The sequence below is a fragment of the Macaca mulatta genome, chromosome 6 (genome assembly GCF_049350105.2).
Source record: "Macaca mulatta isolate MMU2019108-1 chromosome 6, T2T-MMU8v2.0, whole genome shotgun sequence".
Lineage (NCBI taxonomy): Eukaryota > Metazoa > Chordata > Mammalia > Primates > Cercopithecidae > Macaca > Macaca mulatta.
This window is the reverse complement of record NC_133411.1, coordinates 180,557,735-181,045,321: the sequence shown is the minus strand read 5'-3', so window position 1 is coordinate 181,045,321 and position 487,587 is coordinate 180,557,735. Positions and strand designations below refer to the sequence as shown.

General features: G+C 45.0%; 3 protein-coding genes, 1 long non-coding RNA gene and 1 pseudogene across 10 annotated transcripts; 3 read left to right on the top strand and 2 right to left on the bottom strand.

The window, feature by feature from the left end:
• Positions 1-691: 691 nt before the first annotated feature.
• STK10 (serine/threonine kinase 10) lies at positions 692-151,714 on the top strand. Its single transcript, XM_028849917.2, has 19 exons — positions 692-1,212; positions 32,222-32,386; positions 65,985-66,033; positions 75,916-76,065; positions 88,620-88,692; positions 89,679-89,873; positions 90,754-90,835; positions 99,780-99,914; positions 102,385-102,933; positions 105,922-106,052; positions 113,167-113,290; positions 113,746-113,925; positions 129,275-129,367; positions 132,954-133,083; positions 137,250-137,374; positions 138,764-138,952; positions 140,132-140,257; positions 141,768-141,881; positions 150,328-151,714. Exons 1-19 carry the CDS (start codon positions 1,057-1,059, stop codon positions 150,466-150,468), a joined length of 2,907 nt encoding a protein of 968 aa, XP_028705750.2. The 5' UTR covers positions 692-1,056; the 3' UTR covers positions 150,469-151,714.
• Positions 119,197-193,987, bottom strand: LOC114678969 (uncharacterized). Of its 3 annotated transcripts, none has more exons than XR_013395001.1 (3): positions 193,803-193,987; positions 188,467-188,539; positions 119,197-119,901 (listed from the first exon to the last, which is right to left on the bottom strand). It is a non-coding gene; the product is annotated as an uncharacterized LOC114678969 (long non-coding RNA). The 3 variants fall into 3 exon arrangements; XR_003730636.2 differs by lacking the exon at positions 119,197-119,901 and adding an exon at positions 149,922-153,047; XR_003730635.2 differs by lacking the exon at positions 119,197-119,901 and adding an exon at positions 171,849-171,908.
• Positions 175,464-176,000, top strand: LOC709078 (large ribosomal subunit protein P1 pseudogene; annotated as a pseudogene).
• Positions 193,988-194,246: 259 nt separating the features above from the next.
• Positions 194,247-335,233, top strand: FBXW11 (F-box and WD repeat domain containing 11). Of its 5 annotated transcripts, none has more exons than XM_015141397.3 (14): positions 194,247-194,459; positions 243,462-243,563; positions 284,371-284,433; positions 287,936-288,161; positions 298,816-299,002; positions 299,842-299,932; positions 307,322-307,459; positions 318,879-318,997; positions 320,555-320,804; positions 323,231-323,349; positions 325,342-325,452; positions 326,662-326,740; positions 327,989-328,175; positions 332,683-335,233. In XM_015141397.3, the coding sequence occupies exons 1-13, from the start codon at positions 194,415-194,417 to the stop codon at positions 328,148-328,150; spliced, it is 1,692 nt and encodes a 563-aa protein (XP_014996883.1). In that variant the 5' UTR covers positions 194,247-194,414; the 3' UTR covers positions 328,151-328,175; positions 332,683-335,233.
• A 69,418-nt stretch (positions 335,234-404,651) lies between these two features.
• On the bottom strand, positions 404,652-409,936 carry SMIM23 (small integral membrane protein 23). The gene is made up of 4 exons (XM_002804635.4): positions 409,768-409,936; positions 405,491-405,542; positions 405,223-405,290; positions 404,652-404,992 (listed from the first exon to the last, which is right to left on the bottom strand). Exons 1-4 carry the CDS (start codon positions 409,870-409,872, stop codon positions 404,780-404,782), a joined length of 438 nt encoding a protein of 145 aa, XP_002804681.1. The 5' UTR covers positions 409,873-409,936; the 3' UTR covers positions 404,652-404,779.
• Between the last annotated feature and the right edge of the window lie 77,651 nt (positions 409,937-487,587).

Genomic DNA, 487,587 nt, shown 5'->3' with positions numbered 1-487,587 from the left:
ATGTAGTGCACTCATCTTTTTTGAAACCAGGACATTAAAAATTAGAATAAAGTTTTTAATATGCAAATACATCTGCAAACCCATCATGAAGCATAAGATAAATCACTGCCAAAGGAGCTCTTTCTTCCAGCTCTTTAATCATGGCAGGTTTGTGGATCGCGGACGGGGAGGCCCTGGAAAGCAGGACCGCGCCAGGAAGCCGGGGCCTGCAGGGACTGGCCGCGGCTCCACAGGCGCTGCCCGTCGCACACTAGGAGGCAGCACCGCGCCGAGGAACCCGCAGCAGACGAGCAGCCAGCGTGTGTGCCCGGGGCGAGTGCCCTCGCCTGCGGGCGTCCCCATAGTAAAAGTGGGGGCGAGGGCAGCCTCGCGGGATAGCTGCGGGAGGATTAAATGAACAAGTGCAGGTTCACCTTCTGGGCGCTGACAACGATCCGTGGGCTCTCGCGAAATGCCAAGTCGCCGTCCCCTTCGCTCCCACAAAAGTTCTGGGAGCCACAAGGCGCGGCGGGCTGGCTCCTGAGTCCATGAGCGGTCCCACCCAGCGGTCCCCGAAGCTTCTCCAAAGCCCAGCCCGCGGCTCGCGGCGCGTGGTGTGCGGGGACTACAGTTTCCAGAGTGCCCTGCGGCGACGGGCGGAGCCGGGGAGCGCCCGCAGCCAATTAGGGGGTCTCGGGGCTCTGCCGGGGAGCGGCAGGTGGAGCCCGGCCGCTGGGCGGGCGCGGGGACGGTCCCCCGGAACGGGTCCGAGGCTCTCGCAAGCAGGGCTGCGCCGGGCGGGGGCTGCGGGGCCGGCACAAGGGAGGCGGCCCCGGGGACCTGACAGGGCGGGGGCGGGGACGCCGCCGCCTGCGCGGTTCCGGGTGCTCCCGGCGCGGCGCTGCCCAGGGCACACTTGACCGGGGTCGGGCTGCAGGGAAGGGCGGGTCTGGGGAGAACCCCGAGAGCCGCGGCGTCCTCCAACTCCTCCTCCTCCTTCTCCTCGCGGCCGCCGAAGCCACAGCCCGAGCCCGAGCCCGAGCCCGAGCCCGAGCCGGCGCCACCGCGCCCCCGGCCATGGCTTTTGCCAATTTCCGCCGCATCCTGCGCCTGTCTACCTTCGAGAAGAGAAAGTCCCGCGAATATGAGCACGTCCGGCGCGACCTGGACCCCAACGAGGTGTGGGAGATCGTGGGCGAGCTGGGCGACGGCGCCTTCGGCAAGGTTTACAAGGTGAGGGCGCTGAGGTGGGTGGCCGGACCCGCGTCGAGGGGCTCCGGAAGGAAGGGATGCCCGCCCGGGACCCGGCCAGCCTGGCTCCGGCTCCGAGGGCTGCCTGGCTCTGAACTCGAGGTCCCTGGCCCTCATGCTGGTGACTCTTGTTTTTTGGGGGGAACGTCACTCGGCCAGGCCGAGTCCCTGCGCTCTGGGCGCCCCCTCCGGGCACGGCTGCCGCCCCCACCTTAGCCCTGTTTCGGAGCACTTCCTGTGTGTCCTGCACTGCGCTCGGCGCCGCACGGGGAGACAAAGGGGCGCTGACAGGACCTCAGCATCCGAGAGGGCCACTCGAGGAACCTTCCAGGGACCTTCCGTAAAACGGCGATAGGGGCACACACTTTTTTTTTTTTAAGAGAGACTATACAGATGCTGTGGGAATATCGAGGCGATGTGGACCGAGAAACTCGGCTGCGCTTGGAAGGGTTGGGAGCTGGGGACACATCTGAAGATGAGCCAGAGACAGGGAAGTGGGGTGGACGAGGGATGGCCCCTGGAGTGAGAGGTGGGGCTTGGAAAGGTGGGTTGGGGCCAGGCAGAGGGGGAGGTCAGGATCTGGTGAATGCTGAGCCTCGGGGAACAGATTTGATTCCGTCGGTCTGAGTCACAGCTGGGGAGTCTCCCAGCCTGCAGTCACCTCTCCCCTAGAGGAAGACTCGGCAGAGAGCTTTTGTGGAGTGGGTGGGGCAGAGCTGATTTTGTCTAGAGAAGTGTGGCAGCAAGACCTTAGTTTCTGCTCCTGAGAGCTAATTTTGAGGTGCTGAGTTGTTTTAGGGAGCGAACACCTACAGCTTGACTCCCCCCTTTCCCCTAAGAAAATTTTTACTGGAGACTCCCTCTTGTTAAATTGGCGTATACCTCCAGGAGACCACCTCTCTCCTAAGCCACTATCCTCCTCCTTGGGGCTCCTGTAGCTTGTAGGCCACTCTGACCCTAGGATTGCCCTTCTATAAGGCTGGACCACAGAGAAGCCTTCTCCAGCCTTCTCCTCTGACTTGAAAGTAGTCTATCACCTAGTTACCAGGGTAGTTCCTAGATGACCAGTGTTACAATAGCATCATTTGGGAGCTTGTTAGAAGTGAACAATCTCAGGCCCAACCCAGACCTGCTGAATTAGAGTCTGCATTTTAATAAGATCCCAGGTGATCCCTAAGCAAATAGGTTTGAGAAGTACTGCCCTAGAGGCTTGGAGTGGTGGCAGTTTTTTCTTTTTCTTCTTTTTTTTGAGAGAGGGTTTCCCTCTGTTGCCCAGTCTGGAGTGCAGTGGCACGATCTCGGTTCACTGCAACGTCTGCCTCCTGGTCTCAAGAGATTCTCCTGCCTCAGCCTCCCGAGTAGCTAGATCTACAGGTACACACCACAACCCAGCTAATTTTTCTATTTTTTGTGGAGCTGGGTTTTTGCCACGTTGCCCAGGCTTGTCCTGAACTCCTGAGCTCATGAAGTCAGCTCGTTTCAGCCTCCCAAAGTGTTGGGATTACAGGCGTGAGTCACCCTGCCTGACCTGGAGCGGTGGCAATTTTGAGACCAACTAGGCCCACCTGTTGCCTCTTTTTTTTTTTTTTTTTTTTCCTTTGCGACGGTGTCTGTGTTTCCCAAGCTGGAGTGCAGTGGTTCGATCTTGGCCCTCACTGCAACCTTCACTTCCCGGGTTCAAGTGATTCTCCTACCTCAGCCTCCCGAATAGCTGGGATTACAGGCACATGCCACCACGCCTGGCTAATTTTTGTATTTTTAGTAGAGATGGGGTTTCACCATGTTGTCTAAGCTGGTCTTGAACTCCTGACCTCAAGTGATCCACCCGTGTTGACCTCCCAAAGTGCTGGGATTACAGGCGTGAGCCACTAGCCTGGCCTGGTGCCTCTTTTGTTACCTTACCACCTCTTCTCTGAGCCCACGCTTCCTGTTCGGGGTGGGGAGAGGTCTTGTGCTCCGAGAGGCAGTGCTTTTGGACTGCCCGATTTGCTGACCTCCTTTGCCTGAGGGCCTTGCCCATATTTGAGGGGAGCTAGCTCACCCTCTCCTCAGCACACCTTTTCTTTATTCTCCTCAGAGCTGCATCTTCCTCCTAGTGGCACCCGAGAATGGTCCTCAGCCTTGCAGCTCTCCCTGGACACTGCCAGTGTCCTTGACTGTCTTAGAGCCTGCTCCTGCAGCTGTGTTCTGACTACCGTGAGGGCAGCTGGACCCTTGGTCAGCTCGCCACGGGACCCACTTTCTCCAGAAGGCTCAGTTGGTGTTTTTAGTGTATGCTTTTGAACATGGGTTTTTTGGGCCGGGTACGGTGGCTCACCCCTGTAATCCTAGCACGTTGGGAGGCCGAGGCGGGCGGATCACGAGTCAGGAGATTGAGACCATCCTGGCCAACATGATGAAACTCCGTCTCTACTAAAAATACAAAAATTATCTGGGAATGGTGATGCGTACCTGTAATTCCAGCTACTTAGGAGGCTGAGGCAAGAGCATTGCTTGAACCCGGGAGGCGGAGATTGCAGTGAGCCGAGATGCCACCACTGCACTCCAGCCTGGCCACAGAGTGAGACTCCATCTCAAAAACAAAACAACACAAAACAAACGTATGGGTTTTTTTTTTTTTCTCCGTTAGGGGCTTTCAATTGCATTCTTGTCCTGTTCCCTGAAATATATCCTGGCTTCACAGGGTTCATCTTCCTTTAAACTTAAATGCAGAACTTTGCTTTTGTGCTGGTAAGATTTTCTCTTGTCATTTTCAGTTGTGTTTCCTCCTGCTTTAGTTCCTTATAACTCCCCTGCTACTCTGAAAGTTTCATACAAAGGAGCTCATCCGATTCACAATCTGTACTGTGTCCTCTTGGTTCTCCAAAGCATGTGGAAAGTCAGTTTTTAAAAAAGTGACTCCAGGGCCAGACGCTGTGGCTCACGCCTGTAATCCTAGCACTTCAGGAGGCCGAGGTGGGTGGATCACTTGAGGTTAGGAGTTTGAGACCAGCTGGGGCAACATGGCGAAACCCCATCTCTATTAAAAATGCAAAAATAAAAAATTAACCGGGTGTGGTGGCGCATGCCTATAATCCCAGCTACTCGGGAGGCTGAGGCAGGAGAATTGCTTGAACCCGTGAGGCAGCGGTTGCAGTGAGCTGAGATCGTGCTACTACACTCAAACCTGGGGGCAGAGGGAGACTCCGTCTCAAAAACGACAACAAAAAGTGACTTTAATTCTCTAAGTTGTGAGCTGGCTCCACCACAGCCCTCTCCTTCTACCTCTGAATCCACGATTTTCTCTTAATTAAGGGAGAGCCAGACCAAGAGAGTGGTGTGATGGCTGATAGACCTAACAGTCTATTCTGTTACTTTCTTGGCCTTAGCATGCTCTGACCTAAGCCAACCCTGTATGCCCTGGTGCCCAGAGAAGAGAAGGGACTAGAACCCAGGACTCTGGGCTTCAGTTGAACGCTCTTTCCTTAGTCACCAGCTAAGGAAGACCCATCCTGGATCAGAGATCCCTGTCACCCAGGCTGCCTACTCAAGAGGTGCTGTTTACTCACCCCTCCTGCTTGAAGTCGAAGCAGGTATTGCTTCTACTAAAGACCCTTGTAGTCAAGGACCACGACTCCTGCCTACTTGGTTATTCCCTGGCCTGGTCACTGAAGTAACCCAAACCAGAAATTCCATCTTGGTTCTATGGCTGGAACCAGAGATTCCATTTTGACACGGCACCTGAGAAAGCAATTGGCAGGGCGCTGAGGAGGGACTGCCAGCAGCACTGTTGTTCTTCTGACAGCCTAAGTGCTGAAGGCTTCCTGAGGTCTTTCTGGGCCTTGGAAGTCTGAATTTGTCAACGGTGTCAGGAGAGGACTCTCTGATTCCAGATTTCCTGATGAGTCTTCAAGTTAGCGGTCTCCGAGATATCAAACCTCTCTTTCCTCCTCTCCCTGATAAGCCTTAATCTGTCTGCCTCAGGAGAAAAAGAGGAGGATAGGATTGATTTTGTGCAAAGTCAAGCTCATTCTCACCCAATGCCTATGTGAATGCAAATTGGTTTCAAAAGAAAACCATTCCTACAAATAGGTTTCAAAAGAAAACCATTCCTAGTTAATTACTAGAATACAAAGCAGGCTGTAATCCCAGCACTTCTGGGAGGCCGAGGCTGGTGGATCACTTGACGTCAGGAGTTCAAGACCATCCTGGCCAACATGGTAAAACCCCATCTCTACTAAAAATACAAAAAATTAGCTGGGCGTGGTGGCACACGCCTGTAAGCCTGTAATCCCAGCTACTCGGGAGGCTGAGGCAGGAGAATTGCTTGAATCTGGGAGGCAGAGGTGGCAGAGAGCCGAGATTGTGCCACTGGCACTCCAGCCTGGACAACAGAGTGAGACTCTGTCTCAAAGAACAAAACAAAACAAAACAAAACAAAAAAATGAAGTAAAGTTAACAAGCTATATGGTTTCAAAATTCTTATCATTGCAAATCTTCATTTTGAAGAGGAGGTGGAAAGGGTAAAAGATGATAGGTTGAGTGGGAAAAGCTGACTTTAGCAGAGTGTGCTTGCTGTCATAGCAGCAGCAACACAGGTACTCATGCACCCACTGTGGACAGGGAACATGGAGAAACGAAAAGAGTTGGGTTAGCAGGCTGAGATGATTTTTCTGCTTCTTTTTGTTTCTTTTTAGAGATAGTGTCTTAGTCTGTTGCAAGGATTGGAGTGCAGTGGGACCATCATTGCTCACTTCCGCCTCGAACTCCTGGGCTGAAGGGATCCTCCTGTCTTAGCCGCTAGAGTAGTTCGGACTACAGGCACACGCCACCACATCTGGCTAATTTTTAAATTTTTTGTAGAGATGGGGTCTCGCTCTCTTGTCCAGGTTGGTCTTGAACTCCTAGGCTCAAGTGATCCTCCTGCCTCAGCCATCCAAAGTGCTGGGATTATAGGCGTGAGCCATGGAGCCTGGTATCCTTCTTAAAAATTGCTTCGTTGGCCGGGCGTGGTGGCTCATGCCTATAATCCCAGCACTTTGGGAGGCTGAGGTGGGTGGATCACAAGGTCAGCAGATGGAGACCATCCTGGCTAACACCGTGAAACCCTGTCTCTACTAAAATAGAAAAAATTAGCCAGGCGTGGTGGCGGGCGCCTGTAGTCCTAGCTACTCAGGAGGCTGAGGCAGGAGAATGGCATGAACCCAGGAGGCGGAGCTTGCAGTGAGCCAAGATTGTGCCACTGCACTCCAGCCTGGGCAATAGAGCAAGACTCCATCTCAGAAAAAAAAAAAAAAAATACTGCTTTCCAGCCTGAGGAACATGATGAAACCCCATCTCCATGAAAAATACAAAAAATTGGCCGGGCACAGTGGCTCACACCTGTAATCTCAGCACTTTGGGAGGCCGAGGCAGGCAGATCAGGTGAGGTCAGGAGTTCAAGACCAGCCTGGACAACATGGTGAAACCCCATCTCTACTGAAAATACAAAAATTAGCCAGGCGTGGTGGCAGGCGCCTGTGATCCCAGCTACTCCGGAGGCTGAGGCAAGAGAATCGCTTGAAATTGGAAGGTGGAGGTTGCAGTGAGCCGAGATCGTGCCACTGCAAACCAGCCTGGGTGAAAGAGTGAAACTCCATCTCAAAAAAAATTAGCTGGGTGTGGTGGCAGGCGCCTGTGGTCCCAGCTACGCAGGAGGCTGAGGTGGGAGGATTACGTGAGCCTGGGAGGCAGAAGTTGCAGTGAGCCGCTGCACTCACGCCTGTGCACTCCAGCATGGGCAACAGAGTGAGACCCTGAGACCCTGTTTCAAAACAAAACAAAACAAAACAAAACAAAACTAGAAAATTGCTCTGGTTTTGATTTTTTGTTGTTTTTAAGCTTTTTTTTTTTTTTTTTGAGACAGAGTGTTGCTCTGTCACCCAGGCTGGAGTACAGTGGCGCGATCTCAGCTCCCTGCAACCTCTGCCTCCCGGGTTCAAGCAATTCTCCTGCCTCAGCCTCCCAAGTAGCTGGGATTACAGGTGTGCACTACCACACCCGGCTAATTTTTGTATTTTTAGTAGAGATGGGATTTTACCATGCTGGCCAGACTGGTGTTGAACTCCTGACCTTGTGATCCGCCCGCCTCAGCCTCCCAAAGTGCTGGGATTGCAGGCGTGAGCCACCGAGCCGGCCTTTTTAAACTCTTAAAAGATGTATTATTTTGCAAAATTGGGAGTTTACCAAACAAATAGCAACAGTTAAACCGAAAAAAATTACCCTGGGTTCCATCAATGTCTGTTGACATTTTGATGTATTTCCTTCTAGACTTTTGATGTTGTGATGAATTTTTTTTCCTGCCTGATTCTAATCATATGTATCTGTAGTGTTTTATTTCTTTTTTTTCTTTTAGACAGAGCCTTGCTCTGTCACCCAGGCTGGAGTGCAATGGCGCGATCTTGGCTTACTGCAACCTCCACCTCCTGAGGCGGGAGGATCACCTGAGGTCAGGAGTTTGAGACCAGCCTGGCCAACATGGCGAAACCCGCTCTCTGCTAAAAATACAAAAATTAGCCTGGCATGGTGGTGGGTGCCTGTAATCTCAGCTACTCAGGGAGGGTGAGGCAGGAGAATCTCTTGTACCTGGGAGGTGGAGGTTGCAGTGAGCCAAGATTGTGTCACTGTTCTCCAGCCTGAGTGACAGAGCGAGGCTCTGTCTCAAAAAAAAAAAAAAAAAAAATTAAAATAGATTAAATAATCGTATGCCAGGCACTGTGCTAGGTGCTTTACTTATTATATAATAGAAGACAATTATGTCTTTGTAAAAATCACAGAGCTATATAAAATCATGCAGTGAAAACTAGAGGCCTTATGGGAAAAATGGGATTGAGGGCACAGCACTCAAAAACTTCATCAGTGGCATCTTTTAAAGAAAGTTCAGAATCTCAAAACCAATAGTGCAGTTTTACGCAAGTTACACGGAGAAGAAATATACACACATGCTGCAGTACGCAGGCATCTTACCTGAAAAAAGATGCACCACGTGGGTGGACGTGGGTGCTGGGAAGGCAGCAGCGTGGGGCGCTGTGGAAGGAGGTGTGCATGCAATCAGATGGCAGATGCACATGGGTGTGGCTTAGAGGTGGTTGATGGATGTCAGAGGTGTGCGCCTGTGTGTTTTGTGCATTCCTTCAGCACCCGAGTCAGCTCAGTGCAGTTTTCTGCATTCATCTATGGCGTTCACTTGCTGTTTCTATATGTAACCAAACATGACCTTAATATTATAGCAGAATCACTCCCTGGTATGTCGATGGTGTTGGAGCAAAGTTGGCAGGTTCAAAATAAGGGTTCTCACAGAGCTGACTGTATCTTGATGAACAGTTTTGTAGAGTTCTTGCTGTATTTTATTTTAGACAGAGTCTCACTCTGTCGCCCAGGCTGAGTGCAGTGGTGCAATCTCAGCTCACTGAAACCTCTGCTTCCTGGGTTCAAGTGATTCTCCTGCCTCAGCCTCCCGAGTAGCTGGGATTACAGGTGTGTGCCACCACGCCCGGCTAATGTTTTTTTTTGTATTTTTAGTAGAGACGGGGTTTCACCATATCGGCCAGCCTGGTCTTGAACTCCTGACCTCAAGCGATCCGCTTGCCTCGGCCTCCCAAGGTGCTGGGATTACAGGCGTGAGCCACTGCACCCGGGTGTTGCTGTATTTTAATTTACTTTTTAGGCTAGACTTTCTTGTATTTTTTTTTTTTTTTTTGAGACGAAGTCTTGCTCTGTCGCCCAGGCTGGAGTGCAGTGGCACGATCTTGGCTCACTGCAACCTCCACTTCCCAGGTTCAAGCAGTTCTCCTGCGCTGGCCTCCCAAGTAGCTGGGATTATAGGCGCCTGCCACCATGCCCGGCTAATTTTTGTATTTTTTAGTAGAGATGGGATTTTGCCGTGTTGTCCAGGCTGGTCTTGAACTCCTGACTTCTGGTGATCTGCCCGCCTCGGCCTCCCGAAGTGTTGGGATTACAGGCATGAGCCACCACGCCCGGCCTAGGCTGGACTTTCAAAGGGAATTACTAGATCAAAGCATATGCCTATTTGAGGGTGATTTTAAAAATAAAATGAGATAAATTAATACAGGTCCCTTTTGTCTCTTGCTATTGCTGAGGGCCAATCCCCAAGTCCTCTTAACACCTCAAGCGCACAGGGGGCCTTGGCAGCTGCTGCTCAGAGCTTGGGTGCCTCTGCCGTGTGCTGGCTTTAGGAATGATGTGACATTCTGCCCTCCCTGCCTGGTTGAGAGGAAGCCCAGGTTAAGTGAGGTAGGAGCCCTCCCAGGCCTTCTTGCCCATCCCTGAGCCACAGCCTTCTCCTTTCACCTCCTCTCCTGCCTACTAGATTGAAAGCCTGGGTTTCCACTTCCTCTGGGGATGGGGAAGGTCTCAGTGCTCCCCTCCTCCTCCGGAAAGAGATCTGGCCCCAGGCAGTAACCTTGTTTCCGCTCAGCCAAGTATTTTTAAACCCAAGTCCATGCTATTGTGAGTGGGTTTCTGACTCGTGACTCAGCCCCCAATCCGAGGGGGTCTGAACTTCCTGTGGATGACCCCCTTCACGGGGGCCCGGATTCTGCGTGGGGCCGTGCCCGCAGCCCTGTGGGTCTGATTTCACACTGGCCGTTCTGGGAATTTTTTTTGGCTGATGCGAAAGCGAGCCGTGGGGGAAGGGATGGAAACAAACAGACGGACCTGCCCTCCATCCAGGACTCTCCCATGGCCTGGCCTCCCAAAGTTACCTAGACTAGGGGATTTCTCCAGAGGCTGTCACCCCATAGCCCCCAGAACAGCCCTGGGTGGTCACTCCTAGGCCCCCTGCTGCTGAGGGTAGTGGAACAGGGTAGTGGTGAAGGGAAGAGATTTGGGGTTCAGTAGGATGTTGGTCCTAGTCCTGGTCCTGTTTGAACCCCAAATAGGCGACCACCTCCTTCTCTGAACTTGAGTCTTGTGTCTGCAAAATGGAGTTGGCCACAGGGCTGAGGGGAGTTGAGGTGATATGTTTAGCGTCTGATTCTCACCCAGGAAGGGCTCAGGAAATGACGATGAGGTGTTATGATTGATGCTCTTGGTGTCAGATGGAGAAGCTCCTGACCCGCCACTACAACTTTAGGGACAAGGCAGGGATACTTCAGTGTTGATAGCATAGCCCTCATACCAGCGCTTCCTCACCTGGCACTACTGGCATTTTGGGCGGGGTCGTTCTTTGTTATGGAGCTGTCCTGTGCATTCTAGGGTGTTCACAGGATCCCTGGCTTCAACCCACTGGGTGCCAGAACGCCTCCTTGCAGTGTGACAACCAGAAGTGTCCCCAGATGTTGCCACGTGCTCCGTGGGGGAGGGAGGCATAATGGCTCCAGCTGAGAACCACTGCCTTGTGCAGATGAGCGTCCCTTTATTCAGCCCGGCAGACAGTATTTGTTGACCTCCTCTGTCAGGTCTCTGGGTGTGCAATGAAAGAGTTGGGCCTTGCAGTCAGAGAAGCCAGGGTTTGCATCCTGGCTGTGCCATTTAGCCACTGCGTCCTTTCAGGCAAGTGGCTTGTCTCAGCCTCCCTCAGCTTCCCCATGAGTACAGTGGGGCTGAGTCCACCCGCGGGAGCTGTTGTGAGACCTGCCTGAGTAACTCACACAGCGGGTATCCCGTTGGCCACAGTAGGTGCTCAGGATAAGAAGGCGGCCTCCCCTGCTGCTTCCCTTGTGTTGTGGGGGAGGAGACAGGAACGTGCTGCCTGCGATGAGAGTTGTACAGGGGCAAATAGGCAGCCAGCCGAGAGCGGGGAAGGTTCCACCTGGTACAGCAGGCGGGATGGTGATAAGGTGGAGAGAAGGAAGTCCAGGCCAGGAGAGAGGCTGGCTCATGAGGCCCGAGGTTGCTGACTGCTGGCCGTTGGGCCTGATGTGGGGGCCTGATGTGGCCTGAGGATGGGGCCACACGGTGTGGCCACCACGGAGGTTGAACCAAATTTGACTTGATTGCCAGTATTTTTAAATGAAGAGATTTCACAGAAAATCCCAGATTTCTGTCTTCTCTGTGAGTATCAGATAATTTGATCCTGGGCTGGGCTCACACCTGTAATCCCAGCACTTTGGGAGGCCGAGGCAGGTGGATCACCTGAGGTCAGGAGTTCGAGACCAGCCCAGCCAACATAGTGAAACCTCGTCTCTACTAAAATTATAAAAAATTAGCCGGGTGTGGTGGCTCATGCCTGTAGTCCCAGCTACTTGGGAGGCTGAGGCACGAGAATCACCTGAATCCTGGGAGGCAGAGGTTGCAGTGAGCTGAGAAAGTGCCATTGCACTCCAGCCTGGGCAACAGAGAAAGACTCTGTCTCAACAAAACAAAACAAAACAAAACAAAACAAAAACAGATAAGTTGGTCCCTTCTGTGCCTGGGCCAATGATGCTGTCCAAGGGAGCGTTATGCAGGCTATACAGGCAATGGCAGATTTCCTAGTCACCTCATTCAAACCAGAGGAAAAATAGGGAAATGAATTTTAATGGTATATTTATCACTTCAGCATGTAGTAAAGCGGAATTAAAGCAATGTGTTATATTCTCTTTCATGCAGTCTTTGAAATCGGTGGGTGTTGCGCTTATGGCACATCTCCATCTGCACCGGCCACATACCAGGTGCTCGGTAGTGACATGTGACTAGTGACTACTGTGTTGGGCATGACAGATCTGACCTCTACTGTTGCCTCCTCAATCCCAGTGGTCATTGGATTTGGGAAGTGGGCATGGGCCAGGGCTGGGCCAGGTCCGCAATAGCATTTGGGGCGTGGCTCATTCGGGCTGCCGCAACAAAGTACCATAGGCTGAGTGGCTTGCAAACAATAAACATTCTATTTCTCATAGTTTGGAGGCTGGGAAGTCCAAGATCAAGGCTCCCACAGAGTTGGTGTCTAATGAGGGCCTGCTCTGCTTCCCAGATGGTGCCTTCTCGCTGTGACCTCACGTAGTAGGAGGGACAGCAGGAGAGCTAGCCTTCTAGGGTCTTTCTTTCTTTCTTTTTTTTTTTTTTTGAGACAGAGTCTCACTCCTTCATCCAGGCTGGAGTGCAACCTCACTGCAACCTCCACCTCCTGGGTTCAAGTGATTCTTGTGCCTCAGCCTCCAGAGTAGCTGGGATCACAGGCATGCACCACCACGTCTGGCTAATTTTTGTGTTTTTAGTAGAGATGGCGTTTTACCATGTTGGCCAGTCTGGTTTCAAGCTCCTGGCATCAAGATATCCACCCACCTCGGCCTCCCAACGTGCTGGGATTACAGGCGTGAGCCACCACACCGGCCTCTGCGGTCTTTTTTTCTTTTTTTTACAAGAACACTAATCTCATTAAGACCTAGTCATTTCCCAAAAGGCCCCTCCTTCTAATGCTATCACCTTGGAGGTTGGGATTTCAACATAAGAATTTTGCAGGGACACAGAAACTCAGACCATAGCAGGGACCAAGTCAAGAGGGCTTTGAAGGCCAAGCCGATGAATTTAGACTTTGGCAGTTTTGACCTCAAAAAATGTCCTGCCTGCCTTAAGTCCCCCAGAGCCTGACCAGGTCAGCCCATGTAACATTAGAGAGGGACTCTCTTTTGATGGGGGAGGAGGCCTTGACCAAAGAGGTGACACAATTGCAGGGTGCCAGAGCCAGGATCCCTGGCTGCTCAAGACTAAGGAGGTCCATGCTGAATGGAGGCTGAGCCAGAGTGGCCAACCCTGGTGACTGAACCAGGCAGGTGTGGGAGGGAAGGCCAGAGCTATAGTTGGAACCCAAATTGGAGCCGAGGGAGTGTAGGTGAGCAGCCCGAGAACGGGATGTTTGTGAGATGGGAGGCATGGAAGAGTCTAGGGCATCCTTAATCAGGAGGTGGAAAGAGAGCCGAGAGGATGAGACAGGAAGGCAAGCTCGTGTCTGCTGGGGATCAGAGGTGATCCGGGAACCTGGAGGAGTTCCTGCAGTTCAAGCCTGGCTCTACCTCTTGCAGGTTGTGTGATGCTGAGGAATTTACTTATCTCTGCCTCAGTTTCTTAAGCTGTGAAATGGTGATGGTAATGGTACAATCGCATAGGGCTGTTGGAAGATGAAATGAGATAATCCATGGAAACCACTTAGTCTAGGACACTGGAAGAAGTCACGTAAGTGTTAGCTTTAGATTGTCTATTGAGCACCTACTTGTGCAAGGCCCTGTGGGTTCCAAAGTGAAGAAGATAGATGAGTAGGGAGTTGACTTTTGCTCAGTTGCTACCTGTCCATCATTTATTCTTCTCTTATCCCCATGAAAGGCAGGGGAATATCCTCACTCTACACCTGATGAAGCAGAGGCCCAGAGAGGTACAGTGACTTACTCAGGGTCACACAGCTTTTTTATGGCAGGACTGGGACTCGCACCCAGATCTTTCTGGCCAGGAGTCTGTCTCTTTTCTCTTGCGGCACAGAGAGAAAGACAAACAGGTTTGTTGGGCAGTCCATGGTCGCTTCAATGCGGTGTCTGCTCTTGGCCTTGTGGTTTCTGTGCCCAGGAACATAACCCTTCTTTGCAAGCCTGCCTCAGCTGGATGGCGATGGATGGTGGCCTCTCATGCAGAGGAAGTGGTGAGGGGTGCAGGCAGGACTAGCACAGGAAGTGGCAGGGGAAAGGGGCGGGTGTCAAGGCGGGGAAGCCAAGCGCTCCTGGGGCCCCTCCTGGTGCCCTGGTGGGTGGGGCTGCTGGGACCGCAGCAGGCTGCAGTGCAGGGTGTCTCTGGGGCCTGTCAGCAGAGCAGGGAGGGCGGGGCTGAAACGCTTCCTTCTCCCTTCTCCCTCTCTCCCCCACACTCACCTTCCACTTCACTCTTTCTCTTCCCCTTTCTCTCTGCTTCCCCCGTGATGCATTTTTTCCCTTCTTCCCACATAGCTTACCGATTTTTTCATACTAACAGACTACACCAGGGCTGGCACAGTGGGTCACGTCTGTAATCCTAACACTTTGGGTGGCTAGGAGTTCACGACCAGCCTGGGAAACGTAGGAAGACTCCATCTCTTCCAAAAAAATTTTAAAAATTAGCCAGGTGTGGTGGCACCAACTGCAGTCTGGAGGCTGCTACTCTGGAGGCTGAGGCGGGAGGATCACTTGAGGCCAGGAGTTCAAGACTGCAGCAAGCTATGATCACACCACTGCACTCCAGTCTGGGTGACAGAGCAAGACCTGACTGGAAAACTGCTTGTCTGAAAGCATCAATAAGAAGAAAAAACAGGCTATACCAGAGCCAGAATTAGACACCTAAGACTTGGGGAGAAGGATGGGGAAGAGGAGGGACTTGACTGGTGCACGGGTAACTGAAGAGTTAACTCCAGCCAGCCTGGGTCAGGTGGTGGAGGGTGGTGGAGGCCGGTGGTGCCTCTGGGAGGAGCTGAGGGAAGCTCGGCGCCTTTCTGCTTCCGGACCATTGCACTGGCGGTTCCCCTGCCTGCCACTCTACCTGTGACTGCACAGCTGCTCCTCCTCATTCTCTCAGCTCAGATTCCTTCCTCACAAAGGCCTGTCCCGACCACCCCTCCCTGACCATGGTGGCAGCTGCCTGTAGATTTCCTTCAGGGCTGTTGTAACAAACTGGGATTCTCTTGTGTGTCTCCTTGTTTATTTTCTGTCCCCTCCAACAGATGCGAAGTCCCTGAGGGTAAGGAATGATCTTTGTGTCCCCAGCATTTGGAACAGGGCCTGCGGAGGGTAGATGTTCAGTTCATACCTGCTGAGCCGCAGGCATGCGGTGGCTGACGCCTGTAATCCCAGCACTTGGGGAGGCCGAGGCAGGTGGGTCACCTGAGGTCAGGAGTTCGAGACCAGCCTGGCCAACATGGGGAAACCTCATCTCTACTAAAAATACAAAAATTAGCTGGGCATGGTGGTGGGTGCCTGTAATCCCAGCTACTCAGGAGGCTGAGGCAGGAGGATTGCTTGAACCCGAAAGACGGAAGTTGCAGTGAGCTGAGATTGTGCCATTGCACTCCAGCCTGGTCAACAAGAGCGAAACTCCGTCTCAAAAAAAAATTAAATAACAATAACAAAAAATACCTGCTGAGCAAATGAAAGGATAAGTGAGTGAATGCCGGGCCCCGCTTAGTCCCCCTCCCTGGGCAGACCCCTCTTAGTCACTCTCCCTGGACAGGCCCAGTGTTGTGGTTACAATGTGGCTACACTCGGGAGGCCGCACTGTGGTTATGATGTGGCGCTAGAATCAATTCTGAGCTTCCTCCTAGCTTCCCTGCCTGTTTGCTGTGTGACTTTGGGCAAGTCACCTTGCCTCTCTGATCCTCAGCATCTTCAACTGTGACGTTTAAATCAAAACAGCACTTTGCCCGATTTTGTGAAGATTGATGCTTGTGGCCAGCCCTTACTGTCCTGCCTCACGCAGAAGATGTAAATGTGGCTGTTGTTACTGTGATTGTTACCATTTCTCTGGGGTGACTTAAGCTGATCGTCCCCTTCCTGGGGCTTGACAGAGGCAGATTCCCTTGAGGCCCTGAACCCCTCCCTTGCCTGTTACACTGGAGGGTGCTTCTGGGTGGGGGCGTGTGAAGAGTTCTGGGATCAGCCTGAAGTTTGTTGCGCTCTCTCTGTTAAGGAGATAAAAGAAGCCTGCATCCCAGCCTGGAGGCAGCACAGGGGTCTGGAGATGGCACAGGGGCCTGGAGACGGCACAGGGGCCTGGGCATGAGCCACTGTGCCCGGCCGCCTCAGAGGCTTTTGACCTGGGGATGCCGTTCATCTTGCAAGTCACAGCTCAGTTGTTGGCCTTGCTGTGTAACCCTTGGCAAGTGATGTCACCCCTCGGAACCTTGGTTTTCTTTTCTGCAAAATAGGGACAATAGTGCCTCTCCCAGTGGGACACAGGCATCTTTACACCTGCACCATCATGAGCCCAGTGCCAAGGACACAGAGCCAGATGTGGCAGAACCGACCCAAGCCCAGCATCACATCTGAATTCAATCTAGTGTTGGTGGAACACAGGGGTATAGCTTGGTCCTGCCATTTGGAGAGCATTTGACAACATGTAAATCAAGACCGAGTCTTTTGGAGGTGGCACCACGTGACCAGTGTGGCATGGCTCCATGATAGGGAGCTGCTCAAATAGAGGAGGGTCCCGTCACTCAGTGGAACATTCTGCCACCCTTGGAGATGACGTTGGGGAACAGTGTTTTGTGCTCTGAAGGGCTGTTCATGCCATACTGTTTGCTTTTTTTTTGAGATGGAGTTTTGCTCTTGTTGCCTGGGCTGGAGTGCAATGGTGCCATCTCAGCTCACTGCAACCTCCACTGCCCAGGTTGAAGCGATTCTCTTGCCGCAGCCTCCCGAGTAGCTGGGACTATAGGTGCATGCCACCACGCTTGGCTAATTTTGTATTTTTAGTAGAGACAGGGTTTCACAATGTTGGTCAGCCTGTCTCAAATTCCTAACCTCAGGTGATCCACCTGCCTTGGCCTCCCAAAGTGCTGGGATTACAGGGGGATTACAGGTGTGAGCCACTGTGCCTAGCCATGCCATACTGTTAAGTGAAAGTAAGAATGACCAGTGTATACAGTTTAATCCCTATTTTGTAAAGTATGGAAGAATATGTGTGTGGCCAGAGCGATTATAATGAGTGAATATTTATAGACTTTCACTCTGGACCCAGTCTATTCTGTTCTATTCTATTCTATTCTATTCTATTCTATTCTATTCTATTCTATTCTATTCATTTTATTTTAAGACAAGAGTCTCACTCTGTCACTCAGGTTGGAGTGCAGTGATGTGGTCTTGGTTTAATGTAACCTCTGCCTCACAGGTCCAAGTGATTCTTCTGCCTCTGCCTCCTCAAGTAGCTGGGACTATAGGCGTGTGCCACCATGCCTGGCTAATTTTTGTATTTTTAGTAGCGACAGAGTTTCACTCTGTTGGCCAGACTGGTTTTGAATTTCTGACCTCAGGTGATCCACCTGCCTCAGCCTCCCAAAGTGCTGGGATTACACGTTTGAGCCACAACGCCCAGCCAAGGACCCAGCCTCTTCTAAGCATCTTTCACATATGAACTCATTAAATGCTCACAACAGCCTCTGGAGGAGGAGTGGTTACATCGTCATTATATAAAGGTATAAAAGGCTGGGAAGTGAGGGCAAGGAAGTCCCCTCAGGGTCACACAGCTGGGAAGTGTTAGAGCTGGGATTGGGAAACAGTTCCAAGAATGTCACACCACAGATTACCAAAGGCGAGTTTCTTTTGGATTATGAAAGGTTTTGATTTTCTTCTTTGTACCATTATATTTCTAAGATTGTTTTTAATGCACAGATGTTACTTTAGCACCACAAGGACTGTTGATGGAATAAACAGGCCGACCTTAACCTCTCTGAGGATTGATATTGTCTCTAAAACAGAGTTCATGAAAGGACACGACCCCCAAGGTTGTGGTGAGGATTAAATGAGTGTCTTAAACACTGGCAGGCAGGGGCCATAGGTGGCCCTCCATAAAGTGCTTCCTTCCTCACTTCCTCCTCTTTTCTGTGGACCCCGGAGTACTCTCCCCTCTGCAACTCCGCATTGAGTCTCGCTGTCCTCTGGGTAGGGAGGAGCCTGGGAAAGGTGGGAGTGGTCTCCTGCAAGGAGGTAGAGCCCATGGGCACCTTTCACGCCTCCCCTATCAGTGATATGTGGGTTGGATTCCCCATTGTTTTTGGAGAGCTGAGATCTGAGGGCTCCCATATCTCCAGCCAAGTTGGACAGGTTGCTCCAGTTTTCAGCCAAGGCCAAGACTTGGTTTCTTTGGACCAATCCTGTTTGGGTTTCCGTTTTTTTATTTGCTGGTTCACAACAACTTTTGTGGCTCAACATTTCCCTGAGCTGTGCCAGGGTGGCTGGCCAGGCTCCTCCTCCCTGAGGGAGACGGTGTTCAAGGCGCGTCTCTGGAAGCCGTGTCCCTCTGCTTTTGGGCTTCCTAATCTTTGCCATCCTTAAGTGTCACTTGTTCTGAAACTTGGCCGTCTCATTTGTCGTTGAGCTGAAACTTGGCATGGTGATGATTGATTGGGACGTGGTTTCTCTCTGCTTGGCAGAACTCAGCTGAGTACATCCTGGCCCAGTTGAAGGCTTTGGCTCCGGCAAGGTAAAGAGGTGCCATCTTTCAAAACTGGAGAACAGCCAGAGATTCAGAAATAGAAATATGTTATGGAGAAAGTCGACTTCTTATCACTTTCCTTTCATCTCTTATGTGGAGGACCTCATTTCTCTCTGTTTGCAGGGAAGCACAAACACCGATTCTATTCATTCATTCATTAGTCATTTAAGAATACACAGAGTGTCTGCCATGACCAGACAGAGTAATAGATACATTGATGAACAAAGTAAACATGTGTTTAGGCTTTCAAAAACAAAAAATACACAGTTTCAAGAGAGAACAGTAACAGCCAATAGTCAACTGGCTAACCCATAGTGGTTTATAAATTTTCCCATGCGTCACTGAAATTGTCTACGTTTTCATCAGGATATGAAGGCCTGGTGTCCTGGCTTCCGCAAGCACACGTAGCTAGTAAGTAGTAGAGTTGGGACTTGAGCCTAGGTACTGTGCTGTTTCCACAAATTGCTCGATAGAAATTTGCTCATTTCTAAGTTTGCCAAGATGGGGACATCGGATGGCGTGGGGTCGGTTCCTGTAACAATAACTTTATTGGCTACAGGATTGAAGGAAGGAGAGAGACTGATGTTCATACAACCCAGCAGGGGTGGGCTCAAGTGTCTTTTGGAAAGAAGGGAAGATGATAATTGTCTACTCCCTGGACATACATGTCATTCCTTTATCCCTCTCACACCCACCTAGTCTCATGCACCCATTCATGCCCCTGCCAACTCATTCTCCCATCCGTCTGTCCATCCTTCCATTCATCTGCCCATCCACCCACCCTCCCATTCTTCTGCCCACCCATCCATTCACCCAACCTCTCATCCATTCGCCATCCCACTTAACTCATTTTCCCATCCATTCATTCCTCCAGCCCCTACCTCCCATCCATCCACTCCTCCACCCTCCCATTCTTCTGCCCACCCATCCATTCACCCAACCTCTCATCCATTCGCCATCCCACTTAACTCATTTTCCCATCCATTCATTCCTCCAGCCCCTACCTCCCATCCATCCACTCCTCCATCTGCTTGTCTGCCCACCCATCTTCCCATTCACTCATGCTCCCACTGTTCCATCTACCCACTTGCTCTTCTGTGCCAGGCTCTGAAGACTGGGGTAGACTGAGAGGAGTCAGGTGGGCTGAGCCTTTCAGAGACCACAGCCAGGTCAGAGAATCTGTGATGCAGATGCCCAGGGGACAGGGCAGTCTGCGATGAAAGCCTTAATAAGGTGCAAAGAAATTCTAGTGGGAGAGGTGGACTGGGGTTCTGGGGACGATGTCATGGGCTAGGCTGGGGTTGAGTTAGATTTTGCTGGCTGATTAAACGCAGGTAGGGAGGAGGCGTTCTCTGTGGAGGAGGGAGCATGAAGAGGGCTGGGAGGTAGGGAGCAGGCATAGGGCTGAGTGAGAGGGAGTGGCGGGACCCTGGGGAAGTGGGCAGGGGCAGGTCATGAGGGCTGTGAGTGCTGAGCCAGGGAGCTCGGGCATTAGGTTGTCAGCAGCAAGGAGCCCTTGAGGGTTCACTGTGAGTGTTTCTGGTTGAAGGCCATGGAGGGAAAGATGGGAAGGAGGGCGGTCACACTGAGCAGCTGGGCGGGAGACCCCTGGCATGACAACTTTGGTGGACTGCTGAGGGCAGAGAGCACTGGGCAGAGAGCCAGAGCTGAGCTCCAGGCCTGCCACTGCCTCCTAGCTGTGTGACCTGGGACAAGTCAGTTTCTCTGCCCGGGCCTCCGTTTTCTCTTCAATAAAAGGAGATGGTGGTACCTCTGTGTACTTCGTGTGCCTGTACTGGAGAAAGGCGGACTGCTCATTGCCCTGCAGCAAGAGACCATAAGAGGCTTTGGCAGGACTTTTTCATCCTGAGCCTGCAAGGACCTGGGCTTCCCAAGGCCCAGGCCCATGGTGCATAAGGCTTCCATCCTCTGCTGACTGATGCCTGCCAGCCAGGGGCCTTACTGGGCTCTAAACTCAAGCCCATGTCAGCTGGCCACCCCGGCCCATGTCAGCTGGCCACCCCGGCTCTGTGTCTGCTGTCCTCAGATCACCCCCTTTGGCTTTATGTTGGGCCCTTTTCCTGTACATAGTCAGTTCTACTGTGACCCTGGTTTTCTCTGGGGCCAGATTTTCTCTCTCCTAAATAGAGTCACAGCCCTTCCTGCGATTGACAGCATTCATCACCATGCAAAGATTAACTATGTTCAGACAGGGACAGAACAGCTGTACATTGTGTGACACCCAGACCAAGCCCTGCTTTGGTTCCAGTGGCCTGAACCATATTTGATACATGCCTGGCACGGCCGTCCAGAATAAAGTCCGGGAAATAGGAACCCTGAGCCCTGACTGCCCCGTTCTTTGGCTCTGACCCACACCCAGGCTTTTCATCTGACAGGTCAGCTGGGAGCCTTCGCTCACGCCTGCCACCCAGCCAGGTTGCTAGGAGACTTCCCTAGCAAATGATCGTTGGGTGTGGTTCCTCTGCTGATTCCTTGCACATGTCCCCTTTTGCTTCCTAGAAAAAGAAACCCATGTTTCCGAGGCTGGGTCTGGGACAGTGGAGTGAGTTGTAGATACCCCCTTACCTCTGAAGAGGCGTTGTCAGAGGGCTGGGGCTGAACTTTCTACAGTGATGGAAGTGTTTGTATGTACCTGCTCTGTTCAATATGGTAGCCACAGTGTGGGAGTGCGTGCAATGTGGCTAATGCAACTGAGGAACTACATTTTTGTTTCATATCTATTAATTTAAATAGCCAAGTGCGGCTAGTCGCTGCTGTGTCAGACAGTGCAGCTCATGTGAGTTCCGGAAGAACGAGGGTGTCTGTCTCTGGAACGTTTAAGGCAAGGTCGGATGAAGTGTCTCTTTCTCTGTGGGAGGCTTCTTTGCACCTGCCCCAGTCTGCCCTCACTGGGACCCCTGTGGATAATTGCCAGATGTCACTGGGTAAAAATTCTCTTTATAAACTGCTTGACTCCATTATGCTGTGTTTTAGCTCGTCCCTGTCCATAGGCACATGCAGCTTTCCCAAAGGAAAATTGTAGCCTCGTTACAATTTCATTATCCTGTTTTGCTATTTACCATTATGGCTTAAGGATTTTTTCTCATTACTGTATTATCTTCTTGTTTATCATTTAAGGGTTACTTAATATCCCATTAAGTTAATTGAAGCATTGTGTTTAGGTGATTTCACCTTTTTTCCATTATTATGGACTAATATAAACTGAACATGATCCTAGTACATTTCTTTTGTCTTTTTTTTTTTTTTTTTTTTGAGACACAGTCTTGCTCTGTGCCCAGGCTGGAGTGCAGTGGCACGATCTCAGCTCACTACAACCTCTGCTTCCCAGGTTCAAGCGATTCTCCTGCCCCAGCCTCCCGAGTAGCTGGCACTACAGGTGCGTGCCATCATGCTCGGCTAATTTTTGTATTTTTAATATAGACGGGATTTCACTAGGTTGGTCAGGTTGGCCTCGAACTTCTGACCTTGTGATCTGCCCGCCTCGGCCTCCCAAAGTGCTGGGATTACAGGCATGAGCCACCATGCCCAGCTGATTGTCTTTTTAAAAGTATTTCCTGGCCTTAAATTCTCAGGAATGAGGGACAATAGGCTGAAAAAGTATTTTCATGACTTTTAAAACCTATTGCCAAGTGTTGTCTTTGAAAGATTGAAGCAGTTTCTATTCTTGTCAGTAATGAGTTCACCCATTTTACTACGTTGTCTCCAGCGCGGGGGCGGCGGGGGGTTGTCACAACTGCATGCTTTTGCTAATTTATTAAGTATAAAATGATCCTTTCCACTTTTTTGGAGGAAGATTCTTTTGGCAGAAGAATTCCATAGTTTCTGTTGGCCTGTGTCCTACACGTTTTCCATGTAGGTCTCCAAATCCTAAATTATCAGTCAGCTCTTTGGTGAGGTCTCAGTGAATGTCATCTTATAGATTATGGTGGGCTTGGGAATGAAGGTGGCCCTTGATACACGTGTGTTGTGTGGGGAGGCACTCCTCTGGATATCTGTTCCTTGCTGGAACACCCCCAGAGAGAGGGAACTCATCTCCTTCTTGGTGGCAAATGGCAGGAATCCAAAAGGGAGTTTATTGGCTCATGCAACTGAGAAGTCTATGGTAGAGTCTGCCTTCAGGTACGGCTGTCTCCAGGTGTTCCTTAGAGCCAGTAGCACTCCATTTGTGAGCCCTGCTTCTGCCATCTTAGCCTTACCCTCCGGCAGCCACTCTGAAGGAGTGAAAAGATAGGCTGCAAGACCCTCCAGCCTTACATTCTACCGATTTAGCAGCGCCAGAGAAAGAAAAAGCTGCTTTCCTGATAACTTCAGCAAAAATGCAAACAACTGACTGGGCGCCATGGCTCATGCCTGTAATCCTAGCGCTTTGGGAGGCCGAGGCGGGTGGATCACCTGAGGTCGGAAGTTCGAGACCAGCCTGACCAACAGGGAGAAGCCCTGTCACCACTAAAAATACAAAAATAGCCTGGCGTGGTGGTGCCTGCCTTTAATCCCAGCTACTGGGGAGGCTGAGGCAGTAGAATCACTTGAATCCGGGAGGCGAAGGTTGTGGTGAGCCGAGATCATGCCATTGCACTCCAGCCTGGGCAACAAAGAGCGAAACTCCAGCTCAGGAAAGAAAAAAAAGCAAACAACCAAAAACAAATTTAAAGAGCTGCCCAGGCACGACCCTGTTGGCCTGCCTTGGGACCATGCCCAGGCATCTCTGAACCAATGACTGTGGCAAGTTTCATTTTCAGGCACCCTTGGTTCAGTCCTCTGATTGGCTGGGCCTGGGGTATGCCCCTGGCCCAGGGAGAGGTCAGCCCGCTATGAATCCCTTGCACTCAGAGCGAGGGAGAGGCAGTGTCTAAAGGCAACTAGAGTTTTTTTTTTTTTTTTTTTTTTTTTGAGACGGAGTTTCGCTCTTGTTGCCCAGGCTGGAGTGCAATGGTGCAATTTCGGCTCACTGCAACCTGCGCCTCCCAGGTTCAAGCAATTCTCCTGCCTCAGCCTCCCGAGTAGCTGGGATTACAGGCATGCACCACCACACCTGGCTAATTTTGTATTTTTTTTTTAGTAGAGACGGGGTTTCTCCATGTTGAGGCTGGTCTTGAACTCCTGACCTCAGATGATCTGCCCACCGCGGCCTCCCAAAGTGCTGAGATTATAGGCGTGAGCCACCGTGCCCGACCGGCAACTAGAGTTTTGAATCCACAAGGGGGAATGGATGCTGGCCAAGTCCCCTACTGTTCCCCAGCCCCAGGGTCAATTTCCCAGCAGCTCCAGCGGCTCCCAGGCCTGAGGTTGGGGTGCCCCCAGGAACAGGCCCCTCTAGGCTCTTTGCTCTTGTGTTCTCATTTACTCTTCTTGAGACATACCTGTGTCACAGATGAGACAAGTGTCACAGATTGGACCCTGGTCTCCGCATTCGCCTTGGTGGACTTAGTTTCCTCATCTGCAGAGTAGGGCTGGGGAGCTGGGTTAAGGAGGAGTGGCTGAAGTTTTCTCATTTTCCTGAGGTCTGTGATATCCGTTATTTCCCGGGAGGAGGCGGGAGCAACACACCGATCCGTGGGCAGTCAGGAGGGAAGGGGATGGCCTGGGAGTGGGTCCCCTGCTGGCCTCTGTGTGGCTGACTCTCAGGAAGCCCCCAGCCCCTGACTGGGCTGACTGGGCCCCTTGGGTGAAGCAGTGCCCCCGGCTGGGAGGGTTGTTCCCACCTCCTCCGGGCTGGGCCCCTTGCGGGCACAAGAGGGAGGATTGTTCCCACAGAGGTGCTTGGGCCAGAAAACACAAGTAGCCACTGTGTATCTGCTCACAAGGGTGTGGGCTGAGGCGTTAGTCACTGCCGGCCAGCAGTGGAAGGCTGGGCCGAGGCTCCCCTCATCGTGCGCTGGAACCCGGCCTTGCCTCAGCCGGTGGAAGAGACGGACGTCAGAGGTCATAGACAGCCACTTGTTCTTTATGCTGTTCCTTGCCTGCCAACTCCCACGTGGGCCTCATCTACTTGGACCACCCTTAGCTTTCCAAGACTCACCCACTCCCTAAGACGGCCCTCATCAGAGCGTGAAGAGAGCTGGACATCATTTCACCATCCATCCTCCCCCATATAGGGGGAGACTGGGGCCCAGACGGGACTTTTGCAGAATATGCAGGCATCTCTGGCAAAACTGTCAGATACATGGAATTTGAACCCACATTGGCCGGAATTCAATTCCTAATCCTTTGAACCTGCTATGTGACCTTGGGCAGGCAACTTCATATCTCTAAGCATCGGTTTTCTTATATATAAAATCAAGCCCTTAATAGACAGTTGTAAAAGTTAATTGAAGGGATCAAACTATCTTCTCATGTCCTCTCTCAGCTTTAGCGCCTCAGACCTAGTTTGATTTTCAGGCCTCCTTAGGGGCAGGATGGCTTTAGGCTGGAGGCTAGAAGTCAAGGAGGGCTTGTAGCAATGTCGGCTGTCTCAGCAATTGTTCTGAGAATGCATTTCATTGGCTGACTTGATCACGTGCCAATTTTTTTTTTTGTTTGTTTGTTTTGTTTTTTAAGACAGAGTTTTGCTCTTGTTGCCCAGGCTAGAGTGCAATGGCGTGATCTTGGCTTACTGTAACCTCTGCTTCCTGGGTTCAAGTGATTCTCCTGCCTCAGCCTCCTGAGTAGCTAGGGTTACAGGTATGCGCCATCACGCCCAGCTAATTTTTGTATTTTTAGTAGAGATGAGGTTTCACCATGTTGGCCAGGCTGGTCTCAAACTCCTGACCTCAGGTGATCCACCTGCCTCAGCTTCCCAAAGTTCTGGGATCACAGGTGTGAGCCACCGCACCTGGCCATGTGCCTATTCTTGAGCCAAACACTGTGACCAGAGGGAGTGCAGTATTCTGATTGGCCAAGATGAGTCCCTACCCACTTCTAGATATTGTTGTTTAGGGACTGGAAATGAGGGCAGGTTGGCCTCTGCTGAAGAAAAATCAGGGAAGGGTGAATTATGATATGGGAGGGCAGTGATTCCCTCATGCGAATTTTCCTCGGCAGAAACTGCTTGTCTTGTTCACTAGAATTTAGCCAAATAAATAATGGTTGAATGAATGAATAGGGAATAAGCTGCTTCCCGGCAGCGTGGTGTAGTAAACACTAGGCCGGGAGTCAGGAGGCCACTGGGACAGCTCACAGTCCTGCTGGATTCCCAGGCCTCAGTCTGCTCGCTTGGGAAATGGGCAGCAAGGCTAACGCTGGCCTTCAAGGTGTGTTGGCGGATGACATTCTGGCTGGCTGAGCACTCCTGAGCTGCAGGCACTCCCTTGCTGTGAGTGGTTGCTATTGGCTGTGATTGTCATTCATCTTTAACAAAGGGAGAAAGAACGGGGAGTACTGGATAGTCATCAGGAAAGGTCTTTGGGGGAAATGTTTTAGAGCTAAAGAAGGGTTGAATTTGGATCCAGGCTTCACCCTCCACCCCTACTCGCTGTGTGACCTGAGGCACATCACCCCACCTCTCTGAATCTTTTTCCTCATCTGTAAACTGGCAATCATATTTGTCTTTAAGGGCTAGATGGAGGACGAAGTGAGAAATTCCGTTCAGTCCCGTCCTGGAACACAGAGAGCACTCAGTGTCAGCTGTTTTTATCATCAGCAGTATTACATCCCCTGTGGCCTCAAGGTGATGGATTGCTGCCTCAACGAGGCTTTGAAAGAATTTAATTTTGGCCAAGTCACTTTTTGGTCCACGGTTCCTACTAACCTCTGTCTGGCAGGTTCTGATCTCCATGGAATCTGAGTGAGGTGCTGGGTAGCGGGTGTGCCTTGTGTTGACACTGGCACTGGCTGGGGCCTGGCTGTCTGGTCAATGCTGCCTTTCAGGATGGTGGGCAAGGCAAGGTTTGTGCACTCCTGGAAAATGGTCCCCCCTGGGCCTTCTCCACCCTCAGGAGAAAACATCCCTTTTCAGGAAACCCAGGTCAAGGTGGCATGTGGCCTTGTTTCCAGCTCTCAGGACTGAAAGATGAATGATTGAACGGGGGCCGCTGGCCAGCTCAGCATGGTCAAGGTAGTTGCCTTGGTCACTGGCCCTGGCTCTAGCCACTCCACTAAGCCCTCAACCTTCCTCTCAGGAAAGGAGCAGAGCTGGCCTAACCTCTCTTCTGGGTTTGGAGAGGAGGGAGAGGAGGAGTAGGAAGAGAAAGAGGAACGTGTGCAGAAGGAAAGGATTCTTTGCCAGACCTCTGGTCGGGATGTACAAAAATCAGCTTTACAAGGAATGAAGAGGCAGGGACACAATCAGTTAAGACTGTGTGTGTGTGTGTGAGAGAGAGAGAGAGCGAGAGAGCGAGAGAGCGAGTGAGTGCACTGAATAACTTAATTGACGGGTTGCTAAAGCATTCTAAACAAGCTTTTTTTTTTTTTTCTTGAGACAGAGTCTTGCTCTGTTGTCCAGGCTGGAGTGCAGTGGCGCAATCAGCTCACTGCACCTCCACCTTCCGGATTCAAGCAATTCTCCTGCCCCAGCCTCCCCAGTAGCTGGGATTACAGGCACCCACCACCCTGCCTAGCTAGTTTTTGTATTTTTAGTAGAGATGGGGTTTTACCGTGTGGGTCAGGCGGGCTCCCAACTCCTGACTTCAGGTGATCCCCCCTCCCCGACCTCCCAAAGTGCTGGGATTACAATCGTGAGCCACCGTACCTGGCCTAAACAAACTGTCAAAATTGAGTTTAGGGGAGAAGACCCCACAGAGTTAGAGCCACGTGAGCTGGTAAATCCTAGGACAAGGACTGGCTCTGGAAAATGGCCTATCATGAAATTTCCTTCCCTGAACTGGGCTCCTGGGCCCGATAGGGGAGGCATCCCAGACTCTGGCATGCAAGGAACGTGGATGGAGGAAGAATGTGGCCACCAAGAGTGCACACCTGGGCATGGGACTGCCTTAGTTCCAAGCCCACTCTGCCGCCTCATTCCTCGGGTACTCTGCCTCGGGTGGGTCTCCTCATCTGTCTGTGAGATACTGATAGCACCATATTGTAGGGTGGTCCAGGAGATAAATGTACTAACACATATAAGCAGCACAGACTAGTACTGCATAACAAATGACATATTATTATCACTACATGGGATCCTGGGGACTTTGCAGCTCAGTTGATGAAAGAAATACTGATCTAAACTGAGAATGAGTGTACAGAAAGCAAATGTGCAGAGAATTTGCCTGCTTGCTCCACTCCTCAGTATTTTTTTTATTATTTTTTTGAGACGGAGTCTCACTGTGTCACCCAGGCTGGAGTGCAGTGGCGTGATCTCGGCTCACTCTAGTCTCCGCCTCCTGGTTTCAAGTGATTCTCCTGCCTCAGCCTCCCGAGTAGTTAGGACTACAGGCGTGCACCACCACGCCTGGCTAATTTTTTGTATTTTTAGTAGAGACGAAGTTTCACCATGTTGGCCAGGCTGGTCTCAAACTCCTGACCTCAAGCAGTCCACCCACCTCGGCCTCCCAAAGTCCTGGGATAGCAGGCGTGAGCCACCATGCCTGTTGCTTCCTTCCAGAAGGCTCCTTGGTGGGGTTAGGTGCCCTCTCCCTCACCCCATCATAAGCATGCTGTCTCGTCACTCTCAGTAGAGGGCTGTGAGAGGGTCGCTCTGTGTCTGTATTGTGGGCGCCCTGTGCAGGGCTGGCCCAGTAGTGCTCTGTTAAGTGTCTGTTGGCATCTGGTCTTAGAGGCTTCTAAGTGGTGGAGATTATAGGGAGACCTTGTATGGTGGCTCAAAGTTTGGAGAATTTTGACATTAGAGGATCCAGATGCAAATTCCGGTGCCACTCCCGTAGTTCCAATCACATTTCCCCTCTAAACCTGGACATGCACGTCCATCTGTGGAATGGGGGAAACCTCAAGCCTCAGGTCCCTGTGATGACAGGAATGAATGCACATTGTCGTCCATGGGCGCTAGATGGGCAGGAATAACTTGGCCAGCCGGAATTCTGGGTGTAGTCAGGTTCCAGAGTTGTTATGGAAGGCAAGGGTGGAGCATGATCAATATTATCCTTAGGAAGGCGCCGTGGTGGAGACTAAGCTCTATGTGTTCATTCAGTCCAGAGGAGCTCGTTTTCCCTGTGCTTTGCAATAGATTGCTGGTTAAGGTCTCCAGATGAGCAGCGGGCTTTTAGGGGCCTTTTTTTTTTTTTTGAGATGGCGTCTCACTCTGTCACCCAGGCTGGAGTGCAGTGCTGCGATCTCAGCTCACTGCAGCCTCCACCTCCCAGGTTCAAGCAGTTCTCCTGCCTTAGCCTCCTGAGTAGCTGAGATTACAGGCATGTGCCACCATGCTTGGCTAATTTTTGTACTTTTTAGTAAAGACGGGGTTTCGTCTTTTTGGCCAGGCTGGTCTCGAATTCCTGACCTCAGCTGATCCACCTACCTTGGCCTCCCAAAGTGCTGGGATTACAGGCATGAGCCACCGCACCTGGCTAGGGGCCATTTTGTAGGGAAATGTGTTTGTGTGTGTGTGTGATTTCTTTCTTTCTTATTTATTTATTTATTTTTTTTTGAGACAGAGTTTTGCTTCGTTGTCCAGTCTGGGGTTCAGTGGTGCCATCTTGGCTCACTGCAACCTCTGCTTCCCGGGTTCAAGCAATTCTTGTGCCTCAGCCTCCTGAGTAGCTGGGATTATAGGCGCCTGCTACCACGCCCAGCTGATTTTTTGTATTTTAGTAGAAACGAGGTTTCACCATCTTGCCTAGGCTGGTCTCAAACTCCTGAGCTCAGGCAATCTGCCTGTCTCGGCCTCCCAAAGTGCTAGGATTACAGGCATGAGCCACTGTGCCTGGCTGTTTTTTTTTTTTTTTTTTCTGTCACCCAGGCTGGAGTGCAGTGGCAAGATCTCAGCTCACTGCAGCCTCCGTCTCCTGGGCTCAAGCGATTCTCCCACCTCAGCCTCTCAAGCAGCTGGGACTACAGGTTCATGCCATCACGCCCGGCTAGTTTTTGCATTTTTTTTTTTGTAGAGGCGGGATTTCGCTCTGTTGCCTGGGCTATTTTTTTTTTTTGATACGGAGTCTCGCTCTGTCGCCCAGGCTGGAGTGTAGTGGCGCGATCTCGGCTCACTGCAAGCTCCGCCTCCCGGGTTCACGCCATTCTCCTGCCTCAGCCTCCCGAGTAGCTGGGACTACAGGCGCCCACAACCGCGCCCGGCTAATTTTTTGTATTTTTAGTAGAGACGGGGTTTCACCGTGGTCTCGATCTCCTGACCTTGTGATCTGCCCGCCTCGGCCTTCCAAAGTGCTGGGATTACAGGCGTGAGCCACCGCGCCCGGCCAACCTGGGCTATTCTTAAACTCACGGACTCAAGCAAGCCACCCGCCTCGGCTTCCCAAATGCTGGGATTATAGGCCTGAGCCACTGCGCCCAGCCGTGTGTACTTGTTCAACACCAGAACCCCACGCAGCACAGTGGGTGTGGTGCCTGCTGCAGCATTCCCCACTGACACCGTCGCACGACCCGTGGGGAGCTGTGGGTCCTCACCTCCCATTTCCCAGACGCCAGCTCCTGTGTGCAATGGGGTGGGATTGCCTGCTCCATTTATGTGGTTATTTCTCTCTCTTTTGAATTGTGGTAAAATATACAGAACATCGTATTTACCATTTTGGCCAATTGTAAGTGTAAATTTAATGGCATTAAATCATTCACAAGTGTGTAGCCATCACCACTGTCTACACCTCAAAGTTTTTATCCTCTACAAAAACTCTGTACCCACTAAACAATAACTCCCCGTTTCCCCTTTCTAACCCCTGGAAACCTCTATTCTACTTTGCACTTCTATGATTTCAGCTACTCTGGCTACTTCAGGTGAGTGGAATTATACAATATGTATTATTTTGTGTCTGGCTTATTTTACTTTACATAATGTTTTCAGGATTCATCCGTGTAGCTTGTGTCAGAATTGCCTTCCTTTTGATTCCTTTTTCTGGTGGAATATTTTAGTGTGTGGATATACCACATTTTGTTTATGCATTCATCTCTTTTTTTTTTTTTTTTTTGAGGTGGAGTCTCACTCTGTTATCCAGGCTGGAGTGCAGTGGTGTGATACCAGCTCACTACATCCCCTGCCTCCTGGGTTCAAGTGATTCTACTGCCTCAGCCTCCTGAGTAGCTGGCATTACAGGTGCACACCACCAAACCCGGCTAATTTTTGTGTTTTTAGTGAGATGAGGTTTCACCATGTTGGCCAGGCTGGTCTTGAACTCCTGACTGACCTCAAGTGATCTGCCTGCCTCGGCCTCCCAAATATTCTTTCATCTATTGATGAACACTTGAGTTGTTTCCACACTTTGGCTACTGCGAGTATATAAATATCTCCCTGAGTCCCTGCTTTGAGCTTTTTTGGGGTGTATACCTATGAGCAGAATTGCTAGGTCCTAGGGTATGTCTATGTTTAACCTTTTGAGAAACTGGCAAACTGTTTTCCACGCTGGCTGCACCATTTTACATTCCCACTAACAATGCACAAGGCTTCTAACTTCTCCAGTCCTCACCAGCACTTGTTATTTTCCATGTTTTAAAATTATAGCCATCTTAGTGTGTGTGGAGTTTTCTTACCCTCTTATTCCTCATATAAGGGAGACTTGTTTTGTCTAGGTGACGTGCATCTACGAAACAGTTCCACTGTAATGGTGGGCACTTCCTCAGACTGCCTTTTCATTCTACTGTTAATACATATGAAATGTTACAAATAAACACATCAAACATTCCTATTAAAAATTTGAACAAATTTTAGGCCAGGCACAGTGGCGTACACCTGTAATCCCAGCACTTTGGGAGGCAGAGATGGGCAGATCACTTGAGGCCAGGAGTTCTAGACCAGCCCAGCCAATATACTAAAACCCTGTCTCTACTAAAAACACAAAATTTAGCCAGGTGTGGTGGTACACACCTGTAGTTCCAGTTCTCAGGAGGCTGAGGCAGGAGAATTAGCTTGAACCTGGAAGGTGGAGGCTGCAGTAAACAGTGATTGTGCCACTGCACTTCAGCCTGGGCGATAGAGTGAGACTCTATCTCAAAAAACAACAAAAAACGTATTTTAAAACAGATTAAATTTTTTTTTTCTTTCGGGATGGAGTCTCACTGTGTCATCCAGGCTGGAGTGCAATGGCGTGGTCTCTGCTCACTGCAACCTCCGCCTCCCAGGTTCAAGCGATTCTCCTGCCTCAGCGTCCCCAGTAGCTGGGACTACAGGCGCACGCCACCACACCCAGCTAATTTTTGCATTTTTGGTAGAGATGGGGTTTCACTGTGTTGGCCAGGCTGGTCTCGAACTCTTGACCTTGTGATCTCCCTGCCTTAGCCTCCCAAAGTGCTGGGATTACAGGTGTGAGCCATGGTGCCCGGCCCAGATTTTAAATTTTAAACAGAGTGAAAGTACCCTTTGAATGCCTCCCTGTTTCTGGCCCCTCCCCAGCCTGCTGTCAGGCAGTATCTCTCTTGAGTTTTCCATGCGTTCACAGACGCTTGTGAACATGTATGAAGGCGTAGTTTTCCATTTTTTTATGCAAAAGTATTGTGCCATTTTTATTGTTCAATGACTTGGGGGTTTTTTTGTTGTTGTTTTTTACTGACCAAATCAACAGTCTTTCCATGTTGGTATTTGTAGAACTGTCTCATTCTTGTATTTTTGTTTATTCCATAGTGTTGTGGGGTGTATTGTACTTACTATTAAGTACAGAAATGATGTGTGGCACTGGCTATTGTTAAGAACAATGTACGTCCCGATTCAGCATCTGGACATCCGGCCTCTGTTTTCACACTCGTGCAGAGCTCTGGGCTCACGTCCAGAGGTCAGTTTCCTGCTGAGCATGCCTTGTTGACCTCCTGTATTGCCTCTTTGCAGGCCAAGAATAAGGAGACGGGTACTTTGGCTGCAGCCAAAGTCATTGAAACCAAGAGTGAAGAGGAGCTGGAGGACTACATCGTGGAGATTGAGATCCTGGCCACCTGTGACCACCCCTACATCGTGAAGCTCCTGGGAGCCTACTATCACGACGGGAAGCTGTGGGTGAGGCTGCCGCCCCACCTGCCCCGGCTTAGCCCCCATGGCCTGGTGCTCTGGAGCTAGCCTGGTCCTGAACTCTTCAGCTCTTTCTCAGCATCTGCTTTGAGGGCGAGGGCTAGGGCAAGGAGATGGTGAAGTAGGGAGCTTCTGGCCACCTGCTCTCCTCTTCCTGTGGTGCCTCCCCCTTGGGAGTAGCACCAGTGATTTGGAGCAGAAAGCTCTACTGCCTGGCCTCGAATCCCAGCCCTGCTGTTTACGAGCTCAATAATCCTAACCAAGTTCCTAACCTCTCCATACCTTAGTTTCTCCACCTGTAAGGTGGGGCTAATAATAGTACCTAGCTCATAGAGTGATTACTGCAATGAAGTGAGTTAATTTATGATACGTGCTTAGAAGAGTGCTGGGCACATGTAAGAGCCCAGGAAGTGTTGGCTGTTTTATTATTTGTCACAGTAGCACTACTTCTGCTACTGCTACAGCTGCTACATGGAGATCCTTCTCGATGGCTGTACTAAAGAAGGGGACTCGACCAGCCTGGGCAACATGGTGAAACCGCATCTCTACTAAAAATACAAAAATTAGCTGGGCATGGTGGCACGTGTCTGTAGTCCCAGCTATTTGGGAAGCTGAGGCAGGAGGATCGCTTGAACCCCAGAGGCGGAGGTTGCAGTGAGCTGAGATAGCACCACTGCACTCCAGCCTGGGCGACAGAGCGAGAGTCTGTTTCAAAAAAAAAAAAAGAAAAAAAAAAGGCGGGGGCTCTTTACCAGTCCCCTATTCTCCATCAGCATCCTCACCCTTTGATGAGCAGTGTGGATGCAGCTTCAAGCCCTGTCTTCCAAACTCAGCAACACCCCTCAACTTCTTCTTTTTTTTTTTGAGACGGAGTCTCGCTCTGTTGCCCAGGCTGGAATGCAGTGGTGTGATCTTGGCTCACTGCAAGCTCTGCCTCCTGGGTTCAAGTGATTCTCCTGCCTCAGCTTCCTGAGTAGCTGGGATTATAGGCATGCGCCACCACGCCCAGCTAATTTTTGTATTTTTAGTAGAGATGGGGTTTTGCCATGTTGGCCAGGCTGGTCTCAAACTCCTAACCTCAGGTGATCTGCCAGCCTCACTCAGCCTCCCAAAGTGCTGGGATTGCAGGTGTGAGCCACCATGCCCAGCCCTCTTCATTTTTTTGAATTCTTCCAAAGAACTCTATCTTCTGACTGCCCTTCTCTATTGTTGGGCATTTAGGCTGTTTCCTTTTCTTTCTTTCTTTTTTTTTTTTTTTTTTGCTGTTATATACAACTCTGTGATGGACACCTTTGGATTTGTTTTGTGTTCTTGTTTGAGAGTTTTCTTATGAGATTTTTTTTTTTTTTTTTTTGAGATGGAGTCTCACTCTGTTGCCCAGGCTGGAGTGCAGTGGCGTGATCTCAGCTGACTGCAACCTCCACCTCTCAGGTTCAAGCAATTCTCCTGCCTCAGCCTCCTGAGCAGCTGGGACTACAGGTACCCACCCCCATGCCCGGCTGATTTTTATATTTTTAGTAGAGACGGGGTTTCACCATCTTGGTCAGGCTCTTCTCAAACTCCTGACCTCAGGAGATTCACCCGCCTCAGCTGTCCAAAGTGCTGGGATTACAGGCATGAGGCACTGTGCCTGGTGAGAATTTTTAAGATTCTTAAGTGTCTATTGACAAACTGGCCTCACAGAGCCACTTTTGATATTAACCAAAGGAGATCTCCCATTGACCCACCCACCCACCTAGCCACCCACTTTCCTGTCCATTCATCTTCCTCTGTGTGCATACAGCATTTGTTGGACTGCTGACTCTGTACCCATTAAGAAAAATATCTATTATGTTTCTATTCCTGTTACTGATTGTGGCTGGATACCAGGTTCATAACTTTCCCAGGTCCAAAGATACTACTCATAATAGCTAGCATTTATTGAGAGTTTACTGTGTGCTGGGCCTTTTGCTGTGAGTTTCACTTGCATTATGTGGTTTAATCTTCATTCTATGAGGTTGTTGCTTTTTATCCCATCTTACAAGAGAAAATGAGAAACAAAAAAGCTATGTGAGCTGCTCCCCAGGCCACGCAGCTAGCAAGTGGCAGAGCTGGAAAACCAGATAGAGCCAAACACAGTTTGTAAGTAGATTGTGACTGTCATGCTGTTATTTAAATAAATACATTAGACTTTTCTGTCCCGAAGTTGTCACTTTAGGCTGGTGCTTTCTCCTCCAGGCCCACTGCTGTGGCCAAGACCATTTCTTACCCTCCTCTTTTGTAGCTGCCCTGACAGCCTGCATTTGTTACTTTGTAGAAGGCACTACCTCCTCCAATTTGCGTTTAGACACTGAGATCAAAGAGGGTGGCCCTGGAGCTGGGTAGATAAAGAGGGGGAAGGGATGGCATACAGGAGAGGCAGCATGGGCAGCGGTGTGGGGGCACGACAGGTTCAGCACGTTTGGGAGATGGCTAGTCTAGGGCCAGGGCAGCAGGTGGTGAAAGATAAGGGTGGTGAAGTAATTGGGGGCCATGCTGTAGAAGGCCCCCATGCCAAAGTGAAGACTTTGCCCTCAATCTTTTGCTGCAGTGGTTCTCAAAGTACAACCCTTGGATCAGCACATCAGCCTCAGCTGGAGCTTTGTTAGACATGCAGGTTATCAGACCCCTCCTGAGGCCCATTGAGTCAGTAACTTTGAGGTGAGGCCCAGCAACTGGCGTTTTAAGGTAGGGCCCAGCAATCGAAGTGACTCTGATGCGCGTTTAAGCTTGAGAATTACTGTTTTCAGTAATGGAGACCTAGTGGTACTTTTCTGCAGGGGAGAGGCATATTCTGTGTTATAGAAAGAAGTCCGGTTTGAGAGGACAAGAGAAAAACTTGAGGCAGTTTGAGAAGTGGTAAGAGTAGACTAGGCCAGGAGCCCAAGGATGTGATGTGGAACATCATCTGGTCAAGGGAGGCTTCAGAGGAAGGGACATTTGAATGGGGTCTTGCAGGATGCATAGGAGTCCTCTGGGGAGATAAGAGAAGGAAGAACAGTCAAAGTAGAGGGACCAGCAAATGGGCAGAAGCGTAGAAGGGAGAAGTCCAGAAATACAGGTTGAAGGATGCACCAACGCTTTGATATTTCCTTCTGTGTGATGGTTCTCAGGCCCATCTTGTGACCAGGCCTAGGCTTCTGTGTGGCTCTAGGAGCCAACTTTTCCATGTTGATATCTTTGACAAAATCAGTTCTGGACCTGGGGTCTGCTCTCAGGGACTTTGGGATGAGAAACTGGCTGTTCCCCAAGTGTCTTGAGTGCCTTCTGTAGCCATGGCTGGCAGGGACAGACTTTCCCCCGAGTGGGGTGGAGGTCATTCACCACCCCACCCCATGTGCAATTTGACAAGATTAGCTCTTTTTTTTTTTTTTTTTTTTTTGAGACGGAGTCTCGCTGTGTCTCCCAGGCTGGAGTGCAGTGGCGTGATCTCGGCTCACTGCAAGCTCCGCCTCCCGGGTTCACGCCATTCTCCCGCCTCAGCCTCCCAAGTAGCTGAGACTACAGGCGCCCGCCACCACGCCTGGCTAGTTTTTTGTATTTTTAGTAGAGACGGGGTTTCACCATGTTAGCCAGGATAGTCTCGATCTCCTGACCTCGTGATCCACCCGCCTCGGCCTCCCAAAGTGCTGGGATTACAGGCTTGAGCCACCGCGCCCGGCCAAGATTAGCTCATTTTTGTTCAGAATTTGTAATCATGGCAAAATCCGTCTGTACTTCCTTATCACTACTTCCACTTTTGAATATCAAGTGGTGCAAGTTGGAGAAAAACAAGCGAAAATGCTCTAGACCAGTAGAACTATAATGTGAGCCACATGCATCATTTTACATTTCTTTTCTTTTCTTTTCTTTTTTTTTTTTGTGATGGAGTTTTGCTCCTGTTGCCCAGGCTGGAGTGCAATGGCGCAATCTCGGCTCACCACAACCTCCACCTCCTGTGTTCAAGCAATTCTTCTGTCTCAGCCTCCCAAGTAGCTGGGATTACAGGCATGTGCCACCACGCCTGGCTAATTTTGTATTTTTAGTAGAGACAGGGTTTCTCCATGTTGGTCAGGCTGGTCTTGAACTCCCAATCTCAGTTGGTCTGCCTGCCTTGGCTTCCCAAAGTGCTGGGATTCAGGTATGAGTCACTGCGCCCAGCCTACATGTATCATTTTATATTTCTAACAGCCACATCCAAAAGAGCAAAAAGAAACAGATGAAATTAGTTTCAATAATATAATTTGTTTAACCCAGTATATAAAAATATGATCATTTTGACGTGTGATCCATATAAACAGTTATTGAGCTATTTTACTTTTTTCATTCTAAGTCTTCAAATCTAGTGTGTATTTTACACTTTTAGCACATCTCAATTCAGGAGTTAATTTTCATCAGAAATCCTTGATCTGTGTTTAGATGTCTTATAGTCGAGAAAGGTAGATTCACACACCCAAATTGTTCCAATATTCTTTTTTTTTTTAAGACGGAGTCTCGCTCTGTCACCCAGGCTGGAGTGCAGTGGCCGGATCTCAGCTCACTGCAAGCTCCGCCTCCCAGGTTCACGCCATTCTCCTGCCTCAGCCTCCCGAGTGGCTGGGACTACAGGTGCCTGCCGCCTCGCCCGGCTAGTTTTTTGTATTTTTAGTAGAGACGGGGTTTCACCGTGTTAGCCAGGATGGTCTCGATCTCCTGACCTCGTGATCCACCCGTCTCGGCCTCCCAAAGTGCTGGGATTACAGGCTTGAGCCACCGCACCCGGCCTCCAATATTCTTAAACGTTTCCCAGTAACTGAACCAAGTCTCAGTTTTCAAATTTAAATGAATTAGAAGAGAATGGAATAATACATTTAGGTCTCTACCCTTGCCACATTTTGAACACTCAGTAGCACGTGTGTTAGTGCCTCCTGTATTGGACGGCATAGACAGTGAAACTCTAGATGACAGCCAGGGCCCAAAATGAGTGACTGCAAGAAGGCCTGGGCTGATCTGGTGAATGTCCTCTGCTCATAACTACCCCCATCCTCCACCCCCAGCCTGAGCCAGATTTTGGCCTCTGGGCAAATCTTTCAAGGGCGAGGTGGGGAGCGGTGGTCTCTTTTCCACCGTGTATTACAGGAGCGAGAGTGAGTTCTTCGGGAAGAAAAGCTCTGGGTCTGGCATTTGGCCCATTTCTGAATGTACATATCTCCACTATGGTCAGTTTCAAGCTGCCAACTCGATGTCGCTAACAGAGTTGGGAAGGCCCCTGGCCTCACGGAGCTCAAAGTGTAGTGGCAGAAACAGATGGTGTGAAAGCCAGTGAAGAAGTAGATGAGAGGACTTGGGCAACTGACAAGTGAGGGGAAGAAAACTTAGTGGGGAGATGCAGTAGGCATTCCTGGGTGGGGTCAGGAGCAGGTGCTGTAAACACGATGGACAGAGAAAGCCTCTCTCATGAGGTGACATTTTAGCTGAGAGCCAAAAGACCAAGTGGAGGCAGACCTCCAAATGTGTGGGGGCAGAAATTGCCAGGTAGAGGGAATCGGAAGTGCACAGGCCCTGAGGCAGGAGCCTGCAGAGGACCCCACAGAAGGTGTTGCGGCTGGCGCGTGGTGGAGGGAGAGCGGCAGAGTAGCGTGAATGGAGGCTAGACTGTCCTCGGCACACGCTGCTGAGAAGCTGCTAAGTGGAAAGCCCCGTTGTAGGGCTGGGGATTCATCAGTGAGCAAGGGGAGACGCTCCTCATCCTCATGGAGCCCCCAGTCTACATGCAGGAGACAGCTAACAGCTCATGAACACAGAACTCCAGCAGTGATCAGGATGGATATAAAATCGGGAAGTAGGCTGGGCATGGTGACTCATGCCTGTAATCCTAGCACTTTGGGAGGCCAAGGCGGGTGGATCACCTGAGGTCAGGAATTCAAGACCAGCTTGGCCAACATGGTGAAACCCTGTCTCTACTAACAATACAAAAATTAGCCAGGCGTGGTGGCGGGTGCCTGTAGTCCCAGCTACTTGGGAGGCTGAGGCAGGAGAATTGCTGGAACCCAGGAGGCGGAGGTTACAGTAAGCTGAGATCTCACCACTACACACCAGCCTGGGTAACAGAGTGAGACTCTGTCTCAAAAAAACAAAAAGCAAAAAAACCAAAAACAAAATTGGGAGGTGTGGTCCAGGGACAGGACAAGCCACTTCGGTTGTGGGCCAGGGGACGGCCCTCTGAGGAGGTGGTATTTGAGAGGGAGTGGTTGAGGGAAGATCAGGAAAACTACGAGCGTGAAGGCCCAGAGGCCAGAGCATGCCTACTGCCTTCAGAGACATTGAGGGAGCCAGGGTGGGGCGGTAGGAGCCGGGGTCAGGGGTGGAGTTGTGACCTCACTGTAGGTGTTGGGAAACCGCCGGGGTTGTTGAGCCGGGTACCCTGCCCTCCCCGCAGCTATTAATGGGATCAGTCTCTGACTCTGTTCTCCTCTTCCCGGCCACGTGGTGGAGGAACTGGGTCCAGTCCTGGTTCTTGGCACTAACTGGGATTTTAGCTCATCTCTGAGTGTCTGTTTCTTTATCTCTGAAACGGGGACCATGATGATAAAACCCTGCCTGTAGCACTGAAGGATTAAGGGGGAAGTGCAGGTTGGATGCGGGCAGCAGTGTCTGGTGCAGAGTGGGTGCGTGGGAAATGCCACTGTCCTTGTCTCCCCTCTCCCCCAGCTCTGTCTTCTCATTCTCACTACCCCCTCTGAGTCCTCCGTTTCCTGCAGCCCCTTCTCTTCTGGCTTCTCCGCCTTTGACCTGGTGAGCTTTTCTGAGGCTTTGCTGTCATCATGTCACCCCCAAATGATAAGAAAGGTGATGTCAGGGTGAGGGTGGGTGAGGACATCAGCTGAGAGTGAGGAAGGCACCCCCACCCGCCCTGGAGACCCAGCACAGGTCAAGTTCAAAAGTCCCTCTATCCCAGGCTTCCCCTGGTCAGACGCTTTTTTCAGCAGGTTTATCTGCCCAGGCATCTGTCTCACTGCTGACTACGGAGGCAATTAGTCTTTTGCTTGGCATTGAAGGCCCTGGAGCCTTGGAGTCTTCCTGGGTGTTTCCTGTGAATGGAAACTTGCTGTTCTCGCCGCTGAATATCAGCAATAACAGTGTGCTCTATGAGACCCTCTTGGGGCTGGGCATAATGGCATGGGCCTGTAATCTCAACATTTTGGGAGACTGAGGCAGGAGGATCATTTGAGCCCAGGAGTTTGAGACCAGCCTGGGCAGCACAGGGATACCCCCTCTCTATAAAAAATGAAAAATTAGCTGGACGTGGTGGTGTGCACCTGTGGTCCCAGCTGCTCGAGAGGCTGAGCCTAGGAGGTGGAGGCCGCAGTGAGCCATGATCACACCACTGCACTCAGCCTGGGCAATAGAGCGAGATCCTGTTTAGAAAAAAAAAACAGGCTGGGCGCGGTGGCTCACGCCTGTAATCCCAGCACTTTGGGAGGCCGAGGCGGGCGGATCATGAGGTCAGGAGATCGAGACTATCCTGGCTAACATGGTGAAACCCCGTCTCTACTAAAAATACAAAAAAATTAGCTGGGTGTGGTGACAGGCACCTGTAGTCCCAGCTACTCAGGAGGCTGAGGCAGGAGAATGCTGTGAACTCGGGAGGCGGAGCTTGCAGTGCGCTGAGATTGCACCACTGCACTCCAGGCTTGGTGACAGAGTGAGACTCTGTCTCAGAAAAAAAAAAAAGATAAAGAAAAAGAAAAGGAAAGAAAAAAACACAGGGCTTCATAGGGCTGTGTCTTTCAGACTCATTCATTCTCTCTACCTCCTGAATAGTTTATATATATATTAAGGTGACTCACTTTTCAGAAACTGAATATATTTATTCAAAAAGAAACCTTCATCTTCCTCCCTAAATGGAAAACTAGGACCCACTTGCCATAAACAGAAATAAAAGAAAATGAACGGATTCCGTTGAGTAATAGCCTGATCCTTTTGCCTGCCAAAGCCTTCAGCCTGGGCACAGCCCTCCCGGGAGAGTGTCAGGATGGGGCTGTGTAGTGTGTCAGTGCCAGCTAGATGTGGAAGGGTGAGAGGAAACTGAGGAGGACTACTTTTGGCCTTGGTCCTGTGTGGAGCCCCCAAATTCACCTCCTGATCTTAGGGCCTCTACTGGGGGACATGCCCCAAGACGGGGCCATTTAGGCCAGGCCCCACGAGGTCATGCTTGCTTGGGGAAGGTCTTTTTGGGGATGAGGTGATGAGGGTCAGGGTGACTTATCCAGGATCAGCCGGCGGGGGACAGAGTCTGGTCTCGGACCCACCCCTCCTGATCCCGAGGCCAGTGGTCTTGCCCCCACTGGCTTAGTTCTCGACTTTCACTGTCTACACCTGGGCCACAGTGTTTTCAGCTGCAGAATCCTCTTCTGTTGAAATAAATGTAGAAGTCCACAGAGAAAACAGCACAGAGATGCTGCCTCAGTTGGGGTACCAGGCCTCCTCCCAGCCCCCGCTCCTGTAGTGGCCCCCAGAGCAGCTCCTGACATTTTGGGCTGTGGTCTGTCCCGGGATTCCTCAGCCTTGGCACTGTGGACATTCTGGGTGGGAAGATTCTTAGTGGTGGGGCTGTCTTGTGCTTTGCCAGTTGTGTAGCATCCCTGGCCTCCACCTACTAGGTGCCAGTACCATCTTCCACCATAGTTGGTACAATCAAAAGTCTCTCCAGATGTTGCCGAATGTTCCCTGGGGGATAAGGTCACTCTGGTTGAGAAGCACTGCTCCCTACCACTCACAGCCTCTTGCTGTTGGGTGTGGCAACGTGTCTACCACGCCAGACAGGCTATGAGCCATGGCCCCCGACCTATGTGTATGAACCCTTAGAGCAAGGTCATCAACTGGGCCAGATCAGGGCTGCAGGCACTATTTTGTTTCATGTGCATGATGTTTTTAGAAATTTGTTGCTAACATTTTGTCAGATTCCACGTAAAATCCTGGCCTCTGACTTTCCTTGAACGATCTGGAGATGTTTCTGCATGGTAGCAGCTGCCTGGGGCTGAACAGCCACTGCCCGTCAGGCAGATGTTCCCTCCAGTTAGCCTCAGACCTCACCACTGCCTAACGTGCCCCAATACTGAGGCTGAGGGCTGTTTGTCATTGGTGTGTGCCATGCACTATTTTTCTTGTTGTAAAATTAAAAGGAAATGAAATGTTTCTCACCCCATGTCTCCATCAAAACTGAGGAAAGTAGGTAATGAAGAGTTCCGGAAAAGTGTGTTAGAAGACATTTTTTTTCCTATAGGCAGCCTGTAGTACACTTATAAGTTAGCTACCCTGGAGAGCATTTAACTAGGACTCCTGGCCTGGGGAGTCCAAAAATAGGCTAACGAGGGGCCTGTGAACTTCTGAACATGTACGTCAAGACGTGTATGTGTGTGTTCGGGAGGTGATGGTTGCGGAGGTGAGAGGCAGGGGCCCAGAAATGGTGCCAGATCTTCGCTTTGAAAAATGCAAAGGTAGGCCGGGTGCAGTGGCTCACACCTGTAATCCCAGCACTTTGGGAGGCCGAGGCGGGTGGATCACGAGATCAGGTGTTCGAGACCAGCCTGGCCAATATGATGAAACCCCGTCTCTACTAAAAATACAAAAATTAGCCGGGTGTGGTGGCAGCCGCCTATAATCCCAACTACTTGGGAGGCTGAGGCAGAATTGCTTGAACCCGGGAGGCGGAGGTTGCAGTGAGCCAAAGATCGTGCCATTGCACTCCAGCCTGGGTGACAGAGTGAGACTGACTCAATTAAAAAAAAAAGAAAAACGCAAAGGTCAGCCTCTGGAGCCTGTAGGTTTGCAATCCCTCTCCTGCCTGCCACTTACCATGAGACCAGAGCCAGTTCCTTCTGTCCTTGTGCCTCAGTTTTCTCAACTGTAAAATGGGGATCTTCACAGTAGTGCCTGCAGGAATAATTGAGCTAATAGTTGTTTACAAATAGAAAAGGTCTACAACGGGGCTGGGCATACAGAAAGGCTTCGGTAAGTATCAGCTGTCACCTTCATCGTGCCTCTCCTTCGCTTTCTGTTCTCTTTGGTCCCTGGCATGGGGCCTGGCGTGAAATCTGTCCATGGTAGATGTGCATTGGTGAGACGAAAGGAGACAGGACGTGCCTGCCGTTGGTGGGGCAGGGGTCTGTTGAGAGTAGCCAAAGTCCCTTTAGGGTGACCCAGCCCAAGAACGCTCCCTAAGACTTCCTGTTGAGGAAGTTGGCTGGCACCGTGGTTACCCTCCCTGAAGGAGTGACTGTGGGCCTTTCTCAGTGTGACTTCTTGCCTCAAACTGAGCATTCTGCAAAGAGGAAGTACTGGTCCCACGATCAAGAACAGGGCATGGACGGGATGGGCCTGCTGTCCACATGTGTCCCCACATGACCACACATTGCTGGCCAGGGTTTCTGTGGCTTGTCGTCCTGTGCTCAGAGGCCAACCCTTGGTCACCAACAGAGATTGCATATCTGACCTCAAAACAGCCAAAACTGTAAAGAGAATGTGACACCCAGAAGTAGCTAACAGTGCTGGGCATATTAGCAATTTTAGAAAGTTGCTCAGCATGGCAGAAGGGATTCAGGGCTGGAGTCAGGAGACGTGAGTTCTTATTTCTTTCTTCCTTTCTTTCTTTTTTGAGATGTTGTTTTGCTCTTGTCGCCTGGCTGGAGTACAGTGGTGCGATCTTGGCTCACTGCAACCTCTGCCTCCCGGGTTCAAGCGATTCTCCTGTCTCAGCCTCCTGAGTAGCTGGCATTACAGGCCTGTACCACCAGACCCGGCTAATTTTTGTATTTTTAGCATAGATGGGGTTTCGCCATATTGGCCAGGCTGTTCTTGAACTCCTGACCTCAGGTGATCCACCCTCCTCAGCCTCCCAAAGTGCTGGGATTACAGGCATGAGCCACCGCACCCAGCCCAGGAGACCTGGGTTCTGCCTGGTCCTGGGACCAACTAGCTGTGTGACCCGAGACAAACACCGTCCCTTTCCTCGGCCCTGTTTCCTAATTCATAGCTCTAGGGGCGTGGAAGGGGGGATCCCAAGGAGGTCTTTCAACAGAGTCTGCCCATTTTATCCCATCCCTTGTACCCCTGCAGTTCTGAAGTCTGGATCTGTGGTTACCTGGCCCGGGGCAGCCCTTTTTGGCAGTTTTGGGTGCCAGGACCCTTTCCATGGGCTGTGGGGACCTGGTCCTCCTGGGGCTCCCTGGCACTCACCAACCCCTGCCCTCTGCTTGTATTGGGCCTTTGGGGCACCCGGTTGTTGGGACGCGCGCACACACACACACACACGCGCACACACGCACACACACGCACACACACAGGAGTACTTTGTAAAGCACTTTAAAGTCTGCACAGGCTCTGCAGCCCTGGAGCTGGGTGTATTATTACTGTATCGACATGCCCATTTTACAGAGGGGATACCCTAAGGCTCAGGGAGGAAAGTGGGGGAGGAGGCTGGCAGCTCCTTGGCCCAGAGGGTGAATCAGGAGGCAGGGGGTGGTGACAAAAGGAAGGAGGCAGCAACATGATGACATGGATAGTTGGCCTCGTCAGGAATGTTTTCTGTGCTAGGCCTGTGCCGGGTGGGCTCTTTATTGACTATCTCACCAAATCCTCACAGTTCTGTGGGATTGAGTTTTGTTTGTTTGCTTCTCTCTTGCTCTGTCACCCAGGCTGGAGTGGAGTGGCATGATCTCAGCTCACTGCAACCTCTGCCTCCCAGGCTCAAGCAGTCCTCCCTCCTTAGCCTCCCAAGTAGCTGGGATTACAAGCATGTGCCACCACGCCCAGCCAATTTTTGTATTTTTTGTATAGACACGGCTGGTCTCCAACTCCTGGACTCAAGCGATTTGCCTGCCTCAGCCTCCCAAAGTGCTGGGATTATAGGCGTGAGCCACCATGCTTGGCCCGAGATTGAGGTGTTGTCACCCCCATTTTACAGATGTGAAGACCAAGGGTTAGAAAGGTAGAGTGGGCCGGGCGCGGTGGCTCAAGCCTGTAATCCCAGCACTTTGGGAGGCCGAGACGGGCGGATCACTAGGTTAGGAGATTGAGACCATCCTGGCTAACACGGCGAAACCCCGTCTCTACTAAAAACACACACACAAAAAAATTAGCCGGGCGAGGTCGCGGCGCCTGTGGTCCCAGCTACTCGGGAGGCTGAGGCAGGAGAATGGCGGGAACCCGGGAGGCGGAGCTTGCAGTGAGCTGAGATCTGGCCACTGCACTCCAGCCTGGGTGACAGAGCGAGACTCCGTCTCAAAAAAAAAAAAAAAAAAAAGAAAGGTAGAGTGAAGTGGCTCGTCCCATGTGTCATAGCCAGGCTCCAGCCCAGGTCTGCCTAGCTCCCAAGCCTTCTCTCCTGCCCCCTGCAGTGCCCCTCTCTGGGCATCACTGGGAACAGTTCAAAGGACACAGTCTGTGACCCCCACCCTTCCACTTGAGGAGCCATTGTCTGGCAGAATGTTTTTGGCAGGGGTGTGGTGGTGAGGAGGCCTGTGCCAGGGGACCTGTCCAGCTGCTTCCTTGGGCAGTGACCCTGTGGGTGCGGCTGGTGGCCCAGAGCAGATGGAGTTGTGAAGCAGCAGGTGGCTAACTGAGGGCTTTGCTGGGATCCTGCTGTTGGAACAGCCAGCCTAGGCTATCTGTGTCATATACACAGGAGCAAGGGTGATTGTCATTCCGGGATTTGCCCACCATGTCACCAAGCATCTCCATGTGGCCCTTCCTGTCAGGTCAGTACACCATCTGACTGTGTCCTTCCCCTGCGGCAGTACTCTCCGGGCACCTCCCAGCCCTGCTTCCCTCCGCCCCTGACCCTGTCACTCACACCCTCATTCCTTCAGTTGATCATGCACAGAGTGGGATTGGAATCTGGCTGCACCCCGTCCTGCTGTGTGGCCCCGGACACGCCTCTTCGTGCCTCTGAGCTCCAGGCTCCTCAGCTGGACATCGGGGATGATGGTGCTGGCCACCACAGTGTGTCCCGGGTTGGAAACCCAGCTGGCAGACAGTAGCAGTGTAGGAGGGTCCCAAACCTGCTTGTGGCTTTCACGATGTGACTCCAAGCCAGGCATCTTAACTAGCAGGACAGGCGTGTCGCTCGTAGTCCATATCAGCCAACAGATGTGTGAACCACGCCCACAGGCTACGCAGACTGCAGGTGTGAAACGATCGCATGTATATTGGTTTTCATCCACAGTTCCCGGCTCATAACTCCCATAGCCCTTGTTACAATGTTTTGTTATCATGGTGGGTGAGTTAGGCCTTAGGAGCAGGCCTCAGGAAACAGTCTCTCTCTCTCTCTGACCTTCTCCTGTCACCTGTCACCTGCCTAAGGCAGGTCTCTAATCCGATTGTGGGTCAAGTGACTGATTCCAGAGGGGTCTTAGAGGAAGGAATGCCACACAGAGAGGCCAAGAAAAGTCCGAGGCTGGATGCGGTGGCTCACGCCTGTAATCCCAACACTTTGGGAGGCTGAGGCGGGTGGATCACGAGGTCAGAAGTTCGAGACCACCCTGGCCAATATGGTGAAACACCATCTCTACTAAAAATACAAAAAAATTAGCCGGGCATGGTGGCATGTGCCTGTAGTCCCAGCTACTTGGGAGGCTGAGGTAGGAGAATGGCTTGAACCCAGAAAGTGGAGGTTGCAGTGAGCCGAGATGGCACCACTGCCCTCCAGCCTGGACAACAGAGCAAGACTCTGTCTCAAAAAAAAAAGTCTGAGCAACAGGGCTTGTTGGGTTTAGACTGTGTGCTTTTTTCCAATCACATCTCTATATACGGTTGTCAGTCATGCCTGTGTAATGAAAGCTCCATAAAATCCCAAGAGGATAGGGTTCAGGGAGCCTCTGGACAGCTGACCAAGTGGAGCTTCCTGGAGGGTGGTGTACCCGGGGAGGGCGTGGAAACCCTGTGCCCCTTCCCCCAGCCTCACCATCCACATCCCTTTATCTGTATCCTTTGTAATATCTTCTATAATGAATCAGTAAACATAAGTAAATGTTTCCGTGAGTTCTGTGAGCTGGTTCCAGCAAGTTAACCAAACTCAAAGCAGGGGTCTTGGGAACCCCAACTGGAAGCCAGTATCTCAGAAGGTCCAGAGGCCTGGACTTGCAACTGGTATGTGGGGTGGAGGGGCGCAGTCTTGAGGCCTGAGCCCTCGGCCTGTGAGATCTGATGCCGTCTCCCAGCAGATAGTGTCGGAATTGAATCGGAGAACACACAGCTGGTGTCCACTGCATGTGTAGGGGGAAAACCCCCACATTTGGTCACGGACGTCTTCTGTGTTGATGACTGTGCTGTGAGAACAGAGGAAAAACAAGGTTTGAAAGTTATTCTTCAACAGCAAGCTTTTTGTACTATATACATTGGTGTGGCCCTTTATACATCCACACCTTTCATGTAAGAATCTAGACGTCTGACTTGGCCTGAAGGATCAGCGGCTCTGGCCCCACGGGCCCTATTCCCTCACAGGCTCTGTGCGCCAGGCTGGGTGTGGTTGCCCCTCTACATCGGCACACGCTCCCTGGTTTGCCCTGCCCCGGCCAGGTGACCACTCTGGATGCATGTTCCTTCCTGGTACGAGATAGGAGCAGATGGTTCCTGTGCTACGGGAAGGCGTGTGGAGACAAGGGAGGTACGGGGGGCTATGGGGCTGTGTTCCGTTTTCCTTGTGTTTCTTGAGCTGCTTCTTTCTTCCTGGACTTGGGGTTGGGTTGTCTCTGGTGGAATCTTTAGCACTTGCAGCTGTCGTGGCCTCTGTCCCCGTCATGATAACACCTACCCGTGTCTGGCATTCCACATGCATGATCTCATGTGATTGGCCTCCCACCTCCCTCGGGTAGACAGGATAGTAGTGATTCACTCAGTCATTCATTCATTCACCAACACACGTTTCCCCAGGGAGCACCGACTGTGTGCCAGGCAGTTTAGGTGCTGGGGCACAGACACAAAGGCCTGCCCTCTGGAAATTGGAAATTTACATTCTACAGGGGGCGGGGAGGAGAGGGAGGCAGACAACAGACAATAAAAGTAAGGCGTATAGTATGTCAGTTGGTGACGTGTGCTGTGGACAACAGTTGGATGCCACGCGGTGTGTGTGTACATGCAGTGTTTTATTGTCCTGTGGGAGGTGTGAGCTTGCCCAGGACACCTGTTGTTTCTCCAGCCTTGCATGGGGCAGGCGCTGGTGCAGGGCTGTCTCTAAGCGTGGTGATTTGGGTTTCCAGCATGGACACAGCATGGACATGCTACTGTCCAGTACTCACTGGACGCTGGGTTCTGAGCTACAGGCTTTCCCTGTGTGATCCCATGTGATCACAACCAGGGAGGCAGCCTCTACCATCACCCCCACTTTATAGATGAGCAAACTGAAGCTTGGATCTCCGAAGTTACTTGTCCCAAGGTCATTCTGTTAGCGTCTGGCCAGAACTGGGATCCAGGTGTGTCTGGCCCCGGAGTGGAAACCCAGTGCTCACCTTGGTTCACGCGGGTACTTTGGTTCTTTGGAGACATATGTCCCTTGAGTAATGAATCCGGGAAGGCTGGGGGTTGCCCTTAGGGAAGTAGTTCTTCCCTGGCTTCCTGAGCGGGCTCTGAGCGGGCCAGCGCATGCTCTGCCTGCAGTGGCCACCATCCCGCACTGCCACCCCCTCTCTTGGTTTGAGTCCTACCTGTCCCTCAAGGATCAACTCAAAGGTTACAAAACCTTTAGCAATTTGAGTTGAATGTGCCACCTTCTAGCAGCTTGTGTACTTTTCCCTGTCCCTTCTTATATTTGTCCTGGGTTTTGTGAGTCCATCTCCTGACCTCCTCCCTGGGGGTCACTTCCCTCAGGGCAGGGGCATGGGCCTGGCTCCTTCCCCTTTGTGTCCAGCACTGTTCTTAGCGGAGCTGGCTTTAGAGAACAGTGGCCAGAGAGACAGATGGTCAAATGGATGAAAAAATGTCCCTGCAGACACACAACTGCCTTTGCCTCTTTGCTAGGGCTGAAGTCCGTTTAGCGTCTGCACAGAGTCTGATCTTAGCCCTGATCTTGGCATTTCTGGAAGATGGGATGGACTCAAGCTCAGGGGACTTTGACCCCAGAGCCAGTGCTTGCGACCTGTGGGCCAGATAGTACCCAAGGGAGTTAGGCCACCTGAAATGGAATCGCCTTGGTTCCATCCTGAGGTGCCTTGGGACTTGGGCACGCATGGTTAGGTGTGGAACCACCTGAGTCTCTGCATCTGTAAAAGGGGTGGGGTGTATCTAAGTCATCCCTGAGATGATCCCTCCCCTTTGCCTTGGCAGGACTCCCTCCACCGCGCCCCATGGCACATACACACTTAGGAACCTGAAGGTCACTCCCTCTGTTCCAGATGCCCTTGCCCATGGGTGAACTCAGTTCACCCTGCTCAAGGGCAGCCCTAATTCCTTCCCCAGGCTTCCTTCGAATGTGGTGGGTGAGGCCGGGGGTGGAGGAACACGGCCGGCCCAGCGTTCCTGGGAGGCCTGGGGGTGTAGGCTGCCTCGTCAATGGCAGCATTGTTTGTCCTGGAGCTCAGAGATGGGGAGATTCTGGGACTCCACCCACAGCAGCTGGCTCCTGATATGCTGAGGACATTTCTGTGTTGACTGTTGTGTTTTTTGGTGTCTGCCTCCAGGGACTTGCTTCGCAGGCGGAGGCCTTGGTTGGATAACTTTTGTCTTCTGGGCTGTATCGGGGAGGCTAAGGAAGTTCCCAGCACCGCCCCACTGACAGCGTCTCTCAGTTCAGGGAGGCCTGGGGGGCTGATGGCCATGCCTACCTCTGCCTCCGCAGGAAGAAACAAGCCCAGAGACGGAAAGCGGCTTGCCCATGGCTACACAGTTAGGCTGTCTGTGTGTCTTGGAGTAGGACTAGCCTTGGTCTGTACCCTGGTTCTGTCACTTATGAGCTGAGTGGCTTTGGGGAAGCCCCTTCCCCACAAAACCTCAGTTTCCCCATCTGTCAAACAGGAATATGTGTAGTTGCTCATGAGATTAAGTGAAGGCATGCTTAACAAACACTTAGCGCCGTGCCAGGTATGCACTAGCGGCTCAGTAATGGCAGCCATCATCTCCTCTCTCTTCGTTGGCAGTAGAGGGAGGCACTCACTTGCCTTTGTCCTGCTTCGTTTGCACAATCTAGCTGTCATCTCTGTTAGCCATCTTTTGGCTGTTCTGCCCTGATTTCTGGGTATCTTAAGGCTACTGAAATTTTTCATTCACGTTTATTCATTCATTTATTCAGCAAACACTTACGATGATGTACTAGGTCCTGGGCTTTCATAATGGGTCATATGAAGGGAGTTTTTCAGACTTAAACTGCTTCTTCAAGGATCAAGTGACTTCTGTCACTTTGAACCTACACAGTCCATGTTGCAAATGACCTTATCGTTGTTGAGAGCTTCATTTTCCAGATGGGAAGAGAGCAGAGGCTCAGAGCAGGAAAGAGGTCAGGACAGCCCCACAGAAGGACGGTGTCAGACCCAGGACCGTGTCCACATCTCCTGGCTGTGGCTTATTTAATTTGAGTTCTAGGAGTTTTGCTAACATTTATTTATTGAGCTCCTTTGTGTACCCAGGACATGCTCTTGGCCTCAGGAAAGCCCGGGGAGGTGAGGGGACCCAGGCTCAGAGCACGGTGTGGCCACTGGGTATTGATGCCTCATCTCTGGAGTGATTGTGCCTTAATTTTCTTGCTTTCTTTTTTCTTTTTCTTTCTTTCTTTTTTTTTTTTTTTTTTTTTTTTTGAGACAGTGTCTTGCTGTGTTGCTCAGCCTGGAGTGCAGTGGCACGATCTCGCCTCACCGCAGCCTCTGCCTCCCAGTTCAAGCGATTCTCCTGCCTCAGCCTCCCGAGTAGCTGGGGTTATAGACATGTGCCACCACACCTGGCTGACTTTTGTATTTTTGGTAGAGACAGGGTTTGGCCTTGTTGCCCAGGCTGGTCTCGAACTCCTGAACTCATGAGGCACTGCACCTAGCACTCGGTTTTCTCTTGAGGACAGCTGGGGCTGGGACAGTGCTAACCCAATTCCTGCTGGCCCTACTGCCTATGGGCTGTGAAAGTTAATGTCTAAACCCTGTGGATGGTTCAGGCTCAGCCTTATCTGGGCTGGGACATCCTGGCTTCCTTATCTCTGGTGAGCAAGCTCACTGGTATGTGTGTGCTGACCAGCAGGGCCCAGAGAGGGCTGCAGCGAAGAGACAGAATGGCCTTTTCCCCACCCGCCCGAGGGCTGGGACCCAGCCTGTTTGTGGCTTCCTCCTTGAGGCATGAGGAGGGATGGGGTGCTTAATAGATCTCTGCCCCTTATCTGTGACCTTAATCTTCCTGAGCCTTAGTTTCCCCGTACGTAAAATGGGAATAAAATAATACCTAGTGCTGGTAATACTTGATAACATTTACCAGGCATTGACTGACTGTGTACCAGGCAATATCTTTTGTTCTGACATACATTATCCTACCTAATCCTCACAATAAATCTTATGAGGTCCAGGCGTTTTTAGGATACCTAACTCAAATAGTGAGCATGAGATAATCCGTGGAAAGCACTTAGCCTACGGCCTGGCACAGAGTAAGCTCTCAAATTGCATTAGGTGTCGTGAATGGGGATACCGAGGCTGTCCCAGGTTAACGTGCTAACTGCCTGCCTTGTGGGGATTTTGAGGACATGATGTAAAACCGTAGAACGCCTGCACACATTGTATTTTCTTTGTGTGCATTACTTAGAAGGGCAGAAATCAGCTTGGCACAGCGCTTTGGTGTCAATATTTATTCCCAGAGGATTGGTCTGGTGGAGAAGAGAGATTGTAAAATCCTGGCTCTGTCAGTCCTGAGCAGTGTTCAGCTGATTCCTCATTTGCTCAAAAGATGTTTGTGTAGTAGTCAGCCCCACAGCAGCTCTAAGTGGACACTGTGCCGAGAAGGCGAATAATTACTTAAATTGAGGCGTGCAGGTCTAATGCTGGGCGCATGACGTGTGCTGTCTCATTTATCCCCGCCTGGCAGGTAGAGATAACCACCCAGACCCAGAGATTGGCCTTAATGGGAACTCCCGGGAGACAGAAGCTGTTTCTTCACTGCTGCATTCCCAGCAGATAAAACAATGCCTGGTACAGGGCAGGTGCCTGATACATTTATGAATGGATGAACGAGTTACCTTAGAGGTGATGCGGCCTGCCAGGATCACATAGCAAGGCCTCAACCCTTACACGGCACCACGACAGCTGCTCAGTCTAAACTGATGGGGGTCATGGAACACAGGTGTCCAGTTTCCTTTGGCCTTCAGCCAGAGAAGAAAGCCGGCGATTACAGGCTGCTGTGACATCCCCCATCAGACACCCTCTGAGAGTGCCTGTGGGCTGAGGTCGTCAGGGAAACAAGGAGCTCCTGGGTGCAGAGACCACGCGTCTGACGAGAGGGCCCAGATAGAGCAGGCACCTCCCTTACCGGAATGTGTTACCTGTATCCCAGCCCTTGCAGGACCACCTTCTTTTTCTCTCTTTTAAATTGTTTTTTGAGACAGGGTCTGGCTCTGTCACCTAGGCTGGAATGTATGTAGTGGCACAGTTGGCTCACTGCAACCTCTGATTCCTGGGCGCAAACCATCCTCCCACCTCAGCCCCCTGAGTAGCTAGGACCACAGGCATGCACCACCATGCCTGGCTAGTTTTTTTTTTTTTTTTTTTTTTTTTTTTTTTTTGTATTTTTTGTAGAGACGGGAGTCTCACTTTGTTGCCCAGGCTGGTCTCGAACTCCTGAGCTCAAGCAGTCTTCCCACCTCGGCCTCCCAGAGTGCTGGGATTACAGGCATGAGCCACCGCGCCTCGCCCTAAATTGTATTTTATTGTGATAAGAACACTTAACGTGAGACTACCCTTTAAACACATTTTAACGTGTACAGCACATTGTTACAGACATAGGTATAGTGTTGTCCAGCAGATCTCCCTCCGGAGCTTATTCATCTGGCTTAACTGAAACTTGGTGCCCAGTAATGAGTAACTCCCCATTTCCCCCACATCAGCCCCTGGCAACCGCCATTCCACTCTTGATTCTAGGAGTTTGACTGTTTTACCAGATTCCTCATTTAAGTGGAATCTGCAGTACTTGTCTTTCCGTGACTGGCTTATTTCATGTAGCATAATGTCCTCAGGGTTCATTCATATTGTCTCACTTTGCAGAATTTCCTTCTTAAGGCAGAACAGGGATCCATTATGTGTACATACCACATTTTCTTTATCCATTCATCTGTCGGTGGCCATTTAGGTTGTTTCTACATCTTGGCTTTTATGAATAGAGCTGCGATAAACATGGGGGTGCAGGTATCTCTTCAGGATCCTGCTTTTAATGCTTTTGGATAAATACCCAGGTGTGGCATTACTGGATCATGTAGTAGTTCTATTTTTATTATTTATTATTTATTTATTTATTTTTGAGACAGAATCTTGCTCAATTGCCCAGGCTAGAGTGTAGTGGCATGATCTTGGCTCACTGCAACCTCTGCCTCCCGGGTTCAAGCAATTCTCCTTCCTCAGCCTCCTGAGTAGCTGGGATTACAGGCATGCGCCACCACTCCAGGCTAATTTTTGTATTTTTAGTAGAGACGAGGTTTTGCCATGTTGGCCAGGCTGGTCTCGAACTCCTGACCCCAGGTGATCCACCCGCCTTGGCCTCCCAAAGTGCCAGGATTACAGGCATGCACCACCACACCTGGCCAAGTAGTTCTGTTTTTAATTTTTGAGGAACTTCCATACTGTTTTCTATAGCAGCTGGACCGTTTTGTATACCCACCAACAGTGTGCAAGTGCTCCCTTTTCTCCACATTCTCATCAACACGTGTCATCTTTGGTCTTCTTGATGATAGCCATTTTTACAGGTGTAAGATGATCGCTCACTGTGGTTTTGATTTGCCTTTCCATGATGATTAGTGATGTTGAGCATCTTTTTATTTACCTGTTGGACATTTGTATGTCGTCTTTGAAGAGGTGTCCATTCAAGTCCTTCATTCATTTTTTAATTGGGATATTAGGGTTTTTTTGCAGTTGAGTTGTAGGAGTTCCTTATGTATTTTGGAGATTAACCCCATGTTAAATATATGGTTTGCAAATATTTCTCCCCATTTTGTAGGCTGCCTTTTCATTCTACTGATTGTTTCCTTTGCTGTGCGGAACTTTTTAGTTTAATGTGTCCCACTTGTTTATTTTTGGGTTTTTGTTGTTGTTGTTGTTGTTGTTTTTGCCTGTGCTTTTGGTGTAATATCCATGAAATCATTGCCAAGATCGATGTTATGAAGCTTTTCCCCTATGATTTCTTCCAGGAGTTTTATGACACATTTATATGTGTCATCTTTAATTTCTTAAGTTTAACACTTAACTTTTTAATTCATTTTGAGTTGATTTTTGTGTATGGGGTAAGGTAGGGCTCCAGCTTTTCTCTCTTTAATGTATATCCAGTTTTCCCAGCTCCATTTATCAAAAATACTGTTCCTTCCTTATTGATTGGTCTTGTTGGCATCCTTGCCAAAACCCATTTGACTATGTATGTGAAGGTTTATTTCTGAACTCCCTTTCTCTCTCTCTCTCTCTTTTTTTTTTTTTTTTTAGAGATGGGGTCTCACTATATTGCCCAGGCTGGTCTTGAATTCCTGGGCTCAAGCAATCCTCTCACCTTGGCCTCCCAAGGTGCTGAGATTACAAGTATGAGCCACTATGCCCAGCCTTATTTCTGGACTCTCTATTCTGTTCTCTTGATCGATATGTCTGTCTTTATGCCAATACCAACTGTATTGATTACTGTAGCATTGTAGTACATTTTGAAATCTGGAAGTGTGCGACCTCCACCTTTGTTTTTCTTTTTCAAAATTGTTTTGGCTATTTAGGATCCCTTGAGATTCCATAAATATTTTAGGATAGATTTTTCTGTTTCTGTAAAAGCTGCCATCAGGATTTGACAGGGATTACACTCCATCTGTAGATCACGTTGAGTTGTATTGACATCTTAACAATATTAAGTCTCCAATCCATAAACCTGGGATGTCTTTCATTTATATGTGTCATAATTTTTTTTTTTTTTTTTTTGAGATGGAGTCTTGCTCTGTCGCCTGGCTGGTGTGCAGTGGCATGATCTCGGCTCACTGCAAGCTCCGCCTCCCAGGTTCACACCATTCTCCTGCCTCAGCCTCCCGAGTAGCTGGGACTGCAGGCACCCGCCACCATGTCTGGCTGATTTTTTGTATTTTTTTAGTAGAGACGGGGTTTTACTGTATTAGCCAGAATGGTCTCGATCTCCTGAACTCCTGATCCATCCGCCTTGGCCTCCAAAGTGCTGGGATTACAGGTGTGAGCCAGCGCGCGGCCAATCTTTAATTTTTTTTTGCAACAATTTATAGTTTTCAGTGCATAGGACTTTTGCCTCCTTTTTAAAGTTTATTTCTTCTTAAGTTTTTAGGAATACTATATACATATTCCTAACTATATTCATTTTTTTGATGCTGTTGTAAATTGAATTTTTTGTTTATTCATTGTTAGTATGTAGAAACACAATTGATTTTTGTATGCTTATCTCATAACCTGCAACTAAATGTGTTTATTAATTCTAACTTTTTTGCATAATCTTTAGCGTTTTCAACATATGAGATTATGTTGTATACCAACAGAAGTAATTTTATTGGCTGGGTGCAGTGGCTCACGCCTGTAATCCCAGCACTTTGGGAGGCCAAGGCGGGTGGATCACAAGGTCAGGAGTTCGAGACCAGCCTGGCCAATATGGTGAAACCCCCTCTCTACTAAAAATACAAAAAAATTAGCCAGGCATTGTGACGCATGTCTGTAATTCCAGCTCCTCGGGAGGCTGAAGCAGAACTGCTTGAACCCGGGAGGCCGAAGTTGCAGTGAGCCAAGATTGTACCACCGCCCTCAGGCCTGGGTGACAGAGTGAGATTCCATCTCAATTTAAAATAATAATAATAATTTTATTTCTCCTTTCCAATTTAGATGTCTTTTATTTCATTTTGTTGCCTAAGTGCACTGGCTAGGACTCCCAGTGCTATGTTGTATAGGAGTGGTGAGCGTGGGCATTTTTGCCTTGTTGCTGATCTTGTAGGAAAAGCTTTCAGTCATTCACCATTAAGTGCAATGTTAACTGTGCATTTTTAATATATGGCCTTTAATATATGGCCTTTTTTTTTTTTTTTTTTTGAGACAGAGTCTCACTCTGTTGCCCAGGCTGGAGTGCAGTGGTGCGATCTTAGCTCACTGCACGCTCTGCCTCCTGGATTCACATCATTCTCCTGCCTCAGCCCGAGTAGCTGGGACTACAGGCGCCTGCCACCATGCCTGGCTAAATTTTCTTTTTCTTTTTTTATTTTTAGTAGAGATGGGGTTTCACCGTGTTAGCCAGGATGGTCTCAATCTCCTGACCTTGTGATACGCCTGCCTCGGCCTCCCAAAGTGCTGAGATTACAGGTGTGAGCCACTGCGCCCGGCCCAGTATACAACCTTTTAATATAAGACCTTTGTATACGTTGAGGTTGTTTTCTTCAATTTTGTTTGTTGAGTATTTCTCATAAAGTGGTGTTTAACTTGGCCAAATGCTTTTTCTGCTTTAATTGAGATGATCATGTGGTTTTTTAAAATCTCCTTTCATTGTGTTAATGTGGTATATTACGTTGATAGGTTTTTGTGTGTTGAACCATCCTTACATTCCAGGAGTAAATCCCACTTGGTCATGGTGTAATCTCTCTTTTAATATTTGAATATGATTTGCAAGTGTTTTGTTGAGTATCTTTGCATCAGTATGTCAGAGGCATTCAAACCAGAGTGACTTCATCTTGAATAGGGGCTGAGTAAAATGAGGCTGAGGCCTGCTGGATCACATTCTCAGGAGGTTAGGTATTCTTAGCCATAAGATGTTTATGGTTAAAGGAACAGAAACAGACCCAGGATGTAACAGACCCAGGAAGTGTCCTGATGTCCTGATATCTTAAGAACAAAAACATTCCTAGTTTTAAAATAAGTCTCACTTTAAAGATAATAATATATGAACAGTGAGAACACATGGACACTGGGAGGGGAACATCACACACCGGGGCCTGTTGGGGGGTTGGGGGGCTAGGGGAGGGATAGCATTAGGAGAAATATCTAATGTAGATGATGGGTTGATGGGTGCAGCAAACCACCATGGCATGTATACCTACGTAACAAACCTACGTGTTCTGCATGTGTATCCCATAACTTAAAGTATAATTTTAAAAAAATAAAGATAATAATAAAGGCTCTTGTGAAGGACAGTAGTTACACAAAGATTAGCAATCCTTTATCACAAACCCTTGTAGTAGAGCACATCTCCTCCATGATTTTTATTACCTTTTATATAAGTAAGCATTGTACCTAGGTGGGCACGTTCCTCCTCTTATTTTTTGGAATGCCATGCTCTGCCTATGGAATAGCTATTCTTTCACTTCTTTACTTTATTTATTTATTTATTGCTCTGTCGCCCAGGCTGGAGTACAGTGGGGCGATCTTGGTTCTCTGCAAGCTCCACCTCCTGAGTTCACGCCATTCTCCTGCCTCAGCCTCCCGAGTAGCTGGGACTGCAGGTGCCCACCACTACGCCCGGCTAAGTTTTTGTATTTTTAATAGAGATGGGGTTTCACCATGTTGGCCAGGCTGGTCTCGAACTCCTGACCTCACGTGATCCACCCGCCTTGGCTTCCCAAAGTGCTGGGATGACAGGCATGAGCCACCGCGCCCAGCCTGTTTGGAGGTTTTAAATTACTGTTCAGTCTCCTTAGAAGTTACATCTGTTCAGATCTTCTGTTTCTTCATGATTCAGGCTTGCCAGGTTGTGTTTCTAGGAATTTTTCTATGTCATCTAGTTTATCCAATTTGTTGTCATACAGTTGTTCATAGTACTCTCTGATAGTCCTTTCTGTCAAATCAGTAGTAATATGTCCCCTGTTTCATTTCTGATTGTAGTAATTTGAGGGTTTTTTCTTTTTCTTTTTCTTTCTTTTGTTTATTTATTTATTTATTTTTTGAGACAGAGTCTCACTCTGTTGCCTAGGCTGGAGTGCAGTGATGTGAGCACGGCTCACTGTCTCCTGGGTTCAAGCGATTCTTCTGCCTCAGCCACCCAAGTAGCTGGGATTACAGGCGTGTGCCACCAAGCCTGGCTAGTTTTTGTATTTTTAGTAGAGACAGGGTTTCTCTATGTTGGCCAGGCTGGTCTCAAATGCCTGACCTCAGGTGATCCACCTGCCTTGGCCTCCCAAAGTGCTGGGATTACAGGCGTGAGCCAGCGTGCCTGGCCATAATTTGAGTTTTTATCTTAGTCTGTTCAGCTAATGAACATATTTTAAAAATTCTTTTGAGTCTATATCTAGGAGGGAATTGCCATTTGGATCAATGGTAATGCTACGTTTAACATATTGAGGAATTGCTGGACTCTTTCCCAAAGTGCCTGGACTGCACATTTTACATTACCACCATCAGCGTATGAAGGTTCCAATTTCTCCATATTCCTGCCAACACTTACTGTTGTTTATCTTTTGTTTTTTGAGATGGCGTCTCGCTCTGTCTCCCAAGCTGGAGTTCAGTGATGTGATCTTGGCTCACTGCAACCTCTGCCTCCTGGGTTCAAATGATTCTTTTGTCTCAGCCTCCCAAGTAACTGGGACTACAGGCGTGTGCCACCACACCTAATTTTTGTATTTTTATTAGAGACTCCTGACCTCAGGTGATCCGCCCATCTCAGCCTCCCAAAGTGCTGGGATTACAGACATGAGCCACCTTGCCTGGCCTTGTTGTTCATGTTTTTAATTCTAAGCATTCTAGCATGTGTGAAGTGGTATCTCATTTTGGTTTTGATTAGTGTTTCCCTAATGACTAGTAATGTTAAGCGTCTTTTCATATGCTTATTGGCCATTTGTACATCTTTGGAAAAACATCTATTCAAATCTTTTGCCTATTTTAAGATTGGGTTATTTGCTCTTTTATTGTTGAGTGCTATGAGTTCTTTATGTATTCTGGATACTGGTCCTTTATCAGATATATGATTTGCAAATATTTTCCATTTATGGCTTTCTTTTTCTTTCTTTTTTTTTTTTTTTGAGACAGAGTCTTGTTCGTTCTCCCAGACTGGAGTGCAGTGGCACAGTCATTGCACACTGCATTCTCGACCTCCTAAGCTTAAACAATCCTTCCACCTCAGCCCCCCAAGTATCTGGGACCACAGGTGTGTGCCACTATGCCCAGCTAATTAAAATTTTTTTCCTTTTTTTTTTTTTTTTGGTAAAGATGAGGTCTCCCTATGTTGCCCAGGCTGGTCTCAAACTCCTGGGCTCAAGTGATCCTCCCACCTCAGCCTCCCAGAATGCTGAGATTACAGGCGTGAGCCATTGCACCCAGCCTTTGTTTTCTTGATATTGTCCTTTGATGCACAATATGCTTAATGTTGATGAAGTCCAGTGTATCTGTTTTTTCTTTGGTTGCTTGTGCTTTTGGTGTCATTTTTATCCATCTGGTCTTTTACTAACCCCCATATACCCTTTGACACATATTTAGAGGTCCTCAAAGTTTTTATTTAAAGATGGGAGGGTATGGAAATAATTTTTAAAAACACACTCATTGGAACAGACTGCAGTACTGTCTTTAATAATGAAGATTCCCAAAGCTTCTATGTGAATACTCAGGGCTTCTCAAACCATCTCTTGGTAAAGACTGATGAGGATGATCATGCATCCTACTGAAGCCTCTTGCTCTGTAGTTTGAGGCAAGAGAAAAAGGAACACTGATGATGAAATTTAGGATAACAAGGAGCATAAAAGAGACAGTACTTCTGCCAGTTTGCCCCCAAGTTTCTCTACCGTCTTACAGTGTATTTTGTTAAGGGGAGGAGAGATGTGGTCCCAGGGTCCAGGCCTCTTGCTCATATAAATTCCCATTAAGCAGTAGTTCTCAAAATGTGACCAGGGGTCCAGCAACAGCAGCAGCATCTGAGCACTTGTTAGAAACCAGATTCTTGGACCTTACTTCAGACCCACTGAATCAGAAGCTGTAGGGTAGGACCCAGTGATCTGTTTTAACAAGCAGTCTGCTGAACGTTCAAGTTCGAGAGCCACTGGTGTCGCATTTTCAGCTGGTACAACCTGGAGTCTGCCTCCTGGAGAATGTGATTACTCATCATCTCCTGCCAAGTGTGGGATCAGGTACTTCTGGTAACAAGTGACAGCAAACCTTAAACTAACCTACTAAACAGCTGCAGAAATTAATTCGTTTGCATATTCTGCCTAAAAAGTCAGTAGGGAGCAGGCTTGTTCTCCATTTTCCTGCGATTCTCTGTCTTCCTCTGTGTATTAGCTTTGTCTTCACACCCACTTCTCTTGTGGTTGCAGCGTGGCTTCCTGCAACCATCAGAGCAGTGTGCTTCCTGATTAGCTCCAGAGTGAGATGACATGGCATTCTACACCAGCAAGCACAATTCAGCAGCTTAGCTCTGATGACACCAGCCCTGAATCAGGGCAAGAGGCAGAACATTTTTCTGACTGGCTTAGTACCCTGCTTCTACCCCTCCCTTGCAGGGGATGGGTAAGTCCTACCCAGTTCTCATGGCTGTTTCACAAAGGGGAAGGAAGAAATGCTGTATGTGGAGGGGGAGGTAGCCATGGTGCCCAGAACACCAGGACTCATGAAATGGCCTCTTTGCTGTTTGTCCCAAACCCACTGTTTTTTCCTTCTTTAATAATGCATCCAGGGGGATCTTTCTGAAGCAAAAGCCTGTCTACAACACCCCTTGCTTAAACCCTTTGGTGTATCTCCTCAGACACACACACACACACACACACAGCTCTCCAGATTAGGTTCATACTTTGAGATGTTGAAGTTCTAGTTCTAGTTGACCTCCAGCCTGCTGGATTCCCATCCTTTGGAACCCCGTGGAATGCTCCATCATTACCCCCTTCCACGCTTTTCCGTGCTGTCCCACCTCTGCTTCTGTCTTCTGCCAGGAATGCCTTTACCCTTCCCCGTGTGGTAAATTCACCCTTCAAAACTCAGCCTGGATATCTGCTTCCTCTGGGATAGCTCTAAGGCAGGTTAATGACTGTGTCCACAGGCTGCTGGGTTACACAGTCACCATGTGCCTGCACCACTCATCCTACATCTCTCTCAGCTGGTGATCTTGGAGCAGGGACCTGTTTGATTCTCCTGGTCCTCAGTCCCCAGGCTTGCCATGCACTAGGAGCTCAGATAGTGCTGGTTGATCACATACTACTTTTGTGGTCCCTGCTGTTGCCTAGCAAAGTAGAGCCCCTGGTAGACACTCAGTTGATACTTATCAGTGCACTAAACTGACCACAAACCTCAGTTCTTCAGGTCCTGGGAAAACCCTGAGCCACCTGCAAATATAGGCTGCTTATGCCCTTGACAGGTTCAAGGAATCAGTCCTTGGCACTGGAGCGGGCTTCATTCACTTTGGACTTGGTGAGGGCTTAGAGGCCTTTAGCTTTGAATCCTGAGGAGCCTCCCTTTATCCAGGAAGCAGGGGGCTGGACCACTGGGACCTTCATCAGAAGAATAGATATATCTGTAGAAGTAGGTTATTCTAGGCCAGTTCTTTCCATTAAAAACAAAAAACAAAAAACAAAAAAACAACTAAGCCAGGTGCGGTGGCTCACACCTGTAATCCCAGCACTTTGGTAGGCTGAGGTGGGCGGATCAAGAGATCGAGACCGTCCTGGCTGACATGGTGAAACCCCGTCTCTACTAAAAATACAAAAAAAATTAGCTGGGCCTGGTGGCCGGCTCCTGTAGTCCCAGCTACTCGGGAGGCTGAGGCAGGAGAATGGTGTGAACTCGGGAAGTGGAGCTTGCAGTGAGCCGAGATCGTGCCATTGCACTCCAGCCTGTCGCCCCTCTGCACCCACTCTGTCGCCCAGGCTGGAGTGCTGTGGTGCCGATCTCGGCTCACTGCAGGCTCTGCCTCCCGGGTGCACGCCAGTCTCCTGCCTCAGCCTCCCAAGTAGCTGGGACTACAGGTGCCTGCCACCATGCCAGGCTAATTTTTTGTATTTTTAGTAGAGATGGGGTTTCACCGTGTTAGCCAGGGTGGTCTCAATCTCCTGACCTTGTGATTCACCCGCCTCGACCTCCCAAAGTGCTGGGATTACAGGCGTGAGCCACAGCGCCCGGCCGCCTCTAGCCCTTTTATAATCAGCACTAATTCATTCATGAGGGTGGAGCCCTCATGATCTAAACACCTCCCATTACTGTTGGCCCCACCTCCCAACACTGGGGATTCAGTTTCCAACACGTGCCTTCTGGGAGACACATTCAACTATTATTTTATCGGTTACTGTTGAGACTATTGTTTTATTAATTAAATCCCATGTATTTCTGCAAAAAACCCGGACAAGTTTATAATACCAGTCCCCTGTAGTCCTCCAGCCACTGATAAGCTGAAGGTAAAAATGTTAAGACCCAGATACTAAAAAAAGCAAGTAAGACCTGGGAGTCAAACCAAAGCTGAGGAACTTCACCCAGAGCTTCCCAGCAGCCAAGGCAAAAAAAAAAATAAATAAATAAAAGGGAAACTCAAGGGGTTGTGGAGCTCTTGAACTGCAGAAGAGGAAGCAAGCCAGGTTGTCAGAATGCATGAGCTTTCCTAATGCTGACGTCTGGAGAGGGCATAGGGACCTTGTGTAAGAGTGTTGTGTAAGGGACAGTTTCACTGAAAGATGCAGGAACTGCCTAGGTTTCGTCACTTCTCATACTGACTCTTTAAAAACAGCTGATGGCGGCCGGGCGTGTGTCTCACGCCTGGAATCCCAGCACTTTGGGAGACCGAGGTGGGCGGATCGCGAGGTCAGGAGATCGAGACCATCCTGGCTAACACGGTGAAACCCCATCTCTACTAAAAATACAAAAAATTAGCCGGGCGTGGTGGCGGATGCCTGTGGTCCCAGCTACTCGGGAGACTGAGGCAGGAGAATGGCATGAACCTGGGAGGCGGAGCTTGCAGTGAGCCGAGATCGCGCCACTGCACTCCAGACTGGGAGACAGAGCAAGACTCCGTCTCAAAAAAAAAAAAGAACAGCTGATGGCATGTCCATAAATTTTAGTTCTCAAAAATAAATACATAAATAAATTGTAGTTCTGGGAAAGCATTTCTTTGTTTTATTTTGTTTTCCCTGGGAATCAGACAGAGAGGAAGGCATATTTTTGTAGGAAGCCTAAGTAACATGCTCTAAGCATGAAACTTTCTGGTGATTTCATTTGTTAGAGATTTAACAAACACATATTAACTGTCTGGCTTTCATGCTGTTCTCTCATGTAAGGAATCTCATTTTAACTTTCTCAATGAAGTTGGAGGCAAGAGATTATTAGGCCATTTTACAGATGGGGCAGGGAGATTGACTTATCCAGGGTCACGTAGTCAATTAAGTGGCACACCAGGACTCGACCCCAAGTTTACAACATTTTCCTTTGTGTTGGCACCTTGTTGGAGAAGGGGGAAGTGTCTGACCTGGTTACATATCCACGGTGTATTAGGACTGGGTCTTTTTTTTTGAGACAGAGTCGCACTCTGTCACCCAGACTGGAATGCAGTGGTGTGATCTTGGCTCACTGCAACCTCCACCCTCCGCCTCCTGGGTTCAAATGATTTTCCTGCCTCAGCCTCCTGAGTAGCTGGGATTACAGGCACCCGCCACCACGCCTGGCTACTTTTTGTATTTTTAGTAGAGACGGGGTTTCACCATGTTGGCCAGGCTGATCTCGAACTCCCGACCTCAGGTGTTCTGCCTGCCTCGGCTTCCCAATGTGCTGGGATTACAGGAGTGAGCCACCACCCCCAGCCTAGGACTGGGTCTTTATAAGTACCACCTCATCTGTTCCTTACGGTAAATCTGAGAGCCACGTAATATTAGTCCATTTTACAGAGAGGATTGGAAGTTGTCCAAGGCCATACAGGTGGTAGGTGTTAGGGAAGCTAAGCAGGGGTTCCCAACCAGGGCTTGGTGATGGAACTTCAGGATATGCAAGGATTCAATAGAATGGCACGGGAACGTTTCTGGGTGAGAGGGGAGAGGATGGCTTTCATGGCGCCTCAAAACCAAACAAAAATAAATGAGAAAAACAGACCCATGAACTCAAGGAAAGAATCATAGTGACAGCTCACATAACTGAGTCCCAACCTGGAACCAGGCACCTGGCAAGGCCTGGATGAGCTTATCATTCCCATGAGGGTTAGGGTGTATCATCCCCATCTCACAGGCCGCCCAGCTAGTAGGTGGCCTTGCATGGTGACTAAGTTTTGCCTCTTCTCCATCATCACCTGTTGTGACTTGGTTTTTTTCTAGCAGTTAGTAGAATTTTTCTTCCTCTTTTGTGGAGCTGAGAATTACTACAAGGCAGAATGATATGCTGTGCTTCAGAAGGTCATTGCCTTCCTGTTTCCAAGTCACCTCTGTCTGTTCCCTTGCCTCTGGGAACAAGCTGGTTGGATGGTGGTTGGGTAAGAGTGAACAAATGAATGGACGAATGAATGAGTGAACAAGCGGATGGAGGAAGTACCACTTCCTTGGCGTTCAGGATCAGCATGCATGGATCCGTTTCTGATGACTTTATTCAAGGCTGACAGGTCACTGTAGTGTTAGAGAGAAGTCTTGGGGAAGCTGAGTTCAGGCCCGTTCATGACCAGGCAGGACCAGAGTGACCCAGAAAGCCTCCGTCCTCCTCAGCAGGCAGTGGCGTGGAAGTGGGCCGTGCCGCCTTCCACAGCTCTCTGCCATGGCATGCAGCCCTCCACAGCATGTGGCTAGCCTGGCAGGGCCTGGAATGGTTGCTACCCCTGGAACCTAGTATCTCTAGTATCCTTGGCCCATGTTGAAGTCCCCTGTTTCATCTACTGTGGTTTCTTGCATCCCAGCCCGGCTTATACCCCTAGTGTAGCCCGGTGGTGGGGTCCCAGTTCAGAGCAGCGGCATCAGCAGCCCCATTTTCCAGCTGAGGACACAGTCTCAGAGGATTGAAGTGACCTGTCCACGGCCACACTAGTGAGTGGTGGACCTGGGCCATGGGCCCAGCTGTGGCTGGCTCAAAAGCCACACATCACCACATCCTCATAGGACCCACATGACCTCAGGGTCATATTTACGTTGCCAGGAGGCCCCTGGAAGGTAAGCCACAAACTGGAGGCCTCATCAGATTCCTGAGTCTGCTCCACCCTCCTCTGGCTGGAGAGCGGTCTCTGGTCCAGCTGGACCGTGGCTGAGGGTTTCTTTCCTGTTTAGAGAGAGCATGGGTCTTCTGGACTGCCCCACTCTCCGGGGCCTCTGCTGAGCTGGGTTGAAGGAACTTCACAACAAGCAGGGGCCAGGAGCTGGAAGCTCAGAGGTGATTCTGCCTGTCCTGAAGTTTGTGATGCCATCCCCCTTCCTCAACCACCTGTAGCCCTACTTTAAGAAAAAAGAGGTCAGGCAGGGTGGCTCACACTTGTAATCCCAGCACTTTGGGAGGCCAGGGTGGGCGGATCACCTGAGGTCAGATGTTCGAGACCAGCCTGGCCAACATGGTGAAACCTCATCTCAACTAAAAATACAAATATTAGCCAGGTGTGGTGGCAGATGCCTTTAATCTCAGCTACTCAGGAGGCTGAGGCAGGAGAATCACTGGAACCTAAGAGGCAGAACCAAGGTTGCGCCATTGCATGCTAGCCTGGGCGACAAGAGCGAGACTCTGTCTAAAAAAAAAAAAAAAAAAAAAAGAGAAAGAAAGCGAAAAGCAAAAGCAAAAGCATCTATGCAAAGAGCCCAGAGTGGGCCAGAAAGAGTAAGAATGGGAGTGAACCAGGGCTGGAAGAGCCTTTCTACTGTAATCGTCCTTTCTGTCCCTCCACTAAGCTGGGAGCCCCTTGAGGGCCTGGACCTGGCTGTTCTCCCAGGGCCTGCAGCCTGTCAGTGTATGATGTATGAATGAATGACCTGAGGGTTTGGAGCTCTGCTTCCAGTCCAGGAACAATCTCTATGGCCTTGGTCAGTTACATCCCCTTTCTTGGCCTCAGTTTCTCCATCTGAGCTGATCTTCGAGGCCCTGGTGTTCTGAGCCAGCAAGGTCCAGGGCTCTGGAAGATGGAGGGAGCCTGAGACAGGTGCTGGGATTCTGAGAGGACGTGGCCAGCTTGGCCGGGGGGAAGGCGTCCTGAGGTTCTTGGCTGTGGAGCACAGGAAACAGGGCAGCTGGCAGGTGGGCACCAGGCACACAGGTGGGAGCGAGGAGGGAGGGTGTGGGCTTGGCTGAAGAGGCCGTTTGCTGAAGCTTCGGGTCTTCATAGCAACTTAGTTTTCCTTCTTCAGAAAATGAAGCACTCAAGCAACTCCTCTGGGTGTCAGAGCCTCCTGTGAGGGTTGAGGCCCACTGGGGCAGGGGGACAGGTTCCCAAGGCAGGAGCAGGAGGGGCTGAGGAGCAGGGGCACCCAGGCATTGGGCATATTGGACCCTGCCTGGCTGTGCCCTGTGGGGTTTCATCTTGATGGCTAGGCAGCCCCACTCATTGTCACTTTGCCCTGTGTTTTCTGCAGATCATGATTGAGTTCTGCCCAGGGGGAGCCGTGGACGCCATCATGCTGGGTGAGTCTTACTTGATTCATTGCATTGCCGGGACCAGACCACATGTTTGGAGTCCTGAGCCTGGCTGCTGGACGGCTCTGTCTAGGGAACTGGGACCTCCATTCTCCCACTCCATCAGTTCCCATGGCCTCTTTGAGCACCTCTCTGCTTTGTCTGCTTTTAGGAGCAGGGTTTGGGTTCTTTTTTTTCTTTCTTTTTTTGAGACAGAGTCTTGCTCTGCTGCCCAAGCTGGAGTGCAGTGGTGCGATCTCAGCTCACTCACTGCAACCCCTGCCTCCTGGGTTCAAATGACTCTCCTGCCTCAGCCTCCCAAGTAGCCTGGGATTACAGGTGTGTGCCACCACACACGGCTTGTTTTTGTATTTTTAGTAGAGACGGGGGTTTGGGTTCTTGAAGAGAATGCAGGACATTCGCTGGAAGACCGTCACTCCCTATTCCAGAAGCCGTGTGTCCTTGAACTGGCCACTCTCCCTCTTGAGGCCTCTTGACCTAAGATGGGTGTGATGCCTTCTTTGCTGGACCCCACAGCACTCTCAAGAGGTGAAACCGAGATACCCATGGAAGGTTGTTGAAAAGTGGGGATACCCACACATTCAGTAAATGCTCTGTGGGGACAGTGTCAGGTCTCAATGTCCTGGGCAAGCTTGAGCAATAACAATGACGATGACCACAGTGAAATGTTAGTAGTGGCCATTCCTTTGTGAATAGTCACTATATGCCAGAGAGTGTGGTAGCCACGTTCCCATATGTGGTCCTCCTCTAATCCTCAGGTATAAAATCAGGAAGAGTATTTTATTTATTTATTTATTTATTTTGAGATGGAGTCTCGTTCTCTTGCCCAGGCTGGAGTGCGGTGGCGCAATCTCAGCTCACTATAATCTCCACCTCCCAGGTTCAGGTGATTCTCCTGCCCCAGCCTCTCAAGTAGCTGTGACTATAAGTGGCTACCACCACGCCCAGCTAATTTTTGTATGTTAGTAGTGATGGGGTTTCACCATGTTGGCCAGACTGGTCTCGAACTCCTGACCTCGGGTGATCCACCCACCTCGGCCTCCCAAAGTGCTGGAATGACAGGTAAGTATCACATTTATTTTTGATTGGGCTGACACTTGAAAGGTTAAGGAACTCACCCAGATCACACAGCAGAGCTGTGAACCCAGGTCTGGCTGACCCACTCCTAACCATGGCACGTCCCACAGCATCCCCGGCTCATGCCACCCTGCATGGAGTGCAGAGAGGCTGAGGAGAGGCCTGGAAGGTTGAGTGACATGTCAAGGATTCTGGGATGGCCCAGAAGAGGAGAGGTGCTCAGTGTAATGTCATACCATTCAAGGTATTTTCCCGGAGTTTACCTCAGGAGGGAGCCAATCGTAATCCTGACACAGTCTTCAGTGCCATAAACCTGAATGTTGAAATCCCAAAAGAGCAAGATGCCCAAAGTCTCAAATCCTGTCAAGTACAATCCTGAAAGATCAAAATCCCAAAAATATAATTCTAAAAAACTTTTTAAAAAATTCTTGGTATTTATTTATATTTTAAAGGGGAATTTGAGAAACATAAAAACATGAAGGTGCTTCACAGGCCACTTTACACTGTCAAATAGTCAGTAATAACGTACATATTTTGCATGCGTAAACAGCTATACCGAGGATGGTTGCACAGGTGTAACAATTATGAACAGACTGGCCGGGCGCGGTGGCTCACGCCTGTGGTCCCAGCACTTTGGGAGGCCGAGGTGGGCAGATCACCTGAGGCCACGAGTTTGAGACCAGCCTGGCCAACGTGGCAAAACCCCATCTCTACTAAATATATGAAAATTAGATGGGCGTGGTGGCAGGCACCTGTAATCTCAGCTACTTGGGAGGCTGAGGCAAGAGAATCACTTGAACCCAGGAGGTAAAGGTTGCAGTGAGCCGAGATGATGCCACAGCACTCTAGCCTGGGTGACAGAGTGAGACTCCATCTCAAAAAAAAGAAAAAAATGATTAGCAGATGACCCACACCCATAAAGAAATAGGTCAAAAAGGGAAATGTATAAATGCATATCACCAGGATTGGTGATTGTGGACATACAGCTTTATAGCTGTTGTCTGAAATACTGTAATGAACAACTGAAGCCTGTTGGTGAGATCGACCAAAACCCTCAGCGGCTCACTAGGGCATATGCAGATGCCGAAAGAGCCGGAATCTGGAGAAAGTTTATCTTTCACAAATGCAGATGTACCAAAAGGACATCCCTATATTCACTGAGGAACTTTCAACATTTTTACATACATGCACAATGCTTACACACCGGCAATGCCGAGATAATACACTTTCAGAGAGTCAAATTTGCAACAAACACATAAAAGGAATTAGAACTCTCTCCAAGTCTCTACACCATTTATACCTGCAGCATCGAAAATGATGTGAAGATGAAATACATAGCATAGTGAATTGTAAAAAGTAATGCTGACTATTTAAAACAGTGGGGAAATATAGACGTATATTTATTTATATATGCTAAAGACCATTTAGTTTTTTCAAATTTAACATAGGAACAAGTGTATTGCAGGGAGAGATTATGGGCAGTTGCACGGAGACCGTTCGTAAGAGTTGGCCTAACAGGATACAACTATCTTGTGATTGAGATTTTTAGGATTTTAGACTTTAGGGATTTTGATCTTTGGGGATTTCAGCATTTGGGATTATGGTATTTGAGATTATGTCTTTTAGGATTATGATCCAAACCCATGTCAGGAATGTGTGAAATTTACAGTAGTCCATCCCCATCCCGGGCTGTAGAAATGTTGGACCCACAGGGGCTCGCGCGGTGCCTCACGCCTGTAATCCCAGCACTTTGGAAGGCCGAGGTGGGCGGATCACGAGGTCAGGAGATCAAGACCATCCTGGCTAACACAGTGAAACCCCATCTCTACTAAAAATACAAAAAAAATAGCTGGGAGTGGTGGTGGGCACCTGTAGTCCCAGCTACTCGGGAGGCTGAAGCAGGAGAATGGCGTGAACCTGGGAGGCGGTGCTTGCAGTGAGCAGAGATTGCGCCACTGCACTCCAGCCTGGGTGACAGAGCAAGACTCCGTCTCAAAAAAAAAGGAAATATAGGACCCACAAGCCTTCGTTACAGAGCCACTTACTGCCCCATCGAGTTCCCAGGTAGACGACAGTATGGGGGAGGATACATGGCACATGTTATATGGCTCTTGGGTGTGCCTTCTCTCAGCAGGCAGGCACTGCCTTTGAAGATTATCATTTGGGAGACAGAATCTAACAGTATAAAAGTGATAATCTGGTATGAATTCAGACTTTAGGTTATAAGGAGCCAAAATACTCAAACTTTTTTAGGTGGGGGAAAGGTGGGGGATGTGGGAGGTGGAATTTATTTGCACAAATAACTGAAGACTTCAAGGATGGCTAGCTTCAGGCACAGCTTGTTCCAGGAGTTTTAAAGAGTTATGATAAGGGGTGGAGTGTGGTGGCTCACACCTGTAATCCTAGCACTTTGGCAGGCCGAGGCAGGTGGATCACTTTGAGCTCAGGAGTTTGAGACCAGCCTGGGCAACAGGGCAAAACCCCGTCTCTACAAAAAAGACAAAAATGATCTGGGCATTAGTGGTTTGCGCCTGTAAGCCCAGCTACTTGGGAGGCTGAGGCTGGAGGATTGCTTGAGCCCAGGAAGCAGAGGTTGCAGTGAACTAAGATCATGCCAGTGCACTCCAGCCCAGGTGACAGAGTGAGACCCTGCCTCAAAAAAAAAAAAAATAATAAAAATAAATAGTTATGATATGGACTTGATTTCTTTATCCAACTCTTGGCCCCCTATCCTCTGTGTTAGCCCCATTCTCATGCTGGTTTTCTGCCCTTGATGACAAGATGGCGTGGGAGCTCCAGCCATCACATCTGAATTCCAAGCAGCAGGATGGAAGACAAGAGGGTAGAATAACCACCTATCCCTACCCCACACTGAAGACTCTTTTAAAGAGACTTCAGAAAAGCTCCATGTGACACCTTGATTTATGTCTCATTGGCTGTGGCATATCACACACAGCTGGAATGGAGGCTGGGGAATGTGGTTTTTTAAGCTGGGTACCTATATGTTCTGATACCAAAAAAAGAAGGGGGAAATGGAAGCCAGCTAGCACCCTCTGCGTCCCCTGGTGTGCAGCTTAACTGAATGAGCTTAGCTGGAGGGGAGTATCAGAGATGGAAAAGGCATTGAAGTGTACTGTGTCCTCGACCTCATTCACAGCTGGGGCGTGACCGTAGACTACAGCTCAGCCAGCAGATAAACCCTGCTCTGGCTCCCATTCCAGTTCTCCTCGTGGCCCTGACTGCTCCAGCCCTAGGCAGCTTTCCCCCTGTTGGTGGCAGCAGTTAAAGGAACATTTTGGAAATCGTGATGTATGAAGAGAAGCTGAAATGAGAACAGCCGACAGGTTCAGAGCCAGGTCCTCGTTGCAGCTGTGTGTTTAGGGTTGACTTTCCTGCAGATGCCTGCCCTGCTTAGAGGGGCTTTCTGCTCCTCCATCCATCTCCCCATTGCCCTGCATGGCGGGGAAGCATTACTGGCCTGAGCTTGGGGCCCAGGGGTCCATTCCCTGATGTCCATTCCAGGTTCCTCTTTTTGGAGGCTTTGGGGCACAGGACTGGCCCTTTTGTGAGATGGAGAGAATGCCCACGTGGTATGTCACCGTGGGGCCATTCTGTGTAACACCCAGGGCCTGTTCTGATTGGAATGGATATGGCTGGCCATGCCTTGCTGGCTACTAAACATCTTGGGTCTCCACCTGCTTATCATGGAAAGGAGGAGAGGCTAGGATTAGATGTGGTGTCAAAGGGGACTTTGCAGTGTTGTAGTTTCTGTAATAAGGAGAAGGTATTCATGCATTGCTGAGTAATTAAAAACTGTTTCTAAAAATGTATTGGGGCCGGGCGCAGTGGCTCAAGCCTGTAATCCCAGCACTTTGGGAGGCCGAGACGGGCAGATCACGAGGTCAGGAGATCAAGACCATCCTGGCTAACACGGTGAAACCCCGTCTCTACTAAAAAAATACAAAAAACTAGCCGGTCGAGGTGGCGGGCGCCTGTAGTCCCAGCTACTTGGGAGGCTGAGGCAGGAGAATGGCGGGAACCCGGGAGGCAGAGCTTGCAGTGAGCCGAGATCCGGCCACTGCACTCCAGCCTTGGCGACAGAGCGAGACTCCGTCTCAAAAAAAAAAAAAAAAAAATGTATTGGACTCAAAAGGCTGCATATTGTATGATTCCAATTATATGACGCTTTAGAAAAAGTCAAGGCCATAGGCATAGAAAACAAATTAGTGATTACATAGGGACTGGAAACGGGAAGAGTTTACTACAAAGGTTACAGGGGAAACTTGGAGGATGATGGATGGATTTTGTATCTAAATTGTGATGGGGGTTCCATGACTGAATATGTTTGTCAAAATTTATAAAACTGTATACCTTTAAAAAAGTGATTTTTTTCCATATGTAAATTATACCTCAATAATTCTGACTTTAAAAAGTGTATCAGGCCGGGTGTGGTGGGTCATGCCTGTAATGCCAGCACTTTGGGAGGCTGCGGCGGGTGGATCATGAGGTCAGGAGTTCAAGACCAGCCTGGCCAAGACAGTGAAAGCCCATCTGTACTAAAAATACAAAAATTAGCTGGGTACGGCGGCAGGTCCCTGTAATCCCAGCTACTCGGGAGGCTGAGGCAGGAGAATCATTTGAACCCAGGTGGCAGAGGTTGCAGTGAGCCAAGATCATGCCACTGAATTCCAGCCTGGGTGACAGAGACTCTGTCTCAAAAAAAAAAAAAAAAGCATCTGCTAGGCATAGTGGCACATGCCTGTAATCCCAACGCTTTGGGAAACCAAGGTAGGAGATTGCTTGTGGCTAGAAGTCCAAGGCTACCAGCTTGGACAACGTAGTGAGACTCTGTCTCCACAAAACAAAAAATTATTTATTTATTTATTTTGAGACAGAGTTTTGCTCTTGTTGCCCAGGCAACAATTGTGCAATGGCGCAATCTCGGCTCACTGCAACCTCCGCCTCCTGGGTTCAATCGATTCTTCTGCCTCAGCCTCCCAAGTGGCTGGGATTATAGGCATGCGCCACCACGCCCGGCTAATTTTGTATTTTTAGTGGAGACGGGGTTTCTCCATGTTGGTCAGGCTGGTCTTGAACTTCCAACCTCAGGTGATCCGCCCACCTCGGCCTCCCAAAGTACTGGGATTACAGGCGTGAACCACCACGCCCAGCCAAAAAAATTTTTTTATAAACTAGCTGAGTGTGGTGGCACACACCTGTGGTTCCAGCTACTCAGGAGGCCGAGGTCAGAAGATTGCTTGAGCCTGGGAGGTCGAGGCTGTGGTGGGCCATGATCCACTGCACTCCAGCCTGGGCAACAGAGTGGGACCCCGTCTCAAACAAACAAAACAAAATTAGGCTGGGCACAGTGGCTCACGCCTGTAATCCCAGCACTTTGGGAGGCCAAGGTGGGTGGATCACCTGAGGTCAGGAGTTCAAAATCAGCCTGGCCAACATGGTGAAACCCCGTCTCTACCAATAATACAAAAAAATTAGCCTGGCATAGTGGCACATGCCTGTCATCCCAGCTACTAGGGAGGCTGAGGCAGGAGAATCGCTTGAACCCAGGAGGTGGAGGTTGTAGTGAGCCAAGGTCATGCTACTGCACTCCAGCCTAGGCAACACAGCAAGACTTGAGAGAGAAAGAAAGAAACAGAGAGAGAGAGAGAAAGACAGAAAGAGAGAGGGAGAGAGGGAGGGAAGGAGGGAGGGAGAAAGAGAGAAAGAGAGAAGGGAGGGAGGGAGGGAGGAAGGAAGGGAAGGAAGGAGGGAAGGAAGGAGGGAAGGAAGGAGGGAGGGAAGGAGGGAAGGAAGGAGGGAGGAAGGGAGGAAGGAAGGAAACCCAACAACAACCAAACTGAATTAAAGAGTGTATCGTACCCACCTCACTGGGTTACTATGAGGATTAAATGACAATATGCACCGTGTCCTTATCCTCATGCCTGGCACATTATAAGGGCTCAAAAAATGATGGTGATTAGATCATAATTATCTTCATCATCACCATCAGTATTTTTATCATTCCTATTTCATTTATATCAGTAAATTAGACATAAGCAAGACACATTTTTGCCATTAAAAAAATTGCGGCAGATATTCCAGTCCTGGACTCATCTTAGAACCAACATAGCAATAATCCCCTTTTATTACCTATTTTCCACACTGAGAACTGGACATGGCTGATGGCTGGAGCCCTGCCCATGTCGATTAGAGTCATCCCATTTCACAGACCAGGAAGTGAAGGGCCAGAGAGCTTGGGTGACTTGCCAGTAACCACACAGCTAGTGAGAGGCATCACCTGGGTACAGCCTCAGTCTGTGTGGTCCTGAAGCCCATGCAGGCTCTGATCCTGGCCCCTGGCTGGAGACACAGAGGTTCAGGATGAGGCCACAGGGACAGGGGGCAGGCAGCTTGCAGACTCCAGAGAGAAGGGTCCCTGATCCAGGAGCCCTGGCCTGGGACCTGGCTTCCCAGAGCAGGGCAGTTGGTACTTGCATTCCTGGCTGGCATGTCTATTATACCACTCCTGAGGGCCTGGCTGGGAGAGCTGAGCCTTGTGGATTCCTGGCCAGGCACCACTGGGCAAGCCGGACACAGCAGTGCTGTTGTAGGCAGAGGGAGGACTCAGAGCAGTGCCCTTGGGTGACCAGGCTTAGAAGCCGACCGCCTGGGAACCTGGCAGGCCAAGGGAGGTGGCTCCCCTGCTCACAGCGGTCTTGGGTAGTAACAGTGACTCAATCAGGACAGTCCCGTGGGATGCGGAGCACAAGGCTGTCACCCTGGAATCTTCTCACTCCACTTCCGCAATCATCCATTGAGCAACTGTCTTTTTCTCTGCCTTGGCTGCTATCTGGACCACTGTGATGACCTCCAGCTGAGCCCCTGCCCCTGCTGCCCAGCAAGCTCTTTGCTGTGCTAGAGGGAATTATTCGTTTATTTATTTTATTTATAACATAATAAATGTTACAAGCATAGCTGGATCTCACTATGTTGCCCAGGCTGGCCTTGAACTCCTGGCCTCAAGTGATTCTCCCACCTTTGCCTCCTAAGTAGCTGGCCCTACAGCATTGAGTCCCTGCTTTCAGCCATGGGAATTTTTTTAAATGCAAAGACCAGACTGTGTCTGTCCCACTCAGAACCTCTCATGAACTGCCCACTGCATTTCAAATAAAATGCACCCTCCACAGCGTGGCCCAGAGGTCCTGCAGAGTCAAGGTCTGCTGACCTCTGACCTCGAGTCACTTTCCCTTCATCTGCCCCCTCCCACCACACAAGTCTGTTCCCCTTTCCAGGAATATTCTTCCTGCTTCCCACCTTCCTGCTCCCTGCCTGCTCAGACCTACTCAACCTACGAACCTCAGGGAAGAAGGACCGTGGCATTGAGCTGTCTGCCGTGTGTGCATGTGTACACTCGTGTCTCCCTGCTGATTAGCACATAAGAGACTCTTGGCTACCAGCCCTCTGGCCTCTCTGGCCCTTCCCTTTCCGCATCCCCTGGTGCCACCACCAACAGCCAGTGGAAAGTTTAATAGGCAAAAAAGAGACTGAGTCTCGCTCTGTCACCCAGGCTGGAGTGCAGTGGTGTGATCGTGGCTCACTGCAACCTCCACCTCCTGGGTTCAAGCGATTCTTCTGCCTCAACCTCCTGAGTAGCTGGGATTACAGGCACCCACCACCTCGCCCAGCTAATTTTTGTATTTTTAGTAGAGACAGGGTTTCATCATGTTGGCCAGAATGGTCTTGAACTCCTGACCTCATGATCTATCCGCCTCTGCCTCCCAAAGTGCTGGGATTACAGGCATGAGCCACTGCGCCCGGCCCCAGTGGACATTTTGTAAACACCAGCTCATGTCAGCCGTTGCCTCTGCGGGCTCCTTGACCTAGAGTGCCCTCGCCCCACCTATTCTGTTCCTTTAAGACACAACCCAAATGTCATTTCTCCTGGGCAGCCTCCCAGTTCCCTCAGCTATAAGGGGTTCCTGCGCTTTCTGACCTCCCACATGCCTGCACCTCACTCTGTTCCAAGTGTCGCTCACCGTTTCCATGTCCCCTCTGCCTTCCCGCTCCAAGCACAGAGCCAGACACATAGTAAGTGCCCTCCCAGTGTCTGCAGACACAGCAGATCTCTGTGTCTCAGCTGGGCTTATGTTTACAAACCTGAACTCTAAAGCCAGACCCTGGTTTGAATCTCAGATCTGTGACTTCCCACTTGCATGACTTTGAGCAAGGGGCTTAACCTTTCCAAGCCTCAATTTCTTCTTCTGTAAAATGGGGACAATAATTGTGCCTGCTTCGTAGGACTGTTATGAAGACAAAATGGGTCAGTGCGCATGACCTGCTTAGAAATGAATCCAGTACATGGTGAGCACTCCTTAATATTGGTGGCTTTTTTTTTTTTTTTTTTTTTTTTTGAGATGGAGTCTCACTGTGTCTCACAGGCTGGAGTGCAGTGGTGTGATCTCAGCTCACTGCAACCTCTGCTGCCCAGGTTTAAGCAATTTTCCTGCCTCAGCCTCGTGAGTAGCTGGGATTACAGGCGCCTGCCACCACACCTGGCTAATTTTTGTATTTTTAGTAGAGACAGGATTTCAACATCTTGGCCAGGCTGGCCTTGAACTCCTGACCTCGTAATCCACCTGCCTTGGCCTCCCAAAGTGCTGGGATTACAGGTGTGAGCCACCGCGCCTGGCCTAATAGTACTGGCTTTTATATTTCTCCCTGGCGTGGGCCTGACATTTCAGCTGCCTGTGGCAAGTGCTTCCTGAATTGACAGCCGTTCTCCTCCATTTCCAGAGCTGGACAGAGGCCTCACAGAGCCCCAGATACAGGTTGTTTGCCGCCAGATGCTAGAAGCCCTCAACTTCCTGCACAGCAAGAGGATCATCCACCGAGATCTGAAAGCTGGCAACGTGCTAATGACCCTTGAGGGAGACATCAGGCTGGGTAAGGGACTCAGGGTGGGAAAGGTGGAGCCACAGGGTGCCTGCTGGGGGTGTCGGCCTGGCCTCTGCAGGCCAGTGGGAGTGTGGACCTCGTGGGGGTGTGAGGTCCTCACGCCTACGCCCTCTTGGCATGTCAGCAGTTCTCCCCTTCCTACTCTTCATTCTTTTTTTTTTTTTTTTTTTTTTTTTTGAGGCGGAGTCTCGCTCTGTCGCCCAGGCTGGAGTGCAGTGGCGCGATCTCGGCTCACTGCAAGCTCCGCCTCCCGGGTTCCCGCCATTCTCCTGCCTCAGCCTCCCGAGTAGCTGGGACTACAGGCGCCGCCACCACGCCCGGCTAATTTTTTTGTATTTTTTTAGTGGAGACGGGGTTTCATTGTGTTAGCCAGGATGGTCTCGATCTCCTGACCTCGTGATCCGCCCGCCTCGGCCTCCCAAAGTGCTGGGATTACAGGCTTGAGCCACCGCGCCCGGCCTCTTCATTCTTTTTTAAAAATTGTTTTATTTTATTTTTTTTTTGAGACAGTCTTGCTCTGTCACCCAGGCTGGAGTGCAGTGGTGCGTTCTTGGCTCACCACAACCTCCACCTCCCAGGTTCAAGTAATTCTTGTGTTTCAGCCTCCCAAGTAGCTGGGATCACAGGCGCCTGCCGCCATGCCTGGCTACTTTTTATACTTTTAGTTGAGATGAGTTTTCACCATGATGGCCAAGCTGGTCTCGAGCTCCTGACCACAAGTGAACCACCCGCCTCGGCCTCCCGAGGTGCTGGGGTTACAGGTGTGAACCACCACTCCCGGCTCAAAACCTTCTTCTTTAAATGTCTCTTTGTATTTTTAATGTTTTTATTTTTTTAACCAAAGTGACACATAGTGTGTCATCTCCTCATGTGTCTCCTTTTGCCATCCACCTGCAGAGACAAGCGCTTTGAGCTCTTCTCCTGTGTACTTCTGCATCACCAAATTATATGGCTGCAATGCGTTTTTGAAAGTAATGATTTTTGGCTGGGCGCAATCACTCACACCTGTAATCCCAGCACTTTGGGAGGCCAAGGTGGGTGGATCGCCTGAGGTCAGGAGTTTGAGACCAGCCTAGCCAACATCTCGAAACCCCAATCTCTACTAAAAATACAAAAATTAGCCGGGCGTGGTGGCACACGCCTGTAGTCCCAGCTACTCGGGAGGCTGAGGCAGGAGAATCGCTTGAACCCAGGAGGCGGAAGTTGCAGTGAGCTGAGATTGGGCCACTGCACTCCAGTCTGGGCAACAGAGTAAGACTCTGTTTCATGAGAAAAAAAGAAACAAACACACAGTTGGTACTCAATAAACACTCACTTCCAGCATTACCATCACTTTAGCCTATGGTTAGTTACTTCAGCATCCCCAACTCCCAACGCCCCCCCGCCCTGCCCAATGTGCCAAAGACCCTGGCAGGTGGACCAGTCAGGAAGCCAAATGCCCATCTGTCACTCCTGCCTTCACCCAGCCTAGCATTGCTATTTCCTGCTGCCATCGGGCTGGGGGCCTGGTTCTTTCACTAGAGCTACCATGCACTGAGCCAGCATCTGGTACGTGTTAACTCATTCCATTCTCAAAGGCCACTGATAACATCTTGCAGGACGGATTTGGGACCTAGCAAGACTGACTTATCCAGGGTCACTCTGCTGATAAGAGGAACAACTGGGGTTCAAACCAAGGCAGCTGGCTCCAGAGCCTGTGTGCTTAACCACTAGCCTCTTGTCGCCTCTCTTAGTGGCAAATGATAAAAACCCACTTCCTAAGAGTTAAGGCAGACAGGAAAATGTGTACATCATGGAGCCAAATTGGAGAAGAAATACAGCTGGGTGGGCTTTAAAGTTAGTTGGAACCTGGAACATAAACGCTGCCAGGACTGTCTCCCTGGCCCTTGGCTTTCTGTGCATGTAGGTTAGGTTCCCAGACCAACCCTCTCCACCAAGCTCAGGATACCATCTAGTTTCACCTTTCCCAGCATCACCACCTGCTGCATGAGCCTGAACTCACCATTGGAGGCTTTGGCGTCAATAATCCCAGGGGAGGGCTCTGATTGGCCCCCCCTTGGCCCAGATAGTAATCCTTGGACCAAGCAGTGAGGCCCACGAAGGAGGGTGTCTCCCATAGGCCCGGCTTGTCTTCAGTCTCTGGCATGGAGGGTGGGGTCACGTGACAACACGGAAGTAGCCCTTGCCCCCACAGTGAGGCAGTGTGGTGGGTGGGGAGATGGTTTTTCAGAGGAAGGGGGGTTTGGACTGGCCAGAAAAACAAATTGCTGTCCACCTACTCTGCCCAGCCTATGACAATCACACAGGCCCAGCAGAGGGAAAGTAAGTGAGGCAGAAGCTGGAGGGATGGGAAGCAAGAACAAAGGGCTGTGTTGGTGATGAGTGTGGGGAGAGTGTCAGGAAGACAGTGCAGTGTGATGCGGGGAGGAGAGTCAGTGAAGGCCGAAGGTGGGGGCTCAGACTGGAAGACGAAGCCCTCATCAAATGGGCATGTGTCTCTAGGTTCCTAAAAAAACAAAAGAAAATAAAAATAACCTTACTGTAACCACGCCGTGGGTTCACCTTGCTCACTGCCTTAACAGAGCTGATTTATCAAGACAGGGGAATTGCAATGGAGAAAGAATAATGTATGCAGAGCCGCTGTGCAGGAGACTGGAGTTTTATTATTACTCAAATCAGCCTCCCCAAGCATTCTGGGATCAGAGTTTTTAAAGATAATCTGGTGGGTAGGGGCTTGGGAAGTGGGGGGTGCTGATTGGTCAGGTTGGAGATGGAATCGTAGGGGGTCAATGTGAGTTTTTCTGGCTGTTTTCTATTCCTGGGTGTGACGGAAGAACTGGTGGAGCTGGGTTACCGCCTGGGTGGTGTCAACTGATCTATCGAATGTAGGGTCTACAAAATAACTCAAGGCTGATCTGAGGTTTGACAGTAGTGATGTTATCCCCAGGAGCAATTTGGGGAGTTCAGACTCTTGAAGCCAGAGGCTGCGTGACCCCTGCACTGTAATTTCTAATCTTGTAGCTAATTTGCTAGTCCTGCAAAGGCAGACTGGTCCTCTTCTTCAAGAAGAGGGTCTTTTCGGGAAAGGGCTATTATCACTTTTGTTTCAGAGTCAAACCGTGAACTGATTTTTTTCCCACAGTTAGTTTGGCCCACGCCCAGGAATGAACACGGACAGCTTCAAGGTTAGAAGCAAGATGGAGTCGGTTAGGTCTGATTTCTTTCACTGGTATCATTTCCTCAGTTATAATTTTGCAAAGACAGTTTCATTACCATGGTAGAGCAGTTCTTCCCGTCTCACATTTGGCTAAATAATATGATCCCTATTTAATAGGTGAAGAAACTGATGCTCAGAGGCATTTAGCAATTTATCTACAATCAAGCTAGAATCTTCTCACTTCCCTGTCCACACTGTTTCCCTGACACTTCTGGGAGGGCAGGTCATCCCTCTCATTAGAAGAAGCCACTTTCTTAATGAGCTCAGGTGTGCACTGGCTGCTGCGAGCTGGAGATCCCAGGGCTGAGGGTAGAAGCATTTGCTCTCTTCTGTCCCCATCTCAGTTTCAGCAGGGGTCCCAGCACCTCTCTGCCCTTTGCTTTCCTGCTTGTACCATGGGGGAACCTGGCTAGTGTTTGTCCACAGGAGCACTTTTGGGATTTTGGACTGGATGGTTTTCACTGTTTTCTGAATGACAAGGTTCCTCCTACCTTGGATTCTTTTGGTCACCTACAATCAAGGGGACAGACAGATGAGAGACTCCCTTGTAAGTGTGCATACATGCTAAGTTCACTGTTTTTGTGCGTGTTACAATGTATTTTACACTGTTTATATAATTTTTTCATTATAAAGGTAATTGTGGTATTGATACCTGTATAGAAAGACATATACAAAGATAGACATTGCAACAGTATTTTTTTTTTTTTTTTTTTTGAGACGGAGTCTTGCTCTGTCGCCCAGGCTGGAGTGCAGTGGCTGGATCTCGGCTCACTGCAAGCTCCGCCTCCCGGGTTCATGCCATTCTCCTGCCTCAGCCTCCCAAGTAGCAAGGACTACAGGCACCCGCCACCACGCCCGGCTAGTTTTTTGTATTTTTTAGTAGAGACGGGGTTTCACCATGTTAGCCAGGATGGTCTCGATCTCCTGACCTCGGGATCCGCCCGTCTTGGCCTCCCAAAGTGCTGGGATTACATGCTTGAGCCACCGTGCCCGGCCTGCAACAGTATTTGTAAGAGCAAGAAATCAGAAGTGATCCAAGTGTATGTACTTCAGTATAGGATTAAATAGGTTATGGTGCTATCAAACAGTGGAATCTTTTTCACCTGTTGAAATTAAGTTGCAGAAAATGTGTAATCTCTTATAAAGATGTATAGTACATACTTTGAAGGGGAAAAGTGACTGCAAAATAGCATGTTTAATCTGATTACATATTTTAAAGTAGCAAATACATAAAAATTAAGTATATGTAATTTTTTTTTTTTTTTTTTTTGAGACGGAGTCTCGCTCTGCCGCCCAGGCTGGAGTGCAATGGCTGGATCTCAGCTCACTGCAAGCTCCGCCTCCCGGGTCCACACCATTCTCCTGCCTCAGCCTCCCGAGTAGTTGGGACTACAGGCGCCCGCCACCTCGCCCGGCTAATTTTTTGTATTTTTAGTAGAGACGGGGTTTCACCGTGTTAGCCAGGATGGTCTCGATCTCCTGACCTCGTGATCCGCCCGTCTCGGCCTCCCAAAGTGCTGGGATTACAGGCTTGAGCCACCGCGCCCGGCCAAGTATATGTAATTTTTGTCTGTTTCTACTTATATATAATTTTTAGGTAGGGCATGTTGGTTCACACCTGTAACCCCAGCACTTTGGGAGGCGAAGGTGATGGGATTGCTTGACCAGGCATTCGAGACCAGCCTGGGCAACATCGTGAGACCCTGTCACTATAAAAAAATTGTTTTAATTAAAAAAAAATATATATAATTGTAATATAAATAAATCTGGAGCTATACACAGCAAACCCCTAAATGTTTAGCTGTCAGTATTATAGTTTTTTTTTTTTTTGAGACGGGGTCTCGCTTTGTCGCCCAGGCTGGAGTGCAGTGGTGCGATCTCAGCTCACTGCAACCTCCGCCTCCCGAGTTCACGCCATTCTCCTGCCTCAGCCCCTGAGTAGCTGGGACTACAGGTGCCCGCCAGCACGCCCAGCTAATTTTTTGTATTTTTAGTAGAGACGGGGTTTCACTGTGTTAGTCAGGACGGTCTAGATCTCCTGACCTCGTGATCCGTCCCCCTCGGCCTCCCAAAGTGCTGGGATTACAGGCGTGAGCCACCGCGCCCGGCCAGTATTATAGTTTTTAATGTGAAAAATAATGAGTTTCTAATAAGCAACATAACTTTGGTAATCAGAAAACACACACACACGCACACACACACGAGAGTAGCTAGAGTCCTGTACACAATTTGGAATAAGACCCACAAAAAGGAGAATTAAAGTCCCTCCTAATCCTGCCAGAATAAACCACCACTCGCCGTGGGCTTCCCTCCAAGTCCTTTTTTTGTCTGCAGAAAAGTCGGATCAGATAGTGGGAAAGAGCACAGCTGGGTGACCTTCTGCACGTTACTTAGTCTCTCTTAACTTAAGCTTCCTTATCTGTAAAATGGGAGTCATAATTTTCCCTGCCTTAAGGGCATAGATATAAATGATGTGTAGGAATAGATACGCACATGATATGCATAAGTTTCTTTACACAGTGCTATGCATGTGGTAAGTTCTCAGTAAATATTAGTTTTTCTTTTCTTTTTTTGAGATGGAATTTCGCTCTTGTTGCCCAGGCTGGAGTGCAGTGGCACAATCTCGGCTCACCGCAACCTCTGCCTCCCGGGTTCAAGCAATTCTCCTGCATCAGCCTCCTGAGCAGCTGAGATCACAGGCGTGCGCCACCACGCCCGGCTAGTTTTGTATTTTTAGTAGAGAGGGGGTTTTTCCATGTTGGTTTTTATCTCGAACTCCTGACCTCAGGTGATCTGCCCACCTCAGCCTCCCAGAGTGCTGGGATTACAGGCGTGAGCCACCGTGTCTGGTGACAATATTAGTTTTTATAAGATAAACTAGGTTCATTATATATATACAGTTTCCTAGTCTGGTTTTTAACATTGAGTATCAGCGTATTCCTCCATATCCTTAAAGAGTCCTCAGAGGCCGGGCGCGGTGGCTCAAGCCTGTAATCCCAGCACTTTGGGAGGCCGAGATGGGTGGATCACGAGGTCAGGAGATCGAGACCATCCTGGCGAACACCGTGAAACCCCGTCTCTACTAAAAAATACAAAAAACTAGCCGGGCGAGGTGGCGGGCGCCTGTAGTCCCAGCTACTCGGGAGGCTGAGGCAGGAGAATGGCGTAAACCTGGGAGGCGGAGCTTGCAGTGAGCTGAGATCCGGCCACTGCACTCAAGCCCGGGCTACAGAGCGAGACTCTGTCTCAAAAAAAAAAAAAAAAAAAAAAAAAAAAAAAAAAGAGTCCTCAGAAACATGATTATTTTCGTGTTTTTCTTGTACCCATCACAGGTACAAAATGTAATTTACCTATCAGAGCCCTGAGGAAAGCCCTGAATTGGATACTTAGGTTTCTCATGAGGTTTATCATCTTTACTAAATCATGCAGTGATGATTGTGCTTGTTCATGGATCTTTGAGTCTCTTTCTGTAACATACCTTGAAGAGGGATTCTCAGAAGCAGAGTGCTGGGTGTGTGCTGTGAGTCGGGGTTTTGTTCATCCTGTAGCCGGCATGCTCTCCGTGCCGGTCGCACCAGTTGACACACCCCCAGTGGAGTGTGCAGTTCTCTTTTCACCACATCCTGGCCCCTACTGGGTTTTACTTAATAGAGAAAAAACAAAAAACCCACAAAACCAAAAAACTCTGCTACATATGCATTTCAGTTTTTTTAAACCATAGAAACAATACACTCTATCAAAAACATTTTAAAGAATAAAAGTGGGCCGGGCGCGGTGACTCACGCCTGTAATCCCAGCACTTTGGGAGGCCCAGGCAGGTAGATCACCTGAGGTCGGGAGTTTGAGACCAGCCTGACCAACATAATGAAACCCCGTCTCTACTAAAAATACAAAATTTGCCGGGCGTGGTGGTGCATGCCTGTAATCCCAGATGCTTGGGAGGCTGAGGCAGGAGAGTTGCTTGAACCCGGGAGGCGGAGGTTGCAGTGAGCCAAGATCATGCCATTGCACTCCAGCCTGGGCAAGAAGAACGAAACTCCACCTCAAAAAAAAAAGAATAAAAGTGTGTAAAGTGGCCGGGTGCGGTGGCTCACGCCTGTAATCCCAGCACTTTGGGAGGCCGAGGCGGGCGGATCACGAGGTCAGGAGATCGAGATCACAGTGAAACCCCGTCTCTACTAAAAATACAAAAAATTAGCCGGGCGTGGTGGTGGGCGCCTGTAGTCCCAGCTACTCAGGAGGCTGAGGCAGGAGAATGGCGTGAACCCGGGAGGTGGAGCTTGCAGTGAGCCGAGATCGCGCCACTGCACTCCAGCCTGGGCCACAGAACTAGACTCCGTCTCATAAAAAAACAAAAAAAAACAAAAAAAACAAAAAAAAGTGTGTAAAGTGAAAAATGTAAGGTCCCTTCTGTGCACTGCCTCCACCAAAATCCCACTTCCAGGGAGATGAACATTAAGTTTGATGTGCAAACTTCCAGACCGGGGTGTGTGTGTGTGTGTGTGTGTGTGTGTGTGTGTGTGTGTGTGTGTGTATGCACATGCATGCAGACATGTACACACAATGTGCATATGTCATTCTTTTAAAGATAATCTTCTACTGGAGTACCTTCACTTGGATCATTTCTGGAATCATGTTACACATTTTATAAGACTCATCGGTCAATCAGCAACATCTTTGGGACATGTATTAGGGATAAACTTCCAAGTTAGTCCATACAAATACAGCCTCATTCTTTTTAAGAGCTGCATGTTATTTCATAGCTGGGGTGAACCACAATTTATCTAACCATTCAGCAACGAAGCTCCAGCAACACTTTGGATGATTTCCAGTTTTTCATTCTTTTTGGCTGTTGCTTTTATAAGCATCCTTATATATTATAGATCTGGTTTTGGAGATGGATTTCTACAAATAGAATTGCTGGCAAACAAGTTTTTAAAACCCAGTTTTATTTTTTACATATATGAGTAAAGGCACTTTAGCAAATTCTGTCTGTTTATTCATGAGCATGCTCATTCGATAAACCTGTTGAGTGCTTCCTGCTCCAGATACTGTGCCAGGGATGCAACTGTGGACACAGCAGAAATGATCTCTTTCTTTATGGAAATTATAGCCGAGAAAGGGAGATTTCCCATATCTCCGCTGCCCTTGTCTCTAACACATTTTAAAATGGGAGGAGAAGGGGGAGTGTTTTCATCAGAAGAGACTGCATGGTGAAAATCCCTGTTGAATTGCTCCAAGGGCAGCCATCAGCTATCAAGGGACACCCCCCCATAAACTCTGTGCAGGGAGCAAACAGGCTCAGTTCTCTGGGCTGCAAGGTGGGGCTGCCCCGCTCTCCCAACTGGGCCCCATCATGTGGGCAGAAGGGGAAGTAGCAGCTGCCCGAAGAGCTGGCCGGTGTGTGCCTGAGGGAGGGCCCTGGGGACCTGCGGTGTGTCATTGCACGTTGATGGTTTCTGTTTTTCCTCTCTTCTCAGGAAGGTGTCAGCAGGGCCTATGGTGGGGGAGTGGCCACCTTCTGGGATCCTCACCCTGGGCCTGAGAGGCAAGCACTGTTCCCAAAAGGTTTCTTGGGATGGGATGATGTGCTGGCCCTTGGTGGTGTTTGCGGGGGAGCCAGGGCCCCGAAGGTGGGGCCAGCTTCCCGTTCTTACCCTGGAGGCCCAGGGGAGCCTCCCGCCAGGTCATTAGCAGAGCCAGGCTCTACCTGGGTTTCCTGCTTTTCCGCCCCACTTGCAGTACCTGTTGGTCCTACCTCAGGAGGCTGAGGGCTCCCTGTCCCCTCTTGCTGGCCAGACTGTCCCCCGATATAGCAACTGCTGTCCAGTTAGCACTAACTGGGGCTCAGACGCCAGCTTTCCGTACCACTCCCAGGAGGTGCTGGGGGATCTCAGTTCAGCCTCAGCCTTGCACCGGCCTGAAAAAGGCTGGACTGGCTCATGGGCCGGTGAAATAATCACCATCATCTCACTTTTGCCACGAGTGGGCCTTGCAGCACAGTGCTTTGCATTTGTCATTTAATCCTCAGGAAAACCCATGCAGTGGTTCTGTGGTCACATGATGGGGAAACTGAGGGTGAGGGTCACCGGCTTTGTAACTGCCCTGCCCCCTGCCTGTCTCCTGCCTTATCTGCTTCCACCCCCAGCCCCCTCCTTCCGGCCAGGCTGTGTCCTGTCCCCGCTGGTCCCTCCAGCCTGCTGTTTCCTGCCTCCCAGTCTGTTTGCAGTTTTCTCTGCCTGGAAATACCTCCCCCAGATCCTGAGTTTGTGTCTGAAGTAGCTCCCCACCCCACACCCCGGCACTGTGTTCCTTCGCCCTGCCTTCTCAGCCCTGGCCCTTCTCGCTGCCAGGCATTCGGGGGGTTTGCAGGTGCCTGTCTCCACCATGGGGATAGCATGGGGCATGTCGGGCAGGACTTGGTCACTTTCATCTCTGTGCCTAGAACAGTGTCTGGCACATAATAGATGTCCAGTTAGTGCATGCTGAATAAAACTGTCCTTCCTCCCAGGCCCCCAGTCCTCCCTCCATGACTGTTCACTCGAGGTTGCACCCCATACTGCGCGCTCTCGAATCGCCCCACGCTCCTGTCTTCCCAACACTTTCCAATGTTAGGAGTAGATGTTTGTTTATTTGCTTACTCTCTGCTTCCCCAACTAAACTGTGGATTCCCCAAGGGTCCTCATTGTATTCTCTGATCCCAGCTGGTGTCTCGCTCCTGATGGAGCTTAGTGAGCACGTGAATGAATGGGTGAGTGCACAGTGAAGCAGAAGAGCAGAGGCTGGAGCCAAGTTCTCCCATATTCAGGCCCAGCCTCTTGGCATTGTGCCGCCTCCTCGTTTCAAATAGCGAGTCTGAAAGGAGCTCCTGGATACAGCTCAAGACCAGGCACAGGTGCCCAGGGTGGTCAGAAGTTGTCACAGTGCTGCAGCTTCTTGGGATGAATTGTCCAAAGGCAGCCATCAGCTCGCAGGGGACACCCCTCATCAATTCCATTCCGGGAGTTTCAAATGGAGCATCCCGGGTTCTCTCCAAGTTTGTTTCATTCTGAATCTAGTTTTCAGTCAAGATGAAACTTCGCCCCAGAAGGCAGGAGCCCTGGAGAAAATTTCTCTTGGTATCCCTGAATTCTTCTCTTGCGGTGGGTGTGTGACGAAAGACTGATAGTGTCGGAGGGCGTGTAAAGATGCATCTTATTGGCTGGGCCTGGTGCCTCACGCCTATAATCCTAGCATTTTGGGAGGCCAAGGCAGGAGGATTGCTGGAACCCAGGGTTTGAGACCAGCCTGGGCAACATAGAGACTCCATCTCTACAAAAAAATACAAAAATGAGCTGGGTGTGGTGGCATGCAGCTGTAGTCCCAGCTACTTAGGATGCTGAGGTGGGAGGATTGCTTGAGCCTGGGAGGTTGAGGCTGCAGTGAGCCATGATTGCACCACTACACTCCAGCTTGGGTGACAGGGTGAGACCCTGTCATGAAAAAAAAAAAAAGTATTCATTTATTTTTGCTAGTCCTGCAAATAATACACGTTTATCATAGCAAAGTTGTGGAAGTCTCGCCGCCCACAGACAGCCATTTAAGTAGTGTGGTATTTCCTCCAAGTCAGTTCAGTGTGTATTTTTGCCCTTTTTGGGGTGAGAGGGGCATAATTCTGACCAGACAATATAGTCAACTGTATATCACCCTTCTCCCCACTTAACCTTATACAGTAATATAAATAGTAATCAATAAAGTCAGGTGCAGTGGCTCACGCCTATAATCCCAGCCCTTTGGAAGGCCAAGGCGGGTGGATCTCCTGAGGTTAGGAGTTCGAGACCAGCCTGGGCAACATGGTGAAACCCCATCTCTACTAAAAATACAAAGATTTGCCAGGCATGGTGGCGCATGCCTATAATCCCAGCTACTCGGGGAGCTGAGGCATGAGAATCGCTTGAACCCGGGAGACAGAGGTTGCAGTCAGCCAAGATTGCGCCATTGCACTCTAGCCTGGGTGACAGAGCAAGACTCCATCTCAAAAATAAATAAATAAATAAAAACAAATAGTAATCAATAAATACCGCCCAGGTTGGAGCACAGTGGCACAGTCCTGGCTCACTGCAGCCTCTGCCTCCTGGGTTCAAGCGATTCTCTCACCTCAGCCTCCCAAGTAATTTGGACTATAGGCACATGCCACCACACCTGGCTAATTTTTTTTTTTTGAGACAGTCTCGCTCTATTGCCTGGGCTAGAGTGCAGTGGTGCGATCGCGGCTCACTGCAGCCTCCACCTCCTAGGTACAAGCGATTCTTGTGCCTCACCCTCCCAAGTATCTGGGATTACAGGTGCACACCACCACACCTGGCTAATTTTTGTATTTTTACTAGAGACTGGGTTTTGCCATGTTGCACAGGCTGATCTCAAACTCCTGGCCTCAAGTGATCTGCCTGTTTCGGCCTCCCAAAGTGTTGGGATTACAGGTGTGAGCCACGCTGCCTGGGTGCAGCAGGATGTGGCGGGGAGCCTGGCCTCCATTTTTCTCAATCTATATAAAAAGTTTTAAAATCACTTCCTGATAACCAAGCAATTATGGTTGTTTTTAGTATGTCACTATTATAATTTTATAATGGCACTGTTATTATAATGGGATTTTGATTAACATCATTATGCATTTTTTTTTTAAAATTTAAGACTGTTTCATTAGGGCAGAGTCTTAGATTTGGAATTATTGGATTAAAATGGTATGGATATTTTAAAGGTTCTTGCTGTTTATTGCCAGGTTGCTTTCCTGAAGGCTCTTGCCAGTGCAGGCTCTCGTTAGTAGAAAGTATTCATCTCAGTACTTCCTCACAGCAGCAGATATTCATATAAATACATATATTATTATTATTATTATTATTTTTGAGACGGAGTCTCGCTTTGTTGCCCAGGCTGGAGTTCAGTGGCTGGATCTCAGCTCACTGCAAGCTCTGCCTCCCGGGTTTACGCCATTCTCCTGCTTCAGCCTCCCGAGTAGCTGGGACTACAGGCGCCCGCCACCTCGCCCGGCTAGTTTTTTGTATTTTTTAGTAGAGACGGGGTTTCACCGTGTTAGCCAGGATGGTCTCGATCTCCTGACCTTGTGATCCGCCCGTCTCGGCCTCCCAAAGTGCTGGGATTACAGGCTTGAGCCACCGTGCCCGGCCTATTCTCATATTTTTAATGCTCTCTAATTTGCTAGATAGAAAATGGCATCTGTTAGTCGACTTGGAATGTGTATCCCTGAGTCCACCTCCCCAGCTTTTACCCCAGGGCTGTGGGTAGAGGAATGTCTGTGTAAAACGCTATCTGAGATTTTGTCTTGCAGCTGACTTCGGTGTGTCTGCCAAGAATCTGAAGACTCTACAGAAACGAGATTCCTTCATCGGCACTCCTTACTGGTGAGTCGTGTAGCTTCTAGAAATGGAATGAACTGGACGTTAAAACTCTCCAAGGTGACCACTAGGCGCTGTAGACAGAGAGGGGCCGGGAGACAAGAGCTGCCAGGTCAGCCTGTGGGCGCAGGCCCAGCCCCATGGCTTACTAGCCATGTGACCTTGGACGAGCTGCTTAGTTTTCCCGTGCCTCAGTTTCTTCATCCATAAAATTAGGGATATAATAGCCCCTACTTAATAAGGCTACTGTGAGAATGAAATGAAATGGTGCACATAGAAGGCACTCCATTGATAACTGAACTAGAATCTCTGAAACAGGATTCAGTTCGTAATTTATTCACCACGTGTGTATTGAGGGCCGGGGATGCGGGCCGTGAAGGTGAACAGTACAAGTTCGGTTCCTACCCTCATGTGAAGTCTTCCTGGACTTCTCTAGTCTGTCGTGTTTCCTTCTTTTCCAGAACTATTACTTTAAAAACAAAACACTGTCACTCAATTTCACGCCTGACTACTCTCTGTTTGCCTTGTTTTCAGTTTTTTCATGTGCATTACTTGCCATTGTGGAGTTTGGGCTCCTTTCTTGCTTGCTTGTTACTCACCCTTGCTCTCTCTCTCCCCCCTTTTATACCTGTTTCTCCTTCTCTCTGTGCTGTTGTCTTCTCGCCCACCCACCTCCACGCCCTGGTTTTTTGCTCCGCACCTTCCCTCCACCCCCACCCGACCCCTCCCCAGGACTCTGTGTTCCGGGTTTCTGCTGCCATCTCGTGGTAGGCATCGGAACTGCAGCAGGACGTGGCGGGGAGCCGCGTGGAGGCGTTTTTCTGTGGAAGAGCGTCCTAAGGAAGACAGTGGGATGCAAAGTCATGCAGATCATGATTCGGGAGTGCTGCCAACCCCCGACAGTGGCTCGTGGTGGCCCTTGACCCTGAATGTCCAAGAAGCACCTGTGGAGGCCAGATTCTTAGCCCTATGTTGTCCCTTGGTTGGTTCAGGATGGCCCCCGAGGTGGTCATGTGTGAGACCATGAAGGACACACCGTACGACTACAAAGCCGACATCTGGTCCCTGGGCATCACGCTGATTGAGATGGCCCAGATCGAGCCGCCACACCACGAGCTCAACCCCATGCGGGTCCTGCTAAAGATCGCCAAGTCGGACCCTCCCACGCTGCTCACGCCCTCTAAGTGGTGAGGAGCAGGGGCAGGGCCACCTGCCGGGGTGCCTGCGCCGGTTAGGGCTGGGATATGTGGTGGGCGGGGCTGGGGAGGTGCAGCGGTAGGGTTCTCCTGGTGCTGCTAGCCGCAAGAGGAGACTGGGGCCTGGGGGTCTTCCGGCCTTTCTGAGTCCCCCCGGGCCCTTCGTGCCTCTTTTTCCCTTTGTGTTCCTTTTTTTTTTTTTTTTGAGATAGGGCCTCACTCTTTTGCTCAGACTGGAGTACAGTGGTGCAGTCATAGCTCACTGCAACCTCGACCTCCTAGGCTCCAGAGATCCTTGCATCTCAGCCTCCCTTGTAGCTGGGACTACAGGCACCCACCACTATGCCTGGCTAATTTTCTGTAGAGACAAGGTCTCCTATGTTGCCCAGGCTGGTCTTGAATTCCTGGCCTTAAAGGGATCCGTCTGCCTTGGCCTCCCAAAGTGCTGGGATTACAGGCGTGAGCTACCGAGCCCCCTCTGTGCTCTTGACATGAGATCTTCACCAGCACAAACCAAGTCACCCAAATAAGCCAGCTCCCACTGGGAGAATAGGAGCCCCAGCTGAGGCGTAGGAGCCACATGGCACAACCCTGGGCGGGACATCGGGGGCGTGGGTTCAAATCCCGGACCTGCTGAGTCTCCTCACTGCGCGGCCTGGGCAAGTCCCTGCTCCCCTCTGATTTCTGGGTCCCCATCTGGACAGGGATGTCCATGATGAAAAGGGCGTCGTGTAGGCCCTTTTGCTGTTCTAGCTTGTGAAAGTTCCCTCTGTCGTTTGAGGGGGTGATTGGGACAGTGGAGTCTGTGACGTGGGGGACTTCTCTCTGCTCTGGCCTCCTCCGTGCTTATCTCTGATGCTTGTCCTCCCAGGTCTGTAGAGTTCCGTGACTTCCTGAAGATAGCGCTGGATAAGAACCCAGAAACGCGGCCCAGCGCGGCGCAGCTGCTGGAGGTGAGTGGATGCCCCTCCCACTCCGCTCTCTGAAGGGCGGAGCCCAATGAACTCACCAGTGACCTGGATGCTGGGCGTGTTCTCACCCCGCCCAGGGGACAGCATGGACAGCTGTGCGTCCCTCAGCCGGTATTCCCCAGGCACCTCCTGAATGCCAGCTCTGTGTTGGGAGTGCCTTGGGGAACGAAGCCACCCAGAACCTGTCCTCATGGAGCGTGTGCTCCAGTGGGGAGACAGGCGGCAAATAAGCAAGTATGTGCGCATGGCAGAGGGTGGTCAGTGCCACGGAAGGAGGTCCACAGTGCGGGGTGGGGCGCCTGGGAACGGCTGTTGTCTTGTAAGAGAGGATAAGGAAGGGCTCTCCGGGTGAGCAGATGCCCACAGGAAGGGAAGGAGTGAGGCCAGTGGCCCAGAGAGAGAGGAGGCAAAGGCCTGGGACTGCAGCATGTTCCGCACATGCTGGGAAGAGCCAGGGGGTGGGGGGGGGAGGTGGGGGAGCAGGAGCACAGAGGCCAGGGGAGGGGAGGGGAGAGAAGGGGAGATGAGAGCGGAGAGGCCCTGGGGCGTCCGCCCCAAGGCTCAGTGGTTCCCTAGGAGAACACCTGGCCTCAGCATATTCTCTCCCTCCGGAGACTTAGGACAGCAAAAGCACAGCGAGAACTCAGCCCAAGGAGGAGGCGCGTGTGAAAAGGTCTCGGGAGCCAGGTGCAAGCTTCCAGGGCCCTCTCCCAGTACAGTCACCAGAACAGCTTAATTCTCTGTGCTGTCCACCAGGGAAGCCCCTTAGGACTTTTACTGGGTAGTGGTCACATAGGCACGCCCTGCCTGGCACAGACCAAAGTTCCAGACTCTAGAAGGAAAACAGGTATTCAACCTAAGCCATATTGTTTGCAGAACAGTTTAGGCAGAGCGGGCCACTCTTACCAGTTAATGGTGGGAGCCCTCGCCTAGTCTGCAGAGACCAGCTGAGGATTCAACCTTGTTAGCGGCCCTTTCTGAAGCTCGCGGTGCTATTTTCTACACACAGGGTCCTGCAGGGCCTTGCAAGCCAGAGCCAGGTCTTGGGCTTTATCTGTGCATTCGGGGAGACACAGTATCCGACCTCCATTTACAAGGGTCCTTCTGCCTTCTGGCTGCTGTGTGCAGGATCAGGAGACTCTGAGCATCTCATTAGTTGGCAGTATTAGAGTGGGCAGGTGGATGATGGTTCCCTGGAAGCTTTTTGAACTGTTGGAGGGAGCTGTGAGCCACCCTTTGCCTGGGCCTCCTGTTAGGGTGTCATGGCTGGCAGCTGGGTGAGGTCGGTGTGTTCACAGCAGTGTTCTGAAGGCTGCGCACAGCACTTGCCCAGCCGTCTGCAAATCTGCCGACCACTATCCACATGTCACTGCCACTGATGGAAGAGGGAGGAATGGGTCTGGGTGATGCAACAGGTCTGCCCTTTCACTGCTCTGTCTGCTCCGGCTCTACCCCCAGCATGACAGTCTTAGAGGTGAGGTGGCAGGAAGGGGAGGAAGGGGCCACACCAGGCACTTGAGTCTTTATATTCACCCAGCTTTTCCCAGCTTCCTCCTGTGTGCCGTGCACGGGGCCTGTGGTCGGCATTCTGAGCCACTATGTGTCCTTCTGGGGTAGCAGCTTAGTTACTATGAGTGTGAGCTGCGGCAGGAAAGTCCAGGGTTCGAATCCCAGCTCTGCCACTTACTGGCTGTGAGCCCCTGGGCGAACGGCTGAACCTCTCTGTGACTCGCTTGTCAGTCTGAAATGGGAGTGAAGGGCAGCAGTGCCCTTACTGGGTGGTTGTGAGGATTAAATGAAGAGGTGCTATGAAGCGCTTAGCCTAACTCTCAAGCACAGTGCTCAAGGAACGCTTGATGCATAGGACCGATGTATTTATTTTTTAAAAAATGAAAGGAACCAGAATGCAAAATGGGGTCTGTCTACTGCCGGGGGTGGGGGGTCACAGCTGTTCCTTTTACATTTCTATAATGTGTTTGAAAGCAAATTTCTGGAGTGCCCAAAGGCCTCATTTTCTGGGTATTGTGGGGAGTGGGCTGGGGCCCCCTGAAGTGGGTGGGATTGAGTGGGGCTGTTGTCACTGTCCAAGCTGCTTGGGGCCAATTGTTTCCTGTAAGAGGCACCTCCTGCCCTGATGCATCCGGCTTCCAGGACATTCCACGGAGAGACCAGCTGTCCCCCATCCCCGCATGGCAGCTCCGGAGCTGCAGCCTCAGCCAGGAATTTCCGCTCCGTACTTGGAAAAATGTCCTGCCAGGGGATTCTTGCCGTCCAACAGAAAGGGTTGCGGAACACAGGGACGATCTCTGGAGATGAATAAAGCGCGTTTCATGCCTGCTGCGCTGCTGCTGCTTCACCCACGCGCCTTTTCCTCTCCAGTGAGAGAGGGTGGGCATGGTGTTACCCCCTCAGGGGAGGGCACCAGGATCAGAGCAGGGAGGTGACCGGCCCAAGGCCGCTTGGCTTTGAGTGACAGAGGTGGGCCCGGCTCTTGGCTTCCCAGGCCCCTACTCCAGTGCTGTCAGCCTTCAGGGTGCCTGCCTGCTCCAAGAAGCGCCAGGCCCTCGCGTCCCCCTGTGTCCGCCCTGGGCGGGGTGATTCACGCCCCCACTGGTTTGTGATTCATTCATTGACTCCTGCAGACATTCTGTGGGCCCGGACCCAGTTGTGGGTAGTAACCAGGCTCTGAAATCAGACACACCACCCCCCTCCCCGCCCCAGCATCTGCATGGTTCTCACTCTGTGCCTCAGTTTCCTCACCTGTAAGATGTAGAGAGTGCTGGCTGCACAGAATTGGGTGAGTGAATGAGATTTTGTATGGAACATTGTTAACAACACAGCTGTCACATACGAGATGCTGAGTAGATACTGGCTGAATTTGCTCTTAAACCCGTCCACTCTGTCACAGCTGCTCTTGTCAAGGTCATCAGAGATTTCTGTGCCATGGGTCAGCCTCGGTGTTTGTCTCACTGGACCCATCAACGGCACCAGCCCAGTCGATCTCCTCCTCCTCCTGTCGGCACTCGACCTCCAGACCTCCACACACCCTTGGTCATCAGCCTCTCCTTCTCCGTTGCCTTTGCTCGCCCCACTTTGGCCCATCTTGTTAGCATGAGAGTGCACAGGGCCCTCCCTCCATCTCCACGTGCCCAGCGTGCAGCACTCCCAGCCTCGGCCCGCGTCCAGCTGTTTACTCCCCAGATGTCCAGCGGGCATCTCACACGAACTCTGAGCACTTGGATCTTTTTGCCGACGTGCTCCACCACTGGCTTTCCCATCTTAGCCGATGGCAGCTCCACCCTTCCAGTGGCTCAGGCCCCAAACCATGCAGGCACCCTTGCTTCTCTTTCCTCCACACTCCTAGCCCACCTATCAGGAAATCCCGTTGTCCCTGCCCTCAGCACATGTCTAGACTTCAACCATTTCCCGCCCTTCCACTGCAGCCACTACCTGGGCTGCCACCACCTCTCACTCGAGCTGCTGCCTCCACGCTGGTCCCCTGCCCTCTCCGTTGGGTCTGGGCTGAGCACAGCAGCCAGAGGGAACCTTCTCAACAGAGGCCAGCTCATGTCCTGCCCTGGCCGAAGCTCCCCAGTGGCTGCCATTTCACTCTAGGGAAAACCCAGAGTCTCAGGGCCGTTAGAGTGCTGTGTGATCCGCCCGCCCACCCTTCTGACCCCCTCGCCTCTCTCGCTCCCACACTCCAGCCTCACTCTGCTCCAGCCTGCCCAGCCCCCTTGCTGTGCTCCAAACACAGCAGGCATGTTCCTGCCTCAGGGCCTTGGCACTGGCTGTCCGTGCTGCCCGGAATGGCCTTCCTCCGGATCCCTCTGTGACTCACTCTCCTCTTCAAGTCATTGCTCTAATGTCAGCCTTGTGCTGAGGCCTCCCCCAACCACCCACATGAAATTGTGAACCCACTACACTCCCCACATTCCCGGTCCTCTTTCCCTGCCCTACTTCTTCCTTCTTCCATGGCCCATGGCACTCAGGATGTTACTCGCTTATTAGGTTTGTTGTCAAACTCCTTGCTTAGCATGTCAGCGCTCCGAGGTCAGCATCTTTGTTTCGTTCACCGATAGGTCCCAGGAACGGTGCCTGGTATGTAGAGAGCCCTCAGCAAATATTTGCTAAATAAATTGACTTTTTTTTTTTTTTTTGGAGACGGAGTCTCACTGTGTCTCCAGGCTGAAGTTCAGTGGAGGTATCTCAGCTCACTGCAACCTCCACCCCCTGGGTTCAAGTGATTCTCCTGTCTCAGCCTCCCAAGTAGTTGGGATTGCAGGCATGCGCCACCACGCCTGGGTAATTTTTGTGTTTTTAGTAGAGATGGGGCTTCGCCATGTTGGCCAGGCTGGTCTCAAACTCCTGACCTGAGGAGATCTGCCTGCCTCGGCCTCCCAAAGTGTTGGGATTACACGTGTGAGCCACCACGCCTGGCCAAAATTGACTTATTTTTACCTAACAAATGGTTACATAACCCTTTCTCCAGAGATGGTGATGGTGATGGGGACGATGGTGGTGATGACAGTGATGGTGATGATGGTGGTGATGGTAGTGGTGATGGTGGTGAAGGTGATGATGGTGGTAGTACCTCCATGCCAGGTACTACTCTAAGTACTTAGCAAATGTCACCTAATTTAATCCTCATACCAACGCTCTGAAGTAGGTGCTGTTCAGTTCTCCATTGAGCCGATGGTAAAACTGAGGCACACAGCGGTGAAGTAGCCTACACAAGGTCACATAGCCTGTAAGCCACAGAGCTGGGTTCTGAACCTGGTCCTCGGGTTCAAGAGTCTGTGCTCTTGACCTCTCTGGCAAGCTGCCTCTCCGAATGAATGAAAGAGCGAGAGGGAGAGAGGGAGACCAGAAGAGAGGGAGAGAGGATTCAAAGAGATGCCAGTGCCTGGAAACTGTGAGCATTATTAGGTGTTTTTATTTTTTTAATTTTTTTTAAATGGAGTCTCGCTGTGTTGCCAGACTGGAGTGCAGTGGCCTGATCTCGGTTCACTGCAGTCTCCGCCTCTTGGGTTCAAGCGATTCTCCTGCTTCAGCCTCCCGAGTAGCTGGGATTACAGGCGCCCGCCACCACGCCTGGCTAATTTTTGTATTTTTAGTAGAGATGGGGTTTCGCCATGTTGGCCAGGGTGGTCTCGAACTCCTGACCTCAAGTGATCCGCCCACCTTGGCCCCCCAAAGTGCTGGTGTGAGCCACCATGCCCGGCCTATTGAGCGTTTTTTAAAGCCCATCTTGGAGTATAGGACCCCTCTGGCTGACGGTTTCTAAGCACATAGAGGAAAAGTAGGCTCCAGTTCTTGGAAAGAATGTCTGTTTAGATGGCAGGGGAGGCCCTGGCTAGAGGGCAGGTGCTGGTTGGTGAGCTGTGTGACGCCACCTGTTTTGGCCTTTTTCAGCAAAGATGGCACTGAACAGCCAGCCAGTGCCTCTTACTGGAGGACTGGGTGGTCAAGTTCCTCTGTCATCTAGCCTTCCACTGGGGAAACGTGTGCCCAGACCAGCCTACCTGGTGCAGGCTAGCATTCTCCCTTGCAGCATAGCCAGGGCGTTCTCTCTTTAATGGGCCTTTAAACACATCTCTGGAGGCGGAGCTGATGGAGTGTCGGAGGTGGTCTGTGTTTTGTGTCCCAGAGCAGTCTGTAAAACAGTGTTTGGACCTAATTAGCCACAGGACTGGTGGCCCTGTGTGCCAGCCTTGCTTGCTCTGGTGCCCGCAGAACTGCCCTGCTCACCTGCCTATCACAGGCTTTCTTCCCCATGCCCCCCTTCCTCCTAAGGACGCTGGGGTGGTCGGGGAAGGCAGTGGAGCAGATGGTTCTGCCTCAAGAAAGCGGAGTTCCTGGCCGTGCTGAAAAGCCACTGATTTGATCAATACCTGGGGTGCCCCGATGAAAAGCTGGTGTTTCCAGAAGCCCGTGAATGCATTTGTTTATTTCTGCCGCATCTGCTTCAGCCACTGCGGTGAAGTGTCCCGTGGCATTTCGCTCAAGTTCACTTGTATTAGATTGTGCAATGTGGAGCTTAGGAACCTTTGAGATCTTGGTTCTCACCTTTGGTTCCAAAGAGCTGTACTCTGGGGGCATTTGGGAGGGAATAGGAGTGACTAGGAATGCAAACCAGGCTTTTCTTTTTTTGTTGTTTTTGAGACAGTCTCCCTCTGTCACCTGGGCTGAAGTGCAGTGGCATGATCTTGGTTCACTGTAACCTCTGCCTCCTGGGTTCAAGCAATTCTTCTGCCTCAGCCTCCTAAGTAGCTGGGATTATAGGCATGTGCCGCCACGCCCGGCTAATTTTTGTTATTTTTCGTAGAGACTGGGTTTCACCATGTTGACCAGGCTGATCTTGAACTCCTGACCTCAGGTGATCCACCGCCTTGGCCTCCCGAAGTGCTGGGATTACAGGTGTGAGCCACCGCACCCAGCCATAACAGGCTTTTCTGATTGTGCTGGTGCTCCTGCTGCTGATGGGGGTGATGGTGGTGATGGTAATGGTCATGGTGATGGTGATGATAGTGGTGATGGGGGTGATGGTGATGGTGATGGGGATGATGGTGGTGATGATGGTAGTGATGGTAGTGGTGATGGTGGTGAAGGAAGATGATGGTGATGATGATGGCTGCCATATCTGAGCATTTACCATAATGCTTATAACAGCTGCTCCTAGTATATAGTTGAGCAAACTGAGACTCAAGGTTAAGTGACTTGCCCCAGTTGGCGGAGGCTGGATTTTACCAGGTGCCTTGGTTCTAGCGTCTATAGCCAGCACTCTTAACTTCTATGCTACTCTGCCTCCCATGATTAGTAAACCCTTAATGCCCCACTCAAGAACTCTTAAAAGTACAGAGCAGCCGCCAGAATGACATCTTTAAAGGGTGGTAGTATCACTGCTGCACTGCAGCCTGCTGGTGGCTTGTGAGGACAGTCTCTGTGGTTCACCTGTATACACGCCCCATCATTCCTCTGCGTCCTGTGTCCCACCATCCCGCCTGTCTTGTGGCTCCTGCCGCCAAGCTCAGTCCAGTCTCTGGGCCTTCTTTGTACCAGCTGCTCCCTCTGCCTGGAATTCTCTGTGCCCAGATCTTTCCCTGGGGAACCCCTTCATGTCCCTTGAATTCGACTTTGAATGAGGCCCCTCTGCCTGCAGACTTTGGTCTCCACCAGCCTCAGCTATACAAGATCTGGAAGTCTCTGGTTTATCATTTGAGTCCCCGCGCCCGGCCAATTGAACTGTTTTAAATGAACAAACAGATAAGAATGATTTGTGATGAACATATCTTTCTGAATGTGCTTTCCAGGTGCTAGAAATTTGTTTTTTAGTCATTTAAATACTTCCCCAGCAATCTTGTTGACACTTCCTCCCCGGATAAATTTTCTGAGAGTAAAAACAGTGAATTTCTTGAGAGCCTTCCTGTAAATTGTAAATGAGCAAATTCTAGCTTCATCATGCCCCCACCCCACCCCATCACTCCTTTCCCAGTGGCCCTGGGTGAGCATGGTGGGTTGAGGAATCCCACATCCCTGGCTACACCCGGGTGCCTTCACCCACGATACCTCACACTGACTTAATATCGCTAAGACCTTTTGCTTTGGCGTTTTGCAAGGTCCGTAAAAGAACATTCACTTTTAAAGACTCTGACATTTCTCTAAAAACCTAGAATAGAACATACACCACTCTGCCTCAAGATCTTGTATTTCCTTTCTTAAAACCAAACACATATGTCCACCCAAAGACATAATACGAGAATGTCTCTAGCAGCTTTATTCATAGTTGCCAAAAATGGGAAACAGCCCAGATGTCCGGCAGCAGTAGGATGAATAAACAAACTGCCATATTCGTACAGTGAGACCCTGCACAGAAATAAAACAGGAACAGTTTACCAAAATAGATGACAATGTAGGTGAATCTCACAGTCATGACGCCGAGTAAAGGAAGCCAACGCGAAAGACTGCACACACGATGCTCTGATTCTAGGAAGCTGAGGAGCAGGCTCCCGAGGCTGGCGGCGTGGGAGTGGGGTTGCCTGCCAAGGGAGACGGGAGCCTTCCCCAGTGATGGAAATGTTCTGTATCTTGAGCTGGGTGGCAGTTACGCTGGGTGCATATATATGTAAAAAGTCATTGAGGCTGGGCATGGTGGCTCACGCCTGTAATCCCAGCACTTTGGGAGGCTGAGGTGGGTGGATCACTTAAGGTCAGGAGTTTGAGACCAGCCTGGCCAACATGGTGAAACCCCACCTCTACTGAATATACAAAAAATTGGCCTGGCATGGTGGTGCATGCCTGTAATCCCAGCTACTTGGGAGGCTGAGGCAGGAGAATCCCTTGAACCTGGTCGATGGAGTTTGCAGTGAGCCGAGATTGCACCACTGCACTCCAGCCTGGGCAACAAGAGTGAAACTCTGTCTCAAAAAAAAAAAAAGTCATTGAGGTTTACAACCTGTGAACTTTGCTGTAGGAATGTTATTCCTCAACAAAATGTATGTAGCATATTTTGTAAAACTATATATTAAAACCATTTAAAAAGGAAAATAGACACCCTCCCTGCAAACACGGCTTGAGCTCCTACTTTGGGCTAAGCATTTTCAAGTGCATGATCTCATTTAATCCGCATGACCTCCCTGTGGGTTCCTTGTTATCGTGTCCACTTGAGAGATGAGGAGCCTGTGGCTCAGAGAGGTTAAGTGACATGCTCAAGGTCACATAGCCACTGAGAAACAGAGCTGGGATCTGCCCTTTTTCCGACACACTTGGGACTTTCCAGGCTGTCTCTGGGTCTCCAAGTTCATGTGTACATTTTGCTCAGGAATGAGGCTGGCCTTTTCTGCCCTGGGGGGTAAGCTCCCCCAGCCTCTTCCACCCCACCCTGACCCCAGAGTGGTTCTAATCTAGGTACATTTTGTCCCCTCAGCATCCCTTTGTCAGCAGCATCACCAGTAACAAGGCTCTGCGGGAGCTGGTGGCCGAGGCCAAGGCCGAGGTGATGGAAGAGATTGAAGACGGCCGGGATGAGGGGGAAGAGGAGGACCCCGTGGATGCCACCTCCGTAAGGCCGGGGAGAGTGGGGCTTAGCGGGGGCTGGGAGGATGGGATCTCAGCTGGCCCTGCTGGTGTGGGAGGGGCAGGGAAAGCCGGGACTCTGGCTCAGGCAATTTCTTCCCAGCTCAGAGGTTGCAGACGCCCATGCTGCAGGTAACGTAAGTTGGCCTGTGGGCCGGGGGCGGGGGGTTGGCGGCAGAGGGTGTTGGCCGGATCCTGATCCTGTGAGTTTTCAGGAGATACCAGGGATCTAGATTTTCACATGAAATCTTCCAATTTTTAAGAGTTGGTAACTGATTCATGGCTTCCCATCCTTTGTTCCCGTCACGGCTCACATCCCAAATGAGACTGTTTTTAGCTCACTTTGGGATAAATACGTGAGGCTGCATATGGCCACAGGCAGCACCCTGGCCCCCCTCTAGCTGTGCTCGGTGCCAAGGGAACCCATGTCTGGGCACATTTGGAACACTTTTGCAGCTTCAGTGCTTGCTGGATTTAGATTGAAATTAAAGCTGATTTAAATTTCTAAAAACCCTCTGAGCCAAGGAAAACATGTCTGTGGGCTGGATTCTGGCCCGAGCTGTTGCTCTGTAGTCCCTGGTCTTGCTGCTGGGGGAGGCCTCTTCCCAGGGATAGGGTGGCCGTCCCGATGGCTCCCTGTACCTAGAGAAGCAAGGGCTGGACTTACCCATCACGGGATGGAGCTGGCCCACATCTTTGTGCTGTGGATGGCACTCCGGCTCTCTCAGATTTAATTCAGTCCTGGGTGAAGCCTGAGGCTGGCGCAGACCCTCACCAGGGTGAAGAAGGAAAGGCCTGAGGGGCGGGGCAAGCAGAATCATCACAACCACCCCAGCCATGCATGGAGCCCCTGGTGGCTGCCGGGCACTCTACAGCTCTGATACAGGGTAACCAAGCTCCGTTTTACAGACAGGAAAACTGAGATCGATGCAGTGAAGTGGCTGGCTGAGCCGATAGATGACAGGGCCAGGGGTGTATGTGGAGTAGGAGAACCTCAGTGGGGCCTGGCTCCAGGAGGAGGCAGGAAGCGCTCTCGCCCAGCCCCATTGTCTACCGGCAGGAGGCTGATCTTTGTCCTGAGGGTAGTGGGAGCCCTGAAGGCTTTCAGGCAGGGACTGGGTACTCTGGAGGTGACAGAATCAGATCTGAGTTTTTGAGCCATCACTGTGGGTGCTGACCAGAAGGTAGATTGGAGTTGCTTCCACCAGCTGCCATAGCTGAGGTTAAAAACCAGTGGCTGGCAAGACCCAAAGGAATGCTTATAGTATAAATCCATTCATACCACGTTTAGAAGCAGGCACAGCTCACCCGTAGCACTTAGAGACCACAGAAGAGTGACTACGTCAAGAGGTGGGAGAGCATTGCCACTGAGAAGGACGGGGCGGCAGGGGATGGCCCTCTGGGGCAAAGCAGTGGTCCCCTCCTGACCTGGAAAGTGGCTACATGGATACTCACTCTGTTCACCAAGTTGGACGTTTATGTTTTATACACAGGAAGGATGTTCTGTTTCACCATAGCATAGCAACATTTCCAGTACTTTCCACCCAACAAAGACTCTAAAACACAAAAATGAAGCTGAAAACTTAGTGGCCACAAGGGCTGAATCCAGTCCCCAGACAGGCTTGGCTTGGCCTTTATGTGACTTTTTAAAAAATATGAGTTAGTTGCCACCTAAAAGTTAAGAGATGTCCATTAAAAACCTAGATTTCAAACTTGTCTTTAAAAATCGGAAGGTTTTGCTGGGTGCGGTGGCTCACACCTGTAATCCCAGCACTTTGGGAGACCGAGGCAGGCAGATCACTTGAGTCCAGGAGTTTGAGACCAGCCTGGGTGACATATCGAAACCCTGTCTCTACTAAAAAATGCAAATATTGGCTGGGTGTGGTGGCATGCACCTGTAGTCCCAGCTACTCAGGAGGCTCCTCAGGAGGCTGAGGTGGGAGGACCACTCCCAGGTGGGAGCCTGGGAGGCAGAGGTTGCATTGAGCCAAAATGGCTCCACTACACTCCAGCCTGGGTGACAGAGCAAGACCCTGTCTCAAAAAAATAGATAAATAAAATTAAAACATTAAGATTTAAAAACTGGGAAGGTTTGGGCACAGGGGAGCCGTTTTCCCACATTATCACAATTGGCTGGAATGGAGTGGCCACTGACCCCTCCCTTTGGGCCATGAGCTGGCCAGCTGGCCACAGCTGCCTCCTAGGAGGAATAACAGCTATTACATTCGGCTAAGATTAGAGATAGCGAGGAGATTGCTATGCCTCAAAATAAATAGTAATTTTTTATGGTTAGGCAGTAGGGAGAGATGAAGACCGTGGCTCGGGAGATGTCTGCTCTCCTTTCTTGGCCCTGGCCCACTTCATCTTGAGGGTGTCTGACTCTCTCCATTGCATCTCTGACTCTTGCCTTGAACATACAGCAGCATGGCCTTGACTATCTTTTTTTTTTTCCCTAGACTCTGGAGAACCATACTCAGAACTCCTCTGAGGTGAGTCCGCCAAGCCTCAATGCTGACAAGCCTCTCACGGAGCCATCTTCCACCCCGCTGGCACCCAGCCAGTCTCAGGACAGTGTGAATGAGCCCTGCAGCCAGCCCGCTGGGGACGAATCCCCCCAAACCACCAGCGCCCCAGTCGTGGCCCCTGGGAATGAGAACGGCCTAGCAGTGCCTGTGCCCCTGCGGAAGTCCCGACCTGTGTCAATGGATGCCAGAATTCAGGTAGCCCAGGAGAAGCAGGTTGCTGAGCAGGGTGGGGACCTCAGCCCAGCAGCCAACAGATCTCAAAAGACCAGCCAGAGCCGGCCCAACAGCAGCGCCCTGGAGACCTTGGGTGGGGAGAAGCTGGCCAATGGCAGCCTGGAGCCCCCTGCCCAGGCAGCTCCAGGCCCTTCCAAGAGGGACTCGGACTGCAGCAGCCTCTGCACCTCTGAGAGCATGGACTACGGCACCAATCTCTCCGCCGACCTGTCGGTGAACAAAGAGATGGGCTCTCTGTCCATCAAGGTAATGCCGCCTCTCCCACCACGGGCTTGCAGCGAGCCCATTGCGGGATGTTCTGCAGCTCCATTTTGCTTTCAAAAGCGTTTAGGGGCTTCCTTGCATTTTAAGCGGTTCATTAGGGAGTTTTGGTTTGACTCATAGTTTAATCTCCAGAATATCTGGGTTCAGTGTGGGATTTAGGAACGTCAAGCAGTTGGTTTGGGTTTAAATTTCAAAGCTTGGTAAAATGCCCTGGTGAAATTTGGGAGCGAGAACTCAGGCCTTAGCTACAAATGAATTTCTGTCATCGGGAGGTCAACCACGAGACCCAGCTGGTAACTGGTAAATCCAACTAAAGAAACAGCTCAAAGCTGTCTTCCCTGCCTCCGGGGCCTTTCTGGAGGTGGGCAGTGTTGTGAATGACAATAGCCACCGCACTAGAGGCCTGGGCGGGAGGCGAACCCTGTACAAGTGCTTTAGAAAGAACAGACAGCCTCCTTCATCCTCTCACATTACAGATAAGCCGATGGAGGCTCAGGGAAGTGAGGAGCCAGCCCAGGGCCAGGTAGGAGTGGGAAGGTGGTCAGACCCTAGGCTCCGAACTCGAAACTCTCCCAGTGGGAGCCATGGCCTCCTTCTTCTTGGGCAGCTGGAAGGGGCTGACTCCTTTCCTGGCCTCCCCAATAAATCCCAGGGTGTTATTAAACTCACGATGGGTCACCTGACCCTCTACCCAAGGCTCATTTTAGAGGAAATACTGTATGGTTTTGTTTTTCCTTCCCAAATTTACTTGGTGAAAAACGCAGTAGAGACTCGAACGTATTTGCTAAGCAAAGGGGAGTGACAGGAGCCGCAACGGCCAGTCAGCTTTAGGCAGGGAAGGGAAGCACATTTCCAACAGGCCACGTGACAAGCATGCACAGCAGCTGTTATCTGTGAGCAGCGTCTTCCTTCCGACAGGCATCCTGCCACTTTTCCTAAAGACACTAGGTGAACAAAAGGGTTTTTTGTTTGGCTTTTTAATGAGACAGACCCACCGAGAGCAGGGGCTCCCCTGCTCTTCTCAAGGCTGTGGAGAATGTTCCTGGTTGACTGCAGTGTGTCAGGGTCCTCAGGCTGTTCTAGTGAGAGTCCCCCGCTGCGCCAGCACCCCTGGGCGTGACTAGGAGCCTGTTCCTTCAGCGATGGAGGCCCCCTGGCCAGGAGCAGTTCTCAGCAGAGGGCTGTGGCTGTGGATGCCCCTTCTTCCCCTCCGCTCTCGCTCCTGCCAGCCTCCACTTCTCACGGCTGGTCTGACCCATCCTGCCTGGGTCCTGGCACATGTGAGCTGGCCACCATAGAGAGATGAGAGGCGGGCATGCTGGGTCTATGCTGATGCTGTCCAGCTCCCCTGGGCGAGGTGCCATGAGCAGGAGACAGGGGCCCAGACTTCAGGGAGCAAGAACAGTCTGCCGCTCTCGACTCAGCAGGAGTGGGGCTCAGCATCCTGCCACGCTGGTTCCTCAGTCTTCTTTCAGAGGCTGGGAGGCCCTTCGTTAGGAGGGCAGGGCTGTGCTACACCAAAAAGAGTCTTCGGGCCGGGTGCTATGGCTCTCGCCTGTAATCCCAGGACTTTGGGAGCTGAGGCGGGTGGATCATGAGGTCAGGAGTTCGAGACCAGCCTTACCAACATGGTGAAACACTGTCTCTACTAAAAATAAAAATAAAAAAATTAGCCCGGCATGGCCGGGCGCAGTGGCTCACGCCTGTAATCCCAGCACTTTGGGAGGCCAAGGTGGGCGGATCACGAGGTAAAGAGATCGAGACCATCCTGGCTGACATGGTGAAACCCTGTCTCTACTAAAAATACAAAAGTTAGCCGGGCGTGGTGGCAGGCACCTGTAGTCCCAGCTACTCAGGAGGCTGAGGCAGGAGAATTGCTTGAATCTGGGAGGCGGAGGTTACAGTGAGCCAAGGTCGCGCCACTGCAGTCCAGCCTGTCAGTAGAGTAAGACTCTGTCCCTGCCCCCCCCCAAAAAAATTAGCCAGGCGTGGTGGCGCTTGCCAGTAACGCCAGGAGGCTAAGGCAGGAGAATCGCTTGAACCCGGGAGGTGGAGGTTGCAGTGAGGTGAGACTGCGCCACTGCATTCCAGCCTGGGCAACAGAGCGAGACTCCATTTAAAAAAAGGAGCTTTTGAAACCAGCCAAGAGGCCAGAGGCAGTGGGCAGAACGGGAGGGTTATGGGGACACCTTCAGAATCAGAGCTGAGAACTTCCAGAGGGAACCACGTATTATGACACACTGACACCTCCAGGATTCCGGGTGGCACCTGCACAACCACTTGTGGCATGTGCGATTCCTCACAGTAAAAGATCACAACGATGCATAATCTCACGGTGGCTCCCAGCAGGTGGGGAGTTCAGGCCAGGTCAGCTTTGGCTACCAAACCAGTTATGAAAACAGCCTTTAATTTTTGAGGTCCTTTGGATTTTGGCACCATGCGCGAGGGTTGTGTATGGTCTGCAGTGATAACCGTTAGAAAGAAATGCCAAGCATGGAACAGGCATCGGGAGTGGGCACTGCTCTGTGGATCCACCGTGTGTTCTCTCGTTGGATCTTCACAACCTCCCTAGGAGGCAAGTAGTGTGATTATCCTCCCTGAACAGGTGAGGAAGCTGAGGCTCAGACAGGACAAGAAGCTGGCCCGGAGACACAGAGCCAGTAAGTGGTGGAGTGAGGGTTAGAACGCAGCTCTTTCTGACACCATGTCCTGGATGCATGAGAGGTGCTGGCAGCAAGGTGGGGGAGGCCTCAGCACAGTGTCCGAAGACTGAGACCTGGGAAAGGCAAGGGAATAAGCTCAGACCCTCCGGCTCCTAGGTTAAGTTGAGGCAAGAGAGAAGATGGATGGCTACATCTCTCTGGGGGTGGTGCTGAAGCTGTGGGCCCAGCAGAGCTGTGGCCTCACCTGCCGTGGCAGGTGGTCCTTAGCTGCAATTCTGAGACTTGTCTAATGGTTTTCCCTGGCCAGGACCCGAAGCTGCACAAAAAAACCCTCAAGCGGACACGCAAATTTGTGGTGGATGGTGTGGAGGTGAGCATCACCACCTCCAAGATCATCAGCGAAGATGAGAAGAAGGATGAGGAGATGAGATTTCTCAGGCAAGCCTGGGAAGGGCCACCAATGGTGGTAAGAGGGTGGGGCTATGGTAAGAGGAGTGGGCATTGGCCCTTTTGGTGAGAGGGCTGTCTGTCTACAGCATGAAGTGGGGGAATCAAGGAGACAAAAGGAAACTCATTTTGCCTTAGATCCTGCACTCCCCCATCTATCCAACCATTCATCTATCTATCCACCCATCCCTTCATTTATTCACCCATCTATCTACCTGTTCACCTATCTATCTATTCATCTATCCACCCATCTGTCTACCCACTCTTCCACCCACTCACCCTTCCACCCACCCACCTATCTACCCACTCTGCTTTCCATCCATCCATCCAACTGTACACCCATTCATCTACCCATCTACTTAATCCATCCTTCCATTCATTTATCCACCCATCTATCCACCTACTCAGCTATCTGCCTGTCCATCTATCCACCCAGTTGTTCACCCATCCATTCATCCATTCATCCATCCACCCATCCATCCATCCATTCATCCATCCATCCAGTCATCCACTCATTCATCTACCCACTCACTCACCTTCCATTTATCCATCTAACCATCCACCTATCCATCTACTCACTCACCATTCCATCCTTCCCTCCATCTGCCCAAGTATCCATCTGTTTATCTATCTATCCACCCAATCAGCCATCCATCCATTTATTCTTCCATCCATTTATCTATCCATCCATCTATTTACCTACTCCCTATCTACCTTTCCATCTGTCCACCCAGTCACCCATCCATCCACCCACCCACCCATCTACCCATTCAGCCCTCCACCTATCTACCTAACCATTCATCCATCTATCCATCCATGTATCCACCAACCCACCAGGTTGGAGACAAGGTGGTGACCCAAATAGATAAGGCCATTGCCCTTGTAGAACTTAACACCTAATGGGCCAACATACAGTACACAAGATAATCCCTGATTGTCCTACGTGCCATGAAGGAAGTAACAGGTGACATGATGGTGAGTGCTTGGAGTGGGGAAGGCTGCTGCAAGGGAAGCCCCTGAGCCAGGCCTAAAGGATAAGGGGAGGAGAGCTCAGGGAGCCCAAGGGAAACTGCAGTTGCTGAGACCCTGAGTAATAACTACTCAGCTTCTTTAAGGGGGGCTGGTGGAGGGAGACAGGGAGACCTTGACTCTCTGGGCAGGCTCTGGGCTCAGGCTGGGGCAGTGGCCGGGAAGAGGGAAAAACATGGTCAGATTTGACCTACATTTTGGAGGCAAAACCAGTGAGCTGGTGAAGGATTGGAACAGGGAGGAAGGTGTGAGGCGAAGCTGTTTGCTGGGATCCGTCTTTATACTTTTCAGTTCTTCATCCCCCACTTGCAGCCCTCCTTCGGGAGACCCTATTTCCACATTTTGTGAACAAAGGAGGAAACACTGTTTCTGGGCAAGTAAGTCACTTGCCCCGGGTCTTCCAGCTGGGCAGGGGTAAAGCTGGGATTCTAACTGGGTCTGTCTGTGTGAGAATTCCTTCAGGTTTCACTGGACCGTGTAGCTGGCAGGCGTTGGGGGAGCTTAACACTTAGGGACGCCGTGGAGCCACGGAGTTCCCTGGGGGCCAGGCCTTTGCAGGGTAAATTCATAATTAGTGTAGAGAAAATTTCTGGAACATTAATCACATGTTTTTATACATGTGAATTAAAATTTTTAAAATTTTATTTATTTATTTTTATTTTTTGAGACAGAGTCTTGCTGTGTCGCTCAGGCTGGAGTGCAGTGGCGCGATCTCAGCTCAGTGCAACCTCTGCCTCCCGGGTTCAAGCGATTCTCCTGCCTCAGCCTCCTGAGTAGCTGGGACTACAGGTGCCCACCACCACGCCCCACTAATTTTTGTATTTTTAGTAGAGACGGGGTTTCACCATATTGGCCAGGCTGGTCTCGAACTCTTGACCTTGTGATTCGCCCGCCTCGGCCTCCCAAAGTGCTGGAATTACAGGTGTGAGCCACCATGCTCGGCCTAATATTCATATTCTTTTAAAAGCATAAGCATGCAGCTGGGCACAGCAGCACACACCTATAATTTCAGCACTTTGGGAGGCTGAAGTGAGAGGATTACTTGAGCCCAGGAATCCGAGACCATCCTGGGCAACATAGTGTCTCTACAAAAAATTTTAAAATTAGCTGAGCGCATACCTATAGTCCCAGATACTCGGGAGGTTGAAGTGGGAGTATCACTTGAGCCTAGGAGGTCAAGGCTGCAGTGAGCTGCAATCATGCCACCACACTCCAGCCTGGGCAACAGAGCAAGACCCTGTCTCTCAAAAATAAATTTTAAAACTAAATTGTAAAAAATAAAAGCATAAGCCAGGCGCATTGGCTCACACCTTTAATCCTAGCACTTTGGGAGACCTAGGCGAATGGATCACCTGAGGTCAGGAGTTCGAGACAAGCCTGGCCAACATGGCAGAACCTGGTCAATACTAAAAATTCAAAAATTAGCCAGGCGTGGTGACGGGCGTCTGTAATCAAAGTTACTCGGGAGGCTGAGACAGGAGAATCACTTGAATCCAGGAGGCGGAGGTTACAGTGAGCCGAGATTATGCCACTGCACTCCATCCTGGGCGACAGAGTGAGATTCTGTCTCAGAATAAAAATAAAAATAAATAAATAGATAAATAAGCCAAAACCAAATAAAAGTAGTTTTAGATGTTCTGGATCACTTCTCCCTCTGGGAACAGGGGGAGGAAAGACAGATTTTTCACTAGTTAGTGTGGTATCTGCATACACCACACACACACACACCCACACACACACACACACACACACACACACACACGTGTCATCTGTGTGGATTGGGAGGCTAGGGCACAGGTCGTTTTGGCAGATGACACCACCTTCTGTTGTCATGGTCACCTGAGAGGCACTCTGGACTCTGAGCTTCAGCCTCAAGAGGTGGGTTTTCATCACCTCCCCTCTGGGCAATTGAAGTTCCCAGGGATAGAATTCTAGATTGGCCACACCCCATGAAGAAGCAGTGCTCTCTGGCCCTGGCTGTGGGTCCCCACCCACCTCCTAAGCAGAGCAGCTGTGTGCTACTCAGGGTCAAAAGGTGAGACTTGAGGAGGTGAAGAGGTGCTCGTCAGGAACCAGGGTTTTCTCGTTTGCCTGCCATGGTCTGGAGGTCTGAGCAGCTGTAAACCAGGCCAGGCTGCCAGACGCCAGGGGTGTGGCTGGCCCTGATCATTCCCTGCTGGCCCAGGCCCCTGGCCATACCTGAGCCCTGGCATTTTTGGAGAACTGGGTCACACCTCGGCTTTTGAACTATGTGGTTGAGCATTTATCACATTCCCAGACTGACGAGGCTTCCGGGCAGAGCTCCTCCTGTCCCTCCCTAAAACCGCTTCTGCCGTTCCCTTGCCCTTGAGTCCCAGTCTTCTCCTTGCCTGCCTTTTCTTCTGAGAGCACAGGTGGGCCAGGGAGTGCTAGAGTCTGGCTGCCTGCCTTCTTTCTGTACTCCTTTTTATGCTTTTTGTCAATTCTCTAAACCTTAGTTTCTCTTGAGTCAGGATTTCCGTTTCCTCATTAACACTCTCAAAAACTGCCTCTTCTCTTCTCGCTTTCCAGAGAAGCGGAGGCTTAGTCTTCCCTCTGCGGCTGTAGAAAGCACCTCTGGCTGTTCCCAGAGGCAGGGCAGCCATTGCCTCTTCTTCCTTGGTAGAATTCGAGCAGTTGCCACTTACAGAGTGCTGGTCATGTGCCACGTGGGCACCTGACCTGTGTCATCTCATTTATCCCTCAAAGGACCCAAGAGGTAAAGATCGTTAGCCTCATTTTGCAGAGGAGGGAATGAGTGCCACGAGGATGAGTGACTCTCCAAGAGGTCACCCAGCTGGAAAGCTGACTGAGCCTAGATTCAGACGGGTGCTGTGACCCCAGAGAATGTGCTTGGCCTCACTGCACTGCCCAACCCCTCCTTGTGCTGCTCTTGGGGGGCAGTTCTGTAAGCAGTTATGGTCCCTCTGAGCCATGAGGAAGGCCGCTGGGGTCAGCGTGGCCTCATGGGAATCAGCATGGCGCTGCACTGGACTAGGACACAGGCCTCATGGACCCCGACCCCGAGAGGCCTCCAGGAGCCCCCAGCTCAGTCAGGATGCCCAGGTTCTTTCTGTAGTAGTTTGATTTTTTTTCTTTTTTTCTGATTATATAAATGACATGTGGCAGTTTTTTCTTTTTCCTTTTTTTTTTTTTTTTTTGAAGCAGAGTCTGACAGAGTGCAGTGGCACAATCTCGGCTCACTGCAACCTCTGCCTCCCAGATTCACACTGTTCTCCTGCCTCAGCCTCCGAGCAGCTGGGATTACAGGTGTGCAGCACCACACCTGGCTAATTTTTGTATTTCTAGTAGATGGGGTTTCACCATGTTGGCCAGGCTGGTTTTGAACTCCTGACCTCAAATGATCCGCCAACCTCGGCCTCCCAAAGTGCTGGGATTACAGGTGTGAGCCACCGCACCCGGCCTACATAGCAATTTTTAATGGATTTGCTCATTAAGAAACATGGTTAACACTTGGGGCTTATCCCTCCAATATTTTTTCTGTGAGTACACACATATACATACTGGCAATATAGATACAAAATTAGGGCATGTGGCTTAGGTCAATTTTTTTTCTTTTTTTAACACAGGATCTTGCTCTGTTGCCCAGGCTGGAGTGCAAGTGGCATAGTCATGGCTCACTGCAGCCTGGACCTCCTGGGCTCAAGTAATCTTCCAGCCTCAGCCTTTTAAGTAGCTGGGACCACACAGATGCACCCCCACGCCCAGCTAATTTTTGTCTTTTGCGCAGAGATGAGGTCTCACTGTGTTGCCCAGGCTGCTCTCGAACTCCTGAGCTCAAGTGATCCTCCCAACTCAGCCTCCCAAAGTGCTGGGATTATAGGCATGGGCCACCAAGCATGGCCTATGTAAAATTTTTATTATATATTTTTTAGCAGGTAATAAAGGTTGAACATCCCAAATCAAAAAATCCAAAATCCAAAATGCTCCAAAATCTGCAACTTTTTGAGCACTGACATCAGATTCTCACTGGAACATTTCAGACTTCAGATTTTCAGATTAGGGTTGCTCATTCAGTAAGTATAATATTCTAAAATCTAACAAAATCTGAAACCCAAAACACTTTTGGTCCCAAGGCTTTTCAGTAAAGGATACTCGACCTGTATAAGATCATGGTTCAAAATTTTTTTTAAAAAAGAAAGAAGATAAACAGTGAAAAATTTTCCTCCCTCATTTTCCTACCAGAAATCCAGTTCTCTTTCCTGTGTTAATGTTTTATGGTTTAATCCTTCCAGAGATACTAGAAAAGTAAACAATACATATATGTGTGTACAGACACATATTGTTGTCTTTTTTTTTTTTTTTTTTTTTTTTGAGACGGAGTCTCGCTCTGTCGCCCAGGCTGGAGTGCAGTGGCGCGATCTCGGCTCACTGCAAGCTCCGCCTCCCGGGTTCACGCCATTCTCCTGCCTCAGCCTCCGAGTAGCTGGGACTACAGGCGCCGCCACCTCGCCCGGCTAATTTTTTGTATTTTTAGTAGAGACGGGGTTTCACCATGTTAACCAGGATGGTCTTGATCTCCTGACCTCGTGATCCGCCCGCCTCGGCCTCCCAAAGTGCTGGGATTACAGGCTTGAGCCACCGCGCCCGGCCTATTGTTGTCCTTTTTTCTCCCAGATAAGATGGCATAAGAGACCTATTCTTTAATGTCTTGCTTTTTTTTTAACCTAGAGATTATTCCATATCTGTTCATAAATATTATTATTATTATTATTTGAGACAGAGTTTTGCTCTTGTTACCCAGGCTGGAGTGCAATGGCACAATCTCAGCTCACTACAGACTCCGCCTCCCGGGTTTAGGTGATTCTCCTGCCTCAGCCTCCCGAGTAGCCGCGATTACAGGCACGCACCCCCACGCCTGGCTAATTTTGTATTTTTAGTAGAGACGGGGTTCTCCACGTTGGTCAGGTTGGTCTTGAACTTCCGACCTCAGGTGATCCGCCCTCCTTGGCCTCCCAAAGTGCTGGAATTACAGGTGTGAGCCACCGTGCCTGACTGAATCATTTTTATTTTTAATAGATGTTTCCTTATGTAATTAAACATTTTTTAAAACTTGAATTTTTTAAAGTTGTATGGAATTCCATCATACCAATGTACTTTATTTACATAGACCTATATTGATGGACATTTGCTTCCAATTTTTTACTAAATAACATTGATTTTAAATAATTGCATATTCTTTTTTTTTTTTTTTTTTTTTGTGGTGGTGGTGTTGAGATGGAGTTTCGCTCTTGTAGCCCAGGCTGGAGTGCAGTGGCATGATCTCGGCTCACTACAACCTCCACCTCCCAGGTTCAAGTGATTCTCCTGCCTCAGCCTCCTGAGTAGCTGGGAGTACAGGCGCATGCCACTATGTCCAGCTAATTTTTGTATTTTTAGTAGAAGTGGGGTTTCGCTGTGTTGGCCAGGCTGGTCTCAAACTCCAGACCTCAGGTGATTCTTCTGCTTTGGCCTCCCAAAGTGCTGGGATTACAGGTGTGAGCCACCATGCCTGGCTGACTATTGTTATTCAGTGGTCTTGTGCATCGATAAATATTTCTTTAAAATCAGTATCCAGAAGTGAAACTACTGTGTCAAAAGACATAAACTTATGACCAAATTGTCCTCCAGAAATGTACCAGTTTCTACCGTCAAATTTTCTACATCATGAAAATGTAGTTTCTACACAAATTTTCTGCATCATGTTTTCTACATCATGACATTGTGGTTTCTTTTTCATTTGTCTTTTATATCTATATAGGTGATTCTAAAATTTCTTTTTATCTTTTGCTTCATGTCTGTTCATGTTCTTTTGCCACTTTTTTTGGTTAGGATAGTGTTCCTTTTTATTGATTTGTAGGTACTCTTTATTTATTAAGATTATTAAGGTTTTGTCTGTCAATAAATATCAAATGAAGCCTGAGTTCTAGTCATGCCTATGACAAAGACTTGTGTGATTTTGCTCCATGATCCAACCCTCAGTGTTCCAAGCTGCAAATATTGTGATCCCTGAGGCCAGTTTCTTACTGTGACATATCTGTATCCTTTAACCTTTCAGGCGCCAGGAACTCCGAGAGCTTCGGCTGCTCCAGAAGGAAGAGCATCGGAACCAGACCCAGCTGAGTAACAAGCACGAGCTGCAGCTGGAGCAAATGCACAAACGTTTTGAACAGGAAATCAACGTGAGTGCGAGAAAAGATGGGACCCTGGAGGGCTTCTTGCCTCTGTGTGTTCTCTCAGAGGAAGCTACATAGTGGGAATGATTGGGTAGTGAAGAGTAATTCACAACAATTGCCCAATTCCTGGAGGCTTCCTGATCTTGTTAGGCGGTGACTTGTTAACACAGAACCCCGTGAAGGTCACAGTGATCCCGAGTCCCACGGGAGGATCTCCAGAGGGCAAATAACCTTTACTGAGCACCGTGCAACAACACATGGTCTGGTCTCCCGTTTGCAGATGAGGAAATGGAGACTCGGGCCAAGCAACTTGCCCCGGGTCACACAGCAAGCGGGTGGTGGAGCTGGGATTCAAGCCTAGGTCTGATCACAGGCTCCGAGTTCTCCCCATCCCAATCCCCATGTCCCTTCTAGGTACAAAGTGACTTTGCTGAATTTCTCGGAATTTCTGCTCCTTTCAGGCCAAGAAGAAGTTCTTTGACGTGGAATTAGAGAACCTGGAGCGTCAGCAGAAGCAGCAAGTGGAGAAGATGGAGCAAGACCATGCCGTACGCCGCCGGGAAGAGGCCAAGCGGATCCGCCTGGAGCAGGATCGGGACTACGCCAGGTTCCAAGAGCAGCTCAAACTGATGAAGAAAGAGGTGAGTATGTGCTGGGTGGGGGCAGGGGCAGCTCGGAGTATTAGGGCCTTCTTGGTTGCAAGTGATCATGGCCCCAGCTCAACCTCACCTTGGCAACAAAGGGGTGTGGCTAAAGAGCTCGGGAGCAGGTGAGGCTGGATCTGTGTGCCCGAGCTGTGCCATGAGGAGCCACTTCTCCATCCTGTGAACTCTGCTTTCCTCTGTGTTGCTGTGGCTTAGGGCAGGCCCTCACTGTGTGGCCTCAGGCAGCTTCCTTTACATCCTCCCAGCTTAGCAACCCCTGCCGAGAAAGAGCAGGGAATAAGGAAGGGCTGGTGGCCCAGGGGAATTTGAGATGCTGTTCCCAGAAGGGCTGGTGGGTGCTGGGTGGGTGGGCACATACAGCATGCCCTCTACGCTCCACCCTCTCTACCTCCTCCTTCTCCCCGAGTTGGAAGGGGAAGGGGAGGGTGGAAGGAGGAGTCTGGTCCTGAGGCACATCTCATGGGCTGCTCTGCGAGAGGCATCTGGGCATCAAAGAACAGCCCATGCCTCCCTTTGTGGAGGACGGAGACAAGCAGGAACACCAGGGCAGGCTGTGCCCAGTCTCCCAGCTGGGAGCAGTGGATGAGCAGCCTCTGAGGGTGGTCCTCAGGACCTCAGAGCCCAGATTCCAGGCTTTACCATGGTGGGCATGACATTTGGGGCGTCCCAGAGGCCGTGGGCAGCTGCCTCTGGGAGCCAGGGCTCCTGGCCAGCTGAGCAGCTGAGGCAGTCACCTTAAGCACAGATGTACCTCGGAGATACCGCGGGTTTGGTTCCATACCCCTGCAATAAAGTGGATAAAAAATAAAGCCAGTCAGTATTCAGTAAACCATGCTGTGCACAGATGTGCTGTCACCTGGGCTTTGTGGCTCCATTTTTAGAGCACAGGCAGAGTAGATTTAGCCTGATTTTTTTTTTTTTTTTTTTTGGAGATGGAGTCTTGCTCTGTCACCCAGGCTGGAGTGCAGTGGTGCAGTCTCGGCTCACTGCAACCTCTGCCTCCTGGGTTCAAGCAGTCGTTCTGCCTCAGCCTCCCAAGGAGCTGGGACTGCAGACGTGCACCACCACACTTGGCTAATTTTTGTATTTTTAGTAGAGATGGGGTTTCACCATATTGGCCAGGCTGGTCTCAAACTTCTGACCTCATGATCTGCCCACCTCGGCCTCTCAAAGTGGTGGGATTACAGGCGTGAGCCACCGCGCCCAACTTAGCATGATTCTTAAGGGCCCCTAGGATTTTCAAAATGGTAAATGAGCATTGGCTTCAACTTCAAGTCATCATCAGCATTAACCCCTAACAAGAGAATCAGCCTGTCCTTTGAAGCTTTGAAGCCAGGCATTGACTTCTCCTCTGTAGCTTTGAGAGTCCTAGATGGCATCTTCTACCCAGAGAAAGCTGTTTCATCTACACTGAAAATCTGTTGTTTAGTGCAGCCACTTTCATCAATGATCTTAGCTAAGTCTTCAGGATAACTCACTGCAGCTTCTGCGTCAGCACTTGCTGCTGTACCTTGCACTTCCATGTTACGGAGCTGGCATCTTTTCTTGAACATCATGAACCAGCCTCTGCTAGCTTCCAGCCTTTCTTCTTCAGCTTCCTCACCTCTCTCAGCCTTCACAGAATTGAAGAGTTAGGGCCTTGCCCTGGATTGGGCTTTGGCATAAGGGAGTGTTGTAGCTGGTTTATCTTCTACCCAGATCACTCAAACTTGATCTCAGCATAGGCCGTTTTGCTTTCTCATCATTCATGTTCATTGGAGTAGCACCTTTATCTTTCGAGAACTTTTCCTTTGTATTCACAACTTGGCTGACCGTCTGGTGTAGGAGGCCTAGCTTTTGACCCAGTAAGTTTTCTCCATGCCTTTCTCACTAAGCTTCATCATTTCTAGCTTTTGATTTAAAGTGAGAGACGTGGCAACTCCTGCTTTCACGTGAACACTTGGAGGCCATTGTCGGGATATTCATTGGCCTCATTTCAATATCGTTGTGTCTCAGAGAATAGGGAGGCCTGAGGAGAGGGGAAGAGACGGGGGAAAGGCCAGTCTGTGGAGCAGTCAGGTCACATTCAACATCTATTGATTACGTTTGCTGTCTTATATGGGCTCGTGGCACCCTATAACAATTACAGTAGTGACGTCAGAGGTCACTCATCACAGGTCGTCATGATAGAGATAATAATAATTAAAAAATGTGAAATATTGCGAGAATTACCAAAACGTGGACGGGAAGTGAGAACATGCTTTTGGAAAAATGACGCTGATAGACTTGCTCGACACAGAGTTGCCACAAACCTTCAATTTGTAAAAATCACAGTGTCTGCAAAGTGTAATAAAGTGAAGCATGAAAAAATGAGGTATACCTGCACAACATTTCAGAGGACCCAAGAACTCAGTCATCAAGATAAAAAAAATGTTAATGCAGCCGGGCGCTGTGGCTCACACTTGTAATCCCAGCACTTTGGGAGGCCCAGCCGGGCGGATCACTTGAGGTCAGGAGTTCAAAACCAGTCTGGCCAACATGGTGAAACCGCATCTTTACTAAAAATACAAAAAAATTAGTTGGGCGTGATGGCAGGTGCCTTAATCCCAGCTACTCGGGAGGCTGAGCAGGAGAATTGCTCGAACCCAGGAGGCGGAGGTTACAGTGAGCCGAGATCACACCATTGCAATCCAGCCTGCTCAGCAAGAGCAAAACTCCGTCTCAAATATATATATATTCTGTTCATTCCTGGATTTGTTAATTTCCAGAGAAGCCAGACAAACAAACAAAAAGTCCAATATTGAATAAATAAAACAGCTACCAACATGCTAGGGAAGCATATAGACTGGCTGACTAGAGATCCAGAGAGATCTGCTTTAGACGGGTCTGGGAAAGCCTCTCAGTGTTTGACGTGTAAACTGAGTACAGAAGGATGCTGGCAGGCCTAAGAACCTTCTAGGAGGGTGGGACAGCACCTGCAAAGGCCCTGAGGTAGGGGAAAGAGCTTGGAGTGTTCAAAGAGCTGGAAAACCATCCATGTAGCAGGCGCTTAGGAAGCAAAGGGGAGATTGGCACAAGGTGGAATCAGACAGGTAGGGCAGAGACCAGCTCACGCAGGGCAGTGGGCCACAGGCAGGAGTGTGCTATTTTAATAATCCTGTTAACGTCCAGTCCTTACATAGATGTTGTAGCATTAAATGAGAAGTACATTCAGGGTTAGACCCAGTATCTGCTCGGAATAAGAGCTGGGTAGATGCCCATTCCCTCCTTGGCTCTGTGCCGTGTCACATGTGCACACCTCGTGTGTGTATGTGTGTGTGTATAAGGACTTGTAAGAGTGGAAGAGAGAGGAGGCGACTGAGGAAGTTGCCTAGTTTAGGAGGGGGTGGGGGAAGCCACAGATCTCCTCACCCTTTCCCAGAACGTGCCCTTAACAAAGTTGGACTTCCTCACCAGCAGGGTTCCAGGAAGGCTCTCAAGCCTGCCGCTGAACGCTGAGGCAGAGTGTGGGATCTGGCACCTGGGGTTCTAATCACATTCAGTTTTTTAAAATATCTTTTTCTATGGGTGTTTTTCTTCAAGAAGTTTTCATGGAAAGAAAAAGCTTAACTTCTTTGCTCTTTTGGCTTTTTTTTTTTTGAGACGGAGTCTCGCTCTGTCGCCCAGGCTGGAGTGCAGTGGCCGGATCTCAGCTCACTGCAAGCTCCGCCTCCTGGGTTCACGCCATTCTCCTGCCTCAGCCTCCCGAGTAGCTGGGACTACAGGCGCCCGCCACCTCGCCCGGCTAGTTTTTTGTATTTTTTTTAGTAGAGACGGGGTTTCACCGTGTTAGCCAGGATGGTCTCGATCTCCTGACCTCGTGATCCGCCCGTCTCGGCCTCCCAAAGTGCTGGGATTACAGGCTTGAGCCACCGCGCCCGGCCTTTTTTTTTTTTAAATGATAAGACTGGAGTGCAGTGGTGCAATCACAGGTCACTGCAGCCTTGAACTCCTGGGCTCAAGTGATCCTCCTGCCTAGGCCTCCTGGGTATTTGGGACCCTGCTGTTTTAAAAAAAATTTTTTGTAGGAATAGGGGTCTCACTTATTTGCCCAGGCTGGTCTTGAATTCCTGGCCTCAAGTGATCCTCCTGCCTCGGCCTCCCAAAGTGTTGGGATTACAGGTGTGAGCCATTGCACCCAGACTCTTTTGGCTTTTTGAGGAGGACAGGGCTCACACCATTTAGTAAGATGGTGTCCCAGGTACTGGTCTTTTGTGTAGACAAACTTGCTTGCTTTGATTCTGCTGCTTACTTGTGTAACAGATAGCGATGGCAGGAGGCTAGCGAGAGGCTTTGCCCCATGGCAACCCCAGATATCCCAGATGGCACTGTCTTGCCATTGCCTACTCCACGCTCCTAAGAACTCCTTCTCTATTCCAAAGGTCACCTCTGTGAGGGCTGCAAGGTGCTGGGTGAGGAAGTAGGAATTCCAAGTAGGAATGGGAGGTCTGGCTCATTGCCCTTGACATAGTGGTCAGGATGCAGCAGCAGGGGTGAAGGACAAAATTAGAAGGGATGAGGCCCTCCCAGGTGAGCAGCCTCTGAACTTCCTACAGATGCATCAGCGATTCCAGTGCCGCAACAGAGTAATTCACACATGGATGCTGGAGAGGGAGACCATACACAGATGCAACAGGCACTTTCCTTTAACCAGCCCGGAGCAAGGAAGAGTGTACCTGTCCATTTCCCTACGATCCATTCAGTGTGAGAGAGCATGTCATAATTTAAATTCAGGCATGGAAAACACACACCAAAAAAATAAAATAAAATAAAATGTGAGAAGCCTCCTGGGACTCTCTTCAGAATTACAGCAATTGGTGTGGAATATTTATCATGCTAATCACTTTTCAGTAAGGAGATATGGATATAGGAAAAATAATTATTAGCAAGGTAGTTGAGCAGGGACCTATTTATTCTTCATGTCAATTTCTTTTTTTTTTGAGACGGAGGCTTGCTCTGTCACCCAGGCTGGAGTGCAGTGGCGCTGTCTCGGCTCACTGCAAGCTCTGCCTCCTGGGTTCACGCCATTCTCCTGCCCCAGCCTCCCGAGTAGCTGGAACTACAGGCACCCGCCACCATGCCTGGCTAATTTTTTATATTTTTAGTAGAGATGGGGTTTCACTGTGTTAACCAGGATGGTCTCAATCTCCTGACCTCGTGATCCGCCCACCTTGGCCTCCCAAAGTGCTGGGAGCCACAGGCGTGAGCCACCACACCCGGCCATTCATGTCAATTTCAAGTAATTTACTACATCTTCCTGTATATATGCATATATGCATATACAATTAATGTGGATACATTCTCACACTCTGTAAGAAGGGACTTGATGGTCTGCTACTCAGTTCCTATAAACCCAGTAATCTTCAGCATCCATGAGAAACTGGCTTGACAGTTGTAACTCCTTAGATCACTGAAATCGGAAAACAAACCTAACCAGTCTTGAAGGAAATCTTTCCAGAACTCTGTTTCCCTGCCTTCCCAGGCAAAGCTCATTAAACAGAATGTAGCTATTAAATAGTTTGGATCTCCATAACACCACAGAATTGTAACCCTCAAAGGATCCCTAAAGAAATTTTAGTCGAAAGCCAGATTGTTTTTCCTGATGAGAAAATAAGGAACTCTAACGAGTTCAATAACTTTTCTGAAGACACGTAGCTGGACTAGAATGCAGGTTTTCCGACATCCAGCAGAATGCAGTTCCCCTGCCCCTGCCTCTCAGTAGATCTCAGCGGGAGAGCAGTGCTGGTACGTGAATGTCCTCGGGGGATACCGATGGATGGAAGTCCTGTGCCCCTTTGTCAAGTGGCCCCATGTGACTCTACTTTTACTGTTCCTTTGCCTTCGCCCTCCGTGGTCAATGGTGTGACGTTTCTTAGTGTTTTCGGTGCCTTTGGCAGAAATCCTTTACTAAACTGCTGCTTCTAATCTTCTGTCCTGGAAAATCAAGAAATCATGCTTGAAACAGCACAGTTTTAAGCTCATGAGGCCTTTAAATTGTATGATGCCTGAGATGGTGCTGTCGAAAGGCATTTTGGCAGACACCACAGCCAGATGCTGAACTAGGGTTATATAGCATCTCCAAGGCGACCCTTTGATGTGGAAGCAGAAGTGGCACAAATAAGATTTTAGATATTTTACTAGGACTTCTAAGACAATGATCGTCAACCAGGGACTGCTTTGTTCCATAGGGGCAGCCAATTGGCAATATCTAGAAACATTTTGGTTGTCAGCACTGGGGAAACAAGGGAGAGGTGCTACTGGCATTGAGCAGGTAGAAGCCAGGGATGCTGCTAACTTCCTAAAATGCACAGGACAACCCCCACAACGAATGCACAGGGCAGCCCCCACAATAAAGAATTCTCCACCCACAAGGTCAGTAGTGCTGAAGTTGCAAAACCCTGATCTACGACCATTAAGGCCAAAGAACCTAGGAGAAGGATTCAGATTACAAATCTAAGACCATGAAAAAAAAAATCCAAGAATTGAAAGAAGAGACAATGAAGAACAGCTGCTGGGATTTTGGGGTCAGATGCTAAGTGCACGTTTGACTTTATGAGAGACTGCCAGACTGTTCCAAAAAGGGCTGGATCATTTTACATCACAACAAGGTGCAAGAGTTCCAGTTGCTCCATGTTCTCATCAGCACTTGCAACTGTCAGGTTTTTTAGCCATTCTGATGGGTGTGAAGTGGTGTTTCATTGTGGTTTTTAATTCACATTTCACTAACAACTAATGATTTGAGTATCTTTTTGTGTGCTCACTTGCTACCCGTAAGTATTTATTTTATTTTATTTTATTTTATTTTATTTATTTATTTTGAGATACAGTTTTGCTCTTGTTGCCCAGACTGGAGTGCACTGGCACAATCTCGGCTCACTGCAAGCAAGCTCCGCCTCCCAGATTCACGCCATTCTCCTGCCTCAGCCTCCCTAGTAGCTGGGACAACAGGCGCCCGCCACCACGCCCAGCTGATTTTTTGTATTTTCAGTAGAGACAGGGTTTCACCGTGTTAGCCAGGATGGTCTCGATCTCCTGACCTCAAGTGATCCACCTGCCTCGGCCTTCCAAAGTGCTGGGATTACAGGCATGAGCCTCCGCACCCGGCGCTTTTTATTTTTTTATTGCTTTATTGTGCTAGCCAGGACCTCCAGCAGGATGTTGAATAGGAATAGTAGAGAGGACTTCTTTGCCTTGTTCCCCATTTTAAGGGGAAGGCATTCAATATTTCATCATTAAGTATGATGTTAGCAATAGCGCTTTTTATTGCTGCCCTCATCGGATTAAGAAAGTCTCTTTCTACAGACGCAGAAGCTGAGGTTAAAAAGAAAGAAAAGAGGCTGGGCGCGGTGGCTCACGCCTGTAATCCCAGCACTTTGGGAGGCCGAGGTAGGTGGATCACAGGGTCAGGAGATCAAGACCATCCTGGCTAACACGGTGAAACCCCGTCTCTACTAAAAATACAAAAAATTAGCTGGGTGTGGCGGCGGGCGCCTGTAGTCCCAGCTACTCGGGAGGCTGAAGCAGGAGAATGGCGTGAACCTGGGAGGCGGAGCTTGCAGTGAGCTGAGATTACGCCACTGCACTCCAGCCTGGGTGACAGAGCGAGACTCCGTATCAGAAAAGAAAGAAAAGAAAAACATTTTTTTAAAGTCTCCTATTCCTAGTATGCTAATCGATTTTATTATGAATAGGTGTTGAATTTTATCAAATGAGCTTCATGCATCAATTGATATAATCATATGGTTTTTCTTCTGTTAGTCTGTTGATATAAATTATATTGCTTGATTTTAAAATATTGCATCAGCTTTGCCTTTTTGGGGTAAGAACCACTTGGTTATTGTATATTTTCCTTTTTCTATATTACTGGACTCAATTTGCTGACATTTTGGTGAGGATTTTGGGGTCTGTGGTCATAAGGGATGTTGATCTGGTTTCGTTGACAGCTGTTGTGATACCTCGATTCTTGTCTTCTTGGCTTTAAGGAATTTAAACATGAGACACACAGCAAAGGAGCTGCAGCATAGAGTCGTTTATTGCAAAAGAAAACTAGTATTTTGAAAGTTAGGTATGGAATAGACAGTACACCCTGAGAGAGAGAGAATTCAGAGTGGGCTGCTTGTAAGGATGAGACAGCAAAGACTGGTACTAGGGAGACTCTTTTAATGGGAGTCTTACATGATGACTCATAAGTAGGTGGGAAGAGGTGCTGCCAGGAAGCATGTTCTGTGTGGTCCTCTGGGTGCGCATGTGCAGTAGCTGTACCTGCTTGTTCGTATGTCACTGTCTCATTAGCATCTTAAATCTCTACCCGGGGTGTGTTTTTTACTATTAATAATGAACAAAGAGTCAGTCTGAGGACAGGTAAAATCAAAATGTGCATGCTCTCTACAGGGAAAATTCCCTACTGAAGATAGCTGTGCTTGAATGAGCTCAATTACAATGAGAATGCTGAGGCTTATGGTGTTGACTGTATGGTCCCCATAGTTGCTGTGTCCAGAGAACCTGGTCATTTTTTTTGACTACCTATCCTGCCTCAGTTTTAGTTACCTATTTCTTCTTTTTAATTTTTTTTTATTTTTTAACTTTTCCTTGTTACATGTATGGCCTTCCAATACCTATTTCTTTTTTCTTTTATTTTTTTGAGAGAGTCTCACTCTGTCGCCCAGGCTGGAGTGCAGTGGTAAAATCTCAGCTCACTACAACCTCTGCCTCCCAGGTTCAAGCGATTCTCCTGCCTCAGCCTCCTGAGTAGCTGGGATTACAGGTGCGTGCCACCACGCCCGGCTAATTTTTTTGTATTTTTAGTAGACACGGGCTCTCACCATGTTAGCCAGGATGGTCTTAAACTCCTGACCTCAGGCGATCCACCTGCCTCAGCTTCCCAAAGTGCTGGGATACGGGCATGAGCCACCGCGCCTGGCCTGTTTCTTCTTAAGTAAGCTTTAGTAGCTTCTGTCTTTCAAGGAATTTGTAGATTTCATTTTAATGCTCAAATTTATTGGCATTAAATATTTCCTGACTATCCTTTGAATGCCTGTAGCATCTGTAGTGATGTTCTTTCTTTCATCCCTCATACTGGTATTTTGTATTGTCATCTTCTTCTCCTCCTCCTTTTCCTCTCCTCCTCTTTCCCTGTCAGTCTAATTGTTTATTAATTTTTTTGACCTTTTCAAAGAACCAACTTTTGGTTTCATTGATTTTTCTTTTCAATGTTATTGATTTCTGCTGTTATATTAGGCTTGGGTTTAAATTGCTCTTCTTTTTATGGTTTCTTAATGTAGAAGCTCATTTAGAACATTGATTTGAGACTATTCTTTAAGCACTTAATGCCATAAATTTCACTTAATGCTATAAATGGGGCAGTGTTTTAACTTCATTCCACAAATCTTTATATGTTGTATTTTCATTTTTATTCAATACCAATTACTTTTTAATTTCCTTTGCAACTTCCTCTTTGACCCAGGTTATTTAAAATCTTGTTGTTTAATTTTAAAATGTTTTGGGGCTCTCATATCTTTCTCTTATTTTTTACTTTGATTTCATTATGATCAAATCAAATAACATATATATATTACATATATATATTATTATTTTTTTTTTGAGATGGAATTTTGCTTTTGTTGCCCAGACTGGAGTACAATGGCATGATCTTGGCTCACTGCAACCTCTGCCTCCTGGGTTCAAGTGATTCTCCTGCCTCAGCCCCCCAAGTAGCTGGGATTACAGGCACATGCCACAACACCCAGCTAATTTTTGTATTTTTAGTAGAGTCGGGGTTTCACCATGTTGACCAGGCTGGTCTTGAACTCTTGACCCCAGGTGATCCACATGCCTCAGCCTCCCAAAGTACTGGGATTACAGGCGTGAGCCACCACGCCCGGCCCATATATTTTTTAAGATTTCAATTTTTAAAAATGTATTATGGCTTGTTTTATGGTCTGGGATGTGGTCTGTGTTACTGAGTGTTCCATGTGCACTTGAAAAGGATGTGTATTCTGCTGCTGTTGAGTGGAGTATTCTATAAACGTCAAGGAGGTCAAGTTAATTGATAGTATTGTTCAGGTCTTCTGTATTCTTACTGATTTTCTGACTACTTGTTCTACTGGCTACCAAGAAAGGAATGTTAACATCTCCAACTGTAATTGTGGATTTGTCTATTTCTCATTCAGTTCTGTCAGCTTTTGTTTCACACTTTTGAAATTATTTTGTTATTTTAAATAGTCACATTTTCTTTTCTTTATTTATTTGTTTATGTTTTTTGCAGTGGAAGTCTCACTGTGTTGCCCACACTGCCCTCAAACCCCTGGGCTCAAGTGATCCTCCTCAGCCTCCTAGACTTTAGCTAAGCCTAAAATAGTCATACTTTCTTAGTGAACTGACTCTTCCTTTTATGATTATATAATGCCCATCATTATTCCTGATAATATATTCCTTGTTCTGAAGTCTGCCTTGTCTAATCAATAGCCAATCCTACTTTCTTTTGATAAGTATTTGCATACAGTATCTTTTCCTGTCCTTTCAATTTAACCTATCTAAATCTTTATATTTAACATGCATTTCTTGTTGACAGCATATAGTTGTGCTTTCATTTTTTTTAATCCCATCTGAAAATCTTTGTTTTTTAATAGACGTGTTTATGCCATTTATATTTAATTAAATTATTACCTGTTTTGTCTCCTTTGGTTTTTGTTCCTCTCTTCCCCGTTTTCCTACCTCCTTTTGGAGTATTTGAATATTTTTAACTTCACGAATTAGTTTATCTTTGTGTGTGTGTTTGTGTGTGTGTGTGTGTGTTTAATGGTTGCTCTGGGGCGTTATAATATACATACCTATCTCAGCATCTATTTAGAGTTGATATTGTAATTCTTTAAGTAAAATGTACCTTTACAAGCATGTAAATTTCTTGATACTTTCTCAGTTTTGTTATAATTGTCACATTTTTGGCCTTTTTTTTTTTTTGAGACCGAGTCTTGCTGTGTCACCCAGGCTGGAGTGTAATGATATGATCTCTGCTCACTGCAACCTCTGCCTCCTGGGTTCAAGCACTTCTCATACCTAGAGACAGGGTTTCACCATGTTGGCCAGGCTGGTCTTGCCTGGCCTCAAGCAATCTGGCCACCTCAGCCTCCCAAAGTGCTGGCATTACAGGCTTGAGCCACCACACCTGGCCTATCACGGATAATGTATTACATCTACATATATTAAAAACCATACCAGACAATGTGACAACTTTTGCTTTAAATGGTCATTGAGATTTTAAAGATCTTAAGGGGAAAATTGTTCACTGTGTTTATCCAGATATTTACCATTTCTGTCACTCTTTCTTTTTTACTGAAGATACAAGTTTTCTCCTTAGCTCACTTCTTTTTAACCTGAAGAACTTCCAATGTAGCCTTTCTTCCCGACCACAAAGTTTCCTACTTTCCTTCATCTGAAAATGTCTTTATTTTGCTTTCATTTCTGAAGGATAGTTCCATTAGACATACCTATTCTTCCTGTTCTTTTATTTTGGTACTTTTTTTTTTGAGATGGAGTCTTGCTCTGTCACCCAGGCTGGAGTGCAGTGGTGTGATCTCAGCTCAGTGCAACTTGTGCCTACCGGGTTCAAGCAGTTCTCTGCCTCAGCCTCCTGAGTAGCTGGGATTACCGGCGCCCATCACCACGCCTGGCTAATTTTTAAAATATTTTTACTAGATACGGGGTTTCACCATCTTGGCCAGTCTGGCCTTGAATTCCTGACCTTGTGATCCACCCGCCTCAGCCTCCCAAAGTGCTGGGATTACAAGCATAAGCCACTGTGCCCGGCCCTTCTTTCAGCACTTTAAGGATGATACTCCAGTGGCTTTTGGCCTCCCTGGTGTCTGTTGGGAAATCCATGGTCACTGGAGTCATGATTTTCCTGTGTTAAAATGTCACATTTCTCTTAAATACTCTCCTGAATTTTTTTAGTTTGGTTTTCAAGTTTTATTATGATATATATGAGGGTGGTTTTCTTTTAATTTAACCTGTTTGGGTTTCATTGAGCTTTTGATAATTTTCTCATAAGTCCCTGAAACCTTCATCTTTTTCATCTTTCTTCCTCTCTGTCATTCAGATTATATACTCTTTATTAATTAGTCTTCAAATTAATGACCCTCCTCTGTGATCACCATTCTGCTATTGTTTTATTTTAATCTCAGACATTCTATTGTTTAGTTTTAAATTTTTCAATTTTTAAAAAATAGTTTTTCTGGCTGGGCATGGTGGCTCACGCCTGTAATCCCAGCACTTTGGGAGGCCAAGGCGGGTGGATCACTTCAGGTCAGGAGTTCAAGACCAGCCTGGCCAACATGGTGAAACCCCGTCTCTACTAAAAATACAAAAATTAGCCAGGCACCCAAATAACTGGGTACCTGTAATCCCAGTTATTCTGGAGGCTGAGACAGGAGAATCACTTGAGCCCAGGAGGTGGAGGTTGCAGTGAGCGGAGATTGCACCATTGCACTCTAGGCTGGGCAACAGAGCAAGACCCTGTCTCAAAAAAAAAAAAAAATAGTTTTTCTGTGCTGTGAACTTTCATCTTTCCATATTTGAAATATTAAAGGGCTTTAGCTCATGGAGTATAGTTATAGTAGCTGCTTTGAAGTTTCTTTGTGTCAACATCTGTATCATCCCAGAGCTGATATCCACTGATTGTCTTTTTCTTTGAAAACTCGTTCTATTTCCTGGTTCTTTGTATGCAGAGTAATTTTTTATTGTTTCCTTGACATTTTATTTATTTATTTATTTATTTAGTGACAGGGTCTTGCTTCTTGCTCTGTTGCCCAGGCTGGAGTGCAGTGGTGCAGTCACAGCCCACTGCAGCCTCAAGCTCCTGGGCTAAAGTGATCCTCCCACTTCAGCCTCCTGAGTAGCTGAGACTACAGGTGCACTGGCACCACACCCAGCTAGTTTTTTGTATTAATATTTTCTGTAGAGATGGGGTTTTGCCATGTTGCCCAGGTTGGTCTCGAATTCCTGAGCTCAGGTGATCCACGCAGTCTCCCAAAGTGCTGGGATTACAGGCGTGAGCCACTGTGCCTGCCTATCCTTGATATTTTAGTGTTATGGTCTGTAGACTGTGGGTCTGTATTATAATCTTTTGGAGAATGTAGATGTTTTTTGTTTAACAGGAAACCCTGTAGACCACAGGTTCTGTCTGATCTTCTGTGGGTAGTGGTTTCAGTCTTAGTTAGGTCTTTTCTTCTTTGGTTTTTTGCTATACTGCTTGGCACCTGTCTGACTCATGCTTAGCTCAGGGGTGAATCTCTGTGTTTACACACAGAATTAGGAATTTCCCTTTTCCTGTGCTCTTCTCTTTTTTTTTGAGACGGAGTCTCGCTCTGTCATTCAGGCTGGAGTTCAGTGGTGCGATCTCAGCTCACTGCAGACTCCACCTCCTCAGTTCAAGTGATTCTCATGCCTCCTTCTCGAGGAGCTGAGATTACAGGCATGTGCCACCACACCCAGCTAATTTTTATATTTTTAGTAGAGATGGGGTTTCACCATGTTGCCCAAGCTGGTCTTGAACTCCTGACCTCAAGTGATCCACCTTCCTTGGCCTCCCAAAGTGCTGGGAATACAGGTGTGAGCCACTACGCCTGGCCTTCTGTGCCTTTCTCTTTGGGATTCATCCCATACTCACTGGACTCCGCAGGCCTCTTTTCCTGGTTCTCTGGCCAGAAATACAAGGTTTCTTATGGAGTTTTAGCCAGCTTTTCTACTGCACCACTGGGCAGGTCTGGGATTGGTGCAAACCCAGGAGAGCAAAAGGATGGAAAAAAAAAAATAGGAAACTTATCCCCTCTACCAGTCTTGTCTGCAAATTTGGACTCCTCTTCATGTCACCTGCTTTTGTTTGGTTTTCAGAGTCCTCAAGTAGTTACTTTCATATTTGATGCAGTGTTTTCACTGTAATTATTAGGAGATACAGCCTGTCTTGGCTTACCTCACCATGCCAGAACTCCCCAGAATGTTCTTTTTTTGCTCACAGGCAGGCCTTTCCCCCCATCAGATGCTCCTAAGAGCCCTCTGTCAGTGCAGGTTTTGGGTTATTAGGCACCGGTAAAGGTGTGGGTTTCTTGGGAAGGAAATGTCTGAGGAAGTCCGGGGTCCTTAGAGAGAAGTGGCATGGATCTCTTCTCCCTCCTGTCACAAAAGACAGAAACCCGATCCCAGCCGGCTGAAGGACGAAAGAATGCTTGCTGGCGTCTGGCCAGGAGGGCAGGAGTGTTGGCGGGAATTCTTCTTTCTCCTCTCTTGGCATTGCTTCCCTGCATCGAGTTCATCTCAGGCAGTCCCCTCCAGGGCTGACAAGGTGACGCACCTTGGCCTTCATCCCCCCAGTTTAACAACCCCAGAGGACAGCAGGTAGCTTTCCTTCAGTCGTTCCAGCAACGTCCCAAAGTTCGCACTGGACCCGTGAGGGTCACGTGCTTCTCTCTGAATTAGTTCCTGAGGCTAAGGGCATGGAATGTGCTGCTTGGCCAGCCTGGATCAGATGCTCAGCCCAGGGCCAGTGGGGGTAGGGGTGTCAGTTCACCTGGACCTCAGGGACTGACAAGGGGGATACTAAAGTATGCATTCTCGGCCGGGCGCAGTGGCACACGCCTGTAATCCCTGCGCTTTGGGAGGCCAAGGCAGGCAGATCACTTGAGGTCAGGAGTTTGAGACCAGCCTGGCCAACATGGTGAAACTCCATCTCTACTATAAATACAAAAATTAGCCGGGTGTGGTGTCGCACACTTGTAATCCCAGCTACTTGGGAGGCTGAGGCGGGAGAATTGCTTGATTCCATCTCAAAAAAACAAAAGATGTGCATTCTCAGCCAGGCTAATATTACTGCAAAGGAAGCCAAATACCTGAGATGTGACAATGGTTTATCAGATCGACAGTATTGTCTGTTGGACTAATTTCATGGGGGGAGAGGGATTAGGAAAAAATGTCTAAAAGAACTTCTGTGGGGACTGTCATTTTTTAAGAAGGTGGAGAAACACTGCCCTGCAGGAAGCTGGGCGCTGTTCCCAGAAGAGGAGGGAGGATACCACGCAGCTGGAAACTGCACCTGCCCACTCTAGGGGAGTTGGAAGCTGAAACCAGCAGCAGGCAGGAGTAGGCCAGTGGGAGGCACCTGCTCAGAGGGGTTTGGTGGGAGCCACATAGGGTGCTGGCCCTTGCAACGCTGAGCCTCTTCCTCAATCTCTGGCCCAGGAGTTCTGGGTTGAAGAATATACTGCAGGAAGCATGGAGAGGACCCTGACCCAGCCCCGCTCTGCTGTCTCTGTTGCAGGTGAAGAACGAGGTGGAGAAGCTCCCCCGACAGCAGCGGAAGGAGAGCATGAAGCAAAAGATGGAGGAGCATACGCAGAAAAAGCAGCTTCTTGTGAGTCCCTGGCCTCAGCTGGGGAGTGCAGGGACTGGTGTGAGACCTGGAATGGTGACCAGGCCTCCTCTCTGCCTTTGCCCAGTCACTGCCCCTCAAATGCCCTGTTCTGAATACCTAAATCTAGCCTCATCCTTCATGGCCCCATTATCCCCTCTTCCATGCAGCCTTCCTTGATTGCCTCGCCTCCAGCTGGAAGTGAGCTCTTCCATCTCTGGATACCCCAACACTTTACATTGACCATCCTCCCAAACCCTTAGCACCTCCTACCTTGTTCTAGGGTTATTTGTAAGTCACATCTCCTTGACTAATCCAGTATATTCCCCTGCCCTCTTGGCATCTTTTAAGTCTAAAGGACATCAAACTCATGATGTCCCAGACCTGGTCGTGTCATGCTCTGAAGGGTGCCATTTTCCTTCCTTTCTGGCCCATCATTCCTGTCCCCTCCTTTCCCTCCAGTCCTTCATCACCTCCTGAAGCATGGTATGTATATTTCTTATCTCCTGTCTCTGGATCTATCAACTTGTCACCATCTCCATGACCCCCCAGCCACTGTCCAGTGGCCTCCCAGCGAGGCTTCCTGTTGCTGTTTTTCCCCTGCAGTTTCTTCTCTCCTGCCTGCAGGTGTGAGCAGTTTGAATTCCAAGTCTGATAACAGCACCCTTTCCCCCACAGCCCTGTGCCTTAAAAGCCTTCAGTGGCTCCCGCATTGTCCCTAAGATAAGCGCTGCCTCTTTGCTGTGCCCTGGCTGGCCTCCCCAGCCTTCTTTTCATCCCGTGCCGGAATGCTCCCATTTTCCCCACGAGGGGGTCTTTGTGTGCTCTGCTTCTTCAGCCTCCAAAGCAGAGAATCTTTGAGTCCACATTTACAAATGCTTTCTGTATTACCTGGTTCAGCGTTCATAGCTTACCATGGTAGGAGCTGTTCATTTTCCCATTCACAGAAGAGGAAACAAAGACTGAGAGAGGTGACATTGCTAAGTTCACAGTCGGGGAGGGGGTCGAGGCCTCAAGCTTGTGTTCTCTCTGGAACGCCCCATGAGCTGTCCCGTTACAGCGCGATTAGGAAGAGACTGCGGACTGGTGAGGCGGGGCACACAGGCCCTCGTCCACGCAGAGGGACAGTAGATGGTGTGGCCTGGAGGAGGCAGTTGCATGGAGAGCTTTGAAGATACGCACATCCTTTGGCTTGGATTTTCTGCTTCTAGAAATCCTGAGGGAATCTAAAAATCCTGAAGGAGTTATCACAGAGGTTCACAAACACTTAACTACCAGAATATGAAGTAGCACTACTTTAAAAATACATAACACCTGGAAACACCGTGTTGTTTATTGGATAAATAACATCCAAAGCATGAAATTTTTCAGCCATTGAAACACATATGATAGAAGATCACATTATTTATTTATTTGACATGGAGTTTCAAAAGTGTGAGTTTCATCACAGTGTTTTTGTTTTTTTTGTTTTTGTTTTTTTTTTGAGATGGAGTCTCACTCTGTTGCCCAGGCTGGAGTGTGGTGGCACAATCTCAGCTCACTGCAACCTCCGCCTCCAGGGTTCAAGCAATTCTCCTGCCTCAGCCTCCCAAGTAGCTGGGACTACAGGTGTATGCCACCACACCTGGCTAATTTTTGTATTTTTAGTAGAGACAGGGTTTCACCATGTTGGCCAGGCTAGTCTCGAACTCCTGACCTCAGGTGATCCGCCTGCCTCAGCCTCCCGGCGTGCTGGGATTACAGGCGTGAGCCACTGCGCCTGGCCAGAAGATCACATTATAACATGGAAAGATTTTTTAAAATAATTGTTTAAAATTGTGGTAAAATAGTCATAACATAAAATTTACCATCTTTCCCATTATTAAGTGTACAACATAGTGGTGTTAAGCACGTTCTCACTGTGCGGCCATGACCACCAACCATCTATCCCCACAACTCTCTCATCTTGTAAAACTGAAACTCTGCACCCATCAAACCGTAACTCTCCGTTTCTTCCCCTCCAACCCTTGCTAACTTTATTCTGCTTTCGCTATGAATTTGACTATTCTAGGTACTTCATATAAGTGGAATCATAGAATATTTGTCGTTTTGTGATTGGCTTATTTCACTTAGTGTAATGTCCTCAAGGTTCATCCATGTTGTTGCATGTGTCAGAATTTCTTTCCTTTTTAAGGCTGAATAATATTCCATTGTATGGATATAACACATGATGTTTATCCATTTATCTGTGGACGGACACGTCGGCTGTTTTCATCCCTTGACTATTGTGAATAATGCTGCTGTGAACTTAGGTGCTCACATAATCTGTTTGAGCCCTTTTTAATAATTTTTGTAACACAACAATAACAATAGCTATAGATACACTTGTATAGACATACCACAGTTGCCAACTCTGGGTGATAGGATAGGTGGAGAGTTTTACTAATTCTGTGGTTTCTAAATTTTTTTATTTTAATTTTTTTCTCTTTATTATGGAAAATTAAAAACATAGGAAGAGGGAGGCCAAGGTGGGCAGATCACTTGAGGCCAGGAATTCAAGACCAGCCTGGCCAACATGGTGAAACCCCATCTCTACTAAAAATACAAAAGTTAGCCGGACGTGGGAGTGCGCACCTGTAGTCCCAGCTACTCAGGAAGCTGAGATGGGAGAATCACTTGAACCTGGGAGGCCAATGTTGCAGTGAGCCGAGATCATGCCATTGCACTCCAGCCTGGGTGACAGAGCGAGACTCTCTCTCTCAAAAAATAAATAAATAAATAAATATAAGAAAGAAAAGAAAAGAAACATAGGAATAGGTATAATGGCATAATGAACCACCATATGCCTATCACCTAATCTCAGTAATGTCACCTCATGCCCACTCATTCACTTCCTGACCCCAAGGTATTATTTTTAATCAAATCCCAGACATCATATTATTTTACCTGTCAAACATCAGAGAAATAACTACCATACCATAAACACACCCAGCAAATTTAACCATAATTGCTGAACAACATAATACTGTCAGTATTCCCATTTACAATTGTTTCATGAATGTCATCCTTAAAAAAAAAAAAACAAAAAACAAAAAACATTGGCCAGGCACAGTGGCTCAGCCTGTAATCCCAGCACTTTGGGAGGCTGAGGCGGGCAGATCACGAGGTCAGGAGTTCGAGACCAGTCTGGCGAACATGGTGAAACCCTGTCTCTACTAAAAATACAAAAATTAGCCAGGTGTGGTGGTGCATGCCTGTAATCCCAGCTACTCAGGAGGCTGAGGCAGGAGAATCGCTTGAACCTGGGAGGCGGAGATTGCAGTGAGCCGAGATTGTGCCACCGCACTCCAGCCCTGGTGATAGACTGAGACTCCGTCTCAAAAAAAAAAAAAAAAAAAAATTGTTCTTTGATCCAGGATCCAGATGAAGCCCACGTGTTGAAATTGGTTGATGTGTCTCTAAGTCTCTCTTAAATTTCCCCTCCACCAGTTTCTTTTCTGTTTCTGAATTTTCTTCTCTGATCACGCAGGCTTTTCTTCCATAATAGGAAGAGACATTGAGGTGCCCAAGCCAGCTCTGGATAAAGGCCTGTCCTCCTCTCTCCCCACAGGACCGGGACTTTGTAGCCAAGCAGAAGGAGGACCTGGAGCTGGCCATGAAGAGGCTCACCACCGACAACAGGCGGGAGATCTGTGGCAAGGAGCGCGAGTGCCTCATGAAGAAGCAGGAGCTGCTTCGAGGTGGGGGCGTGCGAGTGCCAGCGCTGTCTTGGCCCAGAGTCGCTGTGGACATCCCAGCCCTGGGAAGTGGGGTGGGCAAGAAAAACCTCCCAGGCCTTCTCCATCCCCACAACTAAACATCATCCTTCATGGTGAAACCTGGGGAAAACCCCCAGTGAAGTAAGGAACGAGGCAAGGATACCAGTTGTCACCAAGACTATTTGACATTATTCCAGAAGTCAAGAGGAGAAAGGAACAGGCATAGAGTAGGTTAATCAGTGAGCTGGGTTTTCGGGAGGTGGAGACAGCTTGGCAGGGACTGAGCAACCAGTCTGCCAGGCCACGTGCCAGTCCATTTTTCCACCTTTATCTCACCGAATCCTCACCTAACACTGTGGGGCAGGGCCTGGGTTATCCCCATTTCTGTAGATGAGGAAACTGAGGCCTGGAGAGTTACTATTCTTTGGCCAAGTATCTTAGTTCATTCAGCTGCTCTAACAAAATACCACTGACTGGGTGGCTTATCAACAACAGACGTTCGTTTCTCACACTTCTGGAGGCTGGGAAATCCGCAGTCAAGGTGCCAGCACATATGTGGTCTGGGGCGGGCTTACTCTGTGCTTCATAGGTGGCACCTCCTCGCTGTCTCCTCACACAGCGGAGGGAGATGGGCTCTGGGGTCCCTGGCTCCTCACTGTATCCTCACACGGCGGAGGGGGACCGGCTCTGGGGTCCCTGGCTCCTCACTGTATCCTCACACGGCGGAGGGGGACCGGCTCTGGGGTCCCTGGCTCCTCGCTGTATCCTCACACGGCGGAGGGGGACGGGCTCTGGGGTCCCTGGTTTCTCGCTGTATCCTCACACGGCGGAGGGAGACTGGCTCTGGGGTCTCTGGCTTCTCGCTGTATCCTCACACAGCGGAGCGGAGCGGAGGGAGACCGGTTCTGGGGTCTCTGGGTTTTTGGGGTTTTGTAGTGTTTTGGTTTTTTTGTTTTGTTTTGTTTTGAGACAGGGTCTTGCTCTGTGGCCAAGGCTGGAGTGCAGTGGCACAGTTATGGCTCACTGTGACCTCTGCCTCTGAGGCTCAAGCAGTCCTCCCACCTCAGCCTCCCAGGTAGCTGGGACTATAGGCATGTGCTACCACACTTGGCTAATTTTTGTGTTTTTTGTATAAATGGGGTCTTCTATGTTGTCCAGGCTGGTCTCAAAGTCCTGGGCTCAAGTGATCTGCCTGCCTCGGCCTCCCAAAGTGCTGGGATTACAGGCATAAGCCAACGTGCCCGGCCTGGGGTCTCTTTTATTAATAAAAAGGCACTAATTCCATTCACGAGGGCTCCACCCTCGTGACCTAATCACCTCCCAAAAGGCCCCACCTCCTAATACCCTCACCTCAGAGGTTAAGATTTCAACATATACATTTGGAGGGGACGGAAACGTTCAGATCATAGCACTGAGGTTGCACAGTTAATGGGTGATAGAGCTGGGCCTTGGATGACAATATCAGGAAGCTGGGCATTTCAGGGCTGATTGAGAAAAAAAAAATGACCACAAGATGGCAGTAGCATACAAGCAGCTTTGCTTGGGGGGCATTTTGACAGGTTTACACGCTGAGGGGGTGGGTCCCTTACAGAATGAGGCCTTCTAGAGATGACAGTGCGGGCCACCATCCAGCAGGGGAAGAAGGCAAAGGAACTCTTGGGCAAGAAGGGGACCTGAGAGGGGGCTCACATGTCTAGATGATGTCGTCCAGCGTGGGGAGCTCAGATGGGGCATCTCTAGATCAGAAAACTGCAAAGGGCAGCGGTGGCTTGGGGTCTTTCTGGAGCCCTTGGGTCTCTTTTCTCTATGGCTAGCAGATGTTAGGTGCAGTTTCTTTCTTTCTTTTTTTTTTTTTTTTTGAGACGGAGTCTCGGTCTGTCGCCCAGGCTGGAGTGCAGTGGCGCAATCTCGGCTCACTGCAAGCTCCGCCTCCCGGGTTCACGCCATTCTCCTGCCTCAGCCTCCCGAGTAGCTGGGACTACAGGCGCCCGCCACCGCGCCCGGCTAATTTTTTCTATTTTTTAGTAGAGACGGGGTTTCACCATGGTCTCGATCTCCTGACCTTGTGATCCACCCGCCTCGGCCTCCCAAAGTGCTGGGATTACAGGCGTGAGCCACCGTGCCCGGCAGGTGCAGTTTCATGCGATATGCAAAGTAGGCAGGCTCCAAATGGCTAAATATCTGCTTGGTTTGAACTTTTTTTTTTTTTTGGAGATGGAGTCTCACTGTGTCATCCAGGCTGGAGTGCAGTGGCACAATCTTGGCTCACTGCAACCTCCACCTCCCAGGTTCAAGCAGTTCTTCTGTCTCAGCCTCCTTCATAGCTGGGATGATTACAGGTTTGCGCCACCACATCCAGCTAATTTTTTATATTTTTAGTAGAGATGAGGTTTCACCATGTTGGCCAGGCTGGTCTTGAACTCCTGACCTCAAGTAATCCACCCGCCTTGGCTTCCCAAAGTGCTGGGATTACAGGTGTGAGTCACCGCACCATTCTCCTGCCTCAGCCTCCCGAGTAGCTGGGACTACAGGCACCCGCCACCATGCCCAGCTAACTTTTTAATATATTTTTAGTAGAGATGGGGTTTCACCATGTTAGCCAGGATGGTCTCGATCTCCTGACCTCGTGATCTGCCTGTCTCGGCCTCCCAAAGTGCTAGGATTATAGGCGTGAGCCACCGTGCCCGGCCCTGTTTGAGCTTTTTTCTGTAGCTATATACCTGGGTTTTGTTTTTGTTTTTTGAGACCAAGTCTCACTCTGTCACCCAGGCTGGAGTGCAGTGGCACAATACTGGCTCACTGCAGCCTCTGCCTCCCCTGTTCAAGCGCTTCTCATGCCTTAGGCTTCTTAGTAGCTGTGATTACAGGTGCACGCCACCACACCCAGCTAATTTTTGTATTTTTGGTAGAGACAGGGTTTCGCCATTTTGCCCAGGCTGGTCTCAAGTTCCTGGGCTCAAGCAATCTACTCACCTCAGCCTCCCAAAATGCTGGGTCTATAGGCGTGAGCCACTGTGCCTGGCCGTACATACTATGTTTTAGAAATAACAGAGGATGGTTATACATTTGAATTTGGTGCCTGTGGACTTTTGGCGGTCCGGGCCTGCTGTGAGGAAGTAAACAACATGAGGCCATATCCCAGGGCCATTTTTGGCTCGCTTATAAAACAGGCCTCCTCCAGGCCTTTGATGACCAGTGCAGTTAAGCAACATAAACCTCTTATTAATTGGTGTGGATCAGCAAAACGGGCTTCTTGAGTTTTCAGTATTCTGAATAGAGCACAGTTGTTTTGAGAAAAGCCCTCACTTCCTTTTCCTATCCCATGATGTTGGTAAGAACCGCCCTATTTACGGAACTGTGGTTCTGATTTTGGGGTGGAAGCCGGAATCACTATTCTGATATACCAAAAGCAGATACCATTTTGCACGGAACGGGAATGCAGTGAAATAAACAACATTTGCACTGAGCCAAGCATAATCTCCTGTCTCGAAGGGCATGAGATTCTCCCTTTGACTCCAGGTCCTCACCCGGGTGCTGTGCACAAGGGTGGATTAATAGACCTCCAGTGATAAGATGCCAGATGCCATTGTCTGCATAATGCATGCATGGGACATGCAGGGGACAAGAGGATCTCACCCATTTTTTCAAAGGAGGAAATAGTGACAGGAGGCCATTCTGTCTTCTTCACGGGGTCTGCATCTGAGCCCTTCCCACGTGCGCATCAGGAAAGTAGAGATGCAGTGTGGATTGCACTTCAAAGTGTCTCCCAAGGATGTCCCCTCCCTCCATAGTATAGCTGTGTCCATCTGGCAGAGATGGCAGCTGATGCCTGGAGAACCTCTCCATTCCTAATCCCACCGATGGAGCTGGGTTCCAGCCTGTATCTGCAGTTTCTCTGGCTCCTGACTTTGAGCACTTCGTGCTCTACCATGCTGCTGGGAGCTATCATTCCTTAGGTTTAAAGGAAGTTTCTAGGCCTCAGCTCAGGTCAGCCAACATGGTCTAATGAGGTAGCACATGTGGCGATTCCTGAGCCTAGCAGGTCGGTGATCTCCAGCATGAGGCGGCCAGGCAGAGGAGCGGGGCAGAGGGCCTGTCAGTTCTCTGGATGTCAGCACCTCACCAGGTGTGTGGCATGTCCTCCGCAGACCGGGAAGCGGCCCTGTGGGAGATGGAGGAGCACCAGCTGCAGGAGAGGCACCAGCTGGTGAAGCAGCAGCTCAAAGACCAGTACTTCCTCCAGCGGCATGAGCTGCTGCGCAAGCATGAGAAGGTGAGGCTGCCGGTGGCGTGGGGCTCGGGTCTGCTGCCGGGCCGACCTGGGAGAACCGTGAGGCTGGATGTGGTGGGGCACGTCTTGGGTGCACACTTTGGATGACAAGTGCCCCCAAGAGGACCCAGGGCTGGCTGCAGTGAGGCCCCAAGAGGTTCTCCAGGGGTGTCCTGCTTCAGCTCAAGGGACCAGGAATAGGGCAAACCATGCAGGGAAGCCGATGGCCCAAGCAGCTCCCTCGCTGACTCTGTTACTTGCTGTGTGTGTCTTTTTTTTTTTCTTCTTTTTTGAGATGGAGTCTTGCTCTGTTGCTCAGGCTGGAGTGCAGTGGCGCCATCTAGACTCACTGCAACCTCCGCCTCCAGGGTTCAAGTGATTCTCCTGCCTCAGCTTCCCAGGTAGCTGGGATTACAGGTGCTTACCACCATGCCCGGCTAATTTTTGTATTTTTTTTTTTAGTAGAGTTGGGCTTTCACTTTGTTGGCCAGGCTGGTCTCAAACCCCTGACCTCAAGTGATCTACCCGCCTCGGCCTCCCACGGTGTCGGGATTACAGGCGTGAGCCACCGCGCCCACCCGGTGTGTCTTTCTTTTACTCTTTCTTTTCCCTCTTGTCCTCCCTTTCCATTTTCTCTTTGTTTCTCTCTTTCTTGTGCATTCCTTCAGAATACTTTTAGGTCTCCACTTAAACACCACCTCTGCCGGGAAGCCTTCCCTGAACTCCCCAGAGCTGGTGAAGGCCCCTGATCTGTGTGGCCAAAGCACCCTCTCCTGCAGGAATTGTCTGTCTCAGTTCAGCCTTCATAGTGGGACAGTGACAGACAAACCAAGGTCTGGATGCAGTGGATGCACAGCAGCTGTGTATAATTCCAGTTTCTTATCTAAATGCAGTGATGGAAGTCAGTGTAGGGCCATGGGAGTTCAGAATAAGGCTACCCAACCAGGTGAAGAAATCAGGGAAGGCTTCTTGGAGGAGGTGATACCCATGCTGAGCTTTGAAATACAAATAGGTGTTAGGGGAAGGAAAAAATTCAGATGTATCAGGGTTTTTTAAAATATAAATTCACATCTGCCATCACTAGTGAGAAACCATCCCCTTTCGTGTACATTTTGCTTTGAGATATTAGCTAATGATGGCATGCCATCATTGATTAGATGAAAAGACATTTAGAAGGTAAGAATCCAAGATATTATTAACAAGAATTTTTAAAGTGAGAACAAAAAAAATGTTATTAGCGTAGAAGCAAAATAACAGAAGCCTTGCTCTGTTGAACATCGTGGGCCACGTTGGTCCTGGGCCCCTAAGTGGAGTGTGGGGAGCTTTAGCCTGTGTTCACACTCCAAGTCCGGAGTGCAGCTGACCCCAGCCCCCCTGGATATTCCTCTCCAGGAGCGGGAGCAGATGCAGCGCTACAACCAGCGCATGATAGAGCAGCTGAAGGTGCGGCAGCAGCAGGAAAAGGCGCGGCTGCCCAAGATCCAGAGGAGTGAGGGCAAGACGCGCATGGCCATGTACAAGAAGAGCCTCCACATCAACGGCGGGGGCAGCGCAGCCGAGCAGCGCGAGAAGATCAAGCAGGTGGGGGCCGGGCCTGCGGGGTCTGCCAGTGTGCTGGAGTGCAGGCAGGGCCAGGTTTGGTGGGGCCTGGGCCTTACACGATTTTGGAGAATATGAAACAAGATGCAGGCTGGCTCACATCTGTAAACCCAACACTTTGAGAGGCCGAGGTGAGTGGGTCACTTGAGCCCAGGTGTTTGAGACCAGCCCGGGCAACATAGCAAAACCCCATCTCTACAAATAATAATAATAATAATAATAATAATAATAATAATAATATTAGCCAGGTGTGTTGGCTACTTGGAAGGCCGAGATGGGAGAATCGCTTGAGCCTGGGAGGCGGAGGTTGCAGTGAACCGAGATTGAGCCACTGCACTCCAGCCTGGGCAACAGAGCAAGACTCTGTCTCAAAATAAAAAGGCTGGGTGCAGTGACTCATGCCTGTAAACCCAGCACTTTGGGAGGCTGAGGCAGGGGGATCCCCTGAGTGCAGGAGTTCAAGACCCGTCTGGCCAACATGGTGAAACCCTGTCTCTACTAAATATAAAAACTAGCTGGGCATGGTGGCACATGCCTGTAATCCCAGCTACTCAGGAGGCTGAGGGAGGAGAACGGCTTGGAAGGCTGCAGTGAGCCGAGATTGCACCATTGCACTGTAGCCTGAGCGACAGAGCGAGACTCTATCTTAAAAAAAAAAGAAAAATGCACCCCGACCTGCTCTCCATAAGGTCTTGGGAGGGGGTGTGTGTGTCGCCAGGCGTGCCCTGGAAGCTTCGTCAGCCTCATGGTGAATTCACCTCGGTGTGTGGACAGAGGGAGCTTGGTGCTGTGTTGCTGATTCTCCCGCGCCCTTCCCTTCCGCACTCCCACACTTGTATTTGGCCAGCTTCCCCACATCCTGTGTTGCCCTTGTGGCTCGGGCACATGGGCCCTTGTGATTCCTGCCTGGTACACACACTTTCCTGGCATGTGTCAATTACAGTGTCGTGTCCCCACCAGCCTGGGGGCTCCTTGAGGGCAGGGGCTGGGTCTCAGCTCAGGGTGAGGACTTAGCACGGGCACAGGTGGTGCTGGGTACTGGGTGCTGGGTACACAGACCAGTACCCCTGAGGGGTCTCCCTGGGCCAGGGCTGAGGTGGGTTCCCTACCCAACCAGCCAGGCCCTGGCCCTCTGAGGCACCCACCCTCCCTCTGGTGCAGTTCTCCCAGCAGGAGGAGAAGAGGCAGAAGTCGGAGCGGCTGCAGCAACAGCAGAAACACGAGAACCAGATGCGGGACATGCTGGCGCAGTGCGAGAGCAATATGAGCGAGCTGCAGCAGCTGCAGGTACCGCCCTGCCTGCCCCTGCCCCAGGCTGCCTCAGTTTCCCCAAGGCCATCAGCTCTCAGGGGGCCAGAAACTCCACAGCTGGGAACAGTCTTTGTCAGACAGGCCCGGGGTGGACAGGTTCCAGTCCTGCCATGCTGCTCTAGAGCTGTGTGAGGTTGGCCAAATCACATGACCCTCCTAAGCCAAAGCTCTCACAGCCCTGAAATGGATGTGGGGATGACCCTTCCTGCTTACAGGACTGGGGCAAGGGCTTGTGAGGGAAGCGGCGGAGCTGGCAGTGGGCTGCTGCAGGGTTTCCACGTCATCACTGTGTTTTGGGCAAAGGTGGTCGGGGTGTGGCCAAGCCCCTTGTGGGCTGCTTTTCCTGTGGTAATTCCTGACCTCTTCAGGCTTCCTGGCCCCTGGGTTTGGCCCACGCTTGAGGGTCCTGGCCCCAGGAGCTGGTACTTGAAGCCCCCTTGGGCCAGGGCCGATTCGAACCTCAGGAACTGCTCAGGCTGTTGGACTCATCGGGCGTTTTCTGGAGAGGCAGGGAGGCGTGGAGGAAACATTCCAGGTGTTGAGGCCTGCCCGGCAGGGCTCTGCTGATTGTCACTGTGTGACTTTTGACCAAGCCATTCACCTTCTGCATCTGTTTTCCTATCCCTGCCTCGGGTTTCTGTGAGCACTGGGAGAGCCCATATGAAGTGCCGAGCACAGCTCCTGGCAGGCCACAGGAACTCAGCGCTGCTGCGAGTATTACTTCTCACTCAGCCAAGTTCTCAACTCCCAGAAGCCTCTAGCATGAAACCCAAAATGAAAATCGCCCAAAGGATTCTACTTTCCCAACCCAGTAGGGTCGTGGTATCTGGATAAAGGCATTTTCCCCCTGCTTTATAAGCTCCTCATGAGAAGACTGATTCTCTGCAAGAAATCAACAGGGACTTGTCACTGCTGCCTATGAGAGAGATTTACATTTTATAAAGCAGATAACTTACCTCAGAGAAAGAACAGTGAGGTTGGAAGAGTCTCACCCATGTCAGTGACCCTCATTCCTTGCCACAGATTTCCCTGAGGAAATTCTATGTGATACATACAGAGTATCTTAGCTCAGGCTGCCATAACAAAGTACCATGATGCTTAAGCAACAGAAACTTCTTTCTCACAGTTCTGGGGGCTGGAAGTCTGAGATCAGGGCGCCAGCATGGTTGGGTTCTGGTGAGGGCTCCCTTCCTGGCTTGCAGACAGCTGCCTTCTTGCTATATCCTCACAGAAAGTTGCAAATTTACCACACATCCCCACCACAGAGTTAATAAGAACTGTTAACATATTCTGGACTGTTCCTCCAGGCACTTCTTGGTGCATGTGATTTACATATAGAGTTTGAATAAATGGGATTTATAGTCAAGAAGAAGAAATAATAAATGAACGATGCTGGTGCCCTCGTGGCCACAGCATGAGGTGTGTCTCAGTCTTCAGGGCCTGTGTCTTCTGATTTCTCACCTGTTCTGCCTGGAATTTGTTCCAGAATGAAAAGTGCCACCTCCTGGTAGAGCACGAGACCCAGAAGCTGAAGGCGCTGGATGAGAGCCATAATCAGAACCTGAAGGAATGGCGGGACAAGCTTCGGCCGCGCAAGAAGGTAACCTTGTCCGAGCTGGTGGGCTCGGTCTCGGGCTCTGCTCTGTGCCATGCACAGGCCTCTGGCCAGGACATGTTAGGTCTCGTTATTTTGGTGGACTCTTGCTTTGTGGCACCGTCAAATGGATCTCCAGCCTGAGAGAGAGGAACTTTCTAACCCTTCATGGCTAAACACCCTGCAGCTTCCAGCTATGGAAGGGCAGCGTCTTGTTTAGCTCCCTCTCGTGGACCAGAGTACTCCTGCCATGTGGTGTCCACAGAGCACGCTGCAGTGAGTCAAGCCAGCCATGCTGCTGGGCCAGAGCCCAGCCTGTGGGGATTTTCTCTCAGAGGAAGTTATTCTCAGAAGTCAGAACCCAGCACCAGATAGAATACTTGCCAATTTAGTTTTCTGTTGCTGTGTGATGAACTGCCGCACACTAAGCAGCTTAAACCGACACCCGTTCACTCCCTCCTAGTGGTGGAGTTCAAGAGTCTGGGTGGGCTCACCTGGGTTCTCTGCGCAGGGTCTCACCAGGCTGCAATCAACGTTTTCAGCGTGGCTGGGCTCTTAGCTGAAGTTTCTGGGGAAGAATCACTTCCAAACCCGCTCAGCTTTCGACAGAATCCAGTTCCTTGTGGCTGTAGGTCTGAGGTCCCTGTTTCCTTGCTGACCTCGGACAGGGGTTACTTTATTTTCTAGAGGCCACCAGCATTCCTTATCACGTGGCCTCTTCCACCTCCAAATAGCAAGCGTGCATTCAGACCTTCTTGTGCTTTGAATGTTTGAATGTCTCTGATATCCCCTTCTGCCACCAGCAGAAAACCCTTTTGTGCTCATGTGATTAAATGCGGGTCACGGGATAGCCTCCCTGCTTGCAGGAATGATACCACATTCAGAGGTTCCACCCACACTCAGAGGAGCGGGGAGAGTTATAGGAGAGTCATGGGGGTCATTTTTGAATTGTGCCTGCCATACTTTCACCTTCAAAACCCATGCCCTCGCTCAGTCCCACATCTTTCTTTACTGCCCTGTCACTCTCTCTCCTTTCTGTGAAGCCCTCTCACAATTTCTTCCTCCGCCCACTGAGAAATTCCTTTCTCAGCCCACTGCAGCCTCTCCTGGCAAGGTCAGTAGCAGCATCCTGGTGGCTGACTCCCATGGATATGACTTGCTGGACTTGACCTCCTGGTGGCAGTCAGTGCTACAGTCATTCTCTTCCTCGCCTGCCTTGTCCTTCTAGGCCCACGTTCTGCTGAGTTTCTTCTCTGTCACTGGCCCCTCTGCAACGTCCCTCCTGACCCATCTGTTGATTTCTTTATTTTATTTTTTATTTTAGAGATAGAGTTTCACTCTGTCGCCCGAGGCTGGAGTGCAGTGGCGTGATCTCGGCTCACTGCAACCTCTGCCTCCTGGGTTCAAATGATTTTCCTGCCTCAGCCTCCTGAGTAGCTGTGATTACAGGCACATGCCACTATGCCTGGCTAGTTTTTCTATTTTTAGTAGAGATGGGGTTTCATCATGTTGTCCAGGCTGGTCTTGAACTCCTGACCTCAAGTGATCCACCTGCCTCGGCCTCCCAAAGTGCTGGGATTACAGGCGTGGGAACTTGGCTGTCTGCAACCTGTGCCTCCTGGGTTCAAGTGATTCTCCTGCCTCCGCTTCCTGAGTAGCTGGGACTACAGGTGTGCACTACTGTGCCTGGCGGATATAATTTTTTAAAAATATTGTGTAATATGTCAACTTTTGGAAGATCTGCATAACACAGTAAACCAATATTTTCTAAGTGACCAGTGCATGATGTTACAGGATCATGGGTGGGGCAAAGTTACATCCAAGTGCAAGATAGAGCAGTGGATTTTTTTTTTTTTTTGAGACAGAGTGGCGCTGTCTCGGCTCACTGCAACCTCCACCTCCTAGGTTCAAGCGATTCTCCTGCCTCAGCCTTCCTGAGTAGCTGGGATTACAGGCGCCCACCACCACTCCTAAAGTGCTGGGATTACAGGTGTGAGCCCAGGAGTTTGAGACCAGCCTGGGCAACATGGTGAAATCTCATCTCTACAAAAAATACAAAAATTAGCTGGGCACAGTGGCACATGCCTGTAGTCCCAGATACTCTGGAACCTGAGATGGGAGGATCACTTGAGGCCAGGAAGTCAAGGCTGCAGTGAACCATGATTGCACCACTGCACTCCGGTTTGGGTGACAGATTGAGACCCTGTCAAAAAGAAAAAAAAAAAATTGAGAAGCTGTCATGTTCAGGCTGGTGGACACATGTTTTCCAAAGTTCTCATTTTTGCTTGAATGCTCAAATTTTGTCATTGGCAATAAATATCTTTAGTTTGTTTCCTTTGAAGTGATCAGCTCAGTTTGTTCATTTTTAAGAGAGTATGGGTCTTGCTATGTTGTCCAGGCTGGTTTCGACTGCCTGGGCTCAAGCAGTTCTCCTGTCCCAGCCTCCCAAGTAGCTGGAACTATAGACGCATGCCACCATGCCCAGTTGTCAGTTGTTTTTTAGTAAAAATGATATTCTGCAAAATAAAGTGGCTAGTTCAGCCCACAACTCAAGACAATTGCACAAGAACAAGATCGGGCACAAGAACAAGATCTCTAGGCAGCCATCATGCTTTCATGGGCAGCAGGCATGCCTTATGCATAGTTCTCATTTCCTCACACAGGACGTTAAAGGGCAGTGACCTTGAAGGTCAGGATTTAATAAAGTAAACCATTTGTGTTCAAGGTGATTTTAAGTGCAGTTGGCTTTATTGTTTTAATTGAAAAACTTTCTAAAATACTGTGAGTGGGCCTGGCATGGTGGCTCACACCTGTAATCCCAGCACTTTGGGAGGCCAAGGCGGGTGGATCACCTGAGGTCAGGAGTTCGAGACCAGCCTGGCCAACATGGCAAAACCCCGTCTCTACTAAAAATACAAAAATTAGCCAGGTGTGGTGGTGCATACCTGTAATCCCAGCTGCTCTGGAGGCTGAGGCAGAAGAATCACTTGAACCCGGCAGGCAGAAGTTGCAGTGAGCCAAGATCTCACCACCACTTCACTCCAGCCTGGGCGAAAGAGTGAAACTCCATCTCAAAAAAATAAAAATAAAAATAAACACTGTGAGTGCACGGTGGTGAAGAATACTCATTCAGTTTGGAGGGGCCATTGTCTGAATCCTCCAGAAGCTCCAGAAGTTTTACCCATCATTGCTTTTGTACCATTAGCACAAATATCAAAACACTGAAAAAGCAAACTGTGTCTCAGTAGGAAACTAGAGCTTGCTGCCCCTTCCCCACCCCCAGAAAGTGTTCTGGGCCCCCTAGGGGTTCATGGACCACACTTTGAGAACTACTGTTCTTGCCTTATCTCCTGTGAGTCTCATCCCCGACTTGTGCTCTGAACAGATTTCGGTACCCAAATAGATCTCCATACCATCTGCGCTTCCCTCGTTCTCTGCTGGGCTTTTGCCCAGCCTGTTCCCCTTGCCAGGAATTCTCTACCCACCAGCCTTTGCTTGGCCAACTTCTGTGTGTCTTCATTATTCAGGCCTTCCCCACGGAGGCTATATGCTGTCTCTTCTGGGCTCCCCGTCCTTGCCCCTGTCATGGCACTTACCACGTGGGATTGCATTTGTGTGCCATCCTTAGCTTGATCATTCATTCATTTGTTCATTCATTTGTGTATTAATGCAACACGTATTTCTTGAGCGCCTGCTCAGTGCCCCACACAGTTTCAGACACTGCATTGAACAAAAGGGACAAGTCCCTGCCCTCAGGAAGAACCGACCTTCTAGTGAGGGGCCAGGAAGCAGGGAGGGAAACAGCATGGGGGGCGGTCACAAAGTGGAGCTGCTTCAGACAGTGTGGCAGGAAGATGTCATCTAAGAAGACATCTGAGCCCAGATCTGAAGGACCTGAGGGAGGGAGCCGTGCAGCTGTGGGGGGTTTCGGGGGGACATTCCCAGCACAGGGAAGAGCAGCTGCAAAGGCCTGGACACCTTGCTTGTGAAACAAGGAGGCCCCTGCGCCAGAGAGTGGTGGTGATGGTGGGAGGCGACAGGAGGCAAAGTCAGAGGGGTGGGGGGACCTATGTAAAGCCTGGCTTTTACTCTGTGTGAGATGGGAGCCACTGGAGGGTTCTGAGCAGAGGACGGGGGGGTCTGACTCGTGTTTTGAAAAGGATCCCACTGGCTTCCCTCAGGGCTCAAGAGTGGAGGAAGAGAGACCAGTAAGGAAACTATTGTGATAACCTTGGTGAGAAATGAGGGCAGCTTGGATTAGGATGGTATCAGAGGTGGGGGGAATTCGTCCATTTCCTCTCTAGCTGGCACTCTAGACGTTCTTGCCGGTCACCAGCTTTGGGATCTTGGGCAAGCGATCGTCCCCGCTCTGGGCCTGTATGAGTCTGGATTCTCTAGAGAAACAGAACCAATATAGAGAGAGGGTGCGTGTGTGTGTGTGTGTGTGTGTGTGTGTGTGTGTGGAGGGAGAGGGAGAGGGAAATTGATTTAGTTATTTTAAGGAACTGGCTCACATGATTGTGGGGGCTGGTGAGTCTGGAATCTGCAGGACAGGTCAGCAGGCTGGAGACCCAGTTGTTGTTGCTGTCTAGAGGAAGAATTCCTTCTCTCTTTTCTCTGAAGGCCTTCAACTGATTGAGTCCCACCCACATCATGAAAGGTAGTTTGCTTTACTCAGTGTTTACTGATTTAAATGCTAATCACATCTATAAAATACCTTCATAGTGACATCTAGTCTGGTGTTTGACCAAACAGGTAGATAGATACCATGGCCTTGCCAAGTTGACACATAAAATTAACCATCACGGAAATTAGTCGGGCACAGTGGCACAAGCCTGTAATCCCAGCTACATGGGAGGCTGAGGCAGGACAATTGCTTGAAGCCAGGAGGCAGAGATTGCAGTGAGCCAAGATCGCATCACTGCACTCCAGCCTGGGAGACAGAGCAAGACTCCATCAAAAAAAAAACAAACATGGGTCCTCATTGTGGTTGTTTGTACAGTGAAGCTATCGATACTGCAATGCTATGCCAGAAGTCGCTAGTACATAGTACAGACCAAGAACATACTCATCCCCCTAAACTCTCTGAAGAGAGAGCTGCCCAGGTTACCCTTAATCTCATGCCCACGGGTCCTGAAGTCCTGAGGTTCGTTCTGCCATCGTACATCAGTTCTGCTTACTGTAACTGTGGTCTGCACAGGAGGCAGCTACCCATCTCATCTGTATAATGGCCTTGGGAGTCCTTGAATTGAGGCCTCCCTCGCTGCGCTAATGGAGCTTTGTGGCTGGAAGCTGGCCAGGGCCCAGACTTCCTGTTAGCAGGACCACGCTCATCAGTTTCTGTAACCATGTTCTGCTGAGACTTTCAATACTTGACACTCAAATCAATAATGTTCCTGCTGACATAGGTTGGTTCTGCAATCAGGAAATAAACGTTCACCTGGTTATCTTATCTGGGGATTCTATACCCTTGGCATATGCTGAGAGTTTGAAAATGAATGATCACGTTGCCTCTAGCTATTGCCTTATGTCTCAGATCGCTTCAAAGAGGGGCCTGGGCTCGGGGGAGGCACCACAAGTGTGCATTTGGGAAGCTGGCGTTGGACTTTGCCTGTGGGGGCTACCTCTTTGCAGAATTCTTTATAGAATTCTTCTGTTATTAGCTACTTGGGTTTCTGCTGGAACAGTGACCCGGAGGTGATGATTTTCATTCAAGAATAAATGGTCTTTTACGTTCTTGCATTACAGTCAGCAGCCTGTGAACCCCCTGCCTTGTATGGAGGCAGGGAGATGATTGTACATTGTGGAGTATTTTTAGAAAAAATCAGATGTATTTCAAGTAAGTACGGAATATCTGATAGAGTCAATGAAGTGTTGCTTGGGTCAGTGTTAACACAGAATGTGGCCCAAACGAGTCAAATCTTCCCTCCTGAACTCTGGCTTTTTGGGCTGTAAAATGTAGATACTTATTTCCTTAAAGTAGATGTTAGCAAACTACTGCCAATGTCCTAATCTGGCCCACCACTTGTATTTGTAAATAAAGTTTTATTGGAACACAGCCATGCTCGTTCATTTACAGATTGTCTGTGGCTGATTTTGTACTACAGTGGCAGTTGAGTAGTCACAATAGAGACCAAATGTGTCATGCAATGCCAAGAATGTTTACTATCTGTCACATAACAGAAAAAAGATTGCTGACTCTAGCCTTAGAAGGTTGTATTGAGAAATATATGTTGGGGGGTAGAACAGAGTAATGCTTAAACAGCCCAGGCTTTAGAGTCACACAGGTGGGATGAAGTCCTAACTCCTCCATTACTAGTTGTGAGACCTTGGGCAAGTTACTAAACCATTCTGTGCTCAAAAAGTAGCAGCTATTATTATTAAATTGTTGGTACTCCTAGAGCAAAGGTCCCAAACTGATAGCCTATGTGCTGGAATTGGCTTACAGGCATGGTATGTTTGGCCAACCAACATAGTGATGTAAAAAAAAAAATTTTTTTTGAGACAGAGTCTTGCTCTGTCACCCAGGCTGGAGTGCAGTGGCACGATCTCGTCTCACTGCAACTTCCACCTCCCCTCAAGTGATTCTCCTGCCTCAGCCTCCCAAGTAGCTGGGATTATAGGCACACACCACCAGGCCTGGCTAGCTTTTGTGTTTTTGGTAGAGATGGAGTTCGCCATGTTGGCCAGGCTGGTCTTGAACTCCTGACCTCAGGTGATCCGCCTGCCTTGGCCTCCCAAAGTGCTGGGATTACAGGCATGAGCCACCATGCCTGGCCTATAAATTTTTTAAAAGATTCCCACTTTTAAGTATATAAGGAGATTTTACATTAAAATCTTGATTTCCAGTTTCTTTAGAAAATCCTAGGCCAGGCACGGTGGCTCACGCCTGTAATCCCAGCACTTTGGGAGGCCGAGGCAGACGGATCACGAGATCAGGAGATCGAGACCATCCTGGCTAACATGGCAAAATCCCTTCTCTACTAAAAATACAAAAAAATTAGCAGGGCATGGTGGCAGGCGCCTGTAGTCCCAGCTATTCGGGAGGCTGAGGCAGGAGAATGGTGTGAACCCAGGAGGCGGAGCTTGCAGTGAGCCAAGATCGCACCACTGCACTCCAGCCTGGGCGGCAGAGCGAGACTCTGTCTCAAAAAAAAAAAAAACGAAAAAAAGAAAATCCTGGAGCTCTGGCAACGTCGTCTGACCACCAAGCCCATGTTCTTTCCGCTGCAGTTGGCGTCCTTTCTTACTTGAATGCTTATTATTGGAGAGCCCTTAAGAAATTGCTCAGGTCCAGGCGTGGTGGCTGACGCTTGTAATCCCAGCACTTTGGGAGGCCGAGGTGGGTGGATTGCCTGAGGTCAGGAGTTTGAGACCAGCCTGACCAACATGGTGAAACCCTATCTCTACTAAAAATACAAAAATTAGCCAGGTGTGGTGACACATGCCTATAATCCCGGCTACTCGGGAGGCTGAGGTAGGAGAATCACTTGAACATGGGAGGTGGAGGTTGCAGTGAGCCGAGATCGCACCACTGCACTCCAGCCTGGGCAACAGAATGAGACTTCGTCTCAAAAAAAAAGAAAAGAAATTTTTCTGTGCTGGGCACGGTGGCTCAAGCCTGTAATCTGTTGTGTGGGAGGCCAAGGTGGGTGGATCACCTGAAGTCAGGAGTTCAAGACCAGCCTGGCCAACATGGTGAAACCCTTTCCCTACTAAAAATACAAAAATTAGCCAGTCATGGTGGTGGGTGCCTGTAATCCCAGCTACTGGGGAGGCTGAGGCAGGAGAATCACTTGAACATGTGAGGCTGAATTTGCAGTGAACCACTGCACTCCATCCTGGGTGACAGAGCTTAACTCTATTTCAAAAAAAAAGAAAAGAAAAATATTTCTAGTAGGATCCAATGTACCTAGATAAGCTTGTGCTGAAGGGAACCTCCCACAGTGCTTTTCAACTGGAGTTCTCCTCTGAGTTACCTGAAGACTTTGTACAGTGCAGAAGCCCTGGGTCCCACCACAAATCTTCAAAATCAGAACCTCTGGGTTTAGGCAAAAGCAAATGTATATTTAAAAAAACAACAACAAAAAAAAGAAAAGCAAAACTCTGACATCTCTGCTTCCTTTGCTGCTAAATCTCTCTCCCTCTTCTCTCTCGGGTTTTTCTCCAGTCATCTGGCTGTTTCCCTGCCAGGAGATTTGCATCTGCTTTTTTCCTCCCTGCCCCATCTAGATTGGCATTTCCCCCAACTGTACCCTTCGGTCCACAGGGAGCTTCTGAGTGGCAGTGGCAGGAGCTCTAGGGTAGGAAAGAGGGATGACCTGGTTTCTCAAGCAGTGAGGCCTGGAAGGGAATGTTCCAGAGAGGGCCACGTCAGTGGGGGTCCTGTGAGTGGGGGACCCTTGTGTGGCCTGCAGATCTGACCAGGCGCCATCCGTCCTCTCTTCCCTAGGCTCTGGAAGAGGATCTGAACCAGAAGAAGCGGGAGCAGGAGATGTTCTTCAAGCTGAGCGAGGAGGCGGAGTGCCCAAACCCCACCACCCCAAGCAAGGCCGCCAAGTTCTTCCCCTACAATTCTGCGGATGCTTCTTAACAACCGCCCGGGGCTGTGGCTGGAAGCTTGGTGGGCCCCAGGGCCTTCTCCTTCATTCTCTGTGAACATGTAACTCAGGACCCCTTTTCCCTCTTGCATCTGTGCCAGCTCAAATCCAGCCCCTCGCCCTGTGCCATCCCAGCTGTGCCCGATAGACCCGCCCCAGTGTTCCTGACTTCTCGCTGGCCTGTGGAGGGTGAGGTGTAATGATGACCCTCATGTATGTTCTCCTTGAGCCCCAGATCCCTTCAAGCTGGAAGGGATGGGGCTGCTGGTGGGGTCAGGGTCCAGGAGGAATGGGTGTTCTGTGGCCTTGAGTCCTCTCCTGTTTGCCAAAATACCAGTTTTGCTCTGTGTGGGAACAAAGCACTGCTGATGAAGTAAGTCTCCATGGGCTCATCCAGGCTGGAATTCTCTGCAGCCATTCCCTGGAGAGTCACTGAATCAAGTCCCTCATAGCCATTTCTGTTCCCAGTGGAGCCTGGCCTGCAGCTGGCTGCTCAGGAGATGGCCTCATTCTTCCTGTTCTCCCAGTTTGCTTTCCACTTAAGACAAGGCCATGTCTATGTGGGGGGCGGGGACCGGGGAGAGGGCGGCTGAAATGTTTCTTCTGCTTCTCCAGTGTTTCATGCCGTCTCGTGTCCCCCTTCCTGCACGTGTGTGTGAACGTACACACATGCATACATGCACACAGGACTTGGTCTGCTGGCCTGGCCTCTTCTGCCCAGGTGGGTTGGAACACGTTTGCTGCCTGAGCCTGTGCCACTGAGCATGTTAGGTGGAGCAGTTGGTGTGGCGCATGCGGGGTGTTGGCACCGGAGGCACGGAGAAGCACAGGCTGTACTGCCAGGCTGCGATTCATGCTGGCCCCGCACAGGCTCCTGTGTTCAGGGACTAATTCCTCAGCACACAAGGCTTCCACAGCCCAGTCTCTCCATAGCACTCTTGCCCACCCTGTCTGCAGGTGAAACAGGAGGGCTGTTGCCCTCTGCTCCGTCCCCCCGACTGTGTTCAGGAGTCCCACCTTGCATTTCAGACCTGGACTGGCAGTCTCTTGGACTTCTCTTCAGGAAGAAAAAGCGTCAGGGGGAAATGGAATGCCCCTGCCCCAGGAACATGGCGGAAGCACAGGTTCTGTACCTCAGATGGACCCCTGGGACTTCAGGTTCTCAGTTGGCTTCCCCCAGATTCTGATCCTACGGCTACAGAGTGTATATAACGAAATAAAAGCAAATGTTTGAACTAGTATGCGGCCTTACTTACAAAGAAAACCTTTTTTCACCCTGATTTCTAATTGTTTCATTGAAACGGCTGTAAAATGGATGATTTCTCCAGGAAGAAATCTGCTTTAAAACAAAACAAAACAAAACAAAACACAAAACTGGTAATGATTTGGAGTAATCATATGGGCATATTGAATCCGGGTAGTGTTTTGCTGGTGGTAGAGTGGTTGAGACTCCCTGGGAGGACTTTTTCCGCCTTCGCTCCTACAGGTTTAAGATTCTTTTTAAGCCAGGCATGGTGGCTAACCTGAGGTTAGGAGTTCGAGACTAGCCTGGCCAACATGGTGAAACCCTGTCTCTGCTAAAAATACAAAATTATTTTTGTATTTTTAGCCAGGCGTGGTGGTGCATGCCTCTAATCCCAGCTACTCAGGAGGCTGAGAGAGGAGAACTGCTTGAACCCAGGAGGCAGAGGTTGCAGTAAGCCAAGATCATGCCACTGCACTCCAGCCTGGGTGACAGAGCGAGACTGTCTCAAAAAAAAAAAAAAAAAAAAAATTCTTTGAGACAGGGTCTCTCATATGTTGCCCAGGTTGATCTCAAACTCGTGGCTCAACTGATTCCCCCCCTTCAACCTCAAGAGTAGCTGGGACGACAGACACGTGCCACTGCGCCCAGCTAGGTTAAGGTTCCGTATACTCTGTCATTCTAAAGCAATTCCCTGGACATTTTCTCAACATTGGTTATAACTAGATGCTTGGGAAGGGAGGGGCAGCCCCCCTTCAACAGGAAAAGGGGACTGCCCAAATCTTAACTATGCAGTAAAGATGCTCTTGGAACTAGCAATGGTTCTCAGGTTAGTGAGCATTTTACTTGCCTACTGCAGAATTTGACCCAGATAGGACATTTTTCAGGTCTCTCACGAATGAGACAAGCAAAACAATTGTCTCCTTTTAGTCTCTTTGGTGCACAGGTGCTGGGGAAACATGAACTAGCAGCAGTGTAACTGCAGAACATAGACCTAGTTCTACCAGACCAGGCCGGCATTGGAAACCGTCAGACAGGGCTGCTTTGGGCTTTGCTTACAGTGTTTCTGTTTGTAGCCTGGCATGTGAGAAAGTGTTAGGTGAAATGCCAGTTTCATGGTTCAGGTGAAAGTCTGTGATCATTCCTCTTGTGTCTTGTCCTTCGCATCACCTTCGCCCTTCAAGGAGTTGCTGCCTGAGCCCTCAGAGCGCCCCTGTGCTTTTCTGGATGGGGACTGGTGGGGTCACCTAGCCTCACAATGGAGCCACCGTGCAATGCCCATCTCCGAGAGGCCCACGCAGTATTCCTCGTGCCCCGTGTTAGTGTTTTCTGTATAAGGGACAGACAGAACTGGTTTTTTTTTTCTCTGTCTGGTTTTAGAGTAAATGTAACTAACTTATATTTTCCCTTTATGACAGATGAAATTATTTTTATGTAGTTTCCAGACTTTATACAAAATTTTTATAAAACGTTCTCTGGAAAGTTAACTACAAGAATGTAAATATGCTTCTAATAAAGTAACAAGGTTATCTGCCGTTCGGGTTGTTCTTTTGGATTGGGGTGGAAAGCGGGGCACACTTAGCCATATTCACCCGGCAAGAAAGGGCTTATCCTCCAAGTACACAGGGGCCTCCCAGGTCAACGGCGGCTCAGACGTCGGGTTTCTCTTTGGAAAGACATTATGCTTGGCTGAGGGAGAGTGTGTCAAGGGGCATGTTCTCTACAGACATTTAATATCATTCTTCTTTAACAACAAACATTGACCCCAAAAAGTTTTCACCTGTTAATGTACTGAATCCTTTCAACAATCGGAGGAAGACACCATCATTCCCATTTTATGTATTTATTACTTTTTTAGAGACAGGGTCTCCCTGTCGCCCAGGCTGGAGTGCAGTGACGTGATCATGGTTCACTGTAACCTCAAACTCTTGGGCTCAGACGCTCCTCCCACCTTAGCCTCCTGAGTAGCTAGGATTACAGGCCTGAGCCACGGTGCCTGGCTAACTTTTTGTGGAGACAGGCGACAGGGCGGGGGAGATCACTGTGTTGCCCAGGCTGGTCTGAAACTCCCGGCCTCAAGCAATCCTCCTGCTTCAGCCTCCCAAACAGCTGGAATTACAGGTGTGAGCCACCATACACCACACCAGGCTCATTCTCATTTTACAGATGAGGAAACGGGCACTAGGCAAAGGGAAGGGTCAAGCCAGTTCTCAAAACCCTGGTAAGTGATGCCTATGGGATTCAAACTTGGACCTTCTGCCGGAGGTGTTTCTGGCAGACCTCCTGTGTCTCACTCAACTGCCACTTGAACGAATCAAGGGTCATACAGACACCTAGCCACTAGCCATCCCTGCCGTATTTAATCTGTCTGCCATGCCTCTGAAACACAATTCAGGCTTTCTTAACTTTGGGTCCATAGACTCTCCCCACAACGGATCCATATGTAGAATTCAGGGTGTCTTGGTATTTGGATGGCAAAAAATTTGGTCTTTAGTTTTACTATCCTCTAACTGAAATTAAGCATTTCCTTTCATTATGGATGTAGCCAACAAACTCTAGCAGTAGCTGTGACTGTCACCAATAGAAATCCCAGATATTTCATAGCACCTTGCAGCTGTTGTAGAGATCTCAAAATATTTTTGTCACTTTGAAATTACAATAGTTATTAGACCTATTACTAGATCTTGTTATTTAATGTGCATATGTGTATATACATCCATAGATCACATTACATGAGCATATATATCACATACATAGTATATACAGGTTTTCCAGTATTTTGTTACCTGTACTCCATATGATTGGTTTCATTTGTAATCTATGTGCTTTATATTGCACACTTGAAAATATCATTCTGAGAAGCCACCAGGCGCAGTGGCTCAAGCCTGTAATCCTAGCACTTTGGGAGGCCGAGTCCGGCAGATCACTTGAGGTCAGGAGTTTGAGACCAGCCTGGCTGACATGGTGAAACCCCGTCTCTACTAAAAATACAAAAATTTGCCAGGCATGGTGGTGCACCTGTATTCCCAGCTACTTGGGAGGCTGAGGCACAAGAATCGCTTGAACCCGGGAGGCAGAGGTTGCAGTGAGCCAAGATAGTGCCACTGCACTCAAGCCTGGGCGACAGAGCAAGACTCGTCTCAAAAAATATATGTTATTCTGAGAAGAGATTTATATTCTTTGTGGAATGCCAAAGGAGTCCATGGCACAAAAAATGATTTAGAACCCCTGTTTCTCCAGCCTTGAGTTGTCTCTGTCCTAGAAACCTTCTGACCAGCAGGGGGCAGGCCGCAGCCACAAGGTCAGTGTGGAGTTCACATTGATTACTGTCTGGGGGATGCAAAGAAATAAGCAGCCGGCCTGCCTGCCATTAAGGGCTAGAAAAATGACTGGGGTTCTTGTGAAAAATAATTCATGAAACTGACAAAACAACAGTGCATTAGGGGGTTCATGGGACTTGGGAAATGAGATCATTCCACATTCATTGACACCTCTTAAGCACCATGTGCTAGAGATGCCAAGATGAGTAAGACACTGACACTGTCTCCTTGTCTTTGTGGACCTGGAAAAGCAGAGTGTAAGTTCAGACTGACGTTGCCTGGGAGAATCAGGGAAGACTTCCCAGAGAAGGTGACTCTGAGTCTTGGAAGACAAACTAGTATGTGCCAGAACCCGTGCATTCCGGGCCTTGGATATTGTTTAGGGTAAATGCTTTACGGGTCATGAGGCTGAAGAGATGGACAGGTCCAGACTAACATGCCGGGCTAAAACACCTCTATCTATCCCAAGGGCAGTCAGAAGAAGGGGAGTTCACTCAGGGGAAGGACAGTTGAAATCATGGCCTTATCAATTCAAGAGATGAGCTGAAAAGGACTGAGATTATATTGAAAGAGTTTTTTGGCCCACAGAGGTTGGAGGCTTTCAGAAGGAAAGGGAAGACTACAGGCTCCATGAGGGCAGGAAGTAAGATTTTATTTTTTTAGATGCAATCAAGCTCTGTTGCTCAGGCTGGAGTGCAGTAGCATGATCTTGGCTCACTACAACCTCCACCTCTCGGGTTCAAGCGACTCTCCTGCCTCAGCCTCCTGAGTAGCTGGAATTACAGGTATACGCTACCACGCCCAACTAATTTTTGTATTTTTAGTAGATACAGGGTTTCACCATGTTGGTCAGGCTGGTCTCGAACTCCTGACCTCATGATCCACCTGCCTCAGCCTCCCAAAGTGCTGGGATTACAGGCTTGAACCACTGCACCCAGTCGGAAGTAGGACTTTTTAGCTGACCCCTTGCTATGGTGTAAATGTCCCCTCCAAAACTCATTGAAATGTAATTGCCACTGTAAGGATATTAAGAGGTGGAACCTTTAAGAGGTGATTATGTCATGAGGGATCTGCCCTCATGAATGGACTAATACCATTATTGCAGAAGTGGGTTAGTTATCATGGGAATGGATTCCTGATAAAAAGGATGAGTTGGACCGACACGGTGGCTCATGCCTGTAATCCCAGCACTTTGGGAGGCCGAGGTGAGTGGATTGCCTGAAGTCGGAAGTTCAAGACCAGCCTGACCAACATGGTGAAACTCCATCTCTACTAAAAATACAAAAATTAGCCAGGTGTGCTGGTGGGCACCTGTAATCCCAGCTACTGAGGAGGCTAAGGCAAGAGAATCGCTTGAACCCAAGAGGCGGAGTTTGCAGTGAGCCGAGATTGTACCACTGCACTCCTGCCTGGGCGACAGAGCAAGATTCCATCCCCCGCGCCCCCCAAAAAAAGGATAGGTCTGCCTAATTCCCTCTCTCTGTCTCATGTGCTCACTTCCGTCTTCCACTCTGTGCCATGGGATGACTGTTGCCAGACTGTGGCACTATGCTCTTGGACATCCCAGCCTCCAGAACTGTGAGCCAAATAAACTTCTGTTCTTTATAAATTTACCTAGTCTATGGTATTCTGTTATAGCAGCAGAAAACTGACTAAGACAGAAAACTGGTACTGAGTAGTGGTCTGTTGCTATAACAAACACCTGTAAAAAACGTAGAAGCCACTCTGGAACTGGGTAATGGGTAGAGGCTGGAAAAATTGGAAAGAGCAGGCTAGAAAAAGCCTACACTGCCATGAATGGAGCATTAAGGGTGATTCTGGTGAGGGCTCAGGAGAGAAGAGCCGTGGGGAAAGTGTGAATCTTCTAAGAGATTACTTAAATGCTCATGACCAGGATGTTGATAGAAATATGGACAGTAAATGCCATTCTGCTGAGGTCTCAAATGGAAATGAGGAACAAGGTATTAGAAACTGGAGTAAAGGCCATTCTTGTTACATAGTTGAAAATAACTTGATGGACTTGTGTTTGTGTCCTAGGACTTTATGGAATTTAGGAGCAATGAACTAGGATATCCGGCAAAAACAAACCAACAAACAAAAAGAAGCAGTTAAGGAACAAAGCATTCAGGCTGCCGCATGGCTGCTTTCAATGACATATAGTGAGATGCGAGAGCAAAGAAATGACTTAAAGACAGAATTTATAATTAAAAGAGAAGCAGAATAGATCTGGAAAGTTCTCAGCTTGACCATATAGAGTGAAAAAGTAAGTTGGGGAGAGAATAGTAAGGGTATGGCTAAGTGGAAATTTCCTAAAGAGATTAAATGGCTAGAAGGGAGCCAGGTACTATGCATCAAGACAATGGGAGAAAGACCCTGAAGAGTGAAACTTCATCTCACAAAATAAGTAAAATAATAAATTTGATGCCTACGAGACATCCACGGAGCGATGTCATTTGTGTACACACATCTGGTGCTCAGAGGAAATATCTGGGCTGGGAGGTTATAAGTTTGAGACTACAGTGTAAGATGGGTAGCTGACAAAAATAAAGTTGGAGAGGAGGCTTGACCAGGGAGAGATATACGCAAACCATGAAAAGGAATTTGGATTTTATCCTGCAACAAGGTATGGCCTCTGCTTGATATTGTAGGCAGATGATTGGCTGCACTATAAAAAAACACACTGGAGGCCGGGCACGGTGGCTCACGCCTGTAATCCCAGCACTTTGGGACGCCAAGGCGGGCGGATCATGAAGTCAGGAAATTGAGACCATCCTGGCTAACACGGTGAAACCCCGTCTCTACTAAAAATACAAAAAATTAGCCAGGCGTGGTGGTGGGCGCCTGTAGTCCCAGCTACTCGGGAGGCTGAGGCAAGAGCATGGTGTGAGCCCAGACTGCACCACTGCACTCCAGCCTGGGCGACAGAGCGAGACTCCATCTCAAAAACAAAACCAAAACACATTGGAGGGACATGAGCTGGAGGGTGGCTGATGGTCAGGGTCCTTACAGTGATCTGAAGATGGGAAGGGATTTTTCATATACAGTTTTATATGCTGACTTTTTTCACTTACATGATATTATGAACATTTAACAATGTCACTAAAAGTTCTCTGGAAACATTGTTTTATTTATTTATTTATTTATTTTTGAGATGGAGTTTCACTCTTGTTGCCCAGGCTGGAGTGCAGTGGTGCTATCTTGGCTCACCACAACCTCTGCCTCCTGGGTTCAAGCGATTCTCCTGCCTCAGCCTCCCGAGTAGCTGGGATTACAAACATGTGCCACCATGCCCAGCTAATTTTGTATTTTTAGTAGAGACAGGGTTTCTCCATGTTGGTCAGGCTGATCTCGAACTCCCGATCTCAGGTGATCTGCCCACCTCAGCCTCCCAAAGTGCTGGGATTACAGGTGTGAACCACTGCACCCAGCCAGAAACATCGTTTTAAGTGGCTAATTAACCCACCAACCTATGAATGTTTATTATCTACTTAATCAGTACTATAGAGTTAGGGATTCTGGCTATTTTCTGTTTTTTTATTAGGAACCTTACTCTTTCATATAACTACGTATCTTCTGTGCTAGGTAAAACCATTTCCCTCTACCTTGATGATTAAAAAAAAATTATCTGCCAAATCTCATAGCTTTTCCAAAATTATTTTGTAAAGTCTAGTTACCAAGTTTTACTTTCACATTGATTTAAAACTTTTACTCAGGCTAGTCATGGTGGCTCACGCCAATAATCCCAGCACTTTGGAAGGCCAAGGCGAGTGGATCCCTTCAACTCAGGAGTTTGAGACCAGCCTGGGCAACATGACGAAACTCTGTTTCTACAAGAAATACAAAAAATTAGCTGGGGCATGGTGGCACACACTTGTTGTCTTAGCTACTCAGGAGACTGAGGTGGGAGGATAGCTTGAGCCAGGGAGGTGGAGGTTGCAGTGAGCCAAGATCACTCCACTGCACTCCAACCCGGGTGACAGAAAAATAATAACCTTTTTCTCACCCGGCTCAAGCTCGAACTACACTTAGAAGCTCATAGTGACAAAGACCGGTATGGTTGGGGCAATTCTCACCAAATGCACTGTTTAGATCCTCTGCATTTCTGGCCTCCCTGCAGTCAGGCAGATCCCGGTGACCCATTCTGCCTAATGACATGATTGTCACACCTATGGTGAAGCACGCTGAAAAGCCAAGCACGACCCTCTGGTCTGTCTCTTCCTATCAAAACACATGAGGAAGCTGTGAATTTTAGATGGTGCAGAACAAGGCGGCAGAACCTCCAACAACTTTAGCCCTGGTGACCATGGAGAGCAGGGCCCCTCACAATCTACATAGGACACAAGGCATAAGCAAAACGTAAACTGAATGGTGACAAGCTGCTGAGATTTTAGGGTTGTTACTATAGCATTAGTATAACCTAGCCTATTCTAATGTAGTTTGTGTCTTCACTGTTTCTGCCACTTTGCTCTTCTCCTTCAGGGTCAGAGGAGTGAAAAGAGAGTTGGGGAGGAAAAATAACAAGCACATAGTGGATACTGTTCAGGCTCCACCCAGATCCCCATTTATGGTTTCTGTTTGCCTCGTCCCAGTTCCTGAGGCTTTTGCTTCTAACCGTCCACACCTGAGGCTCTCTTCAAAGGCCTGCTCTTGGCTGCTGGAGCCAGAAGTGCCTGAGAATTTACATCCACCCACCCTGAGATGGGTGGGTCTCAGCCAGTGACTGACTGGTGTGGGAGTATGAAAGCCCAGCTCCCTTGCAACAAGTCAGGACAAACTCTGAGGCACAATTTATATTCTGAAATTCCCCTGTGGGATCGGGCTGAAGTTACCCACCATGGGACTTTGCTTGAGATTGCACTCTTGCTTTGCATTTTGCCTCCATTATCCTCCTTCTATTCATTTTCCAATTTCTCCTGGGAGCATTTCCTTAACAGATTACTTGCACACAAGTTCTCATTTCATATTCTGCTTCTGAATAACCCTACTTAAGACATTTGGAACTGGTAATAGTCCTAGGAAATGGACTCTAAGGATGAGATTTGGAATTCAATCACTTGCTGGCCAGATGGCAATAAGGACCCTATTACTGATCATAAGGGAAGTGTCGTTAGTGCCTGGTATGCTGTATCATTGCCATTACTGAAATATGTGCCTGTGGAAAATTAGAATTGAATACAGTTGGAAGGGGTCGCATTGGCTTGTGCAATTCAGAGGAAGCAATAAGTTAAGGGACTGCAGAATTCGTTTATTGTTGCCAGATGCTGTTGATGCATGAGAGAAAATGACAGGCTCAGGTGAGACAGTTACCAGTTTAAGGCAAGACATGAAGTCAGAAGGCCTCTTCAGCAGCATTGGCTGGGCATAGTGGCTCACGTCTGTAATCCCAACACTTTGGGAGGCTAAGACAGGCAGATCACCTGAGGTCAGGAGTTCGAGACCAGACTGGCCAACATGGTAAAGCCTCATCTCTACTAAAGATACAAAAATTAGCTGGGTGTTGTGGCAAGCACTTGTAATCCCAGTTACTCGGGAGGTTGAGGTACAAGAATTGCTTGAACCTGGGACACAGAGGTTGCAGTGACCTAAGATGGTGCCACAGCACTCCAGCCTGGGTGACGGAGTGTTGCAGGAAGTCAGGGACCACAAACAGAGGGACCGGCTGGACCCAAGGCAGAAGAACATGAATTGTGAATATTTCGTGGACATTTATCAATTCCCCAAAATAATACTTTTATAATTTCTTATGCCTGTCTTTACTGCAATCTCTGAACATAAATTGTGAAAATTTCATGGACATTTATCACTTCCCTAATAATAGTCTTATAATTTCTTAGGCCTGTCTTTAATCTCTTAATCCTGTTATCTTCATAAGCTGAGAATGTACATCACTTCAGGACCACTACTGCACAAATTGATTGTAGAACATGTGTGCTTGAACAATATGAAATCTGATTGTAAAACATGTGTGTTTGAACAATACGAAATCAGTGCACCCTGAAAAAAAACAGAATAACAGCAATTTTCAGGAAACAAGGGAAGATAATCATAAGGTCTGACTGCCTACAGGGTCGGGCAGAATACAGCCATATTTTTCTTCTTGCAGAAAGCCTATAAACAGATGTGCAAGAAGGCGAGATATCGCTGAATTCTTTTCCCAGCAAGGAATAACCCTGGGAAGGAATGCATTCCTCAGGGGAAGTCTGTAGATGGCTGCTCTGGGAGTGTCTGTCTTATGCGGTTGAGATAAGGACTGAAATATGTCCTGGTCTCCTGCAGTACCCTCAGGCTTACTAGGATTGGGAAATCCCAGTCTGGTAAATTCTAGTCAGACCATTTCTCTTTTCTCGAACCCTGTTTCCTGTTAGGATGTTTATCAAGACAATGAGTGCAGAGCAGGACATACACCCTCATCAATAGTTCTAATTTTCTCTTCGCCTCGTGATCTTTATTGCCCTTTGAAGCATGTGATCCTTGTGACCTACTACCTGTTCAAACACCCCCTCCCCTTTTAAAATCCCTAATAGAAATTTGCTGGTTTTGCAGCTTGGGGTCGTCATCATGGTCCTACCAATATGTGATGTCACCCCCGGTGACCCAGCTGTAAAATTTCCCTCTTTGTACTCTTTCTCTTTATTTCTCAGACCGGCCAAAACTTAGGGAAAATAGAAAGGACCTACATTGAAATATCGGGAGCTGGTTTTCCTGATAAGGGAGCAAGACTCCATCTAAAAAAAAAAAACTGCCATATACTGTAGCTGGAAAGCAAACTGTGCTGAAGACCAGGCATAGGACTGTATTGTATTGTAAGAGTAGCAGAACTTCAGCAATGGCTAACTCTGTAGTCCCAGTACATTTTCTCCATGAAAATCAGGCCCCTGATAAGGGAGAAATGGAACCCTGAGACTTGGATGGGGACACCTGGGAAGACGCACTTGAGAACACTTAACTCTTAGATTCCCTTGAACATTCTGGGCAAACATTCCCCCTTGTTAGAGGACAATAGCAGCCCCTTCCTTGCAGAAACTGTGCAGGGGCCTGAACTGAGGCAGATAACCTGCAAAACAATATCTGCCTTCCTCAAGATCTTCCTCCACACCCCTCCTGGACAGTAGGCAAACAACTAGGGTTAAGTCTCAGCATGACCCACCTGGGGAAGTGCTGGCTCTGCTAAGGGTAGAAAAGGATTATTCACCAAAGGATCCATAGGACCAGACTAGTATGTATCAGCAAGAATAGGGAGTGCTTGCTTACAAATGTACCTTGAGGATGCTGAAACAGAAATTGGGGTGGTAGAATATTTATCTGGCTAAAGGAGTGTTTGCTGATATGGGGATACTCTTCCACAACTCAATATTCAACAGCCTGACAAGGGGTCTTGAAGTTAGAATTAACAGAGGAATAGTGTTTAGGTACTTGGAAAAAATAATGGCCTGTGTTAAATGAGGTAATATGCTGGAACTACCATGACAGAGTGCTAAGGAGATCAAAAGTTCCAAAACTAAAGCACCATCAAAGACTCATTAGAGTAGGGATTCTACAGGTCAGGCATGAATGTAGTCCTGACCCAGGTCTTTCTTACAATGGGTCCATAAGACTTCACAGATAACACCTGTTAATCATTTTCTTGATGATTTTTATCTTGAATTGTAGCTCCCATAATCCCCACGTGTCATGGGAGGGACCTGGTGGGAGGTAATTGAATCATGGGGACAGTTACCCCCATATTGTTCTTGTGATAGTGAGTTCTTATGATATCTGACAGTTTTATAAGGTGCTTTGCCCACTTTGCTTGGCACTTCTCCTTGTGAAGAAGGACATGTGCCATGTGAAGTCCAGGCATAGGACTGTATTGTATTGTAAAAGTAGCAGAACTTCAGCAATGGGTAACTTTGTAGTCCCAGTAAGTTTTCTCCATGAAAATCAGGCCCCTGATAGGGGAGAAATGGAACCCTGAGACTTGGATGGGGATACCTGGGAAGATGCACTTGAGAACCAAGTGAAGCCATGTGAAGAAGGACCTGCCATGATTCTAAGTTTCCTGAGGCTTCGCTAGCCCTGTGGAACTGTGAGTCAATTAAATTACTTTCCTTCATAACTTACCCAGTCTCGGGCAATTCTTTGTAGGAGTGTGAGAACAGATAAATAAGTAAATTGGTACAACAGAGACTGAGGTACTGCTATAAAGATACCCCAAAATGTGGAAGTGACTTTGGAACTGGGTAACAGGCAGAGGTTGGAACAGTTTAGAGGGCTCAGAAGAAGACAGGAAAATGTGGGAAAGTTTGGAACTTCCTAGAGATTTAGAGGGCTCAGAAGACAAGAAGATGGGGGAAAGTTTGGAACTTCCTAGAGACCTGTTGAATGGCTTTGACCAAAATGCTGATAATGATATGGACAATGGAGTCCAAGCTGAGGTGATCTCAGATGAAGATGACAGATGTGTTGGGAACTGGAATAAAGGTGATTCTTGCTATGTTTTAGTAAAAAGACTGGTGGCATATTACCCCCACCCTAGAGATCTGTGGAACTTGAACTTGAGAGAGGTGATCTAGGGTATCTGGCGCAAGAAATTTCTCAGTAGCAAAGTGTTCAAGAGAAAGCAGAGCAAAAAAGCTTGGAAAATTTGCAATCTGATGATGTAACAGAAAAAGAAATACTGGCTGGGCGCGGTGGCTCATGCCTGTAATCCCAGCACTTTGGGAGGCCCAGGCAGGCTGATCACGAGATCAGGAGATCAAGACCATCCTGGCGAATATGGTGAAACCCTGTCTCTACTAAAAATACAAAAAAATTAGCTGGGCGTGGTGGCGGGCCCCTGTAGTCCTAGCTTCTCGGGAGGCTGAGACAGGAGAATGGCGTGAACCCGGGAGGTGACGGAGCTTGCAGTGAGTGGAGATTGCGCCACTGCACTCCAGCCTGGGTGACAGAGTGAGACTCCGTCTCAAAAAAAAAAAAGAAAAGAAAAATACCCATTTTCTGGGGAGAAACTTAAGCCCACTGTAGAAATTTGCATAAGTAATGAGGAGCCGAATGTTAATCATCAAAACAATGAAGAAAATGTCTCGAGGGCTTGTCTGAGATCTTAACAACAGCCCCTCCCATCACAGTCTTGGAGGCCTAGAAGAAAAAAATGGTTTCATGGGCTGGGCCCAGGGTCCCCTGCTCTGTGCAGCCTTGGGACATGGTACCCTGTATCCCAAGCTGCTCTGGCTTCAGCTGGGTCTAAAAGGGGCCCATGTACAGCTCAGGCCATTACTTCAGAGGGTTCAAGCTCCAGTCCTTGGTGTCTTACATGTGGTGTTGGCCTGTGGGTGCACACAAGTCAAGAATTAAGGTTTGGAAACCTCTGCCTAGATTTCAAAGGATTTATGGAAATGCCTGGATGTCCAGGCAGAAGTTTACAGCAGGGGTAGCGCCCTCATGGAGAACCTCTGCTGGGGCATTGCACAAGGGAAATGTGGAGTCAGAGCCCCCAAACAGAGTCTCCACTGGGGTACTGCTAGTGGAGCTGTGAGAAGAGGGCCACCGTCCTCCAGACCCCAGAATGGTAGATCCACTGACAGCTTGCACTGTGTGCCTGGAAAAGCTGCAGACACTCAATGCCAGCCCATGAAAGCAGCCAGGAGGGGGGCTGTACCCTGCAAAGCCACAGGGGCAGAGCTTCCCAAGGCCATGGGAGCCCACCTCTTGCATCAGCATGACTTGGATGTGAGACATGGAGTCAAAAGAGATGATTTTGGAACTTTGAAGTTTAATGACTGACCAATTGGATTTTGGACTTGTAATGGGGCCTGCAGCTTCTTTGTTTTGGCCAATTTCTCCCATTTGGAATGGGTGTATAACCCAATGCCTATACCCCCTGTACCAATTTCTTTCCATTTTACAGGCTCATAGGTGGAAGGGCTTGCCTTGCTCAGATGAGACTGAGGACTTGGACTTTTTAGTTAACGCTGCAATGAGATAAGACTTTGGGGGACTGTTGAAAAGGCATGATCATGTTTTGAAATGTGAGGACATGAGATTTGGGAGTGGTGGAATGATACGGTTTGGCTGTGTCCCCACTCAAATCTCATCTTGAATTGTGGTTCCCATAATCCCCATGTATTGTAGGAGAGACCTGGTGGGAGGTAATTGAATGATGGGGTAGTTACCCCCATGCTGTTCTCATGATAGTGAGTTCTCATGAGACCTAATGGTTTTATAAGGGGCTTTGCCCCCTTTGCTCAGCACTTCTACTTCCTACTGCCATGTGAAGAAGGATGTGTTTGTTTCCCCTTCTGCCATGATTGTAAGTTTCTTGAGGCTTTCCCAGCCCTGCAGAACTGTGAGTCAATTAAACCTCTTTCCTTTAGAACTTACCTAGTCTTGGGCAGTTCTTTATAGCAGTGTGAGAATGGACTCATACACTTGGTACCCAAATGTATAATCAGGTTGTATATACCTAGCATCTGGGAGAAACTTTGCATTAGTTCTATAACCTATGGAACAAAGACTATTGTAGTAAGAAAGGCCCAGTGAAAGCCCATGAATTGCTCTTCCCTATCCCACTTCATTATCCATAAATCTGGCTAAGATAGTAAATCACAAACAACACTGCCTCATGGGTAGAACAGTATGCTAAACTTAAAAGACTGAAAGGAAGCGAGGGTGGTAGTACTCATTATATTCCATTTTAATCTCCCACTCTAGACTTTGCAAAATCAGCTAGATTGTGGCAGATGACAGTGAACTATATTACAAAATTAACTAAGCGGTAGCTGTTAAGTTACCGCTTAACAGGGGCACTGTAATTGCTGTGCTGAATATGCTATCTATACAGGTTGGTTATCACTTATCCAAAATGCCAGGGAATAGAAATGTTTTGTAGTTTTTATTTCTTGGGGTTTTGGAACATTTGCATTATACTTACCATTTGAGCATCCCAAATCCAAATATCCAAAATCTGAATTGCTCCAATGAGCACTTCCTTTGAGTGTTATAGCAGTGCCCCCAAAAGTTTCAGATTTTGGAGTGTTTTGAATTTTGTATTTTTCAATTTGTAATGTTTAACCTGTACTAGAATGAAGCAAATAATCTCTCTTACATGTTACATATCTATTGATCGAATAAATGTGCACCTTATAATAGCTACCAGAAAGGAAGGTCAGAAACAGTTTGCATTTACCTGGGATGGACAACGGTATAATTTTACATCTTGCTTCAAGATTGTCCTGTTAACTCCCCTGTTCTGTCAAAACATAGTCCAATAAAGACTTGATTTCCCGGAGCCTCAATGTAACATTACATTGGTTCACTATATTGACACATTACATTAACTGAACCTGATGCACAGTAAGTGGCAATTACTGCAGATGTCTCAGGAAGATTATGTGCTCCAGAGGTAGGGAGATAAAAACCTTGCTATATCAGTGGAGGTTTTTTAAAATTTTGTTTTGTTCTGTTTTCTTTTTTTTGACAGTCACGCTGTGTCACTCAGGCTGGAGTGCAGCAGAGCAATCTTGGCTCACTGCAACCTCCGCTGCTCAGGCTCAAGTGATCCTCCCATTTTGGCCTCCGGAGTAGCTGGGATTATAGGCATGCACCACCATACCTGGCTAATATTTGTATTTTTAGTAGAGACAAGGTTTTGCCATGTTGGCCAGGCTGGTCTTGAACTCTTGGCCTCAAGTGATCCACCTGCCTCAGCCTCTCAAAGCATGTGAGCTGCCATGCCCGGCCGACCAGTGTAGTTTTGAAGCACCTAACAGTCGGGTGTGGTCGCTCATGCCAGTACTTTGGGAGGCTGAGGTAGGAAGATTGCTTGAGCTCAGGACTTCAAGACCAGCCTAGGCAACGTGGTGGGGGGATCCCCATCTATTAAAAAAAAAATTAGCTGGGCATGGTGTCACGTTCCTGTAGTGCCAGCTACTTGGGAGGCGGAAGTGGCAGGATTACTTGTGCCCAGGAGTTCGAGGCTGCAGTGAGTCATGATCACACCATTGCACTCCAGCCTGGGTGACAGGGTGAAATCCTGTCTCTAAATAAATACATACATATCAATAATAATAAAAATAAAGAAGTGTTTAATGGTCTGGGGCATGCCACGCCAGGACATCCCCTTTAGGGTATAGTAATTATTGCTGCAGAGTGAAGCTTATAACATTAAGAAGCGCAGTGCTGGCAGAGGCCTCTTCTGGCTTTAGAGACAGCACATTCTACACTTGGGAATATTGCTCCAACCCATTTACTGGCTAACTTAGCAGGCTACCAGCTTTGAGCCCCACTAATGCCTCTCTTCAGCTGATGTCTATGGCCTCATTGAAGGAGGGGGGTTCTCTACATCCAACTAATGAGTGAGGAAAAAACTCGAGTATATTCCAGTGTAGCAAAGTAATGGGTAAATCTGACATACAGTTGTACCACAAACAACAGTAAACTCCGGATCAAATGCAACAAGAAAACACAAGCAAGAACAAAACTACCTGAAGACACTGGAGAGTGAACCAATGAGCATATCCCAGAGGGCAGTTAAAACTGAAAGAGGAGAACAGCACAATATGAGTTTCCCATTTTTGTGACTTTTAGCCTAAGGGCAGGAAGCAGTTGGTGCTGTGCAAGGTAGCTAAAACTATGATAGAAAATTCTCAGTCTTTCTGGCCTATAAAACCAGAGAACAAACTTAAGGAACAACTATGCTAATGCAAAGTGGGGAGGGATATCCCAGAAAGAAAGGAGTCAGAGAGAAGAAGCCCCAAACTGTGTATAAACTTTGCACAAACTCTAGTTGACCCCTGAACTATGCACTTACAGGGCCAACTGCAAGTAGCTTGGCTAAGGATAAAATAACTGAACTGAGATTTGACCTGATTCCCAGGAGATGGACTTTGCAATTTGAATCCAACCACGTTAACTGCCTGTTCAAATGAAACAAAACAAAAACCAAAAAAACCAACCAACACTCTTCAGAGAAACAACAGAATCCAGTCTCTACAACATGACTTTGAGAATATGCAGGATGCAGTCTGCAATTACTTACAATACAAAGAAAAAATGTGACCCATTCTCTAGAGAAAAGATAGTCCATGGAGACCAATTCTGAGATGACCCAGATTTCGAAATTTGCAAATAGAATTTTAAAGAGGTTATTACAATTATGCTCACTGATATAAAGAAAAACAGGTTTGCAATACACGAAAAGTGATGAGATCACAGCAGAAAAACAGAGGCTACAGAAAACAGCCAAATAGAAATTCTAGAATTGGGCCAGGCACAGTGGCTCACACCTATAATCCCGGCACTTTCAGAGGCCAAGGTGGGTGGATCACATGAGGTCAGGAGTTTGTGACCAGCCTGATCAATGTGATGAAACCCTGTCTCTACTAAAAATACAAAACTAGCTGGGCGTGGTGGTGCATGCCTGTAATCTCAGCTACTTGGGAGGCTGAGGCAGGAGAATCATTTGAACTCAGGAGGCAGACGTTGCAGTGAGCTGAGATCGTGCCATTGCACTCCAGCCTGGGCAACAAGAGCGAGACTCCGCCTCGAAAAGAAAAAAAAAAAGAAGAAAGAAATTCTAGAATTGGAAAAAACACAATATCTAAAATTTAAAACTTCACTGGATAAGGTTAATAGCACAAAGGAGGTGATAGAGGAGTCAATAAAAGAAACTATCTTATCTACAGGAGGGAGGGAAAAAAGATGGGAAAAGGACCTATGAGACAATAGCCAGAAAGAGTAGAGAGAGAGAGGATAGGGATGAAAAATTTTGAATAACTGAAATTGCCCCAAATTTGTGAAGACATCAATTTATAGATTCAAGGTTAACAACTGTTAAGCAGAACAAATGTGAAGAAAACCATGCCTACACACATTATAGTAAAATTGCTAAAAGCAAAAATAAAAAGAAAATCTTGAAGGCATCCATAGAAAAATGACAGATAGAGGAGAACACCAACTCTAATGACTACTGACTTCTCACGGGAAAGAATGAAAGCCAGCCAGACACTGTGGCTCATGCCTGTAATCCCAGCACTTTGGGAGGCTGAGGCAGGAGGATTGCTTGAGTCCAGGAGTTTGAGAGCAGTCTGGTCAACATGGCAAACCTCATCTCTACAAAAAATACAAAAATTAGCCAGGTATGGTGGTGTGCCCTGTAGTCCCAGCTTGGAAGGTTGAGATAGGAGGATCCATTGAGCCTGGGATGTCGAGGCTGCAGTAAGCTGTGATTATGTCACTGCACTACAGCCTAGGTGACAGAGTGAGACCCTGTCAGGCTTGGTGGCCACGCAGGGCTTGGTGGCCATGCCTGTAATCCTGGCACTTTGGGAGGTCAGGCTGGGCAGATCTCTTGAGCTCAGGGGTTCAAGACCAGCCTGGGCAACATAGTGAAACCCTGTCTCTACAAAAAATACAAAAATTAGCCAGGTGTGGTGGTATGCGCCTATAGTCCCAGCTACTTGGGAGGCTGATGTGGGAGGATCGCTTGAACCCAGGAGGCGGAGGTTGTAGTGAGCTGACATATTGCCACTATACTGCAGCCTGGGTTACAGAGCCAGACCCCATCTCAAAAAAAAAAAACAAAACAAAAAAACAAAAACAAAAAACAAAAAAACAAACAAAAAAAATGCTGGGCACAGTGGCTTACGCCTGTAATCCCAGCACTTTGGAAGGCCAAGGCGGGCAGATCACGAGGTCAGGAGTTCAAAAACAGCCTGGCCAACAAAGTAAAACTCCATCTCTACTGAAAATACAAAACATGAGCTGGGTGTGGTGGCGGGCACCTGTAATCCTAGCTACTCAGGAGGCTGAGGCAGGAGAATCACTTGAATCCAGGAGGCGGAGGTTGCAGTGAGCTGAGATCGTGCCACTGCACACCAGTTCGGGTGAAAGTGTGAGACTCCATCTCAAAAAAAAAAAAAAAAAAAAAGAATACAGGCCAGAAGACATGTAATAGGTTGAATAGTGACTGCCCCCCCGCCAACAAAAAGATACAATGAAATCATAACCCTGGTAGCTGTGAATACGACTTTATTTGGAAAAAGGTTCTTTGCAGGTTTGATTGAGTTAAAGATCTTGAGATGAAAGCATTCTGGATGAACCAGTCAGGCCCTAGCTCCCATGACAAGTATACTTACAAGTAAGAGGAGAAACACCAAGGCTTAAGGGAGAAGACACAGACACAAAACAGAAGGCTGTGTGAAGGAGGCAGAGGTTAGACTTATGAAGCCAAAAACCAGGGAACACCTAGAGCCACCAGAGGCTGAAAAGTCAAGAAAGGGTTCTTCCCTAGAGCTTCTGGACAGAGTGTGGCCTTACCAGCGCTTTTTTTTTTTTTTTTTTTTTTTTTTGAGGCGGAGTCTCGCTCTGTTGCCCAGGCTGGAGTGCAGTGGCGCGATCTCGGCTCACTGCAAGCTCCGCCTCCCGGGTTCCCGCCATTCTCCTGCCTCAGCCTCCCGAGTAGCTGGGACTACAGGCGCCGCCACCACGCCCGGCTAATTTTTTTGTATTTTTAGTGGAGACGGGGTTTCATTGTGTTAGCCAGGATGGTCTCGATCTCCTGACCTCGTGATCCGCCCGTCTCGGCCTCCCAAAGTGCTGGGATTACAGGCTTGAGCCACCGCGCCCGGCCCTGCGCTTTTTTTTTGAGATGGGGTCTCACTCTCTCACCCAGGCTGGAGTGCAGTGGTGCAATTTTGGCTCACTGCAACCTCTGCCTCCCCGGCTCAAGTGATCCTACCACCTCAGCCTCCTGAGTAGCTGGAAACACAGGCACATGTCGTCACACCCGGGTAACTTTTTGTATTTTTGGTAGAGCCAGGGTTTTGCCATATTGGCCAGGGTGGTCTCAAACTCCTGGGTGCAAGGATCTGCCTGCCTTGGCCTGGAATTACAAGGCCTTGGTGCTGAGATTACAAGCATGAGTCACTGCACCTGGCCTAGGTTTTAAACTTCTGGTCTCTAGAACTGTGGGAGAATAAATTTATGTTCTTCTAAGTCACCAAGTTTGTGGTGATTTCTTTTTTTATTTGAGATGGAGTCTTGCTCTGTCGCCCAGGCTGGAGTGCAGTGGCATGATCCTGGTTCACTGCAACCTCTGCCTCCCAGGTTCAAGCAATTCTCTGCCTCAGCCTCCCAAGTAGCTGGGATTACAGGAGCCCACCAACACGCCGGGCTAAATTTTTGTATTTTTAGTAGAGACAGGGTTTCACCATCTTGACCAGGCTGGCTTTGAACTCTTGACCTCGTGATCCACATGCCTTGGCCTCCTAAAGTGCTGGGATTACAGGCATGAGCCACCACGCCCGGCCTGTAGTAATTTCTTATGGTAGCCCAGGAAATGAATACAACAGAAGACCATCATCTATAAAGTGTTGAAAGAAAAACTTCTAAATCCAGCAAAAGTATCCTTCAAGAAGGATAACAAAATAAAGACAGTTTCATATAAAAGAAAAACAAAAGAATTAATTGCCAGCAGTAATGCCTTGCAAAAAAATGCTACAGGAAGTTCTTCAGAATGAAAGGAAATGATACCAGATGGAAAATCAGATATTCAGGAAAGAATAGAGCATCGAAAATGGTAAACAACTGGGTAAATATAAAAGACTATTTTTTCCTTTCAATACAGTTTAAAGCAGAAAGTATAACTTTTGTCTTCTGAGTTTTATAATGTATGTAGATATAATACATATGACATATATGGCATAAAAGATGGGAAAGGATAAATGGATACATATAGTTGCAGGGTGTCTATGCTTTAGGTGAAATGTTACAATGTTAATTCTTTTTTTTTTTTTTTGAGATGGAGTCTTGCTCTGTTGCCCTGGTTGGAGTGCAGTGGCACGATCTCACCTCACAGCAATCTCCTTGAACTTCTTGGGTTCAGGTGATTCTCCTGGAAGTAGGGATTCAAAGAGATATTTGTACACCCATGTTCATTGCAGCATTATTCACAATAGCCAAAAGCGGCAAGCAACCTGAGTGTCCGTTGATGGATAACAGACAAAATGTGGCAGGTCAATCCAATGAAATATTGTTCAGTCTTTAAGAAGAAAGGAAATTCTGGCCAGGTGTAGTGCCTCACACCTGTAATCCCAGCACTTTGGGAGGCTGAGGTGGGTGGATTGCTTGAGCCTGGGAGTTCAAGACCAGCCTGGGCAACATGGTGAAATCCCATCTCTACAAAAATTAGCTGGATGTGGTGGGGTGTGATGGTAGTCCCAGCTACTTGGGAGGCTAAAGTGGGAGGATCGCTTGAGCCCAGGAGGTGGAGGTTGCAGTGAGCTGAGATTGCACCACTGCACTCCAGTCTGGGCAACAGAGTGAGACCCTGCCTCAAACATGCTACAACATGAATGGACGGTGAGGATATTATACTAAATGACATAAGCCAGTCACAAAAGGACAAATGATGTATGATTCCACTTAATGAGATACCTAGAGTAGTCAAATTCATAGAGACAGAATGGTACTTGCCAAAAGTTGGGAGCGGGTAGGGGATGGAGAGGGAAACGGGGAGTTATTATTTGATGGGCACAAAGTTTCTGTTTGGGAAAATGAAGAAACTGTTGGAGATGGGTGGTGGTGATGGTTGCACAACAATGTGAATATACTTAATGCCACTGAGCTGTACATTGAAAATGGTTAAAATGATAAATGTTATGTGTATTTTATCACAATTTAAAAAAAGAAAAGAAGGGCGGGCGTGGTGGCTCACATCTGTAATCCCAGCACTTTTGGAGGCTGAGGCAGGTGGGTCATCTGAGGCCAGGAGTTTGAGACCAGCCTGGCCAACATGGTGAAACTCCCATCTGTGTACTAAAAATACAAAAATTAGCCAGGTGTGGTGGTGCACGTGTGTAGCTCTAGCTACTTGGGAAGCTGAGACAGGAGAATTGCCTGAACCCGGAAGATGGAGGTTGCACTGAGCTGAAATCGCCCCACTGCACTCCAGCCTGGTTGACAAAGTGAGTTTCCATCTCAAAAAAGAAAAAAAAAAAAGATGCAAGCACTCTCATTTAGAACCCTTGGAGGGTGTATGGCCCTTCCCACACTTTGATTTCAGACTTCTGGTCTCCAGATGGTACATTTCGGCTGTTGTTTTTTGAAATGGAGTCTCACTGTGTCACCCAGGCTTGAGTGCAGTGGTAAGATCTTGGCTCACTGCATCCTCTGCCTCCTGGGTTCAAGCGATTCTCCTGCCTCAGCCTCCCGAGTAGCTGGGATTACAGGCATGCGCCACCATGTCTAACTAATTTTTGGTTATTTTTAGTAGAGATGGGTTTTCATTATGTTGGCCAGGCTGGTCTCGAACTCCTGAGCTCAGGTATCTGCCCACCTAGGCCTCCCAAAGTGCTGGGATTACAGACGTGAGCCACTGCACCCGGCCAATTTCTGTTGTTTTAAGCCACCAAGTTCTAGGTAATTTGTTGCAGTAGTGATGGGAAATCAATACAGACATGGAGACTGCTGAAGGGAAATGAGGCAGAAATAGAACAGAAGGGTCTCATAGAGAAGCCCAGGTGGATGAGATACATCGTTATGAAAGCTGAAGAGGGGCTATGAGTGAGGCTGGGACTGAGGTAAAGGTATGTTCCCTTAGTGGTACTAGCCTTCATGAGCCTAGTACTCCCACGGCGGTTTTGTGTTTTTGTGTTTTTTTTTTTTGAGATGGAGTCTCGCTCTGCCGCCCAGGCTGAAGTGCAGTGGACGGATCTCAGCTCACTGCAAGCTCCGCCTCCCGGGTTCACGCCATTCTCCTGCCTCAGCCTCCCGAGTAGCTGGGACTACAGGCGCCCGCCACGTTGCCCGGCTAGTTTTTTGTATTTTTTAGTAGAGACGGGGTTTCACCGTGTTAGCCAGGATGGTCTCGATCTCCTGACCTTGTGATCCGCCCATCTCGGCCTCCCAAAGTGCTGGGATTACAGGCTTGAGCCACTGCGCCCGGCCAGTTTTGTCTGTTTTTTAAGAGACAGGGTCTCACTCTGTTGCCCAAGCTGGAATTGTGCAATCATAACTCATTCATAACTCACTGCAGCCTCAAACTCCTGGGCTCAAGTGATCCTCCCACTTCACTCTCCCAAGTAGCTAGGACTATAGGCACACGCCCAGCTAATTTTAAAATTTTTTTGTAGGGAGCAGGTCTCATCATATTGCCTAGGCTGGTCTCAAACTTCTGGGTTCAAGTAACCCTCCCACCTTGGCCTCCAAAAGTACTATGATTATAGGTGTGAGCCATTGCACCTGGGTCCCATGATGGTTGTAATGGTGAATGGCCAATTACAGTAATCCCAGCTGGATACGGGCGTGAGGATCCTAAGCCTCACATCCCTCAGGATGAAGGTGTGGGACATCCTATAAGACAAGCCATCAAGAATAGCAGAAGTGTTAAGTCAAGGGTGTGAGGAACCTAGAACACTCAGAGAGGAAGATGATGAATATGATTATGTATAGCCTGAGATCACTGCGGCAGCCAGGGCTGAAGCTCATCCCTCTATCCTCCTCCTCTAAGTTTTGTGCTAGAAATTGTGACAGAACGAAGTTAATGTAAGATGTGAGGAGACCTGATGTGAGGAAACCTGAGCAGTGCATGGCATGATCTGTAACAGACACTGTTAATGTCCCACCCAGATCCCTGTTTATAAATTCCTTCTTCCTGGCTTTCAGGTGCTCTTTTATTTTTTTTGGGATGGAGTCTTGCTCTGTCGCCTAGGCTGGAGTACAGTGGTGTGATCTCCGCTCACTGAAAGCTCTGCCTCTTAGGTTAACGCCATTCTCCTGCCTCAGCCTCCCGAGTAGCTGGGACTACAGGTGCCCACCACCAAACTTGGCTGATTTTTTTGGGTATTTTTAGAAGAGACGGGGTTTCACCATGTTAGCTAGGATGGTCTCGATCCCCCGACCTCATGATCCACCCGCCTCGGCCTCCCAAAGTGTTGGGATTACAGGCCTGAGCCACCGCACCTGGCCTCAGGTGCTCTCCTTTCTAATGTCCCATACCAACTACAGTCAGCCCTCTGCATCCTCAGGATCTGCCTCCACCCACACATAAAAAATACTGCCAACAGCAACAATACAACAATAAAAAATACAAATTAAAAAATACACCTCCTGGCCCGGCGCGGTGGCTCATGCCTGTAATTCCAGCACTTTGGGAGCCTGAGGTGGGTGGATCACCTGAGGTGGGGAATTCGAAACCAGCCTGACCAACACGGAGAAACCCTGTCTCTATTAAAAATACAAAAAATTAGCTGGCATGGTGGCGCATGCCTGTAATCTCAGCTACTTGGGAGGCTGAAGTAGGAGAATCGCTTGAACCTGGGAGGTGAAGGTTGTGACGAGTGGAGATCGTGCCATTGCACTCCAGCCTGGGCGACAAGAGTGAAACTCTGTCTCAAAAAACAAAACAAAACAAAACACAAAACAAAACAAAACAAAACAAACACCTCCTTTCTCCAGCTGTGGCCAAGGTGCTCAGTCCTTCTGAGGAAGCTAGGCTGTGTTGGGGTGAGGCCCTCACTTCATCCGGTGACCAGCAATGTGCCAGCAGGGCCCACCCCACACTTGTGGCATTATGGCTTCTGTCTCCAAGCTCAGCTGCATCATCTACCTGGACCTCATGCTGCACAATGATGATGAGGTGACCGTCACAGAGAATAAGACCAAGGCGCTCAGTAAAGCAGCTGGTGTAAACGTGGAACATTTTTGGCCTGGCTTGTTGGCAAAAGCCCAGGCCAATGTCAACATCGGGAGCCTCATCTGCAATGCAGGGGCTGGAGGACCTGCGCTAGGAGGTGGTACTGCACTTGTAGGAAGTCCTGCCCCCTCCACCACTGCTGAGAACTAAAGAAAAGAGAATCTGAGGAGTCTGATAAGGACACGGGCTTTGGTCTTTTTGATGAAATCTCTTTTGTAATATGAACCTAAAAGTATCTAAGACAGCTCTCAATCAATTTTACATAGCATTTACAGTGTATTAGGTGTCACAGCATAGGTAATCTGCAGATGATTTAAAGTGTATGGGGGATGTGCATAGGTTATATGTAAATACTATGCCCTTTTATATAAGGGACTTGAGCATCTGAGGGTTTTAGTATCTGTGGGGATCCTGGAACCAATCCGCAGATACCAAGGGAAAACTTTACTCTTTTTTTTTTTTTGAGACGGAGTCTTGCTCTGTCACTCAGGTTGGAGTGCAGTGGCATAATCTCGGCTCACTGCAACCTCCGCTTCCCAGGTTCAAGTGATTCTCCTGCCTCGGCCTCCTGAGTAGCTGAGATTACAGGCACCTGCCACCATGCCTGGCTAATTTTTGTATTATTATTATTATTATTATTATTTTTGACACAGAGTCTCGTTCTGTTGCCCAGGTTGGAGTGCAGTGGCGCAATCTCGGCTCACTGCAAGCTCCGCCTCCCGGGTTCATGCCGTTCTCCCGCCTCAGGCTCCCGGTAGCTGGGACTAAGGCACCCACCACCACACTCGGCTAATTTTTTGTATTGTTTTTTTGTAGAGACGGGGTTTCATTGTGTTGACCAGGATGGTCTCGATCTCCTGACCTCATGATCCGCCTGCCTCAGCTTCCCAAAGTGCTGAAATTACAGGCGTTAGCCACCATGTCCAGCCTAATTTTTGTATTTTTAGTAGAGACGGGTTTCCCCAGGTTGGCTGGTCTTGAACTCCTAACCCCAGGTGATCTGCCTGCCTCGACCTCCCAAAGTGCTGGGATTACAGGTGTGAGCCACCGTGCCCAGCCCGGAAAGACTTTACTCTCCATTTGGAGGTTGCCTGAAGGCACAGAGGGCCAGAACTGCCTGGGAATTGACTGACCAACCTTGCTTCAGGCCAAACTTCCATTCTGGAGCACCCACGCAGGATCAGGCTCAAGCTCCCCTTTGTGGAATTCTGCCCGAGACTGCAATTCTTCTTAGCTTTTTCCCTTTTCCTTTCTGGCTTCCCCCCTCACCCTGTGGGTTTCTCCTGGGAGCACTGAAGCCCTTATACAATATCCTCATCTCACAGTCTGCTTCTGGGGAACCCAACCCCAGGCAGGGAAGAAAATGTCTGACCAGTTATAATCTGGCACCTTTATCTTTTAGTTGTTTCATGTCAAATGCCGGTATCTTCTCTTACGGAACACTTTTGGGGGTTGCTGTTGTTCCTGGAGAGAAAAGACACCTCCTCTGGATAGCTGACTGAAGTCTCTTCCCCTTGTACGCCTCAGGGAACACTTGTTTGGATCACCTTGCCCCTCCATGTGATCCTCTTGGTCAGTCACTATTTCGAGACGGTCTTGTTGTGGAATCCATAACTGGTCTCCACAACACATGCATCTTTGTCCCTCAGAAACTTGGAAGTCCAGGCCTTCCCAGGATACGTCCTTTTCCTCTCATGTCACACAATGTTCTCACTCAGCCTTTGGCCCACAGACTTGTCAGAGGTGTTTGAACCAGAACGACTCCATCTTGAATAGGGGATGGCTAAAATAAAGGTGAGACCTGCTGTGTTGCATTCCTAGGAGGTGAGGCATTCTTAGTCACAGGATGAGACAGGAGGTCAGCAGGGCAAGATACAGGTCATGAAGACCCTGCTGATACAATAGGATGCAATGATGAAGCTGGCCAAGACCTGCCAAATCCAACATGGTGACGAAAGCAACCTCCAGTCATCCTCACTGCTCATTATACACAAATTATTATGCATTAGCATGCTGAAAGACACTCCTACCAGTACCATGACAGTTTACAAATGCCATGGTAACATCCAGAAATTACCCTATATGGTCTAAAAGTGGGAGGGGCTGGGCATGGTGGCTCACACCTGTAATCCCAACACTTTGGGAGGCTGAGGCAGGCAGATCACCTGAGGTTGGGAGTTGAGACCAGCCTGACCAACATGGAGAAACCCTGTCTCTACTAAAAATACAAAATCAGCCAGGTGTGGTGGTACACGCCTGTAATCCCAGCTACTCTGGAGGCTGAGGCAGGAGAATCGCTTGAACCCAGGAGGCAGAGGTTGTGGTGAGCCGAGATCGTGCCATTGCACTCCAGCCTGGGCAACAAGAGCGAAACTCCATCTCAAAAAAAAAAAAAGTGGGAGGAACCCTCGATTCCAGGGAATCCCTGTCCCTTTCCTGAATAATCCACTCCTTATTTAACATATAATCAAAAATTAACTATAAGTGTACTTAGTCAAGCACCTCATACTCTGCTCTATGGAACAGTCATTCTTTTGTTTCTTTACTCCTCTAATAAGCTTGCTTTCATTTTAAGAACTTGCCCAAATCCTTTCTTGCACAAGATCCAAGAACCCTCTCTTGGGGTCTAGATTGGGCCCCTTTTGTGTAACAGACTTACTTTTTCAGACATGAATGAAGAACCAGTCCCTATGTTCCCCAAACTCTAGGGGACATACATCAGTATCTCAGAGTGGTTCTCTGGAGGCCCCTTGAAGCACATATGGGCAGCACTGGGAAGAATTCTCTAAATCCTCTCCCATCTCTGCAATCAGTCTCCAGGCCTCTCCTGTGCACTCTCAAAGTGGGTGATGAGCTGATTAGCTGGCAGAAATGGTGTTTTCACAACCTTCTTTGGAAGGTTGTTGGTCTTCCAAATTGATCTAAGGCTTTGCGTTAAAATGGTTCTATTGTTTTCGGCTTTGGTGCCACAGCTGACACTCAGCATTGAAAGAGTCTCATTTTAACATTCTGCTACATAGACAAGACTCCTTGTACATGTACTTTGCTCCAAGTTCGGTCATTCTGAGCCCCTACTGGTTACAAAGCTCTTGGAGTACAGAGAAAAAAAAAGGCAGAAGGCAGGCAAATGACTCCCATTCAGATGGGGGAAAGCAGAATAAGGCCATCAGCACAAAGCCATACCTGAATATACAAACAAAATCCATTGGGATTAATATCTGAAACCTTAGTCACATAAATTCCGTGTTTTAGGAGCTAGAATCTAGTTCGTCAAGAAATCTCCGGCCGGGCGCGGTGGCTCAAGCCTGTAATCCCAGCACTTTGGGAGGCCAAGACTGGCGGATCACGAGGTCAGGAGATCGAGACCATCCTGGCTAACACGGTGAAACCCCGTCTCTACTAAAAAATACAAAAAAACTAGCCGGGCGAGGTGGCGGGCGCCTGTAGTCCCAGCTACTCGGGAGGCTGAGGCAGGAGAATGGCATAAACCCGGGAGGCGGAGCTTGCAGTGAGCTGCGATCCGGCCACTGCACTCCAGCCTGGGCGACAGAGCGAGACTCCGTCTCAAAAAAAAAAAAAAAGAAATCTCCAGACCACGTCCTCCTTTTGCCGACTTTCCACTACCTTGTTTCTTCAGAATAGGATATTTAGAAATATTTATGATATTCCTTAGGATAAATTTATCAGTACAGTTATGTGTCACTTAATGACAGGAATACATTCTGAGATGCACATCATTTGGGAATTTCATCATTGTATGAACATCATAGAGTGCGCTTACACAAACCTCGATGGTATTGCCTACTACATACCTAGATGACGTGGTACAGCAAGCTTGTCCAACCCGTGGCCTGCAGGCCGCATGTGGCCCAGGACAGCTTTGAAAGCTGCCCAACACAAATTCATAAACTTAAAAAACAGTATGAGATTTCCTGGTGATTTTCTTTTCTTTCTTTCTTTCTTTTTTTTTTTTTTTAAGCTCATTAGCTATTGTTAGTGTTAGTGTATTTCACGTGTGGCCCAGGGAAGCCGAAAGATAAGAAACCTCTGTGGTCCAGCCTATAGTTGCTAGGCGACACACCTGTACAGCATGTTACTGTCCTGAATAGTGTAGGTAATTGTAACACAATGGTAAGAATTTGTATATCTAAACATAGAGAAGGTACAGTAAAAATACCGTATGAAAGATAAAAAATGGTACACCAGCATAGCTCACTTACCATGAATGAAGCCTGCAGAACTGGAAGTTGCTCTGGGTGAGTCAAAAGTGAGGGGTGACTGAATATGAAGGCCTGGTAGTATACATTACTGTACACTATAAGACATTACTGTAAACTACTATAATTATAACGATTTGATTAGTCAAGGTGGACTTTATTTTGTGTGGAGAGGGAAGGTATACAGAACATCTTACACTGAAGATCTAACAGTCATGGGGTCATTTGTGCCATCTGAAGTAAGTTAGATATAGGACCATAAAAGAGACAATTAATCTATAATAAATATCAATAGTTAAAAGAAAAATCTGGTCTCTAGTCTCTCCCAGTCATTCACAAAACAAGAATAAAGTCAATCTATAATCTAAAAAACAAAAATTGCAACTATATATTACATGACTCAGATCATTGGCAAATGTCTTTCAAGACTTAATTTTTTTTTTTTTTTTTTTGTGAGACAGAGTCTTGCTCTGTCTCCCAGACTGGAGTGCAGTGGTGCAATTTTGGGTCACTGCAACCCTCTGCCTCCTGGATTTCAGCAATTTTCCTGCTTCAGCCTCCCAAGTAGCTGGGACTACAGGCGTGTGCCACCATGCCCAGGTAATTTTTGTATTTTTAGTAGATACAGGGTTTCAACATGTTGGCCAAGCTGGTCTTGAACTTCTGACCACAAGTGATTCGCCCACTTCGGCCTCCCAAAGTGCTGGGATTACAGGTGTGAGCCACTGCGCCCAGCCAAGACTTAAAATACACACACACACACACACACACACACACACATTTTTGAGATGGAGTCTCGCTCTTTTGCCAGGCTGGAGTGCAGTGGTGCCATCTCGGCTCACTGCAACCTTTGTCTCCCAAGTTCAAAGGATTCTCTTGCCTCAGCCTCCCGAGTAGCTGGGACTACAGACAGGTGCCACCACGCCCAGCTAATTTGTGTATTTTCAGTAGAGACAGGGTTTCACCATGTTGGCCATGATGGTCTCGATCTCTCGACCTCGTGATCTGCCCACCTTGGCCTCCAAAATGCTGGGATTGCAGGCATCAGCCACCGCGCCTGGCGACTTAAAATATTTTTAAAGATCCAACAACTTTAAAGCTTTATTTTCACAAACTTTATAAACACTGTATACTTAAGCTACACTAAATTTATTTTTCTTTCTCAATAATAAATTAACTGAACTTTAACTGTGAATTTTTTTGCTTTGTAAACTTTTTAATTTTTAAAATCTTTTTGACTTTTGTAATAACACTTAGCTTAAAACATAAACACATGGTATAGCTGCACAAAAACATTTTCTTTCTTTATCTCCTTATTCTATAAGCTTTGTTCTATTTAAAAATTTTTTTGTCTTTGTTTTTACTTTTCACATATTTTTTGTTAAAAAGTAAGACACAAACACACACATTAGCTGAGGCCTACACAGGGTCAGGATCATCAATATCACTGTTTTCCAATTTCCATATCTTGTACCACTGGAAGGTCTTCAGGAGCAATAACATGCATGGAGCTGTCATGTCCTAAGATAACAATGCCTTCTTCTGGAATACATCCTGAAGGACCTGCCTGAGACTGTTTTACAGTTAACTTTTTTTTGTTAATAAGTAGTACACTCTAAAATAATGATAAAAGGGCCGGGTGCGGTAGCTCACGCCTGTAATCCCAGCACCTTGGGAGGCTGAGGCAGGTGGATCACGAGGTCAAGAGATTGAGACCATCCTGGCTAACATGGTGAAACCCCGTCTCTACTGAAAAATACAAAAAATTAGCTGGGCACGGTGGCAGGGGCCTGTAGTCCCAGCTACTCAGGAGGCTGAGGCAGGAGAATGGCATGAACCCAGGGGGCGGAGCCTGCAGTGAGCTGATATTGCGCCACCGCACTCCAGCCTGGGCGACGAGCAAGACTCCGTCTCAAAAAATAAATAAATAAATAAATAAAAATAAAATAAAATAAAATAAAAAATTATAAAAGGCCGGGTGCAGTGGCTCACACCTGTAATCCTAGCACTTTGGGAGGCAAAGGTGGGCAGATCACTTGACATCAGGAGTTCGAGATCAGCCTGGCCAACATGGTGAAACCCTGATTCTACCAAAAATACAAAAATTAGCCGGGTGTGGTGGCACGCACCTGTAATCCCAGCTACTCAAGAGGCTGAGGCAGGAGAATCGCTTGAACCTGGGAGGCACAGGCTGCAGTGAGCCAAGATCGTACCACCACACTCCAACCTGGGCAAAGAGCAAGACTCCGTCTTAAAAACAAAAAGAAAAGAAAAAGAAAAGAAAAAAAAAGTATATATACATATATATAGTAAATATATAAACCAGTAAGAGTCATTTGTTATCACTATCAAATATTATGTACTATATAAAATTGTATGTGCAATGCTTTTATTTGACTGGCAGGGCAGTATGTTTATATCAGCATCGCCACAAACATGTGACTAATGGATTGCACTATGATGTTACAATGTCACTAGGTGACAAGAGTTTTTCAGCTCCGTTATAATCTTATGGGACCACTGTTGTGTATGTGGTCCATTGTGGACCGAAATGCTATTATGCAGCGCATGACTGTCCTTGGAGTTCTCCATGCTGTTTAGAGCCTATAGAAAGGCCTGGGATAGGCTCTAGCCCAAACAGTTCACACCATGATTGCTGAATTCTGCACTGCCTGAGAGAGTGGCAAGCAAGCATGAAGGCATGAGCTGTGAGGGACAGTGATCTGTTTAGAAAAATATGAGCAGCCAGAACATGAAGTAGGAGAAAGTAGCAGAAAATGAGATTAGAAAGGTATATTGAGGCGGGGCATCGTGGCTCACACCTGTAATCCCAGCAGTTTGGGAGACCGAGGCAGGCGGATCACCTGAGGTCAGGAGTTTGAGACCACTTTGGCCAATGTGGTGAAACCCCATCTTTACTAAAAATACAAAAATTAGTCAGGCATGGTGGCGTGTGCCTGTAATCTCATCTACTTGGGAGGCTGAAGCAGGAGAATCGCTTGAACCTGGGAGGCTGAAGTTGCAGTGAGCCGAGATCATGCCACTTCACTCCAGCCTGAGCCACAGGTTGAGATTCTGTCTCAAAATAAACAAAAAACAAACAAACAAACAAAAACAAGAAAGGTGTATTGAAGTCAGATTGTTAAAAGCCCTTTAGTAGCATGGAGCTACCTGAGTAGAGAGTGGGACAAATAGATTGGCTATCTGATGGTTATTTTAACTGGTATGTCTTTGTCAGTATTGAGGGGACATTTTTGTTTTTTGAGACGGAGTTTTGCTGTTGTCACCCAGGCTGGAGTGCAATGGCGCGATCAGCTCACCGCAACCTCCGCCTCCTGAGTTCAAGTGATTCTCTTGCCTCAGCCCCCCAAGCAGCTGGGATTACAAGCATGCACCACCATGCCCGGCTAATTTTTTGTATTTTTAGTAGAGATGGGGTTTCTCCATGTTGGTCAGGCTGGTCTTGAACTCCTGACCTCAGGTGATCCACCCGCCTCGGCCTCCCAAAGTGCTGGGGTTATAGGCATGAGCCACCGCACCCAGCTGAGGGGAGGTATTTTTCAAGTCCAATTCTTTCACATCTATGACCAGAAATTCTTGGCAGATGTTTAGTCTTGTTCGACATGGCAAACTTGAGCTTCTGGCCCTCAGAGTACCACGCCCTTTCTGTAGTCACCATAGTGCTCTAGAGTAGTGATCTTTAACCTTTTGTGTTTATGTACCCCCAGAAGAAATTAGAAAATTATGTAATTCCTCATTTCTTAAATTGACATATAAAATGTTTCAGCATAAATTTAAATCATTGAAAATAATATAACATTCTGCATATTTGTAAGTATTGACACTTAAAAATAAAATTGTTCCATTATCTTCACAATGAAATCTAAATGTAATAGCAATTTTGTCATTGTTCTTTTAAAATGATATAAAAAGTTCTTTTCTAATAGGTGGAAATCTTTTTTTTGTAGTTTTAGTAGAGGCGGGGTTTCAACATGTTGGCCAGGCTGATCTCAAACTCCCAACTTCAGGTGATTCACCTGCCTTGGCCTCCCAAAGTGCTGGGATTACAAGCATGAGCCACTGTGCCTGGCCAGGTGGAAATCTTATACCATTCTTTTTTTGTCCCTGAACTTATATTTTCATTCCATTTTCCCCAAATATTTTTATCCTATTTTTAAATATCCTATTATTTATTATGTCTGAAATTTTTTTTTTTTTTTTTTTTTTTTGAGCTAGAGTCTCGCTCTCTTGCCTTGGCTGAAGGGCGGTGGCATGATCTTGACTCACTGCAACCTCTGCCTCCTGGGTTCAAGCGATTCTCCTGCCTCAGCCTCTGGAGTAGCTGGAACTACAGGCGTCTGCCACCACATCCAGTTAATTTTTGTATTTTTAGTAGACACAGGGTTTCGCCATGTGGCCAGGCTGGTCTCAAACTTCTGGCCTCAAGTGATCCGCCTGCCACTGTGCCTGGCCACAATTTTCTTTTGTGTTGTAATTCTCATTTTCTGTGATCACAGCCTCTAAATGTTAGCCAAAAAGTCCTCCTGGATCAAGTTGTTATAATCATTATTAAATACTATACATCAAGCAATAAAATTAAAATTTTGGCAATGATTAAACATAGACATAGAATTATACTAGAGCTACATCTTTTACATTGATAAATAACTTTTTTCTTTTTTTTTTTTAGACAGAGTCTCCCTCTGCCACCAAGGCTGGTGTGCAGTGGCACAGTCTCTGCTCACTGCAACCTCCATCTCTCGGGCTCAAGCAATTCTTCTGCCTCAGCCTCCTGAGTAGCTGGGATTACAGGCATGCGCCACCACGCCTGCCTAATTTTCATATTTTTAGTAGAGATGGGGTTTCACCATGTTGGCCTGGCTGGTCTCGAACTCCTGACCTCAGGTAATCCGCCCACCTCAGCCTCCCAAAGTGCTAGGATTACAGGTGTGAGCCACCGCGCCCAGCCAATAAATAATTTTTAAAAGTTTACATATCTGTGTATAAATATTACTTGTTGCTGGAATGAGACAGAAGGAATTCTGCATCAACTTTATTTTTAGGTTTTATTTTTATAGATGTTAGTACTTGTATTAGTCCATTCTCACACTGCTATAAAAAAATACCTGAAAGTGGGTAATTTATAAAGAAAAGAAGTTTAATGGGCTCATCCGTTCTGCAGGCTGTGCAGGAAGCATGATGCTGGCATTTGCTCAGCTTCCGGGAAGGTCTCAGGAAACTTACAGTCATGGCAGAAGACTAAGGGAGAGGAGGTGTCTTACACTACCAGAGCAGGAGGAAGAGAGAGGGGAGGCGCCACACACTTAAACAACCAGATCTCAGGAGAACTCTATCACTGAAGGGTTAGTGCTTATCAGGTTAAATAAGATACCCCCAAGTGAAAGAGTAGAGACAAGTTGTATTAGAATAGAATATGCTGGCCAGGTAATCCCAGCACTTTGGGAGGCCGAGGCAGGAGGATTGCTTGAGCCCAAGAATACAAGACCAGCCTGGGCAACATGGGAAAACCCCGTCTCTACAAAAAAATACAAAATTATCCAGGACCAGTAGTGTGCGCCTATAATCCCAGCTACTGGGGAAGCTGAGGTGGGAGAATCACTTGAGACTGGGAGGTTGAGGCCACAGTGAGCTGAGATCACACCCACCGTACTCCAGTCTGGGCAACAGAGCAAGACCCTCTCAAAAAAAGAATATGCTGTGCCACAGTAGCAGATTAACCCTGCCTATCAGCCAAAATTCAGCCAAAGAATTAGAACCAACATGAGTATATTAAGGGATTTTTTTTCCCAAGGAGTTGACCTTCTATAAATGTAAATCTAGTTAAGCTGTCCCTGTAAGGCTATTGTCTTCACAGCCACTGCTGGATCTTAGAATCAGTTAGAGAAGATGGATATGAAGTGGAAGGGAGCAGGCATTGGCATGAATGGAAGCCCATGAGGACAGGGGGACTGAAACTTACATGAGTGCTTGTCCCCTTTGACCTGGGTGATATGGGTGTCATGCAGAGGCTGGAGCCTATTGTCACAGAGTGAAACACACACATGGCCCAGGAATCAGAGGAGCTGAAGGAGGCTCCAAGGGAAGATAGAGCAATTAACAGACCAAGCCACTACCTCATACCAAGCAGGGAGTCAGCCTATCACCAGCAATGTATATGGGCTACAGAATGACTCATGCTTCACCTCCATGCTCCAAATCCTGCATGACAGTCTCTCTAGTGGCTCTAAACAGAAACACAGAGGAAAATAATTCAGGGAAATGTAGCTCAGCTTGGGCAAACTGACACTATGTGTCCACTTCCTAGAAACATGGTGGCTTAAAACATCTTTTTCATGGGAAGTCCAATCTGAGCCCATGAGCCCTCCATGTTATAGTTATACCATCTGGAGTTTGTGGTGTCCAGCATTGCTGGGGAAGAGTGGGCATACAGGGGAGGCTCGTCAGTGAGTCACTGCCGAATCTCAGAAGTACATTCTTCCTGCTCATTGTTCACTGGTCAGTTCTTACACTCTCGGCCCTAGAAGCTGCAAGGGAGCCTGCACAATGTACTTTTCAAAACTTTATACCCCAAAAAAGGGAAATGAAGTAGGTAAGCATATAGGGTTGTCTCTACTACACAGGTATACTTAATCGTCATTTAGTAAATATTAGTAAAGCAATTTTGGTATGCTCCCCAGAAATTGAGAAAATGAATTTCTCCAGTGACAATATAAAAAAATAAAAAATAAAAATCACTGGCCGGGTGCGGTGGTTCATGTCTGTAATCCCAGCCCTTTGGGAGGCTGAGGTGGGTGGATCACCTGAGGTCAGGAGTTCGAGACCAGCTGAGCCAACCCATAGGCATGGGTAAGGACTTCATGTCTAAAACACCAAAAGCAACAGCAACAAAAGCCAAAATTGACAAATAGGATCTAATTAAACTAAAGAGCTTCTGCACAGCAAAAGAAACTGCCATCAGAGTGAACAGGCAACCTATAGAATGGGAGAAAATTTTTGCAGTCTACTCATCTGACAAAGAGCTAATATCCAGAACCTACAAAGAACTCAAACAAATTTACAAGAAAAAAGCAAACAACTCCATCAAAAAGTGGGCAAAGGATATGAACAGACTCTTCTCAAAAGAAGACATTTATACAGCCAACAGACACATGAAAAAATGCTCATCATCACTTGCCATCAGAGAAATGCAAATCAAAACCACAATGAGATATCATCTCACACCAGTTAGAATGGCGATCATTAAAAAGTCAGGAAACAACAGGTGCTGGAGAGGATGTGGAGAAATAGGAACACTTTTACACTGTTGGTGGGACTGTAAACTAGTTCAACCATCATGAAAACAGTGTGGCGATTCCTCAAGGATCTAGAACTAGAAATACCATTTGACCCAGCCATCCCATTACTGGGTATATACCCAAAGGATTATAAATCATGCTGCTATAAAGACACATGCACACGTATGTTTATTGCAGCACTATTCACAATAGCAAAGACTTGGAATCAACCCAAATTTCCATCAGTGACAGATAGGATTAAGAAAATGTGGCACATATATACCATGGAATACTATGCAGCCATAAAAAAGGATGAGTTTGTGTCCTTTGTAGGGACATGGATGCAGCTGGAAACCATTATTCTCAGCAAACTACCACAAGAACAGAAAACCAAACACCGCATGTTCTCACTCATAGGTGGGAATTGAACAATGAGGTCACTTGGACACAGGAAGGGGAACATCACACACCAGGGCCTATTGTGGGGACGGGGGAGGGGAGAGGGATAGCATTAGGAGATATACCTAATGTAAATGACTAGTTATTGGGTGCAGCACACCAATATGGCACATATATACATACATATGTAACAAATTGCACATTGTGCACATGTACCCTAGAACTTAAAGTATTTAAAAAAAAAAAAGTGGTCTCCCTGAGTCTAGTATTTTGAAGTAGCTCTTGTTTTGGTGTCTTTATTAGTTATCTATTGTTGTGTAACAGATTATCTCAACACTTAGTAGTTTAAAATAAGAATATTTGGCCGGGCGAGGTGGCTCACATCTGTAATCCCAGCACTTTGGGAGGCTGAGGCAGGTGGATCACCTGAGGTCAGGAGTTCGACACCAGCCATGGCCAACATGGTGAAACCCCATCTCTACTAAAAATACAAAAAATCAGCCGGGTGTGGTGGTGGGGGCCTGTAATTCCAGCTTCTGGGGAGGCTAAGGCAGGAGAATCGCTCGAACCCGGGAAGCGGATGTTGCAGTGAGCCGAGATCACGCCACTGCACTCCAGCCTGGGCAATAAGAGCAAAACTCCCTCTCAAAAAAAAAAAAAAATTATTCTCTCATATAGTCTCTGTGGGTAAGGGATCCAGAAATGGCTTAGATGGGTGGTTCTGACTCAGAGTCTCTCATGAGGTCAAGACTATTGAATGGGGCCGGGGAAGCCACTTCCAAGGCGGCTCACTTACAGGCCTGGCAAGTTAGTGCTAGTTGTTGGCAGATGGCCTTAGTTCCTTACCACATGGACCCATCCACAGGACTGCTTGATTGTCCCTATGACCCGGCAGCTCACTTCCTCCAGAGTAAACGACCTGAGAGAAAGAGAGCAAAGAGGAAGCCACATTACTCTTATAATCTACTCCTGGAACTCACACCCCATCACTTCCGCCATGTACTCCATTGGGAAAATTTAACATAAAGAATTATTATGGAGGACTAAGTACAAAGGGGGCAAAGACAACTGTAAAGAAACAGGGCAGGGCACAGTGGCTCATGCCTGTAATCCCAGCACTTTGGGAGGCTGAGGCAGGAGGATCACTTGAGGTCAGGAGTTCAGGACCAGCCTGGCAACCTGGCAAGACTCTGTGTCTACAAAAACTAAAAAAAAATAATTAGGCGTGTGGGGTGGCATGTGCCAGTGGTCCCAGCTACTCAGAAGGCTGTGGTGAGAGGACTGCTTGAGCCCAGGACTTCATGGCTGCAGTGAGCTATCATTGTGCCACTGCACTCCCACCTGGGTGACATTGCAAGACCCTGTCTTAAAAAAAAAAAAAAAAATACAGAATTAGCAGTTACAGGGAATAGCCAATAACTTTAGGGCTAAGCAAGTGCCCAAGGAAGGAACAAGCTTGGAAGTCTCTTCATTCACCACCCCCCACCCCTAGGCTGAGATTCAGACCTCACAGGAGAGAGGCTGCTTGTGGACCACCGCACAAAGTTTGCTTAGGAGTTACAGGAGGTCAGGCAGGGCATGGTGGCCCACACCTGTAATCCCAGCACTTTGGGGGGCTGAGGCGGGTGGATCATGAGGTCAGCAGTTCAAGACCAGCCTGGCCAACATGGTGTAAACCCCGTCTCTACTCAAAATACAAAAATTAGCTGGGCGTGGTGGTATGCACCTGTAATCCCAGCTACTTGGGAGGCTGAGGCAGGAGACTGGCTTGAACCCAGGAGGCAGAGGTTGTGGTGAGCTGAGATCGCACTATTGCACTCCAGCCTGGGTGACAGAGCAAGACTCCATCTCGAAAAAAAAAAAAAAAAAAGAGTTACAGCAGGTTGTGACCCAGCAAGGTGGCTCACGCCTGTAATCCCAGCACTTTGGGAGGCCAAGGCGGGTGGATCACCTGAGGTCAGGAGTTCAAGACCAGTCTCACCAACATGGTGAAACCCTGTCTCTACTAAAAATACAAAAAATTACCCAGGTGTGGTTGAGGACGCCTGTAATCCCAGCTACTCGGGCAGCTGAAGCAGGTAAATCGCTTGAACCCAGGAGGCGGAGGTTGCAGTGAGCTGAGATTGCGCCATTGCACTCCAGCCTGGGCGACAAGGGCAAAACTCCATCTCAACAAACAAACAACCCCCCAAATTAGCTGGGTGTGGTGGCATGCACCTGTAATCCCAGCTACTTGCAGGAGGCTGAGGCAGGAGAATCTCTTGAACCTGGGAGGCGGAGATTGCAGTGAGCTGAGATTGTGCCACTGCACTCCAGCCTGAGCAACAGAGTAAGACTCTGTCTCACAAAAACAAAAAAAGCCCGGGCGCAGTGGCTCACACCTGTATTCCCAGCACTTTGGGAGTCCAAGGCAGGTGGATCACGAGGTCAGGAGTTCAAAACCAGCCTGGCCAACATGGTGAAACCCTGTCTCTACTAAAGATACAAAAAATTAGCCGGGCTTGGTGGCGTGTGCCTGTAATCCCAGCTACTCAGGAGGCTGAGGCAGGAGAATTGCTTGAACCCGGGAGGCAGAGGTTGCAGTGAGCTGAGGTCACGACCACTGTACTCCAGTCTGGGTGACAGGGCAAGACTCCATATATTTAAAAAAAAAAAACAAAACAAAACACTTACAGGTCGAGGCTGGCAAGCAGGAAATTGCCTACTGAGGTGCCACTAAACTCACTGGGAAGCCACCACCCTCTGAATGTCCCAGCCCCCTTTGTGTGTGGGGAGGAAGGGATGGTTCTATAAGCCATTTGCTGCCATGTGCCACAGAGCAAGAAGGAAAAGAAAGTACACTGGAACCAGGATGAGAAGCCCTTCATTCTGCTGTGTTCCTCTAGTGCTCTCTACTGACAGAGTTAAACACAGTGCCAGCTGCCAGAGAAATATTTACAGGATCCTGCTCCAGTATCTCCAAGCATGGAAAAGAAGGGTAGATTTGGAGCTATGAGGTTATAAATTGATGACAGGCACACACATGTTCTGCTGCAGAAGAATGTATTTGATTACAGAGTGCTGTCCTGAGACCCCAGCAGGAGTGTTACATTGTATACAGTTTATGTTACGCACCATTGTGCCTTTCTACAATCTAAGCAATTCTGGGTTCTGAACTGGACCTCAGGGGAATCCCTTTGTTAAGATCATGTCTTGCAAACCTCAGCCAAGAGCTATCTGAAACACTGTGGGAAATGGGCCTCAGGGTGTTCTGCCTTTGTCTAAGACCAAATCTAATCAACAGCTGCCATCAAGCCTGAAGCAATAAGAGCACCTGAGTTCTTGTTTGAGAAGAGGTGAGAGCAAGGTGATAAAGCCTTGGCTCGGCTAGGCTCTTATATACCTTGGATAAGACTTCTTTTTACCATATATACAGTGGTTTTTTTTTTTTTTTAATTGTTGTTGTTTTGAGACAGGGTCTTGTTTTGTCACGGAAGCTGGTCTGGTACCCAAGCTGGTCATTCTGTCACCCAGGCTGGAATACAGTGGTGCAATCATGGCTTACTGCACCCTTAACCTCTCAGACTCAAGTGATCCTCCCACCTCAGCGTCCCAAGTAGTTGGAGCCACAAGTGTGAGCCACCATACTTGGCTAATTACTACGTATGAGTTTTTAACCCCACTGAGCTCCTGGAATTTGACCTAATAATATTGGTACTTTTTTCCTTTTAAGGCAGGATACAATTTTCTTTTCTTTTCTTTTTTTGGTAGATCATGGTGCAGCCACAGAGATGGCAGCCCCTCTCCATGCTCCCAGGGATATGATTTTAATAAAAGGAGAGAAACCTTGATTTATCTCCACGACAGTTCCAATGCCAGGGGATGCAAACTCAAATATCTATACAGGTTAGGGATGCAACTTAAATGAGTGAAGCATGCACATATAAGACAAAAAGGAGTGATGGCAACTGTGAAAAACCATAGAATATACGGTTAAATAAAGGTAGTTGCTATTTTAACCCCTGCATATTGTTGCCATGTAGATCTAATTGTCAGATATTCTAATTTTTCAAGAAAAGCTGGAAATTCAGATTTTTAAAACCTGAAACTATCAATTTTTTAAAACAGTAAAAAAGATGGTGTAGGATAAACATATGTATGTGAGGGGTCACATCCAGGTGTGACTCCTACCCCATGCCTGTTTTTATACCCCTGTACAATCCCTTCCTACACTAACTATGGGTTTACCAAGTGTGGTGCAACCAGAGGTTTGATAAGCATTTGTTCACAGGGGCTTGTCCTTTCTCAAGTCACTATGCAGACGTCTGAATGATAAAAAGCCACATGGTGGAGAGGCCCTAGAGGATGAAGTAATTTTGAATGCGATCCCAGCTGATTGCAGCCCAATTTGTAACCTCAGCTTATACCATGTGGGCCCGGGCTGAGCCCGGATTAGCCCACACAATTGTAAATCATAATAAACCATTGTTATTCTAAGCTACTGAGTCTTGAGCGGTTTGTTGTGTTGCAATAGGTAACTGAAACAGAGGTCATATCTAACTCCTTTGTTCTACTAATGAATGTCCTAAGGGCCATAGTGGAAGGGACCAGGTGAAATTCAGATAGCAGGACAGTGGCAAGAACTTTCCAATTCTGTGCTCTTCCTATTGCTTTTCTTTCAATTCCCTTGGTGAAAAGCACCAGGTAAGGACTATGCAACTTCAAAGTCTGCCTGCAGGGAACTTATACTGTGTCCTGAATGCACGCAAATTACTGTAACTTGGTCCTTGGTAATGGGAAGATTTCTAGGTCATCCAGCCCCTTTCACTTTATAGGTGCAGAGAATGCAAAAACAATTTGAGAAAGTGAAAAGCAGGCTCTGATATCTGGAAGCTGGCCTGGTACAATCAGACACGCCATGATGTTACTAGACCATAGCCTGGCCCTTATAGCTTGGCTTTGTGTTTTCCTGTAGAACAAAAACAATTCCAAAGAACATCAACATCAGACGAGGTCACTCTGTGACCATGATAGACCTAGACAAATACAAGACCACTCTATAACCAGGTCTAAACACAGATAAAAAGATAAAACCTGATGATTGTCCAAACCAGAAAAAATGACTCAACATCCCCACTTGGCTAATATGAGGGAGTTGCTGCTGCATTTTTTTTTCCCGTTTTTGAGACAAGGTCTGGCTCTATCAGGGTACAGTGGAGTGGTGCGATCTCCATTCACTGAAACCTCCACTTCTTGGGCTCAAGCGATACTCCCACCTCAGGCTCCTAAGTAACTGAGATAGCGGGCGGGCACCACTAGGCCCGGTTCATTTTTGTATTTTTTGTAGAGACTAGTTTCGCCATGTTGCCCAGGCTGGTCTGGAACTCCTGGGCTCAAGCAATTCGCCTGCCTCGGCCTACCAAAGTGCTGGGACTACAGGCGTGAGCCACCGCGCCCGGCCAGGCTGCTGTTTCTTTACCTCAATCTAGAATTCCCTTCCTCTAGGTAGGATGAACTGAGATGCTCAATCATGGAACGACCCTCTCTTCCTGACAGTAGCTAATCCAGTGAAGCTTTCACTTCCTTAAACCTCTCCCAAATCACTAACAACTCTTACCGGAGAAGCCCCATCTTTCCTCAATGTGTGTTCTCAGTCACTGCAACCAGTAATAAACCCAGTTTGTTCAACGACCCTTGTGTTCCTGGTGGGATTTGGTTAGAGGGCACTGACAGACCTAAGTTACACAGAGTTGGAGGCTGAGTTCACTAGAAGCAGTCTCCGCTTGTGTGTTCCTTCTTAGCCACTCTCTTGGTTAACGTCTGTCGTCCCTCTACCAGAATTAAGCTCCATGAGAACAGGGGCATATTGTCTCTCATGTTCAGAGCTGTTTCTCAGTGCCTAGAACGGTACGCAGCAGAAGCTGGATGCTTAAAAAATAACCATTTTCTGAAAGAATGAATAAGGGGCTCGATATACGCAGGTTCCCTTTAATCTCTCAGCTCCCCGTAGATCGCGTGACACACAGACAGCACCACAGCACATTTCCCCAAACCCCCATTTTCCCGAAGAAATCTCGAAACCCTCACTCCCGGGATGCCCATCCTCTCAGAGCCTCTTCCCCGGGCAGAGTTTCTCTCACTCGCTGGTCCCTTCACACCTAAGCCCCAGGCCTATACACCTTCCTAACGCCCCTAGAACCCACCTGTCTCCACCATCTGCCCCTGCCATCAGACACTGGCGGACGGGCAGCGCAGCTACCTAGGCGTCGAGTGGGCACTGCGGCATGGACCGCGCATGTGCGGAAATGGGTCGCACAAGCAGGATCTCCGACAAGTGAGGAGTTGCCTCGGAGTTTCCGTCCCGGTCTGGGCAGCCTTGGGCTGCCAGGAAGTCAGGAGAAGCTAGCCGGAAGGAGAACCCGGGCGCACGGCTTTCTGGGACACGTAGTCGTGGCGCTCTCGAGGCCCTACCATGAGCAAGCTCTTAACTCTTCAGGTGTGCAAGTCCTACGTCCACAGTCCAGTGCTACTGTCAGCTTGGAGTTCAGCTTCGGGCTGCCAAGAGCCAGCAGCCCGGTGTCAGAGGCTCGGTCCCACAACGCTCTGCGGGCCGCGGCGCCTGCTGGGAGGTGTAGTCCCCGCTCTGCGTACTGCGTTCGCCGAGGGGGAGGGCGGAGCTGCCGGCGGCCCGGGCGGGCTGGCAGCTAGAGTGGGTGCGATAGCCGCCTCCGCCTCTGCCGCCTCCGCCGTCGCCTCCTCCGCCCGGGCCGTTCGCTGCTGCGCGGGGAGAGCGAGGCGGGGCCGCCGGGGCCGCCATGGAGCCCGACTCGGTGATTGAGGACAAGACCATCGAGCTCATGGTGAGTGCGGCCCGCTGGACCGTCTGTGCTTCCGTCCGTCCGGCCCCGGGCGGGCCTGCCCACCTCAACGTCCGGTGCGAGGCCGGCTCTGGCCCTTCCCAGAAGCCTCGGCCCGGACCCGGGCCCCCAGCCTTCCCTGGCCTCGGACCCGGCGCGGGCTCCTCTGATCCCTCGACATCTCCGGCCGGTCCTGGCCCGGCCCCCTCTATGCCCCTCGTTTCTCCCCCACCCCCTGTCCCGTCTCCGGTCCCAGCTTTCGGACGACCCTCGCTCGTTTATGCTGTAGACTTAGGTCGCACTCGCTGTAGCACCCCATTCTCCTTCTTTTAGAAAGGGATTTTTTTTTTCTTTCCTCTGTTTCGGCCCAGGCCCGCACCGCGCTTGCAAGCTCCACTCAGGCCGAGTGAGGTGGTGGGAAGGAGTGCCGAGGAGATGGGTCAGGGCCGCCTGGGCCTCCGCGTCCTAGGAGGGGTCTCAGCACCCACTCCCCAGCCTAGGTCTGTGTGGATGCCAGGATAGGCCCTACAGAGCTGGGGGGCAGGGAGCTTTCGGGTTTGAAGCTGTGGCGGATAAGGAGGCCTCTTTCCCGGGCCCTTGTGGTGTCCGACTTCTCGGACAAAGGGTTTCCTACCCGGCGGAGAGGGATGTTTGCATAGCAAGGCCCCAGGTACTCTGGATTCCATCCCCCAGGAAAGAGAAGCCGTAACTTCACGTTTTCCAGAGCTGCTTTGGGAAATTGGGGATGAGTGGGGAGGGAGCCATCCTCATCACTGCCGCGAGTTCTTTCTTCTCAGAAAGAAAAAAAGGGGAATCCTTGGCCCCCGGGGGAAGCGAACACTCTTCTGTTAGAAACCACTGGCAGGCAGGCCAGACTCCCCGGTCCGTGGACACCCTCCACCCTCCTCCGAAGCTTTAGGATTTGAAGCCAGAAGGGGGTTTTAGGAACAGGACCGTGAGAGAGTGGCTAGAAGGGGATGATTTGGTGGAAGAAATAAAATATGGCAGATATTACTTGCCAATGTGAGCATTAGGGAAATCAAACTGGGCTCTGGAGAGTTGGGAAGAGGAAGTCTGCATCAGCAAATGGACATGTCCAGGATTTCTTCCTGTGGAAGCCTTGACAGTTTCTTTGTATCTCTCCTAACACGGTAACAACTTCTTCCCCAGGGCTGAGAGGAGAGAGGTGGAAGAATCTACTTAACCCAGCAAAATGTTTTCCTAGCCAGATTTTCTTCAATGTGAAAATGTTTATTGAGTCAGTGATTCCACTGGGTAGGGTTGGTGACATCAGAGCCACTTCCCCCATTTAACGCTATAAATAATAAATGGTGACACTGAAAGTCTGTTGGATAGCTGCATGGTTTCTGTGGATGGTGGTGTCTGGGGAGTTGAGATGCTTGCTTTAAAAATGGAAGTTCGGTAGCATAAATATGGAGGCAGTTTAATGTTTGCTGTCCTTTGCGTAATTCACAGAACTTGACTTCTCTAGCATTCTTGAAAACTAGGAGGAAAAAAGAGAAACTGATAGTTTTTGATTTTTGCGTGCGTGTGTGTGTGCACGTGGGGTTGTTTTCAAAGGGATAATGTCACATGCTGAGTGATTTTTCCTTTTCAGCATAATTTATCATACTTGTAGTCAAGTGTTTGGTATTCTGTAACTTTTGTAGTGGGTTATTTTGGTAAATATCTTAAATCGACTAAGTATATTACATATTCTTAAAAATGTACACCCAGTGCATGTACTTACAACAGAAGTACTTCATATCGAAAAATTGTAACTTGGTGACTCTTTGAAATTGGCTGTTCCCAGCTCCTTCCATTTCTATTCCTTTTGAAAATAACGAAAATGTATTTATTTTCAAAAGAATTATAAGAAATACGTTGTAACCCAAGTCAGTGTATGGTAAAAAACAAACAAAAACCCAAAAAACCAAAAAAACCTTTGTCCTAAATTCACTGGCTTCCTATGCTTATAACTTAAAAAGTTTTGATTTTACATGATAGCACTTAGATTTGATCTGAAAAGAGATTTCAACCTGTTAAGGACATTGGCTGTGGCCCAAATATATCAATTTTTGCCCCTGATTTTGCAGTAGGTTAGATATCCTTTCAGATTTGACATGGATAAACATGTTCCTGCACACAAACTGGGATTTAAACTGGAATCCTTAGAAAATTTTAACATAGAGTTCAGTTATATTACGATTAATTTTAAAATGGCCTTTTATTTAAGGATTTTGATATTTCCTGAAAGGGATACCAGTTAAGACTCTTAGACAACCCTTATCGTAAATTAAATATATGTATTTATTTTAGTAAAATAGCACAGGTGCTTAACAACTGATTGAGTAAATCCAGAATCAAATGTAGGAATGATAATGCCTTAGAATCTAATTGCATGTGGCTTTCTGTTTTCACTGCGTTTAAATTACAGTTTCCAGAACTGGGTTAAAAATATTTTTTACATTGGTTTCAAGATAATCCGATTGATGGAAGAAAAGGGGTTAAACTGATGGTGTTTTGAAAGCCTAAAGCATGAAATATTTTTAGATTTTTATGAGTCAGCTTCAGTACTCAAATATTTGTGATTGTGCTGCTTGTACCAGTTTGGCACTTAATGCTTAACAAGATAACTTTCATTTGCTATTCCAAAGTGTGCTGTATTAAAAAGAGGAAACAGACTTCTTGGTTATGTCCCTTTTCTAATCTTCATCCCTCTACTTTCCTTAATATTGATTCTTCTGTTTTTCCTTGCATTTTTGATAAGTATATTAGGAAATAAAGCTGGTAATAGCAGAATAATTAAATTTCTAAAATATAACCCCCCACTTTGACTCCTATCCCTGCCTGAGGCCTGGGTCCGCAAAGGGTGCTTCTCCTACTGACCCGCTCTATAGGATTCAGATTTTAGTATTAAGTCTATAAACTCTTAATTTAGACCCAGAATTTACAGTTACTAATGGTAAATAATTTAACCACCAGATGACTGTTAGGGCCTTATATTGGCCCGGTGCTATACCTGTTAGTGGGCCTGTTTTTCCAAACTTCTGAGTTTGGTAAAGTTCGCCTTATGAATGAGGTAGAAAACTAGTAATTCATTTTGGAAATATGTAAAGTTTATCAGGCTATGTTCAATGGACTTCATTGGGAAGAATGAGAACTGTACAGTATGTATCACATGGTATTTAACAACCCTTGAGTTAGGAATATGACTTGATTTTCAGGCACTCATCACTAGAAAGCACTCACAAGAGCTTCTGATGGGAAGAGAAAAATGATTAGATTACCCTGTAAGAAGACAGCAGAAATTGGTGCTATCACTTTAGGAAAGGTGATCCTGCCTCCTCTACAGGTGTGAGTGAATCCCCTCTTCCCTTTAAACAATTAATGGACGGTTTATAATTAATTGGTAAATGACTTCCCTTTTTGCTAAGTGACCTTAAGTGAGTCATTTCCTTTCTGTCTTATCTCTTAAGTGGCTGTATTACTTGTTGAATGAAGTAATACAGGTTAAAATACGCTGATCCTTATTAAGAAGGTGTGGGCAGGTGCGGTGGCTCATGCCTGCAATCCCAGCACTTTAGGAGGTGGGAGGATTGCTTGAGCCCAGGAGTTTGAGACCAGCCTAGGCAACATAGCAAGACCCTGTCCCTACAAAAAATAAAGAAAATTAGCCAGGCATAGTGGTGCACTCCTATAGTCCCTACTACTCAGGAGCCTGAGGTGGGGAGGATCTCTTGAGCCAAGGAGTTTGAGGTTGCAGTGAGCTGTGATTGTGCCACTGCACTCCAGCCTGGGTAACAGAGCAAGACGCTCTGGAAATGTCTTGTTTTCTTTTTGGATCATTTTTTTTTCTTCCTGTCATTGACTTTCTAAGGGGGTGAGTGGGGTTGTTTAGTGACTTCATCAAGAAACTGGATGTTACTTTGTCACCATCCTTCTCCTCATGTAGCACACCACTAGAGGTGCTGACTTACTGAATGCAGACTCAGTGGACACAGGTTTCAATAGGGTCCAAATGAATAAACCACACACACACACAAATTTATATAAAATATATAGACCTCACTGACCTGCCTAAAGAGGCTGTGGCCCAAATATATCAATTTTTGCCCCTGATTTTGCAGTAGGTTAGATATCCTTTCAGATTTGACATGGATAAACATGTTCCTGCACACAAATCTTGGCATTCTGGGCTCTTGACAGCTATAGTCTGTCTCCTGCAAACAGAGTGCTAGCCCAGGAGAATCGCTTGGCCATTACATAGATTCACAAAACAGCACATGTATGCCTTTTACTAGTGTTGTTTGAGCCTATGAATTCTAGAAACAAAATTATCTGCCTTGTAAGATCTGTGGGATCCTGGATTCCACCTTGTGATATTTGTTCTTCATAGAAAAGAAAGCATTTAAGTCCTAGTGATTCCAATTCCAATCTTCCTTTGTATTTCATTCTCCCTTATGGCTTTTCTGCCTACTTTCCTTGCTTGCTGTATATTCTAGCCAACGCATGGAGGACCATGGTCTTCCAAATTCTGCTCACATGTTTCCTTTGTCAGCATTGATAGAAATGGACCTAAGCCCATTTATTGAAGGCTACTGATGTTTATCAAAAGGATCTAATAGGTGGTTCTCTGGCCCAATTGGCTCAGGTTACCTCTCAGCAATCTTTTCTTTCATTTATGCTAATGAAGTCCTGTCCACCCCAATAAAACACAATAGGTGCCACCTGTTTTGATGTTCGTTTATATTATGGTAGCAGATACCATCTTGTTTTTGTGTCTGTATAGCACTGCCTATATGACACTCATTGTTAAATGAAATGAATGAATTCTGGCACTTTGTATTTATCCTGTAGCACTTAACATATTTCAGGCTTGTATTATAGTTACCTGTTCGTGTCCTCTGTTGAATGATAAACTCCTCATGGGAAGGGCTGGGGCCATATTTATCTTCCTGTGACACACCGTTCCTTCATACCACACGGCGTCGTCTTTGTGGTAGGCTTTCAGGAAATGTTGGGTTGAATTTTCCTGGTGATCATTTTCAGACATTAATGCCTTTTGCCTGTGTCTTAACTATCCTCTTTTCTAAGCATTTTCACCCACATTACTAATCCACACAATAATCAGTTCCTAAGTTTTATGGGACTTACGTCATCCTCTATATTATAAAAACTTGTGGTTGCGCCTAAACTCTTCTTCTAGAGGCTGTGTTTGATTGCCCTGTTACCCCTTCACAGGGCTCAGCATATGGGTGCTCAATATGGATTTAAATTAATGTTAGGTTTTCTTTTTTTCATGCAGTGAAACCTTTTAAGATTTCCTTTTGAATATCTTAAGACAAAGGTAGAGATGAATAGAGAAGTAAGATGGGGAGGGGGAAGAGGTGGGTGGTGTGTGGTTCATAGGACGTCCATAGACACAGTAACCTTTATTTACAGACTTTCCACACATACAGATTGATTTACATAGAACTCAGAGAGTGGTTGTTAGCAAAGAATTGAGGAAACTGAATACTTTTTACATCAGTTGGTGCAGGTTTGCCAAATAGTTGATAAGCTCCAAGGGCTCCATGACCTTAGAAAAGCATGATTTAGCAGAAAGGGCATGGGCTTTGAAGTGAAACACCTGAGTTTGTATCCTAGCTCTGTCACTTGCTAGCTGTGTGACCTAAAGAAAGGTAACCTTTCTGCAGTATGATTTTATTATATGTAAAAATAAGAAAACTTAGGTATTGGTCTGAGTTGTTGGGAGGATTATATGAGAGAGGTGTGTGAAAGGACTTTGCAGAGGCTTGCTTTTCTTCAAATGCCGACCATACTAACTTTCCCCACAAGTACAGGGACCTTAAAGCAAAGTCAAGACAGATGGTGTGGAAAAGGTTTTTATTTATTTCTCCTGAGTTGCGCACGTATTTATTTGTGAGGCTTTACAGAAGACTAACATTTGGTTGCTTTTAGCCATACATTTAATGAGCCATCTTTGGGAGAAACAATGAAATCATACAGAGACAATACTGTCTTGGAAAATCTGGGAGGTACTATTACAGTGACTACCAATTTGGCGTAATTAGGTCTATGCTGTAACTACAGAGAGAACCCCCCCAGTCCTATTTTTATACCTGGTATCCTGACAGAAAGAGACTGGTGATTAGTTTATGTTGACATTGAGCGTTGGGTTTTATGTTTAATCGGTTTAGTTTAGACTGACAAATTGTGATTTTTGAATTCTTATTATTATCATCATCAAAGCTGATGGTTTTGACCTTAACAGAATAAGCAGTGAGAATTCATACAAGATTTCCTTATGAGTTGTATTATTCATTGAATTAGTTGACAATGGGGGAAGAAACTTGTTGGTTAAGAATGTGCTCGTTACCCTTGGTTAGTTTCTGCTGATCACAATTGCTTAAGAGGAAGTTTGTCTTTGTAGGCAAATGAGAGACAGACCAGGAAGACCTGACAATCCAGTAGGGTGTCTCTAACCTGGTTCTTACTGTTTTAATGAAACTAAAAGATGGAAGAGTTCTGTGATGTCAGCGGGAAGCATTTTTAGGAAATTCCCTCTCAGATTGAGTCAACAATGAAGATCTTCACAAAATGGAAAGCTGTGAAGTAGAAACACTGGGACATTAACATGAAAAATGAAAAAAAAAAAAAAAAAGCTTTGGCTCTTTGGCTTGTGATAGAGACGTGTGTAAATATAAGTATATTGAATGTAGGAAACCATTGTATAGTAAAAAGCCTCTGATCCACAGAAGAAAAAGAAAGACTGAGGTTCTACTATTGTGAAAAAGGAACTTGAGTAATTTTTAATGTTTATTTTTTTAGGAGTTAACTTGAGAACATTGAACCGGTTTTGGTAACTAACAAATATATTTTGGCTCTCTGAAGTGACTACATGATAGATTCAAAGAGAAAGGGAGCAGAGGGGCAGGAAGAACTCAGTCCTGGTACTCTCACTTGGCATCTGTTAATCTTTGTATTACTAGCATAAGGCCTGCCAGCAATTAGGCATTGAAGAAATATATATACATATATATATATATATATTTTTTTTTTTTTTTTTTTTTTTTTGAGACGGAGTCTCGCTCTGTCGCCCAGGCTGGAGTGCAGTGGCCGGATCTCAGCTCACTGCAAGCTCCGCCTCCCGGGTTCACGCCATTCTCCTGCCTCAGCCTCCCGAGTAGCTGGGACTACAGGCGCCCGCCACCTTGCCCGGCTAGTTTTTTGTATTTTTTAGTAGAGATGGGGTTTCACCGTGTTAGCCAGGATGGTCTCGATCTCCCGACCTCGTGATCCACCCGTCTCGGCCTCCCAAAGTGCTGGGATTACAGGCTTGAGCCACCGCGCCCGGCCTATATTTTTTTTTTTTTAAGGGAAGGGAGAAAAATTAACTCACTAGTAAAGGAGAAAAGCCTGAGGATTCAAGAGGTCCAGAAATGAGTCTGTTTAGTCAAATTGCTGTGGTTGTGTTTTGCTATAACTTGTTTTGCATTTTGGATAGTTGTACCTTGAAAAACGTAGTATACTGTTTTAGCAGTTAGCTACTGGCCATAGTTCACTAGCTACTTTTGTCAAAATTGGGTTTCCAGTTTATTCTTAGGCTTAAGAATAATACCACTTAATGGGAAAAGCTTGAGACCTCATTATTTGCTTGGGATTTTACTTTTGTGATCTCCTTAAAGTTGTGAGTCTTAAGGTATTTTCATCCGATTGTTATAGTGAGGTTAATCATAGACCGGCGTTTCAGTCACTTTAATTGCTTTACCTACAATATGAACAATCAGAACATCTTTAAGAGTCATTGCCTGTGGACTGTCAACACATCTTAGAATTTAAAAATTACTTGGGTTCAGCTGGATTTGAGTTTCTTTGTCACAGTCACAATCTTTGCTGCTAAACATAAAGACTACTTGAGTACCATTATAGTGTGTCTTGCCACAATCTTTTTTTTTTTTTTTTTTTTTTTGAGATGGAATCTTGCTCTGTTGCCCCAGGCTGGAGTACAGTGGCACAATCTCGTCTCACTGCAACCTCTGTCTCCCCGGTTCAAGTGACTCTCCTTCCTCAGCCTCCCAAGTAGCTGGGATTGTAGGCATGTGCCACCAGGCTCAGCTAATTTTTGTATTTTTAGTAGAGGCAGGGTTTCACCATGTAGGTCAGACTGGCCTCAAACTCCTGACCTCAAGTGATCCGCCCACCTTGGCCTCCCAAAGTGTTGGACTATAGGTGTGAGCCACCGAGCCCAGCCTATAGTATGTTTTGTTTTAGCATTAATTTTGTAGGTTTTAGGCTGGGCATGGGGACTCACACCTGTAATCCCAGCCCTTTGGGAGGCCAAGGTAGGCAGATCGCTTGAGCTAAGGAGTTTGAGGCCAGACTGGGCAACATGGTGAAACCCTGTCTCTACTTAAAAAAAAGAAAAGAAAAGAAAAAAATATCATGGGCCTTATAATTGCATGGCTCTTTGTTAATTAAATGCTTCTTTAAGCGGCAAGATCTAGGGAATTAACCCGTTCGGGATGGCCCAACTGATTAATCTAGGCTGAAATATTTACTCTTCTGTATTTTCATAGTACTCCATTTTCATGTTAATTAATGTAGGACCTTTGAGAGTAAAGCTTGATTTCTTCTCCTCCCTCAGAAATCATGGGCTTTCTGACCCTTGAACTGTGGAGTCCATAGTGCTCCATGAAAAGGGCATGGGCTCTACTACCTAGCAGATGTGGGACTTTGGACAGGTTACTTCTTTCTGCTCATCTTTTTTGAGAATTAAATATGGGTAATTAATGTGAAGTACTTGGCCAATTAGTAGCTCTTCAATAAGGTAGGTATTACTATAATTACTGCAGGAGCATTTTGGCTGTAATGTAGCAATTGAGGAAGTAGCAAATTTATGTTTGAGTAAGTTCAGTCTTTTTGTTTTTATCTTTGTTGTCCTGTTGAATGCCTTTTCTCTCTCCCTTTTAGTTTAGAATTTGCAGTCTGAATTGGTAGAAAAAGAATGTTGATATAATGTGGATAGGACTTAATATTTAATAGTGTCACCTAGTAAATTGTTTATTAGCATTCTTTATGATTTTTCCCAGTTTATCTGATGATTGGCCATTGTACGGGACTGGCCTTTATTGAGTCAGAAGTTCACTCTTAAGTTATATGTTTTGAAGCACACTGTATTTTAGGTAGAGGATTTGGGTAATACGTAGATAGGATGTCTTATATGGTAGCAAACCAAAACATTTCTTTGTTAGGTATGTAAATAAATATCTTTATGGTAGATATTTGAGCCCTCTCATATCATTATTTTTGGCTGACAAACTTTTTATAATGGTGGAGGAGCTATCTTAGAAAATGGATAAGAAAGTTCAATGTAGCTGAATGATCTAGGACAATTTATATGGATGATAGGGTAAGTTTTTTTAGCTGCTCTCATTTGGAAGTTGCACGCTATTTAGTCATGAGTAAATATTAATGTTAGGGATGTTCCACTATTTGTTATGAGTTTTGTATCCTTTCAACACAGAGGTGAGGAATGCTGCTGCAGGCATTTTATGCCAAATAGCTGACTCAGGGGTTATAACTTTTTTCCTGTGCTTCAGATCCACCATTCCATTGACCCTTCCTTCCATTTCTTGGAGGCTGTCCTTTGCCGCTGGTGCCATGGTGGGTGTATGGATTGCTTTCTGTCTTTCAACAGTTACCGAAGTGCATGTTTGGGATTTTGTTGAAGAAAGCTGGATACAGTAAACGGAAAGAATCTTGGAAGATGCTTGACTGCTGTCTTTTCTCAGACTAGTCTGAAGGGGAAAACCCCCATTCATTCTGGATTGGTGGATCTGAAGTACAAAATATTTTCCAGGTAAGCAATTACCCTGTATTGTTTTGTTTTGTGGAACTCAACTCGCTGAAAGAAATTTTGAAAAATATTTTTCAAATATTTGTCCATTAATAGGGAAAGGGAGAAATATTAGATGTTTGTGCGTAGTGTCATGTTTGGCCATGTTTGGGTGTGGATCAGTGAAGGTATATGTGGCTGAATTGCTGGTAAAAACTGTGTTTTACTGTAAGAAGTGCAGTTATTATTATTTTGAGACATTCTGTCGCCCAGGCTGGACTGCAGTGGCATGAACATGGCTTACTGCAGCCTTGACCTCTTGGCCTCACACGATCTTCCCGCCTCATCCTCTCAGGTAGCTGGGACCACAGGCGTGTGTCACCATGCTCAGCTAATTTCTTTTTTGTAGAGACAGGGTCTCGCCATGTTGCCCAGACTGGTCTTGAACTCCTGGGCTCAAGTGATTTGCCTGCCTTGGCCTCCCAAAGTGTTGGGATTATAGACATGAGCCACCACGCCTAACTCAGTTATTTTTACGTTAAGCCCAAATAGTTTTTATTCATAGTTTGATAGGAAATACAGTAAACAGGGACATATATTGTTTAGGGAATAGCTTGTAAAATATGGAAAACAAATGGTAACTTTGAGGCATTCTCACATGATTTATATAATAGTTAATACCCGTTCAAAATATTTTTTGCAGTTTCAGTAAAGTGATTTTATTCTGAGGTCTCTAGGAGGGTCTTCTTGGGGAAGTTTACTAACTGTAGCAACTGCTTATTGAGAGCATGTGCTGCATGCCAGTTACCTTTGTATGCACTTTACCTATACTACGTAATTGGCACAGTGCTTCACCTGCATTTTACAGCTAGTGAAATGGAGCTCATGAGCATAAAGTGCCAGTTTCTCAGGTCATGCAGCTGGTAAATGGTAGAACCAAGCTTTAAACTTGGGATTAGGTGTCCTCAAAGTTCTCACTCTTTCTGACTTATTACACTTACTGAAGTTTGTACTTCAACCTTTAAATTTTCAAATTGCCTGTCTGTAAGAGCAAGGTGTGATTTTCTTCAACACGTTTCCACTCAAAGAACACTTGCTGGGTCATTGTTGGCATGGCATTTTAATCATTTAATATGATTAAATGCTTGCTTACTGAAAAATCAGATCTTCAGTCAGTTCATCAAGTGAACATAAAGGTAATTTAGGGAGTAGAGAGACAGTGCATTTAAATACAAGATGTGCTTTATACAGGGAAGTATCACTTGGTTCAGTGAACTCAAACCTGTATCTTCTCAGTTCCTCCTCAGTATTTATTATTTAAATAGCTCAGTAGCTCATTATGTAGGCTTCTTTTGGCCTGTGGTTTGTCATCCTTACAAGTAAGGCATTGTCAGGCAACATTCTTGAAAACATGACTTTTTTCGGTATTTAATATTCTTTCTGGAGAACATCCTACTCCCTTTCATCTTAAAAAAATTTCTTTTTATTATAGATGGACACTCTGACTTTGTGATCCTTGTTTTAGTTTAATACTTTCACATTTGCTAATGTTTCTCCTCTGGTGAGATTGTGGCTTACTGCAACCTTTGCCTCCCAGGTTCAAGTGATTCTGGTGCCTCAGCTGCCCAAGTAGCTGGGATTACAGGCGCGTGCCACCGTGCCCAGCTGATTTTTGTATTTTTAGTAGGGATGGGGTTTCGCCATGTTGGCCAGGCTGGTGTCGAACTCCTGGCCTCAAGTAATCTGCCTGACTTGGCCTCCTGAACTGTTGGGATTACAGGTGTGAGCCTGTAATTGTCTTCTGAAGGATAGTCAGGACAGTCAGGTGGTGGTGGTGGTGGTGGTGGTCATGGTACTAGTAGGAGAAGTAATAGTTAACACTGGGCGCTTATTATTTACTGGGCATGATTCTAGATATTTTATACTTATAAACTTATTTTATCCTTATACAGGTTGAGTATCCCTTGTCTAAAATGCTTGGGATCAGAAGTGTTAAGAATTTTGGATTTTTTTCAGATTTTCAAATATCTGCTGTATACTGATTCAGCATCCCTAATCTAAAATCTGAAATCCGAAAAGTTTCAATGAGCATTTCCTTTGAGCGTCATGTTGGCACTCAAAACATTTTGGATTTTGGAGCACTTTGGATTTTGTATTCTTGGATTAGGGATACTCAACCTGTAGTAACCTCATGAGGTAGGTACCATTATTTCCACCCTACTGGTGAGGAAACTAAAGGGTAGAGTAGTTAAATAACATGCTCTAGATCACACATCTTGTAAGGGACAAAGGTGAGATACGAACCCTGGCAGTCTGGCTTCAGAGAATGTGCTTCTTACCTCTATTCTATATTATCTGTAGATTAGAGAGTATCATCCAGTAATAGAGGGGCGGAAGTCCTAAAGACTAAAACTATATATTCTGATTTCAAGAAATCATTGCAAAAGGAAAGGAAACAGTTTTATATATTTCTTACCTTCTGTAGAAAACAGTCTAGCTCTCAGGTTCTGCATTAGCCATCTAGGGCTGTCAGGCTGTTTCCTAAGGCAACTTGGAATAGGTTAGTTCGAGGTTACATTTTAGTACAGTGCTGTCCCATAGAACTTTTTGCAGTGATTGAAATGTTCAGTGTCTGCACTGTTAAATATGGCAGTTTTGAAGTGTGGCTCAAAGTAACTGAATTTTTAATCTTAATTTTAATTAAATTGACATTTAAATAGCTACATGTGGAGATTATAACCTGCCGTCATCCTAGGTGCAGTCCTTGGTTTAATACTCACAGAAATTTGATCTGCTGAGCAGGCCCAAACATCCCCTTATCCCAGGGTTGGACTAACATTAACCAACCTTACAAGACTGATGTGTAAAACCTAAATCTTAATTTATTTACGATGATTTAAGTGTGTTGGCATGTTTAGTATATTCTTTTTTTTTTTTTTTTTTTGAGACAGTCTGTCACTCTGTCGCCAGGCTGGAGTGCCGTGGTGCGATCATGGCTCACTGCAACCTCCGCCTCCCAGGTTCAGTCAATTCTCCTGCCTCAGCCTCCTGAGTAGTTGGACTACAGGCGCACATCACCACACCCAGCTGATTTTTGTATTTTTAGTAGAGAGGGGGTTTTACCATTGTTGGCCAGGATGGTCTCGATCTCTTGACCTCGTGATCCACCCACCTGGGGCTTCCATAGTGCTGGGATTACAGGCGTGAGCCACTGCACCCGGCCCAGTATATTGTTTTTTGATAGGCAGATTTACTTACTAGGTCCTAATTAATATGCTAGTTTAATTTTTTCAAACAAGTCAGAGAGCTCTGAAGACTCTAGCCAAATGACTGGAGTATTCTCTTCATATAAGAAGACTTCATCAGGGAAGAAAGTCGTCTTTGCTGGCCTGGGACTGAGACACCCTCTTTCAACTTACTTTTAGGGATGGTGGTTTTTCCCTGTGGCAAAGCCTCTCGACTCTTCTGCTTGCTGTTGCTTCCCAGATCCTTTTGTGATTAATGCATTTGTTTTTAGACAGATTAGTACATTCAGCTTGAACGCACCCTTGACTTATAGGTCTGAGAAGCCCTTTGTTTTCATTAAAGTTCCTTTGTCACTGCTGTAATCCATTTTGTGTTCATTTGCAACTCTGAGAAAACAGTTGAATTTTCCTTGCTTCCGTGTGACGTCTTTATATTAAAGTGAGTTCAGTTTGGGTTATGGCGAATTTGAGTTGCCTATGGATGAATTGTCTAAGAAGAGAAGTATCTAGTAGGAATACTGGCCTGGAGTTCATTAGAGAAGGCGGGGTTAGAGAGAAATACTGGGGAGTTTTTAGGTGCAGTGGTAGCTGACTAGACTTTGGTACAGTTATATGATTACTCAGAGTATAGACCGAAGAATGATATTGATGTATGGGAATGCCAACATAAAAGAATGGGCTACAGCTAAGGTCAGAACCTGAGATCATATGTGATGTTGACCAAGAGGTGTTATTACCACCCTCTCCTTTTTTCTCTTTCCCTTCCCTTCCCTTCCCTTCCCTTCCCTTCCCTTCCCTTCCCTTCCCTTCCCTTCCCTTCCCTTCCCTTCCCTTCCCTCCCCTCCCCTCCCCTCCCCTCCCCTCCCCTCCCCTCCCCTTCCCCCTTTCACCTCCCCTCCCCTCCCCTCCCCTCCCCTTCTCTCCCCTCCCCTCCCCTTCCCCCTTTCCCCTCCCCTTCCCTTCCCCCTTCCCACTCCCCTCCCCTTCCCTTCCCTCTCCCTTCCTTCCCTTCTCCCTCCCTCCCTTCCTTCCTTCTCTCTCTCTCTCTTTTCTTTCTTCCTTTCTTTCCTTTCTTTCGTTCTTCTCTCTCTCTCTCTCTCTCTCTCTCTTACAGAATCTCACTCTGTCACCCAGGCTGGAGTGTCATGGCATGGCCTCGGCTCACTGCAACCTCTGCCTCCCGGGTTCAAGTGGTTCTCCCACCTCTGCCTCCTAATTAGCTGGGACTACAGGCACATGCCAACACACCTGGCTAATTTTTGTATTTTTAGTAGAGATGGGGTTTCACTATGTTGGCTAGGCTAGTCTCAAACTCCGGACCTCGTGGTCTGCCTGCCTTGGCCTCCAAAAGTGCTGGGATTACAGGCATGAGCCACCGCCTCTGGCCTCTTTTTTTTTTTTTTTTTTGGAGATGGTGTCTCGCTCTGTTGCCCAGGCTGGAGTGTCATGGCATGGCCTTGGCTCACTGCAACCTCCACCTCCCGGGTTCAAGTGATTCTCCCACCTCAGCCTCCCGAGTAGCTGGGACTACAGGCGTGCACCATCACGCTCAGCTAATTTTCGTGTTTTTAGTAGAGATAGGGTTTCGCCATGTTGGCCAGACTGGTCTGGAATTCCTGACCTCAAGTGATCCTCCCACCTAGGCCTCCCAAGGTGCTGGGATTACAGCCAACCTCCCGGCCACACCCTCTCCTTTTCATCTTGACTTGAGAATTTTGTTACAGCCTGCTAGTACTTATTCCTAGTCAGCAAACATTTGGGTTGTGACTTTCTCTTCTACTGTAATAGTGTGCTTAATTTTTGAAATGTGTTTTTGAGAACATATCTTATGTACATTTATGCAAACTCAAATTTTACGCATCCGGTGACAAAAATAAGAGAAACAGAACCTAAACAGTAAAGATGGGAACCTAAAACGTAAGATGGGAAATGGGAATCTGTTCTTTCAGTCTGTCTCATTTCCTGAGTGCCTTTTATCTATGATTATGGTATTTTAAAGACACACACTTTTAACGTCACAACATGAGGCCTAAATACAAGCCAGCTATTTTATCCGCTAGTCAGTTGAAGAAACAGCGAACTGTTCCAATGCTGGAGTAAAAATTAGTGGTGTTAAAATTATTGAGATGCTGTGTTGGTCTCAAGTATGGCATATCCTTAAGGGATTTTTGAGGCATATTTTTGTCTTATGCTATTTTCACCTTACATATTCACTTCAGACTCTCCTGCAACCACACTGTAACTAAGTTTTGATAGTGAAAGCATGGAGACATGAAGAGTTCATTATAGCTGCAGTCAATCAATACTTGACAAATTTTTTGAATGAATTACTGTATCTGTGATACAAAATTAAGGTACAAAAGGAGCTGGGTGCCATGACTCACTCCTGTAATCCCAGCAAGCACTTTGGGAAGCCAAGGCAGGTGGAGCACCTGAGGTTAGGAGTTCGAGACCAGCCTGACCAAGATGGCGAAACCCTGTCTCTACTATAAATACGAAAATTAGCCGGGCGTGGTGGCACGTGCCTGTAATCCCGGCTACTTGGGAGGCTGAAGTAGGAGAACCGCTTGAACCCGGGAGGCGGGGATTGCAGTGAGTCAAGATCGCGTCATTGCACTCCAGCCTGGGCAACAGAGCAAGACTCGATCTTAAGAAGAAAAAAAAAAGTGCAAAAGAGAGTACTAAGCAAAAAAAAAAAAAAAAAGTTTCTCATTCCTTCTAGCCACCCAACTACATTCTTGTGTAACCTTCCTATACATATGTGTATCCTGTACACATTATTTTTGCACCTTGATTTTTTAAGTAAAATATGACTCAGTTATCTTTCATATCAGTTCCCAAAAAGCTGTCATATTTTTTGAGGAGATAATGTAATTTAAAAAATAGGTGCTGATTTATTGTACAGATATGCCATAATTTGTGTAACCAGTTTGGACTGATGCATGTGTAGGTGATTTCTAGTCTTTTGCTGTTATAGTTAATGCTATAAAGAAGAACTGTGCATATGGAATGTGTCTTCAGGACAGGATCTTGGGCATACTTACTAGGTGCTTTTATGAATCTGATAGACAGTGCCACATTGTTCTCCAGTCACGTTGCAACAATTTATACTCTCACAGACCTTGAGTAAGAGTGCTCTTATTTCCTGACAGTCTCATGGTATTACATGAATTTTAAACTGTTTGCTTTTTAAATTGTTCTCTTTTTTCTCTGTTAACTTTTTATTATGAAAAATATCATATACATCTAAGAGTTGGGGTAAAAAAGTACAACAAACATTTATATACTCTGTCCACCTACATTCAACAATTGTTAATATTTTGTCATATTTGAGTCATTTCTCTGCTACCCCCTCTCCCTTCTCTTCCTCTTTCCCCTTCTTCCCTCCTTCCCATTTCTCTCCTTTTCTCCTTACCTCTCTTACTGTCTTTTCCTTCCTCCCTACCTCCCTTTTTTGTTGTTAAAAATTTGCAAGTAAGTTGCAAACATCATAATACTTAACCCCTAAGTTTTCAGCACATATCTCCTAAAAATAAGGATAGTGTCTCTCTCTTCCTCTCAAAGCATTACATGCATACACACAACCATATCTCCAGGTATACAACCACGTTATATATAATCACATATACTTTATACATGTGTAACTACAATACCGTTTTCACATCTAAGAAAATTAAAGTAATTCCGTAATATAATATCAAACGTCAATTAAATCTAAATTTTCCTTATTGTCTCAAGAATGTCTTTTATACCACCCTCACTTCTTTAAAACAAACAAACTGACAAAACAGGATCCAAACAAAGTACACCCTTTGTATTTGGTTATGTTTCTTGTATTCTTCTTTAAGAACAGTTCCTTTACCCTTTTCCCTCCTTTCCCTGCATTAACTTGTTTGAAGAGACCAGCTCTGGTTGTCTTGTAGGTTGTGTAACCTTGTGCATTCATTATTTCCTCGTGGTGTCTTTTAACTTGTTTCTCTAGCTGCTCTACTTCCTGTAAACTGGAAGTTAATTGAGATGCATCCAGGTTAAACATTTTGACGAGAATGCTTCATCACAGGTGAAGTGCACTTCACATTGAGTCATATCAGGAGGCACTTAATGACGGGTTATCCCGTTATGAGCAATGCTAACTTTGATTCCTTGGCTGAGGTGGCAGCAGCCAGATCTTTCCATAATGAAGGTAAAATTTTCTCCTCTGCTATTAGAGAGGAATCTATGGGACACTATTTTGGCACCTTGTAAATATCCTGTTTCATTACAGCCTTTCACCCATTGGTTTCATTATCCTGATCCTGAAATCGGTTATTACAATAGGGGTTACAAAATTACAGATTTTTTATTTTTTTAGACAGAGTCTCACTCTGTTGCTCAGGCTGGAGTGCAGTGGCACAGTTTCGGTTTACTGCCACCTCCGCCTCCCGGGTTCAAGTGATTTTCCTGCCTCAGCCTCCTGAGTAGCTGGAAGTACAGGTGCATGCCACCACGCCCGGCTAATTTTCATATTTTTAGTAGAGATGGGGTTTTGCCATGTTGGCCAGGCTGGTTTTGAACTCCTGACCTCAGGAGATCCGCCCACCTTGGCCTCCCAAAGTGCTGGGATTACAGGCGTGAGTCACCATGCTGAGCCAAAATTGTAGTATGAATGTATGTATGTATATATTTATTTATTTATTGAGGTGGAATCTCGCTCTGTTGCCCAGACAAGTGCAGTGGCATGATCTCAGCTCACTACAGCCTCTGCCTCCTGGGTTCAAGCAATTCTCCTGCCTCAGCCTCCCGAGTAACTGGGATTACAGGCATCTGCCACCATACCTGGCTAATTTTTGTATTTTTATTAGAGACAGACTGGTCTCAAACTCCTGACCTCAAGTGATCCGCCTGTCTTGGCCCCCTAAAGTGCTGGGATTACAGGCATGAGCCACTGTGCCTGGCCAGAATTGTAGTTTTTAAATTGCCATTCCCACAGGCCGCCCCCATTTTTCTTCCTTCCTTTTCTATATCACCATACTCTCCTGGACTTTTATTTATTCAGTGTTAGCAATCAATTACAGTCTTTGCTGATGCTCAGATTGTCTCAGGTTTTGCTATTGATAGCTTTTTCTAGGTAGCTCCTCCTGTTTCATTTTGACATGACCCCATCAGTGTTTTTTTTTTTTTCTATTGGCTTTTTTGGCACAACAAGATGTCCCAGACTCACGTTTTATTTCCATAAGGTGATCAGGAATCAGCCATTTCTCCAAGGCTCTGGTTCTTTTTAGTGAGGAATGGTATTTAGAAACTAAAATCATTGCTGTGGATTGTCATTGCTTCTAGACCCTTTCAGTGGACAGAACTAAGAAATATGTTTATAAAGAACCATGAGTTCATGTTATTTCTCATTCAGATGTAATATTAGAGATTTTTTTCTGACTCTGTTGGCCTCTTAAGTTTCCAAATCTAAGGGACCTTATCAGTGTCATGGCCCCATCAAATTAAGATACACATTGTGACTTAAATAGGCAGATAAATAGTTTCATCCATTCATTATTGAGCATGTACTCTGTTCTAGATACTGTTTGGGGAATACAGAACAGAATCAAATGCATACCTTGCTTCCAGAAGCTTGTAGTCTTTTACATAAGAAAGTATAGCATAGTGTGAAAACTTGTAAGGATCATGGGAGGTAGACAAACAGTGTTGTAGGAATTAGAAAAGGAAGGAAATTTGATAAGGGATATTTTTAAAACTTACCCTTGGCCGAGTGCGGTGGCTCACACCCGTAATCCCAGCACCTTGGAAGGCTGAGGTGGGTGGATCACCTGAGGTCAAGAGTTTGAGACCAGGCTGGCCAACATGGCGAAACCTGTCTCACTAAAAATGCGAAAAAATTAGCTGGGCGTGGTAGTGGGTGCCTGTAATCCCAGCTGTTCAGGAGGCTGAGGCAAGAGAATCGCTTGAATCTGGGAGCTGGAGGTTGCAGTGAGCCGAGATTGTGCCACTGCACTCCAGCCTGGGCAATAGAGTGGGACTCCGCCTCAAAAACAAAAACCAAACCAAAACAAAACAAAACAAAAAAACAACTTACCCTTTGAGGCTCGAGCAGAAGTTAGACATAAACATGGATGTATTGGGATAGTGGAGCTTCATAGCAAAGAGAACCAGGTGAACAACGATTTGCAGACAGTGGTGTTTGTTGTCTATCTGGGGGACAAGTAAGTAATTCTGTGTATTGCCGGAGTATTGCTTGTGTGGAAGGGAGTATGGATGATGAATTTGAAAAGTCAGGTTATAACCAAATCTTGAACTTTATCCCGTTAGGTTATTGGTCTCCAACCTTTTTGGCACCAGGGACCAGTTTCCTGGAAGACAGTTTTTCCACAGACTAAGCAGGGGGAGTGGGGATGGAACTGTTCCACCTTAGATCATCAGGCATTAGTTAGATTCTCATAAGGAGCATGCAGCCTAGATCCCTCACATGCACAGTTCACAATAGGGTTCCTGCTTCTGTGAGAATCTAATGCCTGGGCTGATCATCTGACAGGAGGCAGAGCTCAGGTGGTAATGTGGGTGTTAGGGAACAGCTGTAAATACAGATAAAGCTTTGCCTCCTGCTCACCTCCTGCTGTGAGACCCAGTTATTAATAGGTCACAGACTGGTACCAGTCCACAGCCCAGGGTTGGGGTCCCTGCTTTAGGTCGTAAGATGCAAACTAATAACCTGTGGATAGGTAGAGCTTCAGAAACATATTTTATGTGATCCACACGGATTTTTTTTTTTTTTTGAGACGGAGTCTCTGTCGCCCAGGCTGGAGTGCCATGGCGCGATCTCGGCTCACTGCAACCCTTGCTTCCTGAGTTCAAGCGATTCTCCTATCTCAGCCTCCCAAGTAGCTCGGATTACAGACGTGCACCACTATACCTGGCTAATTTTTGTATTTTGAGTAGAGATGGGGCTTTGCCATGTTGGCCAGGCTGGTCTTGAACTCCTGACCTCAGGTGATTCACCCTCCTTGGCCTCCCAAAGTGTTGGGATTACAGGGGTGAGCCACCACACCTGGCCTGGTCCACACATATTTTATTTATTTATTTGTTTTTGAGACAGAGTCTCGCTCTGTCACCCAGGCTGGAGTACAATGGTGTGATCTCACTGCAACTTCCACCTCCCAGATTCAAGTGATTCTCATGCCTCAGCCTTCTGAGTAGCTGGAACTACAGGTGCGTACCACCATGCCCGGCTAATTTTCGTATTTTTAGTAGAGATAGGGTTTCACCATGTTGGCCAGGCTGGTCTCAAACTCCTGGCCTCAAGTGATCCACCTGCCTTGGCCTCGCCAAGTGCTGGAATTATAGGTGTGAGCCACCGCTCCTGACCAGATTTTTAAAATTGGGACATTTCATATGAAAACACTAATCTGTGGTTTTGTTTGAAAATTGGAGCTCAGTAGTAGCTGTCCTTTTGAGTCAGAGCTTGTACTTTCCCGTACATAACTCCTATGAGACCAATTTCACTTTATCTAATTGGTCATACACATTTTTAATTTTTATTTTTTTGGGTCAGAATCTTGCTCTGTCACCCAGGCTGGAGTACAGTGGTGTGATCATGGCTCATAGCAGCCTTGACCTCCTGGACTTAAGCTATCCTCCCAAGTAGTTGGGACTGCTGGTGCACACGACCATGTCTGGCTAAGTTTTAAAATAATATTATATTTTTTGGTACAGGGTCTTCTTGCTCTGTTGCCCAGACTGGAGTGGTACAGAGGTACAGTCATAGTTTACTGCAGCCTCTAATTTCTGGGCTCAAACCATCCTCCCACCTCAGCCTCCAAGTAGCTGGGACTACAGGGGCATGCCACCATGCCCAGCTAATTTTTAATTTTTAAATTTTTTTTGTAGAGATGAAGTCGTGCTGTGTTGCACAGGCTAGTCTTGAACTGACTTCAAATGATCCTCATCTGTCAACCTCCTGAAGTGTTAGGATTATAGGCGTGAGCCACTGCATCTAGTCTATTTTTATTTTTTTTTAATATACTGGGTCTCGCTGTTGCCCAGGCTGATCTCAAACTCCTGGCCTCAAGCAATCCTCCTGCCCAGGCCTCCTGAACTGTTGGGGTTACAGGTGTGAGCTACACTGTAAGTTTTTGAGCGTGTGATCCCTGCCTAGATTGGAGGAGATATGAGGGTGGTGGATGTGGTTGAGAAGGGAGTTGACTATGAACATTTGAGCAAGATCTGTGGTTTTCAAAGATCACTCCAATTGTCAGATTAGAGGATGCATTAGAGCAGGACGAATTGGAGCAGGGGGACTAATTCATTCACTGTTGGAGTGTCCCAGGGAAGAAATGATGAGATCGTAGCAGATGGTATGAAGAGGAGGAAATGAGACATTTTAGATGTAGAGTAGGTGACTGTGTTGATAGTGGTGTGTATATGTGTGTATGTATTGATATGAATGTAAATCAGACTATTAAGAGAGCCCTGTTTCTGAAAAGCTTTGCCTTCATAAATCAGTGTCTGAAAGTTAAATACGTGTTTTCATAACCTGTTGGTTAATTTTGGAAGGCGGTAGTAATAGTTTTAGGCATGTCGTCACCGTAAAGCTTAGTTTTATAATACGCAAATAACATGCTTTGTCAAAAAATGTAACTTCGACCTGGCTTAATTTTTGAAAATTGTGTATAAAGTAAGTATTTATAGTGCGATTCTTTTTTTTCTATAATTTTCCTTATAATTATGGAGCTACATTTTTAAAAAAGAATATTGGAAAGCTATATACTTATTTTTAAGGAGCTTGCTGCATGTATTTAATTTTCCTACAATCTCTACTAGAAGTTAATCAAAAGGATAGTGAATTCATAATGTCCTTTCCCCCACACTTAAAATTATACCATATTAGGATCATCTAGACTGTTAATAACTATTTTGTCAGAAATTCTCCCTGGTTGGAGCGTGATTTTATCTAGTTCCATTAGCAGTGCCGTTACTCTGGATATTTAGCATTACCTCCAGCGCACATGTGCTGAGGGAGATAGACATGAAGTGCGTGTGAACGGGTAGACTAGAAGTGAGATTGACTGACACGCCACGCCTGGCTACTGTGTAATAAGCTTCTGGCTTTGGAGGATGAACAGAGATTGGTTAAGAGAGCATTTGTGTACGGATGTTTTATTGTGTACAACTTACATTAAAGAACACATGTCTTAAGTGTACAGCTCAATGAGTGTTTACATATGTGCACAGCACGTTGTGTAACCTCTACCTGGATCAAATGATAGACCTTTTCCAGAGCATTTCAAGGCTTCCTCTTGCCTATACCTCACCTAGTCAATGAGCTCTCTTTTTAAAGGTCTTTTCTGACCTCTTTCACTATAGACTAGTTATGCCTGTTTTTGAATTTTATTTAAATATGATTATAGAATATATACTCTTGTGGTTTTGTTCCCCCACTCATTATTATTATGTCTGTAAAATTCATCCATTTTGTTATGTGTAGCTGTAGTTTTTTTTTTTTCTATGCATTATTCCTTTGTAGATATTCACAGTTTGTTTGTTTTACTTGGTTGATGAAATACTTGGGTTGGTGAGTACTTGCCTGTTACTGATGAATACATGAGTTGCTTCTAATTTTTGTCTGCTACTATGGATAGCAATTCTAAGGTAGACATAAGCACTTGTTTCTCTTGGGTATAAAAACCCAACAGAATTACTGGGTCATGGGGGTAGGCATGTATTTAGCTTTAATAGATACTGCTTGTTTTGGGAAAAACTCTCAAACCATGTTTTTCCTCTGCTCTCAAACCAGTCTAACAGTAATCATAAACACAGAAGAAGGCTTCTGTGACCAAATATGTGGGAGTGGGTTTCTCTCCACCACTAGTGAGCAGTCAGTTCTGCAGCGGACACCAGCTGTATGTTCCCCAATTTATTTCTGACACTGTCTACCTAGAGATAGTGTCAGATCCTGCAGATTGAGGGCTCGGCCCCCGAATTTGCCCCCCTACCCCACATACTAGTGGCAAGCCTGGGCTTCTGGTCCTTCTGACCAACTTGCTTCAAGTTGGGGTTCCTGCTACCCCTACTATGGGTTCAATTAATTTGCTGGAAAGGCTTACAGAATTCAGGGAAACAGGTAACATTACCAGTTTATCATAAAGGATATTATTACAAAGGGTATAGACGAAGATATGCATAGGGTGAGGTATGGGGCAGAGCTATCATGCCTTCTGTGAGTGTACCACCCTCTGGGAACCTCCACCTGTTCATCCGTCTAGAACCCTGTCCTCTTGGTGTTGTGTTTTGTTTTGTTTTTGTTTTTGTTTTTGAGACAGGGTCTTGCTGTATTGCCTAGGCTGGAGTGTAGTGGCACAAACACAGCTCACCACAGCCTTGACCTTTCGGGCTCAAGCAGTCCTCCTGCCTCAGTCTCCCGAGTAGCTTGGATCACAAGTGTGCACTCGGTTAATTTTTTATTTTTTTGTATAGACCAGGTTTTCCATGTTTCCCAGGCTGGTCTCAAACTCCTGGGCTCAACTGACCCACCTGCCTCGGCCTCCCAAAGTGGTGACATTACAGGAATGAGCCGCTGCTCACATCTTAGATTTTTATGGAAGCTTCATGACATCAGCATGCCTTCCCCCAGGGTATAGGGCAGGACCCTCTCTGGAGAGGATCTTAAGAAAGATTAGAGTCCCACCTTGGGTCAGGTCAAAGGAGGGCTGGAGAACGTCACAAAGATTCTGTTTCCTGAGGCCTAACTTACCTAACATTATAACAAAACACTGTAACAAGGGCTGTGGGAGTTTTGCGCCATTGGATGAAAACCAGTATGTATGTATCATAACACCACACTGCTAAACTTTTTTCTAAATGCCTGTACTCCAGTTACTTCCATCTCTAATGTAGAGTTCTAGCCATCACTTGGTATTTTCAGTCCTTTAAAATTTAGCCCTTCTGGCTGGGCGTGGTGGCTCACACCTGTAATCCCAGCACTTTAGGAGCAGATCGCCTGAGGTCAGGAATTTGAGACCAGCCCAACCAACAAGATGAAACTAAAAATACAAAATTAGCTGGGTGGTGGTGCTTTCCTGTAATCCCAGCTACTTGGTGGAAGGCTAAGGCAGGAGAATCTCGAAGCCAGGAGGCAGAGGTTGCAGTGAGCTGAGATTGTGCCATTGCATGCCAGCCTGGGCAACAAGAACAAAACTCTGTCTCAAAATAAATAAATAAATAAATAAATAAATAAAATAAAATAAAATTTAGCCCTTTTAATGGGTATATAGTAGTATCTATATTATAATTTTTTGTTTAATCAGCTTTATTATGGTTTACATTCAATAAAATCTACTCATTTTAAGTGTACTGTTTGAGTTTTGAGAAATATATGTACTCATATAACCACTACTGCTATCAAGATATGGAACATTTCCATCACCCCAAAAAACTTCCCTGTTCCCCTTTTCAGGCATTTCTCTGCCCCAGCCCTAAATAACCTGCCTTCTATAACTATAGATTAGTTAAATGTGTTCTGGAATTTCATATAAGATGGAATCATACAGGATGCACATACTGTATGCACTCTATTATGTTTGACTTAGATTCAGTCTTGTTATATCAGTTCGTTCCTTTTTATTGCTTAGTGGCATTGCATTATATTAGTATTTAACTGTTTACCAATTCTACTGATGGATGTTTAGGCTGTTTCCTGCGTTTGGCTATTATGAATAAAACTTGGGTGAGCATTTGTATTCAGATCTTTTTTCTCTTGGGTATACTTAGTAGTGGAATTGCCAAGATAGAGTAAATGTAAAGGAACAAACTATTTTTCTATACTGTAACATCATTCCTGACTCCAAGTGTTTTTTGCTTGCCACACCAAGGCAATTCTTCAGTTATTTGCAGACACCAATTGGGTGTCCTATAGTTCAATTCAATTCTGACTGTATTTACCTGGAGCTAGTGAGATTCCTTAAATTAACCACAAGACTGCCCCCACTTAAGGTATGAGTCACAAGTCCTAAGTTGCCAGGGTACTTTTGGTTATAACTTGAGGGGTCTCATGATCACCTATTCATGGTCAGTAATTTGCTGTAAAGGCTCACAGAACTCAGGGAAATACTTTACTTACATTTATTGGTTTTTAAAAAGTACATTATAAGGGATACAACTGAATAGTCAGACTAGGAGATATGTAGGGCGAGGTCTGGAAGGGTCCTGGGTACAGGAGCTTCTGTCTCTGTGGAGGTAGGGTATAACACCCTCCTGGTATAGGCATGTGTTTGCCACCCCAGAAGTTCTCTGAACCCTGCCCTTTAAGGTTTTTTTTTTAAATGGAGGTCACATTACCTAGGAATGATTAATGATTAATTAATGATTAATCTTTGGGCAATGGTGATTAACTCAATTCCTAGCTCCTCTTCCCTCTCCAGCCCCTTTCCTTTCCCCAGAGATGGTGGTGGGGGCGGTGAAAATTTGGATCCTTGAATCACATGGTTCTTCTGGCAGCCAGCCCCCATCTTCGAAGAGTCACCTCATTAGCATAAACTCTAGTATGGTTGAAAGTGGCTTATTTTGAATAACAAAAGATGTTCCTCTCAATACTATCACTCAGACAATTCCAAGAATTTTCCCTTTTGTGCCAGTAATGGGGGTCATCAGGGCAACAAAGATCAAATACATGTTTTTTATGTCACAAGATGTATATTTTGTGTTTCAGGAAACTGCCAGATCTTTTCCCAAAGTGGTTGTACATCTTATACTTCCTCTGGCAATACGAGTTTAGTTGCTCTACATCCTAGTCAGCAATTGGCACTGTCAGTCTTTTTAATTTTAGCCATTGTCATAGGTGTGAAATGGTATTTCGTTGTGGTTTTAATTTACATTTCTATGTGCCTATTACCCATTTGAATATCCTTTTTAGAGATATGCCTTTTTTGAACTTATAAAAAAACCTGAGTTTTCTTCTTACTAATTTAAGAGTCTTTTTATAGTCTGGAAATGAGTCCTTTGTCAGATGCATATATTGCAGACATCTCCTGTTTTGTGGCTTGCCTTTTCACTGTCTTATGTTTTTTGATGGATAGAAGGTCTTAATACTAATGAAGTCCAATTTTTTATTTCATAGTTACTGTATTTCATGTCCTGTTTAATAAATTTTAAGGTCTTCAGGGTAATTTTGTTTCTTTCTAGAAGTCTGTAAAAAGTGAAGTAGAGGTTCCTCTTCAAAGACTTTGCTCCCCATCTAATTAGGAATAAATAGTAACTTCTCTTAAAAGGAAAATTTGTTCAAAGACCTGTACTATCATTCTTAAATATCTGCTAGCCGTAATAAAGAAATCAATGTACTTTATGTTCTTAGCTCCCACAATTTGTCTTAAATATTTGCCCTGGCATGCTTATACTGGTCCAAGCAAGCGTTAGGTCATAGCCTGTTCCTCTTCCTTATTTGAAGGTGTTTTTACCTTTCTCAGCATTCCACAAGTTACTTCCTCCTTCCTTTGTTCTCTTCTGCCTTTGCCTCTTTTAAAAAGTTCTAAGTTGCTGGCCAATTGGGACAAATACAAAATGTGAGGTATTCACATTTTGTTCCAGCCAGTGGAAACTGGACACAGCAGTAGGGTGGACGCGTCAGGTTATAAATGACCCTGTTTCCTTTGTTCAGTGTACTCTTGTGGCTAAACTGCTGGCAAGTGTACCCTTTCTGCAGAAAATACAAAAATGGCCTTGCTGAGAAAATTAAATTTATGTTCAAATGCTATTTATGGCACTGGGGAACAAGCATTTCTTTCAAACAAGTCAGGGTTTTACTATCTCAAAATAATTGTTTTTTTATGGTTGAGATAGGGATCAAAGTTCATTTTTCCCCCATATTGTTAACCAGTTAGTCCACCACCGTTATTTACACATACATTAAAAAATAATTGCAAAATTATTGAATAGGAACTTACCTTTTTTTACAGCGGCAATTCACATTTATTATAGAAAAAATGAAAATAAATATAATGTAAAATAAGACGGAAAAATGTAATGAAAAATGTAATGTAAAGTGAGATGGAAAAAGAACAAAGTTTGCCTTGCAACTACTATTAATATATGGTATGTATTCTTCCCTTCCTTCATCTATACATGTATACACACACACGTATACATATGTATGTATGTATTATGTGTGTTTATTTTTGAGAGAGAGTCTTTGTTACCCAGGCTGGAATGCAGTGGCATGACTGTGGCTCATGCCTTGACCTCCCAGGCTCAAGTGGTCCTCCCACCTCAGTCGACTGAGTAGCTGGGACCACAGGCATACAACACCATGCCTGGCTAATTTTGAAGTTTTGTAGAGACAAAATACAGGGTTTTTGTAGAGACAAAATAGGGTCTTCGTATGTTGCGCAGGATGGTCTTGAACTTTTTTTAAGAGCATGAGTATTTCATATAGCCAAAGGTTTTACCCACTGTTCTTAACCTTTATGAACATGATGTGACATGACAGATATTCTCTGTATGAAACATGCTTTCTTCATATCTATGCCATTTTAGGGTTTTAGTAAATCTTAAACCTCAGTTTCATTAAAGATTGAAAGATTTAAGTTACTAGTGACATTGGACATATTGTTTGTGGCTATTCGTATTTCTTTTGTGAAGAAAGAGAACTGTTAAAATTAGCTGTAGTTCTGCTCTGCTGATTCTAGGTGCATGAGGGAGTGTGGCGGAAGGAAATCACCAGGGTGAGGAACTTCTGATTTTGTTGTGGCTGGGTCACTGCTGCTGCCCTTTTGTGCTTGAAATGGCCATTTTTGTTAGAAGCCAGCTGTGGAAGTGTTTGCCTCACTCTGCATGCTGTCCATGGCAAATGGAAATTGGGTCTCTTCTCTGGGTAGACCCTGGCTCTGGATGCTCTTTATGAAACACTTTAGGATCAGTTGCTATTGGCCTCACTGACAGCTTCAAGGACTCTCACTCCTACTACTAGCCTTTGCTGCTTTGAGATGGGGTTCTGCTGGGAATTTCTTCCCCTTCTCAGGTGGGCTTTTCTTTCTTTATATGAACCCTCTTTCTCATTCAGTTTTTTCCTGTATTATATTTATAGAAATACCTTGAGAAGTCTTATATATGTGGAGAGCACCACTGGACCGGTTTCAAGTGCCAATGTAGTTTGTCTTTTATTTTGATATTCCTTTGATGAATTTGGTTGCATCAGTCAGTAACCCTAACTTTGACACCTCTGTTTTCCTCCTGAGTCTTGTCTGTTTTTGCTCTTTTTCACTCTCACTTTCTGCACTCGAGTCACATTTCTTTTTTCTTTTTCTCTGTTCCTCTGAACCCTGCTTGAGGGTTACAACAGGCATTATAATTTGTTCTCATTATTAGGGAGAGGTCACCCTTTCTTCCTTGTCTAGTTAACCTCTGCTTGTCCTTTAGAGTTGAGCTCAAGCCTCAACTCCTTAGGATGCATGTCTGGGTCCCCTAGGTACCCTTATGGATTAAGTTCCCTTGTCATGCTCCAGCAGCAGTCAGTTCTTTTTTTATTTTTACAGCTGTTAACGTAACTGTAGTTGACACATTGATATGGTTTGGCTGTGTCCCCACCCATATCTCATCTTGAATTCCCATGTGTTGTGGGAGGGACCCCGTGGGAGGTGATTGAATCATGGGAGCAGGTCTTTCCCATGCTGTTCTCGTGATAGTGAATAAGTCTCACGAGATCTGATGTTTTTAAAAAAGGGGAGTTTCCCTGCACAAGCTTCTCTCTCTTTGCTTGCTGCCATTCTACGTAAGATGTGACCTGCTCCACCTTGCTTTCTGCCATGATTATGAGGCCTCCCCAGCCATGTAGAACTGTAAGTCCAATTAAACTTCTTTCTTTTGTAACTTGCCCAGTCTCAGGTATGTCTTTATTAGCAGCATGAAACGGACTAATACACAAATGTATTGTGTAATCCCCTGCTAGACAATCAACTCTTATTATGGAGTGATCTCCATGGGGGCAAGGATCATATCTGTTGTGTCATCTTCAGTTTATGGCATATTCATTCCCAGCATCTTAGTTTGTTTTGTGCTGCTATAACAAAATACCTGAAACTAGGTAATTTATAGAACGGAGATTTCTTTCTCTTCCTCTTTCTTTTTTCTTTTCTTTTTCTTTCTTTTTTTTTTTTTTTTTTTGAGACATGGTCTCGCTCTGTTGCCCAGGCTGGAGTGCAGTGGTGCAGTCATGGCTCATTACAGACTCAACTTTCTAGGCTGGGTTCAAGTGATCCACATGTGCCACCATGCCCGACTAATTTTTAAATGTTCTGTGGAGGTGGGGTCTCGTTATGCTGCCCAGGCTGGTCTTAAACTCTTGGGCTCAAGTAATCTTCCTGTCTCATCCTCCTAAAGTGCTGGGATTACGGGCGTGAGCCACCCTGCCTGGCCAGAGATTTATTTCTTTCTTTTTTTTGAGATGGAGTTTTACTCTTGTTGCCTAGGCTGCACCATCTCGGCTCACTGCAACCTCCGCCTCCTGGGTTCAAGCGACTCTCCTGCCTCAGCCTCCCAAGTAGCTGGGATTACAGACATGCACCACTATGCCTGGCTAATTTTGTAGGTTTAGTAGAGATGCGATTTCACTGTGTTGGTCAGGCTAGTCTGAAACTCCTGACCTCAGGTTATCCACCCGCCTTGGGCTCCCAAATTGCTGGGATTACAGGCGTGAGCAACCGTGAGCGACCACACCTGGCCCAGAGATTTGTTTCTTAGAGCTCACCTGGAGGCTGGGAAGTTCAAGGTTAAGGGACCTGAATCTCAAAAGGACCTTCTTGGTGCATTATCCCAGCAGAAGATGGAAGGGCATGAGAGAGCCTTGCTTGATAGAGTAAGAGATTGAGTTTGCAGACTCAAACCCTTTTATAATTAGCATTTGATCCATTCATGATAGTGGAGCCCTCATGACCTAAACACTTACCATTAAGCCCCACCTCCCAGCACTGTTAGATTTGGGATTAAGTTTCCAATACATGCTTTTTGGAGGACACATGCAATCCATAACAGCATCTATCACAGTGCTTGCCAAGCAGTTGCCTAGTTGAATGAGGGAATATATTTGGAAGAGCAAATGAGAATTACCATCTTATATCAAAAGGCTATTTCAATACTTCCAAAGTGAGTATATTTGCTACTTAAACTCTTGGTGTTTTCTGTTTCAGTACCATCTCGTAATTGACTTGATCCTGAAAATTAAATAATTCGCATCAGAAACTTCTTTCAGAAGTAGAAAAAGCACCCCCTCTCCCCTCTCTGCCTCTAAACCAGATTTTAAAACTATCTGTTGATGGCCGGGCGCAGTGGCTCACGCCTGTAATCCCAGCACTTTGGGAGGGCGAGGCGGGTGGATCACGAGGTCAGGAGATTGAGACCATTCTGGCTCACACAGTGAAACCCCGTCTCTACTAAAAATACTAAAAATTAGCCAGGCGTGGTGGCCGGCCCCTGTAGTCCCAGCTACTTGAGAGGCTGAGGCAGGAGAATGGCATGAACCCGGGAGGCAGAGATTGCAGTGAGCAGAGATTGTGCCATTGCACTCCAGCCTGGGCGACAGAGCGAGACTCCGTATCAAAACAAAAACAAAAAACAAAAAACTGTCATTGACTTGTAAGTTGTCCAGATAGTTTTATCTCACTGTTACTTCAGCTGTCATTTTGAAGTTGTCATGGCCTTAACTGCTGCCTTCCCCTCCTTCTTCCTCCCTCCCTTCCTCCCCTCCCTCACTCCATCCCTCCATCCTTGTGTGTTTTGGTGATTAATAGGTTGATTATACCTGTGAGTTGTTAGTAAATGCTGTATATAATCTCCTCTTGGAAACTCACCTGGTAATTGTTATTTTAATAATGTATTTCCCAATATTTCCCAAATTTTCTGATCCCAGAATTCCTCCCCCCATATATTTTGGTTCGAAATCTATGTGATCCAAGAGACACACTTTTGGAAATGCTATTCTTTATGATTTTTGTTCACCCTAATCCCTTTTATTCACCAAGAGTTTCTCTGTCATCCTGCCAAACTAAGGAGGGAGGAGAGAACTAGTATTTGTTAAATACCTACTGTTTGCCAGATTTATATCCACTGTTTCTTTTAACCTTTGCTGTAACCTTGAAAGGTAGACTTGTTTTCCACATTTTAGCATGTGAAGAAGTAGGAACTGGAGAAGGTGATTAATTTTTGCCCAAGGTCACGAAGCTAATAAAGTGATAGATTTTATTTACTTATTTTACATTTTATTTATTCATTTTTACTATAATGCCTATGCTCTTTCTCACACCAGCTTGGGGTAAGAAAAACTCTTCTGATTATTCGAGAGGCCCCACCTCTATAATCACCAAGTCTTAGCCAGCAGCACTCAAGAGAGCCTGAGGCTCAGGAGCAGCAGGATCTCCAGGCTGTGGCTGGCCAGCAGCAGATTCTCAGCATTTGGGGAGATTGAGAAGAAAAGGGGGAAGCCTTGACTGCCCCTGCCTAAACTGCCTCTGTAAACTCTCATGCTCCTTCCCTTCCTTGTTCTCCCAGTTCCATTCTTTTCTAGTGGCATATGGCTCCTTTTTGGAGTTTTAGGTTGATTTTTATCAGTAATTTCATAGCTATTGTTTATTGGATGCCTCTTTTGATATAGCAGTTCTTATACCTCTCCAGCCATTTAAACAGCTGACTCTTAGGTTATATAACTTGCTTGAGGTCACATAGTATTGCTGGGCGTGGTGGCTCACGCCTGTAATCCCAGCACTTTGGGAGGCCAAGGCAGGTGGATCACTTGAGGTCAAGAGTTCGAGACCAGCCTGACCAACACAGTGAAACCCCATCTGTACTAAAAATACAAAATTAGCTGGGCGTGGTGGCGATCGCCTGTAGTCCCAGCTACTTGGGAGGCTGAGGCAGGAGAATCACCTGAACCTGGGAGGCGGAGGTTGCAGTGAGCTGAGATCATGCCATTGCACTCCAGCCTGGGCAACAAGATCGAAACTCTGTCTCAAAAGAGGTCACATAGTGTTAGACCTGGGATCTTAACGTACCTTTGCATGTTTTTTTTGACATTGATCTGTCTCTCTCTGTTTTTAAGAGATGAGGTCTTGGTATGTTGCCCAGGCTGAAGTGCAGTGAATATTTATAGGTGTAGTCATAGCACACTGCAGCCTCTAACTCCTGGCCTCAAGTGATCTTCTTGCCTTAGCCTCTTGAGTAGCTGAAACTATAGGCATCTATAGGCATAGGTTACCATGCTCGGCCTCTTGCTGTTTTTTTTTTTTTTTTTTTAGTTTCAATAAATTTATTTATTAGGGAACCTTATAAACAATTAAAATCTATAAAATCATGTGTTTGATGTGCTACCTGTATATATATGTGTATGTGTGTGTGTGTGTGTGTGTGTGTGTGTGTGTGTATGTATTTATTTTTTTACTTTTGAGACGGAGTTTCGCTTTTGTTATCCAGGCTGGAGTGCAATGGCGTGATCTCGGCTCACCACAACTTCTGCCTCCTGGGTTCCAGTGATTCTCCTGCCTCAGCCTCCCAGGGAACTGGGATTACAGACATTTGCCACCACGCACGGCTAATTTTGTATTTTTAGTAGAGATGGGGTTTCTCCATGTTGGTCAGGCTGGTCTCAAACTCCTGACCTCCGGTGATCTGCCCACCTCAGCCTCCCAAAGTGCTGGGATTACAGGTGTGAGTCACTGCGCCCGACCTATGTTTTTACAATATAGATTTAAATTAAACATATAGCTATGAAACATTAAAAGAATCTTCATGTACCACCAAAAATCATCTTGAGTACCAAACTTTGGGAAACATTGCTGTCATCTCCCCTCTTAACTTGTTCCATCCATCTATCCATGAATAGTTCAGTATGTTTCTGTAAAAGATAAGTACTCAAAAACTTAAAAACATCCGCATATATACATATCATTCCATTATTTGCATCTAAAAAACTAATAAATTTTAAATATCAAAGTGTTCATATTTGCCTGTCTCATAAATATATTTTAAATTAATTGTCTGTTTTTTAGAACAGTTTTAGATTTACAGAAACTTAGAGAAAAACTGAGTAGGTTGTACAGAATTGTCAATCCCCCTTAGCTCCGCCAACACTCCCCAGTTTTCATTATGATTAGCATTTATGTTAGTGTGATACATTGTTACAATCAATGAACCAATATCGATGCATTGTTACTAACTGAAGTCCAAGATTTATTCCGATTTCTTTAGTTTTTACTTAATGTCCTTTTTCTGGTCTATGATCTCATCCAGGATACCATCCTTACACTTTGCTGTTGTGTGTCCTTAGGCTTCTTTTGACTATGATGGTTTCTCAGACTGTCCTCCTTTTTTATGACCTTGACTGTTTTGAGGAGTACCACTCAGGTACATTCTAGGATGCCCTCTATTGGAATTTGTCTGCTGCTTTCCTCAAATTATTGCTTTAGGTTGCCTTTTGAATTCAGGATTCAGATTTAGGTCACAGATTGCTTATAGTGAATAGTTTCTTATATCTCTTTGAATCTATAAAAATCGCCTCTCCCATCTATTTTTTTCCTTGCCATTTATTTATTGAAGAAACTAGGTTGCTTATTTGTTCTGTATAACTTCACACTTTCTGGGTTTTGCAGATTATGTTCTCATTTGGTCTACATATTTTGTTCCTCTCTATTTCTTTTTTTTTTTTTTTTTTTTTTTTTGAGACGGAGTCTCGCTCTGTCGCCCAGGCTGGAGTGCAGTGGCCGGATCTCAGCTCACTGCAAGCTCCGCCTCCCGGGTTTACGCCATTCTCCTGCCTCAGCCTCCCGAGTAGCTGGGACTACAGGCGCCCGCCACCTCGCCCGGCTAGTTTTTTTGTATTTTTAGTAGAGACGGGGTTTCACCATGTTACCCAGGATGGTCTCGATCTCCTGACCTTGTGATCCGCCCGTCTCGGCCTCCCAAAGTGCTGGGATTACAGGCTTGAGCCACCGCGCCCGGCCTCCTCTCTGTATTTCTTATAAATTTTAGTGAGATCTAGAGGTTGGTTAGATTCATGTTCAGTGTGTTTTTGCCTCAATTAAAAAACAGAATGAAATAAAACACACAACCTGTGATCTTACCACTGTACCACAGTACTCTCTCTTTTGTGATAGTCTGTATTCTTTCCAAGTAAGCAGTCATTGAAGACACAGCACTTCTGTGCATATACATTCTTCTGAGTTAAAGCCCACACAGTTTATTTATGATAGAGAGTGAAGCAATAACCTGGCTGCTGGAATGTCTACAGGTGGTTGTTACTTTTGCCAAAGTCAATGATGACACATTTTATGTTACTAACAACTGGTATTAAAGTTTTAGTCCTGGCCAGGTGCGGTGGCTCACGCCTGTAATCCCAGCACTTTGGGAGGCCGAGGCGGGTGGATCACCTGATGTCAGGAGTTCAAGACCAGCCTGGCCAACATGGGGAAACCCCATCTCTACTAAAAATACAAAAATTAGCTAGGCGTGGCAGTGGGCGCCTGTAATCCCAGCTACTCGGGAGGCTGAGGCAGGAGAATCGCCTGAAGCTGGGAAGCGGAGGTTGCAGTGAGCCAAGGTCGTGCTGTTGCACTCCAGCCTGGGTGACAGAGTGAGGCTCTGTCTTACCAAAAAAAAAAAAAAAGTTTTAGTGCTATAGTTTTAAATTTTTTTTTTTTTTTCAGACAGAGTCTCACTCTGTTGCTCAGGGTGGAGTGCAGTGGCATGATCTTGGCTCAGTGTAGCCTTGACCTCCAGGGCTCAAGTGATCCTCCTACTTCAGCTTCCCTAGTAGCTGGGACCAGAGGTGTGCACCACCACACCTAGCTTGCTTGCTTATTTATTTATTTATTTATTTATTTATTTATTTATTTATTTTTGTAGAGATGAGGTCTCATTATGTTGCCCAGGCTGGTCTCGAACTCCTGGGCTCAAGCAATTCTCCTGCCTCAGCCTCCCAAAATTCTGGGATTACAGGTGTGAGCTGTCCAGGCTGGGATGCAATAACACAATCTCAGCTCACTGCAGCCTCGACTTCCCAGGCTCAGGTGATTTTCCTACCTCAGCCTTCTGAGTAGCTGGTGCTGCAGGTGTACAGCATCACGCCCAGCTAATTTTTTATATCTTTTGTAGAGACAGGGTTTCACCATGTTGCCTAGGCTGGTGTTGAACTCCTGCGCTCAAGCAATCCACCCTCCTTGGCCTGCCAAAGTGCTGGGATTACAGGTGTGAGCCACTGTGCCCAGCCTCTCTATAGTTGTTAACTTTCAACTTTTCCCTTTTTCTCAGTTCAAAATGTAATAACTTTTTTTTTTCCCTTCTCACTGTCTGCAAAAATGTAATGACTTTTGCTCCTGGCAGCATATACAGAAACCTTAGTTTATTTCAGAAAAAGGATTTGAGTGATTACAGTGACATATACAGTGTTAGGAAGATAAAAACAAAATAAGTGGGGAAATGAAGATGAAAGGAAAAATAGGACAAAAAGATGAAGTCAGGGGTAAAATTACATACAATGCATGGACAAAGGGTCTTAAAGGAGGGCACAGATGAGGCTCTGCTTGTGATAGTAGTACTCTGTTTCTACAGTAGTTTGTAAGACTTTTGTAATCTCAGATGATAAATATATTCCTTTGTGAGAAGGTCCAGAGTGTTGTTTTCTGTCCATATTCATGTGTACACATGCAAAAAGCATCTGTAAACCTATAGATTGACTTCATTGTTGCAGGTGTTTAGCCGTAACTATTTGCTGTTAAGACTGGATGCTTTCAAGTGGTATTTACTGACAGCACAGTGTGACAGATTTAGAGGAACTAGGCTAGAAAAATATTTTAAGAACATGGACAAAATGGTCTTTAAGTCTGTGAAGTTCCTTTCAGCTCCAGCATTTAGTGAAATTCCTTGCTTCAAGTCGTGAGAACTCCCTTTTTCGAACAATGTGAAGGGAATCAAAGACATCCTTGCTGTGCAGCAAGCAGCAGGAGTCCCTTACTCTAAGGCTGTCCTAGCCCTTGCCTGAAAGACAAATTAATTTCTTAGAGCCCAGTGGACTGTAAGGCACACATTTTATTTTTATTTGAAACCAAGGTCAGCTTAGGATATAAGAACAATGAACTATGTGAAGAAGAAGAGCAAGTGTAAACTTTACTGTAAAATAAAGGGATGATAAAATGTGCCGCTTTATATCTGTTAGCTTTGACAACTCACTTTTCATGCTGTTCTTAGCTAAAGAAGCAAAATTTTTATTACCATTGTTTTCCAAATCTCTGTGTGGGTGTATGTATATAAAATTGAAACACTACTAACTTGGAACATGTGTTTATTTTGTGTAGGGGCCCGTTAGGTCTTTGAAAATAAATGCTGTATGTATTCAAGAAATGAGCAGTGTTTATAAAATAGTAGAGGGCTTGTTTAAATGATGTAAGGTTTGAATTTGTATTAGTTTGTTCTCACACTGCTATAAAGAGCTGCCCAAGACTGGGTGATTTATAAATATAAAGAAAAGAGGTTTAATTGGCTCACAGTTCTGCATGACTGGGGAGGCCTCAGGAAACTTGCAAGCATGGTGGAAGGGGAAGCAGGCATGTCTTACATGGCGGCAGGTGAGAGACGAGGAACTGTCAAACGCTCGTAAAACCATCAGATCTCCTGAGAATTCACTCACTATCACAAGAACAGAATGGGGGAGACTGCCTCCATGATCCAGTCATTTCCCACCAGGTCCCTCCTTCGATGTCTGGGGATTACAATTCGAGATGAGATTTGGGTGGGGACATGAAGCCAAAACACATCAGAATTCAAAAGACTTTTTAACAGGGTCAACTTTTATTCTGCAGGTACTTATGCAGAGCTCTCAATGAGACAATTAGCATGTTAGATGGACTTTCAAAGTCTTTGGATGTGATAGGTCTACAAAAGATGTTAAAAATACCACTAATTAAGCCAGGCTTGGTTGCTCATGCCTGTAATCCCAGCACTTGGGGAGGCTGAGGTGGGTGGATCGTTGGAGGTCAAAAGTTCGAGACCAGCTTGGCCAACACAGTGAAACCTTGTCTCTACTGAAAATAGAAAAAATTAGCTGGGCGTGGTGGTGCACACCTTTAGTCCCAACTCTACTCGGGAGGCTGAGGCATGAGAAACACTTGAACCTGGGAGGCAGAGGTTGCAGTGAGCCGAGATCATGCCACTGTACTCCAGCCTGGGTGACAGAGCGCAATTTTGTCTCAAAAACAAAAACAAAAACAGCTACTAGTTAAGTTTTAATACTCTTGAAGGCAGTGAAACTGCATTTATTTAAAATGTTTCATACTTTAGGAATTTAGCCATCTTTTTCCCTTTAGCAAACCAGGAAATAATTTAAGCAATATGGCTTTATTTGCAGAAATAATTTTTAATACCAGAATATATAGTTTTGAGAATTTTTGTCTATCAAAGCATTTAGTATACTTGATGTTTAGTAAACTTTTTAAAATGAATAAGCAGTTTAAAATGAAAAAAAAATAGAAATATGATGTAGTCCGACTATAATTGCGTCAAACCTTTATTGAGAGAAGATACATTTCTCAGGTCATCTTCCAGAAAGTGGTATCTCTTCTTAGAAAAAAATGAGAATGTTCATTATATCCGGAGAAAAGTTTTCCCTTCCATATATTCTTTTTTTGGGGGAGTAATGGGGGACAGAGTCTCACTATTTTGCCCAGGCTGGAGCGTAGTGGTGTGATCTCAGCTTACTGCAACCTCCGCCTCCTGGGTTCAAGCGATTATTCTGCCTCAGCCTCCTGAGCACCTGGGGTTACAGGCATGTGCCACCACGCCTGGCTAATTTTTGCATTTTTAGTAGAGATGGGGTTTCACCATGTTGGCCAGGCTGGTCTCAAACTCCTGACCTCGTGATCCATCTGCCTTGGCCTCCCAAAGTGCTGGGATTACAGGCATAAGCCACCACGCCCAGCGGCTTCTGTGTGTTCTAATGTTCTTTTAAAAACATAGTCAACTTTGCCCTCTCTTAAATGAAAGTAGGGTAAGGATTTTGGCTTGGTATATTAGAGGACAGTCAGGATCTCGTGTACATATTTCCAGAAATTCTCTGATTAAAGTCTTTTGACTCATGATGGTGGGTAGAAGGAGCAGGAAGCGGTGCAGCCGGCACCAGTGTCTTAGATGTTAGGGAAGGGGAAGTAGGAGTAACTCAAGGTGCGGACAGGGGCACTAGTATAAATGAGAGCAGATGTCTCTCAGTTCCTAGAAAATGTCTAAAAAACAAGTTGGGTTTTTAGTTTTGTCACCTGGAAGACCTCTCAGATGTCATGCGGTATGGACTATGTACCGTCACATATTTTGAAGTGGTAACTTAGAAGACACCTTACTTAGGAGTTTTCTGACTTGAGATCCTCTGTTAGCTTTCTAGAAGCCACAGGCATTGAAGTGAATGGAGGATAGTGTCTTTGTTACCTCAGAGTGCAACCAAATTCTTACAGCTGTCCTAACCCTACCTGCTCTCCACCTTCATTAGGAGAATGGTCTACTACAATCAGGGGGCAAGTTGTTATGATGAGATCCCAAAGTAACTGTGGAAATGCCAGTATTCTGTTTAGAGGTGGCGCAGAGGAGAGGGAATTGAGAAGTTTGAGTTGTCAGTTGTATGGCCTCATCTGAAAAAATATGGCAGCCCAAAAGAATAAAATAAAAATCACCTGTATTTAATTCCAGATTTTTATTTATATCTATCTATCTGTATATATCTGTATCTATGTCTCTATCTATCTATCTATCTATCTATCTATCTATCTATCTGGTTTTTTTTGAGACAGGAGTCTTGCTCTTGTTGCCCAGGCTAGAGTGCAGTGGTGTGATCTTGGCTCACTGCAAACTCCACCTCCCAGGTTCAAGCGACTTTCCTGCCTCAGCCTCCCAAGTAGCTGGGACTCAGGCACACACCACCACACCAGGCTAATTTTGTATTTTTAGTAGAGACGGAATTTCTGCGTGTTGGTCAGGCTGGTCTTGACCTCCAACCTCAGGTGATCTGCCCTCCTCGGCCTCCCAAAGTGCTGGGATTACAGGCGTGAGCCACCGTGCCCGGCCTATATATATATTTATTAAATGAACATGGGATCATAATATAAGTCCTGGTTTGTTGCCATTATTCACTTAGTGTTTCTTGAACTCTTTCCGTGTATTGTAACTTTCTACGTATTAAACTTCCTTTAGTGTGTATAAATATATTCCTACAGCATGATTTGTGTTTGGCAGAAACACAGTATTTTGTCTTATGGGTAATCCCTAATTTGTGGAACCCGTCCCTTTGGTTGACATTTTCCTTTTGCTATTATGAACAGTGATGTGAATGACATCTTCTTGGCTATATTTTTGGACATTTCTTTATTTTTTTCTCCTTGATACAATTTCTTACATGTGAAATTGCTGAGTCAAATGATGTGCATGAGTTTCAAGTCTTGACTATGTATTGCGGAGTTGCACACCGGAGATTGTATCAATTATACAATTCCACTCCCATCAGCAATATAGATGAGTGACAGGCAGATAAAATTTGAAAATAAATCATGGAAACTTGCTGCTCTACGGAGTTTAATGTCAGGCAAAGGAAGTGATGGGCAATATAGATCAGGGAAGAAAGCAGGGATTTTGGAGTCAGATAGAGTGCAGTTCTGCCACTCTTGACCTCTGGCAAGTGATTTGATGTCTCTGGTCCTTAGTTTTTCTCATCTGTAAAACTCAGCTGCTTGTTTGGCCAGAGGTGATATGAGAGTTTATGAGTACAGTATAGCCATAGGGTACTCACTTTGTACCCCCTCCCAATATATCCTTCTTTGTTAATGTTATTTAACATTTTTATTGAAAAAGGTTAAACTTAGGGTCGAGAGGTCTCGCCCTAGTCCTGAACAACTTTCCTAGTTGGACCACAGCTGCTAACCAACGAAGGCCTAGATGTACTTAGGTGTTAAATTATCTCCAGGCTCAGGATTTATGAATCTTGGAGAAACCTCATTGGGATTGGGTTCAGACTGATTTAACCTTGAGCTTGCTGGGGGATTCTGTTCCCCCTTGGCAACTGAACCTCAGACTGGTCCTAGCACAACTGAGGATCCATGTGGCTATGCCGGAAATAGATTATTTCGTTACATCCTGTTCTCTGTCATGCTGCTTAGAATAGAGATTCCACTTCCCACCTCAAACATCTAATTCTTTCCTCCTCCAGCTTCTGTAAGAGCTCTGAAAAACCTGGTGACATTTTTGAGTCATGGGTGGTGGTTGTAAAGTGGACAAGGATGATTTTTTTTTCCTTTGGATTTCCTGAGGAATAAACCGTTATGATTTTGATACTCACTGCTGTTTCCAAGGGCCACTAGGTGAAATATTTTTCTAGCACTTAGCATTTAAACACATTTTAAAACTGTAGGTGTTTAAGATGGACTCAAAATTAATTCCTGGTAAAAGAATATGTTTTTATTTAAATTATGTATTGGTTCGTTCTCATACTGCTGTAAAGAACTATCTGAGACTGGGTAATTCACAAAGAAAAGAGGTTTAATTGACTCACAGTTCTGCAGGCTTAACAGGAAGCATGATTGGGAGGCCTTAGGAAACTTAAAATCATGACTGAAGGCAAAGGGGAAACAAGCATGTCTTACCACTCTGATGCAGGAGAGCCAGCAAGAAGGGGGAAGTTTCACACACGTTCAAACAATGAGATTCCGTGAGAACTCACTATCGTGAGAACAGCAAGGGGGACGTCTACCCCCATGATTCAATCACCTCCTACCAGGCCCCTCCCCTGACACGTGGGGATTACAATTCGAGATATGATTTGGGTGAGGACACAGAGCCAAACCACATGAATATGTTGTGAACTACCCCATTAAAAAAATAAATTGTCAAGTTACTGTTTATAATTAAACAAAATAAAGCATCACTTAAAGTTACACAAGGTAGTAGTAAGGTATTAATGTGAGTACTAGGTGGTCATTGGAGAAGAATCCGAAAATATGGATGAATAAAAATTTGAAGAGAACATTTCCCTTCATCTGTCTACCAGAGAGATTACAGTGAAGATCCATTTTAGTTTTAATGCTTTTGGGTTCTGATATCTTTTTTTTTTTTTTTTTCCCGAGACAAGAGTCTCACTCTGTTGCCCAGGCTGGAGTACAGTGGCACGATCTTGGCTCCCTGCAACCTCTGCCTCCTGGGTTCAAGCAATTCTCGTGCCTCAGCCTCCTGAGTAGCTGGGACCATAGATGCGTGCCACCATGCCCGGCTAATTTTTTGTAATTTTAGTAGAGACAGACTTTCACCATGTTGGCCAGGCTGATCTCAAACTCCTGACATCAAGTAATCCCCTGCTTTGGCTTTGCACAGTGCTGGGATTATAGGCATGAGTCACCTTGCCTGGCTGGGTTCTAATATCTTAGAATAATTCAAGATGAAAATTGTTTGGACATTAATTTAAAAAAATTATAGTAGTGCTTAAGCAAAGTTTGGCCTCTGACTTTGAGACTTTTGGGCTGTTCTTCAATCTCTAAAAACTTGGTAGATAGTACATTTTGGTTTTCCTTATTCTTCTCATCCTTATTTTTTTCTCCCCTCTCTACCTACTTCTCTGCATCCCCTTTTCTTCCCTTAACATATATCCCAGCCTGAATATACCTTGTGGTATAATATTATGACAAGAATATAATTCTAGAATACAGTTGCTAAGAATTAAAATGTAAACTTTTTTGGTTACATGTCACATGTTTGCTATCAAATTGTGTTATAATAAAATGCCATTATAAGGAAAAGAAAATATTTTGCTCATTAAGGTAATGGGCCAATATTCAGTTCTATAAAAGGTTATAGAAAATGCCTTTAAACTGTGAGATAACTTTTATTTTACAACCTGATTGCTACTTTGTGATTCTTGGTTTTAAAAACAATGCATTTATGTCGGTGAAAGTGCTATTTCTTTTAGGTTGCCATCAGACATTAACAGTGGAAGCCTAGGTTCTGAATTTTAGAAGACTCTTCTAAATGCTTTGTGGCTTTATTTTAATTACAAACACTGCTGCTTCTTGAAAAGCAACAGGCTGAGAGATGAGACACAATAGGATAATTCCTAAGTTGGATTAACTTTAATGCTTAGTTTATTTGGCAGTCTTCAGCAGAACTGAATGGGGACTCTAGCTGTCAAATCCAGGTTTAGAGAGCTGGAGTTATGTATCTCCCCTTGAGCCCACGTACTGTCTGATTCTTCAGGATTCCCAGTGGAAAGGGCATTACTGCCAAATGGTTACCATGAAATGGATCTTTTATTTCTCTTCTTCATCATTATCATGGCACTCTTTGATATCCTATCAGTAGGGCCTGGTGGAAGTTTTGTGGTGGGCGGGGAAAGGACCTAGACTGAGTACGAAAGTTGGTAAGTGCTAGACCTTGTGTCTACTTGTCGTGCCCATCTGAAAGAAATTGCATTGGTTGTAAAACAAAAATGAGCTGCTATCTTGTAGGTTCTCTAAGAGACTTACCCTTCTTACTTCTCTGCAAATCATGCTTGGCTGCAGCTGCCAGGGGTCATTCCTTTGCTTAAAACAGTTTAATGGCTCTCATCGTTGTCTGTAGCAGTGATTTGAATATTAAAATTTTGGATGTCTCACTTAAAGGAATTTAACACGTTCAAAACACTCTTTCTGGTCTTTAACAAAATCCATAATATAATATCTATAAAAACATCCTTGGTTTTTGTACTATCTGCTTGCACTCTTTATCATTGGGTTATTGTTGAGCAGACTTCTTTTATCGTTTGTGGCAAATATTCTCCACATGTTCTAGAAAACATGGGATCTTTCTTTGATGCTGGCTTGATTTGGCTTGGCTTTGGCTTGATGTTATGCTTCACCCCTTACCTCTTAGTCTAAAAACTCCCATCCCCTGTCCACCTCCATCTCTGTGTTGCGCGATCTGCTTCTGTTCCTCTCTGACAGATATTGTACAAACTGTGTATGTGCTGAGTTGCAGGAAAAAAAGTCATACACATTGATGTAAAATTGGATGACATTGCTGAGAAGTATTGAGCCAACTGCTGGTGGGCTGTAGCACAGAGTTTAAGACCTGTTGTTCTACAGGATGAAGTCCCAAGTTTGATAGAATGGTATAAGAGAGACCTCTGTTTTGCCCCTCCCTCTCTCTCAAATTAAGCCTTTCTCATCTCACACTTAAGTATTTTAATGCTAAATTAATTGCAGATACTTGCATAGGATGTTTCATTTTTTACCTCTTTGAGTTTGCTTATGCTATGTATTCTTCTTGGAATGACTTTCTCTCTCTTTTTCCCCTGGCTGCCTCCGACTTACCTTTTATGAATTAGTTCAGGCATCCTCTTCCTTTGAGTGGGTTAAGTTCATATTTGTGTGTGTATGTATATATATATGTGTGTGTGTGTATGTGTATGTGTATTTACATTGTAAGTTTAAGATTCCCTCCTGTGAGCTCCTGGAGGATAAAGAGAATGTCTTAATTGCTTTACTATGTGCAGATAGATATAAGTTGAGATAAGTTTTTTACTTAATGGAACAGTATATTTAAGCCACTCAACTTGGTTACTTCAATCATGATGACAGGAGTGAGAAGAAGCTGGTAATGATTCTGTGGGAAGTGGATTAAATAAAAAGATTGGTGGGGGGGGGAGTTATAGAAAACCTGTAATAAGGCAGATTTCTAAATCAGAGGTTATAACATTAGAGAGATGATTAACATAAAATACCTCTTTGGAGAACTTTTAAAAGAATTGCTTCTTTGAGAAGGAATCAGGGCAGGAGATTCAAAACAATCTCATCTAAAAACAGACCGAAGTTAGCTTTTGTGAGTTCTTCAAGTGAGCCAATCAGAATACAAGGTGCCTGCAACCACTTTTTCCTTTTGATTTGTGGTTCCTATGGCAATAGGAAGAGAGCCTAGGACATTTTACTCCTACCTCTTTTAATAAACTTTTTGCTTTTGAAAAATGCCAAAAGAGATTATTCTTTTTGTCTTTAATGACTTATAGTATTTCTCAGCATAGTGGCTTTGATTTAGGTTTTTTAAAATTATACAGTGGATATGGCAAAAGTAATAAACACTGTCAGCTTCCCTGGCTAATATTATTTTCTTCAGCTATAGAACCTATAAATATACAGTCTAATTAGGTATTAGCTGTTAATATCACAACCCATTATGAATCATTTCCTGTTCTCTGTGAACAACCCTAAATTAGACTATTGATCATTACAAGTAGCTAAATAAGAAATTATAACAAATGTATCTTGGCAGTTTTTCACCCTCCAAAGTCTTCTGTTAAGTATCCCCACTATGATCCTCCTGGGTTGTTTCTCTTGAGCTCAAGGCTAAAGTCTTAAGAGGAAAGAGGCTTAGTGTGTATTGTTGTTGGCTTAGTAAGCAGGTCAATAAGTGTTTGTTAAAATTGTTTGTTAAAATTGATACCCCCATGGTATCAGGGGTATTCTTCAGACATATTTTAGCAATATGAAAGAACACTGTTCACTTAAAAAAAAAAGGACAATCGTCTGTACTGTGAATTTAGCTAATATGAAGGAATCTTTTCATTATTCAGTTAAGCAATCATCGATAATAGTTATTCTCGAATGATCAACATGGGTTTCCAGCCATGTCCCTAAATTAAAAATTTGAAGGTTCAAGAATCACAGCCAGGAGCTCATGCCTGTAATGCCATCACTTTGGGAGACCAAGGCAGGCAGATCACCTGAGGTCAGGAGTTCAAGACCAGCCTGGCCAACATGGTGAAACCCTGTCTCTACTAAAAATACAAAAATTAGCTGGGCATGGTGGCAGGTGCCTGTAATCCCAGCTACTCGGGAGGCTGAGGCAGGAGAATCGCTTGAACCTGGGAGATGGAGGTTTCAGTGAGCCAAGATCATGCCACCACACTCCAGCCTGGGCAGCAGAGCGAGACTCTATCTTAAAAGAAAAAAAAGAATCAATTACTGTTGTGGTCTTAGCTGTATTTTAATGCTGTTAGGTTGATGAATGTGGAACTTTTATTTTTATCCATTATTTTCAAATTGAATCAATGTCCTCCTGATCTATTAGATCTAAGACCTAAGAGGAACCTACCTTGTTTTGGCTAGCAGGTACAGACTTTCTTACTAAAGGTGGGTGTATTTCCTAGAATAGCATTTTCTGTTGAGTAGAGACAATTTTTGAGCAACGTGGCTGGTCACTTAGCTTCAAAGTAATTGTTGAGTGTGAAAGTAAGCAGTTGTAATACCTTTTAACCACTGTCTGTGCTCTTACCAAATGGAAAATAATACTCATCTTGAAACTGGAAGTTACCAGTTCTGGGATGATCTGAGAGTTGAGACTTCTGATTAGTAGATATTGGCAGTTGCATCACACACCGGCTTGGGTGCTGCCTAGGACTGAGCTGTCTCAGTGAAAAGTACTCTTGCCTCAGACCTGGGTTGAAATCTTAGCACCAACCCAGCGCTATGCGATTTTGGATAAGTAAATTACTTCGTCTCTGAGCCTGTGTTTCCTCTTCTGAAGGGGAAAGTAATGTCTATTGTGTAGGATTATGGTGAAAATGAGATGAGATATCCTTTATAATGTATTTAGCATGATGTTGGCATCCAATAAATACTCAAGAAACACTGGCGTCATTCTTTATATCTTACAGTATCTACCATAGATACTATGAAGAGAAAATCTTGGAAATCTGACTCTCAGAGGGTCTTTTAAAAATCTTTTTCTGAATATACAAGTTAAATAACCAGCTTCAAAAAGCTTTGAAATGTCAGATTTCTAATAAATGGCTAATATTTTAAAATCAAGTTCACCAAAAATTTTCTTTATGTTGATTGTTTCCCACATTTTTATGCGTATCGATTAAATCATTAAATGGTTAAAAAGCCTTGGTAATATCACTATTTTTCTAATTTGGATTTAATTGCTTCACCTCTAATCTAAAATCAGCGGTGGGAGGTTAGACTAAATAGTCTTTAAAATGCCTTCCTGTTCTCACAATCTGATTTTTTTGATTTACTGAATGTGAAAAATTACCTTTTAAAAAGTTTTAGATTCCAAGTTATTAGCAGAATCTAATCAATACCTTATGCTTTCGTGGTTTGTACCCTTTGAGGCAAATACTATCAGCCCTTGCAGAGGGAAGCTGACTTTTTACTGAATAAGTAAAAATTGATTTACATACGAGCTTTCGTGTTAATTTGATATGAGTTGCTGAATCCAGATGTAATCCTTTTGTTGTTGTTGTTGTTGAGACAGGGTCTCACTCTGTTGCCCAGGCTGGAGTATAGTGCTGCGATCTTGGCTCACTGCAACCTCCACATTCCAGGCTTAAGCAGTCCTCCCACCTCAGCCTTCTGAGCAGCTGGTGCTATGGGTGCGTACCACCATGCCTGGCTAATTTTTGTATTATTTGTAAAGGTGGGGTTTCACCATGTTGCTCAGGCTGGTCTCGAACTCCTGGGCTTAAGTAATCCCACCACTTTGGCCTCCTGAAGTGCTGGAGCTGTAGGTGTGAGCCGCCTTACTTGGCTAGGTGTAGTCCTTAAACTCTCTTCTTTGCCCATCCACTTGTGATGTATGCTGATGTAAGTATTCTTTTATTAAACATGGATGAGAATGTCTCTGGATAGAGAGTGTTTGTTGTAGTGGAAGAAAATCAGCTTGCCAGGTTTAATTTACTAGTCCTAATTCTGCCATCAGTTATCCCTTATTCCCCTGCACCTTGGACAAGTTGCTGGGGTTTTTTTTTTTTTTTTCTTTTCTTTTCTTTTTTTTTTAAAGGCAGTCTCACTGGGTCACTCAGGCTGGAGTTCAGTGGCATGATCTTGGCTCACTGCAACCTCTGACTCCTAGATTCAAGCAATTCTCTTGCCTCAGCTGGGATTACAGGTATGTGCCACCATGCCTGGCTAATTATTGTGTTTTTAGTAGAAATGGGGTTTCACCATGTTGGCCAGGCTGGTCTTCAACTCCTGACTTCAAGTAATTCGACTGCCTTGGCTTCCCAAAGTGCTAGGATTATATGTGTGAGCCACTGTTCCTGGTCTATGTCATTGTTTTAACAAATTAGGCTCTCCTTTCCTTTTTAATTAAAAATTTTTTTTTCTTAATTGAAAAAAAATTCCATGGGACTCTGCTTGATATCTCTTTCCTGATCATCAGTTTCCTCATCGTAAAATGGAATAATACCTATTTTACAGGGTTATTGTGAGAGTTTACTATTTCAGCTGTCTAGCACATAATAGAAGCTTGATAAATGGCAACTACTTTCATTATTTTATGCAAACATTTATTCAGCATCTTCTGTGGTTGGCACTCTGATATGAAAGTGTTGAGGCAACAAAATTTGTGTATCTGGAGTTTCAATGATATATTGCCACTGTATTGGCTTTGGAATAAAGGCACACCTTGGAAGTGTGTCATTTTCATTGCTACCAGAAGGCTGCTCAATTTTTAAATTCCATTTGGTTCCTCTGATTTTGTATTCTTTAAATACCTTTTCTGAGTAATCTCAATATTCCTTGTATTATAGGTGAAATGTAGAACTAGTAAGTGGCAGATACTAGATAGGAACCCAGGTCTCTCTGATGTCAAGCAAAGCTATCTTTGTCCATATTGCAGTTGGGTGATCACAGAATTTATCCACGAAACCAGAACACTTTTGAGAGTGAAAGTTATGAGGGGACAATAAGTGTCATCCAGGACTGTCTCAGGCAAATGAAGGTGTTTGGCTATTCTATTTATAGCTAGAACAAACAAGTTTATGAGCTTGGGTCCAAGACTTCTGGGATGTTTTGGTTGAACCCAAACACTCACCTTTAGTTTTTTTGTTTACATGAGTATTGATTTTGCCATAGTAAATTAATTGACTTTAGATCTGAATGATTGAACAGTGTGGTCTAATGGTTATTAAGTTTACATTATGGTCTAATGGTTATTAAGTAGTAGCCATAATACATGTGTTCATTTTTATATTTTACTTTTTTTCTTAATTCCTTTAAAATCAGCAAGCTTTTAAAAGAGGATGGGAAGAGGTAAATGAAATAAGCTTTTTAATTCTTAGTCATGTCAGACGAACTTTGTAAACAGAGTCTAAAATGAAAATCATAACATTCCAATGTTTTTCCTTTGGGAAGATGGAAATGTGTTGACACTGAAAATCAGATGCATTTAAAATCACCTCTTTTATTGCCTTTATCTATCAGTCTGTCACCCATCTTTCTTGTTCTTTTTGCCTTATTCTTTAGGTCTCCTGTTCTTTTACCTTAGGGAGGTGCAAAACTTGACTCACATGGTAAAAGTTGGGGTGATTTAAGTTTTCACAATATCAGCATCATAGTCTTGTGGAAAGAGTGTGGGTTTTGGTAGCAGACAAACCAAAGTTTGAAGTTCTGGCTCTCCCCTCCTTTGTTGTGTGTCCTTTTGCCAATTACTTAACCTCTGAGCCTCGGTTTCCTTACAATGATATGAGGATTGGAGAACAAATGTAAAGTGCTGGGCAAATAGTAGGTCCTTAAACAATGATGACAATTATGGTTATGTGATATGGACCAGAAACTGTGGCATTGATGAAATTATAGTCAACAATCTCACCACTAATCTTGTTTTGCACTCAGACTTTCACAGTTCCCTTTGGTGGGTTTTTGTTTAAACATTCTCTCTCTCCCTCTTGATTCTATTCACTGTATCCTGAAAAATTAGTGGTTGGCAGCAGAAACCTCCTTTCCATAGAACATCAAGTGGGCCCTCCCCCAAGGTTTCAGTAAGTTGTCTGGGACCATCCCTAACCTCCAAATTGCCAAGGGTGCACCCCCTGCCCCAACTAACATTCAAGTTGCCTGTGTGAAGGAGTGATTTGTTGCGGCCTCTAACTGCTTCTTCTCTTCCTTCCTTTTTGTCATCCTGCAGTGTTCTGTGCCAAGGTCTTTGTGGCTAGGCTGCGCCAACCTGGTAGAGAGCATGTGCGCACTGAGTTGCCTGCAGAGCATGCCCAGTGTCAGATGTCTCCAGGTGCCTTTCTTCTTTCTTGTTGTAAATGTGTTTTTACGTATGCCATGAACATTTGTTGAAACTTGCAGTAGTGTGTTTAATCCAATGTTAAGTCTGCTAAATGTTCTGTGTAACCCTCTGCTTTCCTCTAGCCTGGGTGCCCCACATGGAGGAGTTAGTACCAAGAGGGGCCCTTCTGAGCAAACGGGTCTTTGGCTGGGCCCTGTCCTCCCCTTTTCTGCTCCTGCTTTTTACTCTTTCCCCCTCACCTTGAGGTTGTAATTCTCATGTTTAATAGTTGTGCATGTGCCAAAAAAAAACTCCTGACATTTTCCATTTGGCTACCTTTAACAGTTCTTTGTTGAGTTGGGAGGGTTTCGTAATTAAAGTGGTGATTTTTCTATTTTGAAACTCATCCTTTTGGCTTGCTTTCTCTCCCCTCTTCAAAAAAGGAGCGGGGAGGGAATCACTACTGGCATAAAGCCTCAAATTGAAGTTTATAAAGATCATAGCTTTATGCTGCCAATAATTTGTCAGTTTGGGCCACCTCCCAAAGGCCAGATCTGATACCTGTCCTCAGGGTCCACCCAGTTTTCCAGGCCGAGGCCGGCAGAGAATTCCACAGATAAAAGTATAACTTTTTGGGGGGTGGTTGGGAAAGGGTTGCTGAGGATAGAACTGTTAGCAGGAGTGCAGCTGGTGACCCTCTCTTGTTGGGGTGACTTCTAAGAGAGCCAAGGAAGAAAACATTATAGCTTTATTTGTGAAGCTCTGTTTAGAGCAAGCATGTGTTTAATTAAGTATGGTTTCAGTAGCAATATTCAGTTTTCATCACTGCATATTCCAGACAGTTTGATATATCTTTAAAAAGCCATATTAAATTCCTGGCATCCGGTTGAGACTGTCCTGTTTTAGGAAAACTGTAAAATTAGGCATTGAGTTAGAGGGATATTATTGATGGTATGGATGCCTTCACTGTTTTCAAGGTTATCTTTCTATTCATGTTTACAATTTTTAAATGGAGCTGGGGAGCCAGGAAGGAGGAAAATGTTCTTCATATTGGGGTCAGGCATTTTATTTACTTATTGGCAAACATTCAGAGTAGCACTGGTGTGGTTATTGATTCAAATTGCTTTCTTTGGAAAATGGTACTGGAACCTCACTAATACAGTTAACTGGAGAGCGAGTTCAATGTAAGGCCCAGTTGTCTTTAGATTCTGTATATAAAGGTGGGTTACAAGTCTTACCTTACAAGAACAGGGTGCTTCAGTGAGGCTCAAAGTGTAATGAATATATGTTTACTTTTGGAAAAGCAGCTTCTGTGCATGCGATGTAATTTTAACAAAAATGTTCTTGGAATGGCAGCCATTATTGCATGTGCTCTCCTTGATGCTATATAATGGATATTTGCATTATTATAATAGGTGTACATTTTTGTCTCAATTTTTCTGGATTAAAAGGCATGTTACAGTTGCTTTTTAGTAGGCTGACCCAGTTTTTTGCAGAACTGGAAATTCAAGAAGGGGAAAAACTATAGTTGTTAGTGAGGTCTTGAAGTGCAGATTCTTTTTATTGCATTCAGTTAAAAGTAATTGGCCAATGGAAGGCATCATTCAATATATTTTAGTAACAGTATTGTGAGTTCTCTGGAGGTGGGGTGAGTGGGAGGAAGTACGGGTTCTTACCTTGTTGAAAATGGAAATCCAAATTTGTTAAAAGTTCCTTGACTCATCTTTCTTAGTGAAACTCACTTAAGAAGAAAAAAAAAAGATTTTTTTTTTTTTTGCCTTGATTGGGTCTTATTTCAGTGAGTGGAGCAATATTGTCTTTAGAGATGTGTAGAGTATTTTGTTTACTTAGGTTTAATTTTTGCTAGTATATAATTGAGGGTATGCAGCACAGTAAAATGAACCAAGTACGCAACTGATTGGCATTAGCAAATCATTACTCTGTTTTGTTCCACATGTGAATGGAAAGTAAATGTATTAATATTAATGAGCCTGGAAGACTTCCTTCATCTCTACTCATTTAAGTATTACTTTAATGCCAGCATTTCTCCCCTTTACCTCCAGTCTCCAAACAGTGCTAAAATTTCGTATCTTAATTTGGGTTTGGGCTCTCAAAGAAGTCCTGTTGCTGATATGCTACATCTTTGGCTTATTGCCAAGATGACTCTTCCTTTGCACACCTCTTAGCAACCTCGTATGAAGCAGGCCTGAGAAGAGAAGGAATAGTTAGGCTACCTGGAGAGAGCAGAGCCTAGTTCTTTCCTGGTCTCTGAAGTTCCATGAAAGAGTTCCCCTTAAAATTGTCACAGTGGACCCACTGATAGTTGCAACTTGAGCCCATTGACCTGTGTATATGACTGAATTTTAGTATACCTTTTGAAAAAGCAGGAGGGAAGATAGTACTTGCCTTAGGCATAATTTACCTACTCCAGTTTCTGCCATCGTTGAGAAGGGAAAATAGATACCAGAGACTTAAAATTCACTCATTACTGTTACATGGTGCTTCACATATATTAGCTTTATGACAACCCTGTGAGGTAGGTAGGTGTTCTTATCTCCAATTTTCTGATACGGAAACAGTCTGAGGTGACTGTTTGGCCCAAGATAATGTTTACATAACTGTAAAGTTACTGGCATATGAATCACATACTTGCCTGATTCCCAAACTGGTTTTCTTTCGTCTACTCTGGAATGCTGCTTTTGTAGTTTTCCATGTTAGTTTTATTTGTAGAAACCTCACTATTGATACCTGGTGTATGGTTTATTTAGTTATTAATATTATTTATTTGAAAATAAGAAAAGAAAAACCTGCCAAATTCCATAGGAAAAAAAATTGCCATTCTTTTTGCCAAAATGAGCTCTCCTGAATCTTACAGCTAGTGAGGTTCCTGAGTGGACTTTCTGCAAACTTAATTCCATAAATATTTACTGAGCAATTGGTATGTGCCAGGGCCTCTATTGGATATCTCTGAACCAAGCTGAACTGAGTCAGTATTTCATTTGCCTCAGATGTCCTGATTCAACCAGTTGATTGTTATAGCAAATAATCAGGAATTCAGACCATGTGGATTATAGATTTGCCCAGATTCCTGTGGCATGAGAATCATACCAATGTTAATAATAGTATGTATCATTTATTTTCCACGTTCTTTCTATGTGTTGGACTCTAGGAATTGGATTATCTCATTTGATCTTTTATGGAAAAGTTATCTATCTTGCCATTTTTGTATATGAAATTGTAGAGGTGAATTGAGCTGCCTAAAGTTACACGTTTATTTAAGTGGCAGAACTGGGTTATGAACATAATCTGGATGACTGCAAAGTCAGTGCTCTAGTTACCAGTCTGTAGTGACAACTGCCATTTTAACTTGCAACTGCCATTTTTAGGTTGAAACAAATTCCCCTTAATTTTTAGAGTTAGAAATTTAAAGCCAACATACCAGTGATGTAATAGACTGGCAGATTGTCTTGGGAATGTCATTTGCAACCTCAGCTGGGGGATAGTGTTAGTGATAAGCCTTTTGCTGGAGTAGGACTGATTACTTGGAATGACAGTGAGGATCATGTGAATTGAGTTTGAGTGCCTCCTTCCAAGCTCTAGTGCATATAGTGCTGGGCAGTAAGTAATGCAACTTCTTGACAGCTGCCTTTCTTGTTTCTTTTTTTACTTGTAATAAGTGTAGTGAGCCACAGTGGTCTGAGAATGCCACAGAACTTATCACAGCTTTTGATATAAGAGGATATTTTTTAGAGGAGGGAGATAGCTTGGTAGAAAGAACCTTGGCTTTGGTGCAGACAAACCTCTATTTTTGTCCTGTTCCTACTACTTAATGACTCTGTGATCCTGGGCAAGTTACTTTATTCTCCTGAACCCCAGTTTCCTCATCTTTAAAAATCATATAGGGTTTTTATGAGGTAGAGAAACAAAATTGCCACCTCTTACTGATTCTTACTCCTGTGGGGGATGAAATCAATTTTTTTTTTTTTTTAATTTACTTGCTCCTGGTTCTCTATTTAAGAAGGAATTTCAGTCTTACAGTCTTAGATTCCAGGGGTAGGTAAGGATTAGCTGAAAAACCATGCACATGATAAGGCAGCTTTTGTTCAGGGTCGGTCCGTCTTAGGTCAGACATGGCTGTTTGAACTCATTGCCTCTTGTCTGTTTTCTAATGAGCCTTAGGGATTTGTCATTTCTTGTTGATTATCCTAATTATCCTGTAGCACCCTGGGTCTGATAATGTGAACCTTTTGGTTTGCTCAGTGGCAGAATTTGTAGTATTTTATAAACACTAAAACCTACATTTTTGGCTGAGAATAGTGGCTTACCCCTATAATCCCAGTGCTTTGTGAGGCCCAGGTGGGAGGATTGCTTGAGGCCAGGAGTTTGAGACCAGCCTTTGCAACATAGCAAGGCCCTACAAAACATTTTATTTTTGTTTTTTGTTTCTACAAAACAAAATAAAAAATTAGGTGGACATGGTGGCATGCACCTGTAGTCCTAGCTACTCCGGGAGCTGAGGTTGGGGAATCCCTTGAGCCCAGGAGTTGCAGGTTACAGTGAGCTATGATCACATCACTGCACTGCCGCTTGGGTAACAGAGCAAGATCCTTGTCTCTAAAACAGGGGTGTCCAATCTTTTGGCTTCCCTGGACCACATTGGAAGAAGAATTCTCTTGGGCTACACATAAAATACACTAACACTAATGATAGCTGATGAGCTTTAAAAAAAAAAAATTGCAAAAGAAAAAAAATCTCATATTTTAAGAAAGTTTACGAATTTGTGTTGAGCCTCATTCAAAGCCGGCCTGGGGGCCTGTGGGCCATGGGTTTGCTCTAAAAATTACATAAATAGGCTGGGCGCGGTGGCTCACACCTATAATCCCAGCACTTTGGGAGGCAGAGGTGGGCAGATCACTTGAGGTCAGGAGATTGAGACCAGCCTGGCCAACATGATGAAACCCCATCTCTACTAAAAATACAAAAATTAGCCGGGTGTGATGGTGGGCGCCTGTAATCCTAGCTACTTGGGAGGCTGAGGCAGGAGAGTTGCTTGAACCCAGGAGGTAGAGGTTGCAGTAAGCCGAGATCATGCCACTGCACTCCAGTCTGGTGACAGAGGGAGATCCCATCTCAAAAAAAAAAAATATATATATATATATATATATGTACACACACACACACACACACACACACACACACACACACACACACGTGTATATGTATACGTGATAAAAAACACATCTTTCCTCTTTATAAGAAAATTTACAAAACAGAGTTTGAAAAAGAAGAAAAAGTCCATTGGTAGCCTGAGCACCTACCACCCAGAGAGAACATTTATTGCTATTTTAGGGCCTTACTTCCTCCTATCTATTTGGTAGGGAGGAAGCCATCAAATTGTGCAGTTCTCTGTGTTATTCTGCTGCTGCTGATTTTAACAGTGGTATTTTTAATGCCCTGTGGAACCCCAGCTTGACTTTGGAGTCTCTAGAGGGATAAAGGAGGGCTAGCATAGTGCGCCTCCTACTTCGATCTCACTTAGGATGGCTCCGGATTTATCTATTCTACTTAATGGGGCTCTTAGGAAGATTTCATTTTTAAAATTTTCTCCTTATAGAAATAGCTAAACACACAAAAATAAGAGAATTATTCAACTTAACCTTGAACAATTTTCAAAATTATGCTAATCTTAAACTTTTCTTCAATTTTGTTTTTTCTGGGGCATTTTAAAAGCAAATCTAAAATGCCTCAAAGTTTTACAAACCACCGTTTCATGCTAGCATTTAAAAAATTTTAAACAATCTTCAAGAAATTAAAAATAAAGGCCAGGCATGATGGTTCACACCTGTAATCCCAGCACGTTGAGAGGCCAAGGCAAATGGATCACCTGAGGTCAGGAGTTTGAGACCAGCCTGGCTAACATGGTGAAACCCCGTCTCTACTAAACATACAAAAATTAGCCAGGTATGGTGACATTTCATCTACTCGGGAGGCTGAGGCAGGAGGATCACTTGAACCCGGGAGGCAGAGGTTGCAGTAAGCTGAGGTCAAGCCGCTGTACTCCAGCCTGGGTGACAGAGCAAAACTCCATTTCAAAAAAAAAAAAAAAAAAAAATTAAAAATAACCTTTTTAAATAAAGGTTATAGCAAGACATATAAAGTTTCCTTTGACCCCAGGTCTCACTCCCCAAAGTATCACTTATCGGTTTCCCATTATCCTTTTAGACTGAAGCTTTAAAAATATGAATATAACCATATTATACATATTATTTTAAAATTAACATATATTGACCATCTTTCCATATCAGCATATAAAACCAAATAGAACTCTACATCATAGGGCTTTAGCATTTTTTTATTTTCAAAAAGCCAGTTTTCTCTTTTTTTTTTTTTTTGAGATAGGGTCTTGCTGTGTTGCCCAGGCTGGAGTGCAGTGGCAGGATCATGGCTCTCTGCAACCTTGACTGCTCAAGCTCAAGTGATCCCTCCCACTTCAGCCTGCTGAATAGCTGGGACCACAGGCATGTGCCATGCCCAGATAATTTTTCAGTTTTTTGTATAAACAGGGTCTTGATATATTGCCCAGGTTGGTTTCAAAGTTCTGAGCTCAAGTGATCCTCCCAATTCAGCCTCCCAAAAGTGATGGGATTACAGGTGTGAGCCACTGAGCCCAGTGTCTAGTTTTCCGTTTGAAGGGCCTTTAGACTACAATTGGTGGTGTTTTTTTTTTTTTTTTTTTTTTTGGAGGGGGGAGTATTATAGGCACGTCAGTAATTTCATTGCATATGTATCTTTAGGCTTGTATGATTTTGTCTGTGGAATAAATTCCTAGGAGTGTAATTGCTTGGTCAAGGAATATCAGTATTTTATTATGACTTAACTAAATTATATAGAGAAAAGTTTGGTAATCTCTCCCTTCCAATCCCTTCCTCCCCGCTAAGAAACGAATGGTAACATTTCATTGTCTATCATTGTATATTTGTTCTCTTTGTTCATAGGAGGATATGCAGTTTGACAACTATGGGGATTCCCTCATTTAAAAAAAAGTTTGTTTTAAAATTTATTTATTTATTTATTTATTTATTTATTTATTTATTTAAGACAGAGTCTCACTCTGTTACCCAGGCTAGAGTGCAGTGGTGCGATCTGGGGTCACTGCAGCCTCTGCCTCCCAGGTTCAAGCGATCCTCCTGCCTTAACCTCCTGAGTAGCTGGGAGCACAGGCGTGCGCCACCACGCCTAGCTAATTTTTTGTATTTTAAGCGGAGACGGGATTTCGCCATGTTGGCCAGGCTGGTCTGGAACTCCTGACCTCAGGTGATCTGCCTTTCTCAGCCTCCCAAAATGCTGGGATTACAGGTGTGAGCCACTGCACCTGGCCATTTTTTTTTGAATAGAGAAAGTGGGCTCACCCTAGAAAAATCGCAATACAGTGTCACTTATTTGCTTTATTTATTTAATATTATATTATAGACATGTCCCCAAATTAGTAAAGTCCAACTCTTTCATCAATGGTACTTTTTTTTTTTTTTTGAGACAGAGTCTCGCTCTGTCGCCCGGGCTGGAGTGCAGTGGCCAGATCTCAGCTCACTGCAAGCTCCGCCTCCTGGGTTTATGCCATTCTCCTGCCTCAGCCTCCCGAGTAGCTGGGACTACTGGCGCCCGCCACCTCGCCCGGCTAGTTTTTTGTATTTTTTAGTAGAGACGGGGTTTCACCATGTTAGCCAGGATGGTCTCGATCTCCTGACCTTGTGATCCACCCGTCTCGGCCTCCCAAAGTGCTGGGATTACAGGCTTGAGCCACCGCGCCCGGCCATCAATGGTACTTTTATCATCCCTAGATTTTGGGGGTGGAGGCAAGAGTATAGGTAGTTTTTGTTTGTTTGTTTGTTTTTGTTTTGTTTTGTTTTTTCATTTTTGAAGTATAAAGTGTATATAGAAAAGTTCAGAAATCTTAAGTGTATACAGCCCAGTGATTTATCTTAAAGTGAACAGTGCTTTATTTTGATAGGTATGGCTAAATTGCTTTCATGGAAGATAGACCCGTTTATGTTCCAAGCGTTGCCATAACCCCTGAATATCTAAAAATGTTTAAGGTGTACTTTAAAAGTATTACTAAAAATAACATACTTGTTCAAAGTTAGACCAATAAATAAAAACTGACAAATAGTAACATGATGAATTAAGATTTTCTATCATTTAAAATCATTGTATAATATTCCATTTAATAAATATATTAATGATTTTAAGAAAAATTCCCTTCTATGTTAAGACTGCTTCCAATTTTGAGACATTTTAAGCCATGTGGAGTTAAGCATCATTGTGGAGTTAAGCATCATTGTGATTAAGTCTTTCTATACTTCTATGATTATTTTCTTAGGTAAGACAGTGTGCACATTTAGGTTGCTAACTTGTACTTTGGAGAAGATGGGTCAAATTATACTCTTAAAAGCAGCCCATCAGAGATTCCTTTTTCATATACTCTAGATGACATTGAATATTTTAATTTTGTACTTTGTTAACATTTTGATGGATGAAAATGCAAAAATGATATCTTGTTATGTACACTTAATTGCTAACAGGATGGAATATATGTATACATGAAAATATTCATGGGCCATTTCTATTGTTGTTATATGAGTTAACCTCTTCGTGTTCTTTTTTCCATTTTTGTATTGATGGCCTTATTTAAAAAATCTGTTTGTAAGAACGCTTTATATATTAAATATATTAACTGTTATTTATTGCAAATACTTCTCCCAGTTTGACATTTGCCTTTCAGTTTTTTAATAATGGTTTTGGCCATGATGAAAGTTTTGAAAAAACATGTTTACTTTTTGTGTGGCTATACTTGTTCGTTTCTTATAATATTCTTCTAGTGGTTTGTAGCATTATGTTTTTCAATCTTTTATTTTCTCTGTAATTTAGTTTGCTGTATGCTGTGAATTAGGGATGCACATTCTTTCTGAATGACTATCAGTTGTCTGCATACTTTTTTGCAGATCTAGTGTTTTCTCATTGATTTGATATCATATGTGCATGTTTCACTTCCTGTGTCCAATGATGTGCAGTCTCCGAAGCCTTGTTCAAGCTTTTATTCTTCTTCACCTTCCTGTTATTATCATCAGCTATCAACCTTTGTAAGCTCATCATCCACAATGTATCATGCTGTCTTTTATATGTTGTACTAGTTTGAAAGTATCTTAAAGATGATATAGAGTTTGAAAGTTTAGTGCCAAACATTATTCCTGTGCATTGAAATTTCCGTGTCATATTTTCTAAAAACACAGAGGATGACTTGGTGATCTGAGAATTTGAAGCAGCAGAAAAGCAGCAAATAAATTAATATTTTAGAGAAAGTTTTAATGATACCACAATGCCTGTCATATAGTACTAGCACTAAGAAATCACATTCCCTGTGGAAGAGAGCCTGTGCTATGGGAAAATGAAAACTATACCTTGTTTTACTAACAGTTATAATTTATGGTTTCCAAAACAATATATATGATAGATTAAGGTTTCACAGTATAATTTGAGGATAGGGACATGGGTAAATGGAATTCAGAACATGTTAAAAAAGTCTTTTTAATTCTTGAACAAAACTGATGTCATGTACCTGATACTACAGACATTTATTATGTTGCTTTTAAGAGTGCTTGCTTTGTTTATTTCTGTTGGTTTATATTTAGTGTTCATTCTGTTTATGAAAGTAACAGTTTTTTTGGTTTGATTTTTGTTGTTGTTGTTTTTTAATTAAGTAGAAATGGGATCTTCTTATGTTGCCCAGGCTGGTCTCGAACTCCTGGGCTCAAGTGATCTTCCTGCCTCGACCTCCCAAAGTGCTGGGATTATAGGCGTGAGCCACCATGCCTGGCTAGTAACACTTTTTTTTTAATGGCAGAGATTTTAGAGAGAGGACAAGTATGAAGAAGAAATTAACCAGTCAATCATAATCTCACTTCACTGTAGTGTCTGTTCTTTGTTTTCTGTCATTTTGTTTCTATATAGATATCCTCTATCGATTGATCAGTCGATCTATTATCTGTCTATACGTTTTGCTTTTATATAGGTTTATACTCCATACTCCATACACTGAATTATAACCCAACTTTTTTTTTTTTTTTTTTTTTTTGAGATGGAGTCTCGCTCTATTGCCCAGGCTGGAGTGCAGTGGTGCGATCTTGGCTCACTGCAACCTCTGCCTCCTGGGTTCAGGCGATTCTCCTGCCTCAGCCTCACTAGTAGCTGAGATTACAGGCAGGCGCCACCATGCCCAGCAATTTTTTTGTATTTTTAGTAGAGATGGGGTTTCACTATGTTGGCCAGGCTGGTCTTGAACTCCTGACCCCGTGATCTGCCCGCCTTAGCCTCCCAGAGTCCTAGGATTACAGGTGTGAGTCACCATTCCCAACCTACATTTTTATTTTTTTGAGGTGGGGTCTCATTCTGTTGCCCAAGCTAGAGTGCACAGGTGTGAACATGGCTCACTGCAGCCTTGACCTCTCAGGCCCAAGTAATCCTTTCACCTCAGCCTCCCAAGTCGCTGGGACCACAGACACACACCAGCCACTCCTGGCTAATTTTTAAATTTTTTGTAGAGATGGCATCTCCCTATGTTGCCCAGGCTGGTACATTTTTAATAACTGCAACTTCATTGTCTGGGTATACAATAATTTAATCAGTCTCTTACTAATGAACATTAAGGTCATTAAACTTTAGTATATATTCATGCTTCATACCTTAGATTATCTTATTCATTGAAAAAATTCTGAGTCAAAGGAAGTGGACCTTGTTGTTTTTTTTTTTTTTTTTTTTTTAAATAATTGAGATGGGGCCTCCCTATGTTGCCCAGGCTGGTCTTGAACTCCTGAACTCAAGTGATCTGCCCGCTTTGGCCTTGCAAAATCCTGAGATTACAGGCGTGGGCCATCATACCTGGCCCTGGACTTTAAGCCTTTTAAACTTCTAGCAAAAACATTATTCTAGTTTTTAATATCATCAGCAATATATGATTATAATAGAAATAAATGCCCAATGTAGAAAACTGGGAAATATAGGAAAACACAAAGAATAAATTAAAAATCACTCTTCACTCTTTTGTTTTTCTTCAAGCAACAAATGACTTATGGTGTTCTTACTATGTGTTAGGCATAGGGCCTGGTAATAGAGGAGTGCACAAAACAGAAAAAACGCCTTGCTGTCTCAGAACCTACATTTTAGTGGTGAAAGAAAGTGAGTAAAATGGCCAGGTGCAGTGGCTCACACCTGTAATCCCAGCACCTTGGGAGGCCAAGGCAGGCGGATCACTTGAGGGCAGGAGTTCAAGACCAACCTGGCCAACATGATGAACCCTGTCTCTACTAAAAATACAAAAATTAGCTGGGCGTGGTGGCAGGCGCCTGCAATCCCATCTACTGGGGTGGCTGAGGCAGTAGAATTGCTTGAACCCGGGAGGTGGAGGTTGTAGTGAGTCGAGATTGTGCCACTGCACTCCAGCCTGAGCGACAGAGTGAGACTCTGTATCAAAAAAAAAAAAGTTAAAAATAAAATAAAATAAAATAAAATACACAGTATGTTAGATGGTAATACATTCTGTGGAGAAAAAGGGGAATAGATCACCCCAAGATTTGGGAAGGGCTTCAGTGTTAAATAGAGCGAAGAGTAAAAGCCATCTGAGCAGAGACTTGAAGGAAATGAGGGAGCAAGCTGTGCAGTTATCTAGAGGAAAATAATCCCAGGTAGAGGGAACAGCAAGTGTGCAACAAGCCCGAGAGGTAGGAATGTTTGTGGCATGTTATAATAGCCAGAAGGCTAATGTCTGGCTGGAGTGTGGAATGAGGGAGAAAGTAGGAGATGAAATCAGGAAGGGAAGGAGGAAGGTCATAGAAATTCTCTGGGGCTTCTAGAGTTTTCTAGACTTTGGCTCTTATTCTGCATGAGATGGGAAGTCATTGGAGAATTTTTACCAGAGGGGTCGTTGAACATCTTGACAGGATCGCTGTACCTGCTGTGTAGACATAGAAGAAAGAGGTGGAAGCAGGGAGACCAACTCTTAAGATTGATCAGCATGTCAGGGTTCTCCAGAGAAACAGAATCAGTAGTAGATAGGTATTTTAGGAAACTGATTCACATGACCATGGGGGTTGGCAAGATTGAATTTTGTGAGACAGGCCATTAGGCTGGAAGCTCAAGCAAGATTTCCCTGTTGCAGTCTGGAGGCAAAATGTATTCTTCTCTGGGAAACCTCAGTCTTTTCTCTTAGGCCTTCAATTGACTGGATAAGCCTTATCTACATTATGGAGGGTAATAGACTCAACGTCTACTGATTGTAAATGTTAATCATACCTAACAATACCCTTACACCAATATCTGCTAATAGATTAGTATTTGACCAAAGAACTGACCGTATAACCTAGTCTAGCCAAGTTGACACATAAAATTAACCATCACAAACAGATTGGGAAGAGGCCACACTTTGGAGTTAGGGATTCAAAATGGAAACAGTTCATGATGAAATGAAAGAAAAGGTGAGTATGAGGTTAGTAAAAATAATATTAATCTTGTCAAGCCAGTATCATTTATAGCATCAATATCTAACAAGAATTTAGTCAGCGGTGATTTGGACTTTGGAGCCTTGGTATGGTTGGAAGATAAAAATGTGATATGTTTCTACTTGCAGTGGTGAAATAGTGAGTGCTTCACAGAGAACCATTAGTATATAGTGCTCCATTTGTGGAAGAACTATAAGTATGTAGGGAACTTACAGTTAATGAGTACTACATGCCTAGACATGTTACTAAGCTCTTTCCCGTATATTATCTTTCTTCACTTTATAAATAGGCACTTTATAAACTTTATAAGCTAGGCACTATTCTGTCTGTATTACACATGAGGAAACTGAACTGAGGGAGAGAGAGCTTGTGACCTACACAGGAGTATCTACCTTTTATGTGGTGGAGCCAGGATTCAAACTTAGTCTTTCTAGCTCTGTTATACCTTACTGCCTTTTCAAATAGAAACTAGTTTCAAACGGCTGATTTTTTTATATTTTAAGTTGTAAATAGACTTTTCTAAATCCCAGGGCAATTATGTAATAGGAATGCTATTTATGTTATACCAGTAGCTTGCATGATCAAATATCTCCTCTTCAGAGAGACCTTCTCTGACCACCCAATCTAAAATAGCTTCCTGCTTTCCACTCTGTTATTTTACCTTGCTTAATTTTTTTCCTTCATAGCGCTTAGCACTGTATGAAATTATATTCTATGTTTGTTTGTTTTCCTCCTGTCTGCTGTCTTTTCCCCACCAGAATCCAAGTTTTGTGAGAAAATGGGTCATGTCTTCTTTTTCCCTGCTTGGGAAACACATCCATTTCTAAAATAGTCCCAGCAGGTAGTAGGTGCTCAATAATTATTTATTGAATGAAGAGTAGGCATAATAAACTGGAATATGAAGGAAAGGCTATTTCTAAGCTTGTTTAGGGTCATATGGTATAGTATTATTTGCTGTCATAGTCAGGACTACTTTGGACTTCTTTCTTTGAATTCTGTGAATGTAAGTATTCCTGTGAGTTGAAAGATTATCTTGAAAAAAAAAATTGATTTTGATTTGAAGACTAGCCTGTATTTTGTTTTGCTTTCAAAAGTTCTCTTTTGATTATACAATTAATACTATTTATTGTAGACCATTGGGATAAAAGTGGAAAGAAAAATGAGAAACAGTTTATGGAGTGCCATTCTTAATATTTTTGGCATGTTTTCTTTTAGTTTTAAATCTATGCATATGTTTTACATAGTTGGGATTATTATATATATAATTATATATGTAATTGTAAAATTTTATATAAATAATTTATATATTATATACATATAAATATATGTATAATTTTACTTTTTATGCTTTGTGTACTTAACAGAATGATTGTATTAATGTATTCCTATAATTTCTCATAGCATAATTTGAAATTGTCTTACATATTTTATGAACTCTCCATAACTTGTCATTTCTTTGGGTGCTTAGAATCTTTATTCTTAATTATCTAAAAAGCTAATCATCATCTTTGTGCATAAATCTTTGGCTTCATTTTGAATTAACTAGGATATATTTCCAGGAGATACATCATATATATTTTGTCAAATTGTTTTCCAGAGTGTTTATATCTGTCATTCTGCCTTCACTAAGATTGAACATTTTTGTTTTGAAAAGCTTTAACAAGCCTGTTACTCTGTATGATTTAGTAGCATGCTCTAAATTCAAACCTCTTTACGAGTGGCAACTCTTTCCCTGAGCGGTTTGAATACATGTTGAGTCAGCTAAGGCTTGACCTGCTAAAACAAGATCTAGGCCATGCCCGGTGGCTCACGCCTGTACTTGCAGCACTTTGGGAGGCCGAGGTGGGCGGATCATGAGGTCAGGAGATCGAGACCATCCTGTCCAACTTGGTGAAACCGTGTCTCTACTAAAAATTAGCTGGACGTGGTGGCGGGCACTTATAATCCCAGCTACTCGGGAGGCTGAGGCAGCAGAATCGCTTGAACCTGGGAGGCGGAGATTGCAGTGAGCTGAGATCGTACCACTGCACTCCAGCCTGGTAACAAGAGCGAGACTCTGTCTAAAAAAATAAAAAAGAAAAAAGAAGATCTACTCCTATGCGTGGCCAAGAAAAGGATGTCAAGAGACGTCCAAACACCTACCAACAGCCTGCCCATGCCTTCCATTGAGTTGCCTGGCTGCTGTGACTAGAGTTCAAAATTCAGATCATTCACTTAGAATGGAGTTACCCACAAACTACTTAAGAAAACTACCTACTATGTCCCATTCCTTATGTTACATGTAGAGAACAAGCTGCCAGTTGTAGACAGATTGCATATGAACACTGTCTACCTTAATAAAAAGAAGGTTCCTCTCCTTAGAAAACCAAGAGTCACGTATTGCCATCCCTGTAAAATCTTTACATTATAGGATACATCTTAGTTACTTAATTTGTAGTAAAAGACAAATGTTAAATCCTTCATCTTTAAGACAATAAGAAATGAAAAATTGAGGGTTAAAATAATGGTAGGTGTGATGGTAGATAGGAAGAAACTGTCACGTACTTTGAAAGAAAAAGACTGTCAAAAGAAACATTGTCTAGGGCATCTGGTAGAGTTCATAGAAAAGAGATAGATGCATGAACCCCTTATTTTTAAAAATTTAATTGATTAATTTTTGAGATAGGGCCTTACTCTCTCACCTAGGCCGGAGTGCAGTGGTGCGGTCACTGCCCACTGCAGCCTCAACCTCCTGGGCTCAGGTGATCGTCCTACCTTCTGAGCAACTGGACTACAGGTGTGTGCCACCACTCCTGGCTAGTGTTTCTGGATTTTTTGTGGAGACGGGGTTTCACTGTGTTGCCCAGGCTGGTCTTAAACTCCTGGGCTCAAGTGATCTGCCTGCTTTGGCCTCCCGAAGTGTTAGGCTTACAGGCAGTAGCCACCACTCCTGTCCAGATGAACCCCTTGTTGTTGAGTAGTAGTAACAATGGCTCGGGAAAGACACATGTACCTGTAGTGTCAGTCAGTGCTAGTTTGAGAATATGTGTTTATTAAGATCATGTGATTAAAATGTGATGGTAAAAAAGTCACAAAGGATTTTTAGCACTTTTATTCCTGGGGATATGAGCCCATAGTTTGAAGTGTTAGGTAATAATTAATGTAAATAAGCCATTGAAATATTGCTTTTTATTTATTTTGAGATAGTCTCAAGGTTATAAAAGAGTTACTAGTATAATACACAGAACTTTTGTTTCTCAATTTGAAAGTAAAGCTGACTGAATGCTTCTCTCATGCTGTAATATTTTCCTGTGTATTTCCTACAAAGGAGGATGTTCTACATAGTCATAATGCAAGAATCAAATCAGTAAATTAGCACTGACAGATTACTGCCAACTAATTCTCAGCCCTTATTTAAGTTTCATCAGCAGTCCTGATAATTTCCTTTATAGCAGAGCTACCCAGTTCAGAATGATGCATTGCCTTTAGTTGTCACACTTCTTTAGTTTTTTTCAGTCTGGAAGAGTTATTTGGTCTTTGTGGGACTTTCATGACCTTGACACTTCTGAAGATTACAGACCAGCTGTTTTATAGTCTGTCAGTTTAGGTTTTTCCTTTGTTTCCTTATGGTTTATTTAGTTTGTAAGAATATCATATTCTCATTGCATCCTGTCAGGTACTACATAATCTTGATTTCTCTCATTCAGAATGGTGATGACTTTGATCACTTGAGTAAGGAAATGTCTGTTAGGCCTTCTTCATTGTAAAGTTATTTTTTTTCCCTTTGTAATTATGCATTAGGTGGGAAGGTACTTTGAAACTCCATAAATATCCTGTTTTCATCAGAATTTCGTTTTTCATTTATTCTATCAGTATACACCTATGTTTTCCTGTTTTATTCAGTAGGTTATTATAATCTTTTATTATCATTATTTATTTTGATGGTCATAGTGTTTAAAGTTTAGGCAATGGGTGCCCTTTCAGGTCAGCGTCTGTATCCTATTTTATTTTATTTTATTTTATTTTTTGAGACAGAGTCTCACTCTGTTGCCAGGCTAGAGTGCAGTGGCGCAATCTTGGCTCACTGCAGCCTCCGCCTCCCAGGTTCAAGGGATTCTCCTGCCTCAGCCTTCTAAGTAGTTGGGATTACAGGCATGTGCTACCACACCTGGCTAATTTTTGTATTTTTAGTAGAGACGGGGTTTCACTTTGTTGGTCAGGCTGGTCTCTAACTCTTGACTTCTTGATTCGCCTGCCTTGGCCTCCCAAAGTGCTGGGATTACAGGCGTGAGCCACCACACCCGGCCTGTCTGTATCCTTTTGATCTGTTTTCATGATTGTTTAAGTACTTCCTTACTTTCTGTTGCAACATGTTCCAGGCTTATCTTGTATTTTCCCGCTCTCAGCCTTGGAAGCAGCCATTTCTCCAAAGAGCCTTGTTTCCTTTCACTGAGGAATGGTATTAGATCTGGATGGCAAGTGTGCTTAGTGCTACTGGAATGTCATTGCTTCTAGGCCCTCTCAGCCAACTGTGTTAGGAGATACATGTCTACTTTTCTGTCTATATAAAAATACTTCCCTCCTTGTTCTATGTATTAGAAACTGTGAGTCCATACTGATATATCCAATTCTCGTCTAGTCTCACAGGTCTCATTCTAGCCTTCCAGAAGGAAACCCTTTTCATATTTAGTACTCTCTTCTCTAACAGTGAGAAACCTGACTCCTGTTTTCCCCAATATATTTACTCACTTGCTCAATCCCAGAATGCATATCAAGTAGTTTTAGAATTACAGTGGGCCCTCCGCATTCCACAGATTCAATCAACCTAGATTTGAAAATATTTGGGAGAAAAACCAATAAAAATAACAATATAACAGTAAAAAATAATACAAATACAAATACAGTAGAACAACTATTTACATAGCCTTTACTTTGTTTTAGAATTATAAGTAGTCTAGAGATTTAAAGTATATGAGAGGATGTGCTTAGGTTACATGCAAATACTATGTCACTTTATATAAGGAATTTGATCACCAGTCGATTTTGATATCCATAGCGGGAAGAGGGTATGTATCCTGAAACTGATTCCCGAGGATGACACTCAACCCCAAGGATGACCCTGAGGGATGACACGCCTTGCAAACATCACTGAAAAATACATGTACTAACACTAGCCATACTAAAGATTCTTTACAGTTTTCTTTTTTTTTTTTTTGAGACAGGGTCTTGCTCTGTAGCCCAGGTTGGAGTGCAGTGGCACGATCTCAGCTCACTGCAGCCTGCACTCCTGGGATCAAGTGATCCTCCCTACTCAGCCTCCTGAGTAGCTGGGACTACAGGCTCATGCCACCATGCCCTGCTAATTTTTGTCATTTTCCTTAGAGATGGGGTCTTGGCATGTTGCCCAGGCTGGTCTTGAACTCTGAGGCTCAAGTGACCTGCCTGCCTTGGCCTCCCAAAGTGCTGGGATTACAGGTGTGAGCCACCACACCTGGTGATTTCTTTGGAGTTCTTAAAAATCATGTTCATGACTGTGTAGTCCAATTACTGAGTTCAAGAGTCACTTGGGTGGGATTTTACCCCCTTACATTAAGTATGATTATGTTATTCATTTGTTTCTGCTGATATATTCCATCTCTCTTTCTGAATTTTTTTGTTTTTGTTTGTTTTTGAGACAGAGTCTCGCTGTCTCCCATACTGGAGTGCAGTGGCGTGGTCTCGGCTCACTGCAACCTCCGCCTCCTGGGTTCAAGTGATTCTCCTGCCTCAGCCTCTGAAATAGCTGGTACTGCAGGCTCCCGCCACCACGCCCCTGCTAATTTTTTTGTATTTTTAGTAGAGATGGGGTTTCACTATGTTGGCCAGGCTGGTCTCAAACTCCTAACCTCGTGGTCCACCTGCCTTGGCCTCCCAAAGTGCTGGGATTACAGGTGTGAGCCACTGCGCCCGGCTTATCTTTGCTTATTTTTTACACAAAAGGTAATATATGGTACATATTCTTTTGCACTTTGCCTTTTCATCTAAAGGTGTATACTGAAAGTTATTCTATATCCGTCAGCAGGGGCCTTCCTTATTCTTTCTTATGGCTACACAGTACTCTGTTGTGTTCGTATGCCATAGTTTATTCAGCCAGTCTCTTTTGTATGAGCATGTAGGTTGTTTCCATTTTTTTTGAAATTACAAACAGTGACTGAATAACCTTGTGTATATGTATTTTCCTATTGTTACTGATTTAGTGTATCTTCAGGGAGAATTCCTGTAAGTGGAGTAAATGCACAATTAGTTTTGTTAAATATTAACAAATTCTCTTCCAAAAAAGGGTTGTAGCACATTAGCCTTCCCACCAGAAATACACAAGAGCACCTATTTCCTCACTGCTTCATTGACTGAATGTGTTATCACTTCTACGTACTTGCCAACATGTTAGGTGAGAAACGTGTAGCTTTAATTTGCATCTCTTTATGAGTAAGTCTGAACATCTTTTCCTATTTAAGGGTCATGTTATGTTTTTTGAAAAGCCTGTTTATGGCCAGGTACAGTGGCTCATGCCTGTAACCCCAGTTATTTGGGAGGCTGAAGCGGGGGGATTGCCTGAGCCCAGGAATTCAAGACCAGCCTGGGCAACACAGGGAGACCCTGTCTCTACAAAATATAAAAATAAATTACCTGGGCATGGTGGCATGCATGTTCCTTTGGTCCCAGCTACATGGGAGGCCAAGGTGGGAGGATGACTTGAGTGTGAGAGAACAAGGCTGTAAGTGAGCTATGATCATGCCACTGCACTTCAGGCTCAGTGACAGAGTGAGACCCTGTCTCAAAACAAAACAAAGTTTGTTTATGACTTTTCTTCATTTTCTTTTTGGGGTTTTGGTGTTTTTTTTCTTCCCTCAATTTAAATAAATTATTAGGGATATTAGGTCTTTTATTTGTGACATAGGCTACAAATATTTTTTTCCAGTTTGTCGTTAAAGGTTTACTTTATGGTAGTTAATAAAAATGCTGTGCAAAAGTTTAAAATTTTTATCTAGTTTAAATTTTCCTTTTTTTTTTTTTTGAGACAAGGTCTCATTCTGTCACCTAGGTTGGAGTACAGTGGCACAATCATGGTTCACTGCAACTTCAACCTCGCAGGCTCAAGTGATCCTCTTACCTCAGCCCCCTGAGTAGCTGGGACTACAGGCGTGTGCCACCACACCCAGCTAATTAAAAAAAAAATTTTGTAGAGATGGGGTCTCACTGTGCTGCCCAGGCTGGTTTCATACTCCTGGGCCCAAGCAATCCTCCTGCCTCAGCCTCCCAAAATGTTGGGATTATAGGCGTGAGCCACCCACTGTTCCTGAGTTCCTTTGTTTTTGGATTTTGAGTCATAGTTAACACCCTTTCCCTATAGGTAAGTTTTAAAGGAATTCATCCACCTTTTCTTTTCTTTTCTTTTCTCTTCTCTTCTCTTTTTCTTTTCTTTCTTTGTTTTTTTTTTTTTTTTTTTTGACAGAGTTTTGCTCTTTCACCCAGGCTGTAGTGAAGTGGCATGATATCGGCTCATTGCAACCTCCGACCTTGGGTTCGAGTGATTCTCCTGCTTCAGCCTCCTGAGTATCTGGGATTATAGGTGCATGCCACCACACCTGGCTAATTTTTGTATTTTTAGTAGAGACAGAGTTTCACCATGTTGGGCTGGTCTCTAACTCCTGACCTCAGGTGATCCACCCACCTCAGCCTCCCAAAGTGCTAGGATTACAGGCGTGAGCCACCTCCCCCAGCAACCCATGTTTTCTTCAAGTACTTCACAGTTTTACTCTTTAAATTTCTTATCTATTTGCAGTCTATTGATGTACATTCTTTGAAGTACGGATCCAGTTTCATCTTTTTCCAAATTGCTAGCCAGTTGTCCTAGCACTAACGTTTCCCAGTGATTTGAGGTGCCACTTTTATTATGTGCTAAGTTTTCATATATACTTGAGTCCTATTTCTGGACTTTCTATTCCATGAAGCCAGAATTTGGCAAACTGTTGCCTGCAGGTCAAACCTAGCCATGTTTTTTTTGTTTTTATTTTTTGAGACAGAGTCTTGCTCTGTCGCCCAGGCTGGAGTGCAGTGGCACAGTCTCGGCTCACTGCAGCCTCTGCCTCCCAGGTTCAAGAGATTCTTCTGCCTCAGCCTGCCAAGTAGCTGGGACTACAGGCACCCGCCACCATGCCTGGCCAATTTTTGTGTTTTTAGTAGAGGTGGGGTTTCACCATGTTGATCAGGCTGATCTCAAACTCCTGACCTCAAATGATCCACCCACCTCAGCCTCCCAAAATGCTGAGATTACAGGCGTGAGCCACCGCGTCCGGCCCCCACTGCGTTTTTATAAATAAAGTTTTATTGAAGCACAGCGACACTCATTGAATTACATATCTGTGGCTGCTTTCATCCTGTAACAGAAGAGTTGAGTAGTTGTGACAAAATCAGTGAGTCCTGCAAAGCTCAAAATATTTACATCTGACCTTTTACAGAAAAAGCTTGCCGACCCTGCTCTGGAGTAATTGTGTATTTATGTACTATAAAAATACCTTGCTTTTCAGTAGAGAGGCTTATTTATAGTGTATTTTGATGTCCAGTAGGACTGATTCCCCACTTTTCTTTTTTTGTATTTTTTATGAATACTCATGTAAGTTTGCTTTTATATATGAACTTGAGTATCAGTTTGTCTAGCTCCTAAAGAATTTTCTTGTGGGATTATTGGGGATATGTTAAACTTATAAATTAGGGAGAACTATCATTTTTAGAATGTTGAGTTCTCTTATCCAACAACAGTTATTAAGAAAAGAATAGAGAAATCTATCAAAGAATTAATTCAGAAAAATGTATCAGGTCAGCGTGGATTCACGGAGAATACTGCCACACCTTTAAAGAACAGATAGGCCAGAAGCTCTATAAATTGTCCCATAACATTGATTGAAGGAATTTTTCTTCTTTTTCTGGGAATTACTTTTAGTTTTATTATCTTTTGATCAGAGGTTCTTATTTTCTAATTTTTCTTTTTTATTGAACTTATTTCTTTGTGATCTAATATATGATAAGCTTTCAGAAATTTTTTCCATGTGTTAGAAAAGCGTGTTTAGTCTGTATAAACAGGTTGTCATACCCTGTAAGACCTGCCTGGCTGATTGATGCTTATGAATTTTTATTTTTCGTTTTCTTGAGCTGTCTTGTAGTGAGAGTAGTGTGTATAGTATATTTATATCCATGTCTCTCTGCATTTCTTTTAGTTTGTTTCTTTTCATGATGTACTTTCTTTGCTCTTTTATTTTTGAAATTTCCTTTTATAGAAAGGTTTGTATTTTTGTTACTTTTAATTATAATTTTTGTAATGCCTCTATTTCCTGTTTATTTTTTTGTTGTTGTTTTGTTTTTGAGACAGGCTCTCACTGTGTTGCCTAGGCTGGAGTGCAGTAGCCTAGGCTGGAGTGCAGTAGCATGATCACAGTTCAGTGTAGCCTCAAACTCCTGGGCTCAAGTGATCGGGGCCTGCCTCAGCCTACCAAGTCACTGGGACTACAGATGTGGGCTACGACGTCTGGCTAATTTTTAAATTTTTTTAGAGATGGGGTCTTGCCGTGTTGCCCAGCTGGTCTTGAACTCCTTGGCTCATGGGATCCTCCCATCTTGCCCTCCCAAAGTGTTGGGATTACAGGCATGAGCTACTGCACCTGGACTGCAGTTTTAGAGTTGTGTTATTTCTTTGTCTGAATATGACATATGATTCTTCTGTTATCTTCAGACTTGTTTTATTCTTCTTCTTTTTTTTTTGAGATGGAGTCTAGCTCTGCTGCCCAGGCTAGAGTGCAGTGGCACAATCTTGGCTCACTGCAACCTCCGCCTCCCAGGTTCAAGCAATTCTACTATCTCAGCCTCCTGAGTAGCTGGGACTACAGGCGCCCGCCACCATGGCTGGCCAATTTTTGTGTTTTTAGTAAAGACGGGGGTTCACCATATTGGTCAGGCTGGTCTCGAACTCCTGACCTCAGGTGATCAGCCCGTCTTGGCCACCCAAAGTGCTGAGATTACAGGCATGAGCCACCGCACCTGGCTCAGACTTGTTTATTCTTAGAGCCATAATTGTCTTAAATGTTTACCATTAACTTTTTTGACCAATTTTTGCATCATCTCTGGATTACTCAAGGAAACCTTTTCTTTACCCTTTATTTTCTAAAATTTTGGAAGATGCTGCTCCACTGATGCCTCTCTTGGTATGTTGTTTTGAGAAGTTTGATGCCAAATCGAATTAATGCTGTTTCTCTTTAAAGGTTACTTCTTATATTAAAAAAATTTTTTTGGGAGGGTGGGGATTGAAAACATTTTTTCTTTATTTTTGAAGTCTAATAATTGTCCTAGGATATCTCTTGGAGTTTATTGCTGTGGGCCAGTTTCCCCTATTACCTGGAGACCCTTTCAACATGTAGTTCGGGTTTCCTTTTTTCTCTGGAAAGCGTTTTGAATTACAGTTTTTCTTTTTCTTTTTAAATAACAGCTTTATTGAGACATAAATATTATAAATTTACACATTTAAAGTGTACAATTCAGTGACTTAGTATAGTCACAGAGTTGTATAACCTGTGCCACAGTCAGTTTAGAATGTTTGTATCACCCTTAAAAGAAACACGCTACCGGCTGGGCGCGGTGGCTCATGCTTGTAATCCCAGCACTTTGGGAGGCCGAGGTGGGCGCATCACGAGGTCAGGAGATCGAGACCATCCTGGCTAACACGGTGAAACCCCGTCTCTACTAAAAATACAAAAGCAAAATTAGCCAGGCGTGGTGGCGGGCGCCTGTAGTCCCAGCTACTCGGGAGTCTGAGGTGGGAGAATGGTGTGAACCCAGGAGGCAGAGTTTGCAGTGAGCCGAGATGGTGCCACTGCACTCCAGCCTGGGTGACAGAGTGAGACTCTGTCTCAAAAACAAGACAAAAAACAAACACAAAAAACACTCTACCCTTAGGCTGTCATTCCCTATATCCCTTGCCCATCCAACCCTAGGAACCACTTGGATTATAGTTTTAAAGGTTATTTTTGTTATTTTATTTTCTTCTTTAGAAACTCGTGTTATATATAGGTTGAATCTCCTTTGTTTTCCATGTTAACTACTTTCTCACTGTCCCATACTGCTTCTTTCTTCATCACATTTTTATTCTTTTGGGTTGTTTTCTTGCTTTACTTCAGTGTTTCCTAATAATTTTCAATTTTTGTTTTTTAATTTTTTTTATTTTGAGACAGGGTCTCACTCTGTCACCCAGGCTGGAGTGCGGTGGCACTGTCTTGGCTCACTGCAACCTCTGCCTCCTGGGTTGGAGCAATTCTTGTGCCTCAACCTGCCAAGTAGCTGGAACTTCAGATGTGCACCACCACACCTGGCTCATTTTTGTATTTTTAGTGGATACGGGGTTTCACCATTTTACCCAGGCTGGTCTTGAACCCTGGCCTCAAGTGATCTGCCTGCCTTGGCCTCCCAAAATGCTGGGATTACAGGCATGAGGCAATGTGCCCAGCCTATATTTTCAAATTTTTAAAATTTTCATTTGCTGGCCGGGCGCGGTGGCTCAAGCCTGTAATCCCAGCACTTTGGGAGGCCGAGGCGGGCGGATCACAAGGTCAGGAGATCGAGACCACAGTGAAACCCCGTCTCTACTAAAAATACAAAAAATTAGCCGGGCGCGGTGGCGGGCGCCTGTAGTCCCAGCTACTCAGGAGGCTGAGGCAGGAGAATGGCGGGAACCCGGGAGGCGGAGCTTGCAGTGAGCCGAGATTGTGCCACTGCACTCCAGCCTGGGCAACAGCGTGAGACTCTGTCTCAAAAAAAAAAAAAAAAAAAATTTTCATTTGCTTTATCTTTTTTGGGGGCATTTTAATGTATTCTTGTTTGTTATAATTTTGTTTTTATTTTTTGAGTTAGGTCAATTCTTACTACATTTCTTTCGGTTTTTGGTACATTTCTGTTCTTAGGTTTTCCAATTTCTGATTCAGAGTGTTTCAGAGTGTTGTTAAGTAACATCAAATGCCTGTTTGAGCATATTTAAATCAGTTTGCAGCAACTCTTTTCAACCAGGTTTCTCAAAAACAGTATGCCCTTACACAATAAGGCATACAGTGTATATAATGAATTAATGTCTGTCATACATGATAGGAATGGTATTATCTATGTACCATCCTTAGAGAAATTAAGAAAACAGTCTGCAAAATTACTCTCATCAGAGCTTCATGATCTCACAGAACCTTAGTTAAGAAAGGCTTATTTGGGATGTTGTTTAGTTTTCTGTTTTTCCCTCCTTCCCTTACTCCCTCCCTCATCTTTCATATGTAGGAGTTCCATGAACTTTTCCCTGTATAGTTTTTTCTTTTTTAATAGATGAAAATTGCATGTGTCTCCACATTTTTTTTGAGACAGGGCTGGCAGTTTGAGGTAGTTTAAGTTGACGAGATTCTTAGCTTAAGAGCATCCCTTATCAAAGTATTATGTCTTTACTGCATGGCTTCCTTTGCAGGATAAGCAGGTGATGGTGGGAGGAAAGGCTTTGCATCCTATGGATGTTTGTAAAAATTCTTTTCTTGCAGGATCCTAGAATACTTCCTCCTGGGATTCTAGGATCCCTCCTACCCACATACACACACAACCTCTTGTAATGTGGGCATCCCATACCACAGGGATACATTTGATGTAATAGATGAGCCTACAGTAACACATCATTATCACCCGAAGTTCATGGCTTATATTAGGATTTATTCTTGGTGTTCTACATTCTTTGGGTTTAGACAGATACGATAACATGTATCCATCATTGCAGTATCATACAGAATAGTTTAACTGCCCTAAGAATTCTGTGTGCGCTTCCTGTCCATCTTTCCTGACATTCACTAGTTGTTTTAATGTCTCCATAGTTTTGCCTTTCCCAGAATGTCATCTAGTTGGATCACACGGTGTGTAGACTTTTCAGATTGACGTCTTTCACTTAGTAATAGGTGTTTAAGTTGCCACCAGGTTTTTTGATGGTTGGATGCCTCATTTCATTGGATGACATTCAATTGTTTGGATGGTACCACACTTTTTTTTTTTTTTTTTTTTTTTGAGAGAAGGTCTTGCTTTGTTTCCCAGGCTGGAGTGCAATGGTATGATTGTGGCTCACTGAAGCCTCAACCTCGTGGGCTTAAGCAATCCTCCCACCTCAGCCTCACAAGTAGCTGGAACAACGGGTGCATTCCACCTTGCCTGACTAAATTTTTTTTTTTTTTTTCTGTAGAGGCAGAGTCTCCCTATGTTGTTCAGCCTGGTCTCAAGTCCTGGGCTCAAAAGATTCTCCTGCATTGGCCTCCCAAAGTGCTAGGATTACATGCATGAGCCACTGTGCCTGGCCCTACCAGAGTTTATTTATTCACCTATTGAAGAACATTTTGGTTGCTTCCAAGTTTTAGCAGTTATGTATAACTGCTGCTATAAACAGCCATGTGCAGTTTTTTCTGTGGATATTTGTTTTCACTTCATTTGGACAAGTAAAAAAGAACATGAATATTGGATTGTTGGGCAAGAGTATATATAGTTTTGTAAGGAACTGCCAAATTGTCTTCCAAAGTGACTGCACCAGAGTAGGGTGACTTATAGTAAAAAATGTGTTGTACTTTGGTGATGGGCACGCTAAATACCTTGACTTCATCCCTACATATTATATACATGTAACAGAATTTCACATGTACCCCATAAATTTGTACAAATTAAAAAAAAACAAAGTGGTCTTACTATTTGATATTTCTACCAGCAATGAATGAGAGTTCCTGTAGCTGCACGTCTTCTCCACCATTTGATGGTGTTTGCATTTTGGATTTTGGCCATGCTGATAGATGTGTTGTGGTATTTTGTTTTAATTTGTATTTACCTGTTGACTTAGGAAGAGGTGCTCCATATTCCATGTTTATTTGTCATCTGTATATCTTTTCTGGTGAAGTGACAGTTAAGGTTTTTGGCCTATTTTAAAAACTGTGTTGTTTACTTTTTTCTTGTTAAGTTTGAAGAATTGTTTCTAGGCTAGGCATGGTGGCTCGTGCCTATAATCCCAGCACCTTGGGAGGCTGAGGCGGATGGATTACTTGAGCCCAGAAGTTCGAGACCAGCCTGGGCAACGTGACAAGACCTCATCTCTACAAAATATACAAAAATTAGCCGCGTATGATGGGGCACCCCTGTGGTCCCAGCTATTCGGGAGGCTGAGGTGGGAGGATCACTTGAGCCTGGGAGGTTGAGGCTGCAGTGAGTGGTGATTGCATCACTGCATTGCAGTGTGGGTGACAGAGTGAGACCCTGAGAGAGAGAGAGAGAGAGAAATTGTTTCTATAATTTGGGTAACAACAGTCATTTGTCATATATGTTTTTTGCAAATATTTTCTCTGAGTTTGTGGCATATTTTTTCAATTCTCTTGACAGTGTCTCTCAGAGATTTTTAATTTTAATGAAGTCCAGCTTAATAATTCTTCATGGATTGTGCCTTTGATGTGTCTAAGAAAGTCATCAACAAACCTAAGATCATCTAGATTTTCTCCTATGTTAGCTTTTAGGATTTTTATAGTTTTCCATTTTCCATTTAGGCTTGTAATCTGTTTTCAGTTAATTTTTCTGAAATGTGTAAGCTGGGTGTCTAGATTCATTTTTTTGCTTATAGATGTCCATTTGTTGACGAGACTCTTCTTTGTAATGACTTTGCTTCACAGTCAAAGATGAGTTGACTGTATTTATGTGGGTCTATTATCTGGGCCCTTAATTCTATCACATTGACCTAGCTCTGTATTCTGTTGACAGTACCACACTTTCACTTTCGTGAATACTGTAGTTTTATAGTGCCTTTTGAAGTCAGGCAGTATCATTCCTTGAACTTTGTTCTCCTTCAATTGTGTTTGTTATTTTTATTTATTTATTTTTAATTATTATTATTATTTTTTAGCCTTTCCATGTAAACCTTAGAGTCATTTCAATATCCACAAAGTAACTTCCTGGATTTTGATAGAGATTGTATTGAATCTCTAGATCCGGTTGGGAAGAACTGATGTCTTGACCATATTGAATCTTCCTTTCCATGAACATGGATTATGTCTTCATTAATTTAGTTCTTTGATTTTCTTCATCAAGGTCTTCTAGTTTTCCTTACAGATTCTTGTGTATATTGTTAGATTTATACCTAATTATATCTATAGGTGTTTATGTAGATGGTAATATGTTTTTAATTTCACATTTCATTTGTTCATTGCTGGTATACAGGAAAGTGATTGACTTTTTGTATATAAACATGTGTATACTGCAGATCTGCCATAATCACTTATGAGTTCCAGGGGCTGTTTTGTTAATTCTTTCAGTTTTTCTACATAGACAATCATGTCACCTGTGAACCAAAACAGTTTTATTTCTTTCTTCTCAATCTGTATATTTTTTATTTCCTTTCCCTGTCTTATTGCATTAGCTAGAACTTCTAGGATGATGTTGAAAAACAGTGTTGAGAGGGAACATTCTTTGTTCCTGATTTTAGTGGGAAGGTGTCAACTTTTTCACCAATACATATGATGTTAGCTGTAGGTTTTTTGCAGGTGTTCTTTATCACGTTGAGGAAATTCTCCTCTGTTTGCCTTTTGTTTGTACACTCTTTTCTCCTAAAAACTGATCTTTTGAAGACTGCCTTTTTACATCTTACATCCTCTATCTGTAATCAACTCTGAACTAGCAGGATACTTTTTAAGTATTTTCACACTTAATGTGATTTTATGTCAATCTTTTATCTGCTGCTTGTTTCCTTCTTTTTTCTTCTGCTGCTTGTTTCTTCTTTTTTTCCTGAACTGCCCTTGATCTTCATGAAGATTTGTGGCTGGAGCATAAGGATGTACTAGGATTTAATTTTCTACTTAGGTTCTGTGCCTTTTAGTTATTCTGAGAGCTTGAGCTTTATGTAGCTGCATTTTTTTGTCAGTCTTTGTGTCCTGTGAATTCACTAATATCCTATCACTTTTATTTTGTAGATTCAGCAGGATTTTCTAGTTAGACAGTCATACCATCTACATTCTTTTTGTTATTTATGTTTTTATTTCTTTTTCTTGCCCTGTTGTATTGACTATAGTGAAACTTGTGGTTTTCAATTTCAAATTCACAAATTTTTAATTTTTAAAATTACTGATTGATTTATTATTTTTTTTGAGACAGGGTCTCACTCTGTCACCCAGGCTGGAGTGCAGTGGTGCGATCTCGGCTCACTGTAACTTCCACCTTGGGGGTTCAAGTGATTCTTGTGCCTCAGCCTCCCAAGTAGCTGGATTTAGAGGTGTGTGCCACCACGCTGGCTCATTGTTTTATATTTTTAGTAGAGACGGGGTTTTACCATGTTGCCAGGCTGGTCTTGAAGTCCTGATCTCAAATGATCCACCTGCCTCGGCATCCTAAAGTACTGGGATTACAGACGTGAGCCACTGTGCCCAGCCTATTTTTTATTTTTTTAGATGGAGTCTTGCTCTGTCACCCAGGCTGGAGTGCAGTGGCACGACCTCAGCTCACTGCAGCCTCCATCTCCCAGGTTCAAGCGATTCTCCTGCCTCTGCTTCCCAAGTAGCTGGGATTTCAGGCACATGCCACTATGCCCAGCTAATTTTCGTATTTTTAGTAGAGACGGGGGTTGACTGTGTTGGTCAGTCTGGTCTTGAACTCCTGACCTCAAGTGATTCGCCTGCCTTGGCCTCCCAAAGTGCTGGGTGTGAGCCACTGTGCCCGGCTCAAATTCACAAATTTGAATTCACACTTGAAGTGTGAATGGATGTTCTAGCTTTGTCCTTCAGGACAATGGGAAAAGGTTCCATCTTTAAACATTAAGTATGATGTTTCATTATATGACCTTTATCATATTGGGGAAGTTATCTGAGTTTTTAATCATGAATAGATGTTGAATATTGTCAAATGCTTGAAATGCACCTATTGTAATCTTCATTCTGTCCCATTGGTCTATACATATGTCTTTATGCTAGTTCCACAGTTTTGGTTATGATAGCTTTGTAGTAAGTTTTGAAACCAGCTTTTCAAAGCTGATTGAAGTCCAGTTTCATTCTTGTGTATCAGGATTATTTTGTCTGTTCTGAGTCCCTTGAGATTGCTAATGAATTTTATGGTTGATTTTGCTACTTATGCAAAAAACATCGTTGAGATTTTTGTAGGGATTGCATTAAATCTGTAGATAGTTTTGGGTGGTACGAACATCTTAATATTAAGTCTTGCAATCCATGAACACGAATTGTCTTTTCTTTGTGTCTGATTTTTTCTGCAATAGTTTATACTTTTCAGTTAGTCATATTTTCTAGAAATTTAAAGAGAAGAAATTAATGTGTATGCAGACCCAAGTTTTCTTTTCTTTTTGTCTGAAGAACTTTAACATTTCTTCAAGCGAAGGGTTGAGAACTAGATCATTGTCCTGGAAGCCAAGTGAATGAAGTATATCAAGAAGATGGAAGTGCTCAACCTTGCTGAAAGGTGAAGAAATAGGAGGAATGAGAGTTGACCCTTAGATTTAGTAACTTGTAATGTGAAGTCTTTTCTGATGAAAACAAATGATTATTAGTCAAGGAATTCGCAAAGGAAATTCTCTTCAGTCATCCACTTATTATGAAATACACATCCTTTTGGATCTCATGGATTTCTAAATTTGACCAAGAGGTAATTGTCAAAGTAGGCATGAAGGTTCATTGCAGTGTTGTGTTTAATAGTAAAAAATGTAATGTTTGTTACTACTTGTATTGAGTAAGGAAATTATGGGATGAAGTGAACTGTAGCCCTTAAAAATGAAAATGTAGAACTACAATAATGTGGAAAGATGTTCATGACACATGGAAAAACCAGTTACCGAAGAGCATGTTTTAAACAGTTTTCACTTACATATATGCAGTTTTCAGTCTGTGTACCAAAATGGTCCAGTGGTTATCCTTAGGTGGCAGTATTTTGGTTGATTTTTCCTTTTTAAAAAAACTTCATTTGTATATTTTCTTTTGTGATGTGCCTGTGCAAGTCCTTTGCTCATTTTAAAATTTAGTATGTGTGTGATTGTGATTTTTCCTTGAAGTGAGTTAAAAAAAATTCTATGTGTATTGCCACTCTTTTCTTGCTCTGTGGGTTGCCTTTTTTCTTTTACATCTAATTCCTTTGAAAGAATTAAGGTGTATTGTATATTTTGCATGTCGCAAAACTAATCCACATATGTAGTCCAGTGATGCATCATCACCATAAATCAATTTTAAAACATTTTCAATCTCTGAATGTTTTTAATGAACAGAAATTATTTTAATATACTCTGATTTATTACATTGTTCTTTGTGGTTAGCAGTTGTATATTGTTTTAAAAAGTTTTGCCTATTCCCAGGTCATGAAGATGTCCTATGGCTTCTTCTAAAAGCTTTACTGCTTTGTCTTTTACACAGATCTTCAGGCTATCTAGAATGGATTTTTTGGGTGTTTCTTTGTATGCATGTGAGAGGGTAGGGCCCAAAATATGTTAGGAATATCTAGTTGATAGAGTCTTTTATTTAAAAGACCATTCTTTTACCACTGCACTGAAATGTGCCACCTTGGTATTTAATCAGGTGAACTTATATGTGTGGATTTGTGTTTGAATGCTGTTTTGTTCCATTAATCAATTTGTCCACCTTTATGTCTGTATAACACTGTTTTAGTTACAGTAGCTGTATAATAGATCTTGATGTCTCATAGTATAAATTTTCTAGCTTCATTTTTCCAGATTGACTTGGTTCTTCTTGGCCCTTGATATTTCCATATAAATTTTAAAATCAGCTCTATTTTAGGGCAGGGAGATGGGGGACACAGTGGGGGAGGACAAGCCTGCTGAGATTTTGATTGATATTGTTTTGAATTAATCGTCTCTTAATCTTTAAGGTAAGCTTTTGGCAGGTTTAGTTTTATTTTCTCAGTTTTCATTAAAATATTACGATCTGTCAAGTGGTAGCTACTATTATATTTCATTGCTTTATAGTTTCTTAGGTAGGTTTTATGTTTGAATCTTGGATGAATCTGCTAAGTTACACATACAGAAAATGATTGTGATGTGATATTGTATTTCTCTGGCTTTGGCTGATATTATTGATAGATGCTTTCATGTTTCTTTTTAAATGATTTATAGTAGAAGCAAGAATAAAAGTATTTTTCCAGTTTTATTATTTTTTCCCCCCTTCTGAGCAGTGTTGTGTTGTAGGTGCTTTGCATAGGTTATTTTTATTCCTGCGACATAGGCAGTATTATCCCTATTTTATAAAAAGAGGGACCTGAACCCAAGAGAGTGGTCCAGTAACTTACCCCGAGTCACAGTTTGTAATTGGTAGGGCCTGGGATTTGTGTTGGGGATGGCTGGCTTAAGGGCCTCTTCTTTACACTTCAGCTGACTGACTTCCTCAGTGGTGCCATTCTTCATGACTAAGTATCTTTTGGCTGTTTTTCTGTTACTGCTTCTAAAGCACTTTCTTTTCTGGCTTCTTTAGTGAATGTAAAAAGCTTTGGTTTTAAAGCCATCTTCAAAGTGTGAAGCACAAGGAGCTTGTATGAGCACGCTCTGCCCTTGTCTGCTTTCTCTGGGAGACTCTAGCAGACTCGTATGTATCCTTCTTTTAGATCTTTTTAAGCACTCAGATAATAAATAAATTTTCTTCTTTTATATAGTTAGCTGAATACTTTGGGGGAGGTAAGGATGACTGCCCCTCTGAAAGTAGACTTTGTTTCTTACCACTTTTTGTGAGGACCAGAATGGCACTGCATGTTTTTCTTCGCTTCTATTTTGAATTCTTGCTCGTTGTAGACAGTTTTGGAAAATGTGGGAAAGGAGTAAGCAGAAACCAAATTACCGCTTTTTCACTATGTTAAGTAATAGGAAGATTTTGGTAACTGTAGCTAATGCTTATCAGTAAATATTTATTATACTTCTGTACTTAGGTAGCATACTGGGAATTATTCTAAGTGCTAAGGATACAGACTGAATAAAAACAACCAAATATCTCTGCCCTGTGGAGGTTAAATTTGACTAAAGGAGCCTCTGTTAGTCTGTTCTGACACTGCTATAAAGAAATACGTGAGACTGGGTAATTTCTAAGGAAAAGACGTTTAGACGTTTAACTGGCTCATGGTTCTGCAGGCTATATAGGAAGCATGGCGGCGTCTGCTTGGTTTCAGTTATGGCAGAAGGCGAAGGGGAAGTGGGCACTTCATGTGGCCAGAGCAGGAGGAAGAGAGAGAGTGGTGAGGTGCTACTTTTAAGCAATCAGATCTCATGAGAACTCACTCACTCATGCCATGACAGCACCAAGGGGGATAGTGTTAAACCATGAGAAACCGCTCCCATGATTCAATCATCTCCCACCAGGCCTCACCTTCAACATTGGGGATTACAGTTTGACAAGAGGTTGGGGTGGGGACACAGATCCAAACTGTGTCAGAGCCCTGCTTGCGTGCCAGGATTATCTCTTAAAATTTTCTCACTCACTCTGCCAGGGAGGCCCTGTTTTCACCTTAGTTTTATGGATGAGGATGTAGGCACAGAGAGGTCAAGTGGAATGCAGCACTGCTGGGCCTTTCAGTAAGAGTTTGTTTCCCCAGACCACAGCATATATATCTGGGGTCTTGGTGTGAATCTTTTACTTAATTTTTAAAGTTTAACTTCAAAAACCACTTTTTCTTGCTCTTAAAAAGATATATGTCTACTTTCAGGAAAATTTAGGTAGGATAAGTAAGCAAAAATCAAATAAAAATTACAGAGATAATATTGTAAGCACATAGTTGCTTTTGTAAAAAAATAATAAAATAAATTTTATTTGTAAAGATGAGATTGTACGGATATATTTTGACTTGCTTTTTTCCCACTTGAAATAGTTTAAACCTTTTCCCCTATCGTTGTTCTTCTAAAACAGTGTTTCCCTGACTTTGGGCAGTTGAGTACAAGCCTCACAAATTTTGACATGTCTGCATGCCATTTGTTATTTTCCGTTCTGACCATGTTGTAAAAATCTGTTTTTTAAGTAAATCAGAAGAGGGAACTGTAATCACTACTTGACTGGAAAATCAGTGGTGCTTACTGGCATAGATTAGTGTAAAAGTAAATACCATTAAAAACCCCAACGTGGGCAACATACTGAGATCTTGTCTCCATAAAAGAAAAACAAAACAATTAGCCAGGCACAGTGCATGCACCTGTGGTCCCAGCTACTTGGGAGGCTAAGGCTGGAAGATTGCTTGAGCTCAGGAGACCGAGGCTGTAGTGAACCGTGATCGTGCCACTGCACTATAGCCTAAGTGACAAGACTGTCTCAAAAAAACAAAACAAAACGACAAACCAAAAACCCATATGACATTTTAGCCAGATATTGTTTTTTTGTTTGTTTTTTACAGAAAATTGAACAGTAAGCCCGCTCTTTTTGTTAAAAACAGGTAATGGCAGATATTAGAGAGATGTGAAAGTATCTTTTGATGAAATTAGAATTGAAAGCAAACTGAAAAGCTAGTAGCTTTTGCAGCATGGGATTTATTATACTCTACTAACCTTTACCAGGGTTTTCCAGGGGTTTTCAAAGTAAGAAATGAAATTTATATTTATACCTAGTGTGTGTGTGGTAATTTTTATGTATATGCATATATGCATGTGATACAGGATTTTTTCAGTGCTGCTTCGCCAGCTGGAGACCTTTGCAGCTGGCAGTGCACCTGCCCGGGCCTCACTCTGCCCCGGGCTTGCTGTTGGAGGTACCCTGCCCACTTGGCAGGTGGGCTGCTCTTGGCGCCCTGGCGCTGATCCTGTGCTCAGTCTGTGCCGGGGCCAGGTGTGCTGCAACCTGCTTCTGCCTTGGGCACTGGCCTCTAGACAAGGGGGAATGTGGTGGCACTTGAAAATTTTGGAGACACCAGCAACTACGTGACCCCAAAGGAGGTATTACAGCATGTCACAACTCTGGCCCAGGGAGCGGCGAGGTCTGGGGCCCCAGAAGGATTGTAGCTCTTCTCTCCTTCCTGCAGCACTACCAACCAGCGGGGGTGGGGGATGGGACATGTTTCAGCCCATTTGTGTTACAGCTTATTTAATCCTGTCGTCCTGCTCTGGCCTGTGGCTCCTGGGCTGGCCTGGCCCCGTGGCTGCTTCCTGTCATGCGGGGCTGCTGCCTGGCACCGGCAGAGGGCAGAGGGCTACAGTATTACGCGTTTTTCCTACTCATGTTCGGAAGATCCTGAGTTCTTGTCCCGCATCCAAGAAGAATGAGGTTATGCTCACAATCGGAGGGTGAGCAGGGCGGAAAGTTTTATTGAGCGACGAAGCAGTTCTCAGCAGAGAGGGCACTCAAAATGGGCAGTCTACTACCCGAAGTCGGGTAGTCCCCCAGTGTGGCTGAGTTCAGGGTTTTTAATAGTCACAGAATGGGAGAGGTGCGGGCAGTAGGTAGCATTGGAAAAGGCAACGTTTGATTAAAAAGCATTATCCAGAAACAACCAATTGGGAAAGAGCTGGCAAACAGGAATAGAAATTCTCACTCTGGGTCGTGGGCTTCATCCATAACCAGCAGCCTTGTCTTCAGGCTTCAGGCTGTTTTTAGCTTGAAGGTGGGGTTTTGGCCGGGTGCAGTGGCTCGTTCCTGTAATCCCAGCACTTTGGAGGCAGAGGAGGGCGGATCACGAGGTCAGGAGTTCAAGACCAGCCTGGCCAACATGGTGAAACTCCATCTCTACTAAAAATACAAAAATTAGTTGGGCATGGTGTGGTGGGCGTCTGTAATCCCAGCTACTCGGGAGGCTGAGGTAGGAATTGCTTGAACCCGGGAGGCAGAGGTTGCAGTGAGCCAAGATCACGCCACAACACTCCAGCCTGGGCGACGGAGCAAGGCTCTGTCTCAAAAAAAAAAAAAAAGGGTTTCACCACGGACCCGCCCCGTCTCCCTAGGATTTTGTCTGTCTCCTGCTGCTGTCACGTGTGTATGTGTTATGTCTATATATTCAGGAAAATTGCCGCCATTTTTAATTGTAAGATTGATTATAAGAAACATCTCTATTTCAGAAATGTTAAAATGTGAAAAAAACATGTCTTAGAATTAATGAAGTAGAGGATATTATATGTGCTCTATTCTATTTCAGTTTTTTTTAAAAATGCTGGTTATCTCTTAAGTTGATATTTTAAACTATAATGGATTGTAATCTCCAATTGGAAAAACATGGACTTAAAATTTAAAAATAAGAATCTTAATTTCTGCTTTACTTAAAAATCAGTAAAGATGAATTTTAAATGAAAATGTACAAAGTAAAATAAAACCTCTAGGTGTGGAAGAATATCTTTATGACGTTAGGAGAAAAAAGATTTCTTGAGTAAGATGACAGAAAGCATAAATAATAAAGGAAGCAATTGACAAATTAAACTTCTTTAAAATTTATTACTTCTGTTTATCAAAAGACACCATTAAGAGAATGAAAAGTTAAGCCACAGATTGGGAGAAGACCTTTGTAATAATGTATTTGAGAAAGAGTTCATTCTAGAATATACATAGAATTTCTAGAAATCAGTAAGAAAAAGTCTAACTAAAAATTGGTTAAAAGCTTTGTTATCCAGTCTGGGTGTGGTGACTCAGCCTGTAATCCCAGCACTTTGGGAGGCTGAGGCGGGCAGATCATTTGAGGCCAGGAGTTCGGGACCAGCCTGGCTAACATGACAAAACCCCATTTCTACTAAAAATACAAAATTAGCCGGGCATGGTGGTGCATGCCTGTAGTCCCAGCTACTTGGGAGGCTGAGGCATGAGTATTGCTTGACCCATGGAGGCAGAGGTTGCAGTGAGCCGGGATTGTGCTGCTGCATTCCAGCCTGGGCAACAGAGTGAGACTCTGTCTCTCTCTCACACACACACACACGCGCGCACACACACACACGCACATGCACACACACGATTGGTGATGACAAAAAGGAAGAAAAACATTCTTCTACATTCATTCTTTCAGATTTTTTTAGTATCCGTTCTTGTCATGTAATGTCAACAATGAAATACTTGTTAGAAATTTGAGTGGATAGATTAATTAGAAGAGACCTTACTGTGCTATAATAATATAACAGAAATTTCATATAACAGAAATTTCAACCAAACTCCCATTTAATAACAAATTCATACATAGCTGATTTAGAATTTATTAGTGGTTTACATTTTTATCAGTTGGCAGAAAGAAAATAACTGATATATTCCTATATTTTAGCGTTTGTCCAGAGGGAGGAGATTTCCAGTCAAGCTGTTTGGTGATGATTGCGTTAATGTATATGCACATATGGCCTTCTTCCTTCTGAATTGCTATGTTTGTTTGAGAGATAGGAACTGCTATTTTAGACAAACTTTTTCAAAATGAATGCTTCTGGCTTTCTAGTGATTTTAATTCCCAGCAATGTGTTGGCAAGATTTAGGTTTTAGGGGCCCAGGTATAGGTAACAAGAACAATGAAAAGGTATTTGGTTTGCCTTTGCCAGTCATTGTTCTATGTATTTATCTTTGGAATTTACAGTGAGTAGTAATTGGCGGAATATGTTTAGATTTTTCTACTTGGTGTAATCTTAAATATGTAATAATCTCTTCCTGATTTCTAACTATATTTGGGATTTTTTTTCTGTGACCTATATCAGTTTTTACAAAAAGGTCCATGGAAAATTGAGAATAATATGTAATCTCTTACTGGATAGAAAGTTTGAGATATATCTAGTAAATCAAGCCCGTCCCTCCTTCCCTCACTACCTCCCTTGTTTGTTTGTTTCTTTCTTTTTGGTCTCCTTCATCTGTCAAAGCTGGAAAGGTATTTAAAAAATAAAATTTCCAACTTTTCTCCTTTATGTACTGTTGCTTGGTGTGGTGACTTACCTGTAATCCCAGTGACTTGGGAAGCTGAGACAGGAGGATCACTTGAGCCTGGGAGTTTGAGATCAGCTTGGGCAACATAGCAAGACCGTGTCTCTAAAAAATTTTTAAAAATTAGTTGGGTGTTGTGGTGTGAGCCTGTAGTCCTAGCTACTCAGGAGGCTGAGTTGTGAGGATTGCTTGAGCCCGGGAGTTCGAGATTGTAGTGAGCTATGATCATGCCTCTGTACTTCAGCCTGGGTAACAAAATGGAACCCTGACTCTTAAGACGCACTCTTCTTTTTGAATTTTGCTTTTCAGAGATTTAAAACGTAAATATTGCTCTCCTTGCAATAAAAACCCTTGCTGTCCTTTTAATTTGAATTTTTTTGCTATGTTTTTGCTCATTTCTTTTAGCCTTTTTTGTACGAATTTGTTATTATGCTTACCTTTGTGTGTAGGGGGTCTCCTCAGTTCAGCTTTGTTTTATTAAAACATTCTGGTTGCAGTCTATTAAATTGATTTCATGGGCCAAAACCAGCAGTTGGAAAACACCTAAGATACATTTTTTTCTGTGTGGGAAAGTACATTGATTTCTGAGTAGAACAGGCTTAGGTCTGAATCCTGTGTCTCTCATTTACTAGCTATATGACTCTTAACTGTTAGTTACTTAATGCAGAATTTGCAGCATTTTTAAAGCAGGAAATGGATTCCTCATATAATTCTCAAAGTACGGAATTTTCCAGTTGAAATATATTCTGTGTGTGTTCATGGCCCCTACTGGCAAACATATATCACTGCTAAGAGCCTGTTGTACCTATACACAAACTAAATGAAAATGAAGGCTAGGTCATTGGAACCAGCCTACTACTTCCATTGATTGGTATGCAAGAGAGAAAGGGGAATGTGCAGAAGAGATTCTAGAATTATTGAAATGCTATGAAGAAAGAATGAATTCTAGGTGGTAGCTGAGATTCCATAGCAAATGTGGTATTGCTGTACTAAATTACCCAGTTGATGAAAACATCTTGACAAGTTTTCAAGTCACACTATTGTGTGATTTTTTGTTTGTTTGTTTTGGAATGATGATGCAGTGGGGTACACTTTCTCAGGTTTTGTTTGGTTTTATATAGAATTCAGTTTCAGATATGTAATTTACATCTGGGCTACCTAGAATGCATTCGTTTGACAGGGTGAAGACTTTTTGCATTGGGGTTGCCATGTTCGTGAAAATGCACAGATAAAAAGGAAAGTTACTTTTGCTAACCTGTTTATCATATTAAAAAAACACACCATATATATTTTCAGTTATTTTTTATTTTGTTTATTATTATTATTGCTTTTTTATAAAGATGAAGTTTGCTCTGTTGCCTGGGCTGGAGTGCATTGGCATGATCTTAGCTTATTGAAGCCTCAGACTTCTGAGATCCTCTCACCTTAGCCTCCTGAGTAGTTAGGAGGCTTGGCAGTACCTGGAGACATGGGGTGGGGACTGACTTCCCATCTCTCTTCCACTTAATTCCTCATTCCTTTCCATGCTCCACCTTTCATGTTTCCAGCCATTCGTTGTCCTTACCACTCTTAGAACCCAGACATTGTGGCCTTGCAAGACGGCTTTGTAACTACCAAACTCAGGGGATGCTGTACTGAGTCACTGCTCCCCCTTTCTTTATTCCCCTGAGGAAACCTGCTCGCTTTAGTAACCCTTAGGTCCCTTCAAGATAGCAGTAAAAAGATTACATGGAGAGACCTTCATAAATAGTACCTTTGTTTCCTTGTTCTTCATCCCATTCAGGATTACTTATTGCTTTCACCACTCCAGTCCTGTTTTGGACTCTTGGACACACTGAGTTCCTCTCTACCTCATGGTTGATTTTTTAGATAGAGCCCCACCCTCCTGTCCCTCTCCCTCATTGTGGACCTTGGTGCTATGGGGTTTATAAGATTTTACTGAGAAAGCCAAGTTTTCCCCATAGGCAGCCATCCGGAGCCATCCTGTCAAAATCTCTGAAATTAGAAAAGCATAAGAAGATAACACAGGGGAAAAGTAGCATCTTCAAATCGGAGAGTGAAGTAATGTTTTTTGGAATACCCATTATGCATTAAGCAGTGTGTAGGGTAGTCTCCATCCCCACAACAACTCTGTGTGTTTGTATTTGTTCCCAGGGTAAAAGATCTTGCTCAAGCTCACACACACACATTGAGTGAGTGACCAAATCAGGAATCCAACTTCTCTTTGACTTCAAAGCCTTTGACTTTCCTACTCTCTCATACTGCATCCCTGCTCAGAGCCAGTTTTGTGACCTGTAGAGCGGCTAGTGTTCAGTGGTGATTCTTATGTCATTACCTACATTGGTATTTTCAAATGGATTGTTTGGAAATACTGTATAAATAGTACAAACATTTTAGGACTTGAAGAACATAAAGGAAAAATAGGGAAAATTTGAGACAGGCTTATTCCCTAAAGACAGCAAACAGGATCTCGTAAACACTGATAACTTAAATAGATCTGTAATAACCTTTTGAATAATACTATGAGACAAATGTTGTTTAAATTTTATGCCCCAATATTATAATTTTAGGTTTTGGAAGTAATCTTAGAGAGACTGCTATCCATAAATGAGTTGTCTTTTCAGAGCACAACTAGCCCACTTCCCCTTCTCATTAAGTTTCCATTTAGCCATTAGGTGGGAGCTTCAAAAGGGAAAATCCAATCATGTATAATCTCTAGTTAATGGGCATCTATTGAGCGACTGGGTCACCAGAAAGAATAATTACACAGTACCTCTTTGTGCAGTAAACACAAAAATCAAAAGCTAATGCATTCCCAAGGCAAGCCAGATTGTTACTGGCTAACAGCATCCTCCTCTTCAGGGAGAAGGTTGGGGCACCCACCGTGCTTGCTAGGGGAGATTGCAAAGCCATTCCAGAAAAACAAGGCTATCAGGGGAGGAAGGACGAAGGCAGGGGGGCTTCCAAGGCTTTGCTACTTCTAATTGCGGATTCCCTGGGGTGCATTACTGAATAGCAGACCTTCTAGTAAATGTTTTGTGCAATCATCGGAAACTTCATGGGTCTTTGGAATTTCTTGCCACAAGTGCAAAAACAGTGATGACTGAGGTTGAGCTTCACCCTCACTCCCACAATTTAGCCTTTTTTCTAAGCACACCCAACCTTTGTAAATAATGACTTTATGCTTGCTTTTGTCTAACCACTAACTTGATTGATTTATGAAAGATGAGCACATCTCCCTTGACCCAAAATGGCATGTGTTAGCCACAGAGCCAAATAGTTCTTGGGTTTGTATTGGTACACTCTAGCTTGGGTTTGCAAAATTATTTCTTGTAGTTATTTAGGATTTGCAAAACTTGGTATAATTCAAATAACCTGTTTTTCCCCCCTTAGAACACTTCAGTTATGGAAGATCAAAATGAAGATGAGTCCCCAAAGAAAAATACTCTTTGGCAGGTAGGAATGACGGCGCACAGATTAGACAGCAACTGACTTACTATAGATAGGATGCTCCCTCAGTTAATGTCCTCAGTGGAATCAAGAGCCAAGCATTTTTGTTTTCTTTTGTGCAGTTTTGCTAGTTTCAGAATCCACCCTAATTTATCTTCCTTCCATAGGGAATTGTCATTACAAATATGCTAAATAATTTTGGAGTTTCCACAAAGATCTGAAGTGGCTGTAGCCTAAAATGTTCTGTCTGTGGCCTCTGCCTAAGCCAAAGATGGATAGTGATGGCATCCTTTGTCACCAGAATTGCACCATGCCACACGCCAGTATATACATGGATGGCCTTTTCTCCTTTTGCTCTCAACCTTTAGTCTTCTCTCCCATTTCCATTGGTTTGCCTTTTCCTTTTAAGCTCATCTCCTTCTCCCTTGGCTCTGTTTAAAGGTTTGCCAGTTTTCTTCCCAATTCCCCAGGTTGTGTGTGTGTGTGTGTGTGTGTGTGTTATGTGTGGTTGGGGGTTTGGGGAGCAAGCAGAGTTTCATGATTTGGTGTTTTATCAACCATGCTGGTACACATGGCTTTCCCCTTCATGAAGACAGGATTTAAAAGCAAAACAAATCTAAATCTGAAGAGACTAATATAAAAATGAATTCTCTGGGTTCATTTGATTTGAAACTAAAAAGATAGATTAGTTAGCAGGAACAAAGTGCACCCAACACATTTAAGAGGAAATGAAGCAAAGAAAAACAACACTAGGAAGAGCTTGCTGGGCTGAGCACGTGGTTGGAAATAGCATATTGAAAATGTGCTATAGAATAGTGCACATACCATTATTTTCTTCTTACATTGTGTACAGACTGAGTTTTGTACCCTCCTTCACGTTTATTATTTTGCAGCGGATGCTCTTCGTTTACTATGATTTTTCAATTGGCAGTGGTTCTTCACACTTTAGCTTTAGTTTTTCTTTCATCTATCTTCCAGTCAACTAGTTAATAATTATACAAACACTCTAGGGAGGCTAGATGATTAGGAACTTGTCTGTAAATAAAATAACACTTTTGCTTATCAAATGAATTAATGGCTGTGAAAGTACTTTGTAAATTATAAAGCAGTACACAAGTGTAAGTTGTTATCATTATATTTAACCTGTTATGAATCATCATTTTGGCAAGTTATTTGGAATAAAATATAGAAATAAAGGGGGAAGGTAAACACACGCAGTTTTCTTTCTTAAGGCACTTTTGAGATTTTGATGTATACCATTTACGCTGTCATGGTATGTTCTCCTTGTCATGAATTACTGTGATCATAATGTTTTGTAAAATCCTGGATCTTGCCTTTTGTTTCTTAATATTATTTCATAAGCATGTTCTGTTGTTATAAAAATATTACCCCCCCCTTTTTTTTTCCTGATGGAGTCTTGCTCTACACCCCAGGCTGGAGTGCAGTGGCATGATCTCAGCTCACTACACCCTCCGCCTCCCAGGTTCAAGCATTTCTCCTTCCTCAGCCTCCTGAGTAGCTGGGGTTACAGGCATCTGCCACCATGCCTGGCTAATTCTTTTTGTATTTTTAGTAGAGACAGGATTTCACCATGTTGGCCAGGCTCGTCTTGAACTCCTGGCCTTAAAGTGATCCAGCTAACTTGGCCTCCCAAAGTGCTGGGATTACAGACGTGAGCCATGCCTGGCCAAAATCTTACTTTATATGCTAATTTTAGTGGCTTACATTATAGCTCTTAATGGTGATGTGTTAGAATTTGTTTTAAACAGTTGCTTGTAATTGGGCAGTTATTTCTAACTTTTCTTTATTATATTGTGGACATCCTTATGCTTAAAGCAACTTAGATGCCCCTTATTCTTGCCAATATTCATCACAGCAAAGACTTTTCATCTCTGTTTTGAACTCTTTATTTTTTGGATCTGTTGAGACACAAATGTCTTAGTATAAGCAGTTTCAAAATCCTTGTTCAGTGCTTCCCCCTAGTGGTATCTGGTGTCAGTGAGCTTTTCCTCACCCAAGATACAAAGGAAGAAACATTCTTAGACAATGGGGCCGTAAGATAAACTGAGTGGAAGATAGATGCCTTTCCATCTTATACCTCTAAATATGGACATGAGAACTTCAGACATGAAATTTATAAGATTTTTTGTCAAGGAAGACTGAAGACTCCTTTGGATATTTACAAAGGATGTCTTCTCTGGGATGGGTTTAGTCCACTTTAAGTTAGGGGACATACTGATAGGAAAAGCTCTTGGTTCATTCCATGTAAGACTCCTGAGATAAGTTCCTAATGGAATTAATAGGTGTTTGTAATTCAGCTCTTCAGTTCTTAGAATTATCTTTTGTGTTATTTTTTCTGGTATTATGTATGAGGAGGCTATCAGAGGAGTGATCGACAAATGGTTTGACAAATGTTTGACAAAAGTATTGAGGTTATTTTGTTTAGACAGGGAGGTTACTGCGCCTCATAGTAGTTGTGGTTTGAGTCTAGTGATTGAGATTATTTTTAATGTTACTGTCCAGATGCAGTGTATGTAGTTTCAGTTTTAAAACATATACTGATTCTATGTAAGGACTTGTAGGAAGATTGGATGAGAAATGCATTGTTAGTATAAGAGTCTGTGAGTTGTCCATAAACCACCTATGTAAGATGTAGAATTTTTCAGGTACACATGGTTTATTTACCTTGGGTCACTTTCTTGGAAGGTAATCTAAAGAAGGATGGGAAAGTCTAAAAAGTTTTGCCAGATTAGTAGCCCTGGCAAAACCGTATGGAAGAGATTGAAACTGTTGGGTAAAATGAAGCTTTTTGGATTGAATTGCTTTCAGGTTTCAACACAGCACAGCTTGTCTTTGTTATATAGACCTGTGGTCCTCAACATGTGGTACCTAAAGTGTAGTCTCTGGACCAGTGGCATCAGCATTGCTGGGAAACTTGTTAGAAATACAAATTCTTGGGCTCCACTCCAGACCTCTAGGGTGGGACCCAGCGGTCTGTGTGTTTAACAACCCCTCTTGTTATTCTGATGCTAGTTCAAGTTTGAGAACCATTAGCATAGATGTGTGTAGCATTAACTTTCAACTTTGAGGAAGTAAAACAAACTGTTAATAATCAGTTGCCACTTTGCCAAGTTGAGCAGTTTCTCTACGATGGTTATCTCCAGCAACAGTTATCTTTGGAGACGATAATTCCTATATATCCTGTGTATAGAGAGATACCCAGTATATATCTTTGGAGCATCATTTTGTAATAAGCGTTCGAAAATGATGATTTAAGGTGCCTTTTAGAAATAGCTATCACTTTGGCATTTCCTGTAGTGACTAATTTGAGGACACAGACCCCGAATACATTTTAAATTCCTGAATGAATTAATGATGGAATGAGTTTGGCTTTAGGGTAAAAGTGTCATTTTAAGATTAAATACACAGGGTGAAAAATATTTCCATGAAATATTAATTAGGTTTCTTTCCTTGTTAAACTAATTATTTTTTTGTTTTTCTAAAATAGATAAGTAATGGAACATCATCTGTGATCGTCTCCAGAAAGAGGCCATCAGAAGGAAACTATCAAAAAGAAAAAGACTTGTGTATTAAATATTTTGACCAGTGGTCTGAATCAGATCAAGTGGAATTTGTGGAACATCTTATTTCACGAATGTGTCATTATCAGCATGGACATATTAACTCTTACCTGAAGCCCATGTTGCAGCGGGACTTTATTACCGCTTTACCAGGTAACTGTACTTGTCTTTTCAAAAGCTGAGCGATCGAAGAATGCCCGGCCCAAGGATCTAGGTGGATATTTATGAAATGATTGAATGAGTACTGTGTGAGGCAGCATTTCTTTGGGACACGTACTTTAATATATGGAACTTGAGGAATTATAATTTAGTATCTATCTAGGAAATATAGGCAGTATCTTTAACAGTGTTCATTATTGGCTGGGCATGGTGGCTCATGCCTGTAATCCCAGCACTTTGGGAGGCCAACGCGGGTGGATCACCTGGGGTCAGAAGTTCGAGCCTGGCCAACATGGTGAAACCCCATCTCTACTAAAAGTACAAAAATTAGCCAGGGGTGGGCGGATGCCTGTAATCCCAGCTACTCAGGAGGGTGAGGCAGGAGGATAGCTTGAACCCGGGAGGTGGAGGTTGCAGTGAGCCAAGATTGCGCCGCCGCACTCCAGCCTAGGTGACAAGTGTGAGGCTCTGTCTCAAAAAAAAAAAAGTGTTCATTATTGGTTCACCCTGTTGCTTCATTCGGTTTGTTGAATGGAGTTAATGATATGCTTTTTATTTTGATGTCGTTTAGAGTCTGCACTTTGCCTTTGTAGGTAATTTTAAAAAACATGGTGCTCTTCTCTTCAAACATAGTTTGTATGTTTGGGAAGTGTCCCAAAGTTTAGGACATTCATTTGTATCTGAAGTGGCACTTAAGGAATGGCAAAAATATATTGGGAAAACTGGTAGCATGTCTTTATTATATTTCTCAAAACCTGTTTCTGCATCCTCTCCCTCACTACTGTCTTCCCATATATGTCTCATACACGCATAGGTGTGTACACACACACACACACACACACACACACACACACACACACCTGGTTAAATTTACTTTGATTTTTAAAAGTAGACTTTATATTTTTAGAGCAGGTTGAGGTTCAGAGCAAAATTGCAGGGAGAATGCAGAGAATTCCCGTATTCACATACCCATTCCCTCAGCCTGCCCCACTATGGGCATTGCACAGCACAGCAGCACATTTGTTACAATTCATGAACCTGCGCTGACACATCGTTATTACCCCAAAGTCATAGGTTACGTTAGGGTTTACTTTTGCTGTTATTCATTTTGTGGGTTTGGTCAAATGTATAATGATACACATCTGCCTTAAGAGTATCCTACAGAATGGATACTATCCTACAGAATGGTTTCACTGTGCTCCACCTATTTATTTCCCTTTGATTTTTAAAAAATAATTTAAAATTTGCTGTATTCTGTACCACCTTTTTATTTTTCTCAACGAAGTGGCACCTTGCTATGTGGGCCAGGCTGGCCTGGAGCTCCTAGGCTCAAGTGATCCTCCTGCCTCAGCCTCCTGAGTAGCTGATACTGCAGGCATGCAGCACTGTGCCGAACTCGTGATCCTCCTGCCTCAGCCTCCTGAGTAGCTGGTACTGTAGGCATGCAGCACTGTGCCGAACTGGTGATCCTCCTGCCTCAGCCTCCTGAGTAGCTGGTACAGCAGGCATGCACCACTGTGCCGAACTTCCCTTTGAATATGATTAATCATGAATTTTTTTCTGTTTCTATATTGTTTTTTAAAAAATTCTCAATTTAAATTTGGCTAGGTAAGATATAGAGATTTCACTCCTGTAGAGAATGCTGGCCAGAATGTTTTCCTCCGATGTGGCCAGTGTAATGTGTGGTTAAAATTGCCACGTCAAAATAAGCCTAGAAGTAGCCAGGGATGAGCCAGTACCACTGCCACAACCCTAGCCCTTGTCAGAGCTACAGGATAGCTTCTTAAAGAGTAGCTCCTCCCTTAGCCTATCTGTGATTTACAGAATATCAGGACTCCGTGTTCTAAGTCCTTCCACAGAAAACGGAAACCTGGGGCTGCACGTTGACAAACCAGCTTCTGATTTCTAATCTCTCTCCCGAAACTTGTAAGTTTACCTTCTGCAGTGGGAGTTTTAAGGATATTTGAGAGTTAGCTTAGAAAAATTTGACACTGCTGTTCTTTTTATGCTGAAATGTAGCATGACTTGCTCATTTCTTCCATTAGAATCTCTAGAAAAGCAAAACATGAATCCTTTGTTTCTAGAATCATACTATTTAATTGCTTAAGGGGATCTTAGCCATCACTGAGTCCTGTTTTTCATTGTGTAGATTAGGAAGCCAAAGAGAAATTAATTGGGTGAGATGCCCAGAGTCACACATCTTGATTATAGTGGTGGTGGTGTGAATGATTATAGGGGTTGGTTCAAAAATTAGTACAAAGGCTAAGGAAAATTCCTTAAATTGGCCCCATGTACTGAATGTAAGGATTACAACTCAATTCAATAATTCTCACTTTTAATTATGAGGGAGGGATCCAGGGTGGAGAGGGAGACATGCTTTTGATTGTATGAGAGAGAATTACAGGTGAATGGAAGTAAGATGAGGCATGTACACATGATGCAGCTTCTCTATATGTACAGAACTCAAACTCAGAAATCTGTGGAATCAGGCTGCATCTCACACCAAGACAAGACAGAGTCGTTTTTTAGGTTGGTGATTGTATTTATCCCTCATAAGTGATTTTAAATGATGAACCTGCGCTGACACATCGTTATTACCCCAAAGTCATAGGTTTTGTTAGGGTTTACTCTTGCTGTTATTCATTTTGTGGGTTTGGTCAAATGTATAATGATATACATCTGCCTTAAGAGTATCCTACAGAATGGATACTATCCTACAGAATGGAGGATACTCATTTTTGTCAAGCAATTCAATTTATTGTTTTGTTTTCCACCGTTTTGGTTTTGTTTTCTTCCCTATAATTTGCTTCTGAAGTGTTTTTGAGTGCCAGAGAACTCACCTTATATTTGCAGAGGAGCCACAAGGTGGCACTGTTGAAGTTCTCTTGATTTTCAGAGTATAGTTCAGAGGCAACCCCATCTCTTAGGGAGTATACAGCCTTGGAGAAGAAGCAGAACAGATGAACATGTGTTATGTATATAAATATGGTTAGTATAATTGCATACAATTCAGTTTTCATTACAGTGAATGTTAAGGCATTGTCCATATCTCTGTTAAAGTGGAATTTTGTGGTATTGAATATTACATGAAATGAATGGACCATTGGCTGGGACATGGAAATACTTTAGTTAAAATGCTATTTGTTTTAACAGGACTTGATCTGAACATATATACATATGTCAGTATATATCATACATATGAATCTAATAGCTGAGGACAAGCTGGCCAAGTTGATTGTGTTAGTTAGTATCTAGTAGACCTAGATTAAACATGGCATTAGTTCCTTAACACAGACTCTGCCTTAAGAGCATCACAGGAGAAACAGGTCCATGTCCATGTTCATACTTAGATTTAATAATGTGTGGAGCAACTTACGAATCATTATACTAGTTTGGTGTTTCATTATTACTGTACATCATCTTGAGTTTGAGTTTTTACACTATTGAAATTGACAGTCAACTTACGACTTCATTTGATTGTGAAAACCATTAATTCTATAAAAGTTATCTATAATTTTAGCTTTTAAATGCTTGTTGTGAATATCATACCTGTCAGTATAGGGAAAATGGAAAATGTTTGTGGTCTCTGGCTCCTTTTGGCTCAGTGGAAAAAGTGATAATTATGATATGCCTTTCTAAAAATCATAGTAAATGTTTAGTCTGCAATGTCAATTTCTGCATGCTGAGTTTGCGGTTTGTAAAGAACTGTTGTTAATGGGAAAATTCATACCATGTAAAGTAGAGACAGATTGTATTTCAAAAAGGATGATAAGCATTGGTGATCTGTTTGTTGAGGTGTCTAAGCAATTAAGAGTTTTGAAACACTTGGCTTTCTGGCCCTGGTTTATTCAATTGTCTTATCCCCAAGAAAGGATGATGAGCCATATTGTGGACCATAAATGTGACAGAGATTAGATGAAAGGTCCTAGGAGATGTGGAAGAACCAGAGCATAGATAAAGCTTTAGGTTGGGTACACGGCCAGAGCAGCGTGACAGGAGAAAGTATGGGTGCTGGAGTCACACAGGCCCTTGGTTTGAATCCTAGCCCTTACACTCTACAGCTGTGTGGTCCCACTTTTTGGAGCCTCAGTTTCCTCATCTGTGTGGGAATAATAGCAATACTTTATGGGTACTGTGTGAGGATTAATGATGATACGTTATAGTATGCAGGGCATCTATTGGGTATTCTGAGGATGGCAGCTTAGAAAAACGCCCAGAGAGGCAGGAAACACCTGCTTCTCCAGAGGTAGTAAGATTTATTGCTAGGACATTTTAATTATTCCGAATTAATCCACTGATTTCCGAATTGATTCATCCTGACATCACATGACAAAGTGTGTGTCACTTTGTTGATTTGTTTCCTGGGTGTTTTATGGAAAAAGATGTTAGACTTTGTGAGCTGAGCCGCTTTTCACTTCATTTCTGTCTGAAACCTTACGTTGGTGTTTTCCAGGTGGAAGGCATCCGTTGAGGGACTGTTGCTGTTAGCAATTGCATTGTTTTCTTTTAAAACGTTTAGAACTTCAGATTTTACAACTAGATTTGTGACTTGGGAGGGGGAAGGGATAGCAGGGGTGGGTGGAAAAGGAAGTTTCTTTGCAGCTGCTCTTTGAAATGCATTTCTAAAATAATAAAAGTTTCTGTAATTGTGTGATCTAAGCAGCTGTGTTAAAACTGGTTGTAGTCAAGGGCATTGAATTGACATTTGAGTTTCATTTTGATACAGTGTTATTTACATATTGAGCTTTGAAATTTGTGCCTTTTAATTGTTTTAACTTATTATTGAAGTTTTTCCAGACTTTCATCTGGTTCCTGTAATTAGCAACAGCAGCATGTCTTCAGCACTGTGTGCGAAGTGTTATGGCCTCAATTTTCTGAAGCTGTAATGTGTCCTCTTGTTGCCTTAGGAAAAGGGGGTGGTGGTGGGAGATGGGGGAGTCTCAGCATGATAGAGACAGTAATGAGAGCCAGACATAGGTACTTCAGAAAATGCTTAAATACCTCAAAGCACTTTTTAGCTCAGGCAAATGGACCACCTTATTCAGTAACCTCTTTGTCCTGAACAGGCTTGAAACCAGAAAGTTACATGGTCTGCATGGCTCCTGAGGGTGGCCACTCTAAGGTACCTGAACAGAGATTGTTTGATTCCTGTTCTTCTCAAAACATTTAAGGGGCCATGAGACTTATACCAAAAAAACAGAGGGAGGGGGCTTAGCTTTTTGCTAGAGGGGATGCAAAATGCAGAAAGTAACAAGAAGAATGTTGTGTAGTGGCCTTGTCCATTGATATCCATTGAGATGATTTGGGGGAGAGGAGAACAAAGACTGACATTTCTTGAGTAAACTTCTTATTTACCCATCTCCTTACATATGCTGTCTTACTAACTTTCCCAACAAGACTGGGAGATTCCCTCCATGTAAAATGAGGGTATTTAGAGTAGCTATCTCAGAAGGTTATTGCAAAGATTATATGATGTAATTTATTTCAGACATTTAATATCATTCTGATATTATGGAAGACTGAGATCCTAAAAGGAAAACTGATTTGCTTAAGGTCACACAACTAGCAGTTGACAGAACTGAGATTCAACCTGGTTTATCTGACTTTCAGGCAGTGTGTTTTCCACAAGACTAAAACATGCTGCCTTATAGAGGGAGGAAGTGCATTTAAAGTATTAGACAAAGGAAATAGGTCAAATCTCATAGATATCACTCAGATGTTGCTTAATTGGACTGATAGCATTTGAAAGAGGAAGAAATAAGTATTAGTAAGGGATTTATTTCTGTAAAAACTCATTGATAGCCTAGTTGTGAGCAATTGATGGGGGAATCAAAGAGGACTAAAAGGGATATCATTGCTGTAAACTGATAGTTCCCAATATTTCAGTGTTATCTAGTGGCACGTCTTAAAAATACATATTCCTGGCTGGGCACGGTGGCTCATGCCTGTAATCCAAGCACTTCCGGAGGCCGAGTTGGGCGGATTATGAGGTCAGGAGATCGAGACCATCCTGGCCAACATGGTGAAACCCCGTCTGTACTAAAAATACAAAAATTAGGTGGGTGTGGTGGTGTGCGCCTGTGGTCCCAGCTACTCGGGAGGCTGATGCAGGAGAATCGCTTGAACCCAGGAGGTGGAGGTTATAGTGAGCTGAGATGGTGCCACTGCACTGCATCCTGGTGACAGAGTGAGAATCCATCTCAAAAAATAAAAAAGAACAGATTCCTGGGCCTTACCATCTAGAGGTTCTGATTTAGTAGGTCAGGAGAAGATTGGGGGAATATTTTTTTGTTGCTGTTGTTTTAAAAATCAGTAACCCTGAGTTGAGTCAGATACAACCACACAGACTCATAGACCCCCCAGATAGGTGGAAGGTTTGGGTGCTGCTTTCCCATCACAGATGATGGGGATGTTGCAGCCTTTGAGGTTTGAAAAGGCAAGTACCTAATGCATTCTTTTTATTTTTTATATTGTTTTTAAAAGACAGAGTCTTGCACTGTCACCCAGGCTAGAGTGCAGTGGCGTGATCTCCACTTACTGCAACCTCCATCTCCTAGGTTCAAGTGATTCTCATACCTCATCCTCCCAAGTAGCTGGGATTACAGGCGTGTACCACTATAGCTAATCTTTGTATATTTAGTAGAGATGGAGTTTTGCCTTGTTGGCCAGACCAGCCTCAAACTCCTGGACTCAAGCGATCTGCCCATCTTGGCCTCCCAAAGTTCTGGGATTACAGGTGTGAGCCACCATGCAGCCCCTAATGCATCCTTGTCTTGCTGTTTGTTTCACCTTTCAGAGAGCAGAGGATTCTAGAGGGGAATTAATTAGAGATGTGTTTATAACCATTTAGGAGGATTTGGGGTTAATGATGTGAAGTAATATAAACCTTTAAAAGTGGCCATGTTCTTAGCCTGGGCAACATAGTGAGACCCTGTCTCTACTAAAAGAAAATTTTTTTTTTTTAAATTTGCCTGGCATGGTAATGTACACTTGTAGTCCCAGCTACTAGGGAGGCTGAGGCAGGAGGATCACTTGATTTTGGAAGGTCAAGGCTGTAATAAGCCATGATCATGTCACTGCACTTCAGCCTGGGTGACAGAGCGAGATGCTGTAATTAGCTGTGTTCTGATATTAAGTGCAGAAACCGGAAAAGGAAGATAGATAAGTACCCCAGCATTCGAAAGATTGAAAGAGCCAAGTCTGTTAGTCCACGGCTAGAGACTGAATGAAAATGTTTAGAGGACTGACAGATTCTGCAGTTTGAAATTCTGATTAATTTGTCAATCCTAGTGATGGAGAGGCACAAGTAGAACCCCATGTGATTATCCTTGGATTTCCCTGATTTTAAGTAAACATAGAAGATTGAAGAAAGGCAGCCAGGTGCAGTGGCTCACGCCTGTAATCTCAGCTCTTTGAAGGCCAAGGCAGGAGGATTGCTTGAGCCCAGGAGTTTTGAGACCATCCTGGGCAACATAGTGAGACCTCATCTCTACAAATGATTAAAAAAATTAGCTGGGTGTGGGGGTATGTGACTGTAGTCCTAGTTACTTGGGAGGTTGGCGTGGGAGGATTGCTTGAACCCAGGAGTTTGAGGTGGCAGTGAACCATGATTGTGCCACTGTACTCCAACTTGGGTGGTAGAGTGAGTCCCTGTGAAACCTTTGAGAATGGTACCAAGAGGACCAAACCCCAAATAATGTAAAATTGGCCAAAATGTTGAAGTAAATTGAAAGAGTTGAAAACAAAATAATTAACTATTTGGAGCAAGATTATAAAGAATGAAGGAATAATGTGCTTAGAATAGATAGTGTAGTGATAATAGAAAGAAACAACGTATTTTCACTCCCATTAACCTAATTCCACCCCCCCCAACCCAAGAATAATGGCTTTAAAGGAAAGGTTAGCAAAGTTGTATTTGAAAAGATGTGAAGATATTTAGGAATCTCATAGCTCGTATAAACAAATAGGCCTAAATACATTGTATGTCTGGATAGTGGCAAAACCTGTGGTTGTGATTTTTCAAGTTGTAGAACATTGTGAAGTAATTGAAAACCAGTATGCAGAACTATTGGGTACGGTTGTGCCCTGTACAACTTGTACAGTTGCACGTGGTAGTCTTGCATGATAGCACCAGAGATGACTGATGAACAGAATTCCTGGTTTTAAGAACTGGAGAAGGTGTTTTGGGGGGATTTAGCTATGAAATTAGATGTTGTACTTTAGCAGAATTCTTAGATGAGTTTCAAAGGCTAATCAGCCTCTGAAAAGATTGTGTATGGTTGTGTAAACCTAGAAGGATGTATACAGAATGTGAAAAGTTGTTCCCATCTCTGGGAAATGGGGTTTAGAGATGTAAAAAATTTTGCTCATCTACACTTTATAGATTTTCTATAATGAACGTGAACTAGATATGTTTAAAAGGGATACCAAGCAGCTAGTGTCAACATGTAAGTGAAAAATTTCAATACAACTTCATGTGGTAAACCCCAGCACGGGAACATGAAAGCAGCCATACCAAACTCACCTTATTTCCTTTTTGGATAAAGTTACCAGGCTAGTAGGTAGGTCTGAAGAATGAAGTAAATAAATGGTAGTATCATCATAGGCTGGTTTTTCCAAATACCTGAGGACAGAATAGAGAGATATGGGCTGGGCAGTGGCACATATAGATGACTGCAGACCGGATGGCTCAGTGTGGGTGCCCTGGGCATATTGATGAGTGCATCAGTGTTAGCTTGGAGGAAAATATTATAATAATAGCTACTAATAGCTAGTGTCATGGGTGCTGTCCTTGGTTCTGACCCATTTAACGTGTTTGCCAACACGGTTTAACATGTTTGCCTTAGTACTTTAGCCCATCATGCAGGTCTGGTGTGGAATACCCACTCTTCTGGATGTGACAAAAATCAGAATTCTAGAGACTGAAATGGATGGGTCAAAGCTTTGAAGGTGAATTATAGTAAGGATAAATATAAACTGCACAAAGCTGCCCCTGCCTTTCCAACTAACTGTACAAATAGAGCATTAGGGGACATTGTTTTAATAGGTGTTTTGGGGGGAGAGGCCTAGGATTTTATTCTAACGTACTGCCATGTTAGGCGTCTTCTGTGATATGACTGTCAGAGGAAGTCAGTGCAGCCTTTGATCACATTAACTGTAATATAAATGACACGCAGGAAAGGACAGTGGTCCCAGTGTAGTCTTTATTCTTAGATCATAGCTTGGGTCTTTGATCTAATCCAGAGTAAGACAATTTTAGTATATGAAGGACCTGGAAATTATAACCAATGGTATAATAATAGTCATTCTTAGAGTTGAAGAAACTTTAGTTTGTAAAGCATTTTTCGTGCATCATCTCATTTTGATATTTTCAGAATCAAGTAGAGATTATTATCATAATCTTATACGGATGAGGAAACTGAGACTCTGAAAGTTTAATAATTTACCTACATCTGGCCTTTCAACAACCAAGTTTAGTGCTATTATACTACTTCTAATTATTTTGAGAAAAGGAACAGATATTAACCTTGTAGAGTGCTTTATTGTCTATAAAATGTTTTTGTAAAACTGTTGAATTTGATTCTGACAGTGTGAGAAAGGACAGTTGTTACTGGTGGTTAGCATTTTGTATGTTAAGGCACAAAAAGTCAAGGCACAGGGATGTTTCAGTGTTTGTTTCATGTCATAGAACTAGTTTAAGTGGTGAACCTGGGACTTGAAATGGGAATTTTCTGATGATATGTTCTGTGTTCTCATCCCTGCACAGAATAAGCTTGGGGATAAGCTTTATTTCTTGCAACTACAGAAGACATGCTTACTGCCACAGGATGGGGGTTTACAGGTGGCAACAGTGGTGGCCATGTTGATCATCTTCCCATTGTGAATGTCAGGCAGAGGCTGGGAGTGGTTTTCTTTGAGAGTATCCTTGTATCGTGTGGGAGGTTGAAGCCAATAACCTCTAAGATTCTGGGATTTGTAGACATGGGGTTATTGCTTTTGAAGATTGTCCCCATCCGTTTAGGAACAGAAAATGGATACAAAAGATGAAAAGATTGACAGAAACACATTTAAGCACAATCGACTTTAATTATTGGATTGCCATTTAACTTTTCGTAAGTTTTTCAAGACGAGTCGGTGTTTTACCTTGTTTGTCTTCTGACCTCCCGGGGATTTACACCGGGTATGGATTAATGGGGATATGATTTGTTATGAGAGACAGTGAATAAGATGGGAATGAACACAAACTTTGAAGCAAGAAATCTGAGTTCCAGTCTTGGAGTGTAAAATCTTGAGTTCTTTACCTCTCTGTACTTCATCTGTAAAATTTGGGGCATCATTGCCCCACAGGAGGGCTGTGAGAGTTATATAAAAGAAAATGAAGTCTTTTATCATAATATTTGACAAATACAGAACTGTCCAAGGTCAGCTTTTACACACAGAGAAGAGTTGCTGTTAATTGTTTATCATAAAAAATCAGAACCAAAAAGAAGTGTGTATGTTTATGTACTCATGGATTTGAGTATCTGTACAACTTTTGATATTACTAAAATATTTCAGGATTTCTTTATTCCTCTTATCTTTAAGGAAATGATGGCTGGTTCTTTTCTATCTCTCTTCCCATTCCTTCATTCCCTTTTCTGTTTTGTAGAGCAAGGCTTAGATCACATAGCAGAAAACATCCTTTCGTACCTGGACGCCAGGTCCCTGTGTGCAGCGGAGCTGGTGTGTAAAGAATGGCAGCGGGTGATCTCAGAAGGAATGCTGTGGAAGAAGCTGATTGAACGAATGGTGCGCACTGATCCCCTGTGGAAAGGACTTTCAGAAAGAAGAGGGTGGTAAGTACTTGGGTTGCTTGTTCCCTTGAAAAAATTTCATTGACAGAGTCAACTTGATTAGTTAAAAGTGCAATTTTACTTGCAAATGTGCTGGCCTATTTTTAAAAAGGGGGGAAAATGAGTGATCAAAAGTTGAAAGAAAAAGTTAAAGCTGTTAAAATTTCTCCCTCTGAAATGTGTATTTCCTTTATGAACTGTATTATATAGTTTGAATGGGATTTGGCTTTTCAAAGCTATGTGTTTATGCTTTTTCCTTCACGTTTTGCTTAGGTGATGATACCATTACCAAAATATAGATACGACAAAAATAAGAGGAAGTCAGGTAGTGCCACTTTCCTGTTTGTTATTACTTCTGGTAGAGGAAGTAATAGTGATAGGATTTTTCAGAGAAAACTCACAACTCTGATGCAGCTTTATAGCTAGCTCTATGCTGTATGGCCCAGTTAGCACAGAGAGCGCTACAGAAAGAGGTGCATATAGGGCTGTATTTTCCTTATGAGTGAGGGTCAGAGCTGTATTTTCCTTACGGGAGGAAGTTTGATGTGTGCTAAGTTAGATGTTTCACAATGTAGCGCTTTTTATTAAACTCTATGGAATAAAAGGCTAGATTGTTATATATTAGTACTCAGAAAACAGAAGATCAGGATTGTGTTAGAGAGCTGTGAATTGAGCTAAACTTGTCTCTAACATGTAAATTTGTCAGAAATCCTGCTTTTGAACAGTTAAAGCTCAATGCAAGTTAAAAGACATGAAAGATACATCTTTGTCAGCACCATGTTTAGATAAAATTCACCCTTTTATGTGCAAAAATGTAACATCTGTTTGTTTTTATTTGCCAGGGATCAGTACCTGTTTAAAAACAGACCCACAGATGGCCCTCCAAATTCATTTTATAGGTCATTATACCCAAAGATTATCCAGGATATAGAGGTAACTTTATGATTTATCTGTTTTATGGGCTCTTAGTGTCTTGTTCTCGACTTTTTATGTTCCCTTAGAGTGTTCTTTTGTTCTAAAATCGTAGAACTAATGATTTTTTTTAAAAGTTGGGCTTTTGGAGTAAATGTGTCACGATGTATATAATCTGCAGCTCTTCTTCAGAAAAGATAATGTCTTTTGCAAAGAATATCTAACTTTTTTAAGACATGAAATGCTTCTGCAAGGCTGCCAGTTAATTCAAGCCTTAATCTAAAATCATCCTTTTATTCTAATCTGATAAATTTTCCAAAATCCCTGGCCCCATTTTTTAAAGTAAGCATCGTTTTACATTTTTGAGCCATCTCTAGAGAACTAGAGAAGGCACATTCCAAGTTTTCTCTGTACATTACTCATAGTTTTTCATAAAAATGATGCAGATATCATTCTAAGCAACAGTTAGGTGGATTTATAGGGCAGATTATGCTCCTGGACCGTTTTGGATTTGAGCGTAACTTCACCAGACCAGTAAAACTCTGTAAACTTGATGAGAAACACTGGAGATGTTTGATATCGTTCATGTGTTCTAATTAGTTCAGTTTTACTATTTAGACTTTTTCCTTGAACCAGGAAAGACATGCACAGGCATTTCTCATTAACTCTTTCACATGTGTTCTTGGCAGGTCTTGGTTACTTCACTGTTTCCTCCTTGGCAGAAAAGTTTAGCCTTTGCTAGGCGATGCAATATCACCCATAAAGTTATACTCAGTTTCCCAAATGTGAAGTAATCCTCTCCCCCAGGTGATAGACATAAAAGTTATTGTGCCAAAATTCATTAAGGGAGAAACATGTGCTTTTTCGGACCCCTCCCCCCTTCCAGGCAGATGTGAATAATGGAATCATTCCATTAATGGTAAATCTGAATGTGACTGGAATATCATTATTTAAAACACAAACTGTCTTGAATATTCTGCTGTCTGAAACGATTATAAGCAACCCTTTAAGGAGGTTAAATAAACACTTTCACTAGATAAATCATAAAGTTTAAGAATTAATTGACCATTGGCAGTTCCAAACTTAGAGTAAGTTGCCCCTGCAGGGCTAGTGGCTGAGACATGGTGTTAACTTTAATCTTAGGTTGATGTGTGTGTGTCGTAGGGGAGATGGGGCTGTCGCTTACCCCTAGGTAGTTGTACTAAGGCATTTCTTATGTACACATCTTATAAACTACATTACATTCTGTTTTTTGTTTTCCTTTGATGAGGGGCAACTATTTACAAAGTTATCTCCAGACTTCTTTGAATAATTTTATCAAAAAAATTCTTTGGAAAGAAGGAAAGAATGATGTTTAAAAGAATGATGTTTAAAGTTAATTATGAACAGGAACCTTGGAAGAACTCTGATCAGGTTGAAGATGTGGCGACATAGATTATTTTATTGAATCCTGATGACTGCTCTTATAATTGACAATGTGAAATCAGTATTCTGTGACATGACACTATGTGACACCACCTGCCATCATCATTTCTTCAAGCTCAAATGATATTTTAAAGTAGGAGGGGAGGCAGGTGTGAGAGGAAACAGCTCTATGGGAAAACCCTGTGTGACACAACCTCTACATCACGGTGGTCTACCCAGTGGTTCTTAAAGTGTGGTTTGGAAAAACCCACTGGTTGACCACAAAAGTCTTCTCCAGATTTTTGTGGGCTAGACCTCTTAATATAAGCGATGATGTTTATACTTTGATATATGCACTACTAGTAATAATCATAAAAGTAATGTACCACTAATAGCATTTACTTATGCCAGATACTTTGTTAACTACTTTATAATGCATTTTCTCTTTTAACATTTTGGACAAAACCTGAAAGGTAGGCCAAGTACTTATTTAAATTTGAGGGAACCTTAGAAGGTTAAAACGGTTAAACAGTTTAGTCAGGATCACACAGCTAGTGGGTAATTGAGTCTGTGATCAACCGTATACCCTTCTACCTTAATACGAGTTTTTAACAATAGACCACTGCTACCACCTCAAAATAGATTTTTTTATTCCTGTTTTGGGAGTGTGTTTCATTCTGTCCAGAGTAAAACAGAATATAGAGAGTTATATGTAGAGAGTTCTTTCAGTGATCCTGGATCAAATGAGAGACTCTCACGGGCTTGACTCTGTTCATATGGCTGGTACAAAATCCTCACAAGCAGACTATAATAATTACAAATACCCACTTCAAGTCCTTGCATATATCAAACTGTGTTGGGTGATTTACATAGGTTACTGTTTTTTATTCTTACAAGGTGCATGTTATTATCTTTATAATAGGGGGAAACTGAGACTAAAAGAAGTTTTAGGACTTGCTGCATAGTTAACTAGAAGAGATGGGATGGGATTTTAACTGAGGTCTGTCTAGCTCTATCCAGGCTGAGAGTTGTTGTTTGTCATTTTCAGAGTGGAAAATTCAAGAAGTGAGGGAGAAAGAGGCATGTTTTATGCCTGCTGAATTTCAAGGTGGTGTTTACCTCCTTCTCTAATTGTGCGAATACTCAGTGTCCTTGACTGTTCATTGAAAAAAGGGTATGAGTTAAGATCTGATTAGTGGGCCCTGTTTTAGTCCACTTATGTGAAAGTAGTAGGGTTTTAAGCACATTGCAGAAAGATAAATGACACTTGGAATGTCAAGTGGCTGTTTTATGTCCCCCTCCCTCCCCAGTTGCCTGTACATAGCTTTAGAGTCTCTTGTGTTTTTTCCCATCTACTTTGCAGGGTTGCCAGTTCACAACACCTTTTTCTTTTTTTCCTTCTTCCTCCACCTCGACAGCTTGGCTTATGTGCCGGCTCCTGTAATCTGTACATTCCCAGATTTGGCTTTGATGAACAGAAAGGAAATGTTCATCTCTGAATCTGCCCTTCTACATTGACCCACCAAAAATTGGCTTAATTTTAAGGGAAAATAGAGAACCTGGCTTAGTGCAGCCAACTCCTGTTATTCAGGAAATGAGGATGTGAGAAATGGAGTCTGGGGAGAATAAATATGTATTGTAAGCTTTCTGCAAAGGCTCATCTCGCCTGGGTGTTCTTGCCACACATAGAGAGGGTTTAGAGGGCCTCTGAATTGAGAAGGAATTCCTAGAAAACCTGAGGCTCACTCCTAAAAGAAGCAGCCATATTCTCCTTTGCTGTCTGGAGTCTTAGTTGTTGTTGTTATTGTTGTTACCATCAATGGTGGGCTGACTGTAGATGCTTTGCTACAAGTGATTTAATTTAATCCTCAAATTGTCAAAGCTGAGATTTTTACTCCAAAGTCCATGCTGCTTTCACTCTAGCGTGCCCCCAAGTGCCCATTAACAGAGAGTTGGGAGTTGTTATAGCAGCCCTAGAGTTCTGGTATTCTGAACTTGGGTTTTTCTCTTTTGCCATTTGAGTAGTGACAAACTCCTTCAAGTAATCTACCTTCTTCCTCTCTTCATTCATTGCATTGAAGCCTTTGAAGTGCTCTTCTTGGACAGACCACTGGGAAAATGATGGTGTGTTGTATCACACCTTTTAATAAGCCACATTTTATTCAGGGAAAGCAGGGAGCTTTTTTTGTGGTTTGCAAACCTGATATTAACATTGTCCTGACCAGAAAATGTCAAAACTTGCCCACCCACCCAGTTGTGTTTAGGCTTCTAAAAATAATGTTATTCCTCCATACTCAGACATCTGTTTTCACTCTATTGCCAATTTAAATGCCGCTGTATACTCTGTGTATCATGGCTACTTTCCCAGTATTTTGAAAATTTGCGCAGGGTAAGGGGATTTTACAAGTTCTCAAAAACATGAAATATTCCTCTACAGTAGCCATACCACATGATGGCTAAGTGAAATGATAGGTATCCACATAATTAAAGAGGTGCACCTGTGTATGACCTCTCTTCCTGCTGCTGGCATTAGGATAATAGTTGGATTCCATTTGAAGGCTGAGCCTCTTCCTGGGAATGGTTAGGGAAGGCTCAGGCTTATTAGCATTAAATATCAGCCTACACTGAGACAACGATTTCTGGCAACTTTGTGAGAATTATGTATTTGTTGTTGCAGCCCACTCTCTTTTTGGTTAACGTTTTCAACAACTGAAGAAGAACGTAACTACCATTTGCTGGCACTATAATGAGAACTTACATACATAATCTCATTTGAACCTTAACAGTGGTTTTGAGGGAGTAGATATTACTCTTCCCATCTTTACAGCAGTGGAAGTCCTTTGCCGAAGTTGCTACTTGACCCAGGTATTTTCTACCACAGTGGGCTACCTGCCAGTTTTAAAGGTCTAGTTTTTCTAAAAAAAGACCTGGCTTATAAGCATTCAGGTAAAAGTCGGTCGTCAGACATCATGGGGGTAGTTTTTGAGGCTGGCGTAGTTGACAGGAAGTGCTGCTTTTTTGTGCAGGTGGCCTAGGGAATTGAGAAGAGGAATTACCCAGGGTTGGTGCGCAGCAAAGCAGTCAACTCCCTGCTCTGGCTCCGTGTCTCTTTCACGGCTTTTCAAAACAAGCTACACTTTGGGATTCAAGAAACTGATGATTTCTAAAACAGGCCTAGGTGAGGACTTTGTAAAATGATACATCAAGAATTGGTTGACAAACTATTTCTTTTAAAATGCAGAAACTTATTCGAGAAAAGTAGGCTTTTTGTAAGTGTTGAGAAGCTAAGCCGTTTGCTAACTTCCGTTCAACTTAGAATGAAAATCTGGTATCTAGCAGAGCTTTTGTGAGGTCCTCTTCCCTAGCTCTTACTTGAGGGTTGGGGATAGAGAGTATAGCTCAGCCTTTGCTGTTGTTGTCATCCTCTGTCCAGACATCTCAGGGGACTGATGTATCACAGGCTGAGTGTGTACAGAGGACCCTGGCTCCTCTGTGCAGTCTTCTCTGCTGCGTCTTCAGGGTTTTGGGTACAGTTAAAGATTGTAGCCACATCACCCACTTCTAGGAAACATTTTAGAGTAGTGGGAGAGCATGTAGGAAATTCTTTTTGGTATAGGGATTCCCCCCACCCCCTCTTTTAAATTAAAATAATTGTTTCCCCCTCAAACTCTCATGCGGTAGTAAATGTGCTTTTTCTAGTCATTGAAATATAAAGCGAAACAAAGCTACTTACTGCTTCAGTGTCATCTTAAAGCAATTGTATACCTCTTAAACCTAAGAACAGCTTGGTAACACCTGGCATATATGTAAAAACATATTATGTATTCATCTTTGTAATACTTTGGGTTCATATGAACTCATACATTCTGTAGCAACTCTGTGGGCCCCCAGAGGGTATAACGTGAACATTTGTAACCACTGCCAGGAGTCACTGGCCACAAAGTAGACTTGTTACCAGTACATCTGCCTACTAAATCAGCATTTTCCTGGAGTGCTCAGCATGCTGAGATGGCTCAATCATGATCTAAAAATACATTGTTTCTCTCAATGATTCCATGCGTTGAGTTCTGCTTAAGAAATGCCTGTATTCTGGACCTCTTTTTAAATAAAAAAGTTGCTTATCCGGACAGATCCGTTGTCTACTTTGATAGAGGTAGCAGAGGTGGTTGGGTTATGTTTTTTTTATTTTTTATTTTTTTTTATTTTGAAGTGTGCTTTTGTATGTCTAATATTTTACCAAGTCACTAGAGATGATGACCCAGGCTAGGAAGTTCTGACTTGGTGGCAGATGGACAGATGAGTATTTCCCCTCTCCTGGCATCTCCATGGCACGTCCTTGCATCTCCTGGGCATTGGAAATACGCCATGCTGCCCTCACAGATGTGTATGGGAGCTCCTCAAGGGAAGATACCGTATTTCCAGGACTCTTGCTAAGCTCTGGGGCCACAAATTATAGAAATACTCACTTTTTAAGTATACGTGTATCGATATCTCCAACCCTCCATTTCCTTTTCTATAAAATGCAAACAATGATTCCTGCTTCAGAGTTACGATTAAATTAGCTACAAAACATATAAAGTGAGTGGTATAGTGTTAGGAAAGCATAGTGCCTGGCACATAGCTTTCAGTTAATTTTAAGATTTTAGAGTACACAGAAGGATACTACCTTCAAAATAAGAAGAAATACTTTGTTAGATGTCAGTAGAGCCAGTAATTAAGTACTCCTTTCTTCAACAAAGCAGATAATTAGACTTTTAGCTGTAGAGAAATAATTAGCTACTCAGAGAGAAACTATATCCTGAAATATAACAGGTTATTGAAATCCCTATTTTCCCCTAATTTCAAGGATCAGGAATTCAGACTTTAGTTACTCTTAGTAGAGACATTGTATCTTTTGAGCCTTAAAAATCACTTATATCTACTCCCAGAGGTTAGGTCTTCTGGTGCTCTGGGTATGACCTACTTCTTCACTAAACTTGGCCCAGTGGTCCAGGCTATAGAGCTCATTATCTCCCTTAAGTCCTGCAGCACTTAGAATTTTTATCACTCATTTGGCACTTTTGGAATTGTTACTGATCTTACGTTCTGTGTGCACTGCCTCAAGAGGCAAGCCCATCCTGTTTTGTATTGAATATGTTAGTAGCAAAGTATGGGTTCAGAGTCAGAAAGAACTGAGTGTGATTTCCAGCTGGTCTGATTACTGATTTTGTGGCTGCAGGCAAATTAAACTCTGTTTTCTTGTTTGTAAAAAGGAAATAATAAGTACTTCCTCCTTCCAAGGTTATTATGGATCATTTAACCAAATAAACTTAGTTTAGTGTCTATCTATTCCAGACGCCATGGGCCTAGATATTGGAATGGTGCCTCCCTGAATTCAGTATGTCTCCTGTTGATCTTTTTATCCTCAGTGCCTAGCACGGTACCTGGAATATATTAACATCTCAGCAAATGTTGCATGAATGATAAGAGGAACAAGAATCCAGGGCTAAAGTGTACCATTTTTACTCTACAGAAACATTAGGAAGGTTAAAAATGATAAATAAAATTCTTCCTATGTAGTTGGCTTATAGTAGTTGCTCAGTATCTTTCCTCAGTGATCAAGACAATGCTTTGTTTGGGTATGTAGATTGTCAATATATGCTTAATGATGGTTTTTAATTGGCATTTGGGAGCGACCCAATGAGTTACTATTTATTTGCGTGTTTTGGGTGCAAATGGCATTCTTTAAACATACTGAATTCTGTCGAGGCCAGTTTTTTTCAAGCCCAATCCAAAACTCATTGGAAATCCTATGACAGTTGCCAGATGGGCAGGGAAAGTTTAAGAGAAAACATTGTTGGGTTAATGTCTTACTTGGAAAAGAGCATGATCCTATCCACAGACAGTTATGCAAACCAAGATTGGGGTATTGGTGGTATGCTGTTTCTGGAAGCAACGCCGAAGTCTGAAACCTAATAGAATAAGTTGATTCACAAAAACTCATCTCTTGTCTCCTTTTTCCCCTAGACTATAGAATCTAACTGGCGGTGCGGACGACACAACTTGCAGAGGATTCAGTGCCGCTCTGAAAATAGTAAAGGTGTCTACTGTTTACAGTATGATGATGAAAAAATTATCAGTGGCCTACGAGATAATTCTATTAAGGTGAATGACTGAATTTTATATGTATTATTTTTAGAATCGTGGCTATGTGTTAGACACTAGATGTGACAATCTTTCCATTTACTCCAGATTGGTTTTTATCTCTTCCACTCAATCTTGGCAGCTCTCGGTGTAGTTCTAAAGAACTAGAGCCAGAGCATTTCCCCGTAACTAATACAAGATCCTGGATTGTCTCACTTCTTATCCTTCTCTAAGCACAGTCACGTTCTTTATTCTGTATTAGGTGTAAATAGAAAATATCCCAGTATCACAGGGCTCTTGGTTGCTTTGCCGGCTGGTAAGGGTATTGGTAGTTTATAAACCAAAGCCATTACCTTTTATAGTTTCTGAGAAGGACTCAAATAATAATACCACAGAATGATAGCAACTTATATTGTTTTCATTAACTTTTCAATAGTAGATAAACTATTATTTCTTATGTTTAATCTGATGGCTGATCTAATCTGATTTTATTTTACATTGTAGCTTATGTCCTCATATTTTAGAAAGCATCGAGTTTTTAAAATTTTGTAAAAAAACATAACTTACAAACAGGGAAGTTTGCTCTTTTGTTGTATAATTATGTGAGTTTTGATAAACACACAGAGGTGTGTAACTGTAATATGGAGCAGCTCTCTCATTCCCCCAATTCCCTTGTCCTGCCCTTTTCTTTTCCTGGACTTTTCTGCCTCTTTCCTGTGCTTACCCATTCACCTGTTGAAGGATGTTTGTGGTGTTTCCAGTTTCTTAAAATTATGAATAAAGCTACCATAATTACATACCTGTAGGTTTTTTGGGGAACCTAAATTTTTAGTTCATTGGGTGAAAACTGAGGAGTGAGGTTGCTGGCTCATATGGTAAGTGTATGTTTCACCTGCTAAGAAACTGCCCAGCTGTTTTCCACAGTGCCTGTACCATTTCACATTCCCATCAACAGTGATGAGAGTTGTTTTTTTTTTTTTTTTTGAGACAGAGTCTGTCTCTGTCACCTGCCTCCTGGGTTCAAGCAATTCTCGTGCCTTCCTACCTCAGCCTCCTTAGTAGCTGGGACTACAGGCACGTGGCACCATGCCCAGCTAATTTTTTTGTTTTTAGTAGAGATGGTGTTTTGCCATGTTGCCCAGGCTGGTCTTGAGCTCCTGACCTCAAGCAATGCGCCTGCCCCAAAGTGCTGGGATTACAGGTGTGAGCAGCCACTGCACCTGGCCTGAGAGTTGCTTTTGTCCTGTATCCTGTCAGCCCTTGATTGTCTCAATTTTTTTGATATTAGCCATTCTAGTAGGTATGTGCACATACTTCATTTTGCTTTAAATTCGCATTTCCCCAGTGATGATAGTGAGCATCTTTCTACATGCTTACCTGCCATCTCTATATTCTTTGGTGAAGTTTCTTTTTGGATCTTTTACCCATTTTTAAAATGGGGTTCTTTTATTTTATTATTGAGTTTTTAGAGTTCTTTATGTAGTCTAGATACAAGTCGTTTGTTAGATATGTTTTGCATATATCTTTCCCAATTAGAAAATGAAAATATCTTTTCATTTTCTTTTTATTAAAAAAAATTTTTTTTGAGACAGAGTTTTACCTTTGCCCAGGCTAGAGTGCAATGGCGCAATCTCAGCTCACTGCACCCTCCGCCTCCCGGGTTCGAGTGATTATCCTGCCTCAGCCTCCTGAGTAGCTAGGATTATAGGTATGCGCCACCACGCCTGGCTAATTTTTTGTATTTTTATTAGAGACAGGGTTTTTCCATGTTGGTCAGGCTGGTCTCAAACTCCCGACTTCAGATGATCCACCTGCCTCAGCCTCCCAAAGTGCCGGGATTACAGGCGTAAGCCACCATGCCTGGCTATCTTGTCATTTTCTTAAAGATCTCTTTTAACAGAGCAAAAAGTTTTAATTTTTTTTTTTTTTTTTTTTTTTTGAGATGGAGTCTCACTCTGTCACCCAGGCTGGAGTGCAGGGGCATGATCTCGGCTCACTTCAACCTCCACCTCCTGGGTTCAAGCAATACTTGCGCCTTAGCCTCCCAAATAGCTGGGACTACAGGCGTGCGCCACCATGCCCAGCTAATTTTTGTATTTTTAGTAGAGACGGGGTCATGTTGGCCAGGCTGGTCTTGAACTCCTGGCCTCAGGTGATCTGCCCACCCAGACCTCCCAAAATGCTGAGATTACGTGCGTGAGCCACTGTACTTGACAGAAGATTTTAATTTTGATGAAGTCCAACTTACCAGTTTTTTCTTTTATGGATCATGCTTTCGATATTATATCCAAGAAGCCTCTCCCTGAACTCACTGAATCTGTAAATTTACGTCTTTCATTACTTACATTTCAGTAGTCTTCCGCCATTATTTTTTCAAATATTTTTTCTGTACCAATTTCTGCTTTCCTTCTGAGATTCTAATCACATAAATATTAGATCAAAATTAGATATTGTTCCACATTGTTTTCAATCTTTTTTCCTCTCCCTTCTGGGTAATTTCTATTGGCCTATCTTCAAGTTGACTGAATTTTTCATCTCTTCATCTCTATTCTCCTGTTACCCTCTGCCCCATCAAGTGAGTTAATTTCAGCTCTGATATTTTACAGTTTCTATTTCTCTGCTGAGAATTTTCTGTTTTTCATTCACCTCAAGCACATTTCTCTTTATCCTGTGGAGTATAGTTAGAGTAACTGCTTAACATCTTTAACCATGTCAGCATCTGGGTAACCTCCAGCTTGACATCTGTTGATTGTCCAGTCCCCTGAGATTTTTCATTTTTCTTGATTTTTGTATGCCAGGTAATTTAAACTAGTATTTTGGGCATTGTGGATATTACGTTGTAAAGACTGTGGGTTCTGTTATAATCCTCTGGGGGATGTTTTTGGGTAAGTGTGTTTTTAAGCAGTTAGTCAACTTAGTTGGGTTCAGAACACAAGTTCTGTCTTGGCATCATCAGAGGGGTTGGGGGGATGGTTCTAATCTCTTTTCCACTGTTCAAAGCCTTTGCCGTGCCACTTTGGGTCTGTCATGGGCTTTCACTACTCAGAGGTTAATCTGAGGCTTCAGCAGTGCTTGAAATATCAGCTCAGCTATACAGCCTTTGCTGTGCTGGTTCAGTCTGTTCTGTGCATATACAGCTCAAGGGTAAGCCCAAGTCATGTGTTGTTTGGGTTCTTTTATTTCTAGTTCTTTCCTCTTGGTTTTCCCTATGTCTCTTCAGCTCATAAGGACACTTTTTTTCCTTTTCCTCTGGCCAGAAAAATTGGGTCACTCTTGGAATTTTTGTTATCCTTTCCATTGTTCTGCAGTGCATCTTCATGACTGGAGCCATGAGCCCTATGAGAAAAGAGAGAAAAGAAACCCCCAGGGATCTCTTTTTCCAGCCCCTCTGCCTAGAAAGAGGGATTTCTTTCAGAACTTTAGCTGCATGTATTGCTATTTCACTATAGCTTCCTGGTCAGGGCCTGCCTTTGAGTGAAAGCCACAATAGAAAGAAAAGAAAAAGCCGGGTGTTGGTGGCTCATGCCTGTAATCCCAGCACTTTGGTAGGCTGAGGTGGGTGGATCACTTGAGGCCAGGAGTTCAGGACCAGCCTGGCCAACATGGTGAAACCCCATCTCTACTAGAAATACAGAAAATTAGCCAGACGTGGTGGTGGGCACCTGTAATCCCGGCTACTCGGGAGGCTGAGGCATGAGAATTGCCTGAACCCAGGAGGCAGAGGTTGCAGTGAGCCAGGATCACACCACTGCAATTCAGAGCAAGACTCTGTCTCAATTTGGAAAAAAAAACAAAAACAAAAAAAACAAACAAAACCACACACACAAAGAAAAGAGAAACAACAAACAAAAATAATGGCAAATTCACCCCCATGCGGATTGTTTCTTCACATTTTGACCCCTTGCCACATCTGCCTTCCCCCTGACTTTTCAGAATTCTCAACTAGTTTTTATCAGGAGTTTTTAGTTCTAATCAACTGGAGAGATAGGTTGCAGTGGGCTTTCTCCATCTTGGCCCTGTTTTCTGTTATTGTTCTACTTTGGGTGAAATAAAGCTTTTCTGCCTTTTTTTTTTTTTTAATTTTTATTTTTTGTTTGTTTTTTAAAAAGTGAAATAGTGGAATTTTAGTAATTCAGCGACGTAGGTCAAACACACTCTGAGTTATAGAACATAAGAAACTGTTCTGTTGGTTTCCTATGTGTATGGCAGTGATTGCCAAAAGATATTCTGTGGATGTGAATCTAGAGGATGTTAGCAGGCATTCTAGGCAGAGAATAATGCCTTCCAAAGAAGTTTAGATAACACTACATGCTGTGTTTCCAGCTTAGAAATTCACAGGATACAGTGGCATATAAAGGCTCTGAGAATGCCTGCAATAGAGACACCCAGTGTTTCCCAAGTTCCAAAACTTATTTGACCACGGAACTCTATTTTTAATTTTTTTTTCTTTTTTTTTGAGACAGAGTCTCTCTGTGTTGCCCAGGCTGGATTGCAGTGGCACAATTTCGGCTCACTGCAACCTCCACCTCCTGGGTTCAAGTGAGCGATTCTCCTCCCTCAGCCTCCTGAGTAGCTGGGACTACAGGTGCCCGCCACCAGGCCTGGCTAATTTTTTGTATTTTTAGTAGAGATGAGGTTTCGCTATGCTGGCCAGGCTGGTGTCAAACTCTTGACCTCAAGTGATCCGCCTGCCTCTGCCTACCAAAGTGCTGAGATTACAGGTGTGAGCCACTGCTCCTGGCCCACAGAACTCTATTTTTACGTATATTTGATAGCCCTAATCTGTGGCTACCAGTATCTCTAGAAAGTGTGACATATGCTACTATTTAATACTGGTAGTTTTTCTTTAAGAAATAGATAAGAATGGTTTATAACAGCCTTGTCAAAGCATAGTCTGGCTGTGGGCTTGGAATTCATTTACACTAGATGTATTTTCAAAAGAATTCTCTTAATTGTGGCACATCCATTTGATTTATAAGACATAGAATAGTAGAGCAGAAGTACGCTTTGAAGAGATTATCTAGACCAGTGGTTGGAAACCTTTTTTTACCTTATTCTGCACCAATCCTTGATCACTAATCACTTTAAAAATAACTCAGGTTCCATTAGGTCAGAAATTAAAATCAAGCTTTGCTATTGTGGAAAGATATTATACTTCAGTGTCTACATCATTTATAAAATCTTGTTCATTTGCAGTAAACTATAGAGTCACTGCAAATTATGATGGTATTGTCGTACATGTCAAGAAATAGGTGCACAGTCTATTTTTAATAGTTCAATCTTTGAAAACATTCTCATCTCCCATGAAATATCAACAATATCGTTAACTTGGAAACACTGGAAAGATTAAAAGAAGGGAGTGGGTTTGGTATGTAAGAAGGTGCTGCTTGTCCTGACAACAAGTAAAAATCCGAACAAACTGAAAAATCAGCCATTCTATTCAGATTCGTAAGAGAAGTGAGGTCACAGGAGAAGCTGCTGCCCCACAAATTGGAGAGACAGGCAAATACAGAGAATCATAACTCACTGGCGCAGAAACATCCACGAGAACCAGTGCCTAGGTAGAGTAACCTGAACTGTAATTGAAAAATTGCTGGAGGTTCAGTGTGGGACAAGTCTGAGAAATATAAACTGAGGAGGAGCCAGTCATCAGGGCTCCCCACCACACTTTTGTGAGTTTTACCTCCAAGAGCTCTACTAGGTTCTGTCAGTGATTATCACAGAAAAAATCCCCTTTTGTTTCCAGCAGTGGGGAGGGAAAATAAACCTTTTTACCTATACTAGGTTATTCTGTACTTCTTGACAAGGTCTACCTTCAGTAGGAACTGCTTAGCCAGAGCCTAAAGTGCTGAGATTTTATAGAACCTGGCTGACCTGGTAAGAAAAAAACAAACACAATGAACTCAAATTAACAAGAAAAAAAACCAAACAGTCCCATCAAAAAGTGGGCTAAGGACACGAATAGACAATTCTCAAAAGAAGATATACAAAATAGTCAACACACGTATGAAAAAATGTTCAACATACGAAAAAATGCTCAACAAACATGAAAAAATTATCAGAGAAATGCAAATCAAAACCACAATGTGATACCACCTCACTCCTCCAAGAATGGCCATAATCAAAAAATCAAAAAACAGTAGATGCTGGTGTGGATGTGGTGAACAGGGAACACTTCTGCACTGCTGGTGGGAATGTAAACTAGTACAGCCACTATGGAAAACAGTGTGGAGATTTCTTAAAGAATTAAAAGTAGAACTACCATTTGATCCAGCAATCCCACTACTGGGTGTCTACCCAGAGGAAAAGAAGTCATTATTCAAAAAAGACACTTGCACATGCATGTTTACAGCAGCACAATTCACAGTTGCAAAATTATGGAACCAACCCAAATGCCCATCACTCATCGAGTGGATAAAGAAACTGTGATTGATGTATATAAGATGGGATACTATGAAGCCATATAAAGGAATGAATTAACAGCATTCGCGGTAACTTGGATGAGATTGGAGACTGTTATTCTAAATGAAGTAACTCAGGAATGGAAAACCAAACATCATCTTGTTCTCACTGTTATGTGGGAGCTAAGCTATGAGGACGCAAAGGCCTAAGAATGATGCATTGGACTTGGGGGACTTGGGGGGACAAGTGGGAGGGGGGCGAGGGATAGAAGACGACAAATATGGTGCAGTATATACTGCTTGGGTGATGGGTGCAGCAGAATCTCACAAATCACCACTAAAGAACTTAGGTAACCAAATACTACCTGTACAATAGCTTATGGAAAAATAAAAAATAAATTTAAAAAATCAGTAAAAAAATGAAAGGCTAGAAATTAATACAATGTCCGATCATACCACAAGTGGATATAAACTAGAAATCAGTAACAAAAAGAAGCTGGAAAAATTCCTAAATACTTTAAGATTAAGTAACATAATTCTAAATAACACATGGATCAAAGAAGAAATCTCAAGAGAAATTTTAAAAATATTTTGAGGCTGGGCACAGTGATTCACGTCTGTAATCCCTACACTTTGGGAGGCTGAGGTGGGAGGATTGCTTGAGCCCAGAAGTTTGAGACGAGCCTGGGCAACATAGGGAGACCCTGTCTCTACAAAAAAATTAAAAAACATTAGCTGGGCATTGTGGCATGCATCTGTAGTCCCAGCTACTCAAGAGGCTGAGGTGGGAGGATCACCTGAGCCCGGGAGGTCAAAGGCTGTAATAAGCTGTGATTGTGTCACTGTATTTCAGCCTGAGTGACAGTGTGAGACTTTCTCTGCTCCTTCCCTGTGTGTGTGCACATGTGTGCATGTGTGGGTGGGTATAACTAAATGAAAATGAAAACCCACGTTATCAAAATCTGTGGGATGCCGTGAAAGCTTAGAATTTTATAGTTTTGAGTACATATATTAGAAAAGAAGACAGACTAAAATCAGTCATCTAAGCTTCCGCCTTAGGAAACTAGAAAAAGAACAGTTTAAATCCATAGTAAGCAGAATAAAAGAGTTAATGAAAATTAGGGCAGAGATCAGTGAAATTGATAACAGGAAGTCAATAGAAAAAATTAAGGAAACCAAAAGATGTGTCTTTGAAAAGATGAGTAAAATTGATAAGCTCCTAGCTATGCTAACATAGGAAAAAAGAGGACTTAAATTCCTAAGATTGAAATGAAAGAGGAGACATCACTATAGGTCTCATGAGCATTAAATAAATAATAAAATAATATATCTACAAATTTGATAATTTATATGAAATGAATTCATTCCCTGAAAGACACAATCTGCCAAAATTGACATAAAAACAAATAGATAATCTGAATAGGCCTTTATCTGTTGAAGAAATTGAGTCGATAATTAATTACCTTCCAAAACAGAAAGCACTAGGCCCAGATGGGTTACTGGTGAATTCTGTCAAACATTTAAGTAAGAAATTACATCAGTTCTCTACAATCTCTTCCAGAAGATAGAAGAAGAGAGGATATTTCGTCACTCATTCTATGAGGCCATCCTTACCTTAGTACTAAACTAGATAAAGACATTCTAAGAAAACCACAGACCAATATCTTCATGTTTAACCTTCAGAACTTAATTAATGTAATCCGTCATATCAATAAGCCAAAGAAGAAAATCACGTCAATATATGCAGAAAAGGCGTTTGACAAAATTGAACACTCTTTAATGATAAAAACCCTTAGTAAACTATGAATAGAGGGGAACTTCCTCAACTTGATAAAGAGTATCTACAAAAAGCCTATAGCTAACATTCATACACAGTGCTGAGAAATATGAAACTTTCCCACTAAGATCAGGAATAAGACAAAGATGTCCCCACTCACCACTACTTTTCAACATTGTATTAGAACTCCTAGATAACACAATAAGTCAAGAGGAAATAAAAGGTATACAAATTGAGAAGGAAGCATTAGAACTGTCTTTGCTTGTAGATGACATGATTGTGGAAAAAAATGAAAGCATCAACAAAAAAAATCTCCTAGAACTAATAAATGATTATAACAGGTTTGCCAGATACAAGATTAATATACGTAAGTCATTTGCTTACCCATATACCAGCAATGAACAAGTGGAATGTGAAATTAAAAACACAGTAACATGGCTGGGCGCAGTAGCTTATGCCTGTAATCCCAGCACTTCAGGGAGGCCGAGGTGGGTGGATCATCTGCGGTCAGGAGTTCGTGACCAGCCTGGCCAACATGGCAAAGCCCCATCTCTTCTAAAAATACAAAAATTAGCCAGGCATGGTGGTGGGCGCCTGTAGTCTTGCTACTCAGGAGGCTGAGGCAGGAGAATCGCTTGAACCTGGGAGGTGGAGGTTTCAGTGAGCCGAGATCGCGCCATTGCACTTCCAGCCTGGGTAACAGAGTGAGACTCCATCTCAAAAAACACAATAACATTTATATTAGCATCCCCCCACCAAAATGGAATACTTAGGTATAAATCTAACAAAATATGTATAAGATCTATGTGAAGAAAACTGTAAGACTGATTAAAGAAATCAAAGAACTAAATAAATGGGGAGAGACATTTCATGCTCATGAGTGGGAAGACTATTGTGAGGATGTCAGTCATTTCTTCCCAAATTGGTCTATAGGTTCAATGCAGTCTCAGTCAAAATCCCAGCAAGTTATTTTGTGGATATCTACCAGCTGACTGTAATGTTTATATGGAGAAGCAAAAACCAGCATGATATTGAAGTAGAATAAAGACAGAGGACTAACACTACCGTACTTCAAGAATTACTGTAAAACTGCAGTAATCACAATAGTGTGGTGCTGGCAACAGAATGGACAACTAGATCCATGGAACAGAATAGAGAGCCCAGAAATATATACCTTCATAAATATAGTCAGCTGATCTTTTGCAAAGGAGCAAAGACAATACAGTGGAGAAAAGATTGTCTCCAACAAATGGGGCAGAAGCAATTAGATACCATATTGCCTCCCTTACCCCTAAACAATCTAAACACAGATCCTATGTACTTCACAAAAATTAACTCAAAATGGATTAAAGACCTAATTGTAAAACACAAAACCATAAAATTCGTAGAGTATAACATAGGAGAAAATCTAGATGATCTTGAGTTTGTTGATGACTTTTTAGATATAATACCAAAGGCATGACCCATGAAATAAAGAATTAATAAGCTGGACTTTGTTAAAATTAAAAATTTCTGTGAGAGACGTTGTCTAGAGAATGAGAAAACAAGCCACAGACTAGAGAAAATATATGCAAAAGACATACAAAGAACTCTTGAATCTCAGCAGTAAGAAAATAAACAATTAGATTAACCTGATTTTTAAAAATAAGACATAGACCTTAACAGACATCTCACCAATATACAGATGGCATATAAGCATGTGAAAAGATGTTCCACATTGTAAGTCATCAGGGAAATGTGAATTATAACAGTGAGACACTACTACACACCTGTTAGCATGGCCAAAATCCAGAACACTGACAACACCCAATGCTGGCAAGAATGTGGAGCAATAGGAACAGGAACTTTCATTCATTGCTGGTGGAAACAGAAAATGGTACAGCCACTTCAGAAGGCAGTTTGGCAGTTCTTACAAAACTAAACATACTTCTACCATATGATCCAGCAGTGTTGCTACTTAGTATTTACACAACTGAGTCAAAAACTTACATCTACACAAAAACCTGCACCCAGATGTTTATGGCAGCTTTACTGATGATTGCCCAGACTTGGAAGCAACCAGGGTGTCCTTCAGTAGGTGAATGGATAAATAAACTGTAGTATATCTAGACAATGGGATAATCTTCAGCACGAAAAAGGAATGTATATCAAGCCATGAAAAGACAGGGAGGAACCTTCAGTATGTATTACTGTGTGAAAGAAGCCAATGTAAAAAGGCTTCATACTGTATGATTCCAACTCTGTGACATTCTGGAAAAGACAAATCTATGGAGGCAGTAAAAGAAGCGAGAAGAGGAACACTCAGAGCATGAAAACAACTGTTGACAACATTTTACCTCCTTTAATCCTTTTTTCCTTTTCTAAAATACAGTCATTGTGTCACTTTATAGATAATTTTTATTCTGATTTTTAAAAAATGCTTAACTTTGTAATAAAGCATGATCTTTTCTCATTAAACACTTTTCATAGTTTACTTTGAGACTTTTATGAAATGATGGACGTTTCATTTTCCACTTTTTATTTTTGTAAATGTAGGGGTATGCATTTGTAAAAGGTCTTAATAATTAAATGTCATGTTGCTTTCCAGAGAGTGAGCCAGTTCTTTTTTTATTAATTAATTTATTTTTACGAGACATAAAAATAAAATGACAAAGCAGGGTTCTGCTTTGTCACCCAGGCCGGCAAACAGTGGTGTGATCATAGCTCACTGAAGCCTTGCCTTCTGGGCTCAAGCAATTCTGTCACTTCAGCCTCCTGAGTAGCTGGGACTACAGGGACACACACCACCACGCCTGGCTAATTAAAAAAAAAAAAAATACGCACACACACATACACACACACATTTATGGAGATTGACTTGCTATGTTGCCCAGGCTGGTCTTGAACTTCTGGGCTCAAGCGATCCTTCTGTCTCTGCCTCCCAAAATGTTGGGATTATAGGCATGAACCACAACACCCAGCCAGTGAGCGAATTCTTTTCACAGATTTTATTTTTAAAAAGTCCCCTTTATGAGGCTGTTGATAAGTGTAATAAGATCAATAGCTAAGGGTTCAAATTAAGCAAAATAGCACATCTATCCTTGTAGTTAATCACTATTGTCTGTATTCCTACTTGTCATTTCTTACCTGTTTGATATTCAGTGTTTCTTACTTACTATAACCCGTGTGTTTTATTTTATAATCAGAACATAAAGTGGGACAGTAACATTTATCAAAATATAGTATAATAAATCATCGTTTGTGGCTAATCTTGTCTCAATAGATTTGGGATAAAACCAGCCTGGAATGTTTGAAAGTGTTAACGGGACACACAGGCTCTGTCCTCTGTCTGCAGTATGATGAGCGTGTCATTGTAACCGGCTCTTCAGATTCTACGGTGAGGTGAGTGATCTGGCTTCATTGGTCTTAACTTGTAAGCCTTCCCTGAGAAAGTCTGAGATTGACATCCTCCTCTGGGAGAGGCATACACACACTTACATTTTTACATGCTGTATTTCAAACTTTTATTGTAGATATGTTTGAGCAAATTAGGCAGGAAAGCTAATTTTTGTTAAGGGTGTTCTATTCCTGTTGCTGTTCATTATAGAGATGACAACATGCTTTCCTGTAAGAGCATATACCAAGTATTAGGCTGGCTTTCTTCTTTTGGGAAACTGGTCCAGAGCAGAGAGGAGACACTCACTTCCAGGAGTCACTCCCGGACTCTTTCACCACCCCTGCCTAAAGCATCACCACCCCTGCCTGAAGCATCACCACCCCTGCCTGAAGCATCGCCACCCCTGCCTGAAGCATCACCACCCCTGCCTGAAGCATCACCACCCCTGCTTGAAGCACGCCTGGTATCCTCTCCTGGACTCAGTGCTTCCGTACCACTGCTTCTGCCAGAGATCATGTCTCAGCCTCAGAGGCCTGAGTCTTTTCCCCTCTGCCCTGTGTGAACTTGTCCTCTTAGGAGATGAGGGTTACAGAAAAGCCATGATGTGGAAGTGCTGCCCCCAAATCCCTGGACATACAAAGCAGTTGGGAGACCCTGGCTTTGTCCATAAAGCAGCTGAGTAAAGAAGTGGATGTGGTGATTGATGAGGCATCATGACTTACCCAGTTTGCAGTGGATAAATAATAGACTCAGAGGTCTGCCAGAGGTCAACAAGAACTGTAAGCTTGGAACCATTCTCAGTTCTTCAGCCAACAAGGCTCCTTCTTCCTTTTATCTCAGACTCAATACAAAATCTGCTTTCTTGAGGAATTGTCTTTTGCCATCAGCATGAGCCTGCAGACACCGTCCCTGAATACCTGACTGCTAAATACACCTAAACTCGAGCAGAGCCAGAATTAGCCACCTTTTCTGAAACCATCTCAGCACTTCTCAACAAATAAAGAAATTGCTTTTTAGGGGCACCTTTTAATCATGCCCTTAGGTTCATTAAGAATGGACCCTGTCTTAGTCTATTTGTGTTGCTATAAATGAATACCCGAGGCTGGGTAATTTATAAAAGAAAAGGGGTTTATTTGACTCATGGTTCTGCAGGCTCTGCAAGAAGCATGGTACCAGCATCTGCTTCTGATGAAGGCTTCGAGCTACTTCTCCTCATGGCAGAAGGCAAAGGCGAGCCAGTGTATGCAGATTACATGTGAGAGAGAAGCAAGAGAGAGGGCGGAGCTGCTAGGCTCTTGTCAACAGCCAGTTCTCTCAGAACTAAGAGTGAACTCCCTCCTATGAGAATGGCACCAAGTCATTCGTGAGGGATCCACCGCCATGACCCAGACACCTCCTGTCAGTCCCCACTTCCAACCCTGAGGATCAGTTTCAACATGAGATTTGGTAGAGTCAGACAAACCATATCCAAGCCATTGCAGACCCAGACAGAACTCAGATGCCAGAATCATTTCCTGGCTGTCTCCGTAATTAAGCATCATGCTTTTTCTCTTCTCTCCTAGGGTGTGGGATGTGAACACGGGTGAAGTTCTTAACACATTGATCCACCACAATGAGGCCGTACTGCACTTACGCTTCAGCAATGGACTGATGGTGACGTGTTCCAAGGACCGCTCCATTGCTGTGTGGGACATGGCTTCTGCGACCGATATCACTTTACGCCGTGTCCTGGTTGGCCACCGGGCTGCTGTCAATGTAGTAGACTTTGACGACAAGTACATTGTGTCCGCCTCTGGTGACAGGACCATCAAAGTAAGTATGTCTGCAGTCATAACCCAGCCTCCTCCTGTCCCTTTTAGAACAGAGAGAAAGCAGAGGTGGCTTATACCAACCTGGTACCTGGTAAGATCTTTATTCTCCTCTGTGCTTAGTGTAATGTTTTCAAGGTTCATCCATGTGCTTTGTAGCATCTATCAGCTTTGTCCCATTTTTGTTGTTGTTGTTGTTGTTGTTGTTTTAAGTACAGATGGGGTCTTGCTATATTGCCCAGACTAGTCTTGAACTCCTGGGCTCAAGCATTCCTCGGCCTTCCAAAGTGTTGGGATTAGAAGCATGAGCCACCACACCCAGCCAGTACTTTGTTGTTTCCAGTGGCTGAATAACATTTCATTGTTCTTCTGTTTATTAGTTGATAGACATTTTAGTTGTTTCTATTTTTTCGGCTATTACAGATGATGCTGCTATAAATATTAGTGTAGAAGTTTTCATGTTTTTAATTTTCTTAGGATGGTAACCCTCTGTTTAACTTTTTTTTTTTTTTTGAAGACAGATCTAACTCTGTCACCCAGGCTGGAGTGCAGTGACACAGTCATGGTTCACTTCAGCCTTGACCTCCTGGGCTCAAGCCGTCCCTCAGCTCAGGGACCCCTGAGGCTCCCACCTAAGCCTCCTGGCGTAGCTGGGAGTACAGGCACTACCAGGCCCGCCCCCCTGCCCATTTTTTTTTTGTAGAGACCAGGTCTCACTTTGTTGCCCAGGCTTGTGGAACTGCCAAAGTGTTTTCCAAAGGCACTGCACCGTTTTACAGTCCTGCCAGTGGTATGTGGGGGTTTCAGCTTGCGCAAAGAACATCCTTTTCATGACCAGCACTGGAAAGCATTCTTACACCTAGCCCCACAAATCACAAAGTGTGTAGCATCAGGCTTTAGACTGGATAGTTGGGAAGCTAAACAACTAGGATTTATATGTGGCAACTTACTCCCACAGTCACACCAATTGGTATGAGACCAGTGCCTGAAAGTTGAGAGGGTCTGAGCTTTATTACAAAACAGCTGTTTCATAATACCAGCATGGAGGATTTCTCCATATCCTCGCCAACACTTGCTGTTATTTGTCTCTTTTCTTTTATCTGCCCTAGTGAGTGTGCAATGGTATCTCTGGTTTTGCTTTGCATTCCCTTATTACTGATGATGCTGAACAACTTGTTGTATGCTTATTGACCATTTGTGTACTTTCTCTGGAGAAATGTCTATAAATCCTTTGCCCACTTTAAAAATTGATAATTTGTCTTTTTATTGTTGAGTTATAAGTTCTTTATATATTCTGGACACAAGCCCCTTATGAGATACATGATTTGAAAATATTTTCTCCCTTTCTGTAGGTTGCCTTTTCACTTTTTTGATGGTATCCTTTGATGCACAAATGATTTTAATTTTGATGATGTTCAATTTATCAAGACGTGCCTAGGTCCTTGATCCATTTTGAGTTAGATTTTTGTTTAAGGTATGAGGTAGATGTCCAATGCCATTCTTTTACATGTGGAGATATATTTATCTATCCCATTCAGCTGCAAATGCAGCTGTTAAGATAATTCAGGGCACTCTGGTTGCTGTGTGTCTCCTTATTTGTCTAATAATACATTGAGATGTCTATGAACATCTAAGTCTTTCAGATGATATCACAAAAGAGGGGATTATTTATTCTACATACATACAATTAGAAGTAATGTGTCAAAACAAATGGAGCTGTTCAAGAAAATATGCTGGAAAAGAGGATTATATGAAAGATGAAACTTTTTGTTTGTTTTTTGAGACAAAGTCTCGCTTTGTCACCCAAGCTGGAGTACAGTGGCACAAACACGGCTCACTGCAGCCTCAACCTGCTGGGCTCAAGTGATCTTTGCACCTCAGCCCCCTAAATAGCTGGGACCACAGATGTACACTACCACGCCCAGCTAGTTTTATTTTTTGTAGTGATGAGGTTTTACTACGTTGCCCAGGCTGGTCTCAAACTCCTGAGCTCAAGCAATTCTCCCGCCTCAGCCTCCCGAAATGCTAGGATTAGGTGTGAGCCACTGTACCCAGCTGGAAGCTTTTTTATTACATTAGCTTCATTGGGTTTGACATGTCAGCTGGTGTAAAAACATAAAATCTGGCCCAAACTCTTTCCTCCAGGTAAATGAATATCCAAACCATCTAGGAGATGTTCTCTTTGTAAAGATCTCAACGACTGGAGACTTCACTTCCCTCCGTGTTTCATTCCAGTGTTATTACTCAGCAGCCAAAGAAAATGTTATGCTGTCTAGTCTGCCCTCTAGCCTCCCAACTTTGAGTTAGAGGACACTGTATTTTATAATCACATATTTGGGTCATTCTCAGAAGCTGTCTTTTTAAGAAAGGTATATTGTGGGAGGACTTTTCCACATTCATTCTTTAAAATATTGTTAATTTGTTATACAGGTCTGGAGCACGAGCACCTGTGAATTTGTCCGTACTCTCAATGGGCACAAGCGAGGCATTGCCTGTCTCCAGTACAGGGATCGGCTGGTTGTTAGTGGATCATCAGATAATACCATTAGGTGGGTAGAAGTTGGTGTGCTGACAGAGCAGGCTGATTCTTGCCACGTTGTTGACTCATCTCCTAGTTCTAATGCTCAAAACAACTCAGAGTAAATGGGATGTTTCAGATAAGAAAGCTTTAGGTAACTTTTAGAAATGTATTTGGCTCTGTATACTCAAGTGGGAAAACCGTGTATGCCCTGGGTGGTCTTCCAGTGTTCCCCCAGTACATAAAGTTTTTTAACCTCAACTCCACCCAGGATCACTTAATATCAGAGCACTTCAGAACAGACTAGGGTGCTGCAGCCCAACTCGCTCTGACTTCCCTCACCTGTAAGCTCCCAGCTCCCTACCTAATACATGGGAGTGTACTTTATTTTTCTCTCCCAAGACTGCATTATGGAATCATCCATTCCTGCCGGGATCGTTTACCTCCATTTTTCCTTCCCAGCCCTCAGCCTCCTTGCTTTCTAATAAATCTAACTAACCTTAGACATTTTGTATCTTGTTAAGAACATGCCTTCAATATCTACTTAATTATCCCGTGCCATTTCCCCACTGTCTTAACACACTCTAGTGGCTTTACATAAGTGACTAAACTTAACTTTGGTTTATAATCAAATTGACTAATGTTTGGTCAAAATAAAGATAGGGTTCAAGATTATTAAAAAAAAATACACATACTAGTAGCTTTACATAAGCTTTACTAAACTTTGGTGTTTATAACCAAATTGCCTAATGTTCGTTCAAAATAAAGATTGGGTTTAAGATTATTACAAAGTTTTTTTTTAAAGGCAAGCAAATAACAAAAAAGCTATAACGGCTCTTTAAGTTTGCTTTATCATTTTAGGCTTTAAGATACCATAAAGTTAGTTTAGAGCTTAAATCTTGATTCTCTTATATTCGTCACGCTTTGTGGTATTGCTTAATGTTTCATCAGTAAACAGTTCTTAACCTCCTCACTGGAATTGTTGAGGTTTTACAAGATAGTAATGTGTATTACTCTGCAGCTTATAGAAGAGAACCACTTTGGAGTCATAGAGGCAGTACTGAATGACTTTGATCACAGATTAGAGATGCTGTCATCACGGGTACTAAGATTTGCTAAGGGCAGCTGTAATAAAATGATCTTTGGATGTATCATAGGAATTACTGGTAGAGAGGCTAAGAAAAAGTTATGATAGAATTAATTTGCTCACTTTATTTTGTACATGCTAACTAGCTATGATTTTTTTTTCTGCAAATACGGTAGAAAATCAGTCATAATAGGAAAAAAGATCTCTAACTCCAGAATGGAGTTATATGCAGAGAAAAAGATTTGGTGTAGTCAATGGGTTTATATTTCCGCCAGAACACTGCGTGTACCTAATCAGTCTCCCACTCTGACCTTGTACATCAATTCCAGTATTCAGCATATAGTATCAAGGAAGGGGTATCCACAGGCCTCATCAAGAGAGAGCTGCTGGTCCACCAGTTCTAACCTCAGTGGTCCTCATGGACTCCACTGTGCTAGAATTACCTTGGGCGGAAGCTTTACCCGATGGCTGTATGTGATATCTCCCTTCCCACCTTGTCTCATCTGTGCTTTTTCTCCTTTACTGCCTACAATCCCTGTCTCCCCAGAAAAGTCTTTCCTACACCATTTGTCTACATGGTTTTTATCAACTCAGACATCAAGAGAATGCCTAAGAACTAAATAGAATTGACGTTTCTTGTTTGTTGATTTTATTTAAATAGTAATACAGACACATGATTAAAAACAGTTTCAAATCATATAAAAGGAAATAGAATAAAAAGTAAGGCTTCCTCCTAGGTTAGTGCTTGGAAACACACAGATGGTATAAATGTATACATATAGCTTTATATGTGTGGTGTGTACTGGAAGTGAGATAGAAATAAAGAGTTCCAAGATAGTGAAAAATTATATCTGTATGGAACAGATATAAAAAACTTACAGATAGTGTGAATCATGTGTGGGAAATTGTTTCACAGAGGTCTGTTTTTCATTCAAGGCTCTGGGATATTGAATGTGGTGCCTGTTTAAGAGTCCTAGAGGGACATGAAGAATTGGTCCGATGCATCCGGTTTGATAACAAGAGGATTGTCAGTGGGGCCTATGATGGGTATGTCTTTCAGATTTTCAGATGTACTGCTATAACTATATCAACAAGAAAAAGAAATGTTGTATATTAAGCAACTCTGTATGTACCAGGTCCTATGGTAGGTTTCTGTGTAGTGGTGGATGGCAGGTATTATTATACCAGTTGTTTAGGTGAGGACACTCAGGCCCAGAAAGAACTAAATCTTGCCCCAAATGACAGAGGCAGAGTCACTGTGGTTCCTAAACTTATGCTTTGAGTCATTGTTGTAAACTCCAGCAATAGCTGAGGTTGTGAGTGTACTCACTTCTTTGCTTTACCCCTAAATTAAGCCAGGCGCTCTCTCTCTGTCTCTCTGTCTCTGTGTGTGTGTATGTGTGTTCTTTTTCTCTCTGTGTGTGTGTATGTGTGTTCTTTTTCTCTCTGTGTGTGTGTGTATGTGTGTTCTTTTTCTCTCTGTGTGTGTGTATGTGTGTTCTTTTTCTCTCTGTGTGTGTGTATGTGTGTTCTTTTTCTCTCTGTGTGTGTGTGTATGTGTGTTCTTTTTCTCTCTGTGTGTGTGTATGTGTGTTCTTTTTCTCTCTGTGTGTGTGTATGTGTGTTCTTTTTCTCTCTGTGTGTGTGTATGTGTGTTCTTTTTCTCTGTGTGTGTGTGTGTTCATGTGTTCAATAATAAGTTTCTTCTTTTCCCCTTTTGGTAAATTGAACAAACCCTCTTTAAAACACCTCACTATATTTTAAATGGGCAAATGGCAACTGTAAATCTTTCCAGATGACCTTATATATACTTCCCAAATGGGTTGGTTGGTCTGTCTGTACTCCTATTACTAACTTCCAGCATTTGCTTAATTTGGAGAAAGGTATCCTTGGAATTTCACACAGAGCCCTAGCTTCTGTCAGCAGCACCTCCTCAGCCCTAGAGAGTCCCCTGATGAATGAACTTGGTGACACAGGTTATCAGGTCCGGAACTGAATTTAGATAACCTGAAGTTGTTTTCTTATCTCCCTTAAAATAATATTTCTTTAAAATTTCAGCAATTCTGAGAATGTGTTGGTTCTTAATTTTTCTGAAGTCAAGTGTAATTGGTTCAGATGATTTGTAAAAACATAAGCATGTTCCCCATTAGCTTTTATAAATAGGCAGTTCAGATGCACTACTTTTTGTCAAGGAAATGTTTGACAGCATATAAATTGTTCATTTTTCCACTAATCACATCTCATTTCCCTTTCTAGGAAAATTAAAGTTTGGGACTTGCAAGCTGCTCTTGACCCTCGAGCCCCAGCGAGCACATTGTGTTTGCGCACATTGGTGGTACGTGACCTCTTAAGACAGGAATTGGTTCCCTGTGCTGGAGGATGACCATTTGCAGATAGCCCTGTCTAGGTGTATCACAGGAGCGCTTGTGTATCTCACAAGATGCCTTCAGAGAATTTCACTGTTCATTTTGTTTAGCCAAAATCAGAGAATATTTGATGCTTACATTACTGTGAGCACTTTTCTAAGGGGAGACATAATGCAACTTCAGATATGAAGGCAGGCATCCTGATTTGTAGGTGGACTGGTTTCCTCATAGGGCAAGCAATATTTCCTTCTTGCAGGTTTGAAGATTTCTTAATATGGCTACTTGTGGTTATGTTATGTTTTAATAACAGCACATTTTTATACTATATATAAATTTTTATGCTATATGTAAGTACTGTTGTATTTTTGAAGAGAGAGTCATTTGGGAATATCGGTAGATTTAAAAAAATTTTTAGTAGCTTTATCTTTTATTTCTATTTCTTCACTTCTTGCATTTAGTAGAAGATGCAGAACTCTCTTTCTTCTTGATTTTAATGGGAACCCTTATAATGTTTCACCATGAATTTTGATGCTGGCAGCAGTTTGAGGTAGATCCTGGTCATGTTAAACAAACTGTCCTTCTGATTCTAGGTTTTTCCAGTGGATTTTTAGAGTGCATCAAGAATGGGTATTATGTATTGTTGTTTACTTTTCTAAGGCCCTTTGTGAGATGATCTTTGAAATATTGGTAGAGTCTAAGATACAGAGTTGAATGAAAGAAAAGGCCTAGCAGGGGGTGCCGGGCGCAGTGACTCATGCCTGTAATCCCAGCACTTTGGGAGGCCGAGGCGGGTGGATCTCAAGGTCAGGAGATCAAGACCATCCTGGCTAACACAGTGAAACCCCATCTCTACTAGAAATACAAAAAATTAGCCAGGTGTGGTGGCGGGCGCCTGTAGTCCCAACTACTCGGGAGGCCAAGGCAGGAGAATGACGTGAACCCCGGAGGCGGAGCTTGCAGTGAGCGGAGATCACGCCACTGCACTCCAGCCTGGGTGACTGAGCGAGACTCTGACTCAAAAAAAACAAAAAAGGCCTAGCAGGAAAAGAAAGAAAAGCATTTGTTCTTGGGATGAAGGACACAGTTCAGTGAGCTCTGTACAGTCGTGTAAGAAGTCTGTTTAAGTGGCTTCATTTTCATCTGCCAAATTTCTCATTGTGAGATATCAGGGACTGTAAAGATGTCATTTTATTCATGAAGTTTTTAATATTTCATAGGAACATTCTGGACGTGTGTTTCGGCTACAGTTTGATGAGTTTCAGATCATCAGCAGCTCCCATGATGACACTATTTTGATTTGGGATTTCTTAAATGTGCCTCCCAGTGCCCAGAATGAGACCCGTTCTCCCTCCAGAACATACACTTACATCTCTAGATAACAGTCTGCACTTTCACCCGTTTCAGGTGAGTACTGTCCCTTCCCCTTCCAATTTTGCTGATTGAATTCACCTTCCCTTTGGGGGAATTTTGTGATTTGGGTTCCTTGGTGATGGGAACTAAGGTCTCTTAGATGTGTCAGCTTTTGCAGAGTTCAAGTATCAGGCTAGATCTCTATAGTCACATCCATACAAGGTTTCAGTTGGAATCCTGCCTATTGTGTGGGTTTTCATTATTGGCAGATGATAAACATGGTTCCTGTTTTTAAAAACTGTGTTCCTAAATGATTTTTAAGGTCATAATCAATTTAACACCAGTAAAATCCCTTGAATTTTATTTTGGGGTACAAGAAACTTCTTTTTCTCTTTCTTTCCTGTCCTTCAGTTCTTTTATTAAAAAAAAAAAATCATCATCTGACAAAACATTCAAAATCCGCCTCTTCCCCACTACCACAATCCACCCACTACCGTCATTCCCTCAAGGGTGGATCAGAGAAGAGCATCTGTTGAGAGACCCCTAAAACCTATTCTGCTTCCACGAAACACAGCAGATATGCTGAGAAGCAGAGTCCTTCACTCTGGCTACAGGAACATTGAAAGTCATTGTAACCATTGATGACAGAATGCTTTGATTATTACTAAGAGTGTTCAATCTGGAAGATGAGAAGTCTTACTTGGCTGTGTCCTAGGAACTGATGACTTAGGAACAGTATTGACAACTCTGTGTGTTCTGCTGAGGGCCAGTGAATTCTACACACATTAAACTTTGTAGATTGAATAAATGTTTACACATAATCATACTACTATGGATATATGTCTATAAAGACTGTTGTGATTTTAATGAAATTTGTGTTTATTTAAAATCATTACTTAATTCTTAGTGGCTTTTTATCATTACATATTTTCCTGTTCATTGAATTTCAAAAGTATAAGGAAGTCCATGTGCAGAATTAGGAATTTTTTTTGATGGAGAGATTGAGAACTCTTGGTACTATTCACTAAGTTACCATCTTTTCAGATACTCTTTCATCAGGATTCCAAGATCCAATAAATAGAACTCCACCAGGAAGTTGGTCTTACCTAGAGGTCAAGAAACTATATATATAGCCAGGGACCAAAATCGACTCACTACCTGTTTTTTGTTTGTTTTGTTTTGTTTTGTTTTTAATTAGTCTCTGCTTATCCTTTTTTTTTTTTCCTGTCTCCACAGGCTAAGAATAGTTTTTACATTTTTAAATGCTTAAAAAAATTAAAAGAAGAATATTTTTTTCATGACATGCAATAATTAGATGAAATTTAAATTCCATTGTTTATAAATAAAGATTTTTGATACACAGCCATGCTCATTCCTTTATGTGTTGTCTGTGGCTGTTTTTGTGCTTCAGTGGCAGAGCTTAGTAGTTGCAACAGAGACCTTATGGCCTACAACGTCTGAAATATTTACCATATGGCCCTTTCAGAAAAAGGACCTTTTTTTTTTTTTTTTTTTTTTGCTGACTTCTGGTCTTGCCCTGCTCCATCTATTAGCAGTAAACCAAGGGTCTACATCAGGAATGGCAAATAATTTGTGTTTTCTTCATGCCCACTGAGTTTGGTCAGTAGTGGCTGGTGGGAGTGTTGCCTTTGGAAGGATTCTGGGACCCCATGAACCCCAAAGGACTGGTTGTGGTTGGTTATGTCTGCCTTGCAGGAGTGACCTGTAAGCCACTTACCTATTTGCTGTTACGGGTCTCGGGTGTGTTCAGACTGTTCCTGATCATAATCTTCTGCCCTGCTGCTTTCTTTCTGGATAGATTCTTCATAAGTCAGTTGAAAAATCCACATGGCAGAATTATTATAATTATTGAATGGAGCCTTAAAATAGGAATTCCAGAGGAAGGAGGCAAGGATCTCTTGAGTGATTGCTCCTCCCCCCGACCTCCCCTCCCAATAAGCCTAAGAAAATGTAGGGAAGGAGGAATGGACCCAAGTAAAAACGGCTTAAGGAGGCATATGGCAAAATTCAAGACATCCGTATCACGGTTTTCTTTTTCTGGTGTATTACAGTAGATGAACTGACAACATCTATATGTTACCTGCAAGTGCCCTGAGCAAGATTCCTTTGGTTGAGAGATGAAGCAGTGATCACCAATGCTGTTTCTTACTGGCTGTGGTAGAAAGGAAACTTGTGTTACTTCCTCCAGGCCCTCCTCCTACCCACCTTTTATGGAAACCTCAGAATAGCTGCCTAGTTGTGATCAATTATAAGTCAATGGAAAAATCTTATCTGCTTAAGCTGGTGGTTCCCTGTATCCCAGCACAAGCAGTGAGACCCCAAATGTGCTTGTCTCTCCAATTTTATTACTTTTAACAACCTTGGCAGTCAACTTTATAGATTTTACTGCTCTTTTCTAAATTCTTTTTTTTTTTTTCCTTTTGAGACAATGTCTTGCTCTGTCACCCAGGCTGGAGTGCAATGGTGCAATTTTGGCTCACTGCAACCTCTGCCTCCCAGGCTCAGGTGATCCTCTTGCTTCAGCCTTGTGAGTAGCTGGGGCTACAGGCATGTGTCATCACACTCAGCTAATTTTTTTATTTTTATTGGAGACGAGGTTTCACCATGTTGGCCAGGCTGGTCTCGAACTCCTCGCCTCAAGTGATCTGCCTGCCTCGAACTCCTGAAATGCTGGGAATACAGGAGTGAGCCACCGCGCCCAGCCCCAAATTCTTTTCATTTATTATAACATGAAAAAAATTATAACCATGTGTTATGTGTAATAAGAAACACTACCCTAATGGTGATTTAACCTTGCAGTAAAATATTCACCCGTAAAATATCAGGTGAGAGTCTCTCCATGTCAGCAAATGCAGTAATAGATTTATTTACAGAGTCATTGTTAAAAAAGTAACATGTAAGAGCTGTATGTTGTATTATATATTCAGTAGCTCAAAATTTATTTTTTTTTCTTATTACAAGACAATATAAGATCATTATTAGGAAATTTGAAAAAGTAGATACGCCAAAAGAAGAAAGTAAACTCCTGCTCATGGTTTACCACTAACTCCTTTTTATAGATCCTTTCAGGCTTTTTAAAGTGATGCTTGATAACTAACTGGACATTTTTAAACATGTTTTTCTTCTTTATTGTGAAATGCTTGTGTTAGTAATGTCAGTATTTGTCCAAATTATTCCAATTGCCAAATTATATTAGATTGTTTGGATATGCTCTCTCGTTACATATTTATCCTCCCCAACCCCCAGTTTTTAGTGATTATAAAAACAATGCTATGATTATTCTTTTAACCTAATCTTTGTCCAACCCTTTGTCAGCTTTGGATGGGATTCTGGAAATGTGTGGAGAGTCTGGGTTAAAAGGTATCATGTTTGAAGACTTTTTTTTTTTTAAATTATACTTTAAGTTCTAGGGTACATGTGCATATGTAGGTCATTTTGCTTTCCAAAAGATTCAGTCAGTTTATGCTCCCCTCAGCAGCATTTGAGAGTGCTCACTTCTGGTCCCAGGGCATTAATGTTTTTGAAATAATTCAGGTTCCCTTAAATATCCTTAATGGGAAAAAAGTAGCAAATGAAATTGAATCTTGAATTCATTGAGAAGACTTAAGATTCTTGATCTTTATGAAAATTGACAACCTTTTGGGAAAATCACCTTTTAAAAAAAGCATTCAAGCTTTAAAAAGTCTCTCTCACCTTTTTTTTTCCCCCACCTAAGGTGACTTTAGACTTTCTAGGCCAGTGGTTTAGTGCATCATTGATTGTGACATAATCTGAGTGAGTTTTTACTTTGCTTTTATTTAGAATAGAAAATGTCAGCCTGCATTATACATAAAAATGATATTGTGAATATGAATATTCTCATGAATATTGTTTTACGTATGTGTACATATTTACATACATGATGAATGTAGAAATTGTGATTGAAATGTGTTTCTGACTCAAAGCCATAGTCAAAAAATTATGGAACATTCAGTGACCTTTCCCCCTACACTGTTGTTTTACAAATGATTTACTTATTAAAAAGGAAGTCATTTCGGATTACTAGCAATATTTTAGAAAGGCTAATTTTTGCATATTTTTGTTTCCTAGTGATCAATGAGGGCTCTCGTGAGAATATGAGATGGGTCCCTTGTAGGTTCTGAATGTCATAAAGATTATGCTAAATATAAAATCGAATGTGAAGCATCTTTTGTTCTATGTGTACTTTTTCAGAGCAGTACTCTCAGTACTTAAGTTATAGGGTCAGCTCACTCCTTGAATCCCTTCTCTGTCACTTGTTGACTCTTTGAACTAAACACTTAGCCTTTCTGAGCCTTAGTTCTCTTATTTGTGAAGCGGGTGTTTATAATAGTTTCTTCCTCATGGGATTGTTGTGAGGTTTAAATAAATGTGATACCTGGTATGTAGTACACTCAAAACAACTTACAGCTTCTATTGTGAATGCTAATAAGTTATGCATGTAGCTGTGTGCATGGGGATGGGGTGTAGTGTGTATATCCTCATCTAAACACTCCCTTTGTTTTTGTATTTCTTTCCTCAGGGTTTTCTAGTCTTGAACTACTGGCTACATGGCTACCAATGCCTAAGGGAGTTCGTTCACAGCTGAGTTATGAAGCTGGAATTGGTTCTAGACGCTGGGTAGATGCAAAGCAGCCTAACTCTTCAAGTACCGACATTTCTCACCTCTGATTCTGGCTCTCCTTTGAGAAGGATACCTTAGCTTCCCTGACTTCAAGTAGAACAGAAGCCTGTTTCCTTCCCTCATCAGTGAAAATATCTAATGTTTCAAATGTAAATTGTTCATAGAAAAGGAACATAGAATCTGTTTTACAGAAGTAAATCGACCGTCAAGAGAAGACTTGGCCTCTAATTTATATTGCTTTGCACTTTGGTTTGATATTAAGAAACAGCATTCTTCTTCAGTGAAATTTTGGGTGCCAAACACCTACCCAGAATGTCCAGGGCTTTCATTCTGAAAAGTTAGCATTCTCCTTTTGACCGTCCAAGTCATTATGAATTCTGACTTGTTGTATTAGGAACATGTTGGACAATGGAAAAATTTCTCTGGATTGTTTTAGTAATATTTTTGGGATTATACTTCCTTTCTGTACCAATTTCTTTTAATTTAAAGAACTATAAGTCAGTTATATTATCTCCCAACAGGTAATATAGCTCTTTTCTTTTATTAGCTGTTCTCTGTCCCCCAACCATCTCCTGATATTTGGTAGAGTAACACCTTTATACGTGTGCTTGCCTCCTAATTTAAAATACTGTATTCGCATGTAGATATAATGTACATAACAGTTTAACCTCAAAGTTGCTGGAGTCAGGGCCCCCTGTGCTTGAGACACTAATACAGAGTGTGTTCGCACTTAGCCATGGGCTGGGCTCAAGAACCTGATACCAGGGTTGATGTGGATTACCTAGAACCCTTCCTGCAGTATTCATACAGTGTTTTTATTTTGTTGTTGTCATTGCGTGTGTGTGGTTTGTGTGTGTTTTTAATGAGAATCTTGTTTTAAAATGTAATTTCTAAAGTTTAACACAAAATGTTTTATTTGTTGTGGAGTATGTATTATACAATAGAGAGGTACCTTAAACATTTTTTGTTCTTATTCTTTTTCTCATAAGTACTCCTGAGTACTAGTGGTCACCTCCCATAGTATTCATTTGGCTTCACTGTCAAAAATCATTATTCTGTGCAGTCGTGGCCCTGGGAAGGGGAAATAAGAAGGCCCTGTTGACAGGCTGTCTTGGCTCTGGAATTCATGCATCCTGGCCTTGCCAAGGTTCTGGCAGGGCCCGCTGGTGTGTTGGAGCCTGCTGGGCAGGTCAGGTGGGTTCAGAGGCCTATGCTGAGGGGTGGGCATTCCTAAGTGGAGTAAAACCTCAAGCCCATGAATCCCACCCCAGACATCTCTGGTGTCACCTGCTGCTGTGGCCCCAGCAGGTTCTGAAGGCTCCGAGTACTCCCGACTACACAGCACAAATGTGTAAATGGCACTGTTGCCCTGACAGTGCATGGAAAGGACGTTGGCATCCAATTGGCACTCCTTCTCCCTCCCTTATTCAACATTAGGTTTGATTTGCCCTTTGCCATTGTTTCCAAAGATCAAGGAATGTCAATAACATTTTAAAGGACCAATAAACAGCCTCCTATAAATGAAACCTCTTCCCGTGGAAGCACACTCTACTACTAAAGGGAAGGCCCCTGGGCTCTGATTTGTCCTTTGCATTGAGAACGGTGTGGGGATCAATGTGTGTGTATGTGATTTGTTTATCAAGTTGGCTTTGCTTTTTTAGTATTTCTTTAAAAAAAAAAAAAAATCCTTCCCATGTTACTAAATTAATTTATGTTTTTGAGAGGTTGAGTCTCAAAGTGTAAACAATAAACCCCCTTCTTAAGGTGGATATTGTAAGCTTGATGGTGGTGGTGAAAGTGATTTAGCTTTGACCACTTTTCATCTTCCAGCTTCAATATCAAACTGGTTAGGAAAGCCCAGGGGGAAGGGAGAGGCAGGGGAGGAGGCAATTCTGAATGAATGAATGGATTTTTTGTTGCTTTTGCATGTTTAATATAGAAGTTTCCTTTGTTCCTTGGGAGATCATGGCCTTTGAATATGCACACAACCTTTGAATTGTGCCTACTAAATTATAGCAGGGGACTTTGGCACCCAAGGAATTCTGACTTTCTGGGATTATAGTAATTCCCAGCCATCCTCTGGACTTTATTTTGCTAACCATAATTGAGCAAATGTAAATTACTGCTATATTAATGTTTTAAAGCACTGGGATAGTCTAATTCTAACTTGTAATTAATTATGTTTGCCAATTATCTGTTTGAAATAAATTTGTGTCTGAACAGCTATTGAAACTGTTAAATTGTACAGATATTATTCATGACAGCTTTGTACTGTGGAATGTGCTTAATAAAAAACAAAAAAGTTTGACTTTTGTCCAATAAATTGCTAAGTAATGTCAATAAATCAAGTATGGGTATTATGCAGTGCACCTAATCTGGCTTCATGCAATTGTTACTTCAGCTACTGATTCAAAGCCAATACTCTTAATAAAGTGTTGCAATACTCTGATGTTCTGTTAAGAAATTTTTCAAAGAAACTGTTAAGTGCTGTTAGGAATTCAGTGACATGCAGTTAAATTTTATAGATTTTTAGAATCATCTGCTCTGTAAAATGAGGTTGAAGGCAAACCGGTTTTGGCCTGTGAGAATGTTGTAGAAGATGATATAATTCCTTGTCTTGGGCTTTTACCGAAAGCTAGCTTGAATCTCAGGAGTTAGCTGAGGTCTAGCTAAGAAGTCTTCCCCTGAAAATCTGCTTCCCACACATAATTGCTTCACAAGTTACTGTCAACATGAAAATGGTCTCTGAGACGTCCCAAGTGGCTTTCAGGTGTGAGTGGATCCTCCCCTTCTTGAAGAAGGGCTGTAGAGGTGTGAGAGGAGCAGTTTCGCAGCCCTCTCCACCATAGCATCAGAAACGAATAGTTTTGTGTGTGCAAGTGTGTCACTAGTAGAGTACTGAAGCAGAAAAAAATCCAGTTAGTATCTGTAGGATTCTACTCAGAAGTTCTGCTACTCAGTAGAACTGAGTGGAAGCTGAGTTTGTTAGATAGCTAGGCTAAACTTTCCCCGTTAGTCAACCCAACTGGTAATACGGACTTTTTGCATGAGATTAGAGTATTCCTATGTAATTGTTCGCACCCACTTTTCTTGTAGAAAATGTTTTTCAAATGTGTCATACGCATGTGGTTAAGAGAACCCAATTTACGTATCACAGAAAGAGTAAAAAGTAATTTTTCCTCTCCCCCTTAACCCCCAGTCCCTCAAATGATGGTTAACCAGTTTCTTTCATGTCCTTCAATAGATACCCTCTTTTCTATACACAGCGTGCTTTTCCAGCTGGGGAAGACCCTGGGAGCTTGTCTTGTAGGTGCTAAGATATCGGGGCTCCTGCTGGCTCGTTGCACAGAGCTGAATCCAACACCTTGTAGACACTCAGCCTCTGTGGGATGACTGAGTGTATGGCCATCTCAAGGTGTTTACCAGCCCACAGTTGGGACGACGGACCCCATACACCAAATGCACTAATTCAGTAGTTTAAAAATTATATTGGTTAGGTGTAGCCATGTGAAAGATTCGTAGGGCAGGTCATAAGTAACTTTTTCATAGTGTATGCCAGGTAAACTGGAAAGTAGAATCCTATAAATGAGATTGTATTGTTCATTATTTTCAACTTCGTGTTCATCTGCTCATCCTTTCTCTAGGAATTGTTTGATTTCATTGCTCAGAGTATGTGAGTTATTACTGGGCTGGCCTGGGAGAACCTGGAAATTACAAGACCAAGGACTTGAGTGGGGTCAGATTTAGGAACAGCTTAAACCTGATGTTCTGGTGAGATCTCAGTGTGTACAACTTAAGCTCTCTCTACCCTTCACCACCACCTTCAGATCCTGTGGACTTTGCCATTTCTTGCAGGCTGTGTTTGTACTTCCAAATCCTACCAATACAGGGTATTGGGAAGGACTGTTTTTTTAAGCATCTAGCTCTGTTGCCCAGGTTGGAGTGCAGTGGTGCAATCATAGCTTACTGCAGCCTCGAACTCTAGGACTCAAGGGATCCTCCTGCCTCAGCCTCCCAAGTTGCTGAGATTACAGGCTTGAGCCATCACGCCCAGTGGGAGGGATATTCTTACAACACCATCGAGACCATCCTATGGGGGCCACTTGTCCACCGAATGGCAGAGAGGAAAGAGCCTGGGCTTTGGGGCCCAGAGACCTAGCTCAGGATTGGAGCCCTGCCACCTAATTGGCAGCAGGCCTCATGGGCAAGGGCATGTATTATCCTGAACCCGAACTCCTTGGCTGGCAAGTAGAGGCAGTGTTTTAAGATTACTGTGGGGATTAAATGACATCTCTAAAGTGCCTAGCACAGTGCCCTGTAGCTTCAACTTAGACATTTAAACAAAGGGAACAGAATGCACAGAGGGGAGAAAGGGACCGGAGCTAGTGGAATTTGGGTGTTGTGCTGTCAAATAAATGTGCTCAGGCAAACCTGAAGCCAGTCTGGGCCTCTTGAGGGGAAATATAAGAGCTGACCATCTCCTGTGAGGACTGGTTTCAGTGAGGACTTGAGTTTGTAACCAGTGCCTGGGTTGTTCAGTGGGTGGAAGAGTGGGAGATGGACCAGTGAATAGGTTTATACTGAGTTATATTTGTTAGTTTTTTAATTACAAATAATTTTAAAGGTAGTCAACCTATCATATCCCCAGCTAGTATTTCTGGGAAGAGAATGGGGTCTAAACATGTCACTATCCTCAGTGAATTGTATTGTCTCCAGAGGGGATGGGAGAATTTCATGCCTTCAGGGTGTGTATAGGTGGTGGGTGATGGCGGGAGAAAAGGTTGGGTCATGCCAACTACAGCAAGAATGAAGATAAGTGAGTGAATAAAAAATAAAGATTCGTGGGTGCCAGGCTGCTGGTGAGGACTTTGTGTACTCTCATCCTCCCAGTAGCCCTACATGGTTTATGTTCTTACCGTTTTACGGTTGAAGATATTGAGGCTCAGATCTGTCTTTGTGAGCAGCTGGGCTTAGCGTTGATTCTGGTCTGTCTTGGGGGCCACAGCTGGCCTCTTGGCACGCTGCCCTACCATCTCCCTTTCTATGCTCCGTGGGCCCCTGGATGCCCGCAGTTTCCCTGAAGAGCCAGGCTCAGACTGTGTGGTCCCTTGGCACCCACAGACCCTCTGCCCTTCTCTTCTCCCCTCCACTGATATGTCCCTGGCATATGTTCTTGGTGTGTCTTCAACAATGCACCAAGTGTGATGGAGTGCAAGGGACCGGACAGGTGCAGGGGCCCGACTGTGGCCATCCCTGTGGGCCATGCTGGGGAGTGGGGGCTCTATCCTGGGGGCAGGGGCAGCCACTGGCTGGTTTTAAGCTCAGGAGTGACCAGTTAGAAAGCTAGAGTTAAGATTCAGGAGAGAGATGTTAAGGTCCAGAATAGGGAACACTGAGGAGGTGAGAGAGGGTGTTGGGAGCCACGGGGTTTGGTGTGGAGGGAGCTGGAGGCGCTGGCAACAGCATTCATATTCAATGCGTGTCTCCCGGGTGCCACTAGATGGGGCTATAATGGAAGAAGACACAAAGTCCCTGCTCTCAGGAAGCTTCCATTCTGGAAGAAGGGAACAGTGTGCAGTGATTGCTGTAGTGTCCACAAACATACATTTACAAGATAAATTCAGATTGTGTTGACTGCCGTGAAGAGGATACACTGGGCAGCGTTCAGGTGTGGCCTGGGGGACACTGGATCCAAGATCTCAATAAGCAGGCGCTGGTCATGCACTGAGCTGGGACAGGATGTTCTAGGCTGCAGGCATGGACACACCAAGTCCTTGAGGTGGGGATTTCTGGATTGGGCAATGGGCTGGAGGGGTGTCCAGTCTCCCAGATAAGGGAATTGGGGTTGATCCAGGAGGTGGAAGGGGGATGCATTTGGATGTGGACATTGGAGGGGCCCCAGAGAGGTTCGAGTGGAGCCCCTGGGCTGCCTAGAAGAGAAGGAGACAAGTGGTGGTTTCAGAAGAAAGAGCCCAGAGGAACATCTGCATTTAGGAAAGGGGCACGGAGGCCAAGCCAGTGACAAAGGTGGGAAGGAGCAGTGGGAGAGGCAGAAGCGTGTTACCCAGCAGTCTTTTCAGGGCCTGTGGATGCTCTCAGAACTTGGAAACTCTCTTTTGCAAACACTTGCCTCCAAGCTGCCTGGGCCTCCTGGGGAACAATGCCTGTCCACTAATCACACCGCAGGACACCTAATCCCGCTTCACACTTCTTCCAAGACAGCACCACACTCTCCTAACGGCCAGGGCTCTGGCAGCAATAACAAACAGGCGCCCGGGAATAGCTTCTCCACTCTGGCCCTTGCCTGGCTTGTCCTTGGGAACACTCCCTGCAGCCCATCTGCACAAACAGACAGGGGCCAGGTCTGTGCCTCAGGAATGAAGAGAGAAAAGGGACCATCGGGGCTTTTGCCACCAAAGGCGAAAGCATTTTATAGAACGGGCTGCGAGTTTTTGTTTCAGGAAATTTCATCATGTCTCCAAGAAGAGGAGGGGGAAAAAGAGAGAGAGAAAGAGAGCGAGAGAAACAGAGGTGGGCAAGGGGGAGAAAAAGAGAGAGAGAGAGAGAGAGAGGGAGAGAAGTTAATTGGCCTCAGATTTTCTCACTCCCTTTTCATGTTGGTAACACGAGGCAGCCCAGGTCAGACTCAGGCCAGCGACGTTTGGGCTCTTTAGTGCCCCTCTGTGAATACCTCATTTCTGTAATAGTTTTTCCTTTAAAAACAGCTCTGCCTTCTTTGGCAGATGGTGACATTCCATTAGCATATGGAATATTTTTCAAAACACATCCGAAAGCATGTCTCTTACGGAGGAGACTGGGCAAAGCGAACGAATGTCTGAAAAGTATGTTGGGAGCAACTCAACATTTAACAGAAGGCCCCACTCCCGCCTTCGCCCCGGGCCTCTCCGTAGTCTCTCCTGGGTTGTTACCATAACCAAAGGAGACAGGAGGATGTTCCCCAAAGCTTAGTTTGTTGGCTTTACTGGGACTGTCCCAGTACACAGGGTAGCTAGAGGGAGGCTGAACCCAGGATGAGAATATGATTCTTGACCTGGACTGGATGTTGGCAAACCCACGTGGATGTGGCATTGGGGCAGTGACGGATATCTTGTGCACTGAGCACCTACTATGTGCCAGACGCTGTGGGTAACATACGTTATTGTCTTTCCTGCTGAAATCCATCCAGCACACAGTGGGCACATGTCAGAGCATGTCACTGCCCTGCCCAGTACTCTCCAGTGACTGCCACTGTGCTTAGAATCAAGTTCAAACTCCTTGTTATGGTCTGCAGCAACCTGAGCCCTCCCACTTCCATGCCATTTTATGTCATGCTTTCCTCTCTCACTCCCACTCCAGCGACATGAGCTTTCTTTCCGTTCTTTTTTCTAGCTCAGGGCCTTTGCATGCACTGCATGCATTTCCCCAGCTATTTGCATGGCTGCTTCCTCATCATTCAGGTCTCAGCCCAAGTGCTGCCCCACCAGAGGAGGCTTCTCTGACCAGACTATCTAAATTATCCCAAGTTACCCCCTATTGCATCCTGCGTTCCACTTACTCTATAGTACTTACCATTACTTTGTCAGCTTGTATTCATTCAAGACACATTTATTGAAGGCCTACTATGTACTGGGTGCTAAGCTAGGCTATGACAAAACAGACAAATATCCCTGCCCCCAGGAAGCCTACGTGATGACACAGTAAGGTGGATGAGAAACAAATGCCATGCTTCTTGACTTTCCTTACCAGAAATGTGACCTGAAGCACCAGGACCTTGTTTGTCTTGTCCAGAGACCATTTTGGGAAGTGGTAATCACAGAGCTCAAGAAATTGTAGTTAAACGAAGAACTGAGCCCACATGTTATAAATAATTGCATTGAGGCCTAGAGAGGAAGTGGCTTTCAAGATTGCTCCACTAGTAAAACAGCAGAGCCAGGATCTGAACCTTGCTCCTTCTGACACTGAGGCTGGCCATCCATGACGCCTGCCCAGCCCAGGCACCTTGCCGGATGCCTTCCCCACTGCTTCCTTCTCCTCAGCCCAATATCTAGGTCCTCCCCCACTCCCTACATCCCAGCTGGCTTATCCCGGGGCTGTTCTCTAGCATCCTGCTCTCAGTGAGGTGACTTGCTGTCTGCAACACGTTGGGTAACATCCTTTGACTCTTTGAGCCCCAGTTTCCTCATCAAAATGAAAATTTGAGCCACAGTAGATCTGCTCAGGAACATACAATTCTATTAGCCTCGCTTCTGACCAACCCATCTGTAAATTGTGTTCAATGAGAGGTGGTAAATAAGAGGTTAAAAGATCATTTTGATTTCTGCAGTCCCAGCTGAATAGCAATGACCCATGTAGTCTCAGCTGCTACCTCCTCTCAGACCAGTATTCCCATCCCTCCACTCCGCTCACTCTGTTGATCCAGGGTTAGAAGTCCCATTCAGCTGGCTTCTGCAAAGAAGGACGTTTATTGGCTTGTGTCACACATACCTCAGGAATGGGCTGGTCACAGGCATGGCTGGATCTAGGAGCTCCAACTGTGTCATCAGCTCTTGGGCCTCACCTTCTTGCCTCTCTGTCTGGCTCTTCTTTCTCACAGTTTCATTCTAAAGCAGGCTCGCTTCCCACATGGTAGCCAGGTGGCTGCCAGCAGCACCAAGAGCACATCCTATCCTTTGAGTATCTCTGGTGGAGCAAAATCTCTTCCCAGCAGCCCCAGAGAGTCATGGGACTTAGTCTCCTTGGCTCAGATAGAATCATGTGCTCACCCTTAAAACCCGTGGAGGTAACCCCTGGTGGTCAGGGTTGGGGTCGACCCCACACAACCCACATGGTCTGAGAATGGAAGGGAGGCAGATCCCCAAAGGATTAGGATTCTGGGGCCCAAACAAAAAGGGGAATGGAGGCTGGGCAGACAGAGCCCAGTGTCCCCTGCTGCTGCCACTAGGCACGCCTTTTCCCATGGGAAATGACTACTTTTGCACGTTCTTCAAGGCCTAGCTCAAATATCATCTCCTCCCTGATCCACAGAGCAGGAGCTGAAAGCCCTCAGCCCCTGAACTCTTTCTGAGCCCTTTTCACTTTCTCTCTGGTATTTTAGCTTTTTTTTTTTTGAGACGGAGTCTCGCTCTGTCGCCCAGGCTGGAGTGCAGTGGCCGGATCTCAGCTCACTGCAAGCTCCGCCTCCTGGGTTTCCGCCATTCTCCTGCCTCAGCCTCCCGAGTAGCTGGGACTACAGGTGCCCGCCACCTCGCCCGGCTAGTTTTTTGTTTTTAGTAGAGACGGTGTTTCACCGTGTTAGCCAGGATGGTCTCGATCTCCTGACCTCGTGATCCGCCCGTCTCGGCCTCCCAAAGTGCTGGGATTACAGGATTGAAATATTTTAGCTTTTAATGTGCATGAGCAGAAAGGGTCCAAACAGTCTGCCTTTGGGGTCAGAAAAGGTTGGGTTCAAATCTCATCGACACTCTTCAGGGGTGAGGTGACCAACGACAGGGCACAACTCCTTTCTAATCAGTCCTCCTTCCCGGACCTGCTCGGAGCATTAAATGAGATGAAGTGAGCCCAGCCAGGGTTTTTGGAGGATTTTGGATTTCTTCCACGCCAGGACCCATGTTTGGTCCTCTCTGTGTCTTCAGCCCCAGTCACAGGCACTAATAACAGCAGATGTGTTGAATGAACAAACTCCTGGATTCCAGAACTTTGGGCATGCAGTGGAGTTTCCCCTTCCATGGTGCTCAGATTCTAAAGTGAGCGCTGCAGGTGGAAAACCATAGAGTCCAAGATGCTTGAAAAACCTTTAAAATGTGGCTTCAATACACAGGCATGGCTGGATCTAGGAGCTCCAACTGTGTCATCAGCTCTTCACACAGCATCATCACACAGGGTGTGTGGATGGGACCCAGTGCAGTGATTCCTGCACCCATTGAGAGTTTGAGTACCATCAAGCTGGCCAAGGGCAAAAAGAGAAAAGTCTACATGCAAGCACTCAGTCATTCAAATGATTCCGCTTTTAAACTCTTGGGAGGGATAGGGAGGTGAGAAGGAAGAGGGAGACAAAAAAAAGGTAAATTCTAAATTTTAAATTGCCTGCAAGTGTCATTCCATTCTGCTGTTTTTTTTTTGTTTTTTGTTTTTTTTTTGAGATGGAGTTTCACTTTTGTTGTCCAGGCTGGAGTGCAGTGGCACGATCTTGGCTCACTGCAACCTCCGCCTCCCAGGTTCAAGCGATTCTCCTGCCTCAGCCTCCCAAGTAGCTGGGATTACAGGTGTGTGCCACCACGCCCAGCTAATTGTGTATTTTTAGTAGAGACCGGGTTTCATCATGTTGGTCAGGCTGGCCTTGAACTCCTGACCTCAAGCGATCCATCCTCCTCGGTCTCCCAAAGTGCTGGGATTACAGGCGTGAGCCACTGCGCCCAGCCCCACACTGTTTTACTATGTAGACCTTGTCATAGCTTTACTATGTGTCAGGAAGCTTTGTTGTGGGGAGAACAACTGTGATCATATACATAAATAAACTGAAGAGCCTTTGTAGCAGGACATGGGGGATCAGTGAACATGGTGGGATTTGAACTCAAGTCTTGCTGACAGATGCATGGTCCCTGGAAAGCTGTAGAGGAGTTCTGGGCCTCTGCTGCCTGTGTGACCCACTGGTGGCCTCACCAAACTGGCTCTCACCCTCATGCCCCGAGACACCAGTCACTGACACTTAGGTTCTAAAGCTGCAAGTGAAATTCAAGGGGTATATGACATGGTTCCTTTTATTCAAGAATTTCAATTTTTAGTTTGGATTCAGGGGTACATGTGCAGGTTTCTTACCTGGGCATATTGCATAATGGTGAGGTTTGGGGTGCGACTGATCCCATCACCCAGGTACTGAGCACAGTAACCAATAGGTGGTTTTTCAACACTTACCCCCTCCCTCCCTGTCTAGTAGTCCCCAGTGTCTACTCTCACCATCTTGGTGTCCATGAGTATCCAAAGATGTGGTCCTGCGGCTGCTGCCTCCTCTGTAGCTCTATTGGCTGGAGAGCAGAATTCAGGAAAACCTTTCTGTAAGCCTTGGTGGCATCATTTCATTATCAAGACAAGTACATAACCTTGATTACCTTCCCCATCTCGACCCCCACCTCCCAAACCCGATTCAGCCCTGTCTAGAACCTCCGGATACAGCACGTGGCCTTATTTTTCCAGGAACAAGGTTTATTGTTGGGCTTCTGCAGTGCCCTCCCCGTGATTTCTGGGACAGCCTTGTCAACCCTCTGGGTGTGATCTCAGCCAGAATGTGTCACGATGGCAGACATGGGATGAAAGGAACTGGGAATAAAGGAACTGGAAGTTCAAATGGTCCTAGACTCCACAAGTGCCCTCAGAGGCGAAGGGGCTTCCTGCTGAAGCCCAGGCCCACTCAGCAGCATTTGGACAGGACTGTCATTACTACTGAGGTCCCAGTTTTGGTGACTGTGGGTTCCAAAACGGTGCCTTTCCTTGGGCGAAGTCAGGCTGAGCTGGCACTGGCTATTCGAGGAGCAGCCGAACCCCACGTTTCCCGTGCTGACTCACGGAGTAAGAGCCGGGGCCCTGGGTCACCTGCCTGGGGTCTGCCGTGGTTGTGCCACGGTCAGGAATACGGGCAGGCGTTTAGCTATCAGATCCCTCCATAGCCGGAGTTCACAAAAACTTCACTGCATCACCCCAGTGCCAGCTCTTGGTTTCTTGAGCAACTTCTCCTCCGCCACCAATTGCTGATTTACTCAGTCTCTTCCTGTTTAAATCCAAAGGGACAGAGCCTCATCAGCTCCACCACCTGAAACTCCTGGGTGGGGCTTTTTGTTCCAGCCTCCTCATAGGTCACCAAGCAGCCAATCGATGGGCTGCTCTTGAGTTCAGGGGACCCTCTTTTGCCCAATCAGGGGGCATTCCTTGTTGAAGCCCAGCCTAAAGCCATTTCCCTCCCCCTGGGCCTCCTGATGGGGTGGTTTCCCTTAGGAGGGCACTCAGGTGTGCCTGACACCATCACTTACAGATCAGCACCCAGACTCCGCCAGGAGGCTCTGCTCCTCCCCATCCACCCCAGCTCCTTGCTAAGTTTTGACAAGGTCAGTGTAACTGACTGAGATCCAAGGGACAAATGCGGCCGTGTTTCATGGCTCCTGGAAGTGAGAAGGCTCAGCAGGAAGGCACTGGATTCACAGAGCAACATCATCAGCTCTGCAGCCATGTCTCTGACTCCTACCCATTACTGCAGTCTCTACTTATCTCTTTTTATTTTTAATTTTTTATAGAGAAAGGGGTCTCGCTGTGTTGCCCAAGCTGATCTTGAACTCCTGGCCTAAAGCATCCTCCTGCCTTGGCCTCCCAAAACGCTGGGATTACAGGCGCGAGCCACCACCGCCGGCCCATAACTTATCTTTAAATCCCAGTAGGTAGCCCAATGCCTGGTACTTAGTTGGCCCTCAGGATACTTTTTTTTTGGAGTAGCCATAAATAAGTGGATGCTCCAGGGAGGTTGGGATGAGCAATACTGAGAAGTTTAAGGCACAGTTCTCCTGCCAAAGAGATTGGTCTCTTTCCACCGTCACCTGGTTTCCCTGGATCAGCTTTTACATCTCATTAATATCTTACGTAGTTCCCTTGCAGTGTTTCCCAATGTGTGTCCTGTGGGACAACAGTTCAGTGGAATATTAATGAAGTATTAAAGTGCAAAGGGATTCTGAGATCAAGTGAGTTTGGGAAATACCAAGTTAAAGAAAAGGAAACAGGTTTATTTGCTGAGGGACTTATCAGAGCCTTTCATGTGTTCATGCATGTTGTTACCATCCACAAAGGTAATGGAGGCTTTTGTGTTTCCCACACCTTTTTGACCTTGAAATCATCATTTTTCCCCCTATGAGTATCTCACAGGACTAGTGTTCTGAGGAGCAGTATACTGAGAAATGGTACTCTGGACAGAGAGGAAATGCTGTCTTCCCCCTTTATCGGTTATGTGGGATTCGTATAATTTGCTTATTTGTCTGATCCATTATTGCTGGATGTGGGAGGACAGGCGTGTGTTAGACTGTCCATCTTCAGAGAGGTTTCCTGCTCTTCCTGTTGGTCACTGGTTATGGGCTGTGGTTGTTATGGTGATAGCAGGGAGGCTGCAGACCCCAGAGGGGATTAGGCGTTTCTGTGTATAAACTTTGGGCAGTGTCTTTCTTTCAGCTGGGCCTGAGTCACGGCATTGCCTACCCTAAGAAAACATCATGAGGTATATAAAGTTCCCATACTCCCACTAAGCAGCCTGGCTTTCGTCTTTAAATATGGAGGGGCTGGTAGGAGTAGAACATGGGATGATGTATCACTTCTCCTGGGTTTCTCAACCTCAGCACAACTGACATTTGGATGCGATCATTGTTTGTGGGGTCTGTCCTGTGCCTTGCAGGATATTTGGCGGCATCCCTATCCTCTACCCACTAGATATCAGTAGCACGTGTCATCCCTCCTGCCTCCCCATTGTGACAACCCAAAATGCCTGCAGACATTGCCAAGTGTCCTCTAGGGGACAAAATCCCTCTCCCATTGAGAACCACTGCTTTAAGAGAAGATTATCCAAAGTCTGTGGAAGGCTTTTGGAATACTCTTGGAAGTATTTTATCATACTCTTGGAAGAAGGAAAGTAGTGCTATCATGCTCAAAGCATGGTCTGAGAGCCTGTAAGACATGCCAGCTAATTAAACTCTCCCTCGGGGCGTTTTCTTCACTCATCCTTAAGGCTCATATATCTGTTGAGTTTCTTGGTTGCAAGTTACAGAAAACCCAATCCAAAATGGTCTAAGCCAGAAAATGAATTTTTTGGCTGTAGTAACCGAAGAGTCCAACCTAGTGCTAACTTCAGGCACAGCTGGATCCAGGTGCTTAAACAGTGTTATCAAGAATCAAAAATTTTTCCAAATCTTTGCTCTGATTTCCTCATTATTGATTTGATTCTCAGACAGGCTCTTCCCATGTGGCAGTGAGAAAGCTGCCAGCAGCTCCGGCCTACTCCTCACTAGAACAGATCTGGTGGAAAGGGAAAGCTTCTCTTCCCTCACGGTTTGAATGCAAGTCCTGGATCTGATTCCCATTGGCCCGGGATACTACGCTATTCTCATTAGCTACGCCGGATTCACATGTCTGTCCCCGGAGCCTGGGGAGGAGCCAACACCAACCGAACCATTCAGTGGGGAACAGGAGAGGAATGATTCTTTAGAGGCAAACGGGGCAGTTACTTGAAGAGAGGTCAGTGGATGCTGGTCAGGCAAGCACCCCTATTGCCTCATTAATAAAAATAACTAAACAACAGCCAATAATGGCAGCTCCCACTCGTCGAACGTGAACTCTGAATCAGACTCTACCCACACTGCGTGACTCTTAATCACCATCAGCATCCTGAAAGGCAGCTATTGTCAACCTATTTTACAGATGGGTAAGTGGAGTCTCAGGTAGATGAAATGACTTGGCTGAAGTCACAAAGTGGGGCAGTGGCTGAGTCACAGACCAGGGGCATCCTTTTACCTCCTCTAGGACATCCTCTGTAATCGACTTTCTTCCTGCTGCAATCCAAAAGGTCTCCCAAGGTCTCCTGTTGCTATTTTGGAAAGAGGTGGGCAGATACTGGAGGGCCACTCTCCAGGCCACTGCCTAACCTTTTCATGTCAATTTGATGTCAGCTTGTGACAATCATCCCTGAAGGGCCATTCTGACACAGCAAGTGAGGGAATGCTTGGCCAGTGTTTTCTGGTTTGGCTCTGTTTTACCTGTTTGATCTGTTTTCCTCACCTCCGTTTTTGCCCATTGCCACTGTTTTATCTTCCATTCCCCCAGGGGGCCTGCAGAGGGTGCATTAGTAATAAAGCTAACATTTCCAGAGAGAGAGAGGAATGTCAAGGAATTTCCATGACACAATTTCTTGAAGTTTTCTCAAATATCCTATCAAGTAGACACTACTATTATCCCCATTTTACAGATGGAGCAGCTGAGGTCTGGAAAGGCTAGAGGACGTGCCCAAGGTTGCCCAGCCAGCAGATGGGAGAACTGGTGTTTGAATCCAGGCAGGACCCATTGCTTTTACTACGGCATCAAAACTTTAGAAAACTGCAAACCAGTGGCCTGTGAGTCAAATCTGGCTAACAGATATATTTTGCTTGGCCCACGTAGTATGTCAAAAACCATTTGAACTCATTGCCAATGTTTAAAAATTGAGAACCTGCACATCAAAAAACAAAATTTGTTCTTTTCTGCTTCTCTTGAAAAAAGAAAAGTCAGAGAAGATTGGCACCACCGGGCCTACATTCCTGCCTGGCAGAGGCTGGCTGGAGCTGCAGCTCAGTCCCAGGTGCCTGCTTTGGGTGGGGTGTGTTTCTCCAGCTGGACGCAGTCCCCACCACTCCCTAATGCCTTCCCAATGCTGAGGCCAGTGTCCTTTGCTGTGGCTCACTGTGTGTGCTCTGCTGTGTCCCGTGTGCCCCTCCTGGCTTACCTGCCTGGCTCTGGAGGGCATGTGGACTTGCTGCTCCTCCCCCACAGTGGTTTGGGGTTGTTGTAATCTCTATCCACAAATTCAGTGGAAAGGTCTCCTGCTGGTGAAGGTCTGACTTAGGCACTAGAAGAGTTGGACAGAGCCCCAAATTTTCCTTTCCTCCAGTACCCCAATCCCACCCCCTCCCAAATTTTGGTTTATTGGTCAGCAAAGACCACTTTCTTGGCGGTGTTTGTCTTGGGTACACGACCGCTTTTTCTTGCTCCCTGCAGAGCCCCCTTAACGTTTTCTTCCTAATCCTCCTCAGGAGAACCATCACTCGGATTATCATGAAACCCGAGCGTGCGCACATGAGGCGCGACCCTTTACAACCCACGGACCATCTCGTTTCTGCCCAGTTCTGTTTGTTTAAACTCTTTGCTGGCAGGACCCCAGCACAGGGGCAGAGTTCCATGGCGTTCACAGGCAGATGTTCTGGTCTGTTGCAGGGACCAACGTTAAAAGCTGGGACAGGAGAGCTGGTGGCCGGAATCCAGGCCCTGGGGGTGGAGGCCACTACACGGGCGTGTTCAGGGAGGAGAGGGATTGGGGATGAAAACAACAGCTCACTGTCCTTTTGCAAATGGAGTTTACAGGCCCCATTTCATGCATGAGAACATTGAGGCTTAGAGAGGTGGGGTTACTTGTACAAGGTCACAAAGCTAGTTAAAGAAGGGAAAATAAACGAAATATTTTCTAGTTTATGGCATAAGAATGCCAGTTTCAGGCATGTAGATGATGATGGTGGTGGTGGTGGTGATAATGATGATAATGATGATGATAGGAACTGAAAGGCACAGTTAAGGCCTTAAAGGGCTCCTGGATGTGGTCACCGTAACCTGTCAAGGCATGAGCTGGATTCTTCTACAGCATGGCTTCTCCCCTAGAATCACAGAGTGGCCAAGAGTGAGGACATTGACACTGCGCAGACCTGGGCCAGACCCGGCCCTGCTGCTGAGTGGCTGATTGGCCCCCGGTGAGTTCTGTAACGTCCATGAGCCTCAGCGGCCTCATCTGCAAAATGGGAGGAAAGAGTAGATCACAGGAATTTTGTGAGGAATAAATGAAAGAATGCACAGAAAGCGCAGAGCCTGTGTCTGGCACGCAAGACTTGTGGGATAAATGTTAACTTTTCCTGTTTTACTGTACAGTGGCAACATGAGGTCCTGAACACAGCCAGGGTTCAGTGAATACAGCTAAGCCCAGAGTCCTTATTGGGAGGCAGTGGCCAGAAACCAGGCTCCAACTCCAGTGCCTCAACTTCCTAAGCACATGCAGCTTGAAAGAACATCACACCCCCTCAAAGGGGTAAAGTCGGTGCAGGGGATACTTCCCTTCAGGTTTGTTGGGGGAGGAGAGGCTGCCTGGGAAGTGCTCAGCACATAGTAGGTGCACAACCAAGTTATTGTTCGTGTTGAGAACTTGTCTCATGCCCAGACTGGGCTCACCTCAGAGGGGTCACGGTCACATGCACATTCCTTTTCTTCTGGGAGATCAAGGTGAGCTGGATGAATGGCCGGACGCCTCACATGCAGGCCTGCCGGGAGTGGGAGGTGGATCTGTGGGGTTCTGCGTCATCTGGAGCTCATTTCATGGACAGAAAGGAAACAGAAAGGCAGGCACCCTCTCCTGAGGGCCTACTATGTCCAGATGCTTTGCTTAAATCGAGAGTATTTACTTCTCAGACACAAACTCAGGTGTGCAAAAATGCAGCTTTGTGTCCAGAACGCAGTTAACTCTGGTTTCCCACCCCCTCCATGTGCCTCACCACAGGCTGCTTAATCCAGTTCTCTTCTGACTGGAAGTCAGGTAATTAAGCTCCGATTTGGGTTTATAATTCAGGTTTCCTCCCAGACTCCTCCTCCCTCTCGTGGAGGTGGGATGTGGCGGGTGGGGGACTGTCTTCTGGCTCTGCCCCTTCTCTCCAGCCTGGCTCCCTGGGTCTGATGACTGCTCTACCAAACGGTGGCCTTGACCTCTGTCTGGTGCTGGCCCTGGAGCCCTGTGAGATGTAAGGCTGGATGTAGCGGGAGGTCTGCGGGAGCCCCGCTCAGGAAATGTGGATCCCTTGAGGCCCTCCGCAGGTTTCCACAGGTGCTGACACCCAGCACTGCCATCCTGTGTCCCAGGGTGGGAACACCTGCATCCCCATATTCAAGGAGTGCCATTGCCTCTGCACCCACAACAGGTCTCCTCTTATCCCGGCAACAGCCTGTAGGGTTGGGAGCAGCCACGAGCCATTTGTGCAGGAGTGCTCGGGGAGATGGTTATGTGCTTCGTCATTCAGCCAGGGCTGAATGAGGCCAAAGCTTGCCCTCCCTCTCCTAGGTAGCACTGCCTTGAAACTAGTCCTAGCAAGAAACATAGCTTCTGATCGTGGGAGAACCTATCTGCATCACAGTTCACAAACAGTGCTTCAGACACTCTCCAATTCAGTGGAGGAAACAGAGCCCCAGCGAGGGGAAGAGACTTACCCAAGTCACATAGCTAAGAGGCAAACTCAGGATTCAGACACAACCTCCCAGCGCTCACTCCACTATGCCTTGTTGGCCCAGCCCTAGAAGGCCTCCTGGCTGGAGGCCATTGCCTGAGCCTGGGGTTGACACATACGTCCACTGGATGTCATGATTTCTCTACTGAAGCTAGCTAGACCTTCTTGGCAGTGACATAGGATTTTCCCTCTTCCTGGGGCAAAGCATTCTCACATGGGACACTCAGGTGCTGGCTCCCCCTCCTTTCGGCTCAAAGACAGAAGGCAAGGCCCGCGTCCTGCTTCCTAGGGCGGGGAAGGTCTGCACACAGGCGGAGCCCCTCTTTCCTAGGGAGCCGGGATCATTGCAGCCTTCTCTGTGGGGAAAAGGAAGAGAGATCAGCCTGTTACTGTGTCTATATAGAAAGAAGTAGACATAAGAGACTCCATTTTGTTCTGTATTTGTGATGCTGTTAATCTGTGACCCTACCCCCAACCTTGTCCTTTGCAAGAGACATGTGTTGCGGTGACTCAAGGTTTAATGGATTTTGGGCTGTGCAGGATGTGTTTTTGTTAAACAAATGCCTGAAGGTAGCTTGCTGGTTAAAAGTTATCACCATTCTCTTAATTTCAACTACCCAGAGACACGTACACGGCCAAAGGTCGCAGGGACCTCTGCCTAGGAAAGCTAGATATTGTCTAAGGTTTCTCCCCATGTGATAGACTGAAAGTATGCTGCTAAAAGGTTTATGGAGATGTTTGCATATGCATCTCAAGGCACAGCATTGTCCTTTGAACTTATTCATGTCACAGAGGTGTTTGTTCATATGTCTTACTGCCGATTTCCTCTTTTTTCTTTGATCCTATTGTCCTGCCACTCCCCTGTCTTTAAGATGGTAAAGATAATTATCAATAAATACTAAGGGAACTCAGAGACCGGGGCCGGCGTGGGTCCTCTGTAAGCTGAGCGCCGGTCCCCTGGGCCCCGCTTTTCTTTCTCTATACTTTGTCTCTGTGTCTTATTTCTTTTCTCAAGTCTCTCGTTCCACCTTACGAGAAACACCCACAGGTGTGGAGGGGCAGGCCACCCCTTCACTTCTCCACCCCAAGGCCCCCTCCACAGCCTCTGCCCAAATCCCCTTTCCCCGACTCCAAGTTGTATCACCTTAGTTAACGCTTCATTCCCCAAGACTCTAAGAAAAAAGTGTTCTCCCTGCGCAGTTTCTCCACCTGGTAAACAGGTAGCCTTGTCTCTCTCTACAGGCATCGCGTCAGGGCAGGGCGCACTGAGCAGCAACGCCCTGCCTGGTGCTGGGCTGCCTGGTGCTGGGCTGCCCGCTGCGTGCTGAGGATCCAGGGGCAAACCAGCCATGCTCCCGGCTGCGCCGGAGGTCCTCACGAGCCTGCAGTTTGAACTTGCTGAGGTGAGGGCTCTGCATTGAGATGACAGAGGACGAAGCAGGGGAGTCACAGGGTCGGCCTCTGAGGCCTGTCAAGGTGCTGAGGCTTCAATGATAGGGCGTGTGGAGCTGGAGCAGGAAGTGAAAGGCAGGAGTGGGCCTCCTTAAAGAAGGGCCCTGGAGCACTGCCATCCATCACCCACACCACCCGCAGCATCACCTGCCTGCTAGGTCCCACCCCACCACCCCAAGGCAGTGGGGAGAGGCCAGGGCTCAGCACAAGACAGCCTGGCCTCTTGTCCTTTGATTCTGTTATCAGCAAATGACCTTGGGAAAGTCAGTTGACCCCTCTAAGCGTTCGTTTTCTCATATGCAAAGACAGAGCAACACTCAGGCAGTGCAATCATACATATAGAAAGTACTTTGGAACAAGCAAAAAAAAAAAAAAAAAAAAAGACTGATTTGATGTTTGTCAACGGAATGTTTTGGTAACATTTATCAAGATACTCTTCATTAAATATTCTAAGAGTGGGCCAGGTGTGGTGGCCTAGGTGGGCAGGTCACCTGAGGTCAGGAGTTCGAGACTACCCTGGCCAACATGGTGAAACCCCGTCTCTTCTGAAAATACAAAAATGAGTCAGGTGTGGTCGTGGGTGCCCGTAGTCCCAGCTATTTGGGAGGCTGAGGCAGGAGAATTGCTTGAACCCAGGAAGCGGAGGTTGCAGTGAGCTGAGATCACACCACTGCACTCCAGCCTGGGCGATAGACCAAGACTCCGTCCCCGCCACCCCACCTCCCAAAAGATATATATATTCTAGGAATGAAGCCCAAATGGCCAATGAAGACTTGCAAGGAATGGGAAAAGGATCCAAATTAACCAACCGGGCACATTTGGCAATAACTACTGAGTCCTGATTTTATAGGTGGGAAGGAAAGAGCTTTATTCTTTACCAAATTTTATCTAGGGATGGCTCATGCCTGTAATCCCAGTGCTTTGAGAGGCTGAGGTGGGAGGGATTGCTTGAAGCCAGGAGTTCAAGACCAGCTAAGGTAACATATCGAGATATTGTCTCCGCAAAAAAATTTTTAAAAATAGCCTGGAGTGGTGGTGTGTCTCTGTAGTCTCAGTCACTCAGGAGGTTGAGGCGAGAGGATCACTTAAGCCCAGGAATTTGAGGTTACAGTGAGCTGTGATTGTGCCACTGCACTCTAACCTTGATGACACGGTGGGACCCCGTCTAAAAATAAAACAACAAAACAAAAAACACTTTATCTAGTGCTGGGAAAGTGCAGTGAACAAGACAGGCAGCCAACCAGACAGAAAGTATGTCCAACCTTTTCCCATGCAGTCTCTCCTTCATCTTTCCACGAATCCAGTGAGGAAATGGGCTTGGAGAGGTAAAAATGAATTTCCAAAAACATACAACACCAATAGCAGACAGGTGCTTTGCAAAGAAACAAAAAACACATAGCAAATAAATGTTAGCTATCACTTCATAACCACCATGAAAGGCAGAATTATTTTACCCCAGCGCTTACTTTTTCCCCCTTGTAGTCTCCCTAGGAATGAATTCTCTTACGTTGTACATATACCTGTTGTATTTATTGGGATGCACTCGGCTGTAAGCAAATAGGATTAACCAACTAACAGTGGACTATGCAATCAAGACATCTTTTTTTTTTTGAGACGGAGTCTTGCTGTGACACCAGGCTGGAGTGCAGCTGCAATCTCGGCTCACTGCAACCTCTGCCTCCCGGGTTCAAGCGATTCCCCTGCCTCAGCCTCCTGAGTAGCTGGGACCACAGGCCCACATGACCATGCCTGGCTAATATTTTGTTTCACTAGGTTGGCCAGGATGGTCTCAGTCTCTTGACCTCATGATCTACCTGCCTCGGCCTCCCAAAGTGCTGGGATTACAGGCGTGAGCCATGGCACCCAGACAACATCTTATACTAGATATCTGCAGGCTGGCAGTCAATCCTAGGTTGGTTCAATGATTTGAAGTTGCATCAAACTCTCTCTTTCTCTTTATTCTGCCATCCTCAATGTATTTCCTTGAAGAGTTCAGACATATCCCCTCACAGTCAAGAGGTCTACCACAGCTTGGATCATCACATCTTTGGACACTGGGTTCAAGGCAGAAAGTAGGGGCTCCCCATTTACTAAGAACAGAAGTTTCACAGAGGCCAGGCCTGTCTTTGACCAGAACTGGATCACATGACCGTCTTTAGCTATAAGGAATGGGAAAGGAGCAGTCAATGAAGGGGAATGGGAGTACCTAGCTTTCTTAGGTCAAGCATGCGTCCCCTTGGGCTGGGTGCACCTGCTAAGGCTTAGGGTTCTGTTAGCAAAGAGGAAGTGGGAGGCTGGCTGCTGGGGGCAGGAGGGGACCTAGGCAGCTCCTGGCCCCCATCTCCTCTCCAGATGGTTACATTCCAGAAGTGAGGGAGGAAGTCCAATCCGGCACTTGGGTAACACTGCTGTCATAGTTGCTCCTGATAGGAGGGTGGGTGTGATCAGCTGAGGAGTGGGGGTATGGGGCTGAAGGTAGAGGGAGAGAATTGGAAACCTTGAGTATCAGGGACTGTGTCACGCATTCTCTGTGGCTGCAGGCCCCAGGCGAGGCCAGATGCAGCATGAGGGTTCAACAGGTATTGGTTGCTTGAATGAACGAACGAACGTGGGGACAGGGGCAGGACTCATCTACTCTGTCACCTGGTGTTCTTATCCCCGCAGGGCCCCGATACATTCCTTCTGGAGCCTGGTTCCAGGAAAAATGTTGTCTCTGCCGAGGTTTGAACATGCTTTCTGTTGTTGGAAAATGAAAACTATGCAACCCCATGTGTTTCTCTTTCTGCCTTTGCTGCCAGAAGCCAGAGCCAAATGTGTCGCCCAAGTACTGGGGGCTGTGCTCCCGGGTTTCTGAAGCACCACCTTGGCTTCCTTTGGGGAGCACTGTTCAGATTCACCTGCTTTGCGCCAGAATCTCTGGGCACCCCATGCCTAGCCCAGGGCAGGAGCCAAATCTGAAAGAAACTCAAGGGCTTGACAAACTCATCTGGGAAAGCACAAAGCCGTCCCACCTGAGAAGGACGTCTTATCAAAGTCCACACTCTCCATCCGATCTTAGAGGAGACAAAGTAGGAGAGCAATGGCTTCCGTCAAGGCTGAAACCAAACATTTTGGCTATATCTGAACGACCACTGAATCACCGAGTCCACCGTATTTTTCCACTTTCAAGTTGTTTCTGGGCTGCTGTGGAGACACGCCCTTCCTGGGTTTAATGGCCCTCGTGTCAGGCGGTGGGGAGGAGGCGTGTTTACTTTTTGCAGGGAAAATAGTGGTTAATGGTGGGACGGATGGACCTGATTAGTAATTGGGTGATTTATCCCATGAACGTTCTTTGGGTTTTCCTGGTGGTTTGCACTTGAATTTCGGCTGAATGAAGTAGGAGGAGGGACTAGGAGGAAAATTGTTTCGAGGAGAAAGGGGTGGGGTTGGCTGAGGGTTGAGGGCTGTTTCAGGGACAGGTGGAGGTTTGCGCAGATCAAGGGAGAAGTTTGTTCCATCTGTTGTCCAAGACTCTTCCTCTGTATTCATTCACTCATTCGCTTAATCGCTCACTCACTCATTCGCTTACTCATAGTTATGAAATTCCGAGCACCTTTTCTGTGCTGGGGATACAGCACAGCCCACACCTCCTAAGTACCATGGAGCCAGTGTGATGGATAAGCTCTCCTTCTGCTATGGGGTGAGTCTTGTGTCCCCGGCTAAATTCCCATGTTGAAATCAAATTCCCAAAGTGACGGTATTTGGAGGTGGGGTCTTTGGGAGGTGAGTAGGTCTTGAAGGTGGATCCCTTGTGAACAGGATTAATGCCCTTATAAAAGAGACTGGGCCGGGTGCGGTGGCTCAAACCTGTAATCCCAGCACTTTGGGAGGCCGAGGCGGGCGGATCACGAGGTCAGGAGATCGAGACCATCCTGGCTAACACGATGAAACCCGTCTCTACTAAAAAATACAAAAAAACTAGCCGGGCGAGGTGGCAGGCGCCTGTAGTCCCAGCTACTCGGGAGGCTGAGGCAGGAGAATGGTGTAAACCCGGGAGGCGGAGCTTGCAGTGAGCCGAGATCTGGCCACCGCACTCCAGCCTGGGCGACAGAGCGAGACTCCGTCTCAAAAAAAAAAAAAAAAAAAAAAAACAGACTGAAAAGAGCTCCCTGACTCTCTTTCTGCCACTTGAGGATACAAGGAGAAGTCGGCCTTAACCCAGAAGAGGGCCCTCACCAGAACCTGATCATGCTGGCACCCTGATTTCAGACTTCCAGCCTCCAGAGCTGTGAGAAATACATTTCTATTATTTATAAGCCACCCGGTTTCTGGTATTTTGTTACAGCAGCCTGAGCTGGCAAAGACCCCCTCCTTCAGAGGAGTGTGCAGACTTGATAAGGGAAACAGATGGGCCAACAGATAATTTCCAGCGGAGGTGTGTTCAAACATGAGGTAATAACAGCTAACGCTTACTAGGCATTTTCCACGTACCAGACACGGTTCTAAGTGCTTTTCATGTATTAATCAACAGCCCTGGGGACTAGGTAGTAAGCAGATGGAGGAACAGAGATGTAAGTAACTTACCCAAGGTCACACAGCCAGCAGATCTGCACCAAGGCAGTGTGTCCAGCTTTTTATCATCATGATATTCAGGTCTACTTTGTAAATGAGGTGGGTCTGCCTCAAAAGGGAAGGGTTCCCAGAGACAGTAATGTTGGATGTGGGCCTTGAGAAGGAAACAGAGAAGTGTTCGAGGTAGAGGAGGCCACAGCAAGATGCCCAACAGCTGAGAGTGCCTGTCACGTGCCAAGAGTGGCAAGGGGTGGAGGTATCCTGAGAGGGGAAGTGGAGGAGAGGCTAACAGGGCCAGACCCTGACCCTTTCCTGAAGGAGTGGCTTGGGTAGTCTGATTTTAAATGAAGAAAGAGCTCTCAGCAGGGTGCGGTGGTTCTCGCCTGTAATCTCAGCACTTTGGGAGGCCGAGGCTGGCGGATCACCTGAGGTCAGGAGTTCAAGACTAGCCTGGCCAACATGGCGAAACCCTGTCTTAACAAAAATACAGAAATTAGCCAGGCATAATTGTGGGTGCCCGTAATCCCAGCTACTCAGGAGGTTAAGGCGAGAGAATCACTTGAACCCAGGAGGTGGAGGTTGCAGAGAGCCGAGATGGCGCCACTGCACTCCAGCCTGGGTGACAGAGTGAGACTCCATCTCCAAAACAACAGCAACAACAACAACAAAGAAAACAAAAAAAAAAAAAAAGAAAAAAAAGAAAAAAAAAAGAAAGAGCTCCCAGGCAGCTCAGTGGAGAATGGCTTGAGAGGTGGGGGAAGATTAGAGGCAGGGGAAAGTGGACACCTGCTATTCCAGCCTCCTTAGCACCTGCTCTTCCCCAGGGAACAACCTCCCTTGCTCTGTGGCCTGGTGATTTCACCGACGCTGACTGCACCCTAGCTTGAGGGGTGGCACATGACTCAGGTCTGGCCAATCAGCCTCTTCCATCCCCCTGGCTGCAGGGATTGGCTCAGGAGTGTACATGTGACCAGAGGCCAACCAATGAGACTCTGTTCTGAGATTTTTGTTAGATTTGTTGCAGAAAAGAGATTCTTTCTCCTGAGGTTGCTGAGTTGGTTATGTCCACCTGGAGCTGCAGGGGCCATGCTGTCAGCATGTGAAGACACGTTGCTTGACAACAAAGTTGAATTAGTTTCCTTGGGCAGCCATAGTAAAGTATCACAGACTGGGGGGCTTAAACAACAGAAATTTATTTCCCCACAAGTCTGGAGGCTAAGTCCAAGATCAAGGTGTCAGCAGGGTTGGTTTCTTCTGAGGCCCCTCTTCGGCTTGTAGATGGGTGGCTGTCTTCTTCTGGTGTCTTGACATGGTCTTCCCTCTGTATGTGTCTGTGTCCTAATCTCCTCCTCTTCTTCTTCTCCTTTTTTTTTTTTTTTTGAGATGCAGTCTCTTGTTCTGTCACCAGGCTGGAGTGCAGTGATGTGATCTCAGCTCACTACAACCTCCACTTCCCGGTTCAAGCAATTCTCCTGCCTCAGCCTCCCAAGTAGCTGGGACTACGGGCATGCACCACCATGCCCAGCTAATTTTTGTATTTTTAGTAGAGACGGGCTTTCACCATATTGGCCAGGCTGGTCTCAAACTCCTGACCTTGTGATCCACCCGCCTTGGTCGCCCAAAGTGCTGGGATTACAGACGTGAGCCACTGTGCCTGGCCATATGCAACTCATAATGGATTAAGTTTCACCTAATGACTTCACTTAACCTTAATTACTTCTTTAAAGACCCTATCAGAAAATATAGTTAACATCTGAAGTACCAGGGGTTGGGATTTCAACAAACTGGAGGTGGGAGGAGCACAATGCAGTGCATAACAGAGGCCAACACAGAAAAAACAGAGATGGGGTAAGAGACTGAGGCTTGACTTTGTTTGAACTCCTGGATCCAGCTGTGCCTGAAACCGAAACTAACACTATCCTGGACTCTTGAGTTTCATGATCCAATACATACCTCCTGCCTCTCCTTTTTTTTTCCCCTCTTGAACCTAGTTGAATTGGATTTCTGTCACTTACAGTTAAAATTCCTGAGTAATACACGGGAGAACTAGTTAACAAATTATTAAAATAGCCCACCCCTAATTTAATCACCATGTGCAAAGACAGTGCTTGTATTTACACCCAGGTGTGTCTAATTCTAATAGCTAGAGGTAGCAAACATGGTAAAAATTGACCAAGCTGGCACTAGCCTCTTCCATTAAGCAGGAATTCCCACCTTAGCTCTGAAGCCATGTAGGACGGGGCTGGATAACCTACCATTACTACCAGTGTTTCTAATGTGTGCAGTAGGCTGGGGTGCTGGCAGGGGAAAATTAAAAATGTAGTTTGGGTTGAAAAAAAAAAAAAAGAAAAAGAAAAAAGCTTTCTAGGCCGGGTGCAGTGGCTTAAGCCTGTAATCCCAGCACTTTGGAAGGCTGGGGCAGGTGGATAGCTTGAGTCCAGGAGTTTGAGACCAGCCTGCACAACGTGGTGAAACCCTGTCTCTGCAAAAATACAAAAATTCGCCAGGAGACTCGGTGTGCGTCTGTAATCCCAGCTACTCGGGAGGCTGAGGTGGGAGGATGGCTTCAACCCAGGAGGCAATGGTTGTAGTGAGCCAAGATGGCGCCACTGTACTCAGCCTGGGTGACAGAGAACCTGTCTCAAAATCAAACACACAAACAAACAAACAGACAAACAAAAAACAGCTTTCTAGAAGGGAAAAATCATTTTGGGAAGCCTTGAGTAGCGGCTGCGGAGATCGGGCTCTGGACATCACTTCACTGGTTGGCAGGCGCTGTTAGTGGGTGCCCAGAGGGAGGCTCGGGGGAGTGGCGGCTTTCTTCCAGCAGATATAGACTCGGGCAGGAGTCACTGAACAAGCACTCTGATAGCTTCCTGAGACTTCATGCCTGGGCTGAGCACGGCAGGGCTGTGGTCGACGTGGTGCCCATTGGCTTCCCAAAAGGAAGGAGCGGGGAGAACTAGAAATGGGGCTTGAGAAAGGTCCGCATCTCCCTCCTGGTGATCCCGGGAGCCATGTCTGGAGGAGGAGGCCCCTCTAGGTGTGCAGCTGCCTTCCTCAATGCCGCTAAGTTGGATTGGGATCTCTTTCAATGAGAGGGCTTTTGAGGGACTCTCAGCTCCATGCTCTGCTGGCTGCCTCCAGGGATGCTGAGAGGTGGCCCTTCTAGTGGTAAGATGAGGGGCCCATGGCCTTGTGGAGTCAGACACACTGGCATTCGCTGAAAGCTCTGTACCTGACCTACCTGGTGACTTGGGGCAAGTGACTTCACCTGACTGAGCCTCTTTCCTTCATCATTGGCAAAATGGAGCCAACCTCACAGCCTTCTCCTGAAGCTTAAGTGAAACAAAGCAGTCATAAAGGGATAGGCTTTGGAGTCCCTGGGTTTGCATCCCAGTTTACTCACTAAGCTGGGTGGCCTTGGGCAAGTCACTCACCCTCTCTGAGCCTCAGTGTCCTACTCCGTAAAATGAACCCATCAACAGTACTTATTTCCTAGGGTAAATGTGAGGATTGACAGATAAAACATGTAAACTTCATGAGAGCAAGGGGTTTTGTTATTCATTTATCCCCTCTGCAGTTCCTGGGACATAAAGACACTAAATAAATGGGATCGGTTTTTGTTGTTACTATGATTCACTGTCACCCATCCCTGGTTGAGGCTGCTCTCTGCGGCATCGTGTAGGCACACTTGTGTGTGAGTTTCTGGTCAGGATGGGGAAGACAAGACCACTATCTCTGGCACACTTAGCAAACTCTGTCTCCAGAGATAGGGTAAGGCTCCGATTGTGCAGGAGGGGGCATAAGGAAGGCTAGGGGTGTCCTCTGCACTGGTTAAGCACCTCACTTGCGTCATTTCACTGCATCCGTACCCGCACCCCATGAACCAGATTCATTTATTACCCCATTTGACAATGAGAAGGCTGAGGTTCATCAAGGTATAGCCATCGAGATCATACTGCCAGGGAGAGGCAGAGCCAGGGTTCAAACCTGAATTTGTGCTGGTCCAAATCCCTTGTTTTTATTTATTTATTTATTTTTATTTTTATTGTTTTATTTTCCCAGGCTGAAGTGCGGTGGGCAATGACCGCCTACTACAGCCTCCAACTCCTGGGCCCAAGCAATCCTCCCGCTTCAGCCTCCCAAGTAGCTGGGACCACAAGTGTGTGCCATGGTGTAGACCCCTTCTTTTTAAACAGGGTGGTATGCAGGAAACAGTGAAGAGGAGATGGAGGGTCAGAGTCACCGGATAGAGGGCGCGTCCTGGGCTGACTGGGGCTGGGCCTCTAGGAAAGAGCCGCAAGGGCAGGCCCCACCGCCTTCTCTCATATTTGGCAGGTGCTGTGTCTCCTGCTCCGTGCCCCACAGAATTCTTTAGCGAGTGGCTCCATTGGCCCACTCTCAGTCGAGCTGAAAGAGGACTGGAGGGAGCCTTTACTGGGAAAAAATGGAGTGCAAAGCCCACTCCTGTCCCCGCCAGCACCAGCCTTCGGAGGCAAATAAAAAGCAGCGGGCACTGGGACAGCAGCGCCAGAGTTGCACGAAAATCCACCTGACAAATGGCCCCTCTCCCACGAGCCCGTGAACAGCAGACAGGAAGGTGGCCAGGGCCAAGTAGAAAGATTTCTGCAGCATGGCTGAGTTCTCCAAGGTCAAGAACAAGCAGAGCTGCCTCCTGTATTCCTGAGAAGTGGCCTCCTGGGGATGTCGCCAGCCCTTTTTGAGGGATTTGGGTCAAGGGGGTGTTCTGACCCTTGCCACTGTACTGGGACCGGCCTAGGAACTGGGAAAGAGGATACATTTGGGAAAAATGCCCTGAAGAGTGCATAACAATGGAAGGAATCTCGCGGATGATTATCAGGTAGCTCTCAGGACCAAGAGGAAAGCTGGAGACGGCCTTTAGTCAGGAAGGGGAAACTGAGGCAGGAGGAAGACCCTGCCCAGTGATGGTCCCTTTCACAGGTCACTACTGGCACCATCACCATGGGACCTATACTCCTACCTTGGGCACTACAGGCTCTGGGTCTTGCTATGCTCCCTGGACTGTTGACCGCCTGGAAGCCTCTGGAAGTCACCTCTTGCTCTGTGGCTTCAGTGCTCTCCTCCCAGAGTAAACTCCCCATGGGCAGGGCTGCTGGATAAAATACACGATGCCCAGTGACATTCTACTATCAGATAACTGAAAAAAATTTTTTAGTAGAAAAAAGGTTATTTATCTGAAATTCAAATTTAACCGGGTAGCCTGTATTTTTATTTGCTAACTCTAGCTGCCCTACTCAGAGGGCTGGGCTCTGCTCTGGTGGTTGGTGGGAAGGAACTCTGCCTCTTCCACTTCTAGGGTAAGAATGTCGATCTTGTTGGATTGGATTGATCACATTGTTTGGATGGAGAATAGAGGAACAAAAGCACATACAACTGTGATTCCTTAAACCTGTCCGTGCCCCCCCCTTTTTTTTTTTTTGCGACAGGGTCTCACTCTGTCATCCAGGCTGGAGTGCAGTGGCATGATCAGGGTTTGCTGCAGCCTTGAAGTCCTGGGCTCAAGTAATCCTCCTGCCTCAGCCTCCAGAGTACCTGGGAGTACAGGTGTGTACCACCACACCCAGCTAATTTTTGTAACTTTTTTTTTTTTTTTTTTTTTTTGTAGAGACACAGTTTCGCCATGTTGGCCAGGCTGGTCTCAAACTCCTGGGCTCAGGCGATCTGCCCTCCTCAGCCTCCCAAACTGCTGGGATTACAGGTGTGAGTCACCATGCTTGTCCCGTTTCCCCATTTGAAAAGTCACCTGCCTGATTGGTTTTCAAAGCTGCCTTCACTCAAAGAGGGCCTGGAGGGTGGGAACGACCCACAGAGTCATTCATTGTCTGTGCCCGCTTTTCACAACACAAAAGATAGGTCCTCCCCATCCCGCCCATCCTCTCCCTGCTGGTGATCTTGTGTGCAGAGAATCCAAGGATCTTCTTACCGATGAATTCTCACCACTCACGAGCAGGTGAAGAAGGAGTGGAGCTGAAATGGAAATAATCTATGGGCTGGACTGTCTAGACAGCATTTGCTCCTCTGGATAGGGAGGAGAGCAGACAGAAGTGGGCTTTGGCCAAACTGAAACTCAAGCCATTACTGCCAGCCTTTCCTGAGCCACCTCAGATGAGCCTCATCTCTGGGCCACAGCCAGAGTTGGCCTGGGCTGTTTCTTACTCCTACTTCAAAGGATTTGTGCTCCTAGCAGAAGAAAAGCTTGAATATTTACAGTGAAAAATTTAGGAAAAGGGGTAAGAAACAGAGGACCGACCTTCCTTCCTTCCTTCCTTCCTTCCTTCCTTCCTTCTTTCCTTCCTTCCTTCCTTCCTTCCTTATTTTTTCTTTCTTTCTTATCCTTTTAGTTTTGGGGCAGTGAAAGAAAATTAATTTTTTAGCTATAAAACTTTGTCTTAAGATCAATTTTGGAAAGAAAAGCATCTACTAATTGAAAACATCACTTTTTGGGCCCTTAAGTCAAGGGAAACAGGTGCAGGTTTGTGGTTTTAGACAGTGTATTTCTTTTGGAAAAAAGTAGGAAAAGTACCCCAGATAAGGTCCCTCCAAAGCTGGATAGACTTTTATTTTTCAGTCCTTTATTACATAGAAGGTGATTGAGATTAGCTGAAAAGTTAAAAGAAAAATCAGCCCTCACCCTTGTAGGTAGCACTCCGATCTCTCTCTTTTTTTTCTTTCCAAGGCTGAAGAGAGGGCAAGTGTTTACTGCAGTGTTGATAAGATTCCCTTTCAACACGGTCTGTTCCTGGATAGAGCCCCACCTTTCATCTGCTTTTATTCTTAATCCTGTGGCAAAGCCTGGGCCTTCCTTTTCTTCTCATACAAGCTCAACGGAGCTGGCATTTTTCCTTTACCATTTCAGTGACGTGTTTTTCAGTGTTTTTTTCTGTTCGTGAAGGGACAGAAATGTCAAAGTCAAAAAAGTCTTGGAAAAAATGAGGACCTGCTGAGGGTTCGGTGCTTGGATGTTGTATATCTCTGCATTCTCACGGTAAAACCACGTGTGGTTGGGGAGGTTTTCGTTTTTTAACCTCTCTGGGTGGTTGAGAAATTGGAGGCTCAGAGAGAAGTGACACAGCCCGAAGTGACAGCCCAAGGTGACACCACCAAGAGCTGAACTTGAAAGCCAAGCCAAGTCCGTCAACCATCAAGCCTTTGCTCCTATAGTCATACTACCTTGCCTTCTGCCTTTGTAAACATGTGGTGACACATCAAGCCAAGGGCTCTGAAAATACCCAGAAGCCCTTTTCTTCCAAATAGCTCACAATATCTTGTCTTTGGGAACTATTCAATAGGTTTATTTCAGTAAAAGATACACCATTACCATGGTTTTAGGGAGTGATTCTGAATTTTATGTTACTGATTAAGAAAGATGGTTAATGGAGCCTTTTTCCTTAAGAAATTTACATCATATATTAGTTAGTTGTTGCTGTGTAGCAAATCACACCAACACTTAGTGCCTTGGAGTAACAACATGCATTATCTCACAATTTCTGTAGATGTGAAAGCTGGACATGATTTAGCTGGGTCCTGTGCTTCAGGGTATCTCATAGGCAGCACACAAGGTGTCATCTGGGCTATCGTCATCAGAAGGCTGGATTGGGGAAGATCTGCTTCCAAGTTTATTTACATGGTTGTTGGCAGGATTCAGTTCCTGGTAGGCTGCCAGCTTTAGCTCCTCATTGCCTGATGGCTGGAGGGTTCCCTCAGTTCCTCTCCATGTGGGCCTCTCCAGCGTGGCTGCTTGCTTCATCAACGTGTACAAGAAGGGAGACAGCGATAGGAACATGTCAGCAAGATGAAATCCACAGTCTTTTTAAAGCTAACCAAGGAAGTGATATTCCATCACTTTTGGTGTATTCTGTTTGTTAGGAACAAGACACTAGATCCAGCCCATCACTCAAGGTACGGGATTACACAGGGCATGAATACTATGGGGTGGGGATCACTGGAAATTATGTCAGCAGCTACCTATCACACATGAGAGAAGTGGAGATGGTAGTCATAATAATAGTCATAATAATAATAATAGTAAGACCGACGAGGATAACCAGCATTTTTTCGGTGTTCTTGATGCATCAGGCACTGGGCTAAATCCCTTCTATGCATTGTCTCATTTAATCTCCTCATCATTCTCATGAACTTCCCTGAGTTACTAAAGAAAAGAGATTAAGACCCGACTTTGTTGTTTCCACTCCAAAGTCCATCCCTTTACATGATGCAGATCATTGGTATGAATCCACTGAGCTGCTGAGGCCCCAAGAAAGACCCGATTGAGAGAGGAGTCTGATAAATGAAGCTAAACTCACTGCTCATCAGAAAATTGCAAATGAACACAACCAGAAGCCATTTCTTACCCATCAGATTGGAAAAGAAAATGTAAGTTGGTGAGAGTGTGGAGTATTCTCATGCACTGCAGAGAAGCTATAAATTTGTACTGCCACCTTGTAGGGAAATTTGGCAGGATCTATTAAAATTTTAAAAGGACATAAAAATTAAAAATGTGCATAGCCTATGACCTAGAAATTACGCTTTTGAGTATCTGCCTTAGAGAAATACTTGCACATGTGCACAAAGAACTGTATACAAGAATTTTCATTGCAGCGCTGTTTCCAAGAGTAAATAATACATAGTAACACTGAAATAGAGTGTAACTGTTCATTAGTTTTAAAAATGGCTAAATAAATTGTGGAAATTGTTCTACCAAAAAGACACATGCACTCGTATGTTCATCACAGCACTATTCACAATAGCAAAGACATGGAATCAACCTAGGTGCCTATCAATGGTGAATTGCATAAAGAAAACATAGTATATATGCACATGGAATACTACACAGCCATAAAAAAAGAACAAAATCATGTCCTTTGCAACAACATGGATGCAGCTAGAGGGCATTTTTCTAAGTGAATTATCTCAGAAACAGAAAACCAAATACTGCATGTTCTCACTTGTAAGTGGGAGTTAAACAACGTGACTCATGGACATAAATGTGGCACTGGTAGACACTAGGGACTACTACAGTGGGAGGAAAGGAGGGAAGGATTGAAAAATTAACTATTGGGTGCTATGCTCAGTACCTGGGTGATGGGATCAATTGCACCCCAAACCTCAGCATCACACAATAAACCCAGGAAACAAACCTACACATGTACCCTTTGAATCTAACATAAAAGTTAAAATTATTTATAAAAAATACATTGTGGAGCATTCATAGTATGGGAAACTATGCAGCCAGTAAAGAGAATGAGGTGGATCTATGTATTGGTTCATTTTCACACTGCTGAAAAAGACATACCTGAGACTTGGCAATTTACAAAAGAATGAGGTTTATTGAACTTACAGTTTCATATGTCTGGGGAGGTCTCACAATTATGGTGGAAGGCAAGGAGGAGCACGTCACATCTTACACGGATGGTAGCAGGCAAAGAGAGAGCTTGTGCAAAGAAACTACCGTTGTTAAAACCATGAGATCTCATGAGACCCATTCGCTATCACAAGGACAGCAAGGGAAAGACCCACCCCCATGATTCAATCATCTCTCACCAGGTCTCTCCCACAACATGTGGGAATTATGGGAGCTACAAGATGAGATTTGGGTGGGAACACAGAGCCAAACCGTATCAATCTACAAGTATGGTATGGAAATATCTCTGAAATATGTTACTAAGAAGAGCAAGTTGCAGAGTTATACCCTCAGCATGATACCATTTAGGTAACTCCCAACAATATTACATATCTTTTCTCTCTCTCCCTCTCTCTCTCTCTCTCTCTCTCTGTGTGTGTGTGTGTGTGTGTATGTATGTATGTATGTATTCAAATGCGTGAGAAAGGTCTAAACTGATAACAGGAGATGAGGGGAGGGTAAAAGACTAGAGTTGAAGGGTGAAGGAGTCTTCGACTTTGTATGTAATATTTTTGATATTTTTGAAAGAAAAATGTTAATTGCCTTACTTATGTCATCTGAAACTATTTCTTTTAAAAAGCTTCCCTGGAAACCCCATCCAGTAATTTCCCTTAGACTGTATTGGCCAGAACAGGGTAATATGGCCACCCTTGACAGCAAAGTTGTCTGGGAAGGTGAATATTTTAGCTTTGCTGCCAAGAAAAGTAAGGAAGAAGGTTATGAATGGCTTTTAGGTGGCCAATTAAAAATGTCTACCATAGTTCACCCTTTTAGTTACCCAACATCCCCTTGTCTTTATTTCTATACATATACTTTAGGCACAGTCCGAAGTCCAAAGGTAGTTACTGCATCCATCTTGAAATTCAGGATCTCTGAGTAATAATGTGCAGTCCACTCATCAGGACCAGATGTGGGAGGATACTGCCTGCTTATCACCTTAGCTACAGCTAAAAGATATTGGGGTTGATGTCTTTTCTGGGGACTGCACATTTCTTCTTGGTAGAAGTTTGACCCCCAATGATTATTTTTAGAGTTGAACAGTCACAGCTATCATAGATTGTTTGGAAATATACATTCTTCAAAAATGTAATAGAGATCCAGTCTTTGGTTTCAGAGACTTCCATATGTAAGTAACCACAAAAGATTTCATCTAGACAGAGTATGTAAGCCTAAATAGTTTTTTTTTTTTTTTTTTTTAACCCATTGTCTCTCTCTGTGCCCTATTCAGCCCTTTAGCCCTTGGTTTATTGGCTGATTCTTTAGGGCAATTTAAAATAACAACCTTGGGTGGAGAAACATCTCCTTTAATTTGATCTTAGTGTGTTGGTGCTCCCTCTTTATTTGGCAGGAAACTCTTAAGGGAAGGTGCTAGACAACAGCTTTGGCACTGATATAATTTCCTGCTAACATTGTGGCTTTATGGTTGTTGTTTGTGCTGTTACTTGAGCTTTTTCAACCCACAAGACTTCAAATTATGGGATTCTCAGTCAATTTAGATTAGAGGTTGTAGTCAGATAGTGCCTCCCTTAGCAAAGCTGTATCTTTTCCACTCGCTTGAAGACTGGCTAGCTCTTGTTGGCAATCATCTCTCTTGTAGGGCTCTGTTAAAATGGTAAGAAGTGGCCAGCATGGATTAATATTTTGGAATTTTCAATAATTTCTTTGTACTCCATATTCCCAACAGAATATGCTTTTAAGGCAGAGCAGGCAACACTTTGACCAAATGTTTGCAACTGCATAAGGAGGTTCATCAGCTTCTGTCAGTAATAATCAGATCCTTCTTCTGCCATATTTTGGGTTCTGTTACTTTCATTACCCTACTCCTGGTACCAATTTAAAAAATTTATTTTAATCAGAGAAAACTTTTAGTTGCGCATGATAGAAACTGACTCTGACTTAATAAGCAGAAAAAGAGCTTAATGAAAGAATAGCAATAATGTATAATTGTTGCAAAGGCAGAAGAATCAGGCTCAAGGCTAAGTTTCCAGAAATAATGTTCCTAAAAATGCTAGAGAACTGATCTGGTGAGAAAACTGTTGCCATTGCTACTACCAAGCACTAAATTCTATACCTCACGATGCTGCCAGGAACTCCACTTCAGTGCAATGAATACTGCTGCCAGCACTGATGTTATTTCTGTTCTAGTAATTTGACTTTTAAACTACTAGCAATACCCTCACAACCAGATGTTTCTGGTGCTACCTTCTCCAGAAACATGAGTTTTGAGGAGAGCCTCCTTTTCCATGTTCTTACTTTGTATTCAAAGTCTATGTGAATACATCTTATTGGTGGCACCTAGAATACAGACCTGTGGCTAGGTGCAAAGGGGGCTAGAGAAGTAAGTTTTCTGAATTCTGCCTTAGAGAGAAAAGATTCATAAGGCTGAAAATTCGATAAACATATTAAGAATGTTCAGCAAAGAACATGACAAATCTACACATCAGCTTTATTCACAGGCTGTATGTGGTGTCCACAAAAGTTTCAGGCTCTTCTCTTATGGTGACAAGAGGGCTGAGAGGCTCCAAACTCACATCAAGTTCAATCCCAATGGAAAAAAATAAGAGTTTCCCCCTTATCTCCACAAAACTTTTGAGATTCACGTTAATTGGACCAGTGAGGTGAAGCACTCATCCCTGAACTACTTCAAATGGCCCAAAGCATGGTGTGCCTTATGGGCCAGGATTGGGTTATGTGTTCTACCCCTGAAACAGAGATTTTTATCCAGAACTCATGGCCTGAGAAAGGAGGGGAGAATCACAAGCAAGTATTGGGAAATGGGGAATGGATTCTGATAAAGAAACAAATAGAAAAGAATTAATGTCTTTCATTCTACATAGAAAGCAGGTCATTTTGCCCATGTCTTCTAAAACTTCCTCTGAACAATGTTTTTCAGCACAAGAAATATCATCGGTTAATTGGATTTATTTATTTATATCAGTGTAAATTTCTGGGTTCCTATCTTATTTGACAGGTTACAATCAGTTGCTATCCTCATTTATTTGATAATAAAATAGTCCCAGATTTGGGCAGTGAGAGTCCCTTCACCTTGAATTCTGTATCTTTTTAGATGAGTCCGTATCTTTCTCTAAGCACTTCTTTATGTTTTGGTAAAAGATAAATTTAGACTTTTTCGGGCCAGCCCTGGGATCAGTCCTCATTGAGTCTGGGATTTTATTTTACCATACCTACAAGCTAATAAGAGACTATTAGTATTTCATGGATGTTGGCAGAATACATGAGACTCCTGAGTCCAAGGCAAAAGACTTTATTACTTATGACACAGGAAGTAACATGAGCAATAGCATAATTCATTGGTTTTTCTGCACCCCCGTCTAGGGGAGCAATGTGATATGACCTAGATGGATATCATGTGTGGAGTGTGTTTGCATGGCAACCGAAGAACACTGACCTTGAGGAATCCACCACTTTTTTTTTTTTTTTTGAAAAAGAGTCTCACTCTGTTACCTAGGCTGGAGTGCAGTAGCACAGTCATGGCTCACTGCAGCCTTGACCTCCAGGGCTCAGGTGATCCTCCCACCTCAGCCTCCTGAGCAGCTGGGACTACAGAGGTGCACAACCACACCCAGCTAATTTTTGTTTTTTTGTAGAGACAGGGTTTCACCATGTTGTCAAGTCTAGTCTTGAACTCCTGGGCTCAAGTGATCTGCCTGCCTCGGCCTCCCAAAGTGCTGGGATTATAGGCATGAGCCACCATGCCCAGTCCGATCCACCACTTTTTTTTTTTGAGATGGAGTCTCACTTTGTCACCCAGGCTAGAGTGCAGTGGTGTGATATCGGCTCACTGCACCCTCCACCTCCCAGGTTCAAGCAATTCTCCTGCCTCAGCCTCCCAAGTAGCTGGGACTACAGGAGTGTGCTACCACACTTGGCTAATTTTTTGTATTTTTAGTAGAGACAGGGTTTCACTGTGTTAGCCAGGATGGTCTCGATCTCCTGACCTCATGATCCACCCGCCTTGGCCTCCCAAAGTGCTGGAATTACAGGCATGAGCCATCACCCCCGGCCCAGATCCACCACTTTTATAGCAAACAATAAACAAGCCTAATCTTTATTCTGGAAGGAGACATTACTTGTTCTGCAAAGTTGCTGACTGCAAACACAGTCATGATATGGGCCTGGGCAGGAGTAATCAGATCTTCCATTCTTGGCACACCAAGCAAGAATGTGCAGGTGTTCATGGGCCTACAGCAATTTGCCTCTTCAGGAGCCATTTCTCCATTGACCCCTGGTTTATTTTAGTGGAGGATGGTATTTAGAAACCAAGGTCTACTTGCTAAGGTGCTCATTCTATTGCGTTGTTGCTTCTAGATGCACTTGGTGGACAGAGCTAGGGAATATACGTACACACACACACACACATTCTAATCTCTATGCATCTAATCATCTCTCTCTCTTTTTCTCTATCTTCATGAATTCACACTAATTTCTTCAAGCCAGTATAAGTTCATCCTAGTTTTCTGCCTTTTTGTATTTGTAATACTTCTTGGACAATAAGAAACCCAGAACATATTTACTAATTTGCTTAATGCTCCTGCAAGTAACCAATCTATTATTACTGCCACTGCTACCCATTCTATGGTCATGGGAATTACTTCCTGACCCACTCATCCTCTGACCTGATGTGCTGGGATGAATGTCTCTTCCTCCTATATGGATGCCCTCCTCCCCTCAGTGTGGCTCCAACACCCTGTGCTGGCCCACTACAGCTGCCACTACTCATGAAGACACTCCCCTCACCCACTCAGGCTCTGAATCTCCATGCCAGGCTGTCACCAACACTGCCTCGCTGCATGAGTCCCCTTCTTACCCTACCTGGTGAGACACCTTGGGCCAGGCTATCCTTGCCACAGCCACCACTCTGTGTAGACATGCTCCTTCCCTCTCTCAGGTTCTAAAACTCCCATCCTCACCTTCTGCAGACTCCTACCTTGCTCAGCCACACATGATGGCTTTTAGACCCAATTAATCAGGAAGGGAAAAAAAGGAGGAGGAACACAAATGATCAATTTTAACAGCTGTAAATCACTGCTTGATGTGGATGTAACCACCTAGTTACACCACCTCCATGTTTGCTTAACCACTTCCCAGCTGTATTAAGTAGGGTTATTTATATTTTTTCCTCTTCTAGTTACCATTCCAGGAATCAAACTATAAACATAAATCTTTGTGCATCTCTCTGTACACCTCCCTGATGATTTTATTAGGACAGATTCCTAGAAGGGGAATGCTTTCTGGGTCAGAGGGTCTGGATGTTTTGAAAGCTCCTGGTCTTTGGGGCATGGCTTCAGTGTTCATCTTACAATTCATGCAACCTTGAGTAAATAAACAAGTGTGACTGTGTCCCAGAGGCTGCTTGGGATTTTCTACAGATGATACTTGTTTCACCGCTGAATGACATCACCTCCCTTTTTACACCAAGATTGATGTGGGAAATTCTGTATAAATGCCCTACATCAACAAGCCATTGTGTCACCAGGCCTCTTAAAGATGGGCAGCTCGCTGCAGTGCGTTGGCCCAGCCTGTGCGGGACAGGCGCCCGTGATTTATAAGGTCCAAGCATGAAGTCTTCAGGAAAGTTGGTGAAGTACTTTATAGGTCACCTGTATTTTTCCTACCATAGATGTTTTGACTCACGGGTTTCCTTTATGTCACTCTGTCCATAGTCTAGGTATTATTAAAATGGAATAAAGAAGTTACTGTAGCAGAGGCTGGGTAGCTCAGGGGAGGGAGTTTAAGATTCTAAATAGGAGAAGAAAGAAGTAACAGGAGAGGGGATTAATTAGGACAAATACTGGCAGCCAAGCAACCCAGCATTTGCTGCCTGAGGACCACTGGCCCAGCTTTGTGCTAGGAGCTGTGGGGGAGTTCACTTGTTCATTCATTGAACAAAGACTGACTGGTCACCTACTCTATGCCAGGCACTATCCTAGGTGCTGGGGACCCAAGAGAAAAGAGACATTGTCCCTTAAGGAGCTCAGAGTCTAGAAGAGGAGAAACCACGTCCATTGTGTAATATCTGCTGGAGCTCTTGATCCAGTTTACAGAAGTTTCTGCCAAGGTTCTAAGCAGGATGCTTGAAGTAGAAAAATGTGTCCATTAGGGGGCTGTGGTGGGGGAAGTTCTTTTAAGTGAGAGAAAACAGCTTGAGCAAAGGCATACATTTCCCTGAGTTCACCAGCAAGGATTTAGTGTGTCTGTTCCACATGTCCAACACTGTGCCAGGGACGGCAGAGAGGGTGAATTTCATTCCCCAGATTTTAGCTCAGAAGGTTGTGAGAGGACTGTCTGCAAAAAGTTATTAAATGATTTTCTTCCACTTCCAGGATAAATTCCAAATGTCTTACCTGAGCACCCAAGGCTGACTCAGTCAGCATTTGCTGTGTGACAAATAACCACACAATATCAGTGGCATGCCCACCCGGATGAGCGTTCATTGTTCTTGCTCATGCATGTGTGGTTGGCGAGGATGTGGCTGATCTTGGCTGGGCTCACCTGGGCTGGTCTCTGGGCTGTGTGTTGAGTCCCAGGCCTACCCCATGTGTCTCTCAACCTTTCTAGATCAGTGATGGCCTAAAGGATGTTCTTGTCATGGCAAAAGGCAAGAGTAGAAGGGGTCAGTTCTAACCTTAGAAGCACGTTTCTAGCTTTTTGTTCCCCTCCTCTCTGCTAGTGTCCATAGGTCAAAGCAAGCCACACAGTTGTGCCCAAAGTCAAGGCAAGGAGAGTGCACTCTGAGGGTCATGGCAAGGGTGAGGTTGTATAATAGATCCCCTGCAATCTGGGCCCTGCAGAGCCTACCTGCCTCTGAAGGCAAGCTTCACCTCTTTCTTCTTCTCTTTTGGTACTTCTGCTATAGCCATGTGTGTTCCCTGGACATGCTACATATTGTGCACATGCTATTCCACAGACCTAGGATGCTCCTCCCTGTCTCACACGTTTGGTCAACCCTATCACATCATTCCTGACTAAGCAGGGCCTGGCTCAAAAGATCAGGGAGGACATCCTTATTTGTCTTTCTTTTCCTCTCCATAGGTATGGATGGATCATGGGGATTCAGGGCCCCTCTTGGTACTTGATTCTCTCTTTGGGTATTCTCTCTTTCTCTCCTCCCATCTCTCCCTTTCTCTCTATCTCTCTCTTTTGCTCTTGTTCTCAGCCTGCATTGGCATGATAATTTAAAGATGAACATCTGGCATAGAGACAGCTGGCCTTACTTTGACCCTGAACCCTGACTAGGACGCTCTGCAGTGTAGAAGGCTCTCCTGGGCAGCTGTTTCTAGAGCAGCTCCTCTGGTTTCTCTTCCACCCTTGCTCTTCAGGTTCTCTGTGTGGGGAGGGTAGTGGTGATAGTAAAAGGCAGGATCCAGGCATCCCTGGGTCCTTGTGGTGACACCATCTAATAGTTCCCACTTTACCCGTCTTCAAACTCAGGTACAGAGCAGGTTGTACAGAGTGGCTGTGAATGAATGAAAGGGTAAGAGTGGCTGTGAATGAATGAAAGGGTAAGAGTGGCTGTGAATGAATGAAAGGGGAAGAGTGGCTGTGAATGAATGAAAGGGTAAGAGTGGCTGTGAATGAATGAAAGGGTAAGAGTGGCTGTGAATGAATGAACGGGTAAGAGTGTCTGCGAATGAATGAAAGGGTAAGAGTGGCTGTGAATGAATGAAAGGGTAAGAGTGGCTGTGAATGAATGAAAGGCTAAGAGTGGCTGTGAATGAATGAAAGGCTAAGAGTGGCTGTGAATGAATGAAAGGCTAAGAGTGGCTGTGAATGAATGAAAGGGTAAGAGTGGCTGTGAATGAATGAAAGGCTAAGAGTGGCTGTGAATGAATGAAAGGGTAAGAGTGGCTGTGAATGAATGAAAGGCTAAGAGTGGCTGTGAATGAATGAAAGGGGAAGAGTGGCTGTGAATGAATGAAAGGTTGAGTGAATTACGGGTGTATTTCCTCCATGCAGCTTTCCGCTCATCTTCAGGACTTTGGGTGAACCTTGAAGTTGAACTTCCAAAGGTAGAAGGAATGAAGCAGCAATGACAAGACCCAGGCCTGCCTATCTTAATCAGCTTTTAAGGTTGCCGTCACCAGCAGCAGCAGAAAGCAACTCTGAGAAGCGGGCATGTTGTTTGCCAAGCAGACTTTGGGGTGGAGACTTAGCTTAAAGCATCCTATTTGTAGAGGTTCTAGAAAGTTATGGAGCTCTGGGGAGCCAGCCTGGGTCCACTCATAGCCCACTTAGTGCCAGTGTTGTCTTTAGGGGCCTCCAATTCCCTTTATAAAGAGCTTTTTTATATTTTTTAAATGGAGCCTGGATACTGTTAACATGAATGTTGAACAGGTCAAGCAGTTCCAGCCATTATCGATCATAAAAAGAGAGATTCTGCAAATGTAACAGTCAACCCAGTGCCCCAACAGGCAGCATTATTCTTGGTCTAAGTTGTGGGTTGTTCTTGCAATTTAATAAAGAAGAAAACTGAGGTTGGGAGAGGTGAAGTGATCTCTCACGGGTAGAAAGTGACCAAGGCAGGCTAGTTCCAGGTTGGCCTGGGGAGTGCTGACTGTCTTTTGCAGGGGCGTCGTGGTGGTGTAGAAGACTGGGGGTCAGCTCAGGGCCATGAAGGAAGAAAATTTCAGGTCTGAGGACTGAGGAAACAGCTCTAGAAGGCAGAGGCTGTAAAGGATTTGGCATTTGCATGGGAGGTGGGGTGGGGTCTAAGTCCAGCGTGAAGGCTGCAAAAAATGAGTGGGTATCAGAGACCGGTTTTAAGGGGGGCCGGGGGCAGGTGTGTGAGCCTAAAGTGGAAAAGGGTGGCCAGAGCCTGACCTGTTTGGCCTCCTCTATCCCCAGGCACCTGCTTTTTGTTGCAATTACAATGCTCCCCTTAGGCTGCTCCACAGAAAACAAGTGTTCCTTAGAGCACGGTTTGGCAATCCATGAGTTCAAGGAGTGCGCAGCCCCTGGCCCCTCACACTAAAACATTAGTTGTCAAGAAGCCGTGTCTACCCTGGGCTAACCAAAACTGGTCAGATTTACCTGTCTACCTGCACGAGAACAGACAGCAGTGGGCACTGTGGAAGGATCAGAGCTGATACACGATCAGGGAGGACGCAGCATTGGATGGTGTCATGTGCATTTGCTGCTGTAGGCCCAGCAGCTACTCCTTTATCTGGGTATCAGCACCCCAGTTTTCATGTGGGTGCTGTCCCCCATGTAGCCCTTGTGTTTCCAAGGGAAGCAGGCCCAAGTCCCAGCTCCAGAAGGTGGCCCTGGTTGGCCTAAGCTTGTGCTTACAGCTCAATGCCCTGGCCTCAGCAATTGGCAGGTGTCCCAGGGAAGCATTTGCTGGGAAGTTCTGAAAAGGAAGCTTTTTCGGCTGTTCTTTCACAGAAGCTATCTTCCCAGAGCTGCCTTCTTTTCCACTGGACTAGGAAGCCCTCATGGCTGCTGGCAGCCATCTTGTGGCCAAGAAGGGCAGGCAGAGGCAGGAGGCAGGGTGGAGAAATGGAAGGCAGGGAGGTTCTTGGAGACTCTGCAGAGCTGCTAACAAAGCTTTGCTGAAGCCTATCCCTCCTCTGCACTTCTCGGTCTCGGGAGTTAATACGTTAACACGTTCGTTTGGTGTGACTTGGGAATGCACTGTTCCTGAGTGATTTAGAGAGCTCCTGCCTCCTCTGTGTTCTCTTTGGAAGCATTTTGAGGCCGTCTTGCAGATGCAGTCTCTGAGTTATACCCCTGCACTGGGCTCAGGGGACATGTTGAGGAGGTCATGGATCCCTGCATGCCTGCCAAGGACCAGCCTCTCCCCCAAGCTATTCTTCTCCCCTGCTCTGGTGCGTATATCAGACCAGCCTAGCAACTATGATGACAGCAAAATCTCAGAAACTGGGGTGGGGGACATGCTTTTCAATATTTTTCTTTTCAATAAAATATTGTCTTGATTTCCTTTCTTGAGATCTCTCTACCCATTTTGGATGAGGTCAGCCATAAGACAGAAGCCTCAGGGGCTGTAAGAATGGACTGCTCAACTGAAATTTGGACAGAATGCTCTCTCCGGCACTTCGCAACGCTGACAAGCTCTGGTTCTGTGAAAGCTGATGCAATGATGGTAAAGGGACTCCAGGAGCGTCTGCTGGGTGCCAGGCACCTCCTAGCCACTCTGTTCTTTGCAGAAGTGGAAACTGAGGCTGTGGATAGCTCAAGGCTACACGGAGGCAGAGTTAGGATTTGAATTTGGCTCCTTTTGACACTAAGACTGTTGCATTCCGTGACTGCACGTGCTGGGCCCTTGCTTTGGGACGTGTTTTTGTTTTTGTTTTCTTTTCTGTAAAGATGGTTACTCTACTTTGGAAAAGGTCAAACGGAGGAACACACTGCAGCCTAGGGAAATTTCTTTTGGAGCTGTTGTCTCACAGGAGTTTTTTCTTTTCATGAACTTAGTTCAGCCAAGGGTGCTTTGAGAGGCCAGTTTTCAGTCTCGCCCCCCATTGAAACCTGGAAGAACGTGAACCAGCGCCAGCAAGCTTGCTGGGTGAACTTGGAAACAGCAGAGATGGGCCAGAGTTGGCCTGTCTCTAGCTCCCTGTGTACTAGTGGAGGGATGTTTGTTGTTTCAGTGGCCACCAAGCAGAACTCAGGGAGAGGGCGTGGAGCCCTCAGAGGCCAGGCAGGCTGAGAGGATGGCATGTGTGCACACCACAAACCAAACATAGCCACAGTTCAGGGGAAAAAACCCCAACCTGACTTCATAAGCTCTCCTGATGGATATACAAAACCTCTTGAGGAAACTCTGGGTTATTATTGAATGTTCACTGTGTTTCCTGGATGGAGTTTGGAAGAGAGTAGACAGATCAACTTTTGTTGGGCAGGAACTTGGAAGACAGGGGATGGGGCTCTATAACCCAACTACACACACATCTTTCAGCATGGAGCGTCTGTTCAATGCGCCCTCATCCAGAGCCTGGTCCTGTGTGAATGTGCTCATGCACTGAGACCTCGGGCAAACCTGAGGGGTGAAGAGCTCATCCAGATTGCACAGGTGAGGCCGTGGGGCCCATGCCGGTGAAGAGACTCACATCAGCTTCTACAATCTGATGATGCTGGAGTCAGGATTTGGATCTCAAACTGATTCTCTCCAAAAGTCATCCCTTAACCACTCAGTTTAATTACCTCATCACATAAAATTACCTCACCTGGAAGAAATGCCCTGTTCAGGTATGTATTCAGATGGTGTGGGCTGGGGCCAGGAGGAGGGCAAGCGCGCAAATGAACTTGCGTATTGAGCTGACTTGTTCATGAGGCTCCTCTGCCAATTGGTCAATTGAACCACCCCCTCCCCCACCCCTGGCCCGCCATGAAACTGACGGAGAGGTGTGGGCATGACATTGGTGAGCGGCATGGTAGCCTGGGCCACCTGTGCATGGAGCTGAATTGTGCATTCTGGACCTGCTGTTGCTCAGTCTGGAACGTGCCACTCCCACCATCTTACGACAGGCTATAGCAGGGCCTGTCCAACCTCGTGACTTGATGGATCATGACGGGCAGTTCTGGCTCATGTTCACTTGATATTTCATGGCCAGGTGCTTCATAATGAAAGGGCAAATAGTAAGCCAGGAGCTGTTTGTTGAAAGGTACGTAGTTCTCCACCACAGATAGCATGGTCTTGTTCTGGAAGCCCAGGGAACTACGCTGTGACTCTTCTACTGGGGCCTTCTGTAAACTCCTCATGGAATCGTCTTTCTCTTAGAGAAAACTCTAATATCAGAGGCCCAGCTGAGTCATATGGCCCAAATGGCAGGGCTGCTTGCTCACAGCCCTGGGCAGGGCCGCCCAGCCCTTTCCTGCTCTGGGTCCCATTCGCACCAGGAGACTTTAGTGTCACTCAGTAAACTGTCTCGGAGAAGTTTCCCCACATGTGGAATGTGCTACCTCCAGACCCCAAAAAGGCACACCAGGCTTTGTGCTTCCTTTTGAGTGGTGGGAGGTGGGAGATGCTTTAATTTGTCCTTTATTTTGGAGGGGATGGCCCCTTACATAGTGAGGCCCACTCTTCCATGCTTAGGACTAAAATTGTCACCAATATAGGGGGTTGTTGATTTGTATATTTTTTTAAGAGACAGAGTCTCACTCTGTTGTCCAGGCTGGAGTGCAGTAGTGCAATCATAGCTCACTGCAGCCTTGAACTCCTGAGTTCAAATGATCCTCCTGCCTCAACTTCCCGAGTAGGAATTATAGGCATGAGCCACCACACCTGGCTGAATTTTTTAAGGTTTATTTTCCAAACCCTAGAGCCCATGTGTCTTATGAAAGCCTCTTGCCTACTTGGCACCTCTTGCTCATTTAGTTTGACCAATACAATGTCATTGAGATAGTGATATTTGCCATGTCTGTTATTGTTACATGCCATGCTTTGCAGAATGTGCAGAGGGGGTCTAGATCCCTTTGGACTATATCATGAAAAAGAATGGGACAGCTCATATAGCCCTAGAGTGAGACTGTCAGTTTACAGTGTGGACTGCTCCATGGGAATGGAGACTGCTCTTGGCACTGTTTCTTAACAGGGACAGAAAAGAATCCATTGGCCATAGCTGGAGTTGCATGCCATGCACCTGAACTGTGTTAGTCTGCTCTTGCAAAGATGCCACATCTGGACCAGCCGCTGTAATTGTCGAGCTCCTGCAGTCTACCGTCATCCTTCAGAATCCATCTGGTTTTTGTAGGGAGCAGATGGGTGAGTTAAATGAGGATATTACAGGGACCACCACTGTGGCTCCTTTAGGTCTTTAAGGATGGCACTAATTACTGTCTTTCTCCTTGGGTGGTGATTTTGTTCCGGATTTAATGTCATGGCTGGGGGATGAGGGCAATTTTGAAGGCTTCCACTTTGACTTTCTTCACTAGAATGGCTCCATCTGCCAAGAACAAATGTGGGAGTTCTCCTAACTATAGCAAGCGTTCATTTCACTCACGCATTTGAGAACCAAGGAAATGACCACTGGTTGCGTCCACCATGAGCCAGACCTGGGCCAGGTTTCCTGGGGACTATGTTGATGTGGCAACTCAGATCTGGTGTCCAGTAGTCCTTGAAATGTCTGGGTATTTTCCCTGACATCTCACCTGGCACTAGACACCCTTGGGGAGTGATTGAGGGCATCATGACTGCAAACACTCACTGTGGCGTTCCAGGGCCTTTCCTCATAGGGATTCCTCTACTCCTGCAGTTGGCAGTTTCTAGGTCTAAAATCTGAGCAAGGGACCGTGATATTTAATTGAGGTAACCTCTCTTAGTCTCCTGAATCCATTATCTTTGATTTCTTTAAATTGTATACAGTAAGAAATGCCCTTTCAGGGAAGGTACCTTTGCTTTGCCCCCAGGGGCACTGCATTCTCTTCACCCTTTCTGTAGGGCTCCGTGGGGTGGGCTTCCTGCTTCCACCCCGTCCTACCACTCATCACTATGCCGCCACTGACCTTGCCTCTGATGGTTAAGCGCTGCTGCCTGGCCTCTGTTATCCAGTTGCTATCATGGAGGCTGTTCCCGTAACAGCATCTCCTACCAAGAGCACTGGCCGTGAGAACAGCCACCCTGACCTTCAGTTGTGCTGCTGTCCCCCCAGAGCATTATGTACTGCATCAGCAGATGGGGCATCCTCTGGGCTCACCTGCGGAGCAGAGTAAGAGGACACAGTAGGAGAACAGATCTACTCGAGCATGCTCATGTCTCCGAGTCCTCTGATTCCTTCTTCCATCATTTGTGATAACAGTTCTGACATTTCTGTTTGACTCAGTGCCAGCCATTCCTAAAGCCACCAAGGGACATTTTCAGTGTTGTCTCCTGGGGTCCTCGCGAGGGTGTAAGTCCTGTATGGTAAGACAATATGCCCGTGTGGATAAAACTTTCTTTTAATGACCATATTTTGCCTCTTTATCTGGCATATGATCTCTTTTCCTGCTGGTCCACATGGCTAGGTCTCGCAGCTCCTTCAGGGGACAGTGCCTTTCTACCCTTAGCAGGTGCAACTCTTCCCTGACTGGGTTATGTTGTCTTAACCCCAGTTATTGGTCTAGCGGCCAGAACGGCCTGGGTGCGCGTTCTCAGGCAGTGCGCTTTTTGGCAAGGCAGCTCTGCGTCGTCTTCAAGCGAGGGAAGAATTCGAGCCTTTAGCAGGGAGTAATGGGCCACTTCTGCAGGCCAGTGGTTTCAGGGGATTCTGGGGATTCATGATTTTCAACTGTATCAACCCAGATGTCTCCATCTCTACTTGAGGTCATCCTCCTCCCCAGTCAGGGCCCTGACCTTGGGATAGTAGCCTTGCTGGCACTGAGAATTCCACCTTCTCTGGAGTTCTCCTCTCCCTATGACGTTCTCAGCCCAATCCACAACTTCTTCTGAACTCTCCTGCAGAAAATGAGAGTCTCTTTGTGTACTGTCAGAAAAAAAAAACAACAATAACCCTGTGGCTTTCATACTATGCCTTCCATTGGTGATTACTCATCATGCCCAGCCTTTCATTGCCATTCTCCCAGGCATCCACATGTGCAGCAACCGCCATCCTGTTCCATTGTGCTGACAGTTGCCACTTCCCGAAACCTCTCAGAAGCCTAAGGCAGTGGACCCACTAGTGCCTCCCCTGCCTGGCCATCCCCTCCCACATGACTGGTGAAGGTTGTAACCATGACACTGCAACCTTCACGCCAGGGGCTAACTTTCCTCCATTTGCCATGGTGAGGGGGCTCCTGACAGCTGGACAGCAGGTAATCCAACTCTAAAATCCCATTTTAGAGTTCACTTCTGTCCCATCTAGCTTAGGCTGGATTCCCAGGGAAAGAGACTGAGACAGATTTGCAAGCAGCTGGCTTATTGGGGTTCTCAGGAAGAGAGTCTGTGTAGAGAGAAGCAGGACTGAGTCAATGGGAGGTTGAACCGTGATGCAGTTGCAGCAGGGGATCCAGCTGATCCCCCTGGGAACTCTGAAGCTGAGATGCCCTTCAGAGATGTCCTGACTTGAGGCAAGGAGGCTGGGCCTTGGTGTCCCGGCACTAACCAGTCACGTGATGTGGGCTTCTGTGGGGAGGGGAATAACTGCCGATGAGGCAGCTTCCTTTGGCTGAGGGTGATAAAGAAGAATATTATTCTGACACTTGTTAAAATGGTGAGAAAGACTATTCAAGACTGTCGCAATAGGGGAGAGAGATCTGGCCCAACTCTGAATACAGAAAGGATGAGAGGGGATTTATAGGCAAGGAACAGGGTGAGGGATCAGGGAATCAAAAATGATGAAGAGGAGACATCAAGCGTAGGGGGATTCTTAGCAAACTGGACTAATAGGATTCTTGCTAAAGGCAGGCCAAGAACCTTCACATCAAAGGTGGAGATAAGGAACTTGACCAGATATCATGGGTGGTCAGATATTAAGGGATGAGGGGATTCACACTAAACTGACTTAGCAAGATTCTGGCTAAGACTGGACTCCAAAAACTTGCAGGGATGGACCCGGAAGCCCAAAGTTGAAGCCTGGTCAAGAAGACGGCTCAGGGGAGCCTAAATAAAGTTTGGTCAGAGAAAGAGTCTTTGTCAGGGGCCATGCCGAGGATGGGCCTTAGCTGTGAGCCATTGGCCAGTGTGAGGAATGGGTTGTTCCTTGGTCTCACAAGTGGCCTCAGGTCTACCAGCGTCTGATGTTAAGGTTCTCTTTGCCTGTTCACTAGTTGTACGGGTGGTCACTTTCTGCCCTGCACGTTTCCCTAGTAAACACAATCTGGGTAGAGTCAGACAAAGGACTATTAAGCCGAAGGGAGAAAAAATGAGGTTATTGGAATGATTGGAGCCAGACTAGAAACTTGATTACTGAAGCCAACATCCTTTCATACTGCTTGGGCTGTGACGGTGTTGAAGAAATTGAATTATTGGTGTCTGAGCCTCTCCCCTGCCTGGGAAGCAGAGATCAGTGACCACCTGGAACAGGCAGTGCTAGCACTCATGTAATGGGTACCCATTGCTCTCATGTAATGGGTACGTCTGAGAGAGGACTGAGAGTCAGGTAAAGATACAGGTGGCTCTAAAAGGGTCATTAAAGCAAATGTAATTTGATTTTTCCCAGGCACCCCCAGTTTTATGTTACAAATGCACTCAACTTTCACTGACTTACTACAATTCACACAATGTAGGAAATGTAGGACACTGGGCTTTCTGAGGTCTCCCTGGTTATTTCTGGGAATTTCTAGGGGTGTCTCATGTGAACCCAGCCCTTTAGATGATTCTCCAGTTCCCTTAATAGTGCCTGCTGCCCAAAAAACTACCTGAGGGCAGTGCATTGCCAATGTCAATGCCACTGGCGACCTCCATGAGATGGAGATGTTTGGATGAGGATGCTGCACCCTCGCTGCTCCCAGGGTTACAACCCTTCAGGGGGCAATTCAGTCAGTGTTCCTGGGCCCCATCTGCATAGGGGCCAGGATGAGTTCCAGGCAGAGTGTGACAGGGTCTTCTGGGAAAAGCAGCTTTCTTGCTGTCTTGAGATGGCCCCGGGCAGCCAGGCTCTCCTCTGACACCAAACACATTGAGGACAGAGAGTAGCCATACCTGCTGCTGACAGCATCTCACAGACACAGATGAGCAGCCTCAGGAGGAAGGTGACACTGTGGACAGTGGATGGAAGAAAGGCCCTAGGTCCTTCTTGACATTGTTGAGACACTAGATCAAGGACATTTTAAGTGCTCCCCACAAAATTTAATCTTATATGAACGGATAACTTGATTGTCCAAGCCAGTTTGAATTGGGTTTTTTTTTTTTTATTTGCTAGCTGAAGACTTTTGACCCTATGCAACTCTCTTTAACTTCTGTCTTTAGCTCCTCTCTTGAAAAGACCCAAACGCAAAACATAAGACTTAGTTTTTTTTGCTGCTTGCAAACATCTCCTCTCTCCTCTAACCAAAACTCCCCACAAATCTGCCCACAGTGACCACCCTTGCGCACTCAGCCTCAGCTCTCATAGATGAGGGTTCCACCTGGGGCTCCTTAAATAAGGAGAACCTGAGACAAGTGTAAGACCAGGCTTGAGCAAGTCACTTACTTCTCCATGTCTCTACTTTAAATTGAGCTTAATAAGAGCATCTGACACAGAGGTTTTTTTTTGAGGATTAAATGAGATAATGTAGATAAGATGCTTAAACAGGGCTGATATACATTAAGTGCATAATAAATGTTTCCCACTCTTGGCTGCTCTGATGGGTTAGCTGGTGTGATCTGGGTGTATGGAAAAGCAGAGCAGGGGTCTGTTTCCCACCTTGGGGTTCTCAGCTCCTCCTGAGTGAGCTGGGCTAGGTATCTGGGCTGAGTCTGCCTAAAAGGCCAGAGAAGGAATGGAAAGTGGGTTAGTCCTTGGTGTGGAATTCTCTTGCTTTCTACATTGAATCCAAACAACTTGGTGGTGGTGATGGGGTGGGGCAGTAGGAGAGTAAGTGGCTGTTGTCATGTCTGAGCACACCCCCCATCCTCCTTCCGCGTGAGGAATTAGCCTGGATTGGAGCGTTCAGAAGGCATCAGAAGGTGGCTTACCACAGCTTTAAACTTCTTTTCATCTTGCTTGGGCCCTGTCACATCTTTATTGGGTTTATAAACTCTTTTTTCCTCTTTCTTTTAAAAATCTCTGTTTATTTGTAGAGCCACTCATTTTAAAACTTGTGCAATATCTTAAATGTCATTTTTGCCCCAGTCTGCTCATAATGCATGAGCAAGTGCCTCTTACATAACCTTCCATGCAGCTCAGAGGGCCTTTGAAAGTCATGACTCCCAGCAAGCATTTAACATGGACAATCATTACATAACATGGAAAATGTACAACTCCCATCATTAATTGGATCTAGTCTTTTGAAGTCGAGGAGATAGAGGCTACATGTAGACCTTGCTGACAGAACTGGTTAATTCTACTAGTTCAGGCTGGGTCTACTAAAGGCCTCAAGGAGACCTGATGCAATCAAGTTTACTGCCCAGTGTAGTGAAATAACCAGCCAGACTCAGTCTTCAACTGGGTCATGTCTCTCAGACAACAGGCCTTCGTTTATTTTTCTCTTTCCACTGTATTGGCCAGTGGAATTGGATTAATTGGCCTGTTGTTTTGGCATTGAGGACAGTCAAATCATTGGCCAATTCGGTGGGGGAAAAACATCTGTCAAGCTTGTTGTTCCGCTAGCTGATCTGAAGCCCTGTGTAGACACAGCTGTAGTTAAGATCTGTTGAGCAGCATAGATCCAATGAACATGGTGGTTGGATGCACTGGCTCCCTTTGACATGGCTGCGTTGTGTTTGTGGTCCAACATTCTTGATGCAAGAGGCCTCAACTTGCTTATATATTCTGGAAGACTGATTAATTGGAGGCTTTGCTGAGGTGTGGTAAGAGCTCTAGAATCATAGGGGCATTGGTTTGTATCTTGGTCACTAATTACTGTGTGACCTCTGGAAGTCAATTTCCCTTCTGACCCTCAGTTGCTTCACCTGTAAAATGGGAACAATTCCAATACTACCTGCCTCATGCTATTGCTGCCAGCTTTGTGGACCAATCGTCTTGGTTTGCCCAGGATTGAAGGAGTTCCTGAGGTGTGACTTTTGGTTTTAAAACTGGGACATTACTGGGAAATGAGCTGGTCATCTGGTGAGTATTAAATGAGACAGAGCCTTCAGAGTATTTAAGGCATGTGAGGGACATTTTATAAAGGCTGGGTATATTATTTACCAGCTAGTTTTTGATCAAGCACCCATTGACTAGAGCTAGTAAAAAATGAGATGATCCCTCCTTCAAGATAGTGTGAGTTCCTCATAGCATAGGATGCTACTACTCCTCCATAGCATAGCAGGCTACTCTCCTCTCTCATATATGGCATTTATCACCCAAATTCTTCCTCTGTGTCAGATGAGGTTGACAGGCTTCTGGAGTTTCAGGAACAGTTAATCTAAGAAGGGCCCAGCTTTTCATCACAATTTAGAACTCTCTGACTCCAAATCCAGGAAGCCTGCATTTTGTGTCCTGCTCCGTCACCACCTAGTTATGTGACTGAGATGGTAGCACTTTCCTTGGGTGAGACTCAGTTTCCTCAGAGGGAGAGAATGATATCGTTGCCTCACGGGGCTCTCATGAGCCTAGAAAGAAATCATGCATGTAAAAGGGCTTGCTGAACTGCAAGACATCATTCAGATAGGAAATGTTTTAATAAGGGCCTAATCCAGCAGATTTTCTTCACTTCAGGAAAGGATGGCAGACTTCCACTGTCTTTAGACTTAGAGCCCCAAATCCAACAGTCAGCCACTCCGCCACCAGGCTTTTGCTACGTGATATTCAGGCTGGCTCCACCCGCAGGGCAGTCAGGGTCTATAGACAGATACATTCAATGTCATGAATTGAGATAAGAGAGGATCCTGGTCCGGGTGCAATGGCAACTCTGAAGAGAGAGGCATATAGCCCAGCATGGGGGTCATAGAAGGGCCAGGTATGGGTTAAGCGGAAGAGTCGAGGAAAAATGTCCCAGGCAGAGGGGAGAGCTTGAGCTGCTATGGAGGTGAGGATGCCTGCAGGAACTGTCAGTGTCCCCGGGCAATGCTCATCAAGTGGGAACCTGATGAAGGTAAGATGGGTGGGGACCAGCTCATGAGCGGTCTCATATGCAGTGTTCGTATGGACTCTTTTAGTTAAGAGAGGCAACTAAACTAAGTTGAGTGAAAAGGGGGATTTGTGGGAAGATCCTGGCATAGCTCAGAGAATTGAGGGCAGAAATACAGAAAGCCCAGACTTGACAGTCCCTGGTCCCTTCTCTCACTCTCTCCCATCCTCAGTTACAACCTTTCCTACCAGAGGTGGCCAGCACGGCATGGAACATGGTCATCAGCAGCCTAGAGGCACATCTTCTCCAGTTCATCCTCCAAATTCAAGAATCCTCCCTCCCAGTTCCAGCAGAAAAATCCAGGAAGAGGTTTCTGATTGACTGTGTTAGGGGCACGTGCCCATCTCTGATGAATTGCTGCAGTGGGCAGGATGGGGCGTTAGGATTGGCTCTGTGGGTCACTCTGCTCCCAAGTGGGAGAAAGAGGTATTGGGTAGCGACGGTGATAAACACAGTCGATCCTCACCATTTGCAGATTTCTTTGTGAACTCACTTACTTGCTAAAATTTACCTGTAGTCCCCAGATTACTCACAGTGCTTTTGTGGTCACTCATGGACATGCAGAGAGCAGTGAGAAATTGGAGTTGCCTGGCTGAGTTGCACACATTCCCAGTGGAAGTCAAGCAAGGTGACTCTGAATCCTTGTATCAGCTCTCACACCACAAGCCAGTGTCCTTTTCAAGGTGTATTCAGTGCTGTGTTTCTTACATTTTGTGATTTTGTTGATGATTTTGCTGTGTATAGCATCAGTGCTGAAGTACTGTCCAGTTTTCCCAAGTAAACGTAAGAATGATGTGATGGGGCTGGGCACGGTGGCTCATGCTTGTAATCCCAGCACTTTTGGGAGGCCAAGGTGGGTGGATCATGAGGTCGGGAGTTCAATGCCAGCCTGACCAATGTGGTGAAACCCTGTCTCTACTAAAAACACAAAAATTAGCTGGGCGTGGTGGTGCATGCCTGTAATCCCAGCTACTCAGGAGGCTGAGGCAGGAAAATTGCTTGAAACCTGGAGGCATAGGTTGCAGTGCCGAGATTGCACTGTTGCACTCCAACCTGAGTGACAAGGGTGAGACTCTGACTTGGAAAAAAAAAAGAAAAAAAAAAAAGGGATGTGATGTGCCTTACAGAGGAAATATGTGCATTGGAAAAGTTTCAGTTGGGCATGAGCTATAGTCCTGTTGGCTGTCCTTAGTTCAGTGTTAATGGACCAGCAATATATGTGAAATACATATTAAAATTAAATAGAAACAGACACATGGCAAAATTATATATTGATCTGTTGATGAAAATATTGTGACCAGAGGCTTGCAGGAACCTAACCCTGCATGTCCCCTAGGAACAATGGTTTGGTGTTCACTAAATCAGCATTTGTGGTGATTTTATACAACATGACTGTGGTGAATAACAAGAATGCACTGAACCATGCAAAAAGAGTTGAGACTTCATCCTGGAAGCAGTAGGGAGCCACTGAAGGGTTTTAAATGAGAAGGAGATGGATATGATTTGTGTTTGAAAAATTCCCTCCGGCTACTGGATGGAGGTTAGAAGGCAGGACCTAGGAATGAATGCAGAAGAGTCAGAAGGCGGTTACAGAATCCTCATGAGAGATAGTAACATCCGATCCAGGCAGGGGGGCTGGGGATGAGGAGAAGGGGACGCATTTGAGAGAGGCATTTAATAGGTAAACTTGGTTAGAATGGAAACTCACTAGATGATGGGAGTGGGGAAGGAGGACCCCAAACATCTCCGTGCTTTAAAAATGTCCACATCTGATTATTAAAGGAACATCTCATTGGTCTGTGCCACGTGTTTCCTTCCGTGAGAGGTGGTAGGGACCCTCAGCCTTCGGTGGGGAGCTGAGCAGCTGTAAGAGCTGGTGTTTGGGGACAGGCGCACATTCTCCCAACGCCCTCCCTGTAAACGGCACGCAGGACCAGCTGTGTTTTCTCTGCCTCCTTACATCATCACCAGTCATAAAAACCTGACCAAGGGGAATTGTGCTGACGATCTGGGCTGTGATGTATGAGACAAAGGAGTCCAGGGGCTGGTTTCAGAGTTTGCACAGTTACAATTGCTGCCGGTTGGGAGGGAAGGCAGGCTAGACCTGGCACGTATTGCATTTGACGATCGTCTACGGTTGCTCTCCAGGTCAATAGTTTCCTGGCTTTCAGCAGACTCTGGTTGTTTAGTTCAACCATGGCCTTTTAATACAGCTGGCATGCTCCGGCAAGGTGCCGCAGCTGGGGTGGAACATCTCCCTGCCTGCCCCCACTCTCCTCCCTGCAAACCTCGAGGTCCCCAGCTCCCTGATCACAGAGGCCCCTCTTTCCTAGGCTTTGGGGTCCTGGTTCAACACCTTCCTCCAGCTTTGCTGTCTGGTTTTGGCCTCTGGGTGACCCATTGGAACACCTTACCTGAGGCTGACTGGAGGATTCTCTGTGTCTGTGTATCTTGGATCTTTCCCTTCACAATAAAGAGCTCTCTGATGGTGCAGAGGAACCCGGTCCTGCCCCATTCCCACATGGGCTGTTAGTGTGGCCCTATTCTGCCATTGGGAAAAATCCACAGCTTTATTTTTGGGGCAAGTGTCCATTTGCAAAATCCATTGAATTGGACCCTGTCATGTACTTGTTTAGAAGACATAAGTGTAGAAAACCCTTATTATGCATCGTATGTTGATAATAACTCACATTTTAGAGTGTTCGTCACATGCCAGGCACAGTGCTAAGTGCTTTTACTTAATTTATCTTCTTAGGTAACTTTTTTGTTTGTTTGTTTTTTTGAGACAGAGTCTCATTTTGTCGCCCAGGTTGGAGTATAGTAGTGTAATCACTGCTCACTGTAGCCTCTGCCTCCCAGGATCAAGTGATTCTCCTGCCTCAGCCTCTTGAGTAGCTGGGATTACAGGCGCCTGCCACCATGCCTGGCTAATTTTTGTATTTTTAGTACAGACGGGGTCTCACCATGTTGGTCAGCTTGGTCTTGAACTCCTGACCTCTGTTGATCTGCCCACCTTGGCCTCCCAAAGTGTTGGGATTACAGGCGCGAGCCACCACTCCTGGCCTTTCTCAGGTAGCTTTTACTGTAGGCAAACAGAAGTTAGAGAAGGTGTCTTAAGTCCTGTTTCTTGTGAGTGACCCAGCCAGGATTTGAGTCCAGGCTGGCTGGTTGACCCCAGAGCTTGTACTTGCCACTGCTCCATTAGCAACGCCAGCATCATGGCGGGAGAACACTTTCCATGGCCTGTGCTCTTGCCAGTGTACATTGCTGGCCAGCACTGGATGAATCCAGGATGCATGAAAATCCAGAGCCCAGTGAGGCCCTAGAGTCATCCATCTCCATCACGTAACTGGGGTTGAGGATTCTTCAGTTTTCAGAATTCAGAAACTCAACAGGAATTTACCATCTCCCAACATACACACTTAAGAAGAGATTATTTTTTATTTCTAAAAAATAGTTTCAACTTTTGTTTTCAATTCTGGGGTACATGTGTAGGTTTTTTACATGGGTATATCTTGTGATGCTGAGGTTTGGGATACAACTGATCCTGTCACCCAGGTACTGAGCATGGTACCCAATAGTTTGTCTTTCTTCTCCCCTCCCCTCTCTAGTAGACCCATGTCTATTACTGCATCTTTATGAGTACCTGATGTTTAGCTTCCACTTATAAGTGAGAACATGTGGTATTTGGTTTTCTGTTCCTGTGTTAATTCACTTAAAATAATGGCCTCCAACTGCATCTATATTCTGCAAAGGACATGATTCCCTTCTTTTTCATGACTGTGTAGCATTCTATGGTGTATATGTATCACATTTTCTTTATCCAATCCACCATTGATGGGCACCTACTTTGATTCCATGTCTATACTATTAACACACACTTTTTAATATTTTTAGGGGTATTTTCTTTACACAAATAATACATGTGTATTACAAATAATACATTTGTATTGTAAATGTTTCAAGCATATTCAAAGGAGAATATAGAAGTCCCTCCTCCACTCTCTTTCCCCCATCCCTCTCCAGAGGTGGTCACTATTGAAAATTGGCCATCACTTCTCCCAGTCCACTTCCTGCGCGTTTTCTGACATTCATGTGCGTATATGTACACCCTTTTGCTTCCCGCCTCCCTTTTTAATAAATGGGATCATCCTATCTGTATTACGTTGCAACTTGATTATTTTTCCACTCACTACCTTAGAGGTCTTTCCAGGAGGATCCCTGTTGCTCTTCCTCATTCATTTGAATAGCTACATCGTATGCCGTATTATGGATTACCATGATTTACTTAACCCACTTGACCGGGCAGTTTCCCAGCAACACAGATCATTTGAAAAACTAAATTATCCATGGTTACTGAGCGGTAAGCAAATAAATAATAAAGTCTAAATGGGAGAAGGTTGTCAAGGGCGGAGTGTTAATTGGGTTATAGGAAAAGAGACAAGGGGATAAGGTGCCTCTCCCAGCTATAACCCAGTGTCTCCTGCCTACAGGTGTCTGCTGCATTTAGTGTGCTGGTGTCCTGCTGTCCCCACCCTGCGCCCGTCAACTCTGCCCTCTTCCCTATTTTAGCATTTCCATCCAGGCCCTTCAAGCCCTCTGACCACATAACCACAAAGTCTCGCTCCCCTGCTGTTCCAGGGAGGTTCAGATAAAGGTTGCCTGAGTTCCTGGACCCTCGTGGCACGAGGGACAAGAGCTAGTTAAACCTTGCCAGCTAAAAGGTTCCAGAAAGTCAGTCCGTGGCAACTCACATTCCACACAGGCATCTCACCCAGTCTTACTCAGTAAAACCCAAACACCCATTTTTGTTGAGACTTTGACGAGCCCCTGAAACCACTGAGGGCCCGGCTTGCCTCGGCACACGTCTGAAATATGTCAGGCAGGTGTTTCCAAAGAACTTATGCTACAGGAAAATATATCCTGATGTAATCTGACTAATTTGGCTTTTGCCTTACTTTCAAGAGAACTGGCTATTTGTAATGGAAACAGTGCTCGGGACCCTTCAGACGGGGCTTTGTAATGTGAGCTGGTAAAACCCTGCAGGTGCTACGGGGGCCCCTGTTTTCATTTTACGTCTCACGTTTGTTTATTTAATGTGTTTCTCCAGGAGGAAAAAAAAAGAGACCCGGGAGGGGTTTAACAAGTCATTTTTCATTTCAGAAAAAAAAAAAAAGAAAGAAATGGTTTTGTATTAAGAAAATTAGCATCGAGCGGGACCGCAGGAGCCCTGCCGGCGACAGGAAGCACACGTGGCCTGGGAGGATATGTTTCTTGAGACTAATTCCCCAAAGACGCGTGTTCAGGATCCGACATACCTGGGGCCCTTGGCAGAGGCATCAATTAGAGAGTGGGAAGCGGTGTTTTCCTTGCTAATTCTTGGCTACCGAATAAGGGTTACTGAAAGCTCCCTTTTCCCCCCTCGGAGTTAGGCAGTTTTGAAAAATTGTAAAATTATGAATTCGACTTTGTTTCCAATCAAGGGAGGGGGAAATGGTTTCCAGGGTGCAAAGCCTGCGTGCTGGGGGCTGAGTGCTATGTTTCACCCTCCGATGACAGAGCACCCACGGCCGGCTCAGGGGCACTTGCCCTGCCAAGGTGGGGGCGCCCCCAAACAGGAGGTAGGCGGGGTGAGGGTGGGGGGTGAGGGGTTGTGGAGACGCTGCTGCAGCACCTGTGCCAGTGAGGGGATTCCAGTTAGAAAGGACGGGAGGGAAATGAGACTAGCCCTGTCCATCCCCCAAGATTCATTTCATGCAGGTTGAGGGCAGTGGGTAGCTGTCATCAGAGAAAACATGATGTTTTTGTCACCTATGGCTCTCCTGCGCCCTGGAGATTGGGTTCGATGAGATTCAAATCCTGGTTCTCTGCCCTCAGTGGGATGGTTCAGTGCTTGTACCACCCCGGGCTAGGTCCTGGGACAGTGTTTTCACTCGTCCCTCTTTCTCTTGGTCCTTGTGTTTTCAAGAGCTGCCTTGGGACTGGCTCATGTCAGTCTGTGCAGGAAGCTCAGCCCCTTCACCACTTTCCACAGGAAAATCTGCCCCCAAGCACATCATGAGTTTAGGGCCATTACTGATGATTGGTGAGGGCACAGGAAGCTACTGCACCACAAACCATCGTCTTCTGCCACCTTGCAGGTCTATCTGGACCTCCCTGGCCTTCTTCTGCCCTCTCTCCCTGAAAGTTGCTCCTTTTCTTCTAGGGGAGTGTGCCATCCTTGCATATTCAGGTCCCCGTGGAGACTCACTTCCCCCCAACAAATACATTTCCCTTCCTAAGGAGAGTTCTAGTGAATACAATGTCCTACATATACATAGCTGTATCCATTTGTGTCTTGCAGACCATCGAAATCATATAACAGCATCATCCAGACCTACAGAATCAAATGTGATCATAGCCAGTTCACACTGAAAAAGGCCTTGTAGGAGATTCGCCAACCTAACCATTCAGCTTACAGGTTAGGAAACAGATGCCCGGAGAAGGCAAGCGACTTGCCCAAGGTCACCTTGAAGTTGTGGTGGAGTTGCACTAAGACCAAGCCCCCTGAATCCTGCCCCAGCACTCTGCTGCAGGACTCCATCTCCGAATTCTTTCTTTCTTTCTTTTTTCGAGACAGAGTTTTTTGCTGTTGTTGCGTGGGCTGCAGTGCAATGGCACGATCTCGGCTCACTGCAGCCTTCACCTCCAGGTTTCAAGCAATTCTCCTGCCTCAGCCTCCCGTGTAGCTGGAATTACAGGTGCCTGACACCACGCCAAGCTAATTTTTTAATATTTTTAGTAGAGATAGGGTTTCATCATGTTGGCCAGTCTGGTCTCGAACTCCTGGCCTCAGATGATCCGCCTGCCTCTGCCTTCCAAAGTGCTGGGATTACAGACATGAGCCACTGCGCTGGGACCCGAATTCTTTAGACTGTTTTCAGGAAGGGACCTGAGTGTTGTGCAGGCACATCCACCCGATGCTACGTCCTATGGGCTCTGCCAGCTACATTTCTTCCTCTCCTTTTCCACTGCCTTGGTGCGGGGAGGCGGTGGGGAGAGGAGAGAGAGAGAGTGACACAGTTTAATCTGCATTCATTGCAGCTGGCTTGTTGAAAAAAAATTAAGTTAAGATAAAGTGAAAGAGCATCTTTGAAAATGATAACACTCAGTATTTGAGAGGGTTAGTAGGGATACGCCTCTTATACACTGCTGGTGGGAATTGGTACAATTTTACTCCAAAGTAATTTGGCAATATGTATGATGGATTTGAATAATATTCATATACTCTGCTTTGTCAAACTTTTTTTTTTTTTTTTGAGATGGAGCTTTGTGACGGTTGCTCAGGCTGGAGTGCGATGGCACAATCTCGGCTCACTGCAACCTCCGTCTCCCAGGTTCAAGTGATTCTTCTACCTCAGCCTCCTGAGTATCTGGGATTACAGGTGCGCCCCTCCACACCCGGCTAATTTTTTTGTATTTAGTAGAGACAGGGTTTCACCATGTTGGTCAGGCTGGTCTCAAACTCCTGACTTCAGGTGATCCACCTGCCTTGGCCTCCCAAAGTGCTGGGATTACAGGCGTGAGCCACTGCGCCTGTGTTTGGCAAACTTTGAAACTGAAGTTTAATATGATGCAGCTACATGCATGAGCTTTCACTGAAGTGCTTGATGAATTTTTATAAACTGAGCTATGCACCCATCATACAGATGAAGATATAGAATATTACCAGCACCCCAAGAGCCTCTCTTGTACTCTCTCCTGATCATTACTTCCAACCAGTACCCAACACCCCAGCTTTTATGACTATAGATGGATGTGACAGATAGATGGGTGACAGAGTGAGCCTAGATAGGTTTGGGTCTGATCAAGTTTGTTAGTCATGTCATTCAAATCCCACATCCTTATTATTTGTGTATTTATTTGTGTTACCAGTTAACTGAGACACACGTGTCAAGACATCCCACTATGGTTATGGAATCAGTTATTTCTCCTTTTAGTTCTTACTAAGGAACTTACTAGTTCTTTCAGTGTTTGAGGCCATATTATTAAGCTTTATTTTTTGTGGAGAGAGGGTCTCACTATGTTGCCCAGGCTGGTCTCAAACTCCTGGGCTTAAGCAATCCTCCCACCTTAGCCCCTAAAGTGTTGGGATTATAGGCAAGAGCGGCTGTGCCTGGCCTATTTTATTGTTTTTAACTAATGTTATTCAGGTATGACTTGCATATAATAAAGAAGAGACTTACGTTGTACAGTTTGATGAATTTCAGTAAATGTATATACTGATGTAACCCGCAACCCAAATCAAGAGCTAGAGTATTTCTATTATACCAAAAAGTTTCCTTGTACACCTCCCCCAAGACATTGACTTAATTTCTATCATAATTTAGCTTTGCCTGGAATCACACCGCAAATCCTTTTTTTTTTTTTTTGAGACAGAGTCTCACTCTGTCACCCAAGCTGGAGTGCAATGGTGCTATCTCGGCTCACTGCAGTTTCTGCCTCCTGGGTTCAAGTGAGTCGCCTGCCTACGCCTCCCCAGTAGCTGAGATTGCAGGCATTCGCCACCACACCCAGCTAATTTTTGTATTGTTAGTACAGACGGGGTTTCACCATGTTGGCCAGGCTGGTGTCCAACTCCTGACCTCAGGTGATCTGTCGGCCTCAGCTTCCCAAAGTGTTGGGATTACAGGCATGAGCCACTGTGCCTGGCCTAAGTACTCTTTAGTCTTGCTTATTTCATGCAACACAATACTTTTGAGACTTATTCATGCTGTTGCATGTGTCAGTAGTTCATTTAAAAAATGTCTGCATATAATATTCTATTGTAGGTATACACCACAATTTATTTATGGACATTTTAGTTGTTTCCAGTTATTATCTTTTATTAATAAACCTATTATGAACATTTTTGTGCATTTTTTTTTTTGGTGGCCACTGGTTTTTCTTTCTTTTGGGTAAATACCTGGAAGTGGAATCACTAGGACATAGTGTAGGTATGTATTTATAATAAACTGCCAAGCTGATTTCCAAAGTGAGTTGTACAATTTTATTTAATTAAAATAATTAATTAATTAATTAATTATTTGAGACAGAGTCTCACTCTGTTGCCAAAGCTGGAGTACAATGGTGCAGTCTTGGCTCACTGCAAGCTCTGCCTCCCAGGTTCAAGTGATTCTCCTGCCTCAACCTCCCGAGTAGCTGAGATTACAGGCATGTGCCACCATGCCCAGCTAATTTTTGTATTTTTAGTAGAGACGGGGTTTCGCCATGTTGGCCAGGCTGGTCTCGAACTCCTGACCTCAAGTCGTCTGCCCACCTCGGCCTCCCAAAGTGAAGTTGCACAATTTTAGAATCCCACCAGCAGTGTATGACATTTTCAGTGCTCTGTCTTCCTTCCCAACATGTGATATTGCCATACCATCTCACTGTGATTTTAATTTGCATGTCCTGGATGAGCAGTGATGTTGAGCACGTTTCTCGTGCTTATTGTCCATTCTTATATCTTCTTCTTAAGTGTCTTTTCAAACTTATGGCACATTAAAAAAAAATTGAGTGGTCTGTTCTCTTCTTATTGATTTGTAGGAATTCCTTGTACATTCTGGCTGTAAGTCTGTTGTCAGATACATGTATTGTGAATAGTTTCTCCCAATCAATAGTGTGCCTTTCATGTTCTTAATGTGTTTGCTAACATTAGCGAACAGTTCTTTAGAAGAAGAGGACCTCCTAAATGCCCAGCAGTGTTATGCAGGACACGGGGAAAATACTTAGGACATACTGCTGGATTCAAAAAGGAGAAAATACAAACTTGTACTTGCAATTATGACTTTAACTCTTGCAAAATATGCATTGAAAACAAAACTGAAGGAAAATACATAAAACATTGCTTTGACTGACCGTGCGCAGTGAGGTCATGGTTACCTGCTACTTTAAAAAATTACAATAAATACACACAACATAAAATGTACCAGTTTTGCCATTTTATTTATTTATTTATTTATTTATTTATTTATTTATTTATTTATTTTTCAGATGGAGTTTTGCTCTTTTTGCCCAGGCTAGAGTGCAATGGTGTGATCTTGGCTCATTGCAACTTCCGCCTCCCTGGTTCAAGGGATTATTCTGCGTCAGCCTCCCGAATAGCTGGGATTACATGCACCCACCACCACGTCCAGCTGATTTTTTGTATTTTCAGTAGAGACGGGGTTTCACCATGTTGGCCAGGCTGATCTCAAACTCCTGACCTCTGGTGATCCCCCCGCCTTGGCCTCCCGATGTGCTGGGATTACTGGCATGAGCCACTACGCCATTTTAAAGTAGACAATTCAGTGGCATTATGTACATCTCCACCACTGTGCAGCCATCACCACTATGTAATTACAGAACATTTTCATCACCCCAACCAGAAACCCCGTACCCATTAAGCAGCCTCTCCATTCCCTCCTTCCACCAGCCCCTGGTAATCACCAATATGATTTCTGTTTCTGTTCTCTTGCTATTTGAAAAGCATACACTTTTCTGCTTTATGTTTTTCCTGGAGTTTTGTTAATGAGTATGTACTTTGATATGTGAAATAAAGCAGAAACCAAGAGCCACAAATAATGAACAAGTAAGTTACATGGCATTGAGTGCTGTGCTGTATGTCAGAGGTGGGCGGCAGCAGAACTCATTTTGTGACGACAGCTAACATGTATTCAGCTCTGACGGTGCCTGCACGATTCATCTAGCGTGTATCTCACAACCACCCTAGCAGGCAGGTTCTGCTATTATGCCCCATACTACACATGGTGCAGAATCTCTTCCCTGATCTCAGGGGGTCCCGTTTTGTCTGACTTCCCCACCACTCTGGGAACTCTCATGTGGGTGGAGACCATGTTGGTTCTTCTCTTCAATATGTTGCTACTGTCCAGGTTGGCCCTGGTTCATCCTTGTATTCATCAAGAGATGCTGAATGGATGTATGCACGTGTGCAAGATCAACTCCCCTCGCCAGAGTTCTTAGCCCACGGCTCATCATCTCCTACTCATCGCTTTGCTGACCCCTCTCTAGAGCATGACTGGCCACATCCAAAACACCACTTGGCTGGTACGCTAGAGCAGAAAGAGCGAGAGGGGTCTCTAGGTGCAGCCTTGAGTCACAGGCAGGCTGGGAGGAAGTGGGAGCTCAGGGACCAGGGACCGTGTCTTGAGCTGTGAGAAAATATCTCAACCGGTAGATTCATTAGGTCCCTCCTGGCTTTAATGACCAGGGCGTGAGGAGAGAAGTAATAATGAGCGACATTTATATAGTGTGTTACGGTTTACAAAGCTCTTGCATGCACATTACCTCATTTAATCCGGAAGGAGCACAGGGCGGGGCTGAAGCTCGTGGCCCCGGAGTTTGCCTGTCTGGGTTTGCATCCTGGCTCCACCACTTACTGTGTGACCCTAGACTATTTAGGCATCCTGCATCCCAGTTTCCCTACGTGTATGATGAAGGCACTGATAGTAACTGTCTCATAGACTTGCTGTGATGATTAAAGAAGGTAATGCCCCTAAAGCACTTAGAATAGCACCTGGAGCATAGTAAACACTAAATAAAAGTTGGTGCTTATTACACAATCCTCTCAATAGGCCCGGGAGATGTATAGACATACCCCATTTTACGGGCGAGCAGAATGGGGCTCAGAAGGATACAGTCCACCTGTCTGAGGTCACACAGTGGAGAAGCAGGGGTGAGGGGCAGGGCTAGCACCAGGTCTGTTTGACCCCCAAAGCCTGGTTCTTTCAACTTCTTCATGTCACCTCCACTGACGTGCACTTTGTTTAGGCTCAAAGGCAGGAGAAGCTTTAGCAGGCTCATGCACCAGGGTATTTAAAAAAAGATCACTTGTCTAGATGAACTAAGGTCCCAGTGAGGTAGTACAGCTCAGAAAGCACTTTCTACTCCACCAGCGTATGACGAAAATGTAAATAATTGTTATTATTGATATGTTCATAAAGTATTTTGATTTTTTCCCCTAGCATTTATTTGTCCCCTTTCCGGGACAGCACCCCGATATCCCTAGGAAGGCCACAGTCCCCCCACTCCATCAGTGCTTCTATAGGGCTGACTCTATCCTTGGCTGGAGGGATGGGCAGAGGACACAGATCTGGCCAATCCGAGTGGTGTGTCCCCTCAGCCACAAGGATTAGCTCCGGAATGGGCATGTGACGCAGTCTGAGAGACAAGGCCCACTTGCAGGACTTTGGTCACAGCCATTGGGGAAGAGACATTTCCTTCCTTCTGGCCAGGCTTGGCGGACATGATAGTATATCCTGGTACTTCCGAAGCTACCCTGCCTCACAGTGAGGTTGGCCTGCCTGAGAATGGGGCCAGTCCGGAGGCAAACCGAGTTGAGAGGTGGAGAGACAAAGTCCATGTCCCCAAATTTAACTGAGCCTGGGACTAGATCTACCTGTTTTTTTCTATTATGCTGTCTTGTCCTAAGCATCTGCTAGGTTTCCACACTCGGCTGTATGGTCAACACACCCTCTTAATATCCCAACAGCTGCTCAGAAGAGGTGGGAGTAGCTCTATAGGACACAGGAGGAAACAAAGGCTCTGAGGTAGGAAGTGACTTGGCCCAAGCGCACAGGGACTCCAGACCCTTTCTGCAAAGGGCACAGCCCCTCTACTAAGGCAAACTCAGCATCTGGATGAAGCCCTTGCCTTTTGTCGTCCCCTGCCCTCAGGCAGGGATGCATTCTCTCATGGGAATGTCACCACAGAAGGAATTTGGGTGCCCCAGGAAACGTGTATTCTTTGGCTCCATCCCTCATCTCCCTCAATTATCCTCCTGACAGCCAGATTGGAGCCAAACTGGATTTACTGAATTTCACAACTTTGTTGAACCAATTTGTGGATTAAGAAAACAAAAATAAAATCCACATTTTTATTTGACACCATCAAAAATAGGCCATGCAGACAGGAAAGGGATGTTCTGGTCTCGGAATAGATTGAGAGGGGCCCGCATCCTCGCTTCTCAGAGGTTTTGCTTTTGTTGTTGGTGGTGTTTCCTGTCACCCTGATTCTCACAGGCCTTTGGGAAGCCTGTCCCCAAATCTTCTCTGAGACCTGGAATCTGGTCCTTATGTTGAGGCTGGGCAGCCACACCTGGGATGTGATTCCTTTCTGCCCTCACCCCATCATTCTCTCTCTCCAGTTTCCCTGCGATTTCCTCTTGGCCATAGCCTGGTATAAGTTCCAGCATTTTTGTATAGCTGTTCTAGCAGATTTTCATTTTAGTGCCAATCCAAGCGCTCTATCCCTTCCTTGAACTCTTAGTTAGGCCAATAAATATTTATGTAGCTCATTGGCAATTAATTAGGTGCCTTTGGCACTACATCCAATGGCTTGTAAATCAACATAGAGATTTCACTTCCCCCATCTTTGCTTCTTGGCTTTCCAGCAGAAAGACAAGCTAAGAGTGGGCAGGGAACGTGATTTCTACTTCTCTGTATATGCATACCCTACATGTAGTAGCATGCAATGAATATTTATGGCCTTATAAATTTAATCGGCATATGATTACTTAACAATAAAGTGAGAACTTTTCCAGAGAGAAAAGACATCATCTTGGCTGGGCTTGATGGAGGGTAGGCTGTGAAGAGCACTCATTACACTGATTTAAAGTGAGGGCTCTCGCGCCAGACAGGTGAGAATCCTGGCTCCCCACTTACTGAGCATGTGATGTTAGCTGTGATGCAGTCTTTCTGTGCCTCAGTTTCTGCCTCATAATCTAGAAAAAGCAATAGCACTTGACCAAACCCTAAAACAGTGATGAGGCACAGGAAGCATCCTCTAAAGGTCAGCTATCACTATTTTATTATTTCTTCCAAATAAGCCTTACGTTCCTAAGAAATACACATGCTGATACACGGGTAGTCTTTACCGCATCCAGTTTTTGTCTAGAATATCAGATTCTTATCTTTAAAACATGAATAACCTGAATGGTTGTGGCTTTTTTTCTCCTCATTGTACACGTTAAAGGAAGAAAAAAGAAGCTGATCAAAACCAATAAAAAAATACAAACAGAAGAAAAATCTGGAATAAACCAATGTAAGCAAAATAGGAGAACCTGAGGGAGTATGAGGAAGGTTGCCCAATATATCCATGAAGTAAAAGAGAGATGGGGGAGATGGCCATCAATTAAAATTAATTAAACATTTTAAATGATCTCTCATGCTGACCTCATGCTCCAGATGCCTGAAACAAAGAAAAGAAATGGAGATAATTGGGTCTTCATGACATTTTTCCAACTGGCCACTTTCCCCGTAACAAGACCAAGCCTGTCTCTTCCATTGTACTCTTGTGGGCTACCTGGGTCAGAACCTGAAATCTTGGCTCAGAAGTCCTGAGGCCCGGCGAGTAGCTGTCTAGACCCAACTCCCTGGCTGGGTGGATTAAACTTACTGCACCCTGAGTCTCTGCGTTTCTTGCCAACTCCAGCCTAGCTGTGTATGCCAAGCCTCCGTTTCTCACCTGGAGAACTGCAGTGCTTGCTAAGTGGTCTTGTTTGTTATCCTCTGAAATCACTTTGTTTTGACTTTTCTACTTGTTTTTTATTTGTTTCCCCCATTAGCCTATAAACTTCTCATTCTCGGCAGCTGGCACATGCATGGCCCAATAAATATTTCCTGATTGAATGGAAGGAGCTGTGAATAGTGGCCTCCTCAAGCAAAGGACATTTTATCTCCCAAAGGGAAATCTACTTTGTCGATATGAAAGTGAGCTTCTTAATAGGTCTATGGGGCAACATTTTGCTAACCCCATTCAAATTATAACAGACTTCAAAGTCATAAAGGGAGTAATATGCTTCCTTTTAAGTGTGTAATTTGTATTTTTTCACACCCAGGAATGGAAAACAGGGAGTGAAATATCCCCCAATTATTATTTTGTGCTTTTGAGGCAGGCTGGCCCAATCACCTATGGGGACTCTGGTGGCCAAGCACCTCCCACCTCATTCTTGGCAATTGTTTTCATCTGCCTCCCTTCACACTGGCCCTAGCTCAGGTCTGGAATCTGCCCAGGGTCTGACCTCTGAGTGTCTGTCTCGTGAAATTCTGCTGCCTTGGTATTGACGCTCAGGACACGGAAGTATACTGTCTGCCACATTCATGACCATCCTGGATGACATGTCAAGGCATCTTAGTGCACCCCTGAGTCCCTTGGAGGGAAATGGCCCCAGGCTACTTCCAGTTTGAGGTAGCTCTGTTCTGGATCACTTGGTCCTCCCCTCTCCCTCCTGCCACTGCTGATTGCATCGTGGTGATCACCCCAAGGTCATCCCAAAGGCAGGTTGGTGTGTAGAGCCTGGCTTGGCACAGGAGGCCCCAGCCAATGAGATGAGTCAGCCATATCCCACCCACTCCTCCTGGGATTTGACTTGGGGAATGTGGACAGAATCACACAGTCAGTAGAGGCTGGAAAGTAGGCGGGAGTTCCCCATGAGGTAGGGACAAATCAGAGTTATGATGAATCAGAAGCAGAAGCGCCAAGTTGAAGAAGAGATACAAAGCTTGGAAGCAGGAAGAGATGGAGCAGACACACGAAGGAATCCAGCACTGGAGAGTGGCAAAGTACAGGTGGCGTGCTAGAGGAAAGCTCCAGTATTCCTGCAGCTGGGCGCTGGAGCCACCCTGAACTCTCAAACACCTCCTTGTTCCAGTCTCTGCAATCCCAGGTCCCCGGATTTGTGGGGAGATTCTGGCTCCTTTGTAGTACCACAATAAACTCTCATTGCCCGAATTATCCCAAGTGACTCCCTGTTCTTTATGGGCTCACAAGCCAACACACCAAAAGTAGCCACCATCAATGGGTTAGGGGCCCACACCAGCATTGGGGGGACAGGGGAGGTGTCCAAATAGCTAGCTCCTCTCAAAGGTTCTAATACCCATAGAGGTGGTTTAACTCCTTAAAGGTCTAAGCTCCGTTTTCTTTTCTTTTTTTTTTTTAAGGCAGAGTCTCACTCTGTCACCGAGGCTGGAGTGCAATGGCGAGATCTTGGCTGACTGCAACCTCTGCCTCTCAGGTTCAAGAGAGTCTCCTGCCTCAGCCTCCCAAGTAGCTGGGATTACAGACGTGTGCTATGATGCCTGGCTATTTTTTGTATTTTTAGTAGAGACGGCGTTTCACCATGTTGGCCAGGCTGGTCTCGAACTCCTGACCTCAAGTCATCTGCCTGCCTCGGCCTCCCAAAGCGCTGGGATTACAGGTGTGAGCCACCGTGCCTGGCCTCATTTTCTTTTTTTAAAAATGTATCCCCCAATTTTGTATACATATATAAAATATCTATTTTATCAATATATTTATAAATGTATCTTATATATAATATAAACATATAAGTATATATAATATATAACTATAATATAAACATACATAACTACTCTATGGCAATATGTAACTATAAATGCAAGCAACTATCAATCAGACCCTTCCCGTAGGACTCTTGCTAAAATAGCTGGAAATGTGAACAAATAGATTCTGGTCCCAACCCCCTGTCAAATATTCAAAGTGGGAAATTGGGATCATAATTTGCAAAGACTTTTTCCATCCCAAAAGGCAATTGATTAAACCCTCCTGGCAAACAAATTGCTGTGCCATCTCCTGTAAGTCAGATGTCCTCTGAGATTAGTGTAATTGAAACCCTCATGACTATCCAAAGATTTGAGGTGGTTCTAATAATGGGTGCATGTATAATAGCTCCATCAAAATAGAAAACAAAAAAATCAGAGAAAGGGGAAAATAAATAACACAAAACAATGAGGCTGATAAAATTCCAATAATGAACAACCATAAGTTTCCTGGAGGTAATGGGAAAAAGGAGAGGTCCTAGATAAAAAATGATCATTGTTTAATCAAAATAAATTAATCAAAAGAGAAGGGTTTTCTTTGGGAACTGTTTTTAAAAATTAACTCACTCATAATTTCATCATAGTGATACTGTTATTTTTGCTTATATACATATATTCCAGTCCTTGTCTGCAAACAAAATAGAAATTTGTCTTTTAAAAATATTTGTTTTTAAAAAATATTTGAATAAGCAAAACATGCACATAGTTTGAAAATAAGAAAGTATGAAAAGTATATGCTGAAAAGTTTCCTCCCATCCTTGTCACACATCTGCCCAGTTTCAAATCCCCTCACTCCCCGGCAAGCTTGCATCCTTCCAGAGTTTTTATGCATATTTAATAACATAACTATCATCATCAATATCAACAACAAAATATATATTTTTATCTTCTGCTCCCTTTTTGCACCTTAATGTTTTTTCGTTTTTTTTTTTTTTTGAGACGGAATCTCACTCTGTTGCCTAGGCTGGAATGCAGCAGCACAATCTCAGCTCACTGCAGCCTCTGCCTCCTGGGTTGAAGCAATTCTCCTGCCTCAGCCTCCCGAGTAACTGGGATTACAGGTGCATGCCACCATGCTGGGCTAATTTTTTGTATTTTTGATAGAGGTGGGGATTCACCATGTTGGCCGGGCTGGTCTCAAACTCCTGACCTCAAGTGATTTGCCTGCCTTGGACTCCCAAAGTGCTGGGATTACAGATGTGAGCCACTGAGCCTGGCCTACACCTTAATTTTTTTCACTTAACTACATATCTTTCAGGCTTTTCCCTTTTAGCAGAAGGAAAGTACCAGTCCATTTGGACAATTATAACAACACACCTTAGACTGCATAATTTGTAAATAATAGACATTTATTACTCACAGTTCTGGAGGCTGGGAAGTCCAAGATCAAGGCACCAACAGATTCAGTGTCTGGTGAGCACTTGTTCCTCATAAAAGGGAACTTCTAGCTGTGTCCTCACATGGTGGAAGGGGCAAACAGACTCCTCAAGCCTCTATTATTAATATAATGGCACTAACAAGCCTCTATTATTAATATAATGGCACGAATCTCACTAATGAGGGGAGAATCCTCATGACTTAATCACCTCCTAAAGGCTCCAGCTCTTAACACTGTCATATTGAGTATTAGGTTCCAATGTATGCATTTTGGGGGCCACCCATATTCACACCATAGTAGAAAGCTTCCTCATTCTCTTTGATAGCTATATGATTGCCCATTGTCTGATTGTACCGTAACTTATATAACCAGAGCCCTCCTGGTATTATTTGGGTTGCTTCCATTTTTTCGCTATTGCAAATAAAGCTGGGGTGAATAATCTTAAGCACACGTAATTTCATGTGTAGGCAAATGTAGCTGTGGGATACATTCCTTGACGCAGATTGTTGGGTCGAAGAGAAAACGCATTTGTAAATTTGATGGCTATCACCAAACAGAGATTTTAGGAACGTACACTTCCACCAGCAGAGTCAGAGGGTTGAATGGCGCATAGTATCCACACACTTAGCCAGAGCTAGTATCCTCTTACCACACTCCAAGGAGGAAGGAAAAAACATGTGAGAAAGGAAGAGCTATTTATCCGACACCCACCTGCTATGTGGCAGACACACTCTGTATACACACCCTAGATACATTGCCTTCCTGTAAGGCAAAGTGTGTTTCCCTGATTTTTATATGTGAGGAAACTGAGTCTCAGGTTAAGGAAACTTACACAACGTCTCAAGAAAGTAGAAGAGTCCTGAACCCATGGCTGGCTCTGAAGCCCGTGTTTGTTCCAGGGGGCCATGTCATGGTGCCAGGGAGAATATCTCAGCCGGGCTCTGGTGTTTCGCCAAGGCTGTTTCTGTCAGCATTCATGAATGTGAACAGCGGACTTCATTTCCCAACTACTTTATTTTCTTGCCTGCCTGGAACTTCAAGCATCAGACCTCTGCTCTGCTTAGAGAAATCCCTGGCAACCCCTCCCCACCTTTGTGCTCTCCCCAGGACCCAGGCCCACCCCTCACATGTGACTTTTATGTGTGGAGCAGTGCTCCTCCAGGTGTGGCTCTCCCAGAAGAGCATCCAGCCACAGTTCCAGGTCCCGCACTAGCTGCTCCAGCTCTCGCACCTCTTCCTCTAACTTCTCCAAGAAGACATGCAAGTTCTCCTTCAGCCAGTTCCTGATGGTCTTTATCGGTTCTTCCGAAGGCTCATCGGTCTGATATTCAAGCCCCTGGAAGGCAGACACGGAAGTGGCTTTCTCAGATAGGACCCTCCTCCCCGCCCCCACTGGTTTCAAAAAGATCCCTGGGCCTTGGCACGTGCTATTCATCGTGCTCATAGTACCCACCTTCTACACTTGGCCAGCTCCTACTTATCTTTCATGACCCATGTTGCCAATGACACCTCCTCTGGAAAGCCTTCCCAGATTGCCTCACCTCAGTACCTTGCTGGATATGTTACCTGGGAAACTACAAGATTCTGGTAGTAGTTACATTCTCTGATCCTTTCTGACACCTCCCAACTGCTTCCTGAAACAGGCACAAACATCACCTCTTAAGAGCAAATGAGCACTAATTGAAATAAACATGGTTAGTCATCCCAGTGTGACGAAGGGTCAGTAGGAGAAGGCAGGTTATGGAGGTCTCCTTAACAAGCAACCATCTTTGGAATACTCCACCAAGCTTCATGTGGATTTGGTTCCTTCTTTCTCAGATTCCAGAATGCTCACCCGATATCCCTGTGCTCAAGTACAGCACCAAGATCAGCAATGCCAACAGCGTCTAGGGTGCAAGAAGAGGAGGAGGAGGAAGAACATGAGGATGAATTCTCTTCAGGTCCGCCTGCTTCCATCACAAAGGCCCAGGCATGGGCATGCTTATAAGACAGTTTTTTGAGCTTAACTTTTGTTCTAGTTATCTAAGTCACACTTGCTTACTACAAAACTCCCAAGCTTTGAAGAAATAGATAACATGGCAACTCACTGATGTTGAATTTTCATTTTTTCTTATTTAAACATCTTTCGTTTTAATTGATCTTGAAATTAAGATCAAACTTCTTTATGATATAATTTACATATAATAAAACACACACATTTAAAATGTATAGTCTGATGAGTCTGATGAGTTTTGATAAATGTCTATACCTGTAGACCATCACCCCAATCAAGATGTAGAACATTTCCATCATCTTAGAAAGTTTCCTTTTGCAGTCAATTCCATTCTCACTCCTGCCCTGCCTGGAGAGAACCATTCATCTGTTTTCTGTCACTATGAGTAGTTTGGCCTGTTCCATAACCTTGTATAAGTGGAATTATACAAGGTGTGCTTTTGCATTTAGTTTCTTTTGCTTAAGATACTGTTTTTGAAATGCCTCCATTTTTTTGTGCTCAATTTTATTGATGAGTATATTGTGTATTTGATTGATGAGTATTTATTTTATATGAACATAGAATATTGCACAATTAGTCTCTTTACCTGTTGATAGACCTTTGGGTTGTTTCCAGTTTGGGGCTATTATGAATAAAAGTGCTGTGAACACTCATATACGAATCCTTGTATGGACATATGTTCACATTTCTCTTGGGTTAATATTCAAAAATGCAAATGCTGGGTTATATGGTAAATGTATGTTTAAGTTTATAAGAAACCACCACTGACTTTTCTGTACCCACTGAGCAACTATACGTGTCCCCATTTTTGTGGTAAATTGCATTGTGTTTTAAATATTGAGCCAAGTGAGTTTCTTCAGTAAACTCTAGTTGTTCATGATGCATTAGCTAGCCTTTTTGTATATCGTGTGATCTGACAAGCTACTATTTTGTTGAGATTTCTTACATCTACATTCCTAAGGGATTGGTTTACAATTTTTTCTGGGCTGGGCACGGTGGCTCATGCCTGTGATCCTAACACTGTGGGAGGCCGAGGTGAGGTCAGGAGCTCGCAACCAGCCTGGCCAACATGGCAAAACCCTGTCTCTACTAAAAACGCAGAAATTAGCTGGCCATGGTGGCAGGTGCCTGTAATTCCAGCTACTCAAGAGGCCGAGGCAGGAACATTGCTTGAGCCTGGGAGGCAGAGGTTGCAGTGAGCCAAGATTGCGCCACTGCGCTCCAGTCTGGGTGACGGAGCAAGACTCTGTCTCAAAGAAAAAAAATTTTTTTTTCTGTACATTTGTAAAGTTTTGGTATCAAGGTTTTGTTACCCCCTTAAAATGAATTGGTAAGAACTCCCTTCTCCTCTATTTTATAAAATAATTTGTGTAAGACTGGTATTATTTTCATCTCCAATGATCGATAAAATTTATTGGTTGAAACTTTTGGGCCTGTAGTTATTAAGACTATTTCTTCTTGAGTCAATTTTGGAAGTTGTACTGCCCAGGAAGATTTATCCATTTCACCTAAATGTATCGGCATCAAATTGTTCCTAATATTACCTTAATATTCTTTTAATGCCTGTAAGAGTCATGATAATAATCCTCTTCAATTCTTTTTAAAAATGTATTTAAAGAAAAGAGGTCAAGAGAGGAAACAGACCTCTTTCATTCTGGATATTGGTAATTAGTGTATTCTCTCTATGTATGTTTTTTGTTTAGTCTATTTAAAAGTTTTCCAATTTTTAATTTAATTTTACCAATTAAAAATGGTTAATTTTATTGTTTGTCTGCTTTACATTTAATTAATTTCTGATTTTGTCTTTTTTATTTATACTATTGAGTTTAATTCTTCTTTTTCCGCTAATGTGGAAATTTTGACCATGCTTTTAAAGTCTTCTTGTTTTTCAAATATGTGTGTGTGTGTGTTTGTGTGTGTGTGCATATTGACCTACATCCGATTTCCCCCAAACTCACTAGATTGTGGCTGAGTCAGATTTAGTTTGCCTTAAAAAAAGAATAAATTTCTTAGACACCCAAGTATGTGAAGTAACATTTAGACCCAGTACTAAACAAAGAAGATGAAAGATTTGTCTAACTTGTCTCTTCCCCAGATAATTTTCTTTATAATACTAGCAACTACATTATTATTAACTTAAAAAAATAAACATGTTACATAGCAACAACTGGTTGAGTTTCACAGACACAGCAATAAGTGGAAGAAGTTAGACACAAAGGTATACATGGTATGATTCCATTTACATGAAATTCGAGAACATAGAAAACTCAGCTACGATGACAGAAATCAGAATCACTGCTATGGGGGTGGGATGCCAGGTGGGCGGAGCCCCGAAAGAGCTTCCCTCGGTGCGAGAAATGTTCTACAGTTTGATCTGTGTGTACACCCAATGCAAAATCATCACACTGTACATTTAATATTAGGGTCCTTTTTCTTTTCTTAACAATATTCCTTAGGAATCTTTTCATGGAAGACACGCACTAACTGTCACAATCTTTAAAATGGCCGATGAGTTTTCGTGGCCTGGAAGCTCTTCTGTGTGTCTCACCAGTCCTCCATCAACGTATTTTACAGGTTGATTTCTCCCCCAGCATGCTTGCTGCTGGTTTCCATACTGTGCTGCATGGAGGCAAAGGAAGGAACACGGACTAGGATTGAGTCCTTTTGCTTGTGTCGTCTTGGGGCTTGAGCCAAATAATTTCTCTGAGCCTCAGTTTCTTCGTCTGTAAAATGGATTTTGAAATACACTGAAAAGTCTTTCAAAAAAGAAGCAGGCCGAGCACGGCGGCTCACGCCTGTAATCCCAGCACTTTGGGAGGCTGAGGTGGGTGGATCACGAGGTCAGGAGTTCGAGATCAGCCTGGCCAATAGGGTGAAACCCTGGCTCTACTAAAAATACAAAAATTAACTGCGTGTGGTGATGGGCACCTGTAGTCCCAGCTGCTAGGGAAGCTGAGGTAGTAGAATCGCTTGAACCCGGGAGGTGGAGGTTGCAGTGAGCCAAGATTGCACCATTGCACTCCAGCCTGGCAACACAGCAAGGCTCCGTCTCAAAAAAAAAAAAAAAAAGAAAAGAAAAGAAAAGAAACAATGGGACTCTGGCAGAATCAAGGTGGGAAATGCTGTGGTAAACAAAGCTAAGCAGACTTCTTTGTTGAAGGACTTCTCAGAGCCTTCCTTACATGAATGAGCAGCGTCAGTCTTCAGGAGGGGATGAGGGTATGTAGCCTTCCTCAAGCCACAGAATTCTATAAAGAATGTTTCTAAAAGGAGCATTCCTGGGGTCTGGTGTCTAGGGAACACTTTTTAGGAAAAGCCACAGCATGATGGGTGCCCATGAAGGCCCCTGTTATATGCTACAAGGTCCAGCAGATAGGAAGCACTTGGTGCACATACAGTAAATTAATGAGTGAACATGTCTTTTGAAAACAGAGACAGCCCAGCTGACTCGTTCATTGCTCTGCTTAAAACCCTTTGACAGCTTCTTCTTATCCTCAGAATAAACCCTTGTTCAGGATTCTTATAGCAGATGAACCTGACTTCAGGGGGTTCTAAAATCAGACAGATGTGTTTTCAAATCTTGTTATGTCCCAGCTGTATGGCCCTTTTGCCTTTCTGGGCCTCAGTTTACCCTCTGTGAATGAGGTTGATAGCATCTAAGAGATGGGGTGTGGATGCACCAGGCTGTGTGCAGCAAGCATTAATGTTTTCCATTTTGACGAAATCCCACGTGAGTGTTGAATTTCAGCCCTGAGAATGAATCCTCCAGGAGCTCTCCAGTTCAGGAGTATAATCCTATTTCAGTTCATTCACTCATTCACTATCTATTAGGCACCAAGCACCATGCTAGGCACTAGGGATTCAGTGGGAAACTCAACAAAAAGCCCAGTCCTTCTGGAACATACTTTCTGCTGGCAGTGCTGAGAACTTAATAAGACAGTGTCAGTGACGGCCCCGCCAAGAAGTGCCTAAGCCCCTAAGCTGTGCTCCACCAGAGTGGGGTCCAGGGACAGTTGGGTCCAAGGTTCCTCCCGGGCTTCAAGGGCCTTATAGTCTGTCTGGAGTGGCAAAAGAAGCCCAGGTGGGAGGAAAGCAGCATGTACCCGGCCTGGCCTCACCTGCTTCTTGTCATCACAGTGGCTGTCCCTTCTCCGTTCAAGCAGCTGGGCTGCCACCCGCTCTGCTGCCACCCGCCTCCTGCTGCCCACTTGCTGGGTTGCCATGGCCTCAGATCTGGCTGCCTGGGTGGACGAAGGTCCCCTCACTCAACAGGCAGAAGGGTACCCTTCCCCTCCCCCACCTCTGGTCACCAGGCATTCTGCAAACATTGAGTTCTGATGTCACAGAAGGTGGGGACAGCAAGGTTCCCACCTTCCCACCACCCTGAGTTTTAGTCCCTTCCCTCACTTTTATTTTTCATATGAGTGTAGAAAACAAAGATCAGGAAGAAATGCATCAAAATATTATGTTTCAGGATGATGATTTTTCTGATTATTTTCTTCTATATTTGCAAGTTTTTAATAAAAATACTAATTCTAAAATATAAAAACAATAGATTGGGTGCAGCGGCTCACACGTGTAATCCCTAGCACTTTGGGAGGCTGAGGCTGGAGGATTGCTTGAGTCCAGAAGTTCGAGACCAGCCTGGGCAACATGGCGAGACCATGTCTCTATTTTTTAAAAATTACAATAAATAAATAAATAAATAAATAATAAATAAATAAATAAAAGCTATTTTTAATTGAAAAATGTATGGAGATAGTTGTAATTCACATGCAGTTGTAAGAAACAATACAGAGAGATCCTGTGTACCCTCTACAAGGTTTCCCCCCAGTGGTACAGTAATATCCTGTCTCACTGCAGTAGATCACAGCCTGGATGTGGACATTGATACACTCTATCAATTCTATGCAGACTTCCCCAGTGTTACTTGTTCTCATTTGTGTGTGTATGTGTGTGTGTTTAATTCTAAACAATTTTGTGTAGGTTTGTGCACTTAGGACTACAGTCAAGACACAGAAGAATTTCAAAATACAAGGGGCTTTGTGCTGCTTCGTGATGGCTGCTGCCTCCCGACCCCACCCACGCTGTCCCTAACTCCTGGAAACCACTCATCTGCTCTCTCTTTCTAAAATCTGTTTATTCCAAATGCTACATAAGTGGAACAAAACAGTAGTTAACCTTTGCGGATTGACTTTAAAAAAAATAGTGTAACTCCTGGAAATTCACCCAATTTGTTGCATGTATCAGTATTGATTCCTTTTGACTGCTGAGTAGTATTTTGTGATATGCGTATGCCATGCTGAAGGACATGTTCCAAACATGCTCAAAAGCCGGCTGCCTCCAGTTTTTGACTCTTGAGAGTAAAGGTGATATGAACATTCTTGTACATGTTTTTGGGTAAATGTAAGTTTCATTTCCCTGGGATAGATGCCTGAAAGTGCAATTGCTGGGCCATAGCATCATGGCATGATAGTTTTATAAGAAATTGTTCTTTTGACTTAGGATTGTCTTGGCAATGCGGGGTCTTTTTTGGTTCCATATGAACTTTAAAGCAGTTTTTTCCAATTCTGTGAAGAAACTCATTGGTAGCTTGATGGGGATGGCATTGAATCTATAAATAACCTTGGGCAGTATGGCCATTTTCATGATGTTGATTCTTCCTATCCATGAGCATAGTATGTTCTTCCATTTGTTTGTGTCCTCTTTTATTTCACTGAGCAGTGGTTTGTAGTTCTCCTTGAAGAGGTCCTTTACATCCCTTGTAAGTTGGATTCCTAGGTATTTTATTCTCTTTGAAGCAATTGTGAATGGAAGTTCATTCATGACTTGGCTTTCTGTCTGTTACTGGTGTATAAGAATGCTTGTGATTTTTGCACATTAATTTTGTATCCTGAGACTTTGCTGAAGTTGCTTATCAGCTTAAGGAGATTTTGGGCTGAGACAATGGGGTTTTCTAAATATACAATCATATCATCTGCAAAGAGGGACAATTTGTATCATATGACCCAGCCATCCCATTACTGGGTATATACCCAAAGGATTATAAATCATGCTGCTATAAAGACACATGCACACGTATGTTTATTGCGGCACTATTCACAATAGCAAAGACTTGGAATCAACCCAAATGTCCATCAGTGACAGACTGGATTAAGAAAATGTGGCACATATACACCATGGAATACTATGCAGCCATAAAAAAGGATGAGTTTGTGTCCTTTGTAGGGACATGGATGCAGCTGGAAGCCATCATTCTTAGCAAACTATCACAAGAACAGAAAACCAAACACCGCATGTTCTCACTCATAGGTGGGAACTGAACAATGAGATCACTTGGACTCGGGAAGGGAAACATCACACACCAGGGCCTATCATGGGGAGGGGGGAGGGGGGAGGGATTGCATTGGGAGTTATACCTGATGTAAATGACGAGTTGATGGGTGCTGACGAGTTGATGGGTGCAGCACACCAACATGGCACAAGTATACATATGTAACAAACCTTCACGTTATGCACATGTACCCTAGAACTTAAAGTATAATAATAATAATAAATAAATAAATTTAAAAAAAAAGAAATTGTCAAACTGTTTTACAGAATGGCCATGCCATTGTACATTCTCATTAACAGTGTATGAGTGATTTGGTTTCTCCTCATCCCCACCAATGTCTGTTTTCACTATTTTTTAATTTAACTGTTTTGGTAGGTGTTTAGTAACATCTCATGGTTTTAATGTGTATTCCCCTGATAGCTAATGATGTTTAATATCTTTTCTTTTTAAAAAATTTTATCAAGCAATTTTTTTTGTTTTGTTTTGTTTTGAGTGGAGACAGTGTCTTGCTATGTTTCCCAGGCTGGTCTTGAACTTCTGGGCTCAAGCAATCCTCCCACCTCGGGCTCCCAAAGTGCTGGGATTACAGATGTGAGCCACCATGCCCTGCCTGAACATCTTTTCATATTAGCTTATTTGCCATCTGCACCTCCTCCTCAGTGGAATATCTATTCCCGTCTTTTGCCCATTTACTAATCGGGTTGGTTTTGCTACAGTTGAGTTTTGAGACAGTTTTTTGCTCATTTTAGATACTGGTCCTTCTTAGGATATATGGTTTACAAACTATTTTCTCCCAGTCTGTAGCTTAGCTTTTCAACTTCATCACATGAACTTTTGCAGAGAAAATGTTTTACGTTTTGATCCAATCTGTCACTTTTTCTTTTATGAATTGTGCTTTTTCGTGGCAAGTCTAAGAACTCTTCACCTAGCCCTAGGTTCCGAAGATTTTCTTTTTTGTTGTTGTTGTTGTTGTATAGCTTTATGCTTCTTATTTCAGCCCATGATCCATTTGGAATCAATTTTTGTATAGAGTGTGAAGTTTAAGGTTCATTTTTTTTGCTTATGGGTGTCCAGTTGCTCCAGGACCACTTGTTCTGTATTCTGTTTCATTGATCTATGTATCTATCCCTGCATCAATACCACACTGTCTTCATTGCTGTAGCTTTACAGTGAGTCTTAATAGCAAGTAAAGTGATTTTTCCTACCTTGTTTTTCTTTGTCAAGATTGTTTCAGCTCTCATAGGGCCTATGCCTTTCCATATAAACTTTAGAACAAGCTTATCTAGTCAACAAACTACTTTGCCAGCTGGGATTGTGATAGGAATTGCATCAAACCTATGAATCACTTTGGGGAGAATTGTCATATTTACTCTGTGGTGTCTTCTATCCCATGAACACAGTATGCTTCTTCATTTATTTAGGTCTTCTGTTTTGTTTGTTTTTTAACCAGCACTTTGTAATTTTGGGGATATAGCTTTTGTACATGTTTTGTTAGGTATATACCTAAATATTTCATATTCTTTGGACTTTCCTTATACTTTAAAAGCTCCCATGTACCAAACAAATTTCATGTGTTAAGAAATCATCAATGTTTCACATTTTGTGAACTAACTTTACCAAAGTTCCACATACAGAGCTTCTGATTGGCACCCAGATAACTAATATATGGAGGCCTGCTGTACGCTAGGCATTTCACTAGATTATTTTACTACAGCTTCTCTGGGCTATAATTCTGTGGGTAGTGGGAAATTAAATCTGTCTTACTAACCATTGCATTTCTGATGCCCCTTATGCAGCCCGTTACATAGTAAATGTTCAGTAAAAATACCTGTTGAAAGGATGAATAATGAACGATCTCAAACTGCAGGCTCTGAGAGGCCAGGAACTGTGTCTGGTGAATACATTTTTGTATTCATAGTACTTGGCTCAGTAAATATTTGCCGAATGAGTAAAGCAGGTGGTATGATTTTATGTTTTGAAGAAGCCGAGGTCCAGGGAGGCTAGGGAAGATTATTGGAATTAATGGGTGTCATGAACGAAGTACCTACTGTGCGCCTGACCCAGAGTAAGTGCCTTCCACATGTTATCTCATCTAATCCTCCTAACTGCCCTACAAGGCCGGGCCTATTAGTTTCTGCTGGGAATGTTAATCTCCTTACTCAGTGGCACATACCCTGCCTTAGTATGGGTCTATTTAACTCCAAAGTCTTCTCGTTTACCACAAGGAGTTAATGTAGTTTCAGCTAAAAACAAAGAAAGTGGTCATTCTTGCCTTTTGTGGCTTCATTGTGCATAAGCAGATGTGAGAGTTCCATTAGACTTTTTGAATATCAGACATAACCACCTTCTCTCCTGTCCTTCTGTGTCCACAGTTTGTTCCTTCAGGCAGCTTCATGGTCTTCCTGATTTCAAGAATGAAGCTGCAGACCCTCGCGGTGGACTGAAAGAGTGAGCAGCAGCAAGATTTCTTGTGAAGAGCAAAAGAACAAAGTTTCCACAGCATGGAAGGGGACCCCAGTGGGTTGCTGCTGCTGGCTGAGGTGGCCAGCTTTATTCCCTTATTTGTCCCTGCCCACGTCCTGCTGATTGGTCCTTTTCAGAGTGCTGATTGGTCCATTTTACAGAGTGCTGATTGGTCCATTTTATAGAGTGCTGATTGGGCCATTTACAATCCTTTAGTTAGACACAGAGCGCTGATTGGTGCATTTACAACCTTCTAGCTAGACAGAAAAGTTCTCCAAGTCCCCACTGGATCCAGGAAGTCCAGCTGACTTCACCTCTCACTTCCAACTCCGTGACTATCCCAGGTTGGTGCGTGGGGCATTTCATACAATCTCCACTGCTTTCTGCCTCTTCTTGTGCACATCTTTATTGTTATTACTAAAGTGGCTATGTTGTCTGGGGTAAATGCCCAGGGTTCGTTGTCTCATGCCAGGAAAATTTAGGATACGGACACACAAAATAGGCAAAAAAGGGGAAAGAAAAACAGCTCTAGAGAGAGATTGAGAGGGAACTTCTCAGAGGAAAAGACCAGCCAGTGATGGTTGCACCAGAATTTCACAGTTAGGCTTGTGGAGGTGGTGTCTTATTTACATAGGGCTCACAGTCTGGTTCCATGAGGTATGACATTTGCGTAGCCTGGGGAAGGCTAGCTGCCCCACCCTAATCTTATTATGCAAATGAACTTTCCCCTTAACCAGGGCTGTCTTGTCTGCTCCTCACTATACACGTGGCAGACAAAGAGAAGGGAAGATGGAGGTGCCATCTTGAACATGATTGACACAACTGCGGCCTCTATGTCTGCAGCTCGATTTTGCAGGCTGCTCTTTGTCAGAAAGGAAAATAATTAGGGGCTGCTTTTCATTAAAAGGAAAACCTTACCGAGGACTTCCACACCCTCTCTGTCTGACTAATTAATTTCTTCTTAACTCCTGTATTATTACCATGCGCAACTAAGATATTTTGAGAGTTTTCTAAGTACTGCGCACTGTGCAAAGTGCTTTACATGCATTGGTTCACCGTACAAATATTACAGCTCTAGGTGGTAAATCGTACTTTTGTCTCTATTTTACAGATGGGGAGACTGAAGCTTAGAGTGACTAAGTCACTTTCCCAAAGTTACTCAGCTGGTAAGAGGCAGGGTTGAGATTTGGACTGCACCATTCTGGTGACAGCACCCTGGCTCTTCGTGGCCGTGAGATACTGCTCCTTCTCTAGGAAGATTCAAGACCAGAGAAAGAAAGAGTCCAGCCCAAGACAGTCCAAGGAGAGGTACCAAACTCAATTCTCTTGCCTCCCACTTGAGGGCCCTCCAAAGGCCATTTGCATCATCTTGATGGTCTTGCATGCACCCATGCAGTTGCTGGCTCTTGGGCTTTATCTGGTGGACACATTTGAAATGTCAAATGCAGGTACGTAAGGACTGCTCATTAAGCTAATTATGGCACATCAAAAGTAATGAATTACCGTCACGAAAAGTAATGAATTACAGTAAAAAAAATTTACAGTCACACACAAAAAAGTAATGAATTACAGTCACATTTTTCTAGGAAACACAATAAATTCTTCCAGGAAACTCCTTCGGAAGGCAGAGCTTCCAGGATTTGGTCTCAGGGCGGGGAGGAGAGGGAGGAAGAGCTTCCCCATCCGGCCCTCAGAGAACTGGCCCAGTAGCTGGTGTGGGCAGGGGACTGGCAGAGGGTCAGTACGGCACTGGGTGCTCCACACTTCCTAGTAAAGGAAGAGGGAGAGAATGAGAAAGGAGAGAGAGGCCTTTGAAGGAGGGAATTAGGGAGCAAGTCAATGTGCGAATGAGTTGGCGGGGGGCAGGGAATGAATGGAAATGTGTGAATGAATAAAGATTTCCAGGGGAATAACTAATCAGTCTTGAAAAATTACACTCTGCGAAGGGAGAAATCTGCCCCAAACCTAATAAGTGGAGACCAAGCAGTGCTTTGTGCTTGAGTCGTGTCTCCCAAACACACCTGGGTTCAAATCCTGGTATCATTGTAACATTCACTTGGGAAAGTGACATCATGTCTCTAAGTCTCAGTTATCTGAAAAGTGAGGCCAATAATAATAAAGTGTGTCTTACGGGGTTACTGGGAGGGCTAAACGGGAAGAACTCACTGGATAATGCCTGCCTCAAACTGGAAGCTCAGGTAGTTTCTCTCTCTTCCCCCCTTCTCCCTCTCTCTCTCCTTCTTTTCCTCCCTCCCTCCCTCTCTCCTTTCTCTCCTCCCTCCCTCTCTCCCTGCCTTCCTCTCTTCATTCCCACTCCCCCCTCCTTTTCTCCTCCTCCCTTCTTCAAGTATTTGATGGGCTGCCCCTGTGCCAATTGAATTTAATTCTCCCAGTAATGTAAGATTGCAAAGAGTTTATGTGAAAAGTCTATCCAGAAAACTGATAGAGATGACATAATTGGCAAGCCTGTACAGGAGTGGGCGGGGACTACGGAAGGAAGAGGACCTGATGGCTTCATAAAGGAGGAGGCGTTTTTGGCTAGCTGGAGGGGAGAAGAAAGGATGTCTGGGGAGACTGAGAATTATGGGAAAAGACCTCACAACCTGGGCCTGAAACCAGAACCCAGTCCTAGCCTGGGTCTTGTGCCTGCCTTTAGTCCACAGAAGAAAGACTTGTATTTATAACAAACATTGCAAACTCAGATGTATGCAGGTACCAAACAGTTAATAAAATGAGAGACGTAGTCTGGGTGTGAAACAGAAGGGCATGGTGGGGACCATGGCAAAATCATAACGCTTGCGTCCAGAAAGGCCAGCCAATTGTTGCATGAGAATGTGGGGTTCAGTGTGGTGAGAACTTCTGATTTATTTTCAAGAGACGTAAGAAATTCAGTCTTTTGTGTGAAACCTCCTGACTTGTAAATGTTGGCAACAAATTCAACTTTAGAAAAAAAATCACAGTGTGAGCCCAATTTCCGCCATTAAGTTGTGAACTCTCTTGCTGTGTGTCTGCTGTGCTCAAACGAGGCTTGTCCCTAATCCTCTAAACAGCCCTGCTCTGTGGAGCTTGTTACCTGCTATGGCGAGCCACAGAAGCCCCTGTGGCTAACTCACATTCGAAAAGGCCAGTCTTGGAGAGGTGAGAGGGACTTCCTGAATTTGATGGGAAGGCTGAAACTCCAGGGAGAAGAACAGCCGTTGGGACCATGGGCAGGGGCATATTACAGGCAGGCACTGAACCAGAATGGAATACTGGGGTAAATGTGTACCCTGAGTGGTGGGATTCCAATGCCATGAAATAATTCTAAATTCTCTTGGTGTCTGTGTTAGTTACCAATGGCTTCTATAATGAATTATTACAAATTGGATGGTTTGAAATGACAGAAATTAATTTTTTGTAGTTCTGGAAACCAGAAGTCCAAAGTCAGTAGCACTGGGCTGAACTCTGAAAGCATCCATATGGCTGTGCTCCCTCGAGGGGAACCCATTCCTCAACTCTTCCAGCATGTGTGGCTGCCAGCATTCCTTAGCTTGTGGCTACAGCACTCTCATCTCTGCCTCCATGGTTACATTGCCTTGTCCTCTTCTCTGTCGCTGTCTCTCTCTCTCTCTCTCTCTCTCTCTCTCTCTGTGTGTGTGTGTGTGTGTGTGTGTGTGTGTGAGATTTTCCTATCTCCCTTTTATAAGGATTCCTAGGATCATGCTGGGGCCCCTTGCATAATCCAGGAAAGTCTCCTTATCTTTTTTTTTTTTGAGATGGAGTCTCGCTCTGTCACCCAGGCTGGAGTGCAATGGCATGTTCTCGACTCACTGCAACCTCCGCCTTCCGGGTTCAACCAATTCTCCTGCCTCAGCCTCCTGAGTAGCTGGGATTACAGACACTTGCCAACATGCTTGGCAAATTTTTGTATTTTTGTAGAAACAGGGTTTCACCATGTTGGCCAGGCTGGTCTTGAACTCCTGACCTTGGGTGATCTGCCTGCTTCAGCCTCCCAAAGTGCTAGGATTACAGGCAAGAGCCACCATGCCCAACCAAATCTCCTCATCTTAAAACCCTTCATTTGATGACATCTGCAAAGTCCTATTTTGCAATATAAGGTAATATTCACAGGTACAAGGGATTAGGATGTGGGTATCTCTTGAAGGCTTTTCTCAGCCCACTACTGTGTCTTTGGGATGCTCCCTGCAGATTCAAAGCTCTGGGCAAGGACAGCTGCTAGGCTGAGGTAGGGAGGACGCTGGGGGCTCCTGCTGCTCTTGAAGTGGGAGACAAGGCTGTGTCACCCCCAAGACTCACCTGATGGGTGATTACCTCCAGGGAAGGAGGGACTGGGGCTGCTGAGTGTTGCCGCTGTCCCTTCCTCCCTTCTGCACTGAGATAGAGACCTTGTTCTGAGAGGCTGGGGGATGTCCAAGCTCTCAGCCTCAGGAGGGCAGGTCTATCTCCCTCTCACAGTCCATGGCACTCCAGAACTTAGCACAACACCTGGCACTGAGTAGGTGCTCAGTGTTTGTTCACAGGCTGCTGCCTCCAGGTTCTGTTCTCTCTCACTGTGGCAAGTAGAGGCTGGGAGGCCAGGCCAGCTGAGGGGCAAGTGTACACATGGACACACAGCCTTGGCATAGGCTTGCCTGCTAGGGCCACAGGCCACACCAAAAATACCCTTCTGCACGCCCCATTAACCAGAGGGCTAAAGAACTGTGACCAGTGGACCAAAAAGGAAAAAAAAAAAAACAGGATTAATTTATGAGGCGTTCTGCTGCCTGGATGGCTCATTGCATACCCGCTCTGGCGATGCTGCTCTGTAATGTGCTTCTAGACTTACTGTACTTCGACATCCAGGGGCCCTTTTGTAACATGCCAAGTATTCCGCCGTTATTGTTCTAGGCACCTCCTGTTGGTCATTGGGCTAATTTATTTCAGTCGGAATTTCAGGACCAGACACAACTCTTATTACTCACTGCTTCGGAGAGGGAATAAAAGAGCAATTGATATTTGGAAAAATGAAAAATATGTCCAGAATACTTTGGGCTCTGAGGCCAAGAAGAAAAAAAAAAAAAAAAGGAGGGGAAAGCTAGAGGGAAAAATAAGGCGGGCTCACCCCGTCATGCACTCTGTCGTGGCCTGTCTCGGAGACATGGAGTCTAGAATGTCTGCAGACAAATGAATCAATGGCAGGGCTCTGAGAATTCCTCAGGCACCTGGGCCCTTCCACCCATGACTTCAGCCACCACCTGCAGGAGCAGGACTGGAAAAGGTTGGAGTGCGAAGCGCCCCTCAATTAGTTGAGTGTGTTAAATTGGGTCTCGGGTTGGAGGGTGAGGGAGAAGCCCCAGTGGGGTTGTTGAACTCCTAAGTTTGCTTGCTCCCAAATCCAAGACTCTTATGGAAAGTTAACGTAGGAATATAATTTTGAGATGTGACGCCCAGACGCTTGCTTTCAGGACCGAGACAATGCTGAGGAGTGAGAAGGCTCTGTGCATGGGCATGGAGATGATAATGATGTGCTCCCCGAGCCCCTGTCAGTGGTCTTCTGGTGGCTTGAAGGCAAGCATCTCCCTTGCCATTCGAGACCCTTGCCTGGTGCATGTGGGTGTGAAATCTGTGACTTCGCTGTTCCTGGAAGTCCTGGTTGAACGCTGGGTTTTTGGCAGACAGAGCGGCTTCTGCAGAGGCAGGAAAGTGGGGGATGGGTTTAGCTCTGCCCTGGCCAACAAAAACCGCCAAGAGTGACGATGTACGTGAAAGTGAAGGGGTGGCTACACGTGCCTCGGGCATGTTGTGTTGTGGTCTGGGGCTTGGGCTGCAGAGCTGGGCATCCTGAGGACAAATCTCACCGCCCCCCTCCACTCGCTGTGAGACCATGGGCTGCACACTGTACCTTGAGAGGTCTCTGTTCTCCCATCTGTAAGGTAGGGATAAAAATACCTGCCTTAGGCCAGGCGCGGTGGCTCACGCCTGTAATCCCAGTACTTTGGGAGGCCAAGGCGGGTGGATCATCTGAGGTCAGGAGTTCAAGACCTGCCTGGCCAACATGGAGAAACCTTGTCTCTACTAAAAATACAAAATTAGCTGGGTGTGGTGGCACATGCCTATAATCCCAGTTACTTGGGAGGCTGAGGCAGGAGAATCACTTGAACCTGGGAGGCGGAGGTTTCGGTGAGCCGAGATCACCCATTGCATTCCAGCCTAGGCAACAAGAGTGAAACTTGATCTCAAAAAACAAAACAAAACAAAGCAAAGCAAAACAAAACAAAACAAAGCAAAACAAAATGCCTGCCTTATAGGGTTGCTGTAAGGGAAAAAAAGATAGCGTGTAAAATTCTGACCCCTGGCGATAATATGGATTCCCTTTTCATGCACATTCATTTACTGTTAAGCATTGAATTAAGCACTTTGCATTCATTCCCTTATGGAATCCTCGCAGCAACTCGACGAGATGGAAACTAAAACCATGTCTGCTTTGCAGATAGAAAACTGAGGCTAAGGGAAATTGGGGGCCTTACCCACAACTCCAGAGCCTGAGTCCTTAACATCTACTGCCTCCCCTGGAGATCAGGGTCTTCAGGTGAGGCACTTACGGTAAGTCAAGCCGGAGGAGACAGACTCCGGCAAAGTCCACCACTGCCTCCTCTTCCTGTGGTGATGGGGAGGACCACTGTGTCTTCATAACAAGATCCTTTCACATGGTAGAGTTACCCTCGGAGGGGCAAGGTCCACTCCAGGAGACACGTGACAGCAGGGCGTGAAGGAGGAGGTGGTGGGGGTTGGGGGATGCTCAGTTCTTGGTGCTGGAGTGTGAGGGCACGTCATCCTGGTCTGTTCCAGATGTTTCTTTCTCTCTCCAATTGTGTACATTTGAATTTGAAGAAGGAAGGTGGCCAAGGGCCCATGGGATGGGAAGACCCTGTTAAAGGGGCGGCAGGCACGTGGCGCTCCCAGCAGATCTAGTGAGGGCTCAGTGTCTATTTGTCAAATGAACGTGGTGGTGGGTGAGCATCTGGAGTTGGTAACCAGCGCTTTAAGGTTGAAATGGCTTCAAGACGGGATTAAAACATCCGTGTCTGGGATGTTTCTGGGCTGAGAATCCTGTCTCAGTTCTGACTTCATTCTCTAACCACCAGAGCCCCGGCATCCCTTTCCCCAGGGTCTGAAGACAGCTGGGATCTCCTGAGGAGCCTCCTGGGTCTGCGCTTGGGAGACCTGTGGGTCAAAATTTCAGGCCACGTTAATAGAAACAGAGTGAGCCTGTAGACACGGCCCAAGACAAGGCTTCCACAGGCTTTGAGCCAGTTTCTTTTTGTCTTAAGCTGTTTTGGGTTTCTGGCAATTGGGAATAGAGGGATTCTTGACACAATAGCTGCATGTCAGGTTGTGCTTTTATAAGGAACACCATGAAACTCTTCTGCATCCAAGACGCTTCCTGGGATTTGTGGGCGAGCCTTGCGACCGAGTTCAAAGGAGCCTGTGAAGGAATTGGAGGGTGGGGCGGGGAGGGGTGGGGCAGGGCAGGGCAGGGACCGTGTGCCATGGGCCTACGTGAGATAAACCCGCAAGGAACTTCAAATCCACAGGGGCGTGGGACTGCTGGAATCCGGGATTCCCCCGGCCATCCGTGGTGCAAGGCCCATGGGGATCGGGGGAGAGGTCGGACGGTGAGCTGTGCAGCCGAGCAGACCTGGGTTCCCATATTGTTTCTGCTGACTGCCTGTGTGACCCTGTGTGGGCTCCTTCCTGTCTCTCTGCTGGCTCAGTTTCCTCATCTGTAAAATAGGAACAACATTACTGTCTATTTCACAGGACATTATGTCAAGGTGGGACAAGCATGGGATCTCTGAGTGGGGTGGGCCAGGGTGGAGAGTGACAGAGCGACATGCCATCGATCCCTGCTCTCCATGCCAACAGCAATCGCAACAACCAGGTGTTAGGACAACAACAGCTACTATCACCAACATCTTGATTGTGCTGGATCTAACAAGCTTGATTTCACCCAATCCTTATGAATGCCCTTTGAATAGATGTCATTTTTCTTCTATTTGTCAGATGAGAAATCAGACACAAAGCCCATAGCTACCGAGCCACGCACTGCCTCCTGCGAAGTGCACCCACAGTAAATGCACAAATGGCATCTAAATTCTACTCACCATTCAAGACCTGGCATGAGCCCCACCTCCTTGGTATAGTCCTCCAACCACAGGCATGTCTCTTTACCCATCTGGACTGCAGACAGATGTTTAACTTTTTAGAATAAATTGTCTTAAAAATTAGGAGCTTTCCCATACAATCTAGATTTCTGGCTTTTCTTGAAGAAGGAGCGATCTGGCCACAATGACCCATGTTCCCGCATGCCAACACTTGCCTAAGCCTGGGCAGCCTAGCTTCCTTTAGATGGGGCCTGGGTGCTCTTGCTGGCTACTGGACACTATGCCTGCCTGGTCTTGAAGGCATCTGGCTTGAGTCTCACCCTCTAGTTGGTTATCTCATCACAATGCCTTGAATCACTGGCAAGTATTTTCTATGCATTTTTCAGTCTGCCCCATGAGGGCACCAGCTGCTCTGTGAGGGGAAAGCCTTCCACATCCTCAGAATCCCTCCTGTCTGGGGCTGTGTGGGCCCCAGGGCACATGACCTGTAATTATCTTTTAATTGGATTAACCAAAAGCAAGCAGCCCCAGACAGGAGGCTCAGAAGGGATTCAGTGACCTTAGAGGAAGGGATTCAGTGACCTCAGAGGAAGGGATTCAGTGACCTCAGAGAGGTCGTGCATCTCCATTGCTCTACCATGGTGGACGTAAGACTGATGTTTATCCAGCCCTGCTGTGCACCAGGCATGGTGGAAGGAATCATGGGGATATCATCTCATTGAGACCCCACCACCTCCCTGAGACTGAGGTCAATGTCCCCATTCTACAGAAGAGGAAAGTTGGACTCAAGAGAACCGAAGAGACCTGCTTAAGGTCAGAACCGGCTTACTGGTGGGAGAGTCAGGATTCGAACCCAGGTCTGTTGACTCCCACATCTGACTCTTTCCACACACACCCTGGGTCAGCTCTCCACGCCAGGCCCCTCTGTGCCAAAGAGAAGACCTTTGCGATGTTTTGTGTCCTTGAAGGCAAACCAAAAGAATTCCCTACAACTTGCTGCTGGCATTTCAAGTATTGGTTTATGGGTTTCTTGGTGAGAATGCATCCAGGGGCCTATCACCCTTAGTGAAATAGATACTTTTCCAATCAAAGAGTCAAACCAGAACTTGGCTTCTTAGAAAACCACTTGTCTGGAATGCTTGCCAGCGACCAGACGGTCCCACAGTTCAGATTTTTAAAACTGTCTCAAATGTATGGAGAGACCTTTAGGGTGGAGGGTGGGAAAGGCACATACCTTGCTGTGGAAATACGTAGACGTTCAAGTCGTCAGGACTCCTCGGCTGGCCAAGGTCAAGTCAGCCCTTTTGTGGCGTTCTCAGGAGTCTCGCTGCCTTGCTGAACCCAAAACGAGCTTTTATTTTATGAGACTTTTCTTTCATGAAACAAAAACAGTAATTAAAGAGAAAAACCTTCTATAAACAAGTGTCTATAGTTCTTGTTTGCTTAACTTTTTCCAACCTTATGAAAAATTGGAACTGAAATCGCCTTCTGAGAGAAGGTTCGGGAAGTATTTTCTTTCAGGTTCATTCAAAATAGTCACACCTCCTTCTCCACCCCTTCCCGAATGCTGATATTTCCAATGGTCTTCACCATATCCTGAAACTAATAAAGTGGTGTGTTTTCATTATCTCTCACCACAATAATAAATATATGCAAATGACTCTGAATATAGTTTGTGACCTAAACCCTCACCCCACATCTGGATGGAATCTGAGACCCTAAATGGTTCAACCATTTGGACTGAAGAGGTTGGTTAATTCCATCCAAGAGCCAGTCATAGGCTGGTTAGGGACTGGTTAATTCATTCCAAACGGTCAACCGAGGATGGTGAGCAGACATAACCTGTGGTTCAGAAAGGTTTCCCTTAACCCTTCCTGAATTTTGATCTGAGGTTTATACAAACAGAAATTATGTGTGGGGTGGAGTGCAGCCAGGAAGTCTCTGAGAAAACTCCATCTTACACATTTTCTTTGAGACGGCCAGACATAAATCTTTGAGGATATCCGTCTTCCTACCAGAGTGGCTGGATTTTTATGGTTACTACACCCTGGTTAGATTTTAATGGGTAAAATACTTTTTGGACTCCAAGGAAAGGGCTAGTATTCCCTGAGTAGCTAATACAGTCTTTCAAGCAGAAAGGAATGACTATTTTTTAAAAGTCAGAGACTGTACACTATCAAGGGGTGAAAAGGGTGTGTGTGTGTGTGTGTGTGTGTGTGTGTGTGTGTGTGTGTGTATCTGTTTGAGTGGATGAATGAAAGAATGGCACTTTTGGGATGCATTTTCACTTCTTTTCAGGATAAGCAAGTTAATTTTCTGCCTCTAAAATAATAGATTAAGCTGGGAAATAGGTTGGCTGCCTCTAAGCTGAAGTAAGATAAATACATATTTGTCAGTTCAAACTACTCTTCCCTGTACCCTTAAAAATCATTAATAATAACAAAATGTCAATTTTTTAACCCATGCATTCATTATTGGTCCACAATACTCAATCTCCTTCCCCGCTTTCTCCTTCACTTCCTTCTTTCAAATATTTTTATGAGTACCCACTACGTGCCAGGCACTGCCCTAGGTTCTCTCAAAGTTCCATACAAAGACCACCTGGAGAATTTGTTGACCATACCAAGCCAGGTTTATTTTTTATTATTTATTTTTTTCTGAGATGGAGTCACACTCTTTTGCCCAGGCTGGAGTGAAGTGGCGCGATCTCGGCTCACTGCAACTTCTGCTCCCTGGGTTCAAGCGATTGTCCTGCCTCAGCCTCCCGAGTAGCTGGGATTACAGGCACCTGCCACCACCACACCCGGCTAATTTTTTTTTTTTATATATTCTTAGTAGAGGTGGGGTTTCACCATGTTGGCCAGGCTGATCTCGAACTCCTGACCTCAGGTGATCCATCTGCCTCGGCCTACAAAGTGCTGGGATTACAGGTGTGAGCCACCGCACCTGGCCTAAGCCAGATTTATTAAATTTGCTGAACAAGGAGAAGCACCACTGTGAGAGAGTCTCATAGTATCTTAAAAGGGGATATTAGCAAAGGGCACTTATAGGGGCTTCGGGAATGGAGATTTGAGGGCGCTCTGCTGGGCACTGGGAGCACGGACACAGATGACTCAATTTGACTTCAAGGAGCTCACAGGCTGCAGACTGTAGGCAGAGTGTCGCACTGTAGTGTAAGTGTTATGGCAAATAGCAGGGAACATGGAGACCTAAGGGCCCCAGCCTTAGGTCTACGGAGGGGGCCCCCAAAGAGGGACTCTGAAGGAGTTAAATCTTAATGAAATGCACTAGTAAGAAAGGCATGGGGAGGGTGTTACAGGCCAGCCTGGGGAATAGCTTATGTGATGTCAGGGAGCCCTCATGGGGCATCTGAGGAACTGCAAATAGTTTAGAGTGGCTGCAGGAGGGCAGTGGTGGAAGACAAAGCTGCAGAGGGCAAGAGGGGTCTGATCATGCTGGAGCTGGACATCCAGTTAGGCAGCTTGGGTTTTATGCAGGAAGGCTGTGGGGATGGCTTTGGAAGCATATGAAAGCAAGCACAGAGGAGACAGCACCAGGTGCACTGGTTAATTAGGGAGCACCCTTGGGAAGGTGAGGTGGATGGATTTGGAGAGAAGGAAGGAAGACCTCTTGCATCATCATCGTGGTTAAGATGTGGAGGGCAGAAAGCATGGGTGTTCGAGTGGGAGATGATTTGCCAGGCACTGCTGGTGCTAGAGATGCAGCAATGCACAAAGACAGAGGAGGTCCCTGCTCCTCAGAAACTGACTTATTCATGCCAGTCATTGGATCAGAGTATCAGTCATCCATTGAACCTCAGTCATCCATTGAACCAAGAGAAGTTAACTTTTAAGCCAGACGCAGTGGCTCACGCCTGTAATCCCAGCACTTTGGGAGGCCAAGGCAGGCAGATCATGAAGTCAGGAGTTCAAGACCAGCCTGGCCAACATGGTGAAACCCCATCTTTACTAAAAAATATTAAAATTATCTAGGCATGGTGGCACATACCTGTAATCCCACTCAGGAGGCTGAGGCAGGAGAACCCCTTGAACCTGCGTGGTGGAAGTTGCAGTGTGCCGAGATTGTGGCACTGCACTCCATCCTGGGTAACAGAGTGAGACTCTGTCTCAAAAAAAATAAATAAATAAATAAAAAAGACAGAAGTTAACTTTTGAGTGCCTACTGTGCAGCAGACACTTTCTTTTTCTTTTCTTTTTAAAACTTTTAAATTGTAAACTAGAATACAGATCAAGAAAAAAATCACACAAAACAAATGCATACCCTCTGAATCATTATTAAATGGACACCCTTGTAACCATCACCCAGTTCAAGAAATAGAACTTTGCCAGCCACCCAGAAGCCCCTCCATGTGCCCTGTCCTGAAATCAAACCTCTCCCTCCTCCCAAAGGGAACCAGTATCCTGACTTTTGTAGTACTGTCTTCCACACTTTTCTTTATGGTTTTATCACCCAAATGTGCAATTCTAGATGCTATAATGTAGTTTTGTTCATTTATTAAAAACATATCTTTTTGAAATATCTTTAATTTATAGGTTCCCCCTATATCTTTTTATTTTTGCTATGATTTATGTGTTCAAGAACCTGGATTGATTGACCTGTTTGTTTTTCCACACTAGGGATTTTGCTCTTTTTTGCATTCTCTTGGTGTACTTGGACATGTTCCCCTGTCCCATATATTTCTTGCTGATTGGCAGCTGGCAGAGGCTTGATCAGATTCAGTGTGTTAGCAGGACTGGAGGTGGTAGTGTGTACTTTTCATCAGGAACTATAGAATCTAATTTTTGCTTTTTTTGTGATGTTGGCAGCCATTGCTGCCCAATACTAGATCTGTTAATTGATTGGGGGTTGTGAAAATGGAGATAACCTAATGCTACCATTTTGTCTTTGTATATTGGCTAGAATATTTTTTTTTAAGAAGTTACTTTCCCTGACTTGCTGTTTGATTTCCTGTTTGAAAGTATATAAAGGGAAAGGCAGGATAAATGTTTGATTCCTTCTTATGATCCACTAAAAGCAACAAATTAGTTTTAAAAATATAATTAAAACCTCATAGATTTAAACATAGTTGATAGTTTCCAATTCACTGCAACTTTCAACCTTACTGAAGCTCCAATTATTCTATATTTGGCAAGTGGAAGCCACTTCACATTGGCTTCTGTTTCCTTTTGATATAACTTAGTAGCCTTTGACAGCTTTGATGCTGTCCGGTGTGCAAGATATTCCATGCTCATCTTGTATATTTCCAGTTCCAGGCTTGGAATCAGCCATTTCTCCAAGGAGCCCTGTTTCTACTGATAGGATGTGGTGTTTAAAGACCACAGTCTGAGTGTTCTGGTTGTTCACTGCGACAGGGCTGCTCATTGTTCCTAGACCTCTTTCCTGATGCAATACGTGTGTACGTGTGTGCATGCAGACACAAAAACCTTGTGAGTTTATACTGATATGTCCAATTCAAATTCAGCACTTCAGAGATACTACTTAGCCTTCTCTATGTTATATTTGCATCTGCTTCCACACTGAGAACCCTGGTTCTTAAAGACACAGCAGTTGGTAAAATCTGAATAATCCATAATTACTCATTTGCTTTGCTCCATTTCATACATACAACCATCACAAAATAACAATATTAAAGCTATCTCCACTGATTAAAATTGCTGAAACAGCTCACTTGCTTTCATATATTAGCTTCACTCTTCTTCATTAAAAAAAAAAAAAGAAAAAAACTGTTGTACTAGATCCACATAGTCAGATCAAAGAACCATTTTCTACTATCATCTTTCCCTTTTAACTCTCATTTAGTCTTAGTTCTGTGCATAGTTGTCCCTTCTGTCATTTTTGTTGTCTGAAGATCATTCTCTAGTAGATTCCACAAAGGGCTCATGGGAATAATATTTCTTGAGTTGATAACAATTTGTACTCTTTATATTTGAAGGTTAGTTTTGCTAGATACAAAATCCTTGGCTCACCTTTTATTTCCTGTGTCTTCTGGTATAAAATGTTGGTGTCAAAAAGTTTGATGACCATCACATTTTCTTTCTCTTATAAGTCACATGTTTTTCCCCCCATATGCCTGAAGGGCTTTCTTTTTTCTTTAATGTTCAGTGATTTTACTAGAATATATCTGGTTTTTGTCAGGCTGGGTCAAAAAAGTCTCAGGTACATGGTGTCATCATTCAATACATGGTTTCAATTCTTTTTAGTTGAGGAAATTTTTGAATCATAGATTCTAGTATTTGTTTGTTCTGTTACTTTAGTTTTCTTCCTCTGGGAATTCTTTTATCCATATGTTGGATCTTCTTTGTCTATGTTCAGTGTTTGTAACTTCTCCTCAAATTATTTTTAGTCTCTTTTTTAACATCTTTATTTTAAAATTATTTCTCTTTTTCATATTGTATTTATCTTAAGGCATTATTCGCTGTGTTGTCTGCACTTTGCTTTTTCCAGTTTAGTCTTCATGTATAAAATCACTCTTTTCCTTTATTTCTGATTCTGTCTCAAGTTCTGCCATCTCACTTCTGAGTTTTAAATTTTTGATATATGTGCTTCTATCATTGTCTTAAGATCTTCTGTGTATCTCAAAATAGTATGTTAGAACTTTTATTTCTTTTTAAAGGATTTTTCTGGTGTGTTCTTATTAACTGTAGAATTATTATTCAGTTCTTGAATCTCTTTTTTCTTGCACTAACACTGTATAGCATTTTTCCTTAATGTTTTTAATGTTTATAATTTTTATGTTAATTTAATTTTCCTGACCTCCTAGAAAGTTAGTTGTTCTTTTATAACTTCATAGGTTACTCTTCTGTTATTTTCATGTAAAGTGAAAAATCATAGCAGTTTGCTTTTTGAAACTTCTTGGCTGTGTTCTCCTCTTTCACTTTATCTGTATTTTTCATTCCTTTGTTTGTTTCCCTGTCCTATTTAATTTTGATTCTATTCCCAGAAGTTTCTCCTCAGTGTTGGATCCTGTCCTAGAAAGGAGTTCTGGTGGGTCCATTTTGAGAGTGTGTAGGAATGAGGCTGCACCAATCTCTCCCTTGCTTTCTGGTTCTACTCATCCCTTTTGGAAGTCAGCAAAGGCCCTCCTAGGTTCAACTGCTGACGCCAAGTTGGTCTGTCACACTTTCTCATGAATGCCTCTTGTCTATTTTAGGGTCCTCTTGTTCTCGGGGCCATTAGATGCCTTGTTGCTTCCATTACTTTCTCTCTTACGGAAGCCAATAACATGCAGCTCTTATGGTTATTCGTGTTTTGCCCTCGTTGATTGAAGGCAGCCCCCAAGAATGTTAGCCCTACACTTCCGTGCTGCATTTACAGAAGGTTCTAAGAGGCCCCTTTCATGCCAGAAAATTTCTTGGGGCAGGAAAAGAAAGTCGTGCAGTGCACCTAGTAGGTGGGAGGCTGCAAGCCGGCGGTGAGCTTGAGCTTGCACGGAAGTGTCTGCTGTGGCTGTGGCTGAAATAAGAGGGCAGAAGCGATGACGTCACTGCAGGGCCCACACTTGCTCTGCTCTATGAGGACAGTTCAGGCTGGAAAGAGGAGCTGGTGCACTAAGACGCAGTGGAGGCAGACTCTGGGCCTCTGAAGTCTGGGTTTTAATTGCCAGGCTACACAGCGTATGCTCCTTACCCTTCTCAATTTCTCCAATTTGGGCAGAGCAGAAAGAGAGACATAAAAAAATGAAAGGGAGACTGCTGTCCTCAGCTGGAAGATGTGGGAAGAGGAGATGAACTCAGGCTGAATGGACAAGGTGGGAATGAATCTTGGAATCATAAGACCAGCTACTACTTTACGGAGAACCTACCATTTGTTCAACAAACCCTTTCTCCAGTTTGTACAACTCTAGATTAAAAGTATTTCATTCCAATTTTACAGACACCTGTGGCAGAGGGAGTTAAGGAGGCTTGCCCCGGCCACATGGCTACCAGGAATTTCCGCTTAGGCCTCTCTGGCTTCAGGGTTGAGTTGCCTCTTTGGTACATGGAAGAGCCACAAAGAGGGTTGCGCATGGCTCCAGCCTCACCCCATCCTGCTTGGATATCTGGCTCGAGGGCCATCAGTACTCAAGCTAGGTTGGGCTGGATGGGTTTTCTTGGGTATTCATGTTTTGGGTATTTCATGATCCTTACTGGAATACCTGTGCTCCACACCTAAGGGGAGGCCAGCAGTGACTTCCAAGCCACCAGAGGGGTCCAGACAACATGTGACATTTGTTACATGTGCAAGAGGTGGGGCCGGGGGCTCACACGATTGAGCCCCAAAATAGTGAGGGAGGAATGGAAGGATTTCTTTCTCCTCCTTGCTCGGCTCCCCTGGACCCCAGCAGCTGGTGCAGATTCAGATAAGCATCAGCACTTTGGGAAGCTGATTCCTACTGAATCCAGCCCCTGCACCGTCTGAGGTCCACCCATCCCTAATTTTCATATGAGTTATATTAAAGTGTCTGATGGGAAAGTATGTCTTGGTTTAAAAATAGAATAATACAACAATAAATCAAGAAGAAAAAGCAAACTGAAAAAATGCAGAAAACAGATGAAAAGAAAAGGGAAAAAGTGAACGGTATAAAAATACCCTCCATGCCAGGCACTTCAAATGTGATTTCCTGTGGCCTGCACTTTGAAAAAGCCTCCTGTTATGCCATGTGCCGCCTCTGAAGGCCAACGGGGCAGCCCAGAGAGGCGTGTTGAGACTTGGAGGCCAGGGCGACATCTGACCTGCTTCTGCTCCAGACACATACACCGAGGACACGTCAGATGATTTTCCGCTCGGTGGAACTGAGCCCCGTGGGCCTGCTCCACCCACCCCGTGCCCACCCGGCTCTGACACACTTCCTGTTATGGGCGGCGGGGCACACAGTGGGGCCGCTCGTTGAGGCCAGGGCGCTGGCTTCCCTGTGGGTTGGTGCAGACGACTTCAAAAGCCGTGTCTGGCACGCGGAGAAATGGTTTCAAAGTGAACTTGGGTGGCTCCCAATCCGACCTACTCCAAGTAAGTAGAAAGAAAACATACATTATCTCATGTTAAAGAGCAGGCTTCTTTGAAGGCACTGCCAACTATTTATGAAATCCTAACTTATTGCTGAAAAGAGCCCCCCGACAGTCCTAGCAACCGCTGGCAAGGCCAAAAGGACATAAACATGATGCCGGGGTGCCAAATTCCAAATTGGCCAGGATTGCATGACAAATTTGTAATTCTAATCAACCAGAATCTCAAATGTATGCCCGAAGAATATACTGTCTGCATCAGGGATGCACTTGTCTGATATTAAATTCTGCCAAAGAAAAGCAAAATAAACATCTTTTCCAACAGGCTGATTTGGGAGGGGTGAGAGGTGGTGGTATATGAGTGGAAAAAATAACATTTCAATAACATGAGAGAAAAAAGAACAAATCAAGACATGACTGATGCAGGCTGTGAAATTGTCCAATTTAGATGTTTGATGCTGAGGAGTTTGCTGTGTATCATGGGACGTGGAAGGCTGGTTGGGGTGGAGTGTGGGTGTGGACAGAAAGGAATCCATAGCCCTGGGGGCACCTGACACAGATGGGCTTGAACCTGAGAAGTGTCCCAGGATGGATTGGGCTCATATTTATAAACCACTAAAATGTTTCTGGTTTGCCAGGCAAGAAATTGGCAGCAGGCATCCTCTAAACATGTGTATGTGTGTGTGAACGCTCGCGTGTGTGTGTGTGCGTGTGCGTGTGCGTGCACACGTGTGTCCTGGCCGTCAGCTTGAGGCCAGCTGCACTTGATTAGTAATCTCCAGCATGCCCACAAACATGCATGTGACTGAGGGGATGGGATGCCCTTAAGAAAATGCGATTTATTAACGCTGTACTGTGGATCTTGGGTACTTTGCCATCCTTCTGTGCCTGAGAATGGGATTTTGGGAGGGGTGCCACATGGGGCTGCCTATTGAGTGTGGGCAGAGGGAAGAAATGTGCTTAGAACTCTGCCCCTTTGTCACTGCACTGATTCCACTTCAGGGATGAGTAAAGGACCCATGTGGCCAGCGATTGGAAACTCCCAATCCTCCCAATCTCAAGTCCTGGCTTTGCCTTTGAGGAGAGAAAAAGAAGGGACCGGGCACTGGCTGCTGAACTTAAACAATTTTTTTTAACCTCTTGGAATCATGGGCTGGGGGAAACATTCCTTCTGTTACTTTCATAATGTGTCAGGATTATTAATGATTAAAACCAAAATTGAGATATATCAGTTGTAAGTGCTATAGGCATTATCATTATGAGTATTATTTTTATTGAAGGAAATGAAAACTTCCCATTTCAAACTATCCTCTGAATTCGCTCTGCCCTGATAACAGAAATGTCTGACATTTATCATTACCTTGGGTTATACGTTGAAAGTTCATGTTCAAATGGCAATCCTACCAGAGAAGGGGAAACATGTTAAGACATGTCATATGTCCCTGCTGATCTAGTGTGGCTCTAAGGCAGAATTCCTAAACTTTTGGGGGTCATGGAACCCTTTGTGACTCTGATGTGCCCTCACAAAATGCACATCTATATGTTCACATGAAATTTACTTGTAATTCCATGGTATTAATGGATCCATTGACATAGAAATCCAGAGATCTTTTATTAAGATCTTCTTGCCCTAAAAGTTGGAAACAAACTGGATACATTTTGAAGAATGCCAGGAAGGGTCAACGGCAATAGGCACAGCCTTGGAAGGCAGATGAATATGCTCATGCATAGAGCGGTGAAGTGACCATCTCAAGGTTATAAAGCCAAAAAATGCTGGAGCTAGGACCAGGACGAAGGACTACTGGACTTATTGTCCAGTGGAGTCCTGGAAGGCACCAAGGAAGCCTGGGTTCAGTACCTCACTCTGCCACCTCTGTGTGACCTTGGGCAAGTAATTTAACTTCCTTGGGCATGTCCTCTAATCTCCAGCTTCTTTATCTATAGCCATGGCATAATCACATACTCAGGCTACTCATCTATTAATGGAGATACTAATGTTTACCTTAAGAATTCCATATGACTTTGACTATTGGTAATATATGTGAAGCATTTCATAAATGATAGAGTTCCATATAAATTCCTAGCATTTTTGCTATTGATGCTGAAGGACAGGTGCTAGGGTCTAAATATTTGGGTCCCCCCTACATTCATAGGTTGAAATCAAATCCAGTGTATTGCTGTTAAGAGGCAGGGCCTTTGGGAGACGACTAGGTCATAAGGGTGGAGGCCCTGTGAATGGGATTAATGCCCTCCTGAAAGAGACCTGAGGGACCTTGTTTGCCCTTCTGCCACATGAGGATGCAGCAAGAAGGTGCTGTCTATGGAGCAGAGAGCAGGCCCTCACCAGATATCGAATCTGTCAATGCCTTAATTTTGGATTTCCCAGCCTCCAGAACTATGAGCAATGCATTTCTGTTGTTTATGTCATCCACCCTGAGATAATTTGTTATGGAAACTTGAATAGACTAAGGTAACAGGGAATGTAAATATATGGCGACTTTTGTTATGGAAACTTAATAGTGAAAAATTAGGACACTATAGTCTAAACTATTCTAGTTCAAATCTGGACAAAATATAAGGGAAAATTATGGTACAATTTCTGCCATGGGTGCTGTAATGGCTGATCTGAACCGTGAAGGACTGTGAGTATATTAGTTAGGAATCTTTCTATCATGATGAAAATCCACCTTGAAATGGCCTAAGCCAAAAAAGGGAATTTATTGGCTCACTTATTTGATTTCTTTAGTTTATTATTTCACTTTGTCTTTAATCATATGGTCTTGTTTCTTGGCATATCTAGTAATTTTTGATTAAACATTAGACATTGGTGTCAAAACATTGTAGAATCTCTAGATGATATTATCTTCTTCCAGAGAAAAACTCTTTCACTGTTTCCTATGTTAGACAGATAGAGTGGAGGCTGATTACCTTAATCTAATCAAACTGAGGTGAGTCAAGGCAGGGTTGCAGTTTTAGTAAGGTTCCATCTAACTCTGTTTGTTTCTAGTCTTCCAGGACTGCCAGTTGAGAGATTGATGTGTTCACTGGAACTTCCTTCCCCTAGTAAGGCCTAAAATTCCAATCCTTGTCTCTCTAGCACTGTGAGATTGCTGAAAACACTATCCTGCTTTTAAAAGGCTTTCTGTTTAGCTTCAGAATTCAAAAGCTCTGTTGGGTTCTCTGTCCCCAAACAGAGTAAACTCTGCCCGGGAAAAGTCTGGATTCTCATTCTCTCTCTCTCTCTCTCAATCTCTTTTTTTTTTTTTTTTTTGCATGCCAAGTCAACAAACTTTTTCCCCAAGGAGAAAGCAGCTTCAGAATGCCAAATCACCTTTTTACACTTCCTACTCTGTGAATCTTATCTCCTCTAGTTCTGGTTGTTTCAGAAGATTTCTAATGCCTTTAGACAGGTTAAAAAGGAAAAAAGAGTTTTTGTCTGGATTTTTCAGTTTTTCTCAGACGGGGTGTAGCAAAAGCCTCTGGAATATATATCTTAAAAGTCTAAGGATAGATCTGAAACTACAGGAACAGCTGAATCCAGATGACCGGTGATATTATTAGGCATTTTTTTTTCTCTCTTTCAGCTCCGTTTTACTCTGTATAGGCTTCTTCTCAAGCAGCATTTCTCCTGATGTTGCATAGAAGGCCTCTAGAAACTCCAGATTTATAGTAGATTAACAATCCTGGTAGAAAGAGAAATCCTCTTTCTCAATAGTCTCAATAATTGGCCTAGTTTGGGTCATGTGTCCACCCTGATTCAATCACTGTGGCAGGAGAATAAAATATGATATTTTTTAAGGCCTTGTCACATACCTACCATGGAGTCTGGGTGTGATCAACTTCAAATGATCCATCTAAGTAAGCATGAGGCAAGCTGGCTCTCTGGGAAAAAAAAAAAGGAGGTGTTATTTTTCCAGAGGAAGGGGAATGGATGCTGCTCAGTCTATAGATATCCTCCATGGTGAATGTTGTGCAAATGAAGGCAGGACTGAGGTGTGGAAAGCATTCATCTGCCTCTTCACCCCAGCTCCTGTCATCATTCTCAGAGATCCCTGTTTCCATTTAAACAACTCATCCAAAACCTCAAAATTCCTGGGCCTTTGTAACTCTCATAACTTTCATAAAATTACCTCCACTCCATTTCAACCTCACTCCCTGCACTTGGTCATTACCTGAAAATGCTCATGTCTCATCCTCTGGCCCCCTACACTTCACGCCTGCTCTGTGCCCCGTGAGACTCCTAGGTCCTTGACCTTTCCATTTATTAGCTACACATCACCCACCTGGCAAGCCCCCAGCCCTGGGATGATGCTACTCTCTACCTTTTTAACTCCTCAACTGGCTTGAAGCTAGAACTCACGCAGCTGTGAAGACTGGTGCCATCAGGAAAACGCTGCAGTTTCTAAAGTCGCTTTGTCTTTTGTCTTGGTTTGGTTTTGTCTTGTTTTTATTTAATCTTCCATGCCCTTCACAGATGCATTCAAACCTTCACCATCTCCTTCACAGCAGCCCATGGAGGCCATTAGGGGAAATTTTTCACAACTTTCCATTTTTTAATCCATACACTTTTTGCATCTGCACTAGAGAGGGCCTCCATAGGTTTTGCTTGCCCAGTATACATGTCCCTTTCTTCTGGTAAAATAGTGTCTCAGTTTTCCTTTGGGAAGAAAACCCTTGCTCCACTCAATGTGTCTGGTTTGAATGGGAGTGATTATATCCTTTGAATTTGGGCGTTCAATAAAAAGAGTCAATTTCCCTGGCCAGGGTGACTGTGTTTTGAATAGATACAGGACCAAAGAGTGTCCAATGAGAAACCACCTCAGAAATGATTCAGAGTGAGAAGTTTACATTCTGCTGGGATGACTAAGCTAGGAGGGTACAGTTTGTGCATTAATCACGAGTATGCTTATACCATGAGGATAGGTCTTACATGAGACTGGAGCCACCACAACTCTAAGAGATGAAAAAAAAAGAAAGAGAGGGAATCAGTGACATCATCTGAATCCCTAGATCTAGCTATTCCTGAAGGTGCTACTTCTGTACTTTTTAGCTAAAGGGGCCAGGAAATTCCCTTTTTCTGCCTAAGTCAGTCTAAACTCGGTTTCTCTTACTACTAACCAAAAACGTCCTGATCAATGTGTGCACATACCCTTATCTTCTTTATTCAGTACCAGGAAACAGTACATCCGGGTTCTTGTTCAGATTAACCTCTCCATCAGTGCTGTTTATTTATTCAATAAATATTTCTTGAGAGCCTGCCTCCAGTCAGACATTGCTCCTGACACTGGGGAATACCATAGGAAACTAGATGAGATCTTTCCTTCATGGGGTTTGCCGTCTAGTGGGAAAAAAGGAGAAAATGAAAAAGATTAAAAATATAAAATTTGAGCTGTGATAAGTGCCATGATTGGTGCCAAGATGGAGAATGGCTGGGTGGTAGAGGGAGGAGGAGGGGGAACACTTCAGTTATCTTTTTAAAAATTGGTGTGCACTTATGTGTATTCTGAAGTCGCTGTGTATAGTGTTCAAGAAATGTTAATTAAGTCAGTTTTGTTGACAGCATTTTTAAAAGTCTGTTGTATCCTAATTGATTTTTGTCCACTTACATCAGTTACTCAGCGATATGTTAAAATCTTGGCTTGTGGGTAGTTTTGTCTATTTCTGCTTTTATTTATTTATTTATTTATTTATTTATTTTTAAAATAAGAAACAAAATCTTTCTCTGTCACCCAGGCTGGAGTGCAGTTGTGCGATTATGGACCGTTGCAGCCTCAAACTCTTGGGCTCAAGTGATCCTCTTGCCTCAGTCTCCCGAGTAGTTGGGACTATAGGCATGAGCCACCACCCTCGGTTACTGTTCTTTCAAACTTTTCTATGTGTGTGTTTTGTAGTCTACTTTTGCTATACATATATATTCTGAAACTGTGTTATTAAGTGCACACAAATTTAGAATTGTTTTGTCTTCTTGTTGAATGGATCCTTTCACCATCATGAAATGTTCCTCTGTATCTCTAAGTCCTACTTTCTGGTGGAAATTTGCTTTGGTGGCACATTACTACATTAGTATAGCCACACATTTTTAAATGTTAGTATTTGTATAATGTGTATTTAATAGCTGCAAATATCTGGTCTCACAGTGATGGTTGAGACCCAAACTATTCCATGTAGACAAATCATGTCTTAAAACTTTGTTCATTAGCCCTTTCTGATTAGCTGCACTCCAGTTGCCACAGGCTTGCCTTTACTGTTCACTCCAAGGATCCAGGTACATTTCATTGTCCGGCAATAAATATTTATTAGTGTATTATGAGACAGATATTTCAGAAATTATCAGAGAATCTTAGAATTAAAAAGAGTTTGGAAAATACAAAAAGATGAACTCCCAAAGAAGATATATAGTGAGAAAGATAAGAATTAGTTCCAGAGGAGGAGAGCCTTGGGAAATCTTCTTGGAGGATATTTGTTTAGGAATGGGAGCTTGAGGGTTCACTAAGTCAATAGGTGAGGTTAACAGAGATAATAATTTTCATCTAGTAGAAGCTTGAATAAAGAAATAGAAGCAAGGACACAAATAAAAAGTCCATTTTAAGGGAAGGTTGAGACAATCAAGATGAGGCTAGAAAGACAGGTCAGCCCTGTGGTGAAGAGGCAAGAATATAAACTTTAGGAATCTCCATGATGTACAAATTCACTAAAAGTCACCAGAGATACTTGAGCACAAAAGAGCCATTATTAAAGCTGCTGAAGTTTTGTCTTTTTGGTGTGTAATGTTTGGTGTAAGAAGAGCCAGTTAGGAAGGTGAGAGGAGATGAGGGTCAGTACTCTGGGGACAGAAGTTCAATGGAGAGCGTAGAGGATAGCCATAAATAAGAAAGAAAAGCAACAGATATTAAGCTTTGACTGATACGCCACATTAACTGAGAGATGTGGTGTGTGGGGATGAATAACACATATTTGTGTGTGAATAGGCATATTTCTGAAATATTTTTGTTGTAGTTAAAATATATATAACATAAAATTTTCCATTTTAATGGTTTTCAAGTGTACAGTTCAATGGTATTGATTACATTCATGATGTTGTGCAACCATCACCATGATTTATTTTCAAAAGTTTCCATCACCCCAAACAGAAACTATGTAACCATTATGCAACAGCTTCTCACTCCCTGGGGGTATAGAGTCCACTTCTTACAAGTGGACACAATTGCACTCAACAAAAAAGAGGGAAAGGAAACTTCCCAGAAGCCCCCAGCTGCTCCTCTTCTGATCCCATTGGCCAGGATTGGTCACACGTCTGTGCTCCAGCTGCAAGGGAGGCTGGGAAAGCAGGTGACTGGCATTTTAAGTCTCTTCATAGGGATATGTGCTCTGCCAGAAAAGACGAAGGGAAGGGGAATGTGGTTGGGAAGACGGCCCAGTATGAAGAGCATTGAGGCCTGGCAGGAATAAGTGCTCAGCCTGCTCTGGGCATCAGTTTTACGTTACCCAGAGGGAGAGACGAGAGAGTTTCTTAATCCAGGGAAACTCCCTAAGTAGAGGGTGGTTAGGTGAGTGCCTAACTGCAACGTGTCAAAAACTATGAAAAAAAAAAAAGAGTTTACAATCAATTGTAGAATAGAGACATCATACAATTGTACGCAGAGCTCCATGTGAAATATGGTATGGAAAGGTGGGCAGTCAATTAAAATAAACTTTGTTACAATAAGAAATTATAAGAACAATGCCTATATGACTTATACAGTTTATTTTTACTAAAAATATTCACATATACATCCAGTCACTAATATTGTGATGCAGGAAAGAGTCTTTTGTGGGGTCTGAGTTTGCAGAATAAAGTTCTGTATCTTTTTTCTTTAAAGTGAAACAAAATACGTATGAATTAATACAAGTGCATAATCCTTCTGGAATTTTGTGGCTCTTGTTGCCAGCTGTTTGGAGTTTTTTCCTCACCCCCATCCAACAGATATGTTTTCTGAGACTTGCCTTTATTGATTATTTCCAAAGTGGTCAACTTAGAAACAGCAATGTTTCTTTAATGCTCATATTTCATTCGTTGGCATAATATTTAATTAAATTATATAGTGACAGTACTGAGTACATCTGCCATAAACAATTTAGACAGCAAATGCTATGGTCTCTTGGTCAGTAAACAACTCACAAGATGAGAGTGGAAGTCTATGGGGATGCTAAAGGTTACCTCTATGAGACATAATGCATTTGTCTGCAAGGAACACAATCTTTAACTGAAACAAGTTTTAAGCTTTGCTTTCAAAAAACTCTCAGTGCACAGAAAAAAAAACGCATTTTAAATTGTCCCTTAGCACATATGCAAGAGTATAAACTGAAGCAAATTTTCACAAGCAGCACTTACCTTTACTTTGTGGGATGCTATCTAACATTTTCTATTTTAGTCTATTCTTTCCTATTTTAATTCTATTAAAAATGCTAGTCATGACCCACTAATGTAGTCTCATGTCTCATTAATGGGGTGCAACCCACAGTGTGAAAAACATTGACTTAACCCAATAGGACATTTATTATTTTATGTAGGAAGATGTCTAGAGACAGAGAAGCCCTTGAGATGCTGCAGTAGCTCGGCAGCATCCTCAAGGTCACAGGTATTTTCCACAGACTTCTTTCTGCGATCTTCTGAGAATCGGGAATGTCTCCGCTCATGGTGTAAAATGGCTTCCACATCTAGCAGTTGTTACAAGTGGACACAATTACACCCAACAAAAAAGAAGGAAAGGAAACTTTTCCCAGAAGCCCCCAGCTGCTCCTCCTCTGGTCTCATTGGCCAGGATTGGTCACGTGTCTGTGCTCCAGCTGCAAGGGAGGCTGGGAAAGCAGGTGACTGGCATTTTCAGGCTCTTTATAGGAATATGTGCTCTGCCAGAAAAGACGAAGGGAAGGGGAATGTGGTTGGGAAGAGGGCCCAGTATGAAGAGCATTGAGGCCTGGCAGGAATGAATGCTCAGCCTGCTCTGGGCATCAGCTTTACTTTACCCAGAGGGAGAGAATAGAGAGAGTTTCTTAATCCCGGGAAACTCCCAAAGTAGAGGGTGGTTATGCTTAATTGCAACGTGTCAAAAGCTATGAAAAAAAAAAGATGCACAGCTGTTATTGGTTCATATTGCAGGGCACTTACCTGGGCCAGGAAACTGGGGAGGCCTCTTCAGGGAAGCGACTCTGTTAAGCCAGTATGGGGAGATGGACCATGGTGATGGGGGGTGAGAATGGTGTTCCAGGCAGAGGGAAGAGCTTATGAGAAGGCTAAGAGGAAGGAGGGGTCATGGCTGAGGTGGCATATTTATTCTACTAGTTGTCCATCTCCTCTGGGCCCAGCCCTGTACTAGGCATCAATGGCTAAGAGAGTAATGGGACATCTCCTGCCCTTGGGAATGTCATTATCCATTAGGAAGGGTGATGTATGAACAGTCATAACTAGAAACCAAGGGGAACGTATGCCTTCAAAATGCTATGATATCTCCTAGTGGAGGGGACTCAGGGGGCTTCCTTGGTGGCACCTAATAGGCAGGATCCGCATGTGTAGAGTTAGCAGGGGTCATGCCTTCCAGTGGGAGGGGCTGCTGTAAGCAAAGGCGTGGAGGCAGGAAGCAGAACCAGCGGTCACTTGGCTGGAGGGCTAGGCGCCTGAGGGGGAACCAAAGCAGGGAAGGTTAGGAGGTGGTTCCAGCCAGCATTGTCCCAGCTCCCTGCATTGAACCCCAGCCATCTGCAGCCCCAACCTTGGCTAACCCTCCTGGCAGTGAGTGTGACACTGGGCCCTAGGAGACAGAAGGAAGGACTCAGGCTTTGTTGTTGTTTAGTATATTTTTTCACCCAAAGCAGAGCGACTCCCAGGGAGAGGCCCTTGCCTGGCCCTTCTTCTTGGCACCAGCAAAGGCGCCTCTCCAGTCTCTTTGGAGAAGGACCAGTCTCTGAATGGTCAGAGGGTCGCTAGGTCCCGTGTCTCCCAGGATCTGCTGGGAGGGCTGCCAAGGTGGCACAGGCCCTGCTAGGGAGACCTCTAGAGGCAGTGAGGCTGGGGGCTGGGATATCCATGTTCCTGCCTTGAGGGGATGCCCAGGTCTGAAAGTCATGGTGATGGCCCAGGTGGAACACTCAGGGCAGGATTGGAGTAGTGATGGGCAAACCTTTGTGGCGGTCCCTGGGAGGTCCCTGGGAGGCCTAGAAGGAGCCACCAGGATGTGAGTTGAACAGTTTCACCTTGATGTGAGGTTTCTCAACCACTGGCATTTGGGGTGGGATAATGCTTTACTGTCAGGGGCTGTCCTGTGCATTGTGGGAAGTTTAGCAGCATTCTTGCCCTCTACACACTAGATGCCAGCAGCATCCTTCTCCAAGTTGTGACAATGAGAAAAACTCTCCAGACGTTGCCAAGTGTCTCCTGGGTTGGTAAAATTGCCTCAGTCTGGGAATTGAGACCTTAAGGTGAATAAAGAGAAATCTCAGAGCTTTCCTGTACAGGAGCATTCTGCTAGGACCACAGGAATAATTGCCCACCATTCTGGGACAATGCAGATGATAATTTAGAAATGGCAAAACTAGAGGCCACTGAGGTCAGCCTCTTGGCTGGAGGTCTGGGCACCAGAAGGGGAGCCAGATGGACTAAGGCAGGGAAGGTTAGGAGGTGGCTCAGGCCAGAGCCTCATGTATGGAGCCTTTGGGGTTGGTCTGGGTCGGGGTGATGGCGAGGAAAGGGAGGGCAGTGATGGGTCTGAGAGGTGTTTCGGTATTGGGTTTGTGGAAGAGGGAGGCGCTGAGGGTGGTTTCTGGTTTCTGGTTCAGGCCACTGTGCAGACTGCTATTTCAAGAGCAAAGATAGGGCACCGGGACAAGGAGTAGCTGGGGTCAAGTGGCTGCGGGGAGGAAAGCCAATACTCTGAACTCAGGCCTCCTTCTCTGGTCACCCCCACCCTCTCCAGCCCTGTCTGATATTTGTCCCTCAGCATCTCTGAGAACCAGCCCTCATGGCTGCTGCCTCCAAGGCAGGGAGAATGAGCAGAATCTTGATGGGCCACTGGCCTGGCTGGAGCAGCCTCACGTCTTTCCAGCAGAAAGCTGGGGCTCTGGCTGTGTTGTTGCTACCGTCTGACATTAGTTCAATTTGGCTTTTTGTGGACCAGAGCGTGGGGGAGGGTTTCTAGTCAGGTTGTTAATGGCTAGGGAAGGAATGGGGAGCTAGAGAAGATGTCACTACCCCTTCCCTGAGCATCACACGAGAGAAGGCCTTGGCCTGAGAGGACTGGACTGGAGGCAGCTGGCCCTTTAAGAAGAACTGTTCTCAGCAGGACTTCCGTGTCTTCTGGGAAAGGGTAGGTTTCATGAGCAAGGGTGACCTTCCATGAAGGCTGGGCTCCTTTGGCGAACTCGTGCTTCTTGGGAGTTGGGCCTTGGACAAAGGGATCTGCATGGTGACCACGAGCCAAGACTCTGGCTGGAGGAGAGTGATGGCTTTACACTTGGGCTTGCTCTCCCCATCCTCCTCTTCCCTCCACCGCTGTCCTTCTACCACTCTTTCCTCTTCCTTCTTCTCAGCAGCGATTGACCCTTTCTGGAACATTTGGTCCCCTTCCAGGCCTTCTGAGGTCTGTCAAGAACAGAGTCTGCCCTTGCAGACAGAGGACATTGAAATGCAAAGGCAAGCTGTCCAAATGGCAATTCAGGAGGTAGAATTCAGCACTAAATATATACTCTGAGGAGCCCAGTGACCATCTCTTCGCTCTGAGCCAAGACAAGCATATGCTTTCTGTACCTTTGCACGAGTTGCTCCGTTTGCCTTAAATGCCCCCTGTAGTCGACTCTTGACATTGTCTTTGGCCACCCAGCAGCCGAATGCCCTTCCTATGATTCTTAGTTAGTGCAGAGTCTATCCCCTGGAATAAGAGCTCAGAATTCCAACTCCTACTTTCTCATCCTGTCTTGCAGCTAGGGTGTGGCATGTCACCCAGACTCTACTAATCAGATGTGCTTGGCATGGCCTTGACATCAGGAGCTGTTGAAGCAGAATAGTAGGGACCTGGAGAACCCCCTCTGGTGATGGAAGCTGTGGTGTCCTGTGCTGGGGGTGAGGTGGCAGTGATGTCCTCTTTGGATCGGTTCTTGACATGCTTTAGGGCAATGCTCTCAGCTGTGTTGCCTAGAATGTGGTTATCCATCCCTCCCAGCAGTTTTGAGAGCTCCTGCCATCCTTTTAATGAATTATTTTCCTGTTTAAAAGAGCCAAAGTCAGCACCTATACTTGCAACTATGAACTCTGATTAGTATGCTCCTCTCTGTAGAAAATGTTTATGTTCCCTACAGATTCATATGTTGAAATCTTAATACCCAGTGTGATGGTATTTGGAGGTGGAGTCTCTGGGAGATGATTAGGGCATGAGGGCATGGCCCTCATGAATGAGGTTAGTGCCCTATAAAAAAGGCCCCAAGGCTCCAGAGAGCTTCTTTGTCCCTTCTACCATGTGAAGACACAGTAAGAAGATGTCTACTTATGATCCAGGAAGGGAGTCCTCACCAGACACCGAATCTGCCAGCACCTTCACCTTGGAATTCCCAGCCTCTAGAACTATGAGAATTGATTTCTGATGTTTATAAGACACCCATTCTATGATATTCTGTTATAGCAGTCCCAACTGACTAAGGCGCTCCCCCTCTTTCTTCCACGGCTTGGCAAACTCCAACTCATCTTTACACAATCTACTCAGATAGCACCTCTTTCAGGAAGCCCTCTTGGATTCCTCAGGCAGTGAGTAGCTAAAGCATCTGGGCTCCCAGGTGCGTACAAAGTATTACGAGGGCTGTAGGAGGTCAGGAGATATTCAGATGCACTCGCTGAAAACATGTAGATAATTTATCAGTCTATGGGGCAGTAGAGAGGGGAGGAGGAATAGGAAGGGAGGTAGTAAAACAAAGTGGTGACAAGCTTGAGCCCTGGAGTTCAAATTCTGGCTCAGACACATGCTGGCTATGTGGTTCTAGGCAATTTACTTAAAATCTCTGTGCCCCAGTTTCCTCCTCTGCAAAATGGGAGCTACTACAGGACCTATTTCATAGGATTGTTGTGAGGATTAAAAATAATACATGGGACATCCTTTAGAAGAGTTCCTGGCACTTGGCAAATACTCAATAAATGTGAGTTGTGATTTTGTCAGGTAGCAGGGTGCAGCATCAAGTCAGGAGATGTAAGTTCCACCCTAGCCTGGCCATCAACTCCCTGGGGGTCTTGTCAAAGCTGTTAGAAATAAAGAGAATCCTATTTCAAAGCAGCTTAAGCAAAGGAAATGGAAGTCTTTCATGGGACCCAAAAGTGGAAAGTAAAAAGATGGAAAGTCACAAAGGCCCGGAACCAGGAAATGGAAGGTCAAGGTCACCAGGCAACTATGTACTCTATCTTGCTCTTCTTTTCTGAAGTCAGTCAGTCTATCTTCTCTGCTGCTTCTTACGTGTCCACACATGGGCTTTCCATGTCTTTCTGTGTACATAGCTCCCAAAGTTACGTGCAGAAACCATCTAATGGTCTCTGAATCCCAATCCTCAGTTCCCAGCAGAGATTCTCAGATGAACTCAGCTTGGATGAGGAGTCCATCCCTGGAGTCCTCAGTCATTCAGCTGAGTCCATCCAATCAGCTGTGGCCAGGAGGTGGGGTCAATGTGGTACAAACCTGAGCTGGGCAGACTGGCCCTCTCTTTGTCTCAGCTCAGACATATATAGAAAGGTTTCATGAACGTATTAGTTGGAATGTTTTCAGCTGCAAGTAACAGAATACTCAACTAAAAGTAGTTTAATTATCAAATACCTTTATTCTCTTAAATAACAAGAAGTCTGGAGCAGGTGTGTTGGGGTTGGTTTATGGCTCAACCTTGTCATCAAGAAGCCAGCATCTTTTCGTTCTTCAGCTCTGCCGTCCATAGCCTGTTGCTTTTTGTTTTTAGACTTGTCACGTCATGGTTGCAAAATAGTTGTGGTAGCTCTAGATATCACACCTTCACTGGACAGTATCCAAACCAGGAAGTATAATGCTTTCTTCCTGCATCGATTAATTGAGGAGTCTGTAAGGTTAGAGATTTCATCTTACATTTCCATTGGTCAGTGCTACATATGCAAGGGAACCTGAGAAAATATCTGCCATTTCCAACTTCGACTATTGGAGAGAAAATTCACCAGGAAGGAAGAAGGTATTGGGGAATAGCTGTTGAATAGGCAAGTAATCATGTCTGTCATAGTGAGAGTCATTCTAGTCTAGTCAACTGCCAAAGTAGGGTCATTCTAGAAAATACCATTCATTGCTTAAAATAAAAGCATTAAAAGTAATGCTCAGTGTTGTTTTTGCTGATAGAAATTTAGAAATCATTGATGTACAAATACATCACATCCAAAAGGCTGTGTTTAAGTCTGTTTCTTTCTAAGCCTCTGCAGTATACATGTCTGTATAAAGTTGAGTTTCACAAAAGGACCGGTGATGTGCTGGCATTGATTCTGGCTCTACTTGGTGCTTTTCAGCTCTTCAGAAATGTATCCAAAGATGTTTTTACTTTGACTTTCTTCTTTTCATGGTAAGAAGACACTTCTTTAAACAGCTCATGGGCCAACACTAATGACTAACACGATGGCCAAGACTAAAATGGATGCGCATGACTGCTGCACACCATCTGTGGGGAACAGGCGGAGCTGGCCTACTTTCCCTTTAGTGCATGGCTTTATTCTTATCTGTGAATGTTCGTAAGTAGAGAAGTTTCAGTGCAGATGTGAAATTGTTTTTGAAATATTGGTGGCTCTTATAAGTTGTGTTCTTTTTTTTAAAAGAAGCTTTTCTTTGGTTTGATGTTCACTGAGGGTAGAAAGAAAGCCCAAAGAAAAAGAGGCAAGGGTCCTATAATGCAATGACTTCTTCCCCCAGTGCATGGGTGCAAAGTCACAAAGCCATGGACGGCTTGTTTGGAGGCCCTGAGTTCATTCTAGACCGTAGAAGTCATCAACATGCCTCGTGGCAGAAGGCTCTGGTAAAGAGAGCCCAGGCTTTGAAGCTAACTGTCTTGGGTTTCATGGCCATCTCTCCCACTTCTTTGGCTAAAAGGCCAGCAATGAGCAAGCTCGTCCTCAGTTTCCTCAACTTGAGCAATGTCAAATTCTATTTTTAGGGTCTTGGTGTGGATCGTGGAAGTTTGCTGGGTGACTTCTGATTCTGAAGATTGGAGTCTACCTCCAACATCATGATTATCTCCTCTTCTTCCTCCTCTATCTTCTTTTCCATTATCATCATCATCATCATAATCATCATGATCATCATCACCATCTGTGAGTGTAATATTGTCCTAGGCACTGCCCCGAGTCCTCTACCTATTTAAATTAATTGAATCGCTGTGGTGAACATGCAAGGTAGGTACTATTACTGACAACTCACAGATTAGGAGGCTGAGGCTCAGAGAGGTGAGAGGATTTGCCCAAGGTCAACCCAGCTGGTAGGTGGCGGAGTAGAGATCAGAACTTCCAGGCTAGGATTTGTTTTATTTAGAAGCCACTCTGTCCCCTTGTTGTTTCCATTGCTTCCCAAGGAGCCCATGTTCCTCAAATAAACAGACCCTAGAATAAAGCTGTAGCCCCAAGGACCAGGCCTAGGAAAAGCTTTTGTGCAGACTCAGTGGCTACCAGCCTCCTCTCATAATCAGATAACCCTCCTGGAGAAGGAGCTTAGGGGTCTTCACCCCAAGTGGCCTATGCCTCAAGTGGATTTTACTCCCATAGCGGGACATTTGGGGTTTTTGCCTGCTCATTATCCATCCTCTCTTCTTTTGATGACAGCACCCCAATTTTTCCTTTGGGGAAATCACCTCAACTCCACTCTTAACGTGTTTAGGGAGACTGACTCCTCTCTTTTCTCCCCACTTCCCACCCACATGTTAGTGGTGGTCGCATGATCTAGTTTTGACCAATCAGAGTGTTCTTCTCATCAGACCAAAGTTCAAGTTGTCTAATGTTCTGCAATCCTGGGACTTTTGTGAAACTGTTGGGAAAGACAGCTTCTTTTCTGCTGGTGGGCTCCTGGGTCCACTGAATGCAAAAGGCTTTCTGAGAATCTGAGGCACAGGGGTGACAGAAGATACATGTGAGCACCTGGATTCATCAGTTCCTGAAGCCAGTGCTGTCTCCTGTAATGGGAAGAGTCATGACTGATATGCCTGAAATATACTGATTGCGGCACAAATTGTGCCAGAAAAAAATTGATTGATATATTCATGTTCATAGGAGATTGTCATCCCCACCCTCTCACCACAAGTTCAAACACTTTTTTGGTGTATAACTTTGGTTTGGAGACTGCTTCAGTTTGGCTCTTTTTGACGCAAGTAACTGTTAGTTACCTCTTGGAAAGGGAGACTCAATGAAGGAACTCTCTTGATGGGAACTGGAATTGGGGTTCAGGCAGGAACGGAGGCAGCCCTGGAGCTGGAGGCTCTGTGTGTCTTTGTGGCAGTTCTGTTTCTCTCTGCTCTTGTGTGCTCTGTTCTAGTTTCATTCACCAGGGCCTCTGCCTTCTCATGAGTTCTGCTCCCTAAAATCTCCACGAGCAGATGGTCCACCATGGCCCTGACTCCAGCATGTGATATCCTTTCCATTTCGGTTCTCACTGGAAACTCCCCAAGGAGGAATAGGATTAGTCCAGCTCATCCCTTCCTGACACATCTCCGGTTGCTGGTTGGTCTGTGGATTCCTAGGTTTGCTGTCCATCTCAGGTCCTGACAGCTGTGCCTGGGGTCCTGGGTGGGTCTGATGCCATGCAGTATCCAATCAGCTGTGCTGTCATGTGGCTCACTTAAGTCTTCCCCTTGAGGAGGAGCTGTGAGGGGGCAGTGCTGTGGTTGACATCTCTTGTGAAAGAAAGGCTCTATTTGAACCATACTTAATTGTCAGTGAGTCATAGTGAGCAACATTTCATGGGGGCGCTCAACTTACTCTCATGGAGCTATGGCTTAAGTGGGAAGATGGACAATGGATGAGAAGACACTCCCATTTACACTAACCATGGTCAGTGATGAAAGATGGGTGGCTGTCCTAGACAGCTGTGGGAAGGCCCATTGCAGAGTGTGCAGTCGGAGAAGACTCATTGGAGGAGACATCATTTGAGCTAAAGTTTGACCAAAGGATCCAGATGGATCATTCTGGTAGGCAGAGAAACAGCATATCTAAAAGCCCCAAGTTGGAAATGAAACTGTTTTGAGGAATTAAAAATGAACTTGTGACTGGAGCATTCAGAGAGAGAGTTTTAAGATATAGTGAGAGATGGCCGGGTGCAGTGGCTCACACCTGTAATCCCAGCACTTTGGGAGGCCGAGGCAGGCGAATCATCTGAGGTCAAGAGTTCAAGACTAGCCTGGCCAACATGGGGAAAACCCATCTCTACTAAAAATACAAAAAATTAGCCAGGTGTGGTGGTGGGCGCCTGTAATCCCAGCTAGTTGGGAGGCTGAGGAAGGAGAATTGCTTGAACCCAGGAGGTGAAGGTTGCAGTGAACCGAGATCATGCCACTGCACTCAAACCTGGGCAGCAGAAGGAGACTCTGTGTCCAAAAAAAAAAAAAAAAAAAAAGATGTGGTCAGAGATGTAGCAGGACTTGTATCACACATAGGTCCTGGTACGACATTGATGTTTTATTCTGATTGCAACAGGAAGTCGTCAGTAAGGATGATCCAATTTGTACTTTCAAGGTCTGTCGCCTTAGGAAAGTCATGTTATGTCTCTGAGCCTTTTTTTTCTCCTCTGTAAAATTTAGATGAGAATTGAGCCAATTTTTGAAAGACCCTGTAAATATTAAATAAGAAAATGGTTAAATAAGATGAACTTGTTTGAAAACAGCTGTGTCTTGGCAGACCTCTGTAAAGATTTCCTTTTTTTTTTCCTTAGAAAAGAAACAGGAAATTGTCATCTATCAGCAAACTCTCTTCTCCTTTGACCAACCTAGGTACATTTTGGACTCATGGTTTCACTTTTCTATTCTCTCAGCTTATACCCAGATTTGGCTATTGTCTCCTCTCTCCTCATTCGTGTGTGTGTGTGTGTGTGTGTGTGTGTGACAGAGTCTTGCTCTATCACCCAGGCTGGAGTGCGGTGGCACAATCCCAGCTCACTGCAGCCTCCACCTCCTGGGTTCAAGCAATTCTCCTGCCTCAGCCTCCCGGGTAGCTGGGATTACAGGTGCCTGCCACCATACCTGACTAATTTTTGTATTATTAATAGAGATGGGGTTTCACCATGTTGGCCAGGCTGATCTCGAACTCCTGACCTCAAGTGATCTATCTGCCTCGGCCTCCCAAAGCGCTGGGATTACAGGCATGAGCCACCACGCCTGGCCCCTCCTCATTCTTTTGTTGAGGACTTTGCACATAGACTGTTTGGGAATATTGCATCTCATAAATCTTTTGCATTGTTCATCAGTCTGAATCCCGTTTCCATTACTTCAGCCCTTCTCGGGCAGAGTTCCTTACCCTGTTTAGCATTTATGTCACTTTCCTTAAATAGACCTTCTCTTGATTTCATCTGAACTGCTATGCTTTATGGAGATTTTTAGTTGAATGGGGGAGGTTGTGATTTTATCGTTAACCCTGTGGGGAAGACAGATCACACTTGTGAGGGTATGTTGGAGAGAACCTTGGAGCCAGAGAGAACAGGGTCCAAGCTCTTGAGTTCCTCTTTTCTGGCTGTCAGGCCCTGGGCAAGTGACCTCACCAGTCTGACCTCCAGTTCCCTCATCTACAAACATGAGGATATAAATAGTGCTGACCTTGCTGGGTTATTGGGTCTGGCATGGAGTAGGTCTTCAATGATATTAGTTCATGTCTCTGTCTACTGCTCCCTCCACCCCCTGCCTCATGCCTTGTTCTTTGACCTTTGCATTGATGATCTTTAGTCTGATTCTTGGCATGCTCCTTTTCAGAATCCATGAGCCTCTATAAGCATCTATTCATGTTCCATGCATTGCGGTCTTTGGGGTTAGGCTGACTTGGGTTCCAATACCAAGTCTCCTGCTTAGCAGCTGTGTCACTTGAACTCTTGGAGACTCACTTTCCTCATGGGCCAGTGGGAGATATTACGAGTACTGCTATGGCTGGAATGTGTGTCCCCTCCAAAACTCATTTTGAAATTTAATCCCCAATATGGCAGTATTGACAGGTGGGGCCTTTAAGAGGCCACTGGGTCCTGAGGGCTGTGCCCTCATAAATGGATTAATGGGTTATCATGGGAGTGGGACTGTGGCTTTATAGGAGGAGGAGAGACCTAAGCTACCAAGCTCAACCCCCTCGCCATGTGATGCCCTGAGCTGCCCTGGGACTCTGCAGAGAGTCCCCACCTGCAAGAAGGCCCTCACCAGATGTGGCCCCTCTACCTGAGACTTCGCAGCCTCCATAACTGTAAGAAATAAATTCCTGTTCTTTATAGATTATCCAGTTTCAGATATTCTATTATAAGTGACAGAAAATGGACTAAGACAAGTACCAATCTCTGAAGTTATCACAAACATTGACTGAAATAATATTCTGGAAACACTTAGTGCAGAGCCTGGTATATTGTAAGTGGTCAATAAAAGGTATTGCTATCACCATACCTTTATAGGAACACTAGACTCTAAACCCCTGGAGGCAAGGACCGTGTTTCTCCATCTTTGTACACCCTTATCCTTGCAAAGGTCCTGGAACACCATGGGCCCTCTGCTGGTTTCAGTTCCTTCCATCTCCTATAACAAATATAGAGCTGCTTTGCTGCCAGCTTGGCTGGAACACTGGCATCTCCATAAAATCCCACCTGCTTACACAAATGCCACTTTCTAAGGTCCTAGAGATAGGGTGGGATCACGAAGTGAAATGCCTCAGGACTTGACTGAGTGATCCAACTGCCACTTGCTGTTGGGAGGATGGGGAAGGTGGGCGGAAGCCATGACCCCAGCCAGGGCTTCTCTAAAGAGAGGGGCCTCGCTCCAGAGCTGCTTGTCTTATTTATGTGTTCTCATCTCATTATTTTTCTGAGAACCTTTTTAGAATTTCACTGGGAGTCAAAAAACACATTTTGCCAAATTCAGAGGCCTTGTAACCACAGGGCCTCAGCCTAGTGACCAAACCGAGACCAAACAGTAACCTTCTGGCGCTGTTTACAGCTGGCAAAAGACCACTTTGGGTTTCTTAGTAAAAAGAGTTAGAAAATTGTATGAAAAGGCTCAGAAGACTCACAGACATCAAATAGCCCTAACCAAACCGATGTAATTAGTTAAGTATAAATGAATCAGAACCATATGGCTTAAACGCTAAAGGAAAAAGAGTTGGAGGAAAAAATGTCCTCTGGGATTTCATCAAACAAAAATTGCTGGAAAAATTGTTGATGTTCACCAAGCTCAGACCCCAACTGGGTGCCCTCCAATCCTGCCTTAGCATTTCTCTCCTTCCCAGGTATTCTCCATGAAGCAAGGGTGACGTCTGGGTCCCGCTCTCTTGATGCTGGGCATCATAGGGGTGGAGGAGGTGTGGAGTGGGCACTAAGGCTCAGGGAATCTGGGGAGCCCTGAGAAGGGGTGCCCAAGTCAGCCCTTGGCAGATTGGGAATGGCTTCCCTGTGGAGAAGAAACTGAGCCAGGATTACAAAGACGAGGGATTGGGGGGCTGGGGTGGAGTGGGCATTTTGGAGGAGGCAGTGGCGTATGCACGTGCACAGAGGATAGACTAAACCTGGGACAATCATGGAACTGCAAGAAATTTGGAGCAGCTGGTTCTCAACTCATGCCTTCCTTCTCTGGCCACCCAATTAAAGGCACACGGCCCCTTCCATTCACTATCAATCACATCGCCCTGTGGCATTTTCCTAGCAACACTTTTCGCAGTGTTGCTTTCACAGAAAGAAATGAGAACATTTCTTTCTTTCTCTCATTGTTATTTACATTCCCTGGCATATAAGCTTCTTAAGAGCAAGGCTCTTGTTTGTCTTGTCCCCCAACTGTGCACTGTGTTTCTGGCAGCTAACACAGCATCTGACTTGGAGTGGCTGACTGCCCAATACATACCTGAGGAATGAATGAATGGAGAGTGATGAGTGAACGGCTGGAGAGTAGAAGACATGAGGGATGGGGACAGAAGAAAGACTGGAGAAGTGGGCAGGCGCCAGGCCTGGGAGACTTTGTACCTGGTGCTAAGAGGCCCCTGAAGGTAATGGGAAGCCAATCAAGGGTTTCTAGGAGGCTGTGGTGAGGATGCGATAAGGTAACACTGTGTTCTGTTGTTAGGAATCAGTGAAGGTGGGAAACCTGGAACCCTGGAGAAAATGAGTGACAGCCAAATCCTCTGTTTGTTTGGCATTTCCCCATCATCCCTCAGAGGGTGTGTAAGGTAGTGAGCAGTGTAGAATAGGTACTTAATTAATGCTGCGGAGTTAATAAGGGGTAGATGACTCTCAATTGCTACATGCAAGCCGTTATTTTCTCATTTAGAAAAAGGATCTTGTGGCTCACTGTGGAAAATCATCTTCCAGAAAAAAAGGAGACATGTGTATGTCTGCTCTGTCTAGAATGTTTTCTCTGAACCAGAATCTCTTTCCGTAGGGTGGCTGCCCTTGGCAACTCTTGGGTTATATGAAGCTGGGCGGGAGATTCCTCTGACATTTCAGCAGGGTCACGAGTGGGTGGGATGGGGAAGCTCCGAGCTGCAAAATAGGTAAGTTGCTCAATGTCCCTGGAAAACCTCCGAGGACAGAACTGAGTGTGATTTGGGGGAGTATTTTAGGTTCAGAGACATCTTTATGTTAGGCAAGAAATTCATGCCCCAGGCTCTTGGAGTTGCTCATAACTGTGTTATTGCTGGAAGCCCCAGAGGAGCTTGGACTCAGCTCCCTTCGCAGGGGGCTGAGCCTCTCTGAGAAAGCTGTTTACTTCCCCAGACACATCAGTCTCACTTACCCATGTTTATTGCTTTTGCTCCTCCGCTTTACCCCCCAGCCCTCAGGTGCAGGAGAAGCCGGTCCTCTTCTCTGCACAGAAGACACTGCAATCACCGTAGCTAGCTCTTTCTAAGTGTTTGCCATGTACCCGCTCTCATTCCAGGCGTGTTCTAGGTGTATCATCTAACTGGGCCTTCAGAGCTCAGAAGCTCAGAGAGCTGAAATCACTTGCTCAAAGTCATACAGTCAGTACCAGTGGAGGCTTAAGCACTGCCCCTCTTAGAGTCCCTCACCTCAGGTGATTTTAACCCTTACATATGGAGCTTGCCAGAAACTCAAGCCCAACCTTTTCCTCCACACCATTAACTCTGCCCTGGTTTCATCAAGAAGCATCTGCCTTCTCTTCTGGATTTAAATAGTAACATTTGTAGTGAGCATCTGTGGGCTTGGAACTATTCAGTGGCCAGCAGCACTTCCATTCCCTATGGAGACCCACCCTCCGTTGTGTGCAGTCATGGCACAGTGGGTGATGAACGTGTCCCCTACACAGAAGCACAAAACCCAGTTCTCCCCCTCTCTTCTCCAGCTGCAACCAAACGGTGTACACATAATCCAGGCTAGGGTAGCCACATGTTCCCTCCAGGACTTGGACCCTTGAGTGAGTGATTTGGGGCCGGGAGGAGTGGCTGGAGGCTCTCCAGGCCAGCGGCAGTGGTGGCGTGCTGGCCACCCATTCTCGTGACCTTGCTAAGGCCCCTGTTGCTTAACTCTCTGGCAAGCCCTTGGTTTCTGGCCATTTTCCAGACTTCATCACTCTTCTCTGCCAACTCTATGAGCCCCTGATAGCCTTCCAATAAATTCCACTTGATTACCACATGGCTTGCAATCAAGAACCCAGCCTAACACACAACCACTTATTAAATACGAAGTAAGAGCCAGACACTTGACATGTGACATCTTGTCAGATCCTCAAGCACCCCGGTGAGGAAAGCGTTATTATCCCTGTTTTCCAAATGAGGACACTGAAGCTCAGGGAGCTGGGTGATGCCCAGCTGCAGAGTGGCAGTGCTGGCATTTGAAGCCAAGCCTTTCTGATTCTGAATTCCATGCTTTCTTACTTGCCTTTTTCATCTGCTCCAGCTTGCGATGCCTTGGAGAGGTGGCGCTGACTAGCCTGGGACTTCCAACATACAACCTACATTGCTGGCCTGAGACTTGTGGCAAAAAAGACTTTTAAAATCTAATTTGCTCACATACATGAACACCTGCCAGGAAGGAATTCGATGCCTTTGGTCTAAACATGGAAAAGCTGAGTTCATTTGCCCCAGAGGGGGCACCTGCAGGGAAAAGGAAAAATGCTTTTAACCCTTTCCTTGAGTCAGAAAATGAGGCCACCAGATTCTCCTTTCATCCTTCAAGTATCAGAAAAGTCTGTGCTGTGAATTCCACAGATGAGATTCATTGCAAGATGTGAGGGCAGAGGAAATCCATGGAAATGGTGAGTTCTTTCATATTTGTGCCTTTCTATTGTCAGTTTGGGGACATTTGAAAGAAGTTTGAGGTGCTTATAAAGAACCCATTTATTTTTATGTAGCTTTCTGGGGGAAATTTTGGAATTCCTCAAATCCAAGAATTTTGAGATTTTAGAACCTCCAAGAGGCCTGACCTGTTGACCAGTCTTCATGCCCCAACCACCTCTCCAGTGACTCCTCATAACTATAATTTATTTCTTTTCTATTCTCTTTTTTCGAGACAGGGTCTCACTCTGTCATCCAGGCTGGAATGCAGTGGTGTGATCATAGCTCACTGCGGCCCTGATCTCCTGGGCTCAAGTGATCCTCCCCACTCCACCTCCCAAGTAGCTGGGATTATAGGCATGCCACCACGCCCAGCTAATTTTCTATTTTTTATTTTGTAGAGATGGGTTTTCACCATATTGCCCAGGCTGGCCTCGAACTCCTAGGCTCAAGCAATCCTCCCGCTTTGGCCTCTCAAAGTGCTGGCATTGCAGGTGTGAGCCACCACGCCCAGCTTTGTACTTTCTTAATGATGTGAAAAGACAGCTGAGTAAATCTGTAGCTGAGAGTGCAGGAAAAAGAAACTCTATCACACACTCTTTTGTCAACCGAAATGCAGAAATCCACATTCAAACTGGATGCACGCATTCAGCAACTGGAAGCTGAGTTCATATTTCATTGCCCATCTACCCTGACCACTTTGCAATCACAGGTTTGGAAGGACCCACAGCCATTCTGTGGAAATGGATCTGCTTTCAGGACCGAATCTCAGACTTTTCAAGAGTCATACCTGTTGGGAAAGGTTTCAGTGGCTGCCTTTGCTGTACAGACCTGGAGATGGGTTTGATGATCGGACACCTGAACTATCTGTGTGGCTGAGTTTCGAGAAGACCTGCTAGGGTGAAATGAAAATGGTACCTACTAGGAGCCCTAGTGGCCTTGATGGTGGAGGTGAGCATAGATCCTAGAACTATATCCTCATGTTTCTCACCATGTGGTCAAGCTCTGGGTAGTGTTTGGACTCACATGTATATGTGAAATTCATTATTTTTTATAGGGTGCAAACATTGAGCTGTATCTACCCCACAGTAATAAAGGATGGCTTTAAGGAACAGAAACCCATTTAAAATTGCTCATATAAAAGGGTGACTAACTGAGGATTAAAAAGGGGATCCTCATCAAAAGAAAGCACAGAGAGTAAAGCTCAACCTGTGGGGGCTAGAAAGCAGGCTGACAGCTCGTCTTCCCATTTTTCCTGTTGTGGTGCCGTCTGGCATCTCTGCTCTCTCTGGGAGGCCGCAGGCCAGCCTCCCTGCCTCCTTGTGGTTTATCTTTTTTCTTTTCTTTTTTTTCTTTTTTTAGATGGAGTTTCACTCTTGTTGCCCAGGCTGGAGTACAATGGTGTGACCTTGGCTCACTGCAACCTCCGCCTCCTGGGTTCAAGTGATTCTCCTGCCTCAGTCTCCCAAGCAGCTGGGATTACAGGCGCCCGCCACCATACCCGGCTAATTTTTTGTATTTTTAGTAGAGATGGAGTTTCACCATGTTGGCCAGGCTGCTCTGGAATTCCTGACCTCAGGTGATCCACCTGCCTCGGCCTCTCAAAGTGCTGGGATTACAGATATGAACTACTGTGTCTGGCCTGTGGTTTCTGTGTCTCCACAAGTTTGGCTTCCACCGAGATTTTGGCACCACCTCCTGCCTCATCTCCATATGACTCTACAAGTTCAGCACCATCCACCAAGGCTGCTGGTCTGGGGCTTTCTGATGCTTTTGGTGGGGACCGTATATCAGTTATCTGTTGCCACACTAATGCTGGGTAACAATCATTAACACCTCAGTGTCATACAACAATAAACATTGATTTTTGCACACTAGTCTAAGGCTTGCTACATGGTTCAGCTGTGTTGAGCTGAGCCTGGCGGGACTCGCTTATGTATCTTTGGTCAGCTTTGGGTTAGCTGGATGGCTTTGTAAGTCTTGGACAGGTGCTTTCATATGTCTGAACCTCACCTGAGACAAATGGGCTGACTTGGCGCTGCTCCATGTGGCTCATCCTCCAATAGGCTAGCTTGCTTATGTCCTCACACAGAAGCAGAGATGCAAGCGTGTGAGAAGGCCTAAGCACTCAGGTCTTGGGCCTTAGTCTGAGAACTAGAACACCACCCCTTCCGCTGCATTCTCTTGTCCAAAGTAAGTTACAAGGCCAACTCAGATTCAAGGAAGGGGGAAACAGGCTTCACCTCTTGATGAGAGAAGCTGCAAAGTCACATTACAAAGGCCATGGCTACTGGGAGGCATGAGGACTTGGGGTAATAATTACTTGTGTAATTGTTCTGTCACAGACGGGGAATCTGATTGGCTCTCAGCAGGCCTGCGGATTAGTTCCATTTGGTTCAGGTGCTGTCTGAGGTTTGGAGGTGTGTGTACATGGAGTAGGGGAAGGGTCAGAAGAGATGCAGCAGCCCCAAGAATACAGTATTTAACTTTGGCCCAAGACACGCGCTGTGTGTTATGTTCCTCATCAGATTAACTGGTTGAGGAATGGGCTTCAAAGAAAACCGAACTGGGCCAATCCTAGACAACCCTAAGGTGGTTATTCAAGCCACTCTGGTAGGCATTTACTCTTTCCTTCTGAGTTGGGGCCTTAGATGAGGGAAGTTCACAGCTACAGTAGCTGTTTTGCCATCTTGCAAACTCAGGAAGCCAAAGTGGAACATAGAGACAGAGAAAGACCAGACCCCAGGGTCTAAGGTGCTGAGTCAAGTCATGCATGAAACCATCTGAGCCTGGACTATTTAATTACACACATTTTAGCTTAGCCTATTCTAGGTTGCGTTTTCTGTCACTTTCTACCTAATGGGTTTTGACCAGGGTCCTGACCAACTGCCACCTTTTTGGGGACAAGATCTGGCTCTGTTGCCCAGGCTGGAGTGCAGTTGCACAGTCACAGCTCACTGCAGCCTTGGTCAATATTGCCAGGAAAGTGGCAGACATGTTGATTACACGAGTGTAGACTCAACATTTTGAGGATTAAACCATCACTAGTTCTGGGCCTATCACTGTATATCACTGCAGAAATAAAGCTGATATACTTGGATTTTTGCATTGCATTATATAACTGCTAAAGCCTATTTAAAAATTATCTCCTCATTATTATTAATGTAAATTTCATACAGCTCACATTTCCCTGGACGCTGTGGATATTCCTGATATAGGGTAGAAAACAAACAGAAAACAGAACTTTGCCACTCATCAGGAGCTCCCCATCTCTTGTCCTCATCTATCTCATCTGTGAGGAGAGAGCTGGGCAAAAAGCTAGCCGAGTCACCTTCTAAGTGAGTACACAGCTCCTTCCCATTTCTTCTACCTACAAGAACAATAGCTGCTATTAGGTGGTTACCCTGGGATAAGTACCTTACATGCATTATCTCTTCATTGCATGTGTCAAAATGTGTAACTGGATGCTTTTTGACTTTCAAATTTTTTTTTTTTTCTGGAGACAGGGTCTCACTCTGTCACCCAGGCTGGAATGCAGTAGTGTGATCTTGGCTCACTGCAGCCTTGACCTCCTGGGCTCAAGTGATACTCCTGCCTCAGACACCCAAGTAGCTGGGACTACAGGCATGCACCACCATGCCCTACTAGTGTTTTGTATTTTTTGTAGAGACGTGGTTTCACCATGTTGCCCAGGCTGGTCTCAAACACCTGGGCTCAAGTGATCCACCCCCCCAGCCTCCCAAAGTGCTGGGATTACAGGTGTGAGCAGCAGCGCCTGGCCGACTTTTATGTCTGATATAATTTCAAACTTACTGAAAAGTCACAAGAACAATATAAAGAATCCTTGAGTAGATGAGTTCATGTCCTTTGTAGTGACATGGATGAAGCTGGAAACCATCATTCTCAGCAAAGTAACACAAGGACAGAAAACCAAACACTGCGTGTTCTCACTCATAGGTGGGTATTGAACAATGGGAACACTTGGACACAGGGAGCGGGGTGTGGGTCTGGGGGAGGGATAGCATTAGGAGAAATACCTAATGTAAATGACGAGTTGATGGGTGTAGGAAACCAACATGGCACATGTATACCTATGTATCAAACCTGCACATTGTGCACATGTGCCCTAGAACTTAAAGTCTAATAAAATAAATAAATAAATAAATAATAAAAAAGAATCCTTGAATATTCTTTACCTGATTAAGCAATTGTTTACATGTAGCCCCTTTGCTTTGTCATTCATTTATTCATTCATTCATTCTCCTCTCTCTCTTCATATATATATTATGCCCCTTTCTCCTTAAATACTTCAGTGTCTCTTGCTTGTCTAAGGAAAAAAGCATGCTCTGATATAACAACAATGCAATGATCAAACTCAGGAAAATTAACATGGGTATAATTCTATCATCTAATCCACAGACTACATTCAAATCTTACCAGTTGACCCAACAATCTAGTTGTTAATAGCCATTTTTTCCCAGTCCAGGAGCCAATTCAGGACCAGGATTGCATTTATGGTCATGTCTTTTAGTCTTCTTTAATATAGAATAGGCCCTCTGTTCTTCCTTGTCTTCCATGATTATAACCTTTTTGAAATACAAGGCTGGTTACTTTGCAGAATGGCTCTAAATTCGAATTTATCTCATGGTTCCTAACAATCATATTCACATTATGCATTTCTTGGCAAGAATACCACCAAAGTGTTGTGTGTTTTTCAAGGCCTCATACTGGGAAGCACATGGGTTCATTTGTCCCAGTGTTGGTGACGTTACTTCTGCTCACTTTAAGTGCTGCCTACCAAGTTTCTTCACTATAACATTCCTTGTGAGGGGAATTTATGTTGTTGCCTGTGTAGTTTTAGTTTGTTCCTTTTTTGTGCTAAGCAGTACTCCATTTTATAAATATACCATACTTTGTTTATTTATTCTCCTGTTGAAGGACATTTGGGTTATTGCCAGTTTAGGGCTATAATGATGAAAGCTGCTATGAGGATTCATGTGTAAATGTTGTGAACATACATATTCATTTTCTTGGATAAATGCCTAGAAGTGGAATTGCTGGATTACAGGGTGGATATATATTTAAGTTTTTTCGTGTTTTTTGTAGTAGCTTTACTGAAGTATAATCCACATATATTTGTTTATAAGAAACAGGCAAATCATTTTCTAAAGTAGTTGTACCATTCTGTGTTTCTACCAACAATGTATGAGAATTCCTATTGCTTCACATCCTAGCATACATTTAAGATTGTCAGTATTTTGAAGTGTAGCCATGCTAATGGCCATGTAGAGGTATTAATATCTCCTTGTTTTAATTTGCTTTTCTCTGGTTGACTAATAATATTGAGTAGTTTTTTCTATGTTCAAAGGTCATTTGTTTATCTTTCTTTGTGAAATGTCTTTTCGAGTCTTTTAACAATAAAGTAATTAAAATATTTTTGTTACAGAGTTGTAGAAGTTCTCTATGTATTCTGGATACTAATCTGTTGTCAGATTTGTTTTTGCAAATATTTTCTTAGTCTTCTGCGTGGTGGGAAATAGGGGTCATTTTTTTTAATACCTAGTTGTTGCAGCACTTGTTAAAAATACTTTCTTTTCCCCAGTCTTTAGAACATTTGTTTAAAAACAAAAACACAACAACTTGTTGATTATATACATGTAGTTCTATTTCTGAACTCTCAGTTCTTTTCCACAGAACTGTCTATCTTTTTATTCCTCCCACCCATTCATATGTTGAAATCCTAACCCTCAAGGTGATGCTATTAGGAGGTGGGACCTTTGGGAGGTTATTAGGTCCCTAATAATTGGGACTAGTACCCTTATAAAGGAGCCCCCAGAGAGCTAGTTTGTCCTCTCCACTATGTAAGGACACAGAAAGAAGACACCAGACACTGAACTAAAGCAACCTGAACAAAATCTATTGAGATTATGATTGGGATCACATTGACTCAGTAGATTTGTTCTGGAAGAACTGAAACCTTAATAATCCCAAGTATTCCATTTCATGTGCATGGTATATCTATCCATTATTTAGTTTAAAATATTTCTCTTAGCAATATTTTGGTTTTTAGTGTAAAGGTCTTACACACCTTTTGTTAAATTTATCCCTAAGTATTTACTTTTTTGATACTGTTGGAAATGAGCTTTCTAAATTTCATTTTTCAGTGTTTGCTGCTAATATATAGACATACAATTGATTTTTGAATATTGACTTTGTATCCTATGACCACTCATAGTTCTCAGAGTCATTTTATGTATTTCTTAGGCTCTTCTATATTAATAATCATGCAAACATTTAAACAGAAGTAATTGTACTTGTTTCCTTCTTCTCATCTTTGTGTTCTTTTCTTGCATTATTACACTGGTGAAGATATTCACTGATATGTTGAATATAAGTGTTGAGAGAGACATTTTTGTCCTGTACCTGATCTTAAGAAAAATATTTAATATTTCACCATTTGCTATAATCTTACTTTTATGCTTTCTATAGATAACCTTCATCAAATTGAGAAACTTCTTTTCTTTTCCTAGTTCGCTGAGAGATTTTACAATGGATGGGTGTTTAATTTTGCCAATGCTTTTTATTCATCAGTTACCTTCTTCATTCTGTTAATACAGTTAATTATGTTAATTGACTTTGGAATGTTAAACCAACCTTGCATTCTTGGGATAGACCCCAGTTCGTTATTATGTAATGTACTCTTTTTGTATCACTGAATTCAATTTGCTAATATTTTATACAAAGATTTTTGTGTCTATGTTTAGGAGACAGATTGGTCTGTAATATTCTTTTCTTGTAATATTTTTGTGATATTTCGGTGTTAAGGTTATGTTGAATTCATCAAAGTTTATAAAAGATTGAGATTACTTTCTGTTAAATGATTGTTAATATTTACCAGTGAAACTATCTGTGCTTCAAGTTTTCCTTTTGGGAAGGGTTTTGATAATAATTAATTTTTTGTGTGTATAGGGATATTTGAATATTCCATTTTATCCTGCAAAGTTATAATGACATTTTTAAAAGGAATTTGATAATTTCATCTCAGCTGTGGAACTTACTGCAATGAAATTTTTCAAAATATTCTTTTACCATTTTGATGTATTTAGAGTTTGTACTTATATACTCTCTTTTATTCCTGATATGGGTAATTTGCATTCTCTTTTTTCCATGGTGAGAATTGCTAAGGGTTAATCAACTGATTTAGTCTGTTTAAAAAAACAACTGTTGGTTTTGTTAATTTCTTCATTGTTTGTCTGTTTTCTATCTCACTGAACTCTGTACTTATTTTATCTTCTGTGTGATTTGTATTTAACTTGCCTGCCTTTCCATAGCATTTTAAGGTGGAAACTTAGATAACTGATTTTAAACTTTTCTCCTTTTCCATAAAAGCATTTAAATCTATACATTTCCCTATAAGTGATAATTTAGCTCAGTCTAGTAAATTTTGATATATTGTATTTCTGTTATTACTCAGTTCAAAACACAATTTGATTTGGTTTATAACTTCTTCTTTGAATATAATATGTTATAAATGTGTTGCTTAATTTCCAAATATTTGAAGCTTTCTAAATGCTTTACTGTTATTTCTAATTTAATTCTAGTGTCATCATAAAACATACCGTTAGAGTAAAATCTTTTGAAATCCTCTGACATGTGTTTTATGGGCCTGCATTTGGTTATTCAACAGTAGTTGGGTGTACTGTTCTATAAATGTCAATTAGGTAAATGTAGTTAATAGTCTTGTTTAGGTCTCCTATATTTTTATGATTTCTGTCTATCAGTTACTAAGAAAAAGTTGTTAAAATGTCCAACATGATTTTTGAATTGGTCTATTCTCCCCCTAGTTCTGTTAGTTTTACTTCATGTATCTGGAAACACTGTTAATAGGCTCATTTACATTTATGATTGTTATGTTTTCCTGATGAATTGACTCTTTTATCATTTCTAAACACCCTTCTGAATTTCTGGTAATTCTCCTCTTCCTGAAGGCTAGGGTGTCTGAAATTAATACAGTAATCCAGTTTTTTTTTTTTTTTTTTGCTTGTGGTTTGCAGATATATCTTTTTCTATTATTTTTCTTTCAAGCCATCTGTGTGTTTACAGTTAAGAATTCTTTTCTTATAGACTGCATATAGCTAGGTCTTCATATAGTCCACCTTTTAATGGAAGTGGTTTTTTAGTCTATTGAAATTTAATGCAAATATTGATATGGTTGGATTTTGGTCTATTACTTTTTTTACTTGTTCTATGTATTTTTTTGTCTGTTTTTGTTCCTCTATTTTTCTTCTCCTACATTATTTGGGTTAGTCAAATACTTCTTAGTATCTCATTTTAATTTTTCTATTGTATTTTTAGCTATATCTCTTTGTAGTTTGTAGAAATTGCCCTAGGGATAACACTATGCATCCTTAAGTTATCAGAGACTATTGAGTTAATATTGTATAAATTCCCATAAGAAACATTATTCCAAGATTATAGTTTAATTAACCCTATCCTTTGTGCCATTATTATAATGTATATTGCATATACACATGTATAAATCCCACAACATATGAGTTTTTTTCTTTAAACTGTCATTAAAAAAATTAAGAGCATAAAAAATAATCTTTTACACTTACTCACATATTTATTATTTCTAGTGCTCTCATTCATTCTTGTAGATCTGGGTTTCCACCTGATGTCCTTTCTTTTCATCCTGAAAAAGCTTAGTTTATCATTTCTTGTATTTTAAGCTGACTGGCCAAAAAAAGCCCATACATTTTTATTTACTTGTAAAATATTTATTTTACTTCCTTTTTGAAGGATATGTTTGCTTAACATCCTGGGTTGACCATTTTTTTTTCTTTCAGTATTACAAAGATGCCCTTCCATTGTCTCCTGGTCTTTATTGCTTTTTGTGAGAAGTTAGTAATCATTTTTATAGTTATTCTTTTGCATAGCGTTATTTTCCCCTGGATACTAAAAAGATTTTCTATTTATCCCAGCAGTTTCACTGTGATGTGGCATTTTGTATTTATCCTGCATGGGTTTTCTGAGCTTTTTGTTTCATTTTCCACAAAATTACTAGGTAAATGTGTTACACAGGTAGATATATTTTTACAGGCTATTGAAGCTCTGTTTATTTTATCTGCTTTTCCCTCTCTTTTCTACAGATTAGATAATGACTGTGATCTATTTTCAAATTCACTGGTTCTTTATATTTCATCTCTAATCTGCTGTTAAACCCACTCAGTAAATTTTTCATTTATATATTATAGTTCTTAATTCTAGAATTTCTATTTGGTTTTTAAAAATAGTTTCAGTTTCTTGGCTGAGTTTCCTCAACTATTCTATCATTATGACAATGTTTTTCTTTAAATCCTTGAACTTATTTCTAATATATACTTTGAAATGCTCTTCTGCTCATTCAAACATTTGAATTGTCTTGGGGTTGGTTTCTATTGCCTGTTTCCTTCTCTTGATTACAACTCACACTTTTCCGTTTCTTTGTCTATCTACTAATGCTTCATTTTATACTGGAGGGTTTTTTTCTTTTTTGAGATGGAGTCTTGCTCTGTCACCCAGGCTGGAGTACAGCGGCATGATCTTGGCTCACTGCAATCTCTGCCTCCTGGATTCATGCCATTCTCCTGCCTCAGCTTCCCGAGTAGCTGGAACTACAGGTGACCACCACCTCGCCTGGCTAATGTTTTGTATTTTTAGTAGAGATGGGGTTTCACTGTGTTAGCCAGGATGGTCTCGATCTCCTGACCTTGTGATCTGCCTGTCTTGGCCTCCCAAAGTGCTGGGATTTACAGGCATGAGCCACCACACCTGCCCTATACTGGAGGTTTTGAACAATACCTTGTAGAGCCTCTGGATTCAGTTATCTTCCTTTGAAGAGTGTTATTTTTGTTTCAGTAAGGCATTACCTTAGTTAAGTTCAAACTCCAAACTCAGTTTTTCTTGTGATGAATAACAGCTTCCTCCAACTTCCCAGCTGATGCTTTTCGCTGAGAACCTTGAAATCTTCCTTACACATGCAAAGTGCATGAGTCAACAATAATTCGAAGTGAGTTTTTAATGTAGATTTTTAGGGTTTCACATTTTATGGCTCCCTCTTTTTCAGCATTTCTTCCTCACTTTCCACCTTTCTGGCAGCTCCAAACTGCATCCTCTGACTCCTAAAGCCAGCTGAGTCTTTTTGCTTGAGTTCTAGCCACTCTGGGATATGTAGACTGGAAAGCATTTTAAGGCAAAAATGTAGTCAACCTCCTTCCAGTTGCTGTCTTTTGGTAAAAAGGTAACAATTGCCTTCCAATTGTTGTTTTGTCCAGACTGTGTATTGTGATTTGCAGGAGGGTTATTATAGTACAAGTTACTCTACTGGAAATGTAACTCCCTGTAATTGTATATCAATATGTTTATTTATTTAATGCCTGTCCTCCTCACTAGAGGAGTCTTCATAAGGGCAAGGACCATTTTACTTTTGTTCAGTTACACTCCCGTTGCCTGCTATTTAGTAGCCACTCAATAAATAGCAGCAAGATGAATGAATGACTTACTTAATTCTCACAACTCTCACATCATCGAGTATTCATGCTCTTTTTCCTTTTCCCTTATTTTCTCTGTAGATTTGCTCCTCCACTGGCTCTTCTTGTTGCCACAAGATGACTGCTACAGTATCAAGGGTCTCATGCAGACATGACAATGTCAAGAGGAAGAGGAGAGCCTCATTCGTCCCAGGCTTTTGCTTTTAAGAGCAGAAAAACTTTCCCCAGAATTCCTCCAGCTCACTTCCCATCTTACTTCATTGGCCAGAACTGGCCCTTGTGCCCATATTCTCAGTCAAATACTGATGAAGGAAAGGGGGCCACTATGAGTGGTTTACACTAATTGAATTTGTCCTTAAGTCCCGTGAAAGAGAAGTATACAACAGAATGAAATCTTCACTCAGCTTTCAAGAATAAAGAGGGTGAGATGACTGATGGATGGCAACCAATAGTTGCCAAATGGCTAGCAAAATCAGATGTGGGCTCTGTCCTCATGGAGCATACAGTTGAAAGGGGAAGATTTACCTAATTACACTAACAAACATAACTGTGGTCAGTGTTCTGAAGGAAAGGAAATCCAGTTGTATGATAACATATAACAAAGAAACTGAACTAGGATGGAAGTGGGGGTGGTGAGTGTGGTTGGGGAAGCCAGGGACATAGTCTGTACAATGGCTGGCCTGGATTCAAATTCCACTCCACTTACTTGCTGTGTGATTTTAGATAAGTTGCTTCTCCTCTCTGAGCTCAACTTCATCTATAATAATCTTTCCTAGGGTTGTTAAAGGATTGAATGAGCCACTCTATGTAACCACTTGGCACATAGTAGGCACTTCAGTGGCTCCTTTTCCAGATTAAAGAAGGAGAAAACGTGTATGTTTGGAGTTAGCACAAGACGGGATGATTCCTCATGTTTGTTTTGGAAAACAAGTCTTAAACTCACAGCCATGACAGAGTCTGACATCATCAGACATCAGGCGTGTTAGGAATTGCACTCTTAATTGAAAATGTCCAGAGTTTGTGATTAATTGCAATCCTTTTCAGATCCTTTCCCTAAGAATTTAATTTTTCTCCCCACCCACCCGGAGGTCAGGCTTTTAATGTAACAAGTACAATCAATCTTCCACTGAAGATGGCCTCTCTCTAGTGCAAGCTGGAGCAGGACTCATCTGGATTAGAAGCCTAGACGGTTTGGAGTCACCTGGTGAGGTTTACGTGCACAGCTGGGGCCCAGCCTACCTAATTAGGACCAGAGAGTGGTCGAGAAGGGGACGGGCGCGTATTCCAGGCGCCCTCCTCCAGTGTCTGTTTCTAATAACGGCAGCAAGTAGCAGAGGCGGCAGGGCGAGCGTGGAGCGTGGTGACATCATCCCCCCAGCTGTTTTACACATCTGTAACATGGCTCATTAGGACTCTCTTAACACCTCATCCTTCCCTGCTCCACACAGCTCCAGTTGCGTGAGAAAAGGTGCTCTTGCATGTGAGGGGCCCCGAGACTGGGGCTGACTTCAGGGTCACAGATTCGCTTGGGCACTCTAGCAGTCATCAGAATTCTCACGGAGACACCCCCCCACACACCCGCAGCATGCGCTCCGTGAAAGTGCTAATAGCTTCAATATGAGGCTGGCACTTCTGCATGATGGTTGGGTGTTCAGGGCCAGCTTAGTTTTGGGGGAGTAGCCATCTGTAGCAGCTGCAGAAATGTTTTTGCTTATTTTGAGCATTCTACGTTTTTCCTAGCCATGAATAACAACAATCGAATAAATCATCCCACAATGTGTAGGATGGTCGGGTTTTTTGTTTTTTTTTTTGTTTTTTCCAACCAGAACAACAAAAAATGGCATATCATGTACTATGGATAATACTCATAAAAAATTCCACCATATTTATAAGCAGTAGTTAACTCACTATATTTAGATATTTGGAACTGTCTTAAATCAGATGAATGAGAAAAGCTTCCTGGATTTCAGTGGAAAGCCTAAAGGACTAAACTAAAAAAAAAAAGGAAAAAAAAGTTTTATTACTATGAAGTATAGTGCATAGTTTGAAATAAAGGATGAGTAATATTTACAAAATTAAAAGAGAAACATTGTCAATAGACAGCCTCATGGAATAAATCAGGGTCCCAGATTTCGAGACCTTGGTTTGAGTTCGAAAATTTGCTATGGAGGAGGGTGCGGGGGCAGAAGCCGTTCATTTGAGCTCTTTAAGTTTCCTCACCTTTGAATGGGGATGATAAAATGCCCCTCACAGGGTTTTTGAGAGGACTAAAAACATGAAGTATGGAAAGTGTTTAGCATTGTTCCTATCACAAAGTTAGTGCTTGAATATATTAGCTATTATCATTAATACTATTGCTATTCTTATTTCTTCTACAACTGTTACTGTTGAAATGCAAAGTCAAAATGGTGCACTTTTATCAACTATTAAGTGCTATCATGTTTCAATTAATACATAATGTTATTGATTAGAAGATGATTGTTGTATTGTCTCTACGGAAGAAGAAAGGCTGCCTGTTAAACTATGGTACATTGCTTTCTCGTTCTATCAGCTGTGAGAGGCGTTCTTATTGGTTAGGATAGAGTAGGTGAAGCTGCAGTAACAAACAATTACAAAATTCCAGGGCTTAATGCAACTGAAGTTTATTTCTAGTTTGCATTCCATATTAAACTCTAGTTTGCATTCCATATTGGCTCACTGTGGTCACTTAGGAACTGTGAGCTTGCTCGGGCTGCCACGACACAGGACCACAGCCTGGGTGGCTTATGTCAGAAGCATATTGTCACAGTTCTGGAGGCTGGAAGTCTGACCTCAAGGCATCGGCAGCGTTGGTGTCTTCTGAGGCCTCTCTCCCTGTATCTTCTGTCTGTGACCTTCTGAGTCCTTATCTTTTCTTCTCATAAGGACACCAGTCATACTGGATTAGGACCCATTCCAGTGACCTCATTCTAACTTAACCACCTCTTTAAAGACCTGCTCCCCACACACGGTCACCTCCCTAGGTACAGGGGTTAGACCTTCAATACAGGAATTTCGAAGGACATTACTCAGCCCATGACAGGAACTCAGACTAATGGAGGTTCCAGTTCTTCATAAGCTCCCAGGGTCATTTCCAGGGGCAAAGGGACATGACAAACAGCACCAGCTTTCTGTGGCTTCCACTTGGAAAGCACACCGTTGGCAAAGCAAGTCACAGGGCATGTCTCACTTCAAAAGGATACACGACTGTGGAAGTGTAATGCTCTGTTGTGCCCTGAGCAAAGAGAATTGCATAGTTTTTGGACAAATTAGCCCATTTATGCCTAGTGTTCCATTATTGGAATGCTAAGCTTGTGGGAGTTATTTATATCCTACTGCTCAAGGTCATTGCCAAGTTCTGATTTTTCACACAAAAAAATTTGCAATCTCCAGCATAAATGGGTTAATAGCCATTGCACAGCCCAATTTCAGACATTAATGTGAAAAAATAAATGTATATCGAACCAATAAAATAGGAGATATGAGAGAGCATCGTTACTGTATGGTGAGGGTGACAGTTTAAATGAACAGGGCCTGCTTAGTCAAGGCACCCTCTCTCGGCCTCAGTATTCTCATCTAGAAAATGGAGGAGGCGATTCTCTAATTATCAATAATTTAATGATCATAAATTTGAATGGTCATTATAAATATAAGAATCAAATTCTGGAGTATGGGCGCAGTGGCTCACGCCTGTAAGCCCCGCACTTTGGGAGGCCGAGGCTGGCGGATCACAATGTCGGGAGTTCGAGACCATCCTGACCAACATGGTGAAACCCCGTCTCTACTAAAAATACAAAAATTAGCCTGGCGTGGTGGTGCATGCCTGTAATCCCAGCCACTCAGCAGGCTGAGGCAGGAGAATTGCTTGAACCCAGGAGGCAGAGGTTGCAGTGAGCTGAGATTGTGCCACTGCACTCCAGCCTGGGCGACAGAGCGAGACTCTGTCTCAAAAAAAAAAAAAAAAAAAAAAGAAGAAGAAGAATCAAATTCTGGAAAGCATCAATCATCTCTGAGGCCTTTGAAAATGATCTAATTTTGTAGATCGAACCCTCTGTTCTTGCAAGTAGGCCCATGAATGCAGAAAGTGCATGCTGTGAGCCATGCTGTACACCCCTCATTGTTCATTTCTCTTCTTCTGGTATCTCTCAAGGTGTGTGGTCAGGTTAAGAGATTGAGACTTAAGCCAGGCAGGTGTTACATTCCTCTCACCATGACAAAACCTGAGACAATGAGAAGAGGATAGATTCTTTTCCTCCTGAGGGTGCTGAGGCAGGATCAGAATCTCTCCCCCGGGGTCTGAAGCAGATCATATAGAAGGTTCAAAGCTGCAAGAACCATTCTGTCACCGTAAGAATCCTGAGAATGAAGCCCACCTCGTGCTAATTGTTGAGACCAAGTTTATTTGAGTTTACTCGAGCCCTTAGATCCAGCCGTGCCTGAAAACTTTTCAATAACATGAATAAAAAAATTCTATTTTGGATAAAGCACTTTGAGTTGGGTTTTCTATTACTTGCAGCTGAAAAACTGAAATGGTCCTATGTGATAAGGGAATGAGACAATGATTTTGAGCATTTAATCTAACAAGAACCACAATACTGTGTCCGAATACCAAAACAGGGGATTAGGTGTTGCCTTCTGACAGTATATAAAAGAACTCATTTCTATCAGTTTCCTGTAATACCCATCAGAATTTCTGTCTCAGAATTTAATTTTATGAGTTGAGTTTTAATGTCCCACATGGACAGTCATATGGGATTCCAGAATGTATTTCTTATAAAAATATCATTGAAGATATTGTCGCATATATCACTCAGTGGTGCTTTCATAAGTAAATTTCTTTCAGAATTCAATATTAGGAGAAACCTGAGGAAAGGATATGCTCTTTTCCTCTTCAGAAAATATGTGAATAACTAATCTTATATTCCTGAGGCTGGGTGTGGTGGCTTACACCTGTAATCCCAGCACTTTGGGAGGCTGAGGCAGGTGGATGACTTGAGCTCAGAAGTTCAAGACCAGTCTAGGCAACATGGAGAAACCCTGTCTCTACAAAAAAAAAAAAAAAACAAAAACCAAAATTCACCAGGTGTGATGGTGCACACCTGTAGTCCCAGCTACTTGGGGGACTGAGGTGGGAGAATTGCTTGAATCCAGGAGGCAGAAGTTGCAGTGAGCTGAGATCACGCCACTGTACTCCAGCCTGGGGAACAGAGAGTCTCTGTTTCAAAACACAAAACAAAACAAAACAAAACAAAAAGCAAACACAAATAACTAATCTTGTATTCCTTTTTTGCTCTGGCTGCCTGGAAGCTCAGAACCAGATTAAAAGCTCAGTTTCAAGTTATTCACACTACCATGTGATTGGTTCATTTTCCTTTGCTTTGGTTCTTCTGTGTATCACACACATGACACATATTTTTGTTTTGTACCACCCCAAATTCCTTAATGGAAGAAGCATATTATAAACAAACAAATAAAATGTGTCCATAATTATTACCATTCGATGTCAGGAGATCGAGACCATCCTGGCTAACACGGTGAAACCCCGTCTCTAAATATAAAAATTAGCCAGGCGTGGTGGTGGGCACCTGTAGTCCCATCTACTCAGGAGGCTGAGGCTGGAGAATGGCATGAACCCAGGAGGCGGAGCTTGCAGTGAGCTGAGATCTGGCCACTGCACTCCAGCCTGGGCAACAGAGCAAGACTCTGTCTCAAAAAAAAAAAAAAAAAAGGTGATTATAGGAGAGAAAGAGCTGGTAACTATGTTAACATTTTCTCTAAGTTGAAATCTGAAAAAGTAGGCAGAGACTCTCAAATCCAGCTATTGATATGAATTATAGGAGTTCTGCATTTTCATTCTGGTGACTTACACAGCTCTCTGTTTAACAGTTGGGGTCCCTGAGGAGATGAATACTTTGCTCCGTGGCGCAGGGGGTAAAAAAGTGATACGAATCTGACAGGCTTTGGCTGCTTACTTGCTAGCATGGGACCTTGGATAAGTCACTCAGCTTCTCTTGGTCTCAGTTTTCTTTCGTGTAAAGGAGGAAATGCTCCCTACAGGAAGCTGTCGTGGAGAGTGAAGGAGACTCCAGATGCATGGTACCTAGCACAGCGTCTGGCAGATTGGGGCTCCAAAGGCCAGCCATGTCTTCCTTATGCAGGGTGCCACCTGCTTTTCCGTACCAGGGCCCTCTGTCTCTTTACAGAGCCACGTGTCGGACGTGACTGCCGCATCATATTGGATTCCCCTCTGGCCTTGTGTTGGTGGATCTTTACCCCTAAGCCTTCATCCAGAGGCAGCCCAAGAAATAGCTCTGCGTATTCTGCATTCCATTCCTGTAGGGCTATTGTGGAGACTTGGTCCTCTATGTGATTTAGGGGACCCAGATGAAGCCCTGCATGAATTTTTATTTCAGAAGTAGGTGTTAAGGAAAAGTTTTGCTGGGAGTTATCTCCTCTCTCACAATAAATATTAGGCAATTGACGCTCCCCCGCCCCCACTTCGGCTGCTGGGAAACCGAAAAGAAAAAGCCATGAGGAGATAAATGACTTAAACGGAGCACCCAATCTCTGGAACCATCAAGGGACAAGTAAGCTGCACCTTCTGGCGTGGAGACTTTCAGCCGAGTGGAAGGCGGAGGGTCAGCAAAGCGTGGTGTCAGGAGGAAGAACATGCCGTGGGAGAGCCCAGTAGCCCTCAACATCATTTTCTCAAAGTCTTGATATCTCCCTGGAAGGTAGGATTTTCCTCCTCCAGATTTTGGTGATTGCAGACCATCCTGCAGCCAACCAACCCCCAAGTGTGTGAGCCACCCAGCCAGGATCAGCAGAGCCACCTGGATGGCACACAGCTGACTGCAGATGCGTGAATGAGCCAAGACCAGCAGAACTCAAGAGTAATAATAAATACTTACTGTTTTAAGCCATTGAGTGTAAGGATGGTTTGTTGTAAGAATGATAGCTGATATACTCTCCCAGTGTCTGCAGTTATGGGGTATGTAGTAAGTGCTAAATAAATGCCTGTTTGGTGGAATGAGATAGTCTCCTTAAGAACAATAGCTGATACATTCTCCCAGTATATAGTGAGTGCTACATAAATGCCCGTTTTGTGGAATGAGATAGCCTCAAGGAATGGAATTGAGGATCTCTGTTGTTATGTGGCGTTAGGGTATTTCCTAGCTGACTTCAAAGTTTAAGGAGGGAAATAGGTCAGAGAAAAGTGTATACATTTGGCTGTGGCTCAGGAGCCCTGCACAACAGTCCTAAACTGCTGCCTGTCTGTGTACATGGGTAACTTCTACTGTAGGCACCGCAGTTTCCCGACCTACAAAATGAAGGAGAGAGCCAGGCTGGCATGAAAGTCAGCCAGAACCTTGGCCACCATCAAGCACGGAACCTGCCCCACAAGGACGCTGCTACCGCCAGAGCCACCGCTCTGTAGATGTCATAGTACCTTCCTACTGTCCCACACTGCTGGTTGCTCCTACCAAGGCAGTCTCTCCGTTGTCCCTCTTCTTGGTGTCACCAGTTCCCCCCTGATAATATGGAGAGATGGCTGGTGGTGCCCTGGCTACGTACCCTGTGAGGGATGTGGGGAAAGTGAGGGTCTGGCCTTTCCAGCTTCGGAAGAGGGAGGTGAACCCCCGTCTTTCACTCAGAATCATGAAATTGGAGTGCCCCAAACACAGGAAGGAGGCTCAGATGCTGGGCATCTAAACACAGGAGAAAAACATCCACTGCACCGAATCCTTCATAATATCTTGAGAGTTCGAGAAGATGCTGTCAACGGGATTCTGTGAGGCTTGACGTGGGCTCAGCCAACCAGAGCTCAGCAAACATTGTAACTTTTCAGAAGTTGCATCGACCTTCTTCCAGAACTGAGCAAAGACAGGTTAAGAAAATCCGCTGGGCCTCTTATCCCCCAGTCCCCGTGGCTGCTGGACAGGGCTCCCAGCACATGCTCTGGAAGTATGGGGGCTGTGCACCAATCCAGGGTAACACACCAGTTGAACAGAGCAGCAATAAACCAGGCTGACGAGATGACTTCAAAAGCCAGAGCCTCTCAGTTACTGAGAAATCAACTGCAGACATTAGTCAAGCAGAACTGAAGGCAGGTAACATGTAAAAAAGAGTGCCCTTGGTTGTCAAAGCCACAATAGCTGAAAGGCAGGACACCCAGCAGGCCTCAGAAAGCCCCGGCCCAGAGTGCAAATGTAGACCCTCTGCCCTGGCTTCAAACATGAGGAACAGTCCGCTTCTTTCCTGGCATCTTTTTCTCCAGACTCGTCCATTATTCCTTCTCCCTTCACTTCTCAAGAATTCAGGCCGGGCGCGGTGGCTCATGCCTGTAATCCCAGCCCTTTGGGAGGCCAAGGCGGGTGGATTACGAGGTCAGGAGTTCAAGACCAGCCTGGCCAAGAAGGTGAAACCCTGACTCTACTAAAAATACAAAAAATTAGCTAGGCATGGTGGTGGGCGCCTGTAATCCCAGTTACTCAGGAGGCTGAGGCAGAGAATTGCTTGAACCCGGTAGGCAGAGATTGCAGTAAGCCGAGATCACACCACTGCACTCCAGCCTCCGTCTCAAAAAGAAAGAAAGAAGGAAGGAAAGAAAGAAAGAAAGAGAGAGAGAGAGGAAGGAAGGAAGGAAGAAAGGAAGGAAGGAAGGAAGGAAGGAAGGAAGGAAGGAAGGAAGGAAGGAAGGAAGGAAGGAAGAGAATCCAGCACTTTACAAGGTGTTGAAGTGATCAGAATCTGTTTCTTCAAGTATAAAAGGGAGTATTTAGGCCTACCTAGGGGGGCTGTATTGTAAGGTTGAAGAAACCTTGCGGAGAGGGCCACAGGTCTCTTGGGGAATCTGATTAAAACTGTTGATCCTCTTTCTAGGGGAAAATGCACACATGCTCAAACAATTTTGCATCTAATTTCATGAACCTACTGAAGTTCGTCCATAGAAATCCGGAGGACAAGCGCATGAAGAACCTGTAAGCCAAGCCAAGGAAGGCAATACTTTATCCAGAGGGCAGTGAGGATACTACAACAGGTAGGAATGACTTTCAGCTCAGTAAAAAAGAGATGCAGGTAACTCTGGCTTAAGCAGGTAGAGATTTATTTTTCTCTCTTATAAAAGAACCCAAAGTAGGCAGTTGACCGTTAACTGATCTCCTCAATGTTGTTAACATCCCAGACACTTTTTTTTTTTTTTATCTCTCAGCTGCAACCATCCTTAGTACCTGTTTCCATCCTCAACATCTCCTTATGGTCCCTACCTGGTCACTGCTGCTCCAGCCATCACGTTAGCATTCCAGTCAGGAAGAAAGATGAATGGGGATGGAGAAGGGGCCAAAAGACTGCTCAGCTGAGTCAACCTTTTTGTACTATGCTTTTCTGGAAACTCTTCTCCCCACCAGTGGCTCCCATCTCTATGCCTTTGGGCGAAAGTTTCCAACTTGGATCTGAAAGGGCTTGGAAAGGTAATTTCTCAGTTGGGCCCATTGCCAATCCTATCAAAATCAGGTTATTTTCCTCAAGGAGAAGAGGAGAATCCGTAGGCACTGGAATGTCGAAATGTCTCTTCTGAGGAATGAGAAGCAGCTGTGGACTGTGAAGAGCAAGGCAAACAGGAGGTGGGGGAGGGGTGTGGAGGAGCCTGTTTCCCGTGTGGGTGGGGCTGCGGAGAAGGCAATGTGAAGGGCGAACCAAGAGGACTTGGTGATGGACAGGAAGGACGTGAGGGGGGAAAAGAAGGATTTGTCGGGATACATCCATGTTCCAGCATAGGCACCAATTCCGCGCCAGAGCCAGCTAGGGCCAAGAAGTGTTTAGGGGAGTGGGGAGAGGATGACAACTTTAGGTAGAACTGGGTTGGGACAGTGAGACCCAATGGTCACTGGAAAGATGATGGTGCACTCTCAGAAAGTCCCTCTTATTTTTCCTGTGATAATGACTTCAATGCTTTTACGAAAACCAGCTTTATTTAGCAATGACTTACGTACAATAAATGCACATGTTTCAGGCACATTGCAATGAGTTTGACAAATGTGTACACATTTTGTGTAACCACCACCCCAGTCAAAATATAGAATATTTCTGTCACTACAGACATTTCCTTCCTGAGCCTTTCTACACAATACCTACATCCCCTACTGATCGGATTTTTATCACGGTGCATTAGTTTTACCTGTTTTAGAACTTCAAATCAATGCAGTTACTCAGAAAATATCCTTTTGTGTCTGACTTCTTTTACTCAGCATCGTACTTCTGGGATTCATTGTGTTGCTGTGAATATCAGTAGTTTGTTTATTACTCTGTTGTATGACTATACCACCATTGGTTTATCCCTTCATCTGTCGGTGGCTATTTGGGTTGTCTTCAGTTTTTGCCTTTTATGAAAAGACTTATGAATATTTGTGTGCAAGCCCTTTGAGAACATATATTTTCATTTCTCTCAGTAAATACCTAGAAATGGAATGGCTTGATCATAAAGTATATGTTTAGCTTTAAAAGACGCTGCCAAATTGCTTTCCAAGGTGATTGTACCATTCTTCTTTACTATCAGTGGCACATGAACAATTTATTTGCTCTGTGTCCTTACCAACACTTAGCGTAGTCAGACCTTTAAAAAAATTTTTTAGCCTTTTTCAGTGGGTATGAAGTAGTATTTCACTGTAGTTCAAAATTTGTATTTCCTCGATGACCAACAATGTTGAACATCTTTATATGTGCTTATTAGAGATTCATATATCCTTTCTTGAGAGGCAAAGTCTTTGCCCATTTAAAACAAATTTGATTATTTGTCTTCTTATTACCGAGTTAGGGAAGTTCTTTTAAATTCTGGATGCAAGTCCTTTGTCAGATAATTGTTTTGAGAATAACTTCTCTGAGTCTGTGGTTTACCTTTTAATTTTCTTAATGTTGTCTTTTGAAGAAGAAAAAAATGAAATTTTGATAAACCCCATTTATAATTTTTTTCTTATGGCTCATAGTTCCCCCCCCCCCCATCTAGGAGATCTTTGCTTATCCCAAATATATAAAATTTTTCTCCTGTGTTTTCTTCAAGAAATTAGAATCTTTTAACCTTTACAAGAGTTATATTTTATGTATGGCGTGAGTTAAATTTTATGCATGCAAAGTTTACTTTTTTCCTTATAGCTCCGTAGTCATTCTGTCACTAATGTAAACACCTGCACACTTTAATACTGTTTTGTGAAATAACAATATACTTAAATACTTTCCATTCTTCTTATTCTTGTTCCCTCTGCTTTAGTGGACACTTGCTTCATCTGCCTATGTAGTAATCCAGCTCTGAGTTCTGACTTGCTCCTGTTGTATTTGCATGTCCTGTGAAAAACCGAGGTGGAGACATTCATCAGACTGTGACAGGGATGGCGCTCTGGAGAAAAGGCTGAGCTTTAGACAGAACTGGGAGGTGCATCAATAATGGCCAGAGTCACATGTGTGTAGATCCTCGGGAAAAGCACAACTGGGTTCTTTCTGGGTTCTGCGTCCTCTCCTTTCTTCCCTTGTCTCTTCTTTCTACCAGCAGTGGCAACTTCCCACTACTATTTTTCTGGGGGCTTCACAATTCCTCGTTGGCTTCCACACCCCTAAAATCAGTCCCTTTATTCAACTCTCTGCTGACACCCCTTTGAACTGTGCCATCTGTTCCTCCTGAGACCCCAAATGATGCACCCACTTGCAGGTATTTTTAAAAGTTCAGTTTATTAAAAAGTCAGATTTCTCCCTCATGTCAAACACTCAAGCACATACCTGCTAGGCACCAAATCAGCCCATAGCTAGCTAAAGCTGAAGACTTCCACTGCAAAACCTGGATGCAAAAACACAGATCTAGGTCTGCTGCAGGATGCAGTTTTCTATTGGTAATTCCTGAACTCCTTCATGAAGGGAAGTCTGGTGGTTTCCATGGGGCACTAGACTGTGAGCCCCTCAAGGGCAGACATGGTTTCTGCATTTGCTTACCCTTGGCTGTCCAGCACCTGGGAGAGCACCTGATGCATAGTAAACAGTAAGCCCTGAGACACTGGAAACTCTGCAGTGGCATCGAGCACCATCAGGAAACCTCCCGGCACCCCCAGCAGCTGAGGATGGCACCTCCAGCATTCCATGGGCAAATACATAAGGACAATGTGGTGAGGGCAGTCAGTAGTTCCAAAACAGTATAAGAGAGGTGATGTCTTTTTGTTTTTACTTTGCCTGCTCTGAACATATAAAGGAATTTATAGTCATTTGCTCAAGGCCACATTGGCTATACATGGATAAGCCTTGGGACTGCCTTGGGGGCTCCAGGAGAGAATGAGAAAAGGTAAAATGGTAGGGTGGGTGGACGGTGAGCTGCAGGATAAAGCAGCATCCATCCCTCTCAGGCTGTAGTGTGGCTACTGTCTACCTTTCCTTCTGCGTGCGAACAGGTGCCCCAGACCTCCTTTAGATACTACCTTGGCCATTTCCTAGATGTGCAGCCTTGGGCTCATGGCCCTGCATAGCCCAGGTGATTCCAGCTCAAGCAGGAGCTAAACAGGATTGGAGAATCCAGTATATTCTCCCTGTCCCTTCCTAAGTCAATGCTCATTGCCTTCCTTCTTCAGGCCTCACAGATTGGTGGCCTTCGGCCAATCTTCGCACGCTCTCTTATTCAGTGTCACGTTCCTAGCCAGAGCCCTTTTAGTTGGGTCACAAGCCAACTCCTGCACCCATTGGTGTGGCCAGCGGTTGTAATGCACCAACTAGATTAGGCCTGGGCCATGCTTTCCTGGGTTGGCATGGAGCCTCATCCAAACCACATGGGCTGGGAGTGGGATAGGGCTGGATCCTCCCATCGCACATACAAGAGGAAAAGGGGAGGGTTGCTTGGGAAGACATGAATGAAACCTCTTAGGAGTTGCTTCAGGCCCTCTGCTATTGATGTTTTAGGGAACAGGGATGGGTGGTATGAAAAACCTGGGTTCCAATCCTGCCTCTACCACTTACTTGCTATGTGGGCTTAGGCAAGTCCACTTATTGCAGCCTCAGCTGTCTCACTTCTAAAGTGGAGAACACACTTCCCCAGTCTGAGTCTGTGTGTGCTAATGAGCAAGCATGTTCACCCTCTTTGACACCCAAGCTGTTGGCAAACACTAAACAGTAGCAATTATTATTATAATTATTATCATTCCCCGGCGTGGGCCTCTGGGAGTCCAAGGATGCCCAAGGACCAGCTGCAGATCATTAGGCTTCATGTGGCTGACATCTGGTCTCAGAGAAGCCAGTGCTGAGGATGTGTCCGAGTCATCCAGACCAGGCCATAGGCTGAGCCCATCAAGCATCTGCATGAGGGGTGGGGCAGGTTTCTGTCCAGCTTGGTGTCTTGTGGCTTGTTGAATGAAAGCCTATTAACAATCTTGTCTCAATGCACATTGGAGGGGTTACAGTGTCTGAGTGATTAGGGGTGAGGAGGAAGCAGAAGACAGCCCAGAGAACTGAAGAGTCGGGGGAATGGTTGCTGGGGTAATTACGAATGCCATCTATCTATCCAGCCCTTTCTGCTGGTCAGGCCTTGTGCTAAATGCTTTACATCTGTGCAGAGACTGCAAGATGTCTCCCAGTATCCATTCTCCCTTCTTGGATGTAGGATCAGAACCCTTGATTTTAAACTCAGCACATTGTTGTGCAGAATAAAGGCTGAATATCTTACCCTCTTCCTTCTCCCCAGGTAGAACCATGTTCTGGCTAATGAGATGTGAGGAGAAGAGATACATGCAATTTCAATATCATGCCTTTAAAAGGAAAGAGCATGCCCCTTTCCTTCTATATGCAGGCTGGAACGCAAACATGACAGCAAGCTACCTTGGGGCACATGGACAGAGCAATACCTTAGAGATAGCAGAACAAATAAGAGGGAAGGAATCTAGGATCATGGCACCATGGAGCCACTATAACAGCCCAGAATTGCTTATGCCTGAATTCTCATGTGAGAGATAAATGGATCTCCTCATTGTTTAACATGAGTTCTGTTGCTGTAAAAGAGACACTAACCAATACATATGCATTTTTATCAGAACATGCTTCTATCCTAGGTTGAGATGAGAAAAGCAAGGCTCAGAAAGGTTTAGTAACTTGCTCAAGTGTATTAGTTAGTATAACACTAGCTGCTGTAACAAGTAGACCCAATACCAAAGATATAGGGTCTTAAACACTATGAAGTTTATTTCTTGCTCACTTCACAGTAACAAGTGAGCAAGAAGGTCAGTAGGGTAGCCTTTTCTTTTGCACCATCTGGGACTCAGGATAATGGAGGTGCTTCCATCTTCAACATGGAAATTCCAAAGTTGCCCTGGGGTCATCTCCATTCAGCCAGACAGAAAAGGGAAAGAGCACAGGGAAGGGTAGGGAGGTTTCGTGGACCAATCTGAAACTGGCACACTCCCTTCTCACGTGTCATTGGCTAGAACTCAGTCACATGGCCAAATCTAACTGCAAGGGAAGCTGGGAAAGGTAGCCTTGCTGTGTGCCCAGGAAGAAAAGGAGACGATTTTGCTGAAGAGCCAGCCAGTTTCTGCCACACTGGGCTCACTTAGCTAGAAGTTACAGAAGGTGAACTGGTCAACCTGATTCCGAAGCTTGGTGTCATTTGCCTTCCTCTGTTGCCTCCCAGTTTTGAAGCAAAGACTTCAGACTTTGTTTGATGTCTGTAATGGTCTTGGGATGTGTCAATGTGGCCAGGCTACAACCTCCAGTTATTCAATGTGTTATCTAGGTGTTGCTGTGAAGGTATTTTATAGATGTGATTAGTGTCTATATTTGACTTTAAGTAAGGGAGATTATCCTAGATAATCTGGGTAGGCCTGATTCAATTAGTTAAAAGGCATTAAGAAGAAAACAGGTTTCTTTGAAGGAGAAATTCTGCCAGCGGGCGGCAGCTTTGGCTTGTAACAGAGTGTTCTAGGCTGCCCCTCTTGAGGGCTTGCCCTGTGAATTTCTGACTTCCCTGGCCAGCCCCCAAGGGGTGTGAGCCAATTCCTTGCCATAAATCTCTTAATGTGTATCTGCTAGTGATTCTGCTTCACTGCTTGAACAATATCATTTGTCCTCTTCCTATTTTTTTTGTCCCTAAGCTCCCCACCTGTGACAGTCCCTTATATTCCACTTGTGTTTACTAATGTATGCTACACATTTTTACTGAGCACTTATTATATACCAGTCACTGTGCAGCAAACTAATAAAAATGGTCTCTGATCTTGTGGAACAAGTGGAAGAGACAGGCTTCAATCAAAGGATCAGAGAAGCAAATGTGGAGTGGCATCCTGTGATAAGTGCTATGATGGAACAGCTCACAAGCCCATGAGGAGACCTGATATCATCTGAAGGGTCAGAGACAGTTTCCCTGATGAGTGACAAGGGAACTAAGCTTGGAAGGAAGGAGTGCACTCAACTAAGGCATGTGGGCATGGCCTAAGAAGGCAGATGCTCCAGGCAGAACAGCATGAGCGAAGGGCTTGACATGAAGGCAGAATGGCAGGTTCAATGATGGAGATTAAGGTAGCAGGGCAGGGGAGCTCAGAGCAGTAAGAGGTTGAAGGAAATGAGAGGCAGGCTGAGGGTGGGCCAGGCAGGGCCATACAGCCCCTTTGAAGATCTCGATCCTCATCTTAAAGCTCTGGAAAGCCATCGAAGAATTCTCAGCAGATAGGTGATATTATCAGGTTTCCCCTTGAAAGATGACGTGGGCTGCAGGTGGCAAAGAAGACTGGAGAGTCTCACAGCGGAGGCAGGGAGAGCAAGCAGGGTCTCACAGTGTCCCTGGGTCTTTCCTCTTATAAAGGAAGCAGCTGCTATACCGAGCCTAAGGACATGGGCTTTTCCTCTCGAATACCCTTATGCTGTCCTCTCCATCTCCCTTCTATCTGCAAACTACCCATTCAGTTGTCAAAGTCCTACTCCAAGGCCAGTGAGGTAGGAGGCGGGACTCAGCAATGGAGGTGGTCCGCAGACAACAGACCAAACTGATGGCCAGCTAGAACAGGGGCAGCTTTCCATAATACATGCCCACCAGTGGGCCATGTCAGTTTACTGTTGCCATGGCAACAATGGGAAGTTACCATCCCTTTCTATAGCAACCACCCCATGAATCGGAAGTTAACGCCCTTTTCCTAGAAATTTCTGCATAAACCACTCTTTAATTTGCATATAATTAAAAGCAGGTATAAATATAACAAACTGCTTCTCAGCTGTGTTTCATTGTGGGTCTGCCCTGGTTAGGAGACCATTAAGGTGTTTTTTGTTTGCTTGTTTGTGGGGGGTGTGTGTGTGTGTGTATGTGTGTGTGTATGTGTTTTTTACTAATAATTATACAGTTAGATCAACTTTTCCTAAAGGGTTTTCTACAGAATTTCAGTGCCAGGGAATTTTAATAGGTGCTGTAGACACACATGATTCCTTGATCAAATAATATATGAAGCGCAGGTTTAAACAAAGTTAAGCAACTTTTCTTCCTGCAAGGAAAGCTGTATGTGCCCCACTGGATTGTGAAGCTCTAATTGGGAGATATATGGTCTACAGCATTTCCAAACTTATTTATTCATGGATCCAAGAGTCATTGGTACAACCAAGGGTCATTGGTACAGCATACTTTTTGAAAAACTGGAATTGAGTTATTTCCTTAGACTTGCATCTTTAACGGCAGCTTTCCCTTGCCTCAAGGGCAACTCAGTGGAAACCCTTGAGTAGCGACCCGGTAAGGACCCTTATTCTTCTCTCTCTATCGTGCCTGCCTTCCGCCCACAGTTCAGGGAGCAGGGCTACATCCCAGGGTCCTGGGAGTCATGGCTGACTCCTCACACTCATCACCCACATCTAATAAATTCCAACCCTTGTGGATTGTATCTCTTGTCTCAAGGCCACCGTCCCTCTGAGTCACTGTCATCTCTTGACTGGATGGTAGCTATGGGCCCTATGTAATCTCTTGGCCTCTAATCTTGTCTGTACCAGTGTACTCCTCACACGGCATCCAGTCTGGCAAAAGTGAGTCCAACCATGCCATTGCCCAGTTAGTCACTAGTTTCTTCTTGCTCTTAGCCCAAAGCCCAACCCCTTGACAAGGTCTGTGGGGCCAGATCCTGCAAACCCTTCTGGTCTCATCTCAGCCCTCTGCCCTCCCTCTGCGACAAGGCCAGCACCTGAGCTCCTCTCAGTTCTCGGAGCACAATGAGCTCTTTCTGCCCTGGGAACTCTACTCACGTAGGTCCCTCTGCTTGAAACCACCTTTCCACCAGCTCTTCGCCAGTCCAACTTGCTTAATGCTTTCAGATTTTGCTCAAAACAAGGCCATTGGGGTCTTAGGTTAAATTAGGCATGCTTCTATTATTTTCCTCCATTACACCAATCATAATTTGCACTTATTTCTATTTCCATTTTTAATACATGCTTATTTATTTCACCTCTGTCTCCCCCAGCAGCATGTAAACTTCCAGAGGGAGAGCATGTCTGTTTGCTCTCAGTCTTGTGACCAGTTCCTGCTGCCATGCAGCACACGGGAGTGCTTTGCGTATCTGCTGAAAGAAAAGATGATTTGGGGTGCATGTCATGCTGTGGGTGTGCTGCTGTCTCTTCCTCGCACTTGCAGGAATACTTGTAAAATGCTCATCACAGGCTCCCAGGGTGCCTGAGAGCCTTGGGGGTGACCTGGAGTACGATGTCATCCGAAGCGTTTGCTCTAGCTGGCTGATTCTGGTGTTGCTCACGGGAGAGATACAACTGGGGAAAGAGTATAAATTGGAAAGAGTAAGGCAACACATGTAAAATGTTTTATTTAGATCAGATCCTGTCTTAGTCCACTGGCACTACTATAACAAAGTATCTGAAACTGGGCAATTTATAAATAATAGAAATTTATTTCTCACAATTCTGGAGGCTGGGAAGTCTGAGATCAAGGATCCCGCAGGTTTAGTGTCTGATGAGGACCCGGAGACCATTTCTGAGATGACGCCTTGCTGCTGTGCCCTCTGGAGAGGATGAATGCCATGTCTTCACATGGTGGAAGGGACAGAAGGGAAAAAAGGGCCTAAGCAAGTTCCCTCCAGCCCTCTTTAAGGCACTAACCCACTCAAATCCATTCATGATGGTAGAAGCCTCATGACTTAATCATTTTCCCCAAAGTGCCACCTCTTAACACCACCACAATAGAGGTTAAATTTCAACATGAATTCTGGAGACAACATTCAGACCATAGCAGATCCCTCAGCCCAATGAGATGGAAGCTTTTGTGCAGAAAGATATTCATTTCCGGGCTCTTTATAAAAGCAACTAATTAAGGGCCGGGCACGGTGGCTCAAGCCTGTAATCCCAGCACTTTAGGAGGCTGAGACAGGCAGATCACGAAGTCAGGAGATCGAGATCATCCTGGCTAACAAGGTGAAACCCCATCTCGACTAAAAATACAAAAAATTAGCTGGGTGTGGTGGCAGGCACATGTAGTTGCAGCTACTCAGGAGGCTGAGGCAAGAGAATGATGTGAACCTGGGAGGCGGAGCTGGCAGTGAGCAGAGATCATGCCACCGCACTCCAGCCTGGGTGACGGAGCGAGACTCTGTCTAAAAAAAAAAAAAAAGAGCAACTAGTTGAGAACACCTAAAAATCTAGCAGTAGGGGAAGGATTAGGGAGAGCACGGAGCCTCCATTCTGTAGACTATTATAATATATGACAGTCACTTAAAATAAAATTTAAGGAGAGTTTAAGACAATCCAGGGAAATGCTTAGAAATAATAAGTTTTTAAAAAACAGGATATAAGTAAATAAATAAATATTCATGTATCACACACAAATACATATACGAAATTTAAAAATACATATAAATATATCTATATATATAAAAATAAGCATAACTTATATAATAATGTATGATGCAAATATAAATAAATATAAAATGTACATTTATAAAATATAGGTAAACATGATTATCAAAAATATATACATAGAAAAAATGCTGGAAAAATACATGAAAACATAAACAGGTGTCTGAGCGGTAAGCACTATTTGTGGTATTTTCCCTGTTCTTATTTTTATACATTTTAGTTTGTATTTATTGTATTTTATCTTAACAAGTGTATATTATTTGAACAAGTTGGGAAACATGGTTTGTGACCATTAAATTTGTATTTGGTGATACAGTGCTGGTACACGACTTAGATGTTGCAAAAAAAAATCAAGTTTATAGCGAAACATGAATTTTTGATGGACATATCCAAAATCTTTCCCTCACTGGCAAAACCATCGCACCTCATTCAACTGGAAAGGAGACTGGCTGCTTTCCAACTTAAAAAATGACTCTACAAAAGAGAAAAGAGAAACTCACCAATTGAAGGCAGGAATATTTTTAATAAAGCATAAAGAGTATGAACAATATATAAATTTGAAATGTATTTCACATTCACAGCCAGGTGCAGCGACATGCACCTGTAGTCTCAGCTCCTCAGGAGTCTGAGGTGGGAGGATCTCTTGAGCCCAGGATATATACATTTGATAATGTATCATTCATATATTCACTTGTTGGAAATAGAGGTATGTTTTTAGACCATAGATTTCTTACTTGGGTCTGTACACCAGGAAGTCTGTGGTTGGTTTGTAGAGATTCTGTCAATACAATCTTTTTTTCTTTGAGATAGAGTCTTGCTATGTTGCCCAGGCTGGTCTTGAATTCCTGGGTTCAACGGATCCTCCCCCCTCAGCCTCCTGAGTACCTGGGACTACAGGTGCATGTCACTGCACCTGGCTGTGAATATAAAATCTTATCCAATATTTTAAGTTTGCATTTATTTTGCTAAGAGGAGTGTTTATCAGATTTGCAGCAGGGCCTGTCACCCCCGAAAAAGGTTAAGAATCACAACTTCAGACAAATATAACAACACGATAGCTAACATTTATTTATTTTACAAAAATTCATTTGGCACCTGTGTGCCAGGCCCTGGTGGATTAGCGGTGACACCACTGGATCCATTGGGGACCAGTGGATCCTCAGAGCAGCTTGCAAGGTGTATGCTGTCCCCTGATGAGAATCCTGGAGCTTAGCAGGATTCAGTAACTTTTTCAAGGGCCCCGAGTGATTCATTCATTGGGCATTCACATTGGGCTGGGCCTGTGCTTGCCATACCCAGCCTCTGGTCACACGACTGAGTGTGTGAAATGTGGATGTATATAGAAAATACACAAGGGATTTTGAAGACTTAGTAGCTTAGAAAATGTCTCAATTTTTAAAATATTGATCATTTGTTGAAATGATTTACTTTAGATCTATTGGGTTAACTAAAATATGTTGTTAAAATTAATTTCATTTGTTTCTTTTTGCTCTTAAAATGTGGCTACTAGAACATTTAGAATTTTGTATGTGGCTTGTACTTGTGGGTCACTTTCTATTTCTATTGGGTAATGCTGTGGTAAAGGCTCTCAGGATCTGGTGGTGAGGAAGACAAATGTGAAGAATGGCAGTTCTTAGCCTGGGCACAACTCTAAAAAATTCCTTAAAAGGCTAAATATAGACAAAAATAGAAAGATGCACATAAAAGCATAGAGAATGTGAATCTCAGGTGGGCAAGAAATAACCGTTTCCTATTATCTTTTTTGATCAGCTTTAAAATGATCTGAAGGTCCCATTCTGATGGTCTAGCAGGAAACTCAACTTCAGTCATCCCTGGGGCTCCTCTACTCCTGGGTTATGTCAGGGAGAGCCTTTGGTCATCCATCTCCCCCAGTGCACACTGGCTGCCAAGGAGACACTTGTTGCCCGGCCGGCATGTTCTCTTCAAATCCACATGGGGATGGAGTCTTTGCCGAGACTGGAAACCCCAGTATGTAGGATATGTAGGTTCTGCCATCCCCTAGGATGCTACTGCTGTCGGTGGACGGCCTGATTCCTTGCCCTCCCAGCAACCAGAGATACCACTTTCCTTACTCTCTGCCTCTCTTTGCATCCACCCCCAACACACATCTACACCTCCCAGACCCTGATCATCATCTCTTTAGCCAGCAGAGGCTAGAAGTCTGTGATCTGCAGATTGAAGGCTGAATCTAGCCTACTGATAGGTTTTATTTGGCAGACGAAGCGTTCGATTTTTAATTTGACTTTGATGACAATATTTTAAAATCATGAGCTTCCTTTTCTTTTTTGTGTGTTTTTCGGTTGGTTTATTTACTTATTTATTTTAATTGACAAATAAAAGTTGTATATATTTATGGTGTACAGCATGATGTTTCAATGTAGGTTTACACTGTGGAATGGCTAAACCAAGTGAATGAACATACCTATTACCTCACATACTTATCATTTTTTTGTGGTGAGAACACTTGAAATCTATTCTGTTAGCAATTTCCAAAGTCATAAGCTTTCACATAAAAAATTAACATTTCCAACTTCTCTTGAAACGTTAGAACCTCCAGCGACCCGGGGCCTCTGTTCCTATGGCAACAAATGGCCAGAGGGAGTAGCTGCATAATAGCCGTATAAAAGGATCCATTTCATTCCTTTTAGTGACTGCATGGTATCTTTTTTGTATCCTTTTGTATCCTTTTTGTGTTAGAAATAAACTAAACTTTGGATTATTTTGAGAAGCAGGGCTACAACTAGGGTGAAGCAAGTAGGTGCATTGGCTACAGAATTTAAGGAGGCGCTCATTCTTGCACAACTCTGAGAGTGAGCGCCTCCCCTCCTGAAACTTTGCACCCTGGGTGCCTCACTCACCGCACCTTAGTCTCAGCCCTACTGGGGCTGTTTTCTTCTAACACATCCCTCAGTCTTCTGCCAGCTTCCTCTGTATTTGTGCTGCTGAGGTACATACAAGAAGAGGCTTTCCCAGGCATCCTTGGTAAATCTGAGGAGAATCTCTGGTGGCCTTGCGTGGGCTTTGAGGTATGAACGGGAAATAAAGGCGTAGACATTGTCAGGGAAGAAATACTCAAGAAATGTGAAGAGAGAGATGGGGGTGGAAATTGGATGTGGTGTGAGGAAACGTTTT

What these genes read in the sequence shown, in the direction of transcription:
- STK10 (XM_028849917.2), top strand. Translation starts at nt 1,057, where the DNA reads ATGGCTTTTGCCAATTTCCGCCGCATCCTGCGCCTGTCTACCTTCGAG. An exon ending in TGAGGGAGACATCAGGCTGG is followed by an intron (nt 76,066 to 88,619) that starts GTAAGGGACTCA and finishes TTTGTCTTGCAG; the next exon opens with CTGACTTCGGTGTGTCTGCC. An exon ending in GTTTTGAACAGGAAATCAAC is followed by an intron (nt 113,291 to 113,745) that starts GTGAGTGCGAGA and finishes TGCTCCTTTCAG; the next exon opens with GCCAAGAAGAAGTTCTTTGA.
- FBXW11 (XM_015141397.3), top strand. Translation starts at nt 194,415, where the DNA reads ATGGAGCCCGACTCGGTGATTGAGGACAAGACCATCGAGCTCATG. An exon ending in CTTTATTACCGCTTTACCAG is followed by an intron (nt 288,162 to 298,815) that starts GTAACTGTACTT and finishes TCTGTTTTGTAG; the next exon opens with AGCAAGGCTTAGATCACATA. An exon ending in AGATTATCCAGGATATAGAG is followed by an intron (nt 299,933 to 307,321) that starts GTAACTTTATGA and finishes TTTTTCCCCTAG; the next exon opens with ACTATAGAATCTAACTGGCG.
- SMIM23 (XM_002804635.4), bottom strand. Translation starts at nt 409,872, where the DNA reads ATGGCAACCCAGCAAGTGGGCAGCAGGAGGCGGGTGGCAGCAGAGCGG. An exon ending in ACTGTGATGACAAGAAGCAG is followed by an intron (nt 405,543 to 409,767) that starts GTGAGGCCAGGC and finishes CTTGCACCCTAG; the next exon opens with ACGCTGTTGGCATTGCTGAT. An exon ending in AGAATCTTGTAGTTTCCCAG is followed by an intron (nt 404,993 to 405,222) that starts GTAACATATCCA and finishes TCTGCCTTCCAG; the next exon opens with GGGCTTGAATATCAGACCGA.